The following is a 576,716-nucleotide window of genomic DNA, read 5'->3' as shown; positions in this document are numbered from 1 at the left end:
ACAGTGGAATAAAGACCGTTGCCACCTGAATGAAAGACAGCTGCCTCAAGATCATCTCGGACAAGATCAAAGTACTCATCCTGGGACCCACCCCTTCAGCCTGGAACAACTCCTGGTGGCCAGCGACTTTGGGATCTCACCCCACCCGATGGACCAAGCATGCAACCTACGCATCATACTGGACTCATCACTCACCATGTACCGCCAAATCAATGCACTTTCCTCAGCCTGCTTCCACACGGTCCACCTGCTTTGAAAGACATTCAGATGGATCCCCACAGAATCCAGAAAGACAGTCAGCCACGCACTCATCACCAGCATACACGACTACGGGAATGCACTCAATGCCCGGGTCACCCAGAAACAGCTCAATAAACTGCAGAACGTCCAAAACGCCGCAGCCAGACTGGTCCTTGACACCCCCACCACAGCCACATCACATAAGACCTCGGACAACTCCACTGGCTCCTAGTCAACAAGAGAGTCACTTTTAAGCTCCTATCTCATGCCTCCAAAGCACTACTTGATGAAGGACCAGCATACCTGAACCACTGCCTCCTCCTATTCCACATAACAGCCAGACAACTCGGATCCTCCAAACTTGCCCTCGCCTCTGTCCCCAGGATCCAGAATACCAGAACCTGTGGAACGTTGTTCCACTACCGCACCACCAAAACCTGGAACACCCTGCCCCTCCACCTCAGGCAATCTGTGTCACTGATCCAATTCAGGAAGGACCTGAAGAGCTGGCTCTTCGAATGATCCTCAACACAGTTCAACCAGCATGCCCGTCCCCCAAAGCTTTGAGATCCGCACTTTAAAAGTCCCTGATTGATTGATTAATATTAATGACTATTGCAATTTAGTATGCTCAAATATGTTGCGCATACGTTCTGTTTCCCATTGCTTCAGGAGAATGTCATCTGTACCAGTGTTAATTTTACCAAATTTAAATAAAGTTTTTAAAAACACTTATAATATTAACAAATATAATGTCTCCACACAATCCTATTTTATTGAAAATATGTACCTGACATAATAGTCGAGACATCATTTTGAAGTAACTCAATACTGACATACACACAAAATATACATTCGAGTGTGTTTATCAATAGCCTTCTTACAATGTGTTTGTCTTAGTAAATTATGTTTTCCAACCTCTTTGTGTTTGTTTTAATTAGTCTACGAATGGTTCTCACAGGTGTGTGTTTTATATAAATGGTATCAGGAAGTCGCTGGATCAAAGGGACTTACATAAATCTAGGCTGACTTAACTGCCATCTAATCAAGCAAAGGCAGATGTCTGGAAACGCTCTTGCCATCCTTTGAGTCACAAGCAGAACAACCAGAAATTAACATTTTTGTCTGCACAGGTCTGTTTCCAGACTGGTAATCTTTACAATAGCACAGAAAGAGCAGGATTTGTGGCAGACCCAGGAGAACTAAATTAAACAAAGCCTGCTGCCCAGGGTTCTGTTGTTTTGTCTCTTTCAACTGAATGCCACCATTCAATCTAAAGAAGCACGCTGATTACCTGTGAGCCATCGCAATTAATAAAGTAAACGAGCATTGAAAGAAACTGCACGTAAGATATTTTAAGCCACGTAGTACAGTCACAGAGTGTAACATGGGTTTGAGCAAAATTGCGTTTATGTGTTGAGCAGTTCAACTGACATAGAACGTCTCGGCAAATAGCCGTTTGAATTTTTGAAACAAAAAAAAAATGGACTCACATCCGTCGTTAAAAGTACCACATGCTGGCATTAGTTTACAACGTTCAATCTGAGAAATATTATTCACAATAATAGAGAAGACATCATGAACCTGGGAAATGAACATGTTCTGAAACAACACGTTAACGAATATTTTGACGAGCAGTGGCAGAAGGAAGTAATGAGCCCGGGAGGGTGGGAAAAAGATGAGTCACCATGAAGGGGTTGTAGATTTAGTGCTCTTTTGTACATTCATAATGTGCAGCATCTGCTCTTGCCTCTTAGCAGCTTATTCAGGTCTATATCAAAAGAGAGTTTTGCCCTGATATTGTTTCTTGCTTCAGAGCCTAATTAGCAATAACGTTTTAGCATTTACAGGTCAGAAATAAAAGACATGAAAAGATGAAGCACGTTCGCCCTGGCCATTGCTTGTTGCATACTGTCTCCTCAGCCATTCAAGTCTCCTTATGGAAGTGCTAGCATTGCCTAATGGGGCCATCGGAGCCAAGTAACATCAACAGATTTCAGACGTCAGTTTCATCAAACACTGATTGAAGATTCGTTCATTCTCTCTTAACTCCATGGAGTATTTCATGTATTTTTAGCAAACCCTCTGCCAGGTAAATGCTTGGCGGACCAGACTTTTTTAGAGCTCCTTACGCAAATGTTCTCTAAGAGTTATTGATAAGTCTAGTGCAGCGTTTTTACACAAAACATCTACTATATGTAAAGTACACCGCCATTTGTAATTGATTCTGAATTATAATTTTATAATGCACGGATTGGGAATTGTGATGATTTATTTAGCAGCCGCTGGAATGTAACCACTCGATTATTATGAAATGACTAGTCATATTCTGAATAATGTTCCTGAAACGTAACAGACGCAGAAACATGTCGATGACGCATGGAGAGTGAATGAAAAAGACCTCTTCTTTTGAAATAAAGTACAAGATTGCGAACGGGCAAACTCTAAACTGGCAACAGCTACGCATTACTGTATGGACTAAAGTTGATATTGTTTGGAGAGAGATTGTAGAATCAAGTTAGTGGAAACATAAGTTAGGTGGGTGAGCTCCTAGAAAGATTATCAGGTGGTATGAAATGCCACTGTCTTTTGGAATTCTCCCTTGCCTATAGGAAGATGTGTTTACTTCTGCCTCATTCCACACAAACGACTACATACCCCCTGTAGTTAGTCTGGAGCCATGGGAACTGAGTATAAATACTGGACCTCAAACACCAACTCTTCAGTGCACTTCTGGACCTGAGGATACTCCCACAGGAAGGACTGCTGTTCTCCTATAAGGCTTCCGCTCTGTTGAACTGCTTCTCTAAAGGAACTCTTGCTCTGCTATGATGAACTGGTGCCTTTTTTTCATGGAGAAGAAAACCTGGACTGGAACTTCATCTTGAATCCAGGACCCCAGAGTGACTCCTAGGGCTAGTCTGCTGGACATAAAAGGCTCCCTAATCAGGTCCTCCACCAAGCTTCTGTGAGTTCCTGTCCCCCAAGTGGTACCTCTTAGTTATTGGAGCCTTGATGCGGCTCACAAGCTCTTGAATCAAGCTTTTGGGCACTTCATGACAGCGAATGGGCCCAATTGCACTGAGACCACTCTGCTTGCACTGAAATCCTATGCGAGCCATCTCCAGTCCATCTCTTCACACAGCAGCATAGAGAGCCAGCGGGGAAACGCCAACAAGAAGCTCCAGCCCGCCTGGCCGCGACACCTGGCCTACTCTTTGTGCTATGCCACCAACCACATACAACTCTCTCCTTGCTCCTTATAGCTTGCTCCAACATGAACAGGACTCTTGGCACAAAACATGGGAGGACAAATGTTCAGCGGGACTGATCTAGTACTGTATCTGACTCGTGCTCCATTGTAGTAAGCCCGAACTTTGACTTTGGCCCAATCAAACACAACAGATGCAGAAGGGGCAGAATTAAGGTCATCAGCTGTTATAGCTTCTGCATACTTTGTTCATTATGAGTTTTTTGGTGCAATGGTTAATACCTACTCAAACCCAAATTTATTTGGTGCTTTGGTTCCTGAGCATGTTTTCACCATGTTGATGTAAAAAAAAACATTTTTAGCCTGCTGGTGGGGGTACTGATCAGCAGGGCAAGGATTACAGGAACTCGTGTACCTCTCAAAGGGGAATATTAACTTCCCCCTGGACTGCAGCAGGCAGCTGGTGGGACTATGACAATGCTGCTGAATACAGCCTCTCTGAGAGGTCCAATGTCTCAAGAGAAAAAGCAAGCTGTTTTTTTTAACAAACTTTATTGAGCCTTCAGACAGAGTACAGTACATCTTATCAAGTATCCATGGCATTCTCATTTTTGTTTATCATGATGCCATCTTTCTCTGTAAGTAAATTTATAATATTAAAATCGTTGTATCCAGCGTTACACAACATAAAAAATATAATGCAAATAAAAGGAAACGTGGATTCATCCATAATATTTACTAAAGTCTCAAAGGACCCTTGTCTCATATCTGTACTTTCAGACCCTAAACTGAATTAACTACCCCCTCGCCCTTCCCCCACCCCTTCCTTGTCTGTCTGAGTTCTGCCATCCATCCCGTCTCACACCCTTGATTTATTATTGATCTCAAACCTATACTGCTGGTGTACCATGGACCGTTCCCTGTAATTTGCTCTAGCTGCCACTAGCTATGTATCAATTTGTTTGAGTTAATCATGAGGTTTAGTCAATAAATGGAAGTGGGACATCCAATTGTGTGAGTTCCTCTAGCATAGTGTCCCATTCCATGGAGATGGGACGTTTCCTCAGCCCTTGCACCGCCTCTTGTCTAAGCACTGGGCTTTCAGCACTGCCCCATCTAATTACCTCCTCTTGCCATACATGTAGTGGGGGGGCCCCTCAGGGACTTTTATCTCATAGTAATTGCTCTGATAGCCAGTGTAATCTCTAGGTCCATGAAACGCAGATTTACTTTCTGGCCCTTGGTGCGCTTGTGCAGGCCCAGTAGGCACTCTAGTATGTTGTCTGTTATTGTGAGATGTGTAATTTTCCCAGGCATATTCCGGATTTGTCCCCAGTACTCCCTAAGATGCGGGCAGGCCCATAATATATGAACAAAACCCGCCTCCTCCGCTTTGCATCTCGGGCAGCAGTTTTGGGTCTCTGGGAACATGCACTGTATCCTCTTCCGGGTTAAATAAGATCTATGGAGAACAAAAGTTTGTATGAACTTGAGTTTGGCATTTCGGGAGACCCTCTTGGGATGTTCCAAAATGCTGTCCCATGCTTTATCTGTAATCAACATGTCTGTAGTTTCTGCCCATTTTGCACGAAGGTCTGTGAGGTTAGTGGAAGCCTGTGCTTGATGCCTGTATAAAGCCATTTAACTAGATGGCCTCCACTCCCCATGTGATAGAGTAGGTGTACCAAGTCATGCTGTGGGGGCTCGCTACGTTGAGGTGCCCATGTCACCCTGATATAATGCGCTATTGTTGCATGTAGCAAGTAAAGGCGGCCAGGAGTTTCGGTGTTCCTCACGAATATGGCATGATCCAAGAGGACACCATCTCCAAAGAAAGAACCCACCTCTGCTATTCCCGTAGTTATACAATCCTGCAGCCTAGTCATCGTAAGCCTACATCTTGTAATTGGCAGCCCCTATAGTGGGATATTGGTTGTGTAAGGGATTGTGGCTGAGGTGTACTGTAGGCCCTCTTTCCAGCACCGTAGTGCCGTCATTAACAGCGGTGGTCCGTCCAAGGGTAATTTCATTTTTGAGAGCAGCATATTTTGCAGGGTACCTCGTTCCAGATTTTGTGTATCATAACCTATTACTTGTAGGTTCCTGCCTGCCGTACAGTAAGACAGCCATTGTAGCTGGGATGCATAGTAATATGCTCGGAAATCGAAGACACCCAGCCCTCCCTTGTTCGACGCCAATTGCAATTTCTTGAGGCTTACTCTACGCCTGCCCCCGCCCCAAATAAATTCCAAAAGTAGTGTGTCTAGGATGCAAAATGTGGATGGTGGAACTCTCAGGGATAAATTAACAAAGAAGTACAATGGAGATGGCTATCCTCCCCATCACTGACAGCGGCAGGGATGTCCAGAAGGAGATGCTGGAGCGTAGCGAAGCAATAGCTTTCATTAGGTTGCCCTCCAGTTGGTCCAAATGAGTCCTGTACATGTGGATACCCAGATATTTAAACGTATCCAGCGCTAGAGGTATCTGATAGGTACCGAATTGGATCATGTCTGGGCGCAGTCCCTCCTCGAAATAAAAAGTGTGTGAGTTCCCTGCATTAATAGCCAATCCCAATATGGCCTTGAAGGCGGAGAAAACATCAGGAAGTGGGCTCGCATCGCCCTCCAAGTCTTACAAATATATTAGGATGTTGTCTGCATATATTGAAATAAGGTGTGTGGTATTCTGTAGGGGTTTTCCCAAAGCGTCAGACGATTGTCTCAAGGCTATAGCCAGCGGTTCCAGTGCAAGAACAAACAGGAGGGGGAGAGTGGCCACCCCTGTCTAGTGCCTCTGTGTACAGGGTATTCTGGGGTGATACAACCTCCAGTATGTGCGCTTGCAGTAGGTTCAGCATAGAGCAGGCGTACCCACCACAGAAAATCCGGGGGGAGGCCAAAACGCAGTAGGACTGCAAATATGTACCCCCATGTTAGGGAGTCAAATGCCTTACGTAGATCTAATGCCAGACATCCCGCCCTATTGTACTCCCTGGGAAAGGCCCTCATTATGTGGTGAAGTCTCCCAGTATTCAGTAAGGTGCTACATGCAGGAAGAAACCCGCATTGGTCAAAGTGTATAAGGGTAGGGAGGACAGGTACCAGATGATTGGCAAGGTCCTTACTAAGGATTTTATTTTCAGTAGCCAATAAAGACAGCGGTCTGTAGTTGGACATCTCAGTGCTTTCCCGCCCTGGCTTGGGGAGTGATACCACCAGAGCTTGAATCATGGATTGTGGCATTTTACCGGTTTCCCAGGCCGTCTTATACAGTTCCTCTAACTTAAGTACTAAGATATCAGAGTTTGTTGCATTAAAAAATTCAACAGACAGGCCATCTAGGCCCTGGGCTTTATTACGGTTAAGGCCTTTAATTGCGGTTCTTATTTCGTGTTGGGTGATGTGTTGCAAGAGATCTTTACCTGTAGCCTCCATGATCGTGGGAAACTGTAGGTCATCTAAGAAGACGTCTATCAGGCCATCATCTGTATGTGCCGCTGCCGTATATAGGGTGCTAAGATAGTTGAAGAATGATTTATTATTCTCTATTTGGGAATGGATCAGACCCTTCAGTGGTGAGCGTATGCAGTTGAATAGTGGCGTTTCAGGGTTAACCATAGCAATGTTCCTGATTTGTCAGCATCCTTGTGTTTTAGTTGTGTGTACGCTCAATAGTCCATCAGTCTAATAGTTTCCAGGGTCTCTGTGTGCCTAATATGAGCCTCTTGAAAAGGTGCCCGTTTGTCTACGTCAGTTACTGTGGCTGGTTCGAGCTCCTTCATCAGCATCTCTGTATCCGTAAGTCTTTTATGTGCTTCTTGCCGATCCCCGCACCACCACTTTGAACGCGTCCCAGTCTATAAGGTTGGAGGAGGCTGCATTCCAGTTGTCTGTGAAGTAATTGCTTATGGTGTCCAATAATGTGGTCCGATAGAGGGCATCCTCTAGGAATTAGGGCCATAGTTTCCAGGTCCGTACAGGGGTTGGGACTCTGCCCCATGTTAGAGTAAGTTCCAGGGGATTACGATCGGAGAATGTTTTGGCTAGATATGTTGATTTGTGTTCATGTGCGGCCATTGTGTGGTAACAAAATAATCTATCCAGCCTGGTATGAATCTAGCGGACTGGGGAGTAAAAGGAGTATTCCCTGTGTGTAGGATGTAGCATGCGCTATGCGTCTATGAGTCTCCAACCCTGCATCCAAGTGGACAAAAGCTCAGCATGTTTGTGAGTTCTGGCCCAGTGCATTGGAGGATGGCATCTATCCAACTCTATGTCTAGGATCGCATTGCAGTATCCCCCTAGGATCCAGGGAATGGTATGCCACCCCGTCAGGGCTCTGCCCAGATCATAGAGAAATGTGTCCTGATCAAAATGCAGAGCGTACATACTACTTAGGACTATGGGTAGGCCATCTAGAGTTCCCCTTATAAGGATATATTGTCCCTGATCATCTGTACGCTAGTCCACTTCTGTAAATGGGACTCAATGGCAAATCCACATGGTTGCCCCTCTAGCAAAGGCCTAATAATTAGTGTTGAATACTCAGCCTCTCCATTTTTTCTGAGTTTTCAATGCCTCCGTCTCCATCAGGTAGGAAACCTGGAGGAACACTATCTGTGCCCTTCTCCTAAGGAGGTAAGCATGCACTCCGTGGCCCTTATGTACAGCCCCTACCCCACGTACATTCCAGGTCAGTAGGTTGTATGAGCCTAAGGTGGCTTGTTTACGAGACATAGATTTGCTACGCATATTATTCTCTGTGCAGTATGCAGCCCATGAACGTATACAGACCAGGAATTCCCCATTCTTCATGAACTAAACATACATACGGTGCAGCCAATAAACAATGCTGAGCCAAACCTATAACTAATGTAGAACCACAGTTGATGGACAGAATGCAGAACAATGTCATACATTCATCCCAGTACAAAGATCTGGGCCCAAATCCATCGTTTTTTTGCACTCCACACCACCCTAGTTCAGACATGGCCATATGCAAATCAGTCTGACCCTGTGCCTCATGGGAACAGTCCAGCCCGAACTACCAAGCCATGCCTTCCCTGGACCAGAAACAAGCTTCTGAGGACCGGTTTCTTGCATTCCAGCCGTCATCAGCCCGGCTTGCTTGAATCCAGTGGTGTGGAGTGCATGGGACTCACGTCTGAGCATACCCATCCCACTCGGGGTGACAAATGCAAAAACCACAGTTGATGGACAGAATGCAGAACAATGTTTTACATTCATCCCAGTACAGAGATCTGGGCCCAAATCTATAGTTTTTTTGCACTCCACACCACCCCAGTTCAGACATGGCCATATGCAAATCAGTCTGACCCTGTGCCTCATGGGAACAGTCCAGCCCAAACTACCAAGCCATGCCTTCCCTGGACCAGAAACAAGCTTCCGAGGACCGGTTTCTGGCATTCCAGCCGTCATCAGCCCGGCTTGCTTGAATCCAGTGGAGAGGAGTGCATGGGACTCACGTCTGAGCATACGCATCCCACTCGGGGTGACAAATGCAAAAACCACAGTTGATGGACATAATGCAGAACAATGTCATACATTCATCCCAGTACAGAGATCTGGACCCAAATCCATTGTTTTTTTGCACTCCACACCACCCCAGCCGGGCTGAAGACGGCTGTAATGCCAGAAGCCGGTCCTCGGAAGCTTGTTTCCGGTCCAGGGAAGACATGGCTAGGCAGTTCGGGCTGGACTGCTCCCACGAGGCACAGTCAGACTGATTTACATATAGCCATGTCTGAACTGGGGTGGAAGAGTGGGCTAAAGAACGGTGATGGATTAAACCCAGATCTTTTGACTGGGTGTGAGTGTTTGATTGATTCAGATGCTCAGTCCATCACCACCCCCATTTGTACCCCTTTTGGCCGCCATAAGTGAGTCCCTTGCTCACTTTGCCACTGGATTCAAGCAAGCCGGGCTGAAGACGGCTGCAATGCCAGAAACCGGTCCTCAGAAGCTTGTTTCCGGTCCAGGGAAGACATGGCTTGGCAGTTCGGGCTGGACTGTTCCCATGAGTCACAGGGTCAGACTGATTTGCATATAGCCATGTCTGAACTGGGGTGGCAGAGTGGGCTAAAGAACGGTGATGGATTAAACCCAGATCATTTGACTGGGTGTGAGTGTTTGATTGATTCAGATGCTCAGTCCATCACCACCCCCTTTTAAACCTATAACTAAAACATATGAGAACCATAGAAAGGGGCATTCGCTTTGTGGGGGGCAAACGCTGCCAACCATACTATTGCTACTATTGCTTGTGTGGGTGTATAGCTCTGGTGGGTCTACTAGGCCCGGGGGGGATTCTTCTCATGATATACTTATCTGTGCACTTTATAATAAGGGTTTCCTTATGTGGGACCAGGGGTTCCACTATAATATCCTAACCTTGAGGGCCGGGCACTACAACTATGACTTTTTGGATCCTACTAATTTTGATTATTGACCTGTGTACAGTTGGAGGAAAAACATCTCAGTGTGTCAGACTTTAATTTTCACAAACTTATTGTCTTACTGGTACTTGCACGAGAACAGAGATGCTAGGTCCCTAATCCCTCTAAGCAATGCTAGCAGGTCTTTAGAAGAACCTTCCAATCATTACTCCGAGGGAAGGGGGAATTGGATGAAATAATAAATAGAGAAGAGACTGGTCCTGAGTTGGCTCCTTACAGTCGACTAACTTGCTGGCGTCTTCTGTCTTCTCTGGAACCTAGAAGGTAATACACCGTTACAATCTTTACCTTTCCTTTCTCTTACTCTATTCTTTTTCTTATCCTCTTTCTCACCTACCAAAACACTTCTGGACTCTTGCTTTTCTTCTATCATATTTTGATAATGTCTATTTGGTCTCGTTCAGTTAGTTGTTACTAAATAGAGAGAAGAAAACATGAGTAATAATTCTCTTGTCTATCTTTTTGACCCTTATCTCTTTTTATGACTGAATTTCGTAAGTGCACTTACTTCACTAACTTGACGAGTCTTGTGTTAACCTTTAACCATTATTCTTTCTTCTTCTTAATTCTGCTTTCTTGTTTGTCTTTTACTTCCTTAACCTCTGTTATTGTCTTCTTTTTCTTCTAGGTTCTTGGGAAGTTGAATACTCAAGTTTACTATCTTAAGTAAGTATTATCATATATACATTATGAAGAGTTCATTGTCTTCTGTTATTCCTTTGCAAGACAACGCTAACTCTCTGTCTCCCTCACTGTTCGTTTTTTAGGTTTTCAGAGTGCAGCATTTTAAACTATAACACGGTAAGTATTTTGCAACAGTTCTATTGAATTCTGTAACTTTTACTTAGCTGAATATCTTCCAGACGTTTTTACTCGGCTCTATGTGACACTCCTCTCAGGAAAAACTGGACTCTGCTCTGGAGACAAGTTTCGTGACTGACTCGAACTCGAGGTTGACTCTGCGCTCCGAGTTCACTTCACGAAAGGCTCTGGTGACTTAAATGTACTCTAAGTTTTATTTACGACTTGGGAAGAAAGTCTTTTCTGGAATTTTCATGGGACATGGCTACTGAACTCCTTCTCCGGTTGAAATCCTCGGTGAAGTGCGCATTTCTTAACGCGCTCGCCCAAAACCTGAGTTTCTCTGCAGCTGTGGCTCAGAGACTAGACCACCAACCTGCATCTCAACAGTGGCGGCCATCTTAGTTCTCCAACACAGGACCAAATCGGTCCAGGTGCCATGAGCTGGAGATTCCTGATGAGTGTAAGGGAATTCTGCACCACAGTTTATTAAAGCCTGTGTTGAGGTCCTGACACAGTGCGGAGCACAATACATGCATTATATACATATTATGTGCACTGTCAAACCATCTCAAGCAAAAAGGTTACTGTCCAGCATTTCATATCGTGTCCGTGGCGCAAGCACCCAACCTCATGTGAGCCTAGTGTGCAAAGATTTAATTTCTGTCCTTCAGTTCTCAAGCAGGCCATCCCCCGTTTGGGGCGTCGCAGAGGGAAAAACAGTAATGCTACGTTCCGAGTCCAATTGTATGGTAATGTCCTCAGAGTCCGTCGTGATCTTTAGATTGTCCTCGCGTAAGGATCCCGTGGCTGTCAACACCTCCGCCCTGTCCGCCCTGTCCACCCTGTCCGCCATCTTCTGAACCAGAGTCAGACCGTGTCCTGTAGAGTTCTTGGGGACTCCACCCCGGCCTCGGCGTAAATGTTGTTGTGTCTGTACGGGGTTATGCCTCACTGAACCCGACGATCTCTCCTGACTGTTTTCAAGGTCCATTATCTCCAGCCATTCTTCTAGGTGATTGGGTCTGTCAAAGAAATAAGATTTTTTCTCGTGCATAACTTTGAGTCTGGCTGGGAAAAATAGGGCAAATTTAAGTTGAGCTGCCCGTAGCTTTTTTTTCACAGCTTAGAAGGAGGTTCGCTGACGTTGTACCATGATAGTGTAGTCCGGGTACAGGGAGATCTGCTGATTTTCAAATTGAATGTTCGTCTTTTCCCTTGCTTTTTGTAACAGCATGTCTCTGTCCCTGTAGTTCAGGATTTTGACAATTTGAGGAGGTGGGGTACTCCCACCCTTAGTGTGCCAGTTGGAATCCGGTTTGCCCTCTCCACACAAAAATATGGGGACAGACCCTCAGGGGCGACATGCTCTCGGAACCATGCTTCCATAAAATCCACAGGTTTCGTACCTTCACTTCGCTCTGGGAGCCCAATGACTCAGACGTTATTTCGACGATTGCGACCCTCCGAGTCCTCAATCTGGTCCTGGAGGCCAGTAACTTGGCTTTGCAATTGTTTTATTTGCGTAGCATGTTTCGTAAGTTGGGGGTTGATGCTTGTCAATGCCTTCTCGTGGTCGCGCACTGTGTCAGCGAGCTTCCCATGATCCGCTCTCAGGAGAGTAAGGCTGGTCGTGAGGGCCCCAATCTGTTGTTCCATTATCTTCTTAGAGTCTTGGAATTCCTTCAATATTAAGTTCAGTTTTTTCTAATTGGGCCTCAGCTGGGCCAGTGGTTGAAGTGCCCAGTGAACGGTCTCTAGTGTTCGAATCGGGGTCTTCAACTGCCAGACCAATATCCAGCATTTTCCCCTTAAGCCTGCCCATCTCCCACCTGCTGTAGACCGAGTCTGAGACCCTCAATGCCCAGTGATTTGAAATCCACTGTATCCCTGGGCCTGCTGATGCCGCCTTCCGCCTGCGCCACTCAGTCACTCTCTTACAGCGCTCAAGTCTCCACAGCAATATGAAGGGGCCAATCGCAAGGAAGGCCACTGTCCGCGCCACTATGGCCTAAGCTGTCGCAGCTGTCAATGCCCCGATGTTCTCCAACTGTGCTGCATTCAGCTCTGTCACAGCCCAGTAGAGGATGGGTGGGTCTCGCTTTGCGCCCCTTAATGGGTGGGGGGCTCACTGCCCATCCGGGGGCTGCGAAGCCGCCATCATGCTTTGCCTTCAGTCCAGGCCAGTCCCCATGCTCACTTTACCCGCCATGGAGCCACGCAGGAGATCAGCATACATCAAAGCGAAAAGAAGGGGGAGGGGCAGCCCGCTCCGGCCCGGTTCTCAGTACCAGTGGCTCTCACTGCCTAATGATGGTGGGTCGCTTCATGGTCCGCTCCAACCCACGGGTGATCCCAGATTCCTGCTCCAGCAGTCGTCAGCACTTGGTCAATCCGGAACAGTCACCATCTGTTGGTCCAGCCTCCGGAGTGTAGGTGGTCGGAGGCAACAAGGGCTGCAGCTCGTTACACAGCACCCGCAATGCTACACAAGCAGGCCGCACGCTCCGGGCCTGCAGCTCAGTGGATGAAATTAAGACTTGTTCCATGTATACTCCATTGGCTGCTGTAATTTATACTTCTTGCTTGGGTGGACCACAGTAGGATTAGGAAAGGGAAACTGAAGCAGTTATCTACTCTGAATCACCTTTCTCCATACCATGACTCAATGCAGTTCACAGCCCAAGATCTCATATATATTTATAACACTTTAGAAATCAACATTTATAAAGTGCAAAGTGCATAGCAGCTTATCATAACTTCAATGCTCTCTCTTAATCGTGCTTTAGTTTGAGATATAATTCCAGTCTCTAACATATTCCTGTATGGAGATCCTCTCATTGCACTTACAATTTCCCTGCTAAGTAAAAAACACCCAGTGCCAACCTAATATGAAAATCCTAAAAAAGGGGTAATGTCACCAGTGTCTTTTACACATATACAGGCCAATGTCATTAGCTACATCTAGAAACCTAAGGTCATGTATAAAATCCAGATCCATTTCCCAGGTTTGGATTCTATATTTTTGAAATACAGGTCAGATTAACTTTTTCCTTTCCTCCATGAAGAATGCACAATCCATCAGTATATGGCTCACTGAATATTTCCTACCTCGCTTACAGGATCACTGCCCATTATTCCTAGCAACTTCTATTTTTTCATCCCTTAATATGCTACCCAGCATCGGCTCCCAATCTCAAATGAAATACTTTTTTATGCAGGTGCTTGTCGGAATGTTACACAGGTAAGGAAATAGATCTGTGCTCTCCTGGGAGTTTAAGTAGAGAATAACTGAGCTCTTTGTTTTAAGATAGTACAAATCCTCTCTCTAGCGTGTTTCTAGAGCACTCTGCCTGAGTGTACTCTTTATCTGGTTGCTCCAGGATACTTCCCCTCTTTCGGTGTGTATCTGTGGGACTCCAATACGCTTCAGCATCATTACCACAGGATTCTTTTTATTGGCGTAAATTAACATTATGTCTACTAAGATTTGCTCCAACATTTTATCAGCTGGCACCCTATTCGTAAGAGCAGTCCAAGCTACAATTCTCAACTCCCTCCCTACAGCTTGAAACAATAGCATTTTTATGGAGTTCAAGGAGCAGTTTCAGAGAATGACTTTTTAAACCTTCCCATAATATCAGCCTATCCCAAGCCAACACCTCTGCACCGTAAGGGACCTGTGGGATTAGCTTATCCTGTATAACTTTACTTAGTGGCTCACCTATGCTTAAACGTGTTTACATCATTCACTAGTGAGGACAGAACAAGTCTCCGGGAAGGCATTTAGTTATCCCACCTCAAAATATCTGAAAAGGTTACACGCAATGGTCAAGTGGAAAGGACATATATTTGGTGTTGGAGTTATTCTGAGGTGCTGTGATTGAGGGTGTGGAAGTTGCTGATTCTGTTCAAGCAATGTGATGAACATATCACAATACACCACATAGTGTCACTGGTGTTTCTCTATTTGTAGATCTGAGAGAAGAACAACTAATTACTTACTCAACCCATATTTGTTAAGCAGGTTGTTCAAAAATAGTGACGGGGTGAATTGTGATATGGAGAAGATTCATCTAACATTTAAGTGAGTCAGAATAGGAGTTAAATAAAGCTTGACGTGGCCAAAGGGACTAGGTAGCAAAGCTTGGTAAAACAAGACTGGGTGTGTGTCAAATTACCTGTGTCCAAATGGATAACAGATTGGATGTAGATGGGTGTTCCTCTGCTGTGTAGTTGACTAATTACCAATGATGGAATGTTACGCAGGTGGTCAAGGTACAAGACGTTACAAGGAGAGATTAAGGAATTGGCTTTACTGGGATGGATTAAGAGAATGTGAATGATGTGGTCACAACAAAACGTTTCGAATTGCCGGCCACTTCATGACTGAAGGACAAAGAAAAAGTGCCAAATCTTCATGTAGAATTCTGAAGAAATTTGAAGATTTTGTTTTGGAGTAGAAGTCTATTCTCTCACTGTATATAGATGTCAATTCTGATATGTACATTTCATCATCTATATGTTTTATCTTGTCTTGTATGCTGAATGGTATTAAGAACCCAATGTTATTATCTAATTTTTTGGTTCATTGTTTAATGTCATTGTTAGAAAAAGGAAAGTGTGTTATATTTATGCCATTGGGGCCTCAATAATGAGCTTGTGAGCCTGTGCTTAGGTTCTATGGTGGAATGTGGAGTGTGGGTTCGGAGAGTTTGAGACAGAGAATGGGTAATGAACCCAGGGGCTCAGATGACACGCCTCCCTCCTTTATTTTGATTGTCTCTTGACAATTAATCCTGAGATTCTAAACTTCATCCATGTATGTGTGCTTGCCTCTTACTACACTGTGCAAACAGTTGAAAATAAAAATATACAAGCACTTGAGTAGTAAGGATAGTTTAAACCCATGCAAATTGGTGACTCCCTGCATTTTGTTTTTACTGATTTCATGAACAATAGTTTATAATAATTGTTTATGAACATATTTCTAACAGAAAAGATGTCTGAAGGCATGCTGGTTATCAAACTAGATTTAAAATAATAGAAAGACTAATAGTGATTATAGAACACTCTGTACTCAACATTCTACCTTGGGAGTAAGGTTCACCACTTTGAATGATTAATCACAAATAGTGACAATGGGAGTCCATTTTACTTATTTGTGTTGAAAAATTTAAATATCCTTCACCTGAAGCTCCTCATAATATTCTCTAATTATTGTCATCTCCACACATGCCCTCTTCTTCCAGGAAAGCATTGACAGTGACCCTCTTAGAGACGTCTTAATCCTTGGGCATTAGTACATTCTATTAATCACCCAGGAGTTTTTTTTAGATATTTATGAAATATAATTGTCTCACAATATCCATGTGGCTATTTCTTAAAATAATGATATGGAATGTAAATAGTGTACACTTGTCCAAGTACCAGTCATATCCAGGAAGGTACAGTGATATCTGACTACTCCATCTGTGCTACTGCTCTGCACTCATCCACAATCCCGACTAAACTCTACAGTATGTATTTTGAATCACCCACACACGGGGATCACCACCATTCACACTATTGATTTCCTAATTTACCAGGAGAACTACAAGTTTTCTCTTTTTGACTAGGTCTCGGGCTCATTTTATAGTGTGTTGATTTCCTCCCTGCTCCCACCCCCATGATTGCCCTTTAGTCTAACCTTATTCTAGGCCTTGTGTTTCTTAGCATAGGAGCCTCTGAACCTACTCTTTCGATACTTAATGTACTAAGGGGGTCATTAGTATACCCCCGGGAATCGGGACCGCCTGCAATGCTCGCGGCGATCCCGCACCCTCAATTAGGATGCACCCGCTAAACTGGCAGGAGCATGGCGCATTTGTAAAATTGCGTTGGGCGTTTCTTTAAGCACAGCCCTCCACAATGCCACAAAGGCAAGTTGTGCCTTTCAATGCACAACGTGACATGCATTGTGCGGTGCCTGCCACGTTGTACATTGAAATACAGGGGGGTACCATAGGTACCCCCAAGTCCCCCCGAACCCCCAAAGTCCCTGGGGGTTCACAACGGGCCCCCAGAAGCAATCTCCGCATGCCTTTCCATGGCAGCAATGCCGCCACGAAAAGGCATGTTTCCCCCCATCGTAATATGGCTAGCGGTGTCTAACAGACACGCCACCATATTGAACGCTTTTCTGCCCGGTTGACTTGTCGACCGGGCAGACAAGCGGCGTACAGTCTTTCCTTCCACCGCGGATCCCCCAGCCATCCTAATATGGCGGGGGGTCTTTGCTGCATGGATGGCAGGCCGATCCGCCCGCCATCCTAATGGGGCCCTAAGTGTCTACCTTTGTCTCCATTCAACCCTTAATAAGTTTTTTAGATGTCTTTACCTGCAACTTCCACGATTACCTCGCTTGCCAAGTCAGTAACATAAATGATGATAGTCTCCCTCAATATCAACGTCTGTCATCATATATGGAAGGGAAAATTAATCAACTATCTCACTTTCAAATCTCCTGTTAAGACACTGCTACATGAAGAGTTACTTTCATTGAAATAATTTGTAAAACTAAAATGAGACTGGTAAGAGAAGCCATTATGTGTTGATGTTCACCCCTCTCTTGCTCCAGATTATACTTTGTCTAGGGATTTATCAAGTGTGAAGTTGTCATTCTATTTCAGAACTTTAAACTCTGCAAGAAAATAGCATTGGGCATCCCACAGAGCTAATTTCATCTGTCAAATTTTACTGTCATCAAGTGGTGCTGGAACCATTTTTAAAGTGAGGGGGGGGGGCTGTCAATGTTCTATCACTGAAATCACATGGATTGTGAAAAATACAGAACAGAAAACCCAACTGCAGAAAATGAGCCAATACCATTCGTGGTAAGGGTGTACCTAGCAGGCGGTGCATGTTTTAGTCCACGGTCTCAAACATATTATTAAAGAATGGCATGGTGGTGCACTGCCATTTACAGGGAGCAAATTCTCCATTGAAATGGTGACTCAATTTGCACTAACATGCAGTTTAACTGAAAAAACTATATAGCACACAAGAGATAATGCTTGAAAATTGGGTAGCAGCAGATATTTATTGTAATAAATTGGGTTGTTTGTTGACTGGGGTGTGAGCTCCAGTCCAGCAGCAATCACATGCTTTGTCAGAATGAGGCAAAAGCAAACCCTAAATTAACTTGTGCTCAACCCTCTTGGAGCTTGGCACCAGGCAGTCAGGCTTAACTAGGAGGCAACTTGTAAAGTATTTGTGCAACACTTCAAAGCATAATAAAGTGAAAATGCAGCTCAAAAAGGATCTCAGACCAAGACGGAAAAATAGAAGTTTCTTTAATAAATAAAACAAGACTAAAACAACAAGAAATCCAATCAGTAGGATAGAGATATTCAAATATAAAGATTTTTGCAAAAATAGTGCTAAAAAGCGCAAAGCACCACCTGCGTAGATCTTGTCATGTCGACTGCAGTGGAGCATGGGACGGCTAAAGAGACCCAGTTAGGTCCACTGAACAAAGTACCCTAAATCCTAATATGCAAAATGTTGTGAAGATCTGTGTAGTAGATATGAAAAGGCTGTGATGTAATGGCGGCATCATCGGCCACAATCCTGTTGATGGGGCTTGCGATGCGAGGTCTCAATCAATCAATCAGGGTTATGTACAGTGCACTACTCACCAGTTTGAATCTCATGGCACTGAGGTTTGGGTGTTCTGCAGCTCCACTGGGTTCATTCGAAGAGCCAGGTCTTGAGGTCCTTCCTGAATTGGTGCAGTGTCGGGCTTCTCCAGAGGTGAAGTGCAAGATCTTTCCAGGTCTTGACTGTGTGTTAGGAGAAGGACTTTCCACGTGCTATAGTCCTGTAGAAGTGTGGGAAGGTGCCTAGGGAGAGGTCAGCTGACTGGAGGTTTCTCTCGGGTGCATGGAAGGAGATGTGCTCATTAAGGTATTGGGGTCCGGCGTTGTGGAGAGCAAAGTTATTTTTCTTTCAAGGGGGAGCCAGTGTAGGTCGCGGAGGTGTTGGGTGATGTGGTTCTTCTGTGGGATATCAAGGATTAGTCTGCCTTTGGCATACTGGACCGTCTGAAGTTTGCAGGTGAGTTTTTGTTGATTCTGGTGTAGAAGGTGTTGCTGTAGTCCAGTCTGCTGGTGACAAGTACATGAGCAACTATTTTCCTGGAGTCAGGGGGATCCACTTGAATGTCTTGCATAGTATGCAGAGAGTGTTTAATCATGCGGAGGAGACTGCATTGATCTGTCGATTCATAGTGAGCGATGAGTGTAGAATGATGCAGAAGTTATGTGCATGAACCGTTGGAGTGGGTGGGTTTCCAAGAGTTGAGGGCCACCAGGTATCATCCCATGGGAAGGAGGTGGAGCTGAGGATGAGGACTTTTGCTTTCTCAAAAGTTGAGTTTCCCTAAGCTGTTCCCCATCCAGCTTGTGTTGGCTTTCATCCCTTTTTGGAAGTTGTGAATGGTGATGCCTGGTTTCTTGGTGAGTGAGAGGATTAGCGAAATGTCAGCAGCATAGGAGACGATGTTGAGCCTGTGGTCTCAGACGATGGTTGCGAGGGAGGCCATGTAGATGTTAAAGAGGGTGGGGCTGAGGGAGGATCCTTGGGGTGCTCCGCATCTGATCTCTGTCGGTTCTGGGAGGAAGAACGGCAGTCTTATTCTCTGTGTTCTGCCTGTGAGGAATGATCATAACCAGTGTAGGGCCTTTCCTTGGATGCCAGCATTGTGGAGTCTGGTGGTTAGTGTTGCAGTGGTGAGACGGTGTCGAAGGTTGCTGAAAGGTCCAGTAGGATGAGGGTTGCCAGTTGGCCTTGGTCGAAGAGGGTGTGTAATGTCATCTGTGGTGGTGAAGAGGGAGGTCTTGGTGCTGTGGTTGCTTCGGAATATGGATTGAGAGGTGTCTAGGATGTTGTTGGTTTTTATGAAGTTTACTAGCTGGGTGTTGACATCCTTTTCAATGACCTTGGCTGGGAAATGGAGTAGTGAGATGGTCCTGAAGTTCTTGAGGTTTGTCATGTCTGCGGACGGCGTCTTTAAGGTGGGTATTGACTTCGGGCTCTTCTAGATGTCGGGAAATGTGGTGGTCTTGAGGGAGCAGTTGATGGTTCAAAGTAGCTTTGGTGCAATGGCTGTGGCGGTTCTGATGAAGATATGTGATGGGCAGGTGTCAAAAGGTGCTCCAGACTAGGGGATGCTCTTCATGGTCTTTAAGGTGTCTTCTGTCATGAGTGGGGTTCAGGTAAGAAGGGTCTGTTGGGTGGCTTCGCTGGAGGTGGGGGTTGTAGCAGGCAGTGGTCTTGGTCATCTGGCATCTGGAATGATAGCATGATGCGTTGGTTCTGAAGAACTGGAAGGCTGAGATGCATAGTCTGGAGTTGTCATCAAGGCTGCTTTTGATAAAGGATGTGAGGACCCGCGCCAAGGATGTGGTGCACAGTGGCAATTCTAATGTGCTCAGCTGTGATACAGAGTGGGTCTTTGTGATGGGTCCAATTCATGCAGCAGTGTCGATACATCCGGTCTGCTTGGGTCTGTGCCTGGCAACAGCAGATGAGATGTGTCAGGTCTGCTGCATCTACAGAGGCTGGTAGAGTTCCTTAAGCCCACTTCCAAACATCCAGGACTGGGATGGCAACACTTGGCAGGGTAGACTCACAGATTGTAGGTACAGCCTCAAGGTTGTCAGAGTCCTGTTGTTTCCCTGAGGCTTGAGATCAGGAGGTCAGCCAACTAAAACTTGGAGTCACTCTTGGTTCAAGGGAATAAGGTAAATACAAGTAAATGATGGACTGAGCGCTTAAACTTTTCCGACACTCACTCCCAGTCACAGATCTGCGTTGAATCCATCATCAGTCTTTAACTCACTTTCCCACTCCAGTTCATACCCAGCCATATGCAAATCGGTATTGACCCTGTGCCTCATGGGAACTGCCGGGGCTGAAGTGCCAAGCCAGGTATTCCTTGAACTGTAAATAAGCATCCTGGGACTGGTTTTGGGTTAGCATCCCTCATCAGCCAGGCTAGCTCGAATCCTGTGGCAAAGTGAGCAAGGGACCCACATCTGGGCATATCTTCCCTACTTAGGGTGAACAAAGCAAACACAAGGAGAAGAGGAAGGAGCGCTGAAACTTTTCAGCCACTCACCCCCAGTCACAGTTCTGGGTGGAGTCTATCATTGTTCTTTAGCTAAGCTGTAGAGAATCAGGTCTAGCCCTTCTTACCCAGGCAAGAGAGCAGCAGGTCAACAGGAAAGCGGTCCTTTAGAGCAGCAGTCCAGCAGATTTGTGGTCCTTTCAGCAACACAATAGTCCCTCTTTTTTAGCAGCGTATCCTCAGGTACAGACATGTACTTTAGAATAGAGTTGTTGCCCGAGGTTCAGTATTTATACCCATTTGTGCTTTCGGAGGCATTTCTTTTCGCTGAACTGTTTCCCTGCCTTCCTGGCTCCAGACTAAGTGCAGCCTTTCATTTGGAGACAGGGCACGGCCTATTCAAGTGTAAGTGGGGCTGGATTCAGCTCCTATTTCCCATGCTGCCAGTGATGGCACATGCAGTTACACTGAAGCTCCCCATTGTGTATAGCTGTCTAGGAAGAATATGCAAAGCCCAACTGCCACCAAAACCTATTCATATGACCCAGAGACTGGCAGCAGGCACCAAATGGCTAAGGCAGGAATATGCCAACATTCTAAAAGTGTTTTACAAAAACAAGGAAACCCAATTCAAAGGTCAGGGGCCTTGGGTAAAAATGATATTTAAAAACAACTGCCCCTCATTAAAGAAGGATGTAAGCATTTGAAGTAGCGCTTCCCCAAATGCCTGGGTCCTACATTTATGTTGTATATTGTCCCACTTGTATGTCATTCTTGCAATCGTTCACATTAAATAATCATGTCCATTTGGACAGATAAACAGACATCATTGTATCTCTATCTGAATTATAATGTTAACTTTTTGTGTTGTGGGGGACTGTTATTTTTTTAAATAACTTTCTAAAAGTGGCATTATCAAAATTGTAATTTGAAGTCTGACCCCACCATAAGGTAACCTTTGTCATTACAATTCAAGAGAAACCAAACGTGAACTGGTTACCTGGTCACATTTAGAAATTACACTTATATAATATAATAAGGTAACTCTAATGCTATCCAATGGTTGTGGTAGGCCTTGCATTAGTAAATAGTGAAGAGCCTTTCACTACCAGGATATGAAAATGTCAAAATTACACGTCCAACTTCTTAAATGCACTTTACCCTGCCCTTGGGGCGTTCAGGGCCTAAATTTGGGGGTGATATATGTCTTAAAAAGAAGGTTTGTGCCTGGTAAAATGTTTATTTTGTCAGGTCAAAATGGCAGGTTTAGAGCTGTGCACACTTAGGTTGCAATGCCAGGCATGAGACATGTCTAAAGTGCTACTTAAGTGGGTAGCACAAACAGTGCTGTGGCCCACTATTAGCCTTTAATTTGCTGGTGCCTTGGCAGAGATAGTGCCGCTCTCCTAGGGACTTGCACATAAATTAAATATGCCAATTGGTATAATCCAGTCTACAATGTTTTAAAGAGAGAACATGAGCACTTTAGCACTAGTTAGTAGTGGTAAAGTGTGCATAGTCCTAAGGCTAGTGAAAATAAAGTCGGCAAAAACAGGCGATCTGGAGGCAAAAAGCTAGGTATAACATTTGTTATTTGTGCATTACCATGTAAATGGTTTTAATTTGCCTTGATCCTATTAAAATCTTTGTTTCTAGCATACTTCAAAATGAAGAATGAAGTACTTTGTACGAGCTATCCAAACTGCTGGCATATTTTGGAACATAAATACAGTTCATTTATAGGTATTTACATTTTATTGTATGCTAGGAAAAAATTATATTCTCCTACCTTTCCTTTCACATCAGCAAGATTGTCACATAGTTCATTTTACAAAATCCTCTCATTTAATAGCCACAGAAAGAAAAGTAAACACCAAATTCCACCTTAAAATAACAAGCAACTGTTTGTCTGAAGACAGAGCAAGACATTTGACCTTTTTCTTCTAACATCGAACAGCGAAGGGATCCGCGAGTGCCTTGGGGCTGTTTTCAGCTGGTTTTCACAAAACAGCCTCAAGTGCAACTCGGACAAGTCCGAAATACTGAAAACAATATCCTCTGAGCACACCCCAGTTCAATCAAGTAATTCCAACGTGTATATGGCAAGTAACTCCAATCCTCAGGAGTCGGTTCAAATTAATATAATCTCCAAAGTCAATGCAAACAAAAGTCCACTTTCTGTATAAGAAGTCCTTATAATTTATTTCACAAGTTGATTACACCAGCCAACACGTGTTTCGTCGTGTATATATTGTACCTCGACTTCTTCAGGGCTCTGTATCTTTCCGTAATCTCTCTTTTATATTATGGTCCTCATAACACGAACAAGTCAATCAATCAACGGTAACTATAAATTATATATTATGCACAGGGTCGTCTTCTCTTGGTCAATATACGGTTATCAAACGTCGTTATCTTCAAATATCTCGACTGCCTGTGTTCTGCTTATTAGCATTTCCTTCTAAGTCAAACGATCACATCCAAGTATTGGCGTCCGAAATACTATTCTTCGGTTGCCCTTCTGAACCAGATTGGCGAGGATGGTGGCCTGCCGACATGTTCCCTCCCACACAGTCCTCTAAGTGGGCCAAGAACCTGGGAGTCAAAATTGATAATGAGCTGTCGCTCAAATCCCAGATTTCTACCCTTACGGGAACTTGTTTTGGGATCCTCAGAATGTTGCGCAAGTTTTTCCCCCTTCTTTCGCAGCAACATCGGAGGATCACTGTTCAGGCCCTCATAGGGTCCAGATTGGACTATGCCAATGCTCTATATCTGGGCCTGCCTGAATATCTCCTCCAGCGTCTGCAGATCACCCAGAACGCGGCTGCGCGTGCCATTTTTGGCCTTCATCGTCGCACTAGCGCCTCTAATCTTCTTGTATCCCTCCACTGGCTTCCGGTACGGAAGAGGATACTGTTTAAGACCATGACTCTTGCCCATAAGGCCTTACATGGCACTGGTGCCAAGTATCTTCAGAGGAGGCTGGACTTCTATCGACCTGCACGATCCCTCAGGTCAGAAACCTTGGCCTTGGCTCGGGTACCACGCATTAAAAAGGCTCGGCTAGGCGGCCGGTCTTTCACCTTCCTTGCTCCTCAGCTATGGAACTCGCTACCGTTGTCTCTGCGAAACACCTCTAATCTGCTTGTCTTTAGGAAAGACTTGAAAACTTGGTTGTTTGCTGGATAATTTTCCCCTCCGGGTGCCCCTTTTCTGTTATTGTTATGTTTCTTGCCCTTTTCATGGTCAGGAGCTCAAAGCGCCGGGACACTCCTTTGGAGTAGCCGTTGCGCTATAAAAGTCCCATTTTAACATTAACATTAACATTAACATACCACAAATGTGGCAGATAAAAACAAAGGTTCAAATTTACTAAGCTCTTGTGTTGCCCTGGTGTCATCCAAGGCCACAAATAACAAAACGATGGTGGAGGGCTAAAGGGATATTTAAAGACCAGCCTAAGTTATATCCCCCAAAAGAGCATCATATACAACAAACAAACTTAGGGGTCTAAACTAGAAACCCTGTTGGGATCTCTTTCAAGCTACCTTAACGTCTGATTGAGTCCATTAAGATAAGTAAGTGACTACCATATTTGACTAACAGAACAAATCACCAAAATATGGGCCACCTGTGATTGTCGATCAACCTCATTGAGGATTCCCATCAATGACTTGTATGGATCAATATTCTCATCTGGTAATCCTGCCAGGGTATTGTGTCTCTTGATCATTGAGACATCCAGCATACCCCCATGGTAGGCTTGGGGTAACGACCCACAATCACTTTACTGAACCATATGATGTTAATCTGATGGGAGAGTGCAGAGCAAGAAAATTATAAGTGTGGTGATTAAAATAGGATAGGGACCTTATCAAAAGACTATTTATTAAGCATAAGCCCCTTTCAGTTTAAAAACAAGAACAGTGCAAAAAAGTAATCGCAGTTTAAACAAATAGCTGCGAGAGGGCCAACATGTTTCAGCCTATCATGGAAAAGGACCATAGGCTTTCATCAGGGCCTCTGTTCTATATAAATGCTACTGCCTAATTGTGGTTAAATGTGTGAAAAATAATTGGAATTATAAAAAACACACAAGTGAATTAACAACAGTAAAGGGTATAATTCTCCTTCATCTTCCTGAATTCCTCCTTGGCACCTGGTGTATTATCAACATCTGTTGAAAACAAACACAAACGTGAACCCAAATGAGCTAACAAGGTCTGTTAGATACTAAAATCTTTACAATCTTTTAGAATGTTAAGTACTCACCCAATGTGCCCGGGGAAAGGACCTCACCTCTTCCTGGACCTGGCTCAGGAACTTAGAGACCCCGCTCTGCCAGAACAAAACAACCCCGCACTTATTAAGGGCAGAGAGAGCTTACTATAACCTGCTCAGTCCTGTAGTAGTGCCTAGGGTTCAATGATAATTTGCACGCAGAGCAAACCTACTAGTATTGACCTCTCCCAAAGTAAGGACTCCACCTCACAGTCACACCCAGTGCTACTGCTTGCAGCAGTAAGATTCATTCAATCTATTGAGTCTAAAAAGGGGACAGCATAGACTTAACCCACAGTTATATCTGAACAAGTTAGTTCTCACCGTGTTCAGTGAAATTATGAATCATTGTCTTTCTCTCCTCAAAATCACTGTTAAAGCAGGATCAGAGAAGGACAAGAAAAGTAAAGTATAGCTCTAGTGGACTCTGTGCCTACCTGTCCGTCGTTGTCTCAGTCTGTGACTGAGTCAGGGGGAGGCACTGAGCTGTTGAACTTCAAATTCACTGGTTGTGTCAACTAAGCAGCAGCCAATCAACTTTCAATGCCGTCAGCACAGCAGCCTCCCGATAGATAATTGAGGCGTACTTTTGTTCCATATCTTGCCACACTCGGTTATGTGAAACATACATCGGAAGAGGGACATCATATTGTAGTTTACCTTCTCCTTCTCGCTAGATTACGCGAGCCAAGCAGCGCGTCGGGAAAGCTACCTTGTCTGTTTGCACCCTAGTTAAATAGAGATTGATATTTTATTTACAACCATGTGGCAATGTTTGCAACTGAAATATATCTCTTGCGTGAAAAGTTCATTAAACTACATACACCGGGCAAATGACATCATACTGTAGTTTAATTCCCCCGCTCGCGAGACTACGCGAGTTAAGCAGAGTTTCCGCAAAATCAACCCTGGCTGGCTGCATTTTAGCAAAAGTTTGATGCTTTGATTGTCTGGGCTCAAATATAAGAATATAATAACCAACGTTAAGTTAGCTTGAAAGAGATCCCAACAGGGTTTCTAGTTTAGACCCCTAAATTTGTTAGTTGTATATGTCATCCAAGGCCACACAAGACTTTAGGAGCATTTTACTAAGCCATGCACAGTCACAGCGACCTCTGCGTGGCTTACAAAATCCACAGTAACAAAAGTTACCACAAATCGCTACTTTGCGGTACCCTGCATTGGAGATTTTGACACAATCTCAGACACATCTCAGATTAGGGTAGAAAACCAGTGATTGAGTCAAGATGGTTCTCTTTCCCAACCGAGGCATAATGAGGAGAAATATCTCAATTTTTCAAGAAGCCTCTCAGGACTGTTCTTTTGCAGCAAGGTGCACCTTACTACACAAAAACGATCCAGCCTGCCTATAACACAGGCTTCCTTGCACCATGTGCAAGGGTGCATGCGTTGACTCTAGGAAGCACTCAGTGCACCAGTGTAGGGAGAGAGCAGGCATACGTCAAATCTTAGTAGATATGGTAAATTCCTGCTCTCTTCCTTTCATGCAGCGTAGAAAGCAGTCTTGCTGCGTTGCCTTGTGAGAAAGTTTGATAAATGTGGCCCAAAGTTTTAAGGCATCTTTATTGCTCATTCACCTTCGGAATTCCAGCATGGCTAGCCTATGCTCTCATGCCTCTGAAATAATAACTGGCTCTGCCTAAATCCGAAACCATTTCCACTGGCAAGAGAATATAGTGGTTTCTGTTCTGTCTCACTGCTAGCAAACACCTTAGAATGCTTCATTCTAAAAATAAGCATTTCTGACCATTTCCCTATCTTACTACATATAGACCTGGACTACATTCACTGCCTATGAAGAGGTGGAATATTAATAGTACCATATTTAAACCATCAGAAGAAAAGCATAAACTACAAATAATCATTAAATCTATCCTTGAGGAGAGTGAGTGCTCTGTCAACTGCAACAAGATGATACTCTTGGAGGCAAGGTCTACCTGAGAGTTAAATTAATGAGAGACTGTCTTTTTCAAAAGCAAATGCAAGGAACAGCAATAGCTGTTGTTGAAGGATATACAGGAACCGATTAGACAGTATGTGAGTAAACCCTCCAGGAAACTGCTGCGGACCTGGAGACAACGATTACACTTCATGCCCTTCATTGACAGGCTAAATGCAACGAGCCAGATTCCACCGAAACACAAAGAGAAGGAATAAAGGCTAGTGCTTTACAGCTGAAGCATCGTAAGCAAAGTCTGCAAAACTGTAAATCTGTGACATATATGACAGTCTAACATCATACCCTCTAAATATCTCAGCATGGCTTGTAAAACGGCACCAATACATTTTTGGGAAAAACTTTAGGGCATATTTACAAGCCCCTATTGCCAGCGGAGCATCACTTTAACACTCCGCAACGATAAATGCCATATTTACAAGGTGGCGGTAAGCCACTTCTCTTGGCTTAACAACACTGTGTCAATATGACACTTTCTGCCGCATTCCTCTGTGTCAAATGGGCGTGCAATGGGTGTATGCTGTTCCTAATGAACACTGTTGGTTGATGTGTAAGTGGTGAGATATAAAGTACTCACTAGAGGCAGAAGGAGGTATCCTCCTTTTGGAAAGAGACCCTTACACACTCATTCAGCGGGGTGTCTTACTTCATCATTGGGTCTGCTCCTTATCGGGTGCGGGCTGCAATACCCTATCGGCACCCTTGATGGGGCCTTTTGGCAGAGATTTTTTTTACTTTGCCGTAAGGTGCAGGGCGTGTAATGGCTCTAGTGAGTGTAGATGTGAGAGATACAAAAGTGAGGTTAAAACATAGGGTAGAGGTCCACCCAGAACTATTTTAATGAATGTAGCCACTCTCCTGATTAACCCCTCCCATGCTGGTGACGAACCCCAGCCGTCACACCCCGCGGTGGGCGTGTGCTGATGATGGCTGGGGTTCGTCACGGCCCCGCTCAATTCTTTTGTTTACCGCACAGCGGTAAAATCGCGGCCGCAGCGAAGGGGTTAAAACAGTGAACATCGAGCACCTGTGTTAAGAGATCACAGGGAAATGTGCTGTTGAGTTCAGCTTGTTTCTTGCCATTGTTTCAATTAGAAGGCAATTCTTCAGGACCTATGCAAGATCTATCTACACTTTTTGGTGGTGGTCCCTAATTAAATAACTAAGTGGGCACCCATACAGCACCCTAAAAAGTGGTATCTGTAAATTTAGGACATCAACCCCAATCGGGTCAAATTACTGTTTCGTCATGTTCCGGTTAATGTTGGACACTGAATAGTGCAGTGTCATGATTTATCCAAGCTGCTGGCGGGAAAGACCTACCCTCACTCTGCCAGTCCCCTCCACAACACCCATTGGTTTTTGTCCCTGCCCCAGATGTAGAAGGCTGAGGCAGCACCAAAAATAGCACCATTCTAACATCAGAATGGCAATACGAGGAGAAACTATTCATTTTGCACTCTGCAGCACCCATAGAAAGCAGAAATCGTCATTACTGATTGTCTATGTGCAGGAAGGTGTCCCTTCTTGCACATTTACAATGGCGCCTGCAGTGCTGGCACCTTTGCAACATGGCAGCAGGATGCCTGCGCTGGCACTGGGCAGCTTTTTTTACACCAGTGCTAGGAGAAGCACAGGTTTGCGACGCTTTTAAAAAAGTTTGAGCGCGGCACTGCTGAATATGGTGCAGATCCACGCTCTGATTTATTTTTGAAAATATGCCCCCTTATTTCTTGAAGTCATTAACTGCCTTTTGTGTACACTGACGCGTGTTCTGATATTCAATTTCTTGCATAGAAGTAGGCATGGAATATCAATATAGTCTAACACATAATTCAGTTATTTCCTCACTTCCAGGTAACTTAGGGCCCAATTTAGATTGAGCCAGTAATGGGATTTTTTTCATGCTTGGAGAAGGTATTACACCTGGAGGAGAATCCATTGAAGGGGATTTCTGTAATACATTGTCACTATGTAATTCCATGGCAGAGAATATTTCACTGATAGATTTTCATCTATGTTTATCACTTTTGCCAGAAAGAAGTTTATTTTCCATTACCAATCAACTCTAAATAAGACCCCCTAGAATATAATGATTAGTTTCACTATGAAGGCAGGGGTGTGGGCAGCCGCGACCCGTGCAGGTAAGAGCTATGGGGCGGTAGTAACCGGGTTAGGGGGATTTCAACAGACGGCCACAAGGGAAAATTATTTATTTATTTCATTTTCCCTTGTGGTTAGCCTTTGTAAACCCCTTCCACACGGCCCTATCGCCCACCCCTCTTACCTGCACGGGCCACGGCTCTAGGGGATAATAGTATGATATCAGCTGACAAGAAAACAAATGGGTCCCCAAAAACGATATACTCTATATGACTGTGATAAATACAGTTTCATTTCAGGTATTTGTTCTTTGCGTTTTACTCTGGATCAGGAGACATTCATGGTTTTCAAAAGACATTGAAGATTGTTTGAATATAAAAGAATATATTAGGATTTGTATACGTTTTTAGTGTCTGGTTTGCAAATTTGAAAACTACTTTGAGAAATCACATTAATTCTATCCTAACATTGGGGAGAATTTTACAGATGTATCCGTCACTTTCCAATAAAATCTGAATTACTGAAGGAACCAATGGTGTTTTAAAAAGTGCATCTTTTTTTCACTTGAACAATTATTTTTCTACCATGTATTCTGTGTGGATGAGGTCAAGTGTGGTTCCCGACTAATTTATTACATACCCACCAACCATAGATGAGTCATGATAAAATGCATAAAGATTGTTTATCTGCTAAGAGTCTCATCATGAGTATAACTAGTGTACTGGTAACTTGGAGAGTTGGGGGTTGTGTTCCAGGCAGATTGACTCTCAAGACACTATTAGAAATGAAGAATGACCAGATGAATTGACAATCATAGGTCTGACCTTTTTGACAGTAAATCCTTGAGATTTAATCTGTTTTATCAACCGATGTCAAACAGAGAAAAGAAACAGATCTGTGGTGTTCCTCCTCCACATGTCATAACCGCTATAGAGGAATCACTGGCAGACTATAGAATACAAGAATATCGACTTACCAGAATATCAAAGTAAAATTATAGAATGAAAGAATATCGACACCCCATCTACAAACAGGTAAGTGCAAAAATATAGAACGAAAAATATCGATGTTAAAAATATAGAATGCTAAAATGTCGAGTTTGTTAAATGTCTTAAAAATAATATTACATTAATTAAATAATAAATATATTTAAATAAAACATACTCGAAATTAAGTGAAAAAGTCACAATTAATAATTAGAAAATGTAATCTAAATAAAAAATATTTTTTTTTCAATATATATATTAATTCAATAATACCATATAGTAATTATTATTATAATTTTACAATGTTAAAAGCATATTTTAAGATATAATTACATATATGTATATATATATATATATATATATATATAAATAAACCTACAATATGAATATAAAAATAAATTAAATATAATAAGTTAAAACATAAAAAATATATTTTTTTTCAATTAATATTTTACAGTACATTAAATATAACAATAGTGAAAACGTTGCATAACGTAGGGGATAAAATTACTATTCCCACTCCAGCGAGTAGTACAGTAGGGAAAGTGTTGGATAGCGAGAAATGAAAAATTACTATTCCCACACCACCAAGTGCAACAGTAAGGAAAGTATTAGATAGCGGGTGGGTAAAAATTACTATTCCACTCCTGTGAGTGCAACAGTAGAGAAAGTGTTGGATAGCGGGTGGGTATACATTACTATTCCCACTCCAGTGCGTGCAACAGGAAGGAAAGTGTTGGATTGAAGGTGGGTAAAAATTACTAGTCCCACTCCAGTGAGTGCAACAGTAGGAAAAATGTTGGATAGCTGGGGTGCTAGGTGGCACACAAATGGAATGGCCGCCTTGAGGTGAGGTTCCCGTAGCCTGGTGATGTTATCCTACATTTAATCGTGCCCCAACGCTACCAATGGCCACAAAAATGGCAGATTACTGGTGCCCGGAAAGTGGATGCAAGTGACGTGAGTTTCAAGCCAATTGGACACCGACTACGGATGTGAAGGAAGGTTGCAGAAGGTGCCGCTGCGGGATCCTACACAGGCTGGAACTCCTTCTTGGTGTGAACTGCTATGCAAGACCCGGGGTCCCCACGTGGTGAGAGGGCCAGAGAGACATCGGCCGCCAGAGTAAGGGTTAAGTGAGTGCGGACCTGCTGGGCCAATAAATGCTGTGAGTGGTGGCCGATTGCAGCGGGTGGTGGCGCCTCAATTACACCCATAAAGCGGCGGATTTTGTGACACATTGCCATCTGTGTCCAGATAGCTAAACGCTAAAAGCAGTACTGGCTGGAAGTGCTGATGTGGGTCCCTGCATGGCCCGGTCCCAACACAGGCAATAGACTACTGGGCAAGGATCAAGTTCCCCAAGGGGGTAAAAGGACTAACAAGTTACCTGCTCCAGGGCTCAGGCGCGCAGAGTGCTGCATTGGCTGTGCAGATTGGCGCTACAGGTGGCAAGTGACCGGAGCGAATGAGGGAGACTGCTGCATACCTGCTGGGCCCCTTTCCTGCATAATGGCTTTGTTAACCATGTGAGCAGTTAACTAAGTATGGGCAAAATTTGTGAATTCACGAATTTGTGCGAACTTGCAAATTTTTTTATTTTGGTGTGTTCGCGTTTTTTTTTTTAGCGCGGCTACCGCGAACTTACCTATGCGGTCGTTTTTGGCCGGGGCCATCTTGTTCGCGGGAGGAAAACAACTCGGCAAACTCAGAATTAAGGTAAGTCAAAGCAGCGCACGCAAGTTTGTATTTTTAAAGTTCAAACAAGCAAAAAAAATTCGGGAACTTGCGAATTGCGGATTGTTTGGCAATTTTGCGCTCTTTGCGGATCGCGAAATTGCCAAAAATCAGCAAATTTCGCGAGCGGAACAAATTTTCGTCCCATGCTTACAGTTAACTCCTTTCCACAGCAGTCAAACCATTGACTTCTGCTGAGTGTTAAAGATCCCAGCTGCATATGCCACCAAGGCCTTCTCGTGGTGACAGAGGGCCCAAGCCACAAGCTACAGAACTGGGCACTCGGAATACTCAGGAGACATAAAAACATGGGGGTAGCTTCACCCTTCTTGCGTCAGCTCGCCCCTGGTTCGTGAAGCCTGGGAGTGAATATAGCTCTCAGTGGACACTCTTGAAAGAAGGAGAGGCCTGTTGGGAAGAGGAGGTGCTAATGAACAGGCTATCAGCTGCACTTATTTATTCATTGGTACCTGGGTAGAAGCGTGGTGGAGTGACGCAGCTAACCAACAGTTCAATCACAGAAGATATTCACGCAGTGCTACTACAGCTAGCGGCTGCGGTTCCTCTCCAGATAGTTGCGCGCTCATCATGGGGAAACTGGATGCGAGACAGTCGCGATTGAATTTTGAAGCAAAAAAATTTACCCAACTGCAACAGATAGAGACGGAACATGGTGCTGAGATGCAGGACCCACCTCCAACCCAGAATGAAGATGTGATAAATATACTACTAGAAGTCAGGCAGGGCCTCACAGCTATTGCAGACAAAATGGATGCCATTTCTACGCGAATGGATGCTATAGTCCATTAACTTGATGGACACGACAAAAGCATGAAGGAGATGGAGCTCCGATTCTTGAACGCTGAAGACGCCATCTCTCACATACAAAACTCTGTGTTACAAATGGACAAGCTGCTGAAACTAATTGCTGCGAAGAATGAGGACATTGAAGCAAGAAGTAGACGGAATAACATTTGTGTCCTAGGAATTCCAGGAAGTACAAATACAGCCAAAATGGAGGAGTACATCTAAAAGCTGCTGCTGGCAGTGGTCGGACAGAATATCTCTCCTCGCACTTCATAGTTTAAAGAGCCCACCGCTCTTTGGGTCCGAGACCTCCACCCGGAAACCCCCCTCAGACTATCATTGCACGTCTCCTGTATTACAGGGACCGTGATGTCGCACTCAAGGTGGCAAGGGGAAAGAAGCAACTGCACTTTGAGGGAGTACTATTCACCATGTATCCTGAGTTCACAGCACTCGTACAGGAGGAGAGACATACATTTCACCCAGTGAAGCAGAAACTTAGACAAGCCCAAATAGACTACACATTGCTATACTCCGCTGAGCTTTGAGTCACCCATCAATGGAAACAGATTTTCTTCACTAAACCACAATACGTTAAACAATTTTTTTAAAAACTTAAAAGCCATTGCACTTCTAAGGACACCCTGAATTAGTCGCTCGGATTGTCCACACCAAATATGGAGTGACCACCTAAATTAGAAACATCCATTCACTTATTGATGCATGTTGGCGACATTCCAGTAATATGAGACATTGCACACTGCTGTCATATGATCCCCCTTGACATGGGATATTGACTTATTATGGCCAGTTGTGTCACATGTTGGGTAATGCGAAATCTCTGTCACCAGGCACCCTTAAGTCCAACAGGGTATCGTGGATCTATCATGATGACCCGGAAGGGAGATACACATTCGTGTGTCACCCACGAGCTTCCCCTCTATGGGAGAACCCCCTTTTTTTCTTTCTTCCAGTTTAAGCAATTCAAATACTATTGCATTGTCTGATGTTAGACTTGTGGGTAGTTGAGAATAGGGTGGGGGGAGGGTGGGATAGTTCTGGCATGATTGGGATGTTTCAGTGGGAGGGGTCAGATGGGGGTGTTGTTCACAGGATTTTCACTGCGCATACTCCACAGCAAAGCAGACATCATTATGCTGATTTACGAGGTCTCACTGCAATAAGCGTCAATATGCAAAGTAATCATCTCTTGTCCTCCAATTGGGAGTATGGCTTATTCGCTAATCATCCGACAGGTATGACTGCTATCTTGGAATGTACAAGGGCTAGGTGACCCGCGAAAATGCTGGCAGATACTAACATACTTAGATTGTCACCAGATAACTATTGCTATGCTTCTGGAAACTCACACTAACCTGCAGCACCCTGCCAGTTTCGCTAATAATAGGCAGACTTTAGACTCTTCTTGTCATTTTCCTCTTATGCAAGAGGCACTGCTATTATTGTAAAAAACTGACACCTTTCACATCATTAGGCACAATCTTGGACCACGGCGGGAGGTACACAATTGCATGGGGGAGACTAGGGAGAGAGTCTGTCAATTTAGTTAGTTGCTGCGGCCCTAACGTTGACACCCCTGATTTTTTCACTAATCTATAGAGAAAGATTGTGGGCATAGGGTCTATCCTCATCATTTGGGGGAGAGACTTTAATGTGGCCCTTAACCCGGCAGTAGATAGATCCAACACAGTGACTTATCACTACAATAGATCTCAGGCAGTCCGACAGGGGATACTGCGAGAGGGAGGTTTAATAGATGCCTGGCACCATCTTCATCCTAATTCAAGGGAAGGTACACATTTCACCACACAGGCAGCTACTTGGGCTCGAATAGACTAGTGTCTACTTTCTCAGGGAATCAGTCTGTCTATACAGAATGTCTCACATCTTGCTAGGACCTTCTCCGAACTCTCACCACACCGACCTACTGCCTTATAAGATATTGCCTTCCACAGTGAGCTTGGGGAGGAAGTCAAGGACTTTTTTCAGAAAAACTGGGGATCCGTAGACAGTGTGGAGACTATATGGGAGGCCTTCAAGGTCACAATCAGATGGTTTTTGCATTTCCAAAAGCTTTGGGGTACTCAAAGATATACAGAACACATTGGGCAAGCTAGAAAATGTACTCAGGCTCTGGGAGACTCGATTTGTTGCAGGGAGGGAGGAAAAGGCACAAAGTGGTGTCCGAGAAAAGCTATCTAAATATACAGATGCAGCGGAACATGAAACTAAATTTAGGGGCAAGTACCGGGTGGCGCGCAGGTATGGAGAGGGCGAACGCCCTGGGAAGACTCTGGCTGAGATAATAAGGCGGCCAAGATTCTCTAATTACATACTGGGGATTGGAGGACCGGGGGAGGAAAAATACTGGAACACTACTGACATTTTTACTGACATTTTAGCAGTTTTTACAACTCATTATTCCATGTTATACACCTCGCAATGGAGAGATGACTTTGAGCTCGAAGGTTACCTGGGAGATGTTGCACTTGGGTGGCTGGGTGACTCCGAGCGGGAGTGCTTAAGTGCCCCATTCGAGATCGGTGAGATTCAGGAGGTGATAATGCAGATGAGTCCCGGGGTTGGATGGCCTCCCTGCCAAGTTTTATAAGATCTATTTGGAATTGATGGCTCCTATTATGAAGGACCTCTATAAAGAATCTTTGATTCTGTGAAATGGCATTACCTCTTCGGCGTTCTACAATGCATGGGATTTCTCCACTATTCATATCCTGGATACGATTGCTATATCATAGTCCCATAGCCAAGGAGCTAGTGAACGGTAATTTTTCATCAACTTTCCCTATTTTGAGAGGTACCCGGCAGGGATGCCCGTTATCCCCCTTGTTATTTGCTCTTGTGGTCGAACCTCTGGCATCTAAGCTGAGACAACACCACCAGGATAAAGCGCTCCATTGTAATCTCCGCCAAATTTTAATATCCCTCTATGCGGATGATGTTACCTCTATGTGAGGGATCCTCAGCAAAATATGAATCCTCTTTTGCGCAAATTTAATGTTTTTGGGAAACTGCGGAATTCATATTAACTGGGTTAAATCACTCATATTCCCCTTAACGCCTGCTTTTACTAAATTCCCTCTGATTTTCCCATTAGACTGGTGCGACACAGACCTGCGATATCTGGGGATTCAAATCACTAGGGACAGGGAAGAATTGACACTCCTCAACTATGAGATGACTATGGATCGCCTCGCGAGTAATGTCATCCGCTGGATTTCTCTGCCCCTCTCGATCGCAGGATGAGCTTCCTTTATAAAAATGGTGATACTACCACAACTTTTATATCTGTTCATAAATATACTGTATTATCCTGGCCGTTTTGTTTTCAGCGCTCTCCGCACAGAAATGATGAGGTTGTTCTGGGGTAGTAAACAGCCATGGGCACAATGGTCGATACTTATGAGACCTTATGTGAAAGGAGGGTTTGATATCCCCGTCTTTGAAATGTACTTTACATGTGCACAAGCTCATTATGCCTATTATTAGATTAGCCCTGCCAAATTCATGCCACAGGTGGCAGCAGAGCACTGCCTGGCTGATCCTATCCCTCCTAATGGGATGCTTAACACACCCAGGCGCACATGGCACATAGCACCTACTACAATCACAGGCAGAGTTGATGCCAGGCATCATATCTCTGGTCTCCTCAAATGTCGTATACTACATTCACCTCTCCTATCATCCTAGAATACCCCTACTCCAAGGAAAGGGTTTCATAAAGCTAAGTGAACACATGCACATCACTGATTGGGGAGATCTTTTTCATGATGGGACATTTCGATCTTTGGATCACTTTTTTCATGAGCTGCAGCCCTCCTTTCTTGATCTTTTTCTATATGTACGTCTTTGACAGGGAATGCGCTCTGTGGTTCCGACGTTTCATCAGGAACTGACTAGCCTTGCACCTCTACACCTTATGTTAGGATCTGCAAAACTGGGACATCTGGTATCCACACTATATCACAATATTGCACACAACAGCCGTATTCCTCCAACACTTCCCGGTCACACTGGAACACTGATCTGGGGGGTTTAGTTAGCGGATGAATAATGGAAATATTGTTGCTCACAAACTGCACACATATCCGCCTGTTGTAGGCTACGCTTTATGCATTATAAGTTTCTGCAGCGTCTATATTATACCCCTGAAAAAGTATTATGGTTTAAACTAAAAAACACGGATCGATGCGACAGATGTCACAGGCTGGATTCCTACATTTAACCTGGGAATGTCCTCGGGTTCAACAGTATTGGGTACAGGTCTTTAGTGCATTGGAGAGAATGACATCCCTCTAGTTAGAGCGTAGCCCTTTCTTATGGCTCTGTTGGGCTACACTTTGCGAGTCCCCAAATCTTATTGTCGATACATTACCATATCATTATTTGCTGGCAAAGCATAGAGTGACCTGTAGGTGGGGCAGAGGGCGGGCCCCAAAATTAAAGGAGTGGTTGGATGATCTCCTGTATTGTCAAAATCAGCTGACTATACATGCTGAAACACTACCACGAGCTTCTCAATCCAAGGATATATGGGGTCCTCTTCAGAGCTATCTACTGGCACAAGCCACGGAGGAAACAGATGCTACGTGAATATAACAAAAGGAGGGAGGGAGAGAAACAAGTGGATTTAGTCTCCCCTGGTAATTCGTTCAAACAAAATAGAATCCACTCAAAAAGGTGGTAGTGATCCCTAAAGTGATGGGGAGCACACAGTGTTGTTTAAATACCCCTCACACACCAACAGGCCCCTTGGTGTCATGCTTCATCATCTGGGCCTTCGCACCCCTTTACGGGATGCGGCGTGCTGCGACTCACGGATACGCAGGAGCACTGATAGTGAACTGTGTGTTTGTGTGTGTGAGAGGGAATGTGAGTGGTGAGGTGAAAGAGTGAAGGTTAAAAAATACCTGGCTTGTAGGAAAAAAATATTTATTATGTCCTCGGCTGGTATTGTTAAAAGGGGTGCAAGGTGAGGTTGACAGTTATACGTATTAGGGTATATCAACCTCTATAAAGTGCATCAACATGTTTCGGAGTACAGCGACTCCTTCTTCAGGACGAGGATACGCACGATTATCCTCACCTTACTCACATGGAATTAAGGACCCTGTGGAATAAAACATTAAAAAGACACACAATAGACAAAGGCATACACTTAATGGAGATACGCCAAAACATCTTTCCCAACATTGACTGTGGAGGAAGGAAAAGGATTTGATAATTGTGGCTTACTTATGGATCAAGGATTGTCTGACCTCATGAGCCTAAGCGTGGTATTGGGGGTTCCTTCCTCACTGCTCAATATAGAAACCTATAGGATGTTAAAGGTAGGTTTTAGGGTCATAAATTAGTACTGAGAAAAATTAGTGGCCCTTGTTTCAACAACACAACTCACGGTTACTGCACGACCTAGTAGACTGCCTTCCCCTCAACGCGGCTCCTCCTGGAAGACAAACCTCCCAGAGAAAACAAACCCAGCAGAACGGTCTGTGTTACCACTTACAGTCCAGTTTCGAACCAAGTTTCTAAACTGGTTAATAAACATTGGCGTATTCTGACAAGCGGCTCACTTGATCTTGAAAAACCTCTATTTGCCCACAGACGGGGCAGGAATTTAAAGGACATGCTTGTACATACAAGACCACCGGCCAAAAAGGAACACCAGACAAGGTTACAGGGAATACATGGCCGCCATCCTTGTGGTACCTGCAACAGCTGTCATCTAACCAAAAAGAGCCAGACCCTCACCTTCATGAATGGTACCAGTTGGGAACAACGCACGTTCACTAACTGTAATAGTAAGAACGTTGTGTATCTGATTACATGCCCGTGCAACAAAGAATATGTGGGCATGACAACAAGGGAAATCAAAATCAGGATCAATGAACATAAAAGCAACATAAGGTGCAAGAAGTCGACCACGAAAATGTCAGCCCATTTTCTAGAATACCAACACTGTGTAAACGAAATACATTGGACAGTGATTGAACAACTGCCAACGGAAGTTGGGCTGTTTGAAAAGGAACAAAGGTGGGTGTTCCGTCTGGGAACAGACACCATTGGGCTTAATGACTCCATCCCTTGGAGCCAATTGTGTTGATCTGTCTTGACAGAATGAGCACCCTTTAATTTTCCCTTATGCTGGATATTAAGAACTCGACATTAAGTTTGTCTTTCCTTGAATACTGTAAATACCATCATTACCATATGGTTTGGTCTCTATGACTCCCAATTAGCAATACGTTATGCATGATCCTTTTCGCTTTTTATTAAAAAACGCTGTCAACAGATCTTGATACTCCTACCACGTGGCTGTGGTACTGAACCTCCTCCTGTGCCACTCCCTACTCAATAGGCCAGCGCGAACAACCAGCGTCTGGTAATGTTTACCAACACGCATGCGCGCAGCCTAGATTTGCCGATTCTATGAACGGCATCATCATCAGCAGTACACATGCGCGCGTGCAGGAATACTTACTGCTAGCGCATGCGCAGTCTTATCGCGTAACACGCCCTTGACCAGCGCGCAATATCGGACCTGCTGTAATGATTCAATCCTTCTTTGGGCATGTATCCACTTCTGATTAACAACTAATTGAAGAGGTTGGTGGTATATAGGAGGCATGAATCAACTTGACTCGACACATCGTCGGAGCCGCGTTGAGGGGAAGGCAGTCTACTAGGTCGTGCAGTAACCGTGAGTTGTGTTGTTGAAACAAGGGCCACTAATTTTTCTCAGTACTAATTTATGACCCTAAAACCTACCTTTAACATCCTATAGGTTGCTATATTGAGCAGTGAGGAAGGAACCCCCAATACCACGCTTAGGCTCATGAGGTCAGACAATCCTTGATCCATAAGTAAGCCACAATTATCAAATCCTTTTCCTTCCTCCACAGTCAATGTTGGGAAAGATATTTTGGCGTATCTCCATTAAGTGCATGTCTTTGTCTATTGTGTGTCTTTTTAATGTTTTATTCCACAGGGTCCTTGAACCTTATTTTTGGTTCAATTTTTACCCTCACATGACTGGAAAATATTTTTCCTGTTCCTGGACGTCCGACTGTGATGTTTATTATGCTTTTCATCCAACAGGTTCTTCAAACGCCAATTGGGCGCATTAGAACTTATCCACACCTCTACACTTATAGGTACATTTCACCTAGTGTTTTTTTGTAAAATACACTTTTACATTATACATCCATGTGAGTAAGGTGAGGATAATCGTGCATATCCTCGTCCTGAAGAAGGAGTCGCTGTACTCCGAAACATGTCGACGCACTTTATAGAGGTTGATATACCCTAATACGTATAACTGTCAACCTCACCTTGCACCCCTTTTACCAATACCAGCCGAGGACATAATAATTTTTTTTTCCTACGAGCCAGGTATTTTTTAACCTTCACTCTTTCACCTCACCACTTACATTCCCTCTCACACACACAAACACACAGTTCACTATCAGTGCTCCTGCGTATCCGTGAGTCGCAGCACGCCGCATCCCGTAGAGGGGTGCGAAGGCCCCGATGATGAAGCATGACACCAAGGGGCCTGTTGGTGTGTGAGGGGTATTTAAACAACACTGTGTGCTCCCCATCACTTTAGGGATCACTACCACCTTTTTGAGTGGATTCTATTTTGTTTAAACGAAACAGATGCTACTACATCGGTGGGGGAAACGTAATGCGTCCTGGGGTCTCCGTTCCTCCTTCTAACACACCAACAGCAATGGTATTGTAATATTAAATGTCTTCAAATGATGATATATGCCCTTCTCACTCTGACCATCTTAGGCATATTATTAGGGCACTCATCAATCTTCTAGAAATGGTAGTCATATGTACGATAATGTAAACTATTACCTTCACAAATCAAGTATAATGTGATGTACTTCATAGGCCTGTACTTAGGAGAGGCAGAGATGTACTTATGTGGTATAATAATGTTAACATTCCTCGCACTTCACTATCATTTGTAATAGCTCTGTGAGACATAAGTGGAGTAGTTGCAATTAATTCCTATGTCTGTACTGACCAATATCAATGATTGTGCTGTATGCTTTTTTTGTTGACTAAAAATCAATAAACACAAGTTTAAAAAAAAGAAAAAGTGTTGGATAGCGGGTGGGTGCAAATTATTATTCCCACTCCAAAAAGTGCAACAGTAGGTAAAGTTAGATTGCGGGTGGGTAAAAATTACTATTCTCACTCCAGTGAGTGCTACAGTAGGGAAAGTGTAGGTGTTAAATATAACATACTTGTAGTTTAAAACAGTTTTGTAATTAAATAATGAATTATCATAAATTAACAATACATTAAATAAAAATATCAATAAATACAAATTAATAGCAATAACTTTAATAACAATTAAATTACTTCCCACCCTATTCACCAATAAACAAACAACCCACTCCACATAAAATGTCACATAACTAATACTATGATCAATTAATCAATTACCAATTTATAATTAGTTCACTGCAATAAATAATAAAAATTATGTATCAATGAATAATGAATACAATTAATATCATTATCAATTGATTAATTATTACAAAGTAATCAACAATTAATAATTAACAATACATTAAGGGGCCGATTCGGATTCGGTAAAATCCCTTACAAATAGCCGTACGGAGCATATTTCCCGTACAAATCTTACCCGTAAACTTTCCCGTACTTACAATTCGTATCCAAAGCAGGTCTCCGTACGAATCGTACCAAACACCGCACAACAAAAAAATCTGTGCGAATTGTATCCGGAACACGCATTAAGCTACGTCCGTATGTAATCAACCAGCAGTTTACGGCCCAGCAAGTACGATGCGTCCCTGCTACACTCCGTACGCCCCTTTTTCTACGGGATCCGAAAACGTCCGTAAAAGCAGAGTCCAAGCCGAACCGCATCCCCGGTACGTGATATACAGTCCATGAGCCCCATTGTCCGTGTTATCCCAGTCCTGTACGCCTACGACCTAGTGCACAGAAACCGACTATGGCGCATACGGTGAGAACAATGTACCGCAACAACAGAGGTGTACGTGTACGGTGCGTCTTACATGCTCGCGTATAGCACCATTGCAATAGTAATATGAGACGCACATACACACCATGAATATTGGGGTACGGTGCGTTTCACACGCTCGCGTACTGCACCATCACAATAGTGATACGAGGCGCACACACGTCATGAATGTTGGGGTATGTTGCGTTTCACGCGGTCGCGTATGGTTCCATTGCTATAGTGATACGAGGTGCACACACACCAGCAATGTTGGGGTACGGTGTGTCTCAAGCGCTCGCGTACGGCTCCATTACAATAGTGATACGAGGCACACACACGCCATCAACCCCATGTGGTCAACAGTATGGGGTGGGTGGATATGACTACCAGCAGTGCCCAGACATATGAGAGGTGGGTGGATATGACTCCCAGCAGAGGCCAGACATATGGGGGGTGGGTGGATATGACTCCCAGCAGTGGTCAACAGTATGGGGGTGGGTACAGAGGACTCCCAGCAGAGGCCAACAGTATGGGGGTGGGTGGATATGACTCCCAGCAGTGCCCAGACATATGAGGGGTGGGTGGATATGACTCCCAGCAGAGGCCAGACATATGAGGGGTGGGTGGATATGACTCCCAGCAGTGGCCAACAGTATGGGGTGGGTGCAGAGGACTCCCATCAGAGGCCAACAGTATGGGGGTTGGTGGATATGATGACCTGCCGAGGCCAGACATATGAGGGGTGGGTGAATAGGACTCCCAGCAGTGCCCAGACATATGAGGGGTGGGTGGATATGACTTCCAGCAGTGCCCAGACATATGAGGGGTGGGTGGATATGACTCCCAGCAGTGCCCAGACATATGAGGGGTGGGTGGATATGACTACAAGCAGTGGCCAACAGTATGGGGGTGGGTGCAAAGGACTACCAGCAGAGGCCAAGAGTATGGGGGTGGGTGGGTGGATATGACTCCCAGCAGTGCTCAGATATATGGGGATACATCATTATCAGAATACCACAACTACATGGGGGTATGTGCACATCCCTAACTTGTGACATAGCAACACATCACTTACAGCAGTGTCCCACTCCCTGGAGGATAGATTACTTTCACACACTGCGTGACACACCACATGTGGGTGTGATGTCAAATTCAACATGCATACAGGCTGCAGGTGAAACACACACCCTACCATCATGACACAATAGTGTATTGTGTTGTACCAGCCTACCAAACAAAGAGAGTGAAAGGGAGCACACACTGTCATGCACATCCCAGGACAGATATGAATGTCCAGGCAGTGGTCAGACCACCATGATGTAGTCTCTCATGGAAGGAATAGGGTCTAAACCCCTTAGATACAATGCAAAAAATTGTGAGTCATGTGCCCAAATACCCTGCATAACAATGCTCAACATAGGGGTAGGCAGTGATTACACACATGCATAGTGGTGAAAAGGGTGAATGTGTCCATGAAGGCATTTGTACATACTCAAAACACAAGTACAGTGAGTTGCAAGCATTGTACAGACAAATGAGCAGTAGACATCTGTGAGCAGGCATGCCCATCGTGGAAGGGAACCATCACCAATAAAGGAAATGTGCACATATGTCAGCACAACAATTGTGCAACTGTCTGCAGTGAAGATGTCAGGTGCCATGAGGAAGGAACACTCCTTTGCAGAGACATTGTGATGGCACACAGATACCATGGTCCACCTCATGACCATCAACAAAAAACATCTTTCAGAACCCCAAAACATTAGCATGACACCAACTCCAGCCCCCTCATCACCAACATTAAGTACCTGAAATGCAATAGTGTTGAACGTAAAATAAAAGTCTTTATTCAGCTGTAAAAAATTAGATGTGCAAAAATGAGTCCATGCTGAAATAAGGCCAATGGCCAGTCCACACAAATGTCCTTGTAGGGGGGCTTTGGGTAGGCCATCTACCCCTAACTTGCCTGCAAATGGAGTATCTACTGGGATGTTGACCCTTGGGGGGCATCATCGGGGCAGGACCAGGCACCGCAGGGACAGGAGTGGGAAGGGTAGGTGTGGTGGGTGCAGGGGTGGACGTATTCTCCTCAGTGGATTATGCAGCACCACAGGTGGACAGATACTCTGTGCTGCACACTGCAGCCAGTTTGCCCAGATCAACAGCTGTTCCCGAGGACACTATGGGAGTGGAGGGAGAGGGCTGTGAGGGTTGTGGACTGAGACTCTGGCTACGTGTATGCAGTCTAACCTCTGCCCCTGTGGGAGTGCCTGCAGCCCCCTGAGTGTGCATGCCAGGAGGTGTGCGCTTTGCCTTATGTGGGGGTGTGCTGCCTGTCTCTGTTGGGGTGTGTGATGGTGTCTCTGCATGTGCGTGGGACCAGTATGAAAGAGGGGATTGTGGATGGATCCAAAGGAGGGGGGACGGATCGCTGCAGGAGGGAAACTGCTGCCATCAGTGATGAGTCCATGGACTGCATAAACCAACGTTGGTCAGACATCATTGCTGACATGCCCTCCATGAAAGACAACAACTGTGTCAGGATTTGTGTGTGGCATGGAGGGCATTTAGCATCGATGTCTGACCAACCTGTAACTGGCGGAGTAAGTCCACATACTCCGTACTGAGGGCAGCAGGGGTGACAGGGGCAGGGGCTGCGGTGCTGAGGCTGAAGGAGACATGGGGGCTGCACGGATAGAAGAGACGGGAGCAACTGGGAGGTCCACAGACTAATTCCCCTCACCCTCTGTGCCACTGGCTCCCTCTGACTCCTCCACGCTGGTGGCACCGTGGCTGGGTCCCTCTTCCTGGTCCATGCAGCTGTCTCCTCCAGTTTCGGGTGATGATGCTGTGGGAAAGGAGAAGAAACAGAAATGCATCAGTCACCTGTACACATCTGACACATGATCACAAAATCAATAGGTCCCACTGCAAATCATGCCATGCATCATAAGTTACAGCCAGACAACTTTGCACATATTTGAGCCTTGTACTGCCCAGGTGGTATAGACACAATGCTACATGGACACGGAGATCCAAAGAACACACCAGGCCACAGCTTGAATGAGAAATACACAGAGAAGCTAGTGTTTGTTTACAGGAGAGCAGATCAATATAATGAAGTGATGCCACCTCTTGTTCACCAAGAAAGAAACAGTAGTGGTGCCCCTCAGGGCAAACTAAGCAGCCTCACTCCCCAAGGTGTCACATCACTCAGAGCCCTGTAAGTACATTGGTAAAACATTAAATTTAAATAAATGTTGGTACCTTGGGACTCACAAAACTTTACACAATCGACATGTATTGAATGTGGAAAATCACCATTTTGAGAAAAGAACACTTATGTGCCCGCATGAAAGATGTCTCACAAGGAAATGCACACTAAAAACATGTCCACATTCATTGAAAAAGCTGGCGCCCTTCAAAATAAAACACTGCTAGGAACAGATGGAGTTGCAGATTGGCAATATACATGGGCCAACAGAGGTCTTGATGTCTTGACACTCCTTAGTTTGTATAATCGACAACAAAGGACTTTCAAAACCCCAGACCACTCTGGGAACATGTATATGGAGATCAAGGCACACCATTTATCGCTAACACTGGCCTCTTTGAAAAGGTGCCAGCTTCTTACATGAAAGTGGAAATGCCGTTTTGTGTGCACTACCTTGTGAGACATCTATAATGCAGGCACATAAGTGTTATTTAAACAATTCGTCATATTAGCACATTCTAAACATGAACAACTTTTAACAAGTGTTGTGAGTGCCAAGGTACTATCATTTATGTGACACAACTTCAAATATGTCAGTCCTCACATGGGCATCCATTGCCTGATGACACAGTTTCTTGCACATAAAACATACTGGCTATCATGTGGAGTGGCAAACATGTCCCAACTCAGGACAATGCCTCAGCTAATGGGCCTGCAATTGTGATGAACAAAATCATTGCTGCATTGTGAACACATCCTTATCCCCAGGCAAAATGTCGACACAGATGTCTGCAAACAAAGACAAAACAGCGTTGTATCTGAACTACATACATGTGGCAAAAATGCATGAGTCTGAATCATGTCTGGAACAAAACAACATAGGCTGCAAAGCTCCAAGTGAAATCATTGGCTACCATCACAAAGGCAGTGCATGGTGAATCATTGTTTAGCCAATTCTCACCCACAGGTCAGACCTGGCAAGGCTAAATCAGGTGGGCCCATGTAGACCTCTCCCGCACAACACCCCCATACGTCAGTCAATGTGATTGATACAGCTCAAGAAGTGAGACCTCTGAATCGGGGTTACAAAAACTGTGCAGCAACAATTCCAAAAGTAACCCAACATCACCTCGTGGGGCTGGCAATACATATTTGTGACAAACAACCATCAACAGATTGTTGTAAATAGGCACACAGGCACTGCCCAGTGTGAGTACGCACAAGTCAAATGTTGTATTCCTGTCCAGTGGACACATGTAGCAGACACAGGAAAAATACAAACTATGGCAGGGACCAATGCCACAGAGGCAGGCCCATGCTTAACCCACATAGAATGGGCACAGTGTTGAATGACACACATGATTAGGAGGCCAGGGTGTCTCAGGGGACTGCAGTGGGCACACTGATCCGTGGGTCTGGAATGAGCTGACTGTACCATGAGCAACCGTCATGGCACTATGCATATCTCCCACTGATGTACATCATATCTGTGGACACTACATAGGTCATGCATGCTGCAAGGGTGTGCAGTTGAAACCTTACACACCTATGTTGAGAGTCATCATCAGTGCCAACAAATATGGAGCCCCAACACAGTACACAGGTCATGGCACAAGCAAGGTCCCCACACATGTGTGTTCTGCGTACCTTTGGCTCCAGAAAATATAGATGTGTCACACTGTAGGTATGTTGAAGAGAGGTCTGGATGCACTCAGATGGTCTCTGTAAATGAAATAGCTGTTTGAAAAGTAAGATTTTTCTAAAATGGTGGCCAAGATGCAGTTTTGAAAAAGAAAAGAAATGATTGGTTGTTTGAGAACATTCTACACTGAAAACTAGGGTGCATGTTTCTGTTTTTTAAAAGCATTATTTTTATTGGTTAACAAAAACTGATTGAAAGGTATGTTACATAAGATAAGCTGATTTGTTGAAAAGTCAAGCACACTTGCTGTTTTGATTAGTAACATTAAGTGATGAACTTTTGACCTGTGTGCTCAGTTAAGTGTTTCATGAGGTGTTTTTATGGTAACAGATAGAAGGTAGAAGGCAGAAGGGGTAGGGTTAAAAGTTATGTCAGTTGGAAAGGGTTCAAAAGTTCAACCAATAGAAATGTGTGTTTGCTTTTGAATTAATGTGGGAAGAAATCTGATTTGTTCATTAACATGTATATGTGTGTAGAATGAGAGGGAAAGTTTGCCATTTTCTGCTTTTGCAAAGAACAGTGAAGTACAGAGATTCTGTATAAGAATATCTTCTGTGTGACTGACATTCTTCTTAATCTACAAATCAATTTGAAAGGTGAGTTGTTAACTTGTAAGGGGACGTATGAGGTGCATTTTGGTTTTAATAAGTATAATGTGTTTCTCCTTCTAAAGGGCAAGGATTAGTTTAGTTGTGTAGAATCACATTCTGAGTTTGTCTGCATTTGGATAACCATTGTGATAAAAACATTTGGTAAGTGAATGTGCTTGGTAGGTCAGGTTTGTACAGTAAAGTGCAGTACAAAAAATGTAGAATGTGTGCAGTCACTCTTTCAATTCTAGAGTACTTATTAGTGTTGCTTGTTTAGAATTAGGCTTTTGTTTCAAATCTACAATTTTCCAGGCAGTATACATACACTACTGAAAACTATATGTGGTAGATTTAAAAGCCTCTTGCGCCTCTTTGTGCTGCCATTGTGTAATGTTGGCGCCAATAATGTAGCAGATTGTTTAAGTATTTGCAAAATGAGTCAGGATTGTATAGTAAAATGCAGCAGTAATATATATAGAATGTGTTTAGTCACCTTACCGTTTCTAAAGTAGTAAATGTTTTTTGGTAAAATGCAAGTTCTGAAATTTTTTATCTAGAATCACACTGTGCATCTGTGTGCATTTAGGAATTTTTCTGAGAAAAGCATTTTATTATGTTTTGTGTTTGCAGACATATAAGTGCTAAAAACCTATCCTTTTTTCAAATTTTGACAGAATTAGAAACCAGGTATTGCTTTTGTATTTGCAAAATGACTCATGGTTGTACAGTAAAATGCAGTATTTATATTTCTGGAATGTGTGTAGTCATATTAACCTTTCAAGAGTAATAAATAGTGTTGCTTGTGTAGAATCAGACTTGTGTTTCAAATCTACAATTTACCAGTCAGTATACATACACTGCTGTATACACTCTGGGGTATATTTACAAGCCCCTTATGCCTCTTTGGTGTTCTATTGTGTCACTTTTTTGATGTAAAAAATCTCAAGCACTTGTACTGTCCTTGCGGAGCTGTAATCATTCAGTCAGTATAGTAAATATTGAATATAAGACACCTGGAGAATTGTGCTCTTTGGATCCAGTTAATTTATGCAGATATTTCAATCATAGATTTGAAGCTATGATGTCTTTTATCACCAATAAAAAAATCCTTCTCTTGGAGAGGTTGTGGATTTCTTTTGGAGAAAGGAGTATCAAGCAAGAGGTCCTCCTCACATACATATGCTAATATGGATCAACGATGCCTCCAAATTCGGAACAGATTCGGATGATACTGTGTTGTCTTTCATTGAAGAATATGCTACATGTGCTATACCCAAAGGCACAGAAGAAAATAACTTAAGACAGCAAGTCTTAAGATTCCGAAGCCATCTTTGTGGGAAATACTGTCATCAAAAATACAAGTCAAAGTAAAAGTTTTATACCAAATGTTGTTTTGGTTTTCCACGTCCTGTAATATCCAAAGGAAGAGTAAACAGTTTTATGTCAGCTATGCGACATACCTTGATAAGAAAGTTTCCAAAGAATACCTATAATTTGAGAAGAAGTGAAGAGTCAAAATATATAAATGATTATAACCCAGTTATTCTGTTCATGTGGAATGCTAACATGGCTATTCAAAACGTTGCGTACAATTCCATTGCTGTTGCTTGATATGTAACAACCTACATAAAAAAAATCAGAAAAGACGGAATTGAAGGAAATGTGGGAAGAGATTTCCCACGAGAAGAGTCTAAGTAAAAAATTATACAGTTGCAGTTTAAAGATGTTATCTCATCGAGAAATCATAGCGTATGAATTCTCAGATCACTTATCATCTGCAAGTCTATACTCCAAATCTAGAAGAATCATTTGGGTGAGTCTAGGTCTTGCTGCAACACGAAATCGAGAACTTAAATCTGTACAAAAAATTGAAAATTTAGCTGAAAAAGAACCAGAAAGTACAGATATTGTAAAATCATAAGTGTTGGATACATATTATCCAAATAGAAGTCATCATCTTGAGAACATTTGTGTCTATGAAGTGCTGCAAAACTATACTTTTAAACGGAATATTACAGAAAACATCAATATTGGAATATATGCTGTGATTGGTTCTGAAGGATGTTTGGTGATACAAAGAAAAGGACATTTGATTAATCATCGAAAACTGAGTTGCGTCACTCCTGACAAAAGGAGATTTTACTATTTAGCTCTTTTGCAACTCTTCAAGCCCTGGCGTTCAGATTTACAATTACTTGAAGATTTTCAGAGCTACAAAGATTTGTTCACCGCTACTAAAGATACTATAGAATGTCCTGTTTTTGCTAATTATGTGAAAATGTTGAACTACAAAATTGAGCAAGACGCTACAATTGCAGCTGAGATCGCTAGAGACAGTTCTCAAGACAGTCAAACTTCTACTCCTTTGAGTCAGGATCCACTAGGAGAACCAATTGTTCAAAATGAAGCAGCAATTGCCATGGATGAGGTGGAAACAGCAATGTATCAAGCTCAGAAGATGTAACAAATTTAGAAAACTTAGAAGAACAACTAAATGTTGAGCAAAAACAAATATATGAGCACGTGAGAGAACAGATTGACCATGGATTACTTCATGAAAAGAAAGAGTTTTCATGCACGTCATTTCAACCTATCCAAATGTACGTGGGTAGACAAGCTGGTACAGGAAAACGTTTTTTAATTAAAGTAATTACAACTTATCTACAGAAAAGAACTAAGTCGCATTTGTCTTGTGTTGTCACTGCTTCAACTGGCTTGGCAGCACACAATATTAAAGGAATTACTTTACATCATTTACTATTGCTACCAGTAGTCCATGAAAACAAATTGGAATACCACAAGCTATCTGGAGAAGCTTGTTGTGAAGTTTCAAGAGTCTTGAAGAAAATGAAACTTCTCATTATTGATGAGGTAAGCATGGTATCAAACTCAATGCTTGCCTTTGTCCATTTAAGAATGGAGCAAATTCTTAAAACAGAGTACAACATGTTATTTGGAGGAAAACATATCATAGTTTTTGGAGATCTACTACAACTTACTCCAGTAAAAGGAGAACCAGAATTTAAAACACTTGCACATGAAGATACCGGAAAGTCTTTGGGTAGCATTTGAAATGTTAACATTTGGTCATATTTTGAATATAAGGAACTTATTACAAATATGCGACAGGCAAATGATGCTGATAATGGTACTATTCTTCAAGATATAAGAATTGGAAAAGTGAATGAACATGGCAAACAAGCTTTACAGAGACAACTACTTTCCAATTTGTTTCCAAATGAAAATATCGTTCCTGAGAAAATATACATGAGAATTGCAGAAAACAAATCTGTAATCTGCTTAATGCCAAAACTGCGTGAATGTTCTATATTCAATGAAGACATTTTAAAGTTGGAAAATGAAGAAATTATACAATTGGAAGCTATTGATAAAATAGAGCATGAAGGAATCACTATTATTTTGACAGAAAAGTTGAAGAGAAAATTAGATTCTTTAGAGAAATCGATATCTATAACTGCTGGTTTAGAATAGAATCTTCATGCATGTATAAAATGTTGGGTAATTTTACGATGTAATTTGAATGTGGAAAAAGGTTTAGTAAATAGAGCAATGGGTAAAGTTGTTGATTTAATTATTTATCTTAATAGAGATGGTATTGAATGTTTGAAAATCAAATTTGATCAAATTCAAGAAGTACAACAATTTAGCAGTTGTTCAGCTCAGTTTTTGCTTGTAAAAGATTTGTATGTTCGCAGAAAACAGTTTCCTGTTTCTTTGGCTTATGCGGTTGTAGTGTAGTTCCTATTTTCCCAATAGGCCCTGCGCATTGGAATAACATAAACAGTAGTATCGACGTAGAAGTGCGGATCTTCCAGGCCTCTACTGACTATGCTAAACTTAATTGGGTTTGTTACCAACTAGCTCAGAGGTCACTGGAAACTTTCTTCTCTGCATAGGAAGTGATCAGCTTCCCTGGCACAGACAAGAAGGGATTCAGTTTTCCAACAACCGTGCAACATGACAACTTTGCTCCTCAGATAAGAGTCAATCTCTAGGGTTGTGTGAAACAATAGACAGTTATTTTACTCAGTCAGTTGTTGTGCAGATTACTTTCACAATATGTAGAGAATAGAGAGACGGGCGTTTTCAATAAAGGGTAACATTTATTGAACAGTCTTTCTTCTCGTACAAGAGAAATGAATTGCCACAATTGCAAGACTTGTTATTATAAAAAGTACGTACAGTAAGATGAGTATTGCGAAATAATACTGTAAAAGCATTGATATGGTTTCTTAGCCATACAATGGTTTAAAATGAATAAAAAATATATACATTTATATATACATTAGGCTAAAATACTCAACTGGTGCTTCTAACTACGCCTACCCCAGTGTACCTGACCTAAGCCTAATACTTGGGAGGGGATTAAGTAAGTAGCTTTTAGTTAAGTTGGTTTTGCCAAGGTTTGCTTCAAGAATTCTCTCTAAGGGTTTAGTCAACACCATACCTCTGGAATAGAATGATGGAGGTCTGGTATCTCCTTCAGGGAACTCGATATCCCAGTCACTCGCAAGAGTAGACTGGAAACGCCGGAGCTGGATTTCTCTGCAGGCAAAAAGACAGCGTCTCTCTCAGCGCGTCGAGGAGGAGGAGGGGCAGCGTCCGTGGGCAGCTTGCATCTGCTGGGCTCTTGCAGGGGACGGCTGTTCAGCTCCTAAGTTCACCACACCATCGTTCGCTCGTTAGCAGCGATAGCAGTAGCGATTGCAGCTATGGTATCATCAGCATAACAGCAGCTTCAGCTTCAGCGAAACAGCAGCAACATCAGCGTTTGCTTATAGCAACGTTGGTAATATTTATACCTGAAAGGTGCCTTGTTTGACGTAAGTTTTTGGAGATAAGACGTCAATAAAGATGTCACTAGGAAATGATCGTCTATCAGTGCTCATTAGAGTTCTATTACTAATCAAAACATAGCAAGCGGGGCTTTCCCAGGTTGCTGAGTTTTTATCTTGTTGAAGAACTCAGAGTGTTAATCTAGGAATCTTAGATAGTAACTTCTGCTATGTCATTGCACTAATTAGCTGCAAAGGAAGTGGCAGAGGAAGCGATTCTGAAATGTGGCTCTGTTCGTGTGAGGCCAGAGACGAGTTTCTGAATATTGCATTTGATCGGTTATGCCAATATAGGGGTACAAGGGGATTATAGCCGTATAGAGGCATAAGGTCACAGTATCGATCAGGGTCCTAGATTAGAAAGCAACACCCACTCCACGAATTCATGTCCATCAAATTACTAAAACTAGAGCAATAAGATGCATGTGTAACATTGCCCACCCCAAAATACATATATGCATTTGAAATAGGCGTATTTGTAATACGTGAAAATGTAGGTACTGTACGTTTTTGAAGCATAGAAATCATTCAAAATTTATAGCATATGAAATCAATGAATGATTTTGCAAAAAGAATTACACATGAAATATCTCTGAATACAGAAAAAAAGGGCGAGATAATTTCATCACATATAAATGCATTGCAGTAAAATGTGCTAGAGGCTGGTGTAAAGTTATTATGTCTCTAGATGTATCTAAAAATAGAAGTAGAAGCTTCTGTTCTCTATGAATAGTTCTACTTTAAGCAAATAATTTTTCGTGCCAGAAAAAAGGTGAATATTAAAAAGTGTTCAATTCAAAAGAATTATTGCTTGAACGGGGAAAATAGAGTTCCAACGCTTTTAGCAGTTTTTGTTGTTCAAAACTGAAGGCCGAATTCAGAGTTCATGGGAACGCTGTGTGTCGGAATGCTTCTCTAAAGTTATTGTTTCTGTTCGGGTGAGAACATCATATCAGACAGGCTCTCAAAGAATTGGTCTACAAAATCAGGTGACAGTTCGACCAAATTCGATAGTGCTTTAACTTGGTAGGTGTGAGAATGATTGCTGTCATCAAAGGCTGGATCAGCAATGTTCACAGAAGGTCGTACCTGGGTGATGTTGCTTTTGTCACTCGCTCCACTGTTACCACCAACAGGAGTCTCAACGAATGCCGTCATCAGGATTGGTAGCCGCTGGGGACAACACGATGCGTGCGTCGTTATCGGACTGAGCAAAGTATCGATATCCATTGGTACAGCTGATGGAAGTGCAAGACAGGTGTCCAACACACACTCATCTCCGCATAGCATACATCGTAGTACAGGTAAGATGCGGTTTTGCCATATAGGTCTTAATGAAAGGAACCAGGTCATGTTTAGATCTCTCAGCCTGGCCAATCCAAGGACTCTAGTTATTCTGTACCGGTAGCGCACTGCTAGGATTGTTTCTTCCATTCCCATAGGAGTCATGTCTGAGCTGTAGCTTGCCAAATCGGAGCAGGAGGGTCAAAAATAAAATCCCTGCTACAAGTCCCAAAAATAGGGGTATGCCGCCAAAGACTGAATGGACAAAATTTGGAATTGCTTGAAATGGTGTCAGCAGTCCCGTAAAAATTGTCTTAAATATGCCTGGGATGCCTGTGGCACTAGACATGTTAAGGAGTTGGCTCAACATTTCTACGAAATGCGCGGGGCAATTTGTTGATAAAAGGTCATGAACCTCCGTAGCTGTCCTTGCAACTAGGAGATCATACGTCTCTTTTGATGACGTGATGGGCACTGTTGTCTGCAAAAGCACAGACTTCATTTTGCTTAAAGTATCAATTCGTATAGAAGAGAAATGCAGACGAGGCCAGATGGGAGTCTCTATGTCTCCAGGGCCGCTCGGGAACAATGCTTGCATACAGCAGTTGACCATGGAAGTTACGCTTACGAGATACGCTTTTCCTGGCAAAAGGCCACAACATCTTTGATCCGTTCTTATAATGTAACTCCCATTCGCAAGTTGCATAAAGAAAGGCTCTATCTGCGTTGCAGGTGTGACAAGCTGGTGGCATGAAAGGTTGTTAGAATTACCTTCACAGGCTCCGTGTAAATTAATACCCTGGCACAAAAGTATACCGCTTAGTGAACGTTTACAGTTTTCACCACTAAGGAATATATTTTTGTCGCTGTCACTATAGCATGAATGTGTGTATAGTAATTTCCATGCTAACTTAACATATCCTTTACCCAATCGTTCATACTGGCCAGTAGGTATGTATTCAAGGCACTTTTTAAATCGGAAAGTTGTTATCGGAATTGTGATAATCCCGTGTATTATCCTTTCAATGACAGGACTCTCTGACATTGTCAATGGTAATCTCTCAAGTTTTTCGATGCTCAGGATTGTATAGTCTGCTCCTTTCTGTGCCAAGCTGATTTGTTTATCAGTAAGCTTAAAAATGGAAAACAATGACGTTGTGTTTATTAAACGCCAAGGCACATAGCCTGAACGAAGATTTTGCAGCGTCCAGCCTAATTGTACAACTGAACGTAATTGTGACTGGCCATGCTGTAACATTAGCAAATCTCTGTCTATTATATCAAAGGCAGAGGATACAATATTGTCCAACGAATATATTCTGGAGGACAGAGTCATTAACCCATTGTCCACTACAGAAAGTTATTTTTCCAAATTAATACAATCAAATTCTCGTATTTTTTCAGCTGTTTCAATTTGTGTGACTTTCCAAGCCTCGTTGTATGCAGCATAGATACTGGTCGCTATGAAACGCTTTTGACGCTGTTTGCGTGGTCCAAGAATGAAATCACGCAAATCAGCACCATCTTTAAGTAAAGACAAGTGTTGCTTAATTTCAGCCAGTGTGGATGATCCTAGCATTTCGAGGCAGAGTTTCCCTACACTGTATGTTGTTACTATCCCTGGATGTTGTCTCTGGGAGTATCTAGGGTTTTGTCTGGTCATTTTTAACCCCTGTGTTTTATTCAGGAATCTATCTTGACAGTTGTTTGTGTCAGTAGGCCAGATTAACGACTTTTTCCAATCAGGATGTGTTCTGTTAAAATGTAAAATTTTAGATACGTCTATCTCAATATCTGTCGTTACATTTTCAGGTATTGGTTTTGGAATAGACGGTTTGTTTAGGTCTTTGATCTTAGCTAGGCCAAGACAGGATGTTTGGTGAATTGTGTCATTTAAAAACATCATTTGTTCTGGTATCATGCAGGTTCTGAATAGTGCTTCTAGGCCTTTTACCTGCCACTCTTTCGTACCCCAGATGGTTTTTGTTTCAATGTTATTTTTCCAATAATCAAAACGAAATGTCATCATTTTTTCATAAAATGCTTCTGAATATATCAATTTAGTGTTTGTCAGCATAGTTTTCATTCCTGTTTTATCTAACAGTTTGTAATAAAACGTTTCTGCATCACTGGTGTTAAACCCTGAGAAGCACTTGAATTTCTCAAAGAATGTTTTAGAACTGCTTTTAGGTGGTGTAGCACAATGTTCCCATTGATTATACTTAAAAACATTTCTAGGCTGTGCAGATTTATGCAAGTAATGATCGCCATAATGTGTAAAACAGAACATCTGTTCATAACTAGACGAACCTTGTAAATAATCATGATCTGTGAATCTAGCTGACATTACTAAATCAGACATCATGGTATTAATACTATCAAAGTCCCAATCATCAGAGAATGTACTAGGTTTTACAAAGTCACTTAAGGAAACCTTCAGTTGATGAGGATATTTCAGGATCTCGACCGGACCACAGATCACATAGTCAGTTTTCTCCCATACTACCCTACCGGGTATTGGAATGGCTGTGACATTGACTGTTGACAGTTCTCTTTTCTTCACGTGGGATGATCTGTGTGGTTTGAGGACTAAGTTGATGTTCTGACTTGCTGTGTCCATTGTACTGTATTTTCCCTCAATGAATTTTCCCAAACAAAGTACCATGATGAGCCAAAGCAGGAGGAAAAATACACCTAGACCAAACCAGAACTCTAACCATGGAGAAATAAGGTAGATTTACTTCAGTTGGTGAAAGAGTTCTGTTGCTTTTTCTTTAAAAGTCTTTTTTGTTTCTGGCATCACTTTGGGGTTGCTTTGATCCTCGGAAAAGTTGTCGAAGTCAATGAAATAACCAGAGGTAGTTCTGTCAATTGTTGGGATTGTCCTTTCAATTTGTCTTTCGGTAGCACTTTCTGATGCCACATCAATGTAGACCAGTGTTTCTTGACAAACTGTTTCAATCTGTGTCTCAAGAGGCACGAGTTCCATGGCATTATTGCATAGTCCTTCTCTGTGCACTGCAGGCTGATCGAATGTGATTAGTCTTTCAGTTTGAACCTCTTGGATTGTTGCAAGTTTGGGTATTCTGTTGTTTCTTGGGAGTTCCCTGGGCCTACTGTTGATTATAGGCCACATGCTTGTGGTTTTACCAGGTCGATTGATACAACTCTGTTCTCCTTTTTACCAGCAAGTACTACTGATCTTGTTCCGTTGACTGCCAAGACAGGTACTGCTTTTCTGTAAGAAGGCCCAAATTCCTTCTTCACCGCTATTTTTTCTCTGACTAGATCCCCAATCTTTGGAATCCAGACAGGCCTTGCTGGGGCTGTTGCTTATGGTGCCTCGTCAGTGGTATCTGGCTGTTGCTTTAACTTTATCTTGCTTAAGGATTTTCTTGTTTCGTTCAAGTCCTGTAAAACAGCCAAACGATCTTTGATGTCAAAGTCTGTTTTCTTATCTTGTACCACTGATACTTGACTTTCTAGGTCCTGAACTCTCATTCTAGTTCCGAACAATAGTTCGTACAGGCTGAAACCTTTTAGAGAATTTCTTGGCAAATTATTAAGACTGATCTGGACACTTATTAAATGTTTGACCCACCCAGCGCCTGAACCTAATACCTTCGCTGTTATAGATTGCTTTATGTCCCGGTTTTGTCTTTCTACCACACTGTTCCCTTCGGGGTGTGACGGACAAGAATACCGCAACCCAACTCCCATGCTGGCCATGGCCTCCTTATAAGCTCGAGAGCTGAAAGCAGGACCATGGTCCGAATGGAACATGGCAATTGCGTATGTGCCGATAAAGACTCGCAGATCTTTTATAACCGTTCTGGCGTCAGCCGAGCGCTGGAGGCCACATCTTTTAAGTGTGTTTAGCCTTAAGGATTAATAGGACACAGGATGAGATGTAGACAGCGTTACGCTGTTTCTGATTGGTAGCCGGTAGCGTAGTTCACTACTGCGATCCCTGTTACAGTTTTCACAGTTGTTTGCATATATTTGGTGTTGTACACTCATTCCCGGCCACCAGTATACCGATTGTAATTCAGTCAGGGATTCCTTGATATTTCTGTGTCTAGGACCCAAACCCATGTGTGCGTCTGCTATTAAAAATATTCTCCTGTTCATGTTTGGAATTACCCTATCCCCCACTCCAGGGATTCGAGCAAAAGGAACGGAGTTTGCATCGATTACGTATGCATAATTGAGTGGATAGTTCACGGGTAGTGCAGCACAGTCGCCTTTTACGGTCGTTTTTACTGCCAGCATGGTTTCCCCGTCTATGTATTTTTCTGCATGCTTTTTTGTGGCTATGGAAGCCGGTTTAATTGCTTCCGCTGTGGCTGTGTTAGCCAATGAATTCCCTGCAACGTGAACGCCATCACGTTGAAGACTCTGTGCGTGTATCACGTGAGTCTTTTGTAGTTCTTTCTGTAAAAGAGCTACCTGTTTCCAGAGCAATTTATGCTTTATTGTGGCACCTGTGTCATCTTTGTAATCGTTTTCAATCCAGCTCTGCAACTTATTATTGTAAGAGTTGAAGCAAAAATGAGAATCGCACACGATTAGTGTGGGGAATTCACGTTCTGTATTTTCGAGCGCCATCTTTAAAGATCTGATTTCAGCTCTCTGAGCCGAACAGTTTCTTACTGATTCAGTTTTTGTTATTTTCGGTCTGAATTTACCGCACAGCCAGCGACCTTTAACAATCGCACAGGCGGCATTGTAGGATTTGCTCTCTACGTTGAAATGCTGTACAAATCTATCTGTATAGATTATACAGGCGTACTGTGGGAGAGGCAGAAGTTTGATTGGCAGAGGATATTCTTCTTCATATTCTAAATCATTCAGTTCTTCGAATTGCGGGGCGAAATAGTATTTCACATCTTCCGCTCCAAGAGAATCTACATACTATATCCATTTCGGATCCAGTGACACTGTAGGCAGGTTTATTTGGCTGAATAGCGCCTCGAAGGCGGATTCCGCTGTGAGGATATTAATCCTTTTACCATGTGCTAATTCTCGTTCATTTGCTAATGCAATTTGCACTGCTTTCACAGTTCTTTCTGTGGGACTGAATGTTTTTTCTACTTGTGTGTACAAGTGAGATTTAATTGAAATTGGTACCTTTTCTCCTTCATTAGATGTCAGGTACGTGAATCCGCATCCTCCTGGGATGACTTTGATTACAAGATCGCGTGTGTTATCACGTGTATCTAATTTTGTTTTTGCTAACATGTCTGTTTGCAGTGATCTCAAAATTTCTGTGTGTTTTTGAGTCTAGGTGATTTGTTTAAAATCAAGTTTAATTAGTTCGTAGAGAGATTTAACCCTCTCTGCGTAATTTAGAATGTAAGTTCTTCCGAAATTCAGAAAGCCTAGAATCGATTGTAAATTCTTCAGCGTTTTTGGAGCTTGGAGTACAGCGCACTTCTCTAAGAAGTTGTCCGCTAGGCTTTTTTCTTCACTTTATAATTCGTATCCTAAAAATATTACTGCCAGATGGGCAATTTGAGACTTTTTAAAGTTGAATTTGTAACCCTCTGCTGCAAACCCAAGTATAATGGTGTTCACTCTTTTCAAGTGAGTCTCCAAGTCGTCGTCTGTGAGATAGATATCATCTACGTAAGATAATGCCTCATCATCATATATTTGTAGTAACTCTGTTACTCTAGCTGAGAATAGTCCTGGGCTGTTCTTGAACCCCTGTGGGAGCCTACAGAAATTTTTCTGAGACCCCATTATGGAGAAAGCGGTCAAATACCGGCTTTCTGGTGCAATGTTTTGACAAAAGAAACCATTAGATATGTCTAATGTTGTTTTATATTTTTTCCTAACTATGTTGTTCAATAGTGCAGCACTATGCAAATTTTGTACTGCAAATGTTTTGCAACATGCATTAAGGTGTCTGTAGTCCAAAACTAGACGATATGAATTGTCTGGCTTGGAGACAGGAAACAAAGGATTGTTCATTTGAGAGGTGCATGTTTCAATCACCCCCTGGTATTCAAGTTGATCTAAGATCTCCCTGACTTGTTTTTTATTATTTTATTTATTATTTATTTATTTAGAAGTTTTCTATAGCGCTAACAAGACCCGAAGGTAGCAGAGCGCTTTACAGTAAAGGCATGAAAAGGTGGACAAAAAGACAAGTAACAAATAAAGGTGATCATCAAATGACAGTTAGGGGAGAGGAGAAGTTCGTACAGTAGGACTTCTTGGCAATAGGATACAGAGTTCTCACATAGTTCTGGGGATGGATGTTGATCCTAGTTACCCAGGACCTAGGGAACAGATGAGGAACAAGGATTTGAGTTGGCTCTTGAATTCCGCATAGGACGGTATGGTTCTGATATGCGGGGGGATAGAGTTCCATATTTTGGGGGCATTTCCTGAGAAGGAGCAGTCCGCAGTTTTCTTCTTTCTGGTTTTTGGTAGGATGAGCAGCAGGGAGTTAGAGCTTCTCAAGATTCTACTTTGGCCAGCTTTTGTGAGTTTGTTTGCCAGGTATTCTGGTTTTCCGGTGTGGAGGGCCTTGTGGGTTAGACAGGCCGTTCTGAAGGTGCTACGCATATCCACCGGGAGCCATTCAAGTTCTTTGAGTGCAGGGGAGATGTGGTCGGATTTTTTGCATCCTGTGATCATTCTTGCTGCCGCATGCAATGTTGTTTTTAATGGAGCCAGGTGTGATTTGGGGATGCCTGTTAGGATTGAGTTCCCATAATCCAGTCTAGATGAAACTAGAGATTGCGTGGCTAGTTTGAGGTCCTTGTTGGGAATGAAAGGTTTGATTTTGTTCAGCAGTCTGAGGTTAAAGAATGCGCTTTTTGCCGAGTTCTTAATGTGGTTTGTCAAGGTTAGTTTGGGGTCTAAGGTGAAGCCCAGAGATTTTACGGAATCAGCTAGCGTGAGAGAACCTTTAAGAGCATAGATCGACTTCAGCCACTCGATGATTTGAGGGTTGTCTTCTTTGTTTGAGATGAGAAGAGTTTCGGTCTTGTCGGGATTGAGTTTCAGGTGACTCTTTGTCAGCCAATCTTGAACATCATTTAAGACGGCATTTACTCAGTGGATGTCGTTAATTGAAGAGGTTTCCAGGTAGATCTGTGTGTCATCCGCGTAGAGGTGGAAGTGGATATTGGCATTCCTGAGTAGTTTGGCGAGCGGTTCCATATAGATGTTGAAGAGCTGAGGAGAAAGTACTGATCCTTGGGGGACACCCCTGTTGACTTGCTGGGATTCGGAGGTGAAGTTCTTCATTTTTATTATTTGCGAGCGGTTGTGTAGAAAGGAGGAAAACCAATCGAGAACTACCTCGCCGAGGCCAGCTCTTACTTGCAGAGTCTTGATGTGGAGCTTATGGTCCACCGTGTCGAAAGCTGCGGATAAATCAAGGAGTATGAGGAGGCAGCATTTGTCAGCGTCAAGGGAACCGTGAATATCGTCTATGATGTTCAGCATCGCGGTTTCTGTGCTGCTGCCTTGTCTGAAGCCGGATTGGAGGGGGTCTAGGAGATTGATGTTATCCAGATGATGAGTCAATTGCAGGAGAACGCATCGTTCCAGTGTTTTGGCAAGTAGAGGGAGGTTAGATATCGGTCTGAAATTGTTCAAGTCAGTAGAGTCAAGACCGGGTTTTTTCAGCAAAGGGGTGACTTGACCCATTTTTAGACAGTCGGGGACCACTCCGCTTTGTAGGGAGCTGTTTATGATTTTGCCCCAGATAGGTGCTAAGGTGAGCTTCATTTTTTTGATTAGTGAGGGGGGAATGGGGTCTGAGATGTGAGCTGATGGTTTGGAGGTCGAGATCAACGAGATTATCTCAGTTTCCTGCACGTGGCGAAAGCTTAGCCAACGGAGGGGGGAGGAGCCAGATGGTAGGGCCTGTGGGATGGCCGCGTTGTTCTTCGGGAGGTGTGAGTTGTTGATGTCTAGAGATAATTCGATTTTTAAGATTTTATCGTTGAAGAAGGTGGCGAAGTTATCGCATAGTTCTTTGGACTCCTGCAGGGGTGAGGGCAGAGGCTTGGATGTTTGACGTCTGATAATGTTGTAGAGCTCCTTAGGTCTGTTTTTGGAATTGGCTAGTGCCTCTCGGAAGAAGCTGGATTTCTTGTTTTTGATGTGGTTGTTGTATTTCCTGCGTGCTGTTTTTAGTTGTAAGCGAAGGATGGCTGTTGGGTTGTTTCTCCACTTTCTTTCTTTGGCTCTCAAGGATCTTCTTTCTGCGTTGAGGTCCGCATTGAACCAGGTTCTAGAAGGGGTGGCACGGCTTCTTTTGAGCTTTAGTGGAGCTAGATTATCGAGAATGGAGACTAGCTCGGAGTTGTAGTGGTCGATGAGATCATTGGTCGAGAGGTGCAAAGAGTTGTCTGGAAGAAGTGAACTTAGTTGACCTTCTAGAATGTCTTGGGGTACTTGGGAGAGGTTTCTTGACCATTTGGGGGGTATTGGTGAGGTTTGAGCAGGATGATGGGGTGATTGATGTGAAATAGGATCATATGATGATCTGACCAGTCAACAGGTAGTATGTGGTTGACCGTGATTGAGTTCTTTTGTGCGATGATGGCGTCCAGTGTGGCTCCTTTGTAGTGCGTCTCCTCAGTGCAATGTTGAGTAAGGTTGTTGTCGGCGAGGAGGCTGGATAGCGATTTGATTAGAGGGTTGTGGATTTCGTTCCATCGGAGATTCAGGTCACCAAGAATTATGTTGTTGGAATCACCGAGGGCGACTTGTGCAATCAGGTTGGATAGTTGATCTCCAAACTCGTTGTTTCTGCCCGGGGGGTGATAGAGTAGATGACACAGTAGAGAGTCGTTGTCTTTGGTTTTGATGACAGCGGATAGATATTCGAATGAGTTGTACTCTAAGGAGGAGGTTTCTGAGATGCTCCAGCTGTCCTTGTGGATGATAGCAACCCCACCTCCTCGTTGATCAATCCTGTCTTTGGAGATGAGGGAGAAACCAGGAGGTACCAGCATGTCAAGGCAGGGAGGAGATGCCTTGTTTAGCCAGGTCTCCGTGAGGAACGCAACGTCAATGTCATGTGTGAGGATAGCTTCGGCTAGGTCCGTTGCATGTAGTGAGGCCGATCTGCAGTTGATTAGGAGGCAGTTGGTGATTTTCTCCTGATTGCTGGTGGTTTTGTCTTTAGCCTCTCTAGGTATAGCGGTGAGGACTGGTAATCTCTGTCGTTTGAGGGTGGGTAGGTCTTTCCGGTAGCTCGTGATTACTTGGATTTTAGATTTAGGTGAAACTGAGATGGTAGGGTCGTAGGTAGTGGCTAGTAAGGCTGCTTCTCTGTCTGACATAGGAGCTTCTGATCTGCGCGGTCTGGAGGTCCGGTGTTTTGAGCCTGCTAGGGAGTGAGAAGAGATAGTGGTCGGGGGCCTGGTGCATGGGGCTCTGGAGTGTTCGAATTTTTTGGGACTGGAAACCGGGTCCTTGGGATATGGATCGATCGGGTGGGCATTGAGGGCTACTGTGGGCCCCTGGGTGGTGTTGGCGTTGGCGAGGAGGGGGGTTCGGAGAGGGGGTTTGTGGGGTTTGCAGGCTATACCGAGGTTAAGAATAATTTCTATTAAGCCCTGGGTGATAGTGTCGACCTGGTTTTCAAGGGCTGTGAGCCGCTTTGTTATGGAGTCAATGGGGGGGTTGTGAGCAGCTGTGGAGGGGCCGAGCGTGTTATAGTTAGAGAGAGTGGGTTGAGAGATAGGGATCGGGATAGTGGGAGGGGGAGGTTTGGGGAGAGGGCTAGGGGGGGGTTTAGACATGAGAGAGAGGGAGAGGGACAGGAGGAGGATTGGACAGGGGAGGTTTGAGAGTAGGGGGGAGACTAGAGGGGAGGCTCGTTGGCTGGGGACTGCCTGTTGGCAGGAAGGGAAATGTCCTAGTCGGTGGTCGGTGGCTGTGGCTGGGAGGGGTGAGATGGTTAGAGGGCGGGGTAGGGGGTGAGGGTTGGGATTCCTGTTGGTGGTGGATGGGTGGGCGAGGGGGGTGAGATATGGTGGGCGGAGGGGGAGCCTGGCGGGCTGTGTGTGGATCGAGAAGGGGCGTGTCGAGGTCTTCTCTGTCAGCTGAGAGAGTGGTCGGTGAGGGTGTAGAGGCGAGGTGTGGAGGGGTAGGGAGGGCTGCCTTGAGAGAGGGAAATAAGGAGTCAAAAGCTTCCAGGTTATCATTGTTGGCTTGTATGAGGACTGTGCCATTGGTGAAGATAGTCACGGTAGTATAACCTCTGCCAGCTGATCTGAACGGAAGAATCGCAGTTAGTTTGCAGCTGTGAGGAGTGGAGGTAGTTTTGGCGATGAACATCCGCGTTCTGATCGTGGAGATCCAATATTCGGGTCTTTCGGTGTGAAATATTAGATCCATCTTCATCGGTCCTATGGAGGTCGAGTGGTAGATGTCAGTGATTAGGGTTTCTATATGTTTGCGGATGAGTTTCTGTTTGAAAGTGCGTCGAAGCTTTGTAGAGAGAAGGGGGGGGGAAGATGATGGTGAAGGCGTTCCGACTGCGAGGTTTGAGGTGGGCAAGTGGGACTGGAGAGGGAGGAGGAGGCTGGTCCCGGGCCATCGTGGGGATGGAGAGGGGGTGGGGGGGGGGGGGGGGGGGTCAGAGCCTGATTGAGTTGCGATGTGGGGCTTGGAGCTTCGGTGGCCCAAGGTGGCGAACCGTGGGGTACCAGTGGAGCGAAGAGTAGAGCGAAGAGGGTGAGGCTCCAGGCCTAGGAGGGGGTCTTAAAGCCCGGGTGATTCTGCTTAGGAGTTTGCAGGTAGCCAGGCTCTAATTGGCAGTTGGACCTTTGTGAGCTTCTTGCTTAATGGGATACTGCCTTTGTGCAGTTGGTTCACTTTTTAACTGGATTTTGTGAGGAGGAGAGTCCTCATCCCATCCTACATGATTTTTATATAATGCCGGTGCCTGGGCTACTGCCCATTTCCTTGCATAAGTATATTTTTTGTCAATCGGAATGTGATTCGAGAAGGCAGGCATAATCATTTCTTCGCCACGAGGGCACTCCCTGACAAACTCTGGGGGCCAATCCTTTTTAGCTAACAGAATATCATAGCCTTTTGAGAGTTTTTCCCAAAATAGACCCCTTATTTTCCTAGTCTTATCACCCTCTATACGCAATGTTATTTTGTATATTTTATGGGGCTCGCTAAGTCTGGTGTCGGCAGTTTCAACCTGAATGTATTCATTCGTGTCCACTGTCTCCAGATGACTCATCAAGATCTTGCGGGCTATACTGTTTTCTGCGGCACTGTATAGCATTGTCTGTGCCCACTCCCCATTTTTCAACTGTGTCCTCAGTATTCTCGGCATGGTTGATTACTCTAATACTGGCTTCCTTCTTTTTTGGAAATTGAGATTTTTTACTCTGAGCAGGTTCCTTGTCTTTGGACTTGGTGTGCTCTCCTGGGTCTGACCGTCCTCTTCTTTCCGATTTCTGCGAAAAAGATCGAGAGGGACGTGTATCAATACTTTGATATCTATCAGGTTTTTTCAAATTATTCCTATTTCTAAGGTTGTATCTTTTCTCAGAAGGCTCCCTCTGGGGAGACTGGTGTTCTCGAGTCGGAGTTCTTTCCCTCCGTCGAGGAGACCTTCCTCTGGACTGGAAAACTTTTTCCTTGGGAGTGGATTGTTTATTTCCATCCCAGCTCTTTTTAGGAGTGTTTGAATTATTTTTAATAAATAATTTTTCAGGATTTTCGAGCAGTTGGGGCTTTACCGGTTTTCCACCCAAGCTGTCTCTACCTAGTTCTTCATAGCATTTCTCTATGATTCTGGCAAGCTCACTTGGTTGATCTGTTATATCTGTTTCCCTCAACTTCTGGCGGATCGCCACAGATGCTGCTTCTCCCTTTATATTGGCTAATAATATAGCCGAGACCTGCTTGAAGTCTTTCAGTAATTTCATACCAAGAGTTAAAGCAGGTTCAGGACCGTATTCATTTTGAATCTGTCTTAGTACATCTGGTATTACCGCCATAGACGGAACACCATGTGTTTTTGTGTAAATGGAAGCAAAGACTGTACCCCAAGTGTCACAGTCCTCCACGTGTGGTGCGATTCCCATAGGAAGGCAGATGGTCAAGATTCTGTGTTTCTCGATAGGGGTGGTATCCGGAAATACTGCCTCTATTTGATTGATTTTCTGCGCTAACCAGAAAGGAATGTGTTCCCGTTTTATGGGTATTTTACCAAGACATGACTGTATGTTCTGTGGTGTAATTTTATTAGTGTTCCCCTGATGAGGGGGCAGCTGTAGTATATTAACAGCTGGTTGGACTGTTGCAGTCCGCATTACATATTGGACTAATTGCCTATGTATTTATATAAGTGTTTTTAGCTGTACTAACAGCTCTTCTTTTGACATTTTTGCAATGTCCGGATGTGGTGTGTAGCTTAGCTAGAACCGGCCACGTTTCTCCTGGTCTACCTAGTGGACCGAGCCTGGTAATATGATCATTATGTTTTAGGGCGCCATTAAACCAGAGCAGGTGCTCTTGGAATTTTAATGGGATTTCGATCTCCTCGAAAGGAGTGTACTTTCCCGGGGGATCCTCTATTTTGTAATAGTGGAACTCATGTGTTGCAGCGTTTGCCGCTGGAAATTTTATCCATGAATAGAATACCTCTGTCTGCCGATATTCATGTGCCTCTATCATGAAGACGACTGTGCCACCTTGTGTGGTCAGTCTATTTTCTATAAGTTTTAACGTTATAGATTTTCTTAAATGTGCCGGGATGATTATTGCACCTGGTTCAGTAGTACCGTCGGGACCCTGCTGAGTCGCATTTACTGCGCCCCCAGTGGTTCCGTTGTTTTCTTCTGACATTTTATAAATGCAGGTTTTCAGAGCAGGTCTCCAAGGAGACAAAGATTAGGTGCACAATATTTTGGAACACTGTATCCTTCAACGTTGAATAAACCAGAGCTTTACATAGGAATCTCTTCCTACTGAGTTCGGGCGGATTTTAACCTTTCACCCACTCCAGACGTCTATTGGAGTATTTACGGGAGAAAGGGGTCTGTGTGAAAAATGCACGACTGAGTTACTCTAACGTCTTGCAGTAGTTTATCGCCTTACCAAACGTTTGGGCGCCATGTAGTGTAGTTCCTATTATCCCAATAGGCCCTGCGCATTGGATTAACATAAACAGTAGTATCGACGTAGAAGTGCGGATCTTCCAGGCCTCTACTGACTATGCTAAACTTAATTGGGTTGTTACCAACTAGCTCAGAGGTCACTGGAAACTTTCTTGACTGAATAGGAAGTGATCAGCTTCCCTGGTACAGACAAGAAGGGATTCAGTTTTCCAACAACCGTGCAACATGACAACTTTGCTCCTCAGATAAGAGTCAATCTCTAGGGTTGTGTGAAACAATAGACCGTTATTTTACTCAGTCAGTTGTTGTGCAGATTACTTTCACAATATGTAGAGAATAGAGAGACGGGCGTTTTCAATAAAGGGTAACATTTATTGAACAGTCTTTCTTCTCGTACAAGAGAAATGAATTGCCACAATTGCAAGACTTGTTATTATAAAAAGTACGTACAGTAAGATGAGTATTGCGCAATAATACTGTAAAAGCATTGATATGGTTTCTTAGCCATACAATGGTTTAAAATGAATAAAACATATATACATTCATATATACATTAGGCTAAAATACTCAACTGGTGCTTCTAACTACGCCTACCCCAGTGTACCTGACCTAAGCCTAATACTTGGGAGGGGAGTAAGTAAGTAGCTTTTAGTTAAGTTGGTTTTGCCAAGGTTTGCTTCAAGAATTCTCTCTAAGGGTTTAGTCAACACCATACCTCTGGAATAGAATGATGGAGGTCTGGTATCTCCTTCAGGGAACTCGATATCCCAGTCACTCGCAAGAGTAGACTGGAAACGCCGGAGCTGGATTTCTCTGCAGGAGAAAAGACAGCGTCTCTCTCAGCGCGTCGAGGAGGAGGAGGGGCAGCGCCCGTGGGCAGCTTGCATCTGCTGGGCTCTTGCAGGGGACGGCTGTTCAGCTCCTAAGTTTACCACACCATTGTTCGCTCGTTAGCAGCGATAGCAGTAGCGATAGCAGCTATGGTATCATCAGCATAACAGCAGCTTCGGCTTCAGAGAAACAGCAGCAACATCAGCGTTTGCTTAAGGCAAAGTTGGTAATATTTATACCTGAAAGGTGCCTTGTTTGACGTAAGTTTTTGGACATAAGACGTCAATAAAGATGTCACTAGGAAGTGATCATCTATCAGTGCTCATTAGAGTTCTATTACTAATCAAAACATAGCAAGCGGGGCTTTCCCAGGTTGCTGAGTTTTTATCTTGTTGAATAACTCGGAGTGTTAATCTAGGAATCTTAGATAGTAACTTCTGCTATGTTATTGCACTAATTAGCTGCAAAGGAAGTGGCAGAGGAAGCGATTCTGAAATGTGGCTCTGTTCGTATGAGGCCAGAGACGAGTTTCTGAATATTGCATTTGATCGGTTATGCCAATATAGGGGTACAAGGGGATTATAGCCGTATAGAGGCATAAATGTAAATGTAAATGTATTGGCATTTATATAGCGCACTACTTACCCGTAGGGTCCCAAGGCGCTTCGACCGCTGCGAAAACCTTCCTGGCTTCCCTGAGAGATGGTCCCTTAATGGGTATCTCCAGGGTGAGACCAGGCATCCCCGGCGGTCTGGTGGGGCCGTTAGTGAAGATGAGGCAAGCTAATGCCCAGAGTTGCCGAGTGTGATCGCTGATCAGAGTGGGCACCGAGGCGAGAGAATTATCGAGTCCGCTGACCCTGGTCCAGAAACCTGCCGCGCCGGGATTCGAACCCTGGTCCCGGGCCGTCCTCTGCTCTCGGGTCTGCCGCCTCTAACCAGTGAGCCACACTACTTCACATAAGGTCACAGTATCGATCAGGGTCCTAGATTAGAACGCAACACGGTGACCATTCATAAATCTCAAGGTTTAAGTGTAGATAGTGATTTGGTGAATGTTGGAAGTACCGTGTTTAAAGAGGGTATGGCATATGTTGCTTTGTTTCAAACCAATTGGAACTTGGTTCCGCACTCGAAGTATATACTCAGTTAATTTTGGTTGTGTGAGTTTTCCTTTATTTTGGTGGTGCATAGGGTGGCAATCCTACTGAGCTGCTAGATTGATATAATAGTGAAAATAGAATATGGATCCTGTGACACAAGATACATTCCAAACTTGCACTCTTTTACTTTTTCATCAGTGATTAATCAACAAATTCAAATCTTTTCATAATTTCATGTTTCATTTATTGGTAACGAAGATTTTTTGATTTCTTCAAATATTTCCCATGAATATTTTACTTCATATTCAACAATTCATCATTTGCCCCAATGCATTTCAAGCATATAGCCCTTCATCAGGGGTCTTCTTTATATCTGAAAAAAGTATCATATGTCATTATTGGTACCAAACAGTATTAAATAAAACACAGGTGCTGTTAATGTTTCATACTTCCTATAGGTCATATCATGTTTCGCATTCATTTTATAATCCATGTGGTTGTCTATCACATGCTGCTGATTGTACCTGCCCTATTAAGCATTTTATACTGTATCCTGCTTGTGTAGACAGGTTCACCTTATATCCCATAACATGCTAAATTCGTATATTTCGACATTGTGTACCCGCGGGTTTGTTACTGCCATAGTGAAAACACTGACCTTTAATCTTTTTCAGCGTTGTCTGTGTGCTGCAGAGTGAATAAACCATTATGTTAAAATGATTTTAAAAAACGAGTGTGGCGATGCTAATTTAATATACAAAAGTATTTTGTGTTCTTACCGAGAGTTTGACAGAATTCGTCCTTTCCTCGCTACCGTCGGCGTGCAACGCTCTATGTCTGACGACTCTATGATCCCTACTCTATATGCTGCATTCTGATCACGTGGGTAACGATGCCGTAAACATCCAAAATGTCTGAACTACCTTACTTAATACAGGATAGACGTAGTCTCCTCGTCTTTTTTTTAAAATGGTGTTCAACTAACTTTATCAACATCACTCCAAATATATGTTTAGCACTGGATATAATCATTAGTGTGTTGCTACCGTGGCGATTAAACAATGTCTAAAAATTCCTCGATATTATAAATCTGCCGTGTACGATTAGATTCCCATGTACCATATTTCGTATATGTTATTCCGGAGGCGAAACAATATCATAAAATAGTTATACGTTTTCACAATGTACAAATGAACCTATTGAAAGCAGTGATTTCATCTATCTACATACATAAACAATGCTACTATGTAAACCAAATACCTTATTATATCGTTCTGCTATTATTCCATATAGCTCAAATCTAAATCTAAATCTGTAGCTGTCCATACATTTCAAAAGAAACAGTTCAAATCGATCGTATCCATGTTGTAACATGTGCTTTAAACCTGAATCTGTTACTGTCCATAAGTTTCATAAGAAGCAGTTCAAATCCATCCTTTCATTCAATCCCTTAGGATAAAGAGTGCATAAATAATGTATCCAGAAGACTTCCCTTCTCAATAATTGGCTGTTATTGTCTCTTACTGGAAGTATTGCTACTTTTTCCAAAATACAAAACTTTAGTTGACTTGCATTATGCTTTGCATTATTAAAGTGTACTGCCACTGTGGATTTAACGTTGTTCAGACGAATATTGCTTTTAAGTTCAATTATCCTTGTTTTAATTTTTCTTTGCGTTTTTCCCACGTATGATAAGCCACACGGGCATCTTAGCATATAAATGACATTACTTGTATTACATGTTCCTGATTCTTTTCATTTCACTGATGTACCTTTCGTGTGATAGTTAATTACATTGTTCTTGAGTATAGCTGAACAGTTTTCTCAATTGTGGTATGGTAGTGTTCCTCTATATTGACTTTGTTCTTGCTTTGATGATTCTTTAATCAATTCTTTAAAGTTTTTTGTTCTTTCATATGCAAAGATTGGTTGGCTTTCAAATATCCCTTTGAAATCTTCCTCTAATGCCAACAGTGGCCAGTAGTTCCTGATCGATTTCTTTTTTCTAGTACTGCGTGTTGAGAACTTTGAAACAAACACCGTTTGTTGTTCCTCCTGTTTCTTTTTGGTTGTTAACAAATGTTCACGTTGTAATTTGTCAACCCTTTCTGATGCGGACTCCAAGATGGATTGGGGATATCCTCTTTTTCTGAATTTCTCCAATGTTTCTGTTTTGTGTTTAAAATATAGTTCATTGGTGGATGCAATTCTTTTAATTCTTAAAAGTTGTGAGAAAGGTAAATGTTGCTTGGGTGGGGTTTGATGGAAACTGTTATAATGGAGTAGGTCGTTCCTATCCTTTTGTTTTCGCAAATACACTTGTAATGATGGTTCCTTCTTTGTTTGTTATCAGTACATGCAAAAATGATATCACTTCTTTCTGTATTGTGAATGTGAATTGTATTCTTTCATTCACCGTATTTAGGTGTTGTAATGCCTTTCTTAGGCTGTCTTGACTGCCTTTCCATAATACAAATATATCATTGATATATCTTTTATACAGTATTAAGTTGCTGGTCCATTCTTCATTGTTCAATATGTGATCTAACTCGAACCTGTGCATAAACGTATTCGCATAGGTAGGCGCCGCGCAATTTATTTTTTAAGAATTTATTTATTTATTTTAAGAATTTATAGAGCGCGACTGTCACCGTTGCAGGCATCCTGGCACTAATAGAATCCAGACTACAGAAGGCAGCGAAGTATGCCTGGGGAGCGAAGGCTAGCCAGGGAAAAGCCAAGTTTTTACCTTTTTCCTAAACTGCATAAGTTCATTAGTGGCCCTAATCTCGATGGGGAGAGTGTTCCAGAGTCTGGATGCAGTCACCTGAAAGGATCTGCCACCAGCTCTGAACTTCTTAAATCTGGGAACAACTACCAGTTTAGCATCCGATGAGCGAAGGTGTCTGGAAGGGGTGTACCAGACAAACTTGGACCTGAGGGGGACTGGGCCGCATCCGTGAAGAGCCCTAAACACAATGCAAAGGGCTTTAAATTGAATCCTCTGTCTAAGAGGAAGCCAATGTAGTTTTGCAAGGGCAGATGGACCATGAGATCTCCTAGCAATTGCCCATAGAACTTCCCGACGCTTGCACAAAATAGTTGTCCTTCCATTTGAAGTAGCTATGAAATAGCGTAAAATTTAGTAATTCCATAAGGAATATCTTCAACTCTTCTGGTTTATCTTCATGGGTTAAGAAACTTTCCATCGCTGCCATACCTAGCTCATGGGGTATGGATGTGTATAATGACTTTACGTCAATTCTTGCCATTATCATGTTCCGTGTAAAGTTCACTTTTTCTTCCTCCAATATGTTTAAATATCTAAAACAATTAAGAACTCTTTGTTGTATATTTTGTCAGCATATATTTGTAAACAACAGTATTTACAATGTATGCAAATTAATAATAATGTTTTGTTATTTCCTCATTGTTGGAGTTGTTTCATATTTAGGTAAGAAATTTCTCTTAAAAAAACCTTTAACATATGTTTTATTTCTATTTTTTAGATTATTATTGAGAATGTTGAATGTTTTATTTAAGATAATCTTATTGATTGTCTTTTTTTTGCCCGCTGTTATGTGATGAGTACAATTGAAATCACTGTTTCTAGTGAAATTCAATATATTCTGAGAACAGCAAAAAAGGCAAATGAAATGTTTTACTAATTATTCTGTGTTGAAAAATATATATTGCAACTGTATTTTTCCTGTCTTCCACAGGTGCTAATTTTATAATATATCGTTTTTTAATTATTTATTATTTTTAAGGTAGGTATAAGTAACTATAAAAAATGGTCAATGTGCTGTGCTTCTACACAGCTGAAGAAACAAGAGATGGACGGAGTACATATCTCTGCTAAGAGGATTTGTATCTTTTAAAGATATATGATAAAGTTAACATACATACTGAGTGTCCCTGGGGACTCACTATCTTAGAAGATATATTAAAAAAGTTACAGAGGTGTATAAAATGGGACATGGCTTCAGAACAGCTCTCTGCAACACACCTGTATGGTATTGAATAGAAAGAGATGCTTGGCTAGTAGAGACCCCAGACTTTCAGGATTAAAATAGACCAAATTGCTCAACATAAAATACGTCACAGAGTGTGTTTTCAAATATTCTTTCATATTTACAAGGACAGGATAAGTTACTGTGTGTAGCTTTTCTTCTCTATGTAAATATGTCCTCATCATACACAATACTTTGTGTTGAAGGGGCGTTCTATAGGTGTAGCTGTGAGTATTTTGGATATATACAAGCAATGACTAGTTTCTAATTTTGTTAAAAGTTGAGTCCTGGATAGGTCTTTAAGGATTGATGTGTGTGAAAACACATGAAGTATTCAAAAACTAGTTTCAGAATGGTACCTAAATACACACAGATTCACAGTGTTATTCTAGACAAGCAACACTATCCCTTGCATTTTAGTGAAAGACATTTACTAGTTTGGAAGGGGTAAGGTGAATAGACATATTCTACTTTTTTTAATCCTGCATTTTAGTATAAGAGCCTGAGTCAATACCACTGCAGAATCTTTTTTCCTGGTATCAGGCTGCCAGACCTCTGAGATCCGCCTCAGCGTTCTTAGTGAAAGTCCCTAGAATAAACAGAGTGAGAATGGGCGGCCGCGCCTTTAGTTTTACGGCCGCCACAATGTGGAACACTCTACCTCTAAAACTGAGGAGCAGTCAAAATTTGATTTTATTTAAAAAGGACCTTAAAACCTTTCTTTTCCCTAGAGCAGAATAATTTGTAGAATTGATGAGGGAACTGATCTCAGCGCCAGGATACCCGCTGGGTGACAGCTGCGCTTAACAAGTATTAAAATACATACATACATACATACATACATACATTTTCCATAGTCAGAAGGAGTGACTGGTTTAGAATTCTAGGAAAACTTAAAAACAGAATATCTTTATAAGTAATTATATGTACATAACTTTATGACCTACTAAAACTCTACTGTTGCAATGTTATTAGAAAACTGTATTTACATAATATTATTTTTGGGCCAAAATAGTTGGTAAACCTACTTTTGTATTATGTACTAAGACAACTGCTAAAGTGATGTGTTTATGTTTTTGTACTAGGACCTAGAACATAACAGATTTGTTATGGATAAAGAGGGCTATATTAAAGAAGTGATATTAAAAATGAGCAACAGTTCAATCGAACTAGAAAATCAATCTATAAGAGACAGCAAGACTGGTTCAGAGGACATCAGTACTGCAGATGTCACCTGTGAATTTGAAAATGAAAGTAATGATGCTGATTTTTGGAAGCACTGGATGACGTAGAGTTACTGGAAGCTATAAACTCTGAAATGGCAAACCAGCAGTATGATCTGGAAGAAGTACCAGATGAACTCCTTTTAGAATCTGTGCTAAAATATGAAATATCTGAAGAATTATTTAACTGTTTAATAATAATAAATTCTGGACTATATAAAGAGATGCTGTGTATTTTTTATGTAGAATTAAAATGTAGCTTAAGACCATAGGAGTTTAAATTTAAATTAATTAATTACTTTTAATTTAAATCTAAATTTGAAATCATCCTGTGTCAACAATATATCACTTTTTGTATCACAGTTACAGTACAAGATTGTGTTTTTTATTTGCAATGACAGGAAAAGATACTCTGTATATGTTTTCTTATCTATGTAAATAGATCATCATACACACCAGTATGCATTGAAGGGGCATTCTATATGTGTTGCTGTGTGTGTTTACATACAATACTTATAGAACAAGACACATTCGAAATAATAAATCTGAAAATGGGTATGAATGCTGTACCATTCTGCAGTTGGTGTAGCAAGGTAGAACAGTGAGCTAGACATTAGTACATGCACTGCTTCAAAAGCTTATCCAGTATGTATGCAGTTCTGCAACTATCTACACACTTGTGTTTCACACCTTCATTTTCAAAGTCTGTATCCTTACACTTCCATAAAACACTCTGTCACTGCCCTTGCACTGTTGTAGTCACCCATTCATCAGTATGTACTAATCCATTCACTATGGTAAAACTCAAGTACTTATGTATTCACTCAGATACTCTGTTTACAGTATTCTATTAATTCAGTCAGTAGCCAGTGCTCATGCACTGAAGTAGACCTTAGGACATGGACTGCTTCAAACCTCTATGTACTATATATGTAGTGTTCTATCCACCTACACACTTGTCTTTCACATCTTTAATTCTGCCGGCTGTATTCTTATACTCCAACCAAACACCCTGTCACTGCTGTTGCACTGTTGTAGTGACTCATTCATAATTATATATATTAATCCATTCGCTGTGCTAAAACTTAAGCACTTATATTTTCCCTTAGACACTCACCTTACAGTACTCTGATAATTCAGTCAGTACCGAAGTACTCATGCAGCGAAGTAGACCTTGGGACATGGACTGCTTCAAACACTTATGCACCATACATGTAGTCTTCTATCCACCTGAACACTTGTCTTTCACATCTTCAATTCCCCAGTCTGTATTCTTATACTTCCACCAAACACTCTGTCACTGATGTTGCACTGTTGTAGTGACTCATTCACAAGTATGTACTAATCCATTTGCTGTGCTAAAACTACAGCACTTATATATTCACTTAGACACTCTCCTTACAGTACTCCAATGATTCAGTAAGTACCCAAGTAAGGGTGCAGAGAAGTAGGTCTTAGGACATGAACTGCTTCAAAAGACTATGCACTATGGTTGTAGTCTTGTATCTACCTGCACACTTGTCTTTTATACCTTCAGTTCCCTAGTCTGTATCCTTACACTTCGACCAAGCACTCTCTCACTGCTGTTGCACTGTTGTAGTGACCCATTCAGCAGTACGTACTAATCCATTTACTGCACTAAAACTCAAGAACTTATATATTCACTTAGACACTCTCCTTACAGTACTCTGATCAATCAGTCAGTACCCAAGTACTCATGCAGCGAAGTAGGCTTAAGGCATGAACTGCTTCAAACCCCTATGCACTATGCATGTAGTCTTGTATCTACCTGCACACTTGTCTTTTATACCTTCAATTCCCTAGTCTGTGTCCTTCCACTTCCACCAAGCACTCTGTCACTGCTGTAGCACTGTTGTAGTGACCCATTCAGCAGTATGTACTAATCCATTTACTGCACTAAAACTCAAGCACTTATATATTCACTTAGACAATCTCCTTACAGTACTCTTATCATTCAGTCAGTACCCAAGTACTCATGCAGCGAAGTGGGCCTTAGGGCATGAACTGCTTCAAACTGCTATGCACTATGCTTGTAGTCTTGTATCTACCTGCACACTTGTCTTTTATACCTTCCATTCCCTAGTCTGTGTCCTTCCACTTCCACCAAGCACTCTGTCACTGCTGTTACACTGTTGTAGTGACCCATTCAGTAGTTTGTGCTAATCTATTCACTGCGCTAAAACTCAAGCACTTATAAATTCAGTCAGGCACTGTCCTTGTAGAACTGTAATCATTCAGTCAGTACCCAAGTGCTCGTGCAGTAAAGTAGGCCTTAGGACATGGACTGCTTCAAACCCATGTACACTATGCATGCAGTCTTCTATCCACCTGCACACTTGTATTTCATATCTTCGATTCCCCAGTCTGTAGTCTTACACTCTGTCACTGCTGTTTCACTGTTGTAGTGACTCATTCACAAGTATGTACTAATCCATTTGCTGTGCTAAAACTCAAGCACTTATATATTCACTTAGACACTCTCCTTACAGTACTCTAATCATTCAGTCAGTAACCAAGTACTGGTGCAGCGAAGTAGGTCTTAGGATATGAACTGCTTCAAACCACAATGCACTATGGTTGTAGTCTTGTATCTACCTGCACACTTGTCTTTTATATCTTCAATTCCCTAGTCTGTATGCTTACACTTCCACCAAGCACTCTGTCACTTTTCAGTGAATATATATAATGTTTAAACTTTCCAGAAACACACAGTCACTGGATGATGTCATCAGTGGTGTCATCAGTGATGTCACTGACCATGTCATGAATGATGTAATATGTGACATCATCAGCAGTGCATTGAGGGGGCGCAAGTTATAGTTAGCTGAACTAACTATAATGTTCAAATCCCTCTTGTTATGTAAGAGTGAAATGTCCAATTAACTAGAATGTCCCTGGAACCTATGGTTTTTCCAGGGACATTGTAGTTAGTTATATATATTAATGTTCATTTTCCTCTCCTTAATCAAGAAATAAGCACTCTCGGGTGGATGTTTCTCGCTGTTCATTATCAACGTGAGCAGGCACACAACAGACGTGTTTCACTAAAATGTATAATTTCTTTAGTCTTTGGACTACTTTATAAAATGCAAATATTTTGCTTGATGCAAAATCAACTAAAATTTAAATCAATTAAAAACCAAGCTAAACTGCCACAAACCCTTGTGGCAAGGCAAAAATAACTCCTCCTTACCTCCTCTAACCTTCAACTACAGACTCTAATTTGACTGTTCGAAAAGTCCCAATGTTTTTGTACAATATATGACCAAGTGGAATCCAAAGCATTTTAGGAACAGGGTGATGAAAAGATACATAAAAACACAAAGTGCTGGGGCAAATGCTGACGTACAATCAGCACAATGAGAAACAGCTAGCAAATCGTGTACCTTATTAAAATGACCTTAACTGGAGTTTCAATATTCATAATAGAGCAGTTACAGCAATATAGTCCTCCCACCAGACTTTATGTATGTGTAATCAAGAGATGCCTTTATCCCAGGCTCATGTCAAACCCTTTATGGCAGTATTTTCGAAGCCCCACAAACGCAACCTAAAGCGTATAATTCAAGTCTCCAACACCATAATAGATATGCTGATTTGGTAGTGATACTACTCTGGTGATATTAGAGCGAAGAAAGAATATACAAACCTGTATCCAACAAATATATGTTGTAACTGTTCTGTCTGCTTGTAATTGTGCAGGTCGCAATTATATGTATTGTTTCAATTTTATCTTGTTTTAGTTCAGGGATTTAGTTTAGTTATCCCTATTGATTGTTTTTTAATATATTCTAATAAATGAATTTTTAACTTTTCCATATTTTGTTGTATGTATTTGTTAAGTCATAAGGTACATTATTTTATACCTGTCTTTATCTGTGCCTTAAGGGAACCCTTTCTCTTACCTAGGTTGAATAACCCCATTTCCCTTGGCCTACACAAGGGGTACCTCTCTGTTTTTTACAGTTATTGCACAGCCGGCTGGCTGGAGAGGCGTTCTCTGTCTCCTAACTAAGACCTTAAATTTGGGCTCTCAAACGTGGATAAGGGTACTCCTACCACGTAATATGGACAAATTGAAAACCTTTGGTTTCTCTGAGGATCAATATAATAGGTTGATGAACTTGAATCCTAGGACTAACAACTCTACAGGGCTTAATAATGCTAGCCATGATCAACTCATTAAAATTCTCAACACCAAAAAGAAGTTGATCAGAACTGAACTCCATGCTGAATTTTTAATTAACTATTTACAAGCAGGAGTTATTCCCATAGGATTGCAGGTCCGTAATGAGCCAGGATTGTTCGTGGAACACCCAAAATTCATTGAAACCTGGACGTTAATAGCAAACCGCTGCAGTCGCGACTGGCTAATATCAATAATAGAAACAGCCCAAGAAATCATAGAAATAGAAAAAGTAGAGATTGAGAAATTAGAAACATCACTCAAACAATCACCAGCATTAGAAGATGCAAAAAAGAAATTAGAGGAAATCAATCAAGATGTCGAAGGATATCAAGATTATTTGTCCAACAAAAAGTCAAAAAAAATTAAAAAAGATATAGAAAAATACTCTGAAGAATTAGTTTACCCCTACACTCATAAAGATTACTTCTCCAACAAAAGTGAACCACGTTGGGAGAAACCTAACTATCAAAGACAAATTTATTCAAGAGGGGGCAACAAACGCATTACTTTCTCAGAAACATCCGGGTCTAGTAGTGAGGAGGAACCTGAGAGACCAATAGAGAATCGAGGAGGACCAAACTTCTCTAGGGAACCTTTTTTAGAGAGGCGACCAAATCGAGGGCAACGAACCTTCAGGGGTCACAATCGGTCAGAACCACCTCGGAACCATCTACCTCAGAACAACTCCAGGGAATACATAGCCACAAGAAACAAACAATATTGGAGGTAGAGGAATTCCCAATTGTGAACCTCTCCAACAGAATATTGACTAACGCAGAGCAAGAAGTACTTCAAAAGGGATTTAGTTTCGCCCCAACCAATATTAATTCCATGTTTAATATAGAATGTGATCTAAAAAACGTCTTCAGAAAGGTACGACTCAATAGATTCTTTGAAAATAGAACATATGACCTAGTCCCTAGTGTAACAGGCCTTAAGCCTAAATCAACCTTCTTCCCTAGTTTACAACAGGTTGACAAGAGCGTGGAGATTTTCGAACGCGTAGTTGAGGTGGAGATTAAGAGTCTTCTTACCAACCCAGGGCATAATAAATTTAACAACAATATCTCGAAAGCACAGAGAGAAGCCTTATCCAATCTTCAAAATAGTGATGAGGTAACAATTAAACCGGCTGATAAAGGTGGAGGGGTAGTAATTTTTGACACCCCAGACTATGAGAAGAAAATAAGAGATCTTCTCAATGTACAAGAACATTACAAGAGAGCAAAATACATGGAACTCAGCCAGTTAAAAACGGATGTAGCAAATCTCCTTCGAAGAGGTAGGGAAGAAGGCTTCATCAATGATCAAGAATTTAAATTCCTCCTTAACACGCACCCCACCATCCCGGCAATTTATGGTCTGCCAAAAATACACAAAAATGCTGCAGATCCCCCGATGAGACCCATTATCAGTGGGATTGGTTCTATTTTGGAACCACTTAGCCGCTACGCTGACCATTTTTTACAACCACTTGTGAAGAAACAAAGGTCATACCTTAAAGACACCTCCCACGCGATTGCTACGTTTGAGGGTAGAGAATTCAACAGGGCGACCCAGTTTCTGGTCGCCCTGGATATCGAAGCCCTCTATACGAATATCCCGCAAAATACCACTCTAGAGGTTATACAATCTATTTTAGAGTCAGAAGATCTAAGAGGGGGCAATAGTGATTTCATCATGTCTTGCCTTTTCTTTATCCTCAAGAAAAATTATTTCCTATTCAAGGATGAGCTGTATCTTCAAACCAAGGGGACCAGCATGGGGGCTACTTGTGCCCCTAGTCTGGCATGCCTCTATGTTGGTAACTTTGAGGAACTACACATATTTAATGAGATTGCTCCCTTTTATGAGAATATATCCTACTGGCACCGCTACATAGATGATATTATTTTCATCTGGAGCGGTACCAGCAGAGATCTAGAGGAATTTTTAACATGGTTGAACCTGGGTGATCCCAATTTGAAGTTTACGGGTCACTATAGTAATGATAAGGTAGCCTTTTTGGATATTAATATAAAAGAGGAGGATGGTATACTTAAGGTGGAACTTTACACCAAACCCACCGATAAAAATTCACTTCTCCACTACTCCAGCAATCACCCCCGGGCCCAGAAAGACAATGTGCCTTTTGGCGAATTTCTCAGATTGAGACGAAATTGTTCCAATCTTGATGACTTTTATAAACACGCTGACAATACGAAAAACAAATTATTAGCTTGGGGTTACCCAAAGAAACTCGTTAAAAATGCACTCAAACGTGCACTTTTTTATGATCTAAACAGTTTATTAGACCAGGACAAACCCAACAAGAGACAAGACGCGACTCTAGACAGACTAGTTTTTGTTACACAGTATACACATGTCAGCAACCAAATTAAAAATATTATCAACAGAAACTGGAAAATTCTTAATTTTAATATGGATAAACAATTAAATAGGCCCCTCTTTTCTTTCCGCAGAAATAAAACCATCCGGAACAGTTTAGTTCACGCTTATAAACCCATCAAGGAAACTCAAACGACCCTCAACGGGGGGCTTGCATCTGGTAACCACAAATGTGGGACTTGTTCGATATGCCCCAATTGTATCACAGGCAAAAATTTGGAATACAATGGCAAACGCTTAACCCCTACCACCTTTAACAACTGTCGTAGCCAAAACGTGGTATACTTAATCTTATGCCCTTGCAATTTGGGATACGTTGGAGAAACCAGCAGGGAATTGCGTACCCGTGTCTTGGAACACAAATCTGCAATACGGACAAATAAACTCAATGCCCCCCTTACTGAACATTTCAAAGCTTTGAAACACACGTGTGATGACCTCAGGTGGTTTATTTTGGAAAAAATCAGAATCAATAGGAGAGGTGGTGATATCGACAAGACCAGAAAGATGAGGGAACAGTGGTATTTTTGCCACTTAAATACAATCTATCAAGGCTTAAATAGTCGGGAAGATTGGACTAAATGCTTATAGATATTTAGATTACTTGAATTGAGCGTTTTTACCAGTGTAGTAAGAGATGTGAATCTGTAGTAGTCTTTGTTTGTGCGAATTTGGTCCTTAAAAACAGGGTTTCCTTGTTCTCCAAAATGATCTTAAAACTCCTTTTTTTCCTTATCTTTCCATTCCATCCCGGGTCTGACAATGCGGGTGTCCTCCATGACAACAGACGGTTTTTGGTAATATCCACTTGTCTGTCCCTGATCCTTTTCAGCGAGGTATGTAACTCACACGACAGTGTCCCCTGATTGGATAGTTAGATCCAATAGACTCAGTTTTCCTTTAAGAAACTCATTAGCATACTCAGTATCCAGTATCCTGTCCCGGATAGGTCAATTCAATATCCAATCAGGCAACAGTCCCACGAGCAGAGGCTTAAACTACGGACCAGAAAGGAAACCATGTTTCGGGTCCCCTGATTGGATAGTTAGATCCAAAAGACTCAGTATCCCTCAAGAAACTCATTAGCATACTCAGTATCCAGTATCCTGTCCTGGATTGGTCAATTCAATATCCAATCAGGCAACAGTCCCATAGATATAACCGTAAGCAACTCTGCTAGTCCTGACACACGACTCGGACCCCCACAGAGAGCAGAACCCTTATCTACAAACTAGGTGAGTGAACATCCTGGCCTTACTTCGAGTTCTGAAGGAAATTAATAGAGACTGTAGGTCTTATTTGAATCCGGTATAGCTCTAACTCTTGACTGCCTGTTTATAACTTATTTACAGGTAGACTCTCATTATGTTTGGCCATATCACGATGACCAAGGGACTGTGAAACCTTAGATCGTCCCATTAGGTAAGCTAACTTAATTTTCTTACTCAATTAGATTAGTATATCTGGAGAGTAACTTAGAGCCAAAAAAACTAGCTAAATTACATCTTAAATTACTTTTAGGTTATCTTTGTGAAGCCTAAAAGAGAATTACAACCGCAACCTTCTGCAACATAACCTGTCAGAAGTGGAGAATTTGTGATATTTATATTTATACATGGTAACTTCCTTTCAACAGATGCTATTGATTGTTCGAGCTTTATGTTAAAACTCGCTAGCTAACCCATATTCCTTGTTTTTTTTTTCTTGTCCTATGGTGCAGGCAATTGTGGCCTGATTGCATATAATACTTATGGTCTACAACACAACCATTTTTCCTTGGTCTCCTATGGTCAGGGGGACAACAAAAGATCGCATTTATTCAGAACAGGTAGGCATGAATCTAATCTATCTCTTCTATCCCTAACAATGTAGCATTATATAAGATATGCATTAATGCAAAACTCCATGTTACCACAGAAACAGAAATATACTACTACCAGCAGCATTGTATAAGGCGACTACAGAAGCCCACGCTCCAATTAGGAAACGTGAAGTGATCCCTATAAAGGATCGTCAATATTATCCCAGGGTAAGCTGATATTAATATTACTACCCCATACGTCTATCTCTGAAACTTGGGTGTTCTTTGTTACAATTCAACTGGTTTAGTGGACCCGTACCCCCCACTTTGTTTCAAGCGTAGTGAAATCTGAGGCCCCAAGTGCCCCTTACCTGCGTTTCTAGAAAAAATCTTTATATGTGGAATCTAGGTAGTATAATTGGGTTACCTAGGAAGGGTTCTAAAACGTTTTCAGAACAAATAGCCTTACTTACTGCTTTGTTAGCTAAAGACATATTGGGAAAATACAGGATATGTTTGCAGTAATTTTTATTGTTGATAAAGCATGTGGCCAAATTGTGAGCGACAAAGTCAATAGCCATGAGCCACTTCCAGTAAATAGTTTCTCTGTTTTTCTAATATTTTGAAAAAATGCACATGTTAACCTAGAGAAAATGGTGTCCATTGTAACCAACATAAGTAATAGAGATGACAGAAGACAATGAATTGTAAATATGTTGTGATTCTTTCCACGTATTAACTACAGTAATGCTATAAGTCCACTGAGTTAAAAATGTTACTAATTTTCTGCATGACATTTACTCCTAGGGCGATTTTTACATACCCTCTGGTTCTGGCAGACAAAATTTATGTCTTGATAAAGGTGATCATAATAAGGAGTTATCACCGAAACGCGTCGACGCAACCTAAAGCGTATAATTCAAGTCTCCAACACCATAATAGATACGCTGATTTGGTAGTGATACTACTCTGGTGATATTAGAGCGAAGAAAGAATATACAAACCTGTATCCAACAAATATATGTTGTAACTGTTCTGTCTGCTTGTAATTGTGCAGGTCGCAATTATATGTATTGTTTCAATTTTATCTTGTTTTAGTTCAGGGATTTAGTTTAGTTATCCCTATTGATTGTTTTTTATTATATTCTAATAAATGAATTTTTAACTTTTCCATATTTTGTTGTATGTATTTGTTAAGTCATAAGGTACATTATTTTATACCTGTCTTTATCTGTGCCTTAAGGGAACCCTTTCTCTTACCTAGTATTTTCGAAGCCCCACAAATACAAGATGCAACTACCAGGTAGCTCTCCTTGTGGTCTGTTGTGTAGAAGCGAATAAATGCCTCATTGCAGTGTTGTATAATAAATTTTTAAAATAGGGGATGTATAAGGTATCTTCGAGATCTCAGGGATCTTTTGTATAACAACATGAAATGTGTAACTGTTTCAGGGTCGCCAAAGTACAATTGAACAGGTCAGCCTTGGACCACTTTTTAATGAAGGACAAAACCTTAAGTGGTCTCATTCTAAACTTCAAGTAAAGGGCTGTCTTCTCATCTGAAAATATCAAGTCTAGGTACGGTTCAAAGCAAGGCCCTGGTTTTAAAACTAAATAATTTGTAAAGAGGATGCTTTCCTTTGCTACTTCCATCCTCCTTATATAGGCCCAAAATTGGTAATCGTCATTGATGCTGCACCCTTGTTCTCTTTCTCAGATTAGTCCAGATAACCTTGCAACCAATTGCGATGGGCTTATTCGCAACATTACTTAACTATGGTAAAACATTTAGTTCCAGTCAAACCTTACAATTCACCGCAATACTAGATGAGTTAAATTTCTATCAGGTCCTCTATTTTATTCATGCCCAGTTCAGATCTTAACACTGTCACAGGCGTTCCTGAGCCAAAATGCAACATCCACTGAGTAGTGAGATCTGGCTGTAATTAGAGAGAGCGTCTCATCGCCCTTTTCTGTAGATGTGGACAATGATTGGTGATTTACATAAAGCTGAAATCACCTATCAAGCCCATATTGAATTAAATGTGGTTGTTAATGTAGTGGACCACAGGTCAAAGTTGTTCTGAAATACATCAACAGTGACTCAGTCTGAGCCAGGAGATTAAAGCGTTATTTGGCTTTTAATAGCGCTGATTATCTCTTTCTGACTGAATTCATTAAACACAATTTTTGGAGGCACAGGATAAATGTTGTCTAACTCACGAACCAGTAATTTATTCTCGTGCCCCTTCTCAATTGGATCCTTAACCAGGGCCTTGTGATATCAGGCAGTGAAGTTCAGTGGCGTACCAAGGTCAGGTGGTACTTGGTGTAAAACATTTCTTGTCACCCCGGCTTGACAAAATGGCAAAAATATGTGTTTTAAACACATATTTTTGCCATTTTGTCATACCCCTCAGTAATGAAACCAGGGGCGCCCTGCACCGACCCCCCTTCCCACGCCACTGGTGAAGTGCTGTATCCATCTTTTTGTGTTTATATTTGAAGCTAAGCTATTTGCCAATCCCTCGCTACCCCACCTAACAATCTTCCATACTTCTACATATTTTCTTTTTACATTGCAGCCTGTAGGGCTTGCCATGCCTTGTACTGCTTGTGAACTTTTTTTTTTGATAAGTCGTTTGTAGGACTTCCTAGCTCCTAGGAAGCATGATTCACTTTTCTTGCTGCCATGCCTATTTTTTAGGGCATCTAACAAATTTCTCTTTAATTTAAAGTATTTCTCGTCATAAAAAAACAAATATGAAATGTTCCAAGTTACAAGTTATTTCCCCCTGCTCTCCCTCAGTACTGATCCTGCAATTTCAAGAAGGAGCTCAATTTGATCCAGCATAGTGTCCCCTGCATCATAATTTGCATTTAAGAAAGATGTGTGAACGGTCTTACAACTTGTGTTTGAAACAAAGTCAATCAATTGCCATTGGGGGTTAGTTGTGAGGACATTTTTTCCTATTAGAGCTCAGGAACCCGATGCAAAGATATAAATTCTGCATAGGAAATTCCCTCTGAAAAAGAAAGAAAAAGATTTATTGTGAAATGAGCGTTTTTTAAATCTCTACACTATCAGCATATCCATAATCAAGTGCCAAGCCAGCAAAATTTCAGTATAACATAAACAAAAATACTTTCTTGATTATCCGATCCAAATGTGGGCTTTGGTGGGTTGTGATGGGTTGTCTGAGGCAGTGCTAGAATTCAAGAGACTTAGAAATGTAGCCACTAATATAGTACTCAGGTGCTCCCATTTGTTGGTGGCTTGAAGATCCTCTCTCTGGGTGGTACAAACGTACCACCCAGAAACGTAGTCATTCTCTACAACTGTTTTCCTCCCCCAGGAATACATGATGAAGTCATGTGTTTGGTTCTCTACATACTACTGCGATCAAGGTAAGATTATCTGTCATCTTGGTATCCTTTCATTTTGTGCAACGTTTTAGCTGTTAGGTCGTGAATTGAGGAGTGCTCTTTAAAGAACTTTAAGTACTAGTCAAATTGCTTTCTCTCCAGCCGGTGGTTGGTTGGTACACATTAAAGAGCTCAAGAACCCACTGAAATTTCTTCGTCTTCAATTGTTAAATGGTGTTTTTTTTTATATTTGAACAGGTTATCCCTGCTTTGCTTGTAAAGCTAGTTCCTCTCCATATTGTGAGACTCCCTTTCAGTCTGCCTTTGGTCTCTTTCATGGCAGGTGTTAGAAACAAGATTGATTATATGCGAATGTCCAGACGTGCCAGGCATCGAGAGGGTATTTAAATCATGCAGAGTCTGCCCCCACCCCAGCTTCTTCCTCTTCGAGGAACCGACCTAATCCCCTTTAGGTGTTTTGTGTGGGAGAAGTATCAGATCGACTTGCTGATCTCTAGTGTGATCAACTTGACACAGCAAGGTGGATCAAAACTTAAATCTAGTCAAGGGCAACCTCAGAGAAATATGACTAAACCCAAATTACATGTAAGAATGCCAATCTAAATAATAATAATACTAACAATATTTGCACTTTAACCTTTGTTTACACAGGGAAGCTCAAGTTGAGGGTCTCTCTGGACTCAGATAATGTAAATTTGTTACGTTAGTGCAGGTTTCACTTACACTGTAAATAAAATTGAGGACTCCAGACTTAAATTAAACACTACTGGCTTACAATGCGGTTAAAAGTAAATAGGAACAGTTGCATGCTCAATTACTTTAGAAGTCCTGCATAGGCCATAAACAATGTATTTAAGGTCCCATTTGCAATAGAGTATCTGTTGCCAGAGGTGTTAGACAGTAGCGCCACTCACTTAGGGCGCGATTCACAGAACTAACTTAAGACAAAATCCTGAACTTACTGCCTTTTTGGTATTCACAGAAGGCACTTACTCATTTTGGCATTCACAGAAGGCACTTACTCATTTCGGTATTCACAGAAGTTAGGAGTCCTAACTTTAGGACTCCTAAATGCCTTCTGTGAATACTGAAAGTCTTAAAGTTAGGATTTTTTTCAATTTAGTAGTCGTAAAGTTAGGACTCCTAACTTTAGGACTCCTAAATGCCTTCTGGGAATACCGAAAGTCTTAAAATTAAGATTTTTCCGAACTTTACTACTACTAAACTGAGAAAAATCCTAATTTTAAGACTTTCGGTTTTCACAGAAGGCATTTAGGAGTCCTAAAGTTAGGAGTCCTAACTTTACTACTCCGAAACTGAGAAAAGTCCTAATTTTAAGACTTTCGGTATTCACAGAAGGCATTTAGGAGTCCTACAGTTAGGACTCCTAACGTCTGTGAATACCGAAATGAGTAAGTGCCTTCTGTGAATACCAAAATGAGTAAGTGTCTTCTGTGAATACCAAAATGGTAGTAAGTTTAGGATTTTGTCTTAAGTTAGTTCTGTGAATCGGGCCCTCAGCCAGCAACATATGTCTGCACCCATGTGTGCATGCCAGATCACGTTCAAATTGCCCAGAATACCACAGACACAAATTTTGCATGTATGCATGTTGTGAATGCTAAGATATTCTCTGACATCTTTTCAATAGTATAAATACAACTACCCAGGAGAGCCATTATTTTCCTCAATCTATATTTATCCAGCTACCTTTCTAGTTCATGTGGGTTAACTTTGCTCTTCATCACGGGATAATCTTTTTTCCAACATCATGATCAATGTACATATTATCATATATGAATTTGTCAAATCTGTTTGAATGTTAGGATATAGGAAAGTGAATACCTTGCCTTTATCATCAGATTCTACATCTTTCAGTGCCTGGAGTGCAAACGAGAATATATAAAGTACATTGCTTCGGTATACATATGCCGAACCCTTGCTGTTCCAGTGATATATATGTTCGGCAACATTCAATCACACTTACAGTGCTTTTACCGGTGTATACTGACTTTTTTCAGCAGACTTTTCTCTTTCTTGTTTTGTTGCCTTAAATTGAACATGAGAAGATGGATTAGACAGGCCATGATAAAAACATACTGCATGTAAACAATAACAGAAAAACCAGGGTTAAGGGATATGATGAATGGACTCAAAGATAATCATTATTACCCAGTTATCTGCAAAATGAAAGTGTCAACTGGTTATAAAGTAGTTTGCACAAAAAGCAATTTATCAGAGCTTTCAGGCATTAATCTAGTTTTATTTTAACTGGGTAAAGATAATATTATGCATTCATCCATCGTACAGACCAACATGCACATTTGCGCAAAGCACTAGAACAATATATTTAGGTCTGCATTTGTTTTAAAAATGTAATTTATTTCATGGAAGCCACATGTTCTTGAGTTATTGCCCAATTGTTAAAATAAATCAAAATAAATCTGTATACAAGTCACGCACGACAAAAAAGAAAGTGGTCATATAAATAATTGATCATGCATATATGTATTTATGTAATATCCCGGGATTACTGCGTGCTGCACATTTCTCAGCATAACTTGGAAATCACAGGGTGTGTCATTCTTTCAAGGTCTTTACTTTGAGTAACCTTAAACAGATAAAACATTAAACCTATTTTAAAGTGCGATAACCCTGGATAATTTCTAGTCGCAATCATCACAGGAAGCTCAAACACACTGCGCGTGGGTGTGGGAGTGAGTGGGATGATGCTTGTGTGACATCCAAACAAAAAATTTATATTTTTTGGATAGGTTTCATTTGCGCGAGTCTGACGCAGTAAAACGAAATAAGTGAAGACATGATTACAAAAGACCAGGACAGCAATTAAATATATTTACAGACGTATCAGGAGCACAGGGGAGAGGCGAGGAGAGGAGAGTAGAGGAGGTCTCACATTTTAGTTTTAGGTTTTCTTGTTTGTACTGGGCTTGTGTGGCACGAGGATTGCATACAGGAACATCTTTGAGCATTGCATACAGGAACATCTTTGCATAATTTTGTTTTGCTTTTACATTTTTGGCTTTGCTCTCAAGATTTGTGCACACAACAGCCATTTCACCAAGTTTAATGGACGTATTGTAGGTGTTTTGAAGAGAGAACTGAAGTAGGTTGTATGACGGTATCAACGCAGGGAATTACATAAGATGCCTTCAACGCACATCGCATGTTTTTACCATTCATATGCTTTTACAACACATATCATTTCCCTGCATTGTTTTTTTTTATATAAAAACAATGTATTTGTGGGGGGAGATCCCTACACCCCCAAACTTACCTTAAATGCATGCTAAAGGTATGCCTTGTAAAGGCATACACGTAAAATATTTGTGCTAAAAAAGCATGATAAAAGTATGACGAGGTAAAAACCTAGTTGTAAAGGCTGCTTCCCACTGTATAGCTGATCAAAACATTGAGTATTGCTTCACAAGTGCCCTTTTGTGGTAATGGAATTGTTGGATGCCTGTCTAAAACAGCTTATATGATGTTGACACTCAAATATATATATATTTGTAGTATCTACCCTGGCATAACTTTAAAATCCTCTCAATAAGTCTCTTAAGTGCATTAGAAGGAAGCTTGATGTGTTCATTTTTGACCTTCACAATCTTAGGTGTTAATAGTATATTCGCTAGCAATAGATTTTTTTTTTCACAACCAATTTTATTGAGCATAAGAGTATCAAGAATGCGGTATCTTCACACACCAAGATCACCACAACAGTATCAATGTAATGATGACAGAGACAGTAATGAATGAAGCAGATGCCAATGAAGCTCAGCTTTAAAGATGCCCTAGCAGCCTACTCTAAACCCCAACTACACCCCCCCCGTACCCAACACCCCCCCCACCACACGTGTACAGAAAGCAACACAAAGGAAATGTACAAAGAATAAGCAGGTATAGCGCAACCAGGGCTTTGCCACTTGAGGCCAGAAGTGTCACTGCGGTCAAATGTCCTCCTCCTGCTCCGCCGTGGGTTCCAAGGACAGGCCACGGTAGTCGGCCCACCGCTTCCAGATCTTGAAATGTTTGCGTGGGCAGCCCCGCGCCTCAAAGACCGGTTTTTCAAGGCCCATGAAATAGTCTAGCCCAGCCTTCCATGCAGACAGGGGGGGGGGCCCTCACAGACTTCCATGCCCGAGCCAGGTCACGCTTGGCCACCACCAGACCCAGGAGCAACAGATGACGCTTATACATGTTGCCCCCAACCCCTTCCATGATATGCAGCAGGCCCAGCCGGTGGGTACGAGGAAGATCCCAACCCAGGACCTCAGTCAGGCAGCTCCACACACCCCTCCAGAATCCAGCCAGGCGACCACACGACCACACCGTATGTATCAGGGAGCCAGGCACCTCCCCACAGCGCAGGCATTCCGGTGACGCAATCAAGCCAGCCTTCCACAGACGTTCACGTGTATAATAGGCACGGTGCAAGTATTTGAATTGTATCAGGCGGAGCCGAACCGCAACAGCGGTGCCGCGCGGGGACTCCAGCGCCTCCCTCCAATCGTCCTCATCGAGGGCGCCCACGTCCACCTCCCACGCCTCCCGAAGGGAGCGGAGAGTGGAGGAGCAGTGGATAACAAGTGACTGATAGATCCTAGAGACCTTCTTGTCTCCCAAGTCTCCCATAAACACTTTTGCCTCAAGCGGGCTGAACTCCGGCAGGGAGTCGAGGCCGGCAATGCTCGGGGCGAGGGCATGCCGCAGCTGGAGGTAGCGGAAGAACTGGGACTGAGGCATCTGGAACTCCGCGCGGAGTTCCTCGAAGGACTTGAGGGTGGTGCCTGACATGACCTGGCCCAGTTGTGTAATTCCAATAGCCTCCCAACCCTCAAACCCGGCCAGGGCCGCCAGTTCCGGAAGCAGGCCATTGTGCCACAGCGGCGTTTCAGCTGTTAATTTGCCCCACCAACCCATGCGGCGCAGGGACTGCCGCCACACCGCAAATACCACTTTAGTGACCGACGGCAATCCACGGCGTACGCGAGCCGAATAGAGAATAGTGTGAAGCGTGCGATCTCCCATGAGAAGTCTCTCCAGGGCATAGGCCGGGTCACTCCTATCACCATACCACCATTCATTGAGGACAAGCAGGTGCGACGCTTGGTAGTAGGAGAGGAGGTCGGATGTGGCCAAACCACCACAGTATGTGGACAGAAAGCACGTCCTCAAGGCCACCCTGGCTGCACCGCCATCCCACAGGAAGCGGCCCAGCACAGAGTTCACCTGGCGGAACCACTCCATGCCAATAGGGTGCGGGAAGTTTTGGAGTTGGTACAGCAGCCTCGGCAGTGCCACCATCTTAAAGATGGCCGACCTCCCAAAGATCGTGAGTGGCATTCTGGACCAAGTTTTAACATCTGTCTGGACCCGTTCCCACACCGGCAAGACACTGCGTGTCCAGGCCACGGCCCGCGAGTTCAAAAGGAAGACGCCCAGATACTTCAGGCCGTCCGTCGCCACACGCAATTCGGCGGCCCATGGGTCGGCAACCACTCCGCCACCCAAAATCCACAGGGTCGATTTATTCAGATTAAGGTGAAGCCCCGAGACCTCGCCAAACCCCCACATGATCTCCAAAACCCGGGGACCCGAGCGCCGCAGATCAGTGAGGAACAGAAGGACGTCGTCTGCATACAGTGCAATCCTATCCGCCAGGTCATCGTTCCAGACAAAGCCACGTAATTGGGCATCAGTTCGTATCCGCGACGCCAGGGGGAACAGGTAGGGGGACAGCGGGCAACCCTGTCGAGTACCACGTCCGATGTGAAAGCGCTCAGAGACCGCGCCGGCCACGCGAACCGACGCCGTGACATTAGTGTAGAGGAGACGAATATACAACAGGAAGACAGGCCCTAGATTGAGGCGGGCCAGCAAAGTGAACAAATATGCCCAACTCACCGAATCAAAGGCTCGGTCCATATCCGCAAGAATGAGTGCAGCCTGTTCTTCCCTAGCACCCATGGCGTCGACCGCCGCCTGCGCCCGCCGGATATTGTGCCGGGTGGCCCTGCGCGGCATGAACCCGGCCTGGTCAGGGTGGACCAGGTCGGCAATGTAGGGCAAGAGGCGGTTCGCCAGGGCCTTCGCCAAAATCTTGGCCTCGATGTTGAGAAGGGAGATCGGCCTGTAAGAGTCGTGCCGGTCCGGCGCCCTGCCCGGCTTCAAAAATACCACTATCTCGGCATGACGCCAGTCTGGTGGCAGCTCGCCCCTAGCCCGCGCCGCCTCTAGGGCTCTGCGAAAGTGGGGTCCCAACTGGACGTGGAACTTTTTATAAATTCGCTAGGATAACCGCTCGGGCCGGGCGCCTTCCCAGTGTTCAATTGGCCAAGGGCCTCCCCGAGTTCCTCAGACGTAAGCGGGGCCTCCAAGGCGGTTCTAGTCTCATCGGGGACTGCCTGCGGGAGCAGGTCGTCCAGATATGAGGCAATCTCGCCCTCCATCAATGGGTCACGAGGAGCGTATTGCGCCTCGTCGTAGCGGGCAAAGCTAGCCGCCAGCAGGCCCGGGTCGGTCATGACCGAGCCGTCATCCGCCGTGAGACCAGGCAGCTCTAGGGGCTGGAAAGTCGCTTGGCAAAGCCTATGCAACATGGTGCAGGACTTGTCGCCCCACTGGTACACCCTGCTGCGCGTGGCGAGCCACGCCTGTCGGGCCTCCTCGTACAGGACCGAAGCATACATCTGTTGGGCCTGCAGGAGCTGTCTCACGACGCCCTCATCACCCCCGAGCCGACCACGCTGCTCCAGCTCCTCTACGCGGGCCGCGGCAGTCACAATGGCTTCCCGATGTTTCCGCCGAGCAGCCACACACCAAGCTATATCAATGCCCCGGAGCGTAGGCTTCAGCGCCTCCCACACAACTAGTGCATCGACATCCCCCACCAAGTTCTCGCGCCAGAAGTGATCAATCGCTTCGCGTAAATGGTTCACGTACTCCGGCCGCTGCAGCTGCCAGGCGGACATACGCCAGCGAAAAGGTTGTCGTTTAGAGGGGAGGGTCACGGTGGCCAGGACAGGGGAGTGATCCGAGAGGCCTCTGGGGAGTATTGCGGCATCCCTGACGCGATTCAGGCAGGCACCCGGCACAAACAAATAATCTAGCCTCGAGAAGGACCCATGCACCGCCGATACATACGTGAATGCACGCACTGCGGGGTAAAAGTGCCGCCATACATCAATCCAACCCAGACTACTCACAGTCGCACACAATCTGGTGGGGGCAGCCGCGGGGGGGGGTCAGACACTACAGGAGCTCGTCTCAGGCGGTCTAGGCCCACATCTGTGACTTCGTTCCAGTCGCCCCCCACCATGGTCAGAACCTCTGGGATCTCGTCCCACAGCGCAAACAGCCGCTCGGACAATGCCCACTGCAGGGGGGGAGGGGCGTATACACTTCCAAAGACCACCGGCTCGGAACCCAGCAGGCCCTTGATAAAGACAAACCTGCCCTGAGGATCAATCCATTGCTTCTCATGAACATAAGCCACCCTACGGTGTACCAATATGGCCACCCCGCGACCCCCTCGTAAAGCCAGCATGATAAACCTGTTGATAACCAAACCTCTGAAGGCTGAGGGCCCTGGAGCCCAGCATGTGAGTCTCCTGGAGCAGGAGCACATCCACCATCTCCCTCTTCCCCCACCGCAGCACAGCCCCACGCTTGATCTTATCTAGGATACCCCGCACATTCCATGTCACCACCCGCAGGGTCTTTTGAGGAGACATAGTCGCAGCATCAGCCATTATCGACACACAGTCCAGAATCCGGCCCCCCCTCCCACCCTGGCGCAACCCGCAAATCAACAAAAATCAAAACTTCAGACACGTGTGGTCCCACCCCCCCAGCCCGCGTACTCAGCAACCCCCCCCAACCCAGGACCCCCCCAACATTTGCAACACCAGAACTCCCCCCCACACCCCACACCCACCACCCCAATACCTCAGAGAACGTTGAAGTATCTGTCGCGGCGTGGAGAGACCCGGGTCCAAAACAGAGGACCCAGGGCCCACCATACCAATGGATCCCAACAACCCAACCATGACACACACACCACCCCCCCAACAACACTCACATCCGTGAGGGTCTGAGGCCCACAAACAGTACCCCCCGAGCCCCACTGCGTCCCCATGGCAATAACTGGAGTCCTCACATGGGAACCGACCGGCATATCAAGGACAGAATGGAACAGTCTCACCAGCCAAAGTAGAGCATTTCAGTATTCAGCATACAGAGTGTGTTCAGTCCCGGCAATGTTCAGCTGCCCGCATCGGAGTGCTCCGAGTCCCTGGCACCACCCGACTGCGATGCACTGGCGGAGGCAGATCTCTTCTTGGAGCGAGACCTCCGATGGCGGCCCTTCCTGTTCGGGCGATCCGTCCGCTCCGGCGACGATCCCTGGGACCTGCCCGGGTCCAGCCCCGGCTGGGCGTGGGGCCTGAGTCGCACCGCTTCATCGGTCCAGCGGAACACCTCCTCCGGTGAATCGAAGAAATGGGTCCGGGACTGATATATCACCCGCAGGCGGGCCGGATACAGGAGAGAGTATTGGAGCTTGAGGCCCCTCAGCTTAGCCTTAGCGTCCATGAAGGATTGCCTCTTATGCTGTACCATCTTCGTATAGTCCGGGAAAATCATGATAGTATGATTCTCGAAGGCGAGCGAGCCCTTGTTCCTCGCCTCCCGCAGGATAACATCCCGGTCATGATAATTCAGCAGCCGGGCGATGACAGGTCGTGGACGCTCGCCCTCCGGCGGCCGCTGGGTCAGAGCCCTGTGGGCCCTCTCAATCACGAAGCACGTAGACAGCGCCCCTTCGGAGAGCCAGCTCTTCAGCCACTCGGTCAAGAACCGCTCCATGCTGTCCTTCTCGCACCGCTCCGGAAAGCCAATGAAGCGGAGGTTGTTTTGCCGCGCGCGCCCTTCGGCATCCTCCACGCGGGCCGCCAGTGTCTTTTGAATGCCCTCCACCTCCGCCAATCTTTTCTTTAGGCCACCAATGTCAGCCTCGGTCGCTGCGATGCGGGTCTCAGCCCCGGTGATCCGCTCCACCGCGTTGCGGAGGTCCTGGCGCAGGAGCGTGACATCCGCCCCGACCGCCCCAATTTTGGCATCGAGCATGTCCCGGGATTGGGTGATGGCCGCCAGTATAGCTGCATTGTCCGGTCCAGGGCCACCGCTGCCACCGGCCGCCCCCGCGCCGCCACTCGGCCCGGTGAATTTATCGATGGGGCCATATTTAGGCGGGCCACCTCCTCTGTCCCTGGTCATGGCACACGCTGGGCAGGGCGGACACCACCCCTGAACCGTCGGGCACTGTCACAAGTCCTGGATGGGACGGCCTAGACGAGGCCTCAGAGGAGAAAGCGGGCCGGGCGGCCCAAATCCGGTGTCGCGAAAATCAAGGTCCCGGCGTCACCCAGGTGGGACAGGCCTCACCCACACTCGTCACCACGAGCGGCCGTCCAAAGTACAGGAGTAAGCTGTGGCTCTGTGGTCTGTGGGCAGCCGTATTCAGCGGGCCGGGCCAGGAGCGGTATATCGGATGCCACCACCGTCTGCCAGTCCGTCACCGGCCGCCTCGGGGCTCAAGGAACCCTGTCTCCAGGCTGTCGCGGGGCTACGCTGTGCTGTCGCCGCTCGCTGGTCACACAGGGGAAGAGCCGTCCTCCCGATGAGTAGGAGCTGGTGGCACCGTCCCGATCTCCAGGCGATCGCAGCCAGAAAGTTGAGCCAAGGGCGGCGTAGTGGATGCCACCCGCACCCGCTAGATCACAACCGCCACCAGGCGTCGCGAAACTCGAGGACCCCGGTCTCCGGCCGGTCACCAGGCCGCACTTCGCCGCCGTCTCCCTCCGATCACAGGAAGGGAAGAAACGCAGGATCGACACACCAAAGTAGACAGGAGACTTCGCCAGATCGAAGTTAACCACTGGGTATCAACAGCGGGCTCGGGGGCCAGGATAAATGATCGAATTAAGTCCGGGCCGGCGGGAGCTCTACAAGGCTGCGACCGCCATCTTCGCCCGCCAAGCCACGCCCCCGCTATCAATAGATTTTAATTTTAATTCTAGTACTTGGAGTCCTTGATCTGTAATTTAAAAAATAGATTCCGTAACAAAATACAAAGAAAACAAGCATAGGCAAATTGATTTGATTTGACCTTTAGCATTGGCTTTTCATTGCAATGGTATAATATGACAAAATCCAAACTAGTCTTTGTTTTGAACATACATCTCATGTTGGTGCCTGCACTGCCAGCCATCTTCAAATGATATTTTTACTTTACTCTATTACAAAAACAATTAATGTATGGCTGGCAGTGAGTCAGCATACATCCAATGCATGGTTTTCCATCTTTAAAAAACGTTTTGTCATAAACTTAAAGCATTCCAAGATGGCCACCAGAGCATGTGCGTACATGTGCCGGTGTGCTGAAGCAACAGCATCAATCTGTGATATAAAAAAAATATTTTTGATAATTATTTACCATTCCATAATGGCAGACAGATATTTTTTGATAGTATATTTAAAAATAAAGTATTGTCGGATGCTCATAATATTTTAATCCTGCTGCTCCCAGTGGGGCACCATGTACCATTTACATGAACTAATAAATCTACTTAACTACATCTTTGGCTCCTGGTCTACCTATCATGACAGTACAACTTCTGTTACAAAAATATCAATAAAATATAAATAGGGGATCTGGGGGAACTCAAAGGGTGGGAGATCATTGGATGCTCTGAGAAGAAATCATTGAATGGAAACTTGGCTCACGACACACTCAGACTTGGACGTGGTCTTGGCCCTGGCTCCGGGTTTCCTCATACAGTCCCAACCTTGTCCCTCCGGCAGAGGGGGCGGACTGGCCATTCTGCATAGAGATCACTTCTCATGCAGAATCAGCAATGCCCACATCATGGATTCAGAGAGCTGCCTTTTTACCATCCAGCTGGCCCCGACTACCTCACTGGCAGGCCTCCTGGTGTATCGCCCCCCCCCGGACACTTTGGTCCCTTTGCTAGCGCCCTACTAGAATCTATATCAACTCTGGCCCACTCTACACCCAACTTCACTGTGCTAGGGGGCCTCAAAATTCACTTTGACGATCCCTCAAACACAGGGGCTGCTGATCTGATTCTAGATCTGGCCGCCTATGATCTCCAACTGGTCAATACTGGAGCCACCCATATCAAGGGCCATCTATTAGACCCAGTTTTCACAAATGTCCATACCCTCCAGGGCAACCCTTTCTGCCCCCTCCCCTGGACGGACCACTTTTTAGTTCCTCTCTTTTTGCCAGGAGAATTCAAGAAGCCACGTAAGCCTGACACGTATACCCGGGACAGGACATGGTCCAGACTCTCTACAGAGGATTGGGCCAGAGCCCTGGAATCAACGACCCCCGCTCCCTCAGGGGATCCTGTTGTAGCGGATAGCAATTTCAGGAAGTGGATTTCCAACTCACTCGACTCTATCCTCCCTATAAAAACCCGTGAAGACAAAAGCGGAAAGACAGGGTCAGCCCCCTGGTTCAGCCCAGAACTTAGAACCCTCCGCAAGGAATGCAAAAAAGCGGAGCGATTGTGGAGGAAGGACTGGCTCCACTCTAGTAAGGATTCCTACCGGAGGACGGTACGAGCATACAAATCTGCTCTGAAACTCACTAAAGCCTCCTATTATGATGACAGGATTAAAAATTCCACTAACTCCGCAAGAGAATCCTATCTCATTGCCAAAGAACTTTTAAAAATACCACAACCCCCTTCACTAACCAGGACCCCACCGGACAGGAGCAATGAACTCGCAAAATTCTTTGACTCCAAAGTCTCCCACATCCTAGCCTCACTTCCACAGCTACCTAGTCAGCCACCTCACTGGGACAAGGCTGCGCCTGATATTTGCCCAGGAGGCACCCCCCGCCCTCAGCTAACCACTTTTAGGGCGGTCTCTTCGGACGAGGTTGGAAAGACTCTGGCCAAAATGAAAAGTGGCTCTCCATGTGACCCTGCTCCCATGAGGTTTCTGAAAGCAGTCGCTCCTGTGATAGTGCCCCCTATCCTGGAGCTAATCAATACCTCGTTGTCCCAAGGCTCCGTCCCTCCCAGCTGGAAGGGGGCGGTAGTTAAAGCCCTTCTTAAAAAACCCCAATTGGACCCCACTGATCTGGCCAACTATAGACCGATCTCGCTCCTCCCGGGCATCAGCAAAATTGCTGAAAAACTGGTTAACGTCCAGCTCTCCCAGTTCCTGGAATCCAATAACCTGCTGCGTCGTTCCCAAACTGGGTTTCGTCCTGGCCAAGGCACGGATACCGCCCTCCTCGCCGTCATCGAGGAGGCAAGGTGCATCCTGGATTCAGGGGGGTCAGTGGCAGTGATCCTCCTGGACCTTAGTGCAGCCTTTGACATGGTGAATCACCGTGTCCTGCTTCACCGGTTGGCCAGGGCGGGACTTGGTGGCACAGCATTGGCATGGATAGAGTCTTTTCTATCGGGCCGTTCGTTCCAGGTCTGGGATGGCAACTCCCGCTCCGATTCTATGCCTTTGACTAGTGGGGTGCCCCAGGGTTCCTCACTTAGTCCGACTCTTTTTAACGCCTATGTGGCCCTTCTTGAGGACGGAGTGGCCCCCTTTGGCATCAAGATTGTGAGCTACGCGGATGACACGCAACTGGTCGTCTCGCTCTCACATCTTGACCAATGCCCAGACAATCTCCTGCACTGCCTCCAGGAAATCCATCTCTGGATGTGCGAGTCCTCACTCAAACTCAACGGGTCCAAAACTGAAGTTATGCTGATGGGCAAGAAATGGTCAGCAATTCTACCATCAGTTTGGCCCGATGTCATGGGTGAGGTGCCCACCCCTAAGAAGAAAATCAAGAGTCTAGGGGTCTGGCTCGAACCAGATTTGTCTATGAAAACTCAGGCAACTAAAACAGCGGGAACTTGCTTTGGACTTATGCAATCAGTCCGCAAGATCCTGCCGATGCTCCCTCCCCAATCTAGGAAACTCCTGGTGCAAGGACTTATCCTTGCCCGATTAGACTACAGCAACTCTGTCTATTTTGGAGCCCCCGAATCCACCTTGGGCAAGCTACAACGAACCCAAAATGCGGCTGCCCGGATGCTAATGAATCTTCCCTCTAGAGCCTCAGCCAGACCAGCGCTCAAGGCTCTCCACTGGTTGCCAGTGCGAGAAAGGATCAAGTTCAAGGCAATGTGCATCGCTCACAAACTCCTCAATGGACAAGGTCCTTCCATTCTGGGAGATATGGTCACCCGGTACAAAGCTTCAAGGTCCCTGCGCTCGGACAATGAGCGACTAGCTAACGTCCCTAAGTTCAGGAGGGTAGGCACCGGAGGCCGTCGCTTTTCAGTAAAAGCATCCTCATGCTGGAATTCGCTCCCTCGCTGCCTGCGGTTGGAACCTGTCTACTTATGCTTCCGCAAACAGCTTTAAACTCTGCTGTTCCCCAAATAAGCTCTTCCCTTCCCTTCGGCCAATTCAAGTTCTTACAGCGCGGGGATGCCTCCGGGTCACCAGGTGCTCTACAAATCGTTAAATAAATAAATAAATTGAATGGAGGAGAAAATGCAGTGACCTATGAAAAGAAAAAGTGGGTGGGGAAATGAGATTGGTAAAGTTAATAAAATAAGCCAGCGGGCTGATGTGCTATCCGTCAGAGATAGTGGTAGGAGAAAGCAAGGAAAGTGATGTGCTTGCAGGGAAAGTGAAAACTGTGAAAGAAAACCATGCTGAAGAATAAATATTCCAGGAGTGGAACAAGCAGAATAATAATGAAGGAAAGCCAATGAATAAGATTTAGTAAGGAGGAGGGATCTGAGTTAGATAATTAAGTCAACCAGTCATGAGCAAATGGTAGGTCCAAAGCCCACTCTAAGTAAATGGAAGTATGGAAGAACATGCTGCAGCTGACAGATACCTAATGCTGCTTTATCCAGCACAAAAACTGCATGATCTGTTCGTGACTCAAGGAGTTTAAGGTGACACATGTAAAGTTTTGTGATGCTTAGTTAGGGGGATGCAAAAAAACCATGTTTTTCTGCCAATGCATTTTCTACTGACTTTTTAAACAGACATAGCGGCAAAACGGCTGAGAAGATGTTCATGAAATATGGCAGTCACTTACATTATGGTGAAAAATGGGTCCCTTTTCTTATTAGATCTTAATTGTCTCATCAGCTTTCAAGTAATAAGATACAAAATATTTCCGATATATTGGGCTGTGGTATACAGCATTGCATCACAATGATGAAACACAACATGATTAGTTAATAAAAACCCTTGCAAAACCAAAAGGCACCCATATTGATTGGACCCCACTTTGCCTTTCGAACGTGTTTAAATGTGAAATGTAGGTTGTTACTCTTGTGTTAATGTAGAGGGAGGAACTAAGCAGTTTAGCAAACTCTGCTGAGGTTTTTGATTTATGGAATTTAAAAAGTTTACGAAGAAATGCAGTTGCCTAGTGCAAGTATCTAAAAAGCACTTCATTACATATTGAAATGTAAAATAAGAAGTATTTGTGAGAAAACCCAATTAGACATAATATAGGGTGGCTTTGAAAATTGCCTTCATTGTTTTTTTAAGTAAATATATTTAAATATGTTTGGCAAGCCAAGTTTCTAGTTTGAAATGTAAAGAAGGTTTCCTTAGTTTGTGAAATGTACACTTTCAGGATGATACAGTGCAACATTTAAATATGTTATATTAAAATGTCAAATGAAGAAAAAATTCAAACGTAACAGCTTTTTGAGTAGATCGCTTCTACTTTTGTCTCTGACAAATATTAGAGAACACAAACTGTGTGTTCAGAAACATAGACCTTGAGATGTTAAATGTGTCTTTCATCTTAATTTAGTCTAATTCCTATTAAGTATCCTATATAATTACCACCACAGTAGGTAGCCATAACCCAGTGATGGTGATATTTACTTGAAGAGGAAGAAACTGATTCTATTTCAAACTTGTTTCTCAATCCATTCTTTCAAATTTAAATCATTTTCAACATCTGCTGTCTCAGCATGTTCTCTGGTCTAAAAAATGAAACTGTGCCCAACAAGCAAAACCCTAAATATCTTACACACACATGGACATGCAAGAATGTGAAACACTAAGGGATACAAACAAATGTGTAAAGAGTTAGATGAGTGGCCATAGGAAAAGTACATAATATTAACAACTTAATTTTGAAAGGAGAAAAATTATTGACTTAAATAAAATGTGAGCTACTAATGTAGCACAATACTAGCAACAATCAAAATGAGGTAAGAAAATAAACTAGTTTGCAGAAAATAATTTTTAAATGTATCAGAGAGGCATTTTAAACACACACTTTTGGTAATATTACATAACAGTTTAAAATGTATTAGAGAGGCATTTTAAACACACATTTTTGGTCACATAACATGAAAACCAATAGAAAACTATATAGGACATAAAACGAAGTAAAGCATTATGTCATTGGTAATTAACACAATGTACGTATGAATACAACTCAATAATACTATATAACACCAACAATCACAGAAAATCTGCTAAATGTTGGAAAGCATAACAGCTGTATTTCTTCTTTAAAGACATTGACAAGAGATTATAAGTTATACCGTATCACCACCATCTTCACAAACGCGATTTACCTCTACAAGATGCCACTCAACTCTGACACACCACTAAACTCTATGACATGCCATTCCACTCTTTGCAGATTGACTCAAAGACACTGTATGACACACCACTCCATGAGACACCACTCCACTCTGTTGTACAGCATACCATTCCACTCTACAAAACTACTTAAGTCTGTGCCCTTTCACTCCACTCCAAACCACTCTACTCTACAACACTCTCCGACACACCACTCAACTCCACTCCTGTGCCCTCTATGACACACCACTACACTCTATAACATGCCACTCAAATCTACGAGATGCCACTCCACTCTTTGACACCATACTAAACTATAGAACACTACAGCACTCTACAACATGTCACTGCGCTCTACAACTCACCACTTCACTTTACCACGCACCACTCCCCTCTCCAATGTGCCATTCCATTTTTCGCCACTACACTCTATGCCCATCTGCTCTAAGACACTCTGCGACACACTACTGTATGACACAACACTCTACGACTCGCTGCTCTACTGTATGCCACTCCACTTTTTTCTATGTCCTGCCTCTTCACTTAGCACCACTCTACGACATGCTACTCTACTCTTTACCCGCTTATAATACTCTATTCCATTCTATGCACCTGCCTCCATGCCACTCAATATCACTTTACTCCACTTCCCTATATTACACACTACTCCATTCTACTCCAGTATATTCCACAACTCCCCTCCATTCCACTCCACAGTACCCCACTCTATCTCACTCCTTTCTAGGACAATCTATGCCACTCCACTCTACCACACTCCAATGCAATGTACTCCATAAGAGGCCACTCCACTTCACTTTAGAACAGGCCACTCCACACTAGAACCTTGCACTCTACTTCATTCCACCACACTTTATGACACTCCTCTCTGCAGCTCTCCACTCTACAACACTCCACTGTAGGAAACTCCACTCTACAGCACTCTCTTGCCCTCTATGCCACTTCACTCTACAGTACAACATTTTCCACCAAAACAATCTATTCCACTCTACTCCACTCTACTCTACTTCATGCTGCTTCACTCTGCAACACTCCACGCCACTCTACGACACTCCAGTCAATGACATGCCATTCAATTCCAATACACTCTATGACACTCGACTCCACTCTATGCCAGTCCCCTCTACGACAGTGTACTCCCCTCTAAATACAATCAGATACCACTGTAGTAGTCAATAATATACTTAATATCTATTAAGAAGCCACCATGAGGTGCGTGTTCAACTTACCTTACACTTACCTTTTATCTCTATATTAATTACAATGTTATATTTCTGATTCCTGAAAATATTATGGTTAATATTGGTTCAAGTGTTTTATCTTTTGAGATGTTTGGTTAGTTCCGAAAATAAGGATTTTTCTTCTTAAAAAAAAAAGTCTTTCAGATTTTTTTTTTTGCGAAGATCCACATGACCAGGCAACAAAACAGTCTTAAACCAATAAAGGACAACAAAGGCAAAAACAACTAAAGCCTTTGAGGAGAACACTGGTGAGGCATCACAAGCTCCTGGTGGATAGTCAGATCTCTGTCTCCTGCAACAATCACAATATATTGCACAGGAGGCAGTGTGTGTCAGTACTGCAATACTGCTCTAAAATTGATGCATTCTGCCTCAAAAGATTTACTGGCACTGCAATACCAGGAGCAGGTACTGATGAAGGGACAGATGCACTGGTTAATCGTGTGGGTGGCAGTGGAGCTGAAGATGTCAAAGGTGGCATTGGAGGGACAGATGGAGTGGGTAATGTTGGAGGTCCTGAAGGTGCAGCATAAGTTCAAAGGTGATGCAGTAGGCCAAGAAATGGCTACTCCCAATGATCCTAATTTGGCCTCTTCTAACTTCTTTTGACGCCTTCTTTTAGTCAGCTCCAGCCCTGTAGAACGGATTGCCTGCAGATGTTTCCTCATTCCCATCCTACCAAATGAGTACTGTTTGATGTTACCAAAGGAAATTACCTTGGTGCATAGGTTGCAGTTACCAGTTTTCAAATTATCTCATCCCCTCCAGGTAGCAAGTAGAAAAGCTCCTACACAACTGAGGGGAGCACAAATTGTGGACTGCATATACCATGATGCAAAGAAGCAAACTTTTCAGGGATATATTGTAGTGTCTGGCCACACCCACATGTTCCTAAAGTTTCTTTTTGTCAGAGGCGGCTTTTCTCTTATGGTGGAAGAGCATCACCCCACTTCTGGAAGGAACAGGCAAAATTGTACACTAAATTGATAATAAAGCAATTATTAAAACTGTTTTGTTATCATTTTGTTTTACCTATGGGCCAGTTAGTACACCACAACAGTCATCGGAGTCCTGAGGGCTGGGCCATCAGCAGCAGGAGTGGTGAACATTGGGTACTGCTGTCAGTGCACACGTGGGGTTTGGCCGGCTGTCTCAGAATAGCCAAACTTACGTGCGCACTAACCTCTCCTCAACACATGCTGCACTGCTGAGAGAAGAGAACAGCAGGTGCAGGCATACAGTCCTCTTTGGAACAGTAAACACGCCTGCTCAGGTCAATTCAGGGCACTTCTTGAGAAGCTCTGGGATTGGCTGTAGAGTAGTCTGGGAGGCTGTGCCTTTGAGAACTGCACTATGCAGTTCCTGGACAAGAAGAGCTCAAAGGTGAGGCACGGGAGAAGAAGATCGTAGAGATGGTGGCCAGCAAGGGGAAGATAAGTGTGCTTTTTTATTGGTTGTTCTCCTCACTACCCCTCCCACTTCATGTCGCAGCAGCCACCACTGCTTTTTGTAAAGATTACATTCCAGCCCATTGAATTCACTTTATTCAGCCCGAGTTGGAGAGTATCGCCCGAGCCGGACAGTATGGTCTGTGTGCGGAGAGTACGTCCTAAACAGGAGAGTCAACTTGTAAATGACCAACTCGTCAAGAGTATAGATAAAACTCATAAATGACCTCTGTGGATACGAAAACTCATAAATGTAGACTTTTGTCTAGGATTGCCCTGTGTTCATAAAGTTACTTCTCGTAAATCCCTTTGTGAATAGCAAACAATTGCAAACTTACAGAGAAGTTTTAGTTTACCTTTGTGAATCAGGCCCAGCGTATTTTCAACTCATTAGCCAGACTAAAAATATAAATGAGTTTCCGTACCTATTAACACTTTAATAACGTGGCAATAGATAGGAAATAATAATACAACCTACTACTTACCTTTAATTAAGTCCCTAGTCCAGAACACAGGTAAAGTCCCTTAAAAATATATCCCTGTCTTTTAAGGGCAGAGATTAACCAATTATATAATGCCTTATCATTGGGATGTACTGCAAAATACTGAAAATTTAATGTAATATATAAGTAGGGGTGTGCAGAACTTGCAGAATTTTACTCTACAGAATTCCATGGAGTTACAGAGTTCGTCCATCTCAGTCCTCTATCTGCTCTGCTGTCTGCAATGTGACAAGCTTGTGACATTTTTCCAACATACAGACTTTATTCTGTTGTGTTGTACTTTATGTCACTCTTTCTTAGGCCAGTGCACTGAGCACTATTAAGTGAGGAAATAGTGAAACCTGCTAGTTTCAGTATTCCCAAACCCCTGAATTGTGAAAGCAAGCAATATTTAAATGCAATTTTTACTAGTTACACATACAAGCACTTGTAGCATATTGGATGGGCTTGTCCACGATTAAGTCTTTAAGTCTCTTCCATTTTTGCAGGAGTTAAGCAGATAAAGTTTCTCTTTCCCATTGCTTTCTTTTTTGTATGAGTTGTACTGGAGGTGGTAATGGAACAGGTGACAGCAGGCGCTTTTGTTCTGTCCACCTCAGTACTCTTGACTGCTCTACTGTCCGCAATGTAACAAGCTTGTGACATTTTTTCCAACATGCAGACTTTATTATTTTGTGTTATGCTTTCTGTCACTCTTTCCTAGGCCAATGCACTGGGCACCATTAAGTGAGGAAATAGTGAAACCTGCTAGTTTCAGTATTCCCAAACCCCTTAATTGTGAAAGCAAGTGATATATAAATGCAGTTTTTACTAGTTACACATACAATCACTTGTAGCATATTAAAATGGCTTGTCCACGATTAAGTTTATAAGGGACTTATGTATGAAAATGTCCATTTGTGATTCTCAAGTAGCAATTTTTGCGAATCCCTATTTGAGGATCGCAAAACGCTATATATGTAGGATTTGCAAAACATTTTGCGAATCCTACATATTTCTTAATTACGAATCGCAAATAGTGATTTGCTGTTAAGGAATACCTCCCTATTCATGCCTTAAGGCCTCGAGGCCCAAAGGGATGAATAGGACAACATTCTCAATTTGCGATTCCCAATTAGAGAGTCGCACATTGCGAATGCAATTTCAAGGGTGCCAGGGTGTCAAAAGGACACCCTATTGCACCCCTGAAATGAGCATGGGTGCAGATGTGGCGCACATACATGCCCTAAGGTATATGCGTCATATGGCACTTTGAAAAATGCAAAAAGGGGCATTTTTCACAAGAAATCGCAAATTACCACCAACTTGAAGTTGGCTGTAACTTGTGATTTCTTAAGTCCAAATTGCACTATTTCTGTGCTTCTTACATTGCATGTTAATAATTGCAATTTGCGATTCCTTAAATGCATTTGCAAAATAGCGATTCGCAAAATTTGCGATTCCTTATTTTGCGAGGGGTGTTTTGTGTCATACATTGGACACTGCTGAATTGCGATCGCAAACGCCAAAATTCTTTGGATTTTGGCATTTGCGATGGAAAAATTGCCTTCAAACATATGGCTCTAAGTCGCTTCCATGTTCACAAGAGTTGAGCAGATAAAGTTTCCCTTTTACATTGCTTTCTTTTTCGTATGAGTTGTAGTGGAAGTGATAATGGAACAGGTGACAGCAGGCGCTTTTGTTTCTATAGTCATAGCTCAACCTGTCAAAGTATTTACGGGGGTCATTAGTCATTGAATTAGTGCCCTCATTTTTGGTATTAAAATTGCAAGTCAGAAGGGAAAAAAAGAACCGCAAATTTCAAACAAAAGTTAAGATAACTCTCCCAGTGGAGGCTTCACAAAACTGTTATTGGCGGATTTTATTTATTTATTTTTTTTTTTTTTGGAAAACCTTTATTTATAGAAAAAGTACACCGCTATTCAGCCATACATCCCGGAGGCCAGGCAGCATGAAGTCAACAGGAAAGGTCGTGCACAACACCATAAGCAGAAGCAATCAGGTTTAATTTTTAAATAAGAGTGAACTCAAAAATAAATAAACCATGAGGTAGAAAGGCCCAGAAAGGGCCAAAAGAAAAAGGTGTGCAGGAAGCACGATAAACAGCGAAAAAGAAAGAGAAGGAGGCTGAGGACAGTACAGATATAGCGGGCTTTTGTAGCGGGAGGGGGTCGGAGGCTCGACACCCAAGGTTGTGCACAAGAAGAATGACAACTGTAAATTACGGGGGGGTAACACAGCAGGAGACAAGGCGGAGTCCCGGGTGGGGGGTACTACGGGGATGGCAGGGTCTCGGAATCGATTTCCACGGGGGGGTCGCAGATGTCGCCCCTATAGGAGTTCCAGGCACCCCACACAGACATCCACATTCTAGGCTTACCCCTGGCCACATACACCGTCTTCTCACGCAGCATGCACCAGTCCATATTTGATTCCCAGAGACTGAGCGAGGGGGGAGCTGGCGCACCCCATTTCTGGGCGATTTCCCTTTTGGCCACCATGTAACCCAGGGTGACCCATCGGGTCTGCGCAACACTATAATCAGACGGGCCCCAGATGTTAAGGAGACATCTCCGTGCCTCAGCCTCAGCCGGCAGGGTCACACCAGTTACTTCCTCCATCACGGCATGTACACGCGCCCAATATCGGGTCACACAAGGGCATTCCCATATGATATGTAGGAAGGTCCCAAGCATTCCACATCCCCTTCGGCACATGCCATCCGTTGACAGCCCCATGTGTATTAGTCTGGGGCCGGTGACATACACCCTATGCAGTATCTTCAGCTGCACCAGGCGAAGACGCGCCGAAATTGCCACTTCTCTGGGAGAGGAAATCGCCGATTGCCAATCCTCGTCATCCACCTCAATTCCATCATGCACCCAAAGCTCCCTCAATCTCACCAGCAAGTCAACCCGCACATTAATAAGTTTTTCCACATCCCCTTCGGCACATGCCATCCGTTGACAGCCCCATGTGTATTAGTCTGGGGCCGGTGACATACACCCTATGCAGTATCTTCAGCTGCACCAGGCGAAGACGCGCCGAAATTGCCACTTCTCTGGGAGAGGAAATCGCCGATTGCCAATCCTCGTCATCCACCTCAATTCCATCATGCACCCAAAGCTCCCTCAATCTCACCAGCAAGTCAACCCGCACATTAATAAGTTTTTTGTAGGTTAGGGAGATAGCGCTGTCCGGCATATGGCCGTCCAACACCCGATCCTCCAGGGGAGATGATTCGGGGATCGCTTCCGCCCCCGACACATAAGGGGAAAGAGCATGGCTAAGCTGAGCGTGTCGGAAATATTCCGTTGCCGCCAGTTGGTACTCTGATTGCAACACATCGAAAGACTTGACCCTACCCCTGGCCACCATGTCCCCAACCTTGGATATCCCGATGGTGTCCCACCTGTCGAAGCCCTTCGTGTTACAAAAGGGGGTGGTGATGAACAGAGTGTCTGAATTGAGCAGACCACTCTTACCCAGTCCAAAGATCAGGGCTTGATCCATCACCGTTATTTATCTCACTGCCCCATCCCAGCTCAGAACCTGGCTATATGCAAATCAGTCTGTCCCTGGCCCAGTGCATCATGGGAACAGGGCAGACTAAACTACAAAGCCAATTCTTTACCAGAAAGGAGACAAGCTACCGGGGACCGGTTTCTGGCATTTCAGCCTCTTCGGCCCGGCTTGCTTGAATCCTGATGGAGCAGTGAGAAAGGGACTCATGTCTGAGTATACCCTGCCACACCTATAGTGGCCAAAATCGATTTACAAAAGGGGGTGGTGATGAACAGAGTGTCTGAATTGAGCAGACCACTCTTACCCAGCCCTTCGTGTGCCACAACTTCCCCAATACGTCCGATTCAAACAGCGGGGTGGCCATGGTAACCCTATTGTGCCAGCCCAAAGTTTTAGTAACTGCACGCCAGATATGAACCATAGTCTTAGTGGGACCCGTAAGCTTCCGATCCAGAGACCTAGAGTATAACGCTCTGTAGTAATTCCCGTCCCCCACGAGCCATCGATCCATAGCATAGCCTGTGTGAACCGCCGGGCCGAAGAGGCCGTAATTGAGTGCCGCAAGTTGGGACGCCCAGTAATATCGTCGCACGTCAGGCAATGCAATACCCCCGTCATAACTCGGCATAGTCAGCTTGGCCAGCGAAATCCGCGGCCTGCCGTCCCACAGCAACGCTCGTTGGAGGGATTCGATTTGCGCAAAGTATTTAGCTGGCACAGGGTCCTGGGTGTTCTGCAGGGCATACAGGAAGCGAGGTAACGCCATCATTTTAAAAAGGGCGGCTCTCCCCATAAGGGAGATCGGCAACTTCCGCCAGCCCTCGACGTCCCGGCGCAGCCGCTCCAACGGTGGAAGGAGGTTGTGTGAATAACGGGCTCGGGAGTCCCGCGACACGTAGATGCCCAAGTACCGGAAGCCCTGTTGGGCCACCTGAATTAAGCATCCCCGGGGGAGACGCGGCGTATCTCCGGACAGTACATACAGCGAGGACTTAGCCCAGTTGATCACCAGGCCCGAGTGTGCCCCAAAGGTCCTCAAGAGATCGAAAGCCACTATGAGTGAGTGACAGGGAGAAGTGAGGTACAAAAGGATGTCGTCAGCATAGAGCGACACCCGGTCCTCAAACCCCGGGGACCACGATATGCCAGAGATATCGGGGTGTGTTCTGACCCACGCCGCCAATGGCTCAAGTGCCAGAGCAAATAGAAGCGGGGAAAGCGGACAACCCTGTCTAGTGCCCCTGCGTAGCGCGAAAGAGGCCGACAGCCGACCATTAACCGCCACGTTGGCCAGTGGTGCAGAGTACAGTAGTCGGACCCAGCCAATGAATGCGGGTCCAAACCCCAACTTGGCCAGTACAGCCCACAGGTAATTCCACTCCAACGAGTCGAAAGCCATAGTGGCGTCGAGAGAGGCGAGGACAGCAGGCTCACGAATCAGGTGCACACGTGCCATTACTGCGTGAAGTCGTCTCAGGTTGAGCGCTGTGTTCCGGTGCGGTATGAAGCCGGACTGGTCCGGGTGGACCAGGTCCGAGATCACGCCCACTAGCCGGTTAGCCAGTATCTTAGCCAGTATCTTAGGCTCAGCGTTCAAAAGGGAGATGGGTCGGTAAGACCGGCAAAGATCGCGCGGTTTCCCCTCCTTGTGTATCACCACGATGGTAGCCAACCGCTGGTCTGGGGGGAGTTCTCCCACGGCACGGGCTTCAAGGAACATGTTCAACAAGGGCCCGGCAAGCGAGTCAGCCCTGAGTTTGTAGAGCTCAACCGGGATGCCGTTAGGCCCCGGCGCTTTGCCAGAACGCAAGGATTTGATAGCCAAAGCCACCTCGTCCGCCGTCAGTGACCGATCCATGTCGTCTCGCTCAAGGTCCGAGAGACAGGGAAGCTCTATATCTTCCAAAAAGGAGGCCGACGCAGACTCCGGAAGAGGGTCCGCCGAGGCGTAGACCTCCTCGAAATAGTCCGCGAAGGAGCCAACTATCGCCGCCGGGTCCGTCAAGGTGACGCCATCCGCTCCCACCAACTCCGGGACCACTCGGGACGCAAGTTCCCTTCTATCCAGCCACGCCAAGAGTTTACCAGCCTTGTCCCCCGCGTCGTATATCCTACCTTGTTGTTCCCTACTCAGGGCTTTCGCCGCATCCGTGGCAGACGCGCGGAGCTCGGACTGTTTAAGGGAGAGCGTGTGAAGCAGTTCGGGAGATGGGTCTAGCTCCAATTGGGAGTTTAGCTCAGCAAGGTCGGATTCCAGCCGAACAACATCCTCATCCCGCCGGCGGCGGGCCTCCGCAATCAAGGAGAAGGCCTCGCCGCGCAGCACGGTCTTGAAAGCCTCCCAGAGGGAGACGGCTGAGTCAACTGAGCCGGTGTTTTCGGCAAAGTACCGGTCCATTGCTTTGATCAGTAGCGACCTGGACTTCGGGTCACAGAAGTACCACGGGTTAATGGGAGCCACTCGCGATGACGCGGGGATTTGAAAATCAAAGGAAACCCAAACTGGGGAATGGTCCGAGATACCCCTAGCCAGGAGACGAGCCGCGGATACGGACTGCGCCTGGGCAGCAGGGGTGAGAACGTAGTCTATCCTGGATAGGCTACCGTGTGCTCCGGAGAGAAACGTGTACTGTCGCTGAGAGGGGTGCATCAACCGCCAGCAATCAACCATCCCCATTGAACCCAAAAAGTCAGGCAACCAGGACTGGGAAGGACGCAGGTCTCTGGATGGGAAGCGGTCCAGGGTTCCGGACACGACAGAGTTGAAGTCCCCACCCACCAACAACAGGCCCTCGGGGAGACCCAAAATGGCGGCAGCGAGGTCCCTAAAAGTAGTTTCCTGCAACCCCGGGGGAATGTAAACTGAAACCAAAACCAGAGTACGGCCCTCCCATTTGCCCACCACAGCCACATATCTGCCTCTCTCATCCGCAGTCACTGACTCCACCTCCAACGGGAGGGACATGCGCACCATGATGCCCACCCCTCGTGATCCCGAAGAGAACCCCGAGTGTGCCACCATTTTAAATCCCCGTCTGCTCAGCGCTTTACAAGTGTGTCCCACTAGATGGGTCTCCTGTAGGAAAATGACATCAGGCGAATAACGTTTAAGCATCTGCAAAACAACACCCCTCTTAATGCGGTCCCCTAACCCGTTGACATTCCAGCTCAACAAGTTTAAAGATTTACCCCCCATCGTCAAGGAAGCTCCACCCCCTCCCCACCCCCCGCAATGGTGCCCACCACAACGACATAACAGTCCAAGGAACCCTCAGCCAGAACAAAGAAGAAGACAGAAAAGAAAGTTGAAAAATCACACCCCAACTACCCCCCACCCTGCACCCCTGCATTAGACTATAATCCACCCCAACTAGCAGTGTGCCTGTCGCCCCTTAACTAATCTACAAGAAGTCTACAGAGGAGAAAGGAGACATCCTATCGCCCCCCGTCATCCCCCATATTAATGACAAAAAGAGTCAAAACCAATAGCAGCAATGTCTGAAGTTGAGGTCCCATACGGTCACCCAGCTAGCGGAAAGTCAAACTGAAAACCATCACTCCCGTGCTCCCGCGCCTCCGGTAGTCTCCTCCGTCTGGTCAGCCGGTTCTTGTCGCTCCTGGGGAAGGGTGTCCAGCCAGTGTCCCACCTCATCCGGAAAGTCAAAAAACAAAGTCCGGTGGTCACGCTCAATCCGAAGCTTGGCTGGGTAGAGCATGGAGTACCGCAGGCCCATTTCCCTCAGTCGCCGTTTCACCCCAGTAAAACTCTGACGTTTTTTCTGCACGGCCTGGGTGAAGTCCGGAAAGAAGTTAACTTCGGAGTTTTGAAAACGCAGAGGGCCCGCGGTCCTCGACGCCTGCAGGATAGCGTCTCTGTCCCTAAAGTTGAAGAGCCGTGCAATAATAGGGCGAGGGAAGGCGCCTGACTTCGGCGGTCCCCCCGGTATCCTGTGGGCCCGCTCCACCGAGAAGAACTTACTTAAGCCTCCGGGCATCAAGTTCTTAAGCACCAGGTCCTCCACGAAAAGTTCCACCGAGTCCTCCTCGGCCTTCTCCGGGACCCCAGTAATGCGGACATTCTGGCGTCGCGCACGGCCTTCGAAATCGTCCATCCGGCGCGCCAGCATACCGTTCGCCAGTTTCAAGTCACGCACCTCCGTCTGTATATCCGACACATCGGTGGTCAGGCTAGTCGTCTTAAGGTCCAGCGATTTGACCCGGTCGTTGGTTTTTCCGAGGTCAGTTCTGATGAGGTTCAACTCAATCTTCAGGGAGTCGACCTTACTGGACAGTTCCTCTCGGAGAGTATGCATTTCTGATTGTACTCCCGTGATTGCACCCATAACGTCCCGAAGCGTTATCTCAGAGTCATCCGGCGATCGATCCCTAGTCGGGTCTTTAGCACGGCCTGCCAGAACCGGCGAGCCTTTCGACTGGGAGAAGCGCTGTGGGATGGTAGATTGGGACTGGGACGGTTTTCTGTTGACCCGTTGGGACTTGCCTTTGTCCAGGTCCCCCCTGCCCGCCATATTGGCGCGTCCAACAAGATGATCAACAGGGACCAAGAAGTCCAGCGGGAGGTGCGCCACACATTCAATGATGTTGCCAGGGTCCGATACACCAGCCGAGGTCCAGGGAGTTCAGATAGCGGAGTCACACACCGCAGGGTCCAGGCGTAGTCAAAGGAGCGCCCACATGGGAGCACCGCTGCGCACCACAGCAATAGATCAGTGGCACGGGCGGAGCCACCGAGGCCCGTCGAGCTAACGGGGTCCAGGAATGTCCGATTTTCACTCCGAAAGCAGGCGCCGCATCAGGACCCACTCAGCAATCGATTCCCACAATAGTGGGACAGGATAGGCATCAGGATTATTGCGGAGGATCGGGAGGTCTTCGGAGCTCCGAGTTCACGCGGCCATCTTGATCGCCGGCGAAGCTCCTCCTCCTATTGGCGGATTTTAAAAAAAAATGTATACATGTCTAGCACTTCTTCCTAGAATATCAGGCAACCCATTGTAATAGAAAGTGCTGTTTGCAGTTAGCAGATGATTAGATATTTGTAAGTTATAATGTGTTTATCACACTATATTGCAGTTTAACCATTTCTGACCTGGGACTAGCATGTAATGCAAATTAAGAGGTTTAATTGTATGTCAAAATACTGGTAGCTTAAGTCTTCAAAATACTTTATTCGGTTTTACAGATGTGAAAACCAAGGGGTTTTCCCACTGGGTGCTGCAATCTCAGATTCCCCATTGTTCATGACAAGGTCAACTCGTCATAAGCACAGGGCAGGTAAAACCCATGACGAGTTGACCTTGTCATTAGCATGGAAGTGGTTAAAAGGTACATTACAACAAATAATATAAAACCTGTTAAAACATATACAGTGACCATGATCATAATACATATAAAATTCATTCCAATGAGAGATAAAAGAGTACAAGATAAAAACAGTCACTCAAATGATACATATAAACTTTTAAGAGGAACCTACAAGGACGTTGACAATAATTTGTGAATCGGTTAATTCTCCATACAGTTTCTGAATTTCAGTGCGGATTTCAAGAAACCAATCACAAATAAAGTGCTTTCTGGCTTTAACATTTATAAGTAGCAAAGGGCTGGGCGGACCTGGGTAAAATTCATCTTTTTAAAAAGGGCTTAAAAAAAAATCCGGAGAACATCATAGAGTGAACAGAAAAACAAAAAGTGCACCAGATCCTGTGGAGACACACTGTCTAAGCCACAGGGAGATAGCACCTGACCTCTGTGGGATCCCTTTGGGACAGCTAATAAAAGATGAAAATAATCCAGTCAAAACCTGGTCAACAGAAACCGCTCGTGGGTTGATATGAGCCATGATAAATATGGCTCCAGTAATGGTGTGGTTTTGAGCATCACAAATTTACGGGCGCTCGGTTTTGCCAAATCCACCTCATCTCGATTACATTTTCTCATTTGTATAAAAAACTTTTTTACAAACTCCACATCAGTGGCAACAATCGAGTCTGGATTTAAAAAGAGGTCCGGACGCTCCAGCTCCTTAAAACTTCCTTTTAAATATTTTAGCCAAGCGATATTAAGCATATGGTCCAAGGACAAGACTTCTTTTAGTAACTGATGGTTGAGAACAAATTCTTTATTTAACCAGCACTTGAGCCAGAATAAGAGGGGCCTTAGTGCTATGGTATCACCAATGAAGGGCAGTCCAGTTTCCTCATGAGCTATTATATTAGACGTTCCTTTGGGTACCCCCAGAAGCTGCTTTTGGAAAGTTGTTCACAGCCACCTCAATGCCCTCGACTGCTACATACCCCCATAGCTCACTACCGTAGCTGCCTAATATGACGCTTTTTGCCTGATAAATCTTCAGCAATGCGGCAACAGGTCTTGAAGATAGAGGTATTCGCCCATGTTATCTCCCCTCTTTTCCTTTGCACCAAAAGTCCCCATTTTAACTGGTCATCAAATAGAACTCCCAGGGAGGAGAATGTTGTAGACAGGGGCACCTTCTCTGCATTCATAACAAATGAGTAGTGTTTCTTGGGACGCGACCCCACCTGCATGACGAAAGATATAGGGCCAGATGTAGGTGGCCATTTACCGACCGGTAACGGCCGAATTCGTCCGTTACCGACCGGTAAAGGGTCATTCCTGATGTAGGTGGCCTATTTTACCAAATCGGTAAATTTACCGAAACGGTAATATACCGAATCAGTATTTTTACCGATTCGGTAACTTCCATATGTAAGTGGGACTCTTCTGAGTCCCAAAGGCCAGTCAGATTCGGAATTTTACCACCCAATCCTATTGGGTGGTAAAATACCGAATACAGGTGTGCATGCACAACTGTGCATGCACACCTGTGCAATGTGACACACAGACATGCCCTTAGGGCATGTCTTTGTTCCACATGGCACACAAGTCCGGAATTGGGGTGCCAAGGGTGTCAAAGTGACACCCCCTGCACCCTTGCAAAATTCAGAATTTACTGAATCAGTAAATACTGATTCGGTATTCCACATTAATTCCTATGGGCTTCAAGGCCCATAGGAATCAATGGGGGATACCGATTCGGTATTTACAGAATCGGTAAATTCCGAATCTTACCGATTCGGTATTTACCGATTCTGATTTATCTACATTTCCCCCCCCTCTAATTTACCACTTCTTAAATACCGAATCGGTATATATCACTATATATAAGTAAGGGCCCGATGTATTATTGTATGCTTTACCCGTGTATCCCACATGGTCTTGCATGGGCAATGCAATAGTTATGTTACATTCAGAAAGCAACATATTAGACTTGGCATCTTTTGGCGTGTTTCCCCCGAGTTTTTTCTTTCTGCCCTCCCGGTTTTGCTAGTGTAGTGTTTCTGCACACTTTTCGCACTGCTGATCAGTGGTAAAGTGCAAGTGCTCCTATGCTAAAGTATGTTATGGATTGAGGTTTCCCTGATTGGCTGTTTCGTTTTCTTGTCAGCCCCTCGTAAAGTGCACTGAGTGTGCCAGGGCCTGGGAATCAAATGCTACGCGTGGGCCTGCAGCCCGGATTGTGCCACCCACGTGAGTAGCTGGAAAAGGTACCTCAGACCTGCCATTGCAGAGTCTACACGCAGTTTGTGACTGTCATGTAGACTTGGTCTGTGCACGCTGCCAGAACCTAACCTTCCCTGTTCCTACATGTCAGGCACCCCTATGGTAGGCCCAAAGTACCCCTGTGAGCAGGGTGCAGTGTTTGTGAAAGGTAGGACATTGCCTGGTGTGTGTGGCATGTCCTGATAGTGATTTACAGTCCATTTCTTTTTTCACTATTGCAAGGTTACCTGTTCCCTATTGGACAGAATGGGAAGTTTGTTTATAACATATTATAAACATAACTGGACCTGGGAACTAGGTAGGAGAATAACATTTAGTAGGCCTGAACTCAGGATTTAACGATGCATCTTTTAGTTAAGGTGATTTTTACATTCGATGTTTAAAAATACCACTTTTAGGAAGTAGGTATTTTCTTGCTCAGTCATCCCATGTGCCTCTGCTGGAATGTGGATTGCCTGTCTGGGTTTTGAACGACAGATGGCTAGGAAGCAAGGGTGGCTCCTGATAGTCTAGGTAGGTCAGGAAAGGGCTGAATAGACCTGGGCTGCGATGGGGAAGAGGGAAGAGATTTCCTTGCACCTCAAAGGGCCTGGTCTGCCTCTGAAAATGCCATCTCCACCTCCAGCTGGAAAATCACACCAGAGAAGGTAGACAACCTTTTTTTTAAAATTTAAATACTGGGGCCCAGACCCCTGAACTTTAGAACTCTTTTGGATCAAGAAGACTGCCAAGAATAAGAGATGGAGAAGCTGTGAGGAAGGATTACCACTTTGCTGTGTGCTTTGCTGTGTTGACCTACAGTGGCTGCTTCTGTCTTGGGCAGTGAAAGGACTGGACTGAACTTTCTGCATTCTACTTATGTGAGTTTCTCAAAGGGTTTGAGGTAGAGCTTGGCCCCTGTTCAAGAAGTCTCTGCCCTTAGCACTGGTGACTGAGTGTTTTGTGCTATGACAGAAGAAAAGCAACTTGATGATGACTTCAATGCCACTGCAGACTCTGTGTTCTGAAGGCATCGCAGGGGGTACCGGTGACCCTGGTCTCAAAAACAATGCCATATGATGCCGCCACTGAGCTGCTGCATGCACCGCAGCCTGAGGGCACCTCACACCGCACGCCTGCACTTTTCACCGCAGCATGCGACGCCTACCAACACCAGTGCTCCTGATCCCAACAGAAATGAGCTCGATTTTCAATGCAAGTGACTTCAAGGCCCTCGGCGCCCTGCATTTCTAACAGGTACTGTTTGCGGGTCTTTCTGACACCGTAGCTGGTCTGCGACACCACAACAAGCCTGAACTGTTTGTATTTGTTTGCCCACAATGCTGTGATTGCCACAGACGGAGCTATCAACATCTAGGAACTGTAGATTTTTAATTACTATATTGTGGATTTTATAATTTTTGGTCTTGTATATAAACATATTGGCTATTTTTCTAAACTGATGTGGTGTCCTTTTGCAGTGCTTACACTGTAATACTGTTAGTTATGTGCAAATTCTCTACATACTGCCTCTAAGATAAACCTGACTAATTGTGCCAAGCTACCATGGGGGTGAGTAGGTTTTTTTTTAGGAGTATAACTCCCTTATCCTGACTAGGAAGAAGGGTCCCTACTTCGACAAATGTGTAAGCCCTTGCCAACTAGATACCCCCATTTCTAACACAACACAATACCATAATGCTTGACCCTGCATTGCTTGATAAATCTGGAGAAATGCAAGGCAGTGCAAATTGCTGTCTTGCGGTAATCTGTACACCAAATTCTACATTCCTGACAAATGTAATCTACATCAATGTGCCACTCCACTTTATGCTAGTTCATTGCATGCCACTCCAATGTGTACTTCTCCACTTTATGCTGCCCCACTGTATGCTCCACTCTATGTCACGCCACTCTGCACTATTCCACTGTATGCCACTCCATTGCATGCAACTCCACTGTGCGCCACTTCACTGTACGCCACTCTACACTACGCCTCTCCTATCTACATTACACCACTGTATGCAACTCCTCTGGATGCCACTACACTCTATGCTATTCCGGTGTACGCCTCTCCACTCTATGCCACTTCACTTCTATGCCCCTACACTTTATTCAACTCCATTGTACTACACCCCACTGTATATATACTCTACATCATTCCACTGTCCACTAATACACTGTATGCCAATCCACTCTATGCTACTTCACTGTATGCAACTCTACTCTATCCTATTCCACTCTATGCTATTAAACTCTATCCCACTCCATTACATGACACTCAAATGTTCGCCACAGCACTGTACACCACTCCACTCTGCCACTGTATGCTACTCCACGCTTGCTATTCACCTCTACCTCCACTCCACTGTACGCCACTGTACTGTATGCCACTCCACTGTATGCTACTCCAATCTGTGCTATTCCCCTGCATGCTACTCCGTTCTATGACACTTCACTGTATGCTACGCCGCTCAAGCCCACTCCACAGTATGCCACTCCAGTCTAGGCCATTCCACTATTGAACACTTCACTGTATGCTATTCCACTATTCTACTGTAAGCCAGTGTACTGTTCACCATGCTGTTATGTGCTAATTCACTGTATGCCACTGCTTTGTACGCCGCTCCACTCTATGCCACTCTACTGTATGGTATTCCACTGTATGCCACTGTACTCTATGCTAGTCCAGTATATGCCGCTGCACTGAACGCCATCCCACCCTATGCTACTGCACCCTATCCTCTCTACTGAGTGAAACTCCACTGTCAGCCACTTCTCTCTGCACCACTCCACTTTACGCTATTCCACTCTACACCTCTTTACTGTACATGACTCAACTCTACGCCACTCGCTGTACACTTCTCCTCTCTATGCCAATCTTATCTACTCTATTTCACTCTATGCCACTCAAGACCACACCCCTCCACACTATGCTATTTTACTCTACTCATTCTAATACACCTCACTCCCTGCATGCTACTGCACTGTATGCCACTCCAATCTATGCTATTCCACTCTATGCCATTACCAACTATAGTTTTCCACTGTACACAACTCCACTTTATGCCACTCCACTGTATTCTACTGTTTAGTACTCCACTGTGCACTAGTCCATTGTACCCCACTCCACTGTATACCATCTGACTCTTCCTCACTCCACTGTACACCATTTGAGTGTATGCTACAGCATTGTACACAACTTAACTGTACATCACTCCACTATATGCTATTCTAGTGTATGCCAGTCCATTCAACGCTACTCCACCTATAGACTCCAATAGTCTACGACATGACGCTGTACACTACAATACTGGATGAAATGAGACTCTATGGCAAAGCACTGTACAGCACTACACTCTATGCAACTCCAATCTATTTTGTACTAGGAACCTCTACTCCACTGTATGGCACTCTGATCTCCTCCACTAATCCACACTCCACTCCACTCCACTCTATAATACACCCCTTTATAACATTGTACTTCAGCCTATCTCACTATACACCACTGTAGTCCACTGTATGCCACTCTACCAGACACTACTCCACTCTCTGACACTCTACGCAACTTCATCTATACTACTCCACCAGAATATACTCCACTCTTCTCGATAACACACTTCTCCACTCCACTAGACCCTACTACTCTACTCCACTACATGCCACTCCACTCAACTACACTGAATGCTACTGGGCTTTACAACACTTTATGCCACAATGCAGTACCACACTCTACTCTATTCCACCTCATTCCATTCTACAATACTGTACTCCACTCTATGCCACTCCACTTTACTCCAATCTATGACATTTTTCCACACTCTATAACAGAGCATACCACTCCACTATACAACATGACACTCCACTTGATAAGACTTTACTCCACGTTGTGCGATGCCACAACACTGCATTCCACTCAAAAGGCACTGTAATATTAAAAACTCCACACCAGTATGTGACACTTTAGCGCACTCTATGGTATACCACTCCATTCAACCCCACTATAGGACAGTTTACCCCACTCTACACCAGTGTATAACAATTCAATATATGATGCTCCACTCTACAACACCCTACTCTATACAGTGTACTTTGCAACACTCTTCTACACTCTATGCCACTATGCAACACTGTGCTACACTGGATGACCCTACACTCCATTGTACAGCACTCTACTCCAATCCATGACACTGTATGTCACTCTACTTAACTCTATGCCACCTCTATACCATGCCACTGCACTTTACTCCACTGCACCCTATAACATGCTGCTCCATTCTACTCCACTCTGTTCGAATACTAAACTCTACACCACTTCAGTGTACATGCCACTCGGCTCTGCAACTCTGCCACTACAGTGTACCAGACTCTATGACACTGAACTGTACACCTCTTAACCCTACAGCACTCTACTCCACTCTATGCCACTCAACTATACCCTACTGTATGAAACGTTCCATCACTATACAACACACCACTCTACTCTCCTGTACCACACAGCAGTCCACTCTATGAAACTTTACTACACTGTATGATATGCCAGACCACTCTACTTCACTCCTCATCACTGTACTGTTTCTTTATATCACTTTACTATCTAACAATTTACAAAACTATCCTATGCAGCTGCAGTGAACCCCACGCCACTCTACTACACTTCACAATAGGTATGAAATAGAATCCATAGAGAGGTGAGAGAAGTCTGTACCATTCCTACTGTCTACCAGTACGAATGTCACAGACTGTCCACACCATCCAAAATATTGCTTTTTATTTTATTCAAGCATTTTACTATACCATAAGCAGCTAAGCATACATGGATCTTTAGGTGAGAGGCGATTGATCCGCATAGGTCTAAACAAATTAAGTGTCAATGATATGGTAGATCCATAAACTGTCTTGGGGTTGATGGCATAAAAAGTATTTTAAAGTTCTGTAAAACAGGTTTTCCCATCCGCAACCAAATTTTGTCTTGAAAAGCAGAAACCGATAATTGAATGCCCCATATCTCTTTTAAAATAAAGGCAAGATGATATGTAATAAAGTCCTGGAAATGAACTCCCCTTTTTATCTTAGGTTATTTAAGATATTGCAAAGAAATCCTTGCCATCTTTTTATTCCATAAAAAATGTGACAATAAACAGTTATTTGGGGGAAAACGATCTAGCAATCTTCATTGAGAACATAGACAAAAAATATAGTTAAAAATAGACAAGTACATCATCTTTACTGTATCAAGTCTACACCTCCTTGGAATTGTGTAGGTTAGCCCATTTTTCCGCTAATCCTTCAAGTATATTTTGTAATTCATCTACAATAATCTTGAGGGTATAACATACGGAGTTTAAATGCAAAATCGCACTGCACTTAATTTTGGCCTTATTCCAGCTCAAACCCACTTGTTAAAATAGGTAATTAGCACAAAAAAACTGTTAGGCAGTAAAACTTTGGATTTATCCATATTCAATTTGTAGTCATGAACATGGCTAACTCCAATTAAAAAAGGCAGGCAGATATATCCCAGGATTGGAGCTATATGATAAGATATCAGAGACATATACAGTACATTTAGGTTGGGTAGAATGTATAGAAATCCTGAAAATAAAATGTTTTGCCTAATATGTTCAAAAAAGGGTTCTAGAGGTAAGAAGAATTACAATGGGGATAATCGGCAACCTTGTTTTGTACCTATATGTGACTAAAAGTGAGGGGAAATGCTACAGTTTACTAGAAAGCTGGTCCTAGAGGAGGAGAAGAATATTTTAATATATCATCACACATTTCGCCCAAAACCATGCCAATGAAGTGCTATGAACATTAAATCCCAATTGTCTATCAAATACTTTTTCAGCATCAAGAGAAATTGCTGTATGTGTACTCTTTTGCTGTGAAGCGCTGTGTGTTGGAAAGTGGTTAGTTAGTAGTGATAAGTAGGGACCTACCACTAGTAGTAAGGCCTCAAACACAATAAAAGGCTCAGTCAATGTCTCAATAAATGATCCCCTTGCACAACTCCTGCTAGCTGGAAATTAGCTGGCAGACTTAACTTAGGAGATCGATGTGTAAAGTATGTAAAAACACCAATATATGAAATAGAACACAATACACAATAAAAATACAACACCAATTATAAAAATAGAGGGCATATTATCGAAGATGGCGTTAAAATTATCGATGGATTAGCGGCTGAAAACTGATGCTAAAGCGGCGATAATGGTCTTGATAATAAGCCCTGGAGAATTCCAATAGAAGCTCATGTTCACACCAGAACATGGGCTTCTATTGGAATTCTCAAGGGCATATTATCAAGCCCATTATTGCCGCTTTAGCTGCAGTTTTCTGCTGCTAAACCGGTGATTATTTTTTACTCCGTCCTTGATAATATGCCACTAGTTTACATTTTTAAGAAAAAATAGACACAAAAATGCAATATAGGGCACAGGAGATATGCATTTTTAAAGAATAAACACTCTCTAGTGCTTGGAAACAATAGAGCAAACATGAGCTATCTGGTCGCACTTGATTGTACAAAGTCAAAGTTTGAGGCCAACTTCCTTGGAGCCCTGGTCTGATACACTAAGCAGAAGGCCTCAGTCAAAATGTAACCTTCGCACTTAGGATTTTCTCTTGTCATCAAGCAGGGCTTGATTCTGCACAAGGCCCAGGTCAACTTGTTGAAGTCTTGTCGATGGCTTTAGCTCCGGAGCTTTTAGTGGGATAAACCTGAAATCCAGGCTGGGTCACTGTTCGACATAAGCAGCTTAACTCTCGTTGACAAGTTGGTCACCTAATAGAGCTTTTCCCAAAAATCCTAAATGCACCTAGCCACATCCTTAAACGTCCACTGGATGAACTACAGGATGGGGACTTAGTGGAGATGATGCTGGTGGGCTCTGTGAACCTGTAGCTTTTGAGGAGTCCACTTCTTAATCATTGTGAATCCAGGTAAAGTCCTTAGGGCTATAGTACCAGATTGTGAAGGAGGAGCAGTCATTTAGAGTCAAATCTTTTGGTGCAGATCAGGGTTAAAGCAGGTTCAGTCCTTCTTCTCCTTGTTGATTCGGGGGGTAGAACTGAGTTGCTTGGCAACTCTCCTATATTTATTTAGTTTTCCTGGGTGTCAAGCAGGGTGGCAGTCCTATCCTATGGGATGCAGGGTGCAGCCATCAGGTATGAACACTTCTTCCAAAGTGGAAAAACTCTCTCCTGAAGAGTTAGATCTGGCTATGCCAAAGCACTGGTATGGCTAAGATTCTCTCGCTCTCCTCTTCCAGCCCCTTCACTATTCTATTTACAGGAGCTACTGTGAGCCTGTTCTGTCCTAAAGTGTCAATCTCCCTTTAAAGACATGTTTAACCACTCCACCACGTTTCCTGTCTGAAGCTTCAACGGCTGTAGCTCTCTACCCACAGGATATCCTTTTTCTCCCTAGCAAGCTACTCCACACCTCCTTAGGAAAGCTTGGCTCAGCCTGACAGAGACTGGGCAATGAAGAGAGGGCAGCTGGAAGGCTAGATTTTGGCTGACAGATAGGAAAGTTTTAAACTTTCTTTTCTGCAATAGTTATTATAAAGAAAACAGCAGCAAGTTGTTGGATTTTTCATAACTATCATTTTGAGTCTTTTGATGATATTTTTAGCTTGCGCCTGTCAATATTATACTTAAATACATTATTCCCATGTTAGCCTATGGAGCTATTTGGCACAATGGGTAAATGAAATTGGCACCTTTTATAATCTCCCTTCTTACAAGGCACCCTACATCTGGGACACCTGGGGGAGACCGTAGGGGTTACTTAAGTGTAAACCTAAGGTAGTTGGAGACTTTGGAAGCACCTTTAATTCCAAAGTCAAATTTGCATATAAATTTAATGTAAAGACAGCCTGAACAGCAGAGCTTCCTTTAAAATGACAGTAGGCAAAATAGTAGTGCACATTTAAGTGCATTAAGTCTACTGGGAATCTAAACCAAAATGCCCTATTATATACTTGGGACGTACAGCTAGGCTGTCAGAACCAATTGTAATTAAACCATAATTACCATATACTTTATATAGCAGAACAGCGGCCTTGGGTCTGGTAAGCAAGCCTGGACACTGTCAGTGTCATTTACCACTGGTAGCAAGCAAAAATAGGGGTTATCAAAGCAAACAGGATGACCTTCCCATACAGCCCCCCAAAATAAAGGTGATAGGTAACCTACACCCTGGTAATCCTCATCAGCTAAGTGGAAAAACCGGGGAAGGTCCTCAGCCTTGGAATGAACAGTCCCAATCTGTGTTCCACTGTGAAGTCCATCCTCTACAAGGAAATGGACAACTTCAACAGTTTAAAAGATCCCCCCTTATCTGAATGAGCCATTTAGATGACCTGTGGTCATCTTGAACGCGGAAGAGAGTGCCAATCATATATGGCTTCAGCTTCTTCTGGGATCAAACCACAGCAAAGGCTTCCCTCTCAATGTTGTTTCATCTTTGTTCTCTGGAGAGAAGTTGCCAACTGATGAAGGTAATTGGCTGATCAGCGCCGTCTTCATTTACTTGTGCCTACACTGCCCCAAACCCTTGTTCTGAAGCATCTGTTTGAACCACACATTCCTTTGTGTAGTCAGGGGCCAGTAACACTGATGCTGAACACGTAGCATTTAAAAGGCCTTCTGACACTCTGGAGTCCAATTGACTTTCTTGGGTTTCTTTTTAAAACTGAGTTCTGTCAGGTGCGCCTCAATGGTCCCATCGTTCTGAATAAATCTTCTATAATTCCCAGTCAGTACAAGGAATGCCCTGACATTAGTCTGGGTTGTAGGAAATGCCCAATCCAAATGGTTAGAATTTTGAGCTGGAGAGGTTCTACATGGCCTCTACCTACTGGGTGGCCCAGGTACACCCCTAAACTCTGCCCTATTGGGCACTTCTAGCCTTAAAAGTCAGGCTTGCCTGCTGCAGGACCTGAAACATTTCCTTCAGGTGGATCAAATGATTCTTCAAGGTGGAACTCTATACAGCAATAGCGTCCAGATAAGCTGCATTGAACTGTTTCAACTCAGACAGGCACCTATTCGCCAACCTTTGAAAGGTGGAAGGGGCATTCTTTAAACTAAAGGACATTACTTTGAATTTGGTAGTGTCCCTCTGGTGTGGAGAATGCTGACCTCTCCAATGCTTCTTCACTGTTTGCAATCTGCCAGTAGCCTGAGGTCAAATCAAATTTACTCATGCACTTGCAGCCTCTAACCTGTCAATGAGCTCATCAGCTCTAGGTATAGTATGAGCATCAGTCTTAGTGACTTCTTTCAGTCCTCAGTAGTCCACACAGAACGTTAACTCCTTCTTCCCCTTGGGGATTAGGTTTGAATACAAGCACCACAGGGATGACCCATTGTCTGTCTGAAGGCTCAATGACCCCCAATTCCAAGATCTTATCTACCTCAGCGTTGGCTCTCACATGGTCAGACAACCTGTATGGTTAAGCTTTGATAGGTAGGCTTTCACCTTTGACAATGTCATGTATTCACCAATCAGTGATACCTCAGGTCAAAGAGAACAGACCAGCCAACTGCCCCAGCACCTACTTGCAGTCTCTGTGTGGTTGGGCAGTCAATTTGGGAGAGAGTGCAACTCCTTCCACTGACACATCTTGCAAATTGCTGGTGAGGAGGTCAGGCACTTGCTCGGTCTCCTCCGCTTCCTCCCTTATCACGGACCATCAACATGGTTATGTTTGCCTTTTCTTTTTAGGGTTTCAACCTATTGACATGTAGGACCCTATGGTGGGTACTATAGGTGTTCAGGCCTACCAGCTAGGTAACCTCAACCTTCTTCTATAGTATTGGAGTAGGCCCAGTCCACTTGTCCTGGAGGCCAGAACACCACACAAATTGTCTTAGAATGTACTCAGGCATAGTAACATTTTGGTCATACAGTACTCCAGGAGCTCCTGGTTGGCCTCCACTTTCCTGTTTGCTTTGTGCATCTACTCTGCCATGCGAGATCTCAGGCCTAGTACATAAATCAGCATATTTTCCTTGGCTTCATTGAGAGGCATTTTCCAATACTCTTTCACCAGGCACAATGGCCCTCTTACAGGGTGCTGAATAACCAATTCAATGAGCGTTACGCCAACCCTTTTTTTGGGACCTCCCTGTAGGCAAACAGTAGGCATGATAGTGGAACATCCCATCTCCTCCTGGGTTGGTCAGACAAACCATTGATCCTGCCCTTCAGGGTCTTAATAAAACTTTCCTCTTGACTATTAGTCTGGGGATGCCAGAGGGCAGAGAACTTCTAGGCAACTGTGCCTTTTACTAGGCCGGGTCACCCCTCCTGCTGCCAACGCCTTCCTGTCTGCCTGCCTGTACCGAGCGACCCAGCCGCCGCTGAGCCGTCCGTCTGCGCCGATTCCCACCGCTGCCTCCCTGCGGCGCCGCCCACCACCAGCCCATTGGCCGCCCCGCTTTCGCCTCCCAGCTGACCCGCTCTCCCGGCTCCAGATTTAAGGGAAGTGCTGCAGGCGATTCAGGAGTGACCACTGTGCCTTTTACTAGGCCGGGTCACCCCTCCTGCTGCCAACGCCTTCCTGTCTGCCTGCCTGTACCGAGCGACCCAGCCGCCGCTGAGCCGCCTGTCTGCGCCGATTCCCGCCGCTGCCTCCCTGCGGCCCCGCCCACCACCAGCCCATTGGCCGCCCGCTCCCGCCTCCCAGCTGACCCGCCCTCCCGGCTCCAGATTTAAGGGAAGTGCTGCTGGCGATTCAGGAGTGACCACTGTGCCTTTTACTAGGCCGGGTCACCCCTCCTGCTGCCAACGCCTTCCTGTCTGCCTGCCTGTACCGAGCGACCCAGCCGCCACTGAGCCGCCCGTCTGCGCCGATTCCCGCCGCTGCCTCCCTGCGGCCCCGCCCACCACCAGCCTATTGGCCGCCCCGCTCCCGCCTCCCAGCTGACTCGCCCTCCAGGCTCCAGATTTATGACGCCCCCAGAGCGACCGCGCAGCGGACGCGCGCAGCGGGAGCACCGATTGAGCGCCGAAGGTGCGCCAAAGGTAAGCCCGTCTGCGCCCGTCCGTGCCTGGACCGCGCCCAGTGCCAGGACCCCTGGCCCCCGCAGACCCCAGCCCGCCCACCGGACGTACAACGCCGCCACCCTCAACGCCCTCAACGCCGGCCGAGTCCCGGGCTGCTACCGAGCCACCCCAAGACGCACCCACGGACCCTTCTGCTGCAACTCCTGCAAGTTCACCTGCATCCGGACCTGCACTACTCCAGCATCAACCAAGACGAGCAACAGCAGCAACCACCTGAAATGCATCCTGTTCAACACCCGCTCCGTCCACAGGCACACCATCGAGATCTGGAACCTACTCGACACCACAGCCCCAGACGTCGCCTTCTTCACGGAAACCTGGATGAACGCCTCCTCAGCGCCCGACATCGCCATCGCCATCCCAGATGGCTACAAGATCATCCGAAGGGACCGCATCAACCACACCGGAGGAGGCATCGCCATCGTCCACAGGAACACCATCCGCATCACGACCAACACCGACGACACCCTCGCAACCGCCGAGCACCTGCACTTTCAGGTCCACATCAACCCCAAGACCACCCTCAGAGGCACCCTCATCTACAGACCCCCGGGACAACGCACACAATTCAGCGAAGACATCGCCGACTTCATCAGCCCGCACGCCCTCTGCTCCGCTGACTACATCCTCCTTGGGGACCTCAACTTCCACCTGGAGAACAACAACGACCGCAACACCACCACCCTGCTGTTCAACCTCGCCAACCTGGGACTCAAGCAGCTGGTCACCACCCCCACCCACTACGCCGGACACACACTCGACCCCGTCTTCTCATCCAGCAAGGACATCGCCTTCAGCCACGCCACCGGACTCCACTGGATGGACCACAGCTGCGTCCACTTCAGCTTCAGAAGGACCACGATCCACCACCACCAGCAACAGGTTGCACGCAGGAGCTGGAACAAGATCACAGCCGACCAGCTCACGACCTCCCTGAGCATGAACCCTCCCACCAGCACAACAAACCCTAGCCAGGCGGCCACCAACCTCACGAAGTGGATCAGCGACTGCGCAGACGAGCTCGCCACCCTGAGGACCCCGCCTAGCAGACCCGGTAGCAAGAAAGCCCCATGGTTCACCGACGAACTCAAGAGCTCCAAGAAGAACTGCCGAGCCCTCGAGAGTACCTGGCGCAGAGACCCAACACCGGACAACATGACTGCCCTCAAGCTCGCCACCCGAAAACACCACCAACTCATCCACGCCACCAAGAAAACTGCATTTAAGGAACGACTGGACAACAACGCACACAACAGCAAGGAACTCTTCAACATCGTCAAAGAGCTCTCCAACCCCAACGCCGGAAACAACGACATCACCCCTTCGCAAGACCTCTGCAACTCCCTCGCCTCCTACTTTTACAACAAGATCGCGGACATACACAACAGCTTCAGCACTCAACCAACGAACGCCACGACCGAACCACCGCCCCCCACCACCACCCTCGGCACCTGGACTCCGATCAGCACCGAAGACACCGTCCGCACGATGAACTCCATCCACTCCGGATCTCCGACCGACCCCTGCCCTCACCACGTCTTCAACAAGGCTGACGCTGTCATCGCACCCCACCTGCGGGACATCATCAACACCTCCTTCAACACCGCTACCTTCCCGGAGAGCTGGAAGCACGCCGAACTCAGCGCCCTACTCAAGAAGCCATCGGCCGACCCCACCGACCTCAAGAACTACCGCCCCATCTCGCTGCTCCCGTTTCCTGCAAAAGTCATCGAGAAGACCGTCAACAAGCAGCTGGCCGCCTTCCTCAAGACAAACGGATCCCTCGACCCCTCGCAGTCTGGCTTCCGGGCCAACCACAGCACTGAGACCGCCCTGATCGCAGCCACCGATGACATCCGAGCGCTGCTCGACAACGGAGAAACAGCAGCCCTCATTCTCCTCGACCTCTCCACGGCCTTCGACACTGTCTGCCACCGTACCCTAGTACAACGCCTCAGCAACGTCGGAGTCCAGAAGAAGGCACAGGAGTGGATCATCTCCTTCCTCGCCGGAAGGACACAGAGAGTCCGCCTCCCTCCGTTCAGATCTGAAGCCACCGAAGTCATTTGCGGCGTTCCTCAAGGCTCCTCGCTCAGTCCAACCCTCTTCAACGTCTACATGAGCCCCCTCGCAGACATCGCACGCCAGCACAACCTCAACATCATCTCCTACGCCGACGACACCCAGCTGATCCTCTCCCTCACCAACGACCCCGCCACCGCCGGAGCCAAACTTCACGAAGTGATGGAAGAGGTAGCCGAATGGATGAAGAACAGCCACCTGAAACTGAACTCAGACAAGATGGAAGTCCTCATCCTGGGATCCTCACCCCCCACTTGGGACGACTCCTGGTGGCCCCCCGCCCTAGCCAGCGCACCCAAACCAACAGACCACGCACGCAACCTGGGCTTCATCCTGGACTCCTCCCTCGCAATGACCAGACAAGTCAACGCCGTCTCCTCGTCGTGCTTCAACATCCTGCGCATGCTACGTAAGATCTACCGGTGGATCCCCACCGAGACCAGGAAGACGGTCACCCAGGCCCTCGTCACCAGCCGTCTGGACTACGGCAACTCCCTCTAAGCCGGAACCACCGCCAAACTCCAGAAGAGACTCCAGCGGATCCAGAACGCCTCAGCACGACTCATCCTGGACATCCCCCGTCGCAGCCACATCTCCGGACACCTGAGAGACCTGCACTGGCTCCCGGTCAACGAGAGAATCACCTTCCGTCTCCTCACCCACGCACACAAAGCCCTACACAACCAAGGCCCAGGATACCTCAACAGCCGCCTCAACTTCTACGCTCCCAAACGCCAGCTTCGATCGACCAGCCACGCCCTCGCCGCCGTCCCCCGCATCTAAAGAGCCAACACAGGGGGACGGTCCTTCTCCTACCTCGCCGCCAAGACATGGAACTCCCTCTCCACCCACCTCCACCTGACCCAGGACCACCTCGCCTTCAGGAAGCAACTCAAGACCTGGCTGTTCGAGCAGTAGCGGACCCCCCTCCCCCAGCACCTTGAGACCCTATGGGTGAGTAGTGCGCTATATAAATGCGATGATTGATTGATTGATAGGTAATACCACATTCGTCCCACATCACATTCAGATAGTTAGGTATGAAATATGTGCCTCTATCTGAAACCACTTCCTTTGGGACACCTACTCTGGTGAACAGACCAAGAAGCCACAGAAGGAGCAGTGACTGTTCTGATATCTTGTGGTGTGGTCCATTACCACAAGATATACTTGTTCCCTGATGCAGTTGGTGGTTCTAGGGGGTCCAACAATGTCCATACCCACCCTCTCAAAGGGAGTCTCAACTATTGGCAGTGGTATCAAGGGGACCTTTGGCTTGTCCCCATATTGCACCTGGCCTGACTAGTGGGACAGGAGGTACAGAACACCTTAACTTTTGCAGATATGTTGGGCCAACAGAAATGGTTAACCAACTAGTTCCAAGTCTTTTTCTGACCCAAATGAACTGCCAAGGGGATATCATGAATTAAGGTGAGAATACATTCTCTGTACTTTTGGGGGACTACCAATATACTGGTCGCTCCCTCCTTGAGGTCTATGACCCCAGTATGCAGAATTCCATCTTCCCAGTAGACTCTGTGTAATTCACTGAAATCCCACCCCTCTTGCTTGGAGGCGGTCTGCTTCAAACTCAGCAGGGTGGGACACCCTCTTTGTCTCTGATAAACTCCACTCTTGAGTGTCATCCGCTCCTGTTAATTCTGCCAATTCTGACAGACGATGCAGGGATGGAATCCCTTTCCTAGATGTCAGATCCTCCCCCCCAGGGTCAGATCCCTGCTGCGCCTCTGGAATTCTTTGGGCTAGCTCACCAGACCAATTACACCTTTCCTTGCAATTGGATTCTTGGCCCATTGTTCCAGGGTCCAAGTGTCCAGCATTTCCCTTCTGGATAGTCTGTGACCTGGTCACAGCACATACCGACCATTCTCTCCACTATTGACCAGTCAGAATCTTTGATATAATTTCCTGGTTGACACACGAGTGGGAATGCAGTAGACACAGCTACCTTCTTAGTATCTGTCAGACCCCTCATTCCAAACTCACCATCACCATGAGTTGGAGATTGGCTCTGTTGTCTCTATAGTTTACTTGGTGATACACACCAAATATGATCTGCTCTGGAGAAACCATTTTCTCTGTGATCATAGTCATTTGTGTCATTTTAAAGATACAAATATTTCCTATTTTTATAAATTGGTGTGGGGTTTTTACTGTGTGTTGTGTTTTACCTATTTACTGTATTGCTGTTTTTAAATGCTTTACATGCCTCTCTCCTAAGTTAAGCCTTATTGCTCGATTTCAGCTAGCAAGGGTTGAGGAAGAGTCTCATTTATAGAGACCCTTTTAGGACCCAGTACAGTATGGGTGGACTTCTTACTGGTGGTAGGTGCATACTTACAGCCACTGATAAATCACCTTCGACCAATTGGCATGTAATGTAATAGATGTAATCTTTCATTATTCTTCAAAAATGTCATCAAATCGTGCATAGGCAAACTTTGTGAATTTGCCACACCCTTAATTTACATACGCTGTTCTCTTATGTGTTTCATTTTCTCTATTAGTTATAATGTACATCAACATGCCATAATGTGTCTAATGTGAGAATGCAAGTGCTTTAAGTTACTTTCTGGCTTGATTTTAAAGAAAATTATTGAATTTCCCAACTAATGTAGAGGTTTAGCCTCTTTTGCTTTAAAAATATTCAGTCAGCAGTTTTAGCGACCTTTGTTGTTCGACTGACACTCGCATTACATATTTTCCTTCTCAGAATTACCATTGTTTACAAGATAACACAATATTCTGGTCTACCTAGCACATGTGCACACTTAAACCACACTCCCAAGGGATATTACAGCAGCATAAAAGAATGACCGGGATATGTTCAGTTGAACACAGGAATTCTGGAGCATTCACGTTCTCACCAGTTTTATTCTGTCATAAAGGACTACATTTAAAATGAATAAAATGCTGACACAGGCCCAACGGGGATGCCAGTCATGTGAAAAAAATGCATGCAACCCAGTGGGGATTTATAAAGGCGAATTTGTAACAACAACCCTGGAACGTACATAGCCTATTAGTTACAGCGAAGGCTATGTGCTCTAAAAAAGCATTCAGGAATAACAAAACCCAATAATTATCTTGATATATAGACAGAAGGCAGTCACAGAGCTCACGTTGTGCTAAAGGCATTCAGGGGTAGGCAGTGTTTTCCCCATTTTGGGTTTCCTTCTAATAAATTAATCCATATTGGCAGAAAGAAAAAACTGAGAATTCGTTTAGCTGATGAATTCTATGCTGAAGAAGACAAAACGTGTGAATTTCAAAATAAGTTTATTGTTGCCAATGTTACTGATGATTTTCCATCCTCGAATGAACATGGATATTTTTACATTTAAATGATTTTACCAAAGAGTTCATGTTCATAAGCCAGAGGAAAGTAATCAAATACTCGGAAAGTGATCACAAATTGTAATAAGTTATTCAGTAAATTGCACATATAATGCTGATTTGTTAAAGATGTGTTTGTGTTCTCATAAAAGCAAATAACTCTTGGACTACAGATTATTAATTTGCTTTATAATGACGTTAATCACGCGTTTGCGTATGATCTCAGATTGCCGATGTTCGATTAGGGATGATAAAGAGTAAAACACAATTCATTCGCACAATTTTGGCTTCTGCACACTGACACTCGTGTGGTGGTTTGGACAGCATCATTCATAAGCAGTGTTTCTCGTCTAGCTGCATTTGTGGCTTTTATCACATGGCATGTGAAATATGGTATTGGAAGGTGAAAATACTGCAAGATTTAAGGAGCACTAATCCGCCCCTAAGCGCCGATACAAGGGATGCAGCACTTTGGACGAGAAATGCCCCCATCTGTTGTGATTTTCATCCATCACACTGATTGTCCAGGGTGTTAATAGCTTTCTCCTGATAACTCATTAATGCACATAAGCACAGCTGACCAGGAGCTTGACCAACTAGATGCTGTTGAGTTATATTATTACAACTTAGAATTACACATTGCGTGGCTTGGGAACCACTTAAATGATAATGTGAAAAAAGTTGTTACCTACATTTGTGCAATGTAGTGGTTCAGTCGCTTTATTTACAAACATCCATTACAATGGATTGTCTTGTGTGTAGTCCTCAAACCTAAACAAAATATGGTCCATCGTTGTAAATACGCTTTGTAGACTGCTTCTGAATTACATGAAAAAATGCAATAGTACTTCTCTGGACTCAAGTTAGCAAGAAATTGGGCCCTGTCCAAGATGCTATTTGGGGGTGAATTAGAGTTTGTCAAACAGGTACTCCCTCACCAGCTTGTCGTATATTATAATTGCTTTTTGAAAGGTCCATCTTATCCCTGTCTTGTTTTATTCAGTTTGATTTGGGATAGGTGTCCTTAGGTTCTGTTGAGTCACTTATTAATTTATTTGTGTGTGTACCCACAGGCCTAAGTATTTTTGTATTTTCACTTATCTGTATATGAAACGACTTATTCAAACGACTCCTTGATAAAACTATATTTTTCTAATACACCTTTGTGTCTGTTGTTCATATGTTGTCTATATGTTTTGGCCTAATAGAGGCCCTATATCCAACCAAAAATGTACTGTGCTCAAGTGATTGTTGATAAGGAATATTTATTTTTCCTTTTAAATTATTCTGAAATATCAAATACTTTCAAAACAAATTCCCTTGAAGGCATCTTTACCTTTCTAGATGACAGGATGTCCTCTTAGTCTTTTTTAGGCCCTAGCAATATGTCAAATTTAATCTTGACCAGATGCTGCCAAAGCAAATAAGTTACTGTGTGTGGGTGGGTAATGTACTTGCGCATGTACACATATGGGAGAAAGCATACACCACTGCTGCCAGTTTAGTGCAGAAGGAAATCTTGAAATCCAGCCATTTGTCCCCTTTGAGAGGAAACAGCGCCTTCCTACTGATTGCAGGCTCCACTGTCTGAGGGATGCCAGCACTGTAACAGTCAGAGTAGAGTCAGATTTTTGAGTGCTGAAAAATTACAGGAATGTTTTCTTTACAGTGCAGAGTGCACGGATACAGTAATACATATACCCTCCATCCATTTAAGCTATGACTATTTAGTAAAACTTTGGTTGTTTAATGTGTTTAGCCTGTATCCATTGTGGAACGTTTTCAATGTGCATACACTTTATAAAGCTACTTGAAATGTAGAGGATAAGGATTTATTTACTTTTCCTGCTATAGGTTGGAGTTTGTAACTTTTGAGCAACATGTGGAATAGATTTGCTGTTTTATTACAAAAGAATTCCATATGAGGGTCAGTGTTGGGAGGTGGTTTATTAGTTGGTGCAGGTGTGTACCCACAGCTAGTAATAACACCATAAGCAAAAATAGGGTCCAGCCAAGTGTTAACAAAACAATCCTTGTTAGCTTGGCTAACAAATGGTCAGGCCTAACTTAGGAGAGAGATTTGTCAATCATTCAATATCACCAAAACAGTAGATAAGTAGGACACAAGACAAAATAAAAATCCAACACCAATTTAGAAAAATAAAGAACATTTGTGTCTCTAAAATTCCACCAAAATGACAAAACTACAATGTAGTGTTCTCGACACATGAATTTGTAAAGATTAAATGTAAAAATGGGCTTTCTAGCTCTAAAAATGAAAAGTGCAAACTGCTGCTATCTGGTCGTGCTTGACTGGGACCAAGACAAAGTTTCAGGCTGACTGTGAAGGAGCGTGGGTCAGATACGCTGGGTGGTTGGAGCCAGTCAAAACTTTAGCTTCTCATTTAGTCACTTTTATGGAGCTTTTTTTCTCGACTTCGAACTGCCATCGTTAGCAATCCAACTTTCAGTTCAATGACAGTTGCCTTTAGCGTGACGGCTCAGTGGGTCTGGATGCTTTTTTCTTCATCGTCGATGGCAAAGAAGTCTTGAGCTTTCAGCAGGGCCAACCTGCAAGTCAGGCCGAGTCTCAGTTCAACGTCGCTGGCTTGACTCTCGTTATTAAGGTTGGGGATCTTATGGAGCTTTTTTCAAGGTCTTGCAGAAGGTCTCTTGAGAGTGTTTCAGGGTCCACAACACCAGCTAAAGGTCCAGAAGCTCTAAGTTGCCTCTTGGAGGCTTGGGACTACAATTCCCACAATGCACATGGCCAAATCCAGTAAAGTCCAGATGAGCTGGTCAGCTGGGCTTGTCCTTAATGGAGCTTATGCAGGTGACTTCTTTCAGCTCTTATGGTCCTGTTGGACCGCTGACCGCTGAGCCTGTAACCAGGCGAGGTCGCTCCCACACACCCCTGCTACTGCCTCGTTGCCTTATTGCCTTCGTTTTGCTTCGTTGTTCCCCAGATGACCCAGCCGCCGCTGAGCCGCCCTCTGACCTCCTTTTCCCGCCGCTGCCTCCCTGTGGCCCCGCCCCCCTAATGCCCATTTGCCGCCCTGCTCCCGCCACCCAGATGCTCCTCCCTCCCGGCTCCTTCTTATGATGCCCATGCATACGCGCAGCGTTGACGCGCAGCGGGTGCGCCGATTGTGCGCCAAAGGCAAGCCCGTCTGCGCCCGTCCGTGCCTGGACCGCGCCCAGCGCCAGGACCCCTGGTCCCCGACGATGCCTGCCCACACGACGGATCTACGACGCCGCCACCCTTATCGCACTCAAACCTGACCGAACAAGAGCCTGCCACCGAGCCACCCCGAGACGCACCCACGGACCCTTCACCTGCCAAGCCTGCAAGTTCACCTGCATCCGGACCTGCACCACAGCCACCAAGCCGAGCACCAACAACAGCCACCTCAAGTGCATCCTGCTCAACACCTTCTTCATACACAGACACGCCATCGAACTTTGGAACCTGCTCGACATTACCTCACCAGACCTCGACTTCCTCACAGAAACCTGGATGAACATCTCCTCCGCACCCGACATCGCCATCGCCATCCCAGATGGATACAAGATCACCCGAAGAGACCGCGTCAACCAGATTGGCGGAGGTATCGCCATCGTACACAAGAACACCATCCGCATCACGACCGACGCCAACGACACCTTCGCCGCCGCCGAGCACCTCCACTTCCAGATACACTCCGACCCAAAGACGACCCTCACAGGCACCCTCATCTACAGACCCCCGGGACCACGTACACAATTCAGTGAAGACATCACAGACTTCATCAGCCCGCACGCTCTCCGCTCGACGGACTACATCCTCCTAGGGGACCTTAACTTCCACCTGGAGAACAACAAAGACCGCAACACCTCCGCCCTGCTGGACAACCTCTCCAACCTCAGACTCAAGCAACAGGTCAACACCCCCACCCACTACGCCGGCCAAACTCTTGATCCCGTCTTCTCATCCAGCAAGCACATCACCTTCAGCCACTCCACCGGACCACACTGGACCGACCACAGCTGAGTCCACTTCAGCTTCAGAAGAACCACGACACACCACCACCCGCAACAGGCTCCACAGAGTAGCTGGAGCAAGATCACCACCGAGCATCTCACCACCTCCCTCAACCAGAACCCACCCGCAAGCACAACGGACCCCACCGAAGCAGCACACAACTTCACGAAGTGGCTGGCCGCCTCTGCTCACGACCTCGCGCCACTAAAAAACCCTCCCAGCAGACCCAGAAGCAAGAAAGCCTCCTGGTTCACCGACGAACTCAAGGACTCCAAGAAAAACTGCTGCACCCTCGAGAAAGCCTGGCTCCTCGACCAGACCACAGACAACATGACCACCCTCAAACACGTCCCCCGCAAGCACCACCAGCTTATCCGCGCTACCAAGAAGAAATCACTGAACGAACGACTGGACAACAACGCCCACAACAGCAAGGAACTCTTCGGCATCGTCAAGGAGTTCTCCAACCCCAGCACCGGCAACAACGACATCACTCCTTCACAAGATCTCTGCGACTCTCTCGCCTCGTTCTTCCCCCACAAGATCGCCGACATCCACAACAGCTTCAGCGCACCATCCATGCACCCAACCGTCAAACCAACGCCCCCCACCGCCACCCTCCGCACCTGGACCACAGTGACCACCGAAGACACAGCTTGCACGATGAACACCATCCACTCAGGATCTCCAACCGACCCCTGCCCCCACCACATCTTCAACAAGGCCAACTCCATCATCGCACCCCAACTCGGGGACGTCAGCGACACCTCCTTCCACACCGCCACCTTCCCGGAGAGCCCGAAGCATGCCGAGCTCAACGCCCTACTGAAGAAACCAACAGCAGATCCCACCGACCTCCAGAACTTCCGCCCCATATCGCTCTTTCCTTTTCCTGCCAAAGTCATCAAGAAGACCATCAACAGACAGCTTTCAGCCTTACTCGAGACGAACGGATCCCTCGACCCCTCACCGTCCGGTTTCCGAGCCAACCACAGCACCGAAACTGCCCTCATCGCAGCCACCGACGACATCAGAACCCTGCTCGACAATGGGGAAACAGCGGCCCTCATCCTCCTAGACCTCTCTGCAGCGTTCAACACTGTCTGCCACCGCACCCTAGTTCAACACCACAGCAACATCGGTATCCAAGAGAAGGCACTGGAATGGATCATCTCGTTCCTCACCGGAAGAACACAAAGAGTCCGCCTCCCCCCGTTTCGATCCGAGGCCACCGAAGTCATCTGCGGCGTACCGCAGGGATCATCACTCAGCCCCACCCTCTTCAACGATTACATGAGACCTCTTGCAGCCATCGCACACCAGCACAACCTCAACATCATCTCCTACGCCGACGACACCCAGCTGATCCTCTCCCTCACCAACAACCCCGCCACCGCCAGAACCAGCCTGCACAAAGGGATGAAAGACGTCGCCGAGTGGATGAAGAACAGCCGCCTGAAACTGAACTCAGACAAGACGGAGGTCCTCATCCTAGGCTCATCGCCCTCCGCCTGGGACGACTCCTGATGACCACCCGCCCTGGGCGCCACTCCCAAGCCAACAGACCACACACGCAACCTGGGCTTTATCCTGGACTCCTCCCCCTCGATGACCAGACAAGTCAACGCCGTCTCCTCATCATGCTTCAACACTGTACGCATGCTCCGCAAGATTTTCCGATGGATCCTGACCAAAACCAGGAAGTCGGTCACCCAGGCACTCGTCACCAGCCGAATGGACTACGAAAACACCCTCTATGCCGGAACCACAGCCAAGCTACAGAAAAGACTCCAACGCATCCAGAACGCCTCCGCCCGACTCATCCTGGACATCCCCCGACGAAGCCACATCTCTGGCTACCTGAAGGACCTACACTGGCTCCCCGTCAGCAAGAGGATCACTTTCAGGCTCCTCACCCATGCACACAAGTCTCTCCACGACCTGGGCCCCAAGTACCTCAACGACCGCTTGACCTTCTACACGCCCACCCGCCAGCTACGTTCTACAGGCCTCGCCCTCGCCGCCGTACCATGCATCCGAAGAGCCTCCGCCGGGGGCAGATCCTTCTCCTATCTGGCGGCCAAGACATGGAACTCCCTCCCCATCCATCTTCGACTGACCCAAGACCATGTGGCCTTCAGGAGACAACTCAAGACCTGGCTGTTCAAGCAATAGCGGACCCCTTTCCCCAAGCGCCTTGAGACCCTGCCGGGTGAGTAGTGCGCTATACAAAGGTTCTGATTGATTGATTGATTAATTGATTGATTGGTTATCAAGGAGTCCACTCCTTGATCTTGGAAGCAAGGCAAAGTCCTCTTTTGTGAAGTCCAGAGGGTGCAGCAGGTGCAATCCTTGTGAGTGCAGTACTTTCTTTGTGCAGACAAGGGATTCAACAGGACAGTCCTTCTTCTTCTGATGTCTTAAAGCAGGAATCTCAGGTGCTGTGTAGCTCTCTCATATTTATTCCAGAGTCTGGGCTGGCAAGAGGGGGGCACCCCTAACTAGCGGGGTTCAAGTTGCCACCCTCTGCTATGACTATTTTCTTAGAAGGCTGGTGTAGTTTTGTCCCAGAAAGTATTTCTCACTTAAAATCATAATGAAGAAAATCTCTCCTGGGAGCTCAGGTCTGGGTAACTCAAACCACAAATGTGGCTAACTTTTCCCTACACTCCCCTTCCTGTCCCTCTCCTATTTCATTTATAGGGGCTCTCATCTAGCTGGGGGTGAGGAAGTGGTAGTGGGCCTTGTTCCTATTATATCTGTCTTTCTCCCTTTGAAGACCAGATTGGCTACACACCACCCTCCCAGACCTGGCTTCTGTAGCAGCAGATCTCCTTCCAGCAAATGGTCTCTTTCTATCACCCCAGGCCACTTAACACCTAATCAGGAGCAACTTGGCTCACCTGTCAAAGCCAGGTGAATCAGCAGAGGCTGATACAGGACACTTTTAGTAACTTCAGGAAAGTAAGGTCTTAAACTACTTTCATGTAATAGTTATAATTCATCTAACCTTGGTAAGTTGTTGGATTTATTGTTACTACTATTATGATGCTTCAAATTTATGTTCTAGCTCACTCCTGTCAAAAGTTAGATTGACGTACACAAGTATAGGCTTAAATGGCGAGCATACACACTCTTTCTTTTCATGGAGGAATCCATGCTTCACTTAGTCTTTCACCTCAGTATATATTTCTTTTTGCTCATCATTTAGTTATACAACTACCTCTTTCAACCAAATGGTTTCTTGTCTTGCTGTTTGAATTGCACTCTTCACTTCATTCAATGCAATAGCAATTTAATTTTCAATTATTGAATGTCCAAGAGGATCGTGACATACAGGCCCTGAACTTGGGCTACTTTGTGAACTCTCCTTAGCTATCTCAGCAGTAGTTGTTTCTTCCTGTTCATATTATAATCTAACATTTTCAAATAGGAAATAGTGAACACTTAATGCGATCTTTTACAGCATTGAAAGAGTTTTCACAGCAGTCAAACTCTTCTAGTAATTCTGATTCAGAAACGCCAAGGCTTAAAGAGCTGTAGAAGTCTCAAATAGAAAAACTATGTTTTTTATTCAATCTGGCAACTTACTTTTCTATGCTTAATTAGGCTGCCTTTGCTATATCATACCAAACAACCATCACAAAAAATGACTGCAAATTTACCTTAATCTACATTTTCTGTCATGTTGTTTATTTATCTGTAGTTTTGAGGTACTTCATAAAGATGAACATTTTCGAAATGTAGACTCCTTTTTCGGTAGTAGGTGTCAGCATGTTTGTTTTGACAATATCTTTACTTTAGGGGTCAAATTCTGCAAGGAAGTGAATTTCAAGAAAATCCTTCAACACTCTATTTCATTTCACTCCAGGCCTAGACCCATCAAACAATTCCTATGGACTTAGAGTATAAACTAGCTGAACTGAACTCAACCAATCACAGCATTCATGAGATCCATTTAGCTATTTGAATGTTAGTAGGTATTGGGGTATGTAACTGTGTGTTCAACTGGCTCAGTTACTGTTAGATGATACAAAAGGGGTGTTTGATTTGCTCAAACGCTCCGTCCATCATCCCCTTTTGTATCACTGTTAGATACATAAGTGCTGTTTGGATGTGTAAGTACATGTATAAGCGCATCTGTCACTGTCTGACTGGATGTGAGAGTGGCTCTATGCTTTTCTGCATAGGTATGTGAGTTGCAGTATGGGTGCGAGACTGAATGTTTAAATTGCTGTATGTGTAATGCATGGAAACTTCAAAGTACGTGTCTTATCTTTTAAGCACAAAGCACCCTGCCATATAGCCTACTTACAGCCTATGCTGGGGGTGAACTATATGTAGTAGAACAGAAGTTCAAGTCTTCGCAAGGGGTTTTAATTGTCAATCTGACCTGGTCGTAAAACTGTGCACATATGCTCTGCAGTAGTAGGCCTAAGACATGATTAAAGAGCTACTTGTCTGGGTGGGTGACCGGGTAGTGTCAGTTCTTCAGTACATATCCAAATGAGTGTATCAGTATATTTGTGGTTGTGTTATTGTATATGTATCTAACTATATTAGCATATGATTAGCTCTAGTAGTAAATCCATTGGACTGCCTGTATTTGAATATGTAAGTACAAATAATGAATAAAACCAATTAGGCCAGGCTAAATCATCTATAGTGAAAGGAAGACCAAGACAATATGTAGAAGGCATCTTACATGTTTAATGCTTGATGGAATCTATATCATGAACATTTTATCATCCTTAACTTGACTAAATGCACGAGAGGTGCAACACAAACAGCTGATAGGTGTATGGCATGTATAGGTCAAATTGTCATTGCAATATGCTACAAATGAACTTGTGTTTATATTTGTAAATATCTTAATTTTTGCATAAATGTTATCTCCGATTTTAAATGGTATTAGCATTATTCATTTAACCAAACTTCAACATTTATATGGTTGTCATCAGAGTGAAATTATATAGTCCTGGTTTATCTTAAAAAATACATATTTGACGATGCCCCCCGTGATTTACGCCCAGGACTAAGCTGCTAGTCACCATATGTATTCCAGCAACTTAATTCAGACCTTAAAGACAGATAGTCTCGGTTTCCTCAATCACTTGTTCTTCTCAATATGTTTTTCTCTTCTCTTTTATGAATTGTATATGATGTGCTTTTATGGTGTCAATGTAAAATCGAATAAAGATATTTACTACAAAAAAAAGTAATAGTATGGATTACTTACTGACTGTGTTAGTTGGGGCAAGAAACTCTGTGTGCAACTGGCTCAGTTACTGCTCAATACATACATGGGGTGGATGTGTATGTGTGTGCATGTGAATGTGTGCCTGATTGTGTAAGTGCCTCTGTTGGTGTCTAACTGGCTGTGTGAGTAGCTCTCCGCTTTTATACATAGGTATGTGAGTCACAATATAGGTGGTAGACTCGATTAATAACTGGACATATTGGCAGGTAAGTGCACATTTAACTCACTGAAATTTAAAAATATATTTCCTACCTTTTGTAGTGTAGTTCCTAGTTTCCCACTAGGCCCTGCGCATTGGAATAACATAAACAGTAGTATTGACGTAGAAGTGTGGATCTTCCAGGCCTCTACTGACTATGCTAAACTTAATTGGGTTTGTTACCAACTAGCTCAGAGGTCACTGGAAACTTTCTTCTCTGCATAGGAAGTGATCAGCTTCCCTGGCACAGACAAGAAGGGATTCAGCTTTCCAACAACCGTGCAACATGACAACTTTGCTCCTCAGATTAAGAGTCAATCTCTAGGGTCGTGTGAAACAATAGACAGGTATTTCACTCAGTCAGGTTAGTGCAGATTACTTTCACAATATGTAGAGAATAGAGAGACAGGCGTTTGTCAATAAAGGGTTAACATTTATTGAACAGTCTTTCTTCTCGTACAAGAGAAATGTATTGCCACAATTGCAAGACTTGTTATGATAAAAAGTACGTACAGTAAGATAAGTATTGCAAGATAATACTATAAAAGCATTGATATGGTTTCTTAGCCATACAATGGTTTAAAAGTAATAAAACATATATACAGTCATATATACATTAGGCTAAAATACTCAACTGGTGTTTCTAACTACGCCTACCCCAGTGTGCCTGACCTAAGCCTAACACGTGGAAGGGGAGTAAGTAAGTAGCTTTAAGTTAAGTTGGTTTTGCCAAGGTTTGCTTCAAAAATTCTCTTCTAAGGGTTTAGTCAACACCATACCTCTGAATAGAATGATGGAGGTCTGGTATCTCCTTCAGGGGGAACTCGGTTTCCCAGTCACCCGCGAGGGCAGACTAGAAACGCTGGAGCTGGATTTCTCTGCAGGAGAAAGGCAGCGTCTCTCTTCAGCGCGTCGAGGAGGAGGAGGGGGGACAGCGTCCGCGGGCAGCTTGGCATCTGCTGGGCTCTTCGCAGAGGGATGGCTGTTCAGCTCCTAAGCTCACCACACCATCGTTCGCGCTTTAGCAGCGATAATGGTATCAGTAGCTTCACCAACAGCAGCGGGGCAGCAGCAGCATCAGCGTACTGCATACAGCATACAACAGCAATGGGACACCAGCAATTGCTTAAGGCAACGTTGGTAATATTTATACCTGACAGGTGCCTGGTTTGACGCAAGTTTGCTGGACATAAGACGTCAATTAAAGATGTCACTAGGAAGTGATAGCTATCAGTTGCTCATTAGAGTTCCATTACTAATCAAAACACAGCAAGCGGGGATTTCCAGGTTTGCTGAGTTTTTATCTTGTTGAAGAACTCTGAGTGTTAATCTAGGAATATCAGATAGTGGCTTCTGCTCTGTCATTGCACTAATTGGTTGCAAAGGAAGTGGCAGAGAACTTTTCTGGAATGTGGCTCTGTTCGTGTGAGGCCAGAGATGACTTTCTGAATATCTCACTTGAACGGTTATGCCAATATAGGGAATAAATGGATTTATAGCCGAATAGGGGCATAAGGTCACAGTATCGATCAGGAACCTAGATAAACGCGCAACACCCACTCCACGGGTTCATGTCCATCAAATTACTAAAACTAGAGCAATAGGATGCATGTGTAACATTGCCCACCCCAAAATACATAAATGCATTCGAAATAGGTGTATATTGTAATACGTGAAATTTAGGTACTGTACGTTTTTTTGAAGCATAGAAATCATTCAAACATTATTGCATATGAAATCAATGAACGATTATGCAAAAAGAATTACACATGAAATATCTCTGAAACAGAAGAAGGGCGAGATAAATCATCACATATAAATGCATTGCAATAACATGTGCTAGAGGCTGATGTAAGGTTGTTATGTCTCTAGATGTGTTTAGAAATAGAAGTTTGAAGCTTCTGTTCTCTAAGAATAGTTTTTACCTTAAGCAAAGAATTGTTCGTGCCAAAAAAAGGTCAATATTAAAAAATGTCCAATTCAAAAGAATTAATGCTTGAACGGGGATATAGAGTTCCAACGCTTTTAGCAGTTTTTGTTGATCAAAACTGAAGGCCGAATTCAGAGTTCATGGGAACGCTGTGTGTCGGAATGTTTCTCCAGAGTTATTATTTCTGTACAGGTGAGAACATCGTATCAGACAGGCTCTCAAAGAATTGGTCTACAAAATCAGGTGACAGTTCAACCAAATTCGATAGTGCTGTAACTTGGCAGGTGTGAGAATGATTGCTGTCATCATAGTCAGGAGCAGCAATGCTCACAGAAGGTCGTACCTGGGTGATGTTGCTTTTGTCACTCGCTCCACTGTTACCACCTAGTCGTAGCACAGGAGTCTCAACGAATGCCGTCATCAGGATTGGTAGCCGCTGGGGACAACACAATGCGTGAGCCGTTATTGGACTGAGCAAAGTATCGACGTCCATTGGTACTGCTGATAGAAGTGAAAGACAGATGTCCAACACGCACTCATCTCTGCATAGCATACATCGAAGTACCGGTAAGATACACTTCTGCCATATAGGTCTGAATGAAAGGAACCAGGTCATGTTTAGATCTCTCAGCCTGGCCAATCCAAGGACGTTAGTTATCCTGTCCCGGTAGCGCATTGCTAGGATTGTCTCTTCCATTCCCATGGGAGCTATGTCTGAGTTTCGGCTTGCCATAACGAAGCAGGACGGACAAAAATAAAATACCTGCTACAAGTCCTAAAAATAAGGGTATGCCGCCAAAAACAGAGTGTACAAAATTAGGAACGATTCCCAAAATTGCTTGAAAAGGTGTTAGCAGTCCCGTAAAAATCGTCTTAAATATGCCTGGGATGCCTGTGGCACTAGACATGTTAAGAGGTTGGCTAAGCATTTCTATGAAATGCACGGGGCAATTTGTTGATAAAAGTTCATGAACTTCACTAGCTGTCCTTGCAACTAGAAGATCATACATCTCTTTTGATGACGTTATAGGCACTGTTGTCTGCAAAAGCACAGACTTCATTTTGCTTAAAGTATCAATTCGTATAGAATAGAGATTCACACAAGGCCAGATGGGAGTCACTGTGTCTGCAGGCCCACTCGGAAACAATGCCTGCATACAGCATTTGACCATGGATGTTACGCTTACTAGATAACTTTTCCCTGGCACAAGGCCACAACATCTGTGATCCGTTCTAAGAATGTAACTCCCGTTTGCGAGTTGCATAAAGAAGGGCTCTATCTGAGTTGCAGGTGTGACAAGCTGGTGGCATGAAAGGTTGTTTGAATTTCCATCACATGCTCCGTGTAAATTAATACCCTGACACAAAAGTATACCGCTTAGTGAATGTTTACAATTTTCACCACTAAGAAATACATTTTTGTCGCTGTCACTATAGCAAGAATGTGTGTATGGTAATTTCCATTCTGATTTTACATATCCTTTACCCAATTGTTCATACTGGCCAGTAGGTATGTATTCAAGGCACTTTTTAAATCGGAAAGTTGTTATCGGAATAGTGATAATTCCGTGTATTATCCATTCAATGACAGGACTCTCTGACATTGTCAATGGTAATCTCTCAAGTTTTTCGATGCTCAGGATTGTATAGTCTGCTCCTTTCTGTGCCAAACTGATCTGTTTATCAGTAAGGTTAAAAATGGAAAATAATGACGTTGTGTTGATTAAACGCCAAGGCACATAGCCTGAACGAAGATTTTGCAGCGTCCAGCCCAATTGTATAATAGAACGTAATTGAGATTGACCATAGTGTAACATTAGCAAGTCTCTGTCTATCACATCAAAGGCAGAGGATACAATATTGTCCAACGAATATATTCTGGAAGACAGAGTCATAAACCCATTGTCTACTACAGAAAGTGATTTCTCCAAATTAATACGATCAATTTCTCGTATTTTTTCAGCTGTTTCAATTTGTGTGACTTTCCAAGCCTCGTTGTACGCAGCATAGATACTGGTCGCTATGAAACGCTTTTGACGCTGTTTGCGTGGTCCAAGAATGAAATCGCGCAAATCAGCACCATCTTTTAGTAAAGACAAGTGTTGCTTAATTTCAGCCAGTGTGGATGATGTTAGCCATTCAAGGCAGAGTTTCCCTACACTGTATGTTGTTATTATCCCTGGATGTTGTCTCTGGGAATATCTCGGGTCTAGTCTGGTCTTTTTTAACCCCTGTGTTTTATTCAGGAATCTATCTTGACAGTTGTTTGTGTCTGTAGGCCAGATTAACCACTTTTTCCAATCAGGATGTGTTCTGTTAAAATGTAAAATTTGTGATACGTCTAACTCAATATCTGCAGTTGTATTTTCAGGTATTGGCTTTGGAATAGACGGTGTTTTAAGGTCTTTGATCTTAGCTAGGCCAAGACAGGATGTTTGGTGTATTGTGTCATTTAAAAACAACATTTGTTCTGGTATCATGCAGGTTCTGAATAGTGCTTCAAGGCCTTGTACCTGCCAATCTTTTGTACCCCAAATCGTTTTCGTTTCAATATTATTTTTCCAACAATCAAAACCAAATGTCATCATTTTTTCATAAAATGCTTCTGAATATATCAATTCAGAATTTGTCAGCATTGTTTTCATTCCTGTTTTATCTAACAGTTTGTAATAAAACGTTTCTGCATCACTAGTGTTAAACCCTGAGAAGTATTTGAATTTCTCAAAAAATGCTTTAGAACTGCTTTTAGGTGGTGTAGCACAATGTTCCCATTGATTATACATAAAAACATTTCTAGGCTGTGCAGATTTATGCAAGTAATGATCACCATAATGTGTGTAGCAGAATAATTGCTCATAACTAGATGAACCTTGTAAATAATCATGTTCTGTGAATCTAGCTGACATTACTAAATCAGACATCATGTCATTAATACTGTTAAAGTCCCAATCATCAGAGAATGTACTAGGTTTTACAAAGTCACTTAAGGAAACCTTCAGTTGATGAGGATACTTCAGGATTTCGACCGGACCATAGATCTCATAGTCAGTTTTCTCCCATACTACCCCACCAGGTATTGGAATTGCTGTGACATTTACTGTTGACAGTTCTCTTTTCTTCACGTAGAATGATCTGTGTGGTTTCAGGACTAGGTTGATGTTCTGACTTGCTGTGTCCATTGTACTATATTTTCCCTCAATGAATTTTCCCAAACAAAGTTCCATGATGAGCCAAAGCAGGAGGAAAAATACACCTAGACCGAACCAGAACTCTAACCAAGGTGAAATAAGGTATATTTCCTTCAGTCGATGAAAGAGTTCCGTTGCTTTTTCTTTAAAAGTCTTTTTTGTTTCTGGCATCACTTCGGGGTCGTTTTGATCATCAGAGAAGTTGTCGAAGTTGATAAAATAACCAGAGGCAGTTCTGTCAATTGATGGGATTGTTCTTTCAATCTGTCTTTCGGTAGCACTTTCTGATGCCACATTAGTGTAGACTGGTGTTTCTTGACGAACCGTTTCAATCTGTGTCTCAAGAGGCACGAGTTCCATGGCATTATTGCATAGTCCTTCACTGTGCACTGCAGGCTGATCGAATGTGATTAGTCTTTCAGTTTGAACCTCTTGAATTGTTGCAAGTTTGGGTATTCTGTTGTTTCTTGGGAGTCCACTGGGCCTACTGTTGATTATAGGCCACATGCTTGTGGTTTTACCAGGTCGATAGACCCGACTCTGTTCTCCTTTTTGCCAGCAAGGGGCGGTAGTACAACTGATCTTGTTCCGGTGTGACTGCCAAGACAGGTACTGCTTTTCTGTAAGAAGGCCCAAATTCCTTCTTCACCGCGATTTTTTCTCTGACTAGATCCCCAATCTTTGGAATCCAGAAAGGCCTTGCTGGGCCTGTTGCTTGTGGTGCCTCGTCAGTGTTAGATGGCTGTTGCTTTAACTTTATGTTGCTTAAGGATTTTCTTGTTTTATTCAGTTCCTGTAAAACAGCCAAACGATCTTTGATGTCAAAGTCTGTTGTTTTTTCTTGTACCACTGACATCTGACTATCGAGGTCCTGAATGTTCATTCTAATTCTGAACAATAGTTCGTATGGGCTGAAACCTTTTAGAGAATTTCTTGGCAAGTTATTAAGACTAGTCTGGACACTTATTAGATGCTTGACCCACCCAGCGCCTGAACCTAATACCTTCGCTGTTATAGATCGCTTTATGTCCCGGTTTTTTCTTTCAACCACACTATTCCCTTCGGGGTGCGACGGACAAGAATATCGCAACCCAATTCCCATGCTGGCCATGGCCTCCTTATAAGCTCGAGAGCTGAAAGCAGGACCCTGGTCAGAATGGAACGTGGTAATTGCGTATGTGCCGATAAAGACTCGCAAATCTTTTATAACAGTTCTAGGCGTCAGCCGAGCGCTGGAGGCCACATTTTTAAGTATGTTTAGCCTTAACTGTGTACAATGGGACGCGCTTCTCTTCTTTGATTGCGCAGATAGACCGCCTTATGCTGTCTAGCAGGGATCCTGAAACTACACTGGCCTGTTCATTACTGCGATCTCTGTTGCAGTTTTCACAATTTTGAGTAAAACATTGAATATCTATGCTCATTCCTGGCCACCAGTACTCCGCTTGTAATTCTTTCAGAGAATCTTTAATTGTTTGGTGTCTCAGACCCAACCCCATGTGTGCTTCCAGTAAGAGGAAGCCCCTCCTGCTCCTGTTTGGAATTACTCTGTCCCCCACTCCAGGGATTCGAGCAAAAGGAACGGAGTTTGCATCGATTACGTATGCATAATTGAGTGGATAGTTCACGGGTAGTGCTTCACAGTCGCCTTTTACGGTCGTTTTTACTGCCAGCATGGTTTCCCCGTCTATGTATTTTTCTGTCCGCTTTTTTGTGGCTACGGAAGCCGGTTTAGTTGCTTCCGCTATGGCTGTATTAGCCAATGAATTCCCTGCAACGTGAACGCCATCACGTTGAAGACTCTGTGGGTGAATCACGTGAGTCTTTTGTAGTTCTTTGTGTAAAAGAGCTACCTGTTTCCAGAGCAATTTATGCTTTATTGTGGCACCTGTGTCATCTTTGTAGTCGTTTTCAATCCACCTCTGCAGCTTATTGTTGTAAGAGTTGATGCAAAAATGAGAATCGCACACGATAAGTGTCGGGAATTCACGTTCTGCATTTTTGAGCGCCATCTTTAAACATCTGATTTCAGTTCTCTGAACCGAACAGTTTCTTACAGATTCAGTTTTTGTTACTTTCGGTCTGAATTTACCGCACAGCCAACGACCTTTAATGATCGCACATGCTGCATCGTAGGATTTGCTCTCTACGTTGAAATGCTGTACAAATCTATCTGTATAGATTATACAGGCGTATTGTGGGAGAGACAGAAGTTCGATTGACAGAGGATATTCTTCTTCATATTCTAAATCATTCAGTTCTTTGAATTGCGGGGCGAAATAGTATTTCACATCTTCCGCTCCTAGAGAATCTACACACTGTATCCATTTCGGATACAGTGACACTGTAGGCAGGTTTACTGGGCTGAATAGTGCTTCGAAGGCGGATTCCGCTGTAAGGATATTAATCAGTTTGCCGTGTGCTAGGTCTCGTTCATTTGCTAATGCAATTTGCACTGCTTTCACAGTTCTTTCTGTGAGACTGAATGCTTTTTCTGCTTGTGTGTACAAGTGAGATTTAATTGAAATTGGTACCTTTTCTCCCTCATTAGAGGTTAGGTACGTGAATCCGCATCTTCCTGGGATGACTCGGATTACAAGATCGATTGTGTTGTCACGTGTATCTAATTTAGTTTTTGCTAACATGTCTGTTTGCAGTGATCTCAAAATTTCTGTGTGTTTTTGAGTCCAATTGATTTGTTTAAAATCAGGTTTAATTAGTTCGTAGAGAGGTTTAACCCTCTCTGCGTAATTTAGAATGTATGTTCTTCCGAAATTCAGAAAACCTAGAATGGATTGTAAATTCTTCAGCGTTTTTGGAGCTTGGAGTACAGCGCACTTCTCTAAGAAGTTGTCCGCTAGGCTTTTCCCTTCACTTGATAGTTCGTACCCTAAAAATAGTACTGTCAGATGGGCAATTCGGGACTTTTAAAGTTGAATTTGTAACCCTCTGCTGCGAACCCAAGTATAATGGTGTTCACTCTTTTCAAGTGAGTATCCAAGTCGTTGTCTGTGAGATAGATATCATCTACGTAAGATAATGCCTCATCATCATATATTTGTAGTAACTCTGTTACCCTAGCTGAGAATAGTCCTGGGCTGTTCTTGAACCCCTGTGGGAGTCGACAGAATTTTTTCTGCGACCCAAATGCAGAGAAAGCGGTCAAATATCTGCTTTCCGGTGCAATGTTTTGACAAAAGAAACCATTAGATATGTCTAATGTCGTTTTATATTTTTTCCTAACTATGTTATTCATTAGGGCTGCACTATGCGAGTTTTGTACTGCAAAAGTTTTGCAACATGTATTAAGATGTCTGTAGTCCAAAACTAGACGATATGAATTGTCTGGCTTGGAGACAGGAAACAAAGGATTGTTCATTTGAGAGGTGCATGTTTCAATCACCCCCTGGTACTCAAGTTGATCTAAGATCTCCCTGACTTGTTTTTTAGCTTCTTGCTTAATGGGATACTGCCGTTGGGCAGTTGGTTCTCTTTTTAATTGGATTTTGTGAGGAGTCGAGTCCTCATCCCATCCTACATGATTTTTATATAATGCAGGTGCCTGGGCTACTGCCCATTTACTTGCATAAGTATATTTTTTGTGAATCGGAATGTGATTCGAGAAGGCAGGCATAATCATTTCTTCGCCACGAGGGCACTCCCTGACAAACTCTGGGGGCCAATCTTTTTCAGCTAACAGAATATCATAGCCTTTTGAGAGTTTATCCCAAAATAGACCCCTAATTTTCCTAGTTTTATCACCCTCTATACGCAATGTTATTTCGGATATTTTATGGGGCTCGCTAAGTCTGGTGTCGGCAGTTTCAACCTGAATGTATTCATTCGTGTCCACTGTCTCCAGATGACTCATCAAGATCTTGCACGCTATACTGATTTCTGCTGCACTGTCCAACATTGTCAATGCCCACTCTCCGTTTTTCAACTGTGTCCTCAGTATTCTCAGCATGGTTTATTACTCTAATACTGGCTACCTTCTTTTTTGAAAATTGAGATTTTTTACTCTGAGCAGGTTCCTTGTCTTTGGACTTGGTGTGCTCTCCTGGGTCTGACCGTCCTCTTCTTTCCGAATTCTGTGGAAAAGATCGAGAGGGACGTGTATCAATACTTTGATATCTATCAGTTTTTTTTAGATTATCCCTATTTCTAAGGTTATATCTTTTCTCAGAGTGCTCCCTCTGGGGAGACTGGTGTTCTCGAGTCGGAGTTCTTTCCCTCCGTCGAGGAGACCTTCCTCTGGACTGGAAAACTTTTTCCTTGGGAGTGGATTGTTTATTTCCATCCCAGCTCTTTTTAGGAGTGTTTAAATTATTTTTAATAAATAATTTTTCAGGGTTTTCGAGCAGTTGGGGCTTTACCAGTTTTCCACCCAAGCTGTCTCTACCTAATTCTTCATAGCATTTTTCTATGATTTTTGCAAGCTCAACTGGCTGATCTTTTAAATCTGTTTCCTTCAACTTCTGGCGGATTGCCACAGATGCTGCTTCTCCCTTTATGTTGGCTAATAATATAGCCGAGACCTGCTTGAAGTCTTTCAGTAATTTCATACCTAGATTTAAAGCGGGCTCTGGACCGTATTCATTTTGAATCTGTTTTTAGCACTTCTGGTATTACCGCCATAGACGGAACACCGTGTGTTTTTGTGTAAATGGAAGCAAAGACTGTACCCCAAGTGTCGCAGTCCTCCACGTGTGGTGCGATTCCCATTGGAAGGCAGATGGTCAAGATTCTGTGTTTCTCTATAGGGGTAGTATCAGGAAATACTGCCTCTATTTGAGTGATTTTCTGTGCTAACCAGAAAGGAATTTGTTCCCGTTTTACGGGTGTTTTACCAAGACATGACTGTATGTTCTGTGGTGTGATTTTATTAGTGTTCCCCTGATGAGGGGTCAGCTGTGGTACATTAAAAGCTGGTTGGACTGTTGCAGTCCGCATTACATATTGGACTAATTGCCTATGTATTTTTATTAATGTTTTTAGCTGTACTAACAGCTCTTCTTTAGACATTCTTGCAATGTCAGGATGTGGTGTGTAGCCGGCTAGAACCGGCCACGTTGCTCCTGGTCTACCTAGTGGACCGAGCCTGGTTATGTGATCATTATGTTTTAGGGCGCCATTAAACCAGAGCAGGTGCTCTTGGAATTTAAGTGGAATTTCAATCTCCTCGAAAGGAGCGTACTCTTCTGGAGGTTCCTCTATTTTGTAATAGTGAAACTCTTTTGTTGTAGCGTTTGCCGCTGGAAAGTTTATCCATGAATAGAATACCTCTGTCTGCCGATATTCGTGAGCCTCTATCACAAAAATTACTGTACCACCTTGTGGTGTCAGTCCGTTTTCTATAAGTTTTAAAGTTATAGATTTTCTTAAGTGGACCGGGATGATAATTGCATCCGGGTCTGTCTGTAGGAGACTCGAGTCTTCCTCTATTAGTAGGGTTGCCAGTCTAACTGCTTCCCTTTCTTCTTTACTGTCTGTCATTTTTTATAAATGCAGGTTTTGCAGAGTTGGTCTCCAAGGAGACAAAGATTAGGTGCACAATATTTTGGAACACTGTATCCTTCAACGTTGAATAAACCAGAGCTTTACATAGGAATCTCTTCCTACTGAGTTCGGGCGGATTTTAACCTTTCACCCACTCCAGACGTCTATTGGAGTATTTACGGGAGAAAGGGGTCTGTGTGAAATATGCACGACTGAGTTACTCTAACGTCTTGCGTTAGTTTATCGCCTTACCAAACGTTTGGGCGCCATGTAGTGTAGTTCCTAGTTTCCCACTAGGCCCTGCGCATTGGAATAACATAAACAGTAGTATCAACGTAGAAGTGCGGATCTTCCAGGCCTCTACTGACTATGCTAAACTTAATTGGGTTTGTTACCAACTAGCTCAGAGGTCACTGGAAACTTTCTTCTCTGCATAGGAAGTGATCAGCTTCCCTGGCACAGACAAGAAGGGATTCAGCTTTCCAACAACCGTGCAACATGACAACTTTGCTCCTCAGATTAAGAGTCAATCTCCAGGGTCGTGTGAAACAATAGACAGGTATTTCACTCAGTCAGGTTAGTGCAGATTACTTTCACAATATGTAGAGAATAGAGAGACGGGCGTTTGTCAATAAAGGGTTAACATTTATTGAACAGTCTTTCTTCTCGTACAAGAGAAATGTATTGCCACAATTGCAAGACTTGTTATGATAAAAAGTACGTACAGTAAGATAAGTATTGCAAGATAATACTGTAAAAGCATTGATATGGTTTCTTAGCCATACAATGGTTTAAAAGTAATAAAACATATATACAGTCATATATACATTAGGCTAAAATACTCAACTGGTGCTTCTAACTACGCCTACCCCAGTGTGCCTGACCTAAGCCTAACACGTGGAAGGGGAGTAAGTAAGTAGCTTTAAGTTAAGTTGGTTTTGCCAAGGTTTGCTTCAAGAATTCTCTTCTAAGGGTTTAGTCAACACCATACCTCTGAATAGAATGATGGAGGTCTGGTATCTCCTTCAGGGGGAACTCGGTATCCCAGTCACCCACGAGGGCAGACTAGAAACGCTGGAGCTGGATTTCTCTGCAGGAGAAAGGCAGCGTCTCTCTTCAGCGCGTCGAGGAGGAGGAGGGGGGACAGCGTCCGCGGGCAGCTTGGCATCTGCTGGGCTCTTCGCAGAGCGACGGCTGTTCTGCTCCTAAGCTCACCACACCATCGTTCGCGCTTTAGCAGCGATAATGGTATCAGTCGCTTCACCAACAGCAGCGGGGCAGCAGCAGCATCAGCGTACTGCATACAGCATACAACAGCAATGGGACACCAGCAATTGCTTAAGGCAACGTTGGTAATATTTATACCTGACAGGTGCCTGGTTTGACGCAAGTTGCTGGACATAAGACGTCAATTAAAGATGTCACTAGGAAGTGATAGCTATCAGTTGCTCATTAGAGTTCCATTACTAATCAAAACACAGCAAGCGGGGATTTCCAGGTTTGCTGAGTTTTTATCTTGTTGAAGAACTCGGAGTGTTAATCTAGGAATATCAGATAGTGGCTTCTGCTCTGTCATTGCACTAATTGGTTGCAAAGGAAGTGGCAGAGAACTATTCTGGAATGTGGCTCTGTTTGTGTGAGGCCAGAGATGACTTTCTGAATATCGCACTTGAACGGTTATGCCAATATAGGGAATAAATGGATTTATAGCCGAATAGGGGCATAAGGTCACAGTATCGATCAGGAACCTAGATAAACACGCAACACTTTCAAGCACATGGCACCCTGCCATATGGGCTACTACGGCCTTCCTTCGGCATGACTTATATGTAGAAAAAGACAAGTTTAATGATTGGCAAGGGGTTTTGAATGGCAAGTTGGCCTGGTTGTAAAACTGCACACAGGGTAAGCAGTAGTAGTTCTGAGACATGTTTAAAGAGTTACTTCTCTGGATGGGTGATTTGGTAATGTCAGTTCTTCATTACATATCTGTACGAGAGTATCATTCCCTCTATGGGTGTGTCATTTGGATAAGTAAGTTTCTATGTCAGCATATGACTGACCCTCTTGGTAACTTTATGGATTTTTAAATGTGTTTGCAAGTGACTGTATGGATTTCTTACTGGCTGTGTTAGTAATTTTTACAGTATGTAACTGTGTTCAACTGGCTATGTTACTGTTCGATACATAAGTGCTATGTGGGTGTGTGAGTGAATGTGTAACTCACAATGCTTTCTTTAAGTTCTGCTGGTGTCTTGAATTTGATGCCTTTAATTTCAAAGTTTGTTTCTCTCAAAAAGTAATGTAAAGTATCCCATGGATATTCTACACAACTGAGGGTTTGAAACCAAATTGGTGTTACAAAAGTTTACAACATGCACCTGAGTTCACCATTATAATGATACCAGTGCACATTGGTCAAATGTTGGCATAAGATCATATTTAACAATTTCACAGTTGGGTAGGGTCCATGTTTAGTTAATTAGAAGTTCAGGTTTGGATGTGTTTCTGTATTTGTAATTAGTTAACTGCATTATGTTTTGTTAATGGTTAACTATTTGGTTTAAATCATATTGCAATTTGTTGGTAAAATGTATGTGTAAATGTTATAAAAAAGCATATTACTAATTTAAATTATGGGTTACAAAAACACCCATAGAGGTACACATAAATGAACTTACTCACCTACAGAGACAATCCCACAGGTACTGATACACCCACACATACACTCACACACCTGATCAAAATATCATCTTTCCCGTCCGCCTGTAGAGTGCATTCAGCACCAGGAACCCCGGCCCCGTGCACTTCCAAAAATACTCTCCATCAAATCTCCCCAGGTGCAACAACAACTCTTGCCCCACATTGCCACACTCTACAGCTGGACCATTCACCTGCATCAACTGCCAGTACTCCTCCAACCCAGGACTGACCACCATCGTAGCAGCCAACACTTCACCACTCCGAGGATCGATGTCTCCCCGGAATAACTCAGCTGTCTCCCGTTCAATGCCAGAACACTCTGCAAACATGCAACTGAAATCAGAAACATAATTTCCACCCTTATCCCTCATGCAACCTTTATCACAGATGTTACAGCAGGGATGAGCCAGTTCCTCACATCAGCCCCTCATCAGCACCTGATATCACCACGGTTACACCCATCGACTAAAAGTTGAGATATCATGACCGCACCAAAAAACATGGAGGCAGCATCACCATCGTACACTAGGATTCGATTACCTGCCACATCACCGATGACAAAACCACGTTTCATGGATCATATGAACTTTCAGCTCCACACTGACAATAACAACCAGGACCGCAAACGGGCCTCAGCGACATCATCACTGAATTTATCACCCCGCTCCACCGAATCCAAACACTATGTCTTCCTGGGAGACCTCAACTTCCAACTTGACAACACCACTGACACCAACTCCACCAGCATCCTGGAAAATGTGGACAAAATCGACCTGAAGCAGCTGGTCACTGACCCCATACACAAAGCATGACACACGCTGGACCCTATCTTCACATTGATCAACTGAATCAGATACACCCCTGAAGTAACCTGGTCAGATAACTCCTTGTACACTTCATCCTTGCCCAACCTAGCTCCACTGCCCCCAACCACCACAGTACCCCTTCCAACAGCTGGACCATGAACACTCAGCAACAATGGACTGAAACCCTCTGCACCACACTGCCCAACATCACCACCAATGTGGATCAGGAAGTAGAGAACCTCAATGAATGGATCACCAGCACCACTGACCGAGTTGCCCCAACCAAACCAGCCAAGACCCACAAAAGCCCCAAACAAGCCAATTGGTACACCCCGGAACTTAACACTTCAAAATGTAGGTGCAAGCAACTGGAAAGAAGATGGTGCACCAACAGGAACTATAAAGACTGAGCAATGTTCAAATCTCCCCTCAATGAGTACCACTGCTGGAACTAAGGGGCACATGTATCATTGAAAATTGCGTTCGCAAAATGTGCGAATCGCAAAATTTCCCGATTTGTGAATGCAATTTTATCATTTGGTATGCATCATAATTTTTGTACTTTTTCGCAATTTAAGGAATCACAAGTTTTTTGCGATTCCTTAAAATAGTGTTGCACTTAAGGAATCGCAAATATTGTCAGAAAATGTGCATGCATGAAAATTCGCAAATTGTGATTCCTTAAAAAATTGCAAATTACATTTCTTAAAATTAGAAGAAGTCATACCAGGTGGTAAAATATCGTCCTGAAATTTGCTGTAAAATAGTTGCAACATGTGCCATGTTGCACAACCTAGCCACTAGAAGAGGCTTATAACTGGACGAGGAGGATGTACTGCCTCAAGTTGATAATCAGCCACAACAACCACAACCAAGACTACGTGGACCTAACGCAGCAGAGGGGAGAAGAAGAAGGGCAGAGATAACTCAACACTACTTTTGACATAGGTAAGAACTACACAACACATCTGGATCATAACTGTAATGGTTTAATTGTAAGTCAGCATTGATTCTGGGTAGTTAAGACATCTTAGTGCATGCAGTAAGTGTGGGCCAAAAATCTGTTCCTGTTGCGGAATTTGTGACTTTTCGGCAATTTTGCAAATCGCGCGAAATTGCCGAAAAATCAGCAAATCCGCTCGCAGGTGGATTTTTTTTCTTTGGCCCACAGGGAGCACAGTTAACAAGGCAGGTGCTCGAGTTAAAGCTAAGTTTCTGACCATTTTAGAATGGCACCGGCAAGCTGCCAGAGTTAAAGTTGCTTACTTGTCTGGCACCTGCCTTAACACTGTAAGTGCTTCCTGTGGGCAAATGTGCTTTAACCCCATATCTGCCGTCGGAAATTAGCAGTAATACTTGAGGGAGGTCTTTGAATCCCTGAGTTTCTCTGGCGCAACCCCTGTGTAGTTCCTGTGACCAGGAGGCTGCTTTCTTCTCACCTGCTGCCCTGCTCGCTCCGCCCTTTCCCAATCCCAACTATGATGGACAGCTCACTCACTGGGTGTGAGTGTTTGATTGATTAAGATGCTCCGTCATTCACCACCCCCTTTTGTACCGCTTTTGGCCGCCATAAGTGTGGCAGGGTATGCTCAGACGTGAGTCCCTTGCTCACTTTGCCACTGGATTCAAGCAAGCCGGGCTGAAGACGGCTGGAATGCCAGAAACCGGTCCTCAGAAGCTTGTTTCCGTTCCAGGAAAGACATGGCTTGGCAGTTCGGTCTGGACTGTTCCCATGAGGCACAGGGACAGACTGATTTGCATATAGCCATGTCTGAACTGGGGTGGCAGAGTGGGCTAAAGAACGGTGATGGATTAAACCCAGATCTTTTGACTGGGTGTGAGTGTTTGATTGATTCAGATGCTCCGTCCATCACCACCCCCTTTTTTTCACCCCCTTTTGTACAGCTCACTCAAGGGACCTCAACACATTTTGGCACAGTGGCAAGTTACAGGCACACATGGTCAGTGGAGACAAATTTTCTGGCCCTTTACGCAGCTGCAGTGTAGGAAAAGCACTATAATTTACCCAACGAGGTAGCACTTACTGATTAGCCAGTAAAAAAGTACTCCAGTTCAGTAGAGGTATTGCACAAAACTGTGGCATCTTCGTGGATAACTATGCAGGGCAGGATTCATTCTGGCACGAGGCTCTTGTCACAAAAATTAAACCTCAAAAGGAAGCACTTACAGATATAAATAAAGCAGGTGCCCGAGTTGAAGCTCAAATTCAGTAATGTTTTAATCAGCCCAAAACATTAATGAGCACGGTCGAGGTTGGGCAAGTGTGCTTTAACCCCATATCTGCCATTGGAAATTAGCAGTAATAATCGAGGAAGGTCTTTGAATCCTTGAGTTTCTGGAGCGCAACCCTGTGTAGTTCCTGTGACCAGGAGGCTGCTTTCTCCTCACGCTGTTCACGTTCAGCACTTGCATCTTCACCTTTCACTAGTTGTATATTTCTCCACTCACCAAGTGCCCTCGGGTTGTCACATGATTCTCTCTGTACAGTGCTGCTTAACTGTATTTCCATGTGAAACACCCTCCTTTGATTTGGTGAATAACAAGCTTTTAAACCATATGAGCCTCCTTTTTCTTGTTCATGTAATGCTGACTGCATACATTACCTAACTGTCTCACACTGATACCTGTTGGGATTTGCTGTTGTTTATACTCCACACCCATCCCGACGTGGTCTATGGGTTTACTCCTGTTGTTCTTACACACATTAACCCCATATCTGCCGTCGGAAATTAGCAGTAATAACCGAGGGAATCCTTGAGTTTCTCGAGCGAATCCCGTGTAGTTCCTGTGACCAGGAGGCTGCTTACTCCTCACCTGTTGCCCTGCTCGCTCTCTGCCCTTATACACAAGAGCCATGTAAACATGCATAGAAGCCCCGCACCACACACTAGCGGTATCAAACGTCTTCCCGCCCTTTTCCAACTATGATGGACAGCTCACTCAAGGGACCTCAGCGCCTTTTGGCGCGGTGGCAAAGTTACAGGCACACATGGTCAGTGGAGACAAATCTTCTGGCCCTCTACGCAGCTGCAGTGTAGGAAAAGCACTATGCATTTATCCAACGAGGTATCACTTACTGATTAGCCAGTAGAAACTACTCCAGTTGACTAGATGGATATCGCAAAAAAAACTGCGATTTTGCAGGAAAATCCGCGAATTCGCTGGGTTTTTTTGCGATTTTTTGCAAACTCGTGGACCGCAGATCCGCAAAATTCACCCATACTTAGCATGCATTTTGCTGACAGCAAATTTAAATGCATTTACTGTTCACAGACAAAGTTATGCAGTCTCTTCACACCTCCCTTGTTCCAGACCCATATGGGTCATTGAGTCATATCCTACTTCTGGCGGCCAAGCACCCCTAATGCCTTTCCTGTGTTTCTCCCATCAACCGTAGTTGGGCTCTCTGCACTGTCATGTCTTCTGGTGCTACGGCGTCCCCCGGCCACAACAGGTTCAAGTAGGCTACTCACATTTGAGCCTCCATCACTACCACCACCATGCAGTAGGCTTCCACTTGCAGCTTAGTCTGCGTGCCCTCTACTACATTCATGACCTTCATTATGCCCCTGCAAACGTCTCCACAACATTTTGAAATCTCCACTTGCATGGCAACAGCACGTTTTGAAAGCTGCGCAGTAGTGTGGCAATCACCATTCTTAAGCTCACTCAGCCACCCCAGTTCAGACATGGCCCTTTTGTACCCCTTTTGTATCGCTTTGATCGCCCTAAGTTGGCAGGGTATGCTCAGACGTGAGTCCCTTGCTCACTTGGCCACTGGATTTAGGATTATGAATCAGAAACCGGTCCCATGATGCTTGTTTCCGGTCCAGGGAAGATATGGCTTGGCATGTCGGAACTGGGGTGGCTGAGTGAGCTAAAGAATGGTGATGGAATAAACCCAGATCAGTTGACTGGGGGTGAGTGTTTCATTTTCTCAAACGCTCCGTCCATCATCCCCTTTTGTATCGCTTTGTAATAGGAATGCAGCAATATGGGTAATTCGCAAATACAGATTCTCAACAATTATGCGATTCAGAAGAAATTGCGATTTTTACCGAATCGCGAGAAATAAGCAAATTTAATCATGCATTGCATTTTGCGATTCCTTATTTGCGATTCGTTATTTTTCACAAATAAAGAATAAGCATGGGCGGAAAATCCGTTACGCTCACGGATTTTGCGGATTTTCGGTAAATTCGCAATCCGCGAACGCTCGCGAATTTACCGAAAATCCGCAAATTCTCACGCAGCGGATTTTTTGTTCTTGGTGATACAGTTTTGCGGCGCGCGGCGTTTACTTACCGTCATTCAGCGTTTGCCGAGTTGTTTTTCTTGATATTTTGCGAGTGCTGCGCCATTTTGGATCTTGCTGCGGGATCCCGCGGGAATTTGGCGAGCGCGATTACGTAATCGCGGCTTGCCAACTTGCACAGCGAGAGTTTGTCAACGCGAGTACGCCGTGATCACGTATCACGGTACTTCACAATTGCGAGCTTGTAGATGCGGCGAGCAGCAACAATCTACAAAATTTGCAATTCTGCACAAGAAATCCACCAGCAGCATAAACCTTCTGGAAATGATGATTTTTATCTGAATAACTCCTCAGGTTGACATTTGCCTGCACTTTTTTTACGAGGAGTCCATTTTGGGGAGGGGGGTGGGAGGAAGGAAGTGCCCCACAGTCTTCAACTTCCTGTTCCTGTCCAGCAGGCTCCTCCCAGTGCTTTGTCCATCTCCTGGACACTTTTCATTTGGATCTGGAGTTGGAAGGATTACTTTTTGTGGATGCTGCTGGATATTTGGATTTGAGGCCTTTTTGACTTTCTTTGGATCACTTTTGGATTAGAAATTTCACAAGTAAGTTTGTTTGGGGCATTACAGTTGCTGCAACTACAATTTTGGATTTTTCGATTTTTGGGCTGTTTTGGGGCCTTTTGCCCAGGGGTACTCAGTGGTGGGTGCACTGAGTCTTTCTGTGGTGTGTTTTGAATTTAAACATCATGGAGGGGCTGGATGGCTTGGGATTGTGCTGATTTTTCTGTGATTTTTGTTTTTTTGGCCTGTTGTGGCCTTTTCACCAGGGGTAGTGAGTGTTCCATGGGCCTAGTCTTTCTGTGGGTTTTCTTGAATTTAAACATCATGGAGTGGCTGGATGACTTGGGATTGTGCTGATTTTTCTGTGATTTTTGTTTTTTTGGCCTGTTGTGGCCTTTTCACCAGGGGTAGTGAGTGTTGCATGGGCCTAGTTTTTCTGTGGGTTTTCTTGAATTTAAACATCATGGAGGGGCTGGATGGCTTGGGATTGTACTGATTTGTCTGTGTTTTTAGATTTTTTGGGGTGTTCATGGGGACAGGCCATGTGGGTGGGGGTCATTTTGAGTGCTGCTACAGGCCCTGGCCATGTGCTGGGAGGGAAGGGGCCATTTTGAATGCAGGCAGTGTTCTCAGGCCTGCACCCATTTTGCCTAGCTTTCATCCATTATGCCCAGGGGTAGTGAGTGGTGCCTGGGCCTAGTCTTTCTGTGGGTTGTCTTGAATTTAAACATCATGGAGGGGCTGGATGGCTTGGGATTGTGCTGATTTTTCTGTGATTTTCATTTTTTTGGCCTGTTGTGGCCTTTTCACCAGGAGTAGTGAGTGGTGCATGGGCCTAGTCTTTCTGTGGGTTGTCTTGAATTTAAACATCATGGAGGGGCTGGATGTCTTGGGATTGTGCTGATTTTTCTGTGATTTTCGTTTTTTTGGCCTGTTGTGGCCTTTCCACCAGGGGTAGTGAGTGGTGCATGGGCCTAGTCTTTCTGTGGGTTGTCTTGAATTTAAACATCATGGAGGGGCTGGATGGCTTGGGATTGTGCTGATTTTTCTGTGATTTTCGTTTTTTTGGCCTGTTGTGGCCTTTTCACCAGGGGTAGTGAGTGGTGCATAGGCCTAGTCTTTCTGTGGGTTGTCTTGAATTTAAACATCATGGAGGGGCTGGATGGCTTGGGATTGTGCTGATTTTTCTGTGATTTTTGTTTTTTTGGCCTGTTGTGGCCTTTTCACCAGGGGTAGTGAGTGGTGCATAGGCCTAGTCTTTCTGTGGGTTGTCTTGAATTTAAACATCATGGAGGGGCTGGATGGCTTGGGATTGTGCTGATTTTTCTGTGTTTTTCGATTTTTTGGGGTGTTCATGGGGACAGGCCATGTGGGTGGGGGCCATTTTGAGTGCTGCTACAGGCCCTGGCCATGTGCTGGGAGGGAGGGGGCCATTTTGAATGCAGGCAGTGTTCTCAGGCCTGCACCCATTTTGCCTAGCTTTCATCCATTATGCCCAGGGGTAGTGAGTGGTGCATGGGCCTAGTCTTTCTGTGGGTTGTCTTGAATTTAAACATCATGGAGGGGCTGGATGGCTTGGGATTGTGCTGATTTTTCTGTGATTTTCGTTTTTTTGGCCTGTTTCTGGCCTTTTCACCAGGGTTAGTGAGTGGTGCATGGGCCTAGTCTTTCTGTGGGTTGTCTTGAATTTAAACATCATGGAGGGGCTGGATGGCTTGGGATTGTGCTGATTTTTCTGTGTTTTTCGATTTTTTTGGGTGTTCATGGGGACAGGCCATGTGGGTGGGGACCATTTTGAGTGCTGCTACAGGCCCTGGCCATGTGCTGGGAGGGAGGGGGCCATTTTGAATGCAGGCAGTGTTCTCAGGCCTGCACCCCTTTTGCCTAGCTTTCATCCATTATGCCCAGGGGTAGTGAGTGGTGCATGGGCCTAGTCTTTCTGTGGGTTGTCTTGAATTTAAACATCATGGAGGGGCTGGATGGCTTGGGATTGTGCTGATTTTTCTGTGATTTTTGTTTTTTTGGCCTGTTGTGGCCTTTTCACCAGGGGTAGTGAGTGGTGCATAGGCCTAGTCTTTCTGTGGGTTGTCTTGAATTTAAACATCATGGAGGGGCTGGATGGCTTGGGATTGTGCTGATTTTTCTGTGTTTTTCGATTTTTTGGGGTGTTCATGGGGACAGGCCATGTGGGTGGGGGCCATTTTGAGTGCTGCTACAGGCCCTGGCCATGTGCTGGGAGGGAGGGGGCCATTTTGAATGCAGGCAGTGTTCTCAGGCCTGCACCCATTTTGCCTAGCTTTCATCCATTATGCCCAGGGGTAGTGAGTGGTGCATGGGCCTAGTCTTTCTGTGGGTTGTCTTGAATTTAAACATCATGGAGGGGCTGGATGGCTTGGGATTGTGCTGATTTTTCTGTGATTTTCGTTTTTTTGGCCTGTTTCTGGCCTTTTCACCAGGGTTAGTGAGTGGTGCATGGGCCTAGTCTTTCTGTGGGTTGTCTTGAATTTAAACATCATGGAGGGGCTGGATGGCTTGGGATTTTGCTGATTTTTCTGTGTTTTTTGATTTTTTGGGGTGTTCATGGGGACAGGCCATGTGGTTGGGGGCCATTTTGAGTGCTGCTATAGGCCCTGGCCATGTGCTGGGAGGGAGGGGGCCATTTTGAATGCAGGCAGTGTTCTCAGGCCTGCACCCATTTTGCCTAGCTTTCATCCATTATGCCCAGGGGTAGTGAGTGGTGCATGGGCCTAGTGTTTCTGTGGGGTTTCCTGAATTTAAACATCATGGAGGGGCTGGATGGCTTGGGATTGTGCTGATTTTTCTGTGATTTTCGTTTTTTGGCCTGTTGTGTCCTTTTCACCAGAGGTAGTGAGTGGTGCATGGGCCTAGTTTTTCTGTGGGTTGTCTTGAATTTAAACATCATGGAGGGGCTGGATGGCTTGGGATTGTGCTGATTTTTCTGTGTTTTTCGATTTTTTTGGGTGTTCATGGGGACAGGCCATGTGGGTGGGGACCATTTTGAGTGCTGCTACAGGCCCTGGCCATGTGCTGGGAGGGAGGGGGCCATTTTGAATGCAGGCAGTGTTCTCAGGCCTGCACCCATTTTGCCTAGCTTTCATCCATTATGCCCAGGGGTAGTGAGTGGTGCATGGGCCTAGTCTTTCTGTGGGTTGTCTTGAATTTAAACATCATGGAGGGGCTGGATGGCTTGGGATTGTGCTGATTTTTCTGTGATTTTTGTTTTTTTGGCCTGTTGTGGCCTTTTCACCAGGGGTAGTGAGTGGTGCATAGGCCTAGTCTTTCTGTGGGTTGTCTTGAATTTAAACATCATGGAGGGGCTGGATGGCTTGGGATTGTGCTGATTTTTCTGTGTTTTTCGATTTTTTGGGGTGTTCATGGGGACAGGCCATGTGGGTGGGGGCCATTTTGAGTGCTGCTACAGGCCCTGGCCATGTGCTGGGAGGGAGGGGGCCATTTTGAATGCAGGCAGTGTTCTCAGGCCTGCACCCATTTTGCCTAGCTTTCATCCATTATGCCCAGGGGTAGTGAGTGGTGCATGGGCCTAGTCTTTCTGTGGGTTGTCTTGAATTTAAACATCATGGAGGGGCTGGATGGCTTGGGATTGTGCTGATTTTTCTGTGATTTTCGTTTTTTTGGCCTGTTTCTGGCCTTTTCACCAGGGTTAGTGAGTGGTGCATGGGCCTAGTCTTTCTGTGGGTTGTCTTGAATTTAAACATCATGGAGGGGCTGGATGGCTTGGGATTTTGCTGATTTTTCTGTGTTTTTTGATTTTTTGGGGTGTTCATGGGGACAGGCCATGTGGTTGGGGGCCATTTTGAGTGCTGCTATAGGCCCTGGCCATGTGCTGGGAGGGAGGGGGCCATTTTGAATGCAGGCAGTGTTCTCAGGCCTGCACCCATTTTGCCTAGCTTTCATCCATTATGCCCAGGGGTAGTGAGTGGTGCATGGGCCTAGTCTTTCTGTGGGTTTTCTTGAATTTAAACATCATGGAGGGGCTGGATGGCTTGGGATTGTGCTGATTTTTCTGTGATTTTCGTTTTTTGGCCTGTTGTGTCCTTTTCACCAGAGGTAGTGAGTGGTGCATGGGCCTAGTTTTTCTGTGGGTTGTCTTGAATTTAAACATCATGGAGGGGCTGGATGGCTTGGGATTGTGCTGATTTTTCTGTGTTTTTCGATTTTTTTGGGTGTTCATGGGGACAGGCCATGTGGGTGGGGACCATTTTGAGTGCTGCTACAGGCCCTGGCCATGTGCTGGGAGGGAGGGGGCCATTTTGAATGCAGGCAGTGTTCTCAGGCCTGCACCCATTTTGCCTAGCTTTCATCCATTATGCCCAGGGGTAGTGAGTGGTGCATGGGCCTAGTCTTTCTGTGGGTTGTCTTGAATTTAAACATCATGGAGGGGCTGGATGGCTTGGATTGTGCTGATTTTTCCGTGATTTTCGTTTTTTTGGCCTGTTGTGGCCTTTTCACCAGGGGTAGTGAGTGGTGCATGGGCCTAGTCTTTCTGTGGGGTGTCTTGAATTTAAACATAATGGAGGGCATGGGATTTTGCTGATTTTTCTGTTTTTGTCTATTTTTTGGGGGTGTATAACTGAACTGATGTTCCTCTGTCTTCCATTGCTTTTAGGTGCACTAGACACAAGAGAACCACCAGTGCCAGGAAGAAGTCCTGCAGCGGTGTGTGTGTGCAGCATAATGTCACGCGACGTCACGTCTGGCCACAGACAACTCTGCAACTCGTGCAACTGCGGCCTGCTGTTCTGACCTGCTCTGAAGAAGATGGCCCCCAAAAAAGTTCTCCGTAGCTCCTCTAGCAAGAAAGTTGCCAGTAAGGAGCAGAAGAAGCAAGTTACCAAGGAGGCTGGTGTGCCGGCCGCCGCGTTTTTGGGAGTAAAAAAAAAAGTACGCCTGCAGCAGCAGCGGGATCTGCTGGGGACCAAGCTGGGAGCAGCAGCCCCGGTCCATTGGGCTCAGTGCCTCCACCACCACCACCACGCCAACTTAAGTCCAAGCCCTTGAGTGCTGCAGAGGCAGTCAGGGTACTTTTTCAATCACCATCGACCAGTGATGTTGGGTCATCGCAAGAAAGTAGCAGCAATGTCCCTGAATCAACACAGGTTGTTGTAACTCATCTGACAAGTGTTGAACAACCACAGCCGCAACATCAACCACATGTGCAAGTACAAACCCAAGTACATGTGGAAGGAGAGGCAGCGCAAGGAGATGCGCAAGCAGAGGTGCATGGAGGGTAACAAGTGCCCACAATAGTTGTTCCTCCCGAAGTAGGGGCACATCAGGAAATCGACAATCAAGCCGAGGTATCATTTGAGGAAGCCACTCCTCCTGATGATCATTCATTGTCTTCCACATCCCTAGCAAGGAAAAGATCAAGGGGGGTGTCTACATGTTCTTCAAGCCCACCTCCTTCTGATGATCTGGATGAAGATTGGGAACCATCACGGCCGTCTGAGAGTGAGGCACACCATGATCTGAAAAAGGTACTTAAGCGTAAAAGGAAGGTCGTCGAAAAACTCATAGTTATGGAGTGTGATGAGGCTCAACAAGAAGTGGCGGATATTGCTGCTGATGAAGCCTCTCAAGACGACGAGCCAGTCATCATAAAGGTCACTGCAGCCCCAGCGGGCATGCAGCAAAGAGACATTTTGACCCTAGCCCGAGAAGCTGCTGAGCGTGATGATGATGTCAACGAGGAGGCAATGGAAACACAACAATCATTGGAGTTAACTAGTACACCAGCACCTACCGCTTCCATATTTCTTCCTCGCAAGAAGGGACCTCCATCCACCTTGACCTCAATTAGTGGTGGTGAAAGTGCACAACGTACTAAAGTTCGGCAATCCACATCCTCCACTTCATCTGGCATTAGCAGCAAGACCACCACCACCAGTATCGCAGCCTCCTCCGGCCCCCACAGACAATTCAAGTCCCCAGCTTGGGACTTCTTTAGTGTTTGCCCAAAAAGGGAAAACTTTGCCATTTGTAGCATTTGCAAGGTTGCAGTTAGTCGTGGTAAGTTTGGTACCAACTATGGTACCGGAGGCCAGAGAGGTCATCTTAAGAGACAGCACCCTGTCCAATGGTTTGCGCACCTACAGGCGATCAAGGAAGCCCTAATTGCACGTAATGAAAATGTTGATTTTTCATCTGATGATGACGAGGAGGAAGAAGACGTGTCAAACACTTCACTTACACCCAGTACCCCTATCAGCAGCACACCCCATGTGAGCCACACTAAGAGTGGGGGAGAGAGTGAGACACCAATGCGAAAAAGTTCATCAGCGAGCGTAACTGGGTCGAAGATATCATCATCATCATTATCCCGTAAATGCTTGGTCCAGGGCAACATTAAAAAGATGTTGTTTACAGAAGCGCAATATGAATGCAACCACCCATTGATGCGTCTGTATAACACTAAGCTGGCTAAAATGCTAGCTCTGGACCTTCTCCCTTTTTCTTTTGTAGAAGGGGTTGGTTTTCTAGAATTAGTGGCAGCGCTCTGCCCTAAATGGAAGGTTCCTAGCCGGTTCTATTTTGCCCGAGTTGCGGTTCCAGCACTACATGAAGATGTTCTGGAGGTGATTGGGGCAGCTTTGCAGAAGAGTGCTGTTCACACTATACATCTGACAACAGACATGTGGACCAGTGGCGCAGGCGCTGATTACATGTGCATCACTGCACACTGGGTCTCTTTTTCAGGGGTTAAAGCAAAGCTAAACGCAGGTGTTGACCCGGACCAAGTTTTTAAAGCTGCTCGGAAACATGCAACACTAGCCATGTTTGGTTTGGAGAAACGTCACACAGCACAAAACATTTTGGATGAGTTTAACACAAAGGTCCTTGACTGGCTGTCCCCAAAAAAACGCCAGATTTGTTATGTTTCCACGGATAATGGCGCCAATGTAGTTAAGGCCATGGAGCTGGGTCAGTATTTCAGAGTGCCGTGTTTGGCGCACTGTATAAACCTGGTTGTCAAACAATTCTTGAGTGATAAAGAAAGTCCAGCGTACGAGGTAGTGGAGACCTGCCGAAAAATGTGCAACCATTTCAGCCATTCTTTTAAGGCCCGGAAGCATCTGAGGAGCCTGCTACATCAACGTCGAATGCCAGTGAAAGCACTCATCCAGGAGGTGGCAACACATTGGAACTCAACCTTCTACATGCTTGAGCGTCTGTATGAGCAGTATACGGTACTCGATCACTATTTCTTAACACAGGGTACAGCTCAGAAGGACCTGAGCATGGGTGCGGCGCAATGGGACATAGTTAAAAGCCTGACACGCATGCTTCGTCCTTTTGAGGTCTTCACGCGTGCAGTCAGCAAGGAGGACTGTAATTTGGGAAAAGCTATCCCATTGTTGTACATGCTGGAGCACCAACTGAAGGAGGTGTTGTCTGTGTTTCAAAAAGATGAAAAAAACAAAGACCCTTTTGTTTTGGCAGAGAAATTATTAGAGCGCCTACAAGGTGATGAACGTCTTAAAATGATCCACTCAAACCAGCATTACATTTGTGCTACTATTCTGGATCCACGCTACAAAAAGGCGCTGGCAGGCCGAGCATTCTTTCATTTTGATGATGAACATGTTCCAAAGCACTGCTGGCTATGGATACTTTACTTTGCAAGAGGTTTGAAGCAAATCCATGGTGGCAGAGGGGAGTTAGGGCCTAGCTGCAGAGCGCGCGCGGAGTGATTTGGGAAATTGGCAAAAAAATGACTAAGTCCCCATTTTTGTACTTTTGCTCTTTGGCTGTTTGGGGGTCTTCTACTTGTTTTTTCCTGGGTTGACGGCTCTGGGGCCATTGCTGGGAAGCTCTAATACCGGATAAAAGTGGTTTGGACCAAATCGGAGGCGGAAATTTCTTTGTGTTTTTGCTGACTTGCTTGCCTTTGAGGAGCTCTTTGGGGGGGTTCCGGCTGTTTGTGGGTGAGTTTCGGGGTCTGGGAGCACTGCTGGGACACTCTAATCTTGATTGCATTTGCTTTTCAGGAAATCCGTGGTGGTAAACCGGAGTTATGGCCTAGCTACACAGCGCGTTTGGACCGAAGGCCGAGAAATATTGTAAGTATGAGATTTTGCTTTTGGGCTGTTTGGGGGTGTTGTGCTTTTTGGCGGGTGGGTTGGCGGGTCTTGGGGCATTCCTGGGAAGGTCTAATACCGGATAGAAGTGGTTGGGACAAAATCCATGCTGATTTTTTTGTTGTTGCTATTTCTGACATTTTGGTCAATGTAGCATTTTTGGGGGCCTGTTTGGGGGGATTCCTGGTGTTTGTGGGTAGGTTTTGGGGTCTGGGAGCACTGCTGGCTATGGATACTTTACTTTGCAAGAGGTTTGAAGCAAATCCATGGTGGCAGAGGGGAGTTAGGGCCTAGCTGCAGAGCGCGCGCGGAGTGATTTGGGAAATTGGCAAAAAAATGACTAAGTCCCCATTTTTGTACTTTTGCTCTTTGGCTGTTTGGGGGTCTTCTACTCATTTTCTCCTGGGTTGACGGCTCTGCGGCCATTGCTGGGAAGCTCTAATACCGGACAAAAGTGGTTTGGACCAAATCAGAGGCGGAAATCTTTGTGTGTTTTTGCTGACTTGCTTGCCTTTGAGGAGCTCTTTTGGGGGTTCCGGCTGTTTGTGGGTGAGTTTCGGGGTCTGGGAGCACTGCTGGGACACTCTAATCTTGATTGCATTTGCTTTTCAGGAAATCCGTGTTGGTAAACTGGAGTTATGGCCTAGCTACACAGCGCGTTTGGACCGAAGGCGGAGAAATATTGTAAGTATGAGATTTTGCTTTCGGGCTGTTTGGGGGTGTTGTGCTTTTTGGCGGGTGGGTTGGCGGGTCTTGGGGCATTCCTGGGAAGATCTAATACCGGATAGAAGTGGTTGGGACAAAATCCACGCTGATTTTTTTTGTGCTATTTCTGACATTTTGCTCAATGTAGCGTTTTGGGGGCCTGTTTGGGGGGCTTCCTGGTGTTTGTGGGTAGGTTTCGGGGTCTGGGAGCACTGCTGGCCATGGATACTTTACTTTGCAAGAGGTTTGAAGCAAATCCATGGTGGCAGAGGGGAGTTAGGGCCTAGCTACAGAGCGCGCGCGGAGTGATTTGGGAAATTGGCAAAAAAATGACTAAGTCCCCATTTTTGTACTTTTGCTCTTTGGCTGTTTGGGGGTCTTCTACTCATTTTCTCCTGGGTTGACGGCTCTGCGGCCATTGCTGGGAAGCTCTAATACCGGACAAAAGTGGTTTGGACCAAATCAGAGGCGGAAATTTTTGTGTGTTTTTGCTGACTTGCTTGCCTTTGAGGAGCTCTTTGGGGGGTTCCGGCTGTTTGTGGGTGAGTTTTGGAGTCTGGGAGCACTGCTGGGACACTCTAATCTTGATTGCATTTGCTTTTCAGGAAATCCGTGGTGGTACACCGGAGTTATGGCCTAGCTACACAGCGCGTTTGGACCGAAGGCCGAGAAATATTGTAAGTATGAGATTTTGCTTTTGGGCTGTTTGGGGGTGTTGTGCTTTTTGGCGGGTAGGTTGGCGGGTCTTGGGGCATTCCTGGGAAGGTCTAATACCGGATAGAAGTGGTTGGGACAAAATCCATAAGGAAAAGCTTTTTGGCAAGTTTTGAAACTTAGGGTTCGTTAGGGTTAGCCCTAGCAGCAGGATTGCATGTGTTTTGGGGTGTTCTAGATTTTTGCAACTGAGTTCTGGGGTCTTAGAGCACTCGTGAGAATGTGTAATTTTGGTTGCAAGTCATTTAAAGAAAATCCATGGTGGGAAAGGGGGGATTTGGCATAGTTAAAGAAAGCCTCTGCCACTATTCTTAACTTATGGCTCGTTAGGGTTAGCAGTATTTCTATTGCATGTGTTTGGGTGGGGGGGTTTTCGAGTCTTGGAGTGATGCTGGCTATGGATACTTTTGCTTGCTTGCAAGTGGTTTGAATACAATCCACGGTGTTTAAGGGGGTATTTGGGCCTACTTTTACTTTCCAAGTACGTTTTGTCACCAGTTTTCTGCTAGGCCTCGTTTTTTTAGATCTGATTGGGGGTCTTCTACATTTTTGCAACTGGCTTTAGTAAGGGTCTGGGTGGAAGCACTGCTGGGAAGGTCTAATTTTGTTCTAAAACACCGTTTACAGTATACCTTGCTTGAGGGGAAAGATCCACTAAATTAATTTGTCCATACTTATTTATCCTTGAAAAGGTGACTCAAATAGAGTACGCACTTTCAAAAATGTTGTACTGTCTATTAGGAAAATCAAAGTGTGACTTTTTGCACTACACAGCGTACATACCTTATATTTATTTATCAGTGCGGTTTTTCGTTCAATAATTATAGGCCAGGTTTCAGTCTGCAATGGGGAAAAAAGGATGGAGTCAGGCTTCAGATTAGCGAGCCGCAATTCAGCATCCGCCAGGCAGGCAGTGGACAGGGTGTCTTCTGGTCACCAACATTGATGGACGAAGTGTCAGCTGGAGTGGAGGAGTGCCACTAATAAGAGGAATTGTTTGCTGCATGCAACTTACTTACCAAATTCAACAGGACAACTACAACAATACAGATACAGTATCCATTTTTTTATTCAATGAGTGTGTGTGATTGCATTTCTTGGATCTCTCTCTGCTTCTAAATTGATCCCTACAGCCATTCTATAGGTTTTACTTCGGCTGTTTTTAAACCTAATTTAATGTAGCCCTGTACTGTCGCATTCTGTCATTCACGGTTGTCGAAAGCACTACTTACTTTTCTGTAACAATGCATTCAGTAGTGCATGCACTTCCTTTATGTCACGTAAAAGATTTATGGTTAGCTTTGTACCCAAACATTTCTTTATGTTCAATTATTGTTTGTCCATGCTGTGCTTTTTTTTTTCTCAACAAAACCTACCCAAAAAGAAACCCCCATTCCTATCCATTTTACAAACCCTAACCCTCTTCCCCCGGGTTGTGTGGTTTTGCTTGATGTGTGACTAAATGACATCAATAATTCCACACACTTGCTGGGGAGGATAAGGTCATAGCAACAGGCTGGTGAAGGAATCCGAGGATATATTCTAGACTTACTCAGCTTCAGTACTATTTCTTGTAGTATTAGCCAATGTCAAAGAAACAAGTACAAGTTATACTATAAATACTTTACCATTTGTTAGGCTACATTGTGGCACTGTTGTAGTCTAGTGTACTGTCACCTGCTATATTCTCTATCGTACCGTTGTAATGCTACAGTAAGGACAAACCAGGTTTCATTTTCTTTTTTTCCATAGCCATGCAACTGCCACTGTGTCACACCACTAGTACCACCACAAGGAGGAGGAAATTTCAGCCGCCCTGGATTGCAACCTTAATCGCCATTTCCCGTGGAGCCAGCCCTGGGCCTAGCCCTACTTTCAAACAGAAATTACAGGTAAGATAAGCGTTTGGTTGGAGGTAGTATAATGGAGTATTAGGAGAGACGAGAGATTGACGGTAGTACTACTAAAGTCCTAGGACTATTCAGGAAAACAAACTTACTGTTAAACCCCCACCCACGAGACTCAAAAGCAGTAAAAAACAGGTATGGTCAGATAAAATTTCAAAAAGTATATTTTTATAGCCCTAACAAAATAATCTCCCACAAGACCCTCCCTAACCCCAACGATCGTCCTTCAAAAGTCCCCAAAAAACCCAACTCCCAATTCCCACCCCCCAAAAGTCTCTAAAAAAGGGGTAGGGACACTATGGCAGGGTGCTGTTGACTTTAGCAGCCAGGGCATCATGCTCCTTGCGGAGGGTGGCATGTTCGAAGCGGAGGCCCTCCACCAAGTTCTTATAGTTCAGGACCTCGTGCTCCAGGTAGGACAGTCTGAGGGATAAGCGGCGCCGGCGTGCCTTGAAAAACCTGTGGGGGACAGCTGCTGTCTTTGCTGCTCGGCGGTGGCGTTTGGCTTTGGTAGCCCGGCTCCGTACCGCTGGAGCACTGCGCTGGCTGGCAGCCCGCACGGAGGAGGATGCAGCTGTCCCAGTGGACGTTGTTGTAGTACCAGACTGCGTCTCCTCCTCCTCCAGGGCCACCAGCCGCCGATATTCAGCATCAGTGGCATCCAGCCTCCGTTGCCGGGCCATTCAAGCCAGCTCCTTCCTCCTTGATGGTCTCTTGGATTTGGAAGGAGCAACTACATGAAGAAAAAAAAACATAGTCTGTAACCAATGCTCCTTAAGATTAACACAAAATGATTGAGCAGAAAGTTGTCACAGTACAAGTAGCAAATTGAAAGCACAGTACATAACTATTAAGGACAGTATCTATGTAACCTCCAACTTCTTCATCGTTGCTCTAACATTAGTGGGAGTTTAAGGAACAAATTCTACGAGCACTATGGACTTCCATTACAGTCGACTATGACAGTACACCAGTCTTATTCTTCTTCTTCTCTCTTGTTTAGGAAAATTGGTACGTTATCTTATGCAAGCCAGCATAATGCCAGCGCAGTGAACTTGCACCCGAGAAAAACAGACGCACACCATGGTGAGTGAGACAGACTTGCGTTACTGTACCGGTCCAGTGCATGCAGGTGGTGAAGCTCTTACTTTTCTATTACGGGTGGCACTGAGAATACTCTGTTAAAAGGGCTACTGCTTAATTAATTTAGCTTTCACCCTACAGTGCAAATGAGTATTAGAAAAGGAAAATGAAGAAGCTAAATAATCTGATTATCTATCACTTCACATGGGATGTATTTGATGACAAATGGGATGACTTTAGGTGCTTTGCTTATTATTGAGTGAACAGTGATACACCCACACATGAATGACGTACTACTACTAAACTAAAGTTATTAAGAGAGGTAGGGAGTGTCCACCGTAATAACCGGATATATGCTGTGCTTGCAGTTGCAATACAAACTACTGCTACTATTCATGGTAGTATTTGGACAAAATTACAACTTCTTTTCCTTGCCTTTCCTACACTGGAACGGACGTGCGGGTGCGGTGTTACATGCTCTTCAAAGTAACACTTAGTTCATCCTGTGACCGTCTACTCTCTCTAGATACACATATGCTATCTAAGAGTCAGATAGTACCATGAATGATCCAGGCATCCATCCATTCAAAGTATATGCACACATACAGTTTCTGTTTCACCCACCCAGGCTTTTCTCCTTCCACCCATCCTTGCTTCATCATTCACCCAGCCATGCACCATACCATATTCTTTCCTTCCCAGCCACCTCGGGGACCAAGCAAACACATATCATTCTTCTTTGCCAGTCATCATTACATTTCTCATCCTTCCACACTTACTTACACCCTTTTTTCGCTTTTCGTTCATCCCATCCATCAAGTTCATCTCAGATCTGATTGGCATTCTTCTCGCCAAAAACTTCACAGCTAAGTCGAAGTACATTTAGAGGAGGCTACTACCTGGTTTATTTATAATACACCCGTGCAAAAAGCACACTCTGCAGTCTTCAATCTCAATAAGTAAGGAATATATAGCTTACCTCTGCCCGCCACCACCGTGTCATCCCCCACAGAATTGTCCGGCACTTCCACCGCCTCCTCCCCAGAGTTGTCCTCGTCCAATGCCACCACCACCTCCACGCTGGCCCCGCCTCCAGATTTTCCACCTACAAAGTACATTTAATAATGTTAGAATACACCACTCACTACTATATAGTATTTGGTCTAGGAGGAAGAAAGAAATGCGAAAAAAACAGTATACAATGTAATAATTTGTGACTGTCTACTCTAAAGTAAAAATGTCCCTTTTTCCAGGGAAGGCTGTTGTCTTGCTGCACTTTTTGGCACAACTGATGAATGCTTGCTTTTTATTTTTAACACGCACCACTTTTTCTCCTAACAGACAGAAGCTTGACTTCTAAGAACACGAGCAGGATCAAGTTCAAACCAGGTGAGAGCTCGGCTCGACCACAAGAAATGTGTCCAATTAATCGTCAGCACTAAGCACTTTTCCATTTTCAGTTAAACGTTTACTTTTATGACAAACTTGATTTTAATAAATGTGTTTACTTTTAATAAAGCTTTTAAACTTAAATAGACTCTTTGGTTTTTGGTCCTCCAGACTAGAGTGGATGAGCTAAAGGTTTTGCAATTTTTGCAAGCATGAGTCCGTGCCTCTGACATCATTGGGGAATAATCATAATCATCGGTGACTGTGGCAGCTAAATGACTTTGCCACACTATCAAGTCAGTAAGGAGATTGGGGGTTCAACTACAAAGTCTGTTATCACTGAGGTATGTGAAAAGTCTAACAGCACCTATTATAATTGATCAGCTAAGCAATGCATTATTTAGTGTCCATAGTTCTGTTTGTGCAGATTTGTCCCTGCAACAGTAGTAGAATGGATTGCCCTCCTATCCAAACCAAAAGTAAAGTAGTATCTTATTCTTTCTTGGTGGTCATTCACCTTTTTATTGTTGGCAATTGTCAAAGCATAAACATTTAGAAGACTTGAAAAGACATTATGGACAATCCCAGAGGATTGCACTCTGTGCATAGAGCTATTGCTGACTAGAATGGGAGCCCAATGGAATTGCCAAATGTGCATTCTTAGTTAGCTACACAGACAGACTAATAAGAAGAACCTAGTAATACCACATGGAGTCATAGTCGAGGCAGGATAAGAATTTAGATCCAGTCTACAAGAATATCAAAGACGATTTAGAAAAAATCGAATGAGGAACGCTGGGAAAAAATAAGTACTCTATATTAAAATTAAAACTTACTGGGGCCAGCAAAGGAGCCCTCGCCTGCCCGATCCTGGCCTGCATCCTCAACAGCACCCCCCCCCTCCTCCTCCTCCTGTGTCATCCTCTTGCCACTGGGGCAAGCTGATGTACAACATGAAAGAAAGAAAAACAGAAAACATGGATGATATTTGTCAACCAAATCAAACATTTCAAAAGAAATAACAAAATATTTTGGCGAAATAGCAAATAGACAACTATTCAACGGGATATATTATTGACCAATCTCATGTGTTGTTCTACGTTATTAGTATTGCTTGATTTGCGGACCGTCGAATTGTAAACTTCTTATGTAACTCACTACACAAAGTACTAAAAAGGTTTGCCTAGGATTGGCAGGCAGCAGTCCGCAGCACGCGAAGTGATAGCCAAAGTCCACCGTGATTGCAGATCAGCGACAACACTAAAGTTTCCTACTACATTAACCAGTCATTAAAATACTCAAACTATCAATCCACCACCACTATTTCTTCTTATCACCATGTGTACAAAGGAAGGACTGGACTTGAGTCTGTAGGGGCTGATTTAGAAACCCCTTGCGGCTCTTTTGCTCCATTGTTGCGTGACTTTTGTGACGCAGCGGCAGCACAAAAGAGGCGCAATGGTGTGGCGTATATTAACAATGTGACGCATATGGGAGATGCATCACGTTGTAAAGCCCTGCGCCATCAGGGGGCGTTCTGGCGCAGGAGCGCATCCTAAAAGTGGCTGAGGGAAATCTACAAGATTTCAATCACTTACTTTAACGACAATGATGCGTGACTCAAACCCTGCGCCTGCTTGAAGCAGACGTACGGCTTGACGCAGCTTTGGGGAGATAGGGCACCCCAGAGCATTGATGGAGCTGCGCCATCGTTGCGACGCAACTCCAGCAATGCGCCACCCTTACGGCACAGATGCGTAACGCTTTGGTGACGTTTTGGGCCCATGGTGCGCCGCATTGTAAATACGGCGCACCATTGGTGATAGTGGCGTGGCGCACATTTACTGGCGCATCCCTGCTACTTTGCAGGGATGCGCCGGTAATTAAACATCTGAACCTTAGTGTGTAGCATTACGCAGTTCTTTAAACTACACTCATACATAATTTCACAGGCCAATGAAATGAACACAAAATCGGAAACAAATAAGCATAGTAGCAACACTACGGAGAAGGAGAGCAGTGCACCTGAAATGCACAGAAGATTTTGAAATATAATATACCTAAAATGTAATGAGCAGCATTATTGCTCTTGGTAAAAAAAAAAAAATTGCAATATAATAACACAGCAGGAGAAAACAGAGTAGTAAAGAAATAGCTACTGCTACTACTCACCAAGCCCGGGGATCTCGAGGCCAAGCAGGTCGAGCAGATCTCGTTCACGGGTCAGGACATCCGTCCAGCGGTGGGTGGCCTGGTTGTAGGTGCACCGGACCCGAGAGTGGTGGTACATGGCCCGGCACACCTTATCCCACCGCTTCCGGCGATCCCGCATCCTGTACCCGCCTCCGATCTTGCCGCCTGCCATTATGGTCCTGGGGAGGTGGCGCTGTACATAGAACATTAGTGCGCCCACCTCCTCCGGGCAGAAAATCTCCCGGGGTGCGACTGTCTCCCCCCTCAAACGCCTGCACGGGGGCCGGGCACGGGGTGCGGGACCCTTCCCCTTCTCGGGATGCTTCCCGGCTCCCTTCATAATGGTCTGGACGGAAAGGAATAAAGAAAAAAGAATAGGGAAGAGAAGAAAAGAAAAGAGTTTAAAAAAGTAGTTTAAAATTAACAAAAAGTAGCAGTAAACACAAAAATATAGGGCTGGAAAAAAAGAGGGATAGATAATGAGTAAAATAGATAAAAAAACTTCAAACAAGCAAAGGATGGCACAGATTTAGAGAGGATACAAGAAGCATGCCCAGAACTATAGCAATGAATGAGAGACAAGATGGCCGCTCCCGTTCACGACCGCGCGGGTAAGTTCGTGCGAGATGTTTCGCGCGAACACTCGCGAAATTGTACTTGCGAGCCACACACTTTGCGAGATTACACTTGGCACCCGGAAACGGAAATACGTCATGCAAACAAGATGGCCGCGCCCTTGAACGACCGCAAGGGTAACTTCGCACCTTGCGCTACAAGCGGCTCGCGAAAACGCACAAAACCTTGCAAACTAACACGCCGCAAAAAAAGAAATCGCATATTTGCACAAATTTGCGGCTTCCGAATCCGATCTTGCGCGTGTTCGCGCCCCGCGAATCCCACGAAATTGCAGAAAAACGAGTTTTGCAAAACTGCAAGCACTCGGCAGGTGCAAGAGTTCAAACTCATCATTAGTAACAATTCACTGTAGTGCTTCCTGACTGGGGCCCCTCCAGAGTTCAGTTGCTAGTTGCAACAATTGTATGACCCTGCTCTGACCCTCACAGCAGGCTCATAGAATAGCTAGAAGTAGGCCACAAAGGTCCTGGAAAAAAAAATTGCACTGCAACAGAAAGCAAATTACTGATAAGGAAGCAGGTGCCAGACCTGGAATTTTAAAACAGTGACACATTAATAAACTAACCCCAAATTAATTCATGTCAGTTGAAGCAGGACAGGTGTGCTTGCTTTTCCCCCCCATAATCTACAGTGATGATGAACCAGAGGGTGGCATTGATGTAACAGAGGGTGGCATGGGTGAAAGAGAGGGTGGCAGTGGTGAAACAGAGGGTGCTGGGAGGCTGTGATGATGAACCAGATGTAGAAACAACATAGTCGCGACCGTTGCGAGCCGACAAGTACGTTCGCAATTGCGAACTAGTACCAAACCCTCTCGAACTGGCAGAAACCCTTGCGAATACAAAAAAAAAATCCGCAAATTCTCGAGAATTCGTGGATTTTGCAGATTGCAAGTTCGCAAATTCGCAAAATTCGCGAACGCCAGATTCGCAAAATTTGCCCATGCTTAATAAAGAATCGCAAAAACAAATGTTGATGCATGTGCCCCTAAGCCACTAAAAAGGAGGCCCTGGCACACTGGATCGATACCACTGACAATCAAGTCAAGGACCTCTTTTCCATCAACAGATAGTTCAACTGCCCATCAGCCACTGAAATCTCAATTTGCTACCTCACAGGAAATCTGTGATGCACTTGCCAACCACTTCCAGAAAATAATAGCAACCATCTACAAAAACTTTGATCCGCAAACCTCCGACCTCTTCAACACCCCATCAACCACCACCGCCAATCTCCTGCTCACAGCATAAGACCAACTCAGCACACTGAGCACAACCACATGTATGAACTCCATCCGCTCAAAAGCACCCACTCACCCCTGCCCCATTTGCTATTCAACCTCAGAACAGACAAGATCAGTTGCCAGCTCACTGTTATGTTATGTTAGTGATATTTATACAGCTCGCATGTTACCCTAGGGTGTCCTGGTGCTAGTTACATCTCCTGTGACAAATGAAAGGAATTTGAGAAATTTACTGAGCAAAAATCAAGGTATTAAGGTTTTTCTTAAAGGCTATAATTTTTGCATCTAAGTTGGAGAGGCAGGTCATTCCAGGCTTTAGCCGCGCTGTGGGTAATGCTTCTGCCCCCCATCAAACTTTTTTTATGCTTGGTACTGCGATAAGCCTAGCTCCTGATGAGTGAAGTTGCCTTTCTGGTGTATACCAATGAAAGTGCTGATTTAAGTAAACCGGTCCTGAGCCAGGCAGTGCTTTGAAAACTAAACAATGGGCTTTGAAGCGAACTAGGTTCCTTACTGGTAGCCAGAGTAACTTCTTAATTTCCTTGGTAATAGGTGCCAATCTAGGTGTGCCTGAGATCAGAATGGCTGCTGCATTCTGTAGTATCTGGAGTCTATTCATGAGCTTTTTGTGAGCGTTAAGGTACAGACTGATGCAGTACTCCAATCTTGACATTATGAGACTAAAGATTACTGTTTGCCGGCTGCTTGGGGCAGGAACAGCAATATTTTTCTGAATGTTTTTATCACGTAGAACGTTTTTGATGCTACAGAATTAACCTGTTGACTAAAGGTAAAATCTTCATCAATTATCACACCCAGGGTTTTCACCTTATTTGTGGGGAGGGGGAGAGATCCTGTCGAAACAGGCCAGCAATTTGGAGTCCAGAAATTAATATCATTGCCAAACAACATAACCTCTTTTTTATCTGTGTTGAGTTTTAAGCAGTTCTCTACCATCCAATTCCACACTGATAACATGCATTCCTGGAATCGATTGAATAGTCCTGCCTCGTTTCCAGGAAGCAAGGACACCACAATTTAAGTGTCATCTGCATAAGATGTCAACCCAAATCCAAACGCCCTGACCATAGGAGCCAGCGAGGAAACATAAACATTTAAAAACATAGGGCTGAGGGAGGAGCCCTGTGGCACCCCACAGGGAAGTACAAAAGGACTGTCATCCTCAATGCCCCATTAACAACAGCTACCTTTCCTAATGCCTGGAAACACTTGGAGATCAGACCCCTCCTCAAGAAACCCTTTGCACACCGCAATGAGCTCCAAAACTACAGTCCAAACTCACCGCTCTAATTGCCCACCAAAGTCCTACTTTGCCACCAAAACAACATACTGGACCAGTCTAACTCAAGCTTCAGAGCCAACCACAGCACCCAGACAGCTCTGATCATCACCACAGACGATATCCGCACCCTACTCAACAGAGGTGAATCAGCCACACTGAACCTACTCAACCTCGCCTCAGCCTATGACACTGTCTTCCGCTGCACATTCATCAATCGATTACGCCAACTTGGAATCACAGACGATGTGCTCAGATGGATGACATCTTTTTCACGTGGCTCACCCAGAGAGTCTGCGCCCCTCCCTTCACATGGCAAGAAAAGCACATCATTTGCGGTGTCCCCCAAAGCTCATCCCTCTACCCAACCCTCTTCAACGTCTAGATGACTACCTGCAGTTATCATCAGCTCATCCTCTTGCTCTCAGCTGACCCCACCTTGACTAAGATCAAATTCCACAACAGTATGAAGATCATATCCGGATGAGAAACATTGCCTGAAGCTCAACAAAGACAAGACTGAAGTTCTGAAATTTGGAAGACACAAGGCTCCTGAAACGACTGATCGTGGCCATCAGAACTCGGACCCCTGTCAAAAGACCACACTGCAACATTGGCTTCAGCCTCAACAGCGAACTCTCCATGAAATGTGGTGCAAGTGTGGCATGAATTGCTGTTAACACTGATCTTCCAGCCACTGGGTAGAAGTTCTACCTGAGCAACAGCTCACACTCGCCAAATTACCATAGTGGGGGAAAAACTCTGCTGAGCTACACTACACAGTGCTTTCTGCACTCCGTAAGCTCCACAGAGTGTGGAGAGCAGAAAACTCCACAAACTCTACGAATGGAATAGTAAATTCATAGGACTGCCTTTGGCCATCCTAAGAGGACCCACATCACCCAGCACCTGAAAGACCTCCACTAGCTCCCAATCTAGAAGAGATTCCAGTTTAAGCTACTGACCACATGCCTACAAACCCATCCATGACCAAAGGTGCACATACATGAATGAACGCCTGCATTTCCACTAAACTTTGAGGAACGTCTGTCCTGCACACCTTGCCCTTGCACACATACCTTACATATGCCACCTATAACTGCTGCTCTGGAGAACGCTCCTTCTCTTATCTCAACACCAAAACCTGGAATGCCCTGCCCCTCTGCATCACACCCATCCTGACCCACTTCCCGAAATGGCTAAAGACTGAGCTCTTCGACTGAGACCAGCAGCAAGTCCCTTGATTGATTAATTGATCATGAGAATATACAAATCCAGTTCATAGATACGCAGGTTCGCAAAACCCATAAAATTCATAGCTTTCTTGATAAACAAATATAAGAGGCAAAATATATACTTGTAAATATGTTCACACTGATGTTATAAAATGAAAACAGAAGGAGGTACATATGTGAAATAATACTGAACATTTTTCATGAATCGGACTATCTCGAATTCATTTGGATCACGTGATCTAAATCAAAAAACATATATTACTTGTGGTCTGGTCTACGTTTTCAGACCCTCGGTATCAACAAATAATTTAAAAACAGGTACAACTTGTATAATTTAATTTAGAAATACGTTATATATTTTACCTTAAATATGTATATAATTGGTACCTTTTAAAACATATACAGAGTATATTTATGAAAAAAGAATGTTTGTAGTAAAAAAAGACATTGTAGTATACTTAGTAATAAAATTTAAAAAAAAGAAATTGCTAAATTAAAATGCACGGATTCAAAAGGGGGGAGAGGATTGCTCCCTACTCCAGCAATCCTCTTCCCCCTCCAGCCTCTCCGTACAATCACTGAATTACACACAGAGAAGTAGAGGAAGAAAGAAAAGTATAAAAATATGTATACAATATATATATATATATATATATATATATATATATATATATATATACACACACAAAAGACAGTAGCACGTGTTCCCTGTGGAAAAAACTGCCCTCACTTCGTGACATGCTTCATCATAGGGCATGCTACAAACACCCCTGGACAAGACCAATGCCTGATGTGGAGACGCAGAGAGGGGAAGACAATACAAACAATTACATTTCTTGGGATCACCAAAGAAAAAGTGCAGCCAGTGAGAGTTAAAACTAACTCGGATGTATACCAACGCCCACATTTATTCCGGGGCCATCCAACTAGATTTAAAAATGCAAAGGATGGAGGATGTGAGAGTAGTTGTATGAGTGAGTGTGTGCTTGTGTCAGTGAATTTATTGGTGAATGAGAATGTGTTAGTATCTGAATGAGTAAGTGAGGGGGTATGGGTGTATCTGTATGGGTGAGTATGTGGCTGTGTGATTAACTGTAGGGGTCAGTGACTACGTGTGTGAGTAGCTGTATGCATGACAGACAGTGTGTGAATTACTGTGTGGGTTTATTGGTGGATATGTCAGTTGCTTTATTAGTGACTGAGTGGGTGTGTGTGGGGATGTATGGGTGTGTGAGTAGATATGCATGTAGATCTATAAATCTGTGAGTTGGTGTTCAAGTACTGGTATAGCTCTGTGAAAAGGTTTGTGAATGGTTGTCTGGGTGTAGGTGTATGACTTCATCCCCCACATGTATTTTAATATTGTATGTGCCCCATGGAGGTGGAAGTCCCTGGGGCAGTGGAGGGGTGGGCAGGCCCCCTGTATTCCTTTTCTTATATGCCCCAGGGAGTTGATAGTCCCCAGTGCAACAGACGGCCATGGGGCCTCCCCCGCACATTTATATTGTTTACTGCCCCGAGGAGATGTCAGGCCTAGGGCTTTGCACAAGCCTTGTAGGGGAGCCCCATGAGCCCCGCTCCTTCATGGGCCCAGGATTGGCCCAAACGGTGGCTTTAAAAAAAAGAAGCATGGTAGTCCTCATGATTTTAATAAAAATGTTGACAGGCATAGGCAGATTCGCCTTCGAGTCTGTGCAAAATTAAAAAAAAGCTTTTTAATGCAAGTGGAAGTCCCTGAGGAACCCCAAAACCATATCTGGGGGTTAGAGTATTCCTACCCTGCCCCCTTTTCTTTATTTGCTTACTCTGTTTGTGGAACTCCACTTCAAGCCCACAATAGCTGCCAACACTTTCTGGTTGAAGTGTTGGCAGCTAATCAAATTTTAGTAGGATCCGATAGTCCACTGCAAGGACTTCTGTCCCCAGATATCAATATTTTTTAAAGTTAGATATCTCAAAAACTACTGAATTGGATTTTATGTTATATCTATGAGTGTAACTGCAAATTGTAAGAGATAATTGGGTGGCTGTGTAACCTACGGTTTTACAGTTATGGTATGGCTTGTAACTACAGATTTGTCTTTTTATATAGGTGGCTAATATCTATGGGAATGTGATAATGATTTATTTGTCTTTTTATATAGGTGCCTAATGTCTATAGGAATGTGATGTTTTCTATACTGTTTTGTTTTTAAGATGTGTTAATTGCAATGATTTTTGTTGATCGAGCAATAAAGAATGTATTCATACTGAATAGATTTACACCAAATCACAAGAGCTCTCTTTCCTGACCAACATTCAGTTTTCTGCCAAATTTGGTGCAATTCTGTAATGCAGTTCGGGCTGTAGTCATGTTGAAAAAATAAAAAATCCCCATAGACATAATGTGGGGAAAATGCGTTTCGGGTCACTCATTTTTTTCGGCCCACGCTTGACAGATCACCCTGTATCTTTCAACACTGCAGTTGAACTAAAAGGGGTAATTTTTTGAGAATTTTCTAGAGATTCATCAAGGTGCACCAAAGTTATTGGGAAAACAAAAAATCTTTTCCTATGGAAAGTTTGGTCCTATATATATTTATAGTTAGGACCTAGATTCCATAGAAAAATATTTTTGGGAGTTGCCTATAACTTTGGCATTGTTTGACCAATCCTCATGACATTTTACAGCGGTTCGGGCTGTAGTCATGTTGAAAAAATAAAAAATCCCCACAGACATAATGGGGGGAAAATGCGTTTCGGGTCACCAATTTTTTTCGGCCCATGCTTGACAGATCACCCTGTATCTTTCAACACTGTAGTTGAACTAAAAGGGGTAATTTTTTGAGAATTTTCTAGAGATTTATCAAGGTGCACCAAAGTTATTGGGAAAACAAAAAAGCTTTTCCTATGGAAACCTTTGGTTATATATATATTTATAGTTAGGACCTAGATTCCATAGAAAAATATTTTTTTGAGTTGCCTATAACTTTAGCATTGATTAACAAATCTTCATGACATTTTCCCAAAAAAGTGTCAATGTAGGTTTTATGTGTCATGGAAAGTTTGGGAATGATCCATGTGGTGGGGACTGAGAAATAGGGCCATGAAATAAGGGTGCATTTGTAATGTTAATTCTCCTAGTAACGCGTTGTCAAAACTACAGCCCAAACCTCTGGAGGGACTTACAGCAAATCTTTTTGTGAAATTAAAGCAGAACAAAATACTGATATCTTGCTGTGGATATTTTGCGACAATTTCATGATGGTCGTGGACATTTTGCAGTATTTCGCGAATGCACTCGCCAACAGTAATGCTATGTTTTGCTGAACAGAAAGGTGAGACTGCCATTTTATCAATCGAGAGCTGTTCCTGGGGCTGAAAATGTGTGACCCCATGTTTGAGAAATGGGGGTGGTACTTTCACTGGTCTGTGTCCAATTATATATTTTTCCAATCACATGTGATATTCGTGACCATGCTGTTATTGGCCCTTGTATTGGTGAGGGAATATTGCGACTATCATGCCGTCTATGTAAATATTGGTTGAAATATTTTTTAAAAGGACCTATATCTAGAGATGGGACACGCTCTGCAGGACACGCTCTACCGGCCTCCGAGGCGCATGTCTTCTGTGGTTCAATCCCTTGACATCAGGTACAGTGCTCGGCAATGGAGGCTATTTATGAACCGAGCTTTAGCGAACAATTGACCTTAAATGGCTCCAGGAGGAAAGACGCATAGTAGTTCATGTTTTTCAATATTTCTCTTAAGAAATTAAACTACACTGATAGAGAGAGAGATTAGAATAACTGTGTATGTTTAGGGTCAGGATGGGGATGGGTGGAATTGGGTGGCCATTACAAGAAATGATGAAAGGTCTGCCTAATATACACTGCTGGGTGTTAAGGTTGCATGATTGTTACATGTGCTAATCGTTTTTAATGTTCACAAACATTGTATTTCTTAATTGTATGTAAATTGCACATAGTTTTTCCTGCGTAGACCAATTTTAATATTGCTTAGGCTCTTACCTGTTGGCCGCTGTTTTCTCCCAGTTCCACTGCAGCTTGTCCTGTTTGAGTGGAGGGAGCTCTAACACGGCCTGGTATTCCTCACTTCCGGTGGCACACTTAGCGGTGGCTATCTTGGCTAAGTGACGATCTAGTCTCTCCCTGATCGGTTGCCAACCAACTATAAAAGTGGGGATGGCGCCGACGTGCAGCAGATGCGCAAAGCGGGCGTGCCGCTGGTGCCCCGAAGTCACACCTGTCGCATAAAGCAGATATCTTTGATCTTTTGGTCAGTGAACAACCATATGCCATATTTCTTACAGATACATGGCTTTCACAAGAGCACTGGCCCTGACATTTGGGCCACTTTGCCAACTAACTACACCATAATCAGGAAAGATAGGGGTTCTAAGATAGGCGGGTCATTGCTATCATTTAAAAAAATCTACCAGTGCAAATTTGAAGACTTACCTTTTAGGAACTGTGAGTCAGCTTTATTTCAATTGGCTCCGACCCTTAAGTTAACCTTCTTTGGGATACTTGTGTACCCTCCTCCCGCTCCGCCTGCTCCATGGGCCTCCTCATTCCCTACTTTGGTAACTCCTTTTCTCATGAAAACTGCACATTTTTCTATTCCGGGTAATCTCAATTTGCACCTAGAATTCCAACATGTAATATCAGTGCTACTTTCATCTCTGAGTGGCAGCAATGAACATTGAATTACACAATTCTGGCACCACACTTGTGGCGGGCCACTTATTAGATCTTTTCCAGTTTATCCAACATTCATTATTCTCCAGATATTTGCTATGCTTGTAAGATCACTTTGCTACAGGCTTTTGTTTAGAATCTTTAGCAAGCTCATCTTCTGCTAATCCTATTCTTAGGAAACTAACAAGAAACTGAAAAAATGTGATATGGTGACTTTAAATAAGATCTAAAAGTGGCGTTTTAATTCAATTGACACCTGTCTCCCTCCTTCCTTAAAAAAGTTTAACAACCATCGTCCTCCACAGCCCTGGTTCACTGAAAATCTAAAATAGAGAAGACCAAATGTAAGGCGCTGGAAAGATGTTGGAGGAGGAACTATGCATCTGAAATCCAAAATTCCTTATAAGAGGGCTAAAAAAGAATACCATAATCTTTGCAAGGCTGCACGTGCAGAGTATGTATTGGCAACCATTTTTGGCTCTCTGAATTGCTCCAAAACACTATTTAACATCGGCAAGGAGTCTCAGGCTCCGAAACTCAATCTAGGTCCTATTTGCTAAGTATTCAGCAATGTGAAGATCTGGATAATTTCTCTCTCCAGAAAGTAGAGAAAATATACTCTGAAATAGAGATTGCAGCTTATAGTTCCCCTCCATTGCAAATTGCTAATTTCCCCCGACCAGCATCCACACTGTTTTTAACTGACAATACCTTTCCTTGCTCATGATAGGGTGCCTTCTGTACCCATGAACAAATTGGATACATGGCCTCTATGGCGTCTTTTAGACAGTGTTGAATCAGGTTCCCCCAGGGACCCTCTCCCTATCTCAGTGCTCAAGCAGCTTTAGCTGCCATCATTGCTAGTAATTAAGGACATCTTGAATGCCTCCTTAAAGGCAGCAATAGTTCCACCAGAGTGGAAACATGCTATGGTGCTCCCCCTTCTGAAGAAGACTAATGCAGACCTTGGTTTGCCCTCCAATCACCGGCCTATTTCTCAGTTACTGGCTTTTTCTAAGATTTTAGAGAAGCACATTAACTCACAGCTGTCTAATTTTGTTGAGTCAAAAAAATGTCTTCATCCATCCCAATTAGGCTTTAGATCTGGCTTTTCAACTGAGATAACTCAACTCAAAGTCATGGAAAGAATGCTTGGCCACCTAGATTCTGGAGATATGGTGTCTTTTATATTGCTTGATTTGCGCACAGCATTCAACAGGGTGTCTCACACCTTGTTAGTGAAAACCTTAATTTCATTGGGCATTTTGTGGTTCAGCTCTCAATTGGCTTGTTTCATTTCTTGCCAATCAGATCTTTCAAGTCTTTTCTCCAACAGCCAGTTCCGATACCCATTCTTCACCCTATGGGGTACCTCAGGGCTCCATTCTCAGCCCTCTATTATTCAATCTATATGTCAGACCTTTGGCTGATTTTGCAGAAGAAGTGGGCTTTCCTTGTTCTCTTACGCAGATGATACCCAGATTATCTTCTCTCTTTCAGTGGAGAGGGTGGCTGAGACTTCCCCCCTCCAGTTGGGCTTGGGTAAAATTACCTCGTGGATGCAGGCTAATTACCTCAAGCTCAACGTAGCAAAGACGAGGTCTTGGGGAAAAACAAGGATCTCTCAGACCCCCAGCACTGACCTGGTGAGATGGGTGCTCTTCCTCAGCCCTCCCACCAAGTTTATAACTTGGGTGTCATCATTGATGATTCACTAACCATGCAACATCAAGCTGTTAAGTTACAACCACATATTTTACCATCTTGAAATGGCTAAAAAAGATTATTTGGATGCTGCCAGAGTATATCCAGAGAACAGTAGTCCAGGCGCTTGTCACCTCTAGACTGGACTGCAGTAACATTCTTTATCTGGGCACCAATAAGAAGGTGACTTGTAGGCTGCAGATGGTTCAAAGCTCTGCTGTAAGATTGATTTGCCAGGTTCCTAGAGCTATCTCTGTTTCCGGTCACCTGCGGGACCTTCACTGGCTCAGGGTAGTGATACGAATAAAGTTCAAAGCCCTGAGCTATATATTCAAAATCAAAATAGGTGAAGCCCCTCAGTATCTGCAGTCCTTGGTTTATCCTTTTGTGCCTTCTCGTTGACTTTGCTAATCCACCAAAGGGAAATTTTCTGTGCCCAGAGTCAGACTAGGCCGCATGGGTGGCTGATTGTTCTCAAATCTTGGTCTCTCCTTGTGGAACTCCCTCCCTACATCAATTCGGAATGAAACGGCATATGTCCAATTCGGCAAATCCTTAAAAACTTGCGACCACATGCATCATTGTTGCCGTTTGCGATTTCTTAATTGCGGAAATTAAGGAATCGCAATTAAGAAATAGCAAACGGCTATGCATCAAGAAATCGCATTTTTTTCTGCGATTTCTAAAAATTCCTTCATTGCGATTTACAATTTGCGAATCGCAATTAAGGAATCCCTTCCCATTGATTAGCCCATAGGAATCAATGGGAAGTCATTCTCAATTTGCGATTCGCAATATGCGAATCGCAAATTGAGAATGCAATTTCAAAGGTGCAGGGGGGGTCCAAAGGACCCCCCTTGCACCCCATAAATATAACTTTAAGTGCATTTTTCACACACACATGCCCCAAGGTCATGTGTGTGTGTAAAATGAAACTTTCAAAAATGCACTTTTGTGCATTTTTGAAAGTTTTCGCAAATTACCATGAAGATCAACTTCATGGTAATTTACCTCTCCCTATTTGCGAATTCGCAAATTTAAAATGTTCATGCATTGCATTTAAGAAATCTCAAATTGCGATTTCTTAAATGCAATCGCAATTTTAGAAATCGTAACATGATTGTGATTTCTAAAAATGCGAAAAACATGATGCATCCCAATTTTGTCAATTGCATTCGCAAACGGCCGAAAATTGCGATTCGCACCGTTTGCGAATGCAATTGACAATGATGCATGTGCCCGTTGGCTTTTTAACCAATAATCATTAAGCTGGTATCTGTTCCTTGGTTTGGTAGACGTCAAGAAACCCTTTTTGGGTAGCTGTTGTGCCTCATAAATTAAATTAATGGTAATAATAATAATATTCATAGGCACAACCTTGCTGTCTCATGACATGTGCATACTCACATATTTCCCTCAGACACTCATACACCCACTCATATACTAACTCAGACACTAATGCACCCACTCACATACTAACAAAGAGACCCATGTGTGTTCTCATTTAAGCATTCATAGGCTTATCTACAGATGCACCTAGAGACTCATACGCCCACTCTCCTACATACTCAGAGACAAACACCCAGTAACATACCCACTCAGAGAATGACACAGACACACTGAGACACTTATGCTTCCAGTCACACACCCACTGACAGACAGACCCTCTCAGACAGTTATGCACCCACAAATAGATCCACTCCCTGAATCATATACCCATTCAGACACTAACACATCCACTCACATACCCAATCAGAATCAATTATATAGTTATACATTTTGAATGTGGTGGTGGCTATTCAATATCTGCTTTTGCTTTTCATTTCCATAATTTTTTCACAATCCTTGCGGGTATAGATGTCCTTGTGACTCCCAACGTCACTGTTTGAATGGGAAATATGTTTTAGAGTTATTTTTTATAGAAACTCACCAGAAGAACATGACTTTAGACAATACAGTAATACGCCCCTTGTAGGTAAAATGCTATAATATGTGTTCATATATGTGTTTAACACATTATGGAAAAAGCACAATCGTCGTTGTTAACAAAGTCGTTGTGATGCCCTGAATTACCGGAAATATAGATAATAGATTGCAAAGAAGGATTTTAAAGAACCTTAGTACAAAAACATGGGTTTAAACATGATTTCTAAAGGAGCATGTATATAGTTATATTGGTAGTGCAAAGTTTAGAATAGATTTTATGGGTAAATATCTTGCATGTGCTGGAGGTTGAATGTCTGTTTTTCTTTTGCAATTCTGCAACTTTGTCGTGACCACCACAACATTATGTCAAAGATTCCCAACAATTAAAATAAGGGATCTTGAGAAAGTAAAATATAACAATTTTTCGGGTACTAGGGTTGCTCTGACATGACCTGTTATGGTGATTTTGTGTATGTAAAAGCTACACAGAAGTTTGGATGCAGAGTTTCAGGTTACTTACAAACACCCTGTTGCATTTATCAGTAAAGTGCACTCCATAATTTCTATGAATTCCATGCATGTCAAATCACAGGCTGTTGTTATAAATTAAACACATGTTATGGTCTCTGAACGGCTGCAGAAACAGTTTTATTAGCATGTTTCCTGGCTTTGACAATCTGTGGATGGAATTGATCTGACCACATCTATTTCTGTCTATGGCATATATTAGAACACCAAGACAGTATGAGGAAAAGGCAACATCAGTTCTGCAAAGGTATCTTTCATTAGGTTTTCCAGCCCTGCCCCATTTAGTGTTCCTAGGCCATTTCTACCACAGTACACAATCATGAGGTGAGGAGCTCGACAATCCACAATGGTTTTAACCAAAACCGGCCTCTGATGAAACTTTAGCCCTCTCTGTCCACAAATAGGACACTTTACTCTGAATGCATTTACCACACGTGCCATTACCCCGCGTTTTTTACTCTACAAAAACTTTTACAATGCAGGGCTTTACAACGCAATCCATTACAATGCATTGTCCATTACAATGCACTTTACTATTCTTACTCCACCAGGGCTTTGTAATGGGGAATGCGTTGTAATGGTTTCCGGTGTAAAGCCCTGCATTGTAAAGTTTTTGCAGAGTAAAAAATGACGGGTAATGACATGCTTCATAACGAAATCGGAGTATGGGATGTTTCCCAATTTCCACATTTGGCATACCCAAGTCCCAGTCAATAGCTCTCTTTTTTCAGCCTCTTTAGCCCAATAGACATGGCTGTGGCCAACAATCCAAACTCTAAACATGTTGAAGTGAATGAGCACTAGCAGTCAGGATAAGGCAAGAGCTGATTGACGTAGTTTTCCCAATAAAAAGCAGTTACAATGGAGTGTTTTCCTTTTTTTTAAACAAAGGTATATTTGAATGGAGGCTGTTATCGTGTAAGTGAATACATTTAGGTAGGGAGTTGGATGCATTAGCAAGAAATCCTATTATTGGCTGTTGTTTAAAAAAAAGAAATGTAACACAGACATGGATATGCTTTTGAATCTGTGGAGTAAACCACACCTGCTGTTTCTCCTTTGAAAGTGGCATGTTCCTTCTAGAATGTGCTGTGAACTTGTGACCTACTGGTTCTACTGGCTTGCTAGATACACTGAGCTAAGAGTGTATTGGGTGAAGGGAGTGAATGATAGAGAACGTTTTTTTTAAAGGTTGAGGAGTTATGACTCGATTTAGGTAATGATAAACATTAATTTCCAATTCAGCACTATGTAATAAAATGTTGTGCAGTATTTAAGTTAAAAAAAAATGAAGCTAAATATAGGTTTGGACGCCCTTTTTTCATGATTACTCCACGATTATCACAAAATCTCATTTTGAAAGAGAGGAAAAGGGTTACCAGCTGCTAACCAATCACAAGTGGAGATAGACTGGTCTAGAGTTAAAGCAATGATTGAATTTGCTGCCTCTCTCATGATCATATAGTGGAAAGTTGAAGAATTTCCCATTTTATGGTTGCTTTGTATGAGAGTGGTGTACCATTCTGGTGCTTATATTTTACAAATCCTAACAGTGTCAAAACTATCCAGAAAGAGCTAAAACAACAATGCAATCTACAAACTCAATTTACTGGTACATACATAACGTTTTAATTATTTAAAAAATGTAGATTAGAAATGAAAATGTATATGGGTGGTTTATAAAAGAGTATCACAGTGATATGAAAGAATATATCAGATGAACTGTATCTGGCAGAGGGTGTCTGTTTAAGATGTTAGTACTGTTGAAAGTTCCAATGAGCAATGCCTTTAAACATGACAATATTTTAAAATGTCTAAGCATCATGTGCAGAACAGACAGATCTATACTATTTCAATTCTGGAAATGTTTGTACTTTTAGTCATTATTAAACAGGAGTAGTGCAGTCATGAATACAAGATAAAAAAATGTGCTGCCTCTGTGTATGAATTATAAAGTAGTAACACTTGTAAGGTATGCATTAGAAAGTATTTGTCAATGTGATTTTTAAAATATATGACCGGTTTACATATGTTTAGATGATGAGATATTTGTTTTCTGGTTGCAGACAGTTATATGTAAAATGAGACTCTTGAGTTTACTTATAGATGTAGAGAACTATGTATTTTTTACAATATGGCCTGAAGGTATATATCTATTATGAAATCACATATATGTTTACATGAAGATCTATTGTCTTTAATGATTTTAAAAATATCATGTATATGGTTAGGGTGGTGCATTTCTTTAAAAATGCTGTGTTTATAATTGTGGTGTATTAATAGAGCAGAATGTCACTTGAGAGTTGTTGTGCAAGCCTCACTTTGTGTGTAACTTTTCTCTGGGAAATACTGAATATATGTTTTAAAGATATACAAAATATTTGAGAAATGTTGAAGGTATGGCATTAAGAAATAGTTTTGTGGTTTTCAAAAGTGATAATTGATGTTTTTAGTTTTAGAAACGTACTGATGCTTGTGCACAGTAAGTAACAGAGCAATATATACTCCTAGAGAGCCATGTATCGTCTGATATCTAGACTCACACATAGCTCAGTAGAAAAGGATTGATACACTAAAACAGATAGTTTGATACTGACAGAAGGACTTAAACGATGAGTGAAAGATATAGTTAGAACTTTATGTATCTAACAGCAATGGAAGTACTTTGACAGTAAGCCAAGCAGTACTCAGGCACTCATCCGATCACCCAAACACTACTCAGCCAGTAATTGAATGTTCATGCACTATCCACACACTTATTCAATCTCTTGAGATCATGTATGCACTAAATATGAAGTCTTTGAACTATGCAGGCCTTACCCATATATTCATCCAATCACCCAGGCACTAGCCATTCTCTTAAACATTCATCAGGGATGTACCTATGCAGTCTTTCCAACATCTAGGCACAACACATGCACTTATCCAAACATCCACTTACAACACATGTACTCATCCAAACATTCATGCACTACTCATTCACTCATCTAATTACACATGGAGTACCATTGCAGTAAACCTATCACCCATCCAGTAACTATACACTCATTTAATACTGTGGCAATGCTCGTTCACTAATACAATCTCCCCAGCAGTACACTTACTTTCATACAATCACTCACGTTTTTATTATTGGACTCATGAAATCACTCTGACACTGGGCGTGTAGTTGTCTAATCAGCCAGGCACTACTGATGCACTCACTCAATTATCCAGGCACTACCCATGTACTTATCTAAAGACCCAGGCACCCAGGGCACTCCTGCAATCATAAAGGCACTAGAGTTGTGCTAATTCAATCGTTGTACTGTAGTATCGGGTTCCCAAGGCCTACATGCTCCGAAGATAACCCACTTACATTCAAGAACTGTTGGCACGGAAACTGAAAAATTCAAAGAACAAGTTTATTAAGACCCCATGGGGTGGTGGTACATTCCTACAGCACCCTTCGGTAATGCAAGAAGTATCACACCGAACATCGGTGTGAACCGTTCTTTTATACAGTTTGTAGGTAATAAAAAGATAGGCGGCACAAAGTTACAGAGCGTTATGTACATATAAGGTCATCTTTTGGAACACAGCCAGCTCATTGGAGGGTTACAACCCCGCTGGTCAGTTTGGCGGCACATTCCTAAGGGGTGACTGGTCAGTGGGGACTGCGCATGTACGGGTTGACCAGTACTAAAAATAGCCTGTTGCTGGGCAGATTCAAGTGGTCAGTGGAACGGACAACAGACAAAAGGGTACGCTGGCCACGAGGCCGCTTATGCTCTAAGATGGCCGCCGTAACTACAAAATGGCGTTTTCAAGTATAGTCAATTTAAGAGGGAAAAACGTGTAGCACAGCTAAGCGCTAACTCGGCCATTGTCAAATTACGACAGCACCACTATCTACGCATGCATGAAATTATTGAGGCTTAAGTCATTCACTTATCTAATCATTCAGGCACTACTGATGCGCTCACCCAAACTCCCAGATAGTAGTGATATACTCATGGAAACATGCAGGCAGTAACAGCGCAGATACAGAACAAACCATGGAGTGTTCACATTCTCAGGAAATCATCCAGGCACTACCTGTATCCTCGGGGAATCACCTAGGTGCTACCTGTGCACACAATCAACCATCCAGGGAGTATTGGGGTATTCAAACACAAATTCAAGTATTTACATGTTATAGAGAGGAATATGTAGTCTTTTGGAATCATCTGGTGAATTTTATATGCAACCTGTCATACACTCTCTGCATATACTCAAAATAATTAGTGGGCTATATGGTCTGCTATGGATTAATGTGCAGATTTTCATATGCACTGTTTCCCAAAATTTAAATCATATACATCTAAGTAGAAAAGTACTGAGATACTAAATCCACCAGTGACAGAGTGTGAGATAGGCACACAAATAACTCTTATGTTGTGTTTTTGGATTCACAGTTTGGGACACTGTATGCACTCCTACAATTTAGTTGATGTTCATTTTAAAGAGAGGGTACTATAATATTAAAAGGTAACTGATAAAGTTTTGTGTGTTGCTTTGGGTTTGATTTATTGTACTGCATGTAGTTATATAACTAGGTTCATCTGAAGATTTAAAACTGTAACATAACATAGAAACTGTTTTTGTATTATGTGTAAGTCAGTAGTAAAGTAGTTGGCACATTGGCTAGAGTAAAAATATAAATATACTTATTTTTTACAAAACAATATCTACATAATTACTGACAGTTAGAATGACTAAAAAAGTGTGAGCTGGAATCCGGTCTGTGTCTTACGGAGAGCTGAGCGCTAGAGAGAGAGCTAGGAGAAGCAGAGTTTGAGGTGTGGCGGCCAGGCTAGTCCGCTGCTGAATACACTGCCGCTGTTGAATATGCTGCTGAATGCCTTGCTGAGCTGACGGGCTGAGACGCTGTGCCGCCCGCCCACCCGCCGAGACCGCCGAGACCGAGACCGCAGCTGCAGCCGGTGAGACAGAGGCTGGACTTCTGCAGCGGTAAGCGGTAAGCCCGTGGATTTCTGTGCCGCGGCGGCGGTGAATTTGGGGAGGAGGAGGACATCAGGAACAGGCCCCCTCACCGCAAGCAAGCAGCAAGGAGCGGTGGGGGGAGAGGGGCCAAGAGTGGCTGGAAGTGGGCCATTTTTGTGTAAAGTGAACAGCGGGTGTTAGCCCGGTATTTCTACTTGCCTGCCTGCACTCCTGGTCTCTCCCAGGCCCCCCCAGTGGCAGCATTCAACCCACTTGCCCCTCCGTTCCATTTGCCGGCCACAACGACAACGGGAGCTAATTGTTTGCAATTACTTGCAGTTCCGAGGCCAGTCACTGGAGGGAGCTCTCGAGCTGAAGTTGGATTAGAAAACGTTAGATACGAAAAGAGACGATCACGAGAGGCACACCATTAAATCACTCTCGTTTTTTTTTTCTTTTTACTAATTACCTGGTAAAACTGTCCTTTTTTTACTAATTACCTGGTAAAACTGTCCTTCAGAAGTGTCAGCTAAAGTCAGAAGTCTCTACACCTTGCAAGATACTCGATACAGCCTGCAAAATCGTAATTGCACCTCGCTATCCTCCCTGACGGCATCTATCCCTATTAGAGGGGTAGATAGGCTTGGGAGGTGGGGGTGTGCAGGTGGAGTGGGACTGGAGGTGTAGTGGCACAACGGACAACGGACACCAGGATACCAGGTACAAAGTCACCAAGGTACCAGTCTGCCAGGCTTACCATTTAATAGACCTAGAGAATGAGATCTGGGAAACTGCGTCTCAACATAAGTGCTAGTACAAGAAAAGACGAAGAAGACCGGAACCAGGGCTCAAATAAGTCAAGTAAAAAAAGGAAGAGGATGGCACAACAAAGAGAGAGACTAGTGTCGGCTCCTGAGCTTTCAACTCCTTGCTCAAAACAACGTAATAAAGGGATTCAAAATTTCTTTTCACCAAAGGACCTCATGACGTGAACTTACGGGCGAACACAGGAACAAGCCCTCCAATCAAGCCCAATCACACCGGCACCATGCGCAAAGGAGAACGTGCAACTCCAACCAAATAGTATAAAGGAGAAGAATAAGGATTCACAGGACACCCACAGTGAGAGCTGTCCAATTAACAATTCACCTGATAAAAAACAAACCCCTCAGTCCCCAGACAAGCAAAAAAGTAACACCGTCTGCGGTAATCTCATTGCGGCAATAGCCCAAATAAACAAGAACGCCTCTCAACCTCAGGAAAGTGACAAGGAAACAAAGTCCATGGACAAGGGCAAGAAGGAAGAAGTAACACCAAGGAATAAATTGGCGGCGGGTCAAATTGCCGCACAGGAAGATTCATGGCCTACTTCCTTCTCCCTACCTGATGACATAAGCTTGGATATTCAAACAGGAATGGAAAAAATCACCAAACCCCAGTTACAAGCACACATAAAGTCCAGCCAAGGTCCACATGACACCCACAGATCACAAGAACATTTGAAAAATGGACCAGGGTGTAATGGAAGACTGGAATCGACACCCTTGCACCCAAGTGTCGACTCCCACGAACGGGACGAAGACCGAAATAAAAATATAGGCTGGACTAATAACATTCTAATCCAGGAATCTCCAATTACGATATCTTCAATGAGCAGGTCAGATGAAGATATAAATGTCCAGAAAACATCGCCAAAAGAAGAAGACAGGTCTCCATGGAGCAAAACACTATTAAACACCTTAGATCAGGCAATTAAAGCTCTGAATTTCCAGTCGGACAAAATGGACGTTCAAATTGACCTAATAAATCTCATAGCAAGCCATATCTCTGGCATAAACATCAGGCTGGACCATATGGCAACCCTGCTCCAAGGGAGGGCTGATAAGGGTCCCTGTACAGAGACTATCCAACCAAGCTGTGTTTGTGGGAAATTAGTGGATAATATGTCAAACTTACCATTAATACTAAATGACATATTAAGGGCGGTCCAGTCATCAATGGACTCAAAACATATCACCAAAACTACGAGTAATATTGAGATAATAAAATCAAATGTGGAACTTGGAAGCCAACACATAGCAATAGATTCTACCCAAAACAGCTATGTAGAGGAAGAAACAAGCAAGCAGTGTAAAGAAAAATCCGACTACGAACAAGGTCAAAAAGAGGAAGTACAACACGCAATAACCCAGTCTAAAATCAAGTTAACAAAAAGACAAAGGAAGCGCGCAAGAAAAGGGAGGGTTCAACTTAAATTTCAACCTTCAACAGATACACACACCTATCCCATCTTTCATCACACGGCTAATAGGAAAATTAAACCAACACCTGAAGTAACTGTCTCAAAACATATCAACACGCCCCCGGTTCAAACAAACCAGTCAAACGCAGTGAAAGGGACTAGCCCGAGTACTGAATCCTCACCCCTTCAAACCTCCCCAAAACCAAGCCAGATACAAGGGATCACACAACTGAAAATTCAGACAAAGAATCAAAAAAAACCTCCAGGAACACAGGAGAAAGACAAGACGCAAGATGAGTCTGGTGAAAGGGTCTTAAATAAAGAAGTTAATGTAAACCAGATAGTAATGATCCACCAGACAGACGAAACGCAATCACTTCAGGTCAAATCAACAAACCAGGAATCAATGCACCAAAATGGCCCAATCTTCGTAGATACTGAACAAAACATAACAGATACATATAATCAAAGTCAATCCATAAAAAGAGCAGATGAAAAGGTATATAAAAGATCACCAATAAAAATAAACTTAAACGAAGATGGACGAACCTGCAGTACTTATCAAACAAACAAACAAATAAGGTGCACACACATACCACAAAATTCGAACATCGATAAAAATACGGACAGGACTAATGAACCAACCACCTATCTGAAAAGAATGGACGGTACATACGAAGATCTAATAATAAAAACACTAAGCCAAGGGAAAAGAACAATCACAATACAGGAACCAACAAAAAATATAAACCTAGAACAAGAGACACAAGTTAAAATGAGTTCACAACTACAAGCAGAAATAAAAAACAAACTGACATTTATACCGGAATATCAGACATCAGGACCCCAAGATTTTCTTAATAGAGGCAATATAATGAGGCTATTAAGAGAAATCCCAGAATTAAATGACATAGAATCTCAAGATCTTTTGTCAGTAGAATTTAGATGCACCAAAAACATGTCAGAGGTGGAAGAGTCATTAACCACCTGGTCAACCAAAGAAATAGTTGATAGAATATGTGAAAGGAGTCTGTCATTTGAAGCCTGGGGTATCAAACTGAGGCGAGACGATCGGAAAAAATATCCATTTCCACTTTTAAAAAATCTAACTATATGTAAAAAGTCAAAGACAGAGGGGAATAGCCAAAAATCATGTTTAAGAGGAGCGTGTGCGGTATCTCCGCAAAAAAATACATCACAAAGTAGACACGAAATTGCAGTGGCTCAAGGAGGCGCCCATGAACAGGCAATTGACTGGACCTGGGTGGCTTCGGCCTTGAGCAAAAAATGCTCCTAACACGACGAGTCACTTAGAAAAAGACACCACGTTAAACCAACGGATAATAGTTGATAATCAAGTGGAATCCATTACAGCGAAACCGCATACGATCAGCCTCTGTTCCTGGAACGTCCACGGTTTCAACAGCTTGTGTCAAGACCACAAAACTGCAAACTTCTTGGATCAACATGACTTAATACTGCTACAAGAAACCTGGAACCTGCGCCAAATCTCCATCCCGGGATATATCGAATTTCACGTCCTCGCCGAAAAACCTTCTAACTTTGGTCACCCTAGAGTAGGCCTATCGACGTACATCACCCAACAACACAGATGGCATACGGAAAAAGTAGACTCTATGGTAAATTGGATACAAGTAATAAAACTCACGGGAAAGTTGGTCACCGGTTCAGGTTCCTGTAATCTTCTATTGCTTAATGTTTATGTTCATCCGGAAAAGAAGGAGAAAAATGAAAACTGATTACTTTACTAACTTTAATCAGGGCTTTGCAAATCACTCATGAGGCGTTCTCCATGATTATATCAGGTGATTTTAATAGCAATCTAACAAAAGAGGAGAAAACAATGCAAGCTCTTGAAGAACTGGGCCTTTTTATCCTAAATAAGAAAGTCAGTGGGGATCATGGTATACCTATAACCTTCTTAAGCGGTAACCGAAAGTCATCAATAGACTTCACAATACTGAGTAACAACTTGTTATCAACGGTGAGTGCATTTTCAGTGGAGCAACGTGTGGAAAGCGACCACTTCCCTCTAATTACCAAAATGTTAATAATAGTTACTAAGACGGAAAAACAAAACACCGTCATCCAGTATACTGAAAAATTCAACCTACGTAAACTAAAATGGAGAGGAAAGGATTTAAAACCAATAATGGATAAACTCAAAAACAAACTGCTTAGTTTAACACCAGAAGTAAAAGAAAACCTGGTAAAAACTTGGGAACATCTATGTGAAGCAGTAACAAGAAACCCACCACGAAAAGATCAAAATTCCATAAGATTTAAAACTGGCAAAAAGCCTTGGTACACAACTACCCTGAGGGAAGAAAAAAGAAAAATTGCACGAGAAGCCCGCAAGCAGGCACAATTGATAAAAAATGGTAAAAAAACAAATCGGAATTGAAAGCTATGCGGAAGAAATATAAGATCATGCTGAGTAGCGCAAAAACACTGTACCAAGAGGAAATGTGGACTAACCTACTAATCGCTAGCAAACACAAAAATGCCAGATCATTTTGGGGTATTATCAACAAACTGACAAGGGGGAACACCCTAAAACAGGAGGCAGGTATCGGAGAAAGTATATGGACCCAGCATGTCGAAAAGATGTTCAGCGACAGGTCGGGAGGTAAGAAAAGATACTGTAAATTGGAGTGCAAAGTATGCATTAGAAACAGCGAACATGCAGGAAACTTGACAGGAAAACGAGATAATGCACTAGGAGACAAGCTAAAGCAATCGATGGGTAGTGGAAATGAGAACAATCCTGAACACTCACAGCTCAGCAAATCAGAAAAACTACTGAATGCTGTGACCGACACCCTAGTAACAACAACCCAGCTCAAAGATAAGATAACTCGCCTGAAAAAAGAGGGTGCGGCGGGTCCAAACGGGCTTCCAAATGCTATCTTTAAATATTCACCTGAATTTTGGGCAGAATATTTAACTCCACTCTTTAATGCAATCTACAATCAGAACAAACCACCAAGATCCTGGACCGGGAGCATAATTCACCCCATTTTTAAACAAGGTGACCACAACGAGCCAGGGAATTACAGGCTGATATCGCTAATGGATGTCGAGGCAAAACTATATGGATCATGCCTATTATCACTCCTCCAGGACTGGATGGAAGATACGAACATAATACCGATGTTCCAAACTGGTTTCCGGCCAAGAACGGGTACTCTGACAAACTTGACAACCCTGGCGCTCTTGAAAGAAAAAGCTGCAAAAAGGGGAACAAGACTGTATGCTTGCTTTATAGACCTGCGAGCAGCCTTTGATAAAGTGAACAGAGCCCGGCTATGGGAAAAATTAAGATCATGGGGTATCCCGAAGAAGTTATTGGAGGCTATTATAGTCCTGCACAGCAACACCTGGGCTCGAGTAAAACTGGGAGACGGTAGCAGCGTAACGGCCGAAATAAGAACTCAACAGGGCCTAAAACAAGGCTGCGTACTGGCCCCAAGTTTATTCAACCTGTACATGGCAGATATAGTCAACCACATGGAGATCGGGGAATGCCATCCACCCCACATGTCAAAAATCCCTATCCCTTTCCTGCAGTATGCAGATGATATTGTTGTTCTGAGCCAAACACCGATAGGGTTGCAAAGATCGATCAACAACTTGACAACTTATTTGGAGCACGAAAGCCTGGAACTGAATAAAGATAAAACTAAAGTTGTTCGCATTGTGGACCCAAAAAAGCAAATATTCAAATGGTATGCAAATAGTTCTCCAATAAAGGAGGAAACATCCTACAAATACTTAGGGTTGAAACTGGGGCGAGGTCCGACGAACAAAGAACATAAAACCGAGCTAAAAGCAAAAACACAGTCTTTGATCTACGCATACCGGCAACTACAAAAGAAACTAAGTTGTCCAAATTATACACACCTGCTGAAAGTAATAAAAGCTCAAACCTTACCAACCTTGTCATACGCATTGGCCACCTGGTGTGGCAAAGAAGCAGGGCTGCTAAACAGCCTACAAACAAAGGTATACAAGGCAGTCCTAAACCTACCAAATTCGTCGGCTCCGGCACAGGTCCGTCTAGAATTTGGCTTTCTAAATCAGAAGTTTCGCAGTATGGGAACCTTTGTGAAACTCTGCCATAAAATACGTTTGTCGGAAACCAACTCATTGGACAATCTGTGCTGGAAAGAAATCGAAACCCAGCAGAAACAGCAAGTTTCAAACAGTTGGGGAGGTTACCTGTCTCAATCCCTAAATTGCATAGGAATTGAAGAAACTTGGGACACGAAGCCAGATAGATCCACCTTTGATAAAATTGTAAACAATGCGGTAAAATGGGAATACTACCTCGAAGACAAGATAAATATCGCAAAAAGACGACACGGGTGGACTGTGATTAATTCATATTCCTGGATAAAACCACAGACCTACTTAGAAAGTCACTTTAACAGTTTGTTAAAACAAAGATATATAAAACACCGACTAGGTCTACAGTTCTCAAAGGACTTGCTACCAGCCTGGAAAAATTGTCATACTGACCCCCATTGTCGTCTATCTGGATACCGAAATGAAACCCTAACGCACTTACTATGTGTGTGTCCGGCACTTAAGGACCTGAGGAGACGTCTTTTAAAGAACATTTTTAACAAATTGAACATTCGGACTTGCAGGCAAGCCGTAATTCGATGGCTAGATGGATCATGTCCTATGTTGGACTGCAGGGGGGTCAAATTTATGATGAAAGCCGAATCTCTCTTACAGCAAGCTGACCATGGAACTATACCTCCAAACTGAAATGTTGACACTTACTTTGCCACTTGACAAACCGTTTTAACTGCTAAAATTTTTTTTTTTTAAAAGTGTTTTATTTCCTATGATGGTCAATATGCATTTTTGTAATGATTTTTAATAATTTTATACAATAAAATTGACTTTGACTAAAAAAGCTCGGAGGAAAAAGCAACAGAAGCAACTCTAGTATCTCTGTGGAACTGAGACACAAAAGGGGGAAAATGCAAGAAAAGTGGTGAATGAATAAAGAACTACTGGTAAGCAGTCAAAGTAATTTCTTAAAAGTATATGTGGACACTTGCTAAGGTTACAAAATAATGAATAGAAAAAGGAAACTACAAGAATGAATAATAGTGGACAATATATTAAAAGAACGGGAACAAATGTAACAAACATGGACACACCTTAACCTGGAGATAGAAGCAGTTTAAAGAAATCAGAGGCAGGATGTTTCATAGTAGAGTGGTTGTAAATCTACTGAGAGTTATGAAGAAGTATAGAAGACAGAGAGAGGCCCTGAAACAGAAAAAACAAGTTGAGAAAGTAGTTGATAAGGTTTTGCTTTGAAGAGAAAGCTTTTCATTTTGATTATAAATAAAATTGAGACTCTTGACAAATTTACGCTTTACACAGAGAGGCTAAACCAGACTAAAAAATCTGTAAATTGAAGTAACTTTTGCACATTTTTAGTGGAAAATGGATACATACTTCTACTGTAGAGCCTTTATTTAATAAAGAAAGATATCTCCAGGATAACACATTAGTTCACACTATTGATGAAAGAGGATGAAGTTATGAAATGAAAAATGTCACTCATATAGCGAAAGAGGTGATGATATCTAGAAACGTAGAACAAGTTATTGCTGAAGAGGTAGAGGGAAGGCATAGTCAGGCCTTGTATACAAATGGAATTTTGGTATTGTTTGTAGTGTTCAACATCAATCCATTGATGTACTAAAGAAAATCAAAATATCTTTCCAAATCAATCAATCAATCAATCAAGAATTTATATAGCGCGCTACTCACCCGGGGGGTCTCAAGGCGCTTGGGGAGGGGGGTCTGCTATTGCTCGAACAGCCAGGTCTTGAGTTGATTCTTGAAGGAGAGGTGGTCTTGGGTCTGACGGAGGTGGATGGGGAGGGAGTTCCATGTCTTGGCTGCCAGGTAGGAGAAGGATCTTCCTCCCATGGTGGCTCATTGGATGTGTGGAATGGCGGCGAGGGCGTGGCTGGTTGAAAGAAGCTGGCGGGTGGGAGTGTAGAAGGTCAGGCGGTTGTTGAGGTACCTGGGACCCAGGTCGTGGAGAGCCTTGTGTGCGTGGGTGAGAAGTCGGAATGTGATTCTCTTGTTGAGGGAGAGCCAGTGCAGGTCTCTCAGGTGTCCGGAGATGTGGCTGTGCCGGGGGATGTCTGGGATGAGTCATGAGGATGCGTTCTGGATGCGTTGGAGTCTCTTCTGAAGTTTGGCTGTAGTTCCGGTGTAGAGGGTGTTTCCATAGTGTAGTCGGCTGGTGACAAGATCTTACGGAGCATGCGTAGGATGTTGAAGCATGAAGATGATACGGCGTTGACTTGTCTGGTCATCGAGAGGGAGGAGTCCCGGATGAAGCCCAGGTTGCATGCGTGGTCCGTTGGTTTGGGTACGCTGCCCAGGGCAGGGGGCCACCAGGAGTTGTCCCAGGCTGAGGAGGATGGTCCCAGGATGAGGACTTCCGTCTTGTCTGAGTTGAGTTTCAGGCGGCTGTTCTTCATCCACTCGGCTACGTCTTTCATCCCTTCATGTAGGTTGGTTCTGGCGGCGGCTGGGTCCTTGGTGAGGGAGAGGATCCGCTGAGTGTCATCGCGTAGGAGATGATGTTGAGGTTGTGTTGGCGTGCGATGGCCGTGAGGGGGCTCATGTAGATGTTGAAGAGAGTGGGGCTGAGTGAAGAACCTTGTGGTACGCCGCAGATGACTTTGGTGGCCTCGGATCTGAACGGGGGGAGGCGGACTCTCTGCGTTCTTCGGGCGAGGAACGAGATGATCCACTCCAGAGCCTTCTCTTGGATTCCGACAGTGCTGAGGCGCTGCACTAGGGTGCGGTGGCAGACAGTGTCGAACGCTGCGGAGAGGTCCAGGAGAATGAGGGCGCTGTTTCCCCGTTGTCAAGCAGGGCTCGGATGTCATCAGTGGCAGCGATGAGGGCAGTCTCGGTGCTGTGGTTGGCTCAGAAGCCGGACTGCGAGGGGTCGAGCGATCCGTTCGTCTCGAGGAAGGCGGCGAGCTGTCTGTTGACGGTCTTCTCGATGACTTTGGTAGGATAAGGGAGGAGCGAGATGGGGCAGTAGTTCTTGAGGTCGGTGGGGTCTGCTGATGGTTTCTTTAGTAGGGCGCTGAGTTTGGCATGCTTCCAGCTCTCCGGGAAGGTGGCGGTGCAGAAGGAGCAGTTGATGACGTCTCTGAGTTGGGGTGCGATGACGGAGGCGGCCTTGTTGAAGACGTGGTGGGGGCATGGTTAGGTTGGTGATCCGAGTGGATGGTGTTCATCGTGCAGACAGTGTCTTCGGTGCTGATCGGGGTCCAGGCGCGGAGGGTGGTGGTGGGGTGCGTCGGTTCGGTGGTTGGGTGCGTGGGCTGTTTGCCGAAGCTGTTGTGTATGTTGGCAATCTTGCTGTGGAAGAACGAGGCGAGTGAGTCGCAGAGTTTTTGCGAGGGGGTGATGGCGTTGGTGCCGGCGCTGGGGTTGGAGAGCTCTTTGACGATGCTGAAAAGTTCCTTGTTGTTGTGTGAGTTATTGTCGAGACGTTCCTTGAATGCTGTCTTCTTGGTGGTGTGGATCAGCTGGTGATGTTTGCAGGTGGCGTGCTTGAGGGCAGTCATGTTGTCTGTAGTTTGGTCTTTGCGCCAGGCTTCCTCGAGGGTGCGGCAGTTCTTCTTGCTGCCGGGCCTGTTGGGATGGTTTTTCAGGGGTGCTAGGTCTTCAGCGCAGGTGATGATCCACTGTGTGAGGGTGATGGCGGCTTGGTTGGGGTCCGTTGAGCTGGCGGGCAGATTCTGGTTCAGGGATGTGGAGAGCTGGTCGGAGGTGATCTTGTTCCAGCTCCTCCGGGGAACCGGCTGCGGGTGATGGTGAGTCGTGGTCCTTCTGAAGCTGAAGTGGATGCAGCTGTGGTCAGTCCAGTGGAGTCCGGTGGAGTGACTGAAGGTGATGTCCTTGCTGGAGGAGAAGACGGGGTCAAGCGTGTGTCCGGCGTAGTGGGTGGGGGTGTTTAAATCACAGTTTAAAACACAAAATAAGTACTTTCCCAGGATTGGACCCTTGCAAGGTTAGAAAACATACACATTTGTAGGGACTCTCACTACCTCGTTTATCAAAGAAAGTGTGACAAAATATTTTTCATCATTTTAGGATTTAAGCTGTACACCTCTCTACAATGCAAACTTTAGTTAGGAGGCTGTACTATGTGAAAAATCCAATTTATGTTTAGGAGAAATAAATAGAGCACTTTTACATGGTACTGTGGTAGAGTAAGAAAAAGTTTGTAATGATGTGCAGTTTCATTTCTTTTCTTTTGTCCAGAACAGGAGTCTAAAGGGGGGGTTGATAACAGGAGGGATTTCAGAACAGAATGCAGGTATTATAGTTGATAGCTTTGAATAAGAAATTACACAATTTTACATAGTGTGCTCTTAAAAACTGGAGTATGTGTGTGCATGTTGTTGACACATTCGCTATAAGATTGAAACATGGATTGTTTACTTGAATTTAAAAAGTGAAAAAGAAAATAATGATGACTGAGAAAAGTTTGTGTGCTTATTTGTAGGGGAAAGCTTTGCCTTGTCCATACAGCAATTTATGTGTAAGTAATGTTACAATAAATTGGAGAATAATTAAATACATGCTAGAGCTGTGTCTTACAGTTAATACTTCTTCCCATTCCAGAACCACTTCAAGGTTTAAATGTTTATGATTTAATTCTTATCCAAAGTATATTGCTTTTTCAGGATATAGTCCATATGGAAGCAAACACAGGCAATATACCACCAACTGAGCTGCAGAAAGGTTTAAAACATAGAGCAATGTACTTGATTAGTGGTAATGTTATATCGATTTGGGGTCCGTGCGTCCCTCCCAGTGCCCCGGGGACCTTCACCTCTCAAGGGCTAAATGAAATATTAATGTACGGAGGCTCTGGCACTCCGCAGCCCTGGGGACTACCACCTCCTGTTGTGATCTCAGCCAGTGGCTTCAGGGATGCTTCTGTTGATCTCCCTATGTGTCGCCACAGAAAAGGTCCCCATAGACTCTGTGGGTGGATACATGCACCAATACCTGTAACTAAACATTGGTGGTGTTGCCCATTCTCATCTCCCAGGTATCGACAATAAGAACCTTTTTACCATTTATCTTCCTTTGATTTTATTGTTTATTGTTTTTAGAGTATGTTTCTATTCCCCTTGATTCTTGCATACACTTGTTGTACTTCCAAGTTTATTGTTTTAGTTCCACATAATTTGATCCTGTAGCCTGCAGGACCAGATCACTGCTTCTTTGCTAGGAACTATATCTCCCAACTCTACGAGTGCCATGTCCATATTGGGAGGGACTCTGCCATAAAATGGACCCCGCCCTGCACAGCACGCTTGCAGTTCCTTTGCCTGTTAACAAATGCAGTCGCAGCCTTGTTCTAGCTCCTGCATTCATTTAGGATGTGGCCAGATCTTGACAGAGCACAAAAAGGTGTACTAGGAATGACAACATTGCCTGGACATCAACGTTTGATTCTATCTGCTGCAGAGATTGGTCGTATGTTTAATAGAGTGAGAGCGAGTGCCCTGATGTGTTGATCCGACTTTTTATTTGGAATGTCAGTGCTCTAGTAGCACTTTGCTCTGATGCTTTAATTGACACTTGCAAAGTGTACTTTGTGGCACTATATACGTCTTGGACACAGCAAAATGAACATAACTAACTTGCGAGGCAGGTCCAGCACATTCATGAACCCTGGAATGACTCTCTCAGGAACTGTGGACTTAATCATTGAGACCTATTAATCACCGGACATAGGTAGCAAAAGTATTTTTTACCTCAGCTTCATACCTCACTGTTTAACACACATTCCTACAAGGTCAGGCAAAGACAACCAAAGAGCGAGATCTGGTAGGTGTTTGTGCAGTTTATTTGTAGACCTAACATGTTATCTAGTTTAGCTGTAGAATGACATAGTGTTTATTATAAATCTTATTTACCATTGTTCTACCCTTCCTTTGTAGAATGACCAAAACACAATCTAGGAGACAGGTAATTATCCTATACACAAGACATAGTTCATAAGCAGGGAAGAGCTAGTGAAGAGTTAACACTTTATTTCTGGGCTCCCTACCTGCAGTTCCTTTCCCAGCACCCTTTCCCTTGCCTGGCCACTCCAATAGCCTGCACCTTTACGGCATTCAGACTTGTTGGAGCATAGAGGTAGAACATTCTTTTGAGAAAAAATCCTGAGGTATCACGGTTTGACACCTGCCTGGGGCAAATAGTTAAAATTAGTTTAGGGACTGTGTGCCCTCATAGCCCCAGGGACTAGCACCTCCTCGGGGCTGTATGCTGAAATGGTTGGGACGCCCTAGGGACAAAATTGGCCCAGGGAGGCGGGGGCTACACAGCCCTCCTTCCCTTAGAAAATACATAGTTTTTTTAAAGCTGGCAACTCGTCGGAGGCCCTGTCCCCTTTCTCCCCCACTGTGCAAATGCGCCTCCTGGCTCCTAGATTTCTATATTTTTGAAACTTTTCTGAAACTACTGAACACATTTTGACCAAATCAGAAAAAGCATGCTTTCCAGACCAACATGTAGCTTTCTGACGAATTTGGTGTAATTCCGTTTAGCGGTTCGGGCTGTAGTCATGTTTAAATATTTAAACATCCAAAAAAACATAACACTGGAAAATAAAGGTTTTATGACCACGCTTCCTTCTTGGACCCCACTTGATGGATCACCCTAAAATTTTCAACAGAGGAGCTGAACTAAAAGGGGGACATTCTTTATAAATGTTGCGGTCGCCAGTAGATAGCTATAGTTAGGACCTATTTTCCATAGAAAAAGTGTTTTTTGATTTGTCAATATCTTTAGCACCAGTTGAAAAATCTTCGCGAAATTTTCAAAAGTAATAGGGCGCTCCAGTTTTGAAAGTTTTGGGGTGATACGTAAAGCAGGGGCCAAGAAAAAAGGGGGTCCCAAAATGAGTTTTCTCCATGTTAATTTCCATAAGAATCTTTAGACAAAGTTACAGCCTGAACTGCTGAATGGAATAACACCAAATTTGGCAAAAAAGTAGTTCTTGGTCTAGAAAGTGTGCTTTTTTTTTCAAACTGTGTAAATCCATTCAGTAGTTGTTGAGGAATTCTAAAAACAAAAATATCGATATCTGAACACCGAGGAGGAGTCGTGACTTCTCCTGAGCACGAGCTGACTTCTGATTGGCTGCCAACACTCCAAACCAGAATGTGTTAGCAGCCATCTTGTGACTCAGTAACTGAATCACAAGAAATCAGTACAAAAGAAGGTGAAAAACAAGAAAAGGGGGCAGCTTAGAAACACCCTGTCCCCTGTCCCCCTATGCCTGCTCATGGGGTGCCAAAGGGACCGCCAGGGCCAAAAAAGCTTTTTATAAATTAAAAATCAGCCGAATCCGGGTGAATCCAGCCAAGAAAAAAAACAAAATATTGTACTTAAACCCTCAGGTGGGCCAAGTCCAGGGGGCAATGGCAAATTATGTAACAGGGGCCACCACCTTCCCGGTGCTTCATTTATGTTTTGCAGGGGTACCCAGCCCCAGGGACCACCACATTCCTGGGGCTCATTTAACATACATAAAATGTGTGGTGGGGCTCCTGCCCCCCCATGCTCCTCCGGGTACTGCCACCTCCCTGGTGCTTTGGCAATTAAACACAAGGGCATGTGAACCCCCATATGTCCCAGGGACCACCACCTCCCCGGGGCACTAATTCTTTTCATACGGGGGTCTGTTGTGGAGCCCTGGGACCACCACCTCCCAGGAGCTTTGCATAATTTGGCAAGGGGCCACGCAGCCCCCTCTTAGAGCCCTCAATGGCCCTGGGGACTGCCACCACCCAAGGCCTGCTTCTGCAATATCCTGGGGAGCCCACCCCCAGAATATTGCCGTTTGCTATGGCAGGGCGGGAGCGTGGCTCCTGCCCTGCCATAGCATACACACAAGAAAAAGTAGGGGGCCACACAGCCCCCTTCTCCCAAAAATGTATTTAATAAAAGCTGGCATCTTGCCGGAGGCCCGCCTCCTCCATTCACCACTCTGCAAACCTGGTGCATTCTACGTTGGGGGATTAACTCCCCTTGAATACTGAGGTTCCCTGGGGGCCAACTAGCCCACCAGGTACCTCCAGTAGGTACCACACAGCTGGATTGCTGAGACATGGTCCGAGGCCATGCCCCTTTTTACACCACTCTGCAAACATACCTTGTGGCATACTGCTGGTGGGGCATTGAGGTCCTCTTGTGTCCTGAATTCCTCAGGACTAAAGTGGACCTCCTCTTCGGAGCAGCAGTAAACCAGGAGGTGTGTTTTCTGAATAGTGTAAAAAGGGGACATAGCCTTAGACCACTCTCAGCAATCCCACTATCTGGGACATACTGGAGGTATCAGGTAGGCTAGTTGGCCCCTAAGGACCCCCGCAGTGAAGGGGATTATAATCCCCATCCAAAAGCGTGTCAGGAAGTGTGTTTGCAGAGTGATGGGGAAAGGGGGCATGGCCTGCTATGACAATTTGGCAATCGTGCTGTGTGGGACTTACTGGAGGTAATAGGAGGAGTAGCTGGCCCCCAAGGATCTCCTTTGGGGCCAACTACCACTCTTATTACCTCCAGTAAGTCCCAGAGAGTGGGATTGCTAAGACATCTTCAGAAGACAATGTCACCCTGTCTCTAAAACCAAGAAGCCCTCTTGGTGCTTCCTGTAAGTTCTTCGCAGCGGATTTCCTGAGCGCTGGTCGGAGGCCCAGCACCATTTCTCCACCAATCTGCAAACGCGACTACTATTTAAAGAAGTGTGTGCATTCGCTGGAGTTAGACCTATTGGCAATACAAATGTGAAGGTTTTTTAATAATGTTTTTCGGAGTGGAGTGGATATACGTTGTGTGTAGTTGAATTATGTGAATTATGCAAGTTGTGCAGTGAAATTATATGGATAGAAAGTATTTGGTATTTATTTTAAAGGAATTATGTAGAGTAGTCTGTGTTGTGGAGCGGTAACCTCAAGTTTAATCTTCCTCATTTCTATAGAAGCTAAACTATGAACTCATTGAGACAAAAAAAGAAGGAATCACTGAGGATCACTTCTGGACCTAGTCAGAGGTATGAACAGGGCCACTGGAATTATGCAACTGTTCGGCTGCACCAACTTTTGTACAGTTATACATTTTCTGCATTAGCCACATAATAAATGTTACCAAAAAATGTATCAACAAGTGTTACACCGTGGTTGAGGGTCCTTTGTAAACCTAGAATGGTCACATGTTATTGATAAATGTGGGTGTTAAATTGGTACTAATGGTGTGCAAGCCACTTTTGCTTTTTTCTGCACATCTTTTGCCTCTTTCTTCATTGTTGTTGCTTCATTATGTAACTTTCTTTCTTTTTCTGCTCTCCTCTTGCCTCTTTCTGCAAATCTTTTCTACTCTCTGCACACCTCTTGCCTCTTTCTTCACCCCTCTTCTCCTTTTCTGCATGTCTGTTGCTTCTTTCTGCACTTATCTTGCATCTTTCTGTACCCCTCTTTCCTCTTTCTCCACCCCTTTTCTCTTTCTGCACTCCTCTTGCCTCTCTCTGCACCTCTGTTTCTTCCTTCTGGGTGTCTGTTGTTACCTTTTCCACCTCTCTTGCTTCTTTCTGCACCCCTCTTGTGTCTTCCTCCATCCCTCTTTCCTCTTGCTACACCTCTGTTGTTTCTTTCTGCACTTCTCGTCTCTTTATCCACCCCTCTTCCCTCATTCTGTACCTCTGTTGCTTCTTTTTGCACCTCTCTTGCTTCTTTCTGCACCCATTGTGGCCACTTTCTGCACACCTGTTCCCTCTTTCTGAACCCCTGTTGCCTCTTTCTGCACCACAGTTCCTTCTTTCTGCACCTCTCTTCTATCTTTCTGTATCTCTCTTGCCTCTTTCTCCACCCCACTTCCCCCTTTCTGCTTCTCTGTTGCTTCTTTCTGTACCGCTCATACCTCGTTCTGCACCCCTCTTCCCTCTTTCTGCACTCCTCTTGCCTATTTTAGCAACTCCTTTGCTTCTTTTTGCACTTCTCTTGCTTCTTTCTGCACCCCTGTTGCCTCTTTCTATATCTAGATTGCTCCTTTGTGCACCTCTCCTGCCTCTTCCTACCCTACCCCTGCCTTTTTCTGCAGTTCTCTTGCCTCTTTCAGCGCCTTTGTTGCTTCTTTCTGGGCTTTTTTGTTTCTTACTATACCTCTCTTGCTTCTCTCTGCTTCCCTCTTGCCTCTTCCTCCATTTCTGTTCCTTCTTTCTGCCTCTCTGTTGCTTCCTTCTGCACTTGTCTTGCCTCTTTATCCACCCTCATCCCTCTTTCTGCATCTCACTTGCCTCTTTCTGCACTTATCTTGCTTATTTTGACACCTATGTTGCTTTTTTCGGCAATTCTCTTGCCTCTTTCTGCATTTCTATTGCATGTCTCTGCACCTCTTTTGCATATTTCTGCACCTCTGTTGCCTCTATCTGTACCTCACTTGCTTCTTTCTGCACCGCTCTTTTCTTTTTTTGCACCTCTCTTGCCTCTTTCTGCACCCCTTTCCATCTTTTTGCACCTTCCTTGCCTATTTCTGTACCTCTCTTGCCTCTTTCTGTACCTCTGTTGCTTCTTATTGCACATCTCTTCCTTCTTTCTGCACCCCTACTGATTCTTTCTCTACCTCTCTTGCACATTTCTGTATCCCTCTTACCACTTTCTGTACTCCTTGTGCCTCTTTCTGGAGCCCTCCTCCCTCTTTTTGCACCCCTCTTACCTCTTTCTGCACACCTGTCCCTTCTTACTGCACTCATGGTGCCTCTTTATGAACCTCTGTTCCTTCTTTCTGCCCCTTTCTTGTTTCTTTCTGTATCTCTCTCTCTATCCCACTTCCCCCTTTCTGCATCTCAGTTGCTTCTTTAAGCACTTCTCTTGCTTATTTCTGTACCTCTGTTGCTTCTTTTTGTACCGCTTGTGCCTCTTTTTGCAACCCTCTTCCCTCTTTCTGCACTCCTCTTGCCTCTTTTTGCACCTCTGTTAGTTCTTTCTGCGCTGCTCTTGCTGTTTTCTGCACCTCTTTTGGACATTTCTGTATCCCTCTTGCCTCCTTCTGCATCATCTTCCCTATTTCTCTACCTCTCTTGCTCCTTTCTGCACTTCTCTTTCTTCTGTCTGCACTGCTCTTTCTTCTTTCTGTACCTCTCTTGCACATTTCTATATCCCTCTTACCTCTTTCTGCACTCCTTGTGCCTCTTTCTGTACTCCTTTTCCCTCTTTTTGCCACCCTCTTGCCTCTTTCTGCACACCTGTTAATTCTTTCTGTACCCCTACTGCCTCTTCCTAAATCTCTCTTGCCTCTTTTGCTACCCCATTTCCCACTTTCTGCATCTCTGTTGCTTCTTTATGCACTTCTTTTGCTTCTTTCTGTACCTCTGTTGCTTCTTTTGGTATTGCATGTGCCTCTTTTTGCGACCCTCTTCCTTCTTTCTGCACTACTCTTGCCTCTTTAAGAACCTATGTTGCTTCTTTCTGCACTTCTCTTGCTTCTTTCTGCAGCCCACTTGCCTCTTTCAGTATCCATTTTTCCTCTTTGTTTACCTGAACTGCCTCTTCCTGTACCACTCTTGCCTTTTTCTGCAGTTCTCGTGCCTCTTTCTGCGTAGAAATAAAACACCTTTTTTAGGGGTTCACTGATACACCTGGTCCTTGAACCAACAAACAAGATATTGGCACAGAAGCTGTAATATAAAAACAATGCATTTATTAACCTCACATGAAGGAGAATGCGTCATACAGTACCCTCAGGCCACTGTAGGAGACAGTCTAAAGATTACAGAGAACAGGGGTCTTTTATGGCCAGTTTATTGCTGAGTTAGCATGAAGACTCAAAAGGAGGCAGTACAAGTGTGCACATAATTACATATATGGATACATAAGAATTGCTTAGTCAACAGAGTGAGGGGAGGAACTAAACTGCGTATCAGTAAGAATAGCTTGACAGTTACACACTAGGAGCAGATGCATTCTGGCAGCTACAGGTCTTTCTGAGCATGTGCAAAGCTCAGGAAGAGGTAGAAAGCACATTGCAAGCACATGGCTAACTAAAATGGCTGCCAAGAACAAAATAGCTTTCAGCTCATGCTAACAGCATTTTCTGCAATCTTTAACAGACAGTCAAGTTTCAAGTTTATTTATTATGTTTTGGAACTCCAAAGAGGTCCACATAAAAAGATACATAATACAAAGTACTTGTACAAATGCAAAAGACATTTAACACATTTTTACCAAAGAACAAAATAGTCAGCACGACACAGTTGAATAAAAAACCCTCTAATAGATGTCTAAAAAACATTTAAAAAAGTTAAAAATGCTAAAACAGAACATTTCATTAGGAGGATTATATAGAGCACATAAGAAAGAATTGTCTGTAAGGATGTTCAATTTCAAACAAATTTGTCTTAACCATTTACGACGAAATAAGCGAAGTTCAGGACATATAAAAAGAACATGTATGGAGTCCTGGGTAGACAAATTACAAAAGTTGCAAATTGCAGAGCAACCATACCACCTCGCCATAAGTATATTAAGAGGGAGTAGATCATGCCTCAATAGAAGCCAAAACGCCGTATAGCATGGGATAGGTTCCAGGCGACATAGGGTTGCATGCGTTTTAGTATGCAAGTATCAGTAAGGGGGATACTCCCTTCCTTGCAAGAGTAGATTCAATGTCCAACCTAAAACTAAGATCCGACGAGGCCTGTTTCAGAAGTGATTTTAACTGTACGGCAGACATAGTAAAATGAGTGCTCTCCTCCAATTGCAAAAGTGTAACAGCCCTTCTGAAGTTCTTAACAATTAAGGAGGGCTCCCTTAGAGAGCCCAACAATTCCGACTTCATTAAATGTCTCAAAGTCCCCACTTCCCCTCTGGCCAGACTGGCTACCCAACGCACCAGCCCTGTCAAGCCCTGCACCCACCCACTGCGAATGCCGAACTCCACTCTCAGGGACGCCACTGTGCAGGCAGTGCTAATAGAGGCTAAAAACCTTAGAATTTTTCCTTCTGTAACGTGTAAAAAAAAACATTGCCCTAAATCAACTGTTTCAATTCCGTACAGAAGGGATGACGGAATTTTCGCCCTAAAGACCTCTAGCAGGTAAGAGAAATGTCTTCTCCCTGTGGCTGAGTACAATGCACTCAAGCTTTGACCCTGAGACAGGGCCTTCCGAGAATTATTATCAATATGGGCCTTGTCGCTTAGGTTATCGGATATTATTTTCCCCAGGAAGACATAAGACTTAACCACCTCCAGCTTATGACCTCCTACGGACCAACCGAAGTTCTCATATTTAATTTTTTTCTTTCCTGAAATGTTCATAATTTTACTTTTAACTGCATTTATCTTTAAATAATGAAGTTCAGCATAACGGTGAAGAGTCTGCAGACGATTGTTCAACCCTTTGGGCGTTAAGTCCAATATGAGGATATCGTCCGCATATAACAAACAGGAAATTGAAGTTCCCCCTAATGATGGTGCAATACCATCACACGCAGATAAAAACATTGGAAGATCTGAAATGTATAGGGAAAAAAGCAAAGGCGCCAAAAGACAACCCTGCTTTAGTCCGTTAATGGTAGGAATGATTTGGGATAAACCCCTTTCCCCTCCTTGAAGGACTTGGCACCAAGTATCTGAGTGAAGGGCCTTAACCAAGTCCACCATGAGAGGAGGCATACCTAAAGCGGCTAATTTTCTCCACAGCAACGGCCGATCCACTTTGTCGAACGCTGTGGAGAAATCTATAAACGCTGCATATACTCTTCCACCACGGACCCTTACATATTTGTCAGAGATTATCTGAAGAGCGGTGAGGTCGTCCAAAGTGCCATGTCCCTTGCGAAAACCTGTCTGTTCTAGAGGTAATATATGATTCGTCTCAACCCAATCGTTAATGGAATATAGGAGACATTTAGAGAAAACTTTACTGATTGCGTCAAGAAGGGAGATTTGCCGATAATTCTTAGGTTTGTTCCAATCTCCCTTCTTGAACAATGGCACAAATATGCTCCCTTTCCAGGACGAGGGGACAGATTTATTCAGGAAACAAAATCTAAATATAAAGAACAACATTTTGCTCCAGGAAACTGGGTCCTGCTTCAGGACAGATGTAGCGAGCTCATCAGGCCCCATTGCACCCGAAAGTCGAAGTTCTTTTATGGCCAATTCAATGTTTTTTTTCAGACGGAAAATCTATTAGAAGATCACTATTATTATAAAGTTCCCCATTCTCGGCCGCAGGCCCATCACTGGCATATAAATTAGAAATATAATTAACCCAGATTTGCTCAGATATATGGATCGGGCGGGGACCTGTTGTTCCACAACCCTCCCCAATTATAGACCAGAATAGTCTAGCAGCTTGATCCAGAAAGAATCCTCTTTTTCTTTTTTTATTTTATTCTTTGCCCTTCGTCTCCTTCTTTTTAAGAGGTCTATTTTGCGATATCTTTCGAAGGATCTGAACAGGTATTGTTCCCTTACCAATTTATTTATTTCCTTAATTTAAGGTGATGACCGAGCTGGGGAGAATGGACTTTTTTGTAATTGAGTTGGAATTTCTTGCATAAGAGTAACCTTCTTCATAAAAACCTCAAAGGAAATTAATTCGACCCCCAGCCAATTATGGAGATCTTTTAATGTTTTATCTAGAATATATTCAAGAACCCTTATGGCTTTTGAATTCCAAAAACATCTTCCAGTTTTGGCACCAAAATTGACCAGATGAACATTAAGAGCCCACGGGTCAGCCGGAGGTGGAAATATAGAAATGGTTAGAGTAATTACCTTCTGGTCACTGAATAAAGTCTGTGAGACCACCAGATCTCTCAGAAGATAAAAGAAGCAATATTCAATGATTACATAATCCAAGATCGACTCACTGTGATTAGTTTTATGCGTATAAAGTGAAGGTGTATAAGAGGGAAGCCTTCCGTTGGCTATAATACCCTCGGTTTCAGATAATTCTTTCAGAAGCAATTTCCCTCTCTTATTTGTTCTAATTTTAACTGGAAACATAGCTTGTGGGATCTGGAAATGTTCCTCTTTGAGCTTGTTTCTAAATAGATCCAAGCTCAAATTAGAAACTTTACAGTTAAGATCACCCAGTAAGATTACATGGGGGGAGGGAACTGTGTCCTTAATTTGTTTGATATAGACAAAGACTTGTTTTAACACTTCATTGAAACAGTCATCGGGGGATATAGGCATTTATTATTACCAGGGGGTGTTTCTTTTCCACGTTGTCAAAACTAAATAGAGTCACAGCCTGAAAAAGGTTACTAGGATCTAAGTGGTGTGAATAATTCCACTTTATCCGATTAGGTAACAGGCATGCAATTCCCCCTTTGGCGTGTTCCCTCTTAGAAGCAACAGCCCCTTCTTCTAGGACAATATAATCCCTCCCCACAATCATTTTATCCACACACCACATCTCTTGAATACAAATCACATTAGCCTTCAAGGAATAAAGATGCTGCAACTTTTCAGGGTTATTTTTGATTTCAGCAGCATTCCATGAAATAATTTCTAAGCTATTGCTAAAGATGAGAAAACAATTTGGGATTGTCCGTAGATTTACCTGATAAAGCGCCAGATAACCAATTCCATTGCTGACTATCTTCTACTCTATTTCCATTTATGGATAGAGAGGGAGGAATTATATGTGTTACTAGGCGTTTAGATTTAGAAAGGCAAATTTTTAAGTCCACAAAAGAGAAAGGAGGACCAGCTTGTCTTATGCCAGAAGACCCACTATCAAAGGAATCAACTCTACAGATGGAGAAAAAAGGCATTACGTCGATACCACGACTCTGGAAACTCTCGGCCTGCTTCAAGATGAGGTTCGCAATAAGTTTGGAATAGAACCTTACCCTGGTGCAAGAACCTGCCTCGACTCTCAAAATTGATACCAAATCAATATCACTGGTTTGGATCAACTTCAGACACTCCATCTCTTTGAAACACTTAAAGAGCCAAGATCTATTCATTATTAATTCAGTATCAAAGAGAGGGAGAAAATCCAACGTCAGCGTGTCTACACTATCCTCTATTGGAGTTGCCAAGGCTTTATTGGAGCATACTGCATCTTCTGCCAAGGCAAAAAAGGGGGGGCCGTTGGATTAAGGTCAGATACTAATACAGGAGCAGATTTGATCGTTTTCACTATTGGAAAAGGGATCGTTGACCTCCCCAATCCAATAATGGGGCTTCCTAAATTGGGATTCATACAAATAGGAATGTTATCGTTGTACTCAACAAAGGGAACTGGAGCATCGTCTCTTTGCATATTGGATCCCTGTTTCTGGTTTCCAACCTCAATTCCAATAGTAGCTGACAAAGAAACATTATCATCACTCTTAACATGCTGGTCCAAAACATCATCAAAAATTATTTGTCTCTGCCTCTTCTTTTTGATTCTACGAATAGGTTTCCTCTTTTTTCCTCTACACTTTTTTGGCTTTTATTTTTCCCCCTTCTCCTTAGTCTCTTGGGCAAAGATAGGAAAAAACTCTTTAACAGAATTTAAATCAACTGCTTCAACGGAATCTTCTACAACTTCAAGAGCCAAGTGCGCAATGCAATTGTATGCAGAGGATTTTGGGACGGATAAAAGCTCATTCGATATATGCTTGTTTCTGACGAAAACAAGCGGAGTATTCTGAGATGAATTATGAGAAAGGTCCAAGGGCCTAGATCCTGGAGAGACATCACCACCGGATTTAGGTCTTGGCAAACCATCTTGAGGAACTATACTGGGTATAATTTCCAAAGAATTATTTAAGAGGACCTTCAATATCTGGGTAATTGTTTCCAGTACACAATCATTACTACCCATGAATTTACCCAAAAGCAGTAATATAGAGGACAGCAGCTGTTCTAAGGCGATCAGGGACTCAGAGATAGGTTTATCACGACTCTCTGGACGAGGAAAGACAGTTGGATGAATGCCTGATATATTCAGCTCAGGGCTTTTTGAGATGTTAGATTGGGAGGAAAAATCTTGGGATATAATTGAAGGGGTCCTACTATAGAGTCGGAGACCCGAGGGAATGGAACCAAGCAGGGTTTTTATGGCCTCAAATAACTTCAAAGATCCATCAACTAAGTAGCGCCCACAGAGTTCCAGATCAATATCTAGCATTTGAGAGTCCTCATTTCCTACTTCCCTTTGGAGGGAACCACCTGCTAGTTCTTGAATCTGGTTAACCCCGGACATTGTAAGAGTATTATGCTGCTGCACACACTCAACTCTAGAAACTGGCAATTTAGTAGGAAGGGAAGCAGTAAGTTGTGTCGAATTAATTTCCTCAGATAACAGTGGGTTCATGGCTAATTTATTTTCCATAAATGGATCCTCCAAAGTCGGCTTGGGAAAACCCTCAAGGGAACACACTACACCCATATCCGTAGGCTTGTTATTATCTTTAGGCTTCTCCCATAATTGGAATAATTGACACTGGCCCTTTAATTGCAGATTTTGGACCTCCTTGTTTCTAAGTGGGTTAGATTTGGTTTTTGCACAAGACCTTCCAACCAAAAGTCTCCCTGAGCGAAGCTTTTTAGCTGTCATGTTTATATAAAAAAAAATAGGAAGATATCAATATAGTCCTTAATGCAAAATAAATAATAAATAGAATAATTGTAAGGGAATGGGCAAGAAAAACTGTGTAAAGCTGAAACTAACCAACAAAGGACAATGTCTGAGCAAGACACAGATAGAGGGCCAATGAAATCAAACGTAAAATAAAAATAAGTGGACCCAGCCCGGCCTTCTTCGGTCTCTGAGGGCCTCGGAGGGCCCGCCCTTTGCCTGTGCTTCGCCCCGTGCTATGTTTTCCGCGCGCGTCCCGCTGCACGGTAATGGAAGCAAGTTTAAATCCCTGCAGGCGGAGGGGCGGGAACGGCAATGTGAGGACGTTCCTGCAATGGCCTTATATTTTAATTTGTACAATTACTTCTATACATTTTCTATTTGGGTGATAAATACAAACATACTAAATAGGTTCAAAACATTACAAAATTTTATTTTTTAAGTTTTTCAATTCATTTAAATACTAATTTTCATCACAAAAATCACAAAGGAAAAAATTACAATTCATATCAAAACCCTGACAAAAAACAGAGGAATCATCAATATATACAACACAATTAATATATAAAAATTATAACCCCTTGGTAACAAACATATCTCTCAACATCCTCACATGCTAACAATCATACCACACTCAACCTCATATTCAAATGGAGAAGGAACTGAATAGATAATAAGCAGAATAACAATGCTAAAATATTGGCCCCCAGATGTACTATTGGGCCATCGCAGCAGGTCTACGCGCGTTTCGGCAGCACTCGGCCGCCTTCATCAGGACCTTTTCCTCGTGATACAATCAATACCAAGGGATCTGAAAAATATATATACAACAAATCACCATTTTGTTACCACCCAAGAAAGTAAGATCTTCTAACAGGATTAATTAATTCACTGTGTTACATGAACCAGAAGCTCATCAACTCGACCACAAACTAAGACATCATACAATGAAACATATAGTACATATGATCAATAAGAAAGGACACATTTAATCTAAGTTATCTAAGCAAGGGGCTACACGGGTGCATAAGTCAGACTTACATAATCGTGTGGCAATAAAACATGTACCCAATGGTTACGAATTAAGTTAGGGCCATACCCGGGTAATCCCGTTTTTCAGATACCTCTGTCAGTGAGCTTACCAATTAGCACCAACGGCAGTAGAGTCAGGGAGGACCGGCTCTCACAATATTCATAGGGCAGGATGTCCTGTTTGTCCTTGAAGTGGCTATAAGCAGAGAATTACATATTTTAGCCAAACAGACCTCTTAGTGTGCAGCTCATTCGAGAAAAGACCAAGAGAGAGGCCCGTATTTATTGGACATCCATTACGTCCTTAAAGGAGTATACCTTTAATGGTAGTTGGAGACCCGGTGTGGCAGATGGTTCCTAGATTTTCGAATTCATGGAGTGGTTTAAGACAAAGACGGTCAGCGGGATGTCAGTTAAAATTCCTACCGTAATCTATAATGAAAAAAAAGGATGAAGAATCCGATTAAGTTAGCGAGCACATGCTACTAGGGTGTGCGTTTGAAAAGGGGCTGCCGGGTGAGTTCTTACTTCAATTTATTATAAAGGACACATATGGTAGAAAGGCACATTCGTGAATGTGCTCGCCGTCATCTGTGATGATAAAAGAATAAAAAAACCGAATAAATGAACATCCACATGTTGCTAAAGTCAATGTTTGAAGCAAGGCATACACAATAAGTCCTTACTTCAATTTGATTAGAGAAACTTATTCATGAAGACAGCACCCTCGTGGGTAAAGTTGCCCAGGGGAGAGGCAGCAGCTGTGGACCAGAGAGCCTGCTGGACCTCGCAGTCCCTTGGCGTCTGCAGTAGTCAATGTTCTCTCTCCTCTCCGCAACCCGCTCTAAACAGCAAGTGCCGGCAAAAGCACAGGGATCCCACGACATCCTTCACTTGCCGCCACAGCATTAGTGTCAGAAACAACAGCAGCAGCACACAATGAGCGGGTCCTTTCACCATGAGGTAAAGATATCCCTATGATCTAGACGGAACGTAGAAATTATTTTGAACATTTATTCTTATAAATTCATCAATATTCTGATCCATTGCTAGGTGGGCCTTTTTCATTCTAAATATTAAGCGGGCATATAAGGTATACACAGAAGCACAAAGGGAACAGAGCATTGGGTCATACTGATAGCAGGAGAGAGTAATGGCTATTATTACAAACAGAACCATCAATATTTTTCAACCCTAAGCAGAAAGCAAATCCTAGAACCATATAGTCCAATTCTATGTAAAAAAACATTTTCAGGGCTCCTATTTATTTCAGTGACCATCTATTTCAATTTCAGAATAGGCAACAGCACATATCTAATAAAAACATTTTCAATAGACTTTTACAGTGTTCTTTTCATGTGGCTAGAGTATCAAACAATATACTCAAGAAAAGAGCAAAGTTACATTTGTCAACTGCTCAAAAGAACGTTTCTGTTGCAGAATAAACATTATTCTTAATGCAAATATTAAAGCGGTCAGACATATTATTACAAAAACAACCCTGGCTGCAGGGGACCAGGAGGACCACACAGTGCCATGAGAATTAGGACGAGGAGCCACAAAGGGCTGCTCTTCCTCAAAAAAAGGACGACTAAAGGGATTCATTGCTGACAAAAAGAAGTCCTTGGGAAATTGAAGCCACTGTACAATCAGCCAGAGGGGAGTCTTTTCCCTGTGTCCGTTTAAGCCTCACAGGCAGGCTTTTGTTGTTCCTAGGGTGGAGCTGCACAACTCGCAACTCAAGGAAACAATTTGATAAGAAAAAGTCTTTCTTTCATGATAGGGTAATCACCTTCCGGGGCAAATACCCTCAATGATCTTGTCCAGTGTCTCAGGCAGTGCACCAGTTTTCTTCACTTTAATCTAACAGGCACCAAGGGGCACAGCACCTGTACCTTAAACTCAAGTCCTTTCCTAACTCCTGTGTTGCTCTGCTGGCGCACTGCATTTTTGTTGGGGCCACAGATTGTACCCAGTGTGCCCAGGTATCTCTTGATCAACAAACAAAGGTGTAAACTTTCATTCACTTTGGGACCAGTATTCAGGGGCGTGAAACAACCAAAGCAAAAACCTCCTTGCCGTTCTGGTCGGTCTGTGACTCTCTCAGTTGGGCATAAAAAACTGGATCCACGACTTCTCCTTTCTGATTGAGACCCCTTCTTTCACCCAAGACAATGGCAGGGGTACACACTTCATGAACCAGTGCTTCCGCTTTCACTGAGGTCCAAGTTGCCAGCAATGCCTGTGCTGGTTACCTTCAGCTTGGCTTCAAACTGGACTGGTGCTGACTCCCCAGGCTGGATCTGATGTTAAGGGCCCCTACGGCAATGGTTGTAAGGCAGGAAATATCTATTGGTGGACAGAACAAAAGGTCTTTAGATGAGGGATACAAATAATCTATCAACAGAGAGGATAGTCTCAGACTACCCCCTTAGTCTTGGGGTACCCCATAGATTAGCAAGGCACCCAAGAACAACTTTCATCTATCTGAGAGTAAAAAAACACCCTAGACCCATTGACAAGTGTAAAAGGAATCTCAGGTGAACTGGTAAGAGTAATACGTTACTTTATTTGATTCATTTCTCCCAATCCCAAGCAGCCAAAGAAGTCAGTGTTCATTTACTAAATTCTGAGGAAAAAAGAAAAACGATACAGACATACTCTAAATCCTTACATTTGTGTATTCCTATATTATTCATCTGAAGACTTTTACTCATAAACCTTGCATTACTGGTACAGGACTGCAGACACTTCTAAAATGATTTTTTACACTTAAGATCATGCTTTCATGTTATAGGTGCGGAGGGAAAATCTAAAACTGCTAATTTAACAGGGATTCTTATTACATAAAGAACTAAAAGAAAACTACAACATAGTGGGTACATACATTTCTCAAGAAGAATATGTTGTGACAAACAAACTCCTATAAAACAATATTTTATTTTCAAAAACGTTTGCTGAGGATCACATGAGTGTATTTCCTGCATTCTAGTTTTCACGATCCAAACTATGCAAAACCAGCTCTAATAAGGGCTGTCAGCTTATTTACACAGACTAGCTAATAAAAGACTAGCAATGCCCTTGCAAAACTGTATGTAGCACGAGAATAACATATAGCTCCCCTTAAAAGTCTAATAAGGGAATAGCAATCTAGACTACTCATCCTTTCACAATTTCATTAGACAGGATGGGCAGTGACATGGCATATTTTATTTCATTTTATTAATGCTAACACTTTTAAAACAGTATTAATGAATAGCCAATTAAGTGTCTCATGGCAGTTTCCGAGGCAGCTTAACCAGGCTCAAAAGAGAGTGAAAAAAAAAGAGAGAGAAAACATACATTTGCCTACCCTTAATTTGCAGAGGAGCTAACCTCCTTCCCCCATTTCGACAGTAGGAAACCTGAGACAGGTTTACCTTCTGTTGACACTATCTACCCCTAGTTTTGGCAGCTGGGCACAAACAAACTTGTAGGAGGTAAATAGCACATTGAGCTAGCTAGAACACATTAATAACCAACTACCAATTCCTTTAACAATTGTCCTAGTGTAACATGAGGGCGCATGAATGCAAACTAAATCCTATTTCCTCCTTATCTTAGATCTTGCACAGTAATCTTTAAATTAAAAGCATTAATGTTATATACATGGCAGAGCTAGTCTCTGCATATGACCTATAAACACTGCTATCCCTTGATAATGTTATTCAATAGGATAAACCCCGCCTGCATATCTCCCACACATGTATTATGTCTTAAGAATACATTGATATCCCCATATGCTCCTAACAGAATATGCAATATTTGCTTTAGCTAGTGTTACCTAAACTTTACTTATAGTGCTTTACCCTTAAGTGTGAGAATCAGGAAATGTAATTAATACTAAGAAATCAGTTGATTTAACTTCTCTGCTGCATTACAAGCTTCCATAGTGTAATGTAGAAATCATATACTGTCACAGTGGCTCCCTACGTGGAAATTACACGTTCAGTAGGGTTGGTTAATTCTAAAAACAGACTTTGCCTTTGACCCTTAAACCTGTTGTTCCCTGTCTGAGAAGGGCTATGCCATATGGACTTTTCAATTCAAAGCACCTGTGGAGAATCACAGCTGAAAGGCAGTCCTGTTCCGTGCCTGTTTGCGAATAATTTAAAGGTAGGATATTAACTTCTGCTGGTGTCTTTATACTTATTTTTTATGCAGTGTGTGGTGTGCTTTTCTAGCAGTATAGATGCCAGCTGCTAGTTCTGTACTTATATATATGCATTAGTGAATCCTGCTGTCAGTTGGAAAACTGCTCTGAGTGGCAAAATTGCTTTTAAAAAGTACATTTTGCCCAAATTCGACTTTGTTGCTAGGGGCACTTAAAATGGATAACCTACAATGTTTTGGCATATTAGGAACCCCCCGAGTGTCCTCTAGATACCCCAGGAATGGAGGATCAGAAATGTGTAAAGCAAACCCTCATAAAAGGAGTTTTGTATGCCTTGGTAAAGTGACATTTCACATTTTATTCCCCACATTGTGGTTAAAACACTGCTAAAATTTCAACTTTGATGTTGGGAATCATATATTATTCACAGTAGGAGTATTAGATATTATAAGGATCAAAAACGATTTTTAGTGCAACTATTTTTAATAAAAAAACTTTCCTCATATAGTCAATTTTTTTTTATATAATGATCACCAACCCTTTTGATGGTTCCACATATGAAAAGCAAGCCTCATTTCTTTCCTATCACCTTTAAATGCATTCATTTATAAGACTAAGCACGGAAGTTTTACTAAAACCCAAAATAGTTTCTGCAACTTTTCAAAGAGCGGTAATAATTTAACATCAGAACCACAGATGTGCTTATGTAAAAAGGCAACAAGAAAGGAAATCCTTACTTTTAATCTTTTTCTCTGTTATCCAAAATAATTAAACTGTGTTTTCTAACTTTTAAAATCAGCAATCTTAAGGTTTGCACTAATTTAAGATTAGGCCTGGGCGGAATTTGCGGAATTTGGGTCATTTCGCGTTCCGCGGAGAATGCGAAATTGTGAAAATTCTGCTTTTCGCTACTTCTTAAGATATTTCCCCCGAGCACGCAAATAGCGATTGCGAACAGTAAAAAAGCAAGAGGTACCCACAGACTGCACTCGAACCAAACCATTTGTAAATACTAGTTGTGAGTCATAATTACAAGAAAAGCTCTCAATAGTAGTTTAAAAGACTGCACCAAAACAGCCCAAAGACTGTTCCATGTTCACGAAGCCAAAATGCACCGAATTTGCCAGTTTTGCTGGCAGAACATTCAAAAAGCACTCTGCATATCACCACTTATGAATGGTACTAAGTGCGCATATTAGGATCATGTTTATGCACATATTTAGTTCTATGGTGTACTTAGTCACCATGGAAGTAATACTTTTTGTAATATACCTAAACCTATTCAGGTATCCCCTCTAGGGCAATCAGCTGACTACTTTCTAAATCCATATTGGTACCTCCAAGACAACAACACTTTCTACAAAGTGTGCTAAAAACAGGCATGCCAATATCGTTGTAAGATATACAATATCATACACAAAGTAGCACTTAACTCAAGGTGTGCCATTCAAGTTCTCACAATTTAGAGAAAAATCTCCTCATTACCTGCCTATACAAATTGCAATTCGTTTATTTCCAAATTCCAAAGTCTTTGGCCAAACAAACAAATCAAATGTCGACAACCTTACCAAGGACAAATATCCAGCCTACCACTGCCAAGTTCTTAATGACCTAACAGTCATTTTAGAATACTCACGCCAAAGAAGATCTCAGTTGGGAGCGGCTACCTCCTGGGGCGCCAGATCAGGGAAACCAGAAACATATGGGTCAGCAAAGATAAATTATCTCCGTGTGCAGGGTACTTCCTCAGTAGAGTCCTATCCTGTCCTCCTCAGTAGATTCCTGTCTCCCATCAAGACCACTATAAATGTAGTGCTTTTATATAGCGCACAAATCACCCCCGAAGGGGTCTCAAGGTGCTGTGCACATACCGCTGTGGAACCCTTCCTGGCCTTTCCCTGTGAAGTGCCCACTCCTCGGCACCCCCAAGGTGAAGCCAGGCATCCTAGCGCTGTTGGGGCGTAGAAATTAAAAACCTTTTTTTAGGGGTTCAATGATACACCTGGTCCTTGAGCCAACAGAGAAGAGATTGGCACGGAAGCTGTAATATAAAAGAAATGCATTTATTAACCTCACATGAGGGAGACTGCGTCACACTGTACCCTCAGGCCACTGTAGGAAAGAGTCTTGAGTACAGAGAACAGGGGCCTTTTGAGGCCAGTTTATTTCTGAGTTAGCATGAAGACTCAAAAGGAGGCAGTACAACTTTGCACACAATTACATATATGGATACATATGATTTGCTTAGTCAACAGAGTGGGAGGAGGAACTAAACTGTTTATCAGTAGGAATATCCTGACAGGTACACACTAAGAGCAGATGCATTCTGACAGCTACAGGTCTTTCTGAGCATGTGCAAGGCTCAGGAAGAGGGAGAAAGCACATGGCGAGAACATGGCTAACCAAAATGACCGCCAAGCACAAAATGGCTTTCAGCTCATGCTAGCAGTGTTTCCTGCAATCTTTAACATCTGCACCACTTTTTATTTTTTGTACACTTTTCTTGCTTCTTTCTGTACCCCTCTTGCTTCTTTCTGCACCTCTGTTGCTTCTTTCTATACTTCTCCTGCTTCTTTCTGCACCTCTGTTGCCACTTTCTGCATCTTACTTCCTTCTTTGTTCACCACTTTTGCCTCTTTATTTACCCCTCTTCACTCATTCTACACTTCTTTTGTTTCTTTCTGCACTTTTCTTGCTTCTCTCTGCTTCCCTCGTACATCTTTCTCCACCCTCTTCCCTTTTTCTGCATCTCCGTTGCTTCTTTCTGTACTTTTCTCGCTTCTTTTTCCACCCTTCATCCCTCTTTCTGCACTCTTGTTGCTTCTTTCTGCACTTTTCTTGCTTCTTTCTGTACATTTGTCCCTTCTTTCTGTAACCATTATGCCTCTTTCTGCAACCCTCTTCCCTCTTTCTGCACTCCTCTTGCCTCTTTCTATACCTCTTTTGCTTCTTTCTGTACCCCTCTTGCCTCTTTCTGCACTTCACTTGCTTCTTTCTGCACCTCAATGTCTCTTTCTGCATCTCACTTGCTTCATTGTGCACCCCACTTACATCTTTCTGCATCTCTTATGCTTCTTTCTGCACCTCCATTCCTTCTTTCATCACCTTTTTTTCTTTCTGCTCCTCTGTTGCCTATTTCAGCACCTCTGTTCCTTCTTTCTTCATTTCTTTTGTTTCTTTCTGCATCCCTTGTGCCTCTTTTTGCACCAGTTGTGCCTCTTTTGGCAGCCCTCTTCTCTCTTTCTGCACTCCTCGTGCCTCCTTCTGCACATCTATTTTTTTGTTTCTGTACTACTTTTGTTTCTTTCTACACCTTTCTTGCGTCTCTCTGCTTCGCTCTTGCCTCTTTCTCCACTCCTCTTTCCTCTTTTTGCCTCTTTGTTGCTTCTTTCTGTACTTCACTTGCCTCTTATTCCACCCGTCATCCCTCTTTCTGCACCTCACTTGTCTCTTTCTGCACTTATCTTGCTTCTTTACACACCTTTGTTGCTTCTTTCAGAAATTCCCTTGCCTCTTTCTGTACTTCTCTTTCTTGTCTCTGCCCCTATCTTACCTCTATCTGTACCTCACGTGCTACTTACCCACCCCTTTTGCTTCTTTTTGCATCCCTCTTTTATCTTTCTGCACCTCTCTTGCCTCTTTCTGAACCCAGTTCCCTCTATTTGCACCATCCCTGCCTGTTTTTGTACCTCTGTTGCCTCTTTCTGTACCTCTGTTGCTTCTTACTGTACTTCACTACCTTCTTTCTACACCCCTACTTCCTCTTTCTGCACCCCTCCTGCATCTTTTTGCACCTCTGTACGTTCTTTCTGCACTTCTCTTGATTCTTTCTACACTTGTTGTTTCTTTCAGCAATTCTCTTGAGTCTTCCTGCACTTCTTTTCCTTCTTTCTGCATCCCTCCTTCTTCTTTCTGTACCTCTGTTAGTTCTTTCTGCACCGATCTTGCTTTTTTCTGCACCTCTTTTGCACATGTCTGTATCCGTCTTTCCTCTTTCCTCTTTCTGCACCCTCTTTTCTATTTCTCTACCTCTATTTCTTCTTTCTGCACTTCTCTTGCTTCTTTTTGCAACCCTCTTGCCTCTTTCTGAACACCTGTTTCTTCTTCCTGCACCCCTGTTGTCTCTTTCTCCACCCCACTTCCCCCTTTCTGTTTTTCTGTTGCATCTTTATGCACTTCTCTAGCTTCTTTCTGCACCTCTGTTGCTTCTCTTTGTACCGCTTGTGCCTCTTTTTACTCCCCTCTTCCTTCTTTCTGCACTCCTTTTGCCTCTTTAGGCATCTCTCTTGCTTCTTTGTTTACATACACTGCCTCTTCTTGTACCACACTTGCCTTTTTGTGCAGTTCTCCTACCTCTTTCTGTACCTCTTTTGATTCATTCTGCACTTGCCTTGCCTCTTTCTGTACCCCGCTTGCTTCTTTCTATGCCTCTGTTGCAGCTTTCCACACTTCTCTTGCTTCTTTCTGCACCTCTGTTGCCTCTTTCTGAATCTCACCTGCTTTTTTGTGTACCCCTCTTGCCTCTTTATGCACCCCTCTTCCCTCTTTCTGCACCTCTTGCCTCATTCTACACTTCTGTTCCTTCTTTTTTCACTTCTTTTGTTTATTTCTGCACCCCTTGTGCCTCTTTCTGCACTCCTGGTGCCTCTTTGTGCACCCCTCTTCTCTTTTCTGCACTCCTCTTGCCTCTTTCTGACATCTCTTTCTTGTTTCTGCACTTCTTTTGTATCTTTCTACACTTCTCTGGCTTCTATCTGATTTCCTCTTTCCTCTTTCTCCAGCCCTGTTCCCTCTTTCTGCATCTCTGTTGCTTCTTTCTGTACTTTTCTTGCTTCCTTTTTACCGTCATCCCTCTTTTAGCACCCCTGTTGCTTCTTTCTGTACTTCTGTTGCTTCTTTCTGTACCCCTGTCCCTTCTTTCTGCAACACGTGTGCCTCTTTCCGCACCCCTCTTCCCTCTTTCTGCACTCCTCTTGTCTCTTTCTGTACCCCTGTTGCTTCTTTCTGCACTTCTTTTGTTTCTTTCTGCACTTCTCTTGCTTATTTGTGTACCCCTCCTGCCTCCTTCTCCACCCCTCCTCCCCTTTCTGCATCTCTGTTGCTTTTTTTCTTCTCTGCGCTTGCCTCTTTCAACACCTCTGTTCCTTCTTTCTGCAACATGTGTGCCACTTTCTGCACTCCTCCTCCCTCTTTCTGCTCCCTCTTGTCTCTTTCTGCACCTCTGCTGCTTCTTTCTATACCTCTTTTGCTTCTTTCTGTAATTCTCTTGCCTCTTTCTTCCCTTCTTTTGCCTGTTTTTGCACCTTTCTTGCTTCTTTCTGCACCTCACTTGCCTCATTCTGCATTTCTCTTGCTTCTTTCTACACCTCTGTTGCTACTTTCAGCAATTCTCTTGCTTCTTTCTGCACCCCTCCTGCCTCTTTCTGTACCTCTCTTGCCTTTTTATCTACCTCTTCTACCTCTTTCTGCACCCCGCTTGCCCCTTTTTGCATATCTGTTAGTTCTTTCTGTATTGCTCTTGCTTCTTTCTGCACCTCTTTTGCAAAATTCAGTACACCTCTTGCCTCTTTCTGTACCTGTTTCCCTTTTTCTCCACCTATCCTGCTCCTTTCTGCACTTCTCTTACTTCTTTCTGCACTGCTCCTGCTCTTTTTTGTACCCCCCTTGCAAATTTCTGTAGCCCTCTTACCTCTTCTGCACCACTTGTGCCTCTTTCTGTACCCCTCTTCCCTCTTTTTACAACCTTTTTGCCTCTCTGTGCACACCTGTTGCTTCTTTCTGCACTTCTGACTAAGAGGTAGTTTTAATCCCCCCTGCCTTATTATGTACTAGGACCTTACAGGCAACGTCATGCTAATCACAAGGGTACCCCAACCCATAGTGTAAACTAGTGTATGTAGGTGTTTTCACTGTATTATAAGTGTCTGTCAGCAAAGCACTGGCTCTGGGCCTGGTTAGTCAGAGTCAGTTACCACCAGTACCAGTCAGCAAAAAGTTAGAGGCACAGAATGACTGCCATAAGGCCTCTTTGTACCCCTTTGTTGGGTCTCCTTGCATATCTCTTGCTTCTTTCCACATCTTTCTTCGTCTTTCTGGACTTCTGTTGCCTCTTTCTGCATTTCTCTTGCTTCCTTCTGTGTTTTTGTCTTCTTTCTGCACATATCCTACCTCTGTAGGCATATTTAGAACTTAGCATTTAAAAAACTTTGAGGGTGCCCCTCTCTAAAATGGCAGCCTCCGTGCTCTGAACTGAGATGCCTGCAATCCTCGGACTGAGCTGCCGGAGCTCGCACATGGATTTTCGTGCTGGTGGAGATGACCTCTGAGGCTACAGCGACCAGTAGTGAGCTGTGGGGTTCCCTGGACGAGACGCCCACCTGCATTCTCCTCCTCAGCCCGGCTGAGGCCCTGCGTGGGCGGCCACTGCTGACGGTTTCTGCCTGCTATTGCTGGGGTTTGTACACCTGACAAGAGGGCTGGGCCACTGGCTGCGGCTGTTGGAGACATCTGGGGCTGAGCCCTGGCTCCCCTGTGGCATTGCCACGGTGCCGGGTGCTATTTTGGGTGGCGGGAGACAGGATTGGTGGCAGCTGGGGCCCAGCAGACTATCTATGGCTGAGTGATCAGAAGTCCATTGCTCGGTGGACCTGGAGACTTGGTGAGAGAGTGAATTAGGCCCTGGGCGGTGTGAACTAAGATTTTGCCCCGCTATTTCTCCCCACCTACTATGATCCATTGCTGCCGGTCTGGCCTGTCCAGCCCCTGGAGCTGCTCCTGTGATATTACCTTGGGGCTGTGACAGTACTCCTGACAAGAGGAAGCCCTGGGATAGGTGGACCCAGCTGTGACCACTGAGCAGTGTGAGGTTCCCGGGGAGGGCCCTCCATCGCCCCGCTGCCCCCAACTTACCATGGTATCTCCTAGTGTTGTCTTTGGGCCTCTACTGCGGAGCCCCCTGTAGCTGTCTTTGGAGTCAGCCTTCAGCTGTGCAGCCTCTGGAGTGCTGTGCATGGGGGAGTGGGTGTCCTGCCACATGCACTGAGCAGCATAACATCCTCGATGAGGGCCTCCCCCACCACCCCCCGGCCCCCGTATTGCTTTTGTGGGTCCTTCAACACTGCGGCCCCAACTCCGGACTTTGAGGGCAGCCTTCTATTATTTCACCTCTGGTCCAGGGGAGGGGGAATCGGCCCTGGAAGGAGCCACCTTTGCTCTCCCCCTGCTCTCGAACTGCTCTTGTGGTGCCTTGTGCTAGGGCCTTCTGAAGCTGACCGTGGGCCCCCCATTACAGAGACCTTTGTAAGAGGCATGTCTGGGTCCCCTGCCCTGTTCAGTGGCGGCCGTGGGTCAAGACAGGCCAACCAAAACCCCTGCCACCCAGACTAAAATGACTGTTTCACCACCACGGACTCCGGGGTTACTGGGGGAAGCGCAGATAAGTATGCCCAACCTGCTGCAAACCTATCTATCCATGCCTCACAATTCTCCATGGAGGTCAAGTTGCTAAAGTCCCGGTTGGATTGACTCTCATCTGGCAGGACCTTCAGAACGCCACAGCCCAGATTAAAGGAACCAATTCCCAAATCCCACTGTGGAAGATGACATTCAGCAACTTATGGGACAAGTCGCTTGTCTCCAATCTCAAACCCAGGAACTACACCAGCGGGCAGAGGATGCAGAAAACAGGTCCTTTTGCAACAACCTTCACCTGGTGGGATTTCCGGAGGGGGGCGGAACAGGGCTGTACGGCGGACTTTATGGAGAAGTGGCTGCGCTCATGTATTCCCAAGGGCTACCCCTCCCCGTGGTTCACAATCAAGCGGGCACACCATTCTCTTTCTCCTAAGCCACCCCCGAGGGTACCCCCCAGACTGGTCATAATGCAAATCCTCAATTTTAAAGACTGTGACTTTTTCCTGGCTGAGGCCCGCAAGCAGCAACACCTCAAATATGATAATAATACGATCATGATCTTCCCTGACTACACTTGCGAGGTCCAGGGTCAGCACCGCTCATTTGGGGAAGTCAAGCAGAAGCTGCTCACTCTTAACTTACAATACAGGCTCCTCTTCCTGGCGTGCTTGCGAGTGGTGTTCTCCAACAAGACCCTATTCTTTGACACCCCTGAGGAGGCTTGGACTTGGGCAACAGAGGAATGCACCCTGCGGACCAGGGACCGAAATCCATCACCTGTGGATGCGGCTGGTGAGTGCGCCCAACAGGAGACCCCTGCCCCTCGGCCTCAGCGCAACGACTCACGTAGGTACCGTGGCCAGAGGGGCGCCCGCTCGGATTCCCCCCTGGGGCCCTCTCGGTAGCCGATGTCGCTCCCTGGAGACCCCCTGGTTATGCAGTAGGTCTGGCTCCTCCGGCCGCTTACACCCTGGGGGTGCCTCACCTCGACCATCACAGCTGGACCTGCCTGATATATATCTCTCATGTAGCCCGATGCTTCTAACAGGCGCACATGAGCTCGTCTCTGCCTGCCAGGCTTAGCTCCACGGCTGGAGGTGGCACATCAGCTCACCACCACTTCAATTCCTGACAGACTTGATTATTCACATCCTCTTATGAGGAGGGGTCCTCCACGGATCCCCATTCCTAAGCGTTTTAGTTTGGTCTTTTGTTAGGTATTCACTGTTTGGGTGACAGATGCTTCCTCTCCTGAAGTATAGGGTGGGAGGTGGGTTGGGGAGTGGAGACCGTTGTCCCGAGTTCCATTGTTTGTTTTTTGTTATTTTATGCACCAGCGCTTCTGCCTAGCTGTGAAACGACCATACAGTGATCAACATAGTTATTCTATGCCTGTTACCCCGCACACTTGTATTACCATGCTCCCTGCCTACGCCGGGTGCTGGACTACTCGCTCAGACCCCCATGTCCAACGATTATTCCAGAATGATATCACTTCATGTTATGTCCTGGAATGTTAACGACCTCTTAGATAAGGTCTAGCGCACTGCAGTCCTGCGTTATGCCAAGCAACACACTATGAATATATTAATGCTTCAGGAGACCCACCTGGTAGGCAACCATTGTTCCTTTCTGGCGTGCTTTGGGGGCATTTGGCACTCTGGTTTTACCCCTGGATCTCGGGGTGGCAGTCCTCATGTGCCACGCTCTTCCGTTTGTGGCGCATAAAGTAGTACATGATCGGGGCTGCTTTGTCATCTTGGAAGGGAACATTGGGAACCAATCCCTGAACCTGATTGCTATATACTCCTCGCCTCTCTGCTGTCCTCCACACTTCAGCGCCTTGCTCCTCTAGTGGCGGCCCTACCCCCGGGGATGACTGTTGTTGGGGAGGACTTCAATGCAGTTATGCACCCGGGCCTTGACACTGCTGTAGCCCCTTCTGCCTCCCGGGATTCCCACTCCGCTCTCCTTTTGAACTGATCTGTGACTCCAGGCCCCAGAGATGCCTTGAGGTTCTGGCACCTGACAGCTTGCATGTACACTCATACATCAGCCTCTCACCACAACCATGCCAGACTGGACTATCTCTTCCTTCTGGCCCGGACTGTTGGTCAATCCAAGCCTTCGCCATCCTTCCCAGGGGCTTATCAGATAACTCTCCAGTATCTATGCAGATGGACAGGCTCCTGGCATCTTCGCGCCTGATCTGGCAGCTAAACTCCTGGTTTCTCCAGGACAAAGACTTCAGGAAACACATAGGGGATGAACTCCGTCAATAATTCTCCACTAATCATGACCAGAGCCAAGAAGCTTTGTTTAAATAAAGCATTGATGGTAGCTATACAGGATATTGCAGCTATTTGGCTGGACCTGACTGCTCTTTCCATGGCACGATGGCGCAGAGGGGTAGATTGGTGCACTGCGCAGGAGCGATCAATGTATGCGGCCCGAGGCTATACCAAAAAATTTCCAAGGGTGTGGGGCAAATGGGTCGGTTGTAGAAGACTGAACATTCCAGATGATCATTTATGGGCTTAGGAGCAGACAATGTTGCTTGCTACTTAACTGTTGAATTGTACATGCTGGGGTACTAATAATTTTTTGTCACTGTTATGCACTGATCACTTTACTAAGAGCTGGTATTGTTTTCCTTTGCTGCAATTTATAACATCAATAAAACGTGATTATCCTAAAGACCTTTGAAATTTACTGAAAAAGGTTTCAGGGATGTTAGAGTTAGAAATAAGCATTTAAAAAACCTTAGAAATTCACTGACAAAAAAACACAGGTTTCAGAACATTATAAATAGTTGGACATTCCACTTGTACAAAAACAGAGAAATGGGGCTGTTATAGTTAATTGAGCAAATTATAACTTGCGCCCCCACAATACACTACTAATGATGTCACATATTACATCATTCATGACATGGTCAGTGATATCACTGATGACATCACTGATGACATCTCAAATGAGATGGGTTTAAATTAAAAGTGAGTATCAATGTCATCTAGCATTTGTTCCAAATAGCTTGATACTTGACGGCATTCTCATAGTATGTGAGTCAGAGTACCCAGGGAACCACAGTCTCTCCAGCATAGTGGGGTTTCTGTCCAGTTGCCTCTGTGGAGATGCTGGGACATCAAATACCAATAGGTTGCAATTTTCATTGCTGATTGGATCTTAGCAACACTATGTGCTGTGTTGGGCCCTATGGTAAATATCTGTTCATTCTTTGTGCGAGAATGCTCTACCCAGCTCTCTTTTCCACTGCAACTGTCCAGGATTTTTCTCTGCCCCCGGCTTATGCCGGATAAGCCTTTAGAGGTCTGTCTTCAAGCGTGCATCAGTGTGTCTTGTGGGTAACCATTTTTCAAATGGTGTGAGTGATCTATCCAACCCACCTTTTATCTCAGGTTTCATTACCCAGTGTCAGATCTGCTGGCATCGGTAGCGCTCTTTCTCTGGGATGTTATGCTGCGCATGAAAGTAAATGAAAGACAGAAACCCTCCCACATCAAAGAAGTGTCCTATTGAGCGGCAGCATTCTGTTGCCAATTGTGCAAATGCTGTCATTATTAGCCCTGGTGTAAAGTCAGGATTGTGGACTATGGGTGTGATTGGGGATGGGAATGACGCAAGCCCTCATGAGGTGGCAACACTGTCCCATGCTATTAAAGTAGCACTTTTGAGAGGTACAGGTTGCAGGGTCTGTTTGCATTCGCAAGGAAGGGGACTACTCATAGTGGTTTCCTAGCGAGACCCCTATCCATGAACAGCTGGTGCTTCTCTGATTCCGGTCAGGACAACTCGATTAAGGCCCTCAGATGCACCCTCCAGTAGTATTCTGGCAGATTTGGGATTGCTAATCCTCCTTTAGTTGGTTCTCTATAGCCTAGTTCTTCATGCATCCTGGGATGTTGGTCTCTCCAAAGTGCTCCAGGTCCCTCTGTAAGGAGTGCAGCACACCTGGGGGAGGGGCTACAGGGAGGGCTTGAAACAGGTATATTAACTTAAGTAGTGTTGTCATCTTTATTGCCGCTATATGTGCCAGCCAAGACAATGAGTATGGCCTCCATCTGCGGAGACATTCTCCTATGTTTTGCAGCAGCACGTGTAATTAAGTGAGGTAGTTCTGTGTATGCTGGCAGGGAGTTGTAGACCTAGGTAGGGCATCGCATCTTGTGCCCATTGGAGGTGGTGTGTACGTTGAAGCAACATTAAGGTAGCTGGAGGAAGGATCAAACTGCGTGCCAGTGATTTGTTAACTTTAACCCTAAACCTGGATGCTTGTGCCAAGCAATCTAATTCCCCAAAAGAGCAGATAAAGATTCCTCGGGCCGCTTCAAGGTTGCAACCACGTCATCAGCTTAGAGGCCAATTTTATGATCTTCGACCTTGAACTTTAACCCGGTTATCGAGGGATCGTTGCACACTCTTTGGGCCATAGGCTCCATGTACAGAGCAAATAAGGGTGGTGAGAGTGGGCATCCCTGCCTTGGCCCTTGTTGAATAGTGAAACCAGGCCATTCACCCTGACTGAGTCGGCCGGCTCGGTGCACCTCCCAAGTACCCAGTTTATAAATTGCTCTGGCAAACCGAAGTGACTTTGTGTGGCCTTGAGATAGGGCCAATGTACCCTCTCAAATGCCTTCAAAGAAAGGAGTGAAGTCAGCAGGATGTGTTCTGTGTGAGGTGTACAGAGTACTGTAAAATCTTTTGAAAGTAGCAGCTATCTCCGCGGTGTCTCTGTGTATGTTCCCTTCATCGTCAGAAATCTCAAGGACAGTGTTGGAGAATCTGGAGGATGAACCTGGGCTGCCAGGGCTTTGCCTGGTCTCTCGCCTTCTCCATAAAGATGAGCTTGAAAATATTTCCCTTTGAATTTACATTACCTTTCGGTTGTCTCTTGGTTGTCTGTGAGAAGTTCACGGAGGCGTGTCTGTGACTCAGGGGTAGGCGTAGCTTGCAGCAGGGCCTCAGTGTGTTGATTTCAGTCTCTAAGTTAATGAGTGTAGAGCGGATGTCCCTCAATATCCCCCCACCTTTGTCGATGCATATGCCGCGCACGCTAACTTTGAAAGCTACCCTGACTGTGGAGTATTGTGCGACTGAGTTATCATTGCGGGGGAAGACATCCTCGATTTCTTGTGTGAGTTTGGATTTGAAAGACAGGGTCTAGTTGAAGCTTGCACGGGCAGGCACCAGGACAGGTACAGGGACTCTTAATGAGGGGCGCTAGCATGAGGAGAACCTGGAAGTGATCAGAGTAGGTGCCCCCTAAGTGGAAGGTATGGAGAAGCCACCTGATTAGGCCTCTAAAAATGAGCCACTTGTCTATCCGGGACCAGGATGAATGCACAGTAGGAAAGCAGGTTCCCTCTTGGTTCAGAGGTTGAACAAGGCAATGGTCTGTAACAATGTGGTCAAGGGTATGATGTGCATTGGAGTAGTAATGGGGTTGAGGGTGGGAGCGATCTAGCGATGGATCTAGGATGGATTGTGAAGCTAACCTGCCCCTTAGGATGCTGTATCTGCCTTGCGGGTCAGCAAGAGTCCCAATGAGGGTAAAGGGGAGTGTGCACTTGAAGAAAACAACTGTGCTGTGCACGTAGATAGAGTAGGAGGAGAAGCATCGGTTGGCTGCCCATCAGAAAGCAAAAGGAGATGGGGACTTGGGCCTGAGGTGTGTTCCTGGAGTAGAATGCAATGTATGTTGTGTTGGTCCAGGTATGCAAGTATATGGCGACGCTTGCGAGGGTCTCCCAGACCTCTCACTTTCCAAGTCAAGAAGTTGTATCTAGGAGCACTAGAAAAGGTGTCCATGGCGACAGATCATGAGTCTCCTAGCATGCGTCAGTCGTTGTCGAGTCGGTCAGTGATCTCGGTCATATTCATGTTTGTCAGGTGATTAATAAGTGGCAGTGAACAAATTCCCCCCTCCCCCCACCCACATCAGCAGCCCAATGCTGCTGTGGCATAGTTCCCTCCCTCTCTTTCCTCCATGCTCCCAACAGAGGGGATGTAAGCAGGATCTCAAACTTATGTAAACAGAGCAACATTGGGGTTCCTTGAGCGGGTAGCAGCCAGAGGGCGAACCAAAAACACCTTGCCACGGCAAGGTTGCACGGGGACGGATACCTAGAAGTCTTATCTTGTCCTGACTTTATGAAGGGTATTTTTTAGGTGGAGTAGCGAGTATCTCTCCCGCAGAAGAGGCACAGGATGGAGTCAATATCGCGATATTGATTAAGGGTGTTGCATAGGAAACGGTGGGTAGATCAAAATGGGGGCAGTTTAAGATTTTGGACCAAGCCTGTAGCATAATCTTCGTAAAGGGGTGAGCTTATTACTCAACCTCTGAGGTGCCACCGGTGTCAAGGGGAGCATGTAGAGGGGAGGCGCGATCAGTAGCCCGCTTGATCAGAGTTTTTATGAAGTCCATGACGTGTTGGGGGTTTGTAAGATGTGTTGCTTCCCCTCATATGTGACTTTGAGGCATGCTGGAAAGAGCCTGGCATAGGCAATGTTCAGTTGCTGAAGTTTTTTCTTCAGCAGTAGTAATTGTCTGTGCTCTTCCTAAAAGGCCATGGTAAAGTCAGGGTATAGTGACCTCGCTAAGCCTTCAAAGTGGACCTGGCTGTGTTCCTGGCAAGTCACGGTGCGGGTTCTCTATCCCTGTAGTTTAGGAACCTCGCGATGATGGGGTGAGGGGCAAGGGATCTGTGTGCTCTCTCACAAATAAATACCGACGAGAAGGCCTCTCTCCCAAAGGCCGCAATAAGCATGCACTCCACATAGTCCTCCATTTTCCATTTTTGCAGCTAGGACCCTCAAAACTATTTCCATGTCAAGGGTTTTGTCCACGGTCGTGGGGGAAGTGTCCTATAGGTCAGAGATGCGTTGCTCTGTTTTATTTATCTGTTCTTCGTGGTATTCGTTTTTGTGCGTGAGGGTGTCAATGCAGGTGTTTATTGCATCCATTTTGGATTCTATGGATGTCAGTCTGGATTGTATTGTCAGGAGAAGTTCTATCAAATCATCCATGGAGGTGGATGGGTCAGGAGTGGTAATCCCAGGCTGCTCGCCCTCTACCTCCACCTGTGATTGTGCTGACTTGCGGGCCTCAAAGGTGAGCTTAGGCTGCTTGCCGTCTGCCTTGCCCATGGCGGACACTGCTGATAGGGGGGAGGCAGTCTATGAAATGTTAACTGGTTGATTTATTATGGTTCATGGGGGTACAGCAGCAGACGGGTCATGAAGATCGCCGCTGGCAGGAGCAAGTGCCAGCCGGTATACTGTCTCAGGTGGTGAGCTTCCAGGTCCAGAGATGGCATTATGGTGTGTGGCAAACAGGATAGGCCTGCTGGCAGTGAAGGGAGGGTAGGAGCGGCGATCAGCGGCAGTTGGAATGGGTTGCTGTCAGGGCTCTCTCACCCTAACCACAATCACAGGCAAGCATGTGAAGATGGTAGATCGGAGGGCCTGTGCGGCAGATGGTCTTCCGGATATTGTTAGTGTGAGAAAGCGTTATCAAACATGGTCATCAACAAGGAGGTGGCCGGCGGGCAGTGCAGCGCTGTAGGGCAAGCGTGAAGGCTGTGAAATCAGTCTGCATTGGTAGCAGGAGCAGTACGGATCTCAGTGAGGGGGTAGTCCCTGACAGCTTGTGAGCATTAGGCCTGCTGGTGTGAGATGGTCATGCAGGATTCAACAATATAGAGATGGTGACAGTAAGGTTTCCTAGCAAGTAGAGGAGGTATTTTTCCCGGGAGGAGGTACAGCAGATATGGCTGTCTGTGAGGCTATGGCCGGGCAAAAATGTGTCTGTAATGCCATCGTATCTACAAAGGCCGACCTTGTTTAGAAATGTGTAAGTTACATGCTTCCTGAGCCTGACCCCCGCTAAGCGGATTCAGGTTGGAGACTATAAGTGTGCGGGAGGAGGGAACCAAATGAACCCCAGAACAAAACATTTAAGAGTAAACTGGAAATTATGAACATCATAATAGTCCTGAGTGATCAGACCCATGTAACGTGAGATGTCAGCAGGACACCCCCCCTAACCTCACCCCATGCAAGCCCCAGAAAATGGCAGCCTGGGAGTCTCACGTATATGCATTGTAACTACCACCGCTCACCCGTTGATTTGTCAAGACAGGTCTCAGTCCGTGTCAGTCGTGTCCATCTCCATCTCCAGGGAGGCAAAAAACGCTTGCCTCTCTTTTGCTATAGTTTCAGGGTCCACATGAGTATGAAATCTCTTTTGAGCACAGGAGAGCCATAAGCAGCTTGAACTCCCTCCTCTTTTGCTAAGTAGAATCTGCCAAGCCCTTCTACAGGAGGGGCCTGGTGGAACGAACAAAACTTGAAAGGATGTTTTTCTCTGGCTTCTCGGAGGATCCTCTCTTTAAGTTGAAAGTAATGGACTCATGTGAGGATATCTGGCGGAGGGTCCTTTACCGGTCTCTCCGGGCAAACCCGATGAGTTCTATCTAGCTTGATGCATTGTTACGGAGGGGCTCCTAGGATGAAGCGGAAGAGTTCCTCTACAAAAACTTCGATATGTTGCATTTCGGCCCCATGCAGAATCGCCCAAATGTGAATGTTGTTCCGTTGGGAATGATTTTCAAGATCCTCTGCATGAGCTTGGAAGTCCAATTGCTGATCTTTCAGATGAATGATCTCCTGTTGGAGCTGATCTATCTCCTCAGCCCGCGTTGTAGCCTGCATCGCCAACGGATCGTCCCTGTCACCTATTCAAAGTTCAAAAAGTACTTTATTCGGTTAAAAGACAATAACCATAAAAGCAACAACATGAAATTACAGTTTACATTGGGATAGTTAAAAGAAAGCAATTATAATTCATCAAGACCAATTGTTTTCCGTAATTTAAAAGCATGTTTAAAAAAGTCTAAAACTACTGCAACAGTTAAAACAGTGTCCATTCTCTAAAATTCTAAAAATGCTTGGCGACATCTATTTAAGTTCATTTCTTTGAGGATTGGGATAATAAATTTCCTACGTGGTAGAATATAAAATTTACAAAAAAATAAAATACAGATTGGGACGAAAATTCATCACACGGGCCCATAGGCAAATCACGCAACCATGAATTCATCTCTGGGAAGGGCAAAAGTCTAAAAACAATATTCAATCTAAAATGGGTCAATAGAAATCGATCATAATTAGTCATCGGCAGAGTTAAATACGGCTGTAATTTATCACCAGTTAATAACAAAAGATGCGAGGTAACTGTCTTTTTCTTCAATTCCTCTCGCCTTCTTTTCTCTTTGAGGTATTCTATACACAATTTTTTCAACAATTTTCTGGATATATTAACCATTGTGAGTGGATCATCATAATAATGTTGGCAATTGATTTCTATAAGAAAACATTTAACATAGTCTAGCCATTTAAAACCACTCACATTTTCCAATTTTAAGACATCCAGCAACATAGCCCGGTTCACGGCACACTCATTTATTGTCCATACCCTATGCCACAAGAGGATAGGTTGTATTCTGATTGTATCTGATATATGGGGTTGTCAAAGTTCAGTATGACAGATATATGTTGCAACACTTTGTGGTACTGCCAGGATATCCCTCATGAACTTATTTTTGGCTATTTGGATTGAATTTATGTTGGAATACCCCCAGAGCCCCGAACCATACAAAGGTACTGATGTACACGTGGCATTATATATAGTTAGGATTGCTCTTATTGGTTTCTTACCCAACTTTTTTATAAAATTCTTTAAGGCCATTATTGTTTTTAAGAAAAAAAAAGTTCTGGCCTTTACAGCACTTGTCCAGGACCCAGATTCATGGAACAAAATACCAAGGTAGGGGAAAGAGGAGGTATTTTCCGAAGGGAACTTCATTTATAAACCTTCTTCTCATTTGCTTCCCAATTCTTGTACCACAGTTCATGGAGAGGGTTTTGCTACAGTAACTTTTTAAATCTAAACTCATCATGAACTTATCAAACGATGTTATCAAATTCTGTAAGGCCAAGGGAGTCCGGGCCATTAGGACTGCATCATCAGCGTACAAGAGTGCAGGGATAGGACTTTTGTCAACCCTGGGCATATCCCTGCACTCCTGCAAAAGATGATGCTCAAGTCCATTTATATAGACCAGGAATAAAAATGGAGCTAGGACGCACCCCTGGCGTACTCCACGTCCAACACCAAATTTCCTGGTACATTCGCCCCCTTTTCCATAACGAACCGTTGCTGTGGCCCCTGAATATAATTCTCTTAAAAAGCAAATGATAGGATCTTCCACGCCCAGCCCTTTTAAGATTGCCCACAAATTAACATGTGACACACAATCGAATGCCGATGTGAGGTCGACAAACGTAAGGTACAGGTGTTCACCCTTTACCCTGGTGTATTTTTGATGAACAGTCAATACATTTAAACCTTGTTCGATTGTTCCTATGCCCTTCTGAAATCCAAACGGCAGGTCGCTCAGTATCCCATTTTCCTCTGCCCAATTTTGAAGTCACCTATTGAGTCCAGGTCCCTTCTCACCTCATGCAGTTCCTGGGTTGTCTCCTTTTTCCTTCAGGGAGGCATATAAGGTCTCCAAAAATGTGTGTGTGACTCGGCTCTCCATGTCTCCCTGCTCTGCATCTGCGAGATCGCTAGTCGAGGATGGAGCTGCTCCGGAGCTTCTGACCCCAGACTTGAGGAAGACGGTCCTTGACCGATCGCTCCTTTATTGGATGTCATTGCTGTGTTGAGCTCAAAAGGCCAGTATGGTAAAGACACAGTGTTTGTGTACCTCCTGTGCAGTCCAGCTTGTACCAACACAGCAATCTCTGTCCTCATAGCTCTTGCCCCCAGCTCTGGCAGCGTCTCCCTCTCCCTCCAGGGCTGTTAAGTCACCGTTCAAAAGCTGATTCCTTGGGAGCTGGTAAATGTCCCTCTGAAGGAGTTCAATACCCTCAATCAAGAAGGGGGCTGAATGTCTACCCCAAATCCGCCTAGGCCTGGCCCTGGGAAGAGAAGTAAGATCTATGTGTCCCACAGGCGCTAGTATGACGTGCTACAGGGAAATTCTCTCTCTCAACCTTGTAAGCCATCCTCCCGATACACACACTTCCTTCTACAGCAACACTCCTGAATGGAGGGAAGTTGCTCACTGAATTGCCCCTCATTCCTGATTCACATGGAGCCTCTGCCTGTTTGGGCCCTCCAGTCTGCTCAGGCCTCACTGTGTGAGGCACCATCACATAGCTCTCACCGGGAAGCACAGAGTGTTAGGGAGAGGACCCCACTCACCTCCTTCTGGAACTGGCTGGTTACCCTGTGCTCACGCCGTCCGTTGGGCCGTTTGGGCTGATGCTACTGCTCGAGGCTCCTGACAATGCCATTCTCCTCTCTACCGGAGGACTCCCATTAAGCAGGGTGTGGCGCACTCCAGTGCAATTAATCTGTCTTGACCTCCCTCTGAGCCGAATCCTGGCATCAGGATGCATCCCTCTTCCAGGCACTGAAGCAATCCTCTACTGCCGCCCCCGGAGGGCAGGGCTCCAGCTAGTCGAGGCGGCTCTGTACAGGCTCTGCACCATCAGGCTTGCGCCTCAGGTTGCTGTGCCCACAGTCTCCACTGCTCTTGGAAGGCTCACACACCAGGGTGCTTGGGTCTCTGCACCTCCACCTTGATTCGCCCTCTAATAGACCTTACGGCATTGTCCGGGCTTCGGCCGGTTGATTTGGCCGAGTGCAGGCCTCGGATTGCAGGATCCAGACTGCCACTCCAGTCTCAGCTTCCCGCAGGACAGGCAGTCGCTCCCGGGTGCCTTACGCACCACACCTCAACGAGTCCTCTGCCCTCAAATTGGCCCTGGATGCAGGGATGACAAATCTATGCAACTCCTGGTGAGGTGTAAACTGATAATGCTACAGGCCTAGGCAGTAAAGCAGAGCCGAGAGTAGACACGTCCATCTTGGCCACCCCCTCCCACTTTTGAATACTAAGCCAGCCCCAGGGGATGGGGACCTGGGGCTTAATCAGCCTAGGGAGGGGGCCACATGCACCCTCTGTCTACTTACATTAGTAACTACCCCACAGAACCCAGAGGTTACAGAAATGTTATGGTTAGAAAATATTGTCAATCAAACCATAGTTAACCTTAATTCCCTGCAAAAGCTAGGGTTACAGGGATGTTATAGTTAGGAAATATAATTTTAAAATTTTAGAAATTCACTGAAAAAACAGAGGTTATAGGGACATTATAGTTAGGCTTAGATTTCACTTGTACAAAATCATTGAAATCAGGAGTTACAGTTACTTAGGCTAACTATATCATATGCCCCTGCAATGCATTGCTTATGCCCTCACATATTACATCTCTCATAACATAGTCAGTGACATCACTCATGACATCTGAAATTACATCACTGATGACATCATCTACAGAACCACTCACACACCCACTCACACACCCACAAACCAATTTACATATCTATTCACAAACCCATACAGCCACTCACACACCCACTTACTCATCCTCAGAGCCACTCATACACCCATTCTCTCACCTAAGGAGCCACTCACACAGCCAATTACTCACCTATATAGCTAGTAACAGAGCTACTTACTCACCAATGCAGCCACTCCCACACCCTTTCACACACCCACAAAAATCACTTACATACCCATTCATCCACACATACAAGCACTGCCACTCTCACTCACTCACTCATACAGCAACTTACACAAGATTTAGACGTACTGTGCAATACAGCTGTTTACCCATCCACTCACTTACCAATAGACTCACTAAAACAGCCACTTACTCACCCAAACAATCACTCACACACCCAGTCACTCATCCATACAACCACCAACACACCCACTCACTCATCCTCAGAGCCACTCACACACCCACTCATCCACCTAAACAGGCACTTACACAGCCACTAACTCAACCATATAGCTTGCACACCCAAGCAGCCACTCCCACACACATTCACACACCCATACAGCACTTCACACAGCCATCAGTTACTCAAACACAGCTGCTCCCACACTCACTCATCCACCCTTTGAGCCACTCACATAGCCACTCAGTACAGATACAGCCACTCACACACACTCTCCAAATCATACAGCTACTCACACAGCCATTCCACCATCCCTACATCAAATCACACCCCACTTGCCCACCTATACAGCCATTCACACAGATACTCATCTGCCCATACAGTCACTCACACACCCACTTAGTCACCCACACAGTCCCTCACATGCACACTCACTCATCCACCCATACAGCCACTCACATAGCCATGCACCCACCGATACAAGCGCTCACATGTCCAATCACTCACCAATATAGCCATTCACACAGCCAATCACTCACCCATGCAGCTACTCACACCCACTTATTCACCCATACAGCCACTCACACAGCAACTCACACACAGATTCAGATAGTCTCACAGCCACTCAGATGACATATGTTGGAAATATTATCACCCTTACACTTACTAGATGTTTTCTGAGATGTCATCACTGGTGTCATTTGAGAAGTCATCAGTGATGGCACATGTGATTCCATTGACCATGTCATGAGTGATGTACTATATGAGGTCATGAGCAATGCATTTGGGGGCATAAGGTATAGTTTGCTCAGTTAACTATAATTGATGAATTTCAATAGTGTTGTACTAGTGAAATCTGAGCCTAACTATAACGTCCCTCTAACTTTTGGATTTTTAATGCATACATATAAATCTTGTCATGCTAAACATAATACATGCCTATTTTTTTATGTGCAGAGTTCTCCAGTCCTACTACGGACTCTCCACAGTTGTAAAGTTACTATTAAATCCTAGCTTTTGATACTGAGAAAGAGTAAACTTATACAAAAGTGTGAGTTTACATGTGTGAATCAGGCCCATACAGATTACAAATTCCTATTTCTATCGAGTTGAATAAGAATTTATAAGGAATAAACAAATACTGCATGTTCTGTAATCACTCCTCCACCCACGTTTCCCCACTGAGCAGTTCACCAGCTGAATGATGATCGAATTGCCAGGTCACAATTGGCAAAAAACAGGGACATGTTGCAGGAATCAAGTGTAGTGTTTCCAGTTCCCACCTTGCTACACAAAGTCTAAGGGGACTTGCATTGATAAAGTTGGAATCCTGCAGTATTCCTTGCATTCCCAAATTACTGATACCTAATGTACAGTAATTTTGTGTGTGGAGTACCGATGTGTTATTCCCAAGGGAGCTGTGATGGACACCAGTTTGGTACAGGCTAAAAAGATAGGAATTACTGAAGATGCTAAAATTGATTCCAGTCACTTTATGCAATGCTAAAATAGCAATGGCTAAGGGACTACATGAGGGGAAGAAAAGCAAATCCCTACCGTCCAGAAAGAACTCTATAAGAATGTAATGCTTCAGTGAAAAAGTGAAGAATATGCAATGACATGATTTTTTTAAACACATCTTTCCTTTTTTTGCAGATTTCATGGAAATGGAGGCAACATGAACCGCTCTAAAAACACGTGTGCAGTCCTTGAATGGTAATTCAACATTCTGTCAACTGTTCTGTGCAGCTTAATTGGACAACTCATTTTGCTATCCGTTTTTTGAACATATGAGGTATGGTAATCACCTACACTAATTATCTAACAACTGCGTTACAGCAATAAAGCGGCAGATAGCTCTTTGTCCTGACAATTACTAAGTACTTGACAATGATATGTAATTTCATCTTGACATCTAGAGGTCATGATGATTAAATGGCTTAGCAGAAGTTCACAGGCTGGACTAATACAGTTAATATGGGTTGAGACTACAAATGTGCTGAGGAAAAAAGGGCTGTTTGAGTGTGATATTAATTGTACACTGTATTTCACAAACGTGACCTTCTTCCGGTCAAAAGTTTTAAGCATGATACATTTAAGCTAAAAATCATAAAACCATCACTTTCTACTGGCCGTAAGCTGAGCGACGTTTACCAGTAGTTCAAGGTAATTTCCGATATGAAGAATAATCTTTTTGGAAAGCATTCTGGCCTGTGAAGCTGAAGCTCAAAAATAAAGTTTTACTCTAAATGCAGTACTTTAATAGAAAATGTACTACCGCTCTCTCACTTCTCCGCCTCCCATATGTATGCAAGTTTGAGAACATTCAGCCTTATTCATGAAGGCTAAATCGGCTCGCAAAGGGCCGGATTCTGAGAATCCGGCCCTTTGCGAGTGCGATTTTTGCATTTGGGATTCAGCATCCCAAATGCAAAAATCGGTAATTGCTAACAGCCTTATTCATGAAGGCTAAATCGGCTCGCAAAGGGCCGGATTCTGAGAATCCGGCCCTTTGCGAGTGCGATTTTTGCATTTGGGATTCAGCATCCCAAATGCAAAAATCGGTAATTGCTAAATCGCTAAATTGCGAGGAATTACATTTAAGGAATCTCTATTTGAGATTCCTTAAATGCAATTCATGAAGCATTTGAAAATTGCGAAAATGCAATTTTGGGCCGCTATTTACCGAGAGGTCAGACCTCTCGGTAAATAGCAAAAACTTAGAAAAATGCTTTTAAAAGCATTTTTCTAAGTTGCATGTTGCACACACACATGTCCTTTGGACATGTGTGTGCGCAACACCTGTTTCAATTTGCATTTAAGGGGTGCTACAGGGTGTCCTTTGGACACCCCTGGCACCCTTTAAATCGCTATCTTATTTGCGAGTAGCAAATTGCTAATCGCAAATAAGGAATACTCCCAATGCATTCCTATGGGCCTTTTGGCCCATAGGAATGCATGGGGAGTTATTCCTTATTTGCGATTAGCAATTAGCTAATCGCAAATAAGGAATCAGTGGGAATCGCAATTAATATTGCGATTCCTACATGATTACCGTTTTGCGAGTCTCAAATAGCGATTCCTTATGATTCGCTATTTGAGCCTCGCAAAACGGCCCGATCATGAATCAGGCTGTAAATCGCTAAATTGCGAGGAATTACATTTAAGGAATCTCTATTTGAGATTCCTTAAATGCAATTCATGAAGCATTTGAAAATTGCGAAAATGCAATTTTGGGCCGCTATTTACCGAGAGGTCAGACCTCTCGGTAAATAGCAAAAACTTGGAAAAATGCTTTTAAAAGCATTTTTCTAAGTTGCATGTTGCACACACACATGTCCTTTGGACATGTGTGTGCGCAACACCTGTTTCAATTTGCATTTAAGGGGTGCTACAGGGTGTCCTTTGGACACCCCTGGCACCCTTTAAATCGCTATCTTATTTGCGAGTAGCAAATTGCTAATCGCAAATAAGGAATACTCCCAATGCATTCCTATGGGCCTTTTGGCCCATAGGAATGCATGGGGAGTTATTCCTTATTTGCGATTAGCAATTAGCTAATCGCAAATAAGGAATCAGTGGGAATCGCAATTAATATTGCGATTCCTACATGATTACCGTTTTGCGAGTCTCAAATAGCGATTCCTTATGATTCGCTATTTGAGCCTCGCAAAACGGCCCGATCATGAATCAGGCTGATTGTTCTCTTCTAAGGTACAGAAGGAGAATGTAATTTTATCCCCTGCCAGGCCACATTCTCCCCTTCTCTCTGCAATCCTAATCCAAAAGAAGCCATCGTCTGGGCTCTCTGCGATAGTATTTTAATTTTACACTGCATTGTTTGAGTGGGTTTGTATTTGAGTGTCATCTCCCACACATCTGGAATATTGCATCATGATGGAGGAGAGGCAGTGATGGCAGCTTCCCGGAGGACTTCGAACTGCACTTATAAGAGGATAAAAAAAAATACATTATATACATATTTGTTAACTCTAGTCATATGTGTTGGGTCCAGTTGCGAAGTATTGAGCACATCTGTACAATGGCTATTCCTGCTTTCCCCACTGATTGCTTGCGCCTTTGCAGTAGAATGATCGTAGGCAACTAAGAGGGGAAGGAGTATCACAGCTGCTTGATGTCCTCATCAAGGGCGACAAGAAGCTCTTCAATGTGTCAAGTGAGGCTGAAACCATACTGGCAATGATTCAGTATGAGGTTCTGTAACGCACATTCTTGCAGTTACCTGTTGACTCTGGGGCCTCATTTACTTGGAATTGACGTATTTGCGTAGATGCATCAGTTTCCTTACACCAGTGTCAATGCAGTGCTCCATGGCGTAAGGATTAACAGATGTGTCGGAAATTCTGACGCATCTGTTGGCTTAAAAATGTGTACATTTCACTGCGCCAGTTCTACACGGCTTTCTGTGTACACTCCCTGCATACATTATACCTGATGCAGGTATAATGTTACGCAGGGCGGTACAAAGTGACACATATCCCTAGATGCTTCACCTTGTAAATAGGCCGCAACGTGGGGCATTGTTTAGGCCGCCACTGCGCCACAAAGAGTTAATAATCCTTTAGGATATGGTAGAATTTTGTTTTTTGGGAAAACTGTGTAGTTTCCTCTTCCAACATGAGCTGAAGAGAGTATATAATTTCTCTCCAGTTACAATTATACAACTTGTTAATCGTTTTGATGTGAGGATTTGCGTTCTGCTCATTTCAAGCCAGATCATCTAGGATCAATACTTTTTTTTGTATCACAGGTGTGCAATCGCCCCATAATCAAAATAATTAGGAAGTTTTAGATCTGCTGATTTGAAGAGATTGTTGCACTCTTTTTCCCTAGTGTTATGTTATGTTAATACTACGACCGATGAGGATAGCATGTTTAAAGACTGATACAACCCTGAAAGCAGTTTCACAGAAGAGGTCATTTTCATTGATGTGAGAGAGCCTCAGGCCTACGGTGTGATCTGCAGTGTGGGTGGGACCATTAACAACTTACAGATAAACCAAAGGTTCTCATGTTCTCTATACAATCAGAGGCCGTGCTTTGTAATAGACTGTCTACCCACAGGTGAAAATCTCCCATATAAAATGTTTTCCTAGGTAACGGAAAAGATATGTGAAGCCAGTTTGTAGATGTGCGAAAATCCATGGTTGTAGTCTGGTGGTTGATAGATGACAGTGAAGGTATGCATATATAAGGACTCAGTATGCATCATGGTTTGTGCTCGAAAAGGAATGAACATCTATGTAGTTCAGGGATTCATCGCATAGCACTAGCATCTAGGCGCTTTCTTGAGATGTGTGGTTGTAATGAGGATCTTGTATAGGTGGGGACTAGGTAATCAGAATGGTGATCTAGTGTTCCATTAGCTCAATGAGAATGCTGTCAGGTTCGGTCATAAGTAAGGCATTTATAAACTTGAGCATTTATTCATTAGTATTGGAAACAGGCACAGGTCTGCTACAAAGTGCTCTGCAAGTAAGAACGTCTAAAAGTAAAGGACATAAAGTAAGAGTCAGAATAAACAAAGACCTCATATGTGGGAGAGAAGAGATCAAAAATGAAAGCGAGTGTATGAAAGAGAAAAAAGTAGAGGAAGAGTTGAAAAAGGACATGAGATTGAGGAATGATGCGAGTGAAGGATAGGCAGAAAAGGAACAGAACAAAGAAAAGTACTTATATGGCAGAAAGGGAGTTTCGAAAAAGTGAGGAAGGGCATGAGAGAAAGAAGTATTCATTGAGAGAGAAATAAAGACAACGGGGCATATTACCAAGCAATAGCGATAATTATCGCTATTGCTTGGTTAGAGACAAAAATTTACCGCTGCGCTGCGGCGATTTTTACCGCAAATAAACCTTGGGGCATATTATCAAGGGGGTTTATCTCCGCTTTTTTGGCTTTAAAAGCCAAGAAAGGGGAGATAAAATTATCTCCCTATTACCAAGCTGTCGCTAACACCAGTTAGTGACAGCTATTAGGAGATAGCGACCATCTTGGGCATTGCTTTGCATGTCAGTGATATTTATCACTAATGACATGCAAAGTGGGCGTGCCAAGATGTTAGCGACTGGAAACAGTCCCTAACATCGCTATCTCCTATTACCAACTTTTGGAGATATTCGCGCTAAGCGCGAATATCTCCAAAAGCTAACACCTGCCCTGAGCAGTTCTTAGCCATGTTATCCAATGGGAGGTGGATAACATGGCTAAGAGCATTTGCTCGATAATGCATGAATAACTCTGACTTTTCAGCGATATTCATGCATTTCGGCGGTTTTTTATCGCATTTTTGATAAACCTTGTTAATAGCAAGGTTTATCTGCGATAAAAATCGCCGATGTGCGGCGATAATTTTTGTCTCTAAACAAGTTAGAGACAAAAATTATCGCTAGTTGTTGGTAATATGCCCCCTTGGTATCACTAAGGTTTATCGCAAATGCGATAAAAATCGCCGCAATGCATGAATATCGCTGAAAAGTCAGCGATATTCATGCATTACCGAGCTAATGCTCTTAGCCATGCTATCCACCTCCCATTGGATGACATGGCTAAGAACTGCTCAGGGCAGGTGTTAGCTTTTGGAGATATTCACGCTTAGCGCGAATATCTCCAAAAGTTGGTAATAGGAGATAGCGATGTTAGCGACTGTTTTCAGTCGCTAACATCTTGGCACGCCCACTTTGCATATCATTAGTGATAAATATCACTGACATGCAAAGTGGGTCCAAGATGGTCGCTATCTCCTACTTGCTGTCGCTAACTGGTGTTAGCAACAGCTAGGTAATAGGGAGATAATTTTATCTCCGCTTTCTTGGCTTTTAAAGCCAAAAAAGCGGAGATAAACCCCCTTGATAATATGCCTCAACATTTGATATAAAATAAGTCGATAAAAAAGAAACCTGAATCTGAACATAGAAACTTTGAAATATACGCTCAAAAAGAAAAAAAGACAACATGAAAAAGTGAGAGAAAGTGGAAAATGTAGGGGCATATTATCAAGGACAGGCGATACATTATCGCCGCTTTTATCGGCAGAAAACTGCCGATAGAGCGGCGATAATGGCCTTGATAATATGCTCTATGAATTCCAATCGAAGCCCATGTTAGATGTGAACACATCTAACATGGGCTTCAATTGGAATTCATAGAGCATATTATCAAGGCCATTATCGCCGCTCTATCGGCAGTTTCCTGCCGATAAAAGCGGCGATAATGTATCGCCTGTCCTTGATAATATGCCCCTGAAGACTCATGCAATGAGAGGATGTTGGAGAGATAAAGGGACATTGAGAAATAGTATGTGCATGCAATAATAAAAAAGACAGAGAAAACGCAAAACAAAAAAAATCTATGGAAAAAATAGAACGAGGAAAGAAAAACATGTGGAAAGAAGAACATGGTTAAAAGCAGGATCCAGCAAAGCCTTCTCCAATCATTAGCGGATCGGTGTAGGTATCTGTTTTTGCTGCTCTGTTGAATAATCTGTGTAATGTAAAATACATTCTGTGTTGCTTTTAAATACTGAATCTGCTGCTTCTTAACTTAAAAGTTATGAAGTAATCTGCTTTAGGCATTTAAAATTAGAATTTTGCTCACTTGCACGGGAGGCGGGAAGGAGCTCAGTTAATGCTCCGGGGGGACTATCAGGCACGCACTGAAAACGGGGATAGCAGTCTAGCTGCACCGGCCCTGACGTTCATCTCTCCTCAAAAGAGGCGCACCTAAGGCAAGCTCCTCTGTGCCTGTCCGCGCCCGACCGGGTCCTGGGGCCAGGACCCCTGGCCCCCCAACAAGAGGTAGGATCTCCTATACTTTTTGATCAGTTATACTATATTAGAGATATGCTACATCTCAAATGTTCACACAGGTTAAACAATAACTGTAAAAAATGTCCCCGATGTTGTTTTGATTTAGGCACTCTGATCCTGTCCGCTGTGGCTAAACCCCGCCAATTTTAAAGGACTTTAAGATGGCTCTTTTAAACTTCCGGTCATTACCTAAACACACCACTGAACTTTGCTTGCTTCCTAAGGTTCATGACTTAGATGCCTTGTTTCTCACCGAAACCTGGCTTTCAAGCGTATCTGATCCAACGGTAGTACAAGCCTTGCCCCCTGGATATGTGATTCAGTGACAGGATTGGGAAGTGAGCAGAGGTGGGGAGTTGGCCATTATTTTTAAAGACAAGTTTAACTGCTGGATTACACCCAGCCTGATCCCAGATTGTGAAAGCTGTCTCTTTGCACTTGGCTTTTCCCCTACGTGCACTTTCTCTGGGGTCCTCATTTATCGCCCGCCAGGCCAAACGGGCCTCTTTATCAGGGAGCTCCTGGATTTCCTAGCTAAATCAGTTAGCTCTTTTTCAAATTTTTCTGTTTTAGGTGACCTCAATATGCATTTTGATCTATCTTCCTCCACAGATGCTGAGGCAGTGATAGACAATTTGGGTGCTGTGACACTGAAGTTAAAAGTGTCCGCCCCCACCCAGCAGAAAGGCCACATCCGTGACCCACTCTTTTCCGATATCGAAAGTCTTGCGGTACGAAAACATGCTCCCACGCCTTGGTCAGACCATTATATTGTCCCCTTTGTCTGGACCAACCAGGAGGGTAGTCAGCCAGAGGAAAAGTGAAAAACATGGTGTTGGAACTCTCCAAACTCTCTGTTGTCAATGGCATCCGCCTTTGACAACACCAGACCTGCCCTAGAGGATGACCTTGAACTCGCTAACAACACAGTTCATTTATGGCTGGAATCATACTTAGATGCACTCATCTCATCTGGATGACCAGAAAAAAAGATGGGCCTTGTGTAGCGTGGTATTCCCCCAAACTTAGAGAACAGAAACAATTATGCAAATGCCGGAGAGAAGTTGGAGAAAGGATTATTTGAGTGCAGAGAAAATTAAATATAGAGAATCCATTAAAGCCTATAAGGCAAAAATTAGAACTGCCCAATCTGAGTATTTTGTAGAAAAGATTACCTCCGCTTCAAACTCCCCCCTGGAAATTTTTAAAATTGTGAAATCCCTTCTTAAACCTCCTGCTCCCCCATTGCCGTGGGAGGACATCTTAGGACGCTGTACGAAGCTGACACAATTTTTCCATAAGAAAATTGATGACATCTATTCCACCTTTCCTCCCTTATCAGCTTCCGTAACTACCCCCATAGAGGCAAAGCCCTGACTGTTGGAGCCTTTCATTGAGACCATCCGTCTGATGGATATGAATTCTTTAAAAACCTTCATGGAGTGGTTGAAATATGGCACCCCAAGGGATGCTGCATATCTCATGACTCTCACTTGGCTCTCTGACTCTGTTGCTCCAATTATTTTGGAGAATATTAACATTTCCCTGTCCTCTGGAATTGTTCTATCCTCATGGAAGCGAGCTATAGTCAGAGCCCTATTGAATAAAACTCTCCCTTGACCCTGAAGTCTTTGCTAACTACCGGCTGATTTCACTCCTACCAGGGATTCCAAAGATATGTGAAAAATATGTTAATTACATTCTCTCCACATTTGTGGAGGTGAATGAACTTCTTCACCCCTCTCAAACAGTCTTTAGACCCCAACAAGGCACAGAGACAGCCTTGTCAGCTGTGGTGGAAGAAGCCAGGAAAATTTTAGACAGTGGCGGGTCCGCAGCTATCATATTGCTCGACCTCAGTGCGGCCTTCAACACAGTTAATCACCAACTTCTGATTACAATACTTAGAGAGCTTGAGGTGACAGGAATCTTACTCAAATGGCTTGAGTCTTTCCTGGTAGACAGGTAATTACAGGTCTTTAAGGGCAACGTTACCTCCGAAAGAATGCCATTACGATGTGGGGTGCCGCAGGGCTCCTCCCTGAGCCCCACACTTTTTAATGTCTATCTGCGCCCTTTGGCCGAGGTGGTTAAAGCCTTTAAAGTTAAGATCATTTCCTATGCTGATTATACTCAGCTGATTGTGTCCCTCAACAGTCTGGACAATGTTAAGAGCAATTTGGCCAGCTGCTTGGAAGGGATCTCCACATGGATGGATGACTCCTTCCTAAAGCTGAATGCAGCCAAAACTGTGCTGATGCTCTTGGGTAAAACCACTGATGTAGACATCAACGCCCTTTGGCCTAAATGTTTAGGGGTGATGCCTACCCCCAAAACTCAAATAAAAAGTCTGGGGGTGTGGCTGGATCACAGCCTGAACTTTAAGGAATAGGCATGTAGGTTGGCAGGTACCTGCTATGGCATTGTAAAAATGATCAGGAAGGTTCTTCCACTTTTGCCGTTTTCTGCCAGGAAGATTTTGGTGCAAGCCTTGATCTTTTCGAGACTTGATTATGCCAATGTGCTATACCTAGGTCTCCAGCCACAACCATTAAAAAATTGCAAACGGTTCAAAATTGTGCGGCGCGACTGCTGATGCAGGTTCACAAGCAGGAATCAGCTAAACCCTACATTATATCCCTGCATTGGCTTCCAGTGGCCGAGAGAATTTAGTTTAAGGCTTTATGTATAGCCCATAAGGCATTCTCAGCTAAGACCACTCCGATTCATCAATCCATTATCTCCTCTCACCTCCCTAAAAGATCTTTGCGCTCTGAGAAAAAACATCTAGCAATAGTTCCTAGAGTATACCGAGCTCGGAGTGGGGGACGTCTTTTCTCCCTCATCTCGGCAAAATGTTGGAATCAGCTCCCAGATCATATCCGACTGGAGGCCAATCATCTCTTCTTTCGCAAACAGCTCTAGACTCTGCTGTTTTCTGGAACTTTCTGATCACTTGATTGTTTGATGGCTTTGTCTCTAGCACTGGGAGGGCTTTGGTAGCCATGCGCTTTACAAGTGTTTATTCATTCATTCACTCATTCATCTGGAGAAACAGTAAAAGAGGAACACAGTGGAAAAATAGGAGACTAGATTGTACATGTAAAGCGCACTAAATTGGAGTTATGAATGGCCCTCAAAAATTAGACTAAAGAGAAATCTACTGAACTGTAAAATTTACATGAAAGCCAGAAGAAGACTATCTGAGCCATAGAAAGAGCTATAAGAACGGAAGCTGTAATAAAGTAAGCAAACACAAGGAGATGAATCACGTAGTGCTGAAACCTTTCAGATACTCACCCTCCAGTCACAGATCTGGGTTGAATCCATCCTCGTGTACACCTCAGTTCAGACCCAGCTTAATGCAAATCATTCTTGACCCTGTGCTTCATGGGAACAATCAAGACCGAACTGCCAATTTAGGTTGTTCCTGAACCAGAAACAAGCATCATGGGACCGGTTTCGGGTAATACCCCTCATCAGCCGGGCTAGTTTGTATCCAGTGGCAAAGTGAGCAAGGGATCTACATCTGGGCATTCCCTGCCAACTTAGGTCAAACAAAGCAAACTCAAGGAGATGATGGACGGAGAACTGAAACTTTTCAGACACTCTCCCAGTCCCAGATATGGGTTGACTCAATCATTGTTCTTTAGCTCACGGCGCCACCTCAGTTTAGTCCCAGCTATATGCAAATCATCCTCAATCCTTTGCCTCATGGGAACAGTACGACTTGAGCAGCTAAGCCAGGGTTTTCCTGGACCATAAACATCCTGGAACTGGTTTCGGGGTAACACTCCTCATCAGCCAGGTTAGCTTTAATCCAGTGGCAAAGTGAGCAAGGGACCCACGTCTGGGCATACCCAGCCAACTTAGGGCGAAAAAAGCAAACACAAGGAGATGATGGATGGAGAACTGAAACTTTTCAGCCACTCACCTCCAGTCACAGATCTAGGTTGAATCCATCATCATTTCTTAGCTCACTTCGCCACCTCAGTTCAGACATAGTAATATGCAAATCAGTCTTGACCCTGTGCCTCATGGGAACAGTCTAGCCCGAACTCCCAAGCCAGTTCTTCCCTGAACTGGAAACAAGCATCTTGAGACCGGTTTCGGTGTAACACCCCTCATCTGCCAGCCTAGCTTGAAACCCGTGGCAAGTGAGCATGGGACCCACGTTTTGGCATACCCTGCCAACTTAGGGTGAAAAAAGCAAACACAAGGACATGATGGATGGAGTGCTGAAGCTTTTCAGACACTCACCACCAGTCACAGATCTGGGTTGAATTCATCAACTTTCCTTAGCTCACTTCACAACCTAAGTTCAGACTCAGCTATATACAAATCAGACTTGAACCTGTGCATCATGGGAACAGTCTATCCAGAGCTGCCAAACCAGGTCTTCTCTGAACTTGAAACAAGAATCCTGGGACAGCTTTTGGGGTTACACCCCTCCTCAGCCAGGCTAGCTTGAACCCAGTGGCAAAGTAAACAATGGACCCACTTCTCAGTATACACTGCCAACTTAGAGAAAACAAAGCAAATACAAGGAGATGATAAAAGGAGTCCTGAAACTTTTCAGACATTCACCCCCAGTTACTGATCTAGGTTGAATCCATCATCATTCTTTAGCTCACTTCACCACCTCAGTTCAGACCCAGCTATATGCAAATTAGTTTAGACCCTGTGCCTCAAGGAAAAGTCCAGCCCCAGCTGCCAAGCCAGGTCTTCGCTGAACCGGAAACAATCATCCTGGGACTGGTTTCGGTGTAGCACCCCTCATCAGCCAGGTTAGCTTGAATCCAGTGGCAAAGTGAGCAAGGGGACCCACGTTTGGGCATACCCTGCCAACTTCGGGTGAACAAAGCAAACACAAGAAGATGATGGACAGAGTGCTGAAACTTTTCAGACACTCACTCCCAGATTGCGGTTGAACCTATCATCATTCTTTAGTCCACTTCACCACCTCAGTTCAGACCCAGCTATATGCAAATGAGTCTTGATACTGTGCATCATGTGAAACCTCTATCCTAAACTGCTAAGCCAGGTGTTCCCCAGGGGTGGGCGGCAAATTCTGTTCCGCTCGCTGAACGTGCAAAATTTTTGCATTTTCAGTTCCGCGCAGAATGGAAAAAATGTCAAAATGTCTGCGATCTGCGGTGGAACGGAAGCATCTTCCTTCAAAATTGGCAGGGCAGGATTCTTTCTGTCACAGTGCTCCTGTCACACACATTAAAGCTCAACAGGAAGCACTTACAGATATAAATAAAGCAGGTGCCCGAGTTTAAGCTCAAATTCAGTAACTCATTAATCAGACCAAAAAAATTGTGAGCTTTGTCGAGGCTGGGTATGTGTGCTTTTCCCCCCTATCTACCCTAGAAATTTAGTTGTGATGCTTGATGGAGGCATTTGCATCATTGACTTTCACAAGTGCAATCCCTGTGCAGTTCCTGTGACCAGGAGCTTCTTTCTCCTCAACTGCTGCTCTGATCGGTCTCTGACCTTTTATAAACACAAGAGGCATGTGAACTCGCATAGAAGGCAGCCCTGTCCGTTTGGCCCCGCCACACACACTAGCGGTGTGCACCGTCTTTCCGCCCTTTACCCACTATTATGGACAGCTCACTCAGGACCCTGGAGCCCTTCATCGCAATGGCAAAGTTAAACACACATTGGCACTGGAGACAACTCTTTGGCCCTTTACGCAGCTGTAGTGTAGGAAAAGCACTATACATTTACCCAACGAGGTAGCACTTACTGATTAGCCAGTAGAAATACTCCAGTTGAGTAGAGGTATTGCACAAAATGGTGGCGTCTTCTTGGATAAATGCAGGGCAGAATTCATTTTGGCTCGATGTTCCTGTCACATAAATTAAACCGGAACAGGAAGCACTTACAGATATAAATAAAGCAGATGCCCGAGTTCAAGCTCAAATTCAGTAACTGAATAATCAGCCCAAAAAAAAGTGAGCTTCGCCAAGGCTGGGCAGGTGTGCTTTCTACCCACATCTACCCACGAAAATTAGTTGTGATGCTTGATGGAGGCACTTGCATCCTTGACCTTCACAAGCACAATCCCCGTGCAGTTCCTGTGACCAGGAGCTTCTTTCTCCACATCTGCTGCTCTGATCGGTCTCTGACCTTTTATAAAAACAAGAGAGGCATGTGAATTCACGTAGAAGGCAGTCCCGCCCGCTTGACCGAGCCACACACACTAGCAGTGTGCACAGTCTTCCCGCCCTTTACCCACTATGATAGACAGCTCACTCAGGACCCTGGCGCCCTTCGGCACGATGGCAAAGTTACACACACATTCTCACTGGAGACAACTCTTTGGCCCTTTACGCAGCTGTTGTTTAGGAAAAGCACTATACATTTACGCAACAAGGTAGCACTTACTGATTAGCCAGTAGAAAGTACTCCAGTTGAGTAGAGGTATTGCACAAAACGGTGGCGTCTTCTTGGATGAATGCAGGGCAGAGTTAATTCTGGCACGATGCTCCTGTCACAAAAATTAAACCTGAACAGGAGCACTTACAGATATAAATAAAGCAGGTGCCCGAGTTCAAGCTCAAATTTATTAACTGATTAATGAGGTCAAAAAATTGTGAGCTTCGACGAGGCTGGGCAGCTGTGCTTTCTCCCCATATCTACCCTCGACAATCAGCTGTGATGCTTGATGGAGGCATTTGCATCCTTGACTTTCATGACCCTCGAAAATTAGCTGTGATGCTTGATGGAGGCATTTGCATCCTTGACTTTCACGAGCGCAATTCCCATGCAGTTCCTGTGACCAGGAGCTTCTTTTTCCTCATCTGCTGCTCTGATTGGTCTCTGACTTTTTATAAACAATAGAGGCATAAGAACTCGCATAGAAGCCCCGCACGTTTGGCCCCACCACACACACTAGCGGTGTGCACAGTCTTCCCGCCCTTTACCCACTATGATGGACAGCTCACTCAGGACCCTGGCGCTCTTCGGCGCGATGGCAAAGTTACACCCACATTGTCACTGGGGACAACTCTTTGGCCCTTTACGCAGCTGTAGTATAGGAAAAGCCCTGACTATACATTTATCCAACAAGGTAGCACTTGCTGATTAGCCAGTAGAAAGTACTCCAGTTGAGTAGAGGTATCGCACACAACAGGGGCGTCTTCTTGGATAAATGCAGGGCAGAATTTCTTCTGGCACGATGCTCCTGTCACAAAAATTAAACCTGAACAGGAAGCACTTACAGATATAAATAAAGCGGGTCTCCGAGTTCAATCTCAAAATCAGTAACTGATTAATCAGCCCAAAAAAATCGTGAGCTTCGTTGAGGCTGGGCAGGTGTGCTTTCTCCCCATATCTACCCTCGAAAATAAGCTGTGATGCTTGATGGAGGCATTTGCATGCTTGACTTTCACAAGTGCAATCCCCCAGCAGTTCCTGTCACCAGGAGCTTTTTTTTCCTCTTCTACTGCACTGATCAGTCTCTGACCTTTTATAAACACAAGAGAGGCATGTGTGAACTTGCAAAGAAGCCCTTCCCCAGAAATCTCTGCGAGCACACGAAATTCAGCGTGTTCACAGAGATTTATTGCTGTTTCGCGATATTTTGCGAAGATTGAAGGGAAAAGAGTATACCTGACTCCGCTAAAGGCCAGAACTTTCCCTAATGTTCCTTAGGCTTGTGTGGGAATAATTAATCTTACTTTTCTATAGTGCAACACCTAGCCTGCTATTGAGATTGGATGGAGTAACAATTGAAAATCTGACTCCATCCTGCGTCCATAACATTCCCTATTGTGGCTTATGTTAAAGTGAGAATAGAGCACTCCAAAATACATCACTTACCCTACTGTTGCTCCATTTGGAGTGGCAATAACAAATCAAACCTCTCCAGAGCCCAACACGTTTCCTACGGTTGGTTATTTCGGAGTGGAAATAGTAAATCTAACATCTACGGAGTACAACATTTTTCCTAACATTGATTAGGACTAAGAAGTAGACTGAGAGGGTAAGCTGGCTGACTCCTTTTAAGCTACAGGGACACAATAGCTACTAGAAGACCATTTTCCTGAATTAACCCAATTGAAAATGTTCAACTTGTGCCCTAAACCCAGCAAGTGCTTTCTGTTGGAGTGAGTCCTGAGCCCCAAGTGCTGTTTTGAAGGTCCCAGAACTTTTGATTGATATCAGAGTGCACTTCCCCTTCCTAAACTGCAAATGTTGGGACATGGAATCTTTTACCCAACTATCTGTCTGGAAAACCGATGGAGACCAGGGTCACTGTGAAAACCACACATAGTATTCCCAATAGGCCTAGACATGCTGATTTACCCCTCTGAAAGAAATCCAAATTCAAGAAAAGTTTCAAAGTCTAAATGAAATTGGCTTCACCAGGACCTACACCGAGCATTATACAATTAACGTTGATTACTTCCTAGGAACAAACTTTGGACTTCTCTCATTCAGAGCACCCAGCTTGCCCCATTGACTTTTCATTGGTAACTAATTAGTCTCCATGTCTAAGTCAGAAGATAAACATTTCACAGGGATCATGCTGGTCCTTGTATCCGATCAGGATGCAATATGATCGTCCCTTTCCTTTTACTAAAATATACACATCTTTGTTTACCTTATTTGTTTTTTTCATTTTGGTGTACTTTGTTCATTAGAATATTCTCTCTATATTGGAGGAGAATTTTATATTTTGTTGTGCTTTTGACTTTTTAACTGTATTTGAACTTGTAAAAGCTTTATACATTTGACCAAGGTAAGCCTTTCTGCTTGAAGGGGTTACGCTAAGGTTGAAAAAGCTATAAACGTTACTGGACGTAATAAGAATGCTTACAATATTACTTGAGATGGACTACCATCTATCCAAAGTAATAATCATCTTTCTCACAATCCTCAACATAATTGATGACATTTAGGGCCTTATTACGATGGCAGACGGACTGGCTCCGTCTGCCACAGTGGTGTGAACCAGGACTGTCCACCAAGCATGCGGCGGTCCCGCATATCCTATTATGATGGGACCGCGGTGGTATTGTTCTGCACCATCAACATTGCGGCGGTGGCTGCTGACAGCAGCGCCGCCGCAATGCCAAAAAAAGTATGTTGTGAATTTCACTGCACTACATGGCAGGCACAACACTGTGCCTGCCACTTGGTACAGTGAAATTTTGGGGGATAGCATGGGTTCCCCCAATGCACCCTCACCTCCCACACCACCACACCACAAGGGGGGCCCGCATTGGGCCCCCAAGACCAAACTCCGCCTGCCTTTCAAAGGTGGTTGCACCGCTGCGTAAAGGCTGGCTGGAGACTGCATCATAATTTGGCGAAAGGTGCTTGCTAGGCACGCCACCATTTTGTGGATACAGACCGCTCGACCGGGCAAATGTAACGGCGTACGGGCTTTGCCTCCACCACGGTCTGAATCCCACTGAAATCATAATATGGCGGTGGGAAAATCGCAGTTCACAGGGCTGGCGGACCTCACCGCTGGCCCGGGGGTGGCAGTCCTTCTGCCATCATAATGAGCCCCTGAGTCTGACAATATAATTTATCAACATATTCCTTAATATTCATTAATATGTGTGTCATGAACCTGTACCTTGTATACTGTAATGACATATATGTATAACTGAATTAAACACAAAATCAGCAAAGGTTGAATGGCATGCAATAGAAATCGGAATTTCCACCCATTTATTTGTTTCATTTCTTGCTTTTTTTTCAAATTTGCAAACTAGTGTTTTGCAAAAACATCATGCTTCTACATTCCACATCAACCCAATGCATTTTGGGTCCAAAGCGACCCTTCCTCAGGGGTCTGTGTGGGAAAAACAAGGAAATATTTTGAGCTCATCGGCCACTTAATGAAACATATGCAACATTTTCTGATACATAAACACTATAATGTTTAATCACATCCTAGTGATGACCGTATTGGTCCAGATGAGATATTATCATCCAAGTGAAATCTGGTATCATCCAAAAGAAGTACATACATTTTCATCAATACCATATAGTTTACCAAGGGGCAAATGTCTTTGCCTGTACAGGCTAGGCCAGCACTTTATGAAATATCACCATTCTAGAAAACTGTTATTTGTTAATACATAAGCACAGTGGAATCCGAAGTCATCATAAAATATATTCTATGAACAAAGGCAGTATGTAAGATTACATCACTCCAATCAACCTATGTCCATTACCTATTCTGGGGAGAATCAAAATAAACTTCTGAAATACAGCAGACCTCCATATAGTGTTTGTCAATCACCAAAAATACAGGTGTTTTGTGTGCTAATGCACAAATCTCCAAGGAAATATTCAGTCCTCTGCATTTGAACAATTTATTAAACTTTAGGTACATTCAGTGTTGCCCATGTTCCTTTGAACTTTTTAACTGATGTTTACTTTATGTGATTTTAAATGCTTTTTATGAAATGTTTAACATACCAAATGTATGTTTTTTAATGATCTGTTATAACTGTGTCAATAATGTTTTTTCATTTGAATAAATAGACAAAAAATATATATATATATTTTTCCCAAAAACTATTTTCTGATTTGTTCTTTACATTTGATGAACTGTGTGCTTTATTGTTATAAACTTACAACTCTTGGTGGTCTAATGAGTACAATATTTGGCCTGTGTTCCGTAATTTAACTCTTGGTACTTTATAGAAGTGTGTGATTGGTATTGCTAAACAGCGTAAAACTTATATATAAAAATTATAAGGTATTACTATTCCATTTCTTACCCACCTAGTGGTAAAATCTGTGGGACATTTTTTGGATTTCTAATGTATCCAATAGTAGCCTCATTCATATATTCTATGATTCATATATTATTCAGATGCTTTCAAGCACTCCATTGCTCCGATGGTTTCAAGCACTCCATTGCGAACTTTTGAGGGTATTTTAATATGTTTGATGTCATAGGACCATAACTCATGCATGTTACCCTTATGGTTGGCCCAAATATGTTTAATCATCGGATATTTATTGTCTCACAAATCTAAAATGTTGCAGTGTTCTTGCTTACTTGTACTTTTTTTAGTAGATCTGCTAATGTATCTTCTGCTACAGCTACATTCCAGTGCGAACATTAAAACAATCAATGTTTTTCTCTGATTAGAGTTAGAACCTAACCCAAAAAGCAAGTTTTTCATGATTTGGTGAAAATCTGTTCAGCCATTTGAAAGAAATTAGGCTAAGCTTCAAAATATATCGATATCTACAGAAGCAGTACTGCCATGGGAGTAATGAGAAAGTACCAAGATAATAACCGGCAAAAGAAAGTATGCAGAATGGCTGGATCTTGGGGACTGAGTCTAGCAGAACTCATGGCTGTGATTGGCTGGCTGCAACATGAAGAGAAATGTTGTGACTGCCATTTTTGGGACTGAGGGACTTGGTGAACCTGTCCTAAACATACAACAGACAACATATAAGGGGGTAGAGTTGGGGTACACTGACCCCGTGCCCCTTGTAGGGGTGTCTCCAAGAGACTATCCTGGGCTCAAAGTGTAAACTAATATATTTGCATTGCTGCAGACTTGCAGTATATGGTAGTCCTCGGGGCAGAAATTTGCAATAATACTGCAAATCACTGCAAGATTATGTGAGATTACTGTGAGACAAAATACATGATGGGTGGGTGTCCATGGCTTGTTATAAGTCCATTTGGGAGTCAGCCAGCAGAGGAGTTTGAACACATGCAGGCAGTTATGAGTGTGGCCTGAGATTGGGAGCTTAAGACGAATTAAAAAAAAGTATGGGGTAGACCTAGTTATGTATACTAATAAAATATTACTTTGTGTTAAAAAAAACTAGAAATTCACAGAAAACAAAACTTTGTGAAAGGTTTTTCAACTACCTATAATGTTTTTTTCAGTGAATATATATATGTATATATATATATATATTCACTGAAAAAACCATAGGTTATAGACCATATATAGTTAGGAATTTGCATTTACAAAACCTTGAAAATTCACTGAAAAAACCATAGGTTATAGACCATATATAGTTAGGGATTAGCATTTACAAAACCTTATTTTACTTGCACAAAATCATTGAAATTCCATATATAGTTAGTTGCACTAACTATATATCGCGCACCCGCAATCCACTGCTAATGATGTCACATATTACATCATTCATGACATGGTCAGTGACATCACTGATGACATCACTGATGACATCTCAAATGACATCACTGATGACATCACTGATGACATCTCAAATGACATCACTGATGACATCACTGATGACAACACCCAGTGACTGTATGTTTCTGTAAAGTTAAAATATGTCTTACATATTGAAAAATGAGTGGATGTATAAGTGTCTGGATGAAGGATTTAGTAGGTGCATGACTGACTGTATGAGAGAATGATTAAATGTGTCTCACTGAGTGCATGGGTTAGTGACTAAACTGTCTTAATTTGTGCATCATTATATATGTTGTTCTGAAAACTGCTGCATGTTTAAATCAGTAGCTATATGTGTAACTATATGGGTTATTAAATGGTTGCCCAAGTATTTGTATGGGAGACTGAGTATGTATGTGGGTGGCTGGGAGGTGTATGACTCTGTGCATAGATGTGTGAGCAGTTGATTCACTAAATGTATGGGTTCAAAAGTGCATGTGGAAACAGCTGTATGGACAGTTGACTGTGTGCATGAGTGTATTAGTTAGTGAATGGATATCTCAGTGCTACATGTCAAAGTAAGTACATATGTAAAACACAGTCCATGTGAGAGTTGACATATATAAATAACTGTGCATAAGAGCCAGTGAATGTGTGAGTGGCTGTATGGATCATTGTGAACTTGTATCAGGGATTGTATAAGACAGTAAATATGTGTTAGTATATGTTTGAATAAGTAAGGTGTGTATAACTGTATAGTTGAGGAAATGGAGGTGTGATTGATTGTTTGCATAACTGACTAGGTGTGTGAGTAACTCCATGGATAAGTGACAGTCTGTGAGTGTCTGTTTATACTGATTGTATCTAAGGTTATATTAGAGTCTGAAGATGTTCATTGTATTATCACATAAATGATATCATCAGTGATGTGATCAGTGATGTCATTTGAGATGTCATGAGTGATGTCATCAGTGATGTCATTTGAGATGTCATCAGTGATGTCATCAGTGATGTCACTGACCATGTCATGAATGATGTAATATGTGACATCATTAGCAGTGGATTGCGGGTACGCGATATATAGTTAGTGCAACTAACTATATATGGAATTTCAATGGTTTTGTGCAAGTAAAATAAGGTTTTGTAAATGCTAATCCCTAACTATATATGGTCTATAACCTATGGTTTTTTCAGTGAATTTTCAAGGTTTTGTAAATGCAAATTCCTAACTATATATGGTCTATACCCTATGGTTTTTTCAGTGAATTTCATTGGTTTTTTAAAAGCTAATATCTATAGCTGTAAAATATATTCTTTATTACGTGACGTATCACATAGCCCGTGAGACGCCTCATGACGCATTGCATAACCGTGACGTATCGTCTCTGCAGCGCAAACAAAACCCGTAACGTAAGCGCGCCGGAGCACGCTTACAGATATATATATATTTTTTTAACCTTAATTAGACAAAATCCACACGTGCACATATCTTGAGGCCTTGCAAAGGCACATCAAACAAACAGTCCCTACAATTTTGCCAAGTTTGGTGGAAATCTACTCCTTTAAATTTTATTTTACTGTTTCTCGTGATTTTCCCCTTGTTACGCTTACCGGAACGCTACCCGGTATGCAAACAAACGCTCCAAAAACACAATATGTCAGACTCCCGTTACGCTGCCGGTTAGCTGCCCGTTTTTTTTGCCCCGTGGGGAACTTTATTAGCCCCCTCATCAATCCTAGGGGTTCAGGAGGGGTCTACCTTACCCCTTTCCTTCATTTACACCTTTGTTTTTTTCCACCTCTTGTCTCTCGATCCCACCGAGAGACAAGATGGCGGCCGCTCAGGACTGTTTAGAATGTTAACAGCCAATCAGCTTCTCCTCAGACTCCCGTTACGCTGCCGGTTAGCTGCCCAGTTAGCTGCCCGGTTCGCGTACCGGGACGGGCCTCTACGGCGAAAAATCGCATTTTTTTTTTTTTTTTTGCCCCGTGGGGCTCTTTAATATCCCCCTTATCAATCCTAGGGGGTCAGGAGGGGTCTACCTTGCCCCCTTTCCTTCATTTCCCCCTTCGTTTTTCACCACCTCTTGTCTCTCGATCCTACAGAGAGACAAGATGGCAGCCGCTCCGGACTGTTTACAATGTTGACAGCCAATCAGCTACTCCTCAGACTCCCGTTACGCTGCCGGTTAGCTGCCCGGTTAGCTGCCCGGTTAGCTGCCCAGTTAGCTGCCTGGTTCGCGTACCAAGACGCGTCTCTACGGCGAAAAAATCGGATTTTTTTGCCCCGCGTGGCTCTATAATATCCCCCTCATCAATCCTAGGGGGTCAGAAGGGGTCTACCTTGCCCCCTTTCCTTCATTTCCCCCTTTGTTTTGGCCTCCTCTTGTCTCTCGATCCTACCGAGAGACAAGATGGCGGCCGCTCCGGACTGTTTAGAATGTTGACAGACACCGGAGAGCCAATCAGCTTCGCTTTGCAAAGCTCCGTTACGCGAAAAGTACGCGAACCGGAGCGCTGCCCGGAGCGCTGTTACAGATATATATCTTGTTTTGAACGTTAATTTCTCAAAATCCACTGGAGCACATATATTGAGACCTAGCAAAGGCACATCGGGCTAACAGTCCCTACAATTTTGCCAAGTTTCGTGCAAATCCATTCAGCCGTTCGAGCTAAAAGTGAGGCCAACCGCCCTATGGAAATTAACATGGGAAAAACGCGTTTTGGGACCCCCCTTTTTTCTCGGCCCCCCCTTGACGAACCCCCCCCAAATTATCAGGGGCTGCTCAGAAACAAAATGTGCCATTTTCCTGAAAATTTCAGCCAATTCTGTCCGCCAAAGTTATTAGACATAGAATTTTCAAAAATCCCATAGAGAAAAAATCCTAACTATATATACCTACTGGCTATCGCCAGTTGGTAATATAAAAAAAAATATATATATATATATATATATATTCACTGAAAAAAACATAGGTTATAGACCATATATAGTTAGGAATTAGCATTTACAAAACCTTGAAAATTCACTGAAAAAACCATTGGTTATAGACCATATATAGTTAGGAATTAGCATTTACAAAACCTTAATTTACTAGCACAAAACCATTGAAATTCGCGTATATAGTTAGTTGCACTAACTATATATCGCGCACCCGCAATCCACTGCTGATGATGTCACATATTACATCATTCATGACATGGACAGTGACATCACTGATGACATCACTGATGACATCACTGATGACAACACCCAGTGACTGTATGTTTCTGTAAAGTTAAAATATGTCTTACATATTGAAGAATGAGTGGATGTATAAGTGTCTGGATGAAGGATTTAGTAGGTGCATGACTGACTGTATGAGTGAGTGATTAAATGTGTCTCACTGAGTGCATGGGTTAGTGACTAAACTGTCCTAATTTGTGCATTAATATGTCTGTTGTTCTGTAAACTGTTGCATGTGTTGATAAGTAGCTATATGAGTAACTATATGGGTTATTGATTGGTTGCCCAAGTATTTGTATGGGAGACTGAGTGTGTGTGTGGGTGGCTGGGAGGTGTATGACTCTGTGCATATATGTGTGAGCAGTTGATTCACTAGATGTATGGGTTAAAAAGTGCATGTGGAAACAGCTGTATGGGCGGTTGACTGTGTGCATGAGTGTATTGGTGAGTGAATGGATATCTCAGTGCTACATGTCAAAGTAAGTACATATGTAAAACACAGTACATGTGAGAGTTGACATATATAAATAACTGTGCATAAGAGCCAGTGAATGTGTGAGTGGCTGTATGGATCATTGTGAACTTGTATCAGGGATTGTATAAGAGAGTAAATATGTGTTAGTATATGTTTGAATAAGTAAAGTTTGTATAACTGTATAGTTGAGGAAATGGAGGTGTGATTGATTCTTTGCATGACTGACTAGGTGTGTGAGTAACTCCATGGATGAGTGACAGTCTGTGAGTGTCTGTTTACACTGATTGTATATAAGGTTATATTAGAGTCTGAAGAGGTTCATCGTATTATCACATGAATGATATCATCAGTGATGTGATCAGTAATGTCAAATGAGATGTCATCAGTGATGTCACTGACCATGTCATGAGTGATGTAATATGTGATGTCATCAGCAGTGCATTACACGCGCAAGTTATAGTGAGTCCAACTAACTATAACGTGGGAATTTCAATGGTTTTATGTCAGTAAAATTTCCAGCTCACTTTAAATGGTGTGAAACCTATGGTTTTTTCAGTGAATTTCTTAGGTTTTTTAAATGCTAATTCCTAACTATAACTGGTGTGAAACCTCTGTTTTTTTTAGTGAATTTCATAGGTTTTTTAAATACTAATTCCTTTCTATATCGAGTTTCTAACACTTTTTTTTTTTTACAATTTGCTGTTTTGTGTAAGTATTCATTTTTTTTTTTTTTTTATATATAATTTTTTTCTTTTGCGCTCTGGGTGCGCGCTCTGGTAAGCTCTCCGGTAAGCTTTCCGGTAAGCTAACCGGCGAGCTCACCTGAAAGCGCACCCAGAGCGCTACTTTCGTTCGTGAAAAAAAAATATGAATGAAAAGTTAATAATAATGCAAAACATTACGTACCATACAAATAAAATCAGTTTTTTTTAAAAAGGAAAATGATTATGCTTTTCCGTAAAAGTTTGATGACGTCACTTCGGCGCACAACGTAAGTGCCCTCGGAAGCGCCTACGTTCACGCCGCGTAAACGCACCCGGAAGCGCCTACGTTCGCGCCATGTTTGCGCCCCGGAAGCGCCTACCTTCGCGCCGCGTAAACACACCCGGAAGCGCTCCGGAGCGCGCAGCGTAAGCGCGTCGGGTCATGTGACCTTAAAATAACACTTTTCATTGGTTGCTAACAGTTTTTTTTACAAAGAATGAAATCCCCACCCATTTCCTTCACTTCTTCTTTCACTTTTGTGACTGAAAGACCTGCCTTTTTGCTCCAGGATATTTCTTGGTTTTTCAATGGCTGCCAGACAATCCAGCAGTGAGGATGAACCAGAATTCATCAATGAAGAGCCTCCTCAACGAAAAGTTAAGGAACATTTCATTTGGAAATTTTTTATAATCCCACCTGGACTAAAAAAGGTAAATGCTCCAAAAGTGCAGTGCAAGATCTGCAAAGAAGAGCTGTCACGAGGAAACCCTTTGAAAAAGTACTCTTTTGGGAACTTCACAATGATCCGGCATGTGGAGAGGAAGCACCCCCAGAATTTTGCCCGAGAAAGTGTCAGGGCTCTGGCACAAGAGGTTCCCAGTGATGGGGCCTCTACATCCACCGGAGGAGCAACTTCTTCTGGGAGGGGGCAATCACAGGAGCAGGTGCCAAACATTCAACCTGCATTTAACCATGGTGTCCTCAAATGCAGATACTGCAATCAACTCCTCACCTATGGGGAGCAAAGTGTCCAGCTCATGGTTCGAGCATTGGAGAACCATCCCTGCCCTTCCCACCCCTAATTTTTTTTGTTTTATTTTGCTCCTGTTGAGCAGTTTCCATTCCCTGTTTTTGTTCCTGTTTTGAAAAAAGAAGAAAACCAAAAGTTCTTTTCAGAACTACCTCCAATTCTCATCAAAGAGCTATATTCTTAAAAAAATGAAAAAGAGTAAGTGAAATAGAGTGCATTGATAATTGAAAGGAGCATGAGTAAGAAAGAACAGAAAGGTATGAGAGGAAAAAAGAAGTGAAGTAGGAGGACTGAAAGAAGGTGAGTGTTTTAGGAAAGAAAGTTATAAGAAGAAGAGTGAATATGGGGAATATTTTAATTCAATGAAAATGTTGAAAAAGAACAGGAGTGTTGAAGGATAAGAAAAGATGCATTGCTGGAGTTGAAGGCAGAAGGCCTCATTTATGAAGCCATGCGTCACTTTAACGCCACCAAAGCATCACTTTTTGTGACACAACATTCCAATAAAAAATGCACCTTATTTATTCATATTTACAAAGTGGCGTTTCTTGGTAAATACATCACTTTGTAAACCCCTGTGCCACATTATTCCTACGTCAGGTGTAATGTATGCAAAAGGGACGTATTGACGCAAGAAAGGGTCGTAGAGGTGACACAGTGAATAAACTGGAGGCCTCATTTCTGAAAAGTGACGCATCGCTACGTGAAAACAGCAATGCATCACTTTTCTGTGCGCACTCCTTCCGACATTCCAGATGTGTCATATTTAATGTATGACGAATCATGTCGCAAGGAGTTACAGATACGCCAGTATTTCTGACGTATCTGTAAACACAAAAGTGACGCATTGCTGGAGTGCGTCACAAAAGTGACGCAACTCCAGTAATGCGTCCTTTCACATGGGAAAAGCACCATGTGAAAGGTCTTGCGTCAGTCTTTCACCTGCTGTGAGGCAGGGGCAAGATTTTGACGCAACAGCATCCTAAAAGTGACGCAGTGAAATCTCATATATTTCACTGCGTCGCTATTACCAAGCTTTTTGCGGGGGAACGCCCCCTCTGCATACATTATACCTGACGCAGATATAATGTGGCGCAGGGTTTTAAAAAGTGACCCATCTACCTAGATGCGTCACTTTTTAAATATAGCGCAACGAGGCGCATTTTTTTACACCGCTGGTGAGATGCGTCACTTTTCTGTGTGCACTCCTTACGACATTCCAGATGTGTCATATTTAATGTACGACGAATCATGTCGCAAGGAGGTACAGATACGTTAGTATTTCTGACGTATCTGTAAACACAAAAGTGACGGTTTGCTGGAGTGCGTCACAAAAGTGACGCAACTCCAGTAATGCGTCCTTTCACATGGGGAAAGCACCATGTGAAAGGTCTTGCATCAGTCTTTCACCTGCTGTGAGGCAGGCGCAAGATTTTGACGCAACAGCATCCTAAAAGTGACGCAGTGAAATCTCATATATTTCACTGCGTCGCTATTACCAAGCTTTTTGCGGGGGAACGCCCCCTCTGCATACATTATACCTGACGCAGATATAATGTGGCGCAGGGTTTTAAAAAGTGACCCATCTTCCTAGATGCGTCACTTTTTAAATATAGCGCAACGAGGCACATTTTTTTACACCGCTGGTGCGATGCGTCACTTTTCTGTGCGCACTCCTTACGACATTCCAGATGTGTCATATTTAATGTACGACGAATCATGTCGCAAGGAGTTACAGATACGTCAGTATTTCTGACATATCTGTAAACACAAAAGTGACGGATTGCTGGAGTGCGTCACAAAAGTGACGCAACTCCAGTAATGCGTCCTTTCACATGGGGAAAGCACCATGTGAAAGGTCTTGCGTCAGTTTTACACCTGCTGTGAGGCAGGCGCAAGATTGTGACGCAACAGCATCCTAAAAGTGACGCAGTGAAATCTCATATATTTCACTGCGTCGCTATTACCAAGCTTTTTGCGGGGGAACGCCCCCTCTGCATACATTATACCGGACGCAGATATAATGTGGCGCAGGGTTTTAAAAAGTGACCCATCTACCTAGATGCATCACTTTTTAAATATAGCGCAACGAGGCGCATTTTTTTACACCGCTGGTGCGATGCGTCACTTTTCTGTGTGCACTCCTTACGACATTCCAGATGTGTCATATTTAATGTATGACGAATCATGTCGCAAGGAGTTACAGATACGTCAGTATTTCTGACGTATCTGTAAACACAAAAGTGACGCATTGCTGGAGTGCGTCACAAAAGTGACGCAACTCCAGTAATGCGTCCTTTCACATGGGGAAAGCACCATGTGAAAGGTCTTGTGTCAGTCTTTCACCTGCTGTGAGGCAGGCGCAAGATTTTGACACAACAGCATCCTAAAAGTGACGCAGTGAAATCTCATATATTTCACTGCGTCGCTATTACCAAGCTTTTTGCGGGGGAACGCCCCCTCTGCATACATTATACCTGACGCAGATATAATGTGGCGCAGGGTTTTAAAAAGTGACCCATCTACCTAGATGCGTCACTTTTTAAATATAGCGCAACGAGGCGCATTTTTTTACACCGCTGGCGCGATGCGTCACTTTTCTGTGCGCACTCCTTACGACATTCCAGATGTGTCATATTTAATGTATGACGAATCATGTTGCAAGGAGTTACAGATACATCAGTATTTCTGACGTATCTGTAAACACAAAAGTGACGCATTGCTGGAGTGCGTCACAAAAGTGACGCAACTCCAGTAATGCGTCCTTACACATGGGGAAAGCACCATGTGAAAGGTCTTGCATCAGTCTTTCACCTGCTGTGAGGCAGGTGCAAGATTTTGACGCAACAGCATCCTAAAAGTGATGCAGTGAAATCTCATATATTTCACTGCGTCGCTAATAACAAGCTTTTTGCTGGGGAACGCCCCCTCTGCATACATTATACCTGACGCCGGTATGATGTGGCACAGGGTTTTAAAAAATGACCCATCTATCAACAAACAACAAAGTAATGTCAAAAAGCAAACAATATAAACAATAAATTGCAACATATTTAAGTTTATACAACAGCAACTCAGGGCTTTATTTATAAAGGCCTTGCGCCACCAGTGCGTCACTTATTACCCATGTTTAAAGTGATGCATCAGCTGCACAAGGCAATCATAAAAAAGGGCCAAATGAAAATACCAACCAATTGCACCCAAAAATCGTTTTTTGAATAACATTTAAGAAACACTGCGCAGAACCTATGTACAACCACTCAATATCAGCAAACAAAGTCAGGGCATTATTTATGAAGGCCTTGCGCCACAAGAGTGTCACTTATTTCCCATGTATAAAGTGATGCACCAGTTGCATAAGGCAATCATAAATAAGGGCCAAATGAAAATACCATTCATTTGCACCCAAAATCGTTTTTTGAATAACATTTAAAAAACACTGCGCAGAACCTATGTACACGCACAGAATATCACTTTTGAAACGTCACTGTTTCCCCAAATACAAATCCTCTATCTTTCAAATGTTGATATCAAGCATTATCAAAAATCCAAAAACAAATCAACAGCAAACAAAGTCAGGGCCTTATTTATGAAGGCCTTTCGCCACCAGTGCGTCACTTATTACCCATGTTTAAAGTGATGCATCAGCTGCACAAGGCAATCATAAAAAAGGGCCAAATGAAAATACCAATCAATTGCACCCAAAAATCGTTTTTTGAATAACATTTAAGAAACACTGCGCAGAACCTATGTACAACCACTCAATATCAGCAAACAAAGTCAGGGCCTTATTTATGAAGATCTTGTGCCACAAGAGTGTCACTTATTTCTCATGTATAAAGTGATGCACCCGTTGCATAAGGCAATCATAAATAAGGGCCAAATGAAAATACCATTCATTTGCACCCAAAATCATTTTTTGAATAACATTTAAAAAACACTGCGCAGAACCTATGTACAAGCACAGAATATCACTTTTGAAATGTCACTGTTTCCCAAATACAAATCCACTATCTTGCATATGTTCATAATAAGTATTATCAAAAAGCAAAAAACAAATCAACAGCCAACAAACTCAGGGCCTTATTTATGAAGGCCATGCGCCACAAGAGCGTCACTTATTTCCCATGTACAAAGTGATGCACCAGTTGCACAAGGCAATCATAAAAAAGGGCCAAATGAAAATACCATTCTTTTGCACCCAAAACCGTTTTTTGTATAACATTTTAGAAACACAACACAGGACTTATATACTAGCATACAATTTGACTTCTGAAACATAACTATCTGCTTCCAAATATTCTCCATAGAGCAAACAAGTCTCTATCTAAATTAAATACATCATTACTTACCTTTACAAATGCTTTGGGAGATTGAAAACAGTGTCAGACACACACACCAATTTCTCTTTAGCAGAGCAAAAAGTGTGCACTCAATACACTGAAACCAAGACTGGCATAGAAAATCTCTAACTTTGTACACATATGCCTTAATTCAACCAATCAAAAGTCTTCCCTCACTATTTTCAAACCAACACCCTTCCCCCTCTCAGATCTTTCCATCTGTTACCATAGCAACACCCTCCTAACTGAACTCTCAGGTTCAAAAGTTTATTGTACAATGTTGCAAATTAACTCAGCAAGGATGCTTGACCTCTCAATACACCAGCTTATCCAGGGTATTTTAGCTTTTAGTGACTTTTTTTTAACCATTCAAATTGCTTCTTTCACACAACACAACCATGCACCCTAACTTTCAGTTTTCAACTATCTGAATCCACCAATCATTGCTTGTGATTCAAGAGCAGTGAAACTCCACAATTATTTTTTTGTAAACTCCTACTGTTCCACCTGCCATTTCATTCCTACACTTCATCTGACTGCACCAGAACCTTCTCACATCATGTATTCTGTATGGATTATAGGACATAGCTACATCCACTGGGCTCAAAGGTATGCAGCAAGCAGAAATTATCACAACCTTGATTTATCAAATGTGGAAATCAAGTGGATTGGCCAGAGAGGATTAAAATGGCATCAATTGATACCATTGGTGAAAACCTTTTTCCATCTGCCAAGCCCTGACCTCTTAATAGTGCACTGTGGTGGAAATGATTTGGGCACTATGACTGGGGTTGGTCTGGAAATGCTCTTAAAGGACACCTTTCATCAATTGATGACACTTTTTCCACAAACTGCCTTGGTATATTCAAATATATGCCAAAGACAGAAATGGAACTGGTCCAACCAATTTTGTCCACAATTTGAGAAAGCACGGAAACATGTGAATAAATCTGTTTCTGCTTAAATGAGAGACTGTGGAATGGGTTCAATATACAATAACAATTTGCGTTACAACATGCAAGACATCTACAGAGGAGATGGTGTAAACTTCTCAGATGAGGGAAATAGAATATTCCTCCTGAATTTAAGACTGTGCATTGGAACCTACTTGTAGGTACCTAACTCAACCACAGAACCCAAAAGCTCTTTTCAGAGCTACCCTACCTCTGATCATTCAAAACGTTTATCTTTTTCTAACTTTTTTCACTATTTTTCACCAAAGTACGCTCCCCGGTACGCTTACCGGTGCGTGTACCGGGCGCTTCCCCCGCGAAAAATTAAAGATTTTTTTTTTTTTTTACGTTTATGAGCCTCCTAAGCCCCCCTCAGAAAACCTAGAGGGTCAAGAAGTCTCTACTGTGCCCCCTTCTAGCCATACCAAACATTGTTTTCCCTCCATCTTGTGTCTCGATTGTACCGAAACACAAAATGGAGGACTCCTGTAACGCTGCCGGTGCGCGTACCGGAGCGCGCACCTGTGAGCGCTCCATAAAAAAAGTTGGGAAAGTAATTTTCAGAAAAACCACTGGAGACCCTTTCATCAAATATAGAATAAGCCTTACTACATAGCAGTCCCTACCATTTGCCCAAATTTGGTGGAATTCCATTGAGACATTTAGGCTACAGGCCTGTCTAAATATCCTGAGGTAAATTACATGACAAAAACACATATGAAATGTTAGAATTTACAACCAATTAAAAAGTTTCTTCCATTTTCTACGATTATTTCCTGACATTTGATTGGTTAAGTACAAAAATATATATAAAAGAAGAGAGGGAAACACAGCCATTTTGACTACTGCTTCCAGAAGTACATTTGAAAACAAATAACACTGACAACTTCAACTGATTTCTCCAAGGTAAGTTCTTATTTTAGAAAGTAAAGTATGTTGTGCACTTTAAGTTAATTTGAGAAAAAATATTCTGTTAGTTATATACTATCCCTCTGTAATAGTTATAGATTGAGATAGACTTCTCAGTAATAGTTATGGATTGAGTTAGGCTTCTATGGTATAAATATGAATTTACTTAGGCTTAATCACCTGCACTTTTTAATAACTCTACTTCCTGCCTGAAACCATACACTGCCCAAAAATTACTTGACTGTTAATAACTCAAAAGTACCTGTCTAAACTTAAACCCAACAGTACCCTAACTCTACTAATATAGTTAATTTTTATGCAATTTTCAGAAACAAAATGGAAGGAGAAAAACAAGCAAATGTTACTTCTATCGAAGTAAAGGTGGAAAATCCAGAAGAGCAAAAAGATAAAGTTGATTTCATGGATGACTCTTTGGATCAACAGTTTATAGAATGTTTGGAACAAATGGAATCATGTACTTATAATTATGAGGAAATACCGGACAATATTATGTTACAAGTTTTATCAAATTATGAAAAAGAATCAGAGGAATAAATTTATATTTAATAATTTTAAATTGTTTGAGACAATATTCATTTTTATATGTAATTCATGAAGTATTACCAAAATAATTATATTATAAAATGAGACTTATAGTATACTGTGCAACTTTTTTTCTGTTACATAGTAAGTTTACTCATAGTTACTACCTTTCTCCCACTATATTATCTCCTATGTATATTTTACACCTTTTTTTCATCATAAGGGATCAGGATACACTACCCATGATCCCCTAGAAATTCTCAGGGAGTGCTTAAAAGATCTGTTTCTGCTTTCCTGACAGACTATGTTATGGATTCCATATACCACAAAAACTTCAATAACAACGTGCAAGATATCTACAGAGGAGACGGTGTACATTAAATTTAAGTCTCTGCATTGGTACCTACATGTAGGTACTTACATAAAATAAAAAAACAAAAAAAACAATTAATAAACATAAAAAATTTTAAAGTGATTTTTTCCCCATAGTACGCTCCCCGGTGCGCTCCCCGGTGCGCTCCCCGGTGCGCGTACCGGGCGCTTCCCCTGCGAAAATCGGAAAAAAACCCCAACATTTTTGAGACCCCGCGGGGCCCTTTAATGGCCCCCACATCAAACCTAGGGGGACAGGGGGTGTCTACTCTGCCCCCTTATGGTCTTTTACCCCTTTGTTTTGGCCACCTCTCTTGTCTCGATCCTACCGAGATCAAAGATGGCGGCCACTCCGAACTGTTTAAAATGTTTACAGACAACCGACAGCCAATCAGCTTTCTGTGCGCAAGTCGCGTGGCGCGCCCGGTGCGCTCCCCGGTGCGCGTACCGGAGGGCGCCTATAGATATATATTTTTTTGAACCTAAATTACTCAAAATCCACTGGAGCACATATCTTGAGACATAGCAAAGGCACATCGGGCTACCAGTCCCTACAATTTTGCCAAGTTTGGTGTAAATCCATTCAGCCGTTCGGGCTAAAACTGAAATCGACCGCCCTATGGAAATTAACATGGGTAAAACGCGTTTTGGGACCCCCCTTTTATCTCGTCCCCCGCTTGACGAATCCCCCCCAAACTTTCAGGGAAGGACCGGGGCGCCGCGAGGCAATTTTGAGGAAATTTTCAGGCAGATTCGTCAACCGGCGCCAAAGTTATTTTAAATAGAATTTTGAGATTTAACATTGAAAAAAATCCTAACTATAACTACCTACTGGCGACCGCCAGTAGGTAATATATAGAGGCTCTTTATGGTAACCTGCCAACTACATCGGTAGAAACCACCCATGACATTCGTATTGCTAGTACCAACAGCAATACTAAGGATCTTTTAAAAACTTTGGAAAAGCTACTTCGTAGTGAATTGTCGAAGTGGTGGGAGAAGAAGTCTTTGAAAAAGTATTTAGAGGCTAACCGGGTTCCTCGCGGTTTAAGAATTATGATTGTTCCTACCTACGAAAATCCGGACCCCAAAATGTTACAGGAGTGGGCGGAAAATAACTTAGAATCATCTAGAAAGATGTTGGAGATTCTAATTAAGTATGCCCACACTGACAGGGAAGCGCTACTGATAGAAATTGATAAAATAAATACTTTGTTGAAAGCTACTGGTGAAACTGACTTGATAACAACCACCAGAAAGGAAATTGACCTACGCTTGGCAAAATTAGAACAAACCATTCAAGAGCGCAAAATACACAAGTTTGCTAGAGACAAACAGGACTATGCAACAGGACGCATTTTTACCTTTTCTCGAAAATACGATACCTACAAGAGAAAGGCAATGTCTCTTCAGCAGAAACCAAATGCTGCTCACAGTTCTAATGTGCAGACCACTGCTGCTGGTGCTGTGAATGAGGACAATCTATCAGTGGCCTCCTTCACGGGCTCTGAGGACAGCACACTGTCTGCTGATATTGGGTCAACTGTTCCAACATCCTTCTCAGTAGTGGATGAACTTAATTTTGTAAGCGAGGACCGGAGATATTCCCTGCGCTCACGGAACAATCCTCCCCAAGCAGGCAAACCAGCAGCCAAAAACGCCGGCGCAGGAAACGAGCCGCCAAAAAGAGGTGGAGGGAGGGGCAGAACGCGCAGGAATTGGAACAAGTAATTGAAACTCAAGACAATACCATGATCAATCTGACTGACTTTGTACTGTCCAAAGCGGAAGAGCAGCTTTTATCCTTAGGTTTGTCCTATTGCCCACCGAACAATTTCTCTTATGTCCAGGCAAGGATTGATGTATTTAAGTTTATTAGGAAAATTAAACTGCAAAAATATTTCCTTTTACATCCTGAAAAGTCTGATGAAGGCATGAAACAAACTATTCCATCAACGGACGAAGCTCTTTCAGTTAGGAATCTGCAGGGGTTACAAACCCTCATTTCCTTGGCAAATGAGGACAGTTCTCAGAATGAACCTACAGTCAGCCAGATTGTCACAGTCAACCGTTCACCATCTACTGGATTCCGGGGAAAGTCTACATTCATGCCACTAATGCCTAAAGATGCTGTGGATGTCTTCAGCGATAGGGTCATTACTGAGCTTAAAACTTTGAATAGGACGTTACTGGGCAAGAAAAGACAGTGTGATTTCAACAACTCACAATACACCAAACTTGTGAAAAAGATTCAAGGCAACAATCAGATAGTTGTGAAAATTGCGGATAAAGGGGGGAACACTGTTCTCTGGGCAAAAAGTGACTATGTCACGGAGGCAACTCGTCAACTTAATGATCCCCTCTGTTATTCCAAAGCCACCAAATTCACTATGCAAAACAGTTATGTTAAGACCAGAAAGGATATCAATATCTGGTTAAAAAGTGGTTTATTGACTAAAGAAGAATCTAGGTTCTTGAATGTTTTGCACCCTATCACACCTTTATTTTATTTGTTGCCAAAAATTCACAAATGCACCACTCCGGTCCCAGGTCGCCCTATTATTTCAGCACAGGGTAGCATGAATGAAAATATCTCAAAATATGTTGATTTTTTTCTTCAGCCTCATATGATTTCTCTCCCTTCCTTTCTTAAAGACACTACTGATTTTTTGGGGAAGATTGATTGTATTACTTGGGGTCCTGATTTATGTTTCCTGGAGATGGACATAGAAGCACTGTATACCAGTATTAACCATCACCAGGGTTTGGAAGCTGTTCAGTTTTTTTTGGATTCCCGGGAGGCAACTATGAGGGATCACAATCGAATGTTGTTAGATATGATTCGTATTTGCCTCTTCAACAATTATTTCCAGTTTGGCAAGGAATTCTATCATCAAGAACGCGGGGTGGCAATGGGTTCGTGCTTCTCCCCCAGCTACTCATGCTTGCATGTTGGCTGGTGGGAGGAGCATGTGCTTGGCGTCACTCACGCTCATTGGCTTCCACACCTTTTAGCCTACTGGAGATACATAGACGATATTTTTATCATCTGGAAAGGATCTCAAACTCTGGCAGCTGATTTTGTCAAAGAAATCAATGTGAATGACAGGAATCTTAAATTCAATGCTACAACCTCTGATACATCTGCTGAATTCTTGGATGTGTTGATTTACATTGATAACAACAGAATACAATCCAAACTGTTCAGGAAGAGCACTGCGGGCGATTCCATCTTGCATGCCCGTAGTACTCACCCCCCCATACAATCAACAGTATACCTCTGGGTGAATTCATCAGAATCAAACGCGTCTGTAGTGATCCTGCTGTCACTCAACAATGTCTAGTGGAATCTAGAAATAGATTCCTTCGCAGGGGCTATAAAAGAGCGGTACTAGACAGAGCCCTCAATACAGTGTCAACACGCACACGCGAAGCACTGTTGACCCCTAAGATAAAACCTGACACTGATGGTACCAAGGTGGGAACAGCTAGATTTATCACCACTTTTTGCGCTCAAAGTTACAGACTCAGCCAGATTATTAGATCTGAATGGCCAATTGTATTAACTGATGTTATTCTAGCTCCCTTTTTGCCCAAATCTCCAGCCATCACCTTTAGGAGAGCTCCTTCAATGAAAGATTCCCTTGACCGTACACAACCAGAAAACCAATTAAAAACCCCTTGGCTTAATAAACCTGGTTTTTATAGATGCACTTCGTGCCGTGCCTGCACATTTGCAGTCAACAGCACTGATTATACATCTGCTTTTAGCAATCGTGCCATACCGATCAGGGAACATCTCACATGCCGCAGTGATTTTGTTGTTTATAAATTGACCTGCACGTGTTCATTGTCTTATATAGGGAGCACGAAGTTGCAAGCACACCAACGTATCTTGCAACACATCCGGGCCATAGTCAATTCGGACATGAATTACCCGGTTGCGCGCCATTTCAAATCAGTGCACAACAAGAAACTAAAAGATCTTACTTATACCTTGTTGTGTTCTGTGGCTAATCCTGGTAGGGGTGGTGATCGAGAAAGACTTCTCCGTCAAAGAGAGGCATATTTCATCATTCTGCTCGATACCAGATCCCCTAATGGGCTGAATGCTTTTGATGAATTACACCATTACCTATAATTCTAGCAGCTTTTCCATTGTATATATATATATATATTTGTTGTCATTTTTGAAACGTGTGTGTTTCTTTGGCCTTTTCAGATATTTAAAAGATGAAATAACAGCTGGGTTTTTATACACCTTTGATATCTGAAATGTTTTTGGTAGCCTCCATAAATTGATGCTTCTGCTGCTAGTGTGATTCCATGTATATAACATCTAAAATCTTTTTTGGTCTAATCATTTGTTTTGTATATATTGGCAATCTGTGATGTCCTCTTTATCATGTTGTGGGCCATGCTTTATGGAAAACCTTACAATTGCACTTGCAAATGATCATGATGTCTCATTATAAATATGAATGTGTTTCCTTTCAGTATAAATTACTATATTTGGCCGCTTATGAGCACTATGCTCTAATTGTTTTCCAATATTCTATTAACTTTGGATATTGATTGTGGACTTTTTATCACATAAATTTGATTGCCAGTCAATGTTGTTATTTGACCCTTGCAACCTGTTTCTTTAGGTGCTTGGGCTTTTATCTCTGATTTAACTCACCGCCTACTCCTGACGCGTCATGTGACCAAGCCCCGTCCGCGGGGCGAAACGCGTCATGGAGAGCACTTGCTCTGCACTACTTGCTGTCGATTAAAATGCACTGCTACAACTGAAAACTTTTGTTGTGCTGGCTCATCTTTTCCAACTTGAGGGATTGCTTTGGAGGTCTGCGCCCGCTTTAACTGCATTCAGAGCAGTTGGGAGTTTGCTGTTCATATATATATATATATATACATATATATATATATAACCTACTGGCGATCGCCAGTAGGTATATATAGTTACGATTTTTTTGAATAGGGATTTCTGAAAATTCTATGTTGAATAACTTTGGCGTTGATGGACGGAATTGGCTGAAATTTTCAGGAAAATGGCACATTTTGTTTCTGAGCGTCCCCTTAAAGTTTGGGGGGGTTTCGTTAAGCGGGGGCCGAGAAAAAAGGGGGGTCCCAAAACGTGTTTTTAACATTGAGTTTTCCATAGAGCGGTTGGACTCACTTTTAGCTCGAACGGCTGAATGGATTTCCACAAAACTTGGCAAAATTGTAGGGACTGGTAGCCCGATGTGCCTTTGCTATGTCTCAAGATATATGCTCCAGTGGTTTTTACGAAAATTACCTTTGAAAAATATATATTGGGCTACATTGGGCTATATATATGTTAGAGCCCAAATGTAGCCCAAGGTAGCCCAAAGATGGCCACCAGAGAAAAAAAAAAAAACAAATGTAGCCCAAATATCAGCCAGATGTAGCCCAACTATAGCCCAGTGACAGAATGTCCCAGAGTGTTCTAAAGAACAACTAGAGCGCTAACAGTCTTACTTATGACAAAAGTATGGCACACCTGAAGTCATCTTGATTGGAATAAAGCGTTAACCCTTAAAACATTTAATTTGCAAAGGAACAAAATGAGGGGTTTCATTTTGCCATAGAAATGTTATATATTACCTACTGGCGGTGAGGAAAACGAAATATCTAACGGCGCTAAGGCCTTTGTGTCCCCTGCATGTACCCTCGCCATTTTGTGTAAACCTGTTCCTCCATTTTAGTGCCCAGCCTCTGCTGTAAGTTTCTCTCCTTCAGATACCCTTGGGGCTGCAGTTGCATTCCTCTGACCTCGCATATTTGTGGTTGAGCCGATTCTAAGAAGAGGCCCAGCCTGGGGTGACAAGATAGCAGTGTGCAAAAGAGCTATCTGCTAACCTAACAAACTACAGTTGGGCCTCGAGCAGGAGGCCCACAGAAATGCATCTGCAGAGATAGGGCCCAGCCTTCCTGCCACCACTTAGAAATAAGCAGAGCTCACGGCAAGGGAAACCTCCAAGACAGCTACACAAAGGACGAACAGGAAGGGCCTAACCGACCCGCCCCACCAGTCCACTGGTATGAAGCAACCATTCTCCTACAGATAAGAGCCATCTGGGTCATGCCCCAGGCTAGAGATGAAACCAGACATACTGGTCACCCTGACACCCAAGACCCTCCCTAACAGATAGGTAGAATGCAGCCCTCCAGGAAAGCTCAGATAAGTTGCGCAAACAGGCAGTGCGAGTTTTAGCTGACCACGCAACCCCCACTATGCACCCACCCACCTCTGACTCACTAAAGTGAACTCCTACATGCTCATATCTTTTTTTCTCTTCTGCTTGGAGGGCTCCTCCCTATGTATGCAAAGAATGTATAAATATTGCACTCTGTGAATAAAGTTCAGACCACTCCTGAACCCGCTTGGTGAAGGAGCTCTCCCTTAACTCGAGTTAATGAAATAAAGCCCATTGACTCTAACACCACGGACTCTGCTCCTCATTTATGCTTGACCCTTTTGGTATTTATAGAAATTATGATAGTGTAAATAATTTATTTACCACAATTCTGGCGCCCAAATAGGGATGCATCCCCTTCCCCACACGCCGGTGATGTAGGTCCAACCCTGCCCCTTCTACAGCCTCGAAGGACTTCAAGTGTACACGCCAGCGGGACTTCCCACCTACTCCCTCAGGCCCACGGAGGAGCCGGACTGTGACCAGACATCCACACGCGGCAGTGAGGAAGATTGCGGAGCGTCCTGACCCAGAGCCCAACCAGTGAGAGCGCCGAGTCCGAGGTCTTCAGAGATCCGCCATTCCTGCGCAAGCTTCAAGTGTCCGATGACCAGGTCTTCAAGTTCTGCTTCCCGGTGAGTACCACTGAGAACGCATAAAGACGGGTTCATTTAATGAACACGGTAAAGACGTGTCTCCTTCACGAGACCGGTATAGTTGTACTGTATTCCAGTGCATAAGGATATGTCATTTATGTTTTGAGTTTGAAATTGTTTTAATTAGATTTTCAGCATGCCGCTGTTTTCAAAGTTGCGTAAGATAGGCACTAAAAAGGGATTGTTGGAAGAGCCAGTTAATGTCCCGCCAAGAGATACTCCCGGCCATTTCATGTATAACAAACATGGCCTAGACGCCATTCTTTATTTAGATCTCTGGGTAGATTACACAAAGGATCTAGAGGTGATGCATAGATGGCCTGCTACTGGCACATGGGATTCGGAATGTATTATGAGAGTAGAGGAACATTTATGGAAAAGGAAGTCGAGACCCTCGCAAAAAGAGGCCATTAAATTATGGCGCAAAGAGGCTAATAGGAGGGCCATGAAAGAACTTAACCAAGTTGGGAAAAGCTGAAAAATGTCAGAACAGGCAAAAGAAAAAGAGTTACTAGGGAGGGTGAACAGGTTCGAGCAGAATGAATGAATGAATGAATAAGATATTTAATAAAGCGCACGATGGCCGAGCGGCTTCCTGGCGCTGGGGACCTGATCAGAACTCAACAGAGGGGGACACCGGGAGACTTAAGAGGGGAATGCCTGAGAGAAAAGAAAGGTTTTAAGAGCTTTACGGAAGTGAGTGTAGATGGGAATGGAGCGGATGGAAAGGGGAAGGCTATTCCAGAACTGGGGGGCCAGGACAGAGAATCGAGTGCCCCCTGTTCTGGATTTACGGAAGCGAGGGATATGAAGAAGAGAAAGAGAAGAGGAACGAAGAGTGCGGGCAGGGACATGAGAAGAGACAAGACAGGTGATGAACAGGGGCGCAGAGCGGGAATGGGCCCGAAAAGCTAGACAGGCCAGTTTGAAAAAGGATCTGAAGCGAACAGGGAGCCAGTGAAGAGATTTGAGAACCGGGGTGATGTGCGAAGATTTAGGGAAGGAAAGGATAAGACGAGCAGCTTGATTTTGGATGGCCTGTAGACGGCGGGATTCGTTAGCAGGGATGCCCACATACAGGCTGTTCCCATAGTCAAGGCGGGAGATGACAAGGGCCATGACTATGGATTTAAGTGCATCGGTAGAAAAAAAGCGTGAAATTTTCCGAATTAAACGGAGAGAAAAGAAACAAGAAGACACCACGGAGCTGATCTGACTGTGCATTGATAGGTCATGACTGACCTTAATCCCAAGAGTGCGGACAGAAGAAGCAGGCACCGGGGGGGGACCAAAGGAGAGGGGCCAGTGTGCCGGGGACCAAGGATTGGAGGGACCACCAGTGAGAACAAGTTCCGTCTTATCTGGATTGAGCTTCAGATGGTTGGCGCTCATCCAGTCAGAAATGAAAATTAAAGTAGAACAGAACTTGGAAAGGGAATCAGGAGTAGAAGAAAGATCAAAGACGAGCTGGAGGTCATCTGCGTAATTGTACACAGAGACCCCCAGCTCAAGAAGAGAGGTGATGAGAGGATGAATATAGAGATTAAAGAGAAGAGGGGAAAGAGAAGAGCCTTGGGGGACGCCACAAGTGACTGAGCGGGGTGGAGCAGAAAAGCCGGGGAGATGAACTGCCTGGGACCTGTCCCGAAGGAAGGACGCCAGCCAGGAAAAGGCCGCACCCCGAATGCCCGCTGCGCTGACACGGTCGAGAAGGATGGAGTGATCAACCGTGTCAAACGCAGCGGACAGATCGAGGAGGACCAAAGCTTGGGGGAGATTAGAGTCGGCTTTCCTCTTGAGCTCGTCCAAGACTGCAAGGACCACCATCTCCGTGGAGTGGCCCGGGCGAAATCCTGCTTGATGGGATGCAAGAAGGCCATTCTCCTCTATATAAGTGGAGAGGCAGGAAGTGACGTGGGCTTCAAGGATCTTGCCGAGGTAGGGAAGAAGAGAAATGGGTCGGAAATTAGAAGAAAGAGAAGGGTCGAGACCGGTTTTTTTTAGAATAGGGAGGACTACTGCGGATTTGAAGGAAGAAGGAACTGAACCAAGGGCCAAAGAAGAGTTGAGGAGAGCAAGAGGGGGGGCAGGACAGTTGGTGAAAAGAGTTTTGAGAATGCGTGCTGGCGCGCAATCCACGGGAGAGCCAGACTTGATTTTGACCAGAAGTTTTAAAAATGAATCGGTAGAAATAGGAGGAAAAAGAGCGAAGGAGAAAGAGGGACAGGTGGGGGGACAAGTAGGACGAGGTTGAGGTACTGTGGGAATGTTAGCTTTGATCTTCACGATCTTGTCGATGAAAAAATCGTTAAGAGAGGAGCAGAGGGATTGTGAGGGAACCAGGCTAGGAGTGGAGCGATCAAAGGTGGCAAGATTATGGACCAGCGAGAAGATTTCACGGGGTTTATTGGCCGCGAGAGCTACTCTCTCAGTAAAGTAAGCGGTTTTGGCCGCTAAGATCGCTTTTTTATATTCAGTAAGGAGTGATTTGTATTTGGCGCGCAAGGAAGAACAATAGTTCCGTCTCCAGTGACGTTCCGACCGTCTAAGGTCGAGTTTGAGTGTTTTAAGTTCTGGAGAGAACCATTTGTGCGCGTCGTGGGAACGAACCGCCTTGATCTTTCGGAGCGGAGCGACTAGATCGCACGAAGAGGAAAGCCATGTGCCAATGGCGTTGACCTGGGAGTCAAGGGGAAGATCGGTGAGGTTAGGAACAGAGGAAGCCAAAGTGAGCGAGAGGGCGTCAAGATCGGTCCGATTCCAACTACGGGCTAAGATGTTTTTCGGAAGGGGGGGCTTGTCGACCGCTCCCAGATGGATGGAGAAGGAGATGAGAGAATGATCCGACCAAACGCATGGGGATATGAGAAGAGATGAGACAATGGGGCGTGAGGACCAGATTTGATCCAAAGTATGACCATGGACGTGAGTAGGGACTGAGACGTGAGATGTGAAGTTTAAACATTGAAGAGTACCAGAAAAATCTTTTGAGGGTAGGTCTTCCCTACGGTCGCCCGGCCAATAATTAAAATCGCCGAGCAGAAGGACGGAGGAATTGTTGACCACCAGTGTGGCCATAAGGTCCTGGAGGGAGGCTACAAAAGAAGGCATAGATTGAGGGGGACGATACACAAGGACAACAGTGAGGGGGGCAGAGAGATTGAGAGAGCGGGCAACAAGGTAGTCTACATTGGATATGAGGGGGTGATTGAGAAGTTGAAATTTAAGGGTTGACCGAATGATCATCGCCACCCCTCCCCCCGCCCTGCCGTCCGGACGGTCAGCCCGGAGGGCATAATGGGTGTCAGGAAGAATGGCTAAGAGGTCGGGAAGGGAGTCGGCAGAAAACCAAGTTTCAGTCAGAAAGAGGAGATCAGGGGAATCGGTAGTGAGAAGGTTAAAGAGAGCTGTCTGATGTTTGACAGCAGAGCGGGTATTAAGCAGTATGGCAGAGGCTATAGTGGGGGCAGGGGTAGGAAGGGAACGTGAGATAAGGGAAGCGTCAGCAGCGGGTGGAGTGGGACTAGATGGAGCCGGAGGCAGGTGAGGAGGGGTAGAGATAGAAATGCCAAGTGTGTCAAGGTGTCGCAGGAGGGAGGGCGAAGGGGGGGAATCAGCGGTAAGAGCCATGAGTTGAGCTGGGGTATACGCCAAGGAAGGGGCAGAGTGCATGGCCCCTGGTCCCGGCCCGTCGTGGACGGGCGCAGACGGGCTTAACTTAGGCGCAACTTCGGATAGGGAGAGAAATGCTCTTGTTGCTGGTATTTACCCCGTCCTCTCAGAAGAAGTTACAGATGTAGCTTCCCAAGATGTACCCCCTAAAACTAAACCCACGGCACCTGATGCGTTCCTTTCTACATACCTAGTAGAACGTCCCCCAGCTTATATTGATCTGCCATTTCCCCCACCCCCACCAGATGTCATGCTCCCGCCGGCCAAGGATCACCAACAACATAGCGGAGGGGCAGAAGGAGGGGGGAATAAGGAAATAAAGGATGACGTCGAACTCCCTAGATGTATATATGATTTGCAACCAGGTACTACTGATCAAATGCGTGCCATATCAATACGACTAAGTCAAGCCATCGCAGAACTAGATGGACTACCAGATATAAATACGCATTTAGATGCCTTGTACGAGTTCATCAGAACAGGGCAGAACCATGAATGCGTAGCTAGAGCCATGACAAATAGAAAAGTAAAGGCTAGGAACAACATCCTCCGTTTTATTACCAACTGTCTGATCAGGGAACTTGATGGGAGTGATGGGGACGTGGAGGTTACTTTGATAGAATGGAGCGACAGCATCAATAACGGTAAACATGATAGGGGAGCGCAGACAGAAGAAATGATGAACCAGATTAAAAAGAAAATACTAACAATGCATAAAGCCGAGAATGAAGGCAGGGATAGTGCGTCAGAGGAGGGGGATAATAACGAGAGGGCAGACAAAGGGAATTTCCTAGGCATGGCACGGTATGGTAGTGTTGCAAAGTGCCCCCGTCCTCAGAAAAAGAGATTAATTAAAGAACAGGGTTCTTCCCCCGAGGACCTATTCCAAAGAACAGAGAAAGCACTTGACAATTGGATAGATGACGAGCCACCCCTCACGTCACAAGAGAAGGAGTTGGCCCGGTCCGCTACCCAGTGGATGTCCCAACCATATGTATATAATCCCGACATACTGTCCCAAATGTTTCTGAATCTCACACTTTCAGAACAACGCCTGGCCAGTATTTACATGGTCCAACTCCTGATCACCCTCTATGAAAGTCATTATCAACACCCTGGTAAATTATACAAACTTTTGGAAAATATAATACTAGACAGATGGATGACGCAGGGCCCGGAATTGATTAACATCATTTTGGACCTGCGCCACCGTTATGAACAATTTCTGTCCACTACAGTACTACCAGGGGCCTCTGTACTACCAGGCACTAACCCCAGAAACTCTCATTCTGTTCAGTACCCCCTGCGGGAAGTCCACCCAATTAAAAAGACAGACTGCACTTTTCAGCGGGTATATGTGTACACCCCTTTGACAAAGTTAGAAATATTGGAAATGAAGAAGCTGTTACCTTCCCATGATAAAGATCCGGGGGAGGTTCCATCGAGAAATAAAAGATATCCTCCGCATTGGAGACTATACATATCCTGACATCATAAAGTTACTAAAGGTCTTGTTACCAGTAGGCATTTACGAGAAACTTAAAGAAAAAGACTAGGAGGTGGGAGATAAAATACTGAAATGGACGGAGTTGGAAGCGGAGGATACAGGTAGGACCCCAGGGGGAGGTCTTGGTGATAAAGCTAAGGAACTCCCCAAACTCCTTATACAAATTTTGCCAAGACTGTTGACAACTAAAAAGGAAGATTGGGATGCAATTTCAGCGTGTAAACAGAAACAAGAGGAAGACATGAGCGATTACTACACTAGGTTGGAGAAATGCTTCTCTGTCAACAGTGGTTTAAAACACGGTAGTGAGGCATATCCCCACCTTTTTGTGACAAAATTGGTAGATAACGCCCTTCCTCAGATTAGGAATAGAGTGCTGAAGGTTGAAAGTACTTGGCAAGCAAATAGCCCCTCACAAATGTTACAAATGTTGCAATACCACCAGAATAGAATAAGGGAAGAGCAGGAACAAGAAAAGAAGCGCATGAAGGATACAAAAATGAAAGTGCTAGTTGCCCAAACTGTACCTGCAAACACGAACAAGAATGGTACAACACCCAATAAAGGGACTTGCAACTATTGTAAACAACAGGGTCACTTTGTAAAGGAATGCTCTTTCCTGAAGCACAATATAGCCACAGGCAAGACAAAGGAACGGCCCTATACACCCAGACAGAACAACACTCAACAGGCACAAGCTCCCACACCGCAGCAGGTCCAGGCGCCCGCTGCTGCTGCACCTCAGATGTATCAGTACATGCAGTCAGACTACCCTGAATACCAATCTTTTTCATGAAACAGCCTTGAGAGGGTAGATGGCTTGCCCCTTATCCCAGTTCCTGTAGACCAAGAGGGTCCCTATGTACAAGCTCAGTTATTGAGACAGGACAGAAAGTTTCTAATTGACACGGGGGCGAGCAGGACTACAATCAGTCATGATGAAGTCCCAGGTGCACCTCTCTCGGGCTCACAGAATATATCCCTGGGATTTTTTGGTAAGCCAATTATTAACAAAGTATCAGAACCAGTCTCAATTGGGGTGGGTCCACTTACACGCATCACAGACCTGCTATTGACTAAAACATGTCCAGAAAATTTGCTCGGTATAAAGACACTAAAGGAAATGGGAGCAGTAATCTGTTGCTCACCAGAAGGAGTAAGACTCTTTCTACGTGATTTTAAAGGACACTTTACAGTAAGAGATTTTGATCTCAGGCTTAAGAACGTCCCACAGCATCTTTGGGCACAAGGTTCGACTGACATAGGTTACATGAACATCACACCACACCAGGTCACTCTCAAGGCAGGAGTAGTCTTACACCGGATACGACAGTACAGGATCCCACCTGAGGCCGAAACAGCCTTATTGAAAATAATTCAAGAACTCATTGAGCAGGGGGTGGTGGTGGAGACAGACTCAAATGTGTGTAACTCACCCGTCCTTCCTGTCCTTAAACGCACAGACCCTCAAGCACCCCAAGTTTACAGACTAGTGGTTGACCTTCGGGAATTGGACAAATGTGTGGTCCCACAATACCCAGTGGTCCCAGACATTTCTTCACTGTTGACTGCTATTGATGCTGAGGCAACATTCTTTACGGTCATTGACCTGAAGAATCCATTCTTCAATATTCCTATACATCCTGACAGCCAATACCTTTTCGGATTCAGTCTAAAAGGTCGAAGCTTTAAATTCACGAGAGCACCCCAAGGTTTTACAGAAAGTCCAAGTGTTTACACTCAGGCATTGAAGAGACAACTTGACAGTATTAGTATGCCTACCAACACAGCATTGCTACAGTACGTGGATGACATTCTCATCACAGCAAGATCAGAATCTGACTGCGAAAAGGCATCCCTCACAGTCTTACATTTTCTGGCTGACAAGGGGCACAAAATGTCCCCTTCAAAGTTGCAATTCTGTGAACAGCAAGTGGCTTACTTAGGGCACTTGCTATCCAAGGAGGGTAGGCAGCTAACACAAGAACGTATTCAATTGATTTCCAACCTTTCACAGCCCAAGACACAGAAGGAAGTACGCGCATTCATTGGCCTCACCTCCTATTGCAGGCAATGGATTCCCCAGTATGCTCACATAGCCAAGCCCCTCATACAGTTGACTACACATGAGGCAGCCACTTCTACTGTCCTCCCTTGGACACCAGAGCACACCCTGGCATTTGAAGTATTGAAGCGGGCCTTATGTCAAGCGCCAGTTTTAGCCACTCCTGATTACAATAAACACTTCACCCTGTTTGTGACTGAGCGGGAAAGAACGGCATTATCTGTTCTCACGCAAGACCAAGCAGGGAAGCACAAGCCATGTGCTTATTTTTCTAGTACACTGGATCCGGTGGCACAGGCTTTGCCCGCATGTCTGAAATCAGTTGCGGCCACAGCCTTGGCCATAAGACAAAGTGACTCGATAGTGCTGGGACACCCTCCGACAGTACAAGTACCACACGCAGTGGAAGTTCTCCTGAATAGGACACAGACGCAACACCTGACTGTAGCAAGATTGACAGGATACAGGCTGACACTATTCCAACCACACATAGAGATCAGAAGATGCAACATACTCAATCCTGCCACTCTTTTACCTTCAAACACAGATGACACCTCACCGCATGACTGTGTGGAACTAATAAATATAGTGACAAAACCAAGACAAGACCTGACAGACGTTGCACTCCCAGACCCTGACATAACGTTTTATGTAGATGGATCATGCATGAGGACATGGGCGGGAGAACTGGTGGCAGCATATGCCGTGACTACTGACCATGAGATCATAGAGACACAAAGAATAGATATCCTGTCAGCGCAAGCAGCAGAACTCATTGCTTTGACGCAAGCCTGTAAACGAGCAAAACAGTTAAAGGTTAACATTTACACCGATTCACAATATGCTTTCGGTGTTGTCCATGACTTCGGAGTGCTATGGAGGGAGAGAGGTTTCTTGACCTCGCACGGGGACAAGATACAGCATGGCCCTCTCATACAGGCCCTGTTAGAAGCTATACATCTACCAGCAGCCATAGCTATCCTGAAATGCAAAGCACACATCAAAGCTACTGATGTCATTTCCCAAGGCAATGACCTGGCAGACCGAACTGCGAAACAGACAGCTCAGACCCCAATTGACACAACACACTCACAGGCATCATTACCGACTACCACTATGGCAGTCAGGGATCCCTCCAAAGATGTACACGACATACAGACCCATGCAACACCAGATGAAATAAAGAAATGGACTGAACAAGGAGGGGTCCAGACTGACCAGGGTTGGATGACAAAAAGCAAAGCCACATGGTTTCTCCCTGATTCTATGGTACAGGTGATAATAGATACAGCGCATAGCTCAGCTCACCTGGGAGAGAAGGGAATGTTGGACAGCCTGCAGAAAATATGGTTCAACAAAAACGTACGTGCTGCAGCAAAACAAAAAGTAAATACCTGTATGATATGCTGTCAGCTCAATCCAGGAAAGGGTACCCCAGTGGAGAAAGGTGGATTCCACCCCCCTGACCACCCTTTTGAGGTTCTCCAGATGGATTACATCCAAATGGACAGATGCAGAGGTTACAAGTACGTCCTGGTAGTGGTGTGTGCCCTAACTCGATGAAGCTTACCCCGTCCCAGATTACACCACAGTAACAACTGCCAAACAGTTGGTAAGAGAATTTTTCCCACGATACGGGTTACTCCATGTCATTTACTCAGACAATGGCCAGCCCTTCTCTTCCGAACTCATGAAGCAGGTGTCCCTTCTGTTAGGATATACCTGGAAGTTCCATTGTGTGAGGCACCCACAAGCAGCAGGTCTGGTAGAGAGACACAACCAGACACTCAAGACAAAATTAGCCAAGATCTGTGCAGACAAGGGCGTGGATTGGATGGTGGCCTTACCGGTTGCCCTCTTCTACATGCGTATGGTAGCTCATTCTAGAAGTGGCCTATCCCCATATGAGGTGGTTTTTGGCAGACCACCGAATGTGTGGGGTACGCCGATGCCTACGAAAATAACTGATGTTGACAGTAATATGCTTACAGATTACCTGGCTTCCTTGATGTCTGCACTACTCTCTTGCCGTTCGCAGGTTGCAGCTGCTTTCCCTGACAACACCAAGGTCGAGGACCATGCCATAGCCCCAGGGGACTGGGTGCTAGTGAGGAACTTCCACCGGACTAGCCCTCTGGACCCCAGGTGGAAGGCGCTAAAGTTAGTCCTGCTGACGACTAGGACGGCCGTCAAAGTCGAGGGAAGAAAAGGGTGGCTACACGCGAGTCATTGTAAAAAGTACTTTGGAGATACTGGAACTTTTGCCAAAAACAAAGACAGTACAGACTTTGAGCCCCCTTTGCTAGAGAACACTACCCAACAAGAGTATACCTCTAAACTAAGAGCTAGGAAGTCGGTTAATGTTTGATTGTCTAAGTCCACCCGGTGGTGAAACGGTTGAACATGATTACTGACTTACAATGGGTCATGAACAGTACGAGCAAAAAGACTAAGATGAAACAAAAATATTGCAAAATACTGCGTGGCAGATATATAGCATTCCTGATCTTTCTTTCTTTATTTTGTATTGTGATAATGAGTGTTGGCTGGATACTGCATATTGTTTTTCCTCCTGCTGTTTCACCTGTGCATTCCTCACTTAATGATACCAAAGAGCACACACATAGTGATTTGCCACCTCATGAACTGATATATCGGCTGGCCCTGCGCAACAATTCTTTCATAGAGATCCTGCATTAGTCCCACCAAACTAGCAATGCGACCAACTGCTGGATATGTGGCCGACTCCCACCTCATCAAAAGGTGAAGGGAGGTATGCCCCTCTTCCCCCTCCCATTCTCTTATAATGGGACATGTGAAGCTTGGACTGCCCTAAGAAGTGCAGGACTCTATAATTGCACGTCCACAGTCTGTGCCAAAGATAATACGTTGTGTAAAGGGGAGTGGCTATGGGGAAACCTGAATATGGTCCTGAATGAGGCTTGTTACCCAGATGATGAAGGAGACCCACAAGGGAGAGGGACCACCCTTGAAAGTGAAGAGTACGAACAAGGAAATGAGTCCCTCCATTATGCAATGCTGAATGTCAAGCCTAAGAAAAATGTGGGTCCAACTTCTATCTCGGTCCTACCGGTGAAGGGTAACTTGTGTGTCCGGAAAAAGGGCACAGTCCAGGTGGGGCACAGCGAATGTCACGATGTAGTGGATTTTAAGGATAAAGGAAAATCCTCTTTCCAAGCATCTTGCCATACCTATTTTATTTGCGGACAGACGGCCTATGTGTGTCTGCCTTTTAATTGGGGGGGAACATGTTATATAGCGTTCCTGTTACCACCTGTCTTCTTGGCCCCATCCACCTATCATTGAGATCTACAAGTAGCCCATATCAGGCATAAGAGGGGGATCGACACCTCCGGGGTTGATCAGACTGAGACTACCTGGGAACAATACACAGACTTCAACAAAGGATTTTTCTTCTTCATAGGCCCGTCCAGAACAGTAAGCTCATACGCAGGTTGACAAGGACTCTGGAGGCAGTGGTGAATCAGACGGCATCTGCCCTGGGGAGCTTAACCCAGGAACAGGCTGCCATAAGGCTGGTTGCCCTTCAGAATCGCCTTGTCCTTGACGTCATCCTGGCTAATAGATGCGGGCCTGTAGGGTGATTGGCTCTAGTTGCTGCGTTTTCATTTCGGATAATTCTCCCTCCGTATATGCAGCCATAACTAAGCTCTATAAGATTGCCGAAAATTTGCACCAAAATCCTGGCACTTGGACCTGGTCCAGCTGGTTCTGGGGATTGGTATCAGCATGGGGATGGAAAATATTGACCGCCCTAGGGTTGATATTGCTTATCATCTTCAGCTGCTGCTTATGTCTTCAGTGTGGCCCGGCCATCTGTGGCTTGTGTGCCACTGTTTGCGTTCCCCGCCCGCATATTCAGAGTAGAGAAAATGAGAAAATTATGGTGCAAGATCACATCGATAGCCTCATGAGAATGGACTGGACTTAGAGGGTACACTAGGGTACAAGGAGGGAATGAGGAAAACAAAATATCTAACGGCGCTAAGGTCTTCGTGTCCCCTGCATGTACCGTCGCCATTTTGTGTAAACCTGTTCCTCCATTTTAGTGCCCAGCCTCTGCTGTAAGTTTCTCTCCTTCAAATACCCTGGGGGCTGCAGTTGCATTCCTCTGACCTCGCATATTTGTGGTTGAGCCGATTCTAAGAAGAGGACCAGCCCGGGGTGACAAGATAGCAGTGTGCAAAAGAGCTATCTGCTAACCTAACAAACTACAGTTGGGCCTCGAGCAGGAGGCCCACAGAAATGCATCTGCAGAGATAGGGCCCAGCCTTCCTGCCACTACTTAGAGATAAGCAGAGCTCACGGCAAGGGAAACCTCCAAGGCAGCTACAGAAGGGACGAACAGGAAGGGCCTAACCGACCCGCCCCACCAGTCCACTGGTATGAAGCAACCATTCTCCTACAGATAAGAGCCATCTCGGTCATGCCCCAAGCTAGAGATAAAACCAGACATACTGGTCACCCTGACACCCAAGACCCTCCCTAACAGATAGGTAGAATGCAGCCCTCCAGGAAAGCTCAGATAAGTTGCGCAAAAAGGCAGTGCGAGTTTTAGCTGACCACGCAACCCCCACTATGCACCCACCCACCTATGACTCACTAAAGTGAACTCCTACATGCTCATATCTTTTTTTCTCTTCTGCTTGGAGGGCTCCTCCCTATGTATGCAAAGAATGTATAAATATTGCACTCTGTGAATAAAGTTCAGACCACTCCTGAACCCGCTTGGTGAAGGAGCTCTCCCTTAACTCGAGTTAATGAAATAAAGCCCATTGACTCTAACACCACGGACTCTGCTCCTCATTTATGCTTGACCCTTTTGGTATTTATAGAAATTATGATAGTGTAAATAATTTATTTACCACAGCGGTCGCCAGTAGCTATATATAATTAGGATTTTTTTGAATAGGGATTTCTGAAAATTCTATGTTGAATAATTTTGCCGTTGATGGACGGAATTGGCTGACATTTTCTGGAAAATGGCACATTTTGTTTCTGAGCATTCCCTTAAAGTTTGGGGGGGTTTCGTCAAGCGGGGGCTGAGAAAAAAAGGGGGTCCCAAAACGTGTTTTTAACATTGAGTTTTCCATAGGGCAGTTGGACTCACTTTTAGCTCGAACGGCTGAATGGATTTCCACAAAACTTGGCAAAATTGTAGGGATGTGCCTTTGCTATGTCTCAAGATATATGCTCCAGTGGTTTTTACGAAAATTAACTTTGAAAAATATATATTGGGCTACATTGGGCTATATATATGTTAGAGCCCAAATGTAGCCCAATGTAGCCCAATGTAGCCCAAAGATGGCCACCAGAGACAAAAAAAAACAAATGTAGCCCAAATATCAGCCAGATGTAGCCCAACTATAGCCCAGTGACAGAATGTCCCAGAGTGTTCTAAAGAACAACTAGAGCGCTAACAGTCTTACTTATGACAAAAGTATGGCACACTAGAAGTCATCTTGATTGGAATAAAGTGTTAACACTTACAACATTTAATTTGCAAAGGAACAAAATGAGGGGTTTCATTTTGCCATAAAAAAAATTTGAATAGGGATTTCTGAAAATTCTATGTTGAATAACTTTGGTGTTGATGGACGGAATTGGCTGAAATTTTCAGGAAAATGGCACAATTAGATTCTGAGTGTCCCCTGGAAGTTTGGGGGGGTTTCGTCAAGCAGGGGCCGAGAAAAAAGGGTGGTCCCAAAACGTGTTTTTAACATTGAGTTTTCCATAGGGCGGTTGGACTCACTTTTAGCTCGAACGGCTGAATGGATTTCTATGAAACTTGGCAAAATTGTAGAGACTGTTTGCCCGATGTGCCTTTGCTAGGTCTCAAGATATGTGCTCCAGTGGATTTTGAGAAATTAACGTTCAAAAAAATATATATATCTGTGACAGCGTCCCGGTTAGCGCCCCGGTTCGCGTACCAGACGCGTAACGGAACTTCGCGAGGAGAAGCGGATTGGCTCTCCGGTGACTCTCAACATTCTAAACAGTCCGGAGCGGCCGCCATCTTGTCTCTTGGTAGGATCGAGAGACAAGAGGTGGAAATAAACAAAGGGGGAAATGAATGAAAGGGGCAAGGTAGACCCATCCTGACCCCCTAGGATTGATGTGGTGGCTATTAAAGGGCCCCGCGGGGCAAAAAAAAAAAATAATTATTTTTTTGATTTTTCGCGGTGGAAGCGCTACCCGGTACGCGAACCGGGTAGCGAACCGGGTAGCTCACCGGTAGCGTAACGGGAGTCCGCCATCTTGTGTTTCGGACGAATGTAGTCACAAGATGGAGGATAAACAATGTTGGGAATGGGTATAAGGGGGCACAGGAGACATATCCTGACCCCCTAGGTTTTCTGAGGGTGGCTGAGGAGGCCCATATATGTAAAAAAAAAAATCCTTTTTTTTTCAAATTTTCGCACGGTTAGCGCCCGATCCGCGCATCAGGTAGCGTTCCGGAAAGCGTAACAAGGGGAAAACCAAGGGAAATAGTGAAATAATATTTTAGAGTGCTTTGAGGTAGGGTAGCTCTGAATAGAGCTGTTCTGTTGTGTGGGTGATGTAAGTACCAACATGTAGGTACCAATGAAGAGTCTAAAATTCAATGTACACCGTCTCCTCTGTAGATATTTTGTATGTTCTAATATGGGTTATTTAAATGTAAATGTGTGGAAAAGCACTTCATGCTTTAAAGCAATTGTATTTTTGAACTGATTGTTCTTTCCTCTTAGTCCTCCTCTTTAGTTTTTTTTCCCCACACTCTTCTTCAGCATGATAGTTGATAAATTTGTTCCCTCAAAAAATTTATATACATAAAAAAATTATATTAAATACATATAAAATATATTTTTCTTTTAAAAGAAGAATACATTTTACAGCTTTTGATATTTGCTATTAAAAAATCATTGAAATTCACTGGAAAAACCATAGGTTATAGACCATATATAGTTAGGAATTAGCATTTACAAAACCTTGAATATTCACTGAAAAAAACATAGGTTATAGACCATATATAGTTAGGGATTAGCATTTACAAAACCTTATTTTACTCACACAAAACCATTGAAATTCGCATATATAGTTAGTTGCACTAACTATATATCGCGCACCCGCAATCCACTGCTGATCATGTCACATATTACATCATTCATGACATGGTCAGTGACATCACTGATGACGTCACGAAGTGCTTGCCTTCAGACTTAGACGAAATTTTGAAAAACTAATTCTGAGAAGGTAAGGTTCAGTGGGGCCAGGCTGCAGGAGGTGTCTGAGGAGGGAGCATCTTCATTAGGGAGCCGCTGGACCAAGCAGCATGAATAATTCTACATATGGACCTAGTCTCTTTTTTGGAAGTCAAAAATCTCCAGTCGAGAAAGGGAGAAGGTTGTAGCCTACGAGAGTTTCACAAGACCAGATAATCCTTTGGTGAAGGACAGCTGAAAAGCATTTCCTGCTATGCACATAAACAAAGTAGGAGTCCCCCCGAAGTCAGGCTGACTGGTGTGGCACCTTGAGAAGATAGACAAGCAGGTTGGCCCTGGTTTTCTTTCAATTCTGAGAGCAATTCTTGGCCACAAATTTTCTAATTCCCAAGTTTGGGATTTTGGCTATCTGGATCCATCTAGCACCACAACCAAGGGTCTAAGACTGCAGGGGTATCACTTGGGAAGTTAGGACTCTCTCAGACTGGGTTCTGTTGTGGGATCAAGATGGTTGGAGCCTTTCCATCCCTGGGCTTCTGATTTAGGAGGCCAGCTAACGAGCCCTTGGAGCCACTTTAGTAGTCTAGAGTTTAAGTGATGACACGGGGCTTTAACAGCAGAGCAGGCCTCAGAGGGTTCAATGCAGGGTCCAGGAAGCAAAACAGTCCTTCCAGGTTCAGCAAAGCAGTATTGGGGCGTACACAGCGGGCCACTGCAACAGGCAATCCTCTGAGAATCCTTCTGCAGGTCCAGAAAGTGATCTGAAGAGTGAGTCTGAGGGTCCTATTATTACACCTGGTGTCTTCTTTGAAGTAGGAGCAGTTTCTAGAGAACTCTCTTTGAAGTGCTTGAAGTTTTCTGACTTACCCAGGCACACCTAATCTCCCTATTTTGTGGCTGTTTGGCAGGAATAAACACAGTCCAAATGCCATCTGTGCCCAGTCATGTGACATAGGACAGGTTGCAGGCACTGAAGAGATTGGGCTGGAACATGCAAACTTTATAAATGAGGCATTTTATAAATTATAACAAAAAATACTTTATCCTTAAAGAGGATATTTAATTACAATTTCTCAAATACCATACCTATTCCCAATCAAAAGTTAGCACTTATTAAAGATGATTCGGCAACCTAATATTATCATATGCGAGAGGTAGGTCTCACAGCAATGAAAAAAGAATGTAGGTTTTCTTCACTACCAAGACATGTAATCATCATCATCATCAAAATACTTTATTTCTGCTATTACAGCCATAAAAGCACATAAAAATTTACAACACATTAAAATCGCAATCAGGAAATAAATACAAACTCATGATGAACACTGGATAATGGACATGAATGAATGAATAAATATTTTATTAGCATAGTTAATTAAAACCATTGCAGTACAAAATCAATATATAAATAGATCTGCATACTTAATAAAACCTGCGTATCATAAACACAGTTTCTCAGTTCGTTTTAAAACCGCGAAGATGTATCCTATTAAATTGCTTTTTTAAAATAGGTACAGTTTTGTTTTATAATGTAGTCTAAAATCATTTAGGGTTCAAATCGGGACGATTTCTCTTCCAGTGCCTTCATACTTCCCGTTAAATTGTCTTTTGCCATAATTACGGTTTTGTTTTATAGGGCTGACTAAACCCATTTAGGGTTATATTTTTGGCATTTTATTTTCCACTGCCTTCATATATTTCACAAAGCTGCAGTTCAACTGTGGGTCCTGAGATGCAAAACAGGCAAGAACTGCTTTCCTTTGTGAGCATATCCCTTGTTGGTTAAAGTGGTGTTTCAGCAGATGTTTTCGTTCATCCAGCAATTTGTCGCAGGAGCATAACAAGTGCAGCATGTCCTCTGGCGCTGTGCCACATAACCGGCAGAGGGAGCCTGCTTTGTCTTTTAGCCAGTGTGGAAAGTGTCGGGTGTAGGGTAGCAAACCCAACCTATACCTTAGAAAACAAGTTTTGGTGGTTTTAGCGTAATCCAAACCAAAGTAACATTGTGCTGCTTGTGATGTGTAAGAGTTTAGGGTCATCCAGCCATGTGATCTTTTTGAAAGGGCTGCCTTATCTTCAACCCACAATAGATGTTTAATTGTTTTCTTGACCAAACTTTTTTTTTTTTTGAAAACCTTTATTCAAAAAAGAAGGAGATACATGCGCAGGCCCACAACCACCATGGCCGGCCGCAAAGACAATCAATAGGAGCAGGAGAAACTTAGGCCAATCAGCAATCAGGATATTTCAAGGTATATCAGACGTGGCTGTGAGGCTCGCAACACAGGATATGAGGTTTTCATTTTGAAATTTTAGAAGAAGAGTAGGGGCTGCAACAACAAGGACATCACACCTTACAGGAGAACTACACAAAAGAGACGAGGGGGACGTACCCCATTTACAGTCGGAGATAGGCTATGACTACAGCAACTATATAATCTAGGCAGCCGCGGCGGTAAGACTGGACAATAAGCAATATTACAGGAAGTAACATTTCTAAGTATCACACCAGAGAGCCCACCCCCCAAGAACAGAGAAACAGAGGCTTGTTGAGATGCCAGAAAAGAAAAAAGGTGTAAGACCAAGAGTCAGCCAACCCTACTAAAGAGGAAAGAACCCTCCCAAAGCCGGAAAAGAGTGATAGGGACCATAGAACAAAACAAACTAAAATAACAACCCCCCCCCGCACCCGCCACCCTGCACCCCTGTAATGGCTACGGCCTAACCCACTAACAGCGTGCCTGTCGCCCCGGAACTGCCCCACAGAAGGGAAAAAGTACAAGAAGTGGAGGAGGAGAGAAACAACACACTCCCGGACCCCCGGTACCCCCCGCCGGCAGTGACCTCCCCAAGGCACAATCATCGTCAATCAAAAGCAAACATTTGGCATTATCACAGGGAGGACAGTCACCAATAAGAAACCCCCCCACCCCACCCCAGGCCCGGTGAGAGACTCGGTGCAATCCCGGCAAAAGTGAACTGAGCAATCCCAGGAGAGTAGAAGTCAACCCTGCAAGTATCAAGGGGAGATCTATCGCCAAAGTCACAACAAATGCGATCAGAGGGAGCGTCTCAGGTGGTCCAAAGCAGTGGCGAGGAGCAAGAACAACTCAAAGTCGGAATCAGCCCTGACCAGTGCGAATCCGTTCCGGAGCACGCGCCAACCAAGCCAAAGCCGACCAGAGGCAGACAAAGCGTCCATGGCAGTCCGAGGCACTGAAGATGGAACAAAGTCCAGACACAAAATGGCGGCCTCCGTTATACAGACGGGCCGGGACAAAGAAAAATGGCAGTCCCCTTTGACAGGACCCTGAGACTCGGCATTGACGATCAGAACCTCCAGCGACGATACTCCTTCGGATAGGAAACGTGAAGGGAAGACCAGGCAATGTAGCGGGTAAAGGAGAAGTGAGGCCGAGTCCCAAAGGAGCGAAGTCGGGCTGCCGCTCGGGAACCTTAAGATTGCGGGTCAAATCGCTCGACTGGACCACGAACTGCTGTTCATGTGTAGCAGCGTCAGTGTGAGGTAATATAAATTTTATGGTCATGTTGTGTTCCCTAGCGAGTACCCCACCGACTCCATGTACGAGTTAAAAGTGCATGTAACTTCCCTCCTGTACCAGCTATGAAGACGCAAATACATTTGCGTCCAACGTTAACTTGTCCTCTTTCAGACCCACCATGAATGGGTTTGATGGTCCGTTCCTAAGTATGCTATGCCAACGTCTTTTTGAAGTGTACTCCTACGTTTTTCAGCCTGGCTGAAAGTAGGCCCTGAATCTCTGCCACCGAGCCTCTTTTCTGGCTTCTGACTGCGAGGGCCTATGCCCAAGCAGCCCCCGTACCCGTGAACTCTGACTTACTTCTAGCGCGGCCCTCCGTGCTCAGCTCAGCCTGCTGCCTGCCAAGATTGACTATAACCTTCGAGTTATCTGTTTTCCTTTCCGAAGATACATTCCAGCCTGCTAGCTTCAGTAAACATCCTTCCTCAGCTACAGGGCTAAAGGGCCGACCTGTCTTTATGCAAGTAATTCATAGCCTCTGTTGCCATGCTTCCATGGAAGGCCCCATGCCCCCACGCTTCTCATACAGACACTCAGGCGCTTATACACGCACTCACAGCAAGTATAGAATAGCTTCTGCTCTAGAGACCTTTCTGCCCAGATAGCTTAGTTCCTAAACATCAGATATCGGATATGATAGAAGCACAAGTTGATCTGACATGCCAGACTTCTGTCTCTTTCCGCCAGTGTAAATGTCAAGTCCCCTGCACCCCGTCTATCACACGTCATGCAGCTGCGCGCGCATCCAAGCTTCCGGTTTCCGCTGACATTGCAACATTCTGTTAGCACCACCCCTTGGTGCCACCCACTTGCGTCACCTATCAGTGACGTTTCTAGCACACACGCCTAGTTACGCCTAGTTTACGCCTCTTGATGATGTACTAGCACCACGTGTATACTGTTATCTTGTCTTCTCTCAGCTGTTACGCCTCTTACATTGAACATTATGATGTAAATCAAGTATATAAGCTATGTATTGTCAATCAACGATGGCGCGCTCATCTATCCCTTCTGACATCCTGTGTGGTGGTCAGAACATGATATCCTGATTCCTTTATGAGGAATAAAACCCTTAGAAACTCTTACACCACGGACTCTGTTTTCCTTCATTTCGATTGAGTTATTATTGATTAAGTACTTACCTGCATAGAAATTAAGAGAGTAAATTAATTATTTACATCATTTTGGCGCCCGAACAGGGACCCCTCCCCCACCTCACGCGCCGGAAGGTGCGTTGCAATCCGTGTCCCCTGCCATCAGTTAGACGGACAACACGTGTACTGGCAGGATTTCCTGCATCCCCCTCTGACACACGGAGGTGACGAGGACTGCGATCAGTGCCCAGACGAGGCGGTGAGGAGTGCGGAGGATCCCGACCAGAGCCCAGCCGAAGGAAGCAAGGTCCGAGGTGTGAAGAGGCCCACCAGTTTTCCGAAGTTTTCCGAAGTTTTCCGAAGTTTTCCGAAGTTTTCCGAAGTTCCGAGTCGAGTCCAGTCGAGTTTTCCGAGGCCTTCTGTTTTCCGTGCTTCCCGGTGAGTACCATTGCTGGGTCGTATCTAGACGGGTTTGGGTACGCAAGTCCGGTCTGCACTGTTTTTAGGCAGTGTATCTGTACTGTTTAGCAGTATATAAAGTATTCCGAATTTCTGCACTGTTACAGCAGTGTATCTGTATCGTTGAGCGGTACATTCAGAGTAAGGGGAAATTAGCTATGTCTTTAAATGTTTCATGTAATTAATGTCGTGGTATGAATGTGATTGTTTTTGTGCATTATTGTGTTCTTGTATAAATAGTTACAGTTGACATTAAGTATCAAGGATCAAGCATTCCAGTATCAAGTAGGCACAATGCCGTTTTTTAACAAATTAAAGCAGATAGGAACTAGGAAAGGGATGTTAGAGGAAGAGATTCCGATCCCCCCTAGGGACACTCCAGGTAATTTCATGTATAATAAGCATGGCATAGACGCCATCTTGTATCTAGAGTTATGGACAGATTATACCAAGCACCTAGAGGAAAGATACCGATGGCCAGTTAACGGAACATGGGATGCCGAGTGCATCATAAAGGTAGAAGAAATATTACGGAAAAAGAAAGCTAGACAATCTCAGAAAGACGCCATAGAATTTTGGCGTAAGGAATCACGTAAGCGTGCTGATAGAGCACTCCGTAGAGAAGACAGGCTTAAAGAATCAGAAAAGGCCCAAGAAAACGAATTAGTTACTGAGGGAATCCGAGTAAAAGTAGAACAAATAGATCGTATCCTAAATGGCAAAGTGAACAACATGTATCTTTTGGCCGATGGTACCCCTGACGCCATTTCAGAAATACCGAAAAATTTGCCGTCACCATTAGTTCCAACTAAAGTAATGCATAAGACTACTAAAGACATATTCCTAAATTCATATCTCGAAGATGTAGCGCCAGCTTACACCAATCTGCCTGTTCGTGCCCTGCCTACTGACAGGGCCGGGGGTGGTACTGCCCCCCAAGATCACTCTCAGCCGACACCGAAAAAGACTAGTCCCGTTCCGCCAGCTCCGCCACTTCCCTCACCTAAAACTGATCTGCCGAAACCACTTCAATCAGATCCTACTAAAAGACAAATTCAGATACTGACTACACACAGAGATAATGCCCAAGTTTCCGCTTCAGGAGGTGCGACCGCGGGTCTCCAGACCCCGCCACCGACTCACAGATTAAATCTCAGAGGTATGCAGAGTCCTTTTACGCACAGATCCCCCCGTTCTTCTAATTCATCCCGTCTTGATGCACTAAAAGAAAATATGTCAGTTTGTAGATATGATCCAGAACCTGGACAGGACGACTTAATGATATTAGCGTCTTTACGGTTAAGATCTGCTACTGATAGTTTGTTATGTTATGCAGGAATGAAGGAGCACCTAGATAGAATATATGAGTTCGTTCAAACGGGAAAGGACCCCGACAGTATTAAGGATGCCCTGGAGAAACAGAAAGTTACCATGCAAGCACTGATACTACGATTTTTCATAAATTGTCTAATAAGAGAACGAGACAGGCCCGGAACAGAGCAGAGTGAATTGGATGCATTGAACAAGTGGGGTCAAAATATAGCCGATGGAAAACATGACAGACAAAATTGCATAGAGGCCATGTATAAAAAGATTAAGAAAGCAGTGATAGCAGTACACGAGAAAGAGAAAGAAAAGGCTCCCTCCGAGGAGGAAGAAGAATCTGAAGAACTAGAACCGACTACAAGCACTATAGCATATGTAGGTAGGGGAAACTACCTTAGGAAAGGTGTCCGTCCGGAAAGCAAGAGAGTTTTCTTCTCTGCCTTAACGAATCCGAATTCTGCTGAACATCAGTTCCAGGAAACTGATAAACGGCTTCGAGATCGAGTTGGGTACCATGTACTCAATTCTATGGATGAACAAGAATTAGCCCGATCAGCGGTATCATGGGCCGAAAATGCAGACATATATAATGATGACACCGTAGCACAGACATTTCTGAACCTCTCCCCCGACGAACAGAAATTAGCAGGTATATATATGATTCAGCACCTTCTCATTAAGTACAGAAAACATTATTCCGATCCAGGTCCCTTACATGAGACACTAGAAGCACTACTGATGGATAGATGGAGAGGCTTAAGCACTAAATTAGTTCAAATAATTCTAGAACAACGACGCAGATATGACACCTTTGTAAGTCCTGAATATGTTCCCGCCCCACCTCCAGAAAGGAAAATGTACCATATGCAGTGCGGGGGTGGTATTGAAAGTCAGAACCCCTTGCGAGAAGTGCACCCTGTTATGGGTGAGGATAAAATTTTGAAACGCGTGTATGTACACACGCCTCTAACTAAATTAGAACTGTTAGAAATGAAGAAATTAGTACCGTGCCATGATAAAGACCCTGCAGGTTTTCATAGAGAGCTCAAAGACATGTTACTGATGGGGGACTACACATATGATGATATCATGAAAATGTTGAAAGTATTATTGCCTACGGGTATATTCGAGAAATTAAAGGAAAAGGACTGGGAGGTGGGAGACGCAAAGATTGCCTGGGCAGAAATAGAGGATGAAGAAAAGAAACGGGTTCCAGGGTTAGGCCTTGGGGACAAAACTAAAGCATTACCAGGTTTAATAGTACAGGTCCTGCCCAGATTATTGACAACTAGAAAGGAGGATTGGGATGCAATCTCGTCCTGTAAACAGAAACATGATGAAGATACTAGCGACTTTTATTCAAGATTCGAGAAATGTTTTATTATCAATAGTGGCCTCCAGCCAAGTAGCGAGTCGTACCCACATCTTTTTGTATCAAAGTTAGTCGAGAATTCCCTACCGTTAGTTAAAAATAGAGTGTATAAAGTCGAGAGTACATGGCAAGCAAATACGCCATCCCAGATGTTACAAATGTTACAATATCACCAGAATAGAATTAGGGAAGAACAAGATCAGGAACAGAAGCGCATGAAAGACACGAAAATGAAAATGTTAGTAGCCCAGACGGTCCCATCCGACAGTCACAGGAAAGGTACGACCCAGACAAGTCACGCCGCAGCTCCTGTTAAAGGGACATGCAATTATTGCAAGCAGCCAGGTCACTACGTACACGAATGTGCAGTTCTGAAACATAACATAGCGACAGGTAAAACTAAAGAGAGACCGCATCCGCCTAGACAAGACCATAACCAGCATCAGTCTACACAGAATACACAGCCGATGCATGCATCCGCACAGACAGCACAGACCGTAGCAGTACCACAGCCACAGCCCATTGCTGCAACTCAGCAAGTCTCACAACAGATGTACCAGTATGCCCAGTCTGCTTACCCCGAATATTCCCGATATACATGAAACAGCCTAGAGAGGGAAGGTGGCTTGCCTCTTATCGAGATTCCTGTAGATCAAGAAGGTCCTTATGTACACAGTCAAGTATTGGGGAAAGATAGAAAGTTTTTAATTGACACAGGGGCAAGTCGCACTACAATAAGTCATGACGAAGTTCCAGGGGCACCCCTCTCAGGCTCACAAAATGTTTCCCTTGGTTTTTCAGGACAACCTATTGTAAATGAAGTCTCAGAACCAGTTCCCCTGGCTGTGGGTCCATTATCACGCGTTACAGACCTGTTACTAACAAAATCATGTCCGGAAAATCTGTTAGGAATTAAAACACTGAAAGCTCTAGGAGCTATAATATGCTGTTCCCCGGAGGGGGTTAGACTCTTTCTGCGGGATTTCAAGGGTCATTACGTCCTTCGTGAGTTTGACGTCAGATTGAAAAATGTACCTGATTACTTGTGGGCAAAAGGCCCAACTGATGTAGGATGTATGCACATTACACCATACCGCGTTACCCTCAAGGCAGGTGTTGTATTACCCAGAATCAGACAATACAAGTTACCACCCGATGCTGTAGCGGCTTTACTGAAAATCATTGAAGAGCTCATTGCCCAAGGAGTGGTCGTCGAGACCGACTCCAATATCTGTAACTCACCCATCATTCCGATTCTTAAACGTACTGATCCCAACGCACCGCCAGTATATCGGCTGGTGATTGATCTTCGAGAATTGAATAAATGCATTATCCCACAGTATCCTGTGGTCCCCGATATATCATCTCTCTTGACTGCTATTGATTCAGAAGCAACGTTCTTTACTGTAATTGATCTCAAGAACGCCTTCTTCAGCGTGCCTATTGATCCAGAGAGCCAATATCTCTTCGGATTCTGTTTAAATGGACGCAGTTTCAAATTTTCGCGCGCACCTCAAGGATTCACAGAAAGCCCCAGCATCTATAGTCAAGCACTGAAAAGACAACTAGATTGTATTCAAATGCCAGTTAACACCGCTTTACTACAATACGTCGATGATCTGCTGATCACCGCACGAAGTGAGCCCGAATGTGAAAAAGCATCACTGACAGTTTTACATTTCCTGGCCGACAAGGGACTCAAGGTGTCTCCTTCGAAGCTACAATTCTGTGTTCAGCAAGTTGTGTACTTGGGTCACTTGCTGTCCAAAGTGGGGAGACAGCTCACTCCCGATCGCATTCAGTTAATTGTGAACATGCCGCAACCCAAGACACAAAAGGAAGTGCGGGCCTTCATAGGCCTCACCTCGTACTGCAGACAATGGATTCCCCAGTATGCATTTCTAGCTAAACCACTCATCCAGTTAACGACACAGGAGGCAGCGACTTCGACTGTCCTCCCTTGGACTCAGGAACACACACAAGCTTTTGAAGAATTAAAGAAAGTTTTATGCCAAGCACCAGTTTTAGCGACACCATGTTACAGCAAACCGTTTACACTTTTTGTTACAGAACGTGATGGCACAGCGTTGTCTGTCCTCACTCAAGACCAAGCAGGTTCACATAAGCCTTGTGCTTATTTTTCTAGTACATTGGATTCAGTAGCTCAAGCACTCCCTGCGTGCTTAAAGTCAGTAGCAGCAACAGCGTTAGCAATAAGACAAAGTGATTCAATTGTTTTAGGTCATCAGTTAACAGTTCAAGTACCACATTCTGTAGAGGTTTTGTTAAACAGAACCCAGACTCAACACTTAACTATAGCACGACTGACAGGTTATGAATTAACACTATTCCAGCCACACATAGAAATCAGACGTTGCAGCATCCTGAACCCCGCAACACTGTTACCTACAGTTATGACAGATCCAGCTCCGCATGATTGTATAGAAATAATTAATGCAGTAACTAAGCCTAGACGAGACTTAACAGATGTCCCATTGACAAATCCAGACCTGACACTTTATGTGGATGGTTCATGCATGAGAACAAGTACAGGAGAATTAGTGGCCGCGTACGCCGTGACCACTGAAACTGAAATTAAAGAAACACATCGTATTGACACACTGTCTGCTCAAGCAGCAGAGCTCATCGCTCTGACTCGAGCCTGTATTCTAGCCAAGAACAGAAATGTTAACATATACACAGATTCCCGCTATGCCTTCGGAGTTGTACACGACTTCGGAGTCCTCTGGCAAGAACGAGGTTTTCTGACTTCCCATGGGGCCAAGATACAACATGGCCCCCTCATTCAAGCACTGTTAGAAGCAATACATTTGCCCTCGGGCATATCAGTCATGAAATGTAAGGCACATACCAAAGTCACAGATTCCGTTTCCCAGGGTAACGACCTGGCAGACCAGACAGCAAAACATACAGCACTGACTTACACCCAGACTACTGATGTGACAAAGACAATAGTACAAACACAGTGTATGACAGTTAGAGATCCCGCCCTAGACGTAATTGACATCCAGACACATGCTACTCCAGAGGAGATAAAGAAATGGACTGAACTAGGAGGGATTCAGACAGATCAAGGTTGGGTGACGAAGGGAAAATCTATATGGTTTCTCCCCGACTCAATGGTTCAAGTCATGATAAATACAGCACATAGTCCTGCCCATCTTGGAGAGAAAGCCATGTTAGACAGTTTACAGAATCTCTGGTACAACAAACACTTACGAGCAGCAGCAAAACAGAAAGTGCGTACTTGCATGATCTGTTGTCAGTTCAATCCAGGTAAAAGCGTCCCTGTTGAGCAAGGTGGATTTCATCCTCCCGATCACCCTTTTGAAGTCCTCCAGATGGATTATATCCAGATGAATAGCTGTAGAGGATTTAAGTATGTCCTTGTAATTGTTTGTGCTCTGTCCCGCTGGACCGAAGCATACCCAGTCCCAGACTACACTGCTCCGACCACTGCCAGACAGTTGGTTCGTGAATTCTTCCCACGGTACGGTTTGCCCCGTGTCGTGTATTCAGATAACGGACAGCCGTTCTCGTCCGAGCTGATGAGACAAGTTTCCCTCTTGCTAGGATATCAGTGGAGGTTCCACTGTGTCCGACATCCCGAAGCAGCTGGCCTTGTAGAAAGGCATAATCAGACACTAAAAATCCGTCTTGCCAAGATCTGTCAGGAAAAAGGGGTCGACTGGATAGTCGCCCTGCCCGTGGCACTATTCTACATGAGGATGGTCGCCCACTCGAGATCAGGGCTATCCCCGTACGAAGTGGTCTTTGGCAGACCGCCGAATATGTGGGGGACGCCCGTTCCGAAAAAGATCACTGATATTGATTGTAACATGTTGACAGATTACCTTGCCTCCTTGATGTCTGCACTCCAATCATGTCGTTCACAGGTTGCCGCAGCCTTCCCTGACAACACCGATGTAAAGGCGCATGAGGTCCGCCCAGGTGACCTGGTAGTCGTCCGGAATTTCGACCGGAAAAGTCCGCTGGAGCCCCGCTGGAAGTCTCCCAAGACCGTTCTGCTTACCACTAGGACCGCCGTGAAAATCGAGGGGAGAAAGGGGTGGGTCCACACGAGTCACATCAAACTATGCAATGAACTAAAAAACGGACTGAAACAGGACTCTGACTCGTCCACCCCCACCAAAGACTGCGTTGAAGCACAAGACGTTACTGTGCCTAAGAGAGAAAAGACTCCTCAAGAACTTTACCGAATGAAGCTTCGATCTAGCAAGTCAGACAGTTTAATTGTTTAAGTCCTCCCTTAGGTGAATCGGTTAAATAGTTTCTGACATGTATCCCCTAGATCGAGTTAGAGAGAGAGAGGAAAAGAGAAGAACATATTGCAAATCACTTCGTAGTCACTGCATAGTGACACTAATAATCATGTTTATTCTGAGTATTCTAATTATTATTGCCAGCATTCTGCTTCCTATGTACTGGCCTATTTTCAGGCGTGAACAATCTGCTTACAATGTCTCTGCTGAACACACTTTTAGTGAACTTCCTGCACATGAACTCTCTTACAGACTTGCGCTGCGCAACAATACATTCATTAGTATGTTACACCATTCCCATCAGACAAATAATGCTACAGACTGTTGGATATGTGGCCGACTCCCTCCCTACCAGAATTACAAGGGAGCTCTGCCTCTCTTTCCGTACCCATTCACTCACAATGGCTCCTGTGGAGCATGGTTTAAAATAATTAATTCTTTAGATCCTGATATTGCTGTTTTCGATGGGGGCTGGGTTTGGGGAAACTTGAACTTAGTCCTGCTCAACGTCTGTTATCCTGATCAAGAAGGACTTCCCACTCGAATAGGAACTGATCTAGAAAATGAAGTATATGGATTAGGTAATTACACAATTAGCCTTATGATCCTCACTGTTGAATCTGAAACTGCTCCAGTTCTGCCCCATATGTTAGTACTACCAGTCACAGGTGAATTATGTGTTAGCAAAGAAGGTTCAGTACACGTAGGTCATAGTAAATGCACTACTGTGGTCGAGTTCAGTGACCATGGTAAATCGTCTTTTAAAACTACCAGTCATTCCTACTTTGTTTGTGGTCATACCGCATACATACGTTTGCCCCCAGATTGGGATGGTACCTGTTACATTGCCTTCCTTCTGCCACCTGTTTTCCTAGCTCCTCCTGATTACCATAGAAATACGAATCTAGCACCGAATAGACCCAAAAGAGATATTCCCCTTGTCGACTACACAGAAACGGCATGGGAACAGTACACTGATTTCAATAAAGGATTCTTTTTCTTCCTAGGACCTGTCCAAAACAGTAAATTAATACGCAGATTAACGAGAACACTCGAAGCAGTAGTGAACGAAACTGCCTCCGCTCTAGGTAACTTAACAGAGGAGCAGTCTGCTATACGGACTGTTGTCCTTCAAAATCGTCTTGTGATTGACGTCATCTTGGCAGATAGAGGTGGAGCTTGTAAGGTCATCGGGTCAAGTTGCTGTGTTTTCATTCCACAAAACGCACCATCTGTCTATCAAGCTATCACCCGTTTACATAAAATTGCAAATCAGATACATCAGAATCCAGGCACCTGGACTTGGTCCGGTTGGTTCTGGACTACGTTAACAGCTTGGGGATGGAAGATCTTATCGTTCCTAGGCATTGGCCTTGTTATAGTATTCAGTTGTTGCCTGTGCCTGCAGTGTGGGCCAGCGATATGTGGACTGTGTGCCACATCCTGCATTGAGCATTCCAGTTGCCTCTCAAACAGTCAAAGAAAGAAAGACGAACATATAATGTTACAAGAACAAACTGATCGATTTATGAGGATCGATATATCATGAAGGGTCCGTAGGGAACAAGGAGGGAATGAGGTAATATAAATTTTATGGTCATGTTGTGTTCCCTAGCGAGTACCCCACCGACTCCATGTACGAGTTAAAAGTGCATGTAACTTCCCTCCTGTACCAGCTATGAAGACGCAAATACATTTGCGTCCAACGTTAACTTGTCCTCTTTCAGACCCACCATGAATGGGTTTGATGGTCCGTTCCTAAGTATGCTATGCCAACGTCTTTTTGAAGTGTACTCCTACGTTTTTCAGCCTGGCTGAAAGTAGGCCCTGAATCTCTGCCACCGAGCCTCTTTTCTGGCTTCTGACTGCGAGGGCCTATGCCCAAGCAGCCCCCGTACCCGTGAACTCTGACTTACTTCTAGCGCGGCCCTCCGTGCTCAGCTCAGCCTGCTGCCTGCCAAGATTGACTATAACCTTCGAGTTATCTGTTTTCCTTTCCGAAGATACATTCCAGCCTGCTAGCTTCAGTAAACATCCTTCCTCAGCTACAGGGCTAAAGGGCCGACCTGTCTTTATGCAAGTAATTCATAGCCTCTGTTGCCATGCTTCCATGGAAGGCCCCATGCCCCCACGCTTCTCATACAGACACTCAGGCGCTTATACACGCACTCACAGCAAGTATAGAATAGCTTCTGCTCTAGAGACCTTTCTGCCCAGATAGCTTAGTTCCTAAACATCAGATATCGGATATGATAGAAGCACAAGTTGATCTGACATGCCAGACTTCTGTCTCTTTCCGCCAGTGTAAATGTCAAGTCCCCTGCACCCCGTCTATCACACGTCATGCAGCTGCGCGCGCATCCAAGCTTCCGGTTTCCGCTGACATTGCAACATTCTGTTAGCACCACCCCTTGGTGCCACCCACTTGCGTCACCTATCAGTGACGTTTCTAGCACACACGCCTAGTTACGCCTAGTTTACGCCTCTTGATGATGTACTAGCACCACGTGTATACTGTTATCTTGTCTTCTCTCAGCTGTTACGCCTCTTACATTGAACATTATGATGTAAATCAAGTATATAAGCTATGTATTGTCAATCAACGATGGCGCGCTCATCTATCCCTTCTGACATCCTGTGTGGTGGTCAGAACATGATATCCTGATTCCTTTATGAGGAATAAAACCCTTAGAAACTCTTACACCACGGACTCTGTTTTCCTTCATTTCGATTGAGTTATTATTGATTAAGTACTTACCTGCATAGAAATTAAGAGAGTAAATTAATTATTTACATCAAGTGGCCGGTCGCGAGCAGACATCATCCAGCTTTGCCGCCAGGGAGACATATGTGACGGTGAATTGTGAGCGGAGCGCCCCAATCTCTGCCGTTACGGAACTCAATGAATGTGCGCTATCCATCCCCTCCATCCCGGGGCCCAAAGGACGGAGGGGGACACAATCTCCAGCCCACATCGCCGGGCTCCGGGCACACATTTAGCGATCTCACCAACAAGGGCGCCCCGAACTGGCACGCTCAACACAGTCACTGGCCATGGGTGCAGCCCGTCAGCCCCCAGACCAGGAAACGAGGGTCAGGCACACAGACCCCAGCCACGGTGCAGGAGGATCGCAGCGCATCACGATGTCTCTTCTCCGGCACCATCTATCAACGAGGTCACAAGTCGAAAGTGGAAAGAATTTTTCAAATCCGGAAGACCGGCCACAATCTCGGTCCCACAGCCGATGTTGATCAGTTCGGACAGTTCAGAAATCGAGGTCCCGGCGGCAGCCCAGGAGTAGGCCGAAAATGGGACACGACATAACTCCATCGTTGAATAAGGTAGGAAGTCCGGGACGGCACCGTTGGCATCAGGTAACCTTCATACATCCAGGCATGGGGCGTGGGTAGAGGATGAACAACAGGATAGACGAGCCGCCGCCGGAGGTCAGCGGAGCCGGGAGCTTATGTGGCCATCTTAGTTCACGGCGTAGCTCCTCCTCCCTTGACCAAACTTTTGAGCATTGTTTGATTTGTTGAGGTGTCCCAAAGCTGCTTTAAGTCTGTGTTTGCCAGGCTGCTTTTAAGATACTTGGCAGCTGGTGAGGCAGGGTGTTGCTCTAACTCCGTCCATAGATAGTCATTTAGAGTTCCTTGTTTGAATTTCCTTACTTTATCCTAGACAGTTATATAGGCCCCCTGTCTTGCCAGAAGCTGTTGTTGAATGCCAAACTCTAGCCTAATTTGTGCTGGGGAGGTCCGTTTGGGCAGGCTAAAAATAATTCTGTAAGCAGCTGTAATTGTGTTGTCGAGGATTTTTGCGTCCCTGCCTCTCTGTGTCTCGCTCCCATAGGTGATTGTTGGCAGGAGTTTAGCATGGATTACTTGTACTAGAGGTAGAAGGGAGGGCCCAGAGAGTTTGCTGTTTAGTGTTGTTAAGGAGATTGAGAGAGCAAGCCCTTTACCTCTGATGCTCGTTTTCTGCGCAGTGAACAGTGCGCTGTTGTCAATTTTCACTCCTACGTATTTGTACACTGGCGCATCATCAATTTGTGTGTTGTTCCAGTACCACAACATTAATTTTCTCTTGTTCTTGCTAATAGTAATTGACTGTGTTTTCTCCAAGTTTATAGTCAGTTCGTTTGCTTTAGAATAGCCATGTGTTGTGTTCACAAGGTGTTGTAGCCCTACCTTTGTGTGGCTAATTAGGACTATATCGTCTGCATATGGAAGACATGGTAATCAAAGGCCTCCCAGGTTGGGGGCATGAGAGTTACAACTGTCCAGGGTTGGTACAAGATCTCCTAAAAACAGATTGAATAGTGTGGGAGCCAAGACGCAACCCTGTTTGAGACCTTTATTAGTTGGTATGCTCTTCAACAGGAGTGATCCATCTCCCACCTTTATCTGAACCCAGGTCTCTGTGTAAAGGTTTATAAGCAGGTCTAACAGAGGCCTCGGTATGCCCCAACCATTCAGTTTGGACTATAAGATGTTTCGATTTATATGGTCAAAGGCAGCCTTGTAGTCTATAAAACAGAAATGGATGGGCATTTTGTTCGATTCAGCCATATCTATTAACATACCCATAGTTAGGATATTGGTCTTTGTCCCAACTGATTTGGCAAAGCCTGTCTGGTTGACCGGGATTAGGGATTTCTCTGTGGCCCATGCCTGTAGTTCCTCCAAGAGTATACCTGAAAAATACTTTGCCTCGTTGTCAATTAGGTCCGCTAATCGGTAATTTTGCGGGAGAGCCTTGTCTGCTGCCCTAAAGATTGGAGAAATATTAGAGCCCTTCCAGGAGTCTGGCAGGCTGTTGAAATATCTGATTTCCAAATAAAGGGGTTCGAGTGCTGCTGCCCAGCCGTTTGCATCTTGTTTGTAAAGAATGGGCGGGATTCCATTCGGTCCTGGGGCTCCCTCTCTTCTTCCTTTCTTAATTTGGCACTTGATGATGCTTTGTAGACTTGTTAGTTCCGCATTTGAAATTGGATTCTGACTATCTTAGTTGCTGGTGCACTTTTGAGGTGGCTGTGCTTTATGTTCTATGAAATTATCCATCACACAATCGGGTTTTTTGACCCCAGGTTATTATCCATAACCTGATTAAAGTGATTTCCGAGATAGCTTGCCTATGCCTCTTCTGTAATGTTGAATGAAACTCCGTCATGCATCGTTCTTATGAAGGAGTTTATGGCTTTCCAAAATTTTGCACCATCGTTCCATTTAGTGTCAGAGTGTAGTCTTGCCCACATGTTATCCTCCACAGATCTGTTGGCTTCCCATTTAAATTTTTTCAATATTACTTTTAGATTCCATAAGTGGTCGTGCTTCCCTATGTCCATGGGGTTCCGCTGAAGTTCTCTCATCGTATGATAAATTGATTTTTTTATGCCCCTGATTTTCTCTTTATACTCTTGCGTAAACTGTTCCATACTGCCTCGGCCTAGTTTGACATATGTCTTTGGTTTTGTAGCGTAAATGGACATAGTTTTTGTAAATTGTTCCCATTTCGCAATTTTGCTATATCCAGTATGGGCCCAGAAATGCTGTTTTGCCCTTTCTATTATGGTTTCATCAGTTGCTGCTGAATATTTGATTTTTTTAAGGTTGATGGTATAGACCAACTCTTTTGGTGCTGCTGGTAGCTCAAATTTTGGCTTCACAATTTTCATGGCCATTTCTTGGGGACAGTGGTCACTGTCTGTTTTTTCACCTATCTGGAATTAGGTTGTGTATTGAAAGAAAGGTAATGAAATAAAAGTGTAATCCAGTATAGAACTGATTCTTGTCGAGTGAAAAGTTGTAGCCGGGGGCCTGTCTCCAGTAAACCTTCCGTTTAGTGCTCTGATGTTCAAATGTTCCTGGTCTTCTAATATCTGTTTTGCTAGTTTTGTTTGTTTGGATACTTGTGGCTTCCCTTGTGACGGAATATCCCAGGTTGAATTTTGAATTAGGATCTCATCATCTGACGTGATTGCCATAAGATTGAGGTTAAAGTCCCCGGTGAGCATGAGGTTTGTTGTTGGTCTTTCTCTTATGCACTCTTCCAAGAAGTTACATAATTCTTTGGCAGCCTTTGTTTTCTTTTTAGGATGGACATAGGCGTTGATCAAGGTAAAATGTGTTTCAGCGTTTCCTTGTTTTAATTGCGACAAAGGAAAGTTTACTGCCAAAGACGCTAGAGAAGATGGTCCAACTTCTTTGACTCTGAGTGCACTTGTGGCTGAAACATAAGTTACTTGGCCGCCTTGGAGGTGCCCATATTTAGCTCTCCTTTTTGCACCAGTGAAGAAATGCAGATATCCCTGGAGGTGTGGGGGGACTGCTAGCCATGTCTCTTGTAGTGCCACAATGTCAAAGCGTTTTATATAGTCAACAAAATCTGAGTCAGATCTTTTAGTGGCTAGACCATTAATGTTCCACGAACATATACGTAGTAGATTATGCTTACTCTCACTTAAGTTTGGGCCGGCTTGTCAATTGTTGTTGTTTATTGTTCTAGCAAACCAGCTTAGATCTGATAATCCAGTTGATGATGACTTGTCGTCACCAGTCCGTCGAGTTATGGTGGAATGTTGGTCTGTACTTGTTCTGCATATATCCCCACCGCTCCTCTATGGACCGAAATTGTGGGGCTATTTGCAATATCCCGATCCACCACCGTTACTACCGGAATTATTATTTCTGGGTATCTTGGTTTTGAGTATGGGAGTATTGTTATCCCCCAGTTTTTAAATATCTCGACCTCAGCTTGTATTTTCTGTGAGATTGCTGTAGTGTCCCATGTTGCTTTCATTTTTTCTCTGCCCGTACCGTCATCATCTATAAATCCGATTGAGACCAGATCAGAGGTTTTCATTTCTTCCAGGGAGGGGATATGAGATAACAACCGTAGGATATTACCTCTATTAAGTGTATTGTGCCTTCCTTTCGAGATGTAGTCCGGATCGAACCATGTGGCACTTGTCACGTTCCTTTGTTCCTTTGTTCGTCTGTAATCGTGGTCCCTTGGTAAATTTGACTTAATGATATAGACTCGGTTCTTTCACGTCACTTACTGTTTGACCGGGTATATGTAAATTTGGTACAGACAGTTTAACCAGTTGGTAGTTCTCTCCGAGCCAGGAAGGGTAGCACGTGGATTCCGCGTTTGTCCGGGTGCTGGTATTTCTTCTCTTTGATTAGCCCGTATGTTTACAGATGGAGTCACTTGAGTAATGGTAGCCAGTTGACTGTTCGTTGTCGAATTAGAGTAGGTCATCATTTTGCTCTTTGGTAATCGGTTCTGATCGGATTCAGGAGATGCTTTACTGACTTTAGCTCTTTCTCCCTATAGTCCGCCTGGAGCTCGGCCACCCGATTGAAGCGCATTAGTTATACGCACGAGGTAAAAAATGCTTTCCTACTTTGTCTACTTTGTTTTAAAACATTTATAGGTTTCTACCGTTAATCCGTACGAGTGATGGTATATATGTGTTTTGATGGCTAGTGAGCACAATTTGATATTAAAACACGATATTATGCATTTTCGTCGATTGTTGAAGAGATAAAAACGATCCTCTGAACTACTTTACACCTTGAGATATGTTTACAATATATGCATGCATCACCAACTCTAAGCATGCTATAGCCCTCTGCATGATTTTGGAGAGATGAAGAGAGAGTTGACATTGCCATATGTACCTGTCGGTCTATGAAGTATTGCCATTTTTAAGTTGTTATGTAGTCTATCATTGAATAGACGTTGTCTAGCAGATTTCTGCTCAGTCTGTGTCCCACTGTACCCCATCCCTTGTATGTTGAAAAACAATTGTGTTTACTTTTCCCACAGGCACATGGAGACCTCCAATACAAAGAAACAGGCTGACAATTTCCCTATTTCTCACCACTATTTTGAGAGCAAATTATATTTATAATCTTTTTCACATTATTCACCTAGCGGTCCTGATGAATGCCCGTAAGTCCTAATCAAGGCCACTGAGGCAGAAACATGTTGACCAATTTTAAACCCCCCCCACTATTTCTGACTTCGATACTCTGAGTGCATCTGTTACTCATAACAAGTTCATGATATGCACTACCTAAGAGTCTACCAGACCCGAACCCAGACTTAATAAAAATTCTTTCTATCTGGTTTTCTAGGCTTTTTAAATACCCCTTCCTCACTGGCTCACTACTGTATCAACCTTGGGTAAGAACCTCCTGGTGGAGTCTGCATAACCTGATCGACCTGATGATTATGCACACACGTGATTAGGTAGCGGAAATCAAGATATACTACCATACCCATCATGGCATGAGGGTCTTTTATTTGGGACACCCCACGTTCTTCCTGAATACCTAAGGTTGTGCAGGACTAGTGATCCTTCCCCATTTGATTAGCTTAGTTTCAGGTTGGTCTTATTAATTTGCGGTCCCCATCCCATTTTATCATTTAAAGTGAGACCTAAATAGTCGAAGATAGGAACCCTCTCCTAGGGTCTATCATCCATTCTTGGATTTGGGCAGTTTATAGAGTTAGTCTTCTTGATTTATATCACCAAGTTCCTCTTTTTGCAAAACTGACTAAATTCATTTAAGACATGCTGCATCCCCATTGGTGATTTTGAGAGGAGCAGAGTGTCATCCGCTAACATTAATGCAGGAAATTTACGGTGTGCTAGTTTTGGAGAGTCTATGTCCTTAACGGCAAGTAGATTTTCAATTAACCTGAGGAAGAGGGAAAAGAGGGTCCGTGCAAGTACACAGCCCTGCCTTACCCCCTTATCAACAGGAAAAGGAGCTGTTAGTTGTCCATTCTTGCCAAACCTTACTCTAGCAAATGTGCCCTCATGGAGGCGGTTGCGATGGTAACAAAGATATGGTGCAACACCCTTGTCCAGCATGATACCCCAAAGCTGGTCACGGTCCACCATATCAAACACTGATTTCAAGTCCACAAAGGTAAGATACAGACTCCCTTCCTCTAGCACTACATGCTTCCAATAGATCAGCTGTAACCTAAACAGATGTGCTATGGTTGAAGTTTTAGCTCTGAAGCCTGCTTGCAGCGGAGTCAGGACATCAAGGTCTTCCATCCATTCCTGGAGTCTTCCCAGTAACTCTGTAGCTAATATTTTTTGTGGTACATCAATTAGGCTAATTGGCCTATAGTTTGCAGGCTCGATGGGGGACCCTTTTTTGTCGATAGGGACAATAAGTGGGCTTGAATATAAATCCTTAAAATACAGACGCCAGGCTTCCTCATCAATATTAGGCTCAAAAGAAGTCCTACCCTCAGATTTCCTTGTGTGGATTAGATTCCAAAAGCCTCTAATATTTTTTAGGTCCAAATCATTCTTAATAGCCTGCCATCTGTCCATTTCCATTTCCCATTCTGATTTTGCTTGTAAGAGAATTTTCTTAAAATAATCCCTGGCTTCCCTAATGTGCGTACTATCACCCCTTCAGACATGACAGTAGGGCTCTTTTAGCATCCCTACACATCCTATAATACCAGGGGTTAATATCACTAAGATGCTTACACTTAGCAGACCTGCTGCTATAAAAAAAAGTCTGTCAGGATTCTAACCATATCCTGGTGGATTTTCCCTAAGTCGTTACCAGGTTCTAAATTAGCAGATTTTCCGGATACAAGACTTGCCTTTTCTAGTAGAGGAATAATACTATTATACATATTTGACATTGTTTCAGGGGATTGATGTATTGTGGCCCAGCGAATACGTCTCCCTCCTTCAACAAAAACTACATTATTTAGGTGGGGGTTATCAAGGCTGTTTCTGCCAATTGGAAGTCTAACAGTGCAACCAAAGTATTGTGGTCGCTTTCTTCACATAAGTTAATGGTAAACTTTACAACAATATGCCAGATTTCAACACTTAATAGGATGTAATCAATTATTAATACCAGGCCAGGTCTCTCAAAAGTGGGATGCCCTGGATCATCATCAGGAAAACGACCGTTACAAGCCCTCAGAGAATAAGTGAGGGTAAGAGAGGTCAGTTGTAAAACGGTCCACCCCCTTATGCATTAGTTACTGGGATCAACCATAATGAATCTTCATCACTAGTAATAGATTTTGTAAGACCATTGAGAGGTTCAAAATGGCAGTTAAAATCCATATAAAAAGAACACATTCCCTGGGAGTGAGTTAAAGAGGCTTGCCAAACAATCTACCGTCCGGGATGTTCCACCATACTGAACTGGCCGTGAATACACATTAATAATGGCCAATTTTGGGAGGTTTCTGTGAGTCAGAAGAATGCATAAGATACCAGGTGAGTGAGTTTCTATTCTCTTTATTGTGCATCCTAAGGGGATTCCCACCCATATACATAGACCCCCCCAGGGTCTACCCCTCGGGCCCTTCACCGCCGCTATGCAATACGCCGCAAAGCCTACTCTATATGGTGAGCTTAAGGCCCAGGTTTCTTGGAATAAGAAAATCTCATGAGAATCAATGTATTCATCCCAATCAGGCAGAACTAATTTAGCTGGGAGGCCTGCAATATTCCAAGACAGAATCCTAAGTCCGCTTAATTGCATTTCCAACCCACTATCAACAATTACCTCTGTATATCGACTATCAATAACATCAGGAGACTCAGGGATGTCGGTGGTAGGAGCTAATTCTTGGGGCTAAAATCTGCCCTCACAGATTACATAATTGGTGCTTGTAACAACAATTGATTTACTCACCACCTCACCTACACTAGCTGTGGAGGTTTTACTACTTTCAGTGAACCCCGTAGCACAAGTTGGCACCAGATGTTCGTTTATTACCCCAACCCGCAAACTCAAGCTATTATCAAAGAACTGTTTGGTCAGAGACAATGGAGAGGAGTCAATAGGGGTCAGTCAGTCTACCAGATCTAGTACACTAAATCTATTAGTAAGTTGGATGCTTGGTGGAAGAAGAGTACCCTCCAACCCTTCTCTATTACCGGCAATGGAAGGCTGGACACTCCTACCCCAGCTCATTCCTTGATAGCCGAGTTTAACCATATGATTTGGGGGAGAATAGAAGGAACTTAAATCAAATGTCTGGATGGTAGATCTCATATTATTATAAAAACGCCTATAGACATAATCCCCCACCCGACTATCTCTAAAGTTGATAACAATACAATCACCCATTATATCTTTGGGTCTACGTCCTACCCAGCTCAACCTGCGAGCAAACAGAATTTGACTTTGGACATTTCGCGGAAGGGGTCTGTTATTGTTCAGCCAGTGAATTGTTTTATTCTTTAATTCAATATAGGATTCAACTCTACCTGTTTCCAATTCTGGGACCGCAGCCAAAACAACAACATAAGGTGAACAGTCAGAGGGTAAATTAATATGTGGAAGTATATTCTTAGGGTCATTGCCATATTTACCCTTTAACACTCCATTTAATCTTTGCCTCTGACCCTCTCCCAACAATAGTTGAGCATCACTTTCACCCTGATTTCCATCCGATATTCGCTGTACCTCTGCATCAGCAGCCGTACTAGGACCCGCTATCTCATTGATACACGGTGTAGAATCCACAGAGTTTGGAACATAAATGTCAGTCAATATTGGATTAGTATCAGAAGCACCCCGTGATCCATTCTTCCCAGGTTTATGATCTTGGCCACATTTCCCCAGGTTTAAGAAACAAAATCCCTCGCACAAAGATTAAGTACAAACAAGTAGGGTGCTACTATATATGATTCACAGCAACAAATGTCCAACGTAGGTTCTTTGATGTATATCTCCTTTTATTAGATCATCACACCAAATGGAAATTCACAGCCAGCCGACACGTGTTTCGTTATAGGTCTATACAATTGCAGACACTATAACTCTTCAGGGCTGGAAAAATACAGAAAACGAGTGACCTATAATAAATATACTACACAAGTAGTTTGTAATCAATGTGCCAAAGTGAATGTGACATTCTCCTCATTCCAAAGACACAACCAGTCATATGGAACCCAAGAGTGATTCTAAAAGCAAACTCTAAACGAAAATATATCCTATTCCGTAATGCCTATATAAATGCATAGCAATTAAAACAGCACTATTGATTGTAATCGTCGATATGATCTGAAAACAGGTGGAAAGACACCCGTGCTGACTTTGAAATATAGATCAATTATTCATGGTGAACTAAGCATGAATATCTACAGTATTTTCAACAAAAATTATTATTGTTCGTACATGAGCATGGTCCGAATATTACTACTACAAACTACTTGTGTAGTATATTTATTATAGGTCACTCGTTTTCTGTATTTTTCCAGCCCTGAAGAGTTATGGTGTCTGCTATTGTATATCAGATGGCTGTGAATTTCCATTGGTGTGATGATCTAATAAAAGGAGATATACATCAAAGAACCTACGTTGGACATTTGTTGCTGTGAATCATATATAGTAGCACTCTACTTGTTTTTTACTTAATCTGTGTGCGCGGGATTTTGTTTCTTAATTCTTAGATGTGAATTCTCACATTTGAATTGAGGGGTTCTTGGGGTCTCCCCTCCCTGCTAGCACCAGTGACTGTTGTAGTTTTCATTTTACATGCACGCTAATACCGTTGAGCGCCAATTCATCCCGTATACTTAATACCCTTTTGTCTGTTGTGTATATTTCCCCAGGTTGTTCTTTATACATTCCAAATCTGATATAGTCCGCTCTTCAAACTTTGCCAGCCTATCCTCAATTCTCAATAGACTTTGTAATAAAGGATTTAAGGACAATGAAATAAGGCCACCCACTTTTGACCAAAAACCCTCTTCCCACTGGGGCAATGGATCCACGGTGGCGACCATACTCATAGTATTTTGTGCAGGGGTTGTCACCTGGGGTGTTTCTATGCACATGGGTGCTGTATTCCCCAAATTCCCGATCTTATTCAATTTCGGGATCTTTGGATTTTTCCTCTTCTGCAGAGCACCCCCTTGCTTCCATCTTAGGGGCCGCTCACTGTGTATGCTCCAGTTGTTGAGACAACACTTTGAGAGCTGAGACAGTACATTTAGCTGTGCCACTATCAGGGTTTAGCAGTAGATTATCTGTAGATAACTCCGGGTGACAAAACTCTTCAACCAAGGGAGTATGATCTATTTCCTGGGGTATTTGACTGTTATTCTGTCTCAAAAGCCCATAATCAAGATATGTATGTATGAGACGCTCCGGTGTACAAGCTTTCATCAGTCCCCCCAGTGAAAAATTGGATCCTGTAACAGACGGCGCTCTGTAATAGCTACCTCATGCTCCAACACTGATGTAGCCCTTGTAATAAACTGATCGAGGGTCCCGGCTGCATACCCACCCGTTACCGCTTTTTTCCCCTTACCTTCACGCCCAGACATAGCTAAATAAATATAGCGCTATATAAATCAATGGCAGTTTAACATTACTTGAAAAGCAACGGCCAACCTTTAGATGCACCAAAGTTAGAGGGGGACCCCGGTCCGACCTCCTCTGATCTCCAACTGGCTTAAACGGGCCCGCACTTGGCCTCAGCTTCGCCCGGCATGCGCCCGCGTGAGTCCCGCACAGCGGGTGCCGCAAGGAGTTTTGAAGTCTCAGCAGGGAGCGGCTGATCCACCACAGGTGCAAGAGGCGGATGCTCCTGGTACCAATAGTCCGTCTGGTGTTTCAAATGGCAGGCAAGTCTCCCTCAGCAAGGCGAAGCGGCACCCACACAGCGGGTGCCGCAAGGAGTTTTGAAGTCTCAGCAGGGAGGGGCTGATGCACCACAGGTGCGAGAGGCGGAGGCTCCTGGGACCAGTAGTCCGTCCCTCATTTCAAATGGCAGGCAAGTCTCTCTCAGCAAGAAGTACATGTATAATTATTTATTACAATGCACCCTGCCCAATGGGCCACCTAGAGCCTACCTTGGAGGTGCATTAAATGCAATAAAAGGGGAGTTTAAGGCTTGGCAAGTGGGTTATATTACCAAGTCTTAGGTACAACTATTGCATTGTCTCTGCTGGGTTATATACTCTTTTAAATTGACTCGCTGCTCGGCCTTTTTATATTGCTTTACTAATTTGATGCTGCTATACTCATTTTAAAACTGTAATTGAATTTGAATCTGTTGTATCGCTCACCTTGCACTTGCACGGAGCCTCTCGGTTTCTCTTCCAGTTTCCAGGTCCCTGGCCCGGGAATTCCTCATTTTTCTGAGAACCAATCATTGCAGGAGGGGAAAGGAGGTAACACCGCACTTGGCTATTAAATGATGGCCCTAGCGCAGGAGCGTCGAAGGCGCGCCAACAGCAAGCGTGTCTCGCCCGTCAGCATCCAGCCAAGGCCAGGAGCCAGACACAATGCCAAAATTTTGTACTACTCCCCTATGAAGCTGAAATCTTTGCAAGTCAGCAAACTGACAATTGATATTGCTACTTGCATCAAACTCAACAAAGCTGGTATCTTGAAGCATAGAGAGTCTCTCCCCGAAATCAACTTTGAGCCTCTCTGCCAGGAGTACCATATTAGGCAAAAGCCTAATCCTGCCCCCTCAATCCCTCAGTGTCATGAGCAAACAAAACTCACAGTTACATATTTGAACACTCGTTCCTTGGTCAAACGCCAATTAGACATTTTTAAGCTCTTGAATTTTGATAAACCGAATATACTACTTCTTACCTTGGCTCACTGAAGAGTCTACTCCTGACATATAAGCAGCAGTGCCTAACAGTTACTACATCCTTCAGGCTAATAGGACAGCGGGGAAAACAGGAGGGGTAGCAGCCATTATACATAAGAAATTACAGTTCACATCGCTAGCTGTTGCCGGTCTACCATCAGTAGACAGCTTAATTTTAAAACTCGATTTTCCTCATCCCCCCTTAACTGTGCACTGATCTCAAGACCCCCCTATCATATACCATTGTTCCCCAGCTATTGGATGACATAATCTCCCACTTAGCCATTACCTCCACAAAAAAATCTTTATTATTGGAGACTTTAATTATTGGGCCAACAATATTATAGGAAGTACTAGCTGTGCTGAACTGACATATCTACTCTCTGGGTTGAATTGCACACAGCATGTGACTGCTGCAACTCACGTTAAGTCATATAACGATCTCTAATTTATTGATCTCTCTGTGCACCTGGTTGGATCACTATTTTATAACCTTTGTCCCCTTCAATGTTCACTTAGCCAAACTTCATTTGAAGGTGAGCCGCATGGCAAGAAACTGGAGATGTGCCAACATAGGAGACTCCTGCACTCTGCCGGCTACCACAGCTCCATCAGAGTAGCAGTTAATTAACAACCAAGCAGAAAGAATCAAATCTTGGCTTGAATCCGCCAGTGACAGCTTTGCTCCCCTTAAGAAAATCAAGATAGTGAGACCTCATGAGGCTCAACGCTGGTTCACTGACAACTTAAAATGTAAGAAACCTGACCTGCGTCACGCTGAACGCAACTGGAGATTAAATTACTCTTCAAACAAAAAAGATGTACTCCTAACCCAGCTTAAAGGATACAAAAATGTCATTCTACAAACCAAGGCTGCCTATTTTTCTAAAAATTATATTAAGCTTTGCTTTTGTGGATGAACTATCCAAGCCAGACAGAGTCACAGCATAATCTTCCCCCACTCAAGCCCTATGTGATTCCCTTAGCACTTATTTTGTTGAAAAAATTGCCAAGTTGTCCTGGCCATAGCTATCTCCTACATCAATTATGCCAATTCACTTTATGCTGGTTTTCCGGCACATCAACTAAAACATCAGCAGCTGGTGCAAAACCAGGTGGCCAGATTAATTTACCACCAGCCCAAATGGCACCATGTTACTCCTTTAATTGAAAGATTACACTGGCTCCAGGTAGCCAAATGTTGCGCATTTAAGCTGGGGTGCATCACTCTCAAAGCTCTCCATGGCAACAGTCCAGCATTTATATCCTCTCGGATTCAGCACTGTGTCTCTTCTTGTGACCTCCGGTCCCCCCATCAGAATTTATTGGTCATCCTGTCTTTCATATGTAAGAAACCTGGAGGACTAACATTTGTTGTCTTGGCCCCTCAATTCTGGAATTCTCTCCCTCTTGAGATTAGATCACTCACTTCCTATGCTCAGTTTAGGAAACACTTAAAGACCTGGCTTTTCTGCCAGGCTTATGACTAAACCTCTCAAGCGGCAGTATCCCCTGGAGTCCAGTGCCATGAAACCTTTTGGTGTATGTGCACTTTACAAGATCATTTAAAATACCATAACAAGTTGAATTAGCAGTTAAGAAAACAACCTTCAGTCTGCAATGGCAGGCCCACAACATGTTTTAAAGGAGTGCTTGAGTGGGTGGTGCAATAGGTGCTCCAGGCCATCTGGTAGCATCTGGGTGTATGTTATACCACTCTACAAGGGACCTATCAGTAAATTGAATATGATAATGGGTGTATGCCAGTGTTACTAGGTTTTAGGATGTGAGCACAAGCACTTTAGCACTGGTTAACAGTGGAAACGTACGCAGAGTCCTAAGACCAATAAGAACAAATTTCTGCTAGAAGTGGAGGGCAAAGACAAAAAGTTTGGGGTTAGACTACATCAATCTGACAGGTCTACCACAATGCAATACTGTGCCATTGCCCACTTTGATTTGTTCTTATGTAAAATTGATCATGCGTACATGGTAACCAGCCAGATAAAAGGAAAACCATTTTAGCATCAGTCATTGCTGGCACTGTGAATATGCAATCTGCCTGTAAGGCATGGCACAATTTCACTAATAAGTGCACTGTCTTTCTACGCTGCAAAAAACAGCTACATTATCTGCCATTCTTTTATTGGTTGTCAGTTGGATGCTGTAGATTTTAGTGCCATGTGGATTCTATGTCACACTAGAATTGTATATGTACCTGGATCGTTGATTCACGAATGTATTCACACATAATGTTCCCATTTCCTGTGGTCCTATGACTATAGCATTGATTGACTGCATGTATGGAATGTTTCATGTCTTAGTTGCTGATTATGTCGAGTTTGGCTTCTCCCCCAAACTCCCTAATCACTTCCCTCAAAAGAGGTATGAAAGGGCACACATTTGCATTCTGTCCATTAACCTTACTTTCAGATGTCATGACCATATCCAGAAATATTCCTCAAGAGCATTGTGCCCGTTTGTGTGTTGCACAACATCACAATGTTATGAGGCTTACATTTAGCACATGACTCCGAACTAGAGACCTATCTTGGTTCATAGGGTGTACCACAGCTCAGAGGTCAGTGTCAGTTGGTGAGTGATATTCAAAGTGGTCTCATAACTCTCCTGACTTTTAGTTTGGGTTGCTCCATCCAAGCCAAGTGTTCAGCCAATGATGAAAGGTAGACTATGCCACCTCAATCACAGCGATCCTGAAATACCACTGTGCATCACCAAAATACCACAACCAATCTGTTATAAATATACTATGCATCTGCAAAAACATCACTAACATAAGTCACTCAGCCACACCTGTGATGTCCCTGCAGATCAGGGCACAGCACATGCTGGAAGGAGCAAAATAGGAGTAGACACAAATACCTTAATTTATGAAAGTATACATTCACTGGGAAATGTTAGTGGTACCACTAGGGTGCCACTCACGACCCCATTCACCACTCTCATTTTCACTAGATTTTGCACGCATGTAACATATAACTATGCATCTCTGCCTCTGCTAAATATTCGCAGATCAAGGTATCATAGTCACACATGAGATTGTCCGTTCTGTTATTTCTTTCATGCAGTCAGGCATCTGTCACAAACTTATGTGTACAACCATGTAGGTAGGACTAATACCCTTGGTTTTTCTTAAGTGGAGCTATATCTGCCCAAAGTAAATTATCTTAAATTTAGCGGCCAGTATGTATTGAAGCTGAATAACTATATCATGCATCATAGAAATAGACAACCTTGCAATATGCACTCTGGGTGTAATGCACTTCTAATCAAAATGCACCTGGTCAGTCTCCTAGCAGGTGATGATCCCTTTAGTCTGGGATTTTGAGGCTATCTTTGTCTCCTGCTGCAGAGCAAATGTACACCAATGGTGGTCCATCTCATTGACTAGTTAGCATCCCCCTTTTTATACAGAATAGATTGCAGTGTAGTTTATCATATTCCAGCCCTTTATTTAGTTGTTTTACTTGTTGAATTCATCATAAAGAGGATGTCAGACACTTGCTGATGGCCCCAATACATTTAAGGGTGTAGTACATTTTTAGGGGGTTCACATTTTCCGGTACATGATGAATGCAATTTAAATACAAACAAAGAAGCAAATAGTGTTGGTAGAAAACTAAAATATGATCATAAAAAACTATGGCTACAAAGGAAATAAGTGTGTATGTGTAATGTAACAGGACATCAAGAACCATAATTATAATGAGATTCCACCTGGTAATAAAATAGTGTTAGGGTCAGAAGATGCAAGTGACTGAGCAATTTTATTAGGGATTCATCTGGGAATGCAATAAGATGGCTACACTGAGTTTGGAGACTCATTGCACAGCAGTGTCCTGAAGGGAGTTTTGTGGTCATACACTGCAATTACGTTTCTGGTGTGTTTCCCCATCCCTAAAATTAGCATGAATGTTTCTTATTTAATTTTGAGCCAACCAAAACTCAATTATTTAATGGACTTCTCTTGAACCGACGCCTGGGACCAAGACCCAATTTTTCTGAGGCCATTGATCCCCTTTTGGAGTTATTCTAATTCAAATCAGATTTCACACTATTGGGTGACTGTAATTTTATTTACTGAACCGGTGGGACGCTGAGACAGAAACACTTATTGATATTCTATAAAGATATGGCCTGAAATAATGAGTGGTTAGTGCTATGCATGCAGTGGGACATACCCTAGGTGGATTTTCGAATAGCCCGTCCATGACAAACCTGTTAATATTTCCCGTAACATGGTATAACTATAGTGTAGTTAGCTGGGAGATTACGCTGTTAAATGAAAATGCCGCTACAAAGCTGTTGGAGCAACCAACTATTCCCTGAGCTTGGCACCGGGGGGGGGAAGCGTTGGACTCTGTCTTGATCACTTTTCAGCCAGAGACAGAAGACATTGATATAATGTAGTCCAACTATTCAGCCTGGCTGATTGAAGCAGCAGATACTGTTGCTCTTTCAAATATAAATTATCTAGGAGAAGCAAACTTAGTGTTGCCAAGCAGGAATGTCAGAGGCAAGAAAGTATCCGGAGGAGAAACTACTATACAAAACAAAAACAAAAAATATAATACTTTGCTTGCAGAATACAACAACATTATTCTCAAGGAAATATCTGACCTCTATAATACATCAGATAAATCAGCCTGTTGTATTACTAAAGCCCTATTTCAAGCTGTTAAAAAACTTTCTTTTCCTGCCTTTAATTACACAGAAGGTTATAACAGGACTCTGGTGACTGCTTAGCTTTGTTCTTTCAGAAGAAAATAGAGATTGGGCCCAATCACAAAAGTAATCCTAACATTACGACTTTCGGTATTCACAAAGGGCATTTAGAAGTAGAAAAGTTAAGATTTTGTCTCAGTTAAACTTAAGTTTTGGTCTTAAGTTAAACTTAAGAACAAATCTTAAACTTAAGACCAAAACTATGTCAAAGTTAAACTTAAGGTTTGGTCTCAGTTAAACTTAAGACCCAAATTTAAACTTAAGACCAAAAACTTTGTATCAGTTAAACCTAAGTTGTGGTCTTTAAGTTGAACCAAAATTCAAGTTTAACGGAGAAAAAATCCTAACGTTAACGTCCTGCACTGGACCAGGAACGTCCGCACTGGTTAAAGGAGAAGTATAATAAACATGGAATACGCACCTGCCGCTAAGCTATTATACAAGCCCTGTGCACAACAGACCCACAATTAATCTGCAGATCAGTTAAGTTTGTTTTGAAGTTCGAAAACAAAAGAGGTGTCACGGCAAAGAGCCGTTAAAAATCCTGAACACGTGTTACATAAAGAACCCATAAGAACTCTGTATTTGCAACCATGTAAGAAGTTCACGTTGTAACATAAAGAACTAATAAGAACTCTGTAACCGCAATCATCCAAGAAGCTGTATTTCCATCCTCTCTCCGTTGAAAGACTCAGATAAACACGCAGTAGATTGAACTAAACTTTCCTCAATCTTGAGATAAGTAGAGTTGCATCTGCAGTTTTTCACTAGTTAAGGGATTTACCCATATTGAGACTAAGTTTGTGAAAAAAGGGCATTCTCCGAATAGAACTAACACAATATCGGATAATGTAGTTCAGTTTAAATTTCCCTAACATGTAACATATGTTTTATCAATGTTTTTAAATTTGAATCTCGCACGCATATTGACCAATTTTATATGATGTACTTTTTACTTTTGTAATGGTTTTAATTAACTACACAATAAAAGTCTGATATATACTAACGCTAATACTCCTAAATGCACTTTGTGAATACTGAAAGTCATAAAGTTAGTAGTTTGTCTCAGATTACTTTCGGGCCCATAATTTTTAATTGGTTCTTCTCTAATATATCCACACAAATCACAATTAAGGACATCCTCTTTTCACAGAATTAAAATCTCTTTCAGAGGGCCAAGTTAAACAGACTGTTCTTACCACCAAGTTAGGTTCTCCCTTACACCCTTACATCCTTGCCCTCCCAGGATTATACATCTTTTCCTTGACTTGGTGGCCTCCTAATTTATGATTTCTTTTTTACGCTTTGTTTAAGACAGGTTTTTTTTCCTAAGATGTGGAAATCTGCATCAGTTCTGCCACTGCAGAAACCCAACCAGAATATTTTAGATCGTAATAGCTACAGACCTTTTTCTAAGCTACCTATTCCAGCCAAGCTGATCGAGAAGGCAGTGACTTATCAGTTATCTGCATTCTTAGATCATAACCATTTTTTGGATGATTCCCAATTGGTGTTCTGCAAAGGGCATTCTGCAGAATCATCTCTTCTTGTGGCCACCCAGATGATTAGGGCTACAGTAGATAAAGGGAGGAAAGCAGCTCTTAATTTACCCGATTTGACTGTGGTCTTCACCACGGTCAACCATGAATTTTTGATTGACTGGTTGGAATGCCAGTGGATATATTGTGTGGCTCTGTCTTTATTTAAATCTTTTTTCACAGATCGAGTACAAAGTGACTCTGGAGGAATCTAAATTACAACCTTCTCTTTGCCATGAGGTGTCCCCCAGGGTTCATAGTTAAATCCAACACTCTTTGGGAGCATGCAAAGATTGCAAAGACGCACAGTGAAGGGCGCCACGTCAGGTCCGGTAATAATCCTGCTACTTCTCCTGCACGCCACTGGTTCCTGTACATTAACATTGTTCCCAGAGCTGTGCGGACTCTGATGACAATGCCTGGTGCAGAACAGACGACTTGTCTCACCAGAGTGTGATCCAAGGCCCAGGGATCCGCATCCAACCTGCACCCTTGATGACTCTCAGCTGCACAGCCGGGAGCTGCACTGTGCTCAGTGGTATGCCTTGAGCTGCTGCAACAGAGAAACGGAGACCGTGCACGAGCGGCCCGATCACAAGTGTTCCATAACAGGAACATGTAGCAATCAGATACATTTTGGGACAAGTGGTGGACAGCCGCCGGCATGTGCACACGTCGAAACAGTGCTCTGGAGCCTGAACAGACCTTTCTGCACACTGGGTTGTGCTCTCGGAGACACCGCAGCAAAACAGATTGTGCAGTCCACACCATCTCAAACGATCTTTGATATACAGTGGTGCAGATTCTCCTAAAGGGACCTGGGAGCCCTTTCCCTCCCTCCACACCAAGACTCATCTGTGCGGTTGTTGGACTGCCTTACCACAGCACAAGGCCTGATCCCGCACTGCCCCTTTCCTTTCAAGCCAAGGATTATTGGCACTGGAACAGAATTACTGGAGTGGCATGGAGCCAGGGCCCACCACAACGTCGCATAGTTTGAAGGCAAGCACATGAAATAACCCCCACTTTGACAAGGTGCTGGTGCAAGAAATTGGGGACCACTAATGCCTATTTGCTGCATTGCAACCACTATTTGAACCATATTTGCCAATACTAGTAAGGTGTTTTCTCTCCTATGACTACTCCAAGGAATATCCTGTCTCATATTATAATTCAATACTTCAGGCACGGAGTGCCACACCATGGTGCCTCACAACCAGCTAACCTTTGGCTGGTGACTGGATGATGTAGGGACCCACCCTGCGATTCCCATCACACAATATAGCTACCAGGCAAGTATTGTGAATCAGTCTGCTTCTTGCTCTTAACAAGTTATGCTTGGCTTGTTATTGACTCCTTACCACTGTTACCGCCATTTTTTGCACAGGAGTGTGGCACAATGGATCACTCTATTACCCATGAGATGATGATGACAAAATCAGATTTGGACCAAGCAATGGCCGGAGGTACACACAGGACTGAAGTATGTACAAACGTCAGCGACCCCCCAGACAAGACATTGGCAACCACGCTATCAGAGCACTCCCGTCGGTTTGAAGAACACATGTCTGCAGTTCTGGACATAAAATCCACTCTGAAACCTGAACTCGATACTTTACATATCGATGTGGACCTCCTCTGTTTAATTCCGACAAATGCCTTTGCGCTATGCAAGAAGAGGAGGAATATTTGCAAGGACGCATTGAGGACCAAAAAGGTAGATCAAGGATGAATAATGTGTTAATCACTGGCTTCCCTGAGCAGTGACAGGGCCCAAACATGGAGCTGCACCTCGACGACTGGTTTGTCAACATAATTGTATAGGGTAAACAGTCCACCTTCTTTTCTGTTGAAAGAACACACAGGGTACATGGGAGACCTCCTTGTCTGGGCACGCCTCCGTGCCTGGAGTTGGCTCACTTATTCAACTACAGAGACAGGGACCATAACTTACAGGCAATAAGAGCCAGGTGTCCCTGGAACATTGAGAATGCTCAAGTCCACATTTATATGGACTATGCCTTGGAGATCCAGCAACACAGATCTTCCACCCTGGAGGTGAATAAATGCCTTTGTGATCATGGTATCAAGCACGCCTTGCAGATCCCTGCCACTCTTCAGGTGCTGCATCTGGAGAACTGCCTCCTCATGTGTGACTACAGCAGAAGCTTGGTCTTGTCTCGAGCACAGGGGCCTTGCACTCTCATCTGGGGCAAAACTGACCCCTCCACCTCATGGCAAGTACAGCGGCAACACAAGACACGTATCAGATGTCAGACACAGAGACCCAGCACAATGATTTGCTGACAATGTCCAACTCACAGATTACTGCAGTGTTGGGTGGCAGCCCATCTGTCACACCACCGTCATCTGAGGACTTGGTATGACCTACTCTTTTGAGGTATGGAGAGGACTCAAGTGGGCGGGCATACTGCCTGTGCTATTGGGCATGTATCTTACTGCAACTAAAGTTATAAAGCACACAGTAGGCTGTGGTTATTGCCATGCAGCCCTATCATTGCCTGTGAATGCTGCCCCCATCTACAAAGAACCTCTGGTAAAACCTATTGTTTTGAACTGTTTGTATTGCATTGCATTGGCAATGGCTGGCCACTGTTGGCAAACTGGCCTGGTAGTGGGAGTTGGGCATTAATATTGTTATCTTTTAATTATTCCCAAAGTGAACCTTTCTTCTGTGCTAGTGGTATATATCTTGTATTGTTTGTGTGGATGGGCTGGAAGGGCAGATGTAGGGTGGGCTGGTGTTGCTGGAGGGGCTGTTCCTGCTTAAAATGTAATGGCTTTTGACGTAAATAATTAATTTACTCTCTTAATTTCTATGCAGGTAAGTACTTAATCAATAATAACTCAGATCGGATGAAAAAAGACAGAGTCCGTGGTGTTAGAGTTTCTAAGGGTTTTATTCCTCATAAAGGAATGGTCGTGACCAGGATATCATGTTCTGACCACCACAGGGGTGTCAGAAGGGATAGAGCAAACTTTATTGACATTACATAGCTTATATACTTGATTTATACCATAGGAAGTAGTGTAGTAGGCGTAACAGCTGAGAGAAGACAAGATAACAGTATACACGTGTTACTAGTACGTAATCAAGAGGTGTGAACTAGGCGTGAACTAGAGGTGTGTGCTAGAAACGTCACTGATAGGTGACGCAAGTGGGTGGCACCAAGGGGTGGTGCTAACAGAATTGTTGCAATGTCAGCAGAAATCGGAAGCTTGGATGCGCGCGCAGCTGCATGACGTGTAACTGGAGGGGTGCAGGGGACTTGACATTTACACTGACGGAAAGAGACAGAAGTCTGGCATGTCAGATCAACTTGTACTTTTATCGTATCTGATATCTGATGTTTAGGAACCATACTATCTGGGCGGAAAGGTCTCTAGGGCAGAAGCTATTCTATGCTAACTGTGGATGCGTGTATAAGCGCCTAAGTGTCTGCATGAGAAGCGTGGGGGCACGAGGCCTTCCATGGAAGCATGGTAACAGAGGCTATGAATTACTTGCACTGAGACAGGTCGGCCCTTTGGCTCTGCAGCTGGAGAGGATGTTTACGGGAGCTAGTAGGCAGGAATGCATTCTCGAGGAGCGGAACAGATAACTCGAAGGTTATAGTCAGTCTTGGCAGAAAGCAGGCTGAGCTGAGCGCGAGGGGCCGCGCTGAAAGTAAGTCAGAGTTCACGGGTACAGGGGTAGCCTGGGCAGAGGCTGTCAGAGTCAGGAGCCAAAAGAGGCTCGATGGCAGAAATTCAGGGCCTACTCTGCCAGAGCAGGAAAAACATGTAAAGTGTACTACAAAAAGACGGTGGCATAGCATACTTAGGAACGGACTATATAATCCATTCAGGGTGGATCTGAAAGAGGACAAGTTAACGTTGGACGCAAATGTATTTGCGTCTTCATAGCTGGCACAGGAGGGAAGTTACATGCACTTTAAGCTGGTACATGGAGTCGGTGGGGTACGCGCTAGGGAACATAACATGACCAAAAATTTATATTTCCTCATTCCCTCCTTGTTCCCTACGGACCCTTCATGAAATATCGATCCTCATGAATCGATCAGTTTGTTCTTGTAACATCATTTGTTCTTCTTTCTTTCGTTTACGTTTTGAGAGAAAACTGGAGTGTTCAATACATGACGTGGCACACAGTCCACAAATCGCTGGCCCACACTGCAGGCACAGGCAGCAACTGAATACTAGGACTAGGCCAATGCCTAGGAAGGATAGGATCTTCCATCCCCAAGCTGTTAACGTTGTCCAGAACCAACCGGACCAAGTCCAGGTGCCTGGATTCTGATGTATCTGATTTGCAATTTTATGGAGACGGGTGATAGCTTGATATACAGATGGTGCGTTTTGTGGTATGAAAACACAGCAACTTGACCCGATGACCTTACAGGCTCCACCTCTATCTGCCAAGATGACGTCAATAACAAGACGGTTCTGAAGGACAACAACCCGCATGGCGGACTGCTCTTCTGTTAAGTTACCTAAGGCGGAGGCAGTTTCATTCACTACTGCTTCAAGTGTTCTAGTTAATCTGCCTATTAATTTACTATTCTGAACAGGTCCTAAAAAGAAAAAGAATCCTTTATTAAAGTCGGTGTACTGTTCCCATGCCGTTTCTGTGTAGTCGACAAGTGGGATATCTCTTCTGGGTCTATTCTTTACTAGATTGGTATTTCTATGGTAATCAGGGGGAGCTAGGAAAACAGGTGGCAGAAGGAATGCAATGTAACAGGTACCACCCCAATCTGGAGGTAGGCGTATGTATGCGGTATGACCACAAACAAAGTAAGAATGACTAATAGCTTTAAAGGACGATTTTCCATGATCACTGAATTCGACCACAGTAGTGCATTTACTATGACCTAAGTGTACTGAACCTTTCTTCTTGATACATATTTCGCCAGTAACTGGCAATACTGACATAATGGGTAGAACTGGTGCAGCTTCGGACTCAACAGTAAGAATCATAAGGCTAATTGTATAATTACCTAATCCATATACTTCATTTTCTAGATCAGTTCCTATTCTAGTGGGGAGTCCCTCCTTATCTGGGTAACAGACGTCGAGCAGGACTAAGTTCAAGTTTCCCCAAACCCAGCCTCCATCGAAAACAGCAATATCAGGATCTAAGGAGTTAATTATTTTAAACCATGCTCCGCAGGAGCCATTGTGAGTGAATGGGTACGGAAAGAGGGGCAGAGCTCCCTTGTAATTCTGGTAGGGAGGGAGTCGGCCACATATCCAGCAATTTGTAGCATTGTTAGTTTGATGAGAATGATGTAGCATACTAATGAATGTATTGTTGCGCAGCGCAAGTCTGTAGGAAAGTTCGTGCGGAGGTAACTCACTAAAAGTATGTTCAGCAGATACATTATAGGCAGATTGTTCACGCTTGAAAATAGGGTAATAGATAGGCAAAACGATGCTGACAACAATAATTAAAATACTCAGAATAAACATGATTAATAGTGTCACTATACAGTGACTACGGAGTGATTTACAATATGTACGTTTCTTTGCTTCTCTCTCTCTCTCTCTATCTCGATCTAGGGGATACATGTCAGAAACTATTTAACCGATTCACCTAGGGGAGGACTTAAACAATTAAACTGTCTGACTTGCTAGATCGGAGTTTCATGCGATAATTTTCTTGAGGAGTTTTTTCTCGTTCAGATTCTGTAAAGTCTTTTGGTTCGACACAGTCTTTGGTGGGGGTGGACGAGTCTCGATCAGGTTTCAGTCCAAAGAATTTTTTCACATGACTCGTGTGAACCCACCCCTTTCTTCCTTCGATTTTCACGGCCGTCCTTGTGGTGAGAAGAACGGTCTTCGGGGACTTCCAGCGGGGCTCCAGCGGACTCTTTCTGTCGAAGTTGCGAACTAGCACAATGTCGCCAGGACGGACGTCGTGCGGCTTTACATCAGTGTTGTCAGGGAAGGCTGCGGCAACCTGTGAATGACATGATTGGAGTGCAGACATCAAGGAGGCAAGGTAATCTGTCAACATATTACAATCAACATCAGTAATCTTTTTCGGAATGGGCGTCCCCCACATATTCGGTGGTCTGCCAAAGACCACCTCGTATGGTGATAGCCCTGATCTCGAATGGGTGACCATTCTCATGTAGAATAGTGCCACTGGCAGGGCGACTATCCAGTCGACCCCTTTCTCCTGACATATTTTGGCAAGGCGGATCTTTAGTGTCTGGTTATGCCTTTCTACAAGGCCTGCTGCTTCGGGATGTCGGACACAATGGAATTTCCACTGGTATCCTAGTAATAAAGAAACTTCTTTCATTAATGCAGATGAGAATGGCTGACCGTTATCTGAGTACACGACACGAGGCAAGCCGTATCGTGGGAAGAATTCACGAACCAGCTGCTTGGCAGTGGTCGGAGCAGTGTAATCTGAGACTGGGTATGCTTCGGTCCAGCGGGACAGAGCACAGACAACTACGAGAACATATTTAAATCCTCGACAACGGTCCATCTGGATATAATCCATCTGGAGGACTTCAAAAGGGTGATCGGGAGGATGAAATCCACCTTGCTCTACAGGGACGCTCTTTCCTGGATTGAACTGACAACAGATCATGCAAGTACGCACTTTCTGTTTTGCGGCTGCTCGTAAGTGTTTGTTGTTCCAGAGATTTTGTAAACTGTCTAACATCGCTTTCTCTCCTAGATGTGCAGGACTATGTGCTGTATTTATCATGACTTGAACCATAGAGTCAGGGAGAAACCATGTAGATTTTCCCTTCGTCATCCAACCTTGATCTGTCTGTATCCCTCCTAGTTCAATCCATTTCTTTATTTCTTCTGGAGTAGCATGTGTCTGAATGTCGATAACATCTAGTGTGGGATCCCTGACTGTCATACAGTTTGTCGGATCTGTTGTCTTTATCGTATCAGTTGTCTGAGTGTGAGTCAGTGCTGTATGTTTTGCTGTCTGATCTGCCAGGTCGTTACCCTGGGAAACAGAATCTGTGACTTTAGTATGTGCTTTACACTTCATGACGGATATGGCTGAAGGCAGATGTATTGCTTCTAACAGTGCTTGAATGAGGGGACCGTGTTGGATCTTGGCACCATGAGAGGTCAGAAAACCTCGTTCTTGCCACAGCATGCCGAAGTCGTGTACGACTCCGAACGCATAACGGGAATCAGTGTATATGTTGACATTTCTGTTCTTGGCTAGAATACAGGCTCGGGTCAGAGCGATGAGCTCTGCCGCTTGAGCAGACAGTGTATCAATACGATGTGTTTCTTTAACTTCAGTTTCAGTGGTCACGGCATACGCGGCCACTAACTCTCCTGTACTTGTTCTCATACATGAACCATCCACATAAAGTGTCAGGTCTGCATTTGTCAATGGAACATCTGTTAAATCTCGTCGGGGCTTTGTTACTGCATTAATGATCTCTATGCAATCATGCGGAGCTGGATCTGTCATAATTGTAGGTAACAGTGTTGCTGGGTTCAAGATACTGCAGCGTCTGATTTCTATGTGTGGCTGGAATAGTGTCAATTCGTAACCTGTCAGTCGTGCTATAGTCAAGTGTTGAGTTTGGGTTCTGTTTAAAAGAACCTCTACGGAATGTGGAACTTGTACTGTTAACTGATGACCTAAAACAATTGAGTCACTTTGTCTGATTGCTAGCGCTGTTGCTGCTACTGACTTTAAGCACGCAGGGAGTGCCTGGGCTACTGAATCCAATGTACTTGAAAAATAAGCACAAGGCTTATGTGAACCTGCTTGGTCTTGGGTGAGGACAGACAATGCTGTACCATCACGTTCTGTAACAAAAAGTGTGAACGGTTTGCTGTAACATGGTGTCGCTAAAACTGGTGCTTGGCATAATGCTTTCTTTAATTCCTCAAAGGCTTGTGTATGTTCCTGAGTCCAAGGGAGGGCAATCGATGTTGCTGCCTCCTGCGTTGTTAACTGGATGAGTGGTTTAGCTAGAAATGCATATTGAGGAATCCATTGTCTGCAGTACGAGGTGAGGCCTATAAAGGCCCGCACTTCCTTTTGTGTCTGGGGTCGTGGCATATTTACAATTAACTGAATGCGATCGGGAGTGAGCTGTCTCCCCACTTTGAACAGCAAGTGACCCAAGTACACAACTTGCTGAACACAGAATTGTAGCTTCGAAGGAGACACCTTGTGTCCCTTGTCGGCCAGGAAATGTAAAACTGTCAATGATGCTTGTTCACATTCGGGCTCACTTCGTGCGGTGATCAGTAGATCATCGACGTATTGCAGTAAAGCGGTGTTAACTGGCATTTGAATACAATCTAGTTGTCTTTTCAGTGCTTGACTATAGATGCTGGGGCTTTCTGTGAATCCTTGAGGTGCGCGGGAAAATTTAAAACTTCGTCCATTTAAACTGAATCCGAAGAGATATTGGCTCTCCGGATCAATAGGTACACTGAAGAAAGCGTTCTTGAGGTCAATTACAGTAAAGAACGTTGCTTCTGAATCAATGGCAGTCAATAGGGAAGAGATATCGGGGACCACAGGATACTGTGGTACAATGCATTTGTTCAGTTCTCGAAGATCAATCACCAGCCGATATACTGGCGGTGCATTGGGGTCGGTACGTTTAAGAATTGGAATGATGGGTGAATTACAGACATTGGAGTCGGTCTCTACGACCACTCCCTGGGCAATAAGCTCTTCAATGATTTTCAGTAAAGCCACTACAGCATCGGGTGGTAACTTGTATTGTCTGATTCTGGGTAGAACAACTCCTGTCTTGAGTGTAACACGATATGGAGTGATATGCATACAACCTACATCAGCTGGGCCTTTTGCCCATAGGTGATCTGGTACATTTTTCAATCTGACATCAAATTCTCGTAAAACATAATGACCCTTGAAATCCCGTAGAAAGAGTCTAACTCCCTCCGGGGAACAGCATATTATAGCTCCTAGAGCCTTCAGTGTTTTAATTCCTAACAGATTCTCTGGGCATGATTTCGTAAGTAACAAATCTGTAACTCTGGATAATGGACCCACAGCCAATGGTACTGGTTCCGATACTTCATTTACAATAGGCTGTCCTGAAAAACCAAGGGAAACATTCTGTGAGCCTGAGAGGGGTGCCCCTGGGACTTCATTATGACTGATGGTAGTGCGACTTGCCCCTGTGTCAATTAAAAACTTTCTGTCTTTTCCCAATACGTGACTGTGTACATAAGGACCTTCTTGATCTACAGGAATTTCAATAAGAGGCAAACCACCTTCCCTCTCTAGGCTGTTTCATGTATATCGGGGGTAATCTGGATATGCAGATTGGGCATACTGGTACATCTGTTGCGATACTTGCTGAGTCGCGGCAATGGGCTGTGGCTGTGGTACTGCTACTGTCTGTGCTGTGTGGGATGGAGCATGCGTAGGCTGTGTGTTCTGCATCGGCTGTACATTTTGTGAGGTCTGTTGCTGGACCTGATCGTGTCTAGGCGGATGCGGTCTTTCTTTAGTTTTACCTGTTGAGATGTTATGTTTCAGGACTGGGCATTCATGTACATAGTGACCTGGCTGTTTACAATAATTACATGTCCCTTTAACGGGAGCTGTAGTGTGATTTGTCTGGGCCCCACCTTTTCTCTGACCGTCGGCTGGGACCGTCTGAGCTACTAACATTTTAATCTTTGTGTCTTTCATACGTTTCTGTTCCTGATCTTGTTCTTCTCTAATTCTGTTCTGATGATATTGTAACATTTGTAACATCTGGGATGGCGTATTTGCCTGCCAAGTACTTTCAACTTTGTACACTCTATTTTTAACTAATGGTAGGGAATTCTCGACTAATTTTGATACGAAAAGGTGTGGATATGACTCGCTGCTTGGTTGTAGGCCACTATTTATAATGAAACATTTCTCGAATCTTGAATAGAAGTCACTAGTATCTTCATCTTGTTTCTGTTTACAGGACGAGATTGCGTCCCAATCTTCCTTTCTAGTTGTCAATAATCTTGGCAAAACCTGTACTATTAATCCGGGTAATGCTTTAGTCCTATCCCCAAGGCCTAACCCTGGGATTCGTTTGCTTTCTTCGTCTTCTATTTCTGCCCATGCTATCTTTGCCTCCCCCACCTCCCAATCTTTTTCCTTTAATTTCTCGTAAATGCCCGTGGGCAACAGTACTTTTAACATTTTCATAATATCATCATACGTATAATCCCCCATGAGTAACATGTCTTTGAGCTCTCTGTGAAAACCTGCAGGGTCTTTGTCGTGACACGGAACTAGTTTCTTCATTTCTAACAGTTCTAACTTAGTCAGTGGCGTGTGCACATATACACGTTTCAAGGTATGATCCTCACCCATAACTGGGTGCACTTCTCGTAAGGGATTCTGACTTTCAATGCTACTCAGGCATTGCATGTGATACGTTTTCCTTTCTGGGGGCGGAGCGGGAACATATTCAGAACTTATGAAGGTGTTGTATTTATGCCGCTGTTCTAGAATTATTTGTATTAACTTGGTACTGAAACCTCTCCATCTATCCATGAGTAGTGCTTCTAATGTTTCGTGTAAGGGACCTGGATCGGAATGGTGATTTCTGAACTTGATGAGGAGGTGCTGAATCATGTATACACCTGCTAATTTCTGCTCGTCTGGGGAAAGGTTCAAGAATGTCTGCGCTAACGTATCATCATTATATATGTCTGGGTTTTCGGCCCATAACACGGCTGACCGGGCTAGTTCCTGTTCATCCATAGAATTGAGTACATGGTACCCCATTCGGTCTCGAAGTCTTTTATCAGTTTCCTGGAACTGATGTTCAGAAGAATTCGGGTTTGTTAAAGCAGAGAGAAAAACTCTCTTGTTTTCCGGACGGATGCCTTTCCTAAGGTAGTTTCCCTTACCTACATACGCTATAGTATCTGTAGACCTTCCTGGTTCTGCAAATTCTTCTTCCTCCTCGGAGGAAACTTTTTCATTCCCTTTCTGGTGTGCCGTTATCACTGCCCTTCTAATTTTCTGGTACATACTGGCTATGCAAGCCCCCCTGTCATGTTTTCCTTCGGCTATATTTTGACCCCACTTTGTTAGTGCATCTAATTCACTTTGATCTGTCTCAGGCCTGTCTCGTTCTCTTATTAGACAATTTATGAAAAATCGTAATATCTGTGCTTGAATGTCAACTTTCTGTTTATCCATGGCATCCTTGATACTGTCAGGGTCTTTCCCTGTCTGAACAAACTCATATATTCTATCGAGACGCTCCTTCATTCCTACATAGCATAGCAAGATATCAGTGGCAGAGCTTAATCGTAGGGATGCCAATATCATTAGATCGTTTCTTCCGGGTACTGGATCATATCTGCAAACTGACATGTTTTCCTTTAATGCGTCAAGGCGGGGGGACTGGAACGTAGGGAGACTCTGCGTGTCCCTGAAATTGAATCTGCGTGTTAATGGCGGGGTCCGAAGACCCGCAGTCGCACCTCCTGAGGCGGATGCTTGGGCATTATCTCCCTGCGGAGTCTGGATCTGAACTTGAATTTGTCGTTTAGTAGGATCAGGTAGGACTTGTTTCGGTAGGTCAATCTTGGGTGCGGGAAGTGGCGGAGCTGGCGGAACAGGGGAGGTCTGTTGTGGTACTGGTGGAACATGATCTGGGGGCGTAGTGCCACCCCCGTCCCTGTCAGTGGGCAGGGCACGAACAGGCAGATTGGCGTAAGCTGGTGCTACATCCTCCAAATATGAATTTAGGAATATGTCTTTAGTAGTTTTATGCATTACTTTAGTTGGAACTAATGGTGGCGGTAAGTTTTTCGGTATTTCTGATAGGGCCTCAGGTGTACCTTCGGCCGCGAGATACATTCCGTTTACAAGATTGTTTCGGGCACGGTCTATTTGTTCTGTTTTTACTCGGATTCCTTCAATAACTAATTCGTTTTCTTGGGCTTTTTCTAATTCTTTAAGTCTGTCCTCTCTACGGAGTGCTTTCTCAGCACGCTTATGGGATTCCTTACGCCAGAATTCTATGGCGTCTTTCTGGGATTGTCTAGCTTTCTTTTTCCATAATGCTTCTTCTACCTTCATGATGCACTCGGCATCCCATGTTCCGGTAACAGGCCATCTGTGTCTTTCGTCTAGGTGTTTGGTGTAATCGGCCCATAAATCTAGATATAATATGGCGTCTATGCCATGTTTGTGGTACATAAAGTTACCTGGAGTGTCCCTAGGGGGAATAGGAATTTTTTCCTCCAGTATCCCTTTCCTAGTTCCTATCTGCTTTAACTTGTTGAAAAATGGCATTTTGCTTACTTATTACTGAATGCTCAATCCTTATTCCTTAATACTCTTGACAGCTAATTTATACGAGAAACACAAAAATGCACATTAAACGGTCACATTCATACCACGACATTAATCACATAAGAACATTTAAGACATAGATGACTACCCCCCTATACTGGATGTACTGCTCAACAGTACAGATACACTGGTGTAACAGTGCAGAAATTCGGAATACTAGATGTACTGCTCAACAGTACAGATACACTGCCTAAAAAACAGTGCAGACCGGACTTGCGTACCCAAACCCGTCTAGATACGACCCAGCAATGGTACTCACCGGGAAGCACGGAAACAGAAGGCCTCGGAAAACTCGACTGGACTCGACTCGGTACTTCGGAAAACTTCGGAAAACTTCGGAAAACTTCGGAAACCTGGTGGGCCTCTTGACACCTCGGACCTTGCTTCTTTCGGCTAGGCTCTGGTCGGGATCCTCCGCACTCCTCACCGCCTCGTCTGGGCACTGATCGCAGTCTTCGTCACCTCCTTGAGTCAGAGGGAGATGCAGGAAATCCTGCCGGTACGCGTAGGTTCCGTCTAACTGACGGCAGGGGACAGAGCTTGCAATGCGCCAACCGGCGCGTGAGGTGGGGGAGGGGTCCCCATTCGGGCGCCAAAATGACGTAAATAATTAATTTACTCTCTTAATTTCTATGCAGGTAAGTACTTAATCAATAATAACTCAGATCGGATGAAAAAAGACAGAGTCCGTGGTGTTAGAGTTTCTAAGGGTTTTATTCCTCATAAAGGAATGGTCGTGACCAGGATATCATGTTCTGACCACCACAGGGGTGTCAGAAGGGATAGAGCAAACTTTATTGACATTACATAGCTTATATACTTGATTTATACCATAGGAAGTAGTGTAGTAGGCGTAACAGCTGAGAGAAGACAAGATAACAGTATACACGTGTTACTAGTACGTAATCAAGAGGTGTGAACTAGGCGTGAACTAGAGGTGTGTGCTAGAAACGTCACTGATAGGTGACGCAAGTGGGTGGCACCAAGGGGTGGTGCTAACAGAATTGTTGCAATGTCAGCAGAAATCGGAAGCTTGGATGCGCGCGCAGCTGCATGACGTGTAACTGGAGGGGTGCAGGGGACTTGACATTTACACTGACGGAAAGAGACAGAAGTCTGGCATGTCAGATCAACTTGTACTTTTATCGTATCTGATATCTGATGTTTAGGAACCATACTATCTGGGCGGAAAGGTCTCTAGGGCAGAAGCTATTCTATGCTAACTGTGGATGCGTGTATAAGCGCCTAAGTGTCTGCATGAGAAGCGTGGGGGCACGAGGCCTTCCATGGAAGCATGGTAACAGAGGCTATGAATTACTTGCACTGAGACAGGTCGGCCCTTTGGCTCTGCAGCTGGAGAGGATGTTTACGGGAGCTAGTAGGCAGGAATGCATTCTCGAGGAGCGGAACAGATAACTCGAAGGTTATAGTCAGTCTTGGCAGAAAGCAGGCTGAGCTGAGCGCGAGGGGCCGCGCTGAAAGTAAGTCAGAGTTCACGGGTACAGGGGTAGCCTGGGCAGAGGCTGTCAGAGTCAGGAGCCAAAAGAGGCTCGATGGCAGAAATTCAGGGCCTACTCTGCCAGAGCAGGAAAAACATGTAAAGTGTACTACAAAAAGACGGTGGCATAGCATACTTAGGAACGGACTATATAATCCATTCAGGGTGGATCTGAAAGAGGACAAGTTAACGTTGGACGCAAATGTATTTGCGTCTTCATAGCTGGCACAGGAGGGAAGTTACATGCACTTTAAGCTGGTACATGGAGTCGGTGGGGTACGCGCTAGGGAACATAACATGACCAAAAATTTATATTTCCTCACTTTAACAACAAATGAACAGGGGTCCACGGTTCTGTTAGTCACCTGGAATGTCCTTGGACTCACATGTTACACCAAACTTTACCATGTGTACCAATACTTCTGTAGGTGCAAGATCCAAATATAACTCCTACAGGAGACAAATCTCACATTGTGCATACTACAATTAATGCGGAGGCGTTGGAAATGGATTCTGATAGGAACCACATATTGCAGTTATTCTAGGGAAGTGATGGTTTGGGTGGCTCCTGGGACATCCGTAGAGAACCTAAACACTCAAATTGATCCTTTGTTCAGTACTGTAGGGGCTACTAGATCGTCTTCCGCCTTCACTCTTATCTCTTTATGCCCCTAACACTAATCAATAAACTCTTTATGGGGTAACCCAGTATCCCTTAGAACCTGGGCAGTACAATAGTAATATCAACAACGGTTCTGTCGGGTATGAACCTGATTGCTTCAGAGCCTGTACAAATCTTAAAATCTATATTCAGACATATTTGTGCCACTTCTGGTGGAGAAGTGTGGCTCAGGGGTTAGAGGCGGCAGACCTGGAGCTTGAGTTCGCCCCTGGACCAGGGTTCAATTCCCCGCCTCGGCGGGTCTTGGGCTCAATAATTCCACAGACTCGATAATTCTCACTCCGGTGCCTCCTCGACTCATGGGTTCACACTCTTCGACTCTGGGCAATAGCTTGCTTAATCTCCACATCGGCCCCTCGCGGTGGGATGCCTGGCTTTCACCTTGTGGATACCCTGCCAGGGTTATCTCACAGGGGAATACCAGGACGGTTTCCCTAAGCAAGCGCAGAGATGCCCCAGGGTAATTCATGCGCTATATAAGCTTCATACATACACATTTACTTCTTATGACTTTTAGACTAAATCATAAAGTGCAAATCCAAACAGGAAAGAGGGTCAATAAACATTTTAATCGTTGAATTATTTTTTCATTCATGACTTGATTTTCACCAAGACCCTGTAGTTATGCATGGAAATTAATTACAATAAACGGCGCACATATTCAAGTGAAATGTGACATATTGGGAAATATTGTGACTGAGTGACAAAAGAATTCGTGATTTATATACACATAAGTGGGGGATATGGGGAATCATATTAGATTTAGAATGGGCCCCAAGTTCCGTAAATGAATCTCCTTATTGTGAAACTCAACAGTGGTGCTGCTGAGGACTGGATCTATAATTTTAGATCCCTTCGACATAGAGCGGGCTCCCGGCTGAGTTGCTCCTTGTCCCTGATTATCTTTGCACTGGCAATGGAACCATTCGCTTGTGCACTCTGACAGCAATCCACGAGTTGGGGGATATTGACATACAACCAGTAGCATGTAATATCACTGTATGAAGATGACACGCTAGAATATTTGCACAGAGACTCAGCAATACTCCCAGACCTTGTGGCACTGCCCAAGAATTTCTGGTGGGTATCAGGCCCAAAAGTGAATTGGAAAAAATCCCTACTATTCCCAATGACTTCATGAACCCTTGAGCAGAGAAGGGCACTCCTGTCCATGCCACTCCCATGGTCCTTTGGCTCCTTCAAATATCTGGGAATCCAGGTATGCCACTCACCTAAAGGTCTGTTGGATGAAAATCTGGGCAGGGCGGTGGCCAGTGTCAGGTCCTCCTCAGCATTCTGGACTGAGTAAGCGCTTTCAGCTATTGGTTGGATAGCCATCTCTAAGAGGCTGGTCCTGCCTAGACTGTTATATTTGTTGCCGCTCTCTCCATCTCAATCCCTAAGGAGTTTTTTTAGGATCTTAGGACATTCTCAATTGCCCTAATATTGGTTTAGGATAGAAATCAGGTTTCTCTTATGAAATTGTACCCCCTTTGAAGGAGGCTATCATGGGGCCCTGAATTACTAATAATATTATTCAGTAGCATAGTTGCAATGACCAATGCACTGGTTAGCCGGTCAAAATGTAACAGTATTGGCATGCTGAGTGACAGGAATACATCCAACTAAGGTGCTGAAATATTTATTGGCCACAGAGAGCACAATCCCGAAGAAGATAGGGAATATTCTTATGACTACGGACCACTCATGTTGGTCCACTTTCTTACACAAGAAACAACCCTTTCCCTCATATGCCCTGAGCTATTCCTTTGGGTGTTGCCTGGTTACAAAGACCTAGGTTCCAGATTGGAGGTGACAGCCTAGATCAACACAGTCCTTACGTCCTAGGGAGACCTGTTTTTTGACAAGTTTCTTTGCACATTTGAGAATTTGATGGATGATTACGAGTTTCCACAGAGCTCCTTTCTCTTGTATGCCTCTCTTACTCAACAATTACATCAAGTTGGAGGTAGAACACATGATGAACCAGAAACATCCAGACTCCTTCAAACTGTATTCGTACATGGTATCATAGTGTTATGAAACTATATATGCCAGGAGAGAGCAATCCCCCTTACCGCACTCAGCGCCTACTTGGACTGAAATCCTTGACATTGTTCACTTGCAAACGATGGAGGCAATGTCTAGAACACCAAAATACATGTCCATGAATGCCAGGCTCAAATACGCTCAAAATAAATTATCTCCATCACACATATTGAATGCCATATAGACTTGCACGGAAGTGTCTAGGCTGCCCGGAGTGGCTAATTTTGCTAATTTGGTATGGTCTTGCCCAGTTTGTCATCTTATTGGAAGGCCATAGCCGAGATAATATCAGAGACTGCAGTTCACATTATACCAATAGATTGTGTGAACTTTCGTTTTGGGATCACCTCCCGTATGGCAGAGCATAAGGCCCTTAATACGTTTTTAGATGTGGCACTTGTGTAAGCCAATCTTAGGATAGCCATGGGCTGAAAATCACCAATGGCGCCTCCCATCCAACTATGGCTCACAGACATACATGGAGGTATAGTAGCCGTGCTTGAGATATCACATGGTTCTACACCAAGTCACCCGGTCACACCAAGCCCCCAGACAGGAAGACCTATCTTACTGTAATTAAGGACAGATTAATGGGCACTCCTACATGAACAATGATACCTACTGGGACTCTTAAGAGCAAAGAAGCAAGCAGTTCTCCCAGACCACATATGTCTGAAGTGTTGTTCCACTCTTCATTCTGCCCTGCCTTCCATGACCCCCCTCCACTGTACCACACAAAATCATTGACAATATACAGCAACCCACTTAGAAAACACAGTTCTTTCCTTCACACAGTTAATGTTTTGAGTATTTCTTGAAATGAGATTCAGGTAGATGTAACTCTGATTCTCATATATTTGAGTTGATGCATGTAAGACAAAGTAATGTAGACTGCATGAAAACTGTATTTATGAGTATTGTATGATGGTCTTATATCCTATCAAACAATCTCACTAAATACAGTGTCCTGTATGACTGTCATATTGGTGATAAAGAAATATAACACAAACTAACCCAACCCTCTATAATATCTCTGTCACGCCGTTAGCAGCTCTTATAAAATCTATTGATCTATTGGGTTGTCACTTGTATCATACACCGACTATACCCAGATTTTGGTCTAATTTTCAGCAAAGGCTCAGACCTGAATGATACTTCCTCTAGCTGTGTGAGTGGAGTGAACTTATGGATTGACAGAAACTACCTTAAGTTAAACTCTTCAAAAACAGAAGTTATTCTGTTTGGACATAACATCTCTTTCAGGAACCTGTTGTGGTGGCCATATGAATTAGGTTGGCTCCCAATACCAGTCAAAAAAGTAAAGAGTGTTGATGGTTAACAGGCTCACTGACAAGGATCAATTAGATAAGGTTATTTCCACCTCCTTCTATATGCTTTGTGTCATTATGAAAATATCACAGTTCCTTCCACTTTATATGTTGAAGACAGTTGCTTTGTTCCTTTTAATGTCCACAGTGGATTATTGCAATGGTCTGTATAAAAATCTGGCAAATATATGCCCTGAATAAGTTTCAGATTTTCATGTATTACAGAGGCTAGAATGCTGATTTCAGCCTGCCTCTTGGGCCTTATTGAGCCCCCATTGGCACCCCATACAAAAGCGTATAGAGTTCAATACCCTCTATTTTACATACCAAGCACTTTACAGTTTAGGTCCAGCCTATCAGATAGAGAAACTCAAAAGGTATGTCCCAGTGAGGACTCTTTGTTCCAACTCAGCAAAAAATCTGGTGGTTCCATTCTGTAAACTCCCTTTTTGGAAAGTTTGGAGTTTTGTGGTTTGTACCACACAGAATGGGAACATGCTTCCCTTTGAAATGCTAACTGCTCCCACTCTCATTAGTTTTCATAAGTCTTTAAAAACGTTGCACTTTTGAAATTAAAAGCTATGGTAATTTTCCCTGCCTTGGTGCGCAGCACCATGCTGCCTCAGAGAATTTGATTGTGTTCTATAAAAACTGAAATCAAATCAAAACAAGGGCTTCAGCAGCCCTGGGGGGGGTAGGATTTATACATTTAGGAAGTAAAAAGGATCCAGTGCTGTGTTTGTGATCCTAACAGACTGCACACCGAAAGGTATAACACGCATATCAGAGCAAAAAGAGTGGTCCTGGCAGATGGGAAGCCATGAATAGTAGATAGTAGATAGTAGATACTCTAGGGGCGGGAAGGACCATTTTTTACTCCTACCTGAGCAAACTGTTGGCACCGGTATTACATGATATCTTGGAAAGGCTGGTAAAATGTGTGCACTAGAACCTGATCTTATTGTGATGGACCACGAGAATGCAGCAGTTGCGTGTGCATGTTGAAAGGAGTAATTTGACTACTGTGAATCATGAAGGCTTAATGGACCCATCTTGGATGTTCTTAGCACAGCTGCCTAAAGAATTTGGTTCCTAAAACACATCTGAGAGGAGTGTAAATAGTAGAATGTAACAGAAAAATAATTGTGAAGGTTATTATAGATGTTATTGTTCAATGAACAGTCAATTCTTTAACCGGTTCCATGCTCATGACGGTTGCGCTGTGCTCATGACGGAGCGGTTCCGTCATGGCCCTGCCGCCGCACCTGCGCGGCGCTGATTTCGTGCCTGCGCAGCGCGTTCTATTGAGCGGGCGGGGCCATGACGGAACCGCTCCGTCATGAGCACAGCGCACCGTGGCTCGTGACGGAGCGGCTCCGCCACGAGCATGCGAGCGCCGCTCGGCCCCCCCCCTAGCGCTGCGGCGGAATTGCCGCCGCAGTGAAGGGGTTAAGTAAAATGTTGACGACTAGTCTTTTGTCAATAGGCCATTAAAACCATGGCAGTACATTTGCCATATTAGAAATAGTAACTGGTCTAGTTCATTTTGTATGGACTGAATTACCACCATCTCTAGTGTTCTTAGCACATGTTTTGAAAAGAACAATAATGAGGCATAGCTTAAATCGCCGCAAGATGGCCAAAATTCCCTTTTTGCTGCAGAACGGCAGTGTCCTTCCTCTCACCATTTAGAAGCATTAATGCGGGAGAGCAGGTAGCAGCCTTTTTTGCTTCTATTTATGAGCCATAATTTGCCCTACTACCCCCACATTGTGTTCCCCTCAGGGGTTACTGATGTGGCCACCATTTTGTCTGCCGTGAGTCCCGGCGGTCCTGGCTGTCGGTTTGAAGTGCTTTGACTATTTATGGTGCACTGGATAATGGAGTGGTAAATATACACTCCATGCAAATGCTTTATTGGGCATTTTATTTCTCACATAGCCAACATTAACCCCTTCCATGCTGATGACGAACCCCAGCCGTCATGCACTACGGTGCTCGTGTGCTGATGACGGCTGGGGTTCGTCATGGCCCGCCCCTGTTTGTTTGTTTACCGCACGGCGGCGGAAACGGGCCAGCAGGGAAGGGGTTAATGCTGAATGTGCTTTACGGACTACCAGTGACTGACTTACTTGCTGAATTTCTTCACTCTTACCTATCAGCAAAGGAGGGTGAGACAGAGGATCAATAAAGAACTATATATGCCTTCCTCCAGGAATTCTTTTGCTGCACTTCATTGGCTCTTCTAACCTGACAACAGTGGTGTCATTTCTTTCTACATATGTATATGGAGCCTCCTTCTTCTTCCAGTCAAAGAGTCGCCTCTGCCACTATTTCCTCAATACAGAAAGACTCCACAACGGCTGCTTCAAAGCGCCAAAAGAAAGAGCCGGGTTCTGCCTCAAAATCTCCACTGACTATAACATTGGAAGGTCTCATGGAGAAGTTAAAGCATTTAATGCCCTTTGTAGTGGACACCAATGCTACCCTTCAGAGACTAAAAGAAAATGGTCCAATTTAGAGTCAAGGGTTACGTTGGTAAGGATTAGTGACACTCAGGATGTCTAGAGAAATAGCTCTTCTCCAACAGCAAACAGAGGACTTTAAAAATCGCAATAGGTGCAACAACCTTGGACTTTATGGTATTTATGAAGGAGAGGAGGGCTCTGATATGATCGTCTGTCTTAAACTCCACATTGCTAAGCTATTTGGCCTTAAAGAAGGTACTACTCTCAACCTACAACGTATGCAATGTATTGTTCCTAAACTTGGGGGTTCCCCCTCCACCTCGTCAGTCAGTTGCCCTAGAGCGATTATTGTTCTTTTCCTGGAATATAAACATTTGTTGATGGTCTTGTCTGCAGCAAAACAAAGGAAGCAGAGGTTATGGGCTTGCCGCAGAGTTTTTCTCACACAAGATGTGGCTCGTGCCACAGCCGGTTGTCATAATGAATTTCTTTCCTTCTGCCCTGCTCTACATTCCATGAACGTCAGATACAGCCTTCCTTGTTTTTTTAAAGGTACCTATAAGGAATGGACCCATTCCTTTGACCGCCCGAAGATTTAAGACAATTAATTTCTCGCCATAAGGTAGAAGAAATGGACTTTGGGAAAAACTGAATTCTGATTCTTCTAACAAGTTTTTGTCTCCTATTTGCTTAATTATTTGCAATTTATAGGTTCAGATGTACTTATATGTTTTTACTCACCTGTTTACTCTGTGATTTTTATATGTTTACTCTCCTTTAATACCATCTCCTAATGATTTTGTGGTTTTCCTCCGCAGATATCACTTGTCTAGTACGGACTCCCCTCCTCGCTGTTCTCTCCTCATTTTGCCTTCCCTCCTACTCCTATTGTGTTTAGTTCTTCAAATATTGGTAAGTGTTCCTTCTTTCTCAATGCTTATCTGTTCCTTATATTTATTCCCATTATGCTTCTTTCTTTGAGCTATTCTGACTATCATGTATCCCATGCTGCCGCTCCATATTTTACTATATTATTTTTCCTTTACTTATCTGTTTGTCTTTGTCATTTATGTCTGATTTAATTGGTTCTTATCTGTCTTCCCTTCGCGGTTCCCCGCCTTCTCATGTCAACCTTGTTAATCTTTTCACTCCGGCAATATGGCAATATGTTTTGTTTATTTTGACTGGAGTCTTCCAACTTCTTGTCAATCGCTCTTTTTCTATCACTTCTTTCTTTTCTTCTTTTTTCTTTTTCTTTCCTTTTCTTTTTTCTGCTTTCTATTTTATTTTCCGATTTTATCTAATATGTCATCTCTGATTGTTTCCATATTCTTTTTTCCTGTTCTTTACTCTTTTACTGTTCCTTTTCATTATTTTACTTGGAAAGGTTGGGTGATTAAAAGGATCATCCAGGCTAAACACTTACTACAGGATATACATTTTCTATCCCCAATTAAATTCTCGATGAAATTGGGTCCATTCTTATTTCAGACCATGCCCCTGTTTTGATTAATTTAAATCTCCCTTCAGAGGCCTTCAAATCCCGTAGATGGTGCTTCAATAACTACTTACTCAAGGACTCCACCTTTATTGGGCATTTTAAAGATTTTCTGTCAGAATATTTCCTTATTATGGCCAATTCTGATATCTCCTTCCACACCATTTGGTATGCTTTCAAGGCGACAGCTAGATGTTTCATCATTGACTATGTTGCTGTCAAAAAGAAACAACTTCTTAAGGAATCTGCTTCCATATTATCCTCCATCAAGTAGCTTGAACATATCTATTTTTCCTCTAAAAATGATGATACTCTCAAGAAATTAGTCCAAACTAAACTGAATTTTAACAGGAAATCGGCGGAAGAAGCCTCTGGGTTGGTACTTAAAATTAAGTCTAAATTTTATGGTGGCCGTAATAGAGCCTGTAAACTGCTTGCTAACTATTTGAAGGCCAAGTCTCAAAGATCCAAAATAATTAATATCATCTATGATAAAGGTGTTAATCATTTTAAATAGGGGGAGAAATTAAATTGTTTAACAGTTTTTTATAAGACCTCATATGCCCCCGAATCTTTTCCTTCTGACTTCGAATTTGAAACATTTTTTGCTCCTCTTCTTCACCTGATTGCTCTTTATTAGAGAAAGATTTGTCCCTTTTTGAACTTAAGTCAGCCCTAGCTCACTTACCTAAAGATAAGGCTCCCGGCCCGAGGGGTTTACCTCTGAATTCTATTCTTGTTTTTCACAGTCTTTTCTCCATTATCTTTTATCTCTCTTTCAACATTTAATCCCCATAATGAGGCTGGTGGCTCCTTTCTTGAAGCCATGACATGTTTAAATCCAAAGAAAGATAAAGATCCCTCATCTTGGGCCAAAGTATCATCCTATTTCTTTAATTAACTTGGATTGCAAGATTGTTGCTAAGTTGCTGGCCCTCCTTATTAATTAGGTTATTCCTGATTTGATTGGTTATGATAGACTGGTTTTGTCAAAGGTAGAATGCTGCCAGATAATTCAAGAAGTTTTTTAAATGTCATACATCTTGTGTCAAACAGTTCCTTCCCTGTTGCAGCCATTACTTTAGATGCGGAGAAAGATTTTGATTGCATTCACTGCCTTATTATGAAGCGCTCACTAAAGAGGCATGGTTTAGGTCTCGTCATTTTATCTCTTATCAGTTTACTACATTCCTCTCCCGCTGCCTCCATTTCTGTTAATGAATTCCAATCTCCTTTTTTTACCCTTCAGCGAGGCAAGTGTCAAGACTGCCCTCTTTCACCTTTGCTCTTTATTTTATCTCTTGAACCCTTACTTCACTCTCTATGACATTCTTCTTCATTTTGTGGTTTTACTCACAAGCCCATTGAAATCAAGTTCACTGCTTACGCAGATGATATTCTACTATGTCTCTCCAATCCTTCTATCTCTATTTCACAGACCTTTTATCTTCTTATTCTGCTCTGTCCGTGTCCGGATATAAATTACAATTTTCTAAATCAGAAGTGCTTCCATTCAATAAATATTGTTTAAGAAGTATGTTTGAAGAGAATGATTTTAAATGGAACTCTAATTGTATTACATGTTTGGGAGTAAAAACATCTCTCCTATTGCTAGAACGGTCTAGCCTAATTTGGAGGATGTTTTATTAATAATATCAGGTGTGGCAGAACAATGGGCTCCCTTATTCTTGTCATGGTGGGGCAGACTGGACATTTCCGAAATGATGATGCTCCATGTTATTAACTTCTATTTGTCCATGCTACCACTGAGGCTCCCCTTAAAAAAATGCTAAACTCTTAATGGTGTTTTGACTACATTTCTCTGGAACACCTGGAAAACTCGCATATCTTTATCTTCCTTGCCTGCTCCTAAAGATAGGGGAGATGTTAATTTTCCCAGTTTTCTTCAATACCACTCCTCCTTTTTAATCAATCAGGTTTTACCTTATCTGTCTTTTTCAGACGAACCCTCCGTGCCGGTATGGTATAGATTGGAAGAATCTGTGGTTCGCCTGTTTCCCTTTTCCTCGTTAGCCAATTTTACTCATTCTCCTCGTTCTTGGAAGTCCCCTACTATTTTCCAATTTATATTAACCTTTAACCCAGTCCTTAAAAATCCCTTTCACTTTTGCAAGCATTCCTAGATTATTCTTTATGGCACAACAAGTCAATTAAACTTTCCACTCGAACCTTGTTTTGGAAAGTTTGGGTGATTAAATGGATCATTCAGGTTAAACACTTACTACAGGATATGCATTTTGTGTCTGCTCAGGAAGTAACTAAATTCTGTTTGCCTGCCAAGTCCCTTCTTAAATACGGCTCGTTAGGATTGCTTTTAACTCAACAACTCTCTCTTCTTTCTGGAATACCCTCCTCTTCCTCCAACCCTATATTAGAACAGTTATCTACATCTCTCTTCATTCTGGCCTCCCATATATATATATCTCAATTTTTCTCCCCAGCCGCCCTAAGTGTAAAACTGAAAGTTTATGGGAATCTGATTTGCAACACACTCTCTCTATACCCACACGTAACTCGATTTGGACACAAATACATCACACTTCTTTTAATGCTAGTACCTCTCAAACACGTTATTATTTTAACCAAAGGTTAGTTTTAAATCCATTGTCTATCTCCATGTTCAGATCTGACCTTTCTCCTAACTGCTGGACTTGTAAAAACTAAGCCTGGGCGTAGTTCGCGTAGCCGCACTCCGCGGAGCTGCGCGAAGACGCACTTGCACTCCGCGAACTACGCATAGCTCCGCGAGCATGCGTAGTAGCTTGCTTGACCCATTTGCGAGCCATTTTTTGTCTTCGGGAGCGCCGTGGAACTCTGGAACCTGCTCAACACCACATCTCCAGACGTCGCCTTCCTCACAGAAACATGGATGAACGCCTCCTCAGCGCCCGACATCGCCGACGCCATCCCGGACGGATAGAAGATCACCCGGAGAGACCGCGTCAACCAGACAGGAGGAGGCATCGCCATCGTCCACAAGAACACCATCCGCATCATGACCAACTCAGACGACACCCTCACAGCCGCTTAACATCTTCACTTCCAGATACACACCTACCCCAAGACCACACTCAGAGGCACCCTCATCTACAGACCGCCAGGACCTCGCACACAATTCAGCGAAGAGATGGCAGACTTCATCAGCCCGCATGCCCTCGCCTCCGCTGACTACATCCTCCTAGGGGACCTCAACTTCCACCTGGAGAACAACAACGACAACACCACCACCACCCTGCTGGACAACCTCACCAACCTCGGACTCATGCAACTGGTGAACACTCCCACCCACTACACCGGACACACGCTTGACCCAGCCTTCTCCTCCAGCAAGTACATCTCCTTAAGCCACTCCACCGGACTCCACTGGACAGACCACAGCTGCGTCCACTTCAGCTTCAGAAAGACCACGACTCACCACCACCCGCAACAGGTTCCACGCAGGAACTGGAACAAGATCACCACCGATAGCTCACCACTTCACTGAGCCAGAACCCTTCCGCCAGCTCAACGGACCCCAACCAAGCAGCCAACAACCTCACACAGTGGATCACCAATTGCGCTCGCCCAACCAGCCTCGACCACTCGCAGTCCGGCTTCCGCGCCAACCACAGCACCGAGACCGCCCTCATCACAGCCACTGACGACATCCGAGCCCTGCTCGACAACTGGGAAACAGCGTCCCTCATCCTCCTGGACCTCTCCGCAGCATTCGATACGGTCTGCCACCGCACCCTAGTGCAGCGCCTCAGCAACATCGGAATCCAAGAGAAGGCACTGGAGTGGATCATCTCGTTCCTCACCGGAAGAACCCAGAGAGTCCGCCTCCCCCGTACAGATCCAAGGCCACCGAAGTCATATGCGGCGTACCACAAGGATCATCACTCAGCCCCACCCTCTTCAACGTCTACATGAGCCCCCTCGCAGCCATCGTACGCCAACACAACCTCAACATCATCTCCTATGCCGATGACACCCAGCTGATCCTCTCCCTCACCAACGACCCAGGAACCGCCAGAACCAACCTACACGAAGGGATGGTAGACGTAGTCGAGTGGATGAGGAACAGCCGCCTGAAACTGAACTCAGACAAGACAGAAGTCCTCATCCTTGGATCATCACCCTCCGCCTGGGACGTCTCCTGGTGGTCCCCTGCCCTGGGCAACGCACCCAAACCAACGGACCACGCACGCAACCTGGGCTTCATCCTGGACTCCTCCCTCTCGATGACCAGACAAGTCAACGCCGTCTCATCATCATGCTTCAACATCCTACGCATGCTCCGAAAGATCTTCCGATGGCTCGCCACCGAAACCAGGAAGACGGTCACACAGGCACTCGTCACCAGCCGACTGGACTACGGAAACATCCTCTATACCGGAACCACAGCCAAACTCCAGAAAAGACTCTAACACATCCAGAACGCCTCCGCACGACTCATCTTGGACATCCCCCGACACAGCCACATCTTCGGACACCTGAGAGACCTTCACTGGCTCCCGTCAGCAAGAGAATCACGTTCCAACTCCTCACCCACGCACACAAGGCCCTCCACGACCTGGGCCTCAGGTACCTCAACAACCGCCTGACCTTCTACACTCCCACCCACCAGCTACGATCGACCAGCCACGCCCTCGCCGCCATGCCACGCATTTAAAGATCCACCATGGGAGGAAGATCCTTCTCCTACCTGGCAGCCAAGACTTGGAACTCCCTCCCCATCCACCTCCGCCTGACCCAAGACCACCTCTGCTTCAGGAAGCAACTCAAGACATGGCTGTTCGAGCAGTAGCGGACCCCCCTCCCGCAAGCGCCTTGAGACCCTCTGAGTGAGTAGCGCGCTATACAAATATCCTGATTGATTGATTGATTGATTGCCTGCATGCTCGGGATGTGTAGCGCGCGAAGTTACCCATGAGGTTTGTCCCGCCCGCTCGTGTCCCCTTATTTCCGGTCACTACTAACGTGTTCGCGAGTTATTCTGTGCCGGATTGCAGTTTCTGCGTGTTCGGCAACTCGATCTTACTGACAAGCATCCTCGTGCACGCAAAATGCTATTGAGCGCGCGAGAACTACGCTACGCAGCAGTTTGCGGAGTATTCGACAACTTCGCGTTCTCCGCGGAGCGCGGAGTTGCCGAAACTCCGCAAACTCCGGGAACGGAGCGTAGTTCTTCGCCCAGGGTTAGTAAAAACACCCTGGCACATATTAACACTCTTTTTTTCCTTTGCCCTAATTACCTCTATTTGCTCCATTAACTCTCTTTTTGATATATACTCTATATTTTGGATAGTAATTCCATACACTGGTTTTGTGCTCGTAGGGTAGGCTTCTTTGTGGACCTGTTACATGCCAACGCATTTCAGGTTATGACTTCTAATTGGAAGGATCCTTCTAAAGTCACTTGTTCTGCTTGGTGGAATTTTCTTTGTTCACACAACAGGCTTGGTATAGCTTCTGCAACCACTTCTCAGCAACTTTACTGAAAAGAAGCCTTCTGGTCTCCACTTACTAATTATTTATCTTCTTCTGCATTACACAAAAATGACAGTAACTTTATTTTTCAACCGCCATAAGTAAAATGTTAACCTTTTTTCCACAATGTTCACATTTGATTGCTATTATTTTGTTATTTGAGAATGTAAAATATTCACTATTGGATATTTCTATATATTATAATTGGTTAGGATGTTGATTTTCAGTTTTTTCGTACCCTCTTCTATTTCTTTTTCTCTCTATCTTTTCTTCCTTTCCTATAAAACCTAAAATGCTTCGTTGTAATTTTATATATTTTATGATACCATTTGCATTTCTTTTAATGACCGGTGATATATTATTGTACCATTGTTTTTATTTGCATCAATAAAAGCTTCTTAAGCTTAAAAAAAAAAGAACAATAACAATTTTTCAGAATGCTCATGGGTGGCAAAATGAAACTGTAAATCACTTTAAAGATAACAGAACTTACAACGACTTTTTAGATTTATAAAGGCTGCCTGAAATGAAAATATAATTACTGATAGCAAGACATGTCAATTTAATTGTTCAATCTTTTAGTAGGTATTTATACTGTAAGAAATTAGATTTTTTGTTGACTGGGGTATAAGCCCTGGTCAAATAGCAGTCACAATCCTTATCAGGATAAGGCACAAGCAAAGCCAAAATTAGCCTTTGATCAACATCCTGGTACCTTGGCACAAAGCAGGCAGGGTTAACTTAGTGTCAATTTGTAAAGAATTTGTACAACACTTCAAACAGTAAAACAGTGGAAACACCACACAAAAAGGATCCCACAACATCTTAGATAAATAGATCTTAATTTATTAAATAAAACAAGACTAAAACAAAAAAAATCCAATCAGTAGAACTGCAGATATTGAATTTTAAGGTTTTAGGAAAAATAAATAGTGCCAAAAGGCATAAACGGCAACTGTGAACATCTGGTCTCGCCAGACTGGGACAAAGTCACAAGTTAAGGCCAACTTCAATAGAACATGGGCTGGCTACAGGGACCCAGTTAGGCCCGCTGAACAAAATTACAGTTAATCATTGCATGGATCTATGTCGAAGATTAGTTGTTCAGCCAATGTCTGAGATGCAGTGAGGCAGCAGCGTGAAGTCCTTTTGTGTTGACTTTAGGATCCCATCAATAGGACTTGCAATGTGAAGTCTGGCGTCAGAGATGTGATGCGCAGTTGGGGCGATGCATGAGTTCCAACGAGCTGTGAGGCTGCGTTGCCGAGTCCTTCATCGTGGTTGAGGCGTCACGAAATGAGAGAAGTGAGGGCCTGCTCTGGAGAACTGTTGAGCAATGTTAGTTCCAAAGGTAATGGGGGTTGCAGCGGTTATGCAAGTGTTCGCACAGGTCCAATTAACTCAGCGGCAGTGATGAGTTAGTTCTGCTTGGGTTTGCATCAGGCTTCAGTTATGCTTAATCCAAAGACTAGCAGAGCACCTTATGACCACTTCTACGGGACCAGGACTGAGGTGACACTACTTGCCAGGGCAGATTCTCAGATGACAGAGTCCAGGTGCAAATGCAAGGTTTTTGGAAGCCTGTTAGGTCCCTGATGTTTCAGATAACATGGCCAGCCAACAAGCCCTTGGAGTCACTCTGGGATCTGTGTTCAAGAGATGCGGATCCAGTTCTTCTCACTCAGGCAAGAGGGAAGCAGGCAGAGTGCAGTCCAGCAGAGAGGCAGTCATTTCTGGTAGGGTATCCACAGGTCCCTATGTCCGCAGGTGTTCTGAAGTGGTGATGTCTGAGGTTCATCTTTTATACCCTTGTACCTTTTTCTGAAAGGTGGGAAAAGCTAGAAAGTGGCTTTGAAGTGTAAGACATTTGATGGTTCCCTGCCCTTGCTCCACACTGGCTGAAATAACAATTCAGGGTTGTTAGGCTCTTTGTGTGTGAACAGGACATAGGCATTTCTGGTGTGAGTGAGGCTGTGTCCATCCAGTCACACCTAAGCTCCCATTGTTTGTGGCTGTATAACAGGAATACACAATTCCGACCTGCTACTACACCCAGTCATGTGACCAGGAACAAGCTTCAGGCAGCAAATGTCTTTTCAAAAAGTAGTGTTTTTTTAATAGCAATTTAAAATCCGACATCCCCATAAGTTAGGATTTTAAATTGTAATTTCAGAGACATTAAACATGACCCAGTGAACTCTTCCCATTTAGAAAAGACACTTATAAAATGAACGAAGGTAACTCCAAAGTTATCCTACGGGAGAGATAGGCCTTGCAGAAAGTGAAAAATGTATGAGAGAGTTTTTCACTATCAGGACATGTAAAACGTAAAGTACATGTCCTACCTTTTGAATACACTAAACCCTTGCCTTTAAGTTTTCCGGGGCATACCCTAGGGATGAATTATATGTTTAAAAAGGGAACATTCCGGCCTGGAAAAAGGTTTATTTTGCCAGGTCAAGATGGTAAGTTTAAATTGCACACAAAGGCTCTGCAATGGTAGACCTGAGAAATGTTTAAAAGGCCACTTAAGTGAGTGGTGCAATCAGTGCTGCACACCTACTAGTTGCATATAATTCAAGACCCCGGGCACAGGTAGAGCTACTTTACTGGGGACTTAAAAGTAATTAAATATGCCAAATGGGGGATGAGACAATATTAACATGATTATAGGAGAGGACACCAGCACTTTAATGCTGGTTAGCATTGATAATGAATGCAGAGTCCTAATACCAGCAAAAACGAGGTCAGAAAAAATGTGGGACGGAGGCAAAATGTTGGGGGAAGGCCAACCTAAGGCTAATAGGTCTAACATGGACTAAGTATTAATCCAAAAGGTCTCACTTTTAAATAGGGGCTTGTTATTATGTCTTTCATGTTTTTCTAAAACTTTCAATCATTTAAAATCTAATCTGCCATATATTGTAGCATATTTCACTAAAGTGTTTCGCTACTAAATATTTCTCTGAGATGTTTCTAATGTAATGTTTATGCTCCTAAAGTCTGATTTTGTGTTTAGTTTTGCCCATATACATTTTACCACATCATCAATTAACCAGGTATAGTCAGTTGGGTTTGTTGCAATAAAAAAGTATGATTGAACAGTGTCATCTATATTAATATTAACAACATTGGTGCTGTTCCATCCTATTGTTTACACTTCATTTACATGAGAACATCCACAATAGTAGTCATTTAACCCTCATGCACTAGTCTAATTACTACTTCCAACAAGGGAACACAGTTGTCACAAACTTTTAGAACACCCATATAAGAGTAACTCTGAAATTCATTTTGATCATTAGTGAATGTCGGACATCTTCATTATGATTAGTTGAAAATGTAAAGAAGCCAATAAGCAATTGGGACATTATCAAACGACCTGGAATACCATCGTGTGATCAGAATGTACATCATTGGTGTACTTTTGCTGTGTACTATCAGACACAGACCATTTATGCTAAAATAAAGCGAAGTTCAATGCTACATTATCAGTTTTGTCTAGGTGTTCAACCACTGCATGCCAAACATCCAAATTTGTATGGATCATGGTTGGAATCCTTGAGCGGTACAAAAGGGGATGGTGTTGGACAGAGCATCTGAATCAATCAAACACTCACATCCAGTAAAAAGATCTGGGTTTAATCCATCACCGTTCTTTAGCCCACTCTGCCACCCCAGTTCAGACATGGCTATATGCAAATCAGTCTGACCCTGTGCCTCATGGGAACAGTCCAGCCCGAACTGCCAAGCCATGTCTTCCCTGGACCGGAAACAAGCTTCCGAGGACCGGTTTCTGGCATTCCAGCCGTCTTCAGCTCGGCTTGCTTGAATCCAGTGGCAAAGTGAGCAAGGGACTCAGTTCTGAGCATACCCTGCCACACTTGTGTCAAGCTATCCAGGCTGAAGAAGGCTGATAGCCAGAAACCGGTCCTTGGATGCTTGATTCCGGTCTAGGAAAGACATGGCTTGGTAGTTCAGGCTGGACTGTTCCCATGAGGCACAGGGTCAAGGCTGATTTGCATATAGCCATTGTCTGATCTAGGGTGGTTTGGAGTGCAAAAAAACGATGAATTTAGGCCCAGATCTTTGTACTGGGGTGAATGTAAGACATTGTTCTGCATTCTATCCATCAACAGTGTTTTTTGCAATTTTCACCCCGAGTGGGCTGGGTATGCTCAGACGTGGGTCCCAGGCTCTCCACATCACTGGAGTCAAGCTATCCAGGCTTAAGAAGGCTGATAGCCAGAAACCGGTCCTTGAATGCTTGATTCCGGTCTAGGAAAGACATGGCTTAGTAGTTTGGGCTGGACTGTTTCCATGAGGCACAGGGTCAAGGCTGATTTGCATTTAGACATTGTCTGACCTAGGCTGGTGTGGAGTGAAAACAAAAACGATGGATTTAGGCCCAGATCTTTGTACTAGGATGAATGTAAGACATTGTTCTGCATTCTGTCCATCAACTGTGTTTTTTGGAATCCTTGTGATCATATAAGACTAGCAGAGCAGTCTTCGCAAAAATATGAAAATGTTGATCTTTGATGGATATTAATTGGTGTATGCATGCACTTATGATTTTTTACTTATCCCGTTTATTCTATTATGGGGCAGCCAGAAAGAAGTTAGGGAAAAACAGGACACATGAATAGACAAGAGTTTGTGCCCCTAAACTCAGGAAATACAGGATCATGTCATGTCTGGTTTGGGGAAATGACTTTTACTTTCATTTGGACACTATTTTGGTTTAAATACACTTAGATGTGTGAGCTTTTGAGCACATGTTTGGACTATTTTCTAAAACTTTATTGTTTGTACAACTTAAACAGACGCTTCAGTATATTGTTATCTATTTCACCCCGCCCCCCCTCACAAACACATTTAGCTTTCCTCCCTAAGCTTGCAATATACTTTAATTAAGCATGCCCTGCCTCAAGGTGTTTTTTACCCTACACTTACTCAATCAATCAATCATATCATTTGTAAAGCGCACTACTCACCTGTGAGGGTCTCAAGGCGCTGGGGTGGGGAATGCTGCGACTGCTCGAAAAGCCAGGTCTTGAGGAGTTTTCTGAAGGTCAGCAGGTCTTGGGTCTGCCGTAGGTGGATGGGGAGGGTGTTCCACGTCTTTGCGGCGAGGTGGGAGAACGATCTGCTGCCTGAGTTCACTCTTCGGAAGTGGGGGACTGTAGCGAGGGCAAGGGCGAGGTCGGCGGAGCAGAGCTAGCTGGTGGGGGTGTAGAAGCTGAGTCGTCTGTTGAGGTATGTTGGTCCAGTGTTGTGGAGTGCCTTGTGTACATGGGTGAGGAGCTTGAAGGTTATCCTCTTGTTGACCGGGAGCCAGTGCATGTCTCTCAGGTGGGGTGTAATGCGGCTGCGGCGAGGGATGTCGAGGATCAGGCGTGCAGAGGCGTTCCGGATGCGTTAGAGCTGTCTCATGAGTTTGGCCGAGGCTCCAGCGTAGAGGGCGTTTCCATAGTCCAACCTAATGCTGACAAGGGCCTGGGTGACTGTTCTTCTTGTTTCAGTGGGGATCCACTTGTAGATCCTATGGAGCATGCTGAGGGTGTTGAAGCAGGAGGAGGAGATGGCGTTGACCTGTTTAGTCATGGAGAGGGTGGAGTCGAGGTTGACCCCTAGGTTGCGTGCGTGGTCGTTGGGTGTTGGTGCGGTTCCCAGTGCGGTTGGCCACCAGGAGTCGTCACAGGCCTAAGGGTTGGACTTGAGGATGAGGACCTCCGTCTTGTCCGTGTTCAGTTTCAGTCTGCTGTTCCTCATCCATTCAGCAACTGCCTTCATTCCTTTGTGAAGGTTGGTTTTGGTGGTGTGGGGGTCCTTGGTGAGGGAGAGTATCAGCTGGGTGTCATCAGCGTAGGAGAGGATGTTGAGGTCGTGCCAATGGGCGACGTGGACGAGCGGTGCCATGTAGATGTTAAACAGAATAGGGCTGAAGGATGACCCCTCGGGTACGCCGCAGATGATCTCGGTGGCTTCGGAGTGGAAAGGGGGAAGGCGGACGCTCTGTGTTCTGCCGGAGAGGAAGGAGGTGGTTCGGTCCAGGGCCTTCTCTTGGATCCCAGCGTGTGGAGGCGTGTTTGTAGTGTGTGGTGACAGACCGTGTCGAAGGCGGCTGACAGGTCCAGGAGGATGAGGGTCGCCGTTTCTCCATTGTCCAGCAGGGACTTGATGTCCTCGGTGGGGGCGATGAGGGAAGTCTCGGTGCTGTGGTTGCTGCGGAACCCGGACTGGGAAGGGTCCAGGATGTTGTTCTCCTCGAGGTAGCGGGTCAGTTGTTCGTTGATGGTCTTCTTGATGACCTTTGCCAGGAACAGGAGCAGGGGGATGGGCCGGAAGTTCTTGAGGTCCTTGGGGTCCGCCTTGGGTTTCTTGAGTAAGGCGTTGAACTTGGCGTGCTTCCAGCTCTCCGGGAAGGTTGCTGTCTCGAAGGAGGTGTTGATGACTTTCTGGAGATGGGGTGCGATGGATGTGCTGGCTTTGTTGAAGATGTGGTGTGGGCATGGATCTGACGGAGATCCGGAGTGGATGGTGTTCATGATTTTGATGGTGTCATCGTCGTTGATATTGGTCCAGTAGAGCAGGCGGTTGGTGAGGATGGTGGTCATGGGGGAAGAGATCTCAGTGGTTGTCGCGGCGGTCGTGGCGTTGAAACTGTTGTAGATGTCTGTGATCTTGTGATGGAAGAAGGTAGCCAGCGAGTCGCATAGGTCTTGCGAGGGTGTGACGTCGTTGGTGTTGGAGCTGGGGTTGTAGAGTTCCTTCACGATGTTGAAGAGCTCTTTGCTGTTGTGCTTGTTGTTGTCTAGGCGGTCTTTGAAGGAGGCCCTTTTGGCGGATCTGATGAGGTGATGGTGTCTGCGGGTGGCATTCTTGTGGGCGGTGTGGCTGTCCGGTGTTCGTTCACGGAGCCAGATCTTCTCCAGCTTTCGGCAGGTTTGCTTGGAGGCCCGTAGGTCTTCAGGTAACCAGCTGGCTTTCTTGTTGGTATGATTGCTGGAGGGTTTCTTTATCGGGGCGAGGGTGTTGGTGTAGTCATTGATCTACTGTCTGAGGTTGCGGGTGGCGGTGTCAGGGTCGTTATGTTCGGCGGGTGGGCTCTGGGTGAGGGTGGTGGTTAGCTGGTCTTCGGTGACTTTGCTCCAGCAGCGGTGAGGCATCTGTTGGGTGTGGTGGTGCGTGGTGGGTTTCTTGAAGGTGAAGTGGATGCAGCGGTAAGGATGGGGTCAAGCGTGTGACTGGTGGAGTGGCTGGGTGTTGTGACGAGTTGTCTGAGTCCGAGGTTGGCTAGGTTGTCGATCAGGGTAGCGGAGTTGATTGTTCTCGAGGTGGAAGTTTAGGCCCACGAGGAGGATGTAGTCCATCGAGGCAAGGGCGTGTGTGCTGACGAAGTCGGCGATGGAGTCGCTGAACTGTGGTCAGGGTCCGGGCGGTCTGTAGATGAGGGTTCCTCTGAGGGTGGTGTTGGGGTCGGTGTGGATCTGGAAGAGCAGGTGTTCGGTGGTGCTGAGGGTGTCGGCGGTGTTGGTCAAGACTCTGAGAGTGTTCCTGTGGACAATGGCGATTCCTCCTCCCACACTGTTGGTGCGGTCCTTGGGGGTGATTTTGTAGCCTTTCGGGATGGCTATGGCTATGTCGGGTGCCGAGGCGGGGTTCAGCCAGGTCTCAATCAAGAAGGGGACATCTGGGGAGGTTGAGTTGAGTAGGTTCCAGAGTTCAACTGCATGTTTTCGGGCGGAGCAGGTGTTGAGGAGGATGCATCTGAGGTGGTTGGGTTCTTTCCTGGTCGGCAGCATGGTGGGGCGGATGCTTGTGAAGCTGCAGTTTTGGCAGGTGAAAGCTCTGTGGTGTGCTTCGGGGCGGCCAGGAAGCAGGTGTGTCATTGTCCGGTGTTGAGTGCGTGGAGGGTTCTGGCATTGTAGCGGTGTCGGGCGTCGTGGTGTTCGTGGTGTCCAGGGGTCCTGGCGCAGGGCGTGGTCCAGGCACGGACGGGCACAGACGGGCTTGCCTTAGGTGAGCTAGCGGCGCACCAGCGGTGCGCCCGCTGAGCATGGCCCTGCGCGCCAACAGAGCGGCTTCCATATGAGGGGAAGTGGGAGTATGGAGCAGCTGGGAGGCGGGAGCGAGGCAGCAAATGGGATTGCAGGTGAGCGGGCACGCAGGGATGCAGCAGCGGGAAAAATGGGCGGAGGCCGCGGGAGAACTGGGCACAGGAAGCTGGGCACAAATATCCAAAATTTCACTTTTTAAATATTTTTTACAAAACAAATATTTTAGAAACCCAAATTGATTCTTTTTCAATTGTTTGCACTGTATATGAGCATGCCTGTGGATGGGTGTGTGTATTATGACTCGAGTGAACTTAGTTAGTGACAAAGATTGTTCACTCGTTACTGTTATATTACCCTCTCATTTTTAAACACTAGTACATGTGAAATAAGGCACAGCAGAATTTCAGGTGCACAAGGTATTTGTTTTTTAAACGAGTGTAAGGAAGTTGTTAACACTAGGTTACAGTGGTGTGATGGAATGAAACACATATGGGGCGGTGACATATAAAATTGGAAATATGAAGGATGATTTTTATTGGTGGTGTTGCCTTTCTCATCTGTGAGAAGGTCGTCCATGTCTGACTTTGCAACACAGGTCCCACATTGGTTTGAGGATCAGGTTGTTCAGAGAAAGCAGATAGGATGGTGAGGATGGTGGGCTCTGCAGGTGGTGATTCAATCCCCACTGGCCAAGACTCCTGACCTAGCCTTTCAGCTTGAGTTGGGCTTTTAGAGGCTCTGTATTAGCTGGGTGAACAGGACATGGCAACTTGCATCTTCCTATCTTAAACTATGGAGATGCTCTGATGTAACTTAATGAGGTCCTAGAGGGCTTTTGTTTAGGTTCTCCAAGACACGGATCTGCATCTCCATCAACCTTGAGAAGGTTTTATGCTGATTGGCAATGTTCTACAGGTGGGTACAAATGTTCATGCTCATGCCACCCCCCATTGTATGGCACTTCCTTCCAAAGTCTATAAACACTAGAGAGCAAAGCTACATACCTGGGAACCAGGGGTAAAAATTGTAATATCAAAGTAAAATTGGTCCCTTCAGATTCCTTTCAGATGCCTTTCTGATTATGGGGCAGGGAGTTGCAATCCAGGGCAGATTCACAATTTGCAAATTAGAAACGATAAATTAAAATAAATTGACATATTAATTCTGAATTTTGTCCAGGTTCGGCCAGCTTTACTATACTTACAGATGCTGAGCTCGGTACAGGTCACATATGGGGTTGCCTGTTTTCTGGTAGCAGCTGCCAGACAAAATAAATTAAGATCTGCTGCTACTATGAATCACCTAAATTGATATTTGCTGAAATGGACACCTACCACACCTATCTTTCTTTTTTATACTTTGTAAATTTTTAACAAAAAATCTTTACTGTGTTTTTATGAAGGAGTTGCAATCTTTTTTTCATACATGTTTAATTGTATTTTAACTTGGTATCATGTACGATGTTCTGCTTTTATGGTTTTAATTAACCGAATAAAGTTTCTTTGACTGACTGACTGACTGACATATAATTAGGGCAAAACAAATTTGCAAAAAAACATAAATCAAATAAATATGCTCCTGAAGTAGCATGAGTATATACATAATACAATGGTTACAAGTACAAATTTAGGCTCCAAGACATCAGCTGATGTACAGTGTTTTGTGGTCCATTATTTTATTGTGGCCAAGCACAATAACAATTGACGTTTTGACCTTCAAAGGGATTTGTTGTGAGTCTTCATCTAAAAAATAGCAATTTATGTCACTTTGTTCACCTCCCCTGATTCTACACCAGGAGCACAAATATTTAATTTTTGTCATTTTGTAATTTTGTTTTTCCCTAATTATACATACTCACATCGTAATTTGTCTTTTGTATTATGGAAATATTGGGGTTTGCTTTGGTTTGCAACTGGGCTCGTCCTAATCAGCCAAGCATCTGAAATTAATCCAAAGAAACCAGCTTCACTTTGATATTATCATTCTCCCAGAGGGTAGCTCTGGCTCATGTCAAATCCCCTCTTATGCAGCCATCTCAGACACATATCTTCATATCTATTGTTGATGCCTGAGAGTCTGCGGGTAGGAGATTGTTCAAATGAGTGTACACTCTGCCTCATAAAAGCGTTGCACTCTGTGAGAAATTGAAGCAAAAACCAAAGTTTAAAGTGGGCGGAACGATGTTATTGGAATTTTCTTTAGAGTATATGCAGGCTGCTGGGTGGAAGAAGGTAAGTCCTGTACAGCAAATATGAACCTCCCTTACATTATTTCTGATGCTGAGGGCATCGAATCCTTAAACTCCCAAGTGAGAGAGACTGCGAGATCGCATTGAGACAGTCTGTGATATCTGTGGGATAAGCAGTCTCATCCACTGCACTTTTGGAGGCCATAGAAAGGGCAGCTTGCATGAGCAGTAGGCTTTCCCTCGGTATAACATGCCATCATCTATTCATAGATGAACAAATACACAATCAAGCTGGTCGTTCCAAAGTGCTAGAATGAAAAAGTAATGACAGCTAGGACTATGACATATGAACAAATGTAGAGGCATACTGTCTCAAACAGCAGGAAACATTGGGGCATATTATCAACAAAGTGGCGAAGGGATGCCTTAGCTATCTTGGCTTAACGCTCCTCTTCGCCACTTCTGAAATGCAAGGCTGCACCATATTCACAAGGATATGGTGCAGCCAAGCGTTTCCCCCCTGCGATGGCGGTAGGTTTTACAACTTATTGCCAGAGCAGGCACCCTTGCACCAGAGTGCAAGGGTGTCTGCGAGCAGGGAGGTTTGTTTATGTTCAGGAAGGAGTTCCTTCCTGCACATAAACAAACCTTAAATGCCATTTTGTAACTTACATGTGTGCTGCTTTATGCAACACACATGTAAGTTACAAATTGGCATTTTTAAAAAGAGGTTTGTTTATGTGCAGGAAGGGGCACCTTCCTGTACATAAAGAAGCCTTGGCGTTTTACACAAGGCAGCACACATGAAAAAGCAAAAATGAGGAGAAATGAAGCATTTCTCCTCGTTTCGCCACCTTAACACCAGGATTTTTCTGGTCTTAAATTTGGCGCTGTCACCTATTTTCGCCAAGCTTGATAATAGGTGGAAGCGTCAAAGTGAATGGGTGTTGGCCATGTTAACTAAATTATGCAGCAAGCAAAGGGACATTATGCAGTGGAAAGCGGGACAATTCGTATCAGTACTATTATATTATTATGCTAATTTTAAAATCTGCACCCCATCTGAGCAGAAGTTGCACATCATAAGTGTTATTCTAATACATCAATACAGCAATCAGAAAACTAAGATAATTCGTCGCTGCAGAGTAAAGTGTCTGTCACTCTGCAGCAACTCATGTGGGAGATGTTTTGGTCAACTTTTGATCCATTTGAGTTAGATACATTTTTTCGTAAAAATCTGCAAATTTTTCAAAGATGATGGATTGCGCAAAAGATCCATAGCTATGCAGAAGTAGCATAATTTCAGCGGCCCTGGATAAAAAAAAAACAAGGGTGTTTGAATTCCAGAGGAGAAAACTTCAGACCTGTTATTACAGCTTTTTGCAAGACACGCTGAACATTAATGTTTCATTCTAAGGTGAGCACGTCAAAATTACTTTCCTCTTGGGATCAGGATTCCTCAGTAAAATACAATATCTAGATATACCACATAACAAGAACTTGAGTTCACTTTATTTTGGAGAACATGAGCCAGCTTCACAAAAAAGTAAGATCATAATATTCACTCTTCACTGTACCGTGTTTACAAGAGACAGCGTGCGGTCCAGAAACTAAAGCCACAACGTAATGTTGTTCCTGCTTCTATCTCTCAACAAAAGCAGAGGTTGTACCCTGGGTGGAGCATGCCCCCATTCAACAGAACCCCCCAAAATAGGACTACATATGCAGAAACACTGGGTGAACTCAAAGACACGATATGTGTAAGGTAAAGAAACCCTTACAGCAACAAACTGATTGATGATTTAAGTATTATCTTTTAAAGCATGGTTCTATCCTCCCGTTTATGTCTATAATACAATATCCCTCACAAGAAAAAATACACAGCCTTGAGGAAGACCTTCATTAAAATTATAGGCCTATCCAGAAGGTCGAAATGCCTCTGTATAGTCAACTGTGAAGTAATCCTCCTGTTTCATACAGTTCCTTTTTATCCTCACGAACTGGCTGTGGGGAGATTGGCTCTAAGGTTCCTTTAATGAAAATTGGAGTAGTGCATGAAGGTGTTCCTGCTGTCTCTTACATGTACAGAGAGGTATTTAGTTGGTTGTTCCCATGTTTTAGAGGTGTTTCAAGGTCGTTCATTTCACTTTTATTGGTTGCTATGGAGAATTGAATGTCTGGGCTTCTTGTATTTAACCAATTTATGAAGTCTTTGATCTTTTCATCGCCACCCTTTCAAATCGTCAATACCTCGTGAATGTATATTTTACATACATGGAGTTCTTTTCTGAAGTGATTGTTATTATAAATCAATTTTTCTTCATAACGAGCCATAAACATTATGGCCCTTTCTGGTGTGAAAGGACATCCCATTGCCCTTCCTTTTGTCTGAAAGTAAAAATATTTGTTAAACTGAAAGAAATTAAATTTGAGGGTAATGTTTGCAAATTCCAATCTATATTCTGTCGGGGCTTCATAACGGTTTCTGTCTTGTAATAAGGTAGTATTCCATGGATTCCAGGGTGCACTCTTGAGGGATATTGGTGTAAAGGCTCATGATGTCTAGGGTTACAAAGGTGTCAGTTGTTTCATTGAAGTTCATGCCTTCCAGTGTGTTGATAGCATCCATTGTGTCTCTTAGGTAGCTTGATATGTCTTCAATCAGAGGTTTGAAATATACATTCACAAACTTTGCGGGGGATTCTAAAATAGAATTTACCCCTGAGATGATGGGTCTCCCTGGTGGATTTAGTGGATCCTTGTGGATCTTGGGGAGAATGTAGTCATCTGGGTGTCTTGTTGCATAGATATGTTTCTTCTTTTTAAGAGATCCATCCTTCACACCTTCTTTTATGTATGAGCTCAGCAATCTTTCTATTGATTATGGTTCAGGGATTGTCGTGGATTTTTTATAATGTTTGCACCTGTCCCATTATTTCTTTTTATATTGTTTGCTGTTGCCCCATGATATGTCTCTGCATAATCAAGTACGGTCTGAGAGCATACACACCTACAAACAGCTAAAGATAGCCACAGGACAGTCGCAAGATCCCTGAACAAGCTGAGAAATCAATGCACCCAACACATACATTGGTACATGTAGGATCAGAAACCTGGAGGAAAATATTATTTCTCAGTGACATAAGTGTACCCTTTTAGCTTTTCTTTCTGGACACTCCCTTAAATATTACTGCTTTCTTGTAACAGTGTTATTTGATTATATGCTGGACGTTTATACTTGTGGATATAAAAAGTATTGTGTAAAAACTGTCAATTAATGTATTTTAAAGTAATGTCAATTGTTGAATATTTAAGCTTTCGTTATGGTTAAAAGTGTCATATATGTGTTTTTTCTTCATAATGTCTGATAAATACTCTGTTTGGCATGACTAATAAAGGTCCACAGCAACAACTTTCAGTTTTGTAGAATATTTATTATTTACTTATACTGTTTTGTGTTTGTAACATGCTTGCTAGTATAATTTGCTAAACATGCATGATATGTAGAAGTTTCAGGAGACAAAGGGTGAATATCATACATAAATACCCAGCCCAAGAGGTAGAGAATAATTACATAGTCTACAAACTGATCATATAAATCCATGGTAGAGAGCGAATTCTTTGAATATAGACTTTATCGATCCTGCCCCCTACTACATCATCAGGATCATAGCCCATCAGTGTAGAAATTTTCCAAAAGTAGCTTTTTAAAATTGTGACTTAAAATCTGACTTTAGCATCAAAGGTTAACATTACAATTCCCCAAATGCCAAACATGATAGTCCCACCTGCTCCAAAACAAATGTTATCACTTATTAAACGTATTAAGGTAACCCAAAGGTATTCTATGGGAGAGGTAGGCCTCACAGTTGTAAAAAATATTTTGTGAGTTTTTCACTATCAGGATATGTAAAACTCAAAAATACATGCCTACATTTTAAAATACACCACACCCTGTCCTATGGGCTGTTTAGGGTCTATCCTAAGAGTGACTTATATGTGTCATAAACTCACCCGGTTCCAATCACAGAGAGAACACTGAACGTGATGCTGGACGTATTATCCCTCCAAAGGACAATGCAGGCCACAAAACTTAAACCTTCCCTCCTACACGGTCCCCTGGGGACAAAGGAGTTGGGATAAAACAAGAACAGATTGACTTGCGATACTGGATCTGCTCAGCCACTGTGTGGGACTGCATAACAGGAGTTGTAACTTCTGAGACCTTTTGCCTTTGCGAGGTATGTGTGCACTGGACCAGAACCTTTGGCTTTGTGATGACACAATGCACTGGAAATACCAACAGGATGCACTTACTATGAGTAGACTAACAAGTCTTCACATACAATAAAAATACATTACCTTTAGGGCCCGATGTAGGTGGCCTTTACCGGTCGGTAACGGCCGATTTCGGCCGTTACCGACCGGTAAATGGGTCAATGAGATTTAGGGGGACCTTGTTTACCGATTCGGTATATTTACCGAATCGGTAAAGTTACCGAATCTGTAAAATACCGAATCGGTATTCATACCGATTCAGTATTTTACATATGTAGGTGGGACTCTTCTGAGTCCCAGAGGCCTTACAGAATCGGTATTTTACCATGAAATAAAGGGCCAGATGTAGGTAGCCCTTTACCGATCGGAATCGGCCGAAAATACCGATTTTCGGCCGTTTCCGATCGGTAAAGGGCTATTGAGATGTAGGGGCACATTTTCGGTAATTTTACCGAATCGGTATCATTACCGAATCGGTAAATTTACCGATTCGGTAATATGTACCGAATCGGTAAAATAATTACCGATTCGGTAATATTTACCGATTCGGTAAAATTACCGAAAATGCAATGTAGGTAGGCAATGTACCTCCTGCACATGGCTTACAGAATCGGTATTTTACCATGGAAAACAAATCCATAGTAAAATACCGATTCCGGTGTGCATGCACATGTGTGCATGCACACCTATGCCATGTGACAGGCAGACCTGCCCTTGGGGCAGGTCTGCCTGCCACATGGCACCCACGCCTGTTTAGGGGGTGCCAGGGGGTGTCAAAGTGACACCCCCTGCACCCTTGTGAAATTCGGTATTTACCGATTCGGTAAATACCGAATCGGTAAAGCCTATTGATTCCTATGGGCTTTGAAGCCCATAGGAATCAATAGGCTTTACCGATTCGGTATTTACCGAATCGGTAAATACCGAATTTTACCGATTCGGTAAAAGGGAACATCTGGATTCCCTACATACCAACCCCTCACATTTACCGAATCTTAATTACCGAATCGGTAAAATTCGGTAATTTTCGGTAATTAAGATTCGGTAAATGTTACTTACCTACATCTGGCCCAAAACCTCATGGTAAAATACCGATTCCGGTGTGCATGCACATGTGTGCATGCACACCTATGCCATGTGTCAGGCAGACCTGCCCTTAGGGCATGTATGCCTGCCACATGGCACCCACGCCTGTTTAGGGGGTGCCAGGGGGTGTCAAAGTGACACCCCCTGCACCCTTGTGAAATTCGGTATTTACCGATTCGGTAAATACCGAATCGGTAAAGCCTATTGATTCCTATGGGCTTTGAAGCCCATAGGAATCAATAGGCTTTACCGATTCGGTATTTACCGAATCGGTAAATACCGAATTTTACCGATTCGGTAAAAGGGAACATCTGGATTCCCTACATACCAACCCCTCACATTTACCGAATCTTAATTACTGAATCGGTAAAATTCGGTAATTTTCGGTAATTAAGATTCGGTAAATGTTACTTACCTACATCTGGCCCAAAACCTCATGGTAAAATACCGATTCCGGTGTGCATGCACATGTGTGCATGCACACCTATGCCATGTGTCAGGCAGACCTGCCCTTAGGGCATGTATGCCTGCCACATGGCACCCACGCCTGTTTAGGGGGTGCCAGGGGGTGTCAAAGTGACACCCCCTGCACCCTTGTGAAATTCGGTATTTACCGATTCGGTAAATACCGAATCGGTAAAGCCTATTGATTCCTATGGGCTTTGAAGCCCATAGGAATCAATAGGCTTTACCGATTCGGTATTTACCGAATCGGTAAATACCGAATTTTACCGATTCGGTAAAAGGGAACATCTGGATTCCCTACATACCAACCCCTCACATTTACCGAATCTTGATTACCGAATCGGTAAAATTCGGTAATTTTCGGTAATTAAGATTCGGTAAATGTTACTTACCTACATCTGGCCCTTAGTGACACAAGCTTACAGGTTTCATCAGCTGTTCTGCATGAGAGCAGAATAACCAAAATCACAGATTGGAGTGTGCCGCTCCTAGGAATAAACTAGAAATACAGACTGGAGTTCATGGCATTACCAGGGATAAACTAGGAACATTGGCCACAGTTACCTCAGGATACACTCAGGGCACAAGGCAGGGTACAAGTTTGATGCACATATCAAAGACTCTAAAGTATTTTCGCTTGCCACTACTGTTCATCAGAGAAACATAGGAGTAAAGTATTTAATCCTTCTGCGGTGACAGTTCTAACATTAACGTTGTAGAAAGGGTCTGGAGAATAAACGAACAAGAAGCGGTGGAATAAATTACAGAGAGGTTATGGAGGAAAAGTCTATAGTTTGAATGGACTTTAAGGAGACTGGCGCACTTCTTGGTTCAAGCAGGATTCTTCAAGTTAGTAGAAAGGGTGAAGCTTGTTCCGTGGGGAGGGAGGCCAAGCTACAATTTGGGTTTGGGTGGGGTTTATATACCATCTCAATGGCTCAGTAGATGTACCTAAATCATGTGTCTGGAAAGTTATTAAACTTTGGGGAAAATGTGTGTTAGTACACGCTCTTTGTCCTAACAGAATGGGCAGGTGCCACTTGTTGATTGGAACCAAATAACAAGAAAAGAATGTATGGTTTTTGCCTGCACATGCATAAAGTAAAACTGCACCAAGGCCCCAGTAACAGTGAGAGCAAGGCTTGCCAAATGCTCACAGGATTCTGGGGGAAGCTTGCAGGGATTTAATGGAAAACCACACCAAGGACCTAGAAACAGCGAGAACAGTTAATCCACTGGTGCATGGGATTTGAGGAACGCTTGCAAGGGTTCAAGTGTAATGGAAATTATGAATGCTGGAAAGCATCTGTCATGAGGGTGCTGGGGAAGCATCAGTCGTGAGGAGTCGGACGCTGAGGAAACCTCAGACATGAGAGTGTTAGGATGGACATCAGTTATAAGGGTGCTGAGGGAAAAATTGGGCATGAGAAAACCTCTGAAGCATCAGTCATGAGGGAGTCAGGGAAGACATCAGTTGTGAGGGTGCTGGGGGAGCATCAGTCATGGGGATGCTGGTGAATCAGCAGTCCTGAGGGTGATGGGGAACATCAGTCATGAGGATGCTGGGAAAACATCAGTCATGATATCATATTGTGTCATAGGGCTCCATGGGATAAAGCGATATGAAGCCTACACACTATACCACTATAACGAGAATGCAAGAGGAATATGTAACAGAGAGGGAGCAGAATGGGGACGTGACAGTTTCCCCTCTACTAGGAATGACCTACAGATCGTGGTTTGACAAGTCTGGATGGAACAAATCAGGTGAGGGGCATGAACATTTCTGGGTAGTTCCCAGAACAGTTCTTCAGGACCATACCCTTTCCAAGCAATCACGTAAAACAAGCTCTCTTTCTAATGCTTAGAATCAATGATTCTTTGTATCTCAAATTGAAAATGCTCATCCATTGTTATAGGTGAGAAAGCGGTACCTGGACAGCTCTGGCCACAATAGGTCTTCAATAGGGACACAGGAACACTGGAAGAATGGGTAAATCTTCTGACAACTATAATTTTACAGCTACTGGGTTAATGACTAGTTCAGTAGAAAGAGGACCCACATATATGGGTGGTATCTTACTTGACCTTTGTAACTGCAGTTGTTTAGTGGACAGCCAAACTTGATCTCCAAAATAGTCTAGCTGTTGTTGTTGATGTCTGTTAGCATATTTTTTCATACACAACTTAGCCAGATGCAAATGTGATAAAACCTTCTGTTGTGGATTAACTAGGTGTATTAGAAAGTCTTGTGTGTCAGATACATTTTCAGACAGTGGTGGCTGCTGCTTAATAGAGATGGCGGGACAAGGGGAGGGGTTGGGATAAAAAAATTATTCACTTACCTGCAGGCCACCAGCCGCCTTTGTCCTCTTCAGTTATCAACGCAGGAAGTACACAGTCTCCCCTAGATAATCACGATGCTGCTGTCACCAGCATTGTAATTGGTCTGAGCACCATGGTTCAGCACTCAGACTGGGAGCTTGTACAAAGACTGCTCCCAAATTGTGAAATGGATTGTGAGCCCTCATCAGAAACCATGATTGAGGGGAGTCTGTGCAACCACATGATTTTTTGAATAAATGTCATTGTGAGGGTCTTGACAGTGGGCATTTCATTTAGGGCAATAAAATGCACCTTTTGAAAACAAAAACCCACAACCGATTTGATTCAAATAGCTTTATTCGAGAAAAACTCATAAAAGCATAGCAAAACATTCATACTGGTAACAAAGTTCCAAAATTACACAATACTAAGTCAAGAAACAACATAATCAGCATAATTTGATTCCAGCATACAAAATTCATGGAAGAGTATGAAATTTCATTAGAGTTAAAAACATATAGCCAAAGGATAAAATTATTAAAATCATTCTAAAATCAATTGACATGGGGCCAATATTTAACAATAGACTAATTGTGTGCAAAGCATGCAATCAACTATTCCCTTAGTAAGTTCTGCCTTAGGGCCCACACCCATCCTAGGTATTTAGCTACCGCTATTGTGATAACTGGCAAAGTGCTAGTGAATATCAGCCTACCGGCTTCGGAGCTTCTATTGGTACCCAGTAGTTTACACATTGGGGTAAGCCAAACACGCCTCGGGGTTGTATATACAGGACAGGCAAAAAGAAGGTGAGCAATCATTTCCTTTTGTCTGCCACAGGCTGGGCAAAGGTTAAGACTCTCAGCAGACCACCTAGAGGTCAGTGACTTCAAGGGCAGTGAACCCGCTGTAAGTTGGAAATACAGCTTCCTGTCCCCAGGCTTGTTGATAGTTTCCCAATAGGGTTCGAGCCTAAGCGTAAGTTTTGCCCCTAGAAAGACCCCCGCCATAGATAATGAATCAGTGGCGATCCAATCACGGCATGCGACCTGTTCCCAGTAATTCTCCTTGATAATATTCTTAGATGGAAATGTGGCTTCGTCTGGGCTTTCCCACAATGTTTGCATGCCCAGAGCAGCCAGGCTATCCTTAAGATGTCTTAGCCACCCGATCTTGTGGTAGGAATCAGATCTTATAATATCCAAAAACCCAGCAGCATAAACAGAAAGCTCAGGCGTCATCCATAACCTATGCCAATACAGAATATGGCGTAGCTTGGCGATGTCTGCAATGACCTTCCTGCCCAGGTCGTATCTCAGGGGAAGTAAGGGTGTGCTCTGGGGAAGACTAGTGATGCTACGAAAGAATTTATTTTCAGAGAGTGTCAAAGGAGCCGTCTTCTCAAACCCCCATAATTCTGTGCCATATGGCGCGGAGCTAACAGCTTTACGTTCATAAACTTGGAGAACAGGCTTAATTGGTTTAGTTAATGACTTTTTGTACTCCAAGCCTAATGCTCCTGAAATCTGGCGATGCTTGAGGACGGCTAAATCTATATGGTGATCCCATTTGAGATCCTTACCTAAATGGACACCCAAATAAGTAAAATCATTGACCATTCAAGAGGTTTCCCATTCATATAAAATTTTCCCTTAAAACTAGGATGCAGATTGAAAGTCATCAATTTAGTCTTAGTCACGTTAACTTCAAGGCCTCGTGCAGTGCAAAACTCTTCAATAAAAACTAAGGTGCGTTGAAGGCCACTGGGGGTTTTATAGACAATTAACGTGTTGTTCGCAAACATTAAAATCAGAATTTTGACACCGGCTAAGGTAGGGGCGTCTGTGTTAACTGGTAGCAAGTAATCGACAATACCATTGATGTACAAGGAAAATAAGGTTGGGGCCATGGCGCAGCCCTGGCACACACCACGTTCTACCGGGAATTGGGCGATGACCCTGCCCTGGCCCCCCATTGGATTTTGGCATAATTTGCCTTATGTAGCCTCATAACCATAGTCAAAATAGCTTCATAGAGACCCAGTTTCTTAAGTGTGGCCCATAACTTTACACGGGGGACAAGATCAAAGGCTGCACATAGGTCAAAAGGTCAAAGGCTGCCCGTGCCTAAGTTCACAGTCTTCCAAAAAATAAGGATAAACCAGAAGCATTGTTCAATTGTGCTAATGTACTAACGGAAGCCTGCTTGAAACGGGGACAACACAGTTTTCTCCTCAGCCCATTCCAAGATTTTATTCAGGGTCATCCTCCCAATTACTTTTTGAATTGTGTCAATTAGGCTAATAGGCCTATAATTTCCCGGTTGAGTTCTGTTGCCCTTCTTGTACACAGGAATGATTACCGCCCCTTTCTAAGAAGCCGGGACCAGGGCTCCTTTTGCTATTGCATTCACCACCAACTGGATATATCTGCCCCATCGTGGCTTATTGTAAATGAAAACATCAGCAGGGATGCCATCTGGGCCCGGGGCTCTCCTTCCTGCCACTGCGTTAAGAGCAGTGGATACATCAGCATTACTAAAAGCATCATCTATAAAATAAATAAATCTAGGGACTTCCATTTGACTTTCTAAAGAGTTGCGGGCGTACAGCGGTTTGAAGTAGTTCACCCACCCTTCCTGAGAAACAACATTTTCAGGCTGATCAGAGTGGCCCCCTCTATCCCACTTAATAATGTTCCAGAATAATCTGGAATTCTTGTTACCACTAGCTTCTTTTAGCTCCTGCCAAAGGAGCTCGTCCCATAAGTTCTTAGCCTTGGAGATAGCTTTTTTATACGCCTGTCTTCCATGACGGACAGCTGCTAAATGTCCAGCCCTAATAGCCTCACTCAAGGATTTTCTAGCTCTCCTACAATCCTCATTATACCACCGTAGCGGTTTGGGAGTCGCATTATTCTTGGTTTTGGCGGGGGCCAGGAAATGGGCACTAATACATTCAAACAAAGTGTCATGGATTGGGTTTACACTATTCCAATCAGTGCCTGAGACATTAACTTGCTCTAGCATCTTCAAATGGTAGTATAGCCATTGGAGCCGGTTATGTCAGTTATAAGGTCCATGCTTATGGTATGCCAAGGATGTTGTGACAGTAGCAAAGTTTGTATATAGCCTGATGGGGTGGAATGCCAAATCTTGTCTTGAGAACATATTGGGCAGGTCTGAACGTGACCAAGCACATCCTTGAACAAGGTGGGCCCCAAAACCCATAGCTGACAACTTGCTAAAGTCTTTTGGATTTACGGATGACCTTTTAAGACTTGTCACATGATTATCCTCTACAGACATCGAAGAGTCCATTTCTTCTTGACTCAGACTCTGCCTAGAAGGACTCTGGTCGCAGATACCTACGATGTGCTTTTAGTTTACAATGTTCTGTGCTGTCTGCCCTAGAGTGTCCTAATTTGTATAACACCATCTAGCAAGGACTTAATCTGTTGAGTGTCTGGCCAAGGGTAGTGTTGCCATTCTTGAACGCACAATCTAATAGACAATAACTCTCCTTTGGCAGCTGAGTAATTCTGCTCAGTCAGCAATAATCTTTTGATGACTTAGGAAACTGGGTGCATGTGTTCTGTTGTGCTATAATGTTGTGATGATATATCACCCACTGCTACCTGGGAGACATTCACCTCTAGGACAGAAGAATGTGTGGGTTCTTGTTGTCTGAGTGTCGGTGCCATGGTGCATCTCTTCTTAACTAAGTGAACAGCATAACATCTAATTATATCAAGCAGCCAAGGGATTTGAGGCCACACTGCCTAATTGAAAAACTGGTTCACTATGAACAATGTTGCCCACCTCGATGGCTTGCTGTTTATAGTCCATATATTTTGACAAACACTTCAAAAAAGAGAGGCAACAATACTAACAATAAGAGTATAAACAAAGAATTTCTTGAGCCTACAGTTTTTAAGCCATATCCTTCGTTAATGTGTGTATTCAATACATATGCAGGCAATGTGTTTCACCCTCAACAGGGCTTCATCAGGGCCATATTGATCCAACTGCATTCTGCTTAGAGTTCAAAACAATGTTTTCCAAGGACAAGAGGACAACATACTAACAAATCCTTCTAGCTCAAAAAATCACATCCGCCGTCCAGACATAAGAGAGAATCGAATGTAGCGTGGTCCAGCAGCTACCTTGAGGTCTAGCATTGAGCCTACGAGCTCAGGATCCAAAAATCAGAGAGCTACTGGCCCACTGAGTCATAAGATATGAAGCACCACTTCCATGGAAAATCCCCAAATTATGCCTATCCCTAGTTTAGTACCCCAGAAAGCAGTATCAATTATCTCCATGGAGTCTACACCACACTCTATGGACCTATTACTGGATGCTAGGCTGTATGTCATTCTTTTGAAATATGTACCAAAATGTTACTGAGACCTACAGAGACTTAGCAAATAACATTTTACACTATATTTGAAAGCAGATCTGTGATATGAATTTCCTATACCATGAAATGTTAATGATGAGACGGGATAACTGGGTCTGTTTTACTAATCAGGCCAGGGAGACTGTACTGTTACAAATTTACATACCCCCTCTTTGGTGAAATCTCTCCTCCTTGATTTTGGCTGTAGGCAACATCTTAGAAGTAACCAAACTGGGAAAATCATAGCTGTACAACTCCCCTTGTTTTACAAACCTCTCATGAATAACAGCGCAAACAATGGATGTGTCCGTACACGTTTTACTTAATACCAGAACGTATACACCTTTACCAATTTTTTACGGATTTGCACCACTTAGAGATTGTGGTTAGCAGGACTGACTACAGGGGATACTCAAGCCTGAACCAAATGCCCCTCTGAACAAGCATCCAAACCCATTTTAGTGGCTAGAATCGAGCCACCTTGTAAGAAGAACACAGGCTAAAGTCTAGTCACTAGGTTATGGAATATTGCAGTGGTCAAACATAAACTGGGGAACACAGAATGGTTGAATACAATAAAAACAGTCCAATTGATATGCCTGCAGGAAACCTGACAGGTGGTGGGGTTTCATACAGAACACTATACCTCTATCATCACCCCAGCCACACCATGAAATAATGGAAGGGCAAAGGGAGGACTAGCTGTATTGGTATCCACTGTTGTCCCATAACCTCAAAGAAGTTTTGCACCAGATAACCTTATTTCCAGATCTTATATTTTCAGACCAATGAGAAATTGAATGTTGGTCTAATACATTTCTATAATAACATATTCGATTGCACAAGAAGCAGAGTAAATTACTGACCTTGGAAGGGAGTCGGGATCCTTTGTGAGTTGCATTGAGGCTGACTGTACTTACAAGTGGGCAGGGTATTTTATTATTAACAAATGAGACGCTCCAGCTGGAAAGAGCAGTGCATGTATAAAAGAACCTGGGGATAATCAACCTCATTTTCCACATGACTCATAAGGGGAGGTGATAAATGAAATCATTGTTAGATATAATCTAGAGGTGATGGAACAGACACATGATATAGATGGAGCAGAAAAATGTAATTAGTAGATTTATATAGCACAGTTTCCACCCGTGAGGGTATCGCGGCCTGTCCATGGGTAAGGGGGGATAAGTTATTTGCCCAGAATCACAGGGTGTTGAGCTGGCACTGGGACTTGAACCTGGATCCCCATTGCCAGACTTGGCAGCTTTGTACGCAACACCACTGATTTTTTAAATCAGCTACAGATTCTTGATACAACAGATAGTCAAGATTGGGTGCTTTGCACCATTGACATTACATCGGTGTATAAGTCTATTCCTTTACAAGAAGGAATTGAAGCTGTGGAGTGGGCTCTCTTGAAACAGCAGCTGATTGGTGCACATAACGTTTTTGTGTTGGAGTTACTGTTATTTTGCCTTTAGCACAGTTATTTTCGATGGGAAGATGAGCTTTTTCTTCAAATCAGTGGTACCAGCATGGGGTTGGGGGTGCACCCACCTACGCGAACATCTTTATGGCTTCTTTGGAGGAACAACACATTATGCATGACATTGCATGGAATGAACATCTGGTGATGTACCGTTGATTCATCTGCATTTTCTTAATTTGGTCACACTCAAATTAATCATTGGAAAACAACATCAAAGCACTAAACACCAAAAACACCAGAATCAAATTCACACACAATTTGAGTACCCATTTTGCCTTTTCTAGATGTACTTGTTACCAAAAGTGAGCAATCCATTCATACTAAGGACTTCGTGAAACCTACTGATCGTAACATCACCCTGCTTTATCAAAGTTTTCACTCTCCACAGTTGAGTCAGAACCTACCATTCTCTCAAATGTTACAGATTAAAAAAATGTCTTCCACGCCAGAAGCTTTTCAACATGACATGAATCGCATAAAAAACAGATTTCTGAATCATAGATATCTTCTAGATTGCATAACCAAAGCTGAAGTACGAGTGGCCAACATCCAGCGCAATGATTTACTCATCAGCCAACCCAAAAAGACTACGACCAATCGGATTGTTTTCATCTCTAAATTCTCAACAAGATCTGCTAACATCAGGACAATTATCAACAAACAATGGGAGTTACTGCAAAAAGAGGGAGAATTTGGCAATTCATTTGAAGATAAACCCCTTGTTGCGTACATACACAGTCTCAACCTCATGGAAACGTTGTTGGCAAAAAAAGACTGCACCACGACGCATGGTGCAGGAATGAGAACATGCAATAACTGCGCACTCTGCAATAATGTGATGCAACAAAATTTTGTTAGGCACCCCAGAACTGGTGAAAAAACTGTATTAAGCTTCTCCGCAGATTTACAGCATTGTATGTCCAAGCGGAATGCTGTATATCGGCAAGACCAACAGGAAAATAAAAACAAGGATAGGTGAGCACAAAAGCATGATATGCACTAGAAACACAAACTCCAACCTGGTAGAATACTGGCTAAAACAACAGCATAATATCTCCCAAGTTCGTTTTTTAGTGTTAGAAAAAGGGCAATCCAAAGAAGGCAGGGATCGGAGGCAGTTGTTATCTCAATGAGAAGTAAAATGGATCAAGAAATGTAACACCATGGAACCGTTGGGACTCAATGACAAAATGGATTTAAGCTGCTTTCTCTAACTTCTTGAGCAATTCCAGTCACCATGACACAGATAACGATGTTGTATTACCAACTCATTAGCACTGTAGCACACCAGAGCAAAGTCACTGTCACAGTTATTCAAATACTTTGATCCAAATCAATGTAAAGACATTTTTTTGTTAAATATTATTGCGTCCATTCAACAAATGTGCCAAATAACACAGAAAGCTCCACACAATGGTTCAAATGCACGTTGAGATTTCAATAGGTAATCTTTATTCCAGATTCACACAGCAGCCGACGTGCGTTACACCAGGCAGGGCTTCCTCAAGGCTGCAAAAATTACATATAAAAAATAACAAATTATCCCTAATCATTACTAATACATACTATAAAAATACCTGTATCAAATTTACATATTCACATACATATTAACTCTAAGGACACCCATGTCAAGAACCATCACCAAAAGAGACAACACAAAAAAGCACTCAATATGATTTATTTAGGGCACCTTATAACGGTTAAATCAAAAATACACCAAAAAAGTGACACAGATTAGTTTCACAATCACTAAAGAATTACTTTAGTCTATGTCGGGATTGCAAGCGGCGCAAGTACAGTCGCGCGCCACTAACCTGAGGAATCGGGACAGCAGGAACGATGAGATGAAAGTCCCCTCGACTTGTCTAAACACCACACTCAGTGGTGACGTGTGAATCACCTTCTGAGTGAGTATTACAAGAAGCCGGGAGGTGAGAAGGTGTAGAAGAGCCGGAGTTTTGGATGTTGCCTTCTGGGTCTGAGGGATCCGAGAGACTCGGTTGAGGGACGGACTGCAGCGTGGAGAGACAATGGACAGGTATAAGTGCCTTGTCTCTTTGAGGTCACTTCCCTCCCCTGGCCCCAAGTAATGACACTTACCAGAGATAAAACTCTCTCGTCTTTGAATAATACCAAGCAGTTCCTCAATCCGGGATAACCGGATAGGTGAAGAGAAAGTTATCGTCACTTTCTCCAATGGCGTAATTTCCAATGGGGTTCTTCTACTCTCGGAAACAGAAAAGTATATTTACTTTGTAGTCTCTTGTTCTCAATAACTCTTGGGAACAATCTTGTTGTTTATAGGGTACAATAACAATGAACTCAAGTAAGAACTCTGTCTTACGGAACTTGGGAACTTCTGGGGAATAAATGAAATCAGAACGCGTAATACGCGGGAAACTTGAAAGAAAGAGAAATACTGGGAAAGAAGAACGATCCCGTTCTTCTTTTGTAATACTTGCGACTTGTCGGAAGTTTTCTCCACTCCTCTGACCTCGCAGGCTTTTCTTCGGCGTAGACTTGAGTGTCTGACCACGCAGGCTTTTCTTCGGCGTAGGCTTGGATCCGTTGACCACGCAGGCTTTTCTTCGGCGTAGGCTTGAATGTCCTCTGACCACGCAGGCTCTTCGTCTGCGCTGGGTTTCTTCTCAGTATACATCCGGCGGGGACAACACCATCCGCCAATACCTAAACCACCATAACAATTGTCAAGCGCCGACCTGTTGTAGAGGAGGAGCTTATATAGGCTCAGCCTTCTTTCCTGCTCTCCAGAGCCGCTTTGCCTTCTGGGACATGTAGTCCGTTTGGAGAGATCGCGCTATTTTACCTTTTCTTCTTCTTCTCGCCGTGGTGGCGAGAGCGATCGCGACAGTCTAAGTCCGCTGACCCCAAAATAGATTAGGGTTGTTAACATAAAAAATGTCTGTTGTATCTCTCCACAAAACCTGTGTGGCAAATACATTAAGTGTGTTTCCAATATTAATTCCAAGAGTGAGATAATCAATTCTCACCTCCAAGATACATAGTTCTTTCTTTAGTGTGATTAGTAGATCTCTTGTAAAAAATGTCTGTCTTCGTTGTAATCCTATCTCAAGGATTCTGCAATGGAATCCACATATATGCAAAGATTCAAAATATATATAAGGTTCCCCATTGGAAAAAGAAAAGAGAATGCAAGTCTTGAAAAGATAAAGTAGCATATAACATATATTAAAAAATTAACAACTCCTACCAAGTGTTATCTTTGAAGTGCGTGGTAACAGAACCGGTCACCATCAATTTGGACATTAATTTTGGAAACACACTTAATATATTTGCCACACGGGTTTAGTGGTGGGATATAGCATTAATTTTTTATGTTCTAACAACCCTACTCTATTATAGGGTCAGTGGACTTAGACTAATGTAATTCTTTGGTGATTGTGAAACTAATCTGCATCACTTTTTTGGTGGATTTTTGATTTAACCATTTGGAGGTGCCCTAAAAAAATTATATTGTGTGCTTGGTTTGAGTTGTATCTTTTAGTGATGGTTGTTGACAAGGTTGTCCTTAGCGTATATTTGATACAAGTATTTTTATAGTATGTATGAGTAATGATTGGGTATAATTAGTTATTTTTTCTATGATATTTTTGCAGCCTTTTAGGAAGCCCTGTTGGGTGAAACACGTGTCGGCTACTGTGTGAATCTGGAATACAGATTAACTATTGAAATATCAACGTGGATTTGGACCATTGTGTGGAGCTTTCTGTGTTGTTTGACACATTTGTTGAATGGACGCAATAATATTGAACAAAAACATGTCTTTACATTGATTTTGATCAACGTATTTGAATAGCTGTGACAGTGACTTTGCTCTGGTGTGCTACAGTGCTTATGAGGTAGATTTGGATTTGGGACTACATTGTTGTTCCAAAAGTGTAATATACTCTAAGTGGATGAGTATTTGGCATTGAATTAGCACCCAATACTGAATGGTTAGAAAGTGACATATTAGGATCTCTATGAGTTTTTGTACATATGGTAATGTGCAGATCAATATAGCATATCCACCCATTCGCTCCCCGTAACGATGTTGTATTAACCCACAATTTGCTCGGACAGGTGACTGCTGCCAACAGATTTTATTGGTTTTAAATCTCTGCCTGATCCAGTCAATCGCTGCTTTTGCCCTGCTCATGTTTAATTTGCCTTGCATGTCATCATTTGTATACTACAATTAGGTGCTCAAATACCTTCTTAGTTTAGTTGCACCCTCCGGTCCGCCGCGGTTTTCCGTTTGTGCGGAGAGGGTGTTTAGGTTTCTAGACTGCTTGGGAGACTTGCTGGGACGGCCGCCATCTTGGTGGTGGTAGGCGGTTCAGCCAAGGCAATTTGCTCACTTCCGGGTGGAGAGAGCATAAAAGCTACGGGGATATGCGAGCGCGCAGGGGACGCGCGCAGCAGACACGCGCAGTGGGCGCGTCGCTGGCAAGCCCATCTGCGCCAGTCCACGGCCGGCTGGGGGCCAGGGGCCCGGGATCATGCCCGTTTATTTTGCTATTCATCTACAAACCTGTACTCCCCGCGCGGAGACTGGGATCTCGACCCCTGCACCTAGAGCAGGTTGGATAACTTTGGGATCCTAACTTCAAAGGGTGATGACTCTCAAACGTACCATCAAGGTCTGCTGCCAGCCCTGTCCGGCCAGGACAAAAGACACTATCAATCTGCTACTTAAACACTCGATCCATGGTGAAACACCAACTTGAGATTTTCCACCTTCTTGACACCAGCAAACCTGATATACTTCTCTTGTCCGAAACCTGGTTGACGGATGAGTCAAGCCCACACATTTTAGCAGCAATCCCCGATAATTATTATATTCTCCAAGCTAATTGACCTGATAACAGAGTTGGAGGAGGGGGGGTGGCAGCGGTTATATCTAAAAAGCACAAATGTATCTCTCTTACTGCTATACCCATCCCATTAGTTGACTACCTTTTGTTGAAATTTGAATTCCACCACTTTTCCTTTGCCTGTGCTGTTTTCTACAGGCCCCCTGTCTCTATGTCTGCCTTTGCACAGTTGCTGAGCGAGGCCATTGCTGAGTTGGCCATAAATCATGGCAAAGTTTTGATTGTTGGTGATTTCAACTATTGGCCTAATAACGCACTTGAAGGTCTTCACTCGGCTGAATTTACTGACCTATTGACAGGCATGAACTATACCCAGCATATTAAAGTAGCCACTCACCTCAAGGGACATACCTTAGACCAGGTTTGGACCCTTAATCTCGAGATAGCCGCCATACGAATCTCTCCATGTTCTTGGTCCGATCATTATCTCATTACTTTCACCATCCCTAGTAGTTCTACCTCCAAAACTTTGTCTTCAGCTACTATCCTGGCCGGAAATTGGAGTCGGGATGACACTAAAGAACTCTGCAACCTACTCACCGCATCTATACCCTCTGGTCTGTCTGCATCCCTTCATACCTAGGCCGAAGACATCAATGATTGGCTGGACTCAGCCAGAGACAGTCTTGCTCCTGTTAAGACAATAAAAAATCAGAGGCCCCACGACGCTCAGCGTTGGTTCTCTGTTGAACTGAAGTCAATAAAATTAGCCTTGAGCTGATTAGAACGGAAGAGGAGACAGGATCATTGTCCTAATCAAAAGACTCTCTTTTTGGCAGCCTTTAAAGCTTATAAAGGCAACATTCTTATGACTAAATCAGAATATTTCTCCTCTAAAATCCTGGGATGCACTAATAAGGCCAAGGATATTTTTACGATAGTGGATGAACTTGTTAAACCAGATCGCGTTACTGTAAAACCCACTCAGTCACAAGCCTTATGTGACTCTCTTAATACTTATTTTATTGACAAGATTGTCAACATTAAATCCAGTATTCCTCAACCCTCGGCTTCTCTTGACTCTCTAGGCTCACACACTAACCTTCGGCATCTGGACCAATTCCCTCCTATTACCCATGATGTCTTTGTTTCCTTACTTAAGAAGGTTCACTCTGGCTCTCCCACGGACAGCTGCCCCCCTCATATCCTTTGGGAAATATTCTTTCACTGTCCTGAGCCCCCTATGTCGCTTCTTAATAATTCTCTCAGCAAGGGCATTGTCCCCAACCTTTTTAAGAGTGCGGAAGTTGTACCCATCCTATAAAAACCTGTCCTTGACCCTGCTACTCCAAGCAACTTCCGTCCTATCTCACGGTTGCCCTACTTGGGTAAGGTCTTGGAAGCCCATGTGGCCAACTGTCTCAGCACCTTTGCTGAGGAATCACACTACTTAGACCCACATCAAGCCGGTTTTAGACCTGAACATTTCACCATGTGTGTTATTTTAGCAGTTCACGATGAATTACATAGAGGGGCTGACCAGGGCTCCACGCAAGCCCTGGTACTTTTGAATCTCTCTGAAACTTTTGACACAGTCGACAACTGCTTACTGGTCGACCTGGTCGAGAGCGTGGGGATCCGGTGTCTCCCATGGGAATGGATATCTTCCTTTCTCAGTGACCGCTTTCAAGCAGTTTGACTTGCCAGCTTCCATGCTGAGAAGAGGAGCCTGATATGTGGGGTACCACAAGGTTCATCGTTCCACCCCTCATTTTTAATCTGTATATCCTTCAACTATTTGTGTCTCTTCAAGAAAGAGAGGTGGTCATTTTTAACTATGTGGATGATCTCCAGTTAGTGTTTAACATCGAATTTTCCCCCTCATCTTCAGTAAACTTTCAGTCTATCATGGTTTTCATCAGCAATTGGATGAACATTAACGTCCTCAAGCTAAATCTCGATAAAACCGAGCTGATTTTTACTGGTGGCACAGCAAATCCCTGGAATTCCAACATTTGGCCACATTCACTGGGGTGCCCCCCCACCCCCTGTCAACTCGTTTAAAAGTCTGGGAGTTTGGATTAGCAATGACCTCACGATGAAAGCACAGATAAACGCCGTGGTCTCTGCTTGTTTCTTCCACCTTCGGAGAATTTGTAAGATCTGCAGATACTTAACCATTGAAGCCGGGATTCCAGTTACTCTTGCTCTGGTTATGTCATGTATCGATTATGCAAACTCTTTTTATACAGGCATACCAGCTTATCAACTACGTTGGCTTCAATTGGTGCAGAACCAAGCCGCTAGGCTTATTCACGGCTTACCGAAATCCCATCACGTGAAACCTTTGTTGAAAAACTTACATTGGCTTCCCGTGAATCAGCGCTGCCTCTTTAAATTAGGTTGCATAATTCACAAAGTCCTCTCGGACCGTGGCCCAGCCTTCACCGCACTTAAAATTTAGCGCCACGCCCCCTCCCGCGCGTTACGATCCGCCAACCTGAATCTGGTGACCCCTTTCTTATTTAAACGCAAAAAACACAGATTTGTAAGATTCTCTGTATTGGCGCCACAATTCTGGAATTCTCTTCCACCGGAATTGCGTCTGACCTCTTCCCATACTCTGTTTAGAAAGTCTCTCAAAACATGGCTATTTGTTCAGGCATATATCTGATGCCCTTTCCTGCTTTTTTTCTGTCTTTGCAACCGTCTGACCCCGTTCTTCACCAAGAAACCGTTGGTGAACGTGCGCTCTATGAACTGCTTATAACATAACATACACTCCTACTATTCACACCACCATACTTCATGTCAACATACACTTATTTACAGTTCAGTGTCTATAACAGTTATTATTGTTATGAATCTATGAATGTCCTGCTGTTTGTACAGATTGTATTGCACAAAGGCATATATGTAGTGCTGATATCCATAGGGCAAAGTATTATTATGTATGTTTCCAGGACAGTCATATCTTGTTGGGATCTTTTGGTTTCTCTGGTGATGGGCGCTTTAATTTTGAAATCTCTATGTTTGTTTCACTGCTACTTTGTGTGTTTTTGTTTGGCTAGTTTCTCATGGTGTATTACACTTATGACACCTTTGTGGATTTTTCAGTTGTTACCACCTACTGGTCAACCTTGAGAGCCGCTGTTCAGCAGTTTTTGAGTTGATCATTACATTCAGTTTACTTTAGTCTTCGCTTTTTGCTTTCTAACGGATGCATCCACACACCTTCACCATCTTAAGATGGCCGCCGCACTGTTGCAGGGATTCTGCTCATACACAGAACTGTGCACAGAGACCCAGGACATCAGTGAATTGTGGTGGACCCAAAAACTCACCTCAGTACCTAGAACCCCTAACCGACTAGCATCAGTGTCACATTAGCTCTTCGTCTTATAGCAAAGGTACCAATGATTAGACAACCCAGAACATGCGACTTAGGTTACTCTCACGAATGGTGGAAATCAAGAACACTCTTTCTTTATATTCTCATGCCAGTCCACAACATGGGTAAAGAAAGATTCACAATTAAGTTTAAAATATTTATTTTAACAATGTGCTCTAAGATGCAGTATTTTTGCGAGCATAAGCAGCCAGATGATCAGAAATAATATGATCAGCATGTGACAATTCCATAAAACACAAAAGGAGAAACTATATTATAACGATGGTGGGAACAGGTTATATAGCACCTTGTATGCCATCCTCCCTAGCTAGGAACTATGTTTTATAAAATATAGAAGGTCTCTTAGGCTTGAATGGGGAACCTCGTACCTCCAAGATCAGCAGAAGTAAATCACATTAGGATCTGCAATAGCTCTCTGGCTCTCTGGAAACAGGTTTTCTTCAGAGTGTCTCTTTCATGCATGCTGGAGAAGTATGGCTCAATGATTAGAGCGGCAGACCCTGATGCAGAGATCTGACCAGGGTTCAATTCCCCGCCTCGGTGGGTCTTGGGCTCAAAAATTCCACGGACCTGATAATTCTCGCCTCGGTGCCTATTCCAATCATTGAGTCCCACTCTGCAACTCTGGGCAATAACTTGCTTAATCTCCACAATGGCCCCTCAACGCTAAGGATGCCTGGCCTCCACCTTGGAGGTGCCCAGGAGTGGACGCCTCACCGGGAAAGCCAAGATCGGTTCCACAGCGGTATTCGTACAAGCGCCTTGAGACCCTTGCGGGTGAGTAGTGCGCTATACAAGTATCAATTTCATGCTGTGTGATATTAAAGACGCCAGAATTTCAGCTAGCTGCAGCTACATGCATGTTATGTCTAGCGCATGAGCCGATCAGCCAGAACAAAACCTAACATTGCTGTGATAACCATGGATGCTTCAGCACTCATTGTGCAGACTAAGCTTAAGCTGTAAGTCTAGGGACGTTGAAAACAAGCCTTTCTCATGTGAAGCAATTCACGCAGCCTAACTTACAACAACAGTTACATATAGTGTTGTGTGCAAAAGCAGCAACAGGTAAAATGGTGTTTAAACTTCTAATAAGCTTATGCTAACATGGCAATGTGTGGAAGTAAGGCCCTGCCTTCACTACAGCACTTTCTACGACGGTCATTTAATTTTTTTTTTACACCACATGAACCACTACAATTGTTTTTTGCAGAGCTCGCTAATATGGAGAAATGTGGCTCACTGGTTAGAGCAGGCAGACCCTGAAGCAGAGGTCAGACCCGGGACAAGGGTTCAATTCCTGACGCGGCAGGGTCTTGAGCTCAAATGTCCATGGACTCGATAATTCTCGCTTCGGTGCCTGACCTAATCATGGGTTCACACTCTGCAACTCTGGGCATTAAGCTTGCTTAATCTCCGCAACGGCCCCCCGTGGCGGGATGCCTGGCTTTCACCTTGGGGATGCCCTGTAGGTGCTATCTCACAGGGAAAAGCCCGGACGGGTTCCCAAGGCAAGCGCGGAGATACCCCTTCGGGGGTCGATTCAGGCGCTATATAAGAAACATAATAATAATAATAATAATGCACTGGTTATAGGCACCTTCCGCATTCACGAAAGGAGGGCGTTTTGGAACAAGCACCCACCGCCAGGTCAGTTGTTTGGGTGTTGCTGTGTGATACATGTTTGGTATAGTGGTTATTCGTTTGACCGCTTTATTGTATTTTTCTCTATAGCAGGCAACGTATATTATTTGTATTGCAGATGGTTCCTTATATTCGTTTCACACACTCCTTCAGTGTCCGTATTACAGGTATGAACATATTTTTTACCCGCATTCATGCTAGTATTTTTTCTTTACACGTGCAGTATGCATTGTATTTACGTGTACTTTCATTTTTGGGTCCCAGAAGCTTGGGACCAGTTGCCGTTTTTCAGGATTTCAATCTTCTTTGTTTTTTAAGTAAGTTCTTTACCCGCTTCAGGCTCTCTGCACTCGTGTTTAGTATTCAAGCTGTCGCACTCTCATTTGGGATGTTGTTTCGAGGTACATATTTCAATTTACTTGCATTTTTCATCTCTGTAATATCATAAGCATGTACATCCGCATCCACTCTTGTTTGCTTATTGCTCCGTTTACAAGCGTCACATTATTTCTCAACTATTTGCTATATTTACATGTGCATAGGGTGTACATCTGTATTTTCTTCTCATGTATGGAACTTGGTGGCATAGTCAGAATTGGAAGACCTTGTAATATTCTTATAAAATCTCTGTTTAAATTCTTGTAACAGCCTTCATTTGAATGTGTATACATGTTTTCTTTGTCATTCACAGTGACCCCTGAGGAAGGAACACAAGGTCCAGAAATGCATCAGTCCGAAGGACACCTGTCGCTACTCTTTGTGTTCTAATCACTACAATGTCATAAATGTGTAATACTTGTGATGCATTTGATTAACATGAAGTACTGTTATCTTCATTGACACATAATGGATGATGTTGAATTCTGTTTCAATGGAAGAAAACGAAAATCAATTGTTATATTGTTGCGAGATCCTTGTTTTTCGTTGTATACTTACAAGATACAACAAACATTTGTGAAATTGTGTATAGTAAGAGTATTTTGCCTCCAGCTGTACACATGGTCACATTCCTGACACATTGTCTTGGATCACACCACAAGCTCTGTCAGCTGCAACACACCCTCTCGCCCATCTCAACTGTCCAAGGAAATGGCCATTGTTCCATCATCCATCATTGTCTCATAAAATGGTGTGGGGGTGATTCATTCATTTGTGGTTGCTTCAAGCTCCTTTAGCGACCACCAACCATTGTTGGTGGTCTTTAATATCAAGCCCAACCATGGGGATGGACCAGAACTCACAGCACACATTAAAACTCAGGGCAAAAATGGTATAAGCCTTAGGAGGACGAGCATTAATTAACCTGCTCTCTTAGAAAGAGTAATAAAAGATAATTCCCCTAAATGTATTAGCTGCACCGAATTTAACACTACTCCTCACCAAATTAAAGATGCCCTTTGTAAAAAGAATTGTTGCAATTGCTGCCAATTTAAGATCGATCAGCAAGGGTATGGATAAAAAGAACATTGGCTGACTTGTCCATTATTGCTCACGCATGAATCGAAATCTCAAAAAAGCCATACAGACCATACTCAGTAATAGGGAGAGGTTACAAATCTGAGACGTATTCATAAACAGGCATTGGATAAGAGGAAGCAGTGTTGCAAGGTAGGGCCAGAGCCAGCCTAGGCAGCTGCATGAAAGACACTACATTGTCTTGGAAAACTATTAACCAACATTTCTTTAATTCTTCAAAAGCACCTAAGGCACTTGTCCAAGAGACAGATTGGCTAAGACATTAAGGGGGGATCTTTCTTCGTCAAAAATGATTTTAGTGGATTTTGCATAATGTAAAACAGCAGCAGTATATTCTGTAGCGCCCCGAAATATGTCATAAGCAAGCTATTGAGTTTATATGCTAAATGGGATGCGCATCTGTTATAGTATAAAGAGGTTTTGAGATCTTGCCATCAAACAACTCATTTCTAGAATGAAACATTTCACCAAAACTTCCATCCCTCCTAAACAAAATTTACCCCAACCCCAAAAAAAGGGAGCTAGAAACTGGAAGAAAGAAACTATTAAGGTACATGGACACCTCATACTCTGTTCAACCAGGTGGTGGGTGACCAAATAGGGACCAAGAGGCTTCGTGCAAGAAGGGGGAAGACCCCATCTCCATCTAAGGGGTTTCAATCCACACTGGTAAAATCAAAAGAGGTGGGGCTCACTCGTACGTGGCGAACTTGCACATAATGGTAGCTCCCCTGAGAGATATGTCACTAAGGACCCCCAAGCGGGAGAGTTGATGGTCGTGATGCTAGACTCGAGTCTATGAATGGACAAAGTATTGGAACATATAAAGCTTAAGAATGAACATCTCAAAGCTTGATTGAGATGCAACAACTTCTGCATTGTGGGAAAGCCGGAGAGTACAGCAATCACCTAAATGGAGGACTTTGTAAACAACTTACTTAGAGACCTCTTTGGAACAGACCTGTCACCAGAGTTCATCGTCAAAAGGGCGCGCTGATCACTCAGCCCCAGCCAGCCTCCTGGAGCATTCCCGGACCTATATTGGTGTGCCTGCTGAACTGTAAAGATACCAACGTAATTCTCAGGCTACCAGGGAAAAGGGATGTTTCCAGTATAAAGGAGACAATATATCCTTTTACCCGACTGGACTTCCTACCTGCTAAACGTCTGCTACAACAGGCAGGTGTGCAGTATGCCCTCTTATACCCAGCCAAACTTAAGATAATGCAAGAGGGCAAGGCCCATTACTTTATGGATACAAAACAATTTCTTAAGTTCACCAAACAAAACATAAAATCGCCACCATCCCAAGTGGACTCACTTCACTCCTCAGGGGAGGCACAATTGAGAAAAAAATATTAGTAATCAAGTACTGTTTATGTTGGATCACAGCTAATAGTAACCTGTAATGTGCAAATGTGTAGTTCACTCAATATCTGCCTTGCAAGTTTTACTTTGGGATGGAGTGTTCTTTCGGAAAACCAGCATCTCAATCCTAGTAATTATGTCCCTTTTTTCATGATTATGTCTATTTTCATTTTTTGCTGCATTTGGGACACCCTAAAATAATCACACTTGACCACTCAGCCATTATGGCGGGTAATTAGCTTGGAGTCTCCACATCTCCAAGAGATTATTCCCAGTTATAAATGTTGAGGGGATGGCAATCACAACCAGATTGGGGGATTGGTGTGAGTGGGGCGAGGGCTGGATATTATTTCATTGTTCTTAGGTATCTGGGTGGGACGGGTTCAGAAATGTTTGAAAGTTGTTGGCCAGAATCCATACAGTGACACCTCAGCACTCTAAACTCTCAAGGATTAGACATTGACCCAACATACATGCACAAAAAGCTGCAGCCTCCCCACTTCCAGACCCTTTTCTCTCTTTTTAATGTCGAATCACATGGCCACAGTTAATTACCTTATGTGGAATTTGTGTGGGCTAAATGACAGCAGGAAAATTCAACTAGTGCATGTTTACTTGACAAGACACAAAATTGATGTTTGCTTACCCCAGGAAACCCATTTAGCCAGGGCCTCTATCCCCAGGTTACTTACGCGGGAGTGGGGCATGTTGTATACTTGATCTATTCCAATTATGTGAGAGTGATATGTTTCCTTATACACAAGGGCCTTGCCTGGAATATTACACAGTGTATTAGTGACACAGAAGGCCAATATGATATATTGGCAGGCACATTATATAACCACTGTATAACATCGGCTACTATCTATAGACCAAAGGTTGATGACCCTGGGTTCTTCGTTAAAGTACGGCAATTAATCACTAACATCATCCGCCAACAGTACTCGGTAGTGGGGATTTCAATGTTCCCCGAGATGATATGCATGATAGGCAGGGTTCCACTAGGCCCCCTCCCCCGTCTGCAGCCACTGCTCTGCAAGCAATTATTGCAGGTAATTACCTTTTTGATGTCTGGCGAGAACACACCAAGAGACTCGGGAGGGCACCTGTTTATCTTTACAACACAAAACACGGTCCACAATCGACTACTCTTTAACACTAAAGACGTGCAACAATGGCTACTTTCGGTCACTCATCTTTCACATATACTCTCAGAGCATGCCCCAGTACTCCTAACCCTTCAACTTCCACACACTCTCCCTCATGCGATCTTGTGGTGACTGCCTCAGGGAGCCCTCCAAGACTTAATTTTCAGAGCAAAAATACACGCAGCTATCATAGAACACTTTGAGTTGAACACTCTGTCGGTCGGCTCCCCCTTCAGACTCTGGGACATGTTTAAGACTGTTATACGGAGCGCATACAGCACAGTATTCTTAAAGCCATCCATGGAAAGCTTGCAGAACTTGAGAATGACATGTCAGATTTGTAGTCCAACTTCTTCCACACCGAAGATCCGAGATAAGATGTCCACATATCAGGAGGAAGCCTTTCAGGAAACACATTTCCGAGATAAGGAGACTCAAGCTCGTTGGAATGGTGAGGGGGACCAGCCAGGCAGGAGCCTTGCACTACTCCTTCAAAAACCTTGATCCTCGTCTTATATATCTGCTCTTCTAGATGCGGAGGGTCAACACCAATCTACCCCTCTGACATTTTGCAGACCATGGTCCCCTTTTTCACATAGCTTTACTCTGCTACCCCCAGAGAGAGCCCCTCAGACCTTCAGGCGTATCTGGACTCACTTCAACTACTCTGGCTATCTGACACTTATAGGCAATTTATAAATTGTTCAATCACAGTAGAAGACGTACAACAAGCAATTGCAGGCCTTTCACCTGATAACGGTCCCTTTCTTAATGCTTACCTGCTGACTTTCATAAAGAGTATTCCCAGCTCCTAGCTCCGAAACTCTTGGACATGTAACAATATTCTATGGAAATGTGCGCTTCACCCTATTCCTGAGAAAAGCTGTCATAATCACACTGCTTAAACCCGACAAGCCGGCCAGACAATGTGATTCGTACAGGCCCCTATCTCTAATAAAGACTGTTGATAAAATATTTGCCAAAGTGCTTGCAAACTAGCTTCAATTGTTATTACCAGTGATGATTAGACCGGACCAATCTGGCTTCATTCCTGGTAGAGCAATGGCCCACAGTCTCAGAAATGTATTTGTGATAATTCATTATAAATAAAGTTCCTTTGAACTTTTTAACCCGAATGTTTATGTGTTGTTTTTTTAAAAAAAAAATTTTAATAAATGTTATAACATGCAATATGTATGTTTTTTAATGATTTGTCACAATTGTGTTTGCTAATGTATCTTTTTGAATGATTTGATAAATATATATATATTTTTCTAAAACATTATTCTCTGATTTGTTCTTTATATTTGACGCTTTGTGTGCTTGAATGCAATTACATTTATAGTTCTTGGTGGGAGAAGAAGTATAAAATTGAGCGTATATTCTGTATTCTATGTCGAGACAACCAATAGAAGTATACTACTGGTATTGCTAGGGTTTGCAAAACGCATTACTGTTTATTTTTCCATTTCCTACCCATTTTGCGGTAAACCTGTGGGACGCTCTCAAGTTTCCTAGATAATTCATTATATGTACCCAAAAACGCCAGTGGTGGCTTCATTGCTTAAAGCAACAAACATTTTGACTCGCTGGTTTGGGATTATTTTTTCCCTCTATTGCAGAGTCTTGGATTACACTCCATCTTTTTTTAACAAAGCCGCCTTTTATACACCTTGCCTACAGCTCGGTATGCCTCAATGAAGTAATTTCAGATCCCTTCCTTGTCACATGGGCCACGAGGCAGGGATAACCACTTTCTCCTATATTATTTGCATTTGACATGGACCCCCTAGCGTTGCAGCTTTGCCAGTCTTTTTTTTGCTCTCTCCTGAGTATTCCTCATTGAAAATGCAAGCATGTACAGCACAAAAGTGTGCCACTTTATCAGCATAACAGTTACCTTTAGTGACCAAATGTCCCCCCTTTCCATGAGCAGCGCACTTTACTACTGCCACTTCCTTCGGCTGCTGCAACGCTTCCAACAGTTGTCTCACATATTCCCCATGTCTGATAGGAGATCCTGATGACGTTAAGAACCCACTCTCTGACTATAGCTGTCTAAAGTCATGAACACACTGAATTCATACTGGCTATCGATATAGATGGTGACTCAGATTTGCTCAGAAACTAGACATTCAGGGGTTTCAAAGCAAAGATTTCAGCTACTCTTGCAGAGTATACGCCCTGTAACCAAGCAGATTCTACAACTCCCAAAATTCCACAACTCCAGAACACTGGCCTCGTATAACCCTCATTGTCTCTTAAACATGAACCATCAACAAAAAGGACTTGGTCTGATTCAGGCAGAGGTTCAGCAACAATGTTGGCCCTCGGTTTGGTACAGAGTTCAGTCGCATCCAGACAGTCATCTTCCACTTCAAGGTTTGGAACATGCAATAATAACGCAGGTTTTTATATAGAGCATCTTTTCAAGGTAACATGCTCAGCGGCCAGTAAGACCGGCTCTTAATGAGTAAGCCTATTGTTAGTCAGATGCTGTGTTTTGCTTTCTCATCATCAGGAGCTCAACTGAATGTGGAACATAAACAGTAAGTGTTTGACCCATCATAATACTTTCACATCTCTTAATGCTGACGGATCTGAGGCATCCGCGTAACGCAGAAGCTACTGGATCTAATGTAGCGGAGAAGTAGACACCTGGTCTATGGACACCCACATGTGTCTGGGGGAGTACAGCTAGCTCACAACCCTGCTGCTCTCGGAAAAATAGCGAAAACGCTTTGCTGTGATCAGGCATTCGCAGAGCTGCATCACGACAAAGACTCTCTCTTAGCCCCAAGAATGTGACTATACAGTTGATATCCCATGGTACTGGATCACTTAAGTCCTTGCGTGTCGGTCTCTGTAAAGGCTTTGCCTTCAGTGAAAAGTTGGGTACCCACTGTCGACAATAGCCGACCATTCCCAAAAACATCTGGACTTCCTTTTGAGTAGTAGGGGGATCAACTCAATGCGATATGGTGACACCTTTTCTTGCCTTTCTTGATACAATGAGCCAAATACTGGACCTCAGGTAAACAGTACCAAAGTTTGCTCAGCAACACCTTATGCCCATTTTGTGCCCGGTGATTTAACAGAGCAACAGTATCGATCCCACGAGCTTCCTCGGTCTCTGAAGCAAAAAGATGATCATCAATATATTGCACAAGTACTAAAGTCTGTAGCAACACTAGACTCTCAAGGTTCTTTTTCAAGATCTGTTTAAAGATGGATGGGCTTTCAGTATACTCTTGTGGGATACAAATCCACGTTAATACAAGGTTCTCCACCTGGAAAGCAAACAAAAAGTAGCTTTTCTCGTGCAAGGGTATCGAAAAGAATTCTTGGCACAAATCGATGACAGTAAACGATTCTGCTTCACAAGGGATTTGAAATAGGATCACAGCCGGATTCAGTACCACAGGACAACAAATAAGACGCTTCCCTCTCCCGTTACCACCTCGCTCAAAAGGCCAGGAAGATTTAGGGATGTTGGGAGGCAAGTCTGATTTGAACGTGGTTGACTGACTAAATAGGGGCTCCATACCTCTCCAATGCTTCCTGCCATAGGAAAAAAAACAGACTTGGAATGGTTATCCTTCTACTGGCTACATTAGATTCAATAGCATTAGTCCTATTGATTCTAATGTAGCCAGTAGAAAGATAACCATTCCAAGTCTGATTTTTTTCCTATGGCAAGAAGCATTGGAGAGGTATGGTCCGACACCCGGTTATGCTCTCAGGGTTGTATTCCATGCAGTGAAGGTCCAGTAGACATGCCAAACATAAATATGCTTAAACTTCTTTCTTGGAACATAGCGGGGCTCCTGAAGAACGTATCGTTGCCCGACTGGAACGAGTTCATCGAGTACTTCGATGTTTTTTTAATCCAGGAGACTTGGAGTGTAGTTACAATATATAAATCTGGCTATACCTCCTATTTCGTGCCAGCCACCAGCACAGGCAAGGGTCGCCTGTTCGGGGGCTTATTAATTTGGATTAGTATCTCATTGAATTGGTCAGTCACATCACACACCTGCCTGTCTCCAGACATCCTTCACCTGACTATCAGAGGGCCACCAAATGGATGAATTTTAGAGGTTTTTAATGTATATGCTAGGGGAACTGTGGGAGGTCAAACATCTTTGTCCATATCAGCACTGGAGCAACAGTTGACCATTACTCTCTCGAGCGCCAACATCATAAAAGCTGGCAACCTGAACTGCACATATGAACCCTTGAGTGCAGATGACCTTTTGGGAATTGCCGAGGAGGATAGAAAATGGGACATTCGGACTCTCACCCTAGCCCCAATTTAAAAATGGTCGCAGATGGCAGTTCAAATTAACGCACTCACCCTGGAATTCAACCTAAGAGCTGTAAATGGGAGGGCACGTTCAGATTCCATGGGCACCAATACCTTTAATAGAATAAGCTCTTCGTCCCGGATTGACTATATTTTAATTGGTGTCCGTTTATGGAGGGACCTTTTGGACATGGTTGTTAAACCATCCGATGTAAGCGACCACAATCCGCTCTGTCTCCAAACGAACAATGTCTGGTCACCCTCTATCCCAGTCGTTCACAGAACCCCTTTAATGTCCTCAAGAGAAGTAATCCCCTCACATTGCACTAGACGGCTCAAGTGACCTAGAGTGTCACAGCAAGAATCCATAATACTAAGCATTAGGGAAATCCTGGATCAAAAGATTATGGAGCTTGAAGGGCTGCCTAGAGAAGTCGAGAGCTTACCGCAATTCCCTGCAATATATCTAGAAACAACAGAAAAGATAGGATCCTTTTTATCGTTAAAGGGAAACAAGGCCTAAATAGAGGTCTGGTTCGGACCACAAACCTATGGTATACACCTATGTGCAGGGCGAAGAGGCAGGCTCTGACTGAAGCGCTTAAAAAGAAAGCCCCCTCGGCGATTCGATCAGCAAGGAAAGTATACATTAAGATACTTGCTGAAGCTAAACGTAGCTGGAATGAGGACCACTGGCAGGAACTCAAACACGCATCCAAATTGAGGAATTCAACCTTATTCTGGGATCTACTTAAAAGGGGAGAGAGGAAAGGATTAGATCTCATCCCGAATCACATCATTGGGCAGATATGGCAAGCACACTTCACTAAACTATATTCTGGAAGTGAAGGTCTCCCCACAGTCCAAATGGGGGCCAACATCATTTTTCCCCTACCCGCTTCTACACTAGATTGTTTCGCTCTTCATGAGGAACAATTAGCAGTAAATAGCATCGCTCCAGGAAAAGCTGCGGGCCCTGACGGTCTCCCTGACGGTCTCCCTGGACACCTTCTCTTGTACAATCCGAAGCCTTGGGCACAGTTTATTCTATCTTTAATGAATACAATCGCCAGTCGGGCTGCAATTCCCGACTCATGGAGAGGAGCTGAGGTCGTCCCAATCTATAAAAAAGGAGATAGGGAGGCCCATGCCAACTACAGGCCGATCGGCTTAATCCATGTGATCCAGAAGGTGGTAGGCAGGGTTTTCCTTATAAGGATAAGGTCCTGGATTGAGGACCAAAAAGTTCTCTCCCATTACCAAGTGGGTTTTAGGCAAACAGTTGGCACAATGGACCAGATCTTTAGACTCTTCTTGATGAATTGGAAAGTAGTGACAATTAGAAAGGGCAGTTTGTACCTGCCATTCATCGATCTCAACACTGCTTTCGATTTAGTGCCACGGGACAAGCTCTGGTTGGTCTTACAGGAAATGGGCATCTCTCCACAGATCCTATATTTTGTCAAACGTCTGCACAAGGACAACTATGCCAGTTGACAGAGAGGATAGAAGTGAACAGGGGCGTTCGCCAAGAATGCGTGTTGGCTCCCACCCTGTTCTCTCTATATATGAACGGGGTGGTAAGCCACCTAAGAGAGGACCCGACAGATGCCCCTAATTTGGTAGGGGAAAAAACACCAACGCTCCTCTTTGCCGACAACACTCTTCTGATTTCCAAAACACCTGGCCTGCAAAAACTTTTAATTAGGTTTAGTTCCTTCTGTGACTCCCGCGGGCTAACAATAAACACGAACAAAACAAAGCTCATAGCAATCAATCCACCCAAATGCTTTAGAAATAACATCACTCTTAACGATACCATATTAGACACTGTTGAGTCTTTTGACTACCTGGGTATTCGGGTCTCCAATGGTATGAGATGGAGTTCCCATCTAGCCAAAATGCTCCTCAGCCATAAACGGGTGTCGGGGGCCATATCAAGAGAGCAACATCTTTCCTTGAGTAAACCAGTCGCCCCCGCACTGGCAGTCTATTAGGGAAAAGCTTTGCCTTCGGCCCTTTACGGGGCCGAATTATGGGGCTTTGCAAATGTTGGCAAACTTGTCAAATCTGGGAACAAATTTCTTAGAGATCTCATTTCCCTTCCGATATCTACTCCGCTAAAACCCCTTTACTATGACATGGGAAGGCGTTCTATCCAGGACATTGCACATCTTCCTCGATTACTTTTCTCTGCCATTATTAGAAGGGTCCCAGAGCCTTCCAATTATGCAGCAGCACTCAGTGAAGTGATACTAGCTTACATAGGAAACAGGGTTCGATGGTTGACCAACCTTAGGCGGGTTTTAGCTGACATTGGGTTTTGGGATGCTTGGGCCAGCCAGATTCCTCCCACCGAGCAGGAGCTTAAAAAAGCCTACTGGAATTGGACTCAGAAAAGAGAAATATGTATTCCCTAGCTTGGGAAACTTACTGAGGAGTTTTTCAAGCACAAATCCATTCATAGAATCGAACCCTATTTAGATTTTATACAAATTCCTAGGGACATGGCTCTGTTCATGAAGTTGAGATTTGGGACACTTCCACTCAACACCATGACCAGAGCATGGAATAGATCCAATGCATCACTTGAATCTTGCCCAGGCGGTGCTGCTCTCAAATAATCCATCGCTCATTTTCTTTTTGCATGTCCTGCATATAGGAAGGCAAGGGCCAAATGGCTCAACCCAGTATGAAAAGAACTTGGCTGCACGAATTATCGTGTCGCACTACGCATTTAAAAACCGACACTGTCTCTCTAACTTTGGTTTGTGGAGTGGCCAAGTACCTGGGCTATGCTTGAAATTAGACACAAGCTCTGATCCTTGCTATCTTAGTAACCTATCGATCCTACATTGCAGATGACCTGTTTTTACAGATGCCACTTATGGATTCAACTGCATGTCAATTTTTGCTAAATTGTACAAAAATAACTTTCATATACAGGACACATTTATTTTTCTATTTTGAGATTTTAGAATGTGATCTTTTATACATGCTGTACGCTTTTATGAAAACTGTTTTTAAGATCCTAAAATGTGATATTATATATATGTAGTATGCTTTTATGATAATTGGTTTATTGAATAAAGCAGATTTGAATGGAATCACAATCGTGTTGACTTTTCGCAGGTTCTGGACATTCCTATACTTGCCATTCGGCTTCAGCAAACCCATAATGGGTGAATTGCATAGGCTTCCTCTTATCTCCTTTAAAATGCTTTGTGGGATTATGGACTCAATTATAGGTGTCATTCTTGCCACAGTTTTGGGGGTCAGGTTGTACTGCTGTTCTTGTAAATTCAGCATTGGGTTTTATTTGTATCTAAACTGGCTCAATCCCTAGTATCAGTCCTATTTTCTCACCTGTAAAGTCCTACATCAAAGCAGAGACAGTGTGTCTCATGTTATATGTAAGCTCCTCCACTGTTAGCACGGGAAACAATTCTGCCCAGAAATTTTGACTTGCCACTGTAAATACAATATCATCATTATTAGTGTGTATTTCCAGTCCTTTGGGCATGCAATAGATCGTACAATTTAACTTACACAAAAGGTCATGTCTAACAAACAGACTAAACTCAAATCGCACATGACAAACTGGTGACAATCCTGGAATGTTACTATTCTTACAGGTAACTCATCTGTAGAAGGATTGGTCATTCTTTTATTGAAAACTTCTACAACTTAGATCGATTGTCCAGAGAGGGGTAGGTTTGGTACTATGGTTGATCTCACAATAGAACGAGTATCTCCAGTATCAACCAATAATGCAATGGGATGACAGTCAACATCTGCCTCCTCAAACGTTCCTCTCTGGTCTACCTCCAAGAATGCTCCAAGAGCACAGTTTTCCTACCCCCTCAGGCGCTGTCATTGTAACGGGTCCGGATCAAGATCATCAAAAGTCTCAATGAAAGACATTTCTTATTACACCTGGATACCTTGTGGGATTCTCTGAGGTTGGGGTACCTGCACCTACTGACTTAAACCCGCCTATTCATCGATCTAGGTCTCGTTACCATATTCATAACATCAGACACTTGTGTTAACTCTTCATCTTGTATCTGATTACCTGGGTTTCCTCGGCACGTGCGCTTCCAATGCCCTATCTTGCGACAAAAATGGCAGGCAGTGGTCCTCCTTAAAGTACCTAAGTCTGTTCCTGATTTGGGATCTGTTCCTCTGTTCCTCTGTCCCATAGCGGCCAACACTTTTTGGGTCCCTCCCTAGCTATTTCCCTGTCTCCAACCCAAAGTTCCTCCATTTATATGTGTCTGCTCTGCTTTATCCACATTTCAAGACTGTACCAGCATAGTTTATCTTTCATCTTCCTCTGCATGGATTCCACTTCATCATGACAGTACCTGGCATAACGTCAATTTTCATTCACAGACTTATTTCGCCAGCAGTTCAAATGCTTTTGGATTCTTAAGTTAATCTCTGGCCTCAATACTAGCACAAACCTGGAAACAAACTGTCCCATATCTTTAGGGTCTTGAGTGTCCAGCTCACTACACTGCTTGAAGGCTTGAAAAAACCTCTCATAGTAGGCATGCACTGATTCCTTAGGATCTTGGGTGGTTCGATCTGTCTTAAGCCAATCAATGTCTTGTTGGGAAACCTTAGTCTGCAACCATGTGATTATCTGCTCAAACATTTTCATGACCTCAGGGGAAGGGCCGTGTGTTACAGGATCTCTTTCTGGTTCCACAGATGGCCAATCAACAGCAATTTTACACACAATCCACAACACTTTTGAAATTTTTACAAAGCGGTCAACTTGCTTGTATCATTCAGCGGGTCTCTCCCTCAGCCAAGGAAAATCATTTGTATACAATGCTAAATCACCTCTGCTCCAAGGCACATGCACATACCTCCAGTCGGTACCTCTTGCAATGTGTAAACCTCCACACCAGCTGTCCCCTTTCCAGGAGTTAGTGTATCTCCAACACTTTTCTTCCCACCTGTCAAGCATACTCCATGCATGTATTCCTATGACCAACTCCCAAAAATGTGTTTTCAAACCGCTTATCCTTCTCTCTTCCAATTCCTGACCACTTTAATTTAACCTATGACTTCCCGGTAACATTTTAGTTTTGGTCAAATCCACATTATATCTCGGGGCCATTTCAGTCAACTTCTCATGTGCCCTCCTTGCCTTACAAGTAATATCCTTCGCCACAAACAATAACTCATCCTGCTCAAACAGTTCTATCCGTTCCAAAGGAAAGTTCCCATCAATTATCTTGTCTACTTCTGCTTTCAATTTTAACACATCTAACAATTTTGCCTTCATTGCAGCCTTGAGCGTTCCCTGACTTGACACACTAGTTTATCCTCTCCTTTCTCAACTCTGATTCCCCTGTCGATCTTCTGACACTGTATTCTGTGAGACATGCTGACCTCCAGAAGCTCCTTGACTCGTACCTACCTTTAGTGTCCTTCCCATAGGTCCTCTAACTGGAGCTTCCCACTTTCTCAAATCTGACTAGGAATTGGCCAATGTACCTGTCCGTACCGTATTAGACCCAACACACACCCTCAAAGGGTCTGCGGTTGCTGGAAATGGTGTACTAGCTTTGACAGGCACCAAAAATTGACCTTTCCCATCCATTGTGACATTTACCCCTGAGTTGATTCTCTCTCCTAGTTCTGTCTGTTTCTGGCTGCTGCTTTCCCCTTGATTTGGATCATATACAGAGACTACAGCTCCAATGGTGACCGGTACCGTAAGGGCTTCTGGTAACCGTATGGCAGCGCTGACTCTACTTTTCTCAGCTCCTGAAAGCGCTAACATCCCTGTTCTTCCTGGCCCCGTTGAAAGCCTTCCCACTACTCACACACTAGGACCTATCTGTGCTGCTTCCATTCTCTACATGCTTGCTACACTTCCCTCCTCTGAAAATGAATTATACGGTGGAGGATGCTCTGCAAACAATTTGTCCTACAGGCTGTCATCAGTGTCACTTCCATCATCCCCGTTCCTACTCTGAGTGTCCGATTCTTTCACAAATAATGGGTACAGCATTTATCTCTCAATGGTGTCTACTCACCACCTCTTTAACTGTGCATCCCATCATGCATCCTGCTATGCCTTCTTTGCTCTTTTCACACTTCCCTGAGATTGTTCTCTATTTATGGCATATGCTGCTCACATCCAAGCATCTAATGTCTCAAACTGTCTCATCTGGGGGCTGTGGGGGGTCGTAATGAAGACATCACTCGCCTCAATTGGCAAAGCACATCCAATCAGAATGACCCTTAACATGAAAAAGCCAATTCTCCATCCTTCTCAGTAATCTTGTGCCAATTGTGCAGTGAAACTATAGAATGGAGACCTACATTTATTGCCATATAGTGTCCTGGAGTTTCCTCGGGCGGTGCTTCTTTGCCCACCTGAGTTACTATACCTGTGTCTCCTCTGCACAAATCTTGTGGTACCCTAAAGAATCGCATTTTTAAGCCAGAGTTCTTTTCACTAACAAATTTTCTTTTCTTTACTTCAACTTCCTAGTGACAACCCACCAATCCTAGCATGGCGCTGCACCAACCAACCTATCACAGAGCGGCGCACTCTGACATCACCTTTTCCTCTTCACAGCAGTTCACCCTCCTTGACAATCACACCATACGCATTCACTCTCACACTCAATAAACCAAGTAACTGTCTGCCTGACAAATGTCCAGACAGTTACAATAAACCAAAACCAAATAATTGTCTGCTTTACTCAAAGATCAATGGAATACAATCACTCAAAAATATTCTATACAATGACCCTTTACCTGGTCTGGCCACTCGAATCACCATATCCTACCACTGAGCATGAGGCTTTCCACACATGCTCTAGCAAATCCACTCACACAAAGTTCCATATCCCAAGCGAGTCGTCGATAGTGCTTCACGATTTCCAAACAAACCAACGTCCTGACAATTACAAGACGCCTGTGTTTTCTACACCACAAATATATCCCAGGATTTAAGCTAGTCTTTAGCCTGATAAACCAAAACCAAACCAAAACCTCATGTACTGTCTGCATTAGGTTCGATAAACCACATTCACTCGACTGTCATTCCAACTCTGCAAGACATCAAACAATCAAATCACTGCAATCTAATACACACATTCCTGTTCATACGCATGGCACCATGCAACGCTGTCTTCACCACATCGTCAATCTTCACCAGCCTCCGCCAAAGCCTGTCGCTCTCCGTTCCGAATAATTGGGCTTGGTTTTGGGGCTCTACCGGTCTAAATTTCTTCTGGATTTTTCTAGATTCTCCCCTAACTTCAAGAGACAACCATCCTCTGCTACCAACTGATGGAGCTGGGTTCCACATTCTAGATTTACTCTGGAACCCCTGGCCATTGGTCTTTGTTGCCTGCTTTGTAAGTATGGAGAGGAGAGAAAATTAGTAGCCAATTATACTGACCATAGCCCATGATGCAAAAGGAACACAGACTCCTAATCCAAATGTTAGTATATTTATTATAAAGCCAAGAAAAGCTGAACATACAAACACCTCAAGATGAGAGTATAAAGATACAAGGGCACTAATACAAAACCAAACCTACGAATAAAATGTAGGCGGTGCAACATGCACAGATTAACCAATTCCAGAATCAGAACACAAATGAATATAGAGACCACATTTAGAACCTTCTTCATTTGTGGTTTATATGCAAAAAGCATTCATCTGTCCCTATACTACTTCCACTGTGACATCTCTATTTAGAATTTCTCCTGCAAGTCCCCAGAAAGGTGTAAGCATGTAAAGACTTCCTAAGAAGCGTACTCACGTTAAATGGGTTGAGTAGAGTAAAGCTACATAGCTCTTTCTAAGATGCTCTCCCCTCTCCAGGTAAGACAGAAGTTCCAATACAAACGTCAAAAATCACACCCCAAATACTTCACATGACCACCTCATCCATTTGGACACCTCCTTGTAGGTAACTTTCCATGAATCAATGGTGCATCCAGGCTCACACTCGATAACCTTGGTTCCCAGGCCTTTCCAGACACAAAAGACATCCTCCTATACTATTGCTTGTTCAAAGGCATCCTCTCCTCCAATGTCTGTATAACTCCTGAAACAAAGATGTTATACTAACAAACGAAGACAAATTCTTGCACCTGCAACAGAAACGTGAGAAGAAGAAAATTCCACAAACACATGCATTCTAATTAACAACCTTCGACATGAGAGTGAATGGGGAGAAACGAAAATTAGGCCTACCAGGTTTGGCTAACATAAGAGCAGTGCACACTTTTAAAATGTATGAATATATGAGCCATTAATATACACACATTATATAATCTTTAATATGAAAACGTTCATTAGTCATGAATAGACTTCACTCGTATATGATTTCATCTAAACACACACATTTATTGCTTACACATTGTTACAAATTATTTTCTAATAACGTAATGATAATGCGACCACAGTTTATATGTGGATGCTGACTAACCATGGTTCTAATGCACAACTACAAATGAAAGAGCAAAGTTGCGCTGTATCATTGGCATGGTCAGATATGGAGATTGGGTAGTTATGTGCCACCTTCACAGCCTGAGTGAGAGATTGGCTAATATATATATAATCTTGTCAAGAGTATGTATGTGTGAGTGAGATAAGAAGGTGTAGTCACAGTTGGCAGGATGTAGAGCTATCCAAGCATCTATGAGTCCCAACGCATGTATAATCTGTGTCAGTGTCTTATAGAAACTCCACATAGTCGATCTGTGAGTGTGTGTGCTATCTATACTGAAATTCAAGGTAAAGTTGAGATCGCCCACCAAGAAGATCTCACCTTCTGTGTATCCCCCAACAAGTATAAGAGTGAATGTATAAATAGGGATTAGGGTTAGGGTATAGAATGAGGCAAAGTTGTGCATTCTGCCTAGATACAAACCTTCACTAGGACCACTCTCCCCTCCTTATCAGTTTTGCACCCTTCAAGCTGAAATTTTAGATAGGAATGGAAAAAGAATGCAACACTGTTGTGTATGGTAGGAGCTGAGAACTTATAAATCAATCAAAATGTGCCTCAGTTTGTGGTCTTCAACTTGTTTGAGATGTGCCTCTTGTAACACCACCACATCCTGATCTCGTAAATATTTCCACAATTTATAGCGCTTGGCTGGTGAGTTCAGGCCCTTAATATTCCATGTGAGAGTGGTAATCACTGCATTACATCAAGTAAACTTAATATCTTTAGGTTGGTGCTGACATGATCTTTCATCAGAACTGCCCCTACTGCCTCTCCATGGACCCCACAACCTCCTCCGAGGAGTCCTGCACTTTTATTAGCTCATTCTCCCTCCCAATGCAACCCACCAAGAATGCCATTTATGTACCAGGGAATATGAAAACCAAATCAAAACATAGGAATAAACTGGTCCCAAATTACATACACAATGTGTGTAGAGATACTCCGTGTCAGGTGTGCAGGTCAATCCTGACTTTGCAGCTCTAAATAAGCCTATTTTGTCAAGGCATCACAAGAACATTAGCAAGAAAACCTGAGAAATGCAATGTAGGGTCAAATTTACAAACCCCTATCGTCATTGCAACTTAATTTTTTCAGATGTTGTTGTGGCGAAAGGGGCTTCACATTTTTTACAAGGCAATGTTAAGCCACTTAACGTGGCTTAACTCTACCTTGTAAATAAGGCACCCTTTTATGCTAAGTATAGCAGAGGCCAATTAGTGTTGCTGTGGGTATTCCACCACAACTCCCATTGTTAAATAAAACTTTATTCAGTCAGTGATGACCATAAAAGCACATTTGCACACCCCAAGAGTAAAATAATAAAAACATTATACAATAATGGATAAAAGGGCAAAAAAGATAGTTCATGTACACATTTCCATGTATAAGTGACAAAGCCCTAATATATAGTAATTTTAATAAAATATAAAAACGAATACATGTCAAAACTACTGTGCCTTCTTAGGCCTGGGTAAAGTGCATTCTGTACAGTACTAACAAATAATTAAAAACAATCCCAACTTATATAAAACAATTCTAGGGACAATACAATGCTTGGTCAAATTTGTTCCTTCACAGTAAGGCTCCTTTTAAGAAACTCGCAAACCCGAAGCATATCAAAGGTGAGGTCAACATTTGCAGATATTTCAGGACTGGCCTCACTTGTGCAAAATTACTGTGTTTTAAAAGTGGTAAAATGTATCTGAAATGAAGACCATTATAAAATCCACAGAAGAACATAAAATATTGGAGAACTTGGTCCAAGAATTCTTCACAAGGGCAGGGATTTAAAGCGTCAGACTTCGAAACACCCCTGGAGACCCTGAGTCAACAGTGAATACAATTGAACCTAAATCTGGCTAAAAGAAAATGGTGGTGTGGGTTTTTAATATCAGACCAGAAGGGTTTTTCTAAAGTCTCAGGACTCAAAATTATGTACTGTCTTATCGTGGGTTTTTTAAGTTCATTATTTTCCCTTTCCACTATCCTCTTAGCTAAAAATTGTCTTTTAATTACTTTCAACTCACCACCGTGCATTTACTCAGATATATAAAATCTCAGGGTGCCCCACATTTGCCAGCTGGTGTGAGATGTAATCAAGTAAAGGAATGTCAGTGGCCCTGTCAAGTCTCATACAATCTTCTAAAACAGTTTGGTCAGCATAGGTATTGGGCCTAGATCATATTTTTAGCCATCATATTAAAGGGGCCACTGCTATGCGGTCAGTGATGTAACCATGTCCTAATTCTTCATGCATCATAATAGATGGGGGGCTGGGGGCACAGATAACAGTTTCCGCAGGTATTTATCTTCAGCCACCTGCAGATTACCAACCTCCTTATAACTCCTTGTCTCGCTCCCATATGTGGCCATTGGTATACATTTCTCATTATAGACCTTCAGTAATGGTTGTAGTGGTTTTCTCCCCAGTCTCCTAGCAAACTCCATTGTCACTCCTGCTGATCTAGACAGGGTGTTTTTGGAGTGTTCGCTAAGCTACTCAAGACCCTTTTTTGTCAAACAGGATACTCAAATACGGAAATGTAGCAACATTTGTCAGTTCTCCACCTTTGCATAAAAGCGTACGCTTGTCACACTTTATTTTATCAGACAACATTATGTGAGACTTCGAGAAATTGATGGAGAGGTTGAGTGAGACCATAAAATCCATAAACGTATTTACAAGTCTTTGCAGCGCCATTAGTGTCTTTTAAAGTAAAACTGCATCATCTGCATACAAAAGAGCAGGTATGAGATTAGCGCCTGCTCTAGGAATCTCTTTGCTAGCCGATGATAGGGGAGCCCCCACATTGTTAATATATAAAGTTAACAAAACAGGGGCCAACATACTCCCCTTTCTCACCTTACTTAATGTCCCAGGATTCTGTAAGGGAGTCGTTTTCGTTGTTTCTGACTGAGGCAGTCAAATTTAGTGGGACCAATACAGAAAAGCCACAAGATTGACATTCATTCCTGTTTCTAATAATAAGGGCCATAATTTTGACCTTTTCACTCGGTCGAAAACAGACGTTAAATCCATGAAAACCATGTGCATATATCCCTTTTTAGCAAGTGAGTATTTGCCGATAATCATAAGTGGGTTTATGCATTGGTCCACTGTCCCCATCCCTTTCCGGTAACCGTATTGCAGGTCTGATATTACATTACTTGCATCGAACCACATTGTTAAGTGTTGTAAAATCACATTCTCCGTAATTTTTGTGGCTGAGTCTAATAACGAGATTGGATGATAACATGCAGGGCCATCCCTTTTTAAAAATGGGTAAAATGACCGTTGTGGATCATGAGTGTGGTGAACCATCTACCGTTGCTGCATTAAAGCACCTAGCTTGGATCTTTGCCCATGTCCCTGGGTCACCCTTATAAAGATCTGCAGGGACCCCATCAGACCCATGGGCTTTTTATCCTGATGTGTCCATGATGGCTATCTGGACCTCAGCTAACCCAAAGCATAGCAGATGCATCTCTATGCAAGGTTCTTAGACTGTGACATTTCTTTCTAAATCCACTCCTTTATAGATCTGCTAAAAATAACTAATCCATACATCAGCATGGGATGACACAGTCTGTTCTCACTCATTGATTTTGACGCTGCCCCATATTTACAAGGGTGGTGTAAATATGGGGCAGTGCCATAGTTAAGACCAGGTAAAACCTGGTCTTACCCCGGCAAAATGAGGGAAAATGTTTAATTTCTCCTCGTTTTTGGTGTGTCCATGTGTGCCGCGTTATGCAGCACACATGGGGACAGCAAAACGCCATTGATTTTTTATGTGCAGGAAGGTGTCCCTTCCTGCATATAAACAATCATTTTAGAAAAAAATATGTTTTCGCAAATTTTATGTGTGCTGCATTGAGCAGCACACAGAAGTTAAAAAATACCATTTAAAGATTGTTTATGTACAGATAGGGACAACTTCCTGCACATAAACAATCTTCGCCTGCAATGCAGACACCCTTGCACTATGAAACAAAGGTGCCTGAATTGGCACTAGACAGTTAAATTTAGTAACATTGCAGTGGGAAATGCAGGGCTGCACTATTTTCTTATAAATGTTGTGCATCCCTGCATTTCTAAAATGATGGAGCATGTTATTAGCCTTCTTGGCTTAATGACACGTAAATATGCCCCATAGTCTTTTCACAAATTACTCTGTCACCATCTCTCAAACAGAGATAGGAGTTCCATTGAGGCTGTCTATGTAGTGTATTGTTTCTATGTGACTGGCTGGTCAACACTGGAGCAACCAGTGGGACAACAACCAAAGAAGAGTTCAGAAAGGGATACATTTAAACATTGTAAGTTAGCGCTTCTTGTGCCATATATGTTGACAGTGGGGAAGCCATTGCTCTGTGAGCTGATTTTCGCTGGTACTTCCTTAGAAGTCCCCCAGTTCGTCCTCTAGCTGTTTCACTGTTGGGGCTGGAATAGCCAGTAGTGTTATGGCCTCCATGAGTTTTGTCACCTGAGGCAATTTGTTGTGAAGTTCGAAAGCTAAATTAATGGGTAGGTCCAGCTTGTTGCAATTTGTCATCAACAGGATGGAATTATTGCTACTGGGCTAGCTTTACAGGGGCTATATTTTGAAAGAGAAAGCAGGTAGCCCCTTGGAATCTGATCAGTTCTATCTTTCAGGCTGCCTGGAGGATGGCCGTCTTCACCTTGAAGGAGTGAAGCTTTGCTAAGATGTCACAAAGGCGTCTTTTCTCACCTGATGCTAGGAGGCCAACTAATAAACTCTCTCTATATTGACATGTATTGACTTACTCCTAAGCAGCTTTGAGAAGAAGTCTGTGGCAAAGGCTGCTATATCAGGACCCGTGCTCCCTCCACTAGGTCTCGATTTTGAATGTTGTCACCTCTCAATCTATTTATGATATCTTTACATTTCAGGATGAATGCATGCAGGTATGATTGGAGGGTTTGGGTTAAGTCTTCCTTGGCATCGAAGGCGACTACAAGGGTACCAAAAGAGTCTACATTGTGTTGCAAGGAGAAAAGTTACCCATTTAGGTCAGAATTGACAGCATCCAATGAGGAAGCTAGGCCTGCTTTAAGCTCCTCTTGAAGTTCCTTTTTGATGTCTCTATGGGAGACAAGCAGCTCTTTTTTAGTGAGTGGCATGGCGTAGCATTCAGGTGCCACTGCCAAAGGGTGTTGTGCCTCCGCCAGTGTGAAGTAGCTAGATACTCCGTTGAGGTCTTGCTTCTTTGGCGGCATAGAGACTGTTGTACCTGTTAAGTGATATGTCTGGGTGGTGAGGAAGAGCATCAACTTGGTATGGTCCTAGCACTGTAGGGAATCCCCAGATACATGCATGCTCACCCTGGGAGCAGGTCTAAATGTTGGCTCTTGTGCTTATGTGTGTGGCTCTCCAAATGTACTATGGTTGGTGGCTAGTGCCACTCAGTTAGAGATGCTTTTTAGGTACCCCAAAGGTGGGGTCACCCCATCTTCTTCACCATCGGCCCTAAGACAGTCTCTGGTATGCCAATCTCCACTAGATGTCTCATCCCCAGGGTGGCGTATATTACTGAGCATCCACATGCGTGTTTTGCTTCTTGCTGACCCCTGCCCTCAGGCAAAAATGATTGGGCTCAACAGAGTCTGTGTTTTACCAGCCCCGTGTAGCTATAGAGCCTGTTAACCCCTCTAATTGGCTGAGTCCTTGGTGACTATGTTTGTTGGTGGGTGCTTCTCAATTACTTCCCGGTGCCACCACATCATCAGTGGGACTTTTGTGTTCACATGTAGGTTTTATTCACAGCCAAGCCACCAAACCCCACTGGACCGACCATCACTGCATCCACTTCACCTTCAGGAAGCCCACCCTGCACCACTGCACCCAACAAATGCCTCATCAATCCTGGAGTAAAATCACTGAAGACCAGTTATCCACCACCCTTGCCTAAAGCCCACCCGCCAACTCGACCGACCCGACACCGCCGCCCGCAACTTCAGACAGTTGATTGACAACTGCGCAAATACCCTCAGCCTGCTCAAGCAACCATCCAACAGCCACACCAACAAGAAAGCCACCTGATTCACTGAAGACCTCCAGGCCTCCAAACGAACAATCCAAAAACTGGAGAAGATCTGGCTCCGCGAACAAACACCGGACAGCTACACAGCCCACAATGATGCCACCTGCAGACACCATCACCTCATCAGATCTGCCAAAAGGGCCTCATTCAAAGACCACCTAGATAACAACGCACACAACAGCAAAGAGCTCTTCAACATTGCGAAGGAACGCCAGCTCCAACACCAATGACATCCCACCCTCGCAAGACCTGTGCGACTCGCTGGCCACCTTCTTCCACCGCAAGATAGCAGACATCCATGACAGCTTCGACGCCGCAACTGCCCTGACAACCACCAATACCTCCGCCCCCACGACCACCACCCGCACCAACCGCCTGCTCTCCTGGAATAACGTCAGCGAAGAGGACACCTGCAAAATCATGAACACCATCCACTCCGGATAATCGCTAAACCAATGCACACACCACGGCTCCAACAAAGCCGGCACAGCCATCGCACCCAATCTCCGGAAATTAATCAACATCTCCTTTGAGACAGCAACCTTTCCGGGAAGCTGGAAGCACGCTGAGATCAACACCTTACACAGGATACTCAAGGCGGACCCCAAGGACCTCAAAAACTTCTGGCCCATCTCCCTGCTCCCATTCCCGTTGAAGGTCATCAAAAAAACTATCAACATACAACTGACCCGCTACCTCGAGGAGAACAGCATCCTGGACCAGTCCCAGTTGCTCAGCAATGACAGCAGCAAAATGGCCCTCATCGCCACTATCCCTTACATCAGGACCCTGCTAGACAACCGAGAAACAGCGGTAAGCATGTGCGGAAAATCCGTTCCGCTCACGGATTTTGCGGATTTTTGGTAAATTCGCAATCCGCGAACTCTCGCGAATTTACAGAAAATCCGCAAATTCGCACGCAGCGGATTTTTTTTCTTGGTGATACAATATTGCGGCGTGCGGCGTTCACTTACCGTCATTCAGCATTTGCCGAGTTGTTTTTCTCGATATTTTGCGAGTGCTGAGCCATTTTGGATCTTGCTGCCGGATCCAGTAGGAGTTTGGCGACGCATCGCAAGAGTTTGCAATTGCGAACATGTAGGTGCAGCGGGCAGCAACAATCTTGCACTCGCTAAATTACAAAATTTGCAATTCTGCACAAGAAATCCACTAGCAAGCAGCATAGACCTTCTGAAAATGATGATTTTTATCAGAATAACTCCTCAGGTTGGCATTTGCCTGCACTTTTTTGGATTTGAGGCCTTTTGACATTCTTTGGATCACTTTTGGATTAGAAATCAAGTTTCACAAGTAAGTTTTTTTGGGGCATTACAGTTGCTGTTCCAGTGGTAAAACAGAGGGTGCTGGGAACCTATGATGATGAACCAGATGTAGAAACAACATAGTCACAACCAAATTTGAGCCGACAAGTATGTTCGCAATTGCGAACTGGTACAAAACCCTCGCGAACTGGCAGAAACCCTTGCGAACACAAAAAAATATAAAAAATCCGCAAATTCGCGAGAATTCGCAGATTTTGCGGATTGCGAGTTCGCAAATACACAAATTCGCGAACGCCAGATTCGCAAAATTCGCCCATGTTTAAACAGCGGCCCTCAACCTCCTGGACCAGTCAGCCGCCTTCGACACGGTCTGCCACCGCACACTACAAATACACCTACACGATGCCGGGATCCAAGAGACGGCCCTGGACTGGACCAAATCCTTCCTCTCCGGCAGAACACAGAGCATCCGCCTCCCACCCTTCCGCTCCAATGCCACCAAGATTATCTGTGGCGTACCCCAGGGCCAATTCCTCAGCCCAATGCTGTTCAACATCAAAATTCCATCTCTCACCCACGTGGCCCGACAGCATCACCTAAACACCATCTCTTATGCCGATGACACCCAGCTGATCCTCTCCCTCACCAAAGACACTCACACCGCCAAAACCAACCTCTACGACGGAATGAAGGCCGTCGCCGAATGGATAAGGAACAGCCGACTGAAGCTGAACTCGGACAAGACGGACTTATCCTCCGATCCACCCCTTCGGCCTGGGACGACTCCTGGTGGCCAACCACACTGGGAACAACCCCAACACCCACCGACCACGCATGCAACCTAGGAGCCATCCTCAACGCCAGCATCTCCATGACTAAGCAGGTCAACGCCATCTCCGCCTCCTGCTTCAACACCCTCTGCATGCTCTTCAGGATCTACAAATGGATCCCCACCGAAATGAGAAAAATGGTCACCCAGGCCTTCGTTAACAGCAGGTTGGACTACGGAAACGCCCTCCATGCAGGAACCTCCGCCAAACTCCTGAGACGGCTGCAATGCATCCAGAACGCCTCTGCATGCCTGATCCTCGACATCCCCCGATGCAGCCAAATCACACACCACCTGAGAGATCTGCACTGGCTGCCCGTCGATAGGAGTATAACCTACAAGCTCCTCACCCAGGCACACAAGGCACTCCACAACACCTGACCAGCATACCTCAACAGACGACTCAGCTTCTACACCCCCACCTGCAAGTCCAAGCAAGACTTTGGGGTATCAGTGAGCATCCTCACAGACCCCCCAGGTGACCAAGAGCTACTGGGTCAGCCCGCGGGTGCCTTGCAGCTAAGCAGCTGCACCTACCGGAGTCCCCAGGTATCTTTTTGTTACGGTATCTTTTTGTTACGGTATCTTGTACGTGCCTTGACTTTCTGCACATTGCTGTGGATGCTCAGGCCATTACATACACTTGGCCATCATGGTTGGCCCTGTCTCTATGGTGGGATTTTTAACCCTAATGAGTATGGTGCAGAATTTCACACTGAACATATATACTGTATATATATACTGTATGGCCCTCACACCTAAATCCACTTAGCTTAGAAGAAGTAGCTATTGCCCTGGAAAAGTTTGCTAGCGAAAAGCTCATGGCCCCAAAAAGATACCAATAGACACTTTCAAATCATATATTTCATTTTAGGCTCCCATATTGATGCAAGTATGCAATTCAGCAGCTAGCGGATACTTGCCCTTAACATGGACAGAGAGTATTGTAGTACCGACCTTTAAAAAGGGGGACCATGGGGATGCAAGGTGTTACCATCCCATATCATTCCTGGACCCAACGTCTAAACTAATGGACAGAGTTCTATTGGCAAGTGTTGGAAATGGCCCTTTTTGCAGGGTTATCCCCAAACATTTTTCTTCTTCCTCCCTTATTTTTCCTGACCTGTGGTTTTCGGCAATAGGACTCTGAGCACTTTATCACTGCTGATCAGTGCTAAAGTGCCTATGCTCTCTGTGTAAATTGTTATTGTAATTGGTTATCCATGATTGGCATTTTTGTATCACCAAGAAGTCAATAGTAGACTGCACTGAGTGTGCCAGGGCTGATGATACAAATGCTACTAGTGGGCCTGCAGCACTGATTGTGCCACCCACATGAGCAGCCCTGAAATGGTGTCTCAGGCCTGCCACCGCAGTGGCTGTGTGCAGTCTGTGAACTGCCATGTCCTCCTGGTCAGTGTCTCCACTGACCAGGCCTAACCCTTCCCTTTCTGTACACATTGGTCACCCCTATGGAAGGCCCAAGGTACCCCCTTGGGCAGGGTGCTGTGTATGTGAAAGGTAGAGCATGTACTAGTGCAGGTGACATGCCCTAGTAGTGAATGGCAGCCATTTTTTTTGTCGCAAATAAATGTACTGTTGGCTAAAACGTGATGCAACTGTGGATTATGTCAACGCAACCTTAAGAACTCATTTGAAACCATATTCTTGAACTGTGATTGTTGAATTTTTGTTGTTTTGGTCTTGTGTAGTTTAGATTAAAAACCTTTATTTTTCTAAACTGTTGTGGAGTCAGTTTGTGGTGTTTTCAGGGTGTTACTGTGAGTGTTGGTACAAATACTTTACACATTGTCTTCAATAAACCTTACTGCTCATGCCAAGCTACCAAGGGGGTGAGCAGGGGTTATCTGAAGAGTGTTTCCTCCTTACCCTGACTAGAAGCAAGGGTCCCCAATTGGACAGTGGTGCATAACAGCTGGGCATAGAAGGTCCAGGGATTCCAGGACTATATTTTTTTTCACAGAGATTTTAGTGTAAACAGGGGAAACATACCCAAAAACTCTGGACCTTTTGGAGTTTTGGAAATTGAAAGTTTTTAGATAGAGAGAGTATGTATTCCAAGTTAGGATGCTATATTAGGTTGAATCCAGTAATCATTGATACAAGTTTTCACTCAAGAAGAAAGAGGGTCAATCCAATTTTTTGAAAAATAGATTTTTATTGATGCAAGAATTGAGCATTGTCCTATTTGGACAGTGGTACCTGCCTCTGCCAACTAGAGACCCCCAGTTCTAACAGCGAGGCTAGAGACATGGGCTACTGATAATCAGATTCTCACTAACTTGCAGTGTGGGTTCAGAAGGGATGTCAGCAGTATGAAGCAATGTGTTTAACTACATCGCCTGATTACTAAATATATTCTAGCAAAAGAGGAATACATTCATTTATGTTCTGCAGATCTGAGCAGTGTGTTTGCTCTGGTGAACCACGCTAAGCTGTGGCAGACATTGGAAAAAATGGGTGCCCCAATAAAGAACATCACATTCCTGTCATAACTGCATGCCTGTCTGGCTGCCAGCGTACAATATGGGCCAAGGGGGGAATACACACTCCATTTTAGGGTCACATGTGGGATCCGACAAGGCCGTGTTCTTGCCCCCCTTTTGTTTTCACTTTGCATTAATAGGGTGGATGAGGCACTGCAAAAGGTAAACACTGATGCCCCTAAGGTTGGCAAGCTACCAACTCCTGTCCTCCTATATGCAAGCAATGCGGTGTTGCTATCTAGAATCGCTGACAGCTTACAGCGCCTAATGAACAGCTTTGTCTCGTATATATGGAGGAGAAATATTTGAAACTCAACCTTAAGAAAACGTTTACTATGGTTTAGGGGAAGGGAGAGTTAAAAAGAGAATACATCATGGCTTTGGGGATGAGTTAGCTGACATTCCAAGCTTCATATTCCTAGGCATACAATTCTCCAGTAGTGGAGACTGGGGACCCAGAGGAAGGCTGAGAAACTGAATTTTGTAAGATCTTCAGAAGCCCTCTTCAGATTAGCTGCAAAAATTGGGAACAAACCTATTAGAGGTAAAAGCAAATATTTATCTAGCGCTAGGTATGGGGCTCCTTGTGTTTGGCAAATTGTACTACCCTACAGACAAAGGAGAATCTCTTCTTTTGTTGACTCTTGGTGGTGCCCAGTTAAACTTCTACTTATATAGTACATAGTGAACTAACTGTCCCTTACCTAGAAGATAGCATCCAGATAAGCCTGAACACACTTTGGCACAGTAAATGGAGCAACGTCGTCACTGAGTTCACTACATAGATTACAGCAAACTGCCTAACAATTGAGAATAGAGCGAAAATCCTATGGCTGTTATATGTGAATAGTTTCATAGAGGAGGTTGATGGGAATATCGGAATTAAGGATCCTGCCAGTCTTTTACTCTAATGCAAGAAAGAACTGAAAGCCATCCTCATAAGCAACAAAGAGACTGAAAGGGAAAATAGAGAAAGCTCAAAATTAACTGTGCATAGTTACTGCTCAGGTTTTGTACAGCAAGGAACTCAAAGTTATCTGTTAATCATACCGGATACAAAAAATTGATTTTACCGTTTAGGACTACGGGTAGGCATATTGCACTTTATGACACATTTTCCTAAAATGGAGGGGTTCGGCTCCTAAGCTACTCCTGGTTTCAGATGTAATGCCGTTTATTTTAACTTTTAATATTTACAATTATTCATTTAAATATTGAACTGTATTTAACTGAATTTTATTTTACTTTATTGTAATTTGTACTGTGATTCTGTTATGGATTTTTTTTCCAAATAAAGAATTATATAATGGTGATGAATAATTTAGAGTCCTTGGGTACATAGTGTGCCAATTGGGTGTAAGACAATTTAACCATGTTTACAGGAGTGAGCAAAAACATTTTAGCACTGTTTAGCAGTGGTAATGTGTGCAGAGTCCTGGAGCCAACAAAAACGAATTCAGCAAAACAGGAGGTGTGAAGGCAAAACGTTTGGGAGAAAACCTCTCCAGTGATGTCAGGTCTAACACTCCCTAACTTAAAGATATACTACTATGCAAACTATCTTCCACAAATAATAAAATTCCTACCTCATTCCTTGCTCAATCCCATACAGGTACATATGAAGAGGCACATGCTGAAGTGTCCTGAACCAAATTTACCACTGCACTGTAAATATTCATGTGAGGGTGAATATTCTATGATTAGATGCATGCTGTCCATGTGGAAACACTTTCAACGGCTGCTACAAATGGACCCTTATACTCTTATCTCTGCCCCAATCAGGGGCTATGCAAAGGTATTGGTGGGTGGCAGGCAGATTAGTAGTGATGATTGGACTATAAAATGCATACAATCAAAAGTATCTTGCCCTGACATATGGACTGTTTATGGCCTACCCTAGGGGTGAACTATATATGTATCAAAAAGGAAAAAGTTAGGCATAACATTGTCTCTTTTGCTGGCTCACAATGGCAGTTTTAAACTGCACACACAGGCTGCAATGGCAGACCTGAGACATGTTTATTTGGACTACTTAGGTGGCACAATAGGTGCTGCAGACCCAAAAGTAGCATTTAACTTACGGGCCCTGGGTGCATGTAGTGGCACTTTACTAGGGACTTACACATCATTTAAATGTGCTAAATTGTTTGTGAGCCCATCTTAACATATATATTTCACAGGTTAGTAGTGGTAAACTGCCCAGAGTCATAAAAAGCAACAAAAACAGGTTTAGAAAACAGGAGGGGTGAATGAAAAAAGTTTGAGGGTGACGCTGCAGAGAGGGCCAGGTGCAAGAGTATGCTGTATTTCAAATTTTATGGATGGAAGTTCCTGGCGTGAAGAGTTGTGCTGCCAGTATTTGCCTTTCTAAATATCTTAGTTTCAAGTTTATTGTTTTTAACATACACCGTAAGATATAAGGAAGTTAATTATCTTTCACTGATAGTACCTACCCCCCCTCGCACATAACCACAGTCAGCGATCTCAATGAGCACTACTCGCCGTCCATTTCAAACATTCTGGACGACCTTGCCCCTCTAAAACTAAAAAGAACACAAATCAAAGACAGAACCCCTTGGTTCACTGGCTCCCTCAACATGGAGAGGAGATCCCTAGGGCAATCTGAAAGAAACTGGAGACAACACCCCTCTGCAATGCATTTAAAACTTCTCCGCCAGGCGAGAAATGCCTACAACAAGCACACTATCAATTGCAAAAATAATATTTCAGATCGGAATTGGGGAACGTCAATAATAAACCCAAAAAGCTATTTGAACTGGTCAAATTCCAATCTAATAAGCTGGCTAAAACACCAAAAGAATCCCCCAAATCGCTAATATTGTCTGATGAATTCTCCTCCTTCTTTGCTGATAAAATCACGGCATTAGGAATTAAACTCAGTACCATCACCTACTCCCAACCCCTTCCTGTCCTGCCCCATTCTTCCACATCAACCATCCTGGCCTCTCCTAAAAACCAATCCCGCTGGACTGACTTCAAATACTATACTGAAGACTCCATTTCAAAAAACCTCTCTACCTTAAAACCAAATAACCACTTCAATGACCCGCCTCCTTCCAACTGCCTCGCTGCTGCCTCCCAATAAATCATTCCTTGCTGGACTGTAATTATCAACGCCTTTCTCCAACAGGGCTTGATCCCGGACCCTTTAAAAGTCGTCCAAGTCCTCCCCATTTTGAAAAAAACTTCACTGGACCTAGCCTCCCCTGACAATTTCAGACCTAAATCCAATATCCTGCTATTAGCCAAAGTATTAGAGAAGTGTGTACAACAGCAACTAAGTCAGCACATCAACAACTTCCACCTACTTGATGACTTCCAATCTGGATTCAGACCAACGGCAGAGCACGGAAACTGCTATGCTCCACATCGTGAACGATGCCCTCCAAGCCTTAGACCAAGGCAAAACCTGCCTTCTAATCCTCCTTTATCTATCCTCCGCCTTCGATACGGTCAACCATGAAAAACCACTTGAACGCCTCAAACTCAGGATGGGTCTGGACGGCACGGTACTAAAATGGTTCAGGTCTTTCCTCCACAACGGCTCTCAGAGATTCCTCATCAACGACAAAGTATCAGTTCCCACCCTGGTCACGGTCGGAGTCCCCAAAGGTTCAACCCTGTCCCCCACCCTCTTTAATCTTTACCTAGAGCCACTCACCGAAGTTCTCCATTCCGCCAACATCTCCTAAAATATGTATGAGGACGATACCCAAACATACATCAACATCTCTTCACTCAATGAGATCCTCTCCCTGAATGAGACCCTGAAACTGACTGTCTAATGGCTAGCCAAACTTAATGCAAAGAAAACTGTTTTTCTCCTAATCTTCCCTTCGAAAGCTTACCCGGAGATTCAGATGTGGATCAAGGCCATCACAGCCCTGAAATGCCCACAGACCATTGTGGACTCTGCCAAATCCCTGGGCGTAATCCTCGACAGTAACCTGAATATGCGAGACCACATTAACTCGATGGCTAAAGCAGCCAGATTCCACTTGAGCTACCGCTGGAAGCTGAAACCTTCCATCGATGCTCCAGACTTAAAAATGGCAGTTCAAGCACTTGTCATCTCTAGACTGTAATACGGCTGTTCCACCCTCACAGGATTACCCCAGATCTCCTTAAAAACCTGCCTCAACGCGGCCGCCAGACTACTTACAGGTACCAGGAAGTTTGACCACATCTCGCCACACATTAAAGCGCTGAACTGGCTCCCCCGAGAGGCCTTGATTAAGCAGAAAATGGCATGCTTTATACACAAGGCTCTACACACAACTCCCCTGCTTATCCGGCACAACAATTAATGATATACGGAGGAAGCAGGGACTCCCAGTCCGCTAGAAACCTCCTACTCCAACCTGTCTCCTTCCAGAAAAAAATAACCTACAACAGGGCGTTCACCGGAGTAGCCCCAAGAATTTGGAACTCTCTCTCACCATCCATCAGAAAAATACCTTCTCTCGCACGTTTCAAATAAGAGACCAGAACCTTCCTCATGGGTAAATTCCTCGCCTAAGGCCTGCCCGCAACCACCACATTGTGCCGGACTAATCTAAGACTAGCATCTTCCCTGATCACCAACTCACCACGACGAGAACATTTGGAACCTTTGTTTAGTTACTGACTCTGACGGTGATTGTAACCATACATGTTGATCTGTATGTTTCTGCACTTTAAACCTTTTTTTTGATCAACATTGTATACCATGTAAAGCGCTCTGATACCCTCACAGGTCAAGTTTGCACTCTATAAAACATAAAAATACAAAAAAATCATTTAAAAAAGATGAAGGTTCTTTTAAGAGCCTTTTAACGCTATACATATACCCTTTCCAAATAATGAATCAGCCATTTATGTAATGTGCCTGCATTATGACTTGCTCTGACCAACCATTTTGATGTTCACTTTTGAGCACATACATCTCCCACCAGCTCATATGCAAATTTGCATGCATAGCAACATTTTTGTACGTGTTCATAGTTGAAGAGTTTCAGCAAACTCAAATATTGTTCAATTGGTCAGAGTCCATGGTCACGTTATGTGCTCATATAGCGTGACGTTACGTTTAGTGACATGAGTATGTACCCTTTTTCCCAGGGAATATAAAATATTTGTTTTAAAAAGTCATCAGTGTCTTGTACAAATAAGGACAGATTTTTAACATGATCTTGCAAGAAGTAATCCACATACTTGGAAGTTTTGTTTAATGTACTGTCAATGGCGGTTATGATCTGTCAGCCAGGAGAGGTAGTCGCATTCTTGAGCACTTTTTGGATCAAGTAGAAAACAGACATTCTCAGATGATCATTTGTAAAATAAAAGATATTCCTTTGATGTAATAATACCACATTACGCCATTCTATTAGCTCCATATCATTACTTTATCCTGGCTTCACTAACTTGTTTCTAATCCTAAAATAACATTCTGTCTTTTTCGTAAGCCAATCTTTTTTCAACAAATACTGATGTATAGATTTCCTAAATGTAGAGAGACCTCCAGATAAACATTAATGCCATCGCTTTGCATGGCAACAAAAAAGCTTGAAGGGGCTTTGTAATTAGTAGTAAGTCCTCCATAAACATTTAATTGCGTAATCTCAATTAATTCGACCTCTGTTACTTCATATGGAATACTGAAACATTTCATTTTCCAATTCCTGTAACTCCATCATTAATTTAAGATTAGTAACTTTCAGATGATCCCAATGGTCGTCAGTGCATATGCTACTAATTTTTCTGTTATCTATGTTGCACGCTGAGGTCTTTTCTTAATTTAAGTTTTCCTATGAATTTATAGATATCGACTTTTGTTTTGCTGTAATTAAATGGGCAAAAAAATCAGATCTGGCGACAATATCTGTTCTTCGGCCTTTTCAGTGTTCTTTCTGACATTGATTATGGCATTCGTATTATCCCCTACTTTTTTTCTCTCTATTTTGATTTCACAGTTATCTGTGTATTCCTTTTCCCCCTCATCATCTTCTCCTCCCCTTTCTAATCTGCGTAGGAAGAATTTCCCATGCCCACATGTAATCACGCATGTGGAAAAGTACAAAATATACAGCCTGTATCTTATTGACAGCATCTGTGCCAAGCCATCTTGGTGAACGTGACATCACTGATATGATTTACAAGAATAGATCTCCAAAACTGCAGTTCATTTTTGGAAACAAAAGAACTAATGTCCTCACATGCTGGACGGTTTCCCCAAACATGTGAATGAGGATTTTTTGTCCTGATCCACCCTGGTTGTTATAGCAGGCCTGGTTGGTACAAACGTCACCTGGAGTGCGTCACGGGAACCACCATACATAGATTCATAGAGCCACGCCCTGCCGAATCATCCCTGCCATAGGGGATTTCCTGTTGGCTACATTGCAATGAAAGATGTGAGAGAATGGAGCACCCACCAAAAATTGCCGTATATTATGTCACTAGTTTACTCCTAAAGAGTCACATTTTCTAGAATCAGCTTTGCTATTTATAGGCTTAAAAGTGATTAAGAAGGTATGTCACATGGGGCATTTTCACGAGTAGGATGATAGAGATGTCGAGGAGAGAAAAGTAAAACACTTAAAAAAAAGCAAGAGTGAATGCTCTTCATTCAGAGCCAACATATCAGCCAGAGAAATGTGTGAATAGGAAAAAAAAGAGGTTAAGACGTAACATTTTAAAGGGCCTTCTGTGAAAGACAATAAGAATCTAAAAGACCATTAAAAAGTAATGGGGAGAAATCCAGCTGTTACTGTGGGTTCTCATATCATTAATATAACTTGAGTCAGTGGTTATGAAAATAAACATACCGATGGGATTATTGGAGTGATGAAACATATTGCAGAGCAGACGTTATTTCATGCTCTTCGCACTTTGCGCGCAGCTGTTCAGTAGCATTCAGAGGTTTCATGCTCAGGTGCAGGATTATGTTTTTGGCGATTTCCAATTTTTCGAGAATTCATAAGTGGATCCTGGGGGATTTTCAGTAGTACTGTTACAGGGCATAGAAAAACGATGTCTCATGAATGATGTACTAGGGCTCATCTCCCCATGGGATTATGAATACATTAGGCAGCACCACATTTCCCCTATAGAGGTTACAATTCAATGACTTATGAACAATACAGTTCAAAATAATACTTCAGCAGAATGCAATAATATGTGTTATCTACCATTCATATTTCTTGCCACTGAGATACGGTAATGAGGAAACAAAAACATATACAAACACCTAAGTTCAAATATAGATTAGTATCCGCTGAATGTGGCACAGGTGAAGCTGTAGACATTATTTTTCATATTGAAATAATACAAGATCTAGTCAATGCAGTGTCCTTGAAATAAGAAGCAGGTTCACGTGAATGCAATCACATCATTGCCACATTTAAACCTAGATTGTGAAAGAATAAAACAAAATGTGCCAAACACAAAATTTTGATAGGATAGACAGGAGACTGTTGATTAACAGTTAGAAAAACAATACGCATGAGTAGTTAAAGGACACATCTTTTTAAGAGATGTGGTAAACGACGTTTACATTATTATCCGACTCTGCTGAGAACATCAAATATAGATATTGCAGAATGCAAAAGCTAAATGTTGTTTGTACTTTACTGTGTTTTTTATATTATTAACCTTTGAAGTAGAAATGGTGAAATATTTTCTGAACAATACGCCCATTTAACTTTATTAAACTCGTAAATGCATTTTAGTTAAATATCAAATGGATTGCACAGGTTGCACAATTTTCTTTATATGATTTTTTTTGTCTTATCCTTGTTTTGGATGCGGTTTTCACCGGGGTTTCCAGGTCTCGGTCACCAGGCATTCTCTGTTAACAATTATGGATTACTGAAGGTTAGGGATGCCTAACTCGTGTTTCCACGAATATGAGATTCATTCTTACGAAGAAATATTTGAGACTCTCACTCCTTCGTGTTCCTTATTAAGCATGCCACATTCCCTATAATATAATGTGTGACATCACAGATAACGTTTGTGTTCACTTCATTGATGACATCATTCTAGTCACCACACTATTCCGCAGAATCCAAGCAATTCACTGTTTACCCTTTCCTTGCAGACCTTTAAGCAGGAACTGATCTCAGACAGGACATGAATTAAGCGTGCTATGTATGCTAGGCCGAGGCTTTGAACTGCCCTTTTTTTGCCAAACCCTCTGAGTATTCCTTTTTTAATGTAATTTTATATTGGGAATTTATATTGGTACATAAAAAAAAATCCATGATCATAATTTTAAAAAATTTCATCTCACAGGTATCAAACAGAGTATCGCAAGTACATGTCATTATCATACAATGTATAGATATAAATATATTCGCATAAAAGACCATGGGAGTAAAAATAAAAAAAAAAGAAAGGGCTTCAAGTATTTACAAAGATGGAGTGGGGAATGACCGGCATAAATTAAGCACACATATTTATATATATATATATATATATATATATATATATATATATATATATATATATATATATATATATATATATATATATATATATATATATATATATATATATATATATATACGGTGAACCTATGTTGGTGATTGTCCATCCCTCCACTCTTCCAGAGGTGCCCATATTTTGCGCCCAAATTCACGTGTTTTTATTCCCTTATGTACATACAATGTGGATTCAATGTTGTGAATACCAAGGAGCCTGGTCAGCCACATCTGAAAGGAGGGGGCATTTGGATCTTTCGAGGCTGCTGACAAAAGGATGCGTAGTACAGCAACAGCCAAGAAAATGAATGCTTCGTTATCCCTATTGAGACCCACCTTACTTTCACTCCCTAAGATCATAACTGTCGGGGATAGACTGATCTTCGAGCCTAGCAGCCCCTCCAGAAATCTCTCGATCTCACCTTTGATAGTATTGAGTTTCTCACAATAGTAAAACATATGCAGTAAATGCGCCGGCCCTTTCTGACATCTGGGGCAGTTGTTATCCACCCTCATACCCCAGTCAAATAATTTAAAAGGTGTAAAATAAAGATTAAAGAGTGTTTTAAAATGTTGTGCCTTTAGATTTGTTGACTGTTAAACCTCCTTATCCAACTGTAAAGCTTTATCCAGATCTGAGTCCGGGTCATGCAATTGTATTGCCCAGGCAACCTCCTGTTTCTCCAGATCATCATCCATCAATTCAATTAGGTCATGATATACATCTTTATTCCTACTCCCCCCCCCTTAATAGGTATTCCAAAATGGGGCAACAATTACCCGGGGAGATGCAGGGTCTTATAGCTCTAACTATTTGCGTGATCTGGACATATTTAAAGCTTTGACTATTGGACATCTGCTGGATGGCATCAAACGTCATAATACTGCCTTCCTTTATTATGTCCCCCACTGTCCGAATGCCGTGCTGTTCCCAGCTTTTCCATGCTCCATCCAGGCTCAGATTGGGAAAGTGGCCAGACTTCCACAGGGGCGTGTACAGGTTAATCTTTTGGACTTTTAGCACTTTCTGAAGTGTTTTCCACAACTCCCAAGCGCTTATAGATACCTTATAGCGCATTTTCTTAAAATATCTATGGTCGGTTTTTATTAACAAAGCACCTACCGCCTCCTCTCCCATTAATAACTCATATATTGAGGGGATATCACTAAACTCGGAGGCCTGCTTTTGAGTATACCTCTTACTTGACGCTGGATCAAACAAAATTGACATCTGTGTCAATAAGCTGGCCCAATGGAAATGCCTTAGATTCGGGACTCCCAACCCCCCACGTTCCTGTGGGAGAGTCATGTATTTTAATAACCTCCTGATCTTCCCATATAAACACAGAAAGCTATTAAAGATTGATTCAATTTTTTTATCATCCCCTCTTCAATTAAAAAGGGGATGGATCGAAACAGGTAGAGAATTTTGGGCAGCATGGTCATTTTCAAGACATTTGACATACAGATAAGAGATAAATGCAACGTGTCCATTCTTTTCAGATCTTTCTCTATTGTTTTTAACAATGGGTCAAAGTTATCTTTTATAATTAATTCCTTTGCTGCATTAATTATCACTCCAAAATATATTGCCGAATTTACATATCTGTGACCAGACTTGATGACATTCTTCGCGCATATTACTTGGGTTTCCCCCTCGTTCAGATGGTATCCAGAGTGCCGCCCGAACTCCTTGGTGATTTCCACCAATATCCGCATAGCCTCGGCAAGTTATGATGATATCACTGCCAGATCGTCAGCATAGGCTAGTATTTTACTCTCGAATCCATTGGTTATCGCCGGCTTCATCTCATGATTACCCAAAAACTGCCTAACCATAGGATCGATGTAAAGCGCGAATAAGATGGGGGAGCAGGGATACCCCTGACGGGTGCCCCTTGTTATCTTGACTTTATCTGAACACTCATCCATCAATTGTATTCTGGCAACCGGGTCGTAGTACATAGCCTTTATAGCCATCAGGATCCTTGGGCCAAAACCTCTCCCTTCAAGAACATTCCATAGGTAGTGCCATCTGACGCGATCAAAGGCTTTTTCCGCGTGGAGGAGGATCATGGCGATCCCATCCTCCCCAACAGCAGGAGCCTCAAACAGAGAGATTGCTCTTCTGATATGATCTTTTGTTCCTCAACCCAGAATGAAGCCATGCTGCCAAGGGGATACCAGATCGCCAATGACCATCCCCAAATGCGATGCCAGGATTTTAGCATACAGTTTATTGTCTGCATTTATAAGCGAAATCGGCCTATAAAACCCTGGATTTTACTTTGGCTTCCCTTTTTTATAGAAAACCACTATGTTTGTGTATTTACATGTTTCAGGTATTTTTCCGGTACACATTATTCCATTAAACAGGTCCAATAGCATTGGAGCCACCTCCCTTGATAGACATTTATATACCTCTAATGGATTGCTATCTGGCCCCGCTGCTTTACCGGCCGCTAGATCTGAAAGCGTCTCACGTACTTCATCGACCGTTATATCGCTCTCTAGCTTTTCCCTCTCAAACTCACCCAGTTTGAGTCCTCCATCCAGATACCTTTCATGCGGCCTCTCACCCACTACCTCTTCCTTATATAAGGTTTGATAAAAATTTGCAAATACCCCAAGAATCTCCTGAGGTTCAGCAAACACATGCCCATTCTCCTGGATGGTAGTTATTATATTCCTTGTATTATCCTGCACGATCCTCAGCACCAGCGCCTGACCCGCCTGTTCCCCTGTTTCATACATCTTCCCTCTGTATGTCCAATACTCTGACGCAGCTTTTTCCACCATCTGTTTATGTATTCCTGCTTTTGCAGAACAAATTCTAGTTTGGCTTTCCTTTCCTTCCTTCCCTTGTGTTATATCCTAACAGTGTTGTTCTTCCGCTCTTGCCAAATTCGCTTGGAGACGATCTTTTTCTACCTGCAGCTTTTTCCTAGCTTGGGTGGTATAGCTTATTTTCTCAGCCCTTAATGCAGCTTTAAACGCATCCCATACACAATTTCTGGGTGCACTGTACCGGTTGGTTTCAAAAAATTCCCCAGCCCATTTCCTCAGATGTTCAGTAAATAGGGTGTCTGCCAACAGTTTTCTAATAAATGTCCAGGTCCTTTGTTTCCTAGTTGGCTCTAAACCATCATAACTTATTGCCAGCGGGCTATTGTCCAATAGCACCTTGGGGAGCTTCCTGATATTAACTTTAGTTATTTATGTAGATGAAATCAGAAAATAATCCAGTTTGGTGTACTTCTGGTATGGGCATGAGAAATATGTAAACCCGGGATCGTCCGGCACCTTTATTCCCCATACATCCACCAACCCGTGTGACTGCATCAGGGAGCAAAGCGCCCTAAATACCCTAGGCTTACGGCCTGTATACAGATTTTTCTTGACTAGGTCGGCTGATATATTCAGATCTCCGCACACCAGGATGGGAGCAGGCCAGGTTGCCAGTTCCCTTTCCAATGTTTCAATAACTTTGGGGTCGTCTTGGTTGGAACCATATATCCCACATATTGTTACACCACACTCCATCTCCACCAAAGCCTATCTAGCCAACACATCCTCCTTAGTTTGTCTGGCCCCCCCAACACCGTTTTACCTAAGATAGCCAGCCCCCTTACCATTGATGTTTGTGAAGAGCATGCAAGCATATCAAATCCACCCATTCTAAGAAGCTGTTTTTTAGCCCATGGTAGATGCGTTTCCTGTAAACACAGAATGTCGATGGGTTCTGTTTTTACAAACTCGGACAATCTAGCCCTCTTTCTCCAATCATTCAGCCCTCCTATATTAATCCAATAAATACTAAGACGCAACATTATTGGGTTTGAACCTTTCCTTCATTCTTGTTATCAACATCTGGGTGGAAAGAACACTCCTAGCAGAAATACCATATCCTGTATTAGAAAATAGATTGACCATTGTACCAAAAATGCCCTTTTTCTGCTTTTTCCCACCAAGCTACAACCCCCCCAGTCCCGTGTGCCCCCTGACCCCCCTGATCCCCCCTGAACCCCTCCCTACCCTTCCCCCTTCTCCCTCCCATGTGAAGCGCTCAGACCTAGGTTTGTGCTTGTGATGTCCATTTGCAGCAGCAATGAAATAGGTGCTCTAAACATTAAATGTCAACATACTTCCCCAGCAAAGAAACAGAAAATAAACTGATTATCTGAGTATACGTACAATAGAAATACCATATAGAAATTGTAGCCATTTGAACAAATACAGTGCATCAGGCCACCCTTCTTAGTTCCTAATATCCCAAAAAAACAGAAACCAGGTTCCTGAATGGAGCTGATTGGTTTTGCTAGCTACCAAGAGAGTCAAGGAACTCCTTTGCCTTTACTTCAGATGAAAAGTATTGAGTTCGGCCCTCTTTCACCACCTTGAGCTGCGCTGGATTACCAAGATATACTTGCAGATGTTTGTCCTGAAACAGTTTGATAAGTTGTCTCAACCTCCAGCTCCTCTCAACGGTCACGTGGCAAAAGTCTGACCTAACAAAGAATGAGACTCCCTCACTGGACCTTCTTGCCTCCGGTCGGGCCTTTTCCGATATGAGTTGCCGGAGAATAAAGTTACCCAGGAAAATTAGGACTGCACTTGGTTTGTCGCTGTTTTTTGCCCACGGATGGACCCTGAACGGAGTGCGGTGTGCCCTCTGGATTTCAGCTGACCAGTTCCATTTGGAAAGTTCCGGGAATGCAGCCTTAAAAAGACTGATCATATAGGCCATAGCATCCGACCCCTCGACCCCTTCCGGTATCCCAAGCACCCGTAAGTTGTTTCGTCTCAGCCTGTTTTCCATATCCTCCAGTTTCCACTGGATGTCAGTGACTTGGGTACTTTGCGACTCCACTTTGGTAATAGCTGCGGCAGCTTGGATTCGGTCGCAACAATCCTCTCCTCTAGATTTGTAACTCTATCTCCCACATTGACATATGCTTTAGAAATCTTTCTTACTACGCCTTGCATCTTGTGCATTGCCGCTTGTGACTTCCGATTGTTATGGCGTGCTTCCTCCCTGTGCGTGAGGATAGTCTGGTAGATGACGTCTACAAATGGGGGTGAATTACCGGGTCCTCAGCATTCGGGCTCCCTTGCAATGGCATGGCTGATAAATGATCCCACGTTTAATCCTGCATAGGCTGGTCCGGGGCGTTCCCTTGGGCATTTGTTCTTTTAGCTGTACTGGGAGGGTTCTGCTCTATATCGCTACCAGACTCAAAGTCACTTCCCCCCTGAGATGAACTCCTATCGTCATCCGACCATTCAGCTTCCTCAGAGACGGAGTAAAAGTACTCACTGCTATCCTTCTCCTTGTACTTTGCGAACGTCTCAAAGGATTGCGGACGGCTCGAAGCAAGATGGCGGCTGCATGAACAGAGCAGCAGGGGAATGGTGCAGCACTAGTCGAAATCCCCCCGGAAACGGCGATAATGTCAGCTGGCCTTCTCACTGAATGAGCAATGCTGTGGGTTACCGCCTGGCTGAAATCGACCACAAGTTTGGCAATAGGGCAAGAGCTCACAGGAACTGATGTGCAAATAGTTGTTAGTAACCCCGATAATGGAACCCTTGCTATACAAGCACATGGAAGCCAACCAGAGATGGTATCAGGGCAAGGACGGAGTGCAGGGGCGGATGAGGGAGGAGGGGCAGAAGGTCTATGCCCCCCCTAGCTTTAATGACCCTAATGGACGGTAAAGACAAGGAAAAGTACAGACCCTCTGAGTATTTCAATACCAGCCTTGTTAAACAAATTGATAATGTCATTAATAATGACATCATGTGCAAAGTCATTAGAAGTGCAGTAAGGGAGTTATGGCTATGTTGCTCATAGTAACTATCTGGCCAGTTTCAATGATTTGTCTGTTTTGCATTACCTGTAGTGAGAATTTTAAAGTTTTTTTAGATGTTTGCTGAAGGAATAGAGTCCAATCTGTGGCCTGCTTGTGCCTATCCATCTCCAGAACACACTGCTCATGGCTATCCCCCATATGCAAAGGAATCGGGTATAGGCTGTGGCCTCATGTCACAGAATTCATCAGCTGTTTTGTGCCCAGATCCCTGTTCACACAGCTTTAAACATTGATTTTTACCCAGCCCCACTACCCAAGAAGTTCATGACCATTGTCTGTGCACAGGAGTTGGGTGCAAGGATGTTCTCTGCCCATGACCTACACCCAGCCACTCTGCACCCAGTGCATATGACCCTCAGTCCAGGTTTTTGCTCAGCCATCCTTCCCTTAAAAGTATTTAGACACTTTTTGCTTCCTATCTTTATAGAAATATTTTATTTTTATAGAATCCCTATTTGTTTAATTTTCTGTGAACAAGTTATACTGGGATGAAACACAAGGAGCTAGTTAAAAAAATGTACCAGCCGAAATCAGACAGATAAAACAACAAAAACAGTAACAAGACTGATCCGATAGCAATATTCAATAGGGTATTTCGTTCTCTAGATGAAAGAGGTATTCATTGTTTGTAGGTTTTTGAATTCAGACTGGGAAATATAACATGTCCATTTTGTAACAGAACAAACAAGGTTTACACAGATTATATGTTCTACCGTTTTTTACAAGTCAACATTTTTTCTCAAACAGCAGTTCATAATGCAATACAGAGATTTTATTGCAGTGGTTTTCGAAGTTTGTCCCTTTGGTATTTTGCCTCTAGAATTTTGAGAGTTCAGCCAAAAATTAGAGGTGGGATTGTGTAACTTGTTAACATTGAGAGGGCCGCCAGACTATGATTTAAATGTGTCTGTTAGCCTTATGACGACCAATGTCAGTATGAACATGAGTTATAATGATCACAAAATAATCTACTTAGGCCAGGCTTCCAGCTCACTTATAATGTAACTAAATTAAGCATTATTGGAAGAGCTTCCCGTTTTTAAGAGTGAGACTTAAATAACATAAAGAGAAACACACAGGGGATAATGGGCAGCCATTTCGGTGCTGCTTTTGTTAGAGAAATTTGGGACACAAAGCCATTAGAGGAGGATCACAGTCATGAATGAGTATGGCACTATCAAGTATTAAGTCGCTGTGAAAAAGCCTAAATATATCGCCTGCCTCTCATTGTGGCATTTCTAATGATCTGGATGAAGTCGCCATGTGCCCTATGAATCTTTAATGTGGAGGGCCTTGTATGTATACTGCTTTATTTAACTCATTGGATAGGAAGGTTGTGGGCACCATTGGCAAATTTTAAAGACTATGACCAGGTGATGATATATGCTATGCCCAGGGAGTATAGTGATGTATAACCTAACAAGCATCTTGTGTTTTATGAGAAAAAGGACATTTAATTAGAGGTCTTGAAGAAGGTGGTTATCAGTCATCTGTACCACTGAAACATGCGTTGACCATCAATTAAGCCCTCTGTTTAAGAAACAGTGATGGAAGACTAAAGAAGAGTCTTCATGTTGTGCTGTTAAGCTGATATCCGGGGGGGGGGCAATAAACAATTCACATATGTTGACCACGTTGACTCTGGTTGCAATATCCTTTCTTTCTAAAGTTTCAAAGAAGCTTTTCTATTTGGCACTTCTCAAAAATATGAAAAGATTAATTTCCATTTCTGTAAAATTACAGCTTTCTACAGAAAAAAACTCAAACAAGTGGGGGTGGATCCGCTGGCATCGAAGGGAGTTTGCCACAGATCTGAAAGAAACTGTATGGAGTGATTTGGGATGATTGAACTGGTTAAAAGAGAGCCAGGGAATTGTGGCCACTACGTTTAATTCCAGAAGGAGGTGCCTCGTCCAAAGAGAAGAACTTGTGTCTTTTCGGAATTATTTTCAATGCAGGGGTAACTCAGGCAGTTCACTATTGCACTCATGCATTTGATTAAATCCAGAAGACACCTCTTCTGTAACATTGTTTATGGATTCCACAAATTGAGTATCACCGGCATAGGAAACTGTGGAGAAGCAGTGCAACCTTATCAGTTCCAAAAGAGGAGCCATATATACTAAATAATGTGGGGCTTAATGAAGACCTTTGCTGAACACCACAGGATAAGGTGGAAGGTGTAGTATTCTTGATATCTTGAACATGCTCACAATAGTAGCTCGAAGATAGCCTGGAGATTTAGAATGTATCCTTGGAAATGTACATGAGGCTGTTACCTGACTGGGCTGTGGCTTGGATGTGTCTCTCATTCCTTGGATTAAACCTAACAACTCATCAACCTTAACATGTGTTCTGCCTAATTCTTCAACTGAACATGGATCTTACAATGGCGTAGTTGGCAGCTGAAGGGAAGAGAGATTCAACACCTCAACTATCTTTCTGTACTCCATAATTAATCAACCTCAAGGTACTGTACAGTTTCTTCTTATATTTATGTGTCATGATTGCACCATCGGCTGTAATCCAAGACACAAAGTTGTCATTATTAGTGCAGTGATAGCACCAGCGGCTGCATTTTAAAATAGCAGTGGGCTGCTGGCTCAAGATTAACTCTGTTTGCCAATTAAAGAGTGGCTTTATCATCAGTTGTGTGCTGATGTAAGAAGATATTGTAAATTAAGGGCTCTCATAGAGATATTGTAAATTCATGTGTCTTGATTGCACCAGCGGCTGGAAAACACAGTTTTTACTGAGAACACAGTCAGTAGTAGTGCAGTGATAGCACCAGCAGCTGTAGTTGACTCTCGTTTACAGTGTGCCAATTTAAGATTACATCTGATGCAACTGTGAGCAGCGTGTGGCGCTATGAAGGTCTTGCACTGTGCACTAATGTCATTTCAGGTTGAATGGTCACAAAGCAACCTACCACTGAATTTCAAGTGAGACTCCTACTAGTGGTGACATTATAAAGTTTTGGGCAGTGTACTGCAGCTACTTCGAGTGTGTTTTGGGCATTTAATCATCAACTTTAGTATTTCTCATGTTCCGCCTTAAAGAAGTTCCGCACAATTAATGAGCAAGTCATCTTCACAGTGACACGCACACTTTATACTCTGCATCTCTATTTTCAATTGTGACTATCCAACAATGACATGCTCATTTCCATCATTGCACAGAGATACATTCATCGTGCCACAACAATGACATGCACACTTTCCTGCTACAACAGTGACACGCTCACTTTCTTGCGTGCCACAACAGTGACACACACACTTTCTTGCCGCAATCGTGACACACACATTTTAATATTTTTGTATTAACTTTATGTAAAACAAGTGTGCTTTCAAGTTGTCCTGTGTTGTACAAGGGTGCTACAACAGTGAATCACATATTATTTGTGGTTTTTCATCTTTCCACAATACTATTGCTAGTTAGTTTGCTTGCATTGTGCTTTGTGTCACATTAATATTTTACCTTTGAAATCATGCAGAATGTAACAGCAGCTCCATTTTTTCTCTCTTAACCGGGTGAACCTGTCATTAAATGGCAAAAACTGAAGAAAGTTTTTGAGCGGTAAGCTAAGGTTTGTGATGTAAGTTTAAGTGCAGAACGCAGAACCTCCCTTCTTTTTCACTGCCTTGGATCTGAAGGCCATTGCAAACAAAACAGGTGATGGACAGAATGTGGATCAATGTCACACATTCGCCCCAGTCAAAAGATCTGGGCCCAAATCCATCGTTTTTTTGCACTCCACACCACCCTCGGTTAGACAATGGCGATATGCAAATCAGCTCTGACCCTGTGCCCCATGGGAACAGTCCAGTCCGAACTACAAAAGCCATGTCCTTCCCAGAACGGAATCAAGCATCCGAGGACCGGACCGGTTTCGAGGTAACACCTCTCATCAGCCCGGCTAGCTTGACTCCAGTGGTGTGGAGTGCCTGGGACCCACGTCTGAGCATCCCCAGCGCACTTATGGCGGCAATTGCAAACAAAACAGGTGATGGACAGAATGTGGATCAATGTCACACATTCGCCCCAGTCAAAAGATCTGGGCCCAAATCCATCGTTTTTTTGCACTCCACACCACCCTCGGTTAGACAATGGCGATTTGCAAATCAGCTCTGACCCTGTGCCCCATGGGAACAGTCCAGTCCGAACTACAAAAGCCATGTCCTTCCCAGAACGGAATCAAGCATCCGAGGACCGGACCGGTTTCGAGGTAACACCTCTCATCAGCCCGGCTAGCTTGACTCCAGTGGTGTGGAGTGCCTGGGACCCACGTCTGAGCATCCCCAGCGCACTTATGGCGGCAATTGCAAACAAAACAGGTGATGGACAGAATGTGGATCAATGTCACACATTTGCCCCAGTCAAAAGATCTGGGCCCAAATCCATCGTTTTTTTGCACTCCACACCACCCTCGGTTAGACAATGGCGATATGCAAATCAGCTCTGACCCTGTGCCCCATGGGAACAGTCCAGTCCGAACTACAAAAGCCATGTCCTTCCCAGAACGGAATCAAGCATCCGAGGACCGGACCGGTTTCGAGGTAACACCTCTCATCAGCCCGGCTAGCTTGACTCCAGTGGTGTGGAGTGCCTGGGACCCACGTCTGAGCATCCCCAGCGCACTTATGGCGGCAATTGCAAACAAAACAGGTGATGGACAGAATGTGGATCAATGTCACACATTCGCCCCAGTCAAAAGATCTGGGCCCAAATCCATCGTTTTTTGGCACTCCACACCACCCTCGGTTAGACAATGGCGATATGCAAATCAGATCTGACCCTGTGCCCCATGGGAACAGTCCAGTCCGAACTACAAAAGCCATGTCCTTCCCAGAACGGAATCAAGCATCCGAGAACCGGACCGGTTTCGAGGTAACACCTCTCATCAGCCTGGCTAGCTTGACTCCAGTGGTGTGGAGTGCCTGGGACCCACGTCTGAGCATCCCCAGCGCACTTATGGCGGCAATTGCAAACAAAACAGGTGATGGACAGAATGTGGATCAATGTCACACATTCGCCCCAGTCAAAAGATCTGGGCCCAAATCCATCGTTTTTTTGCACTCCACACCACCCTCGGTTAGACAATGGCGATATGCAAATCAGCTCTGACCCTGTGCCCCATGGGAACAGTCCAGTCCGAACTACAAAAGCCATGTCCTTCCCAGAACGGAATCAAGCATCCGAGGACCGGACCGGTTTCGAGGTAACACCTCTCATCAGCCCGGCTAGCTTGACTCCAGTGGTGTGGAGTGCCTGGGACCCACGTCTGAGCATCCCCAGCGCACTTATGGCGGCAATTGCAAACAAAACAGGTGATGGACAGAATGTGGATCAATGTCACACATTCGCCCCAGTCAAAAGATCTGGGCCCAAATCCATCGTTTTTTTGCACTCCACACCACCCTCGGTTAGACAATGGCGATTTGCAAATCAGCTCTGACCCTGTGCCCCATGGGAACAGTCCAGTCCGAACTACAAAAGCCATGTCCTTCCCAGAACGGAATCAAGCATCCGAGGACCGGACCGGTTTCGAGGTAACACCTCTCATCAGCCCGGCTAGCTTGACTCCAGTGGTGTGGAGTGCCTGGGACCCACGTCTGAGCATCCCCAGCGCACTTATGGCGGCAATTGCAAACAAAACAGGTGATGGACAGAATGTGGATCAATGTCACACATTCGCCCCAGTCAAAAGATCTGGGCCCAAATCCATCGTTTTTTTGCACTCCACACCACCCTCGGTTAGACAATGGCGATATGCAAATCAGCTCTGACCCTGTGCCCCATGGGAACAGTCCAGTCCGAACTACAAAAGCCATGTCCTTCCCAGAACGGAATCAAGCATCCGAGGACCGGACCGGTTTCGAGGTAACACCTCTCATCAGCCCGGCTAGCTTGACTCCAGTGGTGTGGAGTGCCTGGGACCCACGTCTGAGCATCCCCAGCGCACTTATGGCGGCAATTGCAAACAAAACAGGTGATGGACAGAATGTGGATCAATGTCACACATTCGCCCCAGTCAAAAGATCTGGGCCCAAATCCATCGTTTTTTGGCACTCCACACCACCCTCGGTTAGACAATGGCGATATGCAAATCAGATCTGACCCTGTGCCCCATGGGAACAGTCCAGTCCGAACTACAAAAGCCATGTCCTTCCCAGAACGGAATCAAGCATCCGAGAACCGGACCGGTTTCGAGGTAACACCTCTCATCAGCCTGGCTAGCTTGACTCCAGTGGTGTGGAGTGCCTGGGACCCACGTCTGAGCATCCCCAGCGCACTTATGGCGGCAATTGCAAACAAAACAGGTGATGGACAGAATGTGGATCAATGTCACACATTCGCCCCAGTCAAAAGATCTGGGCCCAAATCCATCGTTTTTTTGCACTCCACACCACCCTCGGTTAGACAATGGCGATATGCAAATCAGCTCTGACCCTGTGCCCCATGGGAACAGTCCAGTCCGAACTACAAAAGCCATGTCCTTCCCAGAACGGAATCAAGCATCCGAGGACCGGACCGGTTTCGAGGTAACACCTCTCATCAGCCCGGCTAGCTTGACTCCAGTGGTGTGGAGTGCCTGGGACCCACGTCTGAGCATCCCCAGCGCACTTATGGCGGCAATTGCAAACAAAACAGGTGATGGACAGAATGTGGATCAATGTCACACATTCGCCCCAGTCAAAAGCTCTGGGCCCAAATCCATCGTTTTTTTGCACTCCACACCACCCTCGGTTAGACAATGGCGATATGCAAATCAGCTCTGACCCTGTGCCCCATGGGAACAGTCCAGTCCGAAAACGATGGATTTGGGCCCAGATCTTTTGACTGGGGGAATGTGTGACATTGATCCACATTCGGTCCATCACTTGTTGTTTTTGCAATTGCCGCCCTAAGTGCGCTGGGGATGCCCAGACGTGGGTCCCAGGCACTCCACACCACTTGGAGTCAAGCTAGCCGGGCTGATGAGAGGTGTTACCTCGAAACCGGTCCGGTCCTCGGATGCTTGATTCCGTTCTGGGAAGGACATGGCTTTTGTAGTTCGGACTGGACTGTTCCCATGGGGAAACAGGGTCAGAGCTGATTTGCATATCGCCATTGTCTAACTCAGGGTGGTGTGGAGTGCAAAAAAACGATGGATTTGGGCCCAGATCTTTTGACTGGGGGAATGTGTGACCATGATCCACATTCGGTCCATCACTTGTTGTTTTTGCAATTGCCGCCCTAAGTGCGCTGGGGATGCCCAGACGTGGGTCCCAGGCACTCCACACCACTTGGAGTCAAGCTAGCCGGGCTGATGAGAGGTGTTACCTCGAAACCGGTCCGGTCCTCAGATGCTTGATTCCGTTTTGGGAAGGACATGGCTTTTGTAGTTCGGACTGGACTGTTCCCATGGGGCAACAGGGTCAGAGCTGATTTGCATATCGCCATTGTCTAACCCAGGGTGGTGTGGAGTGCAAAAAAACGATGGATTTGGGCCCAGATCTTTTGACTGGGGGAATGTGTGACATTGATCCACATTCGGTCCATCACTTGTTGTTTTTGCAATTGCCGCCCTAAGTGCGCTGGGGATGCCCAGACGTGGGTCCCAGGCACTCCACACCACTTGGAGTCAAGCTAGCCGGGCTGATGAGAGGTGTTACCTCGAAACCGGTCCGGTCCTCGGATGCTTGATTCCGTTCTGGGAAGGACATGGCTTTTGTAGTTCGGACTGGACTGTTCCCATGGGGCAACAGGGTCAGAGCTGATTTGCATATCGCCATTGTCTAACCCAGGGTGGTGTGGAGTGCAAAAAAAAGATGGATTTGGGCCCAGATCTTTTGACTGGGGGAATGTGTGACATTGATCCACATTCGGTCCATCACTTGTTGTTTTTGCAATTGCCGCCCTAAGTGCGCTGGGGATGCCCAGACGTGGGTCCCAGGCACTCCACACCACTTGGAGTCAAGCTAGCCGGGCTGATGAGAGGTGTTACCTCGAAACCGGTCCGGTCCTCGGATGCTTGATTCCGTTCTGGGAAGGACATGGCTTTTGTAGTTCGGACTGGACTGTTCCCATGGGGCAACAGGGTCAGAGCTGATTTGCATATCGCCATTGTCTAACCCAGGGTGGTGTGGAGTGCAAAAAAACGATGGATTTGGGCCCAGATCTTTTGACTGGGGGAATGTGTGACATTGATCCACATTCGGTCCATCACTTGTTGTTTTTGCAATTGCCGCCCTGAGTGCGCTGGGGATGCCCAGACGTGGGTCCCAGGCACTCCACACCACTTGGAGTCAAGCTAGCCGGGCTGATGAGAGGTGTTACCTCGAAACCGGTCCGGTCCTCGGATGCTTGATTCTGTTCTGGGAAGGACATGGCTTTTGTAGTTCGGACTGGACTGTTCCCATGGGGCAACAGGGTCAGAGCTGATTTGCATATCGCCATTGTCTAACCCAGGGTGGTGTGGAGTGCAAAAAAACGATGGATTTGGGCCCAGATCTTCTGACTGGGGGAATGTGTGACATTGATCCACATTCGGTCCATCACTTGTTGTTTTTGCAATTGCCGCCCTAAGTGCGCTGGGGATGCCCAGACGTGGGTCCCAGGCACTCCACACCACTTGGAGTCAAGCTAGCCGGGCTGATGAGAGGTGTTACCTCGAAACCGGTCCGGTCCTCGGATGCTTGATTCCGTTCTGGGAAGGACATGGCTTTTGTAGTTCGGACTGGACTGTTCCCATGGGGCAACAGGGTCAGAGCTGATTTGCATATCGCCATTGTCTAACCAGGGTGGTGTGGAGTGCAAGAAAACGATGGATTTGGACCCAGATCTTTTGACTGGGGGAATGTGTGACATTGATCCACATTCGGTCCATCACTTGTTGTTTTTGCAATTGCCGCCCTAAGTGCGCTGGGGATGCCCAGACGTGGGTCCCAGGCACTCCACACCACTTGGAGTCAAGCTAGCCGGGCTGATGAGAGGTGTTACCTCGAAACCGGTCCGGTCCTCGGATGCTTGATTCCGTTCTGGGAAGGACATGGCTTTTGTAGTTCGGACTGGACTGTTCCCATGGGGCAACAGGGTCAGAGCTGATTTGCATATCGCCATTGTCTAACCCAGGGTGGTGTGGAGTGCAAAAAAACGATGGATTTGGGCCCAGATCTTTTGACTGGGGGAATGTGTGACATTGATCCACATTCGGTCCATCACTTGTTGTTTTTGGATCTGAAGGCCAGGATGTTTTTGATCATCCATCAGTGATGCAGAAGGGAGAGATCTAAATGAGTATGACATTTGTATAAAGAAGCAGGATAAGCATTACTTACCCAAAGTAAGTACCATCCTGGAGAGGTACCAATTTGCAAAAAGGGTACAAAATGATGAAGAAACTGTTGAACGTTATATTACTCAACTAAGAAAATTAGATTCATCTTGCAAATTCTCTGATGCCTTAGATGAAAGGATCAGAGATCAGTTTATGGTTGGATGCAACATAGAAAGGTTTGTGAAGAACTATGGTTAAAAGATGAACCATCCTTGGAGGAGGTTACTCAAATAGCAAAAAGGGTGGAACACTCATTAAAATGTGTTGATACTTTAATGAAAGACAAAAAGGTTTCTGTACAGGTGGTTAAAGAAAACACAAAGGATTCCACAAAAAGTACCAACCCTAACAAAATCAAAAAGAAGCTTTTTGTACCTAAATGTTTTAGATGTGATAAAGTAGGACATTATGCCACTGATAAAAAATGTCCTGCATGCGTTTTGACTCGCAAAGTTAAACTTCCATATTGAATTAATAATATTGATAAATCAATCAATCAATCAAAGACATTTGTATTTTGCACTACTTACCCGTAGGGTCTCAAGGCGCTTGGGGGGGGATGCCGTTACTGCTCGAACAGCCAGGTCTTGAGCTTCTTCCTGAAGGAGAGGTGGTCTTGGGTCAGGCGCAGGTCGGCCGGGAGGGAGTTCCAGGTCTTGCCGGCCAGGTAGGAGAACGACCTTCCTCCTGTTGTCGCTCTTCGGATGCGTGGGACGGCGGCGAGGGCGTGGCTGGCTGATCGGAGGTGGCGTTTGGGAGCGTAGAAGTTGATTCGGTTGTTGAGGTAGCTCGGGCCTTGATCGTGTAGGGCTTTGTGTGCGTGGGTGAGGAGACGGAAGGTGATTCTTTTGTTGACGGGGAGCCAATGCAGTTTTCTCAGGTGGCCGGAGATGTGGCTGTTTCGTGGGATGTCGAGGATGAGTCTGGCCGAGGCGTTCTGGATCCGCTGGAGTCTCTTCTGGAGCTTGGCGGTGGTTCCGGCGTAGAGGGCGTTGCCGTAGTCCAGTCGGCTGGTGACGAGGGCTTGGGTGACGGTCTTCCCTGTGTCCGTGGGGATCCACCAGAAGATCTTCCGTAGCATGCGCAGGATGTTGAAGCACGACGAGGAGACGGCGTTGACTTGTCTGGTCATGGAGAGGGAGGAGTCCAGGATGAAGCCCAGGTTGCGTGCGTGGTCAGTCGGTTTGGGTGTGGTGCCCAGGGCGGGGGGCCACCAGGAGTCGTCCCAGGCGGAGGGCGAGGAGCCCAGGATGAGGACCTCCGTCTTGTCTGAGTTCAGTTTCAGGCGGCTGGTCGTGATGAGTTTATGCATGATTTGTACTAATTCAACCTAGTTTAAAAATGCATTCACAAACATGAGGGTTTAACATTCTGTGCTCTTTGTTGCAATTGCGAGTACGTTGAAAAATAATAAACTAACTTTGTCTATTTGTCCTGCCAATATTAATTGCGGCTGTTTAAATAATGGCATGAGCTTATTTTAAATGTGCTTTCGTCTATGTTGTGTCTTTTATGTGGCAAAGGCTCGTTGAAAATCCTGAGGCCCTTGTGAGGAAGGTTTTTATAATGCTGCTTAATTGTGCTTAAAGCTAGATAACATAAACTAATGGGTTAACATTAGTAAAGGGGGTGGGGAACAGAACGACTTTCATTACTCAAATTAATTAATGTTTTGTGTTTCTTTGCATACTAGTTCTTGAAAAAGAGGCCTGAGGCCTAGTTTTTAAATGGGTGTTTGGAATCCTGTCGTGATGAGCTGAGCACAGCAAAAGAATGAAAAAGTTTGTCACATTCATAATCATCAGTAAACAAATAAGAGGAACTGTGCAAGATGTGCTCCGTGTTGAATAATTTCCAAGGACAGGAACCGGCAGAAAAGCCAAGCTGAGGAAGCAGCGAACTGTAATTTAATAAGTTGTTGCAAATACCCCGGAAGCTAATGTCGCTTGTGGACAATGGACAAAGTCGTTTTAGAAAGGCACGATTTTGGAATGAAAAAGCAATGAGATCACATAGACTGACAGCTGTCAGCCAATCAAATCGCTGAATGTCTTTAAACAAGTATTCTTTTAGTTAGTTTTAGATAGAGAAAAGGTATAAAACTTGGCCCCTTGGAGGGAGGGCTGCTGGTTCCTAAATCCTGAAGGGCGTGAGATGCTGTCGGACATTTGACTCACGTAAGGGAAAACTGAACTAATGACTTTCCTTTTAGGTTCTAATAAGTTTAGTCAGAGAAATAGAATTTAGGGAATGAGATCCTTTCTGCTTAAATACTTTTCATGTTGATTTGTTTTAAACTGACAGTCTAATGTGCCTTTATTTAATAAAATGATGCTTATTAAATGCTAATAAAAAAGATTTCTTAAATAAAAATGCTTTTTATTTGAAAATAAAGTTAATAAAATAGATTTTGAAATGACAAGCTGGTCTTGTTTATTCTGAGTCTAGTTACCATCAGTTGATCCATTACCTAGATCACTTAATTAAATGTTTCCAAACATGATAATGATAAACTGCAGTTGTAAATAAATGTAAATAATTTAGTGAATGGTTTCGATAAATTAGGTCACATGATTCAGTTGGCCAATACTTGTCTCAGGTATTTATGGGCCTTTTGAGGAGTTTATGATTAATGGTGAGTATCATGGTGTTGGGTATTGTTGAGACAGATTTTCTATAGGTGCGCAAGATCACCACAAATGTTCTTTTTGATTCAGGGGCTAAAATAACCATAGTCTCAAAAAGTTTTTATCAAAACAAATTAGCCAACAAAATTCACCTGTCTAAAGCTGACATGAGTCCTTTGGCATATGGTGGAGAACGAATTCCTTTGTGTGGGTTTTTAACAGGACCTATTGAGTACAAAGGACATTTTGCTCCTTGGAAAATGTATGTTTCACAGAAAGGAGATAGCATTATCAGCTGGTTCCACCAGGGGGATTTGAATGTCATGCTCGATCCTAACTCATCCACTCCTATTAAACTTAAAGAACAAATCAACGCCATCAACTTAGACTCTAGCATCACTCTAGTAAATTTCTTCAAACAGAAGTTTCCTAAGGTATTTAGGGAAGATCTTGGTTGTCTTAAAGGTTTCAAACTAGATATCCCTGTACGTTCCAATTCACAACCTAGGAGTGTTCCATTAGTTGTGAGAGGTGAGATGATGAAAGAATTAGAAAAACTAAAGAAAGGAGGAATAATTGAAGAAGTCTCTGGTACTGATTGGGTTGCTTTGGTAGTTGCTGCTGGCAAACCCAATGGGTCTTTGTGTTTTTGCATTGATTTGAGGCAACTTAAAAAGTGTGTAATAGTTGATCAGTACCCCTACCTAACATCTCAGTTCTGTTAACGATGTTGGGTGGAGCCAAAGTCTTCAGCACCTTAGATCTGGCATCCGCCTACCATCAAATTGAACTTGAAGAATCGTCCAGAAATTATACCTCGTTCATAACACCATTTGGAACCTATAGGCTTGTATCGGCGGCTTCTGTCTTACAACGTGTTATGGAGAGAGTACTTGATGGCTGCAAGGGTGTGTGCGTCTATCAAGATGATATATTGTTTTTTGCAAAAAATTATAAGGAGCATGAGTGTTTTTTTTAATGATGTTTTGGGCAAACTTGAGAAAGCAAATCTTACAGTTAAGCTAGACAGGTGTCATTTTGGAGTTTCGTCCATTCATTATTTGGGTCACACAATATCAGGTGATGGGATTACACCAAAGGCAAATCTGGTTGATACCATTTCTCCTATGCCTCCCCTTCCTCCAGGGAAGAGCTCCTGAAATTCTTCGGAATAATTGAGTACTTTAATACATTTGTACAAGGTTTTGCTGATCATTGTGTGAGTCTAGGAGGTCTTCTCAAAAACGTTCTGACTTTAATTGGAATGCTGATTGTGACAAAGAGTTTAATACTCTAAAAGAGAAACTTGAAAATGCACCTAATCTTAGGAGTTTTGATCCTGGGAGGATTTCTATCCTTACTATTGATGCTAGCCTTAAGGGAGTTGGTGCGGTTCTTCAACAAGAAGGTGATGGTGGGATGGAGACTATAATGTTTGCCTCACGTGGCCTCAAAGATCCTGAGTCTCAGTATTCAGTTATTGAGAGTGAAGCCCTTGCTGTGCTTTGGGCTGTAAGGAAGTTTAAAACGTTTTTGTGGGAAACAAAATTAGTAATCAAAACTGACCACAAACCACTGTGTGAAATCTTCTCTAAAAAGGGAATTGATTTGATTTCTAATAGAATACCAAAGTGGGTAATTGCTCTACAAGAGTATGATTTTGAAATTAGATACATCCCTGGTGTTGAGAATTCTGTAGCTGGCACTCTTTCAAGATTGGTTGATGTGTCTTATGATTACATTCAAGAGTTTGACAGTGGAGAGGATAACTTTCAGGTTTTCCCAGTTGCTGTGGAGGTTATTGATGAATGTCAATGATGTCTCAAACTGTCCTCAGACCCTGTCCTATTGGAAGTCATGTCCTTGATGCAGAAAGGGTGGCATTCAAAGAAACAGGTTACGGATGAGGGTTCAAAGTTCTGGGGAGTCAAGGACGAGCTAGCACTGTGTAATGATTTTCTGGTTCGTGGAACAAGGCTGGTTCCTCCTTCAGAACTTCGTTGGACTCTAATTGATTTGGCTCATGAGTCTCATTCAGGGATGTCAAAAACGAAGGAGAGACTTTGTTCATCCTACTGGTGGCTGGGTATGGATCTGCAGATTGAGAGAGTGATCAAAAAATGTGTGATTTGCAGCATGTGTGATAAATCTAAGATAGTGAGAGTCCAACCCATGGTCATTAGAGATCTTCCAAGTGGACCCTGGAAGGAAATTTCCTTTGATATTCTGGGACCCATTTACTCCAATGGGTAACAAGTTTTCATTTTTGTCTTACTAGACTTATTTTCAAGATGGCTAGAAGTCCACTTTAGGTCTAGTATAGCGACCAACTGTGTTGTGAAATTTCTTGAATCTCCTTTTGCTAGAGAAGGATACCCGGAGTCTATTCTTACAGATAGTTTAAAGGGAGATGGGGACATTCTTGAAAAACCGGGGTATCAAGCACAGGAAATGCTCCCTTTATCACCCAGAAACTAACGGAATGGTAGAAAGGTTTAACAAAGTTCTTAAAGAAACCATTTCTTGGGCTAAGAGTTCTGGTCCTGATTGGAAAGAACAAGTGCTTAAAAAAGTAGAGAGCTACAGGCTAACTCCACATCTCCGTTTGTTCTTTTTAAAGGAAGATCCCCCTGTACACTGCTGGAACCATCTTGGGTGAGGGATTTTGAAGATAGTATCAAAGTTTCTTCACATGATAATGGGGTCAGTCAATCGTGTGAAAAAGATATGGGGTGGCGTGTAAAAGAAGAAAAGAAATGTTTAAAGAGAAAAATAAATTTTGACTCAAAACATTCTACTAAAGAAACTCATGTAAACATTGGAGACTTGGTTGTCATCAAGCTTCCTTGTTCTAAAGTAACATTTTCTAAACCTATTAAAGTTTTCAAAAATGCAGTGAGAACTCTAGATCACATACTCTGGAATTTAAATAGAGTTTGTGTTTTCTCTGGTTCTATTCCAACTCAACAACCTATGTCTAGCACAAACAATAAGTGTCAGTCTTTATCTCCACGTTGCTCTTCCAGAGCTATCAAGAAGCCATATCACTTGAAGGACTATGTATCTTGATTCACATGCATATTTTCATCACATTGTATTACTTTTCCGGAGCTATCAAGAAGCTGTATTACTTGAAGGACTATGCATCTTGATTCACATGCATATTTTCATGAATTTTATTGTAGTATTTTGCATTATTGTTTTATTATTTTTACTTATCTTTATTTAGTTGTTATCTTTTCTTTCTAACTTTTATATTTTAGTGTTAAAGAGGAAAGGTGTGTAGTATTCTTGCTATCTTGAACATGCTCATGATGATATGGGTGACATCACAATAGTGGTTCTAAGCTAGCCTGGAGCTTTAGAATGTATCCTTGGAAATGTACATGAGGCTGTTACCTGACTGGGCTGTGGCCTGGATGTGTCTCTCTTTCCTTGGATTAAACCTAAAAACTCATCAACATAAACATGTGTCCTGCCTAATTCTTCAGCTGAACATGGATATTATAGAAGGCTTGGAGCTAGAATCTTCCAGGTTGAAAAGTTTGCTCCCTTTCATCCAGAAAGGAGCAAAATAACTTTGAAGGCAGTGCTTTAGACACCTATCTTCATCAATAAGTGTTTCAATATCATGTGACTTACCACTTCGAAGGTTGCGGATAGATCCAAAAGGACCACTGCACCCTGCCTCCATTGTTCAAGATGTCCATGACTTCCTCTGAAACTGCTACTATCACTGTTTCAGTACTGTGGGCTTCCCTAAAGCCAAAGGGTGCTCTGTCCACAATGTGATTCAGGTCCACAAATGTAGAGAGATGTTTAGATGTCTTTCTAGTGCTTTTTCTAGATTAGGATGTCTAGATATCAGACAATAGTTCTCTTCCTCTAAAGGATCAAGAATTGGCTTTTGGAGAAGCAGCAGAATGGAGGCCTTTTTTCATTCTGCAGGAAAACAATCAGATTTTAGAACAGTGATCAGTGAGGCTGGTGAAGGTGCAATGAAATTGGCTATATCATGCAACACTTTAATGCAGCAGGGGTCCGAAGAAGCTCCAGACTTGATCATTTTATAAGTTCAATCATGCGTCCCATGGAAATTGCAGTGCAGTGTTTTAGGAGGGGATGGATCTGCTAATATGAAAGATATGACTGCTTAAACCAAATCCGGATTTGTATTACTACTGCCGTAAATGCATAAAGACAGTTTTACTAGGTAAAGCTTAAGGGCTATGAGGGTTGACAACCTTAATGTTTCGTTTTCTTGCTTTGGCAGTGATTTTTAGTTAATAATGTGAAGAATTTGACTATGTTTAAAGAAGAGACAGGTTTTAAGATGGCACCTAACTCAGTAATGTGAAATGGTGATTTTTGAGAGGGTGGTTCCACTAAATTTGTATGTGATGGCTGATTTTAGAAAAGGTTCAGATTTAGAATGGACAAGCTTGCTGCTGTTTGAGTAAGCAAGCACACTGAGATGATCACTCAGAAATAGAAATGAGAGGTTTGTCCATTATTAGCCCTGTTCTGTCTTGCCTTCTTGATAGATGCAAAGAGATTGGAAAGGGGCGACCACTCGGTCCCCCCGAACGTATGGCGGAGTGCCTCGATCCCCCCGGGAAGCCATTTTTGGGCGGGAGGCGCGTCTCGGCTGGTATGCCCGAAGCGGCGTAGCCGGGGCGCGCTTTTTCCCGCCCTAGAGTGGGCTGGCCTAGACACTGACGCAGCCAGCCACGCCCTCAGGGCAGGCAGGGGCGGGTTTTCGCCCGCCCTGAAGACGGATAAAGAGGGACGCAAGACTGGAAGACGTCCTCTTGTTCTTGTGCTCCGAAGCTGCACCTCCTCGCTACACGTGAGCTCGGGACAGAACGAAGAGCCAATTTTGAGCGTTTTGATCTTTTTTCTTTGTCTTCTAGATACTTCGTCGGAGAGATGCCCAAGAAAGGCGCAAAGAGAATGACGACTGATCAGATGGTTCGGGTCCTCTTTAAAGAGATGTCCGACATTAAGAAGCGGCTGGCGGAGCGAGACGGGGAGGAGGGATCGGGGCATCCACCGGCTGGAGGGAGACCAAAGAGGCCAAAAAGGGTTCCGGCCGGGGGGGACGTCCCGGTTCCCTCTGCCCCGCTCGAGGCGCCGACCCCGGTGCCGATGGAGGGGAATCCGATCCCCATTGTCGTCACACCGACATCCAAGGAGGACATGCCCCCTGAGCTGGCAGCACAGCTAGCAGCATGGTTGGGTGATAGTAGTGAGGGCGCCATGGCTGCCGAGGCACAGGCACTGATGAAACAGCTGCGAGAAAAAAGAGATGCAGCCAAGGTGATAGACAAGCCACAAGTGGCGGAAACAGCGTCCGGTTCAGGTAAGCGGCCATTGCCGATCGCAAGGGATGAGTCAGCACCCTCTCGTAGAGAGAAATTGGGGCAACATGTTCCTTTGGCAGTAAAGGAAAAGATTTGGGCGGGGGAGTATGTGAATATTTTCTCCTTGCTTGTCGATCATTATGAAGTGGAGCATGTTAAGAGTCAGAAGGACCTAATGCATCCGAGTGTTTGGCGCGCAAAAATGGCCGCCTTTAAGTTAAATGAGAACATTGGCAACTGGGGCAATGCGTGGGGTATTTTTACATCTATTTTGGGGGAACGTAGGCCCGAGTTGCTTCCTGAGTTTCCGATTTACCAGTCACGAATTATGGGCTACTCGACAGCGTATCAGGGTAACCATTGGTTCTGTTATGACAACCTTTTCAGGAAAGAAAAAGAGCATAACAAAAATTTAACTTGGGACTGTTATGATTCTTTGACATGGGATAAAATGAAAGAGTCAGGAATGTTAAAAATGCCGTTGGTGGGTAGCAATGTTGTTGAATACTCCCGCCAAAATGCGGGGACGTCCTTTCGGTCAGGTACGAGCACCGACGATTACTCGAGACCTACCGGCAATACAGGGAAAAGGGGTTTCTGCTTCAATTTCAACAAAGGTAAATGTAACAGGCCTCCGGGATCGTGTAAATTCAAACACGAATGTAGTACTTGTGGGTCGTCCCATCCTGAGTCCTCGTGCAGAGCCAGAACGGGTGAGAATGGGGGTAGAGGAGGCGCCAAACAGGTCTAATATAGGCCGAGGGGCGCCTTTACCAACCCCGATTGATACCTTGGCGATGATTCCCTGGCTCAGTGAATACCCAGATCGTACTTCTGCTGGGGTGCTGCGGAACGGTTTCTCATATGGTTTCCGCATCCCGGTAGGGGACTTTCAGGGTGTCGGGACGTGCAAAAATCAACTTTCCGTCTTGCAGCATACATCTGTAGTACAAGATAAGATTCAGAAAGAGGTTAGCCGGGGTCGGGTCGCCGGCCCGTATAGTGTAGCCCCGGTACCGTATTTTGTCTGTTCTCCGTTAGGGGTGGTCCCCAAGAAGGACCCAGGTGAGTTTCGATTAATTCATAATCTGTCAGCTCCGCATGGTCTTTCGGTGAACGATGCAATTGATCCAGAGGTATGTTCGGTGCGGTACGCATCATTTGATGAAGCAGTGGCCATTTTGAATCGCCTGGGGCCCGGGACGTTGATGGCGAAATCAGATATCGAGTCAGCGTTCCGGTTGCTCCCGGTACACCCAGACGACCAGCGTCTTCTGGGATTCATGTTTCAGGGATCGTATTACATGGATAGGTGTATGCCAATGGGATGCTCTATATCCTGTGCATATTTCGAGAAATTCAGTACTTTTCTGCAATGGGTATTCATGAAGAAAACGGGTTTCCGAAATGTAATGCATTACCTTGATGACTTTCTGTTCCTTGGGCCCGCCGGAAATCACGAATGCCGCCAGGCCTTGTCTGAATTTTGTATGTTAATGGGGCAATTTGGCGTGCCATTGGCACCAGGTAAAACTGTGGGTCCTACGACTTGTCTCGAGTTTCTGGGGATCGAGTTGGACTCTAGTGAGGGTTGTTTTCGTTTACCAGCTGCCAAAGTGTCGAAATTCAGGGCAGCCCTGCAAGTATGTATAAATGCATCTAAAGTTACGCTGAATCAATTGCAACAATTGGTGGGGAAGTTGAATTTTGCCCTGAGGGTGATCCCAATGGCCCGCCCCTTTTCCCTTTCAATTGCCCGAGCGATGGTTGGCCTAAAGGAGGGTCATCATCGCACGAGACTATCGGCTGAAGTCCGCCAAGACATGCGTATTTGGTTAGCATTTTTGGCGGACTTCAATGGTCGAGTCGTCTGGAACAAACCAGCCGTGTCCTCTGAAGAGCTGGGTCTATGGACAGATTCGGCAGGGAGCATGGGCTTTGGCGCCATCTTCGGCACAAAATGGTCGGCACAAAGGTGGCCCCCATGGTGGCATGAAGGGGGGCTGACGAGTAATATTGCTTTCCTTGAACTGTTTCCCATCCTGGTGGCCCTCAGAACCTGGCCCGAAGGGTTCAGAGATCATTCTGTAGTGTTTTGGTCTGACAATATGACCGTTGTTGAATGCATCAATAGTCAGGCAGCACGTTGTAAACTGATTTTAAGGCTGCTCAAAGAAATTGTCTTACTGTGTATGCAACTGAACGTAATATTCAGAGCAAAACATGTCCCAGGGGTGATGAATCAGGCGGCTGATGCACTGTCTCGTTTTCAAATGCAGGCTTTCTGGGGTTTCCTTCCCTCTGCGGACCTAGAGCCGGCACCCTTCCCCGAAGCTCTCTGGTCTCTCGGTGCCCCGAACTTCGTCACCTCATGGGAGAGAGTCTAGCGCCAAGGACGAGGAAGGCATATGAAGGGGCGTTCCGGGCCTATTTAGCCTTTTTGGGGTTTGAGAGAGAGGGGCTTTGGGGTCAGGAGGAATGGGTAGTACATTTTCTGATGTCCTTGCGTAGGGCTGGGAAGTCGGTGGCGACGGCCCAGAGGCATCGTGCTGCCATTTCCTTCGTTGCCAGGGCCCATAATATCCAGGACCCCACAGCGTCTTTTGTGGTACAGAAGGCGCTGCGTGGGTGGCAACGCCTTGAGGGTCGCAAAGTAGATGAAAGGCGCCCGATAGGTCTGGATAGATTGTCCCAGTTGCTGGCCACACTCCCTACCACATGCTCGTCTCAGCTCGAGACGTGTTTGTTCCGAGCTGCTTTCACGCTGGCATTTCACGGGGCGATGAGGATAAGTGAGCTGGTTGCAAGGAATAAACAGGATGTGGTGGGGGGTTTGTGCCGGGAACACGTTCAGATCAGGGGTGAAGCGATGATTGTCTCCTTTGTCAGGTCCAAGACCGATCAAGGTGGGATGGGAGACTGCACGATCATTCGCAGGACCCCCGGGTCCTCCATGTGTCCGGTACAGTGTTTAGAAGATTACCTAGCACGAAGGGTGGCATCATGGGGGGGGACATTGTTGAGACACGCAGACGCCACCCCACTGACGAAGTTTCAGTTTCAGCGGGTGCTTGCGATGTCCATTGCCGCAGCGGGCTTGGACCCGGGCGAATTCGGGACCCATTCCTTTCGAATAGGGGCTGCCACTGAAGCTACAGCCAGGGGTCTTAATGTTGAACAAGTAAAACGAGTGGGGCGTTGGTCCTCCAATTGTTATAAGAGATATGTGCGATTGCACATGTTGTGAAGCTGTAATAATGTACTCACGCTTCTTGTCTTTTGTTTGGTTTTCAGTTGCGCAAGCCTACGAGGCAGGGCGGACTATGCAGTCGACCCAACACCAGGCCAGCGGTCAGACATCACCGGCTGTGAGAAAGGAGGTGTGGGTCGTGGGCCACTCATACGTGAGGCGTGCCGCAGACGTATTCGAAGCAGGTGACATGATTCACGTACCTGGGGAATACGGGTACAGAGTGTCCTTCTACGGAAGAGGCGGTCTCTGTATTGACCAGTTTCAAGCATTCTTTGAGGGTTTGTTAGGGCGGACGAGGTCACCGCCGTCTATAGTCATAGTACATTTAGGGGGCAATGATTTGGTCACCACCGGTCGACGACTTCTCCTAGAGGCAATGCTTTCCACTGTAAGTTGGTTAGCGAGGAAAGTTCCGGGGTGCATAATTGCGTGGTCTCATATGATCCCACGAAAAGTGTGGCGGGGGGCTATTTCGATTCCTGCTTTGAATCATTCCGTTAGAAAACTTAATAACAAAGTAAGTAGGTTGTTCCGTTCCAAGACATTGCATTCTATCTCGCATAGTTGTATTAACGATGACAGTATGTATTTGGGGGATGGTGTGCATTTGTCGCGGGTGGGGAATGAGTTACTCATAGGAGACTTCTTAGCTTGGTTAAAAACGTTAAAACATGACCTTTAGGTAGGAGTTTTGTGGGGGGTCCGGATAGCCGGTCAACTATCCGGACCTGTGGCGGTAAGGTCATGATCGGTGAGCACTAATTAGAAGATCCCTATGAGTGGGCGTCACCCAACACGGATGGGAGCGCTCGGGTGAGGTGGCCATTGGCCCCTCAATGGGGAGGCGGTCCCTTCTAAGGATGGGTCGCCGGAAGTAAAGGAAAGGCGGTCAAGGCCCCTTCCTGTGTAGGAGGGGTTACAGCCCCCTCCTGGGGAATTTCCCGGGGCCAGTGACATCTGCGACGGCAGATGCGGTAAGTTGTGTGGGGTTGGGGGGAGGTCTACGATACCTTCTAGATACCTCACACGAGTATTCGAACAACCTTTAACTGGCGTCGAGTTCTTAAGTGCCCCCGTCAAGTCAAGGGAAATTGGTAGTAGTTGCACTTGAGGTAAGCCTCCGTGCTGTCGCCCCTCCCAAGTGGGAGGGGTAAGTCTGGTTAGGGATCTTGACACCGGTTATGACCTTGCCGTTGGCCCTTAAACGTTAGGATGTACAATTTCAATATTTCTAGAGAATGTTTTGTAGGATGCTAGTTCGGCTAGGAGAACCTCTGTATTAGAGAATATGTTAAAGTTAGCCAAACAACGCAATGTGGTAATGAAATTGTACATAACATGAAACGTTTAATGTTTTTTAATTTTGTTTTAATAAATACGGCCGGGAGGGTCACTCCCTCCCACTTCCAAAAACTTCAAGAACTGTTTCCGGTTTCCCTCCTTTTGGGGATTGTGTTGAGAGGGGGTGGCGGGTATCTCGGCCATATGGAAAGGGGCGACCACTCGGTCCCCCCGAACGTATGGCGGAGTGCCTCGATCCCCCCGGGAAGCCATTTTTGGGCGGGAGGCGCGTCTCGGCTGGTATGCCCGAAGCGGCGTAGCCGGGGCGCGCTTTTTCCCGCCCTAGAGTGGGCTGGCCTAGACACTGACGCAGCCAGCCACGCCCTCAGGGCAGGCAGGGGCGGGTTTTCGCCCGCCCTGAAGACGGATAAAGAGGGACGCAAGACTGGAAGACGTCCTCTTGTTCTTGTGCTCCGAAGCTGCACCTCCTCGCTACACGTGAGCTCGGGACAGAACGAAGAGCCAATTTTGACCCACCCACCAGCCCCTGAGGACAGCCAGTTGTTTATAATAAAGTTGATCGATAATTGTGTTTCCGTTTCGTTTACAGGTTGTGATAGTATCATGTTGATGTTGGTTATAATAAAGACTGGTGTATGTTGTGTAAGTTTTACGATTAAAATGATTCGATTTAGTGTGAATTTTTAAGCATGCCCTTTCGGTCGTAGCGACCAATGTTTTCGTAGGTTTTATTAGCATTGTCGTATTTATTTCTGGTAGGCGGTAAGGTCATGATCGGTGAGCACTAATTAGAAGATCCCTATGAGTGGGCGTCACCCAACACGGATGGGAGCGCTCGGGTGAGGTGGCCATTGGCCCCTCAATGGGGAGGCGGTCCCTTCTAAGGATGGGTCGCCGGAAGTAAAGGAAAGGCGGTCAAGGCCCCTTCCTGTGTAGGAGGGGTTACAGCCCCCTCCTGGGGAATTTCCCGGGGCCAGTGACATCTGCGACGGCAGATGCGGTAAGTTGTGTGGGGTTGGGGGGAGGTCTACGATACCTTCTAGATACCTCACACGAGTATTCGAACGACCTTTAACTGGCGTCGAGTTCTTAAGTGCCCCCGTCAAGTCAAGGGAAATTGGTAGTAGTTGCACTTGAGGTAAGCCTCCGTGCTGTCGCCCCTCCCAAGTGGGAGGGGTAAGTCTGGTTAGGGATCTTGACACCGGTTATGACCTTGCCGTTGGCCCTTAAACGTTAGGATGTACAATTTCAATATTTCTAGAGAATGTTTTGTAGGATGCTAGTTCGGCTAGGAGAACCTCTGTATTAGAGAATATGTTAAAGTTAGCCAAACAACGCAATGTGGTAATGAAATTGTACATAACATGAAACGTTTAATGTTTTTTAATTTTGTTTTAATAAATACGGCCGGGAGGGTCACTCCCTCCCACTTCCAAAAACTTCAAGAACTGTTTCCGGTTTCCCTCCTTTTGGGGATTGTGTTGAGAGGGGGTGGCGGGTATCTCGGCCATATTCAAAATAATTTGATGTTTTCATGATGGTAAAATGATTATGGATTTAGGGCAGTGGTTGTGAAAGAGACATGTAGAATATTTCAGCAGGACCCTGAGTGCTTTTATTGAAGAAGATACTGGAGAGGCAAGGGGAATGATAGCTGTGGCTACTTTGGAGTTTATTATAATGTTGATAATTAATGTAATAATGTCTTTTATAAAAAGCATTGACTAGTTGGATGTTTGGTGAGGGAAAGGGGGCATTTGAAATAAAATATGTGAGATTGTTGTTAAACATAGCTATTTCACTTGATTTCTTTCAGAAATTAAACATGTGATAAGTTTGACGTCGATGAACTTTCAGCTTTGATGATTGTAAGTAATACATGTTAAATTGGGTAATTTGGAATAACTCAATATAGGATACATTAGAAATAATTGTATAAACAAGCAAAAGGGTTAAGATAATGTAATAAGTGTTGCTGATATGATTGGAAAATATAAGACCACAATAGAAAAATGTAACATCTGATGTCGCTTAGAGAAGGTGATGGTAAAATGTCAGGTTGATCACTAAGGCTCATTGAAAATCATGCTCACTCACTACTTTTGGTAATATGGCATCACTAAATAGATGGGTTTAAGTGTTTTATTGCAAATAACTATTTTGTTTGTGTACTTTTTTTATTGTCCCTGCTGAAGTACCATGAATGAGACGAAACAAGTTGACTGGGCTTCCGTTGTACACGTTGACCTTTGTAAGAAAGGTGGAATAAAACTGTATGTGTTGGATAACCAAAGGAAGAATCAGAAAGAAAGTGCTTGAAAAAAGTACCTTGGCTTGGATGCTCCTTTACTATCGATTAATTGTGTGTAAACACTCAAGAGCCTTTACATGGTGATTCACAAATGATAAATATCCACAGAAATCCAATTTCTACGAATTATCATTTTTGTGAAATATAGTTTAATCAGTAAACCTGTATGATTGAGCAAATGTAGTAGTCATTTCAATCGGAAAGGTGCAATTTGTAAATGACAGGTCACTGCAACACAAAGATTTAAGTACATGAAAAATCACCCACCCCATGTCTATTGAAACTAGATAGGTCGAGCAAGTTGGCTGTTTTAAAATTTTGGTTTTGGATCTATAATGTTTAGGAAGCACTGCCATAATGTTTAATTCAGCAAAGATTGCGCTCTTTTCAGGTACGCACTACAGGCCTACACTATTGATTGACACTCACATTATCAGGCCTACGCAAGGTCAACACCAGTCCCTGAAGGGTCTCCTCTATGAAAAATATGCTCACTCACTACTTTTGGTAATATGGCATCACTAAATAGATGGGTTTAAGTGTTTTATTGCATATAACTATTTTGTTTGTGTACTTTTTTTATTGACCTTGCTGAAGTACCATGAATGAGACGAAACAAGTTGAATGGGCTTCCGTTGTACATGTTGACCTTTGTAAAGAAAGGTGGAATAAAACTGTATGTGTTGGATAACTAAAGAAAGAATCAGAAAGAAAGTGCTTGAAAAAAGTTCCTTGGCTTGGATGCTACTTTTCTATTGATTAATTGTGTGGAATTACTCAAAAGCCTTTAAATGGTGATTCACAAATGATAAATATCCACTGAAATCCGATTTCTACGAATTATCATTTTTGTGAAGTATAGTTTAATCAGTAAACCTGTGTGATTGAGCAAATGTACAAGCCATTTCAATCGGTAATGTGCTATTTGTAAATGACAGTGTACTGCAACACAAAGATTTAGGTACATGAAAAATCACCCACCTCATGTCTATTAAAACTAGATAGGTCAAGCAAGTTTGCTGTTTTAAAAATGTGGTTGTGGATCTATAATGTTTAGGCCATAATGTTTAATTCAGCAAAGATTGCGCTCTTTTCAGGTATGCACTACAGGCCTACACTATTGATTTACACTCACATTATCAGGCCTACACAAGGTAAACACCAGTCCCTGAAGGGTCCCCTCTGTGAAAGACTGTGAGATATATACACAAGAAGGCGCGATAATTACAGCAAGAGTGGCGCAACAACACTTTCAACATCGCAGCCTATCGCGGGAAAATAACCCAGTGTCAATGTGGAATTCACAACAAGGCGGTGTCATGCGATAGCCAGACGAAACCGCAAACAATGTCCACAAAACAGCACCTCGATGGAGACAAAAACACAAACCACAACACCAGAAAACCTGCGAAGGGCCAAAGCGCGATGAGAAAACCAGCAATCAGCAGCGCCAGTCGTGCAACACACACCTGGCAGGCTGGAAAATTGCAAATCATTAGAAAAAACACCAAACACAAACTGACCAAAACCCAAGCACCATGGAGGAAGCCGGAGCAGGCACAGAGGATGAGCGAAACCCCACAAGCACCCCGGACAACCAGCCCAGGACCTCAGGGACAGGGAAGGTCAAGGAAAGGAGGAAGAGGAAGACGAAGTTCAGTCCACAGGCGAACAGGATCATAGTCACAAAAGGTGATGGAACACCATCAACAACTGTTCTTCACCTCCAACCTGTCATTGGGCACCAAAAATGGAATATAGAAGTACATCGTGGACAATTGACGAGGTCAAGAGGCGATAGAATGACATCAAGTGGTGGACCAAGGAGAAACACTCTGCCAACCAGAAGGCAGCAACACAGACTGGAGGTGGAGGCCAAGTGGCACAGCTCGAGCTGGTTGTAATGGAGGAGCTGGTGTCGACAGTCATCAGTGTGGAGACTAAGGCCAGAGTTGGGGGATCAGACTCGGCTTAACAGGACATAACACAACCGAAACAGGGTGAGTGAACACCAGGTACTGGCGGGACGGGTGGAGATGGCCACAATGGCACACATGCACAATCAAGCAGAGTGCAGTGCAAACCCACAATGACTCTGGTCTACAGACTGTCACAATGTACAATGCCATGCTGTCTCAATGTCAACATGTACCATGCGGCTACATACTTGTGGACGCATTTTAATACACCATCTCCCCTCTACATCACAGGGACACCATTAGCACCTCCTGCAGAACAGTCCCAGCCACTCTTCACTGATGACAAGGAGGACAACACCAGCATCGACACCCAAGCCATCCAAGACCTCATTGACCTCATCTTCCACTCACCTCCAGGATCAGGGTAGGCCAGCTACATTGAAGAGACCCTACCCAATACACAAAGCACCCAGCAGGAGGCACCCACAGCCCGGCACTCCCCCAAGACCCCCGGGAACAACACGTGACCTTCCAACACAGTGTGCTGGAGTGCCAGAGGGGGACCGCAGAGCGCATGCGGTTGGACTTCGGCAACATGGCAGCCAAACTTGATGCCATCCTTGGGTGTGTAGCCCCACTCCATGGTCTCCAATGAGCCCTGACTGAAATCGCTGGAGTCAGACGTGGAAAGAAGAACACCTGTCCACTCATAGTGGCTCCAGCGATACCAGCCGTGAGCTGGCACACATTCGGAGGCTCGTGGAGGACAGGGTGCGGAAGGAGGCGAAAAAGGATGGCAGCCACTGCTGCACATCAGTGTAGTGTTGCTGGGATCTACCATGCCCTGCATATCTTCACCATGGAATTGCTTCCACAAGACGTGACGATGTTGAATGCTGCTCCCCCCACACCATCCACATCTCCGCCCCTGGTGTGCCCATTCCTCCCTGTGCGGCAGGCCTAACCACTCCGGCACCTGATGTTACAGTGCTGCCAACAATTCACCTTCGGCACTTGAGGTGTCATTAGCACAGAGTGCAGCCGACAGTCCACCTCCGGCACCTGAGGTGTCATTGGCACACAGTGCTGCATCTGGGCCAAGCAACACCCCCATGTGGGGCAGGGCATTTATCCGGGGACGAGGACGTGGATGGGATTGTGATCAAAAGGGCTCAGTAGCATTCATTTCTACCACCTGGCCTGTTCCTGGTTGGTCCCACATATGGCCTCATGACCTTCCACTGACCCCTGATTCACTCAGATGCACTCACCTTGGACAGCGACAAGGACCGCCACATCCTAATGGTGTGGTGTATTCAGCATTTCCCAGTACCACTCCAGCTGCTAAACTGCACTGGATGTTCAATAAACATCCAGTGACGCACTGCTGTGTTATGTCTTTCATCATTTATGTATGTATGTTTGGGCGAATGTAGGGACAGTGTTTCCCCTCGCGTCAATGATGCTCATCCTGTGGGATGTCAGTATGAGAGTGCTACATAGCGATGTGTGCACAGGTCCCGTGGACACAACGGGGATACACGCACCAGCCACTTTCTTGTCCGGACCTGGTCTGAACCACACCCTGTGCCTACGAGTCATTATTGCAAGCCCTGCGCTGTTCAGACGTGTGGAAGGCCAGACCATGCCACTCACGCTCCCAGGGGGGGCCTCATTGCTATCTGTCGCAGGTGTACTCGCTAGTGTTGTGCAGGTCACTAGTCTAGTTGTCAGCACGTCACAGCCACTCCCTGAGGGCAGGTTTGCACGCACACCACACCCACCTGGCACTGGCGTCACAGGCCTTGTGACCCCGCAAGTATAAGAAGCCAACAACATCACATACCCCTCTGCCTGTGGTGATTAGTGGATGACGGACCCGAGGCATTATGGCAGGCACGGGCCTACCACCACGTGGCACTGACTGAGGTTGAACAGGGTTTGTGGCACATGCTGCACTGCGGCATGCACGGGTGTACCACCCCGCCAAGTGGCGCTGACAGGGGTTGAACAGGGTCTGTGGCACAGGCTGCATTGCGCAATTGAAATCAAAACAATTTAGGAACATTGAAAATAATGTTGCGGACTTGAAAAGCATACACAATATTCAATACATAAACCATTAATTACAAAAATATGTATTTTTGATTTTTATTTTATATATTAATCACATTTCCATGTAGTTTAAGGAACAGAAGGAGAAAAGTATACTAGAGGGGAAGATGGCCTCTATATTTAAAAGTGTATAATGTTTACACATTTAGTTACATAGATGATTCTAGACAAAGAATACAGCAAATTCTATGATATCTGAAATTCATTACATTTTTGTCAAGATATTGTGCAGATTCTTATTTGATATTGTGAAAAGAAACACATTCATTTTGGGCATGACTCTGGCAGTTTTTGATCCTACGCGCTTTTCGGCTTGGAGCCTTCATCAGGGCTCGATGTACATATATCATATAAAAACTCTTGTTATATATTAGGTCCTTTAACCTCTAAAAAACTTCAGATACAGTAAGGGTCTAGTATATGAAGTTCTTGATATAATATCTAGTCTAGAAGATGTAATTGTTATGATGTCCTGTGTCCAAGAATGGATGTCTGTTACTTCCTGTCTGTATATTTAATCAGCAAGTACCAATGCGTCCACTGCTATGAAAAGCGCCAATGACGATAGTTAACATATTCTGATATGGCAATGATGAAAAGGAATATAATACATGGTCCAAAACAGCTACTGCTACGAAAGCATAACGAGAGAATGTGGTATTTGTTCCAAAGGCTGTGTGTATGGGCTCCGTTATGCAAAAAGGAAGGGTGAAACCACTCTGTACACGGACCGTGTTATCAGAGGGTTTGTACCAATGGAGGAGATTCGGGTATGCAGGGACTGAAAAATTTGCTCTAGATTATCATCCGAGAGTGGAAGCGTCTCGCCTGGTTGAAGCCATCGGTAAAGATACGAGCTTCAGTCCCTGCTAAACCGAATCTCCTCCGATGGCACAAACCCTCCAACATCATAACAATTACATCTTCTAAACTAGATATTATTTCAAGAATTTCATATACTAGACCCTTACCGTATCTGAAGTTTTTTAGAGGTTAAAGCACCTAATATATAACAAGAGGTTTTATATGATATATGTACATGGTGTCCTGATGCAGGCTCCAAGCCGAAACAGGCGTAGGATCTAAAATTTCCAGAGCTATGCCCAAAGTGAAAGTGTTTCTTTTCACAATATCAAATAAGAATCTGCACAATATCTTGACAAATGGTTAATACATTTCAGATATCATAGAAATCACTGTGTTCTTTGTCTAGAATCATCTATGTTAACTAAATGTGTAAACATCATACACTTTTAAATATAACAGCCATCATCCCCTGTAGTATACTTTTCTCCTTCTGTTCTTAAACTACAAGGAAATGTGATGATTACATAAAATAAAAATAAAAAATACTTATTTTTGTAATTAACGGTGTATGTATTGAATATTGTGTATGCTTTTCAGGTCCGCAATATTATTTTCAACGTTCCTAAATTGTTTTGATTTCAATTGTTTGATGCACACTGATTTAGGAATTTACATCAGGGGTACCCCTTTTTTCTCAAACACATGCTGCATTGTGGCGTGCACGGGCCTCCACCCGCCATGTGGCGCTGACTGGGTTGAACAGGGTTTGTGGCACATATTGCATTGTGGCCTGCACAGGCACCCTTCCCCGGGATGGTGACTTAGGGTGCACTGATTCATTGGCACTTTGAGCTGCTGAGCGGGTGTGCAGCCTGCGATGATGGCCCGTTCCAGCGGTCCGGACGGCTCAGGATTAGTGTGCCTTGCTGGACCGCAGTGTAGGCTGTGGCAGCAGGCTGCGCGGGCCTACCGCCATGTGGCCTCGCTTCCGGGATCACAGAGTTAGTGACACCCATTTAGTTGAGCAGCTGTGCATGCTGCGATGTTGGCGGGTGCCCTGGTATGTCCCATCGCATGGTTTAATCAAGACCCAGCACCCGTCGTGAGACTTGGTGGCCTGTGCAACATGGCTGTATGGCGTCGAGGGTGCCATATCTGTCGGCCCCGGGCTTGTAGCTTGCAGCGGCATGTGGTGGGACCTGCACTCAACACACCGGTAGTGGAAGGTGAACAGTGAGGCTCGTGTGTGCATGGGTGGACATGCTCCGAGTGGTAGCTGGAGGGGATGGGATGCCTCTGCTGGGTGTGCATGGGCAGAACGGTGATGTTATCTTGTGCAAGTGTGTGTACTGTGCCAGTCATGTCTCCCGGACTCTGTTTCAGATGACGGCTCTGTCTCAGATGTGTGACCTGGTGTACTGCTATACGTACCAGCAAGTAGTTGGAGACACACTGGTGGCAGCAGGTGAGCAGTGTGGCCTGGGTGCGCAGGGCCGTCTTTCTCTCTCTCTTTCCCCCTCTTCTCTCTCTCTCTCTCTCTCTGCCCCTCTCCTCTTCTCTCTCTCTCTCTTCCCCTTTCCTCTTCTCTCTCTCTCTCGCTCCACCCCTCTCTTCTCCTCTACTCTCTCTCTCCCACTTTTCTCCCTCTCTCCCCCTCTCCTCTCCTCTTCTCTCTCTCCCTCTCTCCCCCTCTCTTCTCTCTCTCTCTCTCTCTCTCTCTCTCTCCTTCTCTCTCTCTTCGTCCTTTGATGTTTGCAGGACACACCTTCTCATCATGATTTTGTCTTGCAGGCTGTGACCTACGGATTGTGTCGAGTGGAGCCGCCATGTGTCCTCATTTGATTTCTGTGTTGATTTCAATAAGGTTTCATTGTTTGCGTCGAAAAGTGAATGTATGATGCTCATTTCTACATGAATATCACCAGTTGTGATTGTGCAACATCAGACGGATTATTTCATACATGTTTTGGTGCAGCTGATGTGGCATGTCTTTGGTCAGGGGTGCCAGGGAGGGGTGGTCATGGATGTGGTGTTGGTGGGTGTTGTGGCCCTCTACGGTGTCCATGCTGCATGTTCAGTTTCTCTATGGCATCTATTTGTCTTTAGGTGTGGATGTGGGCTGGGCTCCCTTTTGTGGTGCAGGCTGTGGTCTGACTACACCAGGACAGGGCAGATGTAAATTTCCTGCTGCTAACATGCCTTTTTGCGTGTTTTGTGTTCTTATCGCCTGTCTGGCTGGTCGTTATGAATGTTGAGGTATGGTTTTGTTGCAGGTTTTGTCACGGGAATGCCTACTCTGCCTCTCATTAGTGATAGTTGCGGGTGTCCTCTGTGGGGATGTTATTTGCGTCTGCTATCGTGGGAAAACTGGTGCTGTGGGCTGCTAGCACCAGCTTGTGAATGGTGGGGTAAATTTATCATGACTTTGGCTGTGATAAAGTGCTGTTAATTCAGCGATAGCTCCTTATGAATATGCCCCAGTGAGTATGCAGATACCTGGCTGAGCTAGACAGTAGTCTCCCAGCTCAACATTGTCACACGTGTGTTCACATGTTCATGTTTTTCCACGCCAGAGCCTCTTACACCTGCTGTGCAGCAGGGGACCTTGTTTTAAAAGGCTGACACTGGTGGCTAGCTAGCTCTGTCTATTTTCACAGAATAAAAAACAGAAAGGGAGGTCTCCTCTCAAAATCCGTTCCAGGGACGAGGAGTAAAGGTAAAACAAGAAATCAGGACAGTCCCTTTTGCTTACTAAAGAAAAAGGATAGTGCTTACTCATATAGTGCCGCCATAACTCAAGAGATCTTTACAATTAGAGCCACTCCTAACAGTTGTCACAAAATATAGAAAAAGCAATTCAGATAAAATTTTTCAATGATTTATTAAAAAAAATACACAATATAAAGCATCAATAACTGTGCCACAGTAAGAAGTAAAAAAGAGTGTCAGCATCATACAAAAATGATGTACATCTCTACAATGTCCACAATACAAAATTTAAAAACAGCAAAAGGTTTAAAAACAAGTTGTCGACGCAGCGTTTCGGTTTCTAAGTTGACACCTTCATCAGGACAGGGTTCTATGCAATAAAGAAACAGTGAATTAACACAACATTTTCTTTGTTATCACAAACTAGATACATAAACTACCCATTACTCTTTTTTTACAACTTATCCAGTTTTTCTCAGACATCTTCTATTAATAGAGCAAAAGGGCAAATTTCTCACAAATATATTTTATTCTAATGAGAGGTACTTATTTTTTAAAACGCATTTACAACAGCAATCAATCACATTGTGGCACAACAAACAGTGGCAACTAGATCCCCTGAGCTACGTGGAGAGTTCTCATGTTGGGTACTACATAGTACATTGCTTAAATCATGGCAATTCAAGTGTGAGAGTGGTTTTAATCTATTCCTGCTGCCATTGTAAATGTGCAGCTGGGGATTTCTTTGGACTTACTTATAAAAACGGACTTGTGTTGTCTTCGAGCCGTATCTTCCTCTGATTCAATTTGAGGGAGACAATCCTTAGTTCATCACAGGGCATCAAATGAAATTCAAATGGATTATGACATTTAGAAAGGAATCTCCTTATGTCTGAAATTACATAAGACCTTCCATTAGAAAATCAATTGCACATTAACTTGGATGTCATTGTATGTGCACGTCACATTTTATTAAAAATTACCTTAATAATGTAATGGAGTTTTCTTTCAAAGGAGGAAAAAGGAGCCACCGGTATATGGGACTGTTATTCGAGGTTCCTTTAGAAAATTAAGAAAACAGGGTATTCAAGTTAGGTCCCTGATATTAAAACTATACAAAGGTGTGTCAATTCCCAAAATCACTACTCCATCGATCTGGAGGACTCACCCCTTTCAATAAGGGACCAGCGCGAAATGCAGCACGTGACTGGATGTCGTCAGGCTCTTTTCATTATAGAGGGTGTCGGATGATTATTCATTATCACTGTGTGGGTTTTTTTTTCGCATTCACCACCCTGAAAAAAACATATAATAATGAAGGGTTTATCAATTCCCCACTAAACTTATGAGTGTATTGCACTAATGGTCTCTATAGTCGAGCATAACAGTTTGTGCCGTTAGCCGAAATCTTTTGTAGCAGTATTTAAACATGTCGGCCTTTATTTATGAAATCGGGGTTATCTGAAATGACGATGTTCATGTGTGAATAGTCGCATGCATTAAAAGTAAACTACACTACAGGTCATTTGAATTTTGGGATTCATATCCATAGGTATGAGACTCTGATTCGACACGTCCCAGTGTTTAATTTACCAACTACCTGACATTGCGGATTATGAAGCTTGTTTTATTTAAATTATGCGAGATGGGTGCATTGAGTCCCACTCTTTATTCAAAAACTGAACTATTAGCACTCCGTCGGGGCGTTTCTCAGAGAGACTACCTCCCATCCAAATGCGCAGCGGGACAATAGCTACAATGTCTCTTTTCTACTGACGGGGGTTTTTTCGCTTACCTAACGTCCGAGATTCGGCCTCCCTGCTCCTTTTTCACTCCGGGTTCTTCAGGTTGTAGCTAACTAGGCATACAACTCTTGTTTATTTAAGAGGTTCCGCTTCGCGCCTTAACCGGGAAACCTCGCGAGATTGAGAATGTTCTTTACGTGTAATCACGTGCGACGAAGTTTGGAGAACTACTGAGGTAGTTCATTACTCAAATGCGACCTTTGTTTCGAACTACAGCAGTAGTTTGTTGTTATTTTCAGCGTTTAGACTGCTATAGTACCGTGCTATAGAACCACGGAACTATAGCAGTCTAAACGTTTGTTTTGTCCGACATTTGTGCTTGTCCATCTGTATTCTTGCCCGTGTTAGCGTTTTTTCTTTGTTTTGTCTCCCATTAGTGCCTGTTTGTTTATTTCTTAGCTTGCGTCCTTCCTGCTTGCCCCGCCTACCTCGCCGCCCTCTGTCTTCCCTCCCCGCTCCCCGCTTCCCGCCACCACCGCAGACCCCGCCCCTTTTTTCCTTCTGTTCCCTCCCCGCTCCCGCCTCCCAGCTGCTCCGCCCACCCGCGCACTTCGCCTTTATATGGCGACTGTGCGATCGCGCAGCGGTCACGCGCAGCGGGCGCGCCGTTTGTGCGCCGAAGGCGCGCCAAAGGTAAGCCCGTCTGCGCCCGTCCGCGACCGGATCGCGACCAGCGCCAGGACCCCTGGCCCCCGAAGACCCCGACCGACCCGCCTGACGTACTCCGCCGCCACCCTCATCGCTCTCAACTCCGGCCGACTCCCAGAATGCCATCAAGTCACACCACGACGCACCCACGGACCTTTCAGCTGCCACGCCTGCAAATTCACCTGCATCCGGACCTGCCTCACACCAGCACCCGCCAAGTCGAACACCAGAAGCACCCACCTCAAGTGCATCCTGCTCAACACCCGCTCCGTCCACAGACATGCCATCGAACTCTGGAACCTCCTAGACGCCACAGCCCCTGACGTTGCCTTCCTCACGGAGACCTGGATGAACGCCTCTTCAGCTCCCGACATCGCCATCGCTATCCCAGAGGGCTACAAGATCGTCCGGAGGGACCGCAACGCCAACCAGATGGGAGGAGGCATCGCCATCATCCACAAAAACACCATCCGTCTCACGACCAGCACCGACAACACCCTGACCACCGCCGAACACCTGCATTTCCAGATCCACACCACCCCGAACACCACCCTCAGAGGCACCATGATCTACCGACCCCCTGGACCACGCACACAATTCAGCGAGGACATCGCCGACTTCGTCAGCCTGCATGCCCTCCCCTCCGCTGACTACATCCTCCTGGGGGACCTCAACTTCCACCTGGAGAACAACAACGACCGCAACACCACCACCCTGCTGGACAACCTCGCCAACCTGGGACTCAAGCAACTGGTGTCCACCCCCACCCACCTCGCCGGACACACACTCGACGCAGCCTTCTCTTCCAGCACAGACATCGACTTCAGCCACGCCACAGAGCTCCAATGGACGGACCACAGCTGCGTCCACTTCACCTTCAAGAGAACGACGTCCCACCACCACCAGCAACAGGCCGCCCGCAGAAGCTGGAACAAGATCACAGCAGACCAGCTCGCCACCTCCCTGAGCCAGCACCCTCCTGCCAGCTCAGCGAACCCCAGCCAGGCCGCCGACAACCTCACGAAGTGGATCAGCATCTGCGCGGACGAGCTCGCCCCGCTGAGGACCCCGCCCAGCAGACCCGGAAGCAAGAAAGCCCTGTGGTTCACCGACGAACTCAAGAGCTCCAAGAAGAACTGCCGAGCCCTCGAGAAAGTCTGGAGAAGGGAACCCACACCGGACAACAGGACCTCCTTCAAGCTTGCCACCCGGAAGCACCACCAGCTGATCCGCGCTGCCAAGAAAACAGCATTCAAGGAACGGTTGGACAACAACGCACACAACTGCAAGGAACTCTTCAACATCGTGAAAGAGCTTTCCAACCCCAGCGCAGGAAACAACGACATCACCCCATCGCAAGACCTCTGCAACTCCCTTGCTTCATACTTCCACAACAAGATCGCGGACATACACAACAGCTTCAACAACCAACCAACGCACACCATGACCGAACAACCACCCCCCACCACCACCCTTCACGCCTGGACCCCGATCAGCACCGAAGACACCATCCGCACGATGAACTCCATTCACTCCGGATCACCGACCGACCCCTGCCCTCACCACGTCTTCAACAAGGCCGACGCTGTCATCGCACCCCACCTGCGAGACATCATCAACACATCATTCGACACCGCCACCTTCCCTGAGAGCTGGAAACACGCCGAACTCAGCGCCCTGCTCAAGAAACCAACAGCGGACCCCACCGAACTCAAGATCTACCGCCCCATCTCGCTCCTCCCGTTTCCAGCCAAAGTCATCGAGAAGACCGTCAACAAGCAGATGGCCGCCTTCCTCGAGACGAATGGATCCCTCGACCCCTCACAGTCTGGCTTCCGAGCCAACCACAGCACCGAGACCGCCCTCATCACCGCCACCGATGACATCCGAGCCCTGATGGACAATGGAGAAACAGCGGCCCTCATCCTCCTAGACCTCTCCGCGGCATTCGACACGGTCTGCCACCGCACCCTAGTACAGCGCCTCAGCAACATCGGAATCCAGGACAAAGCGCTGGAATGGATCATCTCCTTCCTCGACGGAAGAACACAGAGAGTCCGCCTACCACCGTACAAGTCAGAGGCCTCCGAAGTCATCTGCGGCGTCCATCAAGGATCATCTCTGAGCCCCACCCTCTTCAACGTCTACATGAGCCCCCTTGCGGCCATCGTACGCAAACACAACCTCAGCATAATCTCCTACGCCGATGACACCCAGCTGATCCTCTCCCTGACCAACGACCCCGCCTTCGCCAGAGCCAACCTGCACGAAGGGATGAAAGAGGTAGCCGAGTGGATGACGACCAGCCGCCTGAAACTGAACTCTGACAAGACGGAGGTCCTCATCCTGGGCTCTTCCCCCTCCGCCTGGGACGACTCCTGGTGGCCTCCCGCCCTGGGCACCGCACCCAAACCGACAGACCATGCACGCAACCTGGGATTCATCCTGGACTCCTCCCTCTCCATGACCAGGCAAGTCAACAACGTCTCCTCGGCGTGCTTCAACATCCTACGCATGCTACGGAAGATCTTCCGGTGGATTCCCACCGAGACCAGGAAGACAGTCACCCAGGCCCTCGTCACCAGCCGACTGGACTACGGCAACGCCCTCTACGCCGGTACCACCGCCAAGCTCCAGAAGAGACTACAGCGGATCCAGAATGCCTCAGCCAGACTCATCCTCGACATCCCACGAACCAGCCACATCACCGGACATCTGAGAGACCTTCACTGGCTCCCCGTCAACAAAAGAATCACCTTCCGCCTCCTCACCCACGCACACAAAGCCCTACACGACCAAGGCCCGAGCTACCTCAACAGCCGGATCAACTTCTACGCTCCCAAACGCCACCTCCGATCAGCCAACCACGCCCTCGCCGCCATCCCCCGCATCCGAAGAGCGACTACAGGAGGAAGGTCCTTCTCCTACCTGGCCGTCAAGACCTGGAACTCCCTCCCGACCGACCTGCGCCTGACCCAAGACCACCTCTCCTTCAGGAAGAAGCTGAAGACCTGGCTGTTCGAGCAGTAGCGGCACCCCCCCCCTCCCCCCCCCAGCGCCTTGAGACCCTACGGGTATGTAGCGCGCTCTATAAGTGTCACTGATTGATTGATTGATTGAATGCACCCATCTCGCATAATTTAAATAAAACAAGCTTCATAATCCGCAATGTCAGGTAGTTGGTAAATTAAACACTGGGACGTGTCGAATCAGAGTCTCATACCTATGGATATGAATCCCAAAATTCAAATGACCTGTAGTGTAGTTTACTTTTAATGCATGCGACTATTCACACATGAACATCGTCATTTCAGATAACCCCGATTTCATAAATAAAGGCCGACATGTTTAAATACTGCTACAAAAGATTTCGGCTAACGGCACAAACTGTTATGCTCGACTATAGAGACCATTAGTGCAATACACTCATAAGTTTAGTGGGGAATTGATAAACCCTTCATTATTATATGTTTTTTCAGGGTGGTGAATGCGAAAAAAAAACCCACACAGTGATAATGAATAATCATCCGAAACCCTCTATAATGAAAAGAGCCTGACGACATCCAGTCACGTGCTGCATTTCGCGCTGGTCCCTTATTGAAAGGGGTGAGTCCTCCAGATCGATGGAGTAGTGATTTTGGGAATTGACACACCTTTGTATAGTTTTAATATCAGGGACCTAACTTGAATACCCTGTTTTCTTAATTTTCTAAAGGAACCTCGAATAACAGTCCCATATACCGGTGGCTCCTTTTTCCTCCTTAGAAAGAAAACTCCATTACATTATTAAGGTAATTTTTAATAAAATGTGACGTGCACATACAATGACATCCAAGTTAATGTGCAATTGATTTTCTAATGGAAGGTCTTATGTAATTTCAGACATAAGGAGATTCCTTTCTAAATGTCATAATCCATTTGAATTTCATTTGATGCCCTGTGATGAACTAAGGATTGTCTCCCTCAAATTGAATCAGAGGAAGATACGGCTCGAAGACAACACGAGTCCGTTTTTATAAGTAAGTCCAAAGAAATCCCCAGCTGCACATTTACAATGGCAGCAGGAATAGATTAAAACCACTCTCACACTTGAATTGCCATGATTTAAGCAATGTACTATGTAGTACCCACCATGAGAACTCTCCACGTAGCTCAGGGGATCTAGTTGCCACTGTTTGTTGTGCCACAATGTGATTGATTGCTGTTGTAAATGCGTTTTAAAAAATAAGTACCTCTCATTAGAATAAAATATATTTGTGAGAAATGTGCCCTTTTGCTCTATTAATAGAAGATGTCTGAGAAAAACTGGATAAGTTGTAAAAAAAGAGTAATTGGTAGTTTATGTATCTAGTTTGTGATAACAAAGAAAATGTTGTGTTAATTCACTGTTTCTTTATTGCATAGAACCCTGTCCTGATGAAGGTGTCAACTTAGAAACCGAAACGCTGCGTCGACAACTTGTTTTTAAACCTTTTGCTGTTTTTAAATTTTGTATTGTGGACATTTTAGAGATGTACATCATTTTTGTATGATGCTGACACTCTTTTTTACTTCTTACTGTGGCACAGTTATTGATGCTTTATATTGTGTATTTTTTTTAATAAATCATTGAAAAATGTTATCTGAATTGCTTTTTCTATATTTTGTGACAACTGTTAGGAGTGGCTCTAATTGTAAAGATCTCTTTAGTTATGGCGGCACTATATGAGTAAGCACTATCCTTTTTCTTTAGTAAGCAAAAGGGACTGTCCTGATTTCTTATTTTCACAGAATGACAGAATTGTCATAGAGTAAGGTCCGCTCACTTCAGAATTCTCTAATATGATGTGGGGCAGGTCAATTTCTAGCGAAAACCTGGTACATGTTAAAGCTGCAGTGGTGCAATATTTGTAATGTGACGGTAAGCTCCCACCAGACAGTATTTTACAGGGACTACAAATATTTGACCTGTACGATCGTATCAGGGATGTTGAAAAATCCAGGCCTCCATTGCCACAAGAAGCTATCAGGTCTGTGTCAAACACATCTTGGGAGTTTGTAACTACTTAATGACTTGGGGCCAGATGTATCAAGATACCGTTTTGCGAATCCTAAATAGCGATTTTTTTGCGAATCGCTATTTAGAATTCGCAAAACGGTATGTATGTACAAAAGCGCAATTTTTTTGTGATTCCTTATTATTCTTTATTTGCGAATTCGCATTTTGCGAATTCGCAAACAAAGAATAATTTCCAATGCATTCCTATGGGCCAGGAGGCCCATAGGAATGATAGTGCAATAATTCTCAAATTGCGAATTCGCAATTTGCTAATCGCAATTTGAGAATTATTTCAAGGGTGCAGGGGTGTCTCAAAGACACCCTGCTGCACCCCTCAAATCTACATGTGTGTGCATGTGGCACACATACATGCCCTATGGGCATGTATGAGTGTCACATGCCACCCTTACAAATGCCAAATCAGGGCATTTTTAAAAGAAATCGCAAATTACCACCAACTTGTTGGTGGTAAATTGCGATTTCTTAACACAAATTCGCAAACCAAAAATGTGTCATACATATCATTTAAGGAATCGCAAAATTTGCAATTCCTTAAATGCTATGGCAAAATAAGGAATCACAATAATTGCGATTCCTTAAATTGCGATTTTTTTATACATATCAAAAATTGCAAAACGGCCGTTTACGAGTCGCAAAAGCCTTGATACATCTGGCCTTAGGTATTGCATATGATAAAGGAAACTTACTCTTCGGACGGTTCGCCTGGTGCATCGACGCCCCCATCCCCAAGAAAGCAGAAATTAAACAATCTGCAAAGAAGTGGCACGTGAGTTAAAGAAAATAATGTATATGTATCGATGGGAGGTGCACAACGTTTTCATTACCACTTGTATTAGGATACTTCTCATGGGTGTACACATTTTTAAAGACCTGGCACACACAAATTGCTTTTATCGTCCCTTACTTCATCATTCTGTTCCTTTGCTCAAAATCTGCTCTTTCAAGCGACTGTCTTGTTGGGGTTTGCTTTATGAATGTTTATTATACGACGGTTTCATTTACACTATGGGTAGTGTTTGTAAAGTAAGTCGTCGAGTAGCCTCGATATCCACAGGCTTGTCATATATTTAGTATTTGGGAATTTATAGAACAGCTGTTCAGACGTTTGTATTTGGAATATTAACCTATAGTGATATCAGTGTGTTACTATACGCCTTTTTAAACTGAAAATGTGTTGCTCTGTACGTAGTGCCTGTGGAGAGCAGCTAAAATATTAATCAATACCCACCACACTAGTCGGTTGCCTTTTTCTGCTTGAAAATGAAAATAAGTCCCCTAAGAGACTTATTAAAGTTTATTTTTTTTAACCGAAGGCACAGAATACGAGTTATATAAATATTTGATTGTATTTATGTGCTTGGATTCAAATATCTTGAAGCATGTGTTAGTAAAAAGAAGCCAGCTTAAATATTTCGGCATCGTTATTGCAAGGCAAGCAAACGTTGTGAGTTGCATCTATAAACCAAAAGCACGCTCGGATCTTTGCCCATCTAGGTATTTCACTGTTATTTAGTAACAATTACATTCAGCTCTGCTTGCAATCACGTCCTTGTATACAGAACACGGTTAAATACATTTTATTTTGTTAACTCTGTTAGTCACAGTAGAGGCCCGGATCTTGGGGTTAAACTTTTAAAGATTACTCTCAAGACTCTGTAATAGACATTGGAATATTGTGCATGATACAATACCAGAGCTGAACAGCGATTCATGTCGTAAAGTACAGTATGTACCAAAAATACCAGGGGCCTCATTTATGAGGTTTTGCCGTAGGAAAGCACAGAAGGTCTTCCTGCTGCGCTTCCCTTAAGGCAAAAGAAAGGGGCAGGAATTTGACATATCTATAAGATACAGTGCATTCCTGTCCTTTTCTCCTGCGCCGGCGCACAATGGGCTGCCGTGCGCCAACGCAGGCACCTTTCTGTACAAAAATAATCACAAGAGGCTTTTCCTCTTTCTTTGTGTGCTGCAGAATGCAGCATACATAGAAAAAATAAAAACAAGCAGAAATAAAGATATTTCTACCCGTTGCGCCTCACTTACGCCTCCCCTGGGGTGGCGTAAGCTTTTGGCACTGCCTCAGATTTACGATTTATTTCTCGTAAATCTGGGGCAGTGTCAAAAGGCCATGGATGTTGCTGGGAACGCCCCCAGCAACACCCATTGCACACTCCTTTAACGCAGAATACTGTGTTAAAGGGACTGATATTTATCAGGCATCATTAAGCTAAAAAAAGTGGCCTAGTGCTGCCTGATAAATATCACGCAGGCCTCTGCGCCATGGAACGTCACAAAAAGTGACGTTCCGGAGGCGCAGGGAGTCTCATAAATGAGGCCCCTTAAGAGGTGCTTGTGGTGATGGGGGGAGACACAGCTGCTATAATCTTACAAGCATACAATCAGATTCATACATATTTCTATCACACAGTACAAATCAAGATGTAAATGCCACGTGGGCATATGAAAGACATCCTCCATGCATTTTGCTTCATTTGTGACAAGGAACATAAAACCCAGAAAGCAACCAGCATTAGGATTAGAGAAACCAATAGGCCTGGACCAGGGTCGGACTGGGAAATCAAAGCAGCCCTAACAGAAGTGCTGATACCAGCCCCCGATCCCTTCATCTTCTCGTATAATCTCTCTTTTTCCATCATCCATTCTCTCTCTTTCTTCTTATCTATTTCTTCTCCATATCAGTTCACTTTCTCTCCACCTTTTCCCTCACTCCCTCTCTTTCTCACTCTCTTGAAGCCTCCCAGCGCTGCTGCAATTGACCTTGTGGAGCCGGGGAAAGTGACAGAGGTATCAGAAGCAGCCTCTGTCCTAAAATCCCGTCGGGGATATGCCTAATGAACTAACAGACCTGTCCAGCCCTGGTCTAAACCTAAAGTTCATTACCAATGTGCCCCTCTTCTTCATCCAAGTACTTTATGGGTTGTACATTAGCCATAGCATCACTCCATAGTGTTTTCTTGATATAAACATTTTGTAAAAATGGTTTCACACACATGAACAGGTATTTAATTCATCTCCCTTAGAAACTTGTGAGGGGGCTCCTCAGGGAGCTCCCTGATCCTTTCCATCTCGATTTCCATTTTTTTAAATTTTATTGTGGAGGGCCGGGCAGCCATTCCATGATTGGTCATGTTGAAACTATAACGTAAAGAGAATTAAGAATGACTGCCATGCATCATAACGCACAAATGGGCATGTGCTGTGATAAGTGTGAGCATATCTACCAAAGCATGTGCACTCGTGTAGAGAAGTTGCCTATTTTATTTATGTTTTTCTTATCATTGCAAAATGGCAGAGAAGCACTGGGCAGTGTGCCATATTTGCATTGTCACTCCCACAGTGCACATGCATTGTGACGTGGGAATACTATTGTAACCAAGCATTATCTTAGTCTATAGATTGACGTTCACCTTTTAGAAGTGAGACCTTTAATCTTTATCACTGCTTGTTCAATAATGATCCCATTTCTACCCTAGGGAGGGATATATGATGTTACCACGCGTACTTTTAGCACGCATACCATTACCACGCATTTTTTACAACGCAGGTCATTTTACAACGGATACCTTTACAACGCAATACACTACAACGCAGATACTATTACAATGCATACCATTACAACGTAAGTATAGGTAAGTATATAATATCAATATATAATGTAAATAATTATTTTTGTATTATTTAATTTAATTATTTTTTTTCAATTAATAAATAATTTTCTTAATAAAATTAATTTTAATTTTATTATTTGTAAATATATGTTAAAAATACCCCTGTACCCCTGTACCCCAAAACCCAAACCCATCCCTAAAACCTAAAAATACCCCTGTACCTCCAAACCCAAACCCAGCCCTAATACCTAAAAATACCCCTGTACCCCAAAACCCTAAATACCCCTGTACCCCAAAACCCAAACCCAACCCTAAAACCTAAAAATACCCCTGTATCCCAAAACCCAAACCCAGCCCTAAAACCTAAAAATACCCCTGTACCCCAAAACCCAAACCCAGCCCTAAAACCTAAAAATACCCCTGTACCCCAAAACCCAAACCCAGCCCTAAAACCTAAAAATACCCCTGTACCCCAAAACCCAAACCCAACCCTAAAACCTAAAAATACCCCTGTACCCCAAAACCCAAACCCAGCCCTAAAACCTAAAAATACCCCTGTACCCCAAAACCCAAACCCAGCCCTAAAACCTAAAAATACCCCTGTACCCCAAAACCCGAACCCAGCCATAAAACCTAAAAAACCCCTGTACCCCAAAACCCAAAACCAGCCCTAAAACCTAAAAATACCCCTGTACCCCAAAACCCAAACCCAATCCTAAAACCTAAAAATACCCCTGTACCCCATAACCAAATACCACTAAAAAATGTAAAATAAAATGTAAGATAAACTTACCTATAATTATACTTACGTTGTAATGGTATGCGTTGTAATAGTGTGTGCGTTGTAGTTTAATGCGTTGTAAAGGTAATCGTTGTAAAATTACCTGCGTTGTAAAAGTATGCGTGGTAATGGTATGCGTTGTAAAAAATCTGTGGTAACAGTTGCATACCCTAGGGAGCTCAGCTGTGCAGAGCTCGTATTTATCTCAGACCCACATGTAGATTTGCGAATACTGCTGTGCGGTCACTCCACTGGAACCTCTATTTTTGGTTATCAGTCCTATGTGTAGTTATGGTATTTCCCGCAAAGACTTTGTAGTTCTGTTTACCCCTGTCATTTCTTGCCAAAATTTTGCAAGGCCAGGAACTTTAAAAGAATGATGTAGTGTCCTTGGCTGCCACTTTTCCATAGGTCCATCAAATCTTAGTGGAGTGAAGACAAGAATGGCCAGTAATTACAGCTTGATTTCACTTCTTGACCTTGTCATTGACACAAATCCAGATATACTGGTGAACATGTGGGACCTGCTGGAGTGCATTCATCCCTCTTCCTTGAAACATTTGTGAGATTAAAGTAAACCACTTGTGCCAAGGAAGTATTGGTTCCCCCTTCTGAGAGGTCGTCATTCTGGTCCAGAATGGACACTCCTATATATTTCACACTCTCTTCAGTCCCTCATTCCTCTTAAGTTCATGGTTCTGCCCTGGAAGGTCAGGGCTGTTCAATGTAGAGTTTGCTTGAGACTATGCTTTGGTTTTATGAAAACTTTAAAGCTACTCTACTTTGCAATACTATAATAAGCATTGGGTTTTTCATAAGTGAAGGAACTGTCAGTTTCTACTCTTTCCTGTTGATTTGCTGAATTTAGAGCTGTTTATTCACCTTGAGATAATCTCTTTAAAATATTGATTTTGTGCCTTGTCACCTTAGGGTTTCTAAATTATATAAACTATTCCGTTTCCTGTGCCTTCGTGGAATCTTCACTTAGGGGCTTATTTACAAACTTGTCACAGAGCGCAGCCGTTACCTTGCTGCATTGCACTTTGTGGCAGAATGAGCCATATTAAAGGCAATATTGCACATTCTTGCTTTTTGTTTGTGTGGGCGCTCTTTTGTTAGCCTGGCACCAATGCACGCACCCTTGCACCATGGGAGTTGCATGAGAACACCCATGCAATGCCCCTGGAATGCCTTCTCAGGGCAGCGTAAGTCAATACAGCAATTTGCGCTGTGTTGCCTTACTCCAGATGGTATTCAGACAAAATATCAAAACAAAAATATCGTCATACCAAAATATTGTGTCAAAAATATAATTATATTGAAATATCACCTGAAAGAAAATCTTCAAGAATATCAATTTTAAAGTAAGTAAAGAGGATTTTACAAATATAAAAATCATCAATAAAATTTACAAAAATAAAGTTGTGTTTAATATCATTTTTTAATTATTGTTATGAATATTCGTATATATATATATATCTGTTATCTATGTCCAGCCCATGTGACGTATTTATGATGTGGCACTAGCACTTTAAAAGAAATCAACACCATTATCACGTTGTCATGTGATCAAGGCTCGTTGAGAGCAGAAACGTTATGGCGACAGCACTGCAATAAACCGGCATCTACTACCTTGTGGTCCGTGTCTGTTCTTGCCCCACGTCTGGGGAAACTGCAGCGTGTGGGGAACGGAGTTCGTAAATATTTTCAGCAGTTTGGTTTTGCCTGGCTGTACACGGGACCCTCCCAAGCAAAGAAGACTTTCAGCAAGGTCAGCGTCATTTGGTGAAACCACATCCAGGTACGCTTGGATTTCGATACTTCTGGCAGGAAGAACGGCGCTTGACCCCCCTGACCTGGTAGTGTTTCGTAAGAGGCGAAGGCGAAGCCCTGTGACGGCTGTACCGGAGCACCAAAACGCCAGGAAGCCGGGGACGATTTACGGGACCCAACAACACACCAGGTATTTCAAGGGTCGGGAGAAATTGGGATGCGCATAGGACTTCACCTCAAAACGAACTTTGGGACATTGCATTTTGAAAACCTGTGCAAGAAATAATTAAGTGCATAATTGACATGTCTGCCGACAACGTGAGAGAAAGGGAGGCGCGGGCGAGCACAATGTTTTCCGACAGCCTCCCTATACCCAATAACATCCGTGATAGATTGGACACTGCTGGTTCTAAAAATAGCACACTACAAGAAAAGTTTAAGCTATTAGAAAAAAAGTCACGAGCAGAACAAAGTAAATGGTGGGAGTCGACGTCACTTCAAAAGTATATTGACGTAAACAGAATTCCCCGTGGCTTAAGGATCCTCACAGCGCCGAGTTATGAAAACCCCAACCCCGAGTTAATGAGGGAATGGGCAGAGAGCAACCTGGAGGCTTCTAGGCGCCTGGTGTTAATCCTCATTAAATATGCAGATATAGATCGAGCCCAATTACTCACGGAAATTGCAACTATCTATGAGGAAATAGAAGCAATGGGCTCGGTGGATGAAAAGCTTAAACTTACCAATGAAATGAAGGCAAGACTTAAGAAAGAGGAAGAGAAAATCATAGAGCGTAAAACTTATAAGTTTCAGCGCGATAGGCAGGATTATGAACTTGGACAAATATTTACTTTTGCTAAAAAATATGATTTTTGGAGGGGAGCGACTGGGGGCAAACAACCCAATTCAACAGGTGGATGGAGAAACAAAAAGAAAAATGCAAACCAGACGGATTCTACAATTTCTGATGTCAGCTCCGGTCCTGGGAGTGAGTCTGAATCAGAAATGCGAAACATAGCAGCAACTAACATTCAAAAAGTTCCCTCCCCGGGGGAAGAGATCAGTTTTATATGCCAAAATCGCATGGCGTCTTTAAGACCGCTGGTGCATCGGAACTACAAAGAAAATACAGGAACTACAAGGGGAGGAAGAGGTACAGGGCAAGGCAGAGGAGGACAAAATGGGAAAAGGGGCAGGGGACAATGGTCCAAGAAATAAACGCTAACAATAAGACCCAACTTACTATTGTGAACCTAACCACCGTACCTTTGACACCAGATGAAGAAAACATTTTAAAATTAGGCCTGTCATATGCACCTAAAACAAATATGAACTATGCTGCCACTAGAACTGATATTTATAAAGCTGTTCGTAAGTTGAAATTAAAAAAAATTCCATCTGCTAAAAGCGACTAATGACATACCCCGGTCGAATACCTCAGATTCAAGTGGGGAATCCCTGACACAAGAAATGGAAGAGCTGTGGAATAATGAAGGAATTGATAATGTAGCATCAACTGGCAGAGGTGAAAATAGAATAACAAATTCAATCACTCCCTTTAGGCCACCATCTACATTTATCCCCATTATGCCAAGAGACAATTTGGACATTTTTCATGAAAATGTAACTAATGAAATCAAAAGGTTACACAGTAAAACCTGCATGAAAAAATTTAAATATGATAAAATGACTATGGATTATGAAGCGCTGATTAACAAGTTGAGTAATGATAAAAATATTGTAATACGCCCTAGTGACAAGGGAGGCAATATTGTATTACAGACTAAAGCGGCATATGATAAGGAAGCCTATGCTCAACTGAACAATCGGGAACATTATGAACGCATCAATGCATCCTCCACCAAAGCCATGCAAATGGAATATCACCAGAAACTGTGGGGTTGGCGAAATAAAAAATTACTCTCGGAGGCAGAGTTCAAATTTCTTTGTAATGACTATCCAGTGATTCCGAAATTATATCACATCCCCAAGATACACAAAGACTGTACTAATCCTCCTGGCAGGCCTATTATTTCAGCCAGGGGTGGTCTGATGGAAAATACCTCGGTCTATATTGATTATTTTTTACAAGGCTTTGTAAAATTGTTGGATTCTTATATCCAGGATACTGGGGATTTTCTATCAAAATTACGCAATGTTGAATGGCAGGAGGGGGATTGGCTGATGGCGCTAGACGTCTCATCGCTATATACTAGCATTATACATCAAGACGGTATAGCGGCAATTAAATATTACCTATCACGCAGAGACAAAATGTTTGAAAATCATAATGGAATGTTGATTGCTATGCTGGAATACTGTCTACATCACAATGTATTTATGTATAATAATTTATTGTACAAACAGCTCCAGGGAGTAGCCATGGGGGCCAGTTTCTCACCAAGCTACGCATGTTTACACATGGGAGCTTGGGAGGAACTGGTCCTCTTGGTTGAGCACAAAGGAATCATGGCTGACAATGTGATTACTTGGTACAGGTATATTGATGATTTATTCGTAATTTGGAGAGGCAGCGAAATAGATGCACTACAATTCGTGTCCAATATCAATATAAATCCCTGTAACCTTAAGTTTACAGCAACTTTAAGTCAAGAAAAAATAGCCTTTTTAGATACAGAAGTGTTTGTAACTACGAATGGTCTTGAAACACGCCAATATAGAAAAAGCACTGCAGGTAATACCACGCTACATGCAGGCAGTGCACATCCGGCTCATTTAATTGCAAGCATTCCCTATGGGGAAATGATCCGGTTAAGAAGGTTATGTAGCAATGACAAAGAGCTTCAATTGGCACAGGAATCCAGCATGGCTAGATTCTTGGAAAGAGGCTATTCCAAAAAAACTATCAAGAAGGCTATCCAAAAATCGATGTTAACAACTCGATCCCAGTTGCTTAGTAAATATTGCACTACACAGGATACTACTAATCTCCAGATGGTATCTACAAGTTCCAGTGCTTTACCAATAGAGCCATTTAGAATCATAATGGGCTTTTGCAATCAACATACAGAACTGCTTAAGATTATCAATAGAAATTGGCCTACTGTATTGAAGGATGCCGTAATAGGAGATTTGCTTCCCAGTAAGGCTTCCATAACATATAGCCGTGCACCCTCAATGAAGGACAAATTAATAGATACTAGTCCTGAAGTACTTGACAAAACTTCTTGGTGGCAGACGAACAAAGGTTTCTTTAAATGCAAAACTTGCAAGGCCTGTGCACATGGCATTAACAAAAAGACCTTTAGAGATGGTTTTGGCAATAAGGATCATACTATCAATAAGGTCCTTACATGTTAACCAGAATTTGCCATATACATTCTCGAGTGTCCATGTGCTCTGCGATACATCGGGAGTACCAAACTCCCGGTACACAAACGAATACTACAGCATCTTAGGGCCATCACAAACCAGGATAACACGTATCCTGTAGCAAGGCATTTTAAAGAATTCTACCAAAGTAATAGCAATCAGCTACAGTATTATGTGATTGATTCGATATGTGCAAGCAGAAGAGGAGGCAACAGAGAGGCCCAATTAAGGAAACTTGAGACCAAATACATTCTCCAATTAGACAGTAAACAACCTAACGGTTTAAATCTTACGGAAGATATGTATACGTGTTTACACTAAGGCCTCCAGGTATATAATTTAAAGCTTCCCAGTCACAATGCCAAAATATATTGTTGTAATATATGAATCTTAAACGGTTTTTAACTTTTACTAGTTATTTATTGTTTTATCTTTCAGGATGGTTTTATAAACTTTGAATATCAATTTGCACATATTCTCACTGTACTGTATAAATTATCTATGCTGCTAAAGTGATGTACATTCTGGTATCTAGTTGAAGCTAACATATGTCTCTGAATCTCAAGTATTAGTCTATGCCATTATTATCCGGGTATTTAGTTGCTATTTTGACATAAAAACCAGCAGTGTGGTCGGTTCCTCTGTGATCAATTCTGGGCTCAGTTTGATCCAGTGGAACAAGTCCTGATCCATTCTTATTCTTAGATTTTCACTTCATAGCACAAAACACTTTTGCACTTTATTTTCAAGCACAAGTTTGGGTACATGTCCCTTAGGTTGGCATCCATTCATAGGGATTTATCCCGTGATTGATGATTAATTTGGTCTCAGGACTAGTAATTCAATGGTACTTATTTATATACCACGCGATTTAAATGTTTACATAAGGAGTCTATGTTTACAGGTTGGCTGTATATTGCACATATATTTTTAGCAATTTATTGGGAAAAACAGTGTTGATATTTATATATGTATGAATTTATTTTAACATATATTTATATCCCCATGAAAGCCTTATTTAACTGTCATGTTTTAAAGTATTTATTTGCTTTTTATCAATGACGTTATATGTATTTTACTAGTCTGTTATCTATGTCCAGCCCATGTGACGTATTTATGATGTGGCACTAGCACTTTAAAAGAAATCAACACCATTATCACGTTGTCATGTGATCAAGGCTCGTTGAGAGCAGAAACGTTATGGCGACAGCACTGCAATAAACCGGCATCTACTACCTTGTGGTCCGTGTCTGTTCTTGCCCCACGTCTGGGGAAACTGCAGCGTGTGGGGAACGGAGTTCGTAAATATATATATATATATATATATATATATATATATATATATATATATATATATATATTCACTGAAAAAACCATAGGTTTCACACCAGTTATAGTTAGGAATTAGCATTTAAAAAACCTATTAAATTCACTGAAAAAACCATAGGTTTCACACCAGTTATAGTTAGCTGGAAATTTTACTGATATAAAACCATTGAAATTCCCACGTTATAGTTAGTCGGACTCACTATAACTTGCGCGTGCAATGCACTGCTGATGACATCACATATTACATCACTCATGACATGGTCAGTGACATCACTCATGACATCACTGATGACACCATCCTTGTGACACAGTGACAGACCTCCTTTCAGTGTAATGTAACCCATGAAACACATATTCAAAAATAGAAACTAATATTTTCAAAAAAGTGGATATACCCATACCAGTTACAACAACCAATTCAGTAATATCACCATCTAATACACATCCACTCATGTGTATGTATATGGGTTATTAGATATTTTTATTAGTATCAGTATGAGTGTCTATATGGTTTGGTGGGGGTATTACTTAGCACATAGATGCATGAGTGACTGACTCTTTGTTTGTATGTGTTTTGAAGACAACATATGTACAGGACTGTATGGGTGGATGAGTGTCTATATGTGTTTGTTAGTGAGTGAATGACTGTCTCACTAGTGTCTTTATCAGTAACTACATATGTTTTAATCTAGTATATATGAATATTGATGTATATAAGTGAGTATATGTGAGAGTAAGAGATTGTAAGAGTTCCTGTTTAAATAAGTATGTGTTTCTATAAGTGATTGTTTAAGAGAATAAATATGTGTAATTTTAAATAGAAGTAAGGTGGAAGTGTGTGTATAACTCTATATTCAAATAAATGGATGTCCAATAGTTTATTTGCACGTGTGAATATGTGTGTGAGTAACTTTTGGATGAATGTCGGTGTGTAACAGGATGTATAGGTGTATCACTTCATATGATGAGTGAGTATATGTATGAGTGACTATATAGAACTGTTGGTGAATGAGTGGATGTGTATATAGATAGTGGAATTACTGAATTGCTTGTTGTAACTGATATAGGTATCTCCATTTTATTAAAAATTTCAGTTTCTATTTTTGAATATGTGTCTCAAGGGTTACATTATAGTGAAAGGAGGTCTGTCACTATGTCACAAGGATGGTGTCATGAGTGATGTCACTGACCATGTCATGAGTGATGTAATATGTGATGTCATCAGCAGTGCATTGCACGCGCAAGTTATAGTGAGTCCGACTAACTATAACGTGGGAATTTCAATGGTTTTATATCAGTAAAATTTCCAGCTAACTATAACTGGTGTGAAACCTATGGTTTTTTCAGTGAATTTAATAGGTTTTTTAAATGCTAATTCCTAACTATAACTGGTGTGAAACCTATGGTTTTTTCAGTGAATTTCATAGGTTTTTTAAATGCTAATTCCTAACTATAACTGGTGTGAAACCTATGGTTTTTTCAGTGAATTTCATAGGTTTTTTAAATGCTAATTCCTTTGTATATCGAGTTTCTAACCTTTTTTTTTTTTACAATTTGCTGTTTTTTTTTAAGTATTCATTTTTTCTTATAATTTTTTTCTTTTGCGCTCTGGGTGCGCGCTCCGGGAAGCTTTCAGCTAAGCTCTCCTGTAAGCTTCTCCGAGAGCTCATCTGAAAGCGCACCCAGAGCGCAACTGTCGTTCGTGAAAAAAAAATATGAATGAAAAGTTAATAATAATGCAAAACATTTCGTACCATACAAATAAAATTAGTTTTTTTTAATATGGAAAATGATTATGCATTTCTATAAAAGATTGATGACGTCACTTCGGCGCGCAACGTAAGTGCCCTCGGAAGCGCATACGTGCGCGGCGCATAAACGCACGGAAAAGCGCCTACGATCGCGCCACGTTTGCGCCCCGGAAGCGCCTACGATCGCGCTGCGTAAACGCACCCGGAAGTGCTCCGGAGCGCGCAGCGTAAACGCGTCGGGTCATGTGACCCTCAAATAACACTTTTCATTGGTTGCTAACAGTTTTTTTTTACAATGAATGAAATCCCCACCCATTTCCTTCACTTCTTCTTTCACTTTTGTGACTGAAAGACCTGCCTTTTTTGCTGCTCCATATTCCTGGATTCATCATGGCTGCCAGACCATCCAGCAGTGAAGATGACTTCATTGATGAAGAGCCTCCTACCCCAAAGGTGAAGGAACATTTCATTTGGAAATTTTTTAAGTTTCCAGAAGGCCAGAAGAAGGTGAATGCACCAAAAGTAGAGTGCAGGATCTGCAAACAGGTCCTGTCACGGGGTAACCCCCAAAAAAAATACTCTTTTGGGAACTTTACGATGATCCGACATGTGGAGAGGAGGCACCCCCAGAATTTTGCCCGGGAAAGTGTCAGGGCTCTGGCACAGGAGGTTCCCAGAGATGGGGCCTCTACATCAACAGGAGGAGCAACTTCTTCTGGAAGAGAACAATCTCAGGGGCAGGTAGCAAACATTCAACCTGCATTCAACCATGGGGTCGTCAAATGCAGATACTGCAATCAACTCCTCACCTATGGGGAGCAAAGTGTCCTGCTCATGGTTCGGGCATTGGAGAACCATCACTGCCCTTCCCACCCCTAATTTTTTTCTTTTCTTTTTGCTCCTGTTGAGCAGTTTCTATTCCCTGTTTTTGTTCCTCTTCAGTTAAAAGAAGAAAACCAAAAGTTCTTTTCAGAACTACCTCCAATTCTCATCAAAGAGCTATAATCTTAAAAAATGAAGAGTAAGTGAAATATAGTGCATTGATAATTGAAAGGAGAATGAGTAAGAAAGAACAGAAAGGTATGAGAGGTGAAAGGAAGTGAAGTAGGAGGAATGAAAGAAGGTGAGTGTTAGAAAAGAAAGTTATGACACAGTGAATAAACTGGAGTATTTCTGACATATCTGTAAACACAAAAGTAACGCATTGCAGGAGTGCGTCACAAAAGTGACGCAACTCCAGTAATGTGTCCTTTCACATGGAAAAAGCACCATGTGAAAGGTTTGCTGTGAAGCAGGCGCAAGATTTTGGCGCAACTGCATCCTAAAAGTGACGCACTGCGTCATTATTACCAAGCTTTTTGCAAGGAACACCCCCTCTGCATGCATTATACCTGACACTATTTTTTAAAAAGTGACGCATCTAGGTACATGGGTCACTTTTTAAAACTCTGCGCCATATTGTATCTGCATCAGGTATATTGTATGCAGAGGGGCAATCCCGCGCAAAAAGCTTGGTAATAACAACGTACTGAAATCTATGAGATTTCCCTGCGTCACTTTTAGGATGCTATTGCGTCAAAATTTTGCGCCGGCCTCGCATCACTTTTATGTTTACACATATGTCAGAAATACTGACGTATCTGTAGCTCCTTGCAACATGATTCGTCATACATTAAATATGACACATCTGGAATGTCATAAGGACTGTGGACAGAAAAGTGACGCATCACACCAGCAGTGTAATAAAATGTGCCTCGTTGCACTATATTTAAAGGATGCAACAGCATCCTAAAAGTGACGCAGTGAAATCTCAAACATTTCACTGCGTCGCTATTACAAAGCTTTTAGTGGGAGAACACCCCCTCTGCATGCATTATACCTCACGCAGATATAATGTGGCGCTTGATTTTAAAAAGTGACCCATCTACCTAGATACCTCACTTTTTAAATATAACGCAACGCGGCACATTTTTTTACACTACTGGTGCAATGCGTCACTTTTCTGTGCGCACTCCTTATGACATTCCAAGTAACGCATTGCTGGAGTGCGTCACAAAAGTGACGCAACTCCAGTAATGTGTCCTTTCAAATGGGGAAAGCAGCATATGAAAGGTCTTGCCTCAGTCTAACACCTGCTGTAAAGCAGGCACAAGATTTTGACGCAACAGCATCCTAAAACTGACGCAGTGAAATCTGAAAGATTTCACTGCGTCGCTATTACAAAGCTTTTTGCGGGAGAACACCCCCTCTGCATGCATTATACCTGACGCTATTTTTAAAAAGTGACGCATCTAGGTACATGGGTCACTTTTTAAAACTCTGCGCCATATTGTATCTGCAACATGATTCGTCATACATTAAATATGACACATCTGGAATGTCATAAGGAGTGCGCACAGAAAAGTGACGCATAACACCAGCAGTGTAATAAAATGTACCTCGTTGCACTATATTTAAAAAGTGACGCATCTAGATAGATGCGTCACTTTTTAAATATTGCATAACAATGCGCATTTTTTTACACCGCTGGTGCGTCACAAAAATTGACGCACAGGAAGCGCAAAACTAACAGCGCAAGGCCTTCATAAATATAATCCTGGATTTTCCCCGTGCTTCGCCGGTGCGCGTACCATGCGCTTCCCCCGCGCAAAACGAAAAAAAAATTTTAATGCCCTGCAGGACCCTATTTTAGTCCCTACATCAAACCTAGGGGGTCAGAGGGGGTCTACTCTTCCCCCTTATGGTCATTTGCCCCTTTTTTTTTCAAACCCCTTGTGTCTCGATTTTACCGAGACACAAGATGGCGGCCGCTCCGGACTGTTTAGAATGTTTACAGACAACTGAGAGCCAATCAGCTTCCTGCGCGCAAGTCGCGTGCCGCGCCTGGAGCGCACTCGGGTGCGCGCACGGGAGAGCGCCTATAGATATATATATTTTTTTGAACCTAAATTACTCAAAATCCACTGGAGCACATATCTTGAGACATAGCAAAGGCACATCGGGCTACCAGTCCCTACAATTTTGCCAAGTTTGGTGGAAATCCATTCAGCCGTTCGGGCTAAAAGTGAAATCGACCGCCCTATGGAAATTAACATGGGGAAAACGCGTTTTGGGACCCCCCTTTTATCTCGGCCCCCGCTTGACGAATCCCCCCCAAACTTTCAGGGAAGGACCGGACCGCCATGAGACCATTTTCCTGAAAATTTCAGGCAGATTCGTCAACCGGCGCCAAAGTTATTCAAAATAGAATGTTGAGATTTAACATTGAAAATTATCCTAACTATAACTACCTACTGGCGACCGCCAGTAGGTAATATATATATATATATATATATATATATATATATTCTAAGTGTTTATGCTATAAATGTTTTGCAAAATTATTGTTACGTTTTTTAATATAGCTGATACATTTTTAGCTGCTATTAAACTTAGTTTAATTCATTTATGTGATTTCTAGTATCATAGCGGGTTTTGGGGTTTTTAGGGTACATGGTGGAAATAAATTAATTATAACTAATCAGTAATTAATATTTCATTAATATAATGTTTATAATTGATAATTAATTATGTTAATTGTGTAAACACATGTATGTACACTTTTAGGTGCAGGTTTGGGGTTTTGTAGGGGCATAGGGCGGGATGTAAATAAATTATGAATAATTAATACTTATTTTTTAATAATTAACAATTATATAATTGATAACTCATTATGTTGATTGTGCAATCCTTTTTTACAATACATTGTAGGTGTGGGTTGTGGAGTTTGAAGGGGTATAGGATGGGAAATAAAGTATGTAATAATTCATTTGTAAATAATATTAATTACTTAATTGATTAATATTTATGTTACTTGTGTAAGTTATGCTTCATGTGTGAATGTGAGAAGTAAATTAATTATATTTAATTAATATTTTTTTAACTTATATTAAGTATGCAATTTATAATTAATTATTCTAATTGTCCCATTCATTTTTTGGCAATGTAAGTTTTTTTTGCAGGTTGTAGGTTTTGTTGGTGTATATGGGTTGCCCTCACTGAAGTGAGAATAGTAAATTTAACACCTCTGCAATCAAACACTTCCCCTACTGTTTCACTGACTGGATATGGAACAGTAAATTGTACCCCTCAATAATCCGACACTTTCCCTAATGCTGCACTGACTGGAGTGGGAATAGTAAATTTTACCCCTACACAATCCAACTCTTTCCCTACTGTTGCATACACTGGAGTGGGAATAATAAATGTTACCTTTCTGCAATCCAGCAGGTTCCCCACTGTTGCACTGACTAGAGTGGGAATAGTAAACTTTACCCCTTCGCACTCTATCAAAAATAGCCACAGTTAGCCAGGCAATAACTACAAATAGGAGAACTTCTGGGGTTTGGAAGTCAGGAATAAAGCAGCAAACACCCCCCCCCACTACGGGCTAGATCTCCTGACACCTAAAAAAAGGTTTACTCTTCAACTGATGAGTCAGAGATCTCGGATGCAAACATATCAGCCTCTCGTGAAGGAGAAGGGGCCTACTGGAACATTAGCTCCAGATCAGAATACCCTTTAAAGACAGAAGGACAAAGAAAATCCCTGGAAAAAAAAAGGAAGAAGGAAAAACCTGCTTGTGTCCTCCAACTAAGGCAGTATCAGGGACTTGAATTGGGACTATTCGGCCTCAAAACTAACCACTCTAACAGAACAAACAACCAGATCTGAGGGGAATCTCATGATGACACGTAATGGAGAGATCTCAGGGATTGGGAAGGAGAACAACCCTTCTCTATCATTACTACTGCAGTCGCTCAAGAGCTTCCAGGAGGAGATGAAGATGGACAATCAAAGAGTTGTCTGGCTGCAAAAAAACTGCAGGGGCAATCAAGAAAGTAGTCAGAACTTGTGCGGAAATAGTGGTCAGAATGGCCTCCGTAGAAGTCCGGACCGAAAATCTGGAAAAGGAGGTTGCAGCTCTAAAGACACAGAGTGATGCGCACAAGGGATTTGTTAAAGATCTGATTTGGAAAATTAAGGATCAAGAAAATAGGCAATGCCTTAACAACCTTTACTTTTCAGGAATCCCAGAAGGGTTAGAAGGAAATGACCCCAGGAAATACATGGTCTCCATATTAGGAGGAGCCTTTCCAGGACTGAGTACTTGGGACTGGAACAAGGAAATTTAGCAAGCCCACAGGTTTCCCATAATGATCCCAAAATACCCTTTGAATACCCCTTAACGACCACAGGCTATGCTGTTATATTCTGGGATTTTTTTATTACGACAGACTCTCTATGATTTAGGTCAGCCGACGGCTATAAAGAAATATGAAGGAGTGAGTTTTTTCACCAGGCCGGATTTCGCTTATGCCACTGTGGAGCGGAGGTGGCGACTGAAGCAGCTTTTTTCCCCTTTTTAGCAGCTGAGAGCAGAAGTCTACCTGCAGAATCCAGCTCGAATTAAAAAAAATTCAGGGGTATGACATGCAGCTTTTTTCAGAAATTCAGGCTCAATCATATTTAAAGGAGGTTTCTGGTAGATCCGAGAATGGAATCTAGCAGATAACAGATTACATAATCAAAAAATGACGCACGTGGCTCTATGGCTGTAGTGGTTTTTCAATATGTGGAAGCTCAATAATGTGGCTCACCCAAAAGAACCTGTTTAGCAATTAAGTAACTATGTGAGTTAATGTTTTGAGGGGGGCTGGGGGAAGATTGGAGGAGTGACATGGTTGCAATTATATAAATGAAATCATCCTGCTTGGCCCGAGCAAGGTCACGCAGACTTACAAAAAACTTTGCCCCGCCAGCGAAAAGTTGATGAGGGTGAGTGAGGAAAATCCACCTCCCATCAAGAATAATCAATGCGGGTGGTCAGATTTCTCAATGCAGGCAGTCGTGGATGGTTATGACCACTTGCGTTGAGCAACCTTCCATTCACATTGAGAATGTTGACGCTCTGGTAGAATATCTACTTGATTGGCGAGAAAAGAAGCAGCACCCTCTTGCGCTGCACATGGTGCAGTTCGCTATGATTTTAAAGCACAGGACAAATACCCGGCACTGAAAATCAACATGAATAGCATGACCAAATACACTCCACTGCTTGGGGAACTCTGTGCAATGCAGCAGAGGTTTTTGATCACTGTGTGGAGTTCTGCATAGCAGAACTCTGCAAACTCTGCCCAATCCTGAATATTAGTATTGCTACGTTGGGACCAATCAATAACAATAAGGCTGCAAACCCAATAAAAGGATCAGACAAAGGTCAACTGCAGGAAGCCTTGAACTCAGAACCTTTCAGCCGGATGAACCTGAAATCCAGGCTGGTCCGTGGTTTGAAATGGTTACCTTTACTCTTGACGTTGGGTCGGTCACCTTACAGAGGTTTTTCCAAAACTTGCTCAAAACTTCTCCAAATTCCTGGAAATTCTTCTTGACATTCCTCTTTTGGGTTCAAAGTTTCTAAAACACAGATTGGAGGGTCTAGAAGCTCTAAAATGGTCCTTGGAATTTTGAGACTACAACTCCCACAATGCACCTGACCAAATCCTTAAGAGTCCACTGGTCAGACTCCAGGCTGGGAACTTTTTGGTGGAGATAGTGCAGATGGGCTCTGTTATATTTTTGCTTTAGGAAAATCCATTCCTTAATCCTTTCTGAAGCAAGGGAAAGTAGTCAGGGCTATAGTTCCAAAAGTACAGCAGGTGCAGTCCTTTAGAGTGCAATCCTTTGGGGTGCAGGCCAGGTTTCCAGCAGGGCAGTCCTTCTTCTTCTTGTAGTTTCAGGCAGCAAATTCCAGTTGCTTGGCAACTCTGCCATATTTATTCTGTGTTCCTGGGTTCCTGGGTGCAAAGCAAAGGCACCCCTGACCAATTGGATGCAGAGTATCACCCAGGTGAATGACCATTCCTGCAAAGTGTGGCATATTCTTGTCCTAGAAAGCACTATTCTTCCAAAATCCAAAATAGAGAATGTCTCTCCTGAAGAGTTAGATATGGTTAACTCGCCTTATTGGTGAGGCTAAGATTCTCAAAAACTCACATTCCAGACCCATTTGTTAAAGTAATTACAGGGGCTCCTGTGTGACTGGGGGCGCATAACGTGTAATTCTAACTTTGAAGACCGGTTTGACCATACCACCCTCATCTTGCCTTCTGCCTCAGCAGTTTCAGTTCTCCTCCCACAGGAAACCTTTGTCTCTCTAGCAGGCCACTTCATGCCTCCTGAAGCAATGGCAAAGAATCCTCTGACCAATGGTCATCCAAACCAAGCGACGTCAGAATATCCTTGATGAAGGTCACCTACTTAATGACATGTAACTTGTCAAAATTGACAATGTCTTTGAAAGCCAAGTAATATTCAGAAAGAGTGGGAATATGTTTTGATCTCCACCAAAAGAGGAGGAGCTGTAATCTGACCTTTTTTTCCATTGGTTGTAGCACTAGATTGTAGAATAATGGAACAAGAGGGGAGCTTTTTTGGTAGGCCTACCAGAGTGTGAAAGAAGTTATTTTCGGCTCTATTAAGATCAGTTACCCTGGCACCGCACCAAATCTCCACTTCATATAAAACACTGGCCTCTGTCTTGGCCCTGTATACTTTTAAGACAGGTGAAATTATTTTCGCCTTAATGGCTTTAAAGGGTCTAAAAAAAAACCCTGCATGATGAGTTGAGAAAAATGCACTTTTTTTTTCGATTTTGTCCAGGACATACGTTTTCTTCAGCGTGATGCCCAAATACTTGAACTCAGATACTCTTTCCAAAGGAGCACTATTAGACCTCGCTTTTTCAGTGGGTTTATCTGCAGACTTTTGCTTTTTGGGAACCTATTTTTGCTGCTTTTCTGACTATTGACACTTTACTACTGCTGATCAGTACTAAAGTGCATATGCTCTCCCAGTAAATTGTGTTTATCGATTGGAATTTCAATGATTGGATTGTTTTACTTCCTAGTAAGTCCCTAGTACAGTGAACTGTGTGTGCCCAGGGCCTGTACATTAAATGCTGCTAGTGGGCCCGCAGCACTGAGTGTGCACACACGCAGGCAGCTTAGCGAAAGGTTCTCAGACCTGCGACCATGGTGTCTGCGCTCAGTATTTACTTATTTACTGCTGTGTCAACCTGGCAAGTGCTCCACTTGCCAGGCCCTAATCTTCCCTTTTCTTACATGTAAGACACTCCTAAGGCAGGCCCAAGGTAACCCTGTGGGCAGGGTGCAGTGTATGTGAAACGTAGGACATATACTGGTGTGTGTGACATGTCCTTATAGTGAAATACAGTGTATTTCATTTTTCACTATGGAAAGGCTATCTGTCCCATAGGATAGAATGGGTGTTCATTTATACCATCCTATAAGTATAACTTTCCATTGGGACAAGGTAGGAAAATGGAGTTTAGTATGCCTGAACTCAGAATATAAAAATGCATCTTCTAGTAAAGATGATTTTTATATTGTGTGTTTGAAAATTCCACTTTAAGAAAGTGGGCATTTGCTTGCTTAGCCATCCTGGCTCCCTCTGCTGGATTGACTGTCTGGTTTTGGAGTGACAACGTCTGGGGATGTGCATTCGCTAAGACATCCACTGTGGGGGTTGAGGTGTGTCGGGCTGGGCTGAATAGACCTTGGCTGCATTTGGAGTTGTGGGATGAGATTTCCCTGCACCTGTATGGGTCTGGTCTGCCTTACACAATGCTGTCTCCTTCTTCTGCCTGGAAGCTAGATCAGAGAGGACAGAATTAGTTTTGATTGAGCACAGAGCCTCTCTGTCACGAGAGAACAACGAGAAATTGAGTGTAAATATTAGGGCCCAGACCCTAGAACTTTAGATCACTTGTGAACTCAAGAGGAACATTTGCCAAGGCAAAGAGATGGAGAGATGTGAGGAGTACTGTACCTTTGCTGTGTGCTGTTGGTCTGAAATTGTTGCTTCTGTCAAAGAAGGGACAAACACTGGAAGGTTGCAGAGACACCTGCTCGAATAAGAGTCTCCAAAGGGCTTGTGTGTGCTGGCCTCCTGTTCTGAAGTCTCAGGTACACAAACAATGTACCCCGCCCCCCTGTACTTTATTGCTGAGAGTTCCGACCTGCCAGGAGGAGACAGAACCTATCTCTGATGCCGTCAGTGATGCCACTGTGATGCCACAAACTGTACGAACGCCAGGATCACTGCTTGTAAAGTGCATGACGCACTGCCCGGCCTGCACTGCAGCTCTGACGCCCTTAAACTTCTTCCAATGCTTGCAGTTATTGGAATTGCCCGACTCCAGCGCTTACACCGACTCCGTCATCGCCAGTTCCTGTTACCGCGCCACTGATAACCATCAAGGGTGACTCCACAAACTTGCCGATTTTGCATCGTCACCGCCGATGCACCCGTCTTCCCCTGTCCTGGACTCAACATTTTGCCTCCTCATGGACACCTCACCTCCCTCGTGGCAGCCAGGGAGCCAGCCTCGACCTTGGCACCAATGCCTCACCTTCACAACGCTCTGCATCATCATAGACTTTGCTTCCAAAGTGCTTTTTAATTGGGGGTCCATGTGGCTGTGTGCTTGATGACACACTCCTCGCGATCAGTTCAATACTTTGGATTTATTGCTGTCACAATGTCATAATAGCCCCAGGTGGAGCTATTTGTTTTCAACAATCTTTTTTTTAATAACTGTTCTAAAGTCATAACCTATTACTGGAATGTTGGATTTTTGTCATCTTGTTGAGTTTAGATAAAGATACTTTATTTTTCCTAAACTTATGTAGTGTCCATTTGAGATGTTATTACTGTATTCCAGTGTGTTTTGAGTATAACTACTTTACAGATTGCCTTTGTGATGTCTGTCTGCTCATGTGAAGCTACCCGGGGGTGGGCAGGGGTTATCTACAGTGTGTATCGCACTTACCCTGACTAGAAGCAAGGGGTCCCTAGTTGGACAAAGGTATCTACCTGTGCCAGTTAGAGACCCTCATTTCTAATAAGCACAATCTCAAAGAATAGAGACAGTGATTGACCTATATAGATGACCTCTGTGGATTTATGGCCATAAACTTTGTTTTTAAGTATGCCAAGAGATACATTATTCCTTACAATCCATGGAAACATCATATATTTTCACGCAACCACTTAAATCCCTGGTGCATTCTTTTTTAATGTGAAAGAGAGAGCTTGTTTGCAAACTTGTAGCATGAAAACAGAATCTCTAATGCAAAATGAAACACAACAAACCTGTTACATATTTTTTGCAAAAAAATATTAGATTCAAGTTCATGGCAGTTAGTTAAAAAAATATAACACAGCAGCACTGAATGTGTAAAAACATGCAGAAATATTCAACATTTGCTATACTTACCTAAGGAGTGCAAAAAATTAACATGTTTTCATAAATATCTTCTTTCTGTCACCAAACAGATAGAAAAACAGAACATAAGAAAGAAAATCAATGCTCCTTCATTTAAACCGCTGCTTTAATTATGCTTCTTCACCTGCGGCAGCAGGCATTGTGATGTTAGAACTCAACTATAATAAGTAATTAAAGCTGACTTCTGATATTAGCAACAGTGGGTAACGAGTTTTGTTATCAACTGTTGCTACGTCATAGCAGTTCCTTACCAGATTTTGAATCGGGTGCAAATGATAGTCATACATTATAAAGAAATTATAGAAAAGTTTTTACAAACAGTTTGCAGATCTCATATAGCATATCAGGGATAAAATACCCCCCTACTGAACATTATAAGGATATTGCAAGACAATGAGGAGTTCCATAACCACATAGAGTAACAAAGCTGAATGTTGAGTTCCTTTATAGGGTTATGGAACTCTGAGGTGACTTGCAATATCCTTATCATGTACTCCAGATGGTATTGTATTCCATACAATACATAGCCATACCATTGCCTTTCCCATAAACCATTTAAATCCTTGATGCATAGGCCTTTCAAATGAAAGAAAGAGCATGTTTGCAAACATGAAATATAAACATAAAAGCTCTAGTGCAAAATAAATTAAATGCATCAAAAACTAGTTAGATATATGATGTTAACGGATATTAGAAAAAAGCTGCAGTAGCTCCAAAGTGTAGAACCATTCAGAAAGATGCTAGCTTTTGCCTATCTACATAGTTCAAGAAAGTTGCTCTCTCTGATTGTCATTAATTGTAAGCTAGTAAAATAGAGTATAAGACAGAAAAGCATCATTTTGCTTTCCTTGCTTTAATAGTTGCTTCATTTATGCTCTATGACCTGACCTGCCTTTCACATCAGCTGCTGGCTTTAGAAGCATGCATTGGATAAAAGAACTGGGGTGTAATAAATAAATAATACTCGAGTTCTGACATCTTGGTGGTCCCATGTCACCTATCATAACAAAATACAAACTTGAAAAATCCCATGTATTATAAGGAGAATATAAACAGTTCCTGTATATCCTCCAAACTCGCAGTTATGCATGTACCCGGCAATCTTCAGGCCCTTTACCGACAAATGACTTAGGGAAAAATGAATAAGACAAGACATCAAAGAAACATAGACAACGGCGGTACGATTCACTACAGAGGAGTCATTTCGAGCGATGAAAGAATATTACATTTGAAGTAAAGAAAATACATATCGAAAAATTATATCTGCTGAGGCTTGTGTTGTGCTCTTTATTTATTTAGATGTTAACAACAGAGACGCTTGATATCTGCACTCATTCAACCTAAACAGTGTTATATTTAATTAGCTGCTAACGCATACTACAGCATGCACGTGTAGTACAAACAATTCTATTTTACCCGAATGCACTACTTAGTCGTACAATCAGAAGAACGGGGCGAATAGTATGTGATAAAGTTTGGTCTCTCACTAGCTACATACAGTTACGTGGTGTTTCACCCTTGCTCGGTACTGCTATTGACTGATCGATCTGTCATAGTAATCACTTCTCTTACAGGAACATGCAGAGCTCTGTAGTCCTTTTAATAATTTATTTTCAGTAGTCGATGAGGTAGGGTGAAGAAATAAAACCTACCACGAGGGAGTTATGCATTGATTCTCGGTTAATCAGTTCCATTTTGCTCGCCTTTAAAACTGACGATAGATCAGCACCTGCACGATGTATTTCTAGACTCAGTATCATGCAAACGTGTAACTAGCTGCTCCTCTTGATCATAGTCCCCGAAGACAGCGACTTTTCAGATGCCTCCAAATATGTCTTTTAGCTAATATTAAAACGCAAATTCCTACATCAGATTTTGAAATAATGATATGATATATTTAGGCAATCTTGCATTGAATTGGTTTGCGCAGCAAAGGCCCGACAATGATACGATTGTTCTTTTGACAGCCAAACGCTTTTTTAATACAAAGCTTCACTTAATAACTGAAAGGGACCTTTCGAAATGTTAAGATGGGGATAAGCTTAGTTAAGTCACGGTGCCTTTACGACTGAGGAGCAATCAATTAATCACATCGTTTATTTTTCTATAGACATTTATCTATGTTCTTTATTTATTAAATTATGTGGTATTGCTCTTTGGCATGTCACGTTCTTTTTTCATCAACATCAACAAACTATGTCGCAAAATATTTCAAGCCAATGAGGTATGAAAAAGATGCCTATTCCCGCAAAAGAATATTGACAATTTTCTGCAAAGCAAACAAACCAGTTTGTAGGCCTTTGTGGAAATCATGCTGAACCAGATCTAATGGCTCCAAAATAAATAGTGTGTTGTTTCTCCTTTTGTACGCTGTCTTTAGATTGAAGTATGTTGCTTGCATACTTCAAATTACCAATGCTTCTATTGATGCAAGAATACATGTTAAAGCTTTACATATGTTTGTAGTCTATCAAATGTTTATAACAAAGGACATAGGTAGCATTTTATCACTAATTGAAGAGACTACAATACTAGCACGTGGCCATAAGAATGCAGGAAGTCTCCTCTAAAGACTGAAAGATCTATTGCACATCAGGAATAACATTAAACAGGAGGGAAGTGATGGATAATAATGTCAAGATAGTGGAGGCAAATCAGCCATCACTAATGGCTGCTGTCCTCTCAGTCCATTAACTATGAGAAATAAGGTCAGAAATCAATGAGCGTAATTGTCAGTGAGTTAGTTAACTTAAAGGGTGCCCCCACCACAGCTCCATGGTCAGCTGTTCTCAGGGAGGAACGGACTGAGTTTCGCAAACAACCCTATGGTAATTAATTCTTTCTTTTTGATGACCCCATCATATTCGATCTTGGAAAACCTCTGTGACGGCATTATTTTTTGATTCATCTTTACATTTTTGGGACCTGAGACTCGAAGATAACATGTTGCCTGTGCGCTTTACCATTAGGGAGTGAAATGCATCAATTCCAGCGCACACAAATATGGCAGATCAGAAGACAGTGTAGATGATACAAGGCAACAAGTTGTGAATATGTTCTACAAGCTATATAAAAAAACAACCGACCATATTCCCTCCATTAAGATCTTGCAACAGAAAGTAGAAGCATCACAGTATTCTGCAAGGGGTATGAACCATGGACATTGAGGAGCTCTCATTATCATGCTAAGAACCACTGGGATAAAAACCCGTGGAGACAGAACCATGAACACAGCCAGAGGTTTTCGAAGCAAGAACACTAATCACACTAAGCAGTAATGCCAATTTGGAAGTGGAAAGTGGAAGTTAAAAGGCGCTTATGATAAAGTGGAAAGATTTCAGACTTTAGAAAACTTTGAACCTAATACTCCTTTTTTTAGGTACATCGAAAAGTAAAAACAATCATTCACATGACCTAAATTTAATATATTGCAAGAGTTGCACTGATGTAATCGTTCTTTCATGCAGCTATCTATGCCAATCTGCAGTGAAGCAGTTCATAATGGTAAAGAGCAAAAGTCCCAAAGTGCAACAGTAGTACTAAATTATACGAACAGGCGAAAATATGTTTGACTTGCCTCAACCTATATTGCACATAGGCCCCGACGCTCTGAAACTGTTCCTATTTTTAAACCAGTCTCATTTGATCCTCCATTTTTACAATAATAATGACCGTGCTACCAGCATTAAAATAGTAATCAACTTCTAGAATCAGACAGCTATTGGAAAAAAGCTCACCAGAAGTGTAAACGGATTAAAGGGAATTTAAATATGTAGTTGACTTTCAAAGTACTCACTTTTGCGATGCGAGAAAGTATGTAATTCCAGGTAGTGCCATGTAATGTGTGATCAGTTTGCTGCAACTTCTGTTGATTCACACCTAAACAATTGAAGGAGCATACTCGATTAATCTTTTTTAAGTACTGGGCTGGGAGGTATAATAAATCAAACATTTCGAGTAGAATTGCATTTTTCGAAATTAGCAGCTCTTAAAACAGATTAATTCAACTTTTTAATTCTATTCTAGATTTCCAAAGTTAAAATAGCACTTTTCAGTTTCCTCCATTTACGAGAAACTTGTAAGAATATATATGCTTGATTAAATTTCATCAAGTATTTTTTCCAGCTCCCTGCCAATAGTAACCTGGTTTTGGAGTACTTAAAATTTAAGGTTGGTTGTCGATATAATAAACAGAAAAGATTTCTTTACAGTAAACTGGGCTTTTCTCTGCATGATCCATTGCAATGTCATAGCACACTCTTTTAGGTGATTTTATAATTCGGAGTATATCCATAATAATATTGTCTTTTAACATAATATTCCTTATCCCATTATGAAAAAGTGCATGTAGAGCTGGAGCTATTGTAAATCAAGCTGAGTATTGTGCAAAATATGCGTAATAAAAAGTGCTAGTCCTCCCTTTGAAGTGTAGAGTGCTTATTGACATTCTTGGACAAGAGTCACTTCATTAAAAAGATGGGACATTACACTTTTTTCTTAAAAAAAAAAAGATTGTTGCACATAAAACACAGGTTGCAGTTGGGAAATATGAATGAAGTAATGCAAAATAGATATTACACTTTAGTTAACACAACTCTTCCAAAAAGAATAAGACGTGGAGGCTTCCAATTTGGTAGAAATTGTTTTTATGTGATTAATTGGGTCTTAGAAAGGAAATTCATAGAGATCCTCTATTTTATTTGATAAAGTGATTCCCAAATAATGCTTTGGAGCATTATTGAATTGCCTCTGTCACTCAATCAGTACATTTTCTGGGGAGCAGTTAAATAATATCCTTTCAGTATTAGTTTAATTGAAGAAAGAAGAAAGACTTTATTGTTTGATTAATTAAAACCTTACAATATATATGCAGTAATTCTTGATTATAAAATCAGTTATAAAATCAGTTCTATAAAAATAATAAACTTCCAGTTTGTTACGCTATTTACATGTTATATACTTCCTAAATTACATTCTTAAAATTTTTGATGTTGTAACTTAATTCTCAATTGCATTAAAAACCTTACAAAAGCTGGGCTTAAAATGATCTCGTCCGTATGGAGGCATCTTATCAGTGCTTGTCTGCAACTCCTTATTCCGCGAACATTAAAATGTCTCTTTAGAATAAATATTCTTTCAATTTTCAAATCTGGACAAACACACAGGAGGTGCATAATATTCTCTTTGCCAAGTTTGCATAGGTTACAAGTCATTGGACCCTCTGTTCTCAACCATGGCATTAGATGACATGAGCCCGGAAATGCTCCAATGCGAGCTTTTATGAAAATTTGTTTAAATTTCACGGACCAAGGAATTTCGAGGTACGGTTGCACTTTTACTTTGGTATAGTCATTCAAGAGAGGCCATGCATGTTTTCTAATATTTCTATTTCTAGTATTAGATTAGTTAACCTTGTAGCTGCCCAAAGTCGGAAAGGGTGACAATACTTCAAATAGTCTGTCCTGAGGTTCTCTGTATAGACTTAGAAACAGAATTACATTGTCTGCATAAACCTTTAACCAAGCCATCTGCAAGGTGATGCACAAATTAAGTTATTGCTTCAAATGTGAAAGGGGACACCCTTGTCTTATTCCCCACAGAACTTGAAATGTGCCTACTTTAGATGAGTTTAACATTAGCTGGGTCTCCGCCCTCATATTTAGGTTGTGCATGGCCCCTGTGATTTGAAAAGGAAATTCATAATATTATAATGTATAGAAAAGAGTATCCAAGGCCACAGAGCCAAAGAACTTCACTGAATCTAGTAAAACCATAATCTCAGGGGGTTGTTATAAGTTAAAAGTATTCAAGGCTTTGAGCAAACAATTTTTTACTGATAAGTAATTGGCATTTATGAATGAAGCAATGTTGATCTTGATCAAATTTTTTATTTAGCACCCTATTGAATCTATTTACTAATATCTTTGTGAAAAGTGTATTTTTTGATTTTAAAAGGGAAATGAAACAATAGGAATACGAATCTTCTGGGATTTTGCCCTTTTTAAAAAAGCTGAAAACACCACCTGTGATTAAAGAGGAGAATTGTACAGCAATAAATGAGAATTTTAAGTAGTAGAAGACACTTCAAACAATTCAACGGATCGCCATCTGGATCATCTGGGGCACTCACCTTACCACAGAGCAAACTAGCGATTACATCTTCCAATTCCTTCATAGTATAACGTTCTATTATAGAAGCAGTACCTTCTTGTGTGAGTTGAGGTATGGAGAGTTGTACGAAACACTGATTTTAATTATTCTGATCAAGCAACTGAGCATGATTATATACTTTAAATCAGTTCTAAATGAAAGGCAACCCAGAGAGTGGACAATGCAGAGCCTTTGAAAGTGTAAGGCTGCTACCAAACATTGCAAATCTCAAATATGAGTGACAGGCTCTAAGAATTGAGTTTGTATATTCTGTCAATTAAAGTTACTTCTTAGAGTAAAAGTTAATAGAGAATGATTTTTTTTAAATGTGTCTCATGCTCAAATCAAACTTTATAAAAATTAACCACACTAAGCGATAAACCAAAGCCAGCACGTGTTTCACGACTTAAACCTTCTTTTTTTAAGTTCAAAGAGATTTAATTGAATATATTAGTTATACAGTTGGTGGTCAGCAATAGGCAAATATGGCTCTCCAAGGTCTATCACAAGTAGACATCAGTTAAGGCAGGTAATCTGTCACGGTGCATAAGGTAGGGAAAAACCACCAGATCCCCACGTTAGTGCCCAACAGACTACTTATGCTATATATACGCATATTCTGCACACTTTCAAAAGTAAATACATAAAGTTACATTAAATATCACAATGATGCTTGTCTTTATATTTTCAGATGTCTTTAATTCAAGATCCTTAAGCCTTCTTAGTCAACACGTGTTTTGTCGCTGTTACAGGGGATTACCCCGCAACTTCCTCAGGGCTGAGGTCAGTTCAAGCACCTGAGCATGATTATTTACTTTAAATCAATTTTAAATGTAAAGAAACCCAGAGAGTGGACCTTATGCAGAGCCTTTGAAAGTGTAAGGCTGCTAACAAACACTGTGAATCTCAAATATGAGTGACAGGCTCTGAGAATTGAGTTTGTATATCCTGTCAATTAAAGTAATTCTTAGACCAAAAGTTAATCGAGAATGCATTTTTTTAAATGTGTCTCGTGCAAACATTGAGATTCATGAAAATTAACCACACTAAGAGATGAACCAAAGCCTGCACGTTTTGTGACTTAAACCTTCTTTTTCTAATTTCAAAGAGATGTAATTGAATGAATTAGTTATATACTCTGTGGTCAGCAACAGGCAAAGATGGCGCTCTAAGGTCTATCTAACGTACAAATCTTTTGAGGCAGGTAATCTGGCACCGAGCATAAGGTAGGGAAAAACTACCAGATCTCCACATTTGCGGCCAGCAGACCACGTATGCTATATATACACATCCTCTTCACACTTTCAAAAATAAATACATAATGTTACATTAATTATCACAATGATGCTTGTCTTTATATTTTCATATATCTTTAATTCAAGATCATTAAGCCTTCTTAACCAACATGTGTTTCGTTGCTGTTAGATGGGATTATCTGTGACCTCTTCAGGGCTGTGGTCGGTTTCAAGTAGTCTCTTAATTCCGGTGATAACTCCAAACCAGAAGGGATTCCTGAAAGTACTGCTCCTGGGGAGGTAGGCCATTTAGTCTTGTGTCAGGAGAGCTAAATATGCCTCCAAATATAAGGGAGCTTCTTTTAGAAGAGCTTCCCCATCCAGCTTTTTAGGTAGAACACTTCGGATCTCCAGGCCGTGAAGTGTTCGCCGTACAAATCAGCATTAGAAAAGAAAAAGATCAATATCTATAATTGTAGAAATAAGATGAAAGGGAAGGGGATGAAGAGGATGACTTATGTACAAATGAAATACAACTGCATAAATGTCTGATTGTAATGAGCACAAAAGCATTACAATATGAAACAAACAACAATAATTGGATAAAAGAACATTGCAAAAAAGAATGGAAGTTGCAGGTAAAAGTGCAAAACATCTTTTGGCAGATTCATCCAAAAATTGTTAATTGGTGTCCAGATGTCTTGCTGCTTTAAAAAAAGAGGCATAGGTTGCATATAGGCAGTGTCTAATCCATGATTGTGCCAGACTGCTTACTACTATGCTTTAAACGACAACTGCTTAAAGTCCTTCCAATGCTTAGTAATTTGTTGAAAGGCAATTGCTAAAAAAAGGTCTACTATTCCGCATTAACTGAAACAGCAACCAACACCCTAAATCTATGACATAAAGTATGTGATAAGTCAAATATTTTTGAAGCTTCTGAGAAAGACATAAAGTAATAATTATTATATAATTGTTTGAACCATTAGGTAGGAGAATTACGAGTAGGTAAAAAGTCTAATTGAATTGAAACTGGGGCTTGACAGAAATTGGAATGTTGGCCATATATCTGGACTATGGAGAGAATGGGCAAGTTGATATGAGAGAAAAATGTGATCTATCCTAGATTGTGTATGGTGAACAGGATATAAGTATGTGTATTGCCTCAAGGCAGGATTGAAGAAGGACCAAGCATCTGCCAAATGACATGTACAAATGCTTTTTGTGATTTGTTGGTAATGTAGTGAGCTGAACAGTGTCTGTGTACAATGAGATCAACACACTGAGTACAATCTCCTGCTAATATTAAAATATCATACATGCACTGTAATGAATTCTGATCAACAGTGGACCAAAACTGATAATTTGGGGCAGCAGGGACATACACATTAAGCAAAACAGTAGGACCTTTGTTGAGAGATAATGGAAGCAATATGCCCCTGAATATGATTCGTGTGAAAGTAGTTGAATCCGCAGCAATTTATGGCACAGGACGATAACACCATTTTTTACCATTACCAGGCAAATAAAACACGTCTCTCACCCAGCCCTTGCGTATTTTCACACAATCTTGTTCCTGGACGTGTATCTCTTGTAAAAATGTAAAGGGAGCATTAAGGTTCACCAAATGCAATGAAACTCTTTGGCGCTTGATAGGGGAGTTTAAACCCCTGACATTCCTGGAAACCACTGGCAAGAACGTTTAAAAGAAATAATGTGATTAACACAATCAGATTTATCCATGGAAATATTAAAAGGCATCATATACTTCATTAGAAATGAGAAATGCAATAAGAAAGATATCAGGCAGGAAAGCTCAATTTAAAATTGAAAGAGACCCTCATCTGAGACCTATTTGTGTGCCCGCGCACTGAGCCTCAGTGACGTGCCCCCAACTTCGCGAGCATCAAGCCACGTCGCCTGACTTGAACATTCTTAATGTTGCTTCATCAAGGCTTTTTAAGTACATATAATACATATTAAGAAATGAGCCATCAGCACAAGATCAACACAATGAAAAATGAAGATAGATAAAAAGTGAACAATAGAAATAAGAACACTAGACATGTCAAATAAATTGCACTTACAGCAAAAAAGTTTAACCTGTAACATGAAAGCACAGAACACCTTAGATGACAAATTAAAATTGAAAGTTACTTATAACGTAGAGTAATCAGAATTGGTGTAAGTATTAGCCCATTTTGTGCAGCCTGTTGGGGGTCCAAGACTACAAAGCCTAGCCTCCTAGAGGCTTGCCTGCCTCCAGTGTCACGCTATCGCGCCAGGAGGCACTTTCAAAATCGCTGAGGACTCCCGCAGCACGCGATGCCCTTTTTGCTGTGTGCTGCCTGTTGGTTGTTCAGGGTTAGAGACCCAGCCTCACTAATGTCTTGCCTGCCGCCAACATCACGCAACCATGCCAGGGGGCGCTTTAAAAATCACCAACAACAAGGGACGTGCACGGGCTTGCCTGGGCAAAGTCTAGGCCAAGTACGGGTCCGTCCAAGTCCGTCAGAGCCCGGAATAGGCTGGGCTGGGCCTATTCTCTTGGTTTTTGTTCGTCCTTTTTCTCTTATTTCTATTCCGGACTCTGAGACACTTGGTGGCACGTCGCACTTTGTTGGGGAGCCCAGGATCCTCATCAAGTAAGTTTGACTGTGTCCTAGGACTCAGTTAAAAGTTTATACCTGTGGGTCTGTAATTTTTTATTTAATGAAAAGTAACAGCAAATGGGTGACAGGGAGGACACACCTGAGGCTCTCTAAAACTCTACCCTTGATTGCTTTTTGACTCGTGCTGCCAGAACCTTGGATAAGGAAGTCATAGTGGTGGCCTTTCCGCTGTACATGGAGGGGGAATCACTCATTGCTCTGAAACTGGATCACACTCCTAAGATGGCGCTTTGGAATATAGAGTCTGGAATTCCTGCTAGAACTCAGACAATAGAAGATCAATCTACCCCTATGAAGCCCCCATCCCCACCCCGCCATACTACATCCCTGACAATCGAATTACCAGCTAAAACGAAGAAGAAAAGGAAACATCAAAAGCCTCCGCTCGGAGGAAGTAATAGATCTAAAAACAGACCAATGTGTCAACACAGGAGGGGACTAAAAGCGCCTCAACTATATTAACAGTAGCACCAAGATCTCACGCTATGCCACCAGTCCCTACAGTTCTATCCAAGCACAAGAAAGGGACTCTAAAGAATCCCTTGGACAATTTACTCTTAAAGAATGTTGCATCAATCTTGGTTAGACTTGATAAACTTGAGGCTAATGTGGGGGATATCCAAAAGAGTATTAATTAACACATGGTTGGGGTATAAAAAATGTGGTCCACAAGTCGAGAACACCCTGCCTTGGAGGGGGGAGACAAGAACCAGTAAGACAGTCTAAAGACTGTCTTAGTGGTAGGAAGACATTGTATTAGTGCCATACAATCTTCCACGATTAAGTGGAAGGCACATCCAAAGATTAAGCCTTGAGACACAATTTGATTACTCAACTGGGGGTGGAAATATACGGAGTAGCCTAAGAGCACATCATGCCGCACAAAATGTTAATGATACTGTACCTACAAGAGAGCGAAATCCACAAACAGATAACACCTCTAACATGCACCCTTTCCCACATGGGACTAATCTGAACCTTCCACCAGAATGCTGCCCTTACTTGGTGATTTTAACCAATGTTCCCATGTTACAGGGTAATACTGAAAAGACCATAAGTCAACTGAAAAATAAAGTCTGCCACTGGGTATCTCTTAACTCTGTTTATACGAATTCTGGTTACGGCAACATCCTAATTGGAAGAGGAGGGAGTTGGATTGGTCCTCTACGTAAGTCTACACATGGAGACTGCATGGTGATTAACTGCAGGTCTCCAGCCCTAGCAGGAAAACTGATCAGAGGCAGGAGGGAACAAGCTGGGTGGGGTTTTGACAAAGGGATTGGCATAATGCCATTGTTTTTTTTTTTACATCTTAAGAATAAGGGTCCCCTATCATAATAGAGTGATTTTAAATCTCCCAACTAACACGACTCTGATACCCCTCCGCCTTGATCTCGATCTAAGGTCTATTATCCATTCAGCTGTTCTAAAGGTGCTTATGTTCTGGATAAGACCTTGAAGCAGTAACACTTAGATTACATTAAAGGAGGCAGTGAAGGAATTATTAATGCTCCAGAAGCAAACAGGGCAACTAGTCTGGTTTAAAAAGTAAGGCAATTGTTTTATAAATTGGGGCTGGGGTTTATGTGGGATGACCCGCAGTCTATTACTAAAAGAATGGGTTCCCAGCTTTAAAAATGTATTAGGATTTTATTGACTTATCTTATGCTGAAACTAGGATATTTAGAACATTAACAACCCGATTTTTAGATAACAAAAGTTGTTTTAAGTTTGATCTCTACATGGATGATGTTGAACCCCCTCAGGCACGAGCACTTTATATACAGTTTAGAACTGGGGTTCTCCCACTGAATGCTCTAAAAAAGCAGTTGGATGAACGTGACTGTTACTTCATTGTGTGCCCCTTGTGTAGATCTAGCCCTGAAACCCTGGAGCACTTTATATTCCGTTTTATGCCAACTTGAGGAAATTACGGAATTATCCGGCCTGTCAGGTGCTGGCTTTTTCACACCTCTAAGATGCATTACATGTTTTTAGATCAGACTTAATAAGGTGGCTTGTTTTTACATTATCAAGATATCTGCTTTATCCATGGTGGCAGAGGTCTACATTTGGAAAAAGATCATGATAAAAGAGTTGTAATATTATTGGGGTGCCAACTATTCAATCGCTTTTTGAAGGACTGTAGTCTTAAATTATGTGAATTAACCTGACAGTATTGGTGTTTTCTTCTTAAAATTAATTTTGATGTGTTCAGAATTTTAAAGTGCCTATTTTAGTTTTTAATTTCACCTTTATCTAGAATAATGTAAGGGAGTATGAAGTGATGTTATTCTTTTAACTTTCTCTCTATGCTAATATGAAATATGTATGTTTTGTAATATATTTATATGTATATGATCATGCTATTGATCAAATAAAGCAAAGTATCACTCATATTATTATTTCAACATATATCCTGTGTGGTTATATAAAAAAATGTTTTTAGAGCTAGCAGACTCAGACACAATTGTTCAGGGAATTCACAAATGCAGTAGATAAACTGGAACTACAACAAGTTTAAGGAGGTTAAGTGTTGGAAACCAAAGCTATGCAATGTATGCACCTATTCGTTTGTCAGCATATGGCAGTAAAAGAACGCGTAATAGTATGTGCGTATTCATTCAAAATGCCTGTAATCAAAGTCATGAGCTAGATGTAGTAGTGGTGAAAAATACTGTTCGTTAGTACTGACAGGAATTAGAGGGCAGAAATGTTATACCAAAACTAAAGTTTGTAGCATACTGCTCAAAATTGTAGATATTCAAATTGTGGTCTCATGGTGAATGGTAACTGGTAGAAAATTAGTTATTGTTTAAGGGGGTGACAGCTGCATTCCGGCAACAACCACAATCTCTATCAGGGTGAACCACATAAGTCACTAAAATAACCTATGTTTGAAGCCTGGTAGCTTGGCACAAAAGCAGTCAGACTGAACTTAGAGGTAATATGTAAAATATTTATCTAGAACACAAACAATAATATAGTAAAAATACAACACAAGAAAACTATCAAACCAATTTGGAAACATTGAGTACATTTTATTTAATAAAATCATACCATAAGAACAACAATTCAAATAGTAGAGCTGGAGACATTGAATTGTAAAGTTTTAAAAAAGCATCTTAAAGCACCAAGCTTCAATTGTGGTCATCCAGTCTCAGTAAACTGGGGGAAAGCCGTAAGTTCAGGTCGACCATGATAGTATGCAGGCCAAATATAGGGACTAGGTTAGTTCGGCTGAAGAGTTGCCTACTCAAGTCCAGTACAAAATGTTCTGATTGCGTTGAAGGAGGCCAGCTTCAGAATGTTGACCTTTTCTAAAAGAGCTTCCACTGATGCCAGCCAAGGGTTCAGGACACCTCTTGGAGTGCAGGTCATAGAAGAGACCAAGAGCAGGGCACTCATGCAGGTCTGGACAGGTCCACTTGCAGCTGGTCAGCTGGGCAGTTGTAGAGTAGGCCTTTGGAAGATTGGTGTGTCCCTGGAGTTCAAATAGGAAGTAAGCCAACTGACCCTTGGAGTCACAATGCATCACCTAGGACGAAAGCAAGCAGATCCAGTCCTTTTAGCAGCAAGGCAGTCCTTCTGGCAGCAGAACAGACCTTCTATATCTTTCACACATCTAGGAGTGTACTGCAGAAGGACCCTTATGTTCCTATTTCTATACCTCGTGCAAGCTTATGTGTATGTTATGTTATGTTCAGTTTCTTGTAAAGCGCACAGACACCCTGGGGCTTTATGACGCTATCTAACAGAGCATTCTGATGGAAGAGGGAGAGTGCCTAAGTCGATGAAAAGAGTCAGGTCCTAAGCTGTTTCCTGAATGCCAGGAGGTCGGTGCGGGAACGCATCCCCAGAGGAAGGGAATTCAGAAGTCCGGATGCAAGAGTAGCGAACCTGCATCCGCCCTGGCATTGCAGTTTGAATTTTGGCGTTACCAGAAGATGAAGGTTAGCAGTCCGAAGGTTACGGGAAGGAATATACCTGGGCAGGAGGATGTTAATAAATTGAGAGCTATGGACATGGAGGGATTTGTAGACCATGCAGGCTGTTTTGAATTTTACTTGCTGAGCAAGAGGAAGCCAGTGGAATTGTTTTATCAGGGGCCTAGCTGACTGCCAGCGGGGCTGCCAGTGAATCAGTCTGGCAGCCTGGTTCTGAGCCAGTTGGAGACGTTTACCAAGGTAAAGAGGGAGGCCCAGATAGATTGCATTGGCATAATCCAGGTGGGACAGAATGAGTGCTATCACCACCTGGATCAGAGCCGACTGGGTCAACATCTGGCTGATTTTCCTTATTCTGCAGAGTTGGTAAAAGCAAGAAGATACCACCGAGCTCACCTGGGCCTTCAATGACAGCTCACTGTTGATGATTACTCCCAGGCTCTTAACTGATGCGGAGGGAGTGGGCGGGAGACCTAATTCAGGTGGCCAATAATGTGGGCCCCAGAATATTTGGCTTTTACCATTAAGGATAATTTCTGTCTTGCCCGGATTCAGTTTTAAATGATTAGAGTCCATCCAGCGACAGATATGTAGCATGGTCTCTTGGAAATCCCTGACAGAATCGGGAGAGCTATCCACAGTGAAGATGAGCTGTAGGTCGTCCCTATAGTTGAATGTAGCGGCCTTAAATTTCCTCAAGGATTGGATCAGAGGGACTCGATACAGATGAAACAGAAGGGGGGACAAAGAGGAGCCCTGGAGAACCCCACAAGTAATCGGGAGTCTAGGGGCAATGAAAGGGGTAAAATGGACTGCTTGAGTGCGGTTACTCAGGAAAGAGCTGATCCAACTGTACGCTGAGCCCCGGATGCCAGCTTGTGCGACACGGTTGAGCAGGATGGTATGGTCGACCGTGTCGAACGTGGCTGACAAGTCTAATAAGACCGGGGCCTGAGATTTTGCTTTGTGTGCATTAGCACGGAGAGAGTCCATGACTGCGGGTATGACAGTCTCGGTGGAATGAGCAGGCCGGAACACAGCCTGATGGGGATCCAGATAGTTAGATTGTTCAATAAAGTTGGAGAGGTGGCTAGTAACGTGAGCTTCAAGAATTTTGGCCAAGTAATGAAGAAGAGAAATTGGCCTGTAGTTAGAGAGGACTGAGGAGTCTGCACCAGGTTTTTTAAAAAGGGGTACGACCACTGCCTCTTTGAAGGCTTTGGGGACCATGCCCTGTGAGAGGGAGGCATTTAGAAGGGTCAAGAAAGGGGCAGGAATGGTCGAAAGGATTTCTATTTGAATATACAGGGCCAGCAATCCCTAGGGGAGCCAGATTTTACCCTTGTGGTTAAGGTACACAAGGAGTCGACATTGAGGTGTGGGAAGTGGTCAAAAATGTGAGCACTAGGGCTCAAGGACTCAAGGATAGCATTCAATTTAGGACGGGTAGCTAAGATTGCTGGCCTTTATTGCGGAGTTTTTATCCCGAAAGAATAAATTAAGGGAGTTGCATAAATCTTGAGTCACAGTAGGTTTTGGGAGAGCTCTCTCCATATTTGATAATTTGTTGACAATGGAGAAGATATCTTTGGATTTGTTTCCTGAATGAGTTATTATGTCAGAGAAATAAGATGCCTTGGATTGGATAATAGATTGCTTGTAGGCAGTGCAGGCAGCTATGTAGATGGTTCTTGCATGGGGATCATAATTGCTCCTCCATTTACGTTCCTTTTGGCGGGTGTCGAGTTTTTTTGCCCTCAAGTCCTCAGAGAACCATTTCTGAGAGTCGCTATAGTGGCTAATTTTAAATTTCTTCAATGGGGCATGTAAGTTGCTTGCTGCTAACAGCCAGTGAGAGGTGTTTATTTCAGCCTGCTCAAGATCTTAATTATCGGCTGGGATCGTGCTCGCTAAGCTGTCTAAAAAGGCTGGTTTATTAAGGGCGCTCCATTTCCGGATGAGACCTCCTGCCATTGCAGAGGGTTTACTGTCCGTTGCAATAGAAATGGTGAATTTTATCAAAACGTGGACTGACCATACGCAGGGGCTTATGGTGGGAGTGGAGATGGTAAGATTGTTACTCCACACCTGATCAAGAATATGACCCTTGACATGCGTAGCAGATGTAATATGATGGTAGAAATTGAGGCCAGAGAAGTTCCATGAGTTCGGAGGCCTGCGGGCCACCTAGCTCATCATTACACCAATAGTTAAAATCTCCAAGCAGGAGTATTTTAGTTTAGTCTGTGACTATGGTAGCCAATTGTTCACACAGGGACAAGGGGAAGGAGGCCATGTATTGAGGGGGTCTGTAAACTAAGACACAAATAAGTGGACCAAGTTTAGATTCAAGTTTGATTATTAAATGATCTACTCCCGGAAGAGTTAGGGCGGACAAAGAAGTAAAAACATGTTTTTTTTATGATTGCGGCTACTCCACCACCTGTCTTTCCTGGAGCCCGATCGACATGTAAGATGTAATATGAATCTGAAAGGGCTGCCAGGATGTCCGGGGGAAGTCGATACTGAGCCAAGTTTCCGTGATGAAAAATATGTCAGGTTTATCATCAAGGAGAAGCAAAAAGATGTCCAATTGGTGTTTGGCCAAGGAGCGGGTGTTAAGATACAAGATATGAAGTTCTCGGTTGGAAGCCATGGTGGATGTGGACCTGTGGCTGTGGCGGGGGATAGCAGGCAAAGGCTCAAGTATATTAGAAGAATCGCGAAGGATATCTAGCTGATTTAGGTGATCTGAAATGATAGGACAGAGTGGAAATCTTGCCTGGTATAATGTTCGTAAGTCCTCCGAGGAGTACGTGATCATTTGGGTAGGGGGACAGGCCCCAGGTACCGTCCAAGCACGGACGGGCGCTGACGGGCTTGCCTTTGGTGAGCCTTTGGCCCACCGCCGGCACGCCCGCTGTGCTCGTCCGCTGCGCATCCGGGAGGGTGTGGCCATTTTATGCCAATGAGTGCGGGAGGCCGAGCAACTGGTCCGCTCGTCCTCTTCCTCACCTAAGATGGAGGCTGAGGAAACCCCAGGACAGCGCCTAGGGGGACTAGTCCTAGAAAGTTCTTCCTCTTCCCTTGTCAGGGCACTAAACAGTTTGGGGTAATAAAAGGCAGGGTAGGCCTGGTGTTGTGTTCTTGCAACTTTGCTTGAAGAAAAGCCCTTTTGAAGTTTAGGTGAGGCAGCGTGCAGCTGCACCCCAGTCATCCTGTCAGAAAGTCCCTCTCCTAGGTGCACCCAGATCCTATTGTTCATTGTCTGGGCCCAATATGAATTCCTAATAGAGGAGCCATTAACAGTTCCAGGACACTGTAAGCTTATAGAAAGCATCAGAAACCTTTGGGATGGAAAATTACAACCTTCTAAAAGTGGCCTTATCAAAATTATAATCTAAATAGGGCACGTATTAATTGCAATAAGGTTACCCAGTGTTAGCCTATGGGAGAGATTGGCCTCACAATAGTAAAAACATGACTTTCAGAGCTTTTCACTACCAAGATATTTAAAACATAAACTCACATGTCTAAGTTTTTAAATATCACACGCCCTGACCTTTGTGTCCTCTGCGCCTACCGTAAGGGTTACCTATAGGTATTAAAAAGTATTAAAATGGAACGCTTACGGTTGGCAAAAAGCTTATTTTGCCAGGTCGAAATGGCTGTTAGAAACCACACCACAGGCAGCACTAGCAGGCCTGAGACATGTTTTAAAATGCTACTATAGTGGGTGGTACAATGAGTGCTGTAGGTCCATTAGAAGTATTTAATTTAAAGGCCCTGGCAACATGTAGTACCATATACTCCGGACTTGCTGGTAAATTAGACGATCTATGCCCTGGCAACATTTAGCACACTGAGGGCTTGACACCTCCATAATAAATGTTTTAGCTGCTTTACATGCTAATGTAACTGCTAAGATAAGATTTGGAAGAAACAGTGAACATACAAACTCTATAAAACGAGAGTGGGGACTTCACCAAGGCAGTATACTTGTCCGTTTAATATTTCCCCTTTAAAGAAACTCAACTCTGTTCTGGCTAGATGAATTAATTAATTAATACGCACTTATATAGCGCATGGCTACCCCAAAGGTAATCCCTGCGCATAATGTAAAACCAATCATTAATCAGTGATCAAGCAAAGAGAAGAGTCTTCAACTGTTTCCTGTACCTAAGATGGTCGGCTTCAAGGCGGATAGAAACTGGAAGCTTATTCCAAAGCCTGGCTGCGTTATAGAAGAACAGCCGTCCTCCAGTCCAGGACCGTTTGATCTTCGGAACTAACAGCTGTTGTTTATTGTTAGATCTCAAAGTCCTCTTGGTGTCATATAAATGTACCAAGGACTGCAGCAAGGCTGGACCCTTACCCGAGATACACTTGTGGACAATACGCATTGCCTTGAACCTGACCCTTTCCACAACAGGAAGCCAATGTAGTCGTCTAAGCGCCAGCTTAGCCGACTTACTCCTAGGGATACCCATCAAGAGACGAGCGGCACAATTCTGTACTATCTGAAGTTTGTTGATAGTTCCCTGTGGCGCACCCAAATAGACTACATTTGGTAGTCCAACCATGATAAAATCAGGGATTGAACCACCATGCACCTGGCGTCAAATGGCAAAAGGGTGAGAATCTTCCTCATCATCCTAAGCATGCCATACAATTTGCAGCCACCTTACTAGCCTGGCCTTTAAAATTCAAATTACAGTCCAGCCAGACACCAAGACTCTTGATTTGTGTCTTAGGGACAGGCGGCACGCCAAGGCAGGTTGGCCACAGAGAATCCAGATTGTTATGTGCCGCATGACCAAGAATCATGCTCTCAGTCTTTGTGCCATTTAGTTTAAGAAAGGACAAATCCATCCACTCAGAGACCTCAACAAGGCATGCCCCCAGGCCTGAGTGTGGGCAGTGGGCAGTGAGTGCCAATGACAGCCTTCAAGTTTATCACAGCACTTTTATATGAATGTCTTGCACTCACAATAGTCTTAAAATTATGGTTGATGCCTCTGTCCCCTTTATGCAGGATTTATACCTTGAGATGAAGCTAACAACTCTAATGTTATGCCTTGTGGCCCTAACAGCTCCAGGTTGTGTACTGTTTCTGTGATCAATACATTGCTTAAGAAAATCTCATAATGTTACTCTTTGGAGTGGTTTACACCATTTGTAACACCTGGTCGCCATACCCTAAAGTTAGGCATAATATATTCTGCCAGTCCACTGGTCAATGTTTTAACACGCCTCCAATCTAGATTGTCAACCTGTTACCCTGCTACTTCTACATATATTTATAAACCTATAAAATGCAATGCATTCCTCTTCCAATGTATGATGCTGGGATTTGGGGGTACACCAAACGTACGGCACTGCAACTACAGGATGATCGGTTCTGCTGGTATTTCCTCTAGTTATCTTAGACTTATCCTCCTTTTGTTTAGCTACAAGGATCTATTCTTAACCTATATTGATGATATTATAAAACAGGCTCCTCTTTTACTATTGGTATCAATTTGGAATATCCACAGTGCCATTTGAAGGAAAGGGTCGTCTTAGATTGACCCAAAAATGACAACTGTATGAAGATACCTTGGTTATTTTGTGTAAAATGGGCAATGGAGGAGTGGGTTTAAGCCATCCTTATATACTAATCACAGTAAAATTAAAACAACTGATAACATTCAGCTCACTAATTCATTTCTGGGACATAGGTATTTCGAAAGAGAGAACATTGAGAATGGTGAACCCACATTAAGGCAATATATAATTATTCACACTTGTAGTTGTTCAGAACCCTATTTATGGATCATTTCTAGCTCTTAGGAAAGATAACTTTTGTCTAAATTTAGAATTGGAACAATAATACATCATTTATGTTTTCCACTGGGTCAATATTGCAATGATTACTTCTGTTTGTGTCCATATGATGAGGTATTAGAAAAGTCGTTATTACGTTTTATGTTTTTCTTTATATTTTATTTTGATTAAACAAAAAGGCTTTTCATTCCTCTACATTACAGACACAACCTCAAGAGATACAGACCTGAACTATGTTTCCCACAGATGCTGTCCAGAGAGGACATATGTCATGCTGCTGTATAGTTTCTGAAATTAGTGGTGCACCTTCATAATTCTTACTTTTTTCAAACACTCCCTTGTCAATGATTTGCAGCATAGCTTTTTTAACTGTGATTCGGGTATGTGTTGGGTAGCAGTATAAGCAATATGTACTTGAATCGAGAAACAATAACTTTTTCACACCTTCTACCCCGCCCTTAGTGACAAATTCATACGTGGCAATTTTGTGCAGTCTGTGTTATTTTTGACAATATGCTGGCAGACGCATCAACGTAGCCTTTTGATATTCCTAAATAGCGATTTTGAAGGAATCGCTATTTAGGAATAGCAAAAGCCTATGCATGTAGGAATCGCTATTAAAAAAGCGATTCCTAAACTTTCCTTAATTGCTACTCGCAAATTGCTAGTCGCAATTAAGGAATGCTGTCCCATTCATTCATATGGCCCTACAGGCCCATAGGAATGAATTGAAGATTGCATGAGCAATTTGCGAGTACCAGTAGGTACTCACAAATTGCTCATGCAATTTCAAGGGTGCAAGGGTGTCAAAATGACACCCTGTTACACCACTGAAATGTATCTCTGCACATATGTTGCACACACCTATGCCCTAAGGGCATGTGTGTGCGCAACATGAAACTTTGAAAAATGCACTTTTGTGCATTTTTCAAAGTTTTTGCAAATTAACATGAAGTTCAACTTCATGGTAATTTGCTACTCCTATTAGCGAATTCGCTATTGTTTTGACTTTCATGCATTGCATTTAAGGAATCTCAATTTGGAATTCCTTAAATGGAATCGCAGTTTAAGGAATCTCAATTTAGAGATTCCTAAAATTGCCATTTTTGCATTTGGGATGATGCATCCCAAATGCAACAATACCGGGAGCAAAGGGGCAGATTCTGAGAATCTGCTCCTTTGCTCCTGGTATCTACTTTGATGCATATGCCTGATGGTGGTCTAGGTTGCCCAAGACCATTTTTTTCTTACCCCCATTGATATATACCCTCAGTTATTTAAGGTGTTCACAAATCCACTGGAATGTATACTTTGTTATGGCTGCCTTTGTCATAGCACAAGATAAAGGAAGAGCCTCACACTTTTCCCAATTGACAATATAACCCTATATTGCTGAGAAATCAGAGATGATTCACTTGAGAGTCCAACGGGAGTTTTTGTATGTCAGTGAGTGTAAGTCAGATATCATACACGTACAGGAAGATCTTTGAGGAATCTTCTGTCCCAGTTTTTTGTCATTTTTTATCGAATGGCTGCTGCCAACTGCTCATTGGCCATTAAGGTCAACATTGTGTCATGATCAGTCCATCTTGAAAGAGCAAAAGGATCTGACAAAACTTCCTATTGTTGATCTGAGGTATTATGGGTGGTTTGGAGTCGGTGTAGAACATGGCCTGGGATTCTAATGTAGAGGGTATTTTTGTAATCAAGTACGAGCATGGATGATCGTTCATTTGGTGTTCAGTGGTATCAGCTTGAAAATTCTGCTTAGCATTTCCAGAATGTGGAAGCATGATATGGAGATGGTGTTGATCTGTCAGATAATGCAGAGGTTGGTGCCCAGGATGATACCACACTTATTGGTAGGCCCCGGCAGAGTTTGTAAAGCCATGCTTTGCGGACCTCCACAAAGTGCAAAAAAACTTTCCAACGCTATGTGGAGTTCAGAAAACAGGCACAGTTGCTCGCTGTACCCATTCACTTGAAGTTTTCTTTCATACGCAATGGGAAGTGTGTTCTCACGCCGGAAATCACATTCAAACTGCACCATGTGGTTCTCATGGGCACGGCCATCTTGTTTTTGGCTCTGTTTATGGTGCTGGAGCCTTCTTTTCCAATCCCTGCCATATCTTTAATCCTACCCCTCTGAAAGTCATCTACCCCTCTGTTTTATTTATTACCTTACCCTGTGTTTTTATATTTTACATTTTTCAAATTATTGTGTTTTTGTGTGACTTTTATACTTTTTTATTTTTCGCTTCACTTTCTTTTTCTTTTTCATTCTTTCCTTTTTTTCCTTCCTCTTTCTTCTCTCCCGTCCCACCCAGTGCGAGGAGAGAGCAACAGTACAAGACCCCCTTTACCCACCCAGGGGTGTATAGGTAGCACAAGCCACCTACCTCCTGATTCTATTATTTGAAGGGTAATGTGGTCATATTTTTCCAGCTCATTACCCTGTCAAATACACATATGGTCATGTGCTCCTTTAGTAGCCTCTCCAGTTGTACAGGTGTTCTCTCATTGCTCAGGCTAGGATCAAAGGCTATGTTGAGCTTCTATGCTGCAAGCACATTACAATCGTTAGTAAATTGCTCCTCATTGCACTTGCATATTGTAAAGTACTTAAGATTATGTGTGCTGGCAAACAATGCTGTGGATACTGGTAAATTCTGCAAATCAGTGTTATAACTTGTAGATTTCAAAAGGAGTCAAAAAATCCCTCCCCAAGTTTGTCTAGTATATAGACAGTTTCCATTTACCAACGTGTCCCAGAAGGTTAGGCCATCTTGATATATATTGGAGTCCCCAGATGCCTTCTTCAATGTTATCAATAAGGCTTGTTAATATTTGGCTATGTTAATGCATTTAATTAATACATTAAAAGGGTTGAGATGCAGGATCGGGCATGTGACAGTCAATAAATGGCAAATTAAATAAAACCTTCACAGTATAAAATTTAAAATAAAAGCCATAAAGGTTTAATAAAGAAAAGTAGTTAATAAGTCATATGAACATCAGCATCAATAATACATCAAATAAAACTAATTGTGAGAGGCAATAACATAAGGTTACCGTCCAAAGCAAGTACATAACCAGAGCCAAAGTATAGTTCAGCAAGAGAACTATATGGGAATGTGCTCAAATAGTTTAAGATTAAGTCAATCGACAAACTAGCACAGAATCTGGTCAGATAGAAATGGAAAATAAAATATCTATAGACAGATTGATGTGGAGTCTGCTTTTGAGTAAGCGAGAAAAAAGTCTGGCACATATCCAAAAAAGGGCATATTTATAGGTTTCAGACAGTGCAAACTACACTCTTGCCATAGCGAGATCTTACATTGATAGGCTGTACTAATAAATGCTATGCTCACATATACCAATAGTCAAACAATAAAATAAGACATTTCAAGTAGGGAGTATTTAGGAACACCTAATGTTTTGAATAAATATCATACAGACACATAGGAAATCAATAGAATAACATGACATTCATGCAACATGTGTAAATATTACACAGTGCAACTGCTTAGTGCACAGCCTGGCAAAGAGCACTGAGTATGTTGTAAATATAGGAACCTTCAGCACATGGTTTCCTTCTCGGGGAATACAAATAATGCATTCCAGTTCAGCCAAATAAACACCACAGTGAAATGAATTATGTTTTGTTTATTTTCTGAAATAGAAAAACACAGAAGAAAAGCATGCATATACGAAGCTTGTTCATATAATTTTAAAAGCCACAGGGCCATATGTACAAGTGAGGTTCCGTGGCGATTTGAACCCGTGTTTTCAACATTGTCGTAAACTCAAAATTTGGTATCAGTGAACCGCAAATGATCCATTTAGCATATCTCAGTGTTTTCGCTATGTTACGAGCAAGAGCACTCCTGTTATGAACACATTTCTGATTTACCCATGGCATCCATCTTAGATCACGGCAGCCATTTTGTATTTCTTGCCCTCACATAGTCAATGGACACGCAGTGACCTCTTTCACTTAAGGACATGTAAGCTTTAGCCGGCGATTCACCTTGCTAGTGACACGTGCACCTTAGGACAGAAAACGCCATGGCTGCATGACTCGGCAGAAGCTGCCTCCCCAGCCTGAGGCCGGCCTTGCTATACTGGTTCTCGTGTTCGTTGGCCTGATCATGATTAGGCGGCCGAAGCTGGTAGCCTTGCCCATTTACGACCCACAAACATCTCTTATCCTGCTTTTCTATCTCCTGCACCTGGCTCTGCTCCTTTCCTTCTGGGCCTTTATTAGGGGGAGGTAACGAAATTTACGATGAGGCGGTCCGGCTCTTGAATGAAAAGTTGACATGGGATTATGATGGAACAGTGGGAACCCCTCGTTCGTAATGTTTTGACATCAGATATTGTTGACGATTCCTGTGTAACGCCAAATATTTATTGTTTAGGACACGAAGGTTTAGAAATGTACTAGCATGTAAAGAATTTGCCCCAAGCTGAAATTTTAGTATTTAAGGAGCAACCCACTTTGTACAAATCGAACAGGCTCCTAGATACTGCCCGTGTGTAGTTTCTGTGACTTCTGTGTCCCTGCAGTAATAAACCTTTGGTCTTTGACGCCACCATCGAGAAGCCCGTGTTTCTGTTTATTTGTGCACCGAGACAGATAGAACTCCGGGGTCTTCGGGTGTTATCCCTGACACCTCTGGACGGAACCAAAAAGTCCAGAACTCCAATTGGCGCCCACGTGGGGCGACGTCATTCGGTACCGGTCCAAAAGCCTGAAGAGTTCGAGAAGCTTCGTGTGAAGATTCCAGAGGGAGGCGCCCCACTTCATCGATCCCGGCATATCGCAAAAGTGGCCCGACGTTCTCTTCACGAGGGTTCCCGTTCAGACGGCTGCAGTGGTCCGTTGCCTTGACCGTCGCCCTGTCTTGGACCCGAGGTGCAGACCTTAGTACGGCGAGACGAGACGGGTTTCTCCTTGGTGACGTCTTCAGTGCATCAGTTAAGTATTAAGTGGTTGCTAGTTGGTTACTTCGTAAGGGTTGCTTCTGTTTGGATAATCCTTTTAGTTCTTGGTTTGGTTTGGTTTCGTAAGATTATCACTGGTTGTTCTAGTTACCATAATCATTTGGTTTAGTTTGGGTATCGATACATTTGTTCGCTTTGGTAGGCCTAAGTTCTTGGTTCAAGTGCGCACCTTTGTTTGTGTTTGTTCTGTGTTCCGGATTATAAAATGGTAAGTCGGAAAAATTGTATGTTGTCGTGTTTTGGTTGCAACAGTGATTCCCGATTGGAGGACTCATGTCTGGTTCCTCCGATTGGAACTCCTCTTTATGATCTGTACTGTAAGTTTGGTGTGGGCCCTATATCTTATAACGAGGTATGGATCCGATATACAGAGAAAGACGGTGTCCTTAGTTGGCCACTGCATGGTAGTTTTGAACCCGAAATTCTTGACAATTTAGAAAGAAAATTATTTAAGAAGAAAGCCCGGCCGGCAATGTTTGATTCTTTCCGTTATTGGCGAAAAGAATCTAAACAGAGAGAAACTAAAAAGTTAAAGAAAGAACAGAAAGAGCAAGAGTTGACTTTAGAACAGTCTGCCAAGCAGCTGCAACTCAACGAATCTGAGAAAGCAATGGAGGTGGCCAATAGAGAGCGTAATCTAGCGATAGACAAGTGCTATCCTGCCTTGCCTTCGAGTACAGCTAAGATAGTAGAGGACCCCGAAAAGGATCCCCTGTTGTCTTACTTGTTGAGGTCACCCCCACGGTATGCACAGGGTGCTACGGCTCCACCTTTACCGAATGTGCAAGTACCGGTTGCTGGACAGTCTGGTATTCCTGCTCCTGCTCCCCCGAAGCAAGCTCCTGTACCTCCTGTGGTCAATATTAATGTTCCTCCGGCACCCCCTCTTCCAGGGTTGCCGGCTCCTTTGCCTATGCCTGTACCGCTCATACCTGTTGTTTCACAAGCTGCCTTGCCTGCTACTCCTACTGTTCCTGTTTTATCTGTTCCGACTGCTACCCTACTTACGGCTTCTGCTAGCATTATGACTCCGCTTTCTGTTCGTCGGAGAATCACTGACTCTGTCTCTAATATTCTATCTCCCTTCTATAAAACTTTAATTAAGACTCCTGCCTCTGACTCTGTTCAAAGACGCAGTCAGCTTCCCAGTACTGAAGAACGGGGAATATTAGATTCCACAGCTCTTAGATGGATTTCGAAAAGTGGAAGATATAGTGTGAGAGATGTATTAGATACATTTATGCAATGGAATGAACCGACACAGCGATATGTGTTTGATGAAATGGGCTCCCTTTTGCGTGAGGAATTGGAAGAGGATGACTCTGAATCAATTCTAGACAAATTAATTCATGTTCAGAAAGAATTTGCTGCAGGTATGATAGTTGGTCAGAGTATAAAGGAAGCAATGGAATTGATTTTAAGTTATAGGAACGATCCATCCCTTCGTTCACCAAGGGAGTTAGAGAAACGTAGCACGAAGCAGAACCGCCAATATCCTATGAGGGAGGTTCCTCCTATTTGGCGCGAAGCTGTACAAGCTGATGCGCATCGTGGTATTGCGGCCGCTCCGGCCCAATTCCAGAGAGTGCGGATACACATTCCGTGGAAACGAACCGAAGTGTTAGCAGTGAAACAGGCCTTGCCAGATCCGCGTAAAAATCCAGCCGGATCCTACAAAGAGTTAGCGCAGACAGTTGAAGCTTGCGTAATGAACTTAGCGGACATTGACATGTTATTTGGCAATGTAGTACCTCAACCAATTTGGGCTAAAATTCGTAAAGAAAATCATCCAGTTGCTTTAGGTGGTGATTGAGCAGCTATAATAGCGGCAGATGGTCAACAAATAGGTGGTTCTAAACCCGAACCTCTAATTGCTGATTTGCCTGGTAGAATAATCGATTTAATGAAGACTCTGATGCCAGCATTGCGTGTTAACTGGGACAAGTTGTCCGCATGCAGGCAGAAGAAGGACGAAAGTGTCTCCGACTTTTTCACAAGGTTTGAAGAAACTTTCGTAGATCACAGTGGTCAGGATATGAGCACGGAAGGAGGACAGAGACTATTTGTTGATAAATTTGTGCACAATCTATTACCAGAGCTCAGTAATAAATTGAAAGATTCTGAAAGTGCGTGGGCTGTCTCTACGACTGCGCAAATACTTGCAACTGCCCAGTACTATGAAAATAGGGATAAAGAAGAGAAGGAAAAGTCAGATAAGAAAACGAAAGATTAAAAAACTAAAGTTCTTTTGCAACAAGCATATCCGCCGCGCACGAATCAGACTAACACACAGCAAGGATCATATCAAAGGACAGATTATGGTTCTCAGAGACCGCAATACCAATGGAATCAGTGTGCTTACTGCAAGAAGGAAGGCCATTATAAGAATGAGTGTCCAGTATTAGCACAAAATAATGCTGCAGCAGCTCAGAGAGGTCGTGGTGGTTCTATGCAAAATTCTAGAGGTAGAGGATGAGGTGCTATGCCTCCACAAACAAATGATCGCCCTTCTAATTATTTTGATCAGCAAAATGGACAGTCTGCCCAACAAAATAGATCTCAACAGTATCACGTTGAAGACTACTGTGAAGTTAGTGAGGAATTTCAGCAAAGTGAGTACTAGGACAGCCATGGACAAAGAGAGGGAGTAGTATCAGTTCCAGTAGATGAGAGTGGGCCTTATGTCGCAGTAGCAGCATCAGGTGTAGTCGAACCGTTTCTGTTGGATACTGGTGCAGCAAAAAGTTCTATCATACATGCGAAACTCCCTGGCGCACCTTTGTCTGGCTTAACAAATGTTTCTGTAGGTTTTTCAGGCGCCCCCGTTTACAACCCTGTATCTGGTCCTTTGTCTATTTCTGTTGGACCCCGTCAATTGAAAGCACCCTTGATTTTGACGACCGGTTGTAATGAAAATCTGCTTGGTTTAGACTTGTTAAAACGCCTGTACGCGACATTGTACTGTTCTCCGGCAGGAGTACAGCTTACATTGGGTAAGAGAATCATCTCCCCGATGTACTTGTCAATGGATGCGCTCCCACCAGAGCTGCGTTCTCTCCCTGATACTCTTTGGGCGACTGGTCCTAACGATGTAGGTCTTTTAGAAATTCCACCATATGTAGTCACTTTGAAAGCGAATGTCAAATTTCCACGAATCCCACAATACAAGATCTCTAGTGAAGGTGAACGTGCGCTTTTATTGATTGTGCAAGATTTGATCAAGAAAGATGTAGTAGAAGAAACTAGAGGAAATGTCTGTAATAGCCCTGTACTACCAATTCTAAAACGCACTGATCCTTCAAAGCCTCCAGTCTATAGATTTGTAATCGATCTTAGAGAGGTTAACAAAATTGTGATTCCGCAGTTTCCTGTGGTTCCAGACATTACTGCATTGTTAACGTTGATTCCTGCTACAGCCATATGGTTTTCAGTTATCGACTTGAAGAATGCCTTTTTCAGCATTCCGATAGCCGAGGAAAGCAGAGATATTTTCGGCTTCTCTCTAGGAGGTCGAAGCTTCAGGTTTAAACGTGCTCCACAAGGCTATTGTGAGAGCCCGTCCATTTACAGTCAGGCATTAAAAATTCAGTTAGATTCCTTTGTTCTTCCTCCTGGTTCTGCTTTAGTGCAATATGTCGATGATCTTCTAGTGGCTGCAGATGACAAGGAAACTTGCAAAGCAGCTACAATTTCCTTATTGCATCATTTGTCTAGTTTGAATCACAAGGTGTCACCTTCGAAAATGCAATATTGTTGTCAAGAAGTGACCTTCCTAGGTCATCTCTTGTCAAAGGAGGAAAGAAAGTTGACCCCAGAGAGAATAAAAGCAATTACGCAGATGAATGTTCCTAGCACACAGAGAGAAGTGCGTGCCTTTTTAGGTATTACTTCATACTGTAGGCAATGGATCCCAAATTTTTCTCTTTTGGCAAAACCATTGGTGGCTTTGACTGGGAAAGGTGTTCCGAGTCCGGTGCCATGGTCTGCCGAATGTCAGCAGAGTTTTTCTGAGCTACGAAATGCACTGTGTTCAGCTCCTGTGTTGGGTACACCTGACTACAGTAAACCATTTACGCTCTATGTTCACGAGAGAGAAGGTTGCGCGTTGAGTGTTCTGACGCAAAGATTTGGTGATAAACAACGCCCTTGTGCGTATTTTTCATCAACATTAGATCCGGTAGGCAGAGCATTGCCTAGTTGTTTGAGAGCTACAACAGCAGCTGCAGCTTCCATTCGACAATCTGCTGGTTTGGTGATGAACAACATGCTAGTGGTCATGGTTCCTCATGCTGTGGATACACTCATGAACCGAACTAAGACACAGCACCTTACCAGTGCTAGATTATCAGGCTACGAGCTGACACTGCTAGCGAGTCATATTCAAATAAAAAGATGCAATGTATTGAATCCAGCAACATTGTTGCCGACTAGTCAGGAGTCGAGTGATTCGGAACCACATGACTGTTGTTTCAGAGCCGAGGAAGAGACAAAAGGACGAATTGATCTTAAAGACACTCCGTTACCAGATCCAGATGGCACGTTGTATGTTGATGGGTCTTGCTTTAAATTGGAGAATGGTGATGTGACAGCTGCTTACGCAGTAACGACTTTGAGTACGATTGTGGAGACTGCAAGAGTGAGTCAGAATTCTGCCCAAGCTGCAGAATTGATCGCGTTAACGAGAGCATGTGTTTTAGCTAAGGGAAAGAGAGTGAATGTGTTCACAGATAGTCAGTACGCATTCGGCGTGGCCCATAGTTTTGGCCGTTTGTGGAAAGAGAGAGGTTTCATTACGTCCCATGGGACTAAGATTCAACATGGTCAGCTAGTTAATGACTTGTTGGAATCTCTAACCTTGCCGACTGAAGTTGCGATTGTGAAGTGCAGTGCTCATCGAGCAATCACGGATGATGTTGGTCGTGGAAATGCTTTTGCTGATGAGACCGCTAAACAGACAGCTAGAAATATGATGAGTAGAATGTATGTTGCAACATCTGCAAGATGGATTACTGAGTCTGGAATGTGTGAGGATACAGTGGAAAGTGTGAAAGAAATTCAGAAAGAGGCGACTGAAGAGGAAAAACTTGCATGGAAAGAGAATACGGGTAAATTGGACTCGAGTGGGTGTTGGATTGATTTGTCAGAACAGCAGCGTTGGATGTTGCCTGATGCGTATGTGCTTTCAGAGGTAACGATGGCGCATGGAGCAGCGCACATCAGTTCTAAAGGGATTTGTAAGATGTTGGCTCCAGTTTGGAAGAATGATGGGATTAGTAAGTGTGCAGAGAGAGTGGTGAGAAATTGCATGATATGCCTGATGCATAATCCTGGCAAGGGAATCCCCACACCCGCTGGCCACTTCGCTCCCCCTTCCTGCCCCTTTGAAGTGATCCAGTTAGATTTCATTCACATGGATCGTTGCAATAATCTAAAGTACGTCCTAGTGGTAGTCTGTGCTTTTTCCAGATGGATCGAAGCATATCCACTAAAGGACAATACTGCCTTGTCCACTGCCAAAATCCTTCTCAAAGAATACTTCCCCAGGTTTGGAATGCCACGGATTGTATGGTCAGATAACGGAAGTGAATTCATAGGGAAAGTTATGCAGAGTGTGTGTGCCGGCTTAGGGATAAAACAGAAGTTCCACAGTGCGAATCACCCCCAGTCTGCTGGTTTAGTTGAGGGTTACAATGGCACCCTTAAACTGAAACTTGCTAAAATACAGGCCTCCACGGGTTTGTCCTGGCCAGATGCACTACCTTTGGCTCTGTTATCCACAAGAGCGACAGTACATTCTTGAATAGGACTTAGTCCTTATGAGATTGTATTCGGTCGACGTGCGAATATTTGGGGGGTACCTAGACCGAAGGAGTTTAAGCAGCTGGAATATCCAATGTTAATTTACCTTTTCGACTTGACTGCTAAATTGAGTCTTATTCATCAACAGGTTTTCGATGCATTGCCAAAGCCACCGGAGAGTCCAGGTCATCAGCTGAAACCGGGTGACCAAGTGGTCATCAGAAACTTTGGACGGATGAGAAATCTCCAACCCAAATTCGTCGGACCATTCCAGGTCCTGTTGGCGACGAGGACTGCTATACGTGTGGCTGGCAGAAAGAACTGGATCCATGCGACGCACACTAAACGTGTACCCCTTCCACTTCCTTACGATAACTGGGTGAAGCAAGGAATCGGTGCCTCTGAAACTGAACCTGTCCCCAGATTTATTCCTTTCAGCGATGCAGAACTGATCACTGATTCACCGAACTCTGGCTCCCCTTCTGAAACTACTCCTTTGAACTCCGAACATTTGTCCTCTGCATCAAAAGAACATTTGCCATCTGCGAACCTGAACCTTCTGCTGAAAATACACTGTTTCCGGATCAAACAGCTCCAGGAAAATTGAGATACAACTTACGATCTCACACAAAGGACAAATAAAGCAGGAAACTGCCTATTTTACATATTTGAATTTTGATACATTGCCTTCAGCCAGGAAGTTTGCTAATATTTTGTGTTGTTATGTTGTTTTAAATTGCCTTGCCGTCTGGGTAGCCGTAGGGTCGTGGCTGTGTGCCTAATTGAATCTGCGGGGGTCAGACACAAGGTCGATCTTTCTGTTAGTTCTGGGAACTCCCAGGGCTAATAGAGGCATTTTCAACTACGTACACATCATCAGTGGTCGCGAGCGGTTGTAGAAGATGGAGCTTCCTGAGCTGCACCGAGAGAATGTAATTTATGTTCGCAGAAGTAGACTTTACAAAATTCTTCATAGCAAATGCTTTCTGATGCAATGTGCAATTACGTTTTTGATTGTTTTAATGACGTTGGTGGGTGGAATCGTCTTTTGTATGCATTTAATTTTTACACCGGTAACAACTACAGTACCTCCCCTTGATCCTGTTTCTTCTACTGTTGCTTCTTATCATTCTTTTCACTCGTTTCCTGAACACGAACAAGCTCGACGCTCAGAATTCATTAATAACACTTTTGTACAGCTCTTGCATCAACACCAACTGGTAGTTAACACAACAGACTGCTGGGTGTGTGGTTTGATACCCCACACTATGGATAAAGGCATTCCTTATCTAGTCTTGCCTTTTAGCTATAATGGATCATTTCAGGCCTTTCAGACTATTTTTGTCTATGCCCTTGAGACCTATCCTCCGCGTCCACCACGTTCCACTAAATATAACTCTGCCAATAAAGCTTTAGTCAAGGGAATCATTGACATGATTAAAGATGTCAATAACACCCCATCTTACCCTAGAGATGAATTGCGGGTATATTTGAGTTGGAATTCTACAGAGTATCGCATTAGTTTGGGAGAAAGCAAGCGTAAGAGCTCCGCTCCAGTCTGGGTCGTACCTCACCGAGGTCAAGTCTGTTTGCAAGGAAATGGGAGAAATCCGAGAGCTCAGCTAGGGAAGAGTGAGTGCGTTGAGACCTGCGTGTTTCCATCTAACTCTTCCCCTGCCTTTCTTACTGCTAGGGGTACCTACTTCATCTGTCAAGATAGAGCATATACATGGCTGCCTGCTGACTTTTCAGGTTCATGTTATATTGCTCCACTGTTGCCTCCAACATACACTGCTTCTTCAGATTATCACAAGACCAGAGTAGCAAGAGGGGTTTTCAGCAAGGAAGATACCGCTGGTCAGGAAGCTGGAGACTTCTTCAAAGGTTTCCTTCCGTTCTGGGGGCCTATGGCCAATAGTAGAAATCTACGTCAGCTAACACGGGTAGTTGAATCTACTATTACAGAAACTGCTGGTGCCCTTGATAATTTAACAGCTGAGCTTCAGGCGGATCGTCTCATGACGTTGCAGAACCGTATGGTTCTAGACGTAATACTTGCAGATCGAGGTGGGGTATGCAGAATGATTCAATCGAGCTGCTGTGTTTTTATTCCCAATAATTCTCCGACTGTCTATGAAGCGATCTCTAAGCTACACAAGATTTCCGACTTTATTCACGTAGACAAGGGAAACTGGTCCTTAATGGAGTGGCTTTGGACTCTGCTATCAGCGTGGGGATGGAAGGTTCTGATGGTCGTTGGTATTATCCTAGTGTTCCTGTTCTCGTGCTGCCTTATTATCCAATGTGGTCCCGCTCTATGTAGCCTCTGTGCTGCAACCTGTTTCAGAAAACCACCTGCGTTTGGAGACAAGGTACGAGAAAGGATGATGATACAACAACATGTCACTGACCTGATGAGCATTGAAATAGACTCTGACATAGACTGAGTAATTGCCTATGTAAGGGCAAAAGGAGGCGCTGAGGTTCCGTGACGATTTGAACCCGTGTTTTCAACATTGTCGTAAACTCATAATTTTGGTATCAGTGAACCGCAAATGATCCATTTAGCATATCCCAGTGTTTTCGCTATGTTACGAGCAAGAGCACTCCTGTTATGAACACATTTCTGATTTACCCATGGCATCCATCTTAGATCACGGCAGCCATTTTGTATTTCTTGCCCTCACATAGTCAATGGACACGCAGTGACCTCTTTCACTTAAGGACACGTAAGCTTTCGCCGGCGATTCACCTTGCTAGTGACACGTGCACCTTCGGACAGAAAACGCCATGGCTGCATGACTCGGCAGAAGTTGCCTCCCCAGCCTGAGGCCAGCCTTGCTATACTGGTTCTCGTGTTCGTTGGCCTGATCATGATTAGGCGGCCGAAGCTGGTAGCCTTGCCCATTTACGACCCACAAACATCTCTTATCCTGCTTTTCTATCTCCTGCACCTGGCTCTGCTCCTTTCCTTCTGGGCCTTTATTAGGGGGAGGTAACGAAATTTACGATGAGGCGGTCCGGCTCTTGAATGAAAAGTTGACATGGGATTATGATGGAACAGTGGGAACCCCTCGTTCGTAATGTTTTGACATCAGATATTGTTGACGATTCCTGTGTAACGCCAAATATTTATTGTTTAGGACACGAAGGTTTAGAAATGTACTAGCATGTAAAGAATTTGCCCCAAGCTGAAATTTTAGTATTTAAGGAGCAACCCACTTTGTACAAATTGAACAGGCTCCTAGATACTGCCCGTGTGTAGTTTCTGTGACTTCTGTGTCCCTGCAGTAATAAACCTTTGGTCTTTGACGCCACCATCGAGAAGCCCGTGTTTCTGTTTATTTGTGCACCGAGACAGGTAGAGCTCCGGGGTCTTCGGGTGTTATCCCTGACACCTCTGGACGGAACCAAAAAGTCCAGAACTCCACAAGGACTGGCAAAAACTATCACAAACATTAGTTAGCAAACATTAGTAACTAGCGACATATATACAAGGCATTGCTACATGGCAATAGCTTCAGGGGTCGTCAGTAAAGAATACTGCTAACATTAGCGTGATGGCGATAGATATTCCGGCATTAGCAGGTGAAAACCAATTAAATGCCCATTAGCAGCAAAAAAAACGCACATTAGTCAGCCCAGTGTGAGTTTTATTTTACCTCCATTGGAAAAAAATAACCTATCAGGCGACCTCCAATGGAAATAGGCAAAACAACGAAATGCAGAATGGAGCAGCCAGGGCCAAATGCAACACACATCAACAACCCCTTTAAGTCACCCAACATCCAGGATGACCAGGATGAGAGCCTGTATGCCTCGGAGGACCAGCTCCTGGAGCCTGGATGTCTTGCAGGACCTGAGCCCGGAGCCTGGATGCCTCGCCGGACCTGCGCCTAGAGCCTGGATGCCTCACTGGACCTACGCCTTGAGCCTGGATGCCTCGCTCAACCTGCGTCGGAGCCTGGAGTGGGATGCGGAGGAGCTGTGGAGTCAATGAGCCATGGCAGCAGACATTGAGGCGCAGCAATCACACGTGCCTGGTGGGGAAGTCTGGCAGGTTGTGTGGAGACACGATGCTGACCTGTGTAAGAGGACCGCCATGAGCCCCTTGGAGCTGTGAATGGTAGAGGCGCTCCTGTGCACCAACGTAGGGAGGTTTGCATCGCATACTATGATCCACCACTAAATCGGGGAGCACGGAGGGGATAACCAATGGTGGGTGGCACCTCTCTGCATCACAGGTCAGATGATTTTGTGCTGGCCCGACGCTGTGGAGGGTGAGGCCTGAGCTGCGCCATACTTATGTGGCTTGAGCGCTGCAACACGCCTAAGGGGGCCCTGCTGCATCAACTGCATCAGGAGGTTCACCAGCGGACTTGGCGGCAACTGCTGTACCCAGGCTTGTGAAATCCCACCTGGCTGAGGCTCATGCTGGCTGAGTCACAGATTTGGAGAGAGTTTAGCGGTTGTGCCACGTTGTCAATGTCTGGTAAGGAGTAGATGGGACACATGGCTGAGAAGGCCCGGGGGTCAAGTCTCCCACGCCTAGCACCTGTAGATGACGCACCCTCAGTGTCGGCTCATCCTCTATGACGGAAACGCGTCATCCCACTGTTTTCAAGTAGTGCAAGAAGAAGAACAATCATCACATGATGATAACTTCCTGATGTAATTGTGCCATGTTACTTTTGCGGGCGGGAGGGTGGGTAGGGCTGTTCCACTTACGGAGCAGGGCAGGGGCGTAGTGGCATGCCCACTCAGGTACGTATTGACTGTTTAGTTGGCCGCCTCAGGACACCCAAAGAAGTCATGCCCACTGTCCTGTTCGCAATGCAGGCAGCATGACAGCCTTCATGGAGAACATGCCCACCCCTCCAGCCCCTGGCTGAACGCCTCATCCCAGCGCCAAAGACCAATCCCAACGCCGCATTGCAGCTTTGTGATTGGCTTAGGACAGGGAGCCTGACTGCCTACTTCCTGTTACTAGAAGCAGACTCAGGAGAGCAGGAGCAATGAAGACACGGTAACCCGGCCTTGAGGTAAGATTTCTCTCATTTAAACATTTACAACACCTACTCACACACACACACACCCACATCCACACCCCATACAGTGTTCTCTCTGGCGTTTCACACCTCCCAGCTTTCCAGTCCCCCCCGCAGCACTTCTCAATGGCGAACGCTATGCGGCCATGTGCAGCTGGCTTACCACTGGTGTGCCAAAGGTATATATGGTGTTATGATGCATACCATTTCATCGCATTCCATTACAATACATACTAATACTAGGCATATTGCAACAGTAGGAAAGATGTTGGATTGCGGAGCTGTAAACATTGCTATTCCCACTTCAGTGAGTGCAACCCTAAAACTAACCCTTGCACCCCAAAGCAAACCCTGAACCCTAAATTCATCTTTGAGGCCCCAAAACATACTCTAAAAATCAAATTAGAACCAAATGCACGCCCCAATTTTCATATTTGGCTCAAATGCACACCCAAATTTTCATATTTGACCCAAATGCACACCCCAATTTTCATGATTGATCCCAAAACACACCACAAATTTCAAATTGTACCCCATAATACGCCCCACATTTCATCTCAGACACTCGAAACCCACTCTAAAACTTACAAATACCCCATTACTGACCTAACAATGTGTTGTAATGGAATGCGATGTAAAGGCACCTGCGTTGTTGAATTTGCGTTGTAAAGGCATTACGATGTGATGCCTGCATTTTAATGTGCGTCCCACGTGCCAAAGGCAAGTCATAGACAAGCCGGTCTGCGCCCGTCTGCCCCTGGACCTCACACAATGAAATATAGACAACGATGTGTTCTATAAGCCAAAAAGTACCCAGCCGGATACTGATTTAATCAATGTAAGAAGATCAAAAGGAATAAAGTGAACAATTTATACAGTGGGATACAGTCCTGTATCCAATACATATATCACATCAAAAGAAAAGGAGGAAATCAGAACAGATAAAGGGAAGGTAAGTCAGGCAATTTTGAAGCGGGGGCGCTTACTTAAAGGGTTAGTGAATAGCCTAGCTGTCCCCATGTAGTATGCACAATTTAGCAGCACAATGGAAAGACTGGTGTGCAACTACAAGAACAGTCAACGGCGTTTCGATCCTATACAAATTGAGGATCATCATCAGGACTAACGTTACATTGCCTGAGTTAATGTTATTGCAATTTTAGTTAAAGCAAGCCTTGCAAGCAAGACAAACCGGTGGCGGTTTGAGGGCCTAATTAGGTCTAAATTGTAGTAGCTGGTAAATAGGATGGACAGGTCCTTGCGGTGGAAGGCCCGGAGAATCGGTGATTGGAATAGGTCGGTATGGTGACCACGGGGAATAAATATGGGTCAATGTCCGTAACAAGGGCTGCCAACAGGGCGTGGGTTGTTGGGCGGACCGGCGAGGGGATCCGTGAGTAAGGAACCGGTCTCTTAGTCCTCTCAATCGAGTCGTTCAAATTTGCTGCCGGGCAGGATGGCTCGTGTCCAGGCCTTCCACTGCAAGCACATCCATGGTATTGCAATAAGAGGGCAGTGAAAAGTGTTGCAACGCTGTCTTGTTGCAGCGCTGCAACACTTTTCATGAGTGAGGCCCAGGAATGCCAAGAAACCGTCCGGTGTATGCTGCGCTTTATAAGTAATTTTTACATTACATTATTGATGGTGCGCAGTCCTGCCCTGTAGTTTTGTTGCAGGGCAGAGCAGCAACATTGCTTGCAGGGCCGTCCAGCACCAAAACCTGATAAAATGAAGCCCTAAGGGTTATCCCCATTTTTAAGACGGGCTATTTTCTGGTCTTTAAAAACTGCCTCTATCTGCAGTTAGAGGCAGTATTTTTGGCCTTCCTACCTTCAAGAATTCCCTTCTACATATAGCAAAGTGGGGTTACTAGTCATTTTTGCAAGGGAATGCCTCCCTTGCATGTCATTACCGCTAACAGAAGTGGCAATCTTTTCTATGGACATTTTTGCTGGAAAACTACAACTAACAGAGGTTAGTGACAGGTCGTACATATGGCGATAAAAATCTTGCTGCAAAACTGTGAGAAAAGTGCTGGTAATGCAGCATTAACTCCTTGTACATATGCCCTACAGTTTCTTTGGTACTGCAAAAATAAAGAATATTAATGCAGGCTGACTTTTGGCTAGTCACATCAACTGAACCCTGGTAATGTTAATTAACACAAATTTAGCATTATTTTCCATTTCTTCAAATTGTGCTGCCACCTGGACAGTCCTAATGTAAGGATTCTTCACATACTGGGCTGGCTACAATATCTCCACTTGTGATACTAATCTGTGCAGGTATTAGACTGCTGGACTGGGATGCAGTCCACTGTCACAAGTGCACAGGCCATGAGGAAAAACATGACGTCTGCAAGGTCTCATAGGGAATAACACTATGTATCGGATTCTGCCTGATTACTCTATTGATGGCTAGCAATAGACTCCCTCTTGGTAGCTTCAATTAGATCTGGGTCTCACGGTTGCCATGCAGGCTTTTCTCATTCAGGTGAGAGTACCGTCTTAGATGCTGCAGGAGATGCAGTGATACCGACCTTATTAGCTCCAGGATACCAGATCTGAGCCCCTGCTCTTTGCCAGCATCAAATATTCTGCAGTTGATAGACTGAGGAGATATTTGGTAGACTATTAGGTGATCTGCCAGCATCTGCCATCACACATGCGGCCTGTGGTGCCACTGGTGATCCAACGGTTGCAGTGATAGGATGCAACAATCACTTTGACCTCACACCTGGAAACATTTGCTTTGTTATAAACTGGTGGGAATTTATGGCAGCAACCAATAGCTGCCTAACTTTTCTGTAATGCAAAATAGCAGTTAAAGCGAACCAAAATGACAAACGTATTTTTGTGACAATTATTTACTTAAATTAGTAGAATATGTAATGTAGTTGCTCATGCATTTTCAGTGCTAATATGATGTAGTCTCCCACTATCATAACATCTGCCACAGGTAAATGTTTGCTTTAAATAACATTGTCAGATCAGAGCTCTGGGCATATTTATGGCTTTGTCATGCAGTGCAGCAAGCAACCTTGCTGCGCAGCACTGTGTAACAACAGGGAAAAAGCAGGGATGCGCTGTATTTAAGTCAATATGGCACACTGCGGCCTCTTCCCCTGAGCTGGTACCTTTTTTGGTAGTCTTGAGCCAATGCATGCACCCTTGCACCATTGTGTCAGGATGCTTCTGTTGCATGGAGGATTGCTTTTGTGGGAAGGGGCAACGTCCTGCACAAAACAATCTCCTGAGGAATATTCCTCTTTCTATGCCTACTGCAGAATACAGCACACATAGAAGGAGGATGTAAAAAGGAGAAGTAAAGATATGTCTCCTTGGTTTGTGTCCTCTGCGAAGATCTATCTTTTTGGTGCATTCTAAGGTTTACGAATTCTGGTAAATCTGGGAATGTGTCAAAATCCATGGGAGTTGCACAGGAACACCCATGCAATGCCCATGGAACATCTTCCTGAAAAACCTCCAGAGACAGAGTAAGACAACACAGCGATTTGCGCTGCATTGCTTTATTCCAGATTTATGAAGCCACTCAGGGTCATGCAAAGTGGCCTGGCATGGCTTCATAAATTTCACTTAAGGTTTGCATCATGAATGTCCTATTACTCACCGTTAATCTTCATTACTCCTGATCCCGTTGTCCCGAACAGGAGCATGCTGGGATACCCAACCCGCTCCCTCCCACTGGGAGTACATAAGCGGTACCAGCCCAACTTGCAGCCTAAAAATACCAAGCCAACAACCGGAAGGCCGGCCGCCAGGGAGGGAAGGAGGGGCATAAGAAATGGGATGAGGACAACGGGACCAGGAGTAATGAAGATTACCAGTAAGTAATAGGACATTAACCCCAGGTCCCACCTGTCCTCATCCCATTCCTGAATTAAGAGGAGAATACCAAAGAAGACAACCTGGCCTTCTGGACACCCACCAACGCCAGGGGCCCCAGCCCGAAAAACGGCAGCCCACAGGACCAAAATGAGCCCACAAGAAAGGAGAAAAACGCAGGCAGGAGCACACAACCAACCATGCTCCCAACTAAGCGGACAGAGCCAAAACCCCAAAACCAGCAGGGGACGACCAGCAAAAAAGTACAAGAACCCCCCACAGGCAAGCCAGAAAGACGGCAAGGCGAAGGCCCAGGAAGGAACACAGCAGAAGCAAGACAGAGAGCGAATTCCCAGAATCGGGAGGAAGGTGACCTACAGGTGCAGGAACTCACAAAGTACCACACCAAAAAGTGAATGGAAGGAAGACGAAACAGAAGTGGAACGTCAAAGCAAGAAAGCAATGGATAGATGCGACCAACCACTGGACCAACCCCAACACACTAGGGGAAGCCACCAACAGAGGCGCAAAGACCGAAGAGGGCTGAACCAGACAAGAAAACAGGCACCGACCCAGAGGAACAGCCTAAAAGAAAGGGGGGCAGGGAAACCAAGCAAGGCCTCCTCCGGTCAGCCGTCAACAGCAGCAACAGGTAACCCCCAGAGGCACAGAACACACAGAAGGGCCAGGCTAGAGGGAAGGAACAACCAGCGGCCAACCCCAGCAGAGACACCGAAAGAGCCGCAGGAAAAAAAGCCTGCCAGACCGGGCGAAGAAACAGGGGCACAGGAACCGGGCAAGCGGCCAGGCCCGAGGCACACCCAGCAACTCATCCAACAGAGGCGAGGGGGAGCAAAGTAGCTCAACCAGAAGCAGACCTGGTCAAAACCAGGGCACAACCAAGAAAGACAACAACAGAGGCTGAACACGGAACCCAGAAAAGCAAACCCCAGAACCAGGAAGCAATCAAGATCCAACCCGCACGCCAGGAGGAAAAAGGAGGACACCAGGGAACCACTGAATCGAACCCCAAGCAGAGCTCCAGAACGGGAAAACAGGAAAGACCAACAAGGAGGCCATCAGTCCAACCCTGCAGGTGACCCACAAACTCCCCAGAAGCCAGCCGGAGAAACTGGCAGGCCAGCCAGCAAGGAGGCCCCCAACAAGCTGCCACCAGGACCCGGAAGAAGAGGCAAAAAAACCCCAACCAAGAAGGGGCATAGGGAAAGGCATAGCACCCAACCACAGCCAGGCCACCCAGAGAGGAGAAGAAGCAGGAAGACAGGGAGGGAGCCCACAGCCCAAACCAGCCCACCCACACAACAGCCCCTGCGCAACAAACAGCCACAAAAGAGCACCACAAGAAAGGACAGAAGACCAGTCCAGGACCGAGAACACCAGGGCCAGAACCACCAGCTGAAAGAATCCCACAATCACAAGAGAATGAGCGCCCAGGAAAGGACCCAAGCAGGGACAAAAGAGGGCCCCAAAGCAACCAAGGGCCCCACAGCACAAAGCCAGACAGGACCAAGCTGAGAGGTGCACTAGCAACCCACAGGCACAAGCGAACGGGAGGACAAACACAGGGACCGCAAGGACAAAGCCAATAAAGGCAGAGCCCAGGCCCCAACAGCACACCGTAACAACCCAGGCACCAGAAACCAAAGTAGAGGAACCCGAAGAAGCCAAACGTGCACCACCCACCAGGGGTGCAGGAACAGACCCAAACAAAGGGAGAAAAAACAACCCAGAACCAAAAAAGAGAGCAAGGGCCACAGACACCACAGGCCAGAAGCATCCCGTACTGGAGCAAGAAAAAAGCACATGCCCAATGACAGGCCCCCAAAGGGGAAAGGCTAGAGACCCAGACCCGAGGCAAAGCCAACCTCAACCAAAAGGAGGAAAGAGAGGAGCGGGAAGCAAAGCAGGGAAAGGGAACAGCAGACAGGGCAGGGCACAGGAGCCGGGCACCCAAAGAACAAGGGGCCACCCAAGGCAGAGGCCAAGGAAGACCAATGACACCCAGCCACCACTGGAGGCTAAGGGAACGGCAGGTGAGAAGCAAAGCCCAAAGCGCACCAATCCAAGAGAAACACAAGAGGGGAGAAGGAAACCACAACCGGAAACCAAACCCCAGCAGGCAACACAACCACGGCAAATCCAACTCCAGCCAGTACCCACCGGGGGCACGACAAGCACTGTCCCAGAGCCAGCAGCCCAAAAAGGCCAAGGACCCACCAGGATAGAGGGAGGGCACAACAGCCCTCTCCTACCCAAGGAAAACAAGGGGGAGGACCCAGCAATCTGGGGAAGGGCAAGAAGAAACTAGACACCCGAGCACGGGCCAAGCAATAGCACCAGGAAAGATGTAAGAAGCGCCCAACAGCGATAACCGCAGGCAGGCATCCAGACAGGCACGCACCAGGCCCGAACCCACCGAAAGGGCAGGAAGCAACCACCGGACGGGCAGCAGGTAGCCTAAGGAAGGCCATGAACATCAAGGTACCAGGACCCGATAATGGGCAAAAATGTCTGACAAGCAGCCAGTGACGACCAGAGCAGACCAGAGCAACTGGCAAACCCAGACTGATCCCAAACCAGGCTCCAACCATGGCCGACTAGTGAGAACAGAAGCCTGTATGGCAGGATGGCCAGAGGCCCAGAGTACCGAACAAAGAGGCCCCAAGAAGAAGCCAACAATCCCCAGGAGAGACCCCACCAAACCAGGCCACGGCCCAGCAAGCAGACAACACACCAGGGATGAACCAGTGCCGACCCGGCTGAACCACAGAGCGGGCAGCAGGAGGAACAGAAGCCAAGGCCACAGGCCAGCCCAGAAGGAGAGCACAGCAAGCAGGAAACCACCAGCCAGCACGCACCAGGGAGACAGGCCCACAGAACTCCCACAGAGACCGACCCCCAGCCCAGACGCCAACCAGCAACAAGTGTGGAGAAAGCGAAAAGCCGGAAGGCCTGGGAACACACAACCTGTGGAGGAAGCCCCTGAAGGACCCGCCCCAGGCAGAACCCGCAGAAAAGGCAGCAACACAGCGGAAGCCACGGCCCAAGACAGGGCAGAGGCAGCCGTGGCCGGTAGTGGGAGTACTTGCCGGGCGGTGAGGTGGGGAGGGGAATGGGGAGGGGCAGGGTGGGGGTTAGTAATGTATGGATTACGGACCTTAACAGGTAAGTAAACATATAAATAAATAAAATGAATTTCGTTGCATACACCGCATCACCAAATGCGATGCAGTGCGCGCACAGAAATGTGTTTTATTTATTTATATGTTTACTTACCTGTTAAGGTCTGTAATCCATACATTACTACCCCCCACCCTGCCTCTCCCTCTCCCCACGTCACTGCCCAGCAGGAACTTCCACTACCGGCCGCGGCTGGGCAGAGGAACCACAGCGAAAGCAGGGGAGCCACAGACGCAGGTTGCTGAAGACGCTGCGGGCTGCGAGGGTTCCAGGAGCAGGGTCTCGGCGGAGGCAGAGAACACGGTCATAGAGAACAAGGACCCCGGACCCAGACAGCACCCGGACCCATGCCTCACCCAACCAGCAAAGCACAGAAGGCCAGAACGCAGGAACAGGAGCCTGCAAAGAAATGTCCCAACAGGAAACCACCAGCACTGGGAGTGACCTAAAGAAGACGAGATCCAACAGCACCTGAAAGAAAGCAAGGAACCCACATGGGAAGGCCATAGGGAGACCAGTTGTGGCCAGCCCAACCCAAGTCAGGAGCATCCACAAATCCAGTGCACGGTCCAAGGTCCCCGGGGAAAGAGAGCTAGGGGGAGTCAAACCAAACAACAACTGGATGTGCAGTAGAATCTTGCCATGGCAGCATCCATTCCCACCATCAGCATGATAAAAAATAGAACTGCTACACAATACTCAACAAGGGGGCAGGAAGAGCGCACCACAAGCTCACTGCCCCCAATAGCCAGCCCAAGCACCATCCAGGAAACCAGCACCGGGCTAAGAAGCCTGCCGAAAACGGCCTCTGAGGCAACAGCAAGGGCCGCCCCAACATCGTCCTAAATAAACAGTAGGGGTGCCAGGAAGTAGAGGAGGCCAGCAGAACACCAAACCCAGTCAGGGAGCCAAGGAGCTTCGCCCAGCAGAGCCCCAGGACCCGCCAAACATCCGCAGCAGCACGACCCCCATACCGGGAAAGCCACAGGGAGATGCTCACTACATCCCGGAAGAGACCGGAGTAAACGGCCCCCCAGCCGCAAACAGCCGGGATGCATTCAAAGTGGCTCCTAGCAAGCCCGGTAGGTCAGGAGAACGCGGAATGAATACGGCGAGGACAGCCCAGCAGCCCCGGCGAGACATCCAGTGAACAATCCCAACAGGTAAGTCCAAACATGTCCCATCCTGTCGGAAGACAGAAAAAAAGAACAGGCCGCATGCTGGTCTGTACCGCTTATGTACTAACAGTGGAAAGGAGTGGGTTGGGTATCCCAGCATGCTCCTGTTCTTTTTTTCTGTCGCGGAGATGGTCATCTCCACTTAGTTCAGGAATGGGACAAGCACAGGAGGGACCTGGGGGTAATGTATCATGTTGTGTTATGCAAATGTGACACAAAACGGTTAATAAATATGAGACCTATACTTTTTACAATTACAAGAGAATTGCAGAGTGGTTCATTGTGCATCACATAGACCCTACTTGGCAAAAGACGAACGCACACAACGATCATACTTAAATAAATTGAGTAGGTTTAAAATCTATGCTTATATGTTAATCGTAACAAATAGAAACACACTATTTTGTTTAAATATACATCATTTATACATTTCAGTTTATACTTTCAGTGTCCTTTCATTGGACGTTCTTCCTAAACAGTTGCCATATGTTCGGCACATGTAAACTCTAGAACTAGCCATAATTCCTGAACATTTTCTATTAAGAGAAACAATACAATATTTCTCTGGGAATTACATTTAGTTAATTGTTGTTAGCAGTCAGTAAGCATCAACAATGTGCTACTTCACACTCTTAATTTTTTTAAAAATTATTTTCAATTTTCTAGGAACAGTAGGTTCACCAGCTATTCTTAGCTTTACACCTTCTGAATCATAAATCAAATTCGATAGAAAGACCTCATTAAACTTGATAGTATCTTTACAGTACCTAGCAGATAATTGACTGTGCAGATCTAACGCATCTAACAGTTTGACACGGTTTGAATCTTTCTGATCAGCAAAGGCTTTGCGCTGACCAAGCATAAACAGGGAATTATACTTTCACTCAGTCGGAGCAAACCCTCCTGGATCGGGGGAACAGGTCACTGCAGGTATATCCCGACAAATCGTTCATGTGCTCGAGCAGAATTGTTCGAAGGAAGCCTAGAGATGTTCATTAAATTCCTTTACTGCTATATTGTATTCTTACTTTTTACTCAAACAAATCGTACACAGGAACTATTTTATATAACCACATATATATTTAATCATACTTCGATGACAGAAACTATACTTTGTAAAATGTTTTAGAAGACCAGATTCTCTACACTTCCACATTTGAAATTTCATTTATTCATGAAGTTATAGATACCATACCCGAGCAGGCCTCTTTTTTATGAAGCGTCCACGGAACACAATGAAGGAGTTCGTCTGAATAAACCCTCAAACATTTTACAATTAAGTTAAAAAGCGCGCACATTTATGAGTTGAACTTGTATCAAAGTACACATTATTAAAAATATGCATTTTGATCATGACTTGTGGACAATGCCACATTCACGTCTCCATTTATATCTTAAGTACCAATTGTTTCTTTAAACAAAATAATACTAAAACATTAGTACAAAATACTGACACCTTTAGCCTTGCATAAGGACACGTACTGGCCCAGACAAATAGAAGCTACAAAGAACAAGTGCAAAAAGCAGGATACTCATTTATTATGATGTGCTGTTGAACACTTGATCTTTACTCAGGGGATTAAATACCCTCTGCCTTACTTTATGAGTGTACTGCAAAATACTCAGGAGTTTTGTGACTGTAGAGAGGAACAAGGCTGAAGTCAAACTTCCTTCATAATGTCATGGAACATCAGGGTGACTTGCATTATCCTTTTAATGTAGGGTAGGCCTGGGCAGTGAACTTCGCCCCATTCACGGAGTTTGCAGAGTTTTCTGCACTACGCACTCAGCATCGTTTTTTCCCTGAAGTTTGTGACCGCGAACAATACGTTCGCGAGTTGCCGTTCGGGTAGAATTTCTACCTGAGCGGCAGGAATACCAACACAAACTGCAGTTCGCACTGCACTCCGACACTCACAGAACTCAGCAGAGGTTTTTCGTTACTTTGAGGAGTTTCGCGTAGCAAAACACCACAAATTACGCCCAGCCTGATGTAGGGTAGGGCTTACTTCATTAATAATTAATACATAGCCACACAATCATTCTTCCCACAAAACGCAGAATTCTGGTGTAACAGGATACTTGTACACTTGTTGTATGGCTCCCCTATGTGATCCATTTGTAATTTTTCTACATTTGATCTTTACTTCTTAGTTGCTGTATTCTTTTAAATAATGTTAATGTCTTACTGTACTATATTTATTTTAGTATTTCCTAGTTACCTTGTTTATCTGTAGGGCTCTTAATGTTCATTTCATATGTTAAAAAACATGGGAAAAGAGAGACGTGTGGCGTCCTTGAATGTTGGGGTATGTGAGTCTGATTCCATGCACTGCCCTGAGGATTCTACATCTGCCAATTGCTGTCTGGTGCTAGTGGGTGAGGTTTTGCCTAGGAAAACCTTTATTAATTCCACCCTGTTCCTGTGACATATTTTCTTTCACTTGTGTTGCAAAATATTATCAGAAATAGATTAACACCCTTTGTAGGGCTCCAAAGAGCCAGCACGCAAGATGGATGCATTTCTGGGAGGCTCCTTTTGCTTGGGGCAGTAATCTTTCCCTATCCTTCCTCATCACTGCCAGAAGCGGTCCCTGATGGTGCCACATTGTTGCATGGTTAGTTGCCTTGCCACAGAAGCTGGCTTCTCCTGGATAACGTTTAAAAAAGAGAGGAACCCCTTAGTACAGTCAAGGGAAATGGGGTTTTTAACCCAAGATAGAAATAATTCCCTTGAGAAGAATACAGAAATAGCTAAAACATAGCCTCAAGGTAAACTATAGAGTCAAAACTAGTGCAATCACAAAAGTAAAATCCACAAAATTTATTGTGGAGTTAAGAATAAAAACAATTCATATCCTACCTATACATAACGTGGTTATCTAGACAAAATGGTTAAAAAATGAAACATACAATTAATAACACAATCTATTGTGGCCTGCACAATGGAAAAGACAGACAGAAGAGTGTAAAACATAAAACTTGTTAAATACAATTGGTACATTCAAAGCTGTCTAATAACAGCTTGGTGAGGCCTGGCAGCCCTTTCTGCAGCAGAGGCATGTTGCTGAGATCCCATCTGATTGTGAGCGGGCCTGGAGACTCAGGGTGAAGGCCAAGAAGGCTGTGGTCTCGCCTGAGGCTCTGGTGGAGCTTAAGGAGGCTGGGGACCGCCGGCCATCACAGCAAGTGGGGTGAGTTAGGCCCCTTTGGTCTGTGGTGCCATTGGAGTGCTTTTCCATTCTGTTTGTGGCATGGCCTGGTTTGTCAGCGTTGCCTGTTCCATTACTGCTTGTCTGTCAAATTTCAAGGATCGCCATTCTTCGAATGGCACATGAGAAAAACCAAAGGAAATGATGGACGGAGCCTTGACAATACAAGCACTCACACCCAGTCAACTGATCTGGGTTTAATCCATCACCGTTCTTTAGCCCACTCTGCCACCCCAGTTCAGACATGGCCATAAGCAAATCAGTCTAACCCTGTGCCTCATGGGAACAGTCCAGCCCGAACTGCCAAGCCATACCTTCCCGAATGGCACATGAGACACGAACCCTGAAACTCTAATGCAATGACATTTCTTTATTTCCTGATTTAATGGGTGCTGTTCAAGTGGCCCATCATTCTTGGCAAGCAGCACTTCTTCAATACCCCTCAGCAGACATCTGAGTTCCTATGCAAGAAGCCTGATTAGGAACCCAAGGGTTCACACTCGGCCATCACATAGCTCCATGCTTCTCAATAGCTAGATAGTGGTTGACTGGGGTATGTTTGGACCGTGATTTGCCTTGACAGTTGGGCGGCTTGGGTGTGTCCCTTTTCCATAATCCTATGTGTTAACTCTGCATTATTTACCTACTTTCATTGTCTTGTTTGAGTTGTCCTTTACGTGTGATTGGGATTTGACTATATTTCCTCAGACGCCCTCCCTATGTCAAGGATGACTCCGCCCACTCTTTGGTAATACCTCACAGGTTACCGCTCAGATAGTGAGTACTTTTAATTAATTTTTATGCTGCTCTATTTACTTTTAGATTGCTGTGAGCGTTCTGTTTGGGTGGAAGGGTGTGTTTTCCTCATGACATTGGGATGTCAGTGTTGGGGGGGTTAGTTGTGGGTCTTCACATTTGCTACTGTAACTCAATATTTGCTCCCTGTGTATTATCCCAACCCCTTGGTTTCAACTCAATGCTGGGGAAATTTGCCAGGCTTGAAATTTTTCCTTTACCCACATGTCTGGTGAGTTGACAAAGTGTCCCACTTATCACCGATCAAATCACCTGATTAATCTCTCTCCCGCTGTTTTTAGCAGGCCGTGTGGCCTTAATGACAAGGGTGATCCTCCCTAAATTTCTTTCTTTTTGAAAATTCTGATCCCTCTGTTCCAATCATTTTTTTGCACACCAAAAACTCAGATGAAACGACTGGCTTGGGTGAGGGGGCAGCCCTATATTCAATGGGAAGCCCTTACATTTCCCTTTTGAGAGGTGGGATATGAGTTGCCAGGTATGGAGCTTTATTACCTATGTGACCAGGCTCATCATTCTATCCAGTGGTAGCAACCCACCCCCTTTCTCCCTCATCTGTCAATTGAGCACGGCTATATGGCACCAATTCCTTCAGCTTCCTACATTAGTACTCCTTTGTCTGGCACCTCATCTTCCTTGTACTCACTCGCTTGTACCACTAAAGCCTGGCAGTGACTGTGCTGCAAAGTGAGTAAGCAACTTCTGCATTCATGTCTGCACCCTCTGAAATATCACCCCCCATTACTGGTTACTCATGAATTATTTTTAGGATGTCTCCAACTCAAGCGACAGGGTTTAAAACAATGGGGTGATCTATATTATTACAATATCTTCCTAATCAAAACCAAATACATCATGAAGTCACAGGCATCACTCTTGAATGTATTTACATACATTAGGCTGAAATGTAACTCTAAAGCAGCTTCCCCGGATTTCCCTGCTGAGCCTCATTACACAACATGCTACAGTTCACCATGTCCTAAACACCTCGTTTCCCTTCTTTACCGCTCTGCACAGGCTCCCAGGGTAGAGCTCACATGTATTGGGAGCAGGAGTTGGGCGCCTCTCTCTGATGAGCAATGGTGTTACTGCTGTGTGCAGACCTGTCGGATATCCTCTAGTAGTCAACTTAGAATTATTCATTGCAAGTTTCTTCAGCGGGTCAATGTGGTTCTTTGGCAATGATTCAATGATACTTAGCTTGGTTTTACATGATTTCTTTTCTGTTTATAGAGCAGAGATGTCTTTCTTAATTTATTGTCCTTTTTTCTTTTTCTCTTTATTTTCCCATCAGGATTTTCTCTGTAATCCTCTCCTTCTGTACCTCCCACTGCCGCTGTATCTCTGCCCGGTTTTCCCTTCTGTTCCCCTCACTGCCCCTGTGTCTCTGCCCGGTTTTCCCTTCTGTTCCCCTCGCTGCCCCTGTCCTCTCCGCCCATTCTGCCCTTTGTTTTACTCATTTTTTCCTCGTTTTTTGTGCCTTTCTGCCCTCTGTTCTACTCATTTTCCCTAGTTTTTTGTGTCCTTCTGCCCTCTGTTCCACTCGTTTTTCCCTCGTTTTTTGTGCCCTTCTGCCCTCTGATCCACTTGTTTTCCCCTAGTTTTTTGTGCCCTTCTGCCCTCTGTTCCACTCGTTTTTTTTGTGCCCTTCTGCCCTCTGTGCCACTTGTTTTTCCCTCGTTTTTTGTGCCTTTCTGCCCTCTGTTTCACTCGTTTTTTTGTACCCTTCTGCCCTCTGTGCCACTTGTTTTTCCCTCATTTTTTGTGCCTTACTGCCCTCTGTTCCACTCGTTTTGGGTGCCCTTCTGCCCTCTGTTCCACTCGTTTTCCCTCGTTTTTTGTGCCTTTCTGCTCTCTGTTCCACTTGTTTTTCCCTAACTTTTTGTGCCTTTCTGACCTCTCTTCCACTCGTTTGTCGCTCGTTTTTTGTGCCTTTCTGCCCTCTGTTCCACTAATTTTTTTGTGCCCTTCTGCCTTCTGTGCCACTCGTTTTTTCATTGTTTTTGTGCCCCTTTTTGCCTCCTGTTCCACTTGTTTCCCCCACCGCTGTGCCCCCTGCAGCCCAGCCCCCCTGACTGCCCACTGCCGATTCGCTGCCCCCGCCTCCCGCCTCCTAGTTGCTCCTCCCTCCCAACTCCCCATGTAGGCCGGCCACTGTGTGGTGAGGAGAGCGACCCTTGACCCCATCAAGTAGGTCGCTCCCCCTCCGCACAGCACCGCCTGTGCCTCCCTGCCCCAATCGCCGCTGTTGAGGAAGTTCGAGGCCCTCCACCACCCGCAGGCTACCACCTGCGCCTCATCCCTGGTGGCCAGTGATAGCCTTAGGTAGGTTTGTTCATCCTCCGCTGTATTGCTTTTATTGTATTGCCTGTATTTTCATTGTTGTGCCTGTGACTGCTGTTGTCTGCCTTCCCCCACTGTCTGTACATAGTCCCTGCCCCTTTGTCTTCCCTCTGTTCCCCTTGCTGTCCCCGTGCTCTCTAGGCCCAGTCTTTCCTTCTGTACCCCTCGCTGCCCCCGTGTCTCTGCCCGGTTTTCCCTTCTGTTCCCCTCGCTGTCCCCGTGCCTCTCTGCCCGTTCTGCCTACTGTTCTTAGCTGCCCCTGTATTTCTGAATTCTGTATTTTGGCCGCTCTGCCACTCGTTTTTTCCTAAGGCGAGCCTGTCTGTACCAGTCCACGCCTTGACCCGCTGCCACTACAACACCAGCACTCTGTACGCTCTCAACTCGGGACAGAGCTACACCTGCTTCAAGGCTGCCCCGAAACTCACACACGGCCCCTACACCTGCGGGAACTGCAGCTACACCAGCCTCAGAGCCGACGAACCACCAGCCAAGAAAGACCCCAACCACCTCCGATGCATACTACTGAACACCCGCTCTGCATGCAAGCATGCCGTCGAGCTCTGGGACTTGCTCGACACAACATTCCCGGACAGTGACCTGGTTTAATGACTCCCCTGCACCCGACATCGCCATAGCCATCCCAGACAGTTACAAGATCACCAGCAGAGACCGCACCAACGGAGTCGGAGTAGGAATCGCCATCATCCACAAGAACACATCAAGGTCTCGACTAGCACAGACGATGCCCTCAGCACCACCAAACACATGCATTTCCAGTTCCACACAGACCCTAATTCCACCCTCAGAGGCACCCTTGTCTACCGCCCCCCAGGACCCCGCCCCCAGTTCTGCGACTCCATCCCCGACTTGATCTGCATGCACACCCTGACCTCCACTGAACTCTCACCTTGAAAACAACAAAGACAACAACTCCACAAATCTGATCGATAACCTCGTCAAACTCGGACTGAAGCAACTCGTCACAACACCCACCCACTCCGTCGGCCACCCGCTCGATCAAGTCTTCTCCTCAAGCCCGTACGTCTCCATCAACCACACCACTGAACTCCTCTGGACAGACCACCGCTGCATCCACTTTACCTTCCAGAAAACCACCACACTCCACCACACCCAACAGATCCCCCGCCGCTGCTAGCGCGAAATAACCAAAGACCAACTACACGCAAAGCTCACTCACAGCCCACCCACTGCGCCAACACCCTCGCCCACTGAAGAAACCCTCCCACAGGGACAACATCAAAAGGGCCAGCTGGTTCACCCCAGAACTCCTAGCCTCCAAGCAAGCCTACCGGAAACTAGAGAAGAAATGGCACATTGAACAAACTCCGTACAGCCACGCAGTACACAAGGATGCTATCCACAACCACCACCACCTCATCAGGGCGGCCAAGAGGACCTTCTTCAAAGACCGCCTTGACAACAATGCACACAATAGCAAGGAGCTCTTCAACATCGGGAGGGAACTCTCCAACCCCAGCTCCAATATCAACGACATCCCGCTGTCGCCAGCCCTGTGTGACTCCCTCGCCACCTACTTCCACCACAGGATAGCAGACATCCACGATAGCTTCAACACCCAGACAGCCCCAACAGACAGCAACACAACAGAGCCTCCGTACACTATCGACCACAACCCCCCGCTATCCTGGGCCAGCGTCAGCATCGATGACACCATTATGACCATGCACTCAATCCACTCCGGCTCTCCGTCTGACCCATTCCCACACCACGTCTTCAACAGAGCAAGCAGCTCCATCGCACCCCACCTTGCGGTTCCTCGAGGCCGCGACCTTCCCAGGAATCTGGAAACACGCAGAAATCATCCCCCTACTCTAAAAACTTAAGGCAGACCCAAGAGACCTCAAGAACGTCCGGCCCATCTCTCTGCTCCCCTTCCCCGCCAAGGTCATCGAGAAAACCGTCAACAGACAGTTTACCCAATACCTCGAAGAAAACAGAATCCTGGACCCTTTCCAGTCAGGGTTCTGCAGCAACCACAGCACAGAGACTGCGCTCATCGCTGCCACCAATGACATCTGGACCCTGCTGGACAATGGCGAGTCCACAGCACTCATCCTCCTAGACCTATCTGCCTTGGACAACGTCTGCCACCGCACACTACGTGCACGCCTCCACGCCGCAGGGATCTGAGACAAGGCTCTGGATTTGACCACCTCCTTCCTCTCCAGCAGAAACCAGAGCATCCACCTCACCCCATTCCATTCCAAAACTTCCGAGATCATCTGCGGCGTACCCCAGGGATCCTTCCTCAGCCCAATGCTGTTTAACATTTACATGTCCCCGCTCGCACATGTAGCCCGACAGCACAACCTCAACATAATCTCCTACACTGACGACACTCAGCTGTTCATCTCCCTTACCAAGGAACCCATCACAGCCAAAGCCAACCTCCACGAATGAAGGCCATCGCCGACTGGATGAAGACCAGCCATCTGAAGCTGAACTCAGACAAGATGGAGGTCCTCATCCTCGGTCCAACCTTTCAGCCTAGGACAACTCCTGGTGGCCGTCGGCACTAGGGGCAGCCCGACACCCACCGACCACACAAGCAAACTTGGAATTATCCTCGTCTCAACTCTTTCAATGACCAAGCAACTCAACGCCGTCTCCTCCTCCTGCTTCAACACCCTCCTCATGCTCCGCAAGATCTACAGATGGATCCCGACAGATACAAGAAATACAGTCACCCAGGCCCTTGTCAGCAGCAGACTCGACTACGGAAATGCCCTCTATGCAGGAGCCCTGACCAAGCTCATCAAACAACTACAACGCATCCAAAACACCTTGGCACGACTGATCGTCGAAGTACTACCCCACGGCCTCATCACCCTTCACCTGAGAAACCTGCACTGTCTCCCCGTCAACAATAGGATATGCTTCCAACTCCTCACCCACGCACAAAAGGCACTCCATTAGACTGAGCCAGCCTACGTCAAGAGACGGTTCTCCTTCTACATCCCCAGCCGCCAGCTATGCTCCGTCGACCTCTCACTCGCCACCATCCCGCGCATCCGAAGAACAACCACCAGTGGGAGATCCTTCTCCCACCTCGCCGCCAAGACATGCAACAACCTCCCACTGAGCCTATGACAGACCCAAGACCTGCTGACCTTCAGGAGGATATTTAAGACCTGGCAGTTCGATCAGTAGCGCCCCCCCAGCGCCTTGAGACCCTTGCGGGTATGTAGTGCATTTTACAAATGATTGATTGGTGGATTTATTGATTGAATCTTGCTTGGTCACTGTTATCCCTCGGACCAAAGAAAGACTCAGGTAAGTCCTCTTTTTTAATCCTATGTTTTACGTTCTCTTTTTTTTCACATTATGGGAGTGGGAGGTGGAAAGGACTATCAGAATTATCGTAATCCGAATGGTCTTCCACCAGTGATAATACATTTCAAAAAGAAACAACTTTGTAGAATAAATTGTATTTTTCTTTTCCCTCTTTGTGTTTTATACTTTCGTTATTCCTTTTTACTCAAAATTTCTCCATAAGCACCCCTGTACCTGGCTGAGCCACACCCCTCTGGGAAGGTGGCAGTTTGTTTTGTGGTGAGTTTCTCTGCTGAAAACTCTTCTTCCTTCTGGTGTTCCCTCCAGAGCGTGGATCTCAATTCCTTCTGCTGCTGGATTCTCAGTCACCGAAGTTCTCACTTGGGCATAGAACACTGTCCCATGCGGTCCCTCTGCAGTCAAACTCCTGGTCACCGGGGGTTATTCTCTGGGTTTTTCTTCCTCCATCTCCTGGACACCACAAACAGCAGCCACTGCTCCTTCCCGATGTTCCAGCTTTAATGCCATGAGAGCTGATGTTGGTGCTTGACTTCCGACGTCAGCATGTACCGGGATTGTGGTGCAAGGGCTTTAGAGTGACCGTCCTCCACTAAGCCATCTCCACCTTCCTGCTTGTTCAAATTTCAATGCAGGTTAGCTGTGGGTGGAAATAGAGGAAGGGAGAGATGTAAGTGGGGAGCGGGTTCCTCATTCTTGTCTTCTTCCCTCTTGTTTGTTCATGTCACTTCATGACACACCACACCCACAGTCTTTTCCCAATCAGGGAAATGAGGGATGCAGGAAAGCCCTAACAATGTTTCACCTCAAATATATATGTTTTTAAAGATAAGGAACCAATGTATAAGGTGGGGATTGTTTCTTTTATTGTGACTCATCCACAATGAAGGGGCTTGATCGGTATGGAGGGTAAAGGGGAGTAATACTGCAGGTTATCCACAGCCCATTTAATGGCAAGGCACACTTTTTCAACCACTGAGTACTTCCTTTGTCTAGGAAATAGCTTACGACTGATAAACAGCACATGAAGCTCGATACCCTCTTTTGATTCTTGGGAGGGGACGGCACTTAACCCTATCTCAGAAGCATCTGTTTGCAGAATGAATTGTACCTTAAAGATAGGGGATATGAGGATTGGACAAGTGTTTCTAGCTTGTTTGAAATCGTGAAAAGCTTTCTGAATAGATTGTGAGAATTTTATCAGATCTTACATCTTTATCTCTTTCCTCAATACATCTGTTAACCCCTCCCCTGCTGATGACGGAACCGCTCCGTCATCAGCTGCGGTGGCGCTGTGCTGATGACGGAGCAGTTCCGTCATGGCCCGTCCGAAGCTCCTGCACAGCGCAAATTCCACGCCTGCGCTGAGCGTTCTATTGAGTGGGCGGGGCCTTGATGGAACCGCTCCGTCATAAGCACAGCGCAACCGACACTGGTGATGGAGCGGTTCCGTCACCAGCATGCGCCCGCCGTTTTTCCGCCCCACCCCCTTAGCCCTGCGGCGGAATAGCCGCCGCAGTGAAGGGGTTAATGGAGATGTGATCTCGGAGTAATAAGGTATAAATCAACAGTAATAACCTAGAAGACTTAGAATGACCTAATACCTTCCTTAGTGGTTGGAAAAGGGGGTGTCTAGAATTGCTACGACTTTTTGTTGTTGGGGCTGGAGTATCCCATTCCCCAAAAGAGGGCATAAATATTTGACTTTATTGAAACCTATTTTGGATTTCTTTGCATTGACATGGAGTCCAGCTGTTTTTAGAGCTTTAAGTACCTTTCAACAGTCTATAAGATGTTGCTCCCAACTAGGGCTGGATATTAATATATTGTGTAGGTAGGCTGAGAAATAGGATTGATGATGGTGGAGTACCCTATTCATGAGCCTCTGGAAAGTCGCAGGGGCTCTATGAAAGCCAAAAGGTAATACTGTAAATTTGTAAACTCCAGTAGAGGTGATAAAGGCAGGCTTCTCTTGGTCCTCTATTATGAGAGGTACCTGCCAATAGACCTTTGTAAGGTCAAGAGTCAATATATACTAGGACTCTCCTAGCTTCTCAATTACTTCATCAATTCTCTGAAGAGAGTAGAAGTCAAACTTAGAAGTGGCATTGACTGCCTTAAAGTCTATACAAGAACTGATCAAACCATCAGGCTTAGGTACTATTACAATAGGGGAAGACCAATTACTGCGAGATGGGTTTATGACTCCCAAGAAGAAGAAGAAGAAATAACCAAGGGGATCCAAGGCCTTACTCGTAACAAAGCTCCAGGCCCTGACGGTACCCCACCCGACCTACATCTGAGCAATGTAGACTTATGGGCCCCCATCCTCACGAGGGTGTTAAATCCGGACGTTAAGTCTGGATTGCCCTGCTCATGGCCTACCGCAATAATTGTCCCTATCTTTAAGAAGGGCAATACGGACAATCCCCAATGTTACAGACCTATCTCACTGATCGATGTTTCAGCCAAAATTCTGGGCCAGGTAATTTTGAAACGGCTTATGAATTGGACGGAAGAGCATCGCATGATCGCAGACACCGAGTACGGTTTCAGATCTGAGAGGTCAACTAGCAACCAATGTCTGAACCTTTAGATGTTGGTGGCAAAATACACCAAAGCCAGCAGTGAAGCCATTTACATGGGATTCATGGATCTAGCATCCGCGTTTGATCACGTGAATAGGAACAAGTTATGGGCCATGAAGAGTAACATGGGTATAGATCCAGGTCTGATTGACATCCTCAGAGAGTTACACTAGGACACCACTACCAACGTCCGCTACAATATGGAGGGGGGGAACACAGAACTCTTTCCATGTACTAGTGGAGTGAGACAAGGCTGCATTCTTTCCCCCTTTCTATTCTCGCTTTACATCAATAACTTAGAGAGGACCTTGATTGCCTTGAACACAGATTGCCCTAAAGCAGGTCCGCGCCATATACCGGTGCTTTTGTATGCGGATGACGTGGCCCTGTTCGCTCGCACCCCGAGGGGCTTGCAGTGTCTAATTGATGGATTTGCTAACTTCATGGACACTTTAGACCTGTGGATAAATTTAAGCAAGTCCTTCGTGATGCTGGCAGGCACGAACCCCTGCAGGAAGTTTTCATATAAAATAGGGACCCATACCCTAGAGAAGGTGCAGTCTTTTTCTTATCTCGGGCTGCTATTTGACGGGGCACTGAAATTTAAATCTTTGGTAGAAAAGCGGAAGAGCGGTATACAAAACTCATATCTTCAAATGGTGCTATATCAAACTTTGCCCGAAGGTTGGGTCGCTGGTACCCAGAACAGGTTATGAACCTTTATGGCTCTATAAGTAGCACAAAAGACATGTACGGAGCAGAAGTGTGGGGCTTTGTGGATGCCACGCAGTTACAGCTGGAGGAAGATGACTGGGCGCTGGGCCGCTTCCCCTAGGAGCTGTAGGCCTCCCATACCTGCATTGGATCCCTCAGAAGAGGGCTGCGGTGGAGACTTTGTGGCCCGCATTATTGGGGGCTTCATGTGGCAGAGTGTGGAGGTGTGCCGGCGTGCAGAGACTGCCTGGAGGTGCCCCATACAGCATCCTCAATGCTGCTCCTGGAAAGAAGACATTGTGCTGCGTCCGAGTTGCAGTGAATGGGGGCACAGCCTGGCTCTAGCCTGCGGCTGTGGTGGCGGCAGTGGGGCTGGGTGGGGGCCTCAGCCTGTGAGCCGTACCTCTGGTGATAGCACGCTGGGGGGACAGCGGCCTGGAATTGATGGGACCCTTCATGCATACCGACAGTTCCTGGTGCTCGTGCCTCACCTAACAATAGGGAGCTTGGATCTGCCTCATCAGGCAATTTGAGAAGCTGACTGCGGGGCCCAGTGTACATCTTCCATTGCAATACACAGAAGGTACTTGCGGGGAGCCGCAAGGCGGAGAGCGGACATTGCAGCCCTTTCAAATCTTAATCTGCTGCCCTGCATGGGAGAGGAAAATAGCGATGGCTGGGTCTCCTGCACCTGAAGGAAGTCCTGCTGGTTGAACTGCTCCTTTGACACCACATTCTGCTGTGGCTTTACCTTACGCCTTACAGTGCAGGCTTCAAGTCATGTAGCCTGTGGATATCATCTGGGGTACTTAATGGGCCCTGAACGTTATAACACTGTGTGGAATCCGGCCCCACATGCTGGTGCCCGTATAACGGGCTGACTGGGTCACCTTGGTAGAGGATAGCAGAGCTGCTTCCTGCCCCAGCCTTTTTTATGAGCCTCAATATTGTGGGGGCTTCCCGCAACCAATGGTTAATGATGGGGAAGACTGACAAATCACAGACTCGCCTCACTAGTGAGGCACATACAGCTAGTAAAGGGTACCAGAAGGAACTTTCGGACTCAGATCCAGAGGCAGATCTGCAGTCAGATGGTCCATCCAAGCTGGAGACCACATTGCTGGCAATGCAGCGCAGTCTTCAATCCATTGAGGGAAACATGGCAGCTGTGAACCATTGCCTGGACCATATGTCATCACAGCTGGAGAAGCAAAACACCAGAATGGGGGAGGTGGGACAATGGGTCTCTGCTGCAGAGGATGGTCTCATTGAGGTCTCTTGAAAAGCGCTAAATATGGAGAAGTTTCACAAAGAGTGAGAACCCAAGTATACCCTTGAGGGCTTGGGTGATTAAATGAAAAGGTAGGGGGGCCTTCAAGGGATTTGATTTAGAGTAAAAGTTTGTGGTTAAGTTGACTCTGAGGTTAAAATTAAATAACCCAATGTATAAATCGTGTAATTAAATACATTCAATAAATTCTCTCGATAATTCTGTTGTAGAGAGACCGAAACGTCGACCTTCATCTTATCTCCACAGTGTTTTATTCACTTCCTTGGTTGAGATAGATGTTTTTTCATGGTTTTGCTGCATTATTGATTATTTGCTATCAAGCTCTTCATACCAGCATTTCCTTACCTGCTTCTTTAATTTTTTGCTGACTTAATGAATTTTGGATAAAGCTCTTTTTTGATACACCTTTGTGTTCTGTTGTTTATATGTTTATATGTTTTTATGTGTTTCATGAATTTATTGAATGTATTTAATTACACGATTTATACATTGGGTTATTTAATTTTAACCTCAGAGTCAACTTAACCACAAACTTTTACTCTAAATCAAATCCCTTGAAGGCCCCCCTACCTTTTCAAATATGGAGAAGGTCTTAGCGCAGATACAGGCCAAGAATGAGGACCTAGAGGCCTGGTTCCGGCATAATAAAATTAGAATTACTGGGCTGCCTGAATCCACCACTGTGGGCAAGATGAAGACCTTTATTAAAAATCTGAATAGAGATATTTTTGGTGCGGAGCACTTGTCCCCCATGTTCATCATTGAGAAGGGCCCACAGATCCCTTGCAGCGCGTCCTGTCAAGGGGGCTCCTCCCCGCCCTGTCATTGTGAGATTTATGAGCTACAGGGACCGGGACGCCATCTTAAGTATGGCTAGAGAGAAAGGCACCATTGAGCATCAGGGCAACCCCTTAGCATTTTTCCCTGACTTCACAGTCACTGTGCAGGTGGCAGGGCGGGAGTTTGGGATGGTGAAGAAGTTTCTGCAGTCTGAGGGTATTTCATATGCTATGTTGTACCCTGCCCACCTTTAAATAGGTCAGGAGGGGCACTCCAAAATATTAACAAACCCTAAAGTGCCTTTGGAACATGCCAAGCAGCTGAAGCATCAGAAACAAGCATCCACAGCGCAGCGTGACGATGAGGAGCAGTAAGGTGGCAGCATGGATTGGTCTGATCCCAGGTTTGATACCTCCCTGTGGGCAAAACTCTAATGGGAGCAAACAAAGACGTAATTCACAAGCTGCAGCAAGTGCATAACTCTGCTGCTAGACTACTCTGTCCTGCCTCCAGAACTGCCTCGATCTCTAGTCTGAAGAATCTCCATTGGCTTAGGGTCAAAAAACGGGTCTAGTTTAAGGCCCTGATTTATGTGTTTCGAATTAGGCATAACAGAGCCCCCTTTTACCTACAAAATCTGGCTTGTCCCTACGTGCCCTCTCGTACTCTTCAATCTTCCACACAGGCCAAATTCCAGGTGCCCAAGGTCAGATTATCCCACACTGGTGGCCGTTCTATCTTGTACTTAGGCCCTATACTGTGGAATAATCTCCCTCTGTCCCTCCGCACTCAGTATAACCACATACTGTTCCGAAAGTCACTTAAAACCTGGTTTTTTAACCAGTAGGTCCCTCTCTATGCTCTGCTGTTTTCTTGATTGTACCGGGAAACCCTTTTTAGGTAGTTGTTGCACTGATATACAAATTTAAATAAATAAATAAAAAATAAATTGCTCCAATATTGTCTCTTTCTTTTTTGCAATTGTTCCTTTGCATAAGTAAAGAATGGCACTGTAGGGTTGCTCCATATAAGGTGATGCCTTGGGCTAGGGTGTTGGCTTCACAGTACATGTCTAGCGCTTTTGTATTTTTTGATTTGGCGCAGTGATTGACCTGATCAGCCACCTCCAGTAAGGAGGCTAGTAGTTCTCTGGCACTCCCCAGATGGGAGTACCCCACATGCATATTTAGTTTTTTTGTACTTGTTAGGGTTGGTTTAGACAGGGAAGGGATGACTTTAGCCTGTTGGGCTTGCTGAAGTGGGTGGGGGGTTAGCGGCGAGGGGTGGGATTCGGATGTGTGGCGCTATTCCTGTATATGATGACTGCCTCCCTCTGGCATTATGTTACTGTTGGTGCACTTGTGTGTTGTAGTATATGGCTGTATGGTCTGAATGAGTGGTAAAGTGAGATTCCTGACTTTGAATGTGCGTGGTTTAAACACCCACAAGAAAATCCGGTCTGTAATGGCATACCTTTTTGCAGTAGGCTCATCTCACCAATGCCTCCTAGAAGAATGTGGGTGCGTGCTGGGCAGGTGTCAGGGTAGCTTCCTCTTACTCCACTTACTCACAGGGGGTGATGATCCTCTTCAAGAAAGGGGTTCCATTCTCTGGTATTCGCTCTGAAACAGATGAGCAGGGTCGGGTGGCGTTGGTCCAGGGTAAGCTGGGCGGATTGAATGTGTTCCTTGCTAATGTATACGGACCAAATATCGATGATCTGTCCTTCTTTGTGGATGTTTGGTGTCGCATCTCACAGATTCCCCCACCGAAATCATCTGGGGTGGGGACATTAATACTTGCTTGGATGTGGCCATGGATAGGTTGGGAAGTAGAACAGCACAACATAGGTAGGCTACAGAGGTCCTCCTGGGTCTAGTTGAGGAGGGGAACATACATGACTTTTGGTGCCTGCAACATCCTGGGGCACGGGAAAGCACCCTTATATCCTCTGTACATGGGACATGGTCCCACTTAGATTATTGGCTCATTTCTGAGGTCATCTGCAAGTGGGTAGTCAATGTTCGCCTCTTGGCGAAAACGCTCTCCCACCACTCCCCAGTTGTTCTCAAGCTCCAGGTTCCTGGATGTGAATGGCCACCTTTCATGTGGCACCTGCAACCGGCATCCTTAACTGGCCTAGTTTTTAGGCACACTATCGGCAAGGCAATTCACAACTACTTCAGGGAAAATGAAGGCACAGTGGAGAGCGCAGGGGTCTTGCGGGAGGCCTTTAATGTAAGAATTAGAGGTGTCTACATAGGTAAGCAGACCGAACTTGGGGGGTAGGATCCGTAAATTGGCCACAGAGATGTCAACTCTGGAGCATGAATATGAGAGGAACCTGTCTCCTGAGGCACTTTCTGCAATGTGGGAGCTTTTGTCTGAACATAATGCCACAGTGGATCAGGAGATGGTGCATTGGTCCCAGCGTGGTACAGCCTGGTACTATGGTGAGGGGGGTAGGCCGAGTCTTTCATTGGCTCAAAAGTTAGCAGTGCCCAGGTGTCAGGAATAAACCATGGAGATCCTGGACGAGGAGGGAGTGGCTTATTCTACCACGCCTGAGATTAGTGAGGTGGTCCAGCACTTTTATACCAGTTTGTATGCGGATAGGTCTACGGTGCAGTCTGCGGATATACATTCCTATCTTGACGATATTACTCTTGAGTAGCTGTCTTTGGCACAGAGGAAATATCTTACTCAGCCCTTTGATGTTGAAGATGTTAACCTGCTATCATGTCACTCCCAAATTGTAAGGCAGCGGGTCTCGATGGACCAGGTTGAATTTTATAAAGCTTTTGTGGATGTGTTGACCCCCAGACTTCTAGCTGTATATGCTGAGGTATATGAGATGGGGCACTTTCCTCTCACTCTCAAGGAGGCCCTCCTGGTGATGTTACTGAATCTTGACAAGGCTGCCAATCGGTGCAACTCGTATAGACCTCTTTCGATTATTAACATTAACACCAACATTCTTGTGAAAATGATTGCCGCTAGGCTCCAGCCACTTGTCCCTCTGCTGGTTCTCCCTGATCAGTCGGGCTTTGTGTCCACCAAATCAACCACGCATAACCTGTGTATGGTCTTCGCAACCCTGCATTACTTTGACCCAGATTTTCAGGCAGTGGCAGTGCTGCTTGACGCAGCAAAAAAATTTATATTTACAGTGTTATCGAGAATGGGCTTGCCCCCGTTTTTTCTTCACTGGATTAAGATACTGTATACTGACCCCATGGCCCAGTTACAGGTTAATGGCTGGGTGTCCCCAGTGTTCCCTATCAGAAGGGGTACAAGGCAGGGGTGCCCCTTGTCGCCGATGCTCTTTGCGCTAGCGTTGGAGCCTCTGGCTTGTAAACTGCGCCAGCGGCATGCATCAGCTGCATTGCGGTTGCGGCAGAGATCACTTGTGGTCTCACTGTATGCCGATGATATATTGCTGTATGTCCATGAGTCTACCGTCTATCTGCAGGTATTGCTCTGTGAATATGTTAAATTTGATAGATTCTCCGGCCTTGGGATCAACTGGGCAAAGTCAACGGTGTTGCCCTTGATGGCTGGCACACGCGAGGTAGAGTTGGAATTTCAGCTGACGTGCACTCAGGACCCAGTCCAATATTTGGGGATATGGTTGCATAGGGATCTCATTCAGGTCATTTCTATGAATTATGGTCAAGTTGTAACAGATCACTGACCAGGCGATGCATTGGGCACGGCTCCCCTTCTCTCTTGCGGACCGAATTGCAGTGACAAAAATGTCTATATTGCCCAAACTTCTCTACTTGTGTATAAATATTCCTATTTAGTTGAATGCCTCGCTGTTTAATATGCTTCAGTCTAACTTGCTATTGTTTGTTTGGGGTGGAAAGAAACGCAGCTGGGATGTCCTTGTCCAGCTGTTTGCCCGTGGGGGCTTCGAAGCACCCCTCATGCGGTAGTACTATTTGTGCGTGCAGGCGCAGTTTGTGCATTATTGGTTCTTCCCGCAGAGGTTCCTGACGCATATCGCGATCACAGCAGATGCTGTGTTGCCAATGTCGTTGGTAGCAACGGCTTTGTCGGGTGTAGCTGGAGACCCTAGGACTGAAATCAATCCTGTGCACAGCACCGTGTGGACCTGGAAGACACTTGCCAAATGTGTGCAGCTGTACTCCCTCGATGCTCCGTCGCTGCCACTGGCCATGCATCTGGAGATCTCTGCACCTCAGGAGCAGACCGCTTGATGTGCGCTGAAGTCAGTGGGTATCACACGGATGGGGGACCTGTATGACAGGGGTCAATTCCACTCGCTAATCCATGTGCAGAGGGGTCGGGAAGGTGGCATGATGTTGGGTTTAATGTATGGGAGAGTGCGGCAGGCAGTTAGAGTTATTTATCCTGATAATCCAGCTAAACCTAGACCATTGCTAGCACTGCAGGTGGTGCTGGTGGGGAAAGAACGTAGTGGCCTGATCACTAAGTTTTATAATGCGTCACTGCGGGAGAGAGAGCCAGGAAAGCACCCCTCATACCTCAAATGGAACTCAGCACTGGGGTCCACAATATAGCTTGAGCAGTGGAAGTTTTACTGTGAGCTGACGGACTCTTGACTGTGAACTGTAATCTCTGCATAATCCATCTTAAATACACCAATGCAACTGCCGAGGTTCGGTTTGCAGGAGGATGCCTGTTGTGTGAGGTGCGGGCAGGACGATGCGGGTTTTCTGCACCTTGCATGGTATTGTGCAAGAATATTTGCACTCTGGACTCAAGTGGTACGTGTGCTTTCGGAAGTGGTTTTGGAAAAATTGCTGTGTGTGCCTGAGGTTTAGTTGCTGGGATGGGTGAAGAAACTTAAGCCGTGCAATCAGAGTTTAGTCACCGTCTCGACCTTGTTAGCTAAACGGGCGGTTGCGAAATGCTGGGAAGCAAAAACTACCTCCATTGTCAAGAGTTGGGTTCGCGATTTGATCTATTGTAGGGAACAGCTGGAGCCCTATGCGGAGGAGGTTCCAGAGGCCGGTGGCCTAAGGACGTTTGGGCCCCACTCACTATGTACCTACTAAGTCATCCTGACTTGCAATGATTCTGTTGTAATATCATGTGTATAGTCAGGGGAAGCTGGAACTGGTATTCTTACAAGGAACGCCACATATGTTGTTATGGGAGGCTGGAGGCTCAAACATGCATATCTACAGTGCCTGGTTGTGGGGGGTAGTGGGGATATTTTTGTTGTGTTTTTTGTATGTTCTGTTTTTTTTAGGTACAACATGCAAAAATAGTACTTGTTGTTGGAAAGTGGGTTATTGATAGGGGCACATGTAGGTCTGCCACTGGCAATAAGGCACTTACACATGGTAGGACCCAGCATAGGTCTTAGAAAATGTATTCCTACGCTCAACCCTTGGTAATGGGATTGTTAGCAGACAGGCTTAACTTCAAAGACAGGTATGTAAAGCATTTAAAAATACCACTTTAGTAAATAATTAAGACACAACACAAAATAAAAATCCAACACCAATTTATAAAAATATGTAATATTTTTATCTTTAAAAGGACCCCAAACAAAAAAAGTCCACTGCAGGAAACCAGAGATCTGAATTTTTAAAGATTAATCACTTTCTAGTGCTTAGAAACCAACAGTGCCCTTTTAGTCATTTTGTTTTCTCTGACAGGGACACCTTTAGAAATTGTTCTGAGAATCTTACCAAATGTGTTGTGCACCTTCTCCAGCAGGCAGGGTCTAGTTAGAACTCCTTCCTGAAGTTCTGCTTGCAGGTCCCAAAGTATCCAACACACATTCCAAGGTTCTGGAATCTCCAAGAGGGTCCTTGAAAGTGTCAAACTTCAATTCCGCAATCCACTTGAACAAAACCCTTACAAATCCACTGGTCCTCTATACTGGGAATTCATTGTGGGGATGTCCAGGTAAGCTCTGTTAACCTGTAGCTTGCAGAGAGTCCACTCTTTAGTCATTTTGCAGCAAGGTAATCCACAGGGATTGCAGTTTCAGTTGGTGCAGTCTTCAGAGGTCATGCCTTAGAAATCTTTGTAGAGCAAAACTTCTCAGCAGGGCACTTCTTGCCTCAGTAAGTTTCAAGCAGCAGATCTGGAGGGCTCTGCCCCTCACATATATTTACTACAATTTCTCTGGGTCAAACAGGAGGTCACTTCTGACCAATGGGAGCAGGGTAACTCCTCATAGTTATGACCACATCCTGTAGAGTGTGGCGTTATTTTGTCCCACAGCGCATCCAATCTTCCAAATCCATAATGGCAGATTTTCCAGCAAGGAGGTAAGAGCTGGCTAAACACAACCCCTAGGATGGCTTATTTCCATATACTCTCCCACTACCATCTGCACATATATTCCCTAATCCTGGGTCTGGTGGGGTTCAAAAGTGTAAAGTGGAGACTGACACTGTGGCCATCCCTCTACCTTTGAAGACCATGGCATACAACCCCTCCCCCTGGCTTGGCATTCATATTGAAGAACACACTGCCCTGCCAGCAGAACTCGTTAGCGCCAGGGTCTCTTTATCGCCTCTTCAAGGCAGCCTGGCTAATCCACTTAACTCTGACTAATCAGGGCAGACCACTAGAAGGCTGAATTTGGACTTACAAACAAGAAAGTTTTACAACTTCTTGTATGTACAATTTAGGATAAATACAACAATATGATATTGTTGGATTTACTACTACCATTCTGGGAAGTCCATGAATGGCCATTTTAGTCCTCTCCTATCAATAGTTATTAATCAATAACTTCCTACCATATTAACCTATGTAACACGGGATTAGCAATGGGAGAAATGACTTGGGACATTTTTCCAGAACCAGTACTTACAAAAACATATTTTATAAGTACTTGCCTTATATCTACAGGAACCCTACCCCATGTGCAACTAGGGGAGACATTAGGGGTTCTGAATCTGTAGAAATATTGCAGATTCTCCTTTTACTGTGCTCCTGGTATCAAAGTCAAATTTGAGCAGCACTTTACAACAATATGGGGAATTAAATGTAAAATTTCACTTTCCCCAGACATATAAAAACTAATTTTATAAGGGTGCACCTTATGGATAAATTACCCACCACCCCTGGGATACCTAGGAGAGACCCTGGAGGTCCCTAATATGCCAAAGCATTGTAGGTTATCCATTTCTAAGTGCCCCTACCACCAAAGTCGAGTTTGGGCACAATTTCCTTTATGAAAGCTGTCTTGGCACCGAAGGCTGTTTTTTAACTGACCTCAGGCTTCAGCAGTGCACATATGCAAGTGCAGAAAAAGCTGCTGGCCTCTAAACTGCCATGCCCTAGGGTACTGGGGACTTCTAGGTAGTTTCAATCCCCTGCCCTATTAAATACTAGGGGCTTATGGCATAGATCATGCCAATTACAGGGGTACCCCACCATACCATAGTGTACCCTAGTGTATGATAGCTATTTTAACTGTATTCTAATGTGTCTCTTTCAGCTTAGCACTGGCCCTGGGCCTGGTTAGGCAGAGCCCAGGGTCAGTCAAAATCACTTACCACCAGTATCAGTCAACAAAAGGTTTGGGGGTGCCCAGGGCACAGGATGACTTTCCAACACTAGTATTATCATTTGCTACATTGATAGTGGCTTTATGTACTCCTGCTAGAAGCTACTTCATAAAAAAAAGGTTATGAGTGTCTTATTGTTTCTCTTCTTCTTAGGCCTCCTTTCCCATTTCTAATAAAGATAGAGGTTGCCTTCCACAGAGGAGCTCAAAGGGGGAACAACCCAGGTTGCTCTGAACTTGCCTTGTGGTGACAAAGAGGGCAAAAGGCAGAAGCAGATCCCATTCCCTCCCTTCTGTTGCTATGATTTTCTTAAGAGTAAGCTTCAGGGAGACGTTAAACCTTTCACATAAGCCATCTATCAGAGGGTGGTATGTGGAAGTTATTATTTGACAAATATTCAGTGTCTTACGCACTTGCTTCATACAGCAGGAAACATAGGGGTACCCTGGTCTCTCAGAATGTATCTAGGAAGTCCTAATCTAAAAAATAGTTCTAATAGCTTATCCCTTCTGTTCATAGTATTAGGTGTTCACAAAGGAAACGCCTCTGGTTATCTGGTTGCATAGTCCCCTATAACCAATATGTATAGATTTCCTTTTTTTCACGTTGGGAGTGGGCCCACTAGGTCCTTATCTATTCTTTCAAAGTGATTACCAATTACAAGTAAAGGCTGTAGGGGAATGAAATGGGGCTTGTAAGGCTTCATACTTTGGCAATCTTTAGCAATGTTGGCAAAAATTCCAGGCCCAAAAAAAATCTTAAGACATTTTGAGTTGTCTTCAGCGTTCCGCTACAGCCTCCAAGGAGATATGATTAGGCAAAAAAAAAAGAATTTGTTCCTGAAACCTTTGAGGTACTACAAACTGAGGAGGATCATCTTGTTTCCCACTCTGTATAACATGTTGTTTTTAATCAAGAAGTGGAGATAGGAGGGCGGGGACAGAGGATGGGGTTTCTTAGCTTGTTGCCATGCGACCTGAAGAGTAGGATCCTGAGTTTGAGCATAATGAAATGATCTATCAGAGTATCATGTAAGTAAGTCTGATTTTGAAAAGAGTTTTTCTTTTTTTCTATTCACAAGAAGGTTAAGGAATTCAGGGTTGTATGTTCCTAATATAACATTTTCTGGGAGGATATGTAGTACCCCAGGCTTGCAGAGAGTCCACTCTTTAGTCATTTTGCAGCAAGGTAATCCACAGGGATTGCAGTTTCAGTTGGTGCAGTCTTCAGAGGTCATGCCTTAGAAATCTTTGTAGAGCAAAACTTCTCAGCAGGGCACTTCTTGCCTCAGTAAGTTTCAAGCAGCAGATCTGGAGGGCTCTGCCCCTCACATATATTTACTACAATTTCTCTGGGTCAAACAGGAGGTCACTTCTGACCAATGGGAGCAGGGTAACTCCTCATAGTTATGACCACATCCTGTAGAGTGTGGCGTTATTTTGTCCCACAGCGCATCCAATCTTCCAAATCCATAATGGCAGATTTTCCAGCAAGGAGGTAAGAGCTGGCTAAACACAACCCCTAGGATGGCTTATTTCCATATACTCTCCCACTACCATCTGCACATATATTCCCTAATCCTGGGTCTGGTGGGGTTCAAAAGTGTAAAGTGGAGACTGACACTGTGGCCATCCCTCTACCTTTGAAGACCATGGCATACAACCCCTCCCCCTGGCTTGGCATTCATATTGAAGAACACACTGCCCTGCCAGCAGAACTCGTTAGCGCCAGGGTCTCTTTATCGCCTCTTCAAGGCAGCCTGGCTAATCCACTTAACTCTGACTAATCAGGGCAGACCACTAGAAGGCTGAATTTGGACTTACAAACAAGAAAGTCTTACAACTTCTTGTATGTACAATTTAGGATAAATACAACAATATGATATTGTTGGATTTACTACTACCATTCTGGGAAGTCCATGAATGGCCATTTTAGTCCTCTCCTATCAATAGTTATTAATCAATAACTTCCTACCATATTAACCTATGTAACACGGGATTAGCAATGGGAGAAATGACTTGGGACATTTTTCCAGAACCAGTACTTACAAAAACATATTTTATAAGTACTTGCCTTATATCTACAGGAACCCTACCCCATGTGCAACTAGGGGAGACATTAGGGGTTCTGAATCTGTAGAAATATTGCAGATTCTCCTTTTACTGTGCTCCTGGTATCAAAGTCAAATTTGAGCAGCACTTTACAACAATATGGGGAATTAAATGTAAAATTTCACTTTCCCCAGGCATATAAAAACTAATTTTATAAGGGTGCACCTTATGGATAAATTACCCACCACCCCTGGGATACCTAGGAGAGACCCTGGAGGTCCCTAATATGCCAAAGCATTGTAGGTTATCCATTTCTAAGTGCCCCTACCACCAAAGTCGAGTTTGGGCACAATTTCCTTTATGAAAGCTGTCTTGGCACCGAAGGCTGTTTTTTAACTGACCTCAGGCTTCAGCAGTGCACATATGCAAGTGCAGAAAAAGCTGCTGGCCTCTAAACTGCCATGCCCTAGGGTACTGGGGACTTCTAGGTAGTTTCAATCCCCTGCCCTATTAAATACTAGGGGCTTATGGCATAGATCATGCCAATTACAGGGGTACCCCACCATACCATAGTGTACCCTAGTGTATGATAGCTATTTTAACTGTATTCTAATGTGTCTCTTTCAGCTTAGCACTGGCCCTGGGCCTGGTTAGGCAGAGCCCAGGGTCAGTCAAAATCACTTACCACCAGTATCAGTCAACAAAAGGTTTGGGGGTGCCCAGGGCACAGGATGACTTTCCAACACTAGTATTATCATTTGCTACATTGATAGTGGCTTTATGTACTCCTGCTAGAAGCTACTTCATAAAAAAAAGGTTATGAGTGTCTTATTGTTTCTCTTCTTCTTAGGCCTCCTTTCCCATTTCTAATAAAGATAGAGGTTGCCTTCCACAGAGGAGCTCAAAGGGGGAACAACCCAGGTTGCTCTGAACTTGCCTTGTGGTGACAAAGAGGGCAAAAGGCAGAAGCAGATCCCATTCCCTCCCTTCTGTTGCTATGATTTTCTTAAGAGTAAGCTTCAGGGAGACGTTAAACCTTTCACATAAGCCATCTATCAGAGGGTGGTATGTGGAAGTTATTATTTGACAAATATTCAGTGTCTTACGCACTTGCTTCATACAGCAGGAAACATAGGGGTACCCTGGTCTCTCAGAATGTATCTAGGAAGTCCTAATCTAAAAAATAGTTCTAATAGCTTATCCCTTCTGTTCATAGTATTAGGTGTTCACAAAGGAAACGCCTCTGGTTATCTGGTTGCATAGTCCCCTATAACCAATATGTATAGATTTCCTTTTTTTCACGTTGGGAGTGGGCCCACTAGGTCCTTATCTATTCTTTCAAAGTGATTACCAATTACAAGTAAAGGCTGTAGGGGAATGAAATGGGGCTTGTAAGGCTTCATACTTTGGCAATCTTTAGCAATGTTGGCAAAAATTCCAGGCCCAAAAAAAATCTTAAGACATTTTGAGTTGTCTTCAGCGTTCCGCTACAGCCTCCAAGGAGATATGATTAGGCAAAAAAAAAAGAATTTGTTCCTGAAACCTTTGAGGTACTACAAACTGAGGAGGATCATCTTGTTTCCCACTCTGTATAACATGTTGTTTTTAATCAAGAAGTGGAGATAGGAGGGCGGGGACAGAGGATGGGGTTTCTTAGCTTGTTGCCATGCGACCTGAAGAGTAGGATCCTGAGTTTGAGCATAATGAAATGATCTATCAGAGTATCATGTAAGTAAGTCTGATTTTGAAAAGAGTTTTTCTTTTTTTCTATTCACAAGAAGGTTAAGGAATTCAGGGTTGTATGTTCCTAATATAACATTTTCTGGGAGGATATGTAGTACCCCAGGTTTGACTTTCACTGAGACCCCATTTGGTACCAGATATATTCTTACAACTCCATGGACACATCGTATAGGTATTTGTTCCTCTGGAAAGATCTGAGAATCCTTCACATGTGTGGTGTGTATAACCGACTGACTACATCCTGAGTCTAACAAGGCCGTAACATTTCTTCCACTAAATAAAAGACTTGTATAGAGGCAGGTGCCTAATTCTTCTGTGTATAGAATACATTTAGGTATGCAGCTAATATCAATTGGCTCCTCTGTAGGTTTTTTCTGGGGGTAGAACTTGGCCAGTCTCCACAAGCGTAATACTGTGGTCCCCTAAATGAAAAGAATCTGCTTTAGAGGCTAGATCCTTCAGCGATTCAGGAAGATTCTCTTGAGCTTCTCATCTCGTTCCTCCCATGTGCTGAGAATGAACGCACGAGCTTGTCTGGTTCCAACGAAAAGAATTGTGTTTGAACATGGGCAAACGATGTTGCCATATCCACAGCCTGTTGAGGTGTGTGTGTTGATGTAGCTACTGTTGCGTAGGGAACAGTAGAGTTTCCAAAAACTGCTCTAAATAAATGAGAGCCATTATCTACTCATTACTGTTCTCTTGTGGTCTTAACCATTTATCTGCAGCAGCTTTTATTTTGAAAAACAGGGGGAATGTCTCCTAGGGAGCCTCGTTCCTTCCTAAACCTCACCCGGTATGCCTCTGAGTCCATACCCAGAAGATCTAGTATGACTTCCTGTATCTCTTTATAGGGAGCATTACCCATAGGATTTGCCACCTGATACGCAGCCTATGCTTCTCCAGTCAGTAAAGGAGCTAGGAGAAATGGCCACTTTGCCTCAGGCACCCCACAAGCTCTGGTTGCCCTCTCAAAATTCAACAGAAAGGCGTCTGGGTTCTCTCTGGAAAGACATTTCTGTAGGGATATAGTGGGATACCCTGTGTGTGTTCCCTGATGGCTCTGTTGGTGTGGGGTTAGTTGGGCTCGGTCCTCAGTGACCCTCTGAAGGCACTCAGCCTGCTGGGTCATGGAGGCTTTAAACAACTCTCGATCATCCTGGGCCAAAGTCATTTGTCTATTTACAGCCCATTTGAATTTTTGTTGTCTATGAATAAATTGTCGTATAAGATTCTCCATTATCAGCAGTATAATGGAGCATTGCCTGCGTTCTCCACCACGTGTGACTCTTTGTCAATGATTCAATGATACTTAGATTGATTTTATATGATTTCTTTATTGTTTACAGGGCAGAGTTGTAATTCTTAATTTATTGTCCTTTTTTCTTTTTCTCTTTTATTCCCTTCAGGATTTCTCTGTAATTCTCTTCTGGAATCTTCCTTGGTGACCGTCGTCCCTCGAACCAAAGAAAGACTCAGGTAAGTCCTCATTTTTTTTTTAATCCTATGTTTTACGTTCTCTTTTTTCACATTAAGGGGGTGGGCTGTGGAGAGGACTATCAAAATGATCATCACCCGAATAGCCCTCCACCAGTGATAATAAATATAAAAAGAAACACCTTGAAGACTTTATTGTATTTTTCTTTTCCCCCTTTTTGTTTTACACTTTCTTTATTCCTTTTTACTCACAATACCCCATAAGCGCCCCCATGACTGGCTGAGCCACGCCTCTCCTGGGACGTGGCAGGTGGTTTCACAGTGAGTCTCTCTGCTGTGACCTCTTCTTGCTTTTGATGTTCATTCCGGAACATGGATCTCTTTTCTTGTTATTTCCTCTCCTGCTTGAGCTCAGTCACTTAAGTTATCACTGGAACACTGCCCCATGCTGTTCCTTGGCAGTCAAACTCCCAGTTTTCGGAGGTTCTTCTCTGGGTCTTTCTTTCTCTGTCTCCCAGATGCCACAAACAACAGCTATCACTTCTTCTGGATGTTCTGGCTGTAACGCCACAAGAGAAGAGATTGGTGCTTGACTTCCCACATCAGCAGGTACAGAGCTTTGTGCTGCAAGGGTTTTAAAGTGACCATTCTCCGCTAAGCCGTCTTCACCTACCCGCTGGTTCAAATCTCGATACACGTTAGGCGTGGGCTGTGAATAGAGGAAGGGAGAGAGGTAAGGCGGGAGCAGTTCCTCATTATCGTCTACTTCTTCCCTCTTGGTTGTTTCTGTCACTTTGTGAAAGTCTACTATACCCCTGTCAGACTGCATAGATTTGGGCTTAGACCTGATGACTGTTGGGCCAGATGTGGGTCAGAGGGTGCAGATTGTTCTATACATAGCCTGGTCTCACAGGTAATTGTATTCCTATGTGTTGGAGGTGAAGGGGCCCCTTCTCCTTATGATAGAGAAGGGGGCTTCCCTCCTCTTCTTATGGTCCTTCTGGGGTATAAATGGGACTTACTTGCTTCCTCCAGGCGATATGTTTCACAGGCCCTACTGCTTGTAAAGAGACAAGTTGCTTGTCGCTGGGGATTAGGGCAGGCACCTTAGTTTAAAGATGTAATCACAGATTTCAAATACCGTAATAAACAATTTTAATTGGATGCTAAGCTCTTGCCTATTCCCTCACATCCCAGAGATATTTGGCAACCCCGCCACACCTACCTACAGTTACAGCCAGTGGATTCTGCCTTCATGGCATGACATGCTTCAGTGCATTCCTCTGTCCTTATACTGTTGCCTTTTTTGCAAGTTTACCCTCTTCTGGTGTGAGTTGTGCTTTCAGAGTAGCTGGTGACCTTGCCCTTTGACTCAGTATATTCGCTACACCCTAATATATCTAACAAGATGTTCTTTGTGGGAAAGGTTGTGGGAGGAAACAGGAGTGTATGTAAAACTCAATGTTTATGGTGTTGGGAGATGGCAGTTATGTCCTTATGCTGTAATTGCTGACGTGTTTGATTGACATGATAACATAAAATTCAATAAACTAATACATAATTTTTTTTAAAGAATTAGTTTAACACCTTAATTGCTGAGGTTTTTCTACCCCAGTGCTGAACCCTTTTTGTCTTTTTCGGATATTTTGGTCATACGCCTCCATAAACATTTTCCACAAAAGGAAATCATTTGGATCCAAAAGGTACCCATCGTTTGTGGATCCCTCTGGAGAGAACAGAGAAAATAGTTGCAGTATAACTAAATTTGTTTGTTTTTTTCTCAGAGAAATGGGAAAAAGTGTTCTGCAAAAAGGTGACTGTTTTTCCTCCTAAAATGGAATCAATAAAAGGGTTGCTGCGTTTACTTCCCAAATTTCAGGAAGTAAGCACAGCAACGTTCAGTGCTGTAAAAAAAATCCACACTTTTGGTATTTTTCTAAGAGATCAAGCATTTTTCCTAAATTTGGGCTTTAAACCTACTTCGAGTTAGTGGTGGAAACACGTTTGATGGAACCCATGAGTTGCCCTAGAAAGCTACAAGTTTCTCAAAAGTAGACAACATTCTAAATGCAGCAAGGGGTCATTTATGAAGATCCCCCAAGGTTGTCCTAAAGAAACCGTTGTAAAAAAACAATGAAGAAAATAACAACCATGTGTGACATTTTCGTCAGTAACATCTTTTTCAGAATGGTTAGTTACAAAAGCAATATACTGCTACATCTGATGGACCCTTCCGGTCGCTGGGATAAATTAGGTTTGTAGGTTTCCAAGAACCTGAAGTACCCACTGGCAACAACAGAGCTGCACATTACAGTGGTTGTTTACTGTGTGCCTAATATTGAACAATTCACATAGTAAAATATAAAGAGTGATCAAATGGGCATGAATGATACATATGTATTTCTGAAATGTACATCCAATACTGAGTTTGAAGCAGGGAATGTATGTCCATCTCTGATGTTAAGGGTACCCATACTAGCATGATATATAGAGGGCATTTTGCTAAATGTCTTCTTTCTTGCACAATGGCTTACATTTGGAAAGCACAAATTCAGAGATATCCAATTGGTATTAACAAATGTGCTACAATTCTGCGTTTCCACACATCTCCCAATGAAAATGGTACCTCACTCGTTTGACTAGGCCTAGCACCTGCAACACAATGCATGTGATGACAGCATATTTTGTCCAGCAGAATCCATGCTTTTTCTACAATGTAGGTAGGTGCAGTTGTTGGCCTCTAGCTTAGCCTCCACCCCGCAAACCCTACTATACCAAGACATTCCTGAAAACTACACATAGAGCGGTATATAGGGAGAAGTGACTAGTGGGGTTTGAATTCGTTTTTTTGGCCCAGTAACCCCTTGCATACTGTGCCTAAAAACACATGTTTTCTTCACATTTCTGTAAGGATATATTAGGGAATTTGTGGGAAGCCACAACTTTCCCACCACCAAGTGTTCCTCTAAGTTCTCCGATAAGAATGGTACCTAACTTGTGTACATGGCCCATGCCAGGGAAAGGCCCTAAATGCAGGTGCATCATATTTTTACACCCAAGCTCTTTCCAAGCAGTTGGAACTAAAAAATAAAATAAATACATCCTCCTATGTGAGTGCCAGAGAATTGTTTAAAGCCCTCTCCATCTTCAACCATTGGCACAAGGATGAAATAGGGAGGGAGTGTGGGCATTGGCTGGTGGGCATTGCCTGCACTTAAAAATGTACTGCAAGCCAGATAAAAAAACAAAACGCTGTAGCTCAAAATGTGTATCAACATGCAGAGATGTATATTTCTTGCAATTATCCTAAATCAAGTAAAGCACATCAGAGAAGGACAGGTCTAACTGCACCCATCTGCCAACAACATCTGCCAACAATTAAATTAGACCCTCACCAGATGATGGCTATGTGTCAATAAAGTCACCGTCTTTATCACTGAGAGTGTAATGCCATGCCCGAGTCCACATGTTTAACTGTACTGTTACTAGTTTGGATTTTTATCCAGACTGAAAAGAAAACTAAGTGCATGTGAGGTTTAATACACGGGGATGCCATTCTCACCCACTATAGGGGAACAAAATCAGCCAACATCCTCCCAGGGTAGAAGTCGGATACCGAGGGTTGGGTTTCGGGACGCCAAGTCCCAGAGAATAGACACACCCACCTGTCACATTTCCCTACAGCGAGGCGAGGAGGCTGAAGGGGGAGGAGCTGACCCCAGAAGTAGTGGTTCACAACCACTGACAAAGGACCAAGACAGAGAAGAAGCTTTGGCGACCAGTGGAGGTGCCGAGGTGTATGCGTAGCACTACGTGAAGTAGTGTGGCTCACTGGTTAGAGGCGGCAGACCCGAGAGCAGAGGACGGCCCGGGACCAGTGTTCGATTCCCGGCGCGGCAGGTTTCTGGACCAGGGTCAGCGGACTCGATAATTCTCTCGCCTCGGTGCCCACTCTGATCAGCGATCACACTCGGCAACTCTGGGCATTAGCTTGCCTCATCTTCACTAACGGCCCCACCAGACCGCCGGGGATGCCTGGTCTCACCCTGGAGATACCCATTAAGGGACCATCTCTCAGGGAAGCCAGGAAGGGTTTCACAGCGGTCGAAGCGCCTTGGGACCCTCCGGGTAAGTAGTGCGCTATATAAATGCCTATACATACATACATACATACATACAGAGCACAGGAGGAGAAGACGGAGACAGGAACAGAACACCAGAGGAGGAGGCAGACGATCGTTGGATCGAACCGGCGGGGGCTGGAGAGCGGCCGCAACTCAGGAGAGTTGCGGCGGAGCTGGTGAGTGAAGGTAGTTTCAGGGAAGGTGGGGGTGGGTATGAGGGTAGCAGGAGGAGAGTAGACTCCGGACAGGAATTACCAGAGCAGGGGTTCCACTAGCACTTGGGGCTTGTCAATTTCTTTAAATCACACATCACAGAACACTTATTTCTGTTTTCCTTCCTCACAAATCCCCATCCTGCTTTCTGTCATCCTCCCCGTGTGTAGGAAGACTAATTCTTTTGATGCATATAAAGAGATCGCCTTCAAAGTTCATTTACTCTGGTTAACTTCCGCTCACCATAGATATTGTGAGCATCTTAAAGCCTCTAGACATCACCGTTTTGGTGTAGGTGATAGGTAGTTTTGCTGTCCACAATATTTATTTACACGATTACTGACAGCGTCCTTCTTTCCTCTATGCATGAGCCTCCAGGTGGAAGCCAGCAAGATGGACAAGCCGACTCATGAACCGTCAAGCAGCAAACTTTGGACAGACACAACCGAACAAGCACTCCCCAACCCCCACCCCCACCCCCACCCAAAACCGGAGAAGATGAATCAGGATGAGGAAGAAAATCAAACGCCTGTAGTAAAACCTAAAACTTTGTCCTCTGACAATAAAAACCGACCCTTTGGTAAGTATATACAACCTCTGCGTATGTTTATCCGACCCACCCTCCCACAGGTGGTGTCAGAAGTGATATCCGCAGGACACACTCGCTAAGATGCTGAGAATCAGGAATACATGGGAAAGGTGATGGAATGGTTCCTTACAGTGGTGGAAGAGGACTGAGGCATATTACAGCAAGTAATGGCGGGCCAGAGCGAATCGCATGGGGCAGCCATAGACAAAATCACTGAGGCCCTTGGACATCAGAGGGTACCCACTACGCTTCCTTCCTTGGTCCTTCAACGATATGTGAGTGGAGAAGACCCAGACTATTTCTTTAATAACTTCAAGAGAATTGCCACCGCAGTGGCCTGGCCCGCGGACAAATGGGGACAATATCTGGGACCTCTCTTTTTCGGTGACCAGCAAGCAGCCTACCAGGCTGCAACCAAACAAGGAGTAGTTCCATATGCCGAAATTATACAATGCATCATGGAATGATTGGGGTGGATAACGAGTCATATCAGATAAAGCTGTGACAAATAAAAGAGGAACCAAGAAACACCTAGAGCCCTGTACTACTGGGTAAAAGATATGACCGACCGATGGCTGAAGCCCGCCACTACCGACAAAGGTGGTTTCATGGTCAAGATATACTTGGAACAATACCTGTCCTACCTCCACCCACCTATACAGCGGTGGGTGCGACAACAGGCTCATCTCAATCTAGAAACAGCAGTGGAAAATGCCAGTGCCTACAGCCGGGCACAAGAAATCCAGACGGGGATTGATGACCTATCATGGAAACCTGGCGGAACTGGAACCCACCGGCCACCCCATCCACCTGTCGTGGAGAAACCTGAACCTTTCACCATTTACCCTGGGACCCCGGCATTCCGATCCCCTCCTGTTGGCCCTCAATTTTTTAATAGTGGAGGGTTGGGACATATCACCAGTTCCCGCCCCCCAAAAGGAAGAGCCAATGGAGATAGGGATGACCCAAATTTATTATTGTTCCCCCTCCGAAAAGAGACCTCCCCCGTACCACTGTAGAGTGACTGTAAACGGACAGCCAGTCATGGCCTTGGTGGACACAGGTTGCCGACAGAGTGTTGTAAGGCCTAAGGACTTGGAACCCAGATTGGAACCCAGATTGGACCAATTGATTAGACAGTGGCTATACGTTGTGTTCATGGAGATACAAAACAGTACCCAACTACCCGAGTACAAATACAACACCAGAACGACTCAGGTACCTCTCAGAAGGTGGGGCGCATTCTCAGTTTGCCGTAACAAGTCATCTTGGGAATGTTTATCCAAACTTATCCCAAATGATAAAAGAAGCCCCATTGAAGGATGAAGAGTGGTGGACCACGGCACCCTTCTCCAGAGAAGCAGACCATGAGTGGCCTCCCTCAAAAACTCGGAAAAGCAAAAAAAGAAGGGCGGAAAAAGAGAAAACCCCTAAGGTGTTGCCTGTCTTGCGGGAGGATAATCCCTGGGAAGCAGATAAAAACTTTCATGCCCCTCAATCGGAGGACCCCACCCTACAGAACTAAGATCCAGATGGGTTAATATACTTAAAGGGTGGTCCCACACAAAATCCCCAACTATTGATCCCAGGGCCATTCTGAGAAAAGGTTTTATTCCTGGCCCATAGCCACCTGTTAGGGGGACATTTCGGGAATGAGAAAACAGGGAAACAAATCACAGAATGCTTTTACTGGCCTGGTATTTATCGACAGGTGAAAAGGTAGTGTAGGAAATGCTTCGTAGGCAGGAGAAACAGTAGGCACCGGCCTCCCCATGTACCCCTTTGTCCTCTCCCCATCATAGGCGAACCCTTCAGTAGAGTAGGGATGGAATTCATAGGTCCTTTGTTAACTTCCCGAAGTGGGTGTTGTTACATTCTTGTAATCGTTGACTATGCCACCCATTTCCCAGAAGCTATGGCCTTACGGAGTCCAGATGCTACCAATATCGCTAAAGCCATGGTAACCGTGTTCTCACAAGTGGGGTTCCCAAAAGAGATCCTGACGCATCAAGGGACTCCATTTGTATCCATGGTTATTAAACAGATTTGTGCCCAGTTGAGGATCAAACAGATACGGATCTCAGCATACCATACCGAAGCAGACGGATTAGTCGAGCGGCACAACGCCATCATCAAAACACTCTCAAGAAACTCCTGGCTTTAGAATCAAGAAAATGGGAGGATATGTTGCCCCTGGCCTTATTCGCGGTGAGGCGTAAAGTACAAAAAAGGTCCGGTTATTCCCCGTTCAAGCTATTATACGGCCATCAGGCCCATACGCTGTTGGAAATATTTCAAGAGAAATGGGAATCAGAACCAGTTAACACTAAGCTACTGGTGGACTATGTGTTCAATTTGAAAACCCACTTAGGACAAATCCGCGCCATAGGCCATACAAACCTGGAAGAAGCACAAATGGCCCTTGTTAGAACTGGGGTCTCTAGTTGGCAGAGGTAGGTACCACTGTCCAAAAAGGGACCCTTGCTTCTAGTCAGGGCAAGGAGAACAGCAGCTTTCTAAAAGTTCTCAAACACAGGATTTAAAAACAACCTTTCCTAAAAGATGTGTTATTAAATTCTGAGTTCAGGGATACTAGATACTTATGTCCTATCTTGTTCCTATGGGAAGAAATGCTGTTAACCACTGTAGCCAGCATCCCCCATGTTAACCTTTGGAGCAAGATAGCCTTACAATAGTGACAAACGAAAATGGCTGCCATTCACTATCAGAGCATGTCACCTGCACTAGTACATGCTCTACCTTTCACATACACTGCACCCTGCCCAGGGGGGTACCTTGGGCCTTCCATAGGGGTGACTGATGTGCACAAAAAGGGAAGGGTTAGGCCGGGTCAGTGGGGACACTGACCAGGAGGACATGGCAGTTTCTAAACTGCCCATAGGCACTGCAGTGGCAGGCCTGAGACACCATTTTAGAGCTACTCCTGTAGGTGGCACAATCAGTGCTGCAGGCCAGATAGTAGCATTTGTCATCACCATCCCTGGCACACCCAGTGCACTTTACTAGGGACTTCATGGTGATACAAATATGCCAATCATGTATATCCAATCATGATAACAGTTTACATAGGGAACACTTACATTCTGGCACTGATCAGCAGTGGCAGAGTGTCCAAAGCATCTAAACCAGCAAAAACGAAATCCAGCACAGCGTCAAAAATACAGGAGGTAGAGGCAAAAAGATAGGGGGAAACCACGCCAAAGATGCCAAGTCTAACAGCCCTAAAGGGACAGTATGATTAAAAATAACAAAGAGAGGTCCTTCAATGTAGGTGA

The sequence above is a fragment of the Lissotriton vulgaris genome, chromosome 6, assembly GCF_964263255.1.
Source record: "Lissotriton vulgaris chromosome 6, aLisVul1.2, whole genome shotgun sequence".
NCBI lineage: Eukaryota > Metazoa > Chordata > Amphibia > Caudata > Salamandridae > Lissotriton > Lissotriton vulgaris.
This window is presented reverse-complemented; position numbering follows the sequence as displayed.